The sequence below is a fragment of the Manis pentadactyla genome, chromosome 1, assembly GCF_030020395.1.
Source record: "Manis pentadactyla isolate mManPen7 chromosome 1, mManPen7.hap1, whole genome shotgun sequence".
Lineage (NCBI taxonomy): Eukaryota > Metazoa > Chordata > Mammalia > Pholidota > Manidae > Manis > Manis pentadactyla.
In genome coordinates, this window is record NC_080019.1 from 124240006 (window position 1) to 124679322 (window position 439317).

The window sequence follows — 439317 nt, forward strand, 5'->3', positions numbered from 1 at the left end:
ATCTCTAGGAGGTTTTAAATGTTATAGAAATCTCCTATTTTGTCATCAACCTCATTAACCTTGTTTATGGGGATCTTTTGTTGATTAGAAATCCTTAATTTTGATGTGTCCTAGTTCATAAAATTTTACCTTATGATTTATCTTTTTGAAATTTTTTTGTTTAGAGCTTTATTGAATCACAAAGACATTTTCCTGCATTGAATTCTACTAAATTTCCTTCTAATTATTTTTCTTTAACCTTTTACTCTTGGGTTCTTAGACCATCCAGAGCCCTTTTTTGTATGTGGTATTAAGTAGGGACCCAGTTTCTTTTTCTCCATAGTAAGCCAGTTTCCCAAATGCCATTTACTAAATAATCTACCTTTCTGGTACCACTGATCTATGGTAACACCTTCATATTAAGTTCTGACATACACATGAGTCTGTGTCTGAGCTCTCTATTCTGTTCTATTGGTATATTTGTATGTTTTTAAATTACTGTTTTTATCATGCTGCTTCATAACCTGGTTTAATATCAGAGTGGGTTAAAGTCCACTTCACACTCCTTTTTAAAAGTTGACTTACTGTGGTTCTCTGGGTCTAACCTGAATGGCCTTTTCTGCCTGTACCTCCATAATTTTTGGAGCAAATTTGGTTCAAGTGTTTTGGACTTTATATGCTGGCTTTGTTTGGGTCCAAAGCCCTGGACTCAGCAGGCTGCAGCGGGTCTGCTAGCCAGCATGCCTGAATGATGATCTGTGTCATCAGCAATGCCCACACACAGATGCATGGGAGAAACTTTAGGTAGAAGTCAAGCCAAGAGATGATATCTGGCCTGCATTGGACACTAGGCGCCTTGACAGTTCTCTGCAAAGAGGAATCCAATCTGATCCAAGAGAAACAGTCAAAGGCACACAGACCTTAATGAGCCTGGGAACCTAATCAGAGGCAGTAATGAATGATATTAACAATACAGTCCTGCCAAAGAGAGAACCCTATCTAGGTTCGGTTGCTTGGCTTCTTGCTCCTGAGGATTGCAAGGGCCTGTCAAAAGGTTAGCTCATTGCCACCTTGTCTCTCTGCTGCTTCGCAGCTCTTCAAACCTATTTTCCCCAAACCTCAGCTTTAAGGCATGTAGCATTTTTGTTTTGTGATAATTAGGAGACTGAGCAGGCTATGGTTAGTCATCCGTGGTGTGAAGATGATGGGTGCTCCTAGCTCTGGAGGTGCTTATGCGTTCAGACATGTCAGGGCTACTGTTAAAGACAGAAGCTGGTGAGGGGGAATGAGATGACTCATCACCGGAACCTTGAAACCCGAGTTCAAGGAGAGAGCCACGGCTTTCCAAATGTAGAAGCTGCTCTTTGATAGTGCTGCGACTCCCCCGGGGCACGGGTTATGCTGTTAACTGCCACTTTCAGCAAGGAGAATCCACTCCGTCTGGTTCAGTGTGAACAGCTCTCCTCACTTTGACCCACTTGTGCCTGACCTGTCCTGTGTGTTTGTGTCTCACGCTTCTCCCTCAAGCCATTCTCTCCTCTGCCACCGTACAATCCTCAGGTCCCTTCTTTTTTTCAGAGCTCTTTCTTCTAAGTTCATAGTCTTTGAGAACAGACATTTTCAGATGATTTGTGAGAATGGTGTTTCTTCCCCCAAGTGGCTCTACAAAATGCTGGTGCTTAGTGTCATGTGTTTACCTCAAGAGTGGTCCACAGGTCTGACTGCTTGACCCTGTGGCTCTCTCCGCCCAGCCTGAGGATGTGTCCCTGTCCTGCACCCATGCTGGACCCCACGTTTTGGAAGAGGGAAGCCGCTATCATCTGCTCCCCTTGGAGACAGGGCACATCCTGACTGGAGCCAAGGGGACCTGGGAAGTGCCCTCATTTGACCTGTGTAGCTCTGCTCAGTCCAGAAGGCCGAGTTTAATGGCCTTACTGCTTTGCCTGTCTATACCTGGGGAACAGGGGCACATAGGCCTATTCCAGCGAAGAAGGCTATAATAATCTCTCCTCTTCATTCACCTTTCCTTCTTTTGCTCTGGGTATATGTTAGGAGCTCAAGGAAGTTCATTAACTATCCCGTTTCCTTTGGATCTTCTTCAAATTTAGTAGCCAATATCCAGAGCCCCTACAGGCTGCTACAGAGACTAGCCACTATTTCTTGAACCAAGACAGCCTTGGCTGGAGACCTTTTAGTGGATTTGGGGGACCCTATTCTGAGGGATATAAGAGGCCTTTATTCAGTGTTCGCCTGTCTGGAGTGGTGGGAAGTAGGAAAGGCACTGAGGGTAGTTTCTGTTTTTCAGAATCAGTGAGAAAAGGAAGCAGGCTATGCTGGGTTTTAAGAATCTCAGTGTGATGGTCTAAGAAGAGTCCATTCAGAAGCCTTGGGACCCAGCACATAGGTAGGTAAAATATTCACAAAAGGAGATACCTCAGTAGAGGGAATCAAGTTGTTGACTAACCCATTGGAAAATCAGATCATCCATTCTCCACTTCTACCCCCTTACCCCCATCAATTACAGATTTAAGGAGGGAAGGAGGATCACAGTCCAGCTCTTGGCCAGGCCACTGGACATTATGCTGGGCTGACTGAGAAGCTGCTCCCACATCTGCTGTGGTGCCAGTCAGATGCTGACCAGATCTGTCAGCATGACAAAAACTTTATTTAGGGATGTTGAGGATCCTGGAATGTTTCTCTGCCTCTTAAAGCCTCTGCTTGTCCATGTGTCTAAGAATAAAGCATCCACAGCCAACTCTAGAGGGCTAAGATGTTCACTAAACACTTAGACATGCTTCTTACGAAAACAGCAATTTCATCTCACAGATTGGCTGTCCCATATTGGGTTTCTCCTGGGGATATGAAACATCAAGGTTCACATGTTGCAGGCTTCAGAGCAGACCATGTGGCCAACACACTCCCTGGTGTGGGCTCTGAAGTCGGTTGGCCAGTCCCTGAGGGGACCTCTGAAAGTTAGGCTGTCCTAACCTAACTTGGAAAAAAAGGTGCATGTGGCCGAGAAAAGGTGGGCAAGGACAGATATGGACCCGAGCAGGTGGATATCAGGGTTCTCTCTCTGGCCTACTGCTTCTACTCCCTGAGCTACCACCTTGGTTTCCTTGTCTGGAAAATACCAGTGTTGGAGGAGGTGATTTCTAAAGTTCTTAAAGTGCTGACCTAGGGAAAGAGTCCTGAAATGGAATTCCCATCACTCAGAGGCTGAAAATCAACTCTGTCATGCAAAGCCAGCTGCCTAGAAATCCTGGAGGCCAGGTAGCACCATGACCAGATCCTTCTCATCGCAGGTGCAAGGGCTCATCAAGGACCAGAAGAAAAAAAAATCTGCATGTTTTGGGCCTTTATCATCAGACAGTTAATAACAGTTCAATGTTTTTTGAAAGGGTTAAGAGCCAGAAATTTCCAGCAAGAAGCAGGTCTCCTTTAGAAGACTGGGTGAGTCCCACTTGACATCAAATTCCTAGAGCAAGACACTCTGAACAGCTCTGAAATGGCCTATAGGGGTGGCAATAACCATATTGATGTTATTAATACTAATATCAGTACTAACTATGATACAATGATAAGTGATACAGATTGTTCAGAGAACCAAGCAAGCTTAACAGGAGTAGAGTCACAAAAGCCTGAGCTGGAGAAAGAGCAGCTGAAGCAAGTCAGAGTTCTTCCAGGCATGCCGTGATCAAGAAGGAAAAGATTGGTGAGAGCAAAACAGAAACTAAGAAGAAGTCACTGGCTATGGTATACAGAGAAGGCCCTTACAGCCAGTTCTGTCTCTAAGTCTAATGAGTGCCTCTCTTTGTGCAGTGAAATTGAATGGTGAGGGGAAGACAAAGGGTGGGAAGAGGGGAAAGCTTTTGCCTGCTTTTGGTGGAAAGAATGAATGGCCTCAGCTGCTTCAGTGCCCAGGCTGTAATAAAAGAGTAGGTAAATCTCTGCTCACTAAGAATAGGGGCACTGGGGCATAGGAGTGTCCTGCCTGCAGCAAAGATCTTATAGGAACAATGAGCATAGCCTACTTTATGTGGTGCTATATGAATTAGTTTTCACTGACTAATAAAACATCCCAAAACTTAGTGGTTTAAAACAACAATCCGTTATTTCTGGTTCTGTAAGCTGGCTGGGCACTTCTTCTGGCCTGGGCTAGCTTGGCTAAGCTCTGATGGGCTCTTATGCATCTGCAGTCAGCTGGTAAATTGTCTGGTAGTTGAATGATTAAGGATGGCTTCACTCACATGTCTGGTGACAAGCAGGCTGTTAGTAAGAGGTATGAAGCAACTGGGCCACATGCCTCTCAGCAGCCAGCAGGCTGGCCTGGGTTTGCTGATGTGGCAGCAGATTTCAAAGAGCAGCAAGAGAGGAAACTGCAAAGCCCACTGAGGCCTAGGCTTGAGACCTGAGCGTTGTCATTTTCTAAGCATTTTATTAATCAAAGCAAGAACCAAGGCCAGCTAGAGGGATCAACTGTTCCAGTTTGCCCAAGACTGAGGGATTTCCCATGACACGGGACTTTCAGTATAAAAATGTTGGGAGTTCTGGATATACTAAAACAGTTGGTCACTCTAATGGCCAGCCCATGTTCAACTAATAGGGAACTTCACTAGATATTCCTCCAAAGAAGATAAAAAAATGCCAATAAACATGCAAAAAAATACACATCACCACTCATCATTAGGGAAATGCAAATCAAAACCAGAATGAGATAACATTTCATGCTCATTAGGATGGCTATTGATCCAAAAAATTTAAAGACCCCACATAGAATAGCAACTGTTGGAGAGGATACAGAGAAATTAGAAACTTTGTTCATTGCTGTTGGGAATGAAAAATGGTGCAGCCGCCATGGAAAACCACCATGGTATAAGCGCATCCTCAAAACAATTAAACATAAAACTACCATATTATCCAGCAATCCCAGTTCTGGGCATATATCAAAGAATTGAAATCAGGGACTTGAGCAGATATTTGTACCCTTACGTTTCTAGCAACAATATTCACAATAGCCAAAGGGGGAAAGCAACCCAAGTGTCTAATGGATCACCCAAGTATGAATGAATAAACAAAATGTGACATATACATACGATGGGATGTTATTCAGTCTTAAAAGGGAAGGAAACTCAGATACATGCTGCAACCTGAATGAACCTTGAAAACATTCTGCTAAGCTTATTTAGGCACAAAATGACAAATATTATGTAATTCCACTTCTATGAGGTATCGAGAGTAGTCAAATTCATGGAGATGGAAGGTAGAATGGTGGTTGCCATGGGTATGGGAGAGGAGGGGACAGGGAGTTAGTGTTAAGAGTATAGCATTTCAGCGGGGGATGATGAAAAAGTTCTGGAAATGCATGGTGGTGATAGTTGCACAACCACATGCATGTACTTAATACCATAGAACTATTACATTTTTAAATGGTTTAAATGGTACCTTTTATGTAATGTATATCTTACCACAATAATGAAAATAAGTGGGAAAATAGCCTCCCCTATTACTGAGAGGAGCTACAAACTACTGTGGCCATTTTTGCATCTGCCACAGGAGTGAAAAGAAACATAATTAAAGAAGGCTGAGCTACTGCACGGGATCATAGTTCTTGAGGAAGTGTGCTAGGAGACAGTAAGCAGCATCCAAATATTGACTATTTTGATACTCTTTCCTTTGGGAGCCAGTTGTAATTTATGGTTATTCATTTGAGCTGGAAAAAAGAGAGAATAAGAGAAGATAAATATTGATGAGTGGATGAGGTGGTGAGGATATGTGGTTAGACTTTGGAACTGGCCAGAAAAGTAAAATAAAATCAAAATACCTGGGAGCCCTAAAGATGGCTTGGGGTAGGGAGGGGTCTGAGCTGTCCTTTCCTGTTTCCTCTGTCTTAACCAGCACACAGAGCAGATAGTCAATAACCAGACGCCTGGGGCATCCACGGAGCCTGGGATCATAGCCCCATGGCTCATACACTGGCCCCCTGCCTTGTCCCTCTGTGTTTGGAGTTCATGGGAGTCTGTGTTTATGGGAAAGTCTGAGTGTGCCTGATGCTCTAGTCCAGTGGCGGGAGAAGCAGATGGCAGGGAGGAGTGAGGAGAGGCATTGGTGCATGTGGGTGGCCAGGATGGGTGGAGCCAGAGCAGAGCTGAAGGAAGCCAGGGAGCAGATGGCAGTGAGAAACACCCAGGCTCCCAGAATGCTGTGGCTGGAAAGGAACTGAGAGCATCTCGTCTGCTCTTTCCATCAGAGGATGAGGGAAATGAGTCTGGAAGGCTTTGGGGCCTTGTTCAGGGCCACGTGCCCGGGGAAGCAGGAGGTGGCAGAGTGGGTACTCGGGCCTAATTTCCTATTTCTAAATCTGAGCTGCATCCTCTGCACCCAATGGCTTCTAATCTTCTACTGAAACTTTTCCACACTAGTCACCGGAAGAGGGAGTGCAAAAGCCCCTGCTCAACGTGTCTCCATTCCCCAGATTTGATTTACCATCGCAGGGGAACCACACACTCTGGTTCACGTGCACAAATCCTCAGCTCCCTCCACCCTGGAAAGTCTGGGGCTACTTAATTAAGATGTCCTACTGTATTTCCCAGTTTCCCCACTCAGGTCCATGGGGAGAAGTTATTTTTAGGTGTTATGGGAAGTACAGTGCAGATGGATTCTTTCTTTCCAGCTCAGTGATTAAGGCTTAGCCCACTCTGGGTTTGTTGCTTAACACTTAAAAGTCCAGCAGTGGGGCGGGCATAGCTCTTCTCAAGGGGCTGAAGTGCTAGGGGAGTGAGTAAGGCTGAATGTCATTCCCTTCTCCTTGTTTTGTGCGGAGGAACACTTCTTGAGAAGCATCTGGTGAAGTGATGTACCCATCCAATTGTCGTGTGCAGCTGGGAAGGCTTCAGTAACTGGGAAAAGCTAGTGACCAGCCCACCACACTGGGCACCACATAGAGCTCATTGCAGTGCTCAGGAGCCCTGTGTGAATCTGTATGCATTACCTAAGGGCTGCTCTGGACACGTCTCGGGGAGACATTTTAAGAAGACACAGGTACACCTGCCACCAGGAAGGCACTCATAGTCCGGTTGCAGGGAAATAAGGCAATGACTCATCTCAGGACAAGTGGACAAGATAAGGGCTTGGGAGGCACTAAGTGCTTGGTGTCTGACACCCAAGTAGTGGAGCTTGGAACCACAGACCAAACAGATGCTGGAAATGCCATCTTGGCCACTACCACCCTTTCCTCCATGCCTTCCTGTCAGGGCAATGCCAGAGAAAGGATCCAGGGCTACCTTGAGAGGTCAGGTCAGGACAATTGAGGAATGATAAGCTAAGAAACTGGGAGAAGAAGCAGTAGGATGAAGGTTGGAGAGGCAGGGAGAGGGCAGAAGCAGCACAGGAAGCCAAGAGTTAAGTAGGTGAGACATTATATGAGTTAAGGTGCAGGTTTAGCCACATGGGCCAGAGACCCAGAGTAACTGTGGTTTAAAAAAGATAGAAGTATATTTCTCAAGTAAACTCTGAGCTGGTAAAATGTTTTTGCTCAGTGACTCATGCAGGCTTCTTTTCTCTTCCTGCTCCATCATCTCTGAGTTGTTGTCCTTATTTGCATGGCTCAGCAGGGATGACCACCATGTCCGCATTTCAGACAATAGAAAGGGGTAATGCAGCCATTGGAGGGAAGCCTCCTTCTTTAAAAGAGGTTGCTGTCAACATTTCTACTCACATCCCATTGGCCAGAACTTGGTCACATGGCAATACCTAGCTAGAAAGGAGGATGGGATTGTCATCTTTTTTCTGTGACCATGTGCTCTGCTGAAATTTCTACTGCCATGGAACAAGGGAAGAATAGGTATTGGGGAACACCAAGCTATCTTTGCTCCTGGCTAGGACTAGACAGAAGCAAGGCAAAATAGGGCCCACTTAAGGCAAGTTCAGATAGCAGGCAGAGCAGCTCCTCTGTGAACCCTGCAGGACTGTCTCCTTGGATACTGAGAAGAGAGTAGCACAGTGAGATTACAATCATTGGAAGAACTAAGGAAGGCTTCAAGTAAGTGTGCATTTGAGTGGAGTCCCCAAGGGTGGGTGGGACCTTGACAATAGATGGTGAGGAAGGGTACACCAAAAAGGCTTGTCAATCATGTGAGGAGAATGGCAGAAATGGAAGCCAAGATAGCAGGAGCTACTGAAGTGGTGTGGGGTGGTGCTTCCTCTGGCCCCTTAAGGGCCAAAGCAGCAATGGTTTGATGCCAAGATGGGCAAAGGAAGAGGACACAGGATAAGATAAAGCTTTCAGGTGCAGGACTCTGGACTGAGTTTGTTCCTCCCCAAGAAGAGTTGGACCTCACTGATTTTACATAAGTGGGTGCTTTGTCCTACTTTGCTCCAAAGAGCCTGAAAACCTTGCCTTCTAAGTTAGTTGGGGGCGAGATGGCTCAGCTCTCAAATGGCTCACAGAGGCATCCTCCCTGTTTCCCTGAGCCCTGGTCACAGATGCTTGACACTGAGCCTAAACCTGTTGCTCTGATTCCCAGTTGGTGTCTCTATGGGGATGGAGAACAAGGATGGGAGCCAGGCTGGCATCATTCTGCATACGTAATATAGCTGGAAGAGTTGTGAAACCCAAGAGGTTCTGCTAAGCTGTTCTGCAATAAATACTTGTTATAAAAATAAACCTATCTTGCTATTCAACAACAGTGAGCAATACCCTAGAGTTGCCAATGCTGGAAGTACTCATATGTCTCTGGGCGCGCTGCTACAGGATGTGGGCCAACCCACAGCAGCATGCACAAGTGTGCACACGCGCTCTCACTCACAGTCCGCTATAGCTCACTGCAAACCCCCATTAGGTTTTCAACTGATGAAAGGTTAGGACTGCAGCTGGGAAATAGAGAAATATAAAGTTCTACTTCTGAGTCAAAACCAAACAATAATTGTCAATATAGGGAATGGAGAGCTTGACTGCAGCTAGTGTAACAAAGAGATGGAAGGGATTTTGTGGACTCTACATTTAATATGAGCCCATGTTAGCATTAAGATGCTAATGTAGTCTAGGTGCGTGGACACAGCGGAGTGTCCAGGACAAAGGAGGCTGTTAATCCTGTTTCAGATCAGAGTAACATGTGAGGTATATTCAGAGAAAAAGCTCCAGAATGGTGTGCGAACTCCAAACTGTGGAGATAAGAGAATTGAAACCCTGCAGCCTGGAGGAGACCTGGATAGACATAACAACCTTCTTCACATACCTGAAGGGTTGTCATGGGGATAAGGGATCAACTTGTTCTGCGTGGGCTCCAAGGGGAAGTTATAGCCTGGCCAATTTTATTTCAGAATAGAATTAGAATTGTCTGAAAATGGAATGCTCTCTCTCATGAGGTAGTGAATTCTTCATTGCTGGAGTTTAAAAAAAGGCTGGGCAAATTTGGATATGGGATGCTGTGGCAGAAATACACACATTGGGTAAGGACAGCACCAGAGGACCTCTCAAGTCTTTCCAAATTTTGAGTTCTTATGATTCTATGTGTCTTTTTTTAAATTAAACTTTTTATTTGGAGATATGTATAGATGCATATGCAGTTTTAAGATACAACAGAGAACCCATGCACCCTTTATCCAGTTTCCCTCAATGTTAAGACTTGCAGGACTGTAGTATAATCTCATAACCAGGATACTGACCACTCCAACAAAGTCTGTCCCTTCTGTGCCTCAGTAGTCCTGCTCTTGAGGAGCTACTGGTCTAAAGGAACATAAGACATGTACAGTCAAAAACAGTGCAAGTTTGGGTGTGAGATACAGCTGAGTGGGGCCAACCAAATGTCAAGGATGACCAGAAGACAAGGAAATCACATCTGCCTGGGGATCTCAGGAGGGGCTTCCCAGGGAGGTGGCATGGAACTGGGTCCTGAAATAAGAATAGGAACTCAACAGACAGGTGGGCATTCAGAGTTAAGGACTTCTGGTCATCTAGGCTTATTAAGAGATGGAATATAAGTTTCTTTTTGAATGACCTTCTCTTGTTACAGATCTACTCCATAATCTGATTCATGCCAAAACATGAACATAGAAGCTCAAAGAACCTTTGGTAGCCTCTGGGCTGGGCTTCATCCAGTTCCTACTTCTCCCGTAGGGCCCAGGTATTACACGTGCTTAATACTTGCTGAATGAATGCCTGAGTGAAGAAAGGAATGAATGCATCTCTGCCCCTGTTTGCTCAGTTCTGCTTTTCTTCCTCTGTAGAAGAGCATGCAATAGCATAGATAGCAATGGCATTAGTTTAATTTGGGTGATTACCTAAAACCCATGTGGTTTTCTAGTGTTGTAGGAGAGCATGTGATACTGATTAAGGCTGAGGTCACAGGTGCCCTGAAAAACCCCCAGAGGCCAGGTAATTTTTTTCTCCTCTGTGGCTACAGATTCTACACTGCATCCAAGGTATACCACTGTTCAAAGGAATCTCATAACCTCAATTGGTCATCCTTTCCTTAAACATTTTGATAATCAAGCTTGCAGTGCAAGTCTCTACTTGGTTTTCTTTGCCCCCTCCTAACCTGCCTCACCTCTGGGTTTGTGGTATGGGGTAGGGCTGTGTTTCCTGGAAGCAAAGAATGGCAGAGCTTTGGGGATTGCAGAGGAGGACTTTGAAATTTAGAAATCATCTGGCCCCACCCCCTTATTTTAAGGCTAGAAAATGGAGGTCAGGAGGGGGCATGTCCTACCCAGTGTCATCTTGCGAACCACAGAGAAACAGGGACCAGAGCTCCAGCCTTTTGGCTCCTCCTTCAGTGTTCATGCCAAGGCCGCCAGCTGTTTCCTCCTGCAACAAAGCCAGCCCCTCTCAAGCCTCCTGCCTGTGGCCACGTGCCAAGAGTTTCTAATGCTTATGACACCGTGTCATAGGAATTAGGTAGACTTGGTTTTCCTTATGTACAGAAGCATAAAAAAGATCAAAGCATTTACAGTTTGATGATGTTCCCAAATGCAAGCTCAAATTGCTGAGTTAAACAGCCAGCAATTTTTTAGAGCGCTTTCCAGGGTGATTACCCAAGATGGAACTAAACTGTTTTTGCCTCTGGCTCCTTTCTGGCCCCTCCCACTGCCTGGAAAGGGGAGGAGGGAGGAATCAAAACAAAAATGTTGAGAGACTATTGCTAGTGACAGATTTTTACCTGCCTGATGGTCTTTTGCTTTGGATGGTAATTAAATCAAGACCAGGTGTCTTGCAGATGGGTTAGCTGCTGGCTATCTATCGGAAGAGATTAATAGATCCCAGCAAATGGGTAAGGGAAAAAGCCTTTGAGTTTTATGGGTCACTGATGCTGCTTCTCTCATCAGAAAGCAAGACTGAGAAAGAATTTGAGCTGAAGTGGCCTAGTCCGTTAGAGAACCTCAATAGCTGCTCGCAACTTCACCATCTCCAGAGCCCTGAGAGTGGGCAGACCCCCTCTGCCAGCTGATCTAGCCACGCCGTCAGACCTGAGGGAAGTCAGACCTCAAATTCTTATTCTAAAGGAAATTGGTTCAGGATTTGGAGGTTTGTGACCTGGGACTAGAGGCCGCTAAGAGTCGGTGATGTGCCAGGGAGCTAAGTCTTCTGCCTACCTGTTCTCCCTTTACGGACTTGGACAACTTTCCTCACTGCTGTCAAAGCTGAGGAAAAGGAGGTGACAGAACCAGAACCAGAGTTGAAAAGGTGCTCAGACATAGCTCTGCACCTAAAGGTCAGGGCCCTTGCTCCTACCCTTGAAAGGACTTTGTGTGTTAAAACACAGAATGACACTCCCAGCCCCACTGTATCATGGCTCAGACTACCTGATTCCACTGGTAAGGCCATGTTGGGTTTCCTCTGGAGGATGCAGGATCTGAGCTGAGGCCAGGGTGAGGCAAGCTGCACAGAGGCTTAGGGAGGAGGCTGGGCAGAGGGAAACAAAGGTCACTTATTATTTACAAAGAATGCGTTTGTCCCAGTGTGTCCCTGAGGTTTGCACAGTACTAGGCCATTCACTGGAGCCCTGGACTCACACTAACAAACTGATCGGTTCCAAATGTGCCTCAGAAATCTGTCTTGCATGGTGTGGGCTTCTGATTCCCTGCCGCTGAGACTGGTTTCTGGGTGAGACAAATGATGAGTAACCACGAGCTGTGCAGGGGCCCTCTGAGTCTCGGCCACACACTATTTGGAGGCAGGCACCCACTCTCTGTCTTTGTGACTGTAACGGAACATGAACACACACTGGTTTGTGTAACTTGAATCCCATTTTGAAGAACCTTGGACCTGGTCCACCCTCCCCCACAGTGAGTTAAACCAGATGTCCTGGCTTCAGAGGGCTGGTAGAAATGACTAAGCTGAAATTGCAGCCAGTGGTCATGTCATGTCATTCTCATCCCAGAAACCAGAAAAGCATTTAAGGTAATCATTTGGTCTGTTCATTCTTTGGTTTTCTGCCTACTCTCTTCCCAAGCCAGTTCCCCAAAAGGTATCTTGGCCCCATGATACTTTCATTTGCAACCTCTGGGGCCTTCCAGACAAAAGAGATTCATGGCCTAGGTTACCTCTCCAGCTTGGCCAGGGAAGGGGCCCACCTGGAGAGGAGGTGGAGCATGGCTGGAGTGAGGCAGGGTCCTCACCTCAGGCGCCCACCCTGTACTTGCGCAACCTGATGGTGAGCACCTCCCTAAATTCTACACCGTAGGTGGTTGACTGACCTCCCCTAGTCCTGGTGCTGGTGTGGAGAGTATTTCTATCCCCGAAAGAAGAAGATCACTGCCCTGGTTCACAAGTCCAGGATGCTTTAAAAAAGAAAACACAAAAAACAATGCCACGATTTCACCCTGGGCCAATTAAATAAGGATTTGGGGTGTGGGGCTTGGGCTCACTCATCCCTGGTGAGTCTGTTGTGCCATCATGGTTGACAGTTGCTGATCTGAGGGCTCTCATTGGGCCACGGGTATGGATAGATGTTCTGCTGATACCTGCCGCATTTTGGCCAGGGCTCAGTTGTATCTGTGCTCACTTGGCTCCAGGATTTTCTCTGCGTCCCACAAGCCCCAAGGTCTGGCTGGACTTTCAGGCAGTCTTATCTAAGCAGTCGGACCTTGGCTACAGTGCCAGCCAGGCGCTCCCTTCTCCCCGCTCCCCAGCTGGACTTTTAGCTAAATTCCTTATCAGCTTCCAGGAGCTGCAGAGATTCCCACGCTTTCCTATGATGTGGCCACAGACACCCTGCTGCTGGGATGAGGAATGGGTGAGGTGCTCCTTGCAGGCTCCAAGGGGACGAAATATTCTCAACTTTTTGAACATGTCTCCCCCCAGACGGAAGCTGTAGAGACCTCCCATTGATAAAATTCTATGATGGGATCCTCCAGGCCTTCAGAAAATCCTCCCTCCTTAGCATTTGACTTTCAAGCCTATTGTCATTTTGGGGACTCACAAGAATCTAATTTGATAGTGAAACCTCAACAATAGCAGAGATATGGCCTTCCCCTGAAGCACTGACACTCCTTGCTACAATGAATGGGAAGCCCCAGAGCAACAAGATGTATAGGATACAGAAACACTTCTGAGAATATTTCAAAACAACATTATCTCCATTCTACACATTTGTGCCAAGAGTCAGCATTTTTCAGCGAGCCTTGCAATGTACAGGCCTTTCCCATGGCCACTCATCATTCTCTCATCATTTGGAGTGGGAGGTAGAAAGGGAACATTTTTATTCCCATCTTGTATTTGTACAATGAGACAGAGGGGAGAATCAGGTGAATAGCAGGGCCCTCAGAGGGTAGGGGGTGGAGTAGATGGGCCAGAAAGAGAGAAACAAGAGCTCTGAAGTGGATCTTGAGTTTCTGCTAATGTTCTTAACTTAGGCTCCTGAAACCTCTGAGCAGCTCTGGTGTATTTTATTGAGAAAGTCAGTGCTCAGCTATGAAAACTGCAGAATGTATAGCCCATCTCTTCCTAAACCTAGTGTATAGTCTGGACTGACTTCATGGGTACATGTTTACCTGACTCTCCCCTACTTCCACCCAGCACCCCCACATTCTGACTCTCTGTCAGTCCCTTCTGCAAACACTCCTGTCACAGGGTGGTCTTGGCTCACCTCCTCCTCTCCAAAGGGCTCATGCTGCCTCGCACTGCTCTCTCCCTCCCTGTCCATGGCCAGCCCAGAGGCCCCACTTCTGTAGCTGCACAAATACCCTCTAGGTTTCTGGGACATGGGCCTTCCCTCCACAGGAGATTAAGAGCCCACAGTGAGTCAGCAGCCCAGCTGGGCTTGAAGCCCAAGACTCTTGGCTGAGCCTCCATCAGCTGGGGCATTCCCCACCCCTTCTTCCCACCCTCTCTCCTATGGACCCCAACTCTCAATCCCCAGCCCTTAGGTAGGCCCCTGCCCCTGCACTGGGCTGTCAGAGTCCCTGTGTGTCTCCCTCCCTACCCCACCCCAGCTCTAGAGCTGTCCCGCCCAAAGCCCATGGACTTCATGGTTGGCACGTGTATAAAGCAGAGAAGCCTGCAGGCCGGTGGTGACAGTGGCACTCCGGAACCCTGGGGGTGCGCGGTGTGCGTACCTCCTCTCCCGGGCTGTGACCCGGTGGGTTCTAGGAGGGAGAGCTGAACGGCTGCCAGGACTCATCCATAGGCCTTTGGTGCCTACACACTCTGTGAATCACAGCTACTCTACGTTGTGCTGAGTCACACCAGGAATCTGGGGAGACTATACGGGCCTATTTTTAAAAGATTTGCATGCATCCCAGGCTCTTAGAAAATGCTGCATAATTATTGCCAAAAATAAATTTTGGTTCAGAGTCTCCAGTGCTGCAGCAGGCAGCCTCTTTCTGGAGGGGCCTGGACACTGTGAGTACCATCTAAGCCTTGCCACAGGGGACACCTGGATTTCAGTGAGTAGGGTATCCTTAGCCACCAGGGTGGAGAATCACAGACCCAGGCTTTGCTTCCTCAGAGAAGGAATGGGCACTGCAGGCACCAACTTCAGTGCCAACCATTCTCTGAGTCACCTAATGCCATTCTCATTCATGGGAAGAGAGAAATCTGGTGCATAAGACTGACCAGTTTGAGTTTCCAACTTTTTGGAAATCCTAGAATTTTGAGGTTTCAATAAACAAGTCCCCAGAGTTCTCCCTCTTTTGCCCTCTTCCTAAACTTCTAGTCATTCAATGAGCCTTTAGTGGGCTATAGACCACAGGCCTCAGAGCTGCTGTGTTCCTTAGAGATTATCTCATCCAACCCTCACTTACTGACATGCAAACTGAGACTCAAACTGAGTTCTTCCTGCAGCAGAGTAGGAGCAAGACCTCTTCAGCTCCCAGAGGTAAATACCAGGTGTTCAGCTCTAGGGTGAACCCTGTGCAGAAGAGGATAACATGCAGGAATCCCAGATGATCAGAGGAAACAGTCATTTGCTCAGAGAGCAGTGGTACCAGGGAGGATGTGATTACATGCATACAAAGTTGAAATGAAGTTTCATGGGAGAGAGAAGATAAAAGATCACTCCTGCGCAAGGAATCGGGAAAGATGACACAGGGAAGATGAACACAGTTGTTCCTCCACCAGTGGCTTAGATTTGGATACTCAGGGGCAGAGGCAGGGAAGAGGGGACTGCAGATGAAAGAAACGGCTTGAGATGCAATGCCCAAGGAATGCAGGCCAGTTTGGCTCCTGTACAGGTGCTGAAACTGAATAATGGAGGGGGGAGGGGAGTGGGTTGGGGAGAGGTTGGACGATGGAAGGTCTGGAATGCCAGGGTGAGGAATTTGAACTTTATCATCATTACTATCATCTAAAAGCACCAGGTGGCAATGTGCCAGGCATTTTACTGAGCAATATTAATCATGTAATGCAGAGTCTGCATTTTCTATGAGCTTGGAACTCAAGACAGAGAATGAAATTATGGGCAGATATGGAAGGAATATATTAAACATATACATAAATCAAAGACTATTTAACACATAAGTATTTAAGTGCAAGAAAAGGAGTAAGTGCATTTAATGGACTTGTGAGGGAAGAAGGCATCTGGGGATTTGTTCCTGGAAGGTCTCTCTCTGTCCTCAGCCTCCCCTGTGCTCTGCAGCTCTGGGAAATGCCCAGAAGGGCTGAGACATCAATCTTAATATTAGACACTGGCTTAGTGGGACTTTGTCTTCCAGATGGCTGAGTTCTGATATGGACCCATTCTTTGGGCCTCCCACTCATCCTCATTAATTGATCCAGTGTCCCTCTCCTTCCAGTCCTGAGCTCCTAGAACACAGGAGACACAGCTTGGAGGGGGCAAGGGAAGGGGACCAGGGCCACTGTGTACAGTGCAGCATGTTACCCATGGCACAAGTGGGAGCTGAAATCCACACCTCTTCCTCTTATCAAGTCAAAAGACAGTGTGGGCTGGTCCACCCGGAGAAGGTGGAGCCTTTTTCTAATCTGCACAACTGCATTTTGTGTGTTTGTGGATCTGACAGGGATGTGACCAAACAGATTCTCTAGATAATGTTTTGTGCTCTTACCCTCACCCCCACCTCCCACCATGGGACATGGGAAACATTTCCAGCCTGATGTCCTGGGCCAGGTGCCAGGATGAAGATGACCCTCAGCTAGCCAGCTCTCCACAGTGGACCCCTAGCTCAGTTCACACTCCATTAGGCTGAAGATCTGAGAAGGGGCAGGAGAGAATCAATGCTCAAATATGTCAAAGATTAAGAAGAATCCACACGCATGTTTTCTAAGCACCTCCTGGGTCAAGCCCCACCCTCATCTGTTAAGCAGACCTCTGACTATCCTGTACACTCTGGCAAGCACAGCAAATGCCTCAGAGCCCCTAGTCAGCAGAAATCACTCCCCGCCAGAGCCCCCCCACACCAGCCCTGACAGGGACCACCCAGCCTCTCTCTGTCGGAGCATTTCAAATGACTCAGAGCTTACCAGCCTCCAGGCGGCTCCTTTCATTTCGCGTGAGCTCTGGCAGTGTTAGCAGTCTCCTCATTGTTCGGTTGCAATTTGACCCCAGTAACTTACGCTGTTAATTCTGTTTCTTTCCCTTATTGCCATGCAGATTTGTAGATAAGAAAAAAAGAAAAAGAATAAGAAAAAATGACACCCTTCCCCAAAACAACCTACTCCTTTTCACTCCTCCCTCATCTGTCTCTGCACCAGAAAGTCCCATCCCGAGAAGCAGCCCTCAGTACTCTCAGCCAAACCTTTGCCCACTGCCCATGTAATGTGTCATTCTTTGTGCTTTTTCTGTCCTCAGCCCCTGCCTCCTGGGCTGGTTGCCTAATGACAGTCTAGGAAGAGTCACTTGGACCCCTTAAGCATTGGTTCCTGACTTCCCTCCTCAGAGCCTTCCACACTTTTGATTCTGCAGCTCCAGGCAGCTTATTGGTGAACACCTTGCCTGAATCAGCACCAGGGTCTCCATGAACAGTTGCACAGGCAGTGCATTTCTCTGATGCACATTAGCATCTAGACTCTATCTTTATTTCCACAAGTCCTTCCTGTAGCAGTCAGTGTCCCTGCTGAGTTCATTGGATCCCTTTTAAGTGGAAAAGATATGAGTAGAAGAAAATAAGACCCCTTTCTCTGGAGTCCCTTGGCCCTCCAAGCCCACATACTTTTCCCAAATGGACTGTGAGCTCTCAGAGTGCAGAGGACACCGTTTGCTAATCTCTAGGTCCTGAACAGAAAATTCCAACTGAGGCCCGTAGGCAAGGTAGAGGCTCAAGAAATGTTACTTGAATGAATGAATGAGTGATAGAAGAGGAAGATTTGATTGGTAGTATGAGAGGGTAGCCATTGAAGAACAGGAAGAGATGAAAGGGTCGTTGATGAATATGTTCATTGTCTGACCTCTCTATGCTTTGGAGACTCTTAGGGGGCCTTACTTTTCCCCCTGGCAACTGCTCAGATGACTTATCATTGGAAATGAACATCATGTTGATCAACTGGTCCCCAAATCACTCTCTTGTGTCTGACTTCTTTGCAGCCTCCCCATTTCTGCCCCCATATAACCAGTCTGCCTCCTTTCGAAGCTCTATTCCTGATTTTCCACTGGATGTTTAAGAAATCAAGACATCTGTAAGACCACTTGTGCAACAGTGATGATGAGAGACTGGAATATAGTGTTGGCAGTAGAGATGGAGAGGATGAGACAGGAATAAAAACTAGTCTGAAGGATATATCAAGAGAACTTGATCTGGAGGGAGTGACCAGTAAAGACAGAAGATGGCAAGGGGAAGAGAGAAGTCAAAGAGAAGTCCCCCAGGAGAGGGGGTATTCCAATAGATTAAACATGGACATCAAGAGGACATGCTGACTGGGGCAGATAATGAGTTTGAGTTTGGTTTTGTGCATTTTTGAGGTGCCAATTGGACAACCAGTTGAAATTGTACAATGGTTGTTGGAGATTCAGGACCCAATCTTTGATAAAATAACTGTAATAGAAATATAGAGATCCAAGATGATGGTGCACATGTGAGGGTGGGAAAGTGCTTCCTGAAGGCCAGCTGCTGCACCTCTTGGCTGTTTGTGTCAAGGCAAAGGCCCAGCTGCACCTGCCTTGGAGCTATGAGGAGGCAGAAAGAAGAGAACCGAGCGTGTTCAAGGAATTGTGCTCTATGCAGCCGCATATCCATCCTTCCTAGATACCTAGACCAGTGCTGTACAATAGAATTTTCTCTGGGGTGAAAAAATTCTCCATTTGTGCTAATATGTGCCTACTAGCACCATGTAACTATTGGGCACTTGGAATGTGGCTACTACAACTAGAAAACTGAACACTTAATTTTATTTAAATTTAATGTACATGTAATGCAAATAACACCATATGACCAGTGGCTACCATGTTGGACAGAACACATCTATTCCAGATCCCTCAATTCATATGTGAAGAAACCAACAAAGTGACTTTCTCAGCAAAATTATGTTCCCTAAAATGAATTAATTTGCAAAAATTCCATTTTCATCTAACTCTTTGTATAATTGATGCCAGGTGTGCTTAAAAGAGACCCTGGATTGGTTAAAATTTAAAACCTAAATAACAAGAAAAGTCTTTTGAAGAATGGAGGGTTTCACTGAACTTTTATGATGGTTTTCAATGTTTGGTTCTACTGGATTTTAGTAACACAGATGCTCATTAATATTAATACTGATGAAATAGATAACCTTGATTGAGCACTTACTATATGCCAGACTTCTATATTAGTCATCCGTTGTTGTTAAACAAAATAGCTCCCAAACTCAGCAGCAGTTTAAAACAAGAAACAGGTAGTATGTCACATAGCTCCTGAGAGTCACGAATCAAGGAGTGACTTGGCTGGGTGGTACTGGCTCAGGGTTTCTGAGGTTGCAGTCAAGATGTCAGCTAAGGCCGCAGTCTCTCTGACAGCTTGACTGGGGCTGGAGAATCCATTTCTAAATGGCTCACACACAGCTGTTGGCAGCAGGTCTCAGCTCCTTACCACATGGGCCTGTCCATAGGACTGCTCACAACCTGGCAGCTGTCTTTCCAACAGTAAGTGATCCCAGAAGGAGGGTGACCAGGGAGCCTTGCTACCTCTTTATGACCCCCCACTTTGGAAGTGACATGCCATTGCATCTTATGTATTTTACTGGTCACACAGACCATTCCTAATACCATACTAGAAGAGATTACATAAGGGTATAGGTGTGAGCAGGCAGAGATTATTGGGGGCATTGTGCAGACAGACTATCCCAGTACTTCACCCATACCAGTTCCCTCTACCTCATGAAACCAGCCCGTGGAGGCCATTGTTGTACCCTTTCACAGATCATCTGATTAAGATCAAAGAGGTCACATGACTCACAGGTTCTCCCAGGTGACAAGGAGCAGAGCCACATCTATGCCTCCTGAGCAGGGGCTGCCAGTTGTCCAAGGTTGTGCTGATGACCATCACACCATAGTGTTCCAACAGGCATTTCTCCTGATTCATTTGCTGGACTCAAGACATTTTGTAGTTGCTAAATCTTTATCAGAAAATTTAACACTTGTTCTTGACTTGTTGAAAAAATGTTTTTGAACTAGGAATAGAAAGACACTACCTCCTTAACAGTCAACTGTAACTCACGACAATAGCAACACAATACTTAACTGTTAAAACATTAGACATCATCCCATTAAAATCAAGGACAAAGATCTCTGCAGTTCTTTAATAGTGAGAAAATATGATTTGTTTAATAAAGTGGAAATAAGTAGAAGTATTGGGAAGGAGAGAAAATTACCACTAAAATCTCTTAGATTATCAACCAAAAATACTTACCAATATTAATGAGATTTCAACAAAGAGCTGGAGCTAAGATATACACCTCAGGGAAACAGTTTCCTTTAGGTCAGTAATAACTAGCAACAAGACCCAACAAATTGCCCTTGTACCCCAGCTAGCTCCCTTGTGCTACCCGGGAGCCACGGGCCCACGCTCCTTCTGTGGCCAAGCATTGTGCCTTTTGCTGGCCACATGCAGGGCCAGGAGTCCTGAATGCATTCAGCAGAAAGACTGGGAGGTCTGACAGTTACGGAGGAAACCTTCAGGCTGGAAGTTTTCTGGGTTTGTGGACTGTCTAGTGCCTGAGGAATGACAGGCTAGACATCTCCTGCCACCTTGGCTTCTCCTTTTCAAAGGAAAATGAAGGACAGGAGATAGGATGCTGGCAGGAGCTGGAAGAGCATCTTGCCATAAAAGCAGCCACACGAAGAGAAACGCACCCCTGAATTTTGAATCCAGAAGATCCAGGTTGGGTTATAGTTCTGGCACTATTCACTTGAAGAAGCTCTGCACCTGTCCAATTCCTACTTTCTTTACCAAAAAGGAGAATTGCCTACATCCTAACAATCGTGGGGAAAATGCAATGCCATAATGAGTGGGAGAGTGCTTTGCAAACTAACGTACAATGGAAACCGAACATTAAGACTGCTAGTACTGATGAGGGCTCTGAGCCAGCCTGCTGACAAAGCCACATGCTGTGCCAGCTCTCTGGCCAGTCCCCAGGGTGCATTTGACCCAGCTGTGACACTACCCTGAGGTCCTGCTCAGCCCTCAGGCTTTGGTGAATCCAATGCCCATTGACCATTCAAAACTCCTAGGGCCCTTAAAAATGATATTAAATCTCCTCTGCCTGTGCTCTATAAATGGAAAACAAAGCCTGAGTGATAGCACATCTGTTTACAACATGGTTTACTGAATATATTAACCCCACTTTTGAGTTCTACTAATCAGAAAAAAAAAGATTCATTTGAAAATATGAGTACTCCTTGACAATACACCCCAACAGCTCTATTGGAGATGTACAACAAGGTTAGTGTTGTTTTCATGCCTGCTCATACAACATCCATTCTGTAGCCCATAGATCAATGAGTCATTTTGGCTTTCCAGCCTCAATATTTAAGACATACTTTTCATAAAGCCATATCTGCAATAGAGAGTGATTGATTCCTCTGATGGATCTGGGCAAAGTGAATCAAAAACCTTGTGGAAAGAATTCACCATTCTGGATGCCATTAAGAACATTCATGATTAATGGGAAGACATCAAAATATCAACAAAAACAGGAGTTTGGGAGAAGTGGATTCCAACCCTCATGGGTGACTTTGAGGGACTCAAGACTTCAGTGGAGGAACTAACTACAGATAGGGTCAAAATAGCAAGAAACTAGAATTAGAAGTGGAGCCTGAAGATGTGACTGAATTGCATCAATCTCATGATAAAACTTGAATAGATGAGGAGTTTCTTCTTATGGATGAGCAAAGGTGGTTTCTTGAGATGGAATCTACTCCTGGGGAGGATGCTATGAAAACTGTTGGAGTGACAACAAAGGTTTTAGAATATTATATAAATTTAGTTCATAAAACAGCAGCAGGGTTTGAGAGACTGACTCTAATAATTTTGAAAGAAGTTCTAGTGAGGGTAAAATGCTATCCACCATCACTGCATGCTACAGAGAAATTGTTCATGAAAGGAAGAATCAACTAATGCACCCAACTTCACTGTTGTCTTATTTTAGGAAATTGCCACAGTCACCCCAACTTTCAGCAACCCCCAGTCTGATCAGTCAGCAGCCATCAACATCTTACCTAAAATGCTCCACCAGCAAAAAGATTTCAGCTCACTGAAAGCTCAGCTGATAGTTAGCTTTTTTTTTAGCAGTAGAGTATCTTTTAATTAAGGTATATACATTGTTTTTTAAGATATAATACTATTGCAAAAATGAACAAGTGGAACTATATCAAGCTGCAAAGCTTCTGTACAGCAAAGGACACCATCAAAAGAACAAAAAGACAGCCTACAGTATGGGAGAATGTATTCATAAATGACAGATCCAATAAAGGGTTGACATCCAAAATACATAAAGAGCTCATGCACCTCAACAAACAAAAAGCAAATAATTCAATTAAAAAATGGGCAGAGGATCTGAACAGACACTTCTCCAGAGAAGAAATTCAGATGGCCAACAGGCACATGAAAAGATGCTCCACATCACTAATCATCAGAGAAATGCAAATTAAATCCACAGTGAGATATAACCTGACACCAGTTAGGATGGCCACCATCCAAAAGACAAACAACAACAAATGCAGGTGAGGATGTGGAGAAAGGGGAACCCTCCTATACTGCTGGTGGGAATGTAAATTAGTTCAGCCATTGTAGAAAGCAGTATGGAGGTTCCTCAAAAAACTCAAAATAGAAATACCATTTGACCCAGGAATTCCACTCCCAGAAATTTACCCTAAGAATGCAGCAGCTCAGTTTGAAAAAGACATATGCACCCCTATGTTTATTGCAGCACTATTAACAATAGCCAAGGAATGGAAGCAACCTAAGTGTCCATCAATAGATGAATGGATAAAGAAAATGTGGCACATATACACAATGGAATATTATTCAGCCATAAGAAGAAAATAAATCCTACCATTTGCAACAACATGGGTGGAGCTAGAGGGTATTATGCTGAGTGAAATAAGCCAGGTGGAAAAAGACAAGTATCAAATGATTTCACTCATCTGTGGAGTATAAGAACAAAGAAAAAAAACTGAAGGAACAAAACAGCAGCAGAATCACAGAACCCAAGAATGGACTAATAGTTACCAAAGGGAAAGAGACTGGGGAGGATGGGTGGGAAAGGAGGCACAAGGGGGAAAGAGGGGCATTACGATTAGCAGACAATGTGGGTGGGGGAGCACAGAGAGGGCTGTACAACACAGAGAAGACAAGTAGTGATTCTTTAGCATCTTACTATGCTGATGGACAGTGATTATAATAGGGTATGTGATGGGGACTCAATGATGGATGGGGGGAGTCTAGTAACCATAATGTTGCTCATGTAGCTGTACATTAATGATACCAAAAAAAAGTATGTACACCTACACAGCGATTTCCATCTGAGGAACTTATCCAAGAGGAATAAAAACAGATGTTTATGCAAAAACTAACATACAAATGCAAAAAAAAAAAGATATTATACTATTGCATACTTAATAGACTACAGTATAGTATAAACATCACTCTTATTATATACTGGGATGCCAAAAACTTCATTTGGCTCACTTCATTGTAATATTGCTTTATGGCAGTGGTCTGGAATCAAACCCACAGTATTTCTGAGATGTGCCTGTATTGCAACTTCTACTTTGAGGTCCAGGGTCAAAGTAGAAGCATTTTTTAGATATCACCTTCCTTTCCAACAGGAAGATGGTTCTGCACCTCCTGGAGCCTCAAGGCAATGCCTCATGTCCCCATCAGGGTATGGGTCTGGCCAGCAAGATGGCTGGCCACCTGCTATGGCCCAGAGGCAAACCAAGCTCCTGAAGAGTCAGGGGTGATAGGAGTGGACATACTGTGAGGGACAGAGGGCAAACAAGGAGGGAGAGGAGCTCAGTAGTCCTCGGGGCACAAAGGGGAACAGGCAGGAGTGAGGGGAACACAGGTCAGGTCAGGGAGTGAGGGTGAGGCAGCAGAGAGTGAGAGGCTCTGGGAACAGGGTCCAAAATGGTCTCTTAACATCTGACATGTTTGAGAGTTGATTCCCCTGCCTCGAGCTCCTGCCTTTGGAAGGTTCCAGGGGGTACAACGCTGAAACCAGCTAGGATTTCCTAGGGGAATCATTTTCCACCTGACTTTGCCCCAGTGTGTTGGGAAATAAAGAAATTCTACGATGGGTGACTTTAATTCTTAAGTCCTCTCTGAGAGGAGCCATTGCCCGTCAGACTGGGAAGTATGTGTGTTGATGTGGATATGTGAGTGCCTGACAGGGAGGGGTTTGCTTGGGAAATGGGCCGGCTGCTCCCCATTCCAGAGATGGCAGCAGAGGCCTGCACTGCAGGGCAGCAGGGGCCAGACAAGCAGCTGCAGGGTGCAAGCCCCAGGGCTCTTGCAGGCTCCTGACCAGCAGGTGCCTGAGTGTGCATGTGGATGGATGGATGCTCCTCTCCCTGAGCTCCACCAGCTGTGGTCACCTGGGACTGCAGGGTCCTTGCTGTGGTCCTGTGGGGAGCTGTGGGGAGCACCTGCCCTGAGCTTCTGGGCTTTGCCTGCAGCCCCAGCCAGAGGATTAAAGGACCAGCCACTGTAAACTGCAGCTGAAGCCCAGCTGGCCCTGCAAATCCGCCCAGCCCGCTATCTGAAGAGTGTTGTTTGCAAATGACTTTCAGCTGGCTACAGAGAACTAAGAAACCACTGCACTATAAGGACTTCTGGGTGCAAACTGTTCATGTCCCCAGTACAGCCACCTCTCGGCCTGCCTTCCCTGCAAGTCCAGCTTCTCTCTTTAGCCTCATTTCCCTCTAAACTGTGTTTTCACTCCCTTTCCCTCTGACTGTGTCTCTGTCTCTGTCTATAGCTCTCCCTCCATATTGTTCTCTCTTTCCGCCTTTCTGCAAGCTTCTCTGTGTCTTTCTCCTTATTTCTGTGACTCCTCTCCTGTCTATCTCTCTGTGTGTCTCTCTGTCTCTGTCTCACTGTGGGTTTCTCTGTCTCTGTTTCTCCCTTTACCTCTCGGTCTCTCACTGTTTCTATCTTTTGGTCCCTGCGTGGCTCTCTCAGACTGTGCGCTCTCTTCTCTCTCTCTGCCTCTCATATCTTTCTCCCTCTTTCTCTGTGTCTCTCCTTCAGGCTTTGCTTTTTTGATTCTTGGTCTCTCTGTCTCTCAGCCTCTCTCTGATCAGCTTTGTCTCTCATCCTTGAGTAAAGGCGCCTGGACCAAATGTGCAGCAGGACCAAAGTCCTCCCAAGGGGTCTGTGGGACAGCAAGCACACTGGACAGGGTCCATGCGTCAGGTCGGCACACAGTTTTCTGCAGCTTCTTGTCTGGCCACGTGAAGCCAGGGTCAGGGAGAGGAAGCGTGGAGCAGTGGGCACTCTCAGGCAAAGCAGGTGGTGCACGCCTCCCTTGCCCCAGGGCCCCCAAAGGTGATGATTGCTGCGAATCCCCCAAAGCCCTGCATCTCCCTCTGAGGAGGCAGTGAGCGTTCCTGTTCTTTGTGCTCTTTGCTCCTTCCAAATAGCAGGAAAGAACTTGAGAAACCACTGCTTGAACAAAATACCAGCAGGAAAACCACTCTTTCTCTGAGTAAGAAGGAGTGAAGCAGGGACTGAGAGATGGATAAAGGATTGATGAGGCTATAACAGGTAAAACAATTCACGGCCCCTTAAACTGAATGAAAGCTTTTGCAAGGACAGCAGGATCGAGGGCTGCTGACGGTACACCTGTGGCCAAGTCACACCCACCCCTTCACCAGGAAAAAAACATAGGCACTCAGCAACCAACATATGGATCAGAGAAATAATAATGGCCATCTCTCCTGGCTCAGAGGTACCATCAGCTACTCTTCCTGTATCATCGTAGTCCTCCCCAAAATCCTAGGTGTGGATAAAATGAGAGTTCCTGTGGCCAGGATCCTCACCTGGTCCTGGCTGACTAGCTCACTGCACACCTGTGGGCAATACATGGCTGTTGACTTTATATAAAGAGCTCTACCCAGTGCTCTGGGTGCGACATGGTGGCAGGGCTGCAAGGCTGCAGGAGAGCAGAGCAGAGGCTGGAGTTGTGCAGTGCCAAGGACAGAGGCCCAGAGGACGGCTGTGTGGGACAGCTGTGCAGAGAGGCCCAGAGGATGGCTGTGAGGACAAAGGGGCCCAGAGGCAGAGACCGGCTTGCTGTGCAGACTCACTCTGAGTGAACGGGATTTTAGTGACTGACTTGCCACCTGGAAATAAAGTTGGGTATAACCCTTTCATCCCAAGAACGTTTTGCTGTCATTTTCCTTGGTCACACTGAATCCATAGTGAACTTGCCCGGGACTGAAACCCATTGGCAAGACACTAGGTAAGTAGGATTTCTCTCCACATGGAGAAACTGAGGCTCAGAGAGGTTAAGTAACAAAGTTATGCAATTAGTGAGTAGAAGGGCTAAGGTTAGAACCTAGGACTGTCAGACTCCAAGCTACATGCTTGCCCCCTTGTCACACAGAAGAAAAGCTTTTAGCCAAGTGGAGATGGTTCTTTTCATATTTGAGTATTGTTTCTGTGGGTGGATCAGAACACAGAAACATGCAGATACAACTGAGCATCAGGGCAAGCTGACCTCCCCTCCCTGCTTTCCAGGCAACAGGTGGCTTCTGAGCATGTCCGGCAGCAGAGCTGTGCCAATGAGTCCTGCTGGCAAAGGCCCACAGAATGTCTGTGGAGCTTCAGGAAATATTCCACTTGCTGCACCTTTACCTTTTTACTAGTGGGCAAAAAGCTTAAGAAAAATGTATGGAAGAAAAATTTACAATTGATAAAATCCTATTATTTTTTCTTTTCTTTTGATCGGGATAAAACTGACATTATTTTCATGATGGTGGCAATATGCTTTTTCCACTAGATCAGAACTCAAATTCTCAGAAGGGAAAGAAGGGGCTCCCAGGAGACTTGCTCCAAATGCAGTGCCTTGTCTGACAAGCAGGATTAGTTGCCTGCGTGTGTCTTGCTGTTCTCAGGGCAGAGAGAACTTCAGAAACAAGAGGTAAAAAAAAAAGACACTTGGTCCACCTATGTGTAGAGTCCCCATTCTTTCAGTGGAGAGAAGTGTCCCTCACACAGTCATTGCTTCTGCAAATGAGGGCCAAAAAGGGTGGCTTGAAGAGAAACCAGGTAGGGTGACCTGCTGCACGCCCTCAGGGATGTTTAAACTTGCCGAGGCTCTTGGAGTCAATCTCTCCCTGCAGCAAATTCACAGGGAAAAGATGTGTGCATTCGGTGCCAGGCTGAGGCTGTGGCTTCACACTGAAAAGTTTATGAGGTTAAAAAGAATTCATTACTGTGATTATACAACACTGACCCAGAGAATACACACCCAAAGTGGATTTGGTCCAGCTGCCAATTTGGCAGTCTTTATTAATGATGTAAACTTGATTCCATTCCAATCCACAAATATTTCCTAGTTCCTACTGTGTGGCAGTGCTAAACTAGACACTGAGGAGGCAGATATAAATCAGCCATGGCTTCTGATCCAAAAGAGCTTAATTAATTATAGGAAGGGAGATCAAGTAGGTACTCAAAGAGGGAGGGTCATTCAACAGTCAACTGTGTTTTAAGGGCTTATTAGGTACCATGCATTCAGAACTAGGGATTCCTAAAGCCTCTTTAAGGCTTTTTGGAGGAAGTCTGATGGCAAATTTGACTCTCTTTTTAATCAAATAAATCACATTCAACTTAATTTCATTGACAAGCCCCTGTCATTTAGGGACTTTCAAAAATGCCTTTTAATTTTAATTTTTAATGTTTTCCCTGTTAGACTATAAGCTGCATGAGGGCTGGGCTAATCATATGCCTTGTGCACAGTATGTCTCCAGTGCTGAGACAGCACCTATTCTAGCAAGGACTCAAGAAAATCATGAACCTGGGGAAGCTTCTGCACTGTGGGGATGACGTGAGATGGCAAAGGGATGAGGAACAAAAGGCCTGCTTACAAACTATCCTACAAGACAGTTCTAAACTAAGTCTCTTTCTCTCTCCCCCTCTCTCTTAATTACACACACACACACACACACACACACACACACACACACACACACACACACACAGTCAGTTAAAGGCATAGGATGAACTGTGGGCGGCTCACTGAACTTGCCATGGTTTTCAAACATTGAACCATCAAAGAGCAGATACCTTAGCTGGACACTCACCATGTACTTCAATCTCCCTTTTCTTGACATCTCTACCATAGAATCTGGGAAGCAAAAATACTTAACTTTCTAGTCTCCTTGGCAGCTATGGTAGCCACATGAGATGCCCCCCACCCCGACCCCCAGTGAGCTGGGGCCTGTGAGATGCTGGCGGGAGTGTCTGAGGAGGACCGCCCTTCAAGAGCATGAAAGCAAATACCCCAAGGCCAAAGTGTGCCGTTTTGGCCTTAATGCTGTCCTCCTCGCTGCCTGGAACAAGCGCTGGAGGTGCAGCAGCCACCCTGTAACCCTGATGACAAAAGCCACACAGCAAGCAAGTCAGGCAGAGAAGTCAGAGGAACCTGGGTCTTGGGATGTCCTTGCTTTGCTGCCACACCAGCCCAGGACTGCTCACCCCTGGGCTCATCGTTAACAGGAGGGAAAAATCCCCTCATTGTTCAAGCCACTCTAGTTGGTTTCTTCTATTCCCAGCTGAGCACAAGCCTGATATACATACACAAACTAGTACTGTTATTGAGCACTTTTCACGTGCCAGAGGCCTTACATTCATCAGCCACCACATTGAGAGGCACAAATGGCTGACATTTGTGTGCACTTACTTTGTGTCAGAAGCTATTCTGAGTTATTTATATGTATCAACTCCCTACTCCTCCCTTATTATCAATCCCATTTTACAGGTGAAGAAACAGTTTAGAAGAGCTACATGGCTTGCACACATCTGGTAAAGGGCAGAACTGCTAATGAGCCCTTCACCCCCACCCCATGACATCTCCTCTCAGTCTCTTTAATAAAGTTCTCAAAGAGTGGTCCCCAGACTTGTAGCTTCAGGACCCCCAAGGAACTTGTTAAAATGCAAATTCTCAATCCCTGCCCCAACCTACTGAATAAAAAAAGGGGTGTGGCCGGCACTCTGTTTTAACAAGCCCTAAATTCTGACATACAGCTTGAGAACCACTGCTTTAGAACATGTAGGAAGTCTCTGTTGTTCTTTTTGCAGCTTCTGACAGCCTCCTCCTTGGGTTCTAAATCTTGATCCTGGATCCCGGTGACCTCCACAATTGCCTTTGTGCATGGAGAAAAAGGATTCCTTGTTCTTATGACCCAAAGTCCCCCTTGGACCTCAGAACCACAGCCATCTAAATCAGTGGTGGCCCAAGATCCCACCTGTGCAATGTAAGGAGAAGTCTTTAACTCTGAGGAGGCCCAGGCCAGCCCCACCCCAGGCTGGATCAGCTCATTTGCTATTCCAGACTCTCCAGTCTCTTTTCATACATGTCAAAGCACCTTCCAGATTCTACCTTGGGAGGCCCCATCTAGAGTTCCCACTTCTCTCCCAGCTACATCTTTGGCCCAGGTGGCCTCTAAGGATCTCTGAGCTAGGATTCTTAGCCACACAGGTACTTCTGATTTCTAGCATTTGTGACTTTTTTTTCCATAGACTCAGAGTTAGAAGGTATCTTCAGGACCATCCAGTTCAACCCCTGATTTTGCCAGAAAACTGAGACTAAGGGAGCAGAAGTGGTAGGTCATGTTCATCAGAGAGTTGGTGGAAGAATGTGGTAGAGCCCTATTCTGCAATACAGGACTCTGCCTCTGACATCCAAGAGCACCTTCCTGTCACCAGCTCAAGACACATGTCTACTGATTGTCTGGGGGCTGTGAGGGGCAAGAAGGCCCCAGATGCTTCAGCTCCTGTTGGAATTTGTTCAAGGTCAAACCCTGGATTAACTCACACTCACTAATGTTCCTCGTGAGGGTAGAGAGAAATCTCAGACCAGTGGAATGGAAAAGAGAGAAGACAGGGCTACTAGCCTAGTTGGGAGGAGACCAAAAGATTTTCTGCAGCAATGATTTCCTTTGAATGTAAGGTAGCCCAGATTTGAGCTGTCCATGGGGGCATGTCAAAGGAATATTTTTGGTGTTGACATGGTTGGGAAGAGAAAACTGGAGACTCTAAGTAAAGGCACCTTTAAGGGAGGGTGAGAATGATTGTGTTTGTTCTCTCCAAAGCTGCTGGGAAGATAAATGCAGGCCTTTCCAGAATGTTCCCTCAGCACAAGGTCCCATTTCTCCAAGTAACAAGGGAAAAGAGACCGTGCGCCTCCAAGGTGAGTCTCAGCAGAAAGCCTGTCTGCTCTGGAGAATGGTTCAACAGGGCCAAGTTAGTTTACTTAGATTGTGTCATACTCTGGGGCTCAGCATAATTTGAAAGTGATATGAACATCAGAACCCTTGTTTCTTGGTAGGTTATCTAGTGACGCCTCCTGGCATTCACAGGCAGCCAATTTCTTACTGAGGAATTTCCACTAATCTCTTCTCCAGGAATAGACCTTGGCTCCCAAGGTAGTGTCAGTGAGTTCAAGGCATAGTTTGACTTGAGCCCTAGCATTGCCAGAGCAAAATGCTCTAGCTGGAGGTAAGCGAACAAGAGGCAGAGTCTTCTCCAAGGCACTCAGATCAGTGGGGCAGCTGCAGTGGTCTGTGAGCTTTGGAGTCCTCCTCACTTCAGGAACTTTGGGACTAGAGGTTTGAGGAAGAAAGAGGGGACAGTACAGCAGAGCAGAAGCTCATGTACATGTGATATAAGCGTTAGCCTCTTCTTCCTCACCCACTATTTCTGTAATAGCTTTCCTATTTCATCTGTGCTTCATCTTTATGTTAAGCTATTTGGGTGAAATAATATTGGTTCCCAGGCTCAGATTCACCCTGGGAATGATCTTCAACAAAATAGAAAATATAGCATATAAAATACCCCATATGGAAAGGGGGAATACTGGGATTATAGATGAAATAAGATTGCCTGAGTTGATCATTATTAAAGCTGGGTGATGGCATGATTCATAATAGCCAAAAGGTGGAAGGCATGTGACATATGAATGTACAAACAAATTGTGGTATGTCTATACATACAATGGAATGTTATTTAGCCTTAGAAAGGAAGGAATTCCTGACACATACCACAACATGGATGAATCTTGAGGACATCATGCTAAGTGAAATAAGACAGTCACTAAAAGACAAATACTGTACAATTCTACTTACAAGAGGCACCTATAAAAGTCAAACTCAAAGAGGCAGAAAATAGAATGGTAGTTTAAGAGACAACAGGCTTATTTGAATATTCATCAGAAAGAGGAAATACACAGGAAGAGCCAAGGTAAATTTGAGAACAAGAACCAAAGAAGGGAGACATGCCTTACCACAGAGCAAATTTTACTTCAATGCTCTAGTCATTAAAACTCTGTGGTAGTGGTATAGGAATACACTAAGATGTCTGAAAAACTGACTGAAGGGTAAAAAAATTGATTCTGAGACGGCAGCAGCATAATGTGCCTCTTTCCCTCCACATACAACTCGAGTTCATACCCACCCACCTCTTTTGAGCCAAGCAGCTGTTGAGGCTGACAGGCAGGCAAGGAAGGGCCTGGAGGAAACAGAGTGGATAATTGAGGCAGGGCTTTCTGTCCCTAAGAGAGCCTGCAGTGAGATTGTGAAGGAAGCCTGACTCTGGCCATGTGTCACTCTGGCCGTGCTCAAGTCTCCCCAGCCCAGAAAAGCTAAAGCAGAAGGAACAGGTGAACTGAGGGTGCTGCATCTTTGGGACTGCGGACCTAGGAGTTCCTCCTGCTGCCTCAACAGGAGGTGGCCTGCCAGCCTGCCGGCTCTTACACAGGCCTCCACAGCCATCACTTTTCTAGCCACTGAGCCACTGGGACCAGACAAAGAAAGGAAACAACACACCCAAGAGGCCGGTAGCCACAGGGAGAGGACTGTACCAAACATTCAGAACGTACTTCTTCAGAGCCACCAGCGGAGGCAGGTGACAACTTCAACAAAACAACAACAGGAAGAGCCCAGCAAAAACGTCCTGAAACTGAAAAGCATGCTTTTTTAACCAAAAAAAAATGAAGTGGATGATTTAAAGGAAATGGTAGAGATGAGACTCAAAATTAGTGGCTTGTAAGATGAAGTGTCAGAAATATCACAAACCATGGAGGAAAATACAAATAAATTGAACTCAGAAGGGAAAATATGAGATTTTAGAGATCTAGGAGACCTATCATGGGACTAATTGATTCCAGAAGACAAAATAAGACAGTGGAAAAACATGTATAGATTCCTGGGGTCAGGAGGGGCAGCCAGTAGTCCTGTACCTAACCAAGTGGTCATTTGCCCAGAAGAAAATTGGACCAAAAATATAATACATGTTTTTACAAATATGTGAGGATTCAAAAGTTATAGGACTCCAAAGAAAATAGTTTTTAAGACTCCAACTAAAATCAAATGAATTGTAATAGAGAATAGAGGAAACAGGGGTGAGCAGTAACCCATGTTTTACTATATATACATATACACACATATATTATATATACATGCTTGTCTATATACACATATGTGTATATATGTGTGCAGAGATATGTCCACATATATATGGTTTAATATAAATGGATAAGAGAGATTGTCTGGAAATGTATAATGCTGAATAAGGATTCTTAAAATAAAGGTGAAATATTGCAAAGAAAATTCTAGTAAGATCTAGAAAGAAAAGTACTATGCAATTTCAGCAAAATCTAGGATTTGGAGGCAGGCATGCAGAGTAAAAGCATCCCAAAGGCCCTTGTGGTAAGGAGAAAAAAATGGGGAAAGTAAAAGTATTCTAAATATTCCATTGGTGGAAGGAAGAAGCACCTAGATGGGAGAAATAAAGAAATAGAGTATCTAAGTAGGATACTCTATTTTCTTATAATAACAAAGAAATAGAGTTTGAATATGAGCACCAGAAAAGGAAAAAGGGAGATAACCATTATGGGCTAGAAAGAGTACAGAGGAACTCCCACATTAACAAGGGTCAAACGGAATGGCAATCTGAGCAAGCTAGCCATATTGAGGAAAAAGAAAGAGAAAAAAAGTCATAAGAAGTATAAGGTAAGCCACAAGGAATCGAATCAAGTATTTAAGTTGATCTGATTCAAGGAATTTGATTCAAGGAATCAAATCAAGTAATCAAATCAAGTTGTTAAACTAAGTGTGAATGAACTGAATTCTCTCTTTAAAAGACAGATTATATAGAGTGGGCTGGAAAAAAAAAACCCAAAAATCTATCTCAAATATTGTTCATAAGAAATATACCTTAAACAAAGTGATAAAGAAAACTTAAAAGTCCAGGAGCAGATCCATGTAAATAGAAATTGTGCTATCTGTAAAACTGGCATTTCACATCATCAGGGAATGGATGGGTATTTCATACAAAGTTCTGGGACAATTAGATACATATTTGGAAAGATTCAAAGTTGGATCAAAGAGAAAATATCTGTAACAAACTGGGCACCCTCAAGAAAATTAAAAGACAAGCAATAAATTCAGAGAAAATATTTAGGATATATTTGTTATTCATAATAGACAAAAAATTAATATCCAGAGTTTACAAAGGTATACTACAAATCAGTAAGAAAAAGAAATCTCCAAGTGCAGGAATGGGCAGAGGTTATGTAGGTTTCATGCAAGAGGAAAGCCAAAAGGGCAGTAAACCTGTAAAATGGTGCTCCACCTGACTTACAGTAAATGAGGACATGCACAATGCCATTAATAACACAATGCCATTTTTCTGTCAATTAGATTGGCCAAAATGTTAAAGATTTTTAACATCAAGCTATGGCAAGTGTTCGTGGGAGTATAAATCTAGTCTCTTTGGAAGTCAATTTCACAATATTTAATACAATTTTTTGGCTTGAATAGAATAAAATTTTTTAAATGCATTTCTTTTGACTCAAAATTCTACTTCTCATCTTTATTCTGAAAGAAGACACATGTGTGCAAAGAGGCACGTACACAGCAAAGAGCTGGAAATAATGTAAGTGTGCACCAATCAGGGAATGGTTAAATAAGCTGTGGCACACCCAAACTATGAAATGTTGCAGCTGTTTGAAAGAGGGAGTTACCATATATCTAATGTATAGAAATATGAGAAGATATTTTTGACACATTGTGAAAGAAGTAAGCTGCAGAACAATTTATATAGTCTATCACTTTTGCAAAAAAAAAAATCCCACAAAATTATATTATACCCTCATTGTATAGGTATGTAAATGGGGTGGGGGCTAGTATTGGGGAGGAGCAAAGGGAATTTTAGTTTTATCTGTATTGTTCGAGTCTTTGACAATAAGAATATAATCATGAATTGTATATGTGTGATTAAAATAGGTGTTTAAGCCACAGCAAGGAAAATGGCCTTCATGCTTGGAAGGGCAGATGCATCCATTAATCCATTCATAAGTGCCCACCATAGGCTAGTTGCTGCTGAGGAGAAAAAAATGAATCATACACAGTTCAGTCCTGGAGGCATTCTCTGTCTTGTATAGGAGATAAGACTTATAAACCAGTAAGTGAAATAGGTCAGCAAAACATGATCCAAGCCATAGGAGGCATATAAATAAATGCTGAGGGAGTTCTGAAAGGAGATTAGTTCCTGGGGAGAGAAGCCAGGAAGAGAAAGATGCAAGAAAGGCTTCATGGAGAAGGACCGTGTGTGTGTGTGTGTGTGTGTGTGTGTGTGTGTGTGTGTGTGTGTGTGTGTGTGTGTGTCTACTGGTGCCCTGTATGTTGGGAAGGAGCGGCCGGAGGCTGGCAAAGGAAGTCCCCCATTGGGGGATTTGTATGTCAGAGTGCAGATGAGGACAGAGTTGGGCAGAAGAGGAGGGAGAACAGTGAGCATTGGAGTGGGGCTAGCCTGAGGGCGGGCGAGCTGGAGGGAGGGGAAGGGAGTGATAAAGCTAAAAGGGAAACCAAGGCAGAACTGTTCCTTTGTTTAGCAAACACTTACTGAATTCTGGGGCAAACAATAAATACATGACTATATATTTACAAATAACTCATGCGTGCTTGCCTGTAAAACAAAGACTGCCAGGCTGAGAGATTTGGATTCAATTTGTGAAGTGAGAGAGAGCGACAGGTTTTGAGGAAAGGAGTGACACAACCAGTCCTAGGAATCTCACCATGGCACTGAGTGCTGGCAGACGATGACAGGTGGTTACAGTGATCTGGACCAGAAGTAATCGGAGGCTTCTAAAGAGAGTGAAAGAGAGAAAGAAGAGGGGAGAACAGATGTGAGGAGGATTACGAAGGGAGAGTCATCAGGATTTAGTGAGTTTGGTTTTGAGTGTATTGCTTCTGAAGTATTTGGGATGTGTTGGATAAAGCAGAGGTGCGCTGGATAAAAAAGGAAGCTGGATAAGAGGAACTTGGGAAGGCCAGCTGGCTGGAGCGAGCAGATGTAGGAGTTCTGGAGAGATCAGTCAAGGAGAGCAGTTGGTGTGGGACAAGAAAAGGAGAGGGTAATTCTGGGATTTCTTGGGATCCCAGCAGAGCAGAAAAAGATCTAGGGAAAGGATTTAATGGGGGAAAAATGCCAGGATTTCAGGTGTGCAAGAGTGTCTCAGAGGAGACAATAGCAGAATTCAGTTTGGGCATCTCCACCTCAAACTTGGGTTCCTACTGCCCAAGGGTAGGAGGCCCGTGTGATTCTGCATGTGCAGTTGGCACCAGCCATGCAGAGATGCACCTGGGAGCCGGATAGGTAAGGCAGCAACAAGGAGAGAGGCCTCAGCTACAGCATAGGGCAGATATAAATCGGGCATGCAGGATATAAGGGCTGCTAAAATAATGAAATAACTGCAGCCTCTGACTAGAGGTCATGTCCACGGTGATGGCTCTCGGCCCCTCTCCATGTTGTTCTCACTAGCTTCTCCCCTACAGCTTATGGGAACACAGACCTTCTGCAGGCCACAGAAGGGGAGAAGAAGAGCAGACACATCTTCCTGCCTGTACATCTGTGCAGGACTTTGCCTCAGATGGGCTGCTGGTGCGTGGTGAGCAACAGGCATGTTTTACAACCCCAGAGTAAAGTCTCCCACCATATGTGTTTTTGTTTTCACGTCACTCACATTTCACTTTTCTGTATATAAGATGCTAGGTGGTTTGGCATTCAAGGCCTCCACATCTGGTTCCACATTACTTTAGCTGTGGTTGATATCTTGGGCAACCCTTCTCCATCTCCTTTCCTGCCCCAGAGGCTAACCTACACCAGCCTCTGGCTTCCAGTGAGTCTGTAGCTCCAGAACGTTACCTAAGGAAAAGAGGAGTGTGGGGTCAGCGTGTTTATTCTTCTGGGTCTAAGTGTGGTTCTGGTTTTATGAGACTGAAGCTTGCAATTTTATTGGTCCACAGTTACGAATAAAATGTTAGGAAATATCTATTTAGAAAGAGGAAAGAACTCAAATTTTAAAAAGCTTACAAATTCTCATTGTAGCAGTAAATGCAGAGAAATTACAGTATTTTTTTAATTAGCTGCTTGGAAAACTCTATAATACTTTTTCCCTATTTTTTTTTAGCAGCATCTTTCTCTTTCCTTTTCATGTATTTTTTGCTCTGCCTCTTCATAAGACAATTTTGTAATATAATTTCCCAGAGAAAGAATGGAAATGTAATCCAGTCCTTCTTCTAGTAGGCTTGACTGGAACTTTTTGTTTTTAATCATGGGTAATATAGAACAATCAGCTTCACAACTCACTGTAATGTCATATAAGATTTTGAGATTGTGGTCCAATTTAGGAAGACTTCTGACCTTTTCTTCCATGTGTCACTAAGATTTAAGACATTTCAAATTTTCTTGTGCAGGAACTAATCTTAAATACTCTAAATTGCTAACACTTATAAACCGGTTCGTCTTTGAGGTCCCCTTTATAGTGGCATAACATGAGTTATATGTTATCTTCTGTAGAGGCTACCATGAGGATTTGCCCAGATCCCCAGATACAGGGGACAGTGCAGCCATGCTTCAGCTGCTGAGAATATCCTATCTACTGAGGTCACACACTGGTTGTCTTCTCCCAGTCCTCCTTCCTTGTTTCCTTACAAGAATATCTCAAGAACCTTCTGCATGGAACTTTCCATTTCATAGGAGATTTCCAGGGAACCTAATCTAAGACATCTTCATGAATGTTAGGATTTTGTATCAAAGCAGCAAGAAGAGCAAATCATTTCCCAATGAGCCCGTATACTTTACTCTTCCTCATCAATAAGATTATCAGATAATCTAAGGTCCTTTACTTCTATTGGCATTTCTTTCTTCCTTTTAGTACTAAAATTACTACTTTTATATGTCTGAAATTTTTTTATGCTTATAGGCCACAAACACAGGAATCTAAAAACTAGCATGTGAAATTCCATTTAAAAAGAAAACAGTACAGTATTTTCTAGTTGCATGTGCTCCAGGTATTTCTGAAAATGAGAACTTGATTCTCCAGGTAAGATTTTATAAGTCTGGTGATGAACCATAGATCAGCTCTGGTTCCTCACATTACCAACCTCTGTTCTCTTTATTCATATACATCTATGCTGGGCACCAAAGGACACATTCATATTACAATGCGACCTCTGTGTACCTTCAAGTCATATGAGTTTGAGGTAAGAGTATTCCTGCAGGAGGACATTCCTACAAGAAAGTCATTCCTACATGAGGACAGCTAGTAATGAATTAAATGTATACAGAAGTGACTGTGAGCAACTTAAATATATACCACCAAACCCCTTAACCAGATCCTAAAAATACCCACAACGACTACAAAGCTACCCCACGTATTACACACATGGTAGAGGGCAACTGGGATAAAAAATGTTACTTTTGCAAAATTGCCAAGAACTTTTTCAAAAACATGCGGCATATGAATACACTGCTGGGGCTCCTCCTTAGGCCTGGGGAGTGGCCTGTGCTCTCTTGTGGCCCTGAGGCTTAAACTTCCCCCACTTCACTGTGAATCCACCTCTGCCTGGATCTCTCCCTGCAGCCTTGCCTTGAGCTGGCTGTGTCCTGGACCGAGAGGCCTCTGTTCCTTCTAAGGCAGCTGCTCTGCAGGATTCTCTCTGTCTGGTTGTTGTCTCCATGCCTAAAGTGATACATACTTCTTAAGCCTTGGCTCTTACTGGGCCAGATTTTCAGCACCATTCTTTCTGGTGCCCCACTGCCCACGCCTTTGCAAATAAACCCTCCCCAAATTATCCCATTTTGGGCATGCCCTTTTTATCCTGTTGGGACCCTGGCTAGCCACCACTCCCTCCTTCCCAACAAGCACTTCTGTCCCCCTCCAGCTGTCCCCTGACTCTCTCCCTTCCTCATGCCATCCCCAGGTCATTCATTCTCTCAGGCCTTGGTTTACACCACCTCCCTGCCTGCATGTCCTGAGCAAATTCTACCCACTTTACCAGGCCCAGCTCTAACGCAGCTTCCTCCTCAGTCAGAGTGGTGCTTGGGAAGTGCTGTGGGCGAGTGGCCGCTTCAATATCATCTGAGCAGGGTCTGCTCTGCAGAAGCTCCAGGGAAGGGGGATAGGCTCCAGGAGATACTGATCTCATAATTAAGTTTCGAAAGAGACTCTTTACTCGTCTTTCCTGGAGACTAGAATGTCTGTTTAACCCTCCACTTAGGGAGACCCTGTGAAAGTGAGGGAGGTTCCTTCTATCCCTGGGTAAGCAGGGCAGGATCCCCTGTGTCTAGGAGTATGTGAGTGATTAAAAGCGAAGCTGGCCCAGTTCCCTGCACAAATCAGTTCCAGCCACAGTGCCCAAGGGGCTCTACTGGAATGTTCGACAATAACACTAATGGATCCTTGCTGGGCCTGTCGTGGAGGAGGAAGGCATGTCAGCCTAAAGAAAGGGGATTCTGGGATAGCAGAGAGGAGAATGGCACTAATCCCAGAGGGAGCAGAGTCCAGATTTTTGTCTCTCAGACTCCATGAAATACCTCATTGCAGGAAGTAATGAGAAACAGCCTCTGCCCTGGTCAGTGGGAGCAAGTGATGGCCCCTCCTGGAAAAGGAGACTGAAAAAAAGGTGGGCTCCAGGCCTTTTATTCCAGGTGGCAAACAGTCTTGGTGGCTTGCTGGCTGCCCAGGCACGAGATGGCTGTGGGACCGTGCATATTCCTGGGGTGAAAGTTTGGGGGGCAGGATTTTGGCTCAAGGGAGAGTCTTGTCACTGAGAGTGTATGGAATCTGCTTGGCATTTGAGGATCTTCATGAAAAATGACATGGAACGTGGAAGCCAACTCTCTGCTTTGACTTTCTGAGACTTGGGAAGGAAAAATGTAGGGACTCTCAAATCAGTGAAGTACCAAACATCTAGGGAATTACTTTCAAAATTAATTTGAAATTAGGACACATTTTTTTATTTCCTTCGTAACATTGGGAAAGTATGCCTGTCTAAATGTAAGGAAGTGATTGATTACCTTCGACTTACAAGTATGTTGGGGGAGGGGTGGGGTTGTAGTTAATGGTCAGTGGAACATAATATTAAGGCTTAGTGGACAGAGTACTGGCCGCAGGCTGTGGGGCTGTGACCTAGATCAGGCTCCACCATTATAACAGTGACCTTAGGCAAGTCAGTTTCTTACTCTGAGCCTTAGTGTTCTCATCTATAAAATGATTTAATTGGACTAGATGATTTTTACTATCTCCTCTAGTTATAAAAATTCTATGATTATTGTAAAACCAATCACAGGCCATTGAGAATGTAAACTGTTTTTAGTACTTCAATTAAGTGAGCTTATTCTCCTTTGAGCAGGGCAGTTACAAAGCCAGGATCACAGTTCCTGGGCTCTCATATCTTGAAGCTTCCTCTGTGTGAGCTTGGTAAATCCAACATGCCTCTCTGAGCCTCAGTCATTTACCCAGGGTTCACAGGGTCAGATCTGCTCTCTCATTCCCCAGAGAGAAGCTTTGTGTACAAAACCAAAATGCCTTGGGTCTCATTATGTTGGTTCTGACCGAGTAGACAGGCATTTCTGAATCTTCTGTCTGGGACACTCACAAACATCAGTCTATCGTATATCCCGACTAAGATCCACCTCATAATGGGGCTTAAATGGAGCATAAATGCACAAAAGATGAAAGTATCTTAGGGTTTCCTACATTTAGGCTCTTATTACCTTCTTAAGCTTGGTCTCAGTCCCTGACACTATTCCCCTTGGGTGGCTCAAGATTGCTAGGACACCGATGGGGCCATTTGAAGGAGTAGAAGACCCATCTCCTCTGGAGGTTTTTCCATGACCCAAAAACATCTCGCATTAGGTTTCAATTCCTCAGACTGCTTCCAGCCCACCCTTTCTGCTAATTTACTGGTAATAGAACTTCCTTAAACACAGGAGCTGGAAAGAAGTGGTGCTTTTATAAGGAAACTAGTAGAACAGGTAAGGCCAGAAGGCCTTTTCTCACAGCCCCAGTTTTGGATCAGGCAAACCCAGCTTTGATTCTCAGGGGATTACTTCTGGCTGTGTCGCTTTGGGCAAGTTACTTAACCTCTCTGAACCTTAGTTTTCTCCTCTCTGAATATCCAGTATGGCCATTAGGTTTAGAGATACTAAACATAAAACAACGGTGTCAGTGCAGTAACTCACATGTATCTGAAGCTCAATACATTTTAGTATCTTCTCCTTCTCCTTCCTTGCATGAAATATGGGAAAGTGAAATGTCGACAACTATTTGCTTGGTAGCATGATGGCCCTGTACTCAGCTCTCTAGCCAATCATTACCCTCCAAATTTTCATCTTTTCCAATCAGAACCACCCACCCAACCTCAAGACACCACCACATTGTGCCTTTGCTTTTACCAATCTCTGCCTAGACAGCCCTCCCCAATCTCCACATGCCCGAGGATTTCTCATTCCTCAAGGACCAGTTTAAATACCATTTATGCAGGGAGCATTCCCCAACTTCTAACTGGAAATCAATACCACCTCCTCTGAGTAACCATGGTGCTTTTGATGTCTCCCTCATCATTTCCCTTCTATTGTTAAGAAGTAAGAATATTCCCCTCCACCACCAGCTGACTGTGAATGACATCTGTACATATATCACCTTGGAAACCCTCAGGAGAGTGACCTGTGCAGAGCAGAAGCTCAGAAAATATTATTGATTAAATAAATGAATAGAGATATATTTATTCAGGGTAGAAGAAGAGATAAGATAAAAACTGTAGCTCTTCAGAAGAGGAAGAGAAGGGAAAAGAAAATTAACACTATTTTCATACCTATTGTGTGAGATCAGTATTGTAACCCCCAGTTTATAGAGGTAGAAAATGAAGCTCAGAAAACTAAGTAATAAAGTTACGAAAACATTATTGGCACAACTACACTCTGGGCCTGGTCCCAGGACTCCCCAAGCATCATTCCATTTAATATTCACAACAACCCTTAGGAAGTAGTATTACCCCCATTTTGTAGATGAGAAAACTGAGGTTCAAAGTAGATAACCCAAGTTTTTGAAGCTTACCTATGGGTCCTTTACTTTCTGTAACTGATTGGTTGTTCCTCCAGAGCCCCAAATCCCATTGTGGAGCTGGAAAAAATTAACTTATCAAGTCACAGATCTCAGAGATTTTTATCTTTTGAGGGAGGGTGGGAGTAAAAGAATTATCTTTGTTTTTGTGTTTTCCCACTTATCTCAGTTTCTTTGAACAACCAGTCAAATAATTGAAGCCTCAAACTTCCACCAGGCTATTTCTCCCTCTCTGCATTTTGCCCTCTCCCCTCTGCTGGAGGGCCAGTCCCTGTTCTCTTCTCCAGGTTTTCACAGCCCAAGGTGGAGAAGTCAACTGTACCTGCTTGTGTGGCCCTGTTCACACCTGAGCTACATCCATGCCACAGAAGCTGTGGTCTGCCCTCTGGGCCTGCTTGTGCCTGAGGTCCCCTCCTTTTCTCCTTCCTGCTGCTGCCTCAGTGGCACTCCAGCTCTCACTCATACAACAGACCTGGGTCTCAGCCTGTCCCTTGTGGCATGGCCATCCTCCTCACTGTCTCTGCCCCCTCCCCTTCCCCACAGAGGCCCACACAGGCCTGATGGCCTCAGCTCTCAGTGACCCTCTGCATTCCCCACTGGGGCCCCTGGGACTCCTGGCACAGGCCCAGGAGCCCCACACTGAGGGGTGGTCCAGCGTCAGGCCCACTGTGCTCCAGGAGCCCATCCCAGGTTAGTGCAGGGGTCCTCTGAGGACTGTCTCCTCCCAGAATCCTTAAGCAGGAAGAGGGGTCCAGACCACTGCTCTGGAATCCCTCCAGGTGAAGGGCCTACATCATTTGCCCTATCCCTTCCCTTCCCATTCCACCCGCCAAGCCTCCTCCCTGTACTGAAAGGGCTTCCTTTCTTTCCCACTGACTGGGGCATTTCCTGTGTCATATTCTCCTCCTTCCTTAGATGTCATTCAACTTTTTTTCTTTCTTAGGGCCATAAAAACAGAATGGCTGCAAGAAGAATATATAAGGGAAGCATCTTGAAAAATGTTATCCTCAGTCCCTTTGTAGCACTAGGGATTAAATCCAAAGGTGCCAACTCTGAAGCTTTGCTCTTAACCACCATATTACATAACTAATAGCATAAAGCAAGAGTAGGATTTGAACCCAGATCTAATCCAACCTCAAAATCTAAGCTTTTCCATTAAACCATGTTTCTCTTTCTCCTACCACCAACAGAAAGCTTCCTTAGACCCTGTCCCCTCCAGGCATATCCTGGGGCCTCCATCCCATACCATAGCAAGTGCAGGAGTCCCTCACATCAGCTCCAGCGTCTCCTTCCTCCCTCCTGGCTAAGCAGAATCCACAGCATCTCCAGTGCTGACTCTAGAGTGCCTCTGGAGCAGAAATGCAGAAGGCCTATCCTGGAAAGCTCCAGTGCATTTGCTTGCCCACTTGGATCACTTAAGGCTTGAGCGGGTCTTTTCATAGGTTTGTTTTGTGGTTGGTTTATCCCTCCAAAGTGTGGTTGGTTTCACTTTGTTGTGTAAAGGAGGAAAGGTGGCTTGTGAGCCAAGTTGAACAACAAACATAAGATCAGGCTGAAGGATGCTTAAGTTTCCCACCAACCTCAAAAATCCTCCTGAGAAGCTTTCTCAGCTGGTTTGGTGCAAGCTTTGTTTTCCCCTCAGCCAGATATGCAGAATCTGTTTCACTCACCTGGAAAGTTGCACAGTCTTGACAAGCACAGCCAATTAAAAGATTCCTAACTGCTGTTCCTGCTCCTGTGGCCTCTCAGATGCACCGCCCCTGGTAAATAAGAATAAAGAGCTGAGGCAATTTCCCAGATCATTCTGATAAATATGAACTATATTTGCCTAAAATATGTTGGGTTCTGATTTTCAGGTAGAGGCAAAAGTGATGCCTTTCCTTTTCTCATTTATTAACAAAGGCTTGGAGAAACCCAGTCTAAGAATTCAATTTAGCAACTATTTGTTGAGTTTCCGATGCACAAGAGAAAGAGTCTGGACAGGTCAGGGCTTTGATTACAAAGACAAATAAGACATGGTCTTGAACCTCATGTGGTTTCTGGCTGGTGGGGATGGGTGGGGGTGACTACATATAGTGCCTATATCCCTTAAGAAAATCCTTCCTGTCTTTGCTCTGCCCCCTATTCAATTGCTTCACAGACTGATTTCCAGATAGATTGGTTCACATACACTGTCTCTCAGTCCCCTCTGCAGTCCTTTGACCCTGCTTTAACTACTACATTTACATGCACATCTTAGTCTTTATCTTACTAGAGTTGCCTTATTTACCAAATGAAATTAGGAGACATACTAAAAAAAAATTTGTTTCTATCTGAAATTCAATTTAAATGGGCACTTTTTGTTTTATCTGGAAACACTGTCTTGCATAACTCTCTGCCAGTTCTAACCTAGCAACTATTTTTCCTTCTTGAAATCATCTCCTCCTTTAGCAGACGTGACATTGACTGACATGGCTCTCTACTGGTCTTTCTGCTTTCTCTTGGACCACCCCTTGGTCTTTTAGCTCTTGAGTTCCTCCAAGCTCCAGCCTCTGCTCCCTCTCTTTCTCTCTTCCCAGGACACCTTCAGCACAGTTGTGGCCTCAACCATGGTGGTGCCCACATTGATAAGTCTCCTTCTAGCCTAGAGAGCACGTTTGCTGCACTCCAAATCTCTATACCTCATGGTCTCTTGGCAACTCCACCATGTATCACAAGTTCTCCAAACTCAGCATGTCACAAATTTTACTCATCTGTCCTTCTCTATTCCTGCTCTTTCCCATCTCATTTATACATATATATATATATATATATATATATATATATATATATATATCTCACAAATAAATTTATACCACCATCAAACATGCTGCCCAAGTTAGAAACCCAGCAGTCACTCTTGATTCTACCTTTCCCCAACATTGAATTTGTTTCCATGCAAGATGGATTCTAGCCTCTAAAGTTCTTCCCTCTGTCCCCTAATCCCTCTCTGCTGTTGCTCTATTACAGGCCATCCTCATCTCTCACCTAGATCACTGCAGGAGCCTCCTAATTGGTCTCTCTGTGTCCTTACCTCCTTCCTCCCACTTGTCTTCCATACTGTCCCCTGAAGGATATTGCCAAAACAAATGTTGCACTATGCACTTCACTTGTGTCACTGGGTAGCTTGTCATACAGTACCTGGTAAATGCTCTCCTCTCCAACCTGTCTGCTGACACAGAATAATCCCAGCCATACTGAAAATACACTATCTTCTCCAAGCACACAGTATGGTCTCAGAGTCTAATTTCTCACATGTCATGGCTTTTTCTGCAATGTCCTCTTACACTTGAAATCACAGAAAACTACTCATCCTCTTAAATGTTGACCCTGCTTTAACTACCAGCCTCAAGTCAAGCTTTGTCTCCCTGCAGAAGCCTTCGTATATTCTCTAAGAAAACATGGCTGGGGAGGAGAGGGATGCTCCCTACTCTTTTTCTTCTAGTTGCTAGAGTCTAACACCTTGTACTAACCTCTGTTAAAAAGCTCTCTAGAGCAATGATCTGTTTGCAGGTCCAGAAATGTCCTATAATTGTTTGCACATTATACTAGATATTGAGCTCCTTGAACATAAGGACCATATCTTTTGTTTTGTTAATATTTAGAACTTGAAAAATAGCTAAGAATATAAAAACTAATACAACCAATACCTGTGTTCCAATTGCCCAGAACTGACCACTACTAATATTGTGTTGTATGTACTTCCAGTCTTCTCTGTTTGAGCCTACACTCACCCCTGAAAGGGAAAACTGGAAGCAAAAGAGCCAGACATAGGGACCCCAGAGTAGGTGTTCAAGAAATGCTGGGCTGGGGTGGGGTGTGATCTGAGAGGAACAGGAAATGGGTGAAAAATAATCAGTTAAGGCATTCTTGTAATGGGCTTTGAAACAGCAGAAATTCACTTTTTCTTAAAAATGTCCATTTTCTCAGAGATGGATGGCCAATGTGGGCTGTATACTGGTAGCAAACTGAAAACATTAAATGAAAGAAAATCTTACTTTATGTGGTTTTGGTTTTAAAAAAAAATTTTGAAGAACATGGCAGCACTTTGAGCCCTGGGGAAGCTTGCTTTGAGTTTGTTTCAGTGTTTGTTCAAAGAACTCTCTCAACCAGCTGAGAAAACTATGCACCAAAATAATAATTATGTTTATCTTTGGGTGGGAGAATTGGAGGCAATTTTTTTTCCTGTTTGCCAATCTTCAGTTTTTTAAAGCAACATAGGAGAGAGAAGGTCCTTTAAAAACTATATTCAAAGAAAATTAAATAGTGGGAGAAATCTTTTCATGACAGACATAGATGATTTGAAGGGAGGGAGAGTAAATGTAGATAGCCTAGAATTTGAAGCTTGAACTTTAATGAGATTTCTCCCTGTCGGGATTATGGATTGACTGTACCACCCAGGGAACAGACAGCTGACCTCAAATCACATGCCAATATACTCACAATTAAACAATGGCTCAAGAAGCTATAAAGCACACAAAATGCATAGTGGCTAAAAATAATAAACAAATGAAGCTTCTGTGTTTTCTTGCCTGAGAACAAGGGGCCTGTTCTTTTAGTATTTATAGTGAAATAGTGAGACTCTGTGGAAAAAAATACAGCAGTTGGTAAATGTTCCAAGCGAAGCATAGCAAACACATCGTAGAATCTGAGTGCTTCTGACTTCACCTGTGATTGGCTAAGAATGAAGGCCTGGCTATGAGCAGGTGGCCAGTGGGCCTCTAGATTAGCAATTAATACAGAAATTGATGATTCTGAAATTTCATTTTTTTCTCTCTTAGTTTTTTTTCCTTTCTGAATTTTAAAACAGGAGAAGTATTATTTCACAGTGAAAAAGTGATTTATTTAGAATTTTTGCACCTATACTTGCACTAAAACAAGCTTGTAATTTTTTCTCCTGAAGGTACCAGTTCTGTTTCAGGACAGATTACAATTGATAAAACAGTTTAGAGAGCTTTGCAAAATTCTGAAGCATTTTGAAAGCAGAACACTTTTCTCCATGTATTTAGTCCTATGCATTTGGCATAGAGAGAACAACAGAGCAAAATGCCCAGTTTGGTTCCTTTTAATTAGATGCTCTCTTGAGTTTGGTTGTTTTTAGTTCCCTCTGCTTCCTGGGTGAGGAAAGTTGTGCTAATGCCTGCTATTTGCATATCCAAGTGATGGAGTAGTTTTTGGCAACCTCTGCACCTCCCAGTGCTGAAATACTTTCTTAGTATGGGGTCAGACATCCACAATTCCCTGAGAACACTCTCCTGCACTACTTTCCAGGATGCCACAGGGTGCAACCCAATCCTATAGTGTGAAATGGAAAATTCGGTGGCGGCAGTGATGTTTGATGAGCAGTGAACTGGGATGGCAGGTCAGTCTGCCAGACTTCATTCCAACGATGCCCTTTATAGATTTGACCTTTCGCTTGCTGGGCCTCTCTCTACTAGATACTGTCGTGTGCAGCTCTGGAGGTAAGAGGAAATAATTTAACATATTCATTTATTCGTTCTGTCTGTCATCAAATCTTTATCAGCACCTATAATGTGTAAGGCACTAATAGATGCAAATAACTTTACAAGAATAGAAACTTAGACTTGTGTAAGTATTTCATAATTTACACTGTGTTTTCATCTGTTCAAAGAAGATGAATCAGACATAGCCCTTGCTCTCAGAAAGTTTACAATCTAGTGGGGGAGATGAAGTATGTAGATACATGGCTGCATTATAGAATAGAATATGGTATATGCCACAAGAAAAAGAGGTAATTCCTGACCAGGGAATGAGCAGTTGTCCTGGGGTGACATGCCAGTGCTTTCACAGTTCAGAGTGTTCAAAAGTAGCAGAGGCCAATCCAGCTTTTGGTCAGGGCTGTGTCTGCTCGGGACCTACATGGTGGAACTTGGAGCATGACTATGGAGGAGACGGTAGCTGTACTTCTGCCACTTCCGAGAGAGTTAAAGGTGTGCTCTCTTGGTTTTGAGGCTCAATACCTTCTTCAAGAGAATGTGCATACCCGCCATTTGGTTGCATTGGCAAAACCTGTACTTTGAAATTCAGAAACAGTTTTAGAGCCTGAAAAGACAAATCATAGCTGATAGATAATTCATGTAAAATTAAACCTACTGATAGCAGGTCTAAGTCTCACAGTTGGGCCATTTTCTAAAGCCACACAATTTAGGGGCTAATATTTTTTTCAAATTATGGGGGAATAATTTGCAGACCCCCATTGCTTACATTGCTAACCTAGTTCTAAAATTTATAACTCTTTAATGCAATCTCACAAAGATTCATCACATTGTCTAGGGAATGAGGCTTCTCCTCGCTAAAAGATAGCTATTCCGTAAACACTTTTTGTTTCTCTATTCTTTAATCTGGTCAGTGTTCTCACATGGTGTAGAAAGATTTCTTACTTTGGTAACAAATATGTTATTTTTTTCTTTGGTGACTCAATATCTCGTGGTGTCTCAAATATCTCATTTTGAAAGGCCAGTTGCCACTAAGCAAGACTGTAGATAAGGAAGATGTAGGCACTTTAGATGAATGTGTACTAATACCAGAAAATTCCTTTGCAAAAGAGCTGCTCACTAAGTCCCTCTGACTGAGTGTGTGTGAGAGGCTCTCCTCTCTTCTAAAAAGAGAATAAAAACAAGAGAATTGTTTAAATAGTAGCTCATTAGAGATTCAGATTAGTCTGATATTTTGCATCTCTGATTTGACGTATCATCTACATTGGGTTTTCATGACTCTCATGTCCTGAATGCCTGTGTCTAAGGAGCTAAAAACCTGCTCCTTAGACTTTAAAAAGCCTTCCATATTCTTATACCAAGAAAAATTAGGGGATTTGCCAAGTTCTGAGCTTGGCACAGCCTTCTTCCCCAACTGATTGAAACAAAGAAACAAAGTTATGCTTCCTAAGAACACACACTATAATCTGAAGTCTTCGTTTGATTAAATACAAAAATATAAATTAATCATATCCATTTCCAGATAATTTTCTCAAACATAAGTGCCAAAATCAACTCTTACCACCTCTTACCAAAAGCCACGTAGAATGAATTTTGTTTCAATGGGTCAGAACATTTCTGTTGATCTCTAATACTCCTCTGTGATGAGGCAGAAATGAAGATGAGAAGCAAACTTAAGTCTACTGACAAATATAGAAAATGTTTCGCGTACCAAATGAGTGTGTCCATGTTTTCCTGTTTCCATCTGGATCCTTTTCAGTGTGATTACTTATTTTTAGTTTGGCATTTTAAAAGGAAGATGAAATGGCTTTGGGAAATGATGTGAAAGGTTAAGAAGATGGATGAAAAGTGTAAGTCAAGAGCTGTCATGAAGGAAAATGTAGCCTTACAGGTTTATGTTCAATGTATTTCTTAGAAAACCTGATATCTATATTTCTGCTAAATCTAAACCCTCAAACCCTGTAATCTTGAGTAGTTATGCCATAGTGTAAAGAACTATAAGAGAAAAAGTAGCACATGAAGTCACATAATCTTAGGAGGAGGCAACGTAACCGAACATTGAAATGCGAGCAGTACCCAAACAGGCTGACACTATTTAAAATGTTTTACAAAGCCTTGGAGTCCTGGGGGAGAAGGAGGTATGAACCAGAACAAGGGGGCAATTTGGTTATATTACTCACATTGAACCCAGACAGCCTACCAAAGCTGAATTACATAATCTTCAAAATAGTGTTGAGGAAAGAAGCCCTAAGAATCTGAATAAATATTAACTACTTTCTTAACATTTTGAGGAGTCCAGGATACTCTAGTTTAATATACTTGTAACTCCTTTGTGAAGTTAAATAACAATAAAGTAGTCAGTTATCTGTGTCTGAAAGTCAGCCACCAGGTGGGCACCAGGACAGAGGAGAGAAAGGATTGCCTCCCCCACTGTTTAGATGGTCCAAGCTTGTCTTTGATCATGCCAGTCCTGCCCTTTTCTGATTCTAGGTCCCCTTAGATTTCACTCTGGACTCCTGAACTGGGTCGGGAATGAGTTCACCTTTGGCTGAATCTGGACTCTCTGTCAGGACTTCAGCTTGTAATCATCCTTAGAATCTTCCACTACAGACAGCTTCTGTGACTCTTTCGGGCCCTCTCATTCTGACTGTGGCTGTGGTCCATATAGATGCAGCCTTAGCCAACCACCCTTGGCCCTGGAGAAAGAGAAGTCCAGCAGGAGGTATGTCTCTCATTTTCTAAGGAGGCAGAGATTTATACAGTGGACCTTTTCTTTCCTTTCCTGCACTCTTCCATCACATGCAATTGGTCCTGACACTGATCTGTCATTAACTAAACTTGACCTTTCTGCACTGACACAAATAAGAAGACGCTGTCCCAAGTCTATTGGAGGGCTCTTCCCTTTTTTTATCCCTCCCGCCTTATCTTCCTTCCTTCCAAAAGTATTTGCTGGGCTCCTCCTATGAGCCAAGCCCTGTACTAAGTGCTGGAATTATAAAGACACAGTCCCTGGCCTCTATAAACTCCCTGCTCTCTATAAATTCTAGAGCCTTCTGCCTTGGAGAAAGAAGACCAGTCAAGACTATGTGTTCAACATTTTTGAGTTTTTGCCTTTGTTTAATATGGGGAAGAATATGAGTTCATTTGTTCTTTGTCCCACACTGGCTACTTAATTAAAGGCAATTAGGAAGAACTTTGGGGGGAAAGTGTGTCTTAGAGAGCTTAGGTTCACCAGCCCAATCTGAGGGCTCCAAAAGAGGTTTTCAAAACTCTTCATTATGTGTATTTGTAAAATTTTAATTTTGAAATTGTTATATATCACAGGAAGTTGCAAAAATAGCTCATAGAGTCCCTTGAACTCAGCTTCTCCCAGTGGTGACATCGTATGACATTAGCATGATACTATTAAGTATACTCCAAACCTCATTCAGTTGTCACCGGTTTTTATGTGCTCTCATTGGTGGGTATATGTGTATGTGTTTGGATCTTTGCGATTTGACCCAACATAGAGGTTGCATAACCACAAAAACAAAGATACAGAAATGTTCCATCACCAAAAAAGGAACTCCCTATTGCTACCTCTTAGAGTCACACTTCCCTAACCTATCCCTGGTCCCTGGGAACCACAGATCTGCACTCCATCTCTATAGTGTTACCATTTGAGGATGATTATAAATGGAATCATACAATATGTAAGCTTTCATCACTAAGCATAATGCCCTAAGACCCTTCCAAGTTGCTGTATATATCAATAACTTATTCCTTTTTATTGTTGAATAGAATGCCATTGTAAGAATGTACTAGAGTTTGTTTAGCCACTCAGCCACTGAAGGATGTTTTTACTGTTTCCAGTTCCTTACTAATATGAATAATGCTGCTGTGTATGTATGCTCACATAGAGGTTTTTGTGTAAACATGAGTTCTCATTTTGGGGGGATAAATGCCAAAGAGTGCAATTGCTGAGTATGATAGGTGTATGTTTAGTTTTAAAAGAAGCTGTTTGTTAGCTTTTTAAAAACATTTTATTGAGGTATAAATGACATAATGAACTGCATGCATTTAAAGTGTACAATTTTTTTTGACAAAAATTATATACCTTGAAACCATCACTACAATAAAGATAACGAAGGCATCCTTACCCCTGATAAGTTTCCTCCCTCCTCTACTTGCCCCCTCCCCCAAACCCATCCCAGGGCTGCCACTGATATGCTTTCTATCACAATAGATTAATTTGTTTGCATTTTCTAGAATTTCATATGAATGAGGTCATGCTCTTGAAGTGGGTGGTGGTGTCTGGCTTCTTTCACTCAGCATAATTCATCCATGTTGTTGTGTGTGGCAATAATTAATTCCTTTTCATTGCCAAGTTGTAGTCCACTCTATGGATATACCTCAACTTGTTTATCATTCTTCTCTTGATGAACATTTGGGTGATTTGCAGTTTTTGGTTATTACATGTAAAACTGTTATGAAAACTGATGTGCAAAGTCTGTGTATGGACATGCTTTTATTTCTCTAGGGTAAATGCTCAGATATGGAAGGTTGGGTTATGTGGTGGATGTGTATTTAGCTTTTTCAGAACTGCCAAACCATTTTCCAAAGGCACTGTATCATTTTCACTTTCCACTGGAAGTCTTGAGAGTACCACTTGTCCTACATCTTCATTAACACTTGATTTAGTCAGTCTTTTAAATTGTAGACATCCTTCTAGTTGGGTATTTCATTGCATTTTAACTCTATTTTCCTAATGACTATTGATTGTGAGCGACTTTTCATGTGCTTATTTGCCATCTATATATTTTCTTTGGTGAAGTGTCTCTTCAAACGTTTTCTCTTTTAAAATTGGGATGTCTGTTTTTTTATCATTACTTTTTAGGCATTTCCCAAGTATCTGTCCAATAAAAGCTCTCCTGCCCTGTTTTCATTTAATATTTTTATTGAGAGATTAAGCTTCTGTTACTGTAAAGCAAAATTGCCCAACCTAATTCCAACCTCACTTTGTGAAGTAAAGAGAAATAGAGTTGTGGGAAACCAGGAAATGATGTAGCAACAGATCTTGGCAAATGGTGAGCTCAACAAGCTCTCCTTGAAGAGAAAATACCTGAGGGAAGGCTCACTTCCTGCCTACTCCATCTGCCTTCTTGAACCCCTTTTTTGTCTCAGTCTCACAGTTCTTATATTCAGCCTCAGTTCTTCAGGCTTCTTTCTCCTCATTCTCTACAACGTTTATTGAGCACCTACCAGGTGCCAGAAGCTGGGCTAAGAACTGTGAGGAAACTGATGAAAAGGACACCACACATGCCCTCAAAGAGCTCTTAGTTCATACTGGTGAAAGGGATGTACACACATTTCCAAGTGTACTGTAATAAACTCGATGACAGAGGAATGAATGATATGCATGACAGCAGAGAAGAGGGTACCATTCTACTGGGTTGCGGGGGGTACCAAAGTTTCCCTAGAGGAGGTGGCAGGTGAGCGGAGCTTGGAAAAGTGCATAGGATTTTAACAAGTGGAGAGAAGGGAAAGGGCATTCTGACAAAGGACACAATGAGTGAAGGAATGGAATGAGAAAGTACGAGTGTGCTAAGAGAACATCAATCTGTGTGCCTGGAATTTAGAATTTATAGGAGGCGTCACAGATGGGTGGGGGTTTTGCTATGGCTGGAAGAAGTTAAGTGAGGGCTGATGATGGAGATGATCGGGCATCTAGAATGCCCAGCAAAGGAACCAAGGGAAGTCTCTACACAGAAGCTTAACACTTCAGTCATCTTTCCTATCTGTTTATTCATTTCAAACTCACCCAAACTAAAATAACATATCTAAGGCTTAAAATAGTGTATCATCTGCTGTTTTTCTTCAACATTAAAGGTAATATCATTTCATGCAGTTTGTGCTGATGGTCTTTTATTGTTCTGGAAATTTTCTCTGAATGCTAAAATATTAAAGGTAATGTGCAGAAACTAGAAAAATATTTTTTAAAAGCATGGTGACAGTTATAAACTGACCATAAGCCTTCCCCTCAGATACCTTCCACATATGGGAAGCTCTCTGGTAAGTTTCACCAGGATGAAAGCCCCGACAAAGGTTTTTGTTATTGCTGTATTTTCTGAACTTCATCTAGTGCCCTCAAATGAGGAGAATGCTCCCATGCTCCTTGATCTGAACCTCTCTTGTGGCATTTAGCCTTTCAACCTTGTATTATAGTCCTTTGTGAACTTATTTCTCCCAGACTGTGAATTCCTTGAAGTGTATCACCTTTGTATTCTCCCCTCATTCCTTACCCCATGGCCCACCCCACCATCTAACACGGTATCTCATGCATAGTAGGGGCTCAGTAAATGGTGTTTGGATAGAAGGAAAGGTGAATGAGTGGATGGATGGGTATTTTAATTTTATTATGCAGGCTAGTGTTTTACCAAGTTTTTGGAGCTCTGGGGTTTAACAGAAGGGTGTCAAGTTTACCCCGTGGGGCCAAAGGGGCTTGCCAAAGGGCAAAAGTCTGGCAGCTCCACCTCTCCCATCCCCACTCTTCTCCAACCAGATCCACTTCTATCTGTGTTGTGTGGTTGGGCCCTACATTAGATTTTATTTTTTTAAAAAGGTATTCTTCTGCTAAAAATAAAAAGTTTAAAAATTACTGATGTATGTACTAATATGCTGATATAATTCTTTGAAAAGTGGGAAAATGAATCCTAGCCCAATTTATACTACACTAGGTATAAATCTCTCAGCCATTTTTAGAATGAATTCTCTTGAGTCAAAAAAGAGGGCTACAATCTAGCGGTGATGCTGGGCTGACAACTGAGGTGAGGCAGATGTCCCAGCATAGTCACAGGATACCAGGGGGCTCCCTGCTAATAAATGCCAGTATGTGTATGAGAAAAGCACTACTGAATCCTCCCAGTCCACTACACAGTGTCTTTTATACTTGGGGAGAAACTAACAAATTGGTAGTGGTAGCAAATATCCTTTAGTCTTCCATAAATAATTTTACAAAGGGATGGGAGGTTAAAACCTCTGAGTCTATCAGGTTTGTGGGTGCATCACAATTTCTTGAGGCAGAATATCTAAGCTTTTTTTTTAAACATCTGAATGAAAGAGGTCTGTAAGAATGCTAACAATAGCCCTTAGACTTCTGAGCATACATGACTCTGGCCAAGTCACTCACGTATGTCTGAGCATCAGTTTTCTCATCTGTAAACTGGTGACAGTAATACTGGTCCCCTCTACCAGGAAAGGATGTCATGTAAGTCATGGAGGATAATGGAGGTGAAAGTGCTTTGTGAACCTCAAAGGTTCACTTACAAAAGAAAGGTGCTAGTACATTGCTTCTGCTCTGGCAGGATCTTCTTGTTCTGGACCTTTCTCTGACAGAAGCTGATGTGGTTCCTCCTTTCTCTTTGCCGCAGATTCCAGGGAGTCATCCCATTCCTGTGCAGATCCACTGGACATGCAAAGAAGCCATAGAATACAACCTATAACAAGGGGGAAAACCCAGTAAACAGAGACAGACCCATAAATGACAGGGGATGAAATTAGTAGACAAGGATTTTAAAATAGCTGACACAAACATGCTCAATGATTTAATGGGAAATGAGTAGCATGAGAGAAATGGAAGCTATAATAAAGAACAAAATGGAAATATGTGGAGTTGAAAAATATAATACCTGAAGTGAAATGGTTATGATTTCATGTGATTAATAGCACATTACACATAAGTTTAAAGGGTTGATTAACTTAAAAATATACCAATACAAACTTTCCAAACTAAAGAACAGAGAGGATTAAAGTCTGGGGGAAAAAAATTGATCCAAGTCTTAGTGATCTGTCAGATGATATGAAGCTATTTAACATACTGAGTCCCAGAAGGGAAGGCAGAAAATCACTGAAGAAATAATGGCCAAATGTATTTCAAATTGGATGAAAACTACAAACTCAAAGGTATAAGAAACTCAATAAACTACTAGACTGAATAAACACAATGTAAACTACACTTGACCATATCCTAATTAAATTTCTGAAAACTAATGACAGTTTACTAGAAAAGCCTTCTAATTATCTTTTTTAATCAGCCAGCATCAGTGAGGGCTATTTTCACTCTTACCTTGTTCTGCACCAGCCTCTTCCATGTATCCTTCTCCCCATGATAAAACAGAAAATCAGTATTGTCAAGGTCTCAACACGAGCAATAAGAGTTGTTATGTATCAGGCAGTTAGCGTGTGCCAGGCATTCACACTTTCTTATATGATGTTCACAATAATCCAATAAGGTAGACGCTATTATTATCCTTTTCACAGGTAAAGAAATGGAAGCACAGAGACGTTAAACTTGTTCAGATCACATAACTTGTACTATGGAGTCAAGGGTCGAATCTGAGCAAGGTGACACCAGAGCCCACATGTTGACACCACAGTGTATTAGCACCTTGAAGGGCATCACACAATTCTAGGAAAAAGGGTAAATACTGTTTGTATTTCTAGACTATGTATCAGCCACAAAATGGCTTGTTTTTAGATCACAGCTTTCAGCTATTTTGCTCAAACCATTTCTACCTCTTTCCAGCTTGAAGAAAAAGGTCTTGGAAGAGTCTGTACTATGCTTACTCATTATGATTAGATCTCAAAGACTGTTGAATGAATCATCTGTAATTTAAAAAGCAATGAACTTGGAACCAAAAGACACTGATTATCAGCTTTGTGACCTCAGGCAAGTCACTTCACTGGGCCTCAATTTCTTCACGTGTAAACCTGGGAAAATAATAACTAACTATAAAGGATATATAAGAAAATATAAGGGAAGTGGTTTGTAAACTGAAAAATAGTATACAAACTTGAGGAGACTTTTCATATTTATTTAGGGAGGATAATTTCAAAATGGAGTTGATATCACTTAGTTGAAAATTTAAGCAAAAGATCTGATCATTTTGTTTCTTGTGACTAATGACTTACATAATACCTTTCAATTTTGAATAAGAATTTTGACATAAAGATTTATTTTCTTTTGAGGTAAAGGTTAAGGAGACCACAAGCTGCTGGCCCTTGCCCTGCTGATAAAGGGTACTGGCAACAGGTGCTGATATGCCATAAAAAGCAGCCCTTAGAAGCTTGTATATGCGCTGTAACACTATGCATCAAAACGTTTAAAACGTAGACCCCTTAACCCAGCAATTCCACTTCTAAGAATTCAACTTATGAATGAACTTTTATCTAGTGTTGTTTTTAATAGTGGAAAATTGGAAACAACAAATTAAATAAGTCTGAGCATTTGATAAAATACTCTATGGATAATAAAAGCCATTCCATAAAAGAGTGGATTATTATTAATCTGGGAGAAAAGAAGTATAAAAAACAGTTTTAAAAGGAGGCTACAGAAATATATCACCATACAATCCAGCAATTCCACATCTGGGTATATACCTGCCCCTGAAAATTGAAAGCAAGAAGTTGAAGAGGTATTTATACACCCATGTTCATAGCAGCATTGTTCACAATAGTCAAAAGGTGGGAGCCACGTGTCCTTAGGCAGATGAATAGATAAATAAAATGTGGTATAGACATATGATAGAATATTATTCAGCCTTCAAAAGGAAAGATATCCTGACACATGCTACAATATGAATGAACCTTGAGACTATTATGTTGAACCTCAAGACCACTAAATGAAATGATCCATTCACAAAAAGGTAAATAATGTATGATTCAACCTATGAGATGCACCCAGTGTAGTTAAATTCACAGAGACAGAAAATTGAATGATGGTTGCCAGGAGGTAGGAAGAAGAGGGAATGGTGTTCCTGGGCATAAGGTTTCTGCTTTACAAGATGAAAAGAGTTCAGGAGTTTGGTGGCACAACATTGTGAATGTACTTAATATTATTAAGCTATACGTTTAAAAATGGCTAAGGTGGTAAATTTTATGCTATGTGTATGTTACCACAATTAAGCAATTTTTAAAGGTAAGGAGGAGTTAATGAGCCATGTAGGAGGGAGTGTTTTGGAAAAAAAGAGAGAGAAATCATGGTAAAAAGACATGCAAGCACAGGACAGCATGGTACATTCTGGGAACTGCATGTGATTCTATATGGCTAGATGGACCAGACAATACAGGACCTCATACGCCATGTTTAAGAATTTGGACTTTATCTGGAAAAGCACATACTAAGTTGATTTGCTCAAGATTGCTTACAGAGTTGAAGGCAGAACATTGATAGGATCACTCAGACCTCCTGATTCCCAGGTTTAGAAGATGTATGTTAGTGTAGACATATGATATATGTTTATTAATCGTCTTAAATGGGTACACAGCTATATGAAATGCCATACTGCTGTGTTTAATGTTTGACCCATTAATTGAATTGTAGCTCACATTTTCCAAGGAATAATATCACTCACACAATCTTTAACTTTCTGTCATTACTTGTTAAGCCCCATTTGAAGCTGAAAAATAAATGTAAATTCTCTACCTAAAAAAAAGAGACTACAAAATAACATGCATGATACTATTTCTGTAAGAGAAATATATATGCATGGAAAATACTGGAAGTATTTACAGCAAATGTTGGCAGTTATCATTGGATTATGCGATTTTGGTTAATTTTTGTCTTTTTCCTAGTGCTTTTTTGTTTTTTAATGTTTCTTCACTGAGCGCAAACTGTAGAAGAAAATGTTAGGGAAGGAAAAGTAACTTTAGGATTCACTCCATCAGATAGCAAATCTTTCAAGAATACTTTGATCATGGTGTCAGTCTATTCTTTTGAGTCCAGCTGCTGCAGGTCAGCTTGGATCTATCTGCAGGAGGAGCTGGGAATGTCAGAGAGCAGCTGCTAGCTAACCCAGGAAGATCCCAGCCTTTAATGAACACTTCTTCTCTCCCTCCCTTCTTTCCAGCTTGTGCCATCCATCCCTTACAGTCTCAGACTGTCTTTCCAGAGCTAACACCTGCTTGATAGGATCATTCCCCAGATAGCCTGATATCGGGGTGTTTAAATACCCTGGGAGCAAATTATGCCAGGAACTCCAAGGTCTCTCTCTCTCAAATGGGTCAGAATCAGCTCAGAATTCCCTGCCTTATGAAAGTGAGGTCATTTTGGAGAAGCTCAAAAGGGAAGCAAAGAAAAGGGAGGGAAATAGATTTACAGAGAAATGTCAAAAGGCCCAAGAAGCTTATGGGAAGGAAGGAATGAGGGAAGGATGAAGGCTAAATCCCAGCCTTCTGTGCATCAGGACATAGCAATGCTTCAGTAGGGACTTCAGGGGGATGCTGATTACAGCTTCTGATTGTGAATGGCATCCTGTTATCTATCACATTTAACTGGAGAGACTCAGACTGCTCCTCTCAGAAAAGAGACATCGAATCCTAGATCTATAAGAAGAAGAAGAACCCTAACTGCCTAGCTTGCTCTGAATTCCTCAGGTCTTATTTGCTGCCTTCCATCCTCCTCATCCCACTCTAGAAACTTATTCCACTTTTCTTCTTTTAGCTAATTTATTCTTCAGGGCTCAGTCCAGGGTTTGCTTCCTTATCACACATCACATTACACTCAAGTTATCTGTATTGACTTCCTTCACTTACCCATAAGCTCCTTGGGGGCAAGAAATGGGTCATATTCACTTTGTAGTCACAGTATCTGGAACGTAGTAAATGATATTCAATATAATAGCTTGAACTGAATTGACCTGATTGCAGATTAAGGCTTTCTTGTTGCTGGACCCTTGCTGTGCCTACCTTGCCTCTGAATTTTCTAGGCCTTGTTTCTGCCTTTCCCTCTTCATCTCAACCTGGGAACTTGTTTCACCTTTCTTCCTTTGGCTAACTTACTCTTTCACATTTACTTCTTCAAGATGAGCAGTGTTTTCATTGACAACTGAGCTCGATGGTGTTGACCAATCTCTAGGGTGTCCAGAGACCCTGCCTCCTTCTAGAGCTGCCAAGGACACTATCCACTGCCACCGTGCCCCAGGTCCCTCAGACAGGAGGGCCTTCCTTGGGTCAGAATTACCAATACATTTCTCCTGCTGCCAGCCCTAGCTCCAGACTGCCTAAAGTCTTAGTTACCCTTTAACATAAACCCTTGACCTAATTGCTTCTCTAGAAAGCTACCTTTTACACTTGAGAAAATCATAGTAAAGAATTGTAAAGCAGTCTCTTCCTTGAGTATGGAGGATCCTGGGGTAAATGTTTTCTCTGAATAGAAATCTCCCTTGCTCACTCCTGCACAAATTTATAAGGCACTCAATAAGATTCTGTGGTCAGATCCCAGAGCCAACACACAGTACAATTTTGCTGACCAGACACCTGTTCAGCTTTAGAGAATAGCTCTACTGACTCTCGGTAGCCTGTGTTCCTCAGTGATTGTAGCCTAAAAAAGGACATGTGAATAGGCTGACCTTAGAGTCAGCTTAGCTTGAGCTTGAGCTTGACTTGATCTGAACTTCCTGGCACTTTGGACCAGAACAGCACCAGTCACACCCAAGTTTTCAGTATAAGGTCACAATGCAAAGAAGAGAGTCAAAAGCACTGGTCCAAGGAGATCTTCCTAAATGCTTTGTTATGTTTGAGTTTTCATTCTCTCCTGATTTGTTAACAATTAACTTGCAAAGCTAAGTTCACAATTAACATGAAGAGACAGCTTCATGAACAGAGATAATGAAGCCTAGAGAACAATGATAAGAACAGCATACTCTTGCAGCATTCCCTTAGAAGATTCTTGAAATTGAGCCACTAGCTACATTTCTTTCCGGCTCAATGTATACTCACCAAACTGTAGAACAAATGATTTACCAAACGAAGTTCTGCCTTTCTTTCTCTGGTGCTTCATTTAACTGGTTATTGCCTTAGAGTAAAGCTATTATAATGACATTATCCTTCTAATGAGCAATGGTGCAATGCTTTCCTGATGGCAATACCCAGAATTATGCAGTGTTTAAAAGCTACCATGACTTTAGGGAATACTCACTAATTTTTCTATTGCAAATACTCTAGCCATATTAAAAAATGAATGAGTGTAATTCTTTTGGTGTTTTTTCAAACTTTTAATTCTTATAATTAATCATGGTTCCCAAAAGGAATAAGCATAGTTCATTAGCAGTGCTAATGAAAATGTCATTTTCACTAAAACTTACCAGAATACTAGTCCCTGAAGCAAAATGTTTTCAGATGCTTTGCCAACTTTAATGGAAAACTCTGTGGTCTGGATTAGTAAATTGAACATAATTGAAAGAGAGAGAGAGGAACAATCATCCTTAGACAAGTAATTATTTATATAATTCAAAAAAGCTCTAACAATAGTGTTGCAAACCTTCAAGGGTATTGAGATTTCTTTTTCTTAAATAAGAAGACTAGCATGAAAAATATTATTAGTAATTCTTTTTCTGCCATTATATTAATTGTGGAAACCTTTTCTTTATACATATTTAACTAAGGAAATTTGAGTTTAAAGTAAATAGTTTGCCAGCTACAGACCATAAACAATGACTCAAGATTTGAATTCCAAATCCCAAAGCTTTAGTTATAGTTTCCTTTTTAGACAAGTTTGTCCTAGAGAAATACAATTTATTTTAGTGCTTGGCTCATACCAGATTAATACATATACCTTGAACCTAATGAATAAAGCTTTTATTGAAGTAGCAGACTAAACAGTTATTTTGATATCATTTTTGCTCCTTTTAGGAACATTTTCTTGTCATTGTGGAAATAAAAGCCCACCCAAATGAGAACAGTGGCTATTTATTTGGAGCTTGCTATAGCTTGTAAATCAGCTACTATTGCTTGTGTTTGGCAGAGACTCAAAGGCAGGCAGAGTAAGAAAGCTTTATAGTGTTAAAAACAAAAAGGAACACTTCGGCTATGCTGAAGTTGTTGACATGGGGAAGCTGGGGGCAGGATAACTAGAAGCAGGGCATTTCATATGATTGATTTGGGGAGGATATTTAGCTTCCTCTAGTAAGCCCTGAGTTAGAAGCAAGGACATTAAAAATAGGGAAACTAGCAGTCATGGACAATGCCCTGATCATTCTAGACCAGCATCTGCAGAGATAGTGGTTTGGCTTCCTGGGTTGGTTGCTACAGAGGTTGCAGATGAGAGAACTATTGTCAGATGTAGTCTAGCCAGTATCTGTATATATATTCACTCTCTCATCATACATAGAAGTCAATTTCTTGGATTCCTTTCTCATTCCTATCCCCCTTGAAATCTCAAAATATAGTGGCATGCAAAATGATTTACTAAGCTATTAAAATCTACTCTTACAGAGGGAAGGTCAGGAAGTGGGGACAAAGATGGAAATAAAGGACAAATTTTAGTTTTAAGTATACATGCTTCCCAACTGCAGCTTAATTTTTTTTTTTTACAGATTGTGTATCTGTTTAGAAAACACCCTTAAAGAAAGTGCCAGAATATAAAGTAAGTCATACTAATATTTTAATAGTGGATGCTGATAAAGAGTGATTTTACTTGGAGGTTTTTTTTTATTTGGTGGGGGAGAAACTTGACATTTTCACTCTCCAAGGATCTTCTGTTTGTTTCTAAGAATTTTAGGGACTGACACACATAATTAAGTTGGAAAGATCCTGAGAAGCAATTTTAAAATTGTCTACAGGCTGAACCACACTTAACCTTCCTAGAGAGAACATCAGAGACCTCTAGAAAAGGAGATCTGCACTTTTGTCATTCTGGTCCTGTGATGACCACTTTCTCCTGCTGTCTAACTTCCTAGGAGGGATGGCTGTGGCCCCAGCAACGACAGGCAGCGATGGCGATCATAGTTACCAGGTCCTTTACATCCACATCTAGCAATGGCATCCTGCTTGAGGAGTCAATGTGGCATACAAGTCAATGTGCTTCACCTAATTTCTCTTAATATAAATTTTAAAATTATTTTTATCTTTAATCAAACTATTGCATCCAAGTAGTTTTTAAAGGTCAAGAGTGCCAAAAGACTTAAAGTAATAATAAAAATATAGTTCATTGTCCTCTCCTCCCTTCCCCACTGCCGCTATCCCACTCTAGAGAAAGATCTATTCTTTCAGCTGTCTCTTCTGGAATTTACTTCTATATTACAAAATAATGAAGATCGATACGTTTGGTCATCAATTGACTTTCTATTGTCTATTATCTGTCTGAAACTTAGTTTACTGATTCTCATCTTCATATTATAATGACCTCTTTTGTTGTTGAATCAGTTTCTGTTACTATGTTATGTTTTTATTACTAAGACTACAAAAATACTGTACTTTTGAGCCACTGTATACTGATTACATTTTCTTTCTTACACGTTTATTTTCATGGAGTTAATAGTTAGATGGTATTCATTTGTTTAGTTTTCTTTCAACATCTCAAGTTTTCGCACACCCTCCAATAGACCTGAAAAACTCATCTTGATACATTTTTCCATATGATCAAAATTATTAACTAGTTTATCAATTCCATGTTTTGGATACATTGATCCTGAAGTCCTCCAACCTTTCAATCTGTACTGCTTCCTCTCAAAATCTTGCAATACAGCTGCAGTTCTGAAATTTTCTTAAACTAGCATCTCGGGAATTCCCTTCACCAATTCCATGTTGGATCCTGTTTCTTGGATACGCATTTTCCTTTTTAGTTCAGGCCCTTGTTTTGCTGAAGCACATCCTTCTAGAAGCCTTCTGAGAAATTATTCATGGGAGATAAATTTTCTGAAACATTGAAAAAAAATCTTTTAAACTTTTACTCAGATTGGTGATCTGGTTATAGACAGAAATCTGAAGAAAAGTTATTTTTCCTTAAAATTTTAAGTGCATTGTTTTACTTTCTCTAACTTGCAGTGTTATTGAGAATTCCAGTGCCATTCTGATTTCCAGTTCTCTGTGGAAGCATTTAGGATCTACACTGCATTTTTTGTGTTCTAAAATATCACAATAATATGTTTTGGTGTGGATCTTTTTACATTAATTATTGGTGATAGTATACCTTTTTTGATTTGTAAACTCTTTCAATTATGATATATTTCTTGTATTATTTACTTAACTTTCCCCCCTATTTTGTTAATTTCTTGTATTATTTGCTTGTTGATTTCCTCTCCTAATCTCTCTTCTGGAATTACTTGATGCCCCTTTTTTACCAAACCTCTGTTTTCCTATATTTTCTTTCTCAATGTCTTTTTCTTTTCTCTTCTCCTCTCTTCTCTTCTTTTCTTCCTTCTTCCCTCCCTTCCTCCCTCCCTCTCACTCTTTCTTTCTTTCTTCTGGAAATTTCCTTGGCTTTATCTTTCAACCACTTATTGAATTTCATGTTTTGTTTTCAAAATTTTAATTTCAAAGAACTCTTTTCTCCCTTTTGTGTATAGTCTCTACTTCATGGATTCAGTATCGCAAGGATATTAATTATAATTTCTTCTTTTTTCTTATATTTATTGCATTGACACTGAACTTCCATTTCCTTTGAGGTTTTGTCCCTCTTAGTTTGTTCTTTAATCTCCATTTTTCATGATTGTGACATTCCCAAAATATCTCATGATCCTTGGTTGCCCTTGCTGTTGAAAGCTGAGCTGATGGAAGTGCTGTATACATGGGAGCAGCTTGTTGACCCACAGCATTCTTGAAGGGCAATAAGGTAGCCAAACTGACTTCTTAAGACAGAGCTCTACTGAGATGTAATTCACATACCATGCAACTCACCCATTTAAAGTGTACAATTCAAAGGCTTTTAGAATATTCACAGAGTTTTGCATTCATCACCACAATCAATTTTAGAATACTTCCATTAACACTCAAAGAAGGAAAAAACATCCACCCTCACTCCTAAGCTCTCTACCACTAATCCCTCCTCTCACTCTGACCCTCAAACCCTGTGCAAGCACATTCTGCATTCTGTCTCTATTAGTTTTGTCTGTTCTGGAGATTTCATATAAATGGAAGCATACAATATTTGGTCCTTTGTAGCTGACTTATTAAACTTAATGTTCTTGACGATCATCCATGTAGTATAATATATTAGTACTTCATTTCCATTTATTGCTGAATAATGATTCATTATATGGATATATCACATTTTATTAATCTATTCCTGGGTTCATGGACTTTTAGGTTGCTTCTACTTATTTATTTATTTATTTATTTGGTATCATTAATATACAATTACATGAAGAACATTATGTTAATTAGACTCCCCCCATCACCAAGTTCCCCCCACAAACCCCATTACAGTCACTGTCCATCAGCATAGCAAGATGCTGTAAAATGACTACTTGTCTTCTCTGTGCTGCACAGCCCTCCCCGTGCCCCACACACACATTATACATGCTAATCGTAATGCCCCCTTTCTTTTTCCCCACCCTTATCCCTCCCTTCCCACCCATCCTCCCCAGTCCCTTTCCCTTTGGTAACTGTTAGTCCATTCTTGGGTTCTGTGCTTCTGCTGCTGTTTTGTTCCTTCAGTTTTTCTTTGTTCTTATACTCCACATATGAGTGAAGTCATTTGGTACTTGTCTTTCTCCACCTGGCTTATTTCACTGAGCATAATACCCTCCTGCTCCATCCATATTGTTGCAAATGGTAAGATCTGTTTTCTTCTTATGGCTGAATAATATTCCACTGTATATATGTACCACTTCTTCTTTATCCATTCATCTATTGATGGACACTTAGGTTGCTTCCATTCCTTGGCTATTGTAAATAGTGCTGCGATAAACATAGGGGTGCATCTGTCTTTTTCAAACTGGGCAGCTGCATTCTTAGGGTAAATTCCTAGAAGTGGAATTCCTGGGTCAAATGGTATTTCTAATTTGATCTCTGAGGAACCTCCATATTGCTTTCCACAATGGTTGAACTAATTTACATTCCCACCAGCAGTGTAGGAGGGTTCCCCTTTCTCCACATCCTCACCAACATTTGTTGTTTGTCTTTTGGATGGTGGCGATCCTTACTGGTGTGAGGTGATATCTCATTGTGGTTTTAATTTCCATTTCTCTGTTGACTAGCAATGTGGATCATCTTTTCATGTGTCTGTTGGCCATCTGAATTTCTTCTTTGGAGAACTGTCTGTTCAGCTCCTCTGCCCATATTTTAATTGGACTGTTTGCTTTTTGTTTGTTGAGGTGTGTGAGCTCTTTATATATTTTGGACGTCAACCCTTTATCGTATCTGTCATTTATGAATATGTTCTCCCATACTGTAGGATGCCTTTTTGTTCTATTGATGGTGTCCTTTGCTGTACAGAAGCTTTTCAGCTTGATATAGTCCCACTTGTTCATTTTTGCTTTTGTTTCCCTTACCCAGGGAGGTATGTTCATATCATATCAAGAAGTTGCTCATGTTTATGTCCAGGAGATTTTTGCCTATGTTTTTTTCTAAGAGTTTTATGGTTTCCTGACTTACATTCAGGTCTTTGATCCATTTTGAGTTTACTTTTGTGTATGGGGTTAGACAGTGATCCAGTTTCATTCTCTTACATGTAGCTATCCATGTTTCTACTTTTTATTATGGGTACTGCTTTAAATTTTTAAATCTAAAAATATTTTAAAAGCAGGTATACTTGTCTTGAAGAACCCTAAAAGAACTAAAGAAATAGAGGCCCCAGATACTACTGAAGACGAGGAGCAGCCAGGTATGGAGGGGTGGGAGCTGAAAACAAGAGATATCCATGACTATTATGAATACTGCTGCTATGAACATTTGTGTACAAGTTTTTTGTGTGAACATAACATATGTTTTCAGTTTTCTTTACTATACCTAGTAGTGGAATATTTGTATCATATAGTTACTGTATGTTTAACCATTTGAGAAACTGCCAGCCTGTTTTCCAAAGTGGCTGTACCACATTTTACATTTTCACCAGCAATGTTTGAGAATTCTGATTGTGCCACATCCTAGATTGCACTTTTTATAATAATAGGTATGTCTTAAGAGGTTTGTCTTTTTTATTACAGCCAGCCTAGGGAGGTGTGAAGTTTTATCTCATGGCAGTTTTGATTGGCATTTTTCTTTTGGCTTAGGCTAACTTTTGGTGTGAAACTCCCAACTGTAAGTATCTATTAATCTTTTCTTCTTAGGCAATTTTGTTTTTCTGTCTGTAGGCTATCTGCCTAGGCTTCTGGTCTCGGAGGAGGAAGGAGGCTGTTGAGGAAGAATCTGGGTTCAATGTGCAGATTTTCCCTTAGTCTGTTTTTAATACTGTAACTCACCACCATCTTCCTCTGTGTCTGGTGTCACAAAATCTAAAGCCTCTCTTTTTCTCCAGCAAATAAAACTTTTCTCTTTTGGAGGAGTAGGGGACTGTAGTCGCCTATCTGAGTGTGTGGGAACCTAGTACCTAACTTCTTATACAGGTATTTAACATTCTCTTGTTTTCAGCTCCCACCCCTCCATACCTGGCTGCCCCCCGTCTTCAGTGGTATCTGGGGCCTCTATTTCTTTTGTTCTTTTAGGGTTCTTCAAGACAAGTATACCTGCTTTTAAAATATTTTTAGATTTAAAAATTTAATTAAGAAATATTTCAAATATTCACAAAAGTGCAGAGGATAAATAGGACAATCTCGTATTCACCATGCATAATTAACATCTTAACTGTTTTCACATAAATACACACATTTTTCCCCCTACTTGTTCTTTCTTTTTCTTTTGGTACCTTTTTTGGATATTTTCTACTTCCCCAACCCACAGCCCTTGAATCTGACCAATTCTCTGACTACTTTCTGTTTTGTTAGGGGTTACTAGGCTTATTTTCATTGAAGATAGAACAACTTTCTTCTTTCTCTGATATTTTGGGAGAAATTTTCTGAGGAAAAAAAATAGAGGCATAGCTTATTCTGCTCCCTTTAATCCAAACTTCTCTAAATTATTATGGCAGCATTTCTTATTAAGTATTTGCTCCTTCTTTCTAAATTACTTTATCTCTTCTTCATTAGCAATTGAAAAAACACACTTTTTAATTTTTGTTTTTGTAGTTCTTATTTTGTTGCCCATCATCTCCTTCAGGGTTGGCTTTATTTATTCACATGGTAATTTGCGATTTGAAATGATACACAACTTTGGGAATTCCTCAGGTTTTTTAAGAAGCATTCAAAGCTTTCTCAACTGTAGCCCAATTTATATATAAAAGGTAGAAGATGTTTTGATCACAGTTAATCTCAGTTGATAAAATTAATCTAATTTACAGGAAATTTAAATATAAAATAAGGCTTAAGTGATTCCTTTGTCTTTACCATTCTTCTTGTAAGTTTAAAATAAAAGGGAATAATAAAGGACTTTGGGGTTATACAACACGAGAAACAGGAAAATTACAGCTCTAGCAAGCATCATTTCCCGAAAATGAAAGACTGGCATAGAAAGCTTCTGGAAGACTGTGGCAATTTTCCATATGACAGGACATTGGTCACTGGACTCAATCCACATCCAATTATGAAGACTTCTTCGCTTCTTTTGCTTATCAGAATTCTATTAGCCAAGCCACATCTCAGAAATGGAATACAAATGACTTCCTAAAATCCGAATAGCATTTCTTTAAATTCCAATTAAAGTTCCAAGTTTGTGTTCTCCGCCAATCAAAGGATAATCTGACCAAGGGAACCTACCCAGAGCATTCTTTGAATAGGCACTAGTAATCCTCTTGGCAGGGAGTGTGGTGAGGAGGCTGTTTCATGTAAAGAGATTTGAGTATAATCCTAAGAATTTCAATATGGGATCCTATGGTTCTGTCAATAACCCCAATTCTTCAAAAGCAGAAAAGTAAATTTGGTTAAACTTAGAAATGTATCTTTAGAAAAGATTACTAATTCCCAAACCCTCTTTGCCAAGATGAAGAAAGTTTATTCCTGAAATGCCAGTAACATTCTGCTATTAGAGGGAAGGTCTTTTGGTAATTATGTGCTGATACTGTCTGGAGCTTACTTCACGTGTCTGTCAAGTGAGAGGATGGCACTAGATGGTGTCTGTGGGCCCCTGTAGGTCAGATATCCCATACATCTGTGAAGTCTCTCTTTCCTAAACAAGGGTTCTTGTCAAGATAAATGAAGGAGAAAGGAAATTACAGAGTGTTCTAAATAAATACCTTTGCATAAAAAACAACTCATTTAGTCATAACATATAACAAGGGTGTGGATATTTACGTCTTTGCAGTCAGAGGCAACATTCCTTTTTTTAATCAAAATTGTCTCCACTGTTAAAGGGATTCAAATGTCTCATATTTGGTCTTGCTATTTTATTTTTATCTGATATGATGAATTTCATAAATGTAATTAAAATAAAGTTCAGTTATGATTTTTCAAAATATGATATATAGGTAACAGACTTGCCTGTTATGCTTTAGCAGAATCTCTGCTAGTGTGTCTCTTCTCTTTCTCTTAGTATATCTCTATCTTTTTGGCTGTCTCCATCTCTGTCTCTCATACATACACACACATTCCCTCCAAACATGCTGTTTTGCTGTTGTGTTTTGTTTATTATAGAAAGGAGTCAAGCAGAGAAAAGGCAACATAGTCCAGTGGAGAAATCAATGAACTAATGTTCAGTCCCAGTTCCATTACCAGCTAGCTGTGGTGTCCTGGACTGGGTTATTTATTTCCTTCTTTCTCAGTGTCTTCTCTGCAGTATAATAACCAATTAAGTTTGTCTCATAGGTTGCTGTGAGACTACAATGAGTTAAATCTGTCCTTGAGCACTTTATGAAGGACTATCCCAGTATAAGATTATACCAGTTTAAATGGGAGGCAGTCATATAGGAACCCATTACACCATAATATAGAAACTTGAGGGTAGATCATCAATTTAAAAACATGAGTTCAGTGCCTCATTACCATGGAGATGGGCAACAGACACATTTTAAAGGGAATTGGTTTCAACTTGTACTTTCAATTCTAACACAAATTATCTATGCAGAAGGAGGTCAATCTCAGTAGCACTTAAACTGGGTAGAATGGGTTCTCCATGTAGATAAAATGGTACTAATACCACAGCAGGGACTGAAATTTCAAGTGCTTAGTTAGCACTGTGATCTGAGAGGTCACTTAGTCCAGTCTTCTGTCCTAGGCACCTATCTCTCTCTGACAAGGAAACCTTGCTGGATTCTTTCGGCCTCTGCTTGTTGGGAAACTCCTACCACCTTGGGGTAGCTCTTTGGAATTTTGGACAGTTCTGATAAACTACCTTAAGGAAGAACTTCTGGTATCCCTGTGACTTTCATCCATTAGTTTTAGTCCTTTCCCTGGATACACAGAATAGGCCTGTTTACCGAAGACTGAAGGCAAGTTCCCTGGAGCCCATTCTTTCGTCAAAGAAATGACCTTACATTTTGCAATTGTTCCTCTTGGGGTAAGGTTTCATATCCGTGATTGTTCTAGTTTACTCTCTTCTTTCTAGATGCTGGTCTGTCTAGATACTGCTTAAAGTGTACTGCCAGGAAACACCCCTGAGCTCTTCATGGAGATCTGACCAGCACGGTCATCTTATCATTCTCAACACTGTTCCTGTTCTTGCAGCCTAAGCTGACATAAGCATTTTTGACAGCATCAGCTCCTTTCCTTTTTTATTGCCTTGGCACAGGCAGCACACTGCTACTCTGCCAGAGTGAGAGCAAAGATGCGGTGCAACCTGGCAGGACCTGGGCACTTTACAGAGGATATGCTGGGGACTTGGATTAGGGAGAGGACAAAAAAAGAGTTAAGGCTCTTTTATAAGGGTGGTTTGGGTAGAAGGAGGCTGGGAAGGAAAGGCTTAGACCTGAGAGACAGTATTCTTCAATACCAAATCTCTGACATCTCAATAGAAGAATGAGAGAGTGAGCCTTTCCCTGTGGTCTTTTGACTCCTAAGCCTTTTAAGCTATTCAAAAGGAAAGTTAAGTTGTGCCTGAAAGTTTATACATATATATATATATATAAATTTTTTGATGAAGGGGTTGGAAAAGAAATCAGATCTTACTTACACTGGATCCTATTCAGTGGCAACTGCTACCTGCATAAAATAAGGAAGATGTCAAGGAAATAAAAGTTGTTTGGAAAAATCCAGACGTCATTGTTTTGTATGTTGTGATGATGTGGTAGCCAGCTTCCAACATAGCCCCTAATGACTTTACTTCCTGTTATTCATGCTCCTGAGGGTGACCTAAGTAACCAATAGGATACTATGGAAATGATGGAGTGTTACTTCTGAGATTAGGTCATGGAAGATGTTGTGGCTGCTGCCTCACCCTCTTGGATCACTTGGTCTGGAGGAAGTTAGCCACCATGTCATGAAGACACTCAGCAGCCCCACAGAAAGATCTTCACGGTGAGAAACTGAGGCTTCCTGCCAAGAGCCAGTATTAACCTACTAGCCATGTGAGTGAGCCGTGTTGGAAGAGCCTCCATTAATCCCCATCAAGCCTCCAGATGACTGCAGCCCTGGTAGACAACCTGACTGCAATCTTTCAAGACACCAAGCCAGAACCATCCAGCTAAGGTCCTCCTAAATTTCTGACCTGCAGAAACTGTGAGATAATGTTTATTGCTGTTTACATTACTAAGCTACTAAGTTTGAAGCTACTAAGCTTTGAGGAATTTGTTATGCGGCTATAGATAACTAATGCAGATAGACAGAAAAGATAAATGAGGAGCAGAGGCCCCTCAAATTAGCTCTGGACTTGTCTTGGCCCCTAAGGGTGGAACAAGTGCCTAGCTTCATTTCTGCTTTTACACGTGACTGACAACCAGGAGGGCTAGAAGATGACAAGGAAGGGCATCATCACTTCGTGTCCCCTCTTCCTCCTCCCACTCCTCTTTGTTTGAGGAGAGCACTAGGATGACATTGATAACTCATGCAAATTTTGTTTCTGACTTTTCAATGGCTCTTGGTAAAAGCTGCACTGGCTTTTATCCATTTGTTACTAGGCTGTGGTTCCTTGAGAGGAGGGCTTGGATCTTATTTATTTCTATCCCCATTGCCTAGGAAGTGAACATATATGAACCATGAATGGTATTAAGGGGGAAGACGAAATCTCTCCTTTCTTCTGAATTTTGAGGAGATTCCATTCTTAGCATGGTTCCTTAAGTGGAACCATTTCATTTATAGTTTATCAGTGAAGACTTGGTATTAATAGCAGGCATGCTATTAGCCATCTTCACTATTAAAACCCCATTTCACTATTTTAAAATTCCTCTATTTAATCTCCTTGCTTTTAGCAACTTTCTTTCACTTTTCCATCCCACTTTTTCTGTGAAATATTGCTCTAACTGTTGCTCAAGCTCCCAAGATACTTGGTACAGGAGAGTAGAGAAATCTGCTGCCAATATAACAACAAACCCCATTATGTTGCCCAAAATCACAGTGGAAAGAGTACTGGCCTGGAGCTAGGAAACCTAATTCTGAGCTGTGGTCACTGATTAACCTGTATGTCATTGGGCAAGTTGCTTCCCCACTCTGGAACCTCAGCTTCTTTATCTTAAACTGAGAGAGTGGGTCTAGATGAGCTCTAATGTCGGATTCTCACAAGTTAGGATTCCAAGATGCAGTCCAAAAGTGAAACCCAGTATTCAGCATGTCTCTGAGTAACTGTTATGGTTACAGTACAAGGTTTCCTGGACTTCCCCATATTAGCCCAAGGATAAGGCCACAGTGAAATGCGGTCAGGTTTACTTGGAAGAGCCTTCCGGTTCTGAAAGACATGGTCTCTGTGCTTCCAGTTTTGTCGCCTAACTCTGGGTGACCTTTGGCAAATTCTTCTCTCTGGATCTCTGAGCAGGGAGGTCCCTGTTATCCAGAAGAGGCTCGAAGACCTGCACAGTGACTTGAAGAATTTTCCTCGATTTTCCTTCTACAACCTGGGTGGCTCAGCCCCGGGGCGTGCTCCTGCCCCATCCTTGTCCACCAGAAGTCCCTCTCCGAAGTGCAGTCAAAATTTAAAATCCCGTTCGAGCAAAGGGCGGTTCGGCTTCGGGGGAAGTGGCTGCAGGTGAGCTCTTAAAGGGGCCGCCAGAACTTGGGTAATACCTGAGATCGATGCCTGGGCAAGGGACACGGGCAACGGGGATTGGATGAATGAGTTTCTCTTCCCACCCTTAAATACATCCATGCTTGGAATTAATCACCTAAACTTAAAAATCATCTATAAAACCCTCAAATTCCTATCAGATTAATCAATCTCCCTATTTTACGTGCCCTGAATTCAACCCTTCCAAAACTTTCACTGTGGGGCGAAAAATAACTTGAAACAGTACGAAGTGGAAGACAGGGCAGGGATGGCACCCGCCTCCGCCCAATTCTCTCAGCCCGAGGCGCCGCCTTCTCCCGTCCCCTAACTTGGGTGGCTCAGTCAACTCCCCAAGACAGCTTTTCCCGGCTGTGGATCCACCCCTGGGGCGCCAGGCACTTTCTCCTTCAGGGAGTTGGAAACTGCAAGTGTTTACTGAGATTAAAGTGTGTCTCAGTATGTTTGTCTTGGATCCAGTGTAGGTGAGGTCACATCTCTCTGCAGACACCGCGACCCTTCTAGGCCTGGCGTGCTACTCGCCCAGAACCGCGGCACACGCCGGTGGGCTTCGGAGATAAAGGCGGGCTCTTGAAGGGCCATCTCGGGCCACCTGTAGCGCCTGTGTGTCAACTCCTTTGCCCTCAGAACCACTTTGATGGCCGCCCTTTTAAACGAGGAGGTACACCTGGGATGCTCCCTAGGTCCCTCTTGCCCGTTCCACAGCCTCCTCCCCTTTCCAACTCAAAGGTAGCAGCGCTGGCAGCCCGTGGCTCGGCGCGAGCCGCCTCCTCACTTTCCATTGGCTGAGAGCGCCTGGAAAGCGGTCACGTGCGGGAACGGCAGTCCAGCTCTGGGGCCGCCATCTTGGCGGAAAGTTTGGGGGGAGAGCGGTTGGGGGCGCGGAGGGAGGCGAGGTTCCGGGGGTGGGGCGTCGGGGAGGGGAGAGGGCACGCGGGCTAGGGGGCCGAGGCGTGTGGGGAGGCGGCTGCGGCGGTGGCCGAGGGGGAGGAAGAGGTAGCGGGGGTGCGGCTGCCCAGGGGAGCTCCTCCCCCGTTTCCTTACCCCCCTCAGCCCAGCTCCGTGAGCTCCGGGCGGGGCGGGGGGACGTGGAGTAGGGCAGAGCGGGGGAGCCGCCCAGAGTGGGTCCGGGGTGCGCCCCAGCTCCGAGCGCACGCCGCTCGCTGGAACTTTGTGGCGGCGCCGCAGGTGTGGGGGAGAGCGGAGCTGTGCATGTGGGGGGCGAGGGCGTCGCGGAAAGCGTCTGCTGCCCTGTCCAGCTCCCGCTGAACTAGCCCGGAGGAAGCGATCTAGGAGAAAGGCAAGCGAGAGGAGGGGGCCGGAGCAGGGCGGGGTGAGCAACCCAGCTGGTCCCTTCTCGGAGCCCTTTACAGCCGCTGCTGGCTTGGGAGCCAAAGGTCGGAGAGCCTCTTCACCCCGCAGTAGCAGGTGGGGAGTATGCATACTTAACCCGGGGAAGGGGTGGTCCCAAGTCTGGGCATTTAGTGCCCCTTGGAGAGGGGGCAGCTTTCGAGGAGAATTTGGAAGCAGGTTTCGGTCCGCTCGTAATTTGCAAGAGTACCCAACCTTAGGTAAAAGCTTCCTAGATTGACACTCCTAGTTTTGAGGTTCTTCTTTTCAACTTGGTAAAACTTTGCCAGGTGGGCTTTCAAATATGGCTGGAAGTTTTTCGATTTGAGATTTAGGGGCACATGCTAATTTAACCACGATTCTGTTCTTTTATTTAGTTGTTTGCTTTTTGCTTTATGTTTTTAAAGGTGTGTTGCCCTTTTCCTGATTGTGGAGGAAAATGCCGGTCCGGAAGCAAGGTGAGAATTTATTTTGGAATTCTCTGTGGGTGACACTTGTTTTCTGTATTTCTGTTTTGTGATTGCTATGTTTTAAAATGTTTGTGTAACTGATGAGACAGCACAGCCCTTGTCTTATTACTTAGAGAATCCAAGCCTCACATCGTTCAGAAGATGGAAACACCTAAATGTCAAACTTTCTTATGTGATGTCTTTCTAGTGACTAGAGAGGCAATTAATTTTTTCCCTCTGAAATGTCTTTTTAAAAATTCTGAACTGGTGTTTTAATATTTCACTTTATCATTCTTTCTAAAAACTTTTGTGAGCATATGTGGAGGTAATAACTAGTATTTTGAAACAGTTAAAATTTGAATTATAATGACAAATTATAGATAATCCGCTTTTGCATCTGATTAGTTGAAATTTTGTTACTATTACTTTGATCAAGTGATCTCTAATTGTACACATTTACTGTACTACCAGTACACATTTGTTACAAACTACTCATCTTCTTTTTTCTATGACATATGTAAAATTATGGGAATCATACTAGGAAATATATACGTAGGTGAACATAGTAGCACTGATTGACCTGGAGGGTTTTGGGAACTGTTTAGTTGTAAAATCATTTGCTGCATAGCTAGTGTGTAATACTTTCTTGTGAAAATAAAATTTTAATCAGACTCTTTTTTTTGCTTCTCAGATACCCAGAGAGCATTGCATCTTTTGGAAGAATATCGTTCAAAACTAAGCCAAGCTGAAGACAGACAGCTCAGAAGTTCTATAGAACGGGTTATTAACATATTTCAGAGCAACCTCTTTCAGGCTTTAATAGGTGGGAATTAATACTTTATTTGTGGCCATTATGTGTCAGCTAGGCTTAATGCTTCTTTGAATTCACTTTAAGAGAGTGATGATGTACTTGGTTCTCAGTGAGGCATTCAGTAACTTGAACTTCCTGTGAGTTGTACGTTTTGATAGGCCAATATCCTTTCCAGAAATATCTAATAACCAAAAAACTTTCAGTATGATTACTTCAGTGGTCCATGGTAACATATCACTGCATTAACTATTAAAAGATGGAGAAGTTGCTGAAATGTTTTAGGACCCAGAAGTAGTGTCTGCTTGTTTCTGTATTTGATCTGCATTTCTCTGGAGTCCTGAAAATATTTGAAGAGTTTTGCTATGTTTAAGAACATTGATTCTTCCAATGTAGACCTCTCTTTAAAGTTGGCATTCTAGGAGTCAGAATTTTAGTCCCGAAAAGTAATCTTTGAGATGATCTTGTCCGATTTAATTTTATAGAGAAGAAAACTGAAACAATTTTATTCTTAAGTGTAACTTAAAACTTGAGATGGTGCATTGTTTTAAAGGAGAACTGAACATATAGTCAGGAGTCCTGAATTCTCTTCCTGATGCTGCCATTAACTGAGTGATATTATACAAGTCATTTAACCTTTTTTAGTCACTATTAACTGTAGAACATGGGTGCAGTAGAACAGTGGTTTTTAATAGATCCTTTTTTAAAACAGTATCTTGTATTTTGTGCACAGTCCCTAATATATAACATAAGGTAATCCGTCTTGGCCCTCTCCTCTAGGTACCTTGAAAAGTATGCCAACTAGTGAACTAGAAAATTTGTTTCACTTCCAATTCTAAGAATGAAATGTTTTTTTTTCAGTCATTCACTATAAAACATATTAAAAAAGATGTATACTGTATTACATTTATTTCCTTAATAGCTTCCAAATAGATAAGGGAAATATTTTTAGATTTTTGGTTTTCTTAATCAATATTAAGTCTCGGAATATTTTATTTAATAGGGTTGTGGTTGAGGGAAAAATAGTATGGCTTGTATATCTTCATTTACATATAGACTGTCAGATGTATAGATGCAGTCCTTCTCTGTGGAGTCTGAGACTAAAAAAAATTAAATGATTGGTGAAGTAACGAAACAGAATTTACACTTCTTAAAGATTTCTCTGAAAACTGGGGGTAGATTTGCTGTTTGTAGGGAGACTGTTTTGCATTTTCTGCCTGTCCTGTTTTGACTGTGTTTATTCTTACAGATAATTCTGATAGTTTTCTAATATAGTTTGTATTTGGGAGTCATCTTTGCCCTGTATAATTTCATTGGTTGTGATTTACTTTTATATTTAGATTTACTTATACTTTAATGTTTTATAGGATGTGATATCAGATTTTGGTGTAAGAAAAGTAATAGAGTTTAGGAATTTGAAACAGGTAACTTTAATATAGTTTTTTGTGTGTTTCCATACTGTAATTGAGTTATTGACACCACTAAATAAGTGCATTCTTTTGAATCCGCTGAAAGTGGGTTAATGTATTAACTTTTATTACTTGCCTCCATCTTTGGAAATTTTTAGGTCAATAAGGTTTCTTTTGCTTTGCACCTGTACCATTGTTTTTGAAACCTTTTGGTAATGTACTGCATGCCTCCAAATTGCCCTAAACTAAGTCAGAGTCCATTGTATTTATAGCATGTACTGAAAAATCCTGAATTAAGTGTTTTTTCCTTTAGTAGGTGGCACTCTGTATTCTGAGTTGATATCTGTGGACCATTGGACTAAAGGAGACGTGGGTTTTGACCACCTTAGTAGTTTGAACGTCATTTGGTGCTTAGGTTCTTGATTTCCTGAGTTTGGAAATCATTTCCTTAGGCTATAATGAATTACCTAGTAGATACTTTTTTGCACTTGGAGTCTGCATCAGTCATTTATTTCTTGATTCTTTGAATTGGTAGTTTGTGAATTGACAGCTTTCGTGCATTTAAAAAGAGTTTGTATGGGAATCTAGGGGATTTAGTGTTATACAAAAATTATTTTCCTTTCTTCCTCTATAGATTATATAGATGAATAGATAAATTACATTTCTGATACCTTGGTGTTGTTCAAGGAACAAGCATGCACATACTGCATTACATCTGTTATAAGAACAATTTTTAAGTATTTTAATAGTTATAAATTTGGGATGCATTTTATAACTGATGTATCTTGACAGTAATTTTACATTCTTAGTGGGACATGAAATAATGGTTCATCTTATAATTGATATTCTCAATATTAATAGCCTCAATTCAGTGACATATGGCTGTCATTGTTCTAGCTCTAATGCTTGGTAGTATCCTGAAGGATGGTGTGAAGATTTAAAAACTACTGAAAGCAGAAAAGTTTTTACTAACTTTTGATTTTAGCTAATGAATTGTTTCTTTAGAGCTAAATACTTAACATTATATTAAAAAAAAATCCATGAGCTGAACATTTGTTTAAAACGTATTCCCTAAATATCTGGTGATTATTTTTGTATAAATGGGAGATAAAGTCTGCCTAATTTTAATCACTGATTTAGGTGAGAGCAATGTGAACACTTAATTTATCTAATTTTATATTCTCATTTTCTATACTTGTATACAGTATTTGAAAATTTTGTGTGTTAAGTAGACTCAATATAGTTTAATTATGGTCAGAGCCCAAGTGTTTGTGTCCACGGTGGTTCGAAGTCATTTCTGATTCCTAGGTTTATCTGGGATCCAAGATGACCTAGATAGTCCTCAGAGACTTCATACCAGTCTAGAACTCTGGGGTTAGTTATGGAATTAGAGAATTCATCCGCTTTCCTTGTGCACAGAAGAAATATCTGGGTTCAAGATCAGGCTGACATTAGAGATTTGAGTAAGTTAAGTCATGTGATTTGTATATTTTGTTTATAATAAATAGCAATCTTATTTTAATGCAGTTTTATTTTCTATAATTAATTAAAAATGAATATGGATTTATGTAATAATAGTGTCCATTTCTGATATTTTTTGGTTGCTAGTTCATTTGCTGCTACTCTGTTAACTGTAATAGTTTCACTAGCCCTTGTAAACATGGTAAAGAATGTTTAAGTTTGTAGATACTGGGTTTCAAAAGTATGCTTTCTTTTGTTTTTAACTGTAAAACATAAAAGTTACCATCTTAACCTTTTTTAAAAATACAGTTCAGTAGTAGTAAGTATATTCACATTATTGCAGAATAGTTCAGAACTTTTTCATCTTGCAAAACTGAAACTCTGTATCCATTAAACAAAACTACTCTTTTTATCCTTCCCCACCCTCTAGTAACAATTCTACTTTTGTCTGTGATTTTAACTCCTGTAAATACCTCATACAGTATTCGTTTTTTTGTGACTAGCTTAGTTTATTTAGCATAGTGCCCTTCACAGTATTTCCTTCCTTTTTAACACTGAATAATACTCTGTTGTAGAGAATGTATACCACATTTTTATTTATCCATCCCTCTGTTGATGGACATTTGGATTATTTCTATCTCTTGGCTATTGTCAGTAGTGCTGCTATGAATGTGGGTGTGCAGTTGCCTCTTTGAGACCCTTCTTTCAATTCTTTAAATATGTAACCAGAAGTGGGATTGCAAGATTATATGGTAGTTATATTTTTAATTTTTTGAGGAACTACCATTTTGTTTTCCATAGCAGTTTCCCTGCTTTACAGTCCTAGCAGCAGTGCACAAGGATTCCTTGTTAAAATTTCTCCCTACCCTTGCCAACACTTGTTATTCCCAGTTTTTTTTTTAATAGTAAGTCATCCTAATGGATGTCAGTGAGAGTGACTCCTTTTCACATATATATAAAAAATAATAATGGCTGACATTTAACGAGCTCTTTCTGTGTGCTATTACAAGTATCTCATTTAGTCATCATAATCCTATGGCATGTATGTTCACCTGTGACATGATTATACCATTTTATAGGTTAGAAAACTGAGGCATTGAGAAGTTATATATCTTGCCCTGAGATACTAAATTGCAGAGCCAGAAATTGAAATCAACTAATGTGAATGAGGGCCTCTCCTCACCTTCAACCGTTAGGATGTTCTTTATCATAATTGAATATTTTAATGAGATAATGTTAACAACAAGCATGTTTAACATAGGTGTTAATTGTACAATCAGTTATATTTTCCTAGAACAGTGTTTACTTAGAAGGAAAATGTTTATAATGATGGAATTTACACATTTTGAAAATTTATTAATTGAGGTCTGCAAACTTCCACCTATAATAGTACAGTTCTTAGGTTTCTTAGATTTTTTTGCTTATTATTGATCCTAATGATGTTACATTTTAGTCTGTTGCTAACTTCATGTGTGTGTTGCTAACTTCATGTATGTGTTTGTGTGTTTGAGAGAGACAGACTTTGCAGACTAAGTTTGAGAAAGGAAAATATAACAAATTAACAGATTAGTCTATTCACTAAAACTTAATGGAATTGGAAGAAAATTTTATTAACTTTTCAGTTGGTGGTTTTGATTGGATTGTTGCATATTTGCTAATAGTTTTGCTTACTACCACTCTGAAGCAGTGTTTTGATCATGTTGAATCTAGTTAAATTCTCTAGAAACCTTGTAATCATCAGAGCTTAAAAGCATCTGTAAATATTTCTTCTAGTCTAAGCCATTTCATTTATGTAGGGTCAAATTTTTCCTACTAAATTGTTTTTTATAATTATTTATCCAGTGCACTATCCACGCTAGGACCAGGTATTGCATATAGTCGTGTCTTGTCATTCTCCTTTAACCTGGGCATATTTCTACAGCCTTTCCTTGTCTTTTATGACATTGTCATTTTTTGAAGAGTGCAGTTCCCCTCTGCTCTTATTTTTTTATATAATTCTCATTTTGGGTTTGTCTGATGTATGCTTGTTTTGAATGTATGAAACCCTACAGTGTGGGTTTCGTACATTCAGAAGTACAAGATGTCTTCTGCCTTTCATTGGTAATATTAATTTTGATCACCTAAATAAGGTGTTGTCTGATTTTTCTACTGTATGCTTGCAGTTTTTTTTCTTTGTGTCTTATAAGCAATATGTGGGAGAGATATTTTAACACCGTACATGTACTCTGCTTTTCAGTAAAATTTTCACTTAGACTTAGCATCCATTGATAATGTTTACCTGAACCGGTTTTTACTTTGTTGAAAATGACTGAGAAACAACAGTTTGGAAACAGCAGTACTCTTCCACATTTTCCAGTTAACGCTTGGCATTTTACTGTAATTCAGAGCTCTTCTCCCCCATTTATCTATCTAATTATTTTTCTTTCAATGGTTGATGATTGTCTCAGGCTTATCTAGTGGGAGCCCTCTAAAGCTTGCTTTTATGCCCTTATGACATGCTCCCATCTTTTTTTTTCTTAGCACTTCCTTACTTTTCTGCATAACAAGAGGTTCCAGGTTCATGTTGTACATATCCTGCCCCAGCCTTGGAATCAGCCATTTCTCTGAACAGTTTCTGGTTCCTTTTGATACCACCTGTTTTAATATGCATGTGAATACCCTATGACTGCTAGTCAAATACTATTTAATGTGTTGAAATAACTTATTTTTAGACACTGGCTTGACATTTTTTCTGTTTCTAGTGTGTGAAACACAAATTGTAATACGCCTTCTTAAATTTTACATGACATTCTTGTCTCTGAGGATCAAAGGGCTTTTTTACATGTATATTGGTTTAGAAGAAAGCAGACTATCTGTACTTGAGTAGATTTGACTATTGTATAGTTTATAAAAACATTGTACTTTCAGTCAGTTAACCGGTACAATTTTTTTCCCTCTGAAATGGCAGGGTTATATTTCAGTGCTTTTCAGCTTTCTCATTGCCCTCTTTCTAACCTTCCGATATGGAATTTATTATAAAAAGTAATGCATGTTCCATGAAAACAGTTAAGATCAGATAAATGTGCGTTATGTAACTACTTTAAGCAAGAAAATTCTCACATCAAAAAAAACCTCCTACTTCTCCATAGGGTAAATATCCTTCTAGAATGTTATTCTTTGTGTATATATATATATATATGCACACACTTGAATTCTGCAGGACAAACTCCCTACACAAGTAAAACATAGTAGAATTGTTTCCTACATGAGAATTGATGTTTAAAATCAGCATGTAAGGTGAAAAATCACATCAGATTAACATTATCCTTGTAAATCTTTCAGGAATTTAACACTGTCGTTAACTACAATACAGTTTTTTTCCTCTAGTGGAGTCATTGTCTTCAGTTGGACAATAGACAAAGTAGTTGTCTTTGTTTAAGTGACATCTTGTACTAAAAGCACACAATTCTAGAATCACACTCATTACAGTGAGATGTACAGAAATGCTCACATTATGAGAGGCACATGAAAACGGAAGCTATCTGAGGGAAAAATCTTCTCCCTTCTTATTTTTTATTTGTGACATTAACTCATTGGGTGGACTGATAGGTAGAATTGCCCTTTTTTTGGCGGAAGGAGGTTGAATTTGCTTAAAGGTATATAGTATGACTTCTCTGTACTGTACATATATTACTATTTCTATCCCACAAAATTTATCATTGGATGTCTCCATATCATTAGATTTGTACCATTTTAAACGACTGTGTTTACCATGTGTAGATAGATTGTTGTTTCATTAATGATTTCCAGGGAGCACTTAGGTATGTGATTTTTCTGAATCATAGACAAAGTTGCATTTGTATATACCTCTTTGCTCTACATCTTATATTATGTCCTTTGGATAAATTCTTAGAAATGAGTTGCTTGGTAATAGGGGATGTGCATTTTAAAAAGACTTTTGGTAAATTTACTCAATTACCCTCAGAAATGTCATACCAATTTAACTTTTTAGGCAGTATATGGAAGAACGACTAATTCACTATACTTTAAGCAATACAGAGTATTATCTGTCTTTTTAATATTTTCTATTCTGGTATGTGGAATAGTCATTTTGATGTTTTATTGTGTATTTCTTTGATTAAAGAAATAACCAGTGATGAATATTCTTAGAATAAAATATTTTCTCATAGATTAGAGATGTCACTTGTATTATGTTAAATTACTACACATTCTTGAGTCTGTATTTAGATTTCCTACTCTGATCCTGAGTTAGTACTTCCTTACTTCTTTAGTTTGAGAAATATTTCATGGTTTGTGAGTTTCCCTATCTAGGATGATGTGAATTGTCACTAAAAGCTAGACATTTTTTCCTCTAGCTTTGAGGGTATTTCTGGAATTCTGCACTTCCTTTGCTCTCACTGTTTGCAAACTTTGAATTCTAGCAAGAAAATAACAAAGGTAAACGAAAACTTTCTGTGTAGAAAGAAAGTTTTACTTAGATTTGGAGACGTCTGAAACATAATCTTAGGAGATTAAAACCAAAAGTTTTTCTAATAGGAATAATTCTCCTCTGTTCCATTGGACTAATTGCTCATGTTCAAGGTTAATTTTTGAGAATTTTAATATTGTACATGTTGTAGCTTCATGACCTTATAATTTAGATTTTTGTTCAGAAACTGCACTTGTGGGGATCCAGTTTCATCCAGAACAGAGAAAGCACTTGCAGACTATAAATGGAAAATGAGGAATAGCCTGTGGTAAGACTGACCCAGTAAAGACTGACCCTCAACAAAAATAAAATATTTTAAATTGTGAGTCAACTAAAGGGTAGTTTTTCTCTAATAAATGTTTTAGCACCCCTGCATTTTCTTGTTTCCTCCTCTTGCTTGCTTTAGTGCATCACTCTTTTCAAAGGAAATAACTTTTTTCAGGGTAGTAAAGAAAGATCTAATCAGTAATTTTCATTATCTGTCTGGTGTATTATCCAGGTGAGCTCTCGTTTTTCACATGAGTATTTTCTATTGAATGGCAATCATTTTGATACTCCTGTATTCTGCTTTTTTAAAAAAAATTTTATTAAGGTATGATTGATATACACTCTTATGAAGGTTTCACATGAGAAAACAATGTGGTTACTACATTTACCCATACTATCAAGTCCCCACCCATACCCCCAATGCAGTCACTGTTCATCAGTGCAGCAAGATGCCACAGATCCACTGTGTGCCTTCTCTGTGCTACACTGTTCTTCCTGTGATCCCCCACACCATGTGTACCAAACATAATACCCCTCAATCCCTTTCTCCCTTCCTCCCCACCCGCCCTCCCACACCCCTCACCTCTCGCAACCACCAGTTCCCTCCTGGAGTCTCTGAATCTTCTGCTATCCTGTTCCCTCAGTTTTGCTTCATTGTTATACTCCACAGATGAGGGAAGTCATTTGGCATTTGTCTTTCTCCACCTGGCTTATTTCACCGAGCATAATGTCCTCCAGCTCTATCCATGTTGTTGCAAATGGTAGGATTTGTTTCTTCTTATGGCCGAATAGTATTCCATTGTGTATATGTACCACATCTTCTTTATCCATTCATCTACTGATGGACACTTAGGTTGCTTCCATATCTTGGCTATTGTAAAAAGTGCTGCGATAAACATAGGGATGCATATGTCTTTTTGAGTCTGAGAAGTTGTATTCTTTTGGATAAATTCCAAGGAGTGGGATTCCTGGGTCGAATGGTATTTCTATTTTTAGTTTTTTGAGGAACTTCCATATATTCTGCTTTTTCTTTGCATTTTCATAGTAAAGACTTAGAGTTGATCTCAGGTTAAGTAGGTTTATTGAAGGATGTGTCATTGTACTACTGGATGGTAAATTTGGTAATTGCTGATAAAAAGTATTGAAAGATGTGACTTGAAGCATTATTTTGCTGCAGTTACTTTTTTCATAGTATATGTATTTTGATACAGTCCTTATTGATACTGGCTATTGAAACATATGAAATAATATACAAACCAGAGTCGATAAAGAACTTTTTATTCTCTATCGAAGTGCTTGTTAATTTAATTTTCAAAATTATGCATACATGTTTAGTAACAAATTTAAAATAAATGTGTGTTTAAGATTCTGTAGGACCTTAAAATATAGCCATCAAATTTTATAAAAACTTACATTTTAGGTATTTTAAATTGGTGTTATATAATTTTTTCCTTCAATTTTGTCCATTTCTCAGACAATATTATTATACCTTATCTTTTAATTCTTTTATTCCTCTTCCAAAAAATTTTCACTCTATTAGTATTCATTGGTTGAATGTCTTAAGTGTTCAGAATAAACTCATTAATTCTTTATTTTAATTAAGTTTGTCTTTTGAGAATAACTTGGGTTTTCAGACTTCAGATTGTTAAATAGATTTTCAGGGAAGAGGAGAGATTGGGATTATACTAGATTTACCATGGTTGTTTTTGTCATCTATTTGACTTCTGTTTCTGTAGTGATTTCTGTTTTACTTTAATCTAATGGACCTCTGTTTCTTTCGCTCCCCAGTTTAGAATAATCCAAAGAAAAGGTAGAAAGTAATATTTTTAATCCTAGAATGTTATTTTGTAGAAATATCTTGTCACAATGACTAATCTTTTATTTTCTATTTTCTTTGGCTAGATTTTTATTGTGGTCAGTGAAGTGTAGTAGACTAGTATTTCTGTTAGTTATAGAATAAAAAATTACAAAGAAATGAATATTTGAAATTTGACTTCCAATAATGGAAGATGTAATAAAAATTTTACATAGTGATCTTGAGATATTGGTAACTAACCAGTTATTCAACACTAGTTTACTGCTGTTGGGGGCATAAAACTATAGGAGCTCTGGTTTTTTTGTTTTTGTATTTTGTAGATGATGCCTTCCCTACATGCAAAGATATATTTATAACTATGTATCTCCTACATATATAAAATATATATCTCTTACATATATAGAAATATATATCCTATATAAATATGCACGTATTCTCACACACAAAAATAATAATAATCTGGAAAATAGTCTGTATTTGGATTTCCCTAATTGTCACAATGTCTCATAGAGCATAGTTTCCCCAACGCCTAGCCCCCTGCACATACACACCAGTCAAGGCTCAGACATTGCAATTGGTTCCTATGTCTTTTTTGTTACCTTTAGATAAAAAGAAGTCCTCACTTTCGAGCAATTTCTCTTTTCTTTAATGACGTTGACTTTCTAAAGAAACTGAGCCAGTTGTCTTGTAGAATATCCTCTTCTGAGCAGAATACCCATTGCTGCTTTTCTGGTGTCATTTAATTTGTTCCTTTTTCCTATGAACTAAAAGTTGGTTCTAAAGATTTGATTTAGGTTCAAGTTAAGCAATTTTTGGTAACAACATTTATAGCTGTAATTTGATGCTCTGAATTTGAATTTTCATTTTTTACGTGATGGTTATGTGAACAGTTTTATATAATGATTAATGGTTTATGAAATGCTTTCACATACAGTTTTCTCTAGTAATAATCTTATTACCCTGTGAAGAAGGCTGATACTATCCTTACTGTGCAGACCTTAGTTTTTGTTAGCATTTTACTTAGAAAGTTCTACAATTCTACTGGTTATTTAAACTGAAAAGGAAATTACTTTGTTTTTTATGATATTGTTTTTTTAAAGGCCATACTAATCTTATCATCATAATGTGAAACAAGAAGTAAAATTTATCTGTCTAAATGTTGTTATTTCTGTTACTGTGTATGATTCTATACAGGATAATGTTCACCTTTGCTTTAATAATTTCCCTCCTTTAAGAAATCAACTCAAAATTATACCAGTAGGTGAATAAGGAACTTATAGTGGTGAACTTAAATATTATATAACTACCACTTAAAGCTTCTGAACACCATGAGTAACCAGTGGTTAATATGCTAAGTTCATATAATTCCAGCTAATAAGAAAAGTAACTTCATCTGCTAAATTATCCTGTGCTACTGTAAGTAAATTTATAAATTTAGAGTTTTTTCAAACTTTTAACTGATTGTTTCTAAAAGAACAAATATTTAGTTTATTTCTGAATATTTGAACTAGAGGGTATCTAAAGGCATTTACAGTTCTTTGATTTTAACTTATTTTGTTTGTCTTAATTTGGTTAGAAGGATAGTTAAAACCACTTAACTGATACTATCCTTACTGTTTATATCAAGGGGATACTGAGGTAAAAATATCAGTAAAGATTCATCTGCAGAATTCAGACTAATATTAACTACTATCTGTTAGGAGCCTATTATGTGTCATAGAGCACAGTATATGTATTGCACTCAATCCTTGTAACAATTCACAATGATGAAAAGCAAGTTATCAGAGGTTAAGTAACTTGCCTAAACATACAGCTGGTGATGGAGTAGGTATTTGAACTCAGCAACTGACTTGAAGTATAAAAAAACCTATGACTTTTACACTTTGCCCTGAAAGCTTCTGATATGATTGTGACATAATAAAATGAGAAATATTCATTGTTCAAGTGTATTATAAGACTTATTTTACTAATCTAGAGTAAAAATTCTGATTTTGAGTTAAGTTGTTTGAGCAATGCACAACAATTAATTAGAAAATATAAGTACTTTTGAATTTTTCTTTTCCTTTCCTCCCTTTTAGATATTCAAGAATTTTATGAAGTGACCTTACTGGATAATCCGAAATGTGTAGATCATTCAAAGCAGTCTGAACCAATACAGCCTGTGAATACTTGGGAAATTTCCAGCCTTCCAAGCACTACTGTGACTTCCGAAACACTGCCAAGCAGCCTTAGCCCTAGTGTAGAGGTAAGATAAAAATTTTCTCCCTTAAGCTGTTTTTCAGTAATCAATTTATTTGTGTTGCTAAGCCTTTTCACCTTATTAAAATGGACATTTTGTGGAAATATAATTAATAATGGAATAAAGAGGTTGGAATTAAAAATATTTTTGGAAATAAAAGGTCAGAATCTCTGTTGCCCCTGTCTTATTATGATGGAATAGTTTGAGGTCTGAAGTACTTGCCTTAGGCTATTAAAAAATACTTTTGCATGACAGACCTTCATGAGGCTCCATGTGTGTGATAATTAGATGGAAATTGTACTTTGAAAAGATGGTTTTGCTTTAGTATTTTTTCTGAGAAATAGAGTGTAGTTTTGTGGTCCTAGGCAGTTAAGTTGCGACTTTTATCTGGCAATCTGTTTATTGCATTATTAAAACTTATTAGAGATTGATCAGTAAATTTTAATCTCAACATTGGTTTCTGTGTTTTTCTGTAGTTAAAACTGTCTTGTTTACATTTTCATAACTACTTTAGTAAATAGTTTTTTTCTGTTGTGATATGCTGTAGACTTAGATTTGACATAACAGAATCTGTTGTGATATGCTGTAGACTTAGATTTGACATAACAGAAATATGAGGTATTTTGTAGTGAGGATTCTGTCTGATACACGTTAGTCATTTGAGGTGGTTTCTGACTGAATTTGATTCTGGTCCCTTTTAGATAGTACTAGAAAAGTACCTGGATTATTGAGTCCGCTTCTGTTTGGTGAGTAATCAGGGAAAAGTGGTGGACAGCAACCAGACAGCCTTTGGAAATAAAGTAGACAGTTTTTCAGTTTTCTCTTTTGTCTTAAGTAACATAGAACTACAGAATTTTACAGCAGGCGGAATCAGAACATCAAATCCCACTCCTTCATTTTAAAGATAAGGAAATTAAGGTCCAGAAGAAAATGAATGATTTGACCTAGCTTATTCCGGCAGTTTGGGCAAGTCTAACTTTGAATTTTAAATCTCTTAACATCCAACTCACAGTTTTCTTTACTAATCCTGGTATGTACTTACATGTTTCTCTTTGATTAGAGATTCTAGTGCTGCCTGTGTATCCTCTTTTTCTCTCTTTTTTTAATCAGTTTGTCTTAGATAACTTCAATTTCTATACCCTTTAGTTGATAAATCATTTGTACTTATGATAGTCCATTTCAAATAGACTTGTAAAATGTTAATAATTCATTTCTATTTCGCATTTATTGTGGTCCTAGATTTTAAAATTTGCTTATGTGGTCCTAGATTTTAAAATGTGCTTATGTGGTCCTAAATTTTAAAACATGTTAAATTTTGAGAAATGACTTTAATTACTTAGTTTTTCTATTGTCTGATTTGATGCTCAACTATGATTATAAAGCACAGAGTTCTTATAGTTGATTTGCCTATTTTTATAAGATTGTTTAGATTATGGCTGATTCAGTGTAACCAGTAAATATATATATATATTTTTTTTAGATAATTATTTTTTATTGAAGGGTAGTTGACACACAGTGTTACATTACATTAGTTTCAGGTGTACAACACAGTGATTCAACATTTATATACATGATAATTCTAGGTACCAGCTATCACCATACCAAGTTGTTACAATATTTTGACTATATTCCTTATGCTATACATTACATCCCGGTTACTTATTTATTTTACAATTGGAAGTGTGTACTTTTTTTTGGTTGTTGTTGTTAGGGCATCTCTCATATTTATTGATCAAATGGTTGTTAACAACAATAAAATTCTGTATAGGGGAGTCAATGCTCAATGCACAATCATTAATCCACCCCAAGCCTAATTTTCGTCAGTCTCCAATCTTCTGAAGCATAACGAACAAGTTCTTACATGGAGAACAAATTCTTACATAGTGACTAAGTTACATGGTGAACAGTACAAGGGCAGTCATCACAGAAACTTTTAACCAGTAAATATTTATGTTGAATAAATGGATAGTTCTGCAAGCTGAGAGTTAATTTCCATATAGATTTCAGTCAGAAAGATCAACAATGCACTGAATTTCATTAAGGTTGGTTTTGGAAACATTTCAACTTTTATAAAATCATGAGACACTGAAACTTAGAATTTTGTGTGCAGTGCTATTTTCTGCATCCCTTGAAAGGTATATTACGGACGTGGATAAAGGCACCTAAAATGAATAGGAAAATAGGAACTTTCAGATGCAAACCTCAGATTTTATTAGTTAGGAAAATGGATGAGAAGGGAATATGATTACAAAATGTTGCTTAGGGCTTGGCACATGGAAAATTCCTTTAGTAATATTTGTAATCTCTACCCATTCATAGATGGACTTAGTAAGGGTAACATGGGGATATGTCTGTCAAGTCCTAGATTTTTAAAAAAGAGGAAACAATCTGTGTATATTAAACTTGAGTAAACTAAGGCCAGTTGAAGGGGAAGTACTGTTTTAGAGAGATGACAGAATACCCTGACAGGTGTTAGTCTGAAAATGTAAATAGTTTTGAAACACACTGAGGGATGACAGTTATAATGACTTTTAAAGAAATAACCTGGTATGTTTAGAGGTATTTTTTTGTTGAGGGTGCTGTAAGAGAAGGAAGGTATTCCCCTATTACCTCTCCATTTATGCTTCATTTGTACAGAAAACTTGGTCAAGTGACCTTTGATTTGACTTGTTTCATTTCCTACTTAGAGGCATAAAGTTTAGGACTGAAAAGGGTCTTAGGTCATTTAATTCACCTTATACAGTTGAAGAGAATCCTCTGACACAAATTAAAAGAAATACAAGAACAGTTTTTATTTGACTGTAAGTTGAAAAATAATCTGAAAATTTTGAAAATGTTTTGTACAAAATTTATGTTACTACATTTGTGCACTAATTCTTGGATGAAAATTAAGATAATCTTTTTCTGACAAAATTGCATTCAACATAATCTTGTCTCTTTCACTTTATGTTCACTTTTTGCAGGATTATCGTGATGAGGGTTATTTTTGCAAAAAGTGTTTGTAAAGAGATTGATCAATTTCCACCAGGGCTTGCCTCTTACTTTTAAAGTGAAAATCTTTGTGTGTAAAGCCATCTATCCACTTTTCTTTCTTGTCTGTTTTTTTTCAGTTGATAACTGATCTCTTTCCAGATCCTTATTTGTCAGTTAATTTGTAGCGTGTAATGTTGTTACTCCTACTTCTTCTGATGTAGTAAAATGAAATTAATACCACTTATTTTTAAAATGACATGATTAGTATCACATTTTCTTGGACTATTTTTGTTCTTGGCATTTCTCTGCTTTACTTTGAATGTATGCCTAGTGAGATGTTTGGGAAATGTCTGCTTAATATTAATGATTGTTTTTAGGTGGTGGGGATTTTTTCTTTTTTAGTACTCTAAATTTTTTAAAAATAATGAGCATGTGTCATTTTTATAAAAACAAATTATTCTAAAATAAGAGTTAATTAAATACTTAAGGAAGAGTATTTGAAAGGAAACAAGACTTGAGTAGGAGAAATTGCTTGATTTAATGACAGATTCCAACAGGAAAGGATGCACTGTCCCATCTTACTCCTTTCTGGCTGCTGTAATACAACACTATAGACTGTGTGGTTTATTAACAACACAGATTGATTTCTTATAGTTCTGGAAGCTGGTAAGTCCAAGATCAAGTCACCAGTAGATTCAGTGTCCTGTGAGATCCCACTTCCTGTTTCATAGATGGCCATCTTACCTTCTCTTTGTCCTCACATCGAGAAAGGGGTAAGAGGGCTTGCTGGGGTCTCCTTTATAAAGGTGTTAATCCCATTCATGAAGGTTCCACCCTCATGACATAGTAACCTCCCAAAGGCCATACTTCCTAATAACCATCACATTGGGGATTAGGATTTTAACATGAATTTTGAGGGTACACAAATAGTCTGTGGGAATCCTGTTACTGACAATAGTTAATTTCAAGTAGATCAAAGATCCAAAGGTTAACAAAAAGGAACAATAAAAATAAATTTCGTAATGATTTTTGGATAGGAAATGCTTTCTAAGCATGACAGCTAAAACACAGAAAAATTCAAAGTTTAAAAATGCTGACCTTGTAGAATTTCTTTGTGGACTTAAAATTTGATTATTTCAAACTTTGATTGTAGAACTTCATATAGAAAGATACATTAAATAAATGGGAAGTGATACAGTGGGGAAATTTTTGTCACACATGTGAAGAAGGACTAATTTCCAACCTTCTCATCTCAAACCTCTTTCAGTAAGAAAAAGCCTGCATTGAATAGGAAGGTGATCAGTGTGTGAATGGGCAGTTTAGAGAAGAAATACAAATGTGCCAATAAGCCTGTGAAGAGATGCTCACCTAATTTTTAAAATGCAAATTAAATTCACATTGTGAATATTTTTAACTGTTTGATTGTCAAAGGTGAATTAAATGTGAGGAAACAGAAACTCTTATGCTATTGGTGGGAGAGTAGTGATGCAACCTTTTTGAAAGACTACAGTATATATTCATATTCTTTGATCCAGCATATGTGACAGATGTACTCACACAAATTATCAATACATATTAAGATATATATATATATATATGCACCCTCATTGCAATATTGTTTGTAGTGTTAATGTTACATTATTATTATTTAATAATATTGCATTATTATTATTTAATAAAAACCAATAGGGAAACAGTCTAAGTGATTATCACTGAGAAACTGGAATCCAAACACATGGTATGGCCACTTAATACAATATAAAGTAGCAGACATAAAACTGTGGTCTATAGATCTGCTGTATGTTATTAATGATTGAAAACAGGTTGTAGAGCAGGAGACATAGTATGACTGTAAAAAAAAAGTATGAGGCCAGTTTTGTCTGAATGAATACACACTTAGTTGCTTTTAATGATGTACTTGTGTTTCCAGTTGTCACTACTATCTCAAAGCCCCCTGTTTCACCCTCTGCATTCATCTTCAGGGGAGGGAATTCTCTCAGTAGTGTATGGAGGATATTTCCTTTCCCCTTGTCTTTGACCTTGTGATTTAATGCTTTAAAATAATCCATCTGCTTTAAGTAGAGTTTTAGGAGATAGTAGAGTTGAAAGAATATATTCAGTCTAACTGGGTTAACTGAAGTCCTCTAAACACTAACTTAAAAAATTTTATTGAAGTACTGTATAATATATTTTCATATAAAGGTGCACAAATCATAAATGTATAGCTTGATGAATTACTATATAATGAATATAGCAGATCAAGAAAATGAAAGTGGAATGACTGGTAATGGGTTCTAAAATTTGATAGTTGTGATGGTTGCACAACTCTGTGAATATACTAAAAGAACACAGCACTTTAGAATTTGGTGAATTTTATGGTATATCCATTACAGCTCAATTAAAAAATATATACCGGTACCCCAAAGTCTCTCTTGTACCTTGCGTATTCACTACTTACTCCCTTTAACTCAAAGGACTATCCTAATACCTAACACCACAGGCTAGTTTTGCCTCTTTTAAAATTACATATTAACAGATTCACATAGTATGTATTCTCTTGTGTCTAGCTTCCTTTTTCTTTTATTTGAGAATTTCATCCATGAGTTGAAGTTATATTCTTCAACTCATTCTTCCTTTATATAATACTCCATTGTGTGAGCTATCACAGGGTATTTATCCATTCTGTTTTTGGCCATTTGGATTGCTTCCAGTTTTGGGTTAATGCTGCTTTGAACACTCTTTTACAGTCAGTCCTGCCATAGCACAACATACACATTCTTTAAAATAACCACATTCTGCAAAATAGTGTGGTTAAAACCATAGGGCTTATGGAAAAAATGGGGTTAGGGTCAAAACTCAAAACTTGGTGATTGACATATGTAAAAGAAGATTAAGAACCTATTAAAAATGGCAGCACAGTTTCACACGTTAAATGGTTAAGAAATACATAAATACTACAACAAATACGGCATTTTACCTTGAAAAAAGACCTTGTTTGCTAAGGGAATGTGTGTCAGTGTTGCAGCTTCTGAATAATTGGAAAGTGCTGGTAGGGGGCAGAGGTGGATTATCTGAAATTAGATGAAGAGTTGTTAATACCAGGTGTGTGGATGAGTGTGACTCATTAACACTCAATGAACTAAAGTCTGAAATGTGTACATTTTGTGTACTTCCTGTGTGGCTCATTTCATCTCAGTGTAATTTTCTGCCCTTACCGAAGTGTTTCTGTGGACAAGATGAAGCATAAGCAAACGTGAAATTTGCATAAGGCTCATATTTATTCCTAATGTATCAATCACATTGGAAAACAAATTTGTATTTTCAAAACAGCAGAACTGAGTATGTGTGTTTTTCTGTGCACTTGTGCATGCATTTCTGTTGTGTATATACCCAGTGGCTGGAACATAACGACAATGGTTTTGCAGAGTTGTTATAGATACTACCAGTATGTGCAAGTTTCAGTTGCTTCACATATTCACTAACACTTGTTATTTGTCAGTCTTTTCTTTAATATTTTAACCATTCCAGTAGATGTGTAGTGGTATTTCATGCTTGTTGTATTTGCATTTTCTTTTATCATTAACAAGATTGACAATTAACAAGCACCTTTTCATATGCGTATTGCTCATTTTGCTATCTTCTGTGAAGTGTCTGTCACTTATATTACTAATTTTTAGTTGGTCTGTATCTGGATATGATTCCTTTGTTGGATATATGTATAACATATTTTCTTCCACTCTGAGTCATGTTCTTAATTTTGTCTTTACGTAATCAAGATTATTAAATTTATTGTAGTCCAGTTTACAGTTGATGCTCTTTGTGCCTATTGAAATGTTTTTCAACTCCAGGGCCCTGAAGACATTCCACTTTATTTTTTGTCAGAAACTTTTTTTTGCTTTTCACATTTACAACTATAAATCCATACTGCAGTTTATAAAATTTCATGTGAATGAGCATTTGTCTATCTCCATAAAGTCTTGTATTTCTAGTAACAGGGAATTAATTAGATGTAAAGATTGATTAGACTCGTTTTTGGTAAACAGACTTTATACTGTTATATTGTACTGAATACTGTATTACATTAGGAAGCACACAATACAAGGTTGCACTTGTGATGGGAGTTCAGAGGTGGCTGCCTCTGGGTCCTCCATTGTATGGGTATGTTTCTCTCTCTGTAGTATCTCTGGGGTAGTACTTTAGCACCTTGTATTGAGTGACTTTTTAACCTGATTTACCCATTAATGATCTTTTCCTGAATCACTTATTTCATTAAAAATTTCACAATGTTGTGTCCTCCCATAATTTTCTCATTCCATTTGTATTTATTAGGTAGTATTCTATAAAAAGTATACTTCCCCAAGATGCTCAGTATCACTAATCATCAGGGAAATGCAAATCAAAACCACAGCGAGATATCACTTCACACCTGTCAGAATGGCCACTGTCAAAAAGACAGACAACAAATGTGGAGAAAAGGGAATCCTCCAGCACTGTTGCTGGGAATGTAAATTGGTATAGCCACTATGGAAAACAGTGTGGAGGTTCCTCAAAAACTAAAAATACAAATACCATGTGACCCAGGAATTCCATTTTGGGTATTTACCTGAAGAAAACAAAAACAGTAATTAAAAAAGATAATGCACTCTTAACTTTCATCACAGCATTGTTTACAATAGCCATGATTTGGAAGCAACCTTAGTGTCCACCAATAGATGAATGGATAAAGAAGAGATGTGTGTGTGTGTGTGTGTCACAGAAATGAAATGTGGGGCATAGGGAATATAGTCACTTTTATTGTATTGGTGACAGATTGTAACTACATTTATCAAAATGAGCATTTTGTAATGTATAAAATTGTTAAATCACTATGTTGTGCACCGGAAACTAATGTGTATTAGCTGTACCTCAGATTTTTTTAGAAAGTACTTTTCCTCATCAACTGGGAATGAACTCTTTGTTCCTCCTAAAAAGACAGGTTTTATGATTAATGGGAAAGGAATACATAAGGGTAAAGCTTACATTTTCTTTTAATGACTAGTTTTTTAGAGTTTGTGCTAAAATCTTCTCCAAAGGTGGCTAATAAATTCTTCCCCTTTTTCTTTCTCTCTCTAAAAAACTGCCACTATGGACTGAGAGATTTTTATTTATTCAGTGTTTACAATCCATTTCAGTTACTATTCTTTGGATACTCAAATGACTCCAAATTTGAGGAATCCCTTGAAGGGATCCTTCTATGTCCTTTTGACATGCTTCCATTAATCTTTCATCATGTCCTTGATTTCTGGCAGTTTCCCCAAGTTCCTTTTGAACTTCCACTGTCCCAGAACTAGAATCAGCCAGCAGTGATGGTTTCTGTTTCTCTCTTCCGTGAGATTTTGTTTTTTGAAGTATTATCTTTGAGAGGAAGGAGTATAGAGGCAGATGACACCTCAGTCTTCCAGCTTTAGCCTTTTACCCCAGAAATGGTAAAATAAAATTTGAAAAACGTTGGTCTAAATATATTGAGGTATTAATGTTTTTAAACCATACAATATGTTCTACTTCCTTTCTTAAAAACACTCACGTGTTCCATAAGAATGGATCATAATAATAGCATTATTTTCAAATTGCGTAGTTTAAAGGACACATTCACATACATTATAATATTTTGAGATGTCATAGGAGCTTGGATTCTTGCTGTAGTCTTCTAAAATGAGATAAGCCAGGTATTCGTATATTGGTCTTTAGTACTTGGAATTGATAACTCACTTTAGAATTAAGCAAACTGTCATTCAGGGATGTTCTGATTACCCAAACTTAAATTATTATCATATAGAAAACAGATTAGAACTCAGAATTTAAGGCTACAAGGCAGATGTTTCTCTCTTACTTTAAAAACTTTCTTGGTAATTGGACTTGTTACCTAGACAAATGAAAATATCACAATAACTTTAATAAAATAAGGAAGAAAGGACTAATTTTTTAGATAGAAGCATAACAGGCCAGTTTGTTTAAACAAAATTTGCAGAAATGTATAACCTAAGAAAAATCCCTCTTTACAGTATTGGATGCTTAAAATGGTTTGGTGTCACATATTCACATGCACTTTCTATGCATATATCTAATATTAATTTTAGGAACTCCACAAGTAATCATATTATACTAACACTGTTTTTCACTGGGGCTTTTGCAGCTTTATGTTTCAGCATATCTTAATTATGCTTTAGCTATCTTCTTTCCATCCATCCACCCATCATCCATCATCCATCCACTTACCTATTTACCACATTATTATTAATTGCTGCCTAGTATTCATCTGTGGATATCAGGCATTTGACCTATTTCTAAGTTTTATAATTCCAAACTGCTGCAGTGAACCAGAGCACCAGTTATTGGATTTGAGTCCTTAAGAAAATGTAGGTATTTTATTCTGAGATAATATTTTTCTGATGATAGATGTTAAGACTGACTTAAAATGCCATTTTTAAATCTCTTCTCTGAAATAAGGTGCTTTTTATTTAGCTTTTAAAAAATAACTACAAAACAAAACAACTATTTTATTTTTAATCATTTAACATTCTCCCATTTTTCTTAAAACTACTGTTGAGAGTTGTTTCTTTGTAGTAACATTTCTAAAAATTACTAAGTCTTGAGGATGGATAGATAAGTTTCAATTAAGGTTTCCACCAGTTTTTAAAGTTTTTAGTTGTCTGTTTATATGATGAATTAAGAATACTTATTCAGTTTTTCACTAACATTTTTCTCTGTAAGAATTACATACAGTTCTGGTAGACTGATAATTTCTGTGTTAGAGTAAACTGCAAGTTTGGTTTGTTTCCAGAAAGGGTGAGGAAAATTTTTGAAAAATAATCTCATTGGTTTCATTCCTTTTTTAGAAAAGAGCTAATTGCTTAAGTCCTATTTTTTGATAAGAACATTTCAAGTTATGTGAACACTACCACCACTGCCTCTTACAAATTCAACTTTGGGGTTGAAGTAGAATATTTGTTATTCCTGAAATTCTTTGTTCCAGTGCCCTTGTGCCATTCTGTTCAACTGGAATGTCTCTGCCTTTCCCCATTTTGCTTGGCCCAGCTTAGGAATCTTCTATGTGAGGTCTTCACCCATCTTTTAGTTGAAACTAATCTCTCCTCAATGCCTATAGCACCCTTTACCTTTCCTGTGAGAACTTACTGTTATTTGAGCCCTTTTTCAGTCTCTGAAGTTTATTATTTTGAAAAAAATTTATATACAGAATAATAGAATTGCCATTTTGTCACATTCACTTGCTATCTGTGTACACACACATAAAACTTTTATTTTTGCCGACCCATTTGAGAGCAAATTGCAGATATCATGAATCTTTTCTCTTAAATACTTCAGCATGTATCTCCTATGAAAAAGAATATTTTCCTAAAAACATTATTTTATTTTATATGAGTATATATTAAAACTTCTAGTGTACAGTTTTCAGACTGAGAAAATTGAAAATTGATACAGTGCAATTGTCTATATAGGCATACTTCAGAGATAATGGCTAGTTCTGTTCCAGACTGGCCCAATAAAGGGAATTTTACAGTAATGTGAATCAAATGAATTTTCTGGTTTCCTAGTGCACATAAAACAACGTTTACACTATACTGTAGTCTATTAAGCATGCAATAGCATTATGTCAAAAAAATAATGATGTATGTGCTTTAATTAAAAAATACTGTATTGCTAAAATATGCCAGCCATCATCTGAGTTTTGAAGAGTCATAATCCCTATTGACAGATCACCATAACAAATATAATAATTTAAAAATTTCAAATTTTGCAAGAATTGCCAAAATGTGACACAGACACTAAGTGAGCAAATGCTGCTGAAAAAATGGCACTAATGAACTTGCTTGATGCAAGATTGCCACCAACTTTCAATTTGTAAAAAGCACAGTATCTGCAAAGCAGAATTAGTGAAACACAATAAAATGAGGGGTGCCTATACAGTGCCATGATTAGTCTATATTCAAATTCAGTACATATCTTTGGTAACATCTAATGTATAATTCTATATCCCTGAAGCTCACCTCCACTTCAGTTCTTACTATGGACTTTGGAAGATAGCTGACAAAATTTTACAGCACACCTTCATGAATTGTCACCATTTTGTTTCCTGCCTTCAAAATAATTGACAACACTGTGTATTCGTGGTCACCTCCTTTTTCTATTTCCTTTATCAGTGTCCTCAGGTTCTTATCTTTCTTTCTGGTATTTTATTTCTCTATCAGAACATCTCTGACTCTCAGAGACTAGTTTGAACTCCCTCTCCCACCACCAGATGTACAGTACTGTCTCATTTAATTCCAACTTTTAAGTGGTATATTATTGATAAATAAATAAAAATATATGAAATTTGAAATAATACACAACCTCTATGTAGACCCTGTAATTTAAAAATTTCATCAAGACAAAAACTGATAGGTGTACTAAGTGAATTGTATATGAGATGTCAGCAAGTGATTTTGATGACTATGCTGTTATTTTTGCATTCACTGTTATGTAAAGTTTTCATATCTTAGGACAATCTTGCTCCAGTGTTAAATGATGCTTGCCAGTGATAGAACTAAAGAACATGCCCCTTAATCATTAACTTTGAAATGGAAGTGAAAAATATAATGAAATGCTATTAGAGATATGAAACAACTGCCATATTATGCCAAGCTGTTAATTTAGGAGAAAACTTGGCAAAATACTATACAATTACTAGGAAAACAAAAGTCAGTGTTTAAGCTTAAGTGTGCCACAGTGGTTGTAGATTTATATGCTGCAAGAAGGCACCCCCCAATTAGTCTTGAATTATGAGTTTTGGTGATATGATGCTTTCAGTAACTCATTTAAATAATTTTAATTGTTCATTACCTGTTTTCTGCACTTATTACTATCTTCAGTATTAGAGCAGTGACATCTCCTCCTATGCTCTTAAAAAAAACACCCTCCCCCCTTTTTGGTTTGCCAAAGCGATACATGCTTATTGTAAAAATTCCTAACTTTATAGAAATATGTTTGCAATTATGTGAAAGTCACAGTCTCAAATAATTAATACTAACAGTTTCTTTATGCTCTTGATTTTTTCTTTTTGGAGCCCTATTCTCTCCTCTCCTTATGTAATACCAGTAATCTCCCTCCTGTCATCATGAATCTATTACAGAGCAGATTTATAATAATTTTTAAAATGTACTTGTGCACTCATCTGTCATTTCTGAATCTTTTTCTATTGATTGATTTTTCGCTTTTCATGGTTGTATTTTCCTGCTTCTTTATATACCTGGTAAATTTCTATTGGATTTGGCAGACATTACAGATTTTACCTTTTTGGGAGTCTTGGTATTTTTTGTATTTCTTTAAATATTCTTGAGCTTTGTATTATTATCCAGTTAAAATGCTTGGAAATGAATTGATCTTTTTGAAGCTTGCTTTTAAGCTATTTTAGTGGGACTAAGTGGCCTTTTGTATAGGGTTAATTTTATCCCAGTATTGTGACAGTATAGGCATACCTCTGAGATACTACAGGTTCAGTTCCAGACTATCACAATAAAATGAATATTGCAATAAAGCAAATCAAATGAATTTTTTGGTTTCCCTGTGCACATAAAATTTATGTTTATACTATATTGTTGTCTGTTGAGTGTATAATAGTATTGTCTTAAAAAATAATGTCCATACTTCAATTAAAAAATACTTCATTAGGCAGTACAGCACAGAGAAGACAAGCAGTGACCCTATAGCATCTTACTGCACTGACGGACAGTGACTGCAATGGGGTATGGTGAGGGACTTGATAATATGGGTGAATGTTGTAACCACAATGTTCCTTATTGAAACCATAAGATTATTCTCTCCTCTCCTTATGTAATACCAGTAATCTCCCTCCTGTCATCCTTAATGACTCCTTAATTTAAAAAATACTTAATTGCTATAAGATGCTAACCACCATCTGAACTTTCAGCAAATCATAATTTTTTTGCTGGTGGAGGGTCTTGCCTTGATGTTAATGGCTGCTGACTGATCAGGGTGGTGGTTGCTGAAGCTTGGGGTGACTGTGGCAATTTCCTAAAATAAGTTGGCTGCATCAGTTGAGTCTTCCTTTCATAAACGATTTTTCTATGGCATGCAATGATGTTGGACAGCATTTTACCTGCACTAGAACTTCTTTCAAAATTGGAGTCAATCTCTCAAACCTTGTTGCTGTTTTATCAACTAAGTTTATAAAATATTCTAAATTTGTTGTCATTTCAACAGTTTGCACACATCTTCACCAGTAGATTCCATCTCAAGAAACCACTTTCTTTGTTCATCCATGAGAAGCATTTCCTCATCCATTGAGGTTTTATCATGAGATTGAAACAATTCAGTCACATCTTCAGGCTCTACCTCTAATTCTGGTTCTCTTGCTATTTTCACCACATATTCAGTTCCTTCCTCCACTGCAGGCTTGAACCCCCTTAAAGTCACCCATGAAGGTTTAAATTCACTTCTTTCAAATTCCTGTTCATTTAATATTTTGACCTCTTCCCATGAATCACAAATGTTCTTAATGGAACCTAGAATGGTGAACCCTTCCCAGAAGGTTTTCAATTTACCTGGCTCAGATCCATCAGAAATGCCATTATGGCAGCCATAGCTTTATGAAATGTATTTCTAGTAATGAGACTTGAAAGTTAAAATGACTCCTTGAGCTGCAGAATGGATGTTGTGTTAGCAGGCATAAAAACAACAATAATCTCATTGTATATCTCCATCAGAGCTCTAGGTTCATTGTCAAGGAGTAGTCATATTTTGAAAGTAATCTTTTTTTCTGAGCAGTAGGTCTCAACAGTTGGCTTAAAATATTCAGTAAACCATGCTGTGAACAGATGTGCTGTTATCCAGGCTTTATTTCATTTATAGACCAAAGGCACAGTCTGCTTAGATTATTCTTAAGGGCCCTAGGAGTCTTGGAATGGTCAACGAGCATTGGATTCAACTTAAAGTCACCAGCTACATTATCCCCTTATGAGAGCCAGCCTGTCCTTTGAAGTTTTGAAGCCACACATTGACTTCTTTCTAGCTATTCTTGAGTCTAGCTTTTGAGTTCTAGCTTTTGACTTCTCTCTAGCTAGCAAAGTCTTAGGTGGCCTATAAAGCTGTTTTATCTACATTGAAAATCTACATTGTTTAGTGTAGCCACCCTCATTAGTGATCTTAGCTAGATCTAATGGATAACTTGCTGCAGCTTCAGCATAACACTTGCTCCTTCACCTTTCACTTTTATGTTACAGAGATGGCTTCTTTCATTAAACCTTTAAACCATCCTCTGCTAGCTTCCATGTTTTCTTCTGCAGCTTCCTCACCTCTGTCAGCCTTCACAGAATTGAAGAGAGTTAGGGCCTTGCTGTGGATCACGCTTTGGCTTAAGAGGAAGTTGTGGCTGGTTTGATCTTCTATCCAGACTAAACTCTCTTCATATCAGCAATAAGGCCGTTTCACTTGCTTAGCATTCATGTATTCACCAGGATAGCATTTTAATTTCCTTCAAGAGCTTTTCCTTTGCATTCACAGTTTAGCTATTTGGTGCAAGAGGCCAAGCTGTCTTGGCTTTCAAACAGGCCATCCTCACTAAGCTTAATCATTTCTAGCTTTTGATTTAAAGTGTGAGATGTATAACTCTTCCTTCCACTTGAACTCTTGGAGGCCATTTTAGGGCTATTAATTAGCCTAATTCCAATATTGTGTCTCAGTGAAGAGGGAGACCTGAAGAGAGGGAGAGAGACAGAGGTGGGTACAGCCAGTCAGTGGAGGAGTCAGAACACACACATTTATTTGTCAAGTTCACCACCTTTTTATGGACATAGTTCGTGACACCTCAAAACAGTTATAAAAGCAATATCAAAGCTTACTGATCACAGATCACCATAAAAAATATAATAATGAAAAGTTTGAAATATTGTGAAAATTTCTAAATTCTTAGCAGTATGACATAGTGTATGACACAGAGACAGAGTGAACAAATGCTGTTGGAAAAATAACACTGTAGACTTGCTTGATGCAGGGTTGCCACAAACCTTCAACTTGTAAGAAATGCAGTATTGTGTAGTGCAATAAATTGCAAGGTATGTCTGTACTGTTCTGAGTACTCTGCCGAGGGCCCTGTATATTATAACAGTTTTTCTGTTATTCTTGATCCTGTGTTGAGTTCTGAGGATTGTTGCACCTTCTTTCTAGGGTTCTTTCCCTAGCCTTTCTTATCAGTGCATGACTGATCAAAAGAAATCTGAAAACTCATGGGTACTGAAGGTGTGTGGTGCTCTCTTCTCTCTGACACTCTTACCTGTGTATTTTAGACACCTGGGCTTTTCTGAATTCTCAACTTGAAGATGAATTCTCCATTTCTTAGCTTATCTCAATTCTGTACTTACCTTAGGTTGCTGGGCCTTGTTTAGTTTCCCTTCCTCCTTATGCAGCCTGGAAACTCACCTCATTTGTTTTTCTTCTCACTGGGGTCACTGTTTTGCATTGCCCTTTTTCCAGTATCTGAAAATTATTCTTTGTTATCTATTTGTCCAGTTCTATAGCTGTTTTAAGGCAGGAGAGTCAGTCTGTTACCTGTTATATCATGGTTGGAAATGATTACCTATATATAGAAAGCCATTGGTATTCTAAAATACTGTTGATTAGCTTATATGCCAGACCATTAGTTGAGGTGTCACTAATGTTGACAAAAAGTCTTATATTTAAGACCTTCTTAATATAATATATTATAATATAATATAATATAAAGTCTTATATTTAAGACCTTCTGAAAGTTGCTCTTACGAGAGGGTATTTTCTAAATTATTTTGCACAGCAAATGACTGTTTGAGAAGAACACACTGACTTGAAATGTCCTTGGTCAGTGCCAGTTTGGATGTTTATAGAAGGTGCAATGAGTGTAGAATTTAACACAGATTAAATAATCATTCCTGATACAACCTTAAAAACTGGCAAGGATAGGCTACTTTTTTTTATACGCAGCCTTTTTTGAAAGATTAAAAAATATACTAAAGAATAATATAGTAAGTGTTATATTACACAGATTATAATGTATACCTTCAGAACAAATGGGAAAAATTGTCTTTCTGTTATGTGAATAGGTTTTTAAAAAATATTTATTTATTTGTTTTAGAAAACCATAAACCCGTAACCTGAATAATTCATTTTTAAAACCTTTTTATTTTGGTATCATTAATGTACAATTACATGAGAAACATCTGGTTACTAGACTCCCCCCATTATCAAGTCCCCACTCCATATCCCATTTGAGTCACTGTCCACAGGCGTAGTAAGATGCTGTAGAATCACTACTTGTCTTCTCTGTGTTATACTGCCTTCCCTGTGCCCCCCTCACCTACATTATGTGTGCTAATCTTAATGCCCCTTTTTCTCCCTTATCCCTTCCTTCCCCCAGTCCCTTTCCCTGTGGTAACTGTTAGTCCATTCTTGGGTTCTGTGAGTTTGTTGCTGTTTTGTTCCTTCAGTTTTTGCTTTGTTCTTATACTCCACAGATGAGTGAAACCATTTGATACTTGTCTTTCTCTGCCTGGATTATTTCACTGAGCATAATACCCTCTAGCTCCATCCATGTTGTTACAAATGGTAGGATTTATTTTCTTCATATGGCTGAATAATATTCCATTGTGTTTATGTAGCACTTCTTCTTTATCCATTCATCTACTGATGGACACTAGGTTGCTTCCATTTCTTGGCTATTGTAAATAGTGCTGCAATAAACATAAGGATGCATCTGTCTTTTTCAAACTGGGGTGCTGCATTCTTAGGGTAAATTCCTGGGAGTGGAATTCCTGGGTCAAATGGTATTTCTATTTTGAGTTTTTTGAGGAACCTCCATACTGCTTTCCACAATGGTTGAACTAATTTACACTCCCACCAGCAGTGTAGGAGGGTTCCCCTTTCTCCTTGCCAACATTTGTTGTTGTTTGTCTTTTGGATGGTGGCCATCCTAACTGGTGTGAGGTGATATCTCATTGTGGTTTTAGTTTGCATTTCTTGTGAATAGGTTTTAATAGTGATTTGGGATAATTCAGGTGACATTTTAATACATGGATTCAAAAAGTGCAACATCTAATCAACTTGGAAGTGAAATTGATGTTTGAAATCAAAATGATTAGATGTTTAAAAAGTGCCATAGTTATAATGATGACCTTAACTTTTAAGGTAAATACAGTTTCACTGAAATTGTTTCCTGAATGTCAGTGAATTAAAGTAATATTTTAGATGTATTATTTTAATAGTCTGTGTTGTTTTATATATATAAATATGTATATAGTCAGTTTAAAGTAGATATTTGATTATTTCATCTATATTCTTATAGGCCTATATTAAAGTTCACAAAACTGTTTTAAATTGCTTTTAATGGGAAAATGGGGTAAAATTTTCAGGATTGTTTCAGACTTCTAATTTTGTAATCACCTATAGTTTAGTTACTATACAGACTGTTCACTAATTCACCAAATATTTATTGAGCCCCTCTTACATTCTGGTCACCTGGTGCTGTGGATAAAGTGGTAAATAATGAGATATTCTTGAGTCTTGCCCTTATAATCTAGAGCTTAGAATCCAATGAATTTAGAAATAGAGACATAAATTTTATGACTCTTAGAGTCATTGAGCTTTTTTATTTTATAAAAGGGAAAATTGAGACCCCCCCCCTCGACACCCAAAGAAAATGACAAGTTACACATCCTGTTAATGGGCTGAAACACTATTTCTGTCTCTTTGTGTAGTGATTTTCAACCCCCCCCACCACTGTTTTAAGATCTGCCAAACTTAGGAATGCCTTTTCTCTCTGGGCTTGACTATTTTAGGTATAATAAAAACTTTACATGAAATAAATTTCAGCATACTGAGAGAAACCAGCCAAAGAACTTCATATACTTATTAATTTTTCTTTACAAAGTGCAAGTGCCTAGTTAGTACTTAGATATTACCTACAATGTCTTCAGTATTCTTCAAAAAATGATTAATTTTAATTATTTTAGGAGTCATGAGCCTTGAGTGGGCTTTACCTTTTCATGTGGGAAGCAAATCATGTTTGGGATAGGTGGGAAAAAAGGGCTACACCCAATTTCCAGCCTAATATGTGATTTCCAGGTTGTCTGTCCTTCATGGGAGAAAGGATGTGTTGGTCCTTGATGAAATTTACTTCTGCCTACCTGCTAACCCTTATATCCATATAGACACATAGCTGTAACTGACATTTATTGAATACTTAAGGTTGGTGTTACTCTAAGTGCTGTGCATATATTACCTATTTAATTCTTAAAACAGTCCCATTCAGGGTGAAATCTCACTCTTAGGTATATCGTATTAAGATTGAAACAAAAGGGTATCACCTGATAGCCAATCAGTAATAGATACAACAATAACGATATGCTTATTATGTGATAGGTACTAAGCCAGTTGCCTCCCAAAGCCTTGTCCCCTATCAGCCTGTCTAGCTCTGTTTCTGATAATCTTGAGGATTAGACATGAGTTAAGCAACTTCTGGGTTAAAAAAGTCTTCAGGAGTTTGAAGTGGTACATGGTTATAATTATCTTTTTGTGGTGGTGGTTTTTTAATTTATTTTTTGCATTGGGGGAAAGGATTGTGTGAAATGGACTTAGCAAGACACTCAAGTTAAAGTCTGGCTTCATTGGTAAAATTTTATTTTGTCTTTTTAATAAAGAGAGAATAGGTAAATTTTAGAGATAATATTTTAAATTATAGAATTTTTTCCTTCCTTCTCCCCTTCTTAAAAATACAACATGGAATATTCCATTCATTACTGGCTGAGAAAGTCATTACTTTGCAAGCTGCAATTGCTGAAATGGTTTAGTGGAAGAAATGTTTGCTGGCATCCTTTTTAGTGATTTTTTTTTTGGGTAGTTTTTTTTTTGAATATCCAAATTATAGCAAATGAGGAACAGAGTTAAATTTATATCGGGGAAACCTCGTTGTGGAGCATTTTATCAGTTGACTCCTGTCAGCCTATATTTTGAAAAGGATTAATGAAAAGCATCCAAAGCAGCAGTGAACTCTTGTGGAATAAATCCTGACATCTTTCACAGTGTTTTGTGGGATAATTTCAAGTTCTTCAGATACAGATTACATAAAGAAGATTGTAGGGCACGTGACACATTCTGGTTTCTTGTATTTCAGATAGTAGAAAAATTGCTACCTCTAAGAATGGATCTTGGAGCGATGTTGTCACAGTTGTAACTTTTCATCTATGGTTTTATCTCCCAACTTAATTTTTAGTTTTAATTTTTTATTTTTATTCATATAGGCAGTTTAAAATAGTTTGCAATAAACTGCTTTATGTTTAAAATACTGTAATGGTAAAGTAATGGATTGCCTGTGCATTGTAACCACAAAGGTAAGATACAGTATGCTTTTCTACATTTCATTGTTAGTGACAGAATGTGAAAGACCTTTTTATTCACAATGTATTTTAAAAATAAAGTGTAACCATTGTTACATATTTGAAAACAGATGTATGAATCCATGTGATGCTTAGTTTATATCCTTTAGGAAAGGTAATACTCTGAAATGTGTTTCAGACAGCTAAAAATAGTATATTGAATGGGTTATTTTATCCCTGAAATTTACAGGAAGCTTTTCTCCCAACAGCAAAGGTTTATATGGCCTTGATTATATTTAAATCTTCTAAGTATGTTCTCAAATTTCTTCCCCTCTACTTTATTTTCTGCCCCAACATGTTGTGCTGGTTTAAAGCTTAACTCATTATAAAAACATTTTCTCTTCACTTCCATCTTTTACAAATAGAGTTAATTTTTTTTTTAGGAGAAAGAAATAGGTTCTGATTGTGTTGCCTTTGGAGAAATGTTGGTTTGCAATAAAATGATTAAACTTGTAAAGTACTCCTTAAAGTACTTGCTTTAAGTCTGTTTTGCTCATTGTTCTCAAAGTGCAGCATACTTAATCTCTAAGTTTAGTTTCTTGTATTTCTGAATACCATTTTGTGGGCATTGTGTGATTGTATAAGATTTAGGATGCTTACATTTTAAATGTATACATTGGTTTTTAAAATATGGAATAACTTTTTTGGATTTTATTACTGTATACTTATGACAGATGAAATTATTGAGATTTTTAAATTACATTCAGTAGTAAAAGAATAAGTAAATTTGTAAAATCTGAAAGTACAATATTCCCATATGGTGAATTATTTCTCACAAGAAGAAAAGCAAGAAAATTGATGGAAATTAGTTTTGTGTGCTTGTTGCTCACAGAGTTAGTTTAAAGAGTAGGAGTTTTGATCAGTTACAAACATGCCCATTATTTGGTACCATTCTGTTGAAGAGGATGTCTTTTGTGTACCTCCAGGTAAACTGTTGAAATATTTTTAAGGAATGCTTTAAAGGGTAATGAACCTTGAAAACTTTTTTTTATCCCTCTGCATTCTTTTCATAGTTGTCTGTGGTTGGTTCTCCCTGTGATTTACCTACCATTTTATCTCATTTTAGTTTTTATTTGTGATATTATAGCAAGGTTATTTGACATGATCTATCCTTCTCTCTGTTCTATCCTTTCTGATAAATTAAAAATATTTTGCATTTGACCCTTTTTAATCAAGAGAGAGCTGCTGTTTTAAAAAATTGTATATGGAATCAATATCCTAAAGTTTATCTAAATTATTATGTAATTGTTAAAGCAAAAATAGAAAAAGATGTAGGTTGGAAATTAGGAAGCCTAAAACATAATTTGTAGCCACTTTTGAAAGAACTAAATTAAAATAATTTCATCTATTATTAGAAATAAAATGCTTTGAACATATTTAACCAGTAGGGTGAACTTCTTAATTTTCTTTTCAAGTAAAGCACTACAGTGTTTTCTCCCTCTTGGGTCTTTTCTCTCATTTTTGATCTACAGAGAGCTTTATGATTTTATATGTAAAGTCTGCCAATATAGTTGATGTAATTTTATTCTTTTAATATTGAAACACCTTTCCAAGTGAAATTTTTTCATCCTCCTCCTCCCCCTCTCTCCCACTTGTGTAGGCACAGTGAGCTAGGTAGGCATGTTGCATCACTGCTACCATGGATACCCTTAAGAACAGGCATGTGGGTTGAGCTAAAGCAATGATAATTAGTTTTCTGTTTTTTTTCCCTTCATAACTATATGTTCTTCACAGTGAAGACTGTTATTTTAAAACATTTACAAATGACTAGGTTGTGAGATGTGATGACTGAATCATCAGTGCTACTAAACTGCCAGATCTTGACCTCCATTTACAATAGTGTTAATGCCATTTACTAAGTTAAGACCATCATAAATAGCTCTATATTCCTTTTCTGATTAATATGTGCAAAATACTAATGTTTTGCCTCTAAGTGAAAGTGAATATGTATTTTCTCTCTGAATTTTAAAAAATATTCTCAATTTAGATATTTTTCAGAGGAAAAGATCCCAGTGAGCATTTTTGTTGTAGCAGTATTTTTGATAATTGTTAATATATAGAGATTTTTGTGTAGTTTTAATCAGCTTAGATACAGTTAAATATTTTGTGCTTTTCCACATAGTGTCTTTCTAAGAGATATTCTTGTGTTTGTAAATCCTTGTGCTCTTGGCTAGCCCCTTTGTAAGTATATGTCAGTTGGGAAGGAGTTAATGCTGTTAGGAGGCCAGGCAGAGAAGTGTCATTTTGTCAGGCTCGTTATCACTATAGGAAAATTAACTCAGACCATACAAGGTTGAATAGGGGTGATTTGAGAAGAGTGATTTGGGAGTATGATTATATACAATATGTTTTCTTTTGTTAACAGTAAAGCACTATGCATAATCTGCAGCTAAGGGCATTTATATTCTTTAGTATAGAGGTTTCCCAGTTGTCCATAAACTTCTGAAGAGAGGGAGTTGTATAACTTTAGTATCAGAATTTCTTGCAATAGAATCATGTCTTTCTCCATCTTTTGTTAATATTGCTTGTTGATCAAGGAGAAAAGGGATTTTTCTATGTATTATACACTTTAGGGACATTTAGCAGAAGTTTAGGTGGCTGGAGAAAGGCTTGAATTTTCCTTTGTGTTCTTGACTTAAAAAGGAGAAAAGGAACTCATATTTCAGGAGATTCTCTTATACTCACTACCAGTTATTTTTATTATTTAAATTGCCAAAACTTGAAGTCCATGTTAAGTGCTGCTAGGGCAGTATCTAAAGTATATGCAGTCTTCAGGATCTCTTCCAAGTAAGGAGTTACCCATACATATGTTTAGGAGTTACAGGCCAGAGTCTCATTATTTTTGTTAACACGTATTTTTTTTTCAGTTGTGAGGTGTTTCCTTCTTTGAGATCTTATGCATGCATAATAATGTTCTCTGTTTGCAGTCCTTACCCCCAAATCCTACATTTTATAGATACCAGTGTACAGAATACCTCCTCAGGGAAGTCTTCCTTGATGCCCAAGATTAAAGAAGTTTCCTCTACTTCTGTAAATATTGTTTATGTTTCCTTTATAACACACCGTATCATGTGTGAGTCTTTATTTAAGTATGTTTCTATTACTGGACTATAAGCTGTTTAAAAGTAAGACTGCTTTAGTGTCTTCAGTATCTACTTACAGTGGATACTCATTAAGTAATTGTTAAATAAATCAAGCTTTGGCATAGATGTTCCAAACTTGTGGATTTAAAAAAAATGAATATTTTACTGCTTAATACATTTTATGTCCTATTTGAATATGGTTGTTTGTTGACATCTTGGAAAATTGTCACTAAAATTTACTTATCTTTCTATATTTATAATGAATTCAAAAGGATCCACAAAGTGGCCTGTCTTCCCAGTGTTTTCCACCTGTTACCTAGTTTATAGTGGGGGGGATAGACTCCATCATTGTGTATTGACATGGTCAAATGTCACTTAAATACTTGACCAATTTATTGACCTATTGTGTTTATAAGGTTTGCTTTTTTTTTTCTAGCTTATACTCAATTTGAGAGAGACCATTTCATTTTATAGGGTTTACTTCCATCTCTGGTATGAAAATATCAACTGAAAACTTAGGTACTATCTGGTAGTACTTAAAGCAGTGATGGAAATGTTGTATTGCCTATGCTGTTCTACCCACTAGCACATGAAATGTAGTGAGTTTGACAGGGAACTGAATTTCAGCTTTATCTAAGTACTATAACAACCATTCCCATACACCAGCCAACCCTTCACTTACTTAACTCTTCAATTTTGAAAATATTTTTTTGAGTTCGTAATATACTCACATGTTACTCAAAATAAACTCAAGAATCAAAACTATAATTTAAAAGGTTATATAGCTCTGTCTTCTATCACTTCTTCACTGGCCCCCTTAGGAGACTATTTTTGTTTCTGTTTCTCTTTGCAGTGTGTATGCATGTACAGGAATTAGCAATGTTTTTATTTCTACCTTTCCTTATGCAACAGAAATAGTATGCTTTCTATTTCTACAGTCTTTTGCCTTTACTGGTTTTACTTAAAATATCCTGAAGGTCTCTCTGTTCTAGTACACAGAGCTTTTCCCCACTCATTTGTACAGAAATACAACTTTTCATTTTTCATTTCTTTACCCAAATATGGACTTTTAAATACATGACCTTTAACAACTGGTTCTAATTGGAGAAAGAGGAAAAAATTGGGTTCCCGCTAACACTGTATATCATGAAAAATGCCCAATATTCAGAAGACATAAATGTATTTTTGCTATACACTAAAGTTCTAACTTTTTACTAGTATAAACAGTGCTTCAGTAAACAGCTTTGTATGTATGCCATTTTATATTTGTTCAAGTATGTATAATATGGAAGTGCTGGTTTAGAAAGCAAATGCATCTGTAATTTTGGTAGTGCTGCTGCCAGATTCTCCTCCACTGGAGTTGTGCCATTTTGCATTCCCACCAGCAATGTATCCCTGCAATTTTGTTGACAGAATGTATTTTCAGATTTTTGTACTTCTGCCAATTTGTTGGGTGAGAAATGGTGTATAAAAGTAGTTTTAATAAGCATTTCTCATATTTAAGCAGGGTTTGTTGTATTTTATATATTTTTATGTTGGGTTGTTGGACTTTTTCTTCTCAGTTTCTAGAAGCTCTTTATATAACAGGGGTTGAGATTAGTTTTTGTCTGTGGTATGAGGTGCAGGTTTTTTCCAATACTGTCACAGTATTACTATTTCTCCTTTTCTCTCCAGCTTCTGAATTTTGAGTCGTAGTAACACGTTCCACATTTCAGTTATAAGGAATTCACCCAGGTATTCTTTTCAATTTTATTTTTAGAACTTTTGGGCCATTTGAAAGTTGTCTTAACATACAGTGTTAGTTATGGAACCAGCATAATGTTTTTCTAATGGCTATCCATTTGCTCTAGTGTCATTTATTTAAAAAATCCGTATTTACCACCACTGAATTTAGATGGCCACTGTTGGACAGATAAATTCCCATATGTAGTTGGGTCTGTTTCTGGACATTCATTTCTTTTTCACTGGTCTGTTCATGAACCAACTTGACAGTGTTTAACTTACTGAGGTTTTTAAATATTCTTCACATCTAAGTTATCCTTTCTCAGTGCTTCTCTGTTTTTGATCTTTTTCTGAAAAAGTGATACTTTCCTGTTTGTTTTTCAACATAAACTTTATAACCAACTTACCTAGTTTGAGAAAATACCTAGGTTGATATTGGGAACACTCTCTAAATATAGTCACCTTAAGGAATGTTTCCTTCCCAGAAGGGAAAGGCAGGAGAACTAGGTATGTATCTCTCTTATATACCTTCCCAACTACTAGTGTAAACTACCAACAAGAGGTTAGGCAATAGTCTTTTAATTCCCTAGCATAGGGAGCAGGATTTTAAATTTGTCTCTTAGAGGTCTTATCAATTGATTTTTGTTAAATCAGAGATACATTTTACCTGTTCTCTAACCCTTTCCTCCATGATTTTACTAGTTGACTAAAGAACTATCTTTTGAGTAAATGAAATTGGTGTATTTCTGATGCCAACTCTTGTTAGTTAATGTCAGATGCCCAGAGGACTGTGTTGAGAATTCTAACAGGTAGAAAGAAAGAGTGTTGTCATCAGTTAGTAGTCTTTGCCATAGCTAAGATATTGGAGAAGGGTGGGGAACTTGGCAAAATAATGGTATCATTTGTATTTAATATATTTTGAAAGTCCTTATATATTATTAAATGACCAACTTTAGCGTTTAAAATGACTCCATTGTTTAGATGATTTATAATTTATTTAATCAGTCAACATTTGGATTATTTCTGTTTTTTTTCTCTTAAAATTATATACTATGCCTAATCTCTGAGCATAACCATGATTCTTTAGGTGAGGAATTTCTAATGTAAAAGGCATGGGCATTTTTAATGTTTTGATAAATACTGCCAGAATCTCTAAACTTTAATCACCTTCAGACTATCTTCCCAGTTAAAATGCCCTGTTTTATATTTACTACATGGTTTCTCCATTTACATCTGGAAAGTCTCATTATAGCTCCTAATCTTAATCTGTAATGATTGAGTTTCTTTGAACTTCCCAGAATATACTGTCTGGTTTCTGGACTATTTCCCCTTTTAATTTTTATTAGCCAGTCAGTGTTCAACTGAGGTTCTTATTTGGGATCTACTGAATTGGAATAGAGCTTGCTTTCAAGTACTATCCTGTTTGTGCTCATCCTTTTATGATCAGACTTTCAAGTGAATGGGAATAACTAAGGTTTCCATTTTTCTTTGTCACTTTGCACTTAAATTTCTTATAGCCTTCATTCTGCAGCAGTCACTTAACTGTAGTTTTGCCACAACTGTGTCCACTCTGTGTAGACAGCATAAAGGATAATGTTAAGAACCTCAAGCTCTCAAGACCTTTGAGGTTATAGGCCCACCACTTAATTCCTGGACAAGTCACTTAACTCCTGTTTTTCAGTTTGTTCATCTCTAAAATGGAGGAAATAATGCTACCTACTTGATAGGGTTGTTAAAGATTAATTGAGCTAAAACCTGTTAAGTGTGTGAAATGATGACTACCACCTAGTAAGGCTTTATTAATTACTATTTGCAGATCTGTTTAATAATTTTTATTAACTAGTAATAGTCTTTTCTGAGTCATTCTCTCAATCTTTGACACTGTTGGTCTTCCGTCTTTTATAATTCTTGTTCTTTGCTTTTTGTTACTAGTGTGCTGGTTCTCTTTATTAGGGGTGGTGGCTTAGGTACAGCTCCATTATTAAGGCAGTTTGGAGATAGAAATAAAAGGAAAATGAAAAACGATGAAATTTAAAGACATTTCTACTCTGCTTCTGTTTTATCTACCTCTTCTTTTTCTGCTTGTATTTTGGATTTTAGTGTTATGCTAATGCATGGTCTTTAGAGACAGCTCCTTGAATCTCTGGTTGCCAAAAGTTCATGACTGTAAAAAGTATGGTACTTCTTTGGTGATTTGTGTGTAAATGTCTTATATGGCTAAAGAAAAAGGATTGTCCATGGATAAAGATTGCCCATGGATTTTATATGGATAAAGAAAAAAGATTGTGGGAATAGATAGTTATTTGTGATTCCAGTGGGTACTCAACGATTGTTGTTTTAACTAGGTAGTTGACCTAATAGTAGGTAACAAATTGCCAGAGAAATACTGGATTGTTTGGCTTATAAATGTTTGGGAATTCTGAATAGAAAATTTGGTTCCTGTGGGTGAAACAGCTGTCTTTTATTTAAATGTTCATATTTGTATGTCAGGGCACTTTTGCTTGTGCTAGGTTTCATTAAAATTGTATGTTAGCCAGCAGATTTGAAGGGATGTGAGACTTGTAAAATAAAGTCCCAATACAGAGACTTCAGATTTTTTAGATTTTTAAAAAATTCTAATAGTGAATAGAAATGCTGCCCCCTACTGTTGGTTGTTTTACGGACATGTAAAAATGTAAATCTGTACTAGGATAATTTCTTTTAAGCATATATATACTATTAGATTGGAGTACAATTATATAAACCATTACTCTGATAACTTAGTTGTTGAATTATATTTGTTACCTGATGCCAGCTCCCATTAAATATGTTCACTATCGTCCTTTTGGCTTTAGAAAATCTTGGGTCCTGGAACAAACTTTAGTCTTAGCTTCTCATTTTACATGGTAAGCTTTTAGTTAGTTGCTAGATTGATTCCTTATGGTTGTATGATTCAAAGGTTATATCGTTAGCATATAAACAAACTAAAAAGTTCTGTATATAATAAATATAGTTTTTCTAAAATAATCATTGTTTTAATTTCTTATGTTATTTAATGTTTTTGAAATTCTAGTCAGCATTAAATAGGGATTTAGGATCTTTATTTGTTTACTATAAACAGAGGCACTGCCTCAACATGGTGATATTGAGTACATTTTAACCTCTGGATTTCATGTTTTCCACTGTAAAATGAAGGGATGAGAAGAGATCATTTTAAAGATTTCCTTTATTATTGTTTTGCTGAGTCCTTCAGTCTGTGAAGTATTGTATATAAGATAGACATGGAAGTACAAAGGTGACAGTATAGTTTTTCCTCTAGATCAGGGGTTGGCCATTAGGCCACATCGGGCCATGCTCATTCATTTATTTAAAGTATGGCTCCTTTTGTGCTACAGTGGCAGAGTTGAGTAGTTGCAGAACAGACCCTATGACATGCAAAGCTAAAGAAATTTTTCTCATCTGGCCCTTTTCAGAAAATGTTGGCTGACCCCTGCCCCAGATTAACTTTTGGTCTAGTGTAGAAGGTGTCTAAAAGGATAATTTTCAATGGATGTTTATAAAGGACACATAGACAAAATGTCAGGAGTAGTTTAAAGTTAGCACACAAAGGAAAACATGCTTTCATCACTAGCCCCATTCTCCCAGTTTAGTAGCATAGTAACATCTTGCAGTAATTCCCAGAAATTGCTGTTAATCACTAGCAGGTATTGTGCTTCACAACCTCCTCCTCATCATCTTGACTTTTGTTTTTATAAAACGCGCAAATCTAAGTATGCAGCTCCATGCCTTTTTGGAACTTTGATGACTACCCACATAAAAATACAAAACATTTCCAGTACCCCAGAGGAAAAAAACATTTCTTTTGCCCTTTCCAGAATGATATGTCATCCCTAGAGGTAATGATTTCTCTGACCTTTATCACTGTGGATTTTAAACTGCTTATGAATCATGTAGATTAAACTTCATATAATCATTCTGTATATGGTTACTCATGGCCTTTTTTACTCAGCATCTATATCACTATGTCTGTGTCAGTAGTGTTTTCCTTTTTATTGCTGTGTAAGTATTCCATTGTATGAATACACTGCAACTTGTTTGTTGTGGGCATTTGGGGGTGTTTCCTGTTTGGGACTTAAAAATAAAGCTGCGTTAAACAATTTTGTACTAGTCTTTTTGTGGAGATATGCACTCATTTCTCTTGGGTATATACCTCTGAAGTAGAGTGGGAGGAACCAAAAACACATTTTCACCTACTGTAAGTTTGACTTGTTCCCTGCTGTATTATCACAAAGTGTATCACAAAGTGATAACTTTACATTTCTTCATAAACCCTGTGTCTAAGGCAGTCTACTTTTTGGCTAAATCAGGTTTTATTTATGATGCCAGCTTTGGTTGATGTTGGGTGTTCAGAGGTCTTTGCTGAGAATTCTGATAACATGTTGAGGAAAAAGTGCCGTCATCAGTTAGTCTTTGCCATGGCTAAGGGATTGGAGAAGGATGAGGGACTTGGCAGAGCAATGGGGTCATTTATATTTAATTTATTTTGAAAATTCTTTCATGTCATTGAATACAGTTCTATAGCATTTAAAATTCATTGTTTGGATATATCATAAGACTTCTTAATTTCAACGTACTTTTCACTTTCAGAATGTCTGCTCTTTTAAAGAGGTTTTAGTTTTTTTTATTTTTTATTTATTTATTAATTATTAATTTTTTTTTTTTGAGAGGGCATATCTTATATTTATTGATCAAATGGTTGTTAACAACAATGAAATTCTGTATAGGGGACTCAATGTACAATTATTAATCAACCCCAAGCCTAATTCTCAACAGTCTCCAATCTTCTAAAGTATAATGAACAAGTTCTTACATGGTGGACAAATTCTTACATAGTGAATAAGTTCTTACATGGTGAACAGTACAAGGGCAGTCATCTCAGAAACTTTCGGTTTTGATCACTCAATTTGAACTATAAACAATCAGGTCAAATATGATTATTCGTTTGATTTTTATACTTGATTTATATGTGAATCCCACATTTCTCCCTTTATTATTATTATTATTATTATTTTTAAATAAAATGCTGAAGTGGTAGGTAGATGCAAGATAAAGATAGAAAACATAGTTTGGTGTTGTAAGAGAGCAAATGTAGATGATCAGGTGTGTGCCTGTAGACTATGTGTTAATCCAAGCTTGACAAGGGCAATAAAACATCCACGGATGCAGAAGATTTCTCTCAAAACAGGGGGGGTGAGGTTCTAAGCCTCACCTCTGTTGATCCCCAATTTCTCACCTGATGGCCCCCCTGCAACTGTGCCTGTCTTAGGTTGTTCCTCCCTTGAGGAATCTTACCCGTCTCTGGCTAACCAGTCATCTTCCAGGGCCATACAGGAATATGTAAAGTTGGTAAGTGAGAGAGAAGCCATATTGTTTGAAAGGGTTAGCTTTTTACTTCTTTGCAGATTTATGCCCTGTGGCTTCTATGCCCAGCATTTGTCTTGAGGTATCTTTAGCACTTGGAGGAATTATGATACTCGGTAAATTCGTTATGAGGCACGAATTCTATTTAAGGGTTGTAATTAGGAAGGAAGAAGAAAAGCTATAGAGGTAGCAGACGGAAGAAAACATGGGAAGATTGATTATTTCTTTGACATATCTTCTTGTAGAGTAATTTAAGCATGTATAGGTTTTAAACTACTAATTAAATTGCACACACACATTAACATATTAGGAATACAGTTACATAACCAAAGCAGATCTATAATTACCAACCATCTCCAGTGAGGCCAAGAAAACCAGTTAGGCACCCTAGGCATTTGTGAAAATTTGTCTATGATATGATGGATATTGTCCAACTGTACTTGAACAGTCTGAGAGAAATCAGACAAATTAAAACAGCCCATTCCTGGGAACTGTTCACATCCCATATGTTCTTTTAACAGTAGATAGTCTGTAGTTGTAAGATTTTGCGGCGCTACAACTTGCACTTCTCCTAATTCTTGGTTGAGTTCCAACAGTGTAGATCCAGTCAAATTTGTTGTTTTACTGTATGCACAGGCCAGCTTAGATATCTCCTTCTTCATTCCAATGGCAAGTCCAGGAACCGGTGGGATGAATGCAGCTACAACTGCAGCAATGCCTGGATCTTTGTTGAGGTTTTTTGATGATCATCTTCTGGTACGATTCTTCCAGAGAGTGCTGATGTTGGAAGTTTAAAGAGGTTTTTGTTTTAATGTATCCACTTTGTATATTATTTCTTCTTTGTTATTTTATGTATTTAAAATTACCATTTTAAAGTCCTTCTCTGTTCTAACATCTGTGTCATCTGTGGTTCTGCTGTGGGTCTACTTTTGATCGTTCTTTCCTTATTAATGTTTTCTTGATTCATCCCAAATCTTGAGATTTTTTGTGCTTTACATTATGTATGAAAGAACCTTGGAGATTAACCAATGTTCTTTCTTTTTCAAGAAGGTAAAATGAAAGTAATCAACTAAGAGTTGAGTTTGTTTAGGGCTAGGTTTCTGTGTTAGTTACTTTCAGCTTATATTTTTAAGTATAAGAATGAGATCAGTTCTGTGTCTTTCATAAGTCCTTTCTACCAGCAGGACTTCAGAATCTAAGAGCTGTGAGGCTGCAGAAATGTTTCACTGCTTTTCCAGTCCAGTTCCCAGCACCCTACACTGCAGTACCTCAGTAAATGTCCCATGGAGGTGACCTTAGTGTGTGGGGACAGCAAACTCCATTTTAGGCCCCTCCACATTCCAGCTTGTTTTACCAATCCACGTTATTCAAAACGTCACTCCTTACCTCAGCAGAGTTCCTTAACCTGTATGAGTCCCAATTCTTTGCCCACCTGGGTCTTAAGTTGCCACATACTGCATTTAGATAAGTGTCTGCCTTTTTAAGAAAAGACTCATCTCTTTGGAATTTGGGTTCTTTAGACTAATTTGTGTACAGTTCCTTTTTTTTTTTTTTTTTTAATTAAACTTTTTATTTTGTGATGATAATAGATTCAGGTACCTTTGAAAAAATACAGAGATTTCACATGCCCTTTACCCAGTTTCCTCCACTAGTAACACTAGTACAGCCAGGACTTAACTAACAAGGATATTAACATTATTATAGTCAAGATACAGAACATTTCCATCACCACAGACTCCCTCATGTTGCCTTTTTTCTATCTACCCACCCTATTTCCTCCCACCCCTGTCTCCTTCTTAATTCACAGCAACTACTTATCTGTACTCCATTTCTGTAATTTTGTCATTTCAAGAATTCTATATAAATGACTTTATAAGTATGGAAACTTTTTGGATTGGATTTTTTTTTAACTCAGCAAACTTTTCTAGAGATTCATCCAGAAGATGTTGTTGCATATATTAATAGTTTGTTGCTTTTTGTTGCCGAGTACTCTTCCATTTTACGGTTGTACCACTGTTCTAACCATTCACTTGTTGAAGGATATCTGAGTTTTTCCAGTTTTTGGCTATTACAAATAAAAGCTTCTATTAAACATTCATGTATAGGTTTTTGTGTCAACATAAGTATTCATTTCTCTGGGTCAAATACCCAGGAGTATAAATTGCTAGGTCATATCATTGTTGTATACTTATACTTAAAGAAACTGTTAAACTGCTGGTAAATGACTGTACCATTTTTACATTACCTTCAGCAATATATGAATGATCCAGTTTATCTGCATCCTTTGTCAGCATTTGGTGTTGTCATTTTTTTTTTTAGCCATTTTCATAGGTGTGTAGTGATATCTCATTGTGGTTTTAATTTACATTTCCCTAATGACTAATGATGTTTAACATCTTATCATGTGCTTCTTTGCCATCTGAATATTGTTCTTGGTGAAATATCTCTTCATATCTTTTGCCCATAATCTAATTGCATTTTTTTTTACTGTTGAGTTTTGAGAGTTCTTTACATAATATAGTATGCTAGTATAGTCTTTTGTGAAACTTGTCACTTGCAAATATTTCTCCTAGTCTGTAGCTTGTCTTTTTATCTTTTTATTAGGGTCTTTCATTAAGGAAAACTTCTTAATTTTGATGAAATTTTAATTATTTTAATTTATCCTTTTATGGGTCATTGCTTTTGGTGGCAAATCTAAGATTTCTTTGCTTAGCCCTGGGTCCTGAAGATGTTTTCTATTTAAAAAAAATTAAGTCCATGATCCATTTTGAGTTATCTTTAAGATGTGAAATTAGATTGATGTTTTTTTGTTTTGTTTTGTTTTTGTCTGTAGATGTCCAAATGCACCATTTGTTGAAAAGGCTATCTTTTCTCCACTGAATTGCTTTCACAGCTTTGTCATAAATTGGCTGGGTATATATGTGTGGGTCTGTTCAGTTCCACTGATATATGTGTTTAGCCCTCCACTAATATCATACAGTTGTGATTACTGTAGCTATACATTAAGCTTTGAAATTGGGTAGACTGATTCCTCCCATTTTACTTTTTCAGAATTGTTTGAGCCTTCTAGTTCTTTGCTTTTCAAGTTTATAAATTTTATAATAAACTTTTCAAAACTACAAAACATCATGCTGGAATTTTGATACGGTTTTAATTGTGTAATCTATATGTCAACTTGGGGAAAATTGGCATATTTACTATGTTGAGTCTTCCTATCTATTAACATGGTATGGCTCTGCATTCATTATATTATCTTTAATTTCTTCCATCAGCATTGTGTAATTTTCAGTGTACAAGACTGGTATACTTTTTTTTTTTTTGGTATGAGGAACATTATGTTTACTAGACTCCCCCTACATTCCCCGTTACAGTCACTGTCCATCAGCATAGTAAGATGCTGTAGAATCACTACTTGTCTTCTCTGTGTGGTACAGCCCTCCCCATGGCCACTCCCCCACATTATATATGCTGATCATAATGCCCCCTCTTTTACCACCCCCCTTATCTCTCCCTTCTTACCCATCCTCCCCAGTCCTGTTCCCTTTGGTAACTGTTAGTCCATTCTTGGGTTCTGTGAGTCTGCTGCTGTTTTGTTCCTTCAGTTTTTGCTTTGTTCTTATACTCCACAGATGAGTGAAATCATTTGATACTTGTCTTTCTCCACCTGGCTTATTTCACTGAGCATAATACCCTCTAGCTCCATCCATGTTGTTGCAAATGGTAGGATTTGTTTTCTTCTTATGGCTGAATCATATTCCATTGTGTAATGTAGCACTTCTTCTTTATCCATTCATCTACTGATGGACACTTAGGTTGCTTCTATTTCTTGGCTATTGTAAATAGTGCTGCAATAAACATAGGGATGCATCTGTCTTTTTCAAACTGGCCTGCTGCATTCTTAGGGTAAATTCCTGGGAGTGGAATTCCTGGGTCAAATGTTACTTCTATTTTGAGTTTTTTGGGGAATCTCCATACTGCTTTCCACAGTGGTTGAACTAATTTACACTCCCACCAGCAGTGTAGGAGGAGGGTTCCCCTTTCTCCACAACCTCACCAACATTTGTTGTTGTTTGTCTTTTGGATGGTGGCAGTCCTTACTGGTGTGAGGTGATATCTCATTGTAGTTTTAATTTCCATTTCTCTGATGACTAGTGTGCATCTTTTCATGTGTCTGTTGGCCATCCGAATTTCCTCTTTGGAGAACTGTCTGTTCAGCTCCTCTGACCATTTTTAAATTTTATTATTCCTTTTTGTTTGTTGAGGTGGGTGAGCTCTTTGTATATTTTGGATGTCAACCCTTTATCGGATCTGTCATTTATGAATATATTCTCCCATACTGTATGATGCCTTTTTGTCCTATTGGTTTTGTCCTTTACTGTACAGAAGCTTTTCAGCTTCATATAGTACCACTTGTTCGTTTTTGCTTTTGTTTCCCTTGCCCAGGGAGATATGTTCATGAAGAAGTTGCTCATGTTTATACTCAAGAGATTTTTGCCTATGTTTTTTTTCTAAGAGTTTGATGGTTTCATGACTTACATTCAGGTCTTTGATCCATTTCAAATTTAGTTTTGTGTATGGGGTTAGACAATGACCCAGTTTCATTCTTTTACATGTAACTGTCCAGTTTTGCCAACACAAACTGTTGAAGAGGCTGTCATTTCCCCATTGTATATCCATGGCTCCTTTATCGTATATTAATTGACCATGTATGTTTGGGTTAATATCTGGAGTCTCTATTCTGTTCCACTGGTCTGTGGGTCTGTTCTAGTGCCAGTACCAAGTTGTCTTGATTACTGTGGCTTTGTAGTAGAGCTTGATGTTGGGAACGAGATCCCCCCTGATCTACTCTTCCTTCTCAGGATTGCTTTGGCTATTTGGGGTCTTTTGTGGTTCCATATGAATTTTAGAACTATTTGTTCCAGTTTGTTGAAGAATGCTGTTGGTATTTTGATAGGGATTGCACTGAATCTGTAGATTGCTTTAGGCAGGATGGACATTTTGACAATTTTAATTCTTCCTAGCCAAGAGCATGGGATGAGTTTCCATTTGTTAGTGTCCTCTTTAATTTCTCTTAAGAGTGTCCTATAGTTTTCAGGGTATAGGTCTTTCACTTCCTTGGTTAGGTTTATTCCTAGGTATTTTATTCTTTTTGATGCAACTGTGAACGGAATTGTTTTCCTGGTTTCTCTTTCTCCTACTTCATCATTATATATAGGAAAGCAACAAATTTCTGTGTATTAATTTTGTATCCCACAGCTTTGCTGAATGCAGATATTTGTTCTAGTAGTTTTGGAGTGGAGTCTTTAGGGTTTTTTTTATGTACAATGTCATGTCATCTGCAAATAGTGACAGTTTGACTTCTTCTTTACCAATCTGGATGCATTGTATTTCTTTGTCTGATTGCCATGGCGTTGACCTACAGTATTATGTTGGATAGCAGTGGGGAAAGTGGGCATCCCTGTCTTGTTCCCGATCTTAGGTGAAAAGCTTTCAGCTTCTCGCTGTTAAGTATGATGTTGGCTGTGGGTTTGTCATATATGGCCTGTATTATGTTGAGGTACTTGCCCTCTATGCCCATTTTGTTGAGAGTTTTTATCATGAATGGATGTTGAATTTTGTCAAATGCTTTTTCAGCATGTATGGAGATGATCATGTGGTTTTTGTCTTTCTTTTTCTTGATGTGGTGGATGATGTTGATGGATTTTTGAATGTTGTACCATCCTTGCATCCCTGGGATGAATCCCACTTGATCCTGGTGTATGATCCTTGTGATGTATTTTTGAATTCGGTTTGCTAATATTTTGTTGAATATTTTTGCATCTGTGTTCATCAGGGATATTGGTCTGTAATTTTCTTTTTTTGTGGAGTCTTTGCCTGGTTTTGGTATTAGAGTGATGATGGCTTCATAGAATGAGTTTGGAAGTATTCCCTCCTCTTGTATTTATTGGAAAATTTTAAGGGGAATGGGTATTATATCTCCTCTATATGTCTGATAAAATTCAGCAGTGAATCCATCTGGACCAGGAGTTTTGTTCATGGCAGTTTTTTTATTACTGATTCAATTTTGTTGCTGGTAATTGGTCTGTTTAGATTTTCTGTTTCTTCCTTGGTCAGTCTTGGGCGGTTGTACTTTTCTAGGGAGTTGTCCATTTCTTTTAGGTTTACCAGCTTGTTAGCATATAGGTTTTCATAGTATTCTCTAATAATTCTTTGTATTTCTGTGGGGTGCATCGTGATTTTTCCTTTCTCGTTTCTGATCCTGTTTGTGTGTGTAGAGTCTCTTTTTCTCTTAATAAGTCTGGCTAGTGGTTTATCTATTTTGTTTGTTTTCTCAAAGAACCAGCTCTTGGTTTCATTGATTTTTTTCTATTATTTATTCTTCCAAATTTTATTTATTTCTTCTCTGATCTTTATTATGTCCCTCCTTCTGCTGACTTTGGGTCTCATTTGTTCTTCTTTTTCCAGTTTCAGTAATTGTGACTTCAGACTATTTGTTTGGGATTGTTCTTCCTTCTTTAAATAGGCCTGGATTGCTGTATACTTTCCTCTTAGAACTGCCTTTGCTGCATCCCACATAAGTTGGGGCTTTGTGCTGCTGTGGTCATTTGTTGCCATATATTACTTGATCTCTGCTTTTGTGAGTGGTTGATTATATTTTTTGCCTTTAGTTAGTATTTGGTTGGTCTGCTTTCTTTGCTGTGATTTTATTTTCTCTGGTGACATCTGTTTAGTCTTAGGAGTGCTTCCATCTAGAGCAGTCCCTCTAAAATAACCTGTAGGGGTGGTTTTTGGGAGGCAAATTCCCTCAGCTTTTGCTTTTCTGGGAATTGTTTAATCCCTCCTTCATATTTAAATGATAGTCATGCTGGATGGTTCAAGGCCCTTCTGTTTCATTGCATTAAGAATACCATACCATTCTCTTCTGGCCTGTAAGGTTTCTGTTGAGAAGTCTGATGATAGCCTGATGGGTTTTCCTTTGTAGGTGACTTTTTTCTCTCTCTGGCTGCCTTTAATACTCTGTCCTTGTCCTTGATCTTTGCCATTTTAAGTATTAAATGTCTTGGTGTTGTCCTCCTTGGGTCCCTTGTGTTGGGAGATCTGTAGGTTTCCATGGTCTGATAAACTATTTCCTTCCCCTGCTTGGGGAAGTTTTCTGCAATTATTTCTTCAAAGACACTTTCTATCCCTTTTTCTCTCTCTTCTTCTTCTGGTACCCCTATAATGCAAATATTGTTTCTTTTGGATTGGTCACACAGTTCTCTTCATATTCTTTCATTCCTAGTGATAATTTTATCTCTCTCTGCCTCAGCTTCTCTGTATTCCTGTTCTCTGATTTCTATTCCATTAACAATCTCTTGCACCTCATCCAGTAAGCTCTTAAGTCCTTCTGTTGATTGTTTCGTTTCTGTTATCTCCCTCTGGACTTTATCCTTTAGCTCTTGCATATTTCTCTGCAGGTCATCAGCATGGTTATGACTTTTATTTTGAATTCTTTTTCAGGAAGTTTGGTTATATCTATCTCGCCATGCCCCCTCTGTGCCATTGTTTGAGTAATTTTTGACTGGACCTGATTATTCTGCCTTTTCATGGTGCTAGAAGTGCTCTCCGGCAGGTGGTGCATGTGTCAGCTGAGAGAAAAAAGTCCCTTCCTGCTTGCTGGTTGCCGTGCCCTTTTCTGCTGCCTTTGTCAGTTACCCACACACAGAGAGCAGTCTCTGGGTTAATCCCCTGAGCTGCTGTGGTCTGGGCTGCCCTTGGGATAGCCTAGGGCACTGTGGGGGGTCGCAGATGCTCAAGGTGTGTTCTCCTGGGAGAAGGTGTCCCTTTGTGTGTTCTGGACCTTGTGCTGGCTTCCTCTGCCTGTACCGGCCAGTTGCTTGCTGGCGGCAGCCTCTGGGTCTGTCCCAGTTAGCTACACACTGGGAGAAGACTCTTTGTGGTTGCTATGGGTGATGCTGGTCCCTGACTGCTCCACAGCAGTGACAGGTCAGCCAGTTTGCTTGCAGCACTGGCCGGGGGGAGAATGAATGGCAGGCTGCTTATCGCCATGATGGGCTTCAGAGCTGTGTTGCCTCCTAGGGATTTAGGATGCCTGAAGTTCTATAAGATTCTCAGCCTGCTGGGCTTAGTGTGCCGGGACAATTTTGTCAATCTGTTAAGCCCTTGTCCCTTTAAGACTTAAAGTGCTGGCTTTTCTTTTGTCCCAGGGGAGCTGGCTATAGGGAACTGCTCGCAGTCTCCATCTCGGATTTTACTTTTCCATTTCTCTAATATCCAGTACACCATGCAATGTGTGTCTGTGCTTCCAGTGCAGATTACTAGGGCTGGTTATTTAGCAGTCCTGTGCTTCCACTCCCTCCCCACTCTGATTCTTTTCTTCCCACCGGTGAGCTGGGGTTGGGAAGTGCTTAGGTCCAGCTGGGCCCTGGCTTTGTATCTTAGCCTTTTCGTGAGATGCTGAGTTCTGGCAGATGTAGATGTACCCTGGCTGTTGTACTGTATCTTCTGGTCTCTCTTTTAGGAATAGTTATATTTGCTGTATTTTCAAAAATACATATGGTTTGGGGAGGAGATTTCCACCTCCCTACTCATGCCACCATCTTGAGCGCCTCCTTTTCTAGTTTCTTTATATGTAAGTTAGATGGCTTGATATTTTTCTTGTTTCTTAAGGCAGTCCTGTATTGTTGTGAACTTCTTAGAACTACTTTGCTGCATCTGTAGATTTTGGTATGTACAGTTGACCCTTGCACAATACCAGGTATTGGTGTAAACCCATGCACAATAAGAAATCCATGTATAATTTTTTACTTCCCCAAAATATAACTAATAGCTTATTGTTGATGAGAAATTTTACTGATAACATAAATAGTTAACATATTTTTTATGTATTATATTCTGTATTCTTATAATACAGGAAACTAAAGAAAAGAAAATGTTTTTTCACATTGTTTGAAATCTAAGAATGTTTTTCCTATTTATTTATTGAAAAATAAAGGTACAAGTGGACCTGCACAGTTTAAGTCCATGTTGTTCAGGGGTCAGCTATATTTCTATTTTCATTTGCCTTGAGGTTTTGTTTGTCCTTTGATTTCTTTGTTGACTTGTTGGTTAACTAGCATGTTGTTTAATCTCCACATTTGTGGGTTTTCCAGTTTTCTTTGTAACTCATTTCTAGTCCATACTGTTATCAAAAGAGACACTTAATATGATTTTAGTCTTAAGTGTATTGTGACTTGTTTTGTAGCCTAACATATGATCAGCCCTGCAGAATATTCCACGTACCCTTGAAAAGAATGTGTATTCATCTGCTCTTAGATGAAATGTTTTGTGTATATTAAGTCCAGCATTCTTATGTCGTTTAGAGCTGATGGTTCCTTACTGATTTTCTGTCCAGATGATCTATCTATTGATGTACTTATTTATTTAGTGGGCTACTAAAGCCCCAACTATTGCTGTATTGCTGTCACTTTCTCCCTTTGCCTCTATTGAAATTTGTTTTGTATATTTAGGTGCTCCTATGTTGTGTGCAAAAGTACTTAGAAATGTCGTATCTTGTTAGAGTGACCCCTTTATCATTATGTATTGCCTATCTTTCCCTTTTATTACAGTGTTCATCTTTAAGTGTTTTATCTGTAAGTGTGGATACCACCCCAGCTTTCTTCTGGTGTCCATTTGCATGAAACAGCTTTCTCTACCCCTTCACTTTTAGTCTGTGCGTGTTCTTATATCTGAAGTAAGTTTCTTGTATGCAGCATATAAATGAGTCTTGGTTCTTTTATGCATTGAGCTACTCTGTCCTTTGATTGGAGAATTTAGTCCAGTTACATTTAAAGTAATTATTGATAGGCATTTACTTAGTGCTATTTTTGTTGTTTTCTGTTTTGGAGTTCCTCTGTTTACTCTCATTCTTTCTTCCCTTGCAATTTGATGACGTGTCTTCAGTGTTATATTTACATGCTTCTCTCATTATCTTTTGTGTATCTATTATAAGTTTTTGCTTTGTGGTAATTATGAGGCTCACTATATAATAGCCTATGTATGAAAAACAGCCATTTTAAGTTGATAGCAAGTTCAATGTGAACACAGTCTAAAACTCTACATTTTTACCCTTCCCACCCCACATTTTATGTTTTTGATGTCACATTTTACATTTTATTTTGTGTATCAGTTAAGATTCTTCCAGTTTCCTGGGTCTGGGTGTCTGTTTCTTTCCCTAAGTTGGGGAAGTTTTCGGCTATTTTTTCTTCAAATAAGTTTTCTACCCCTGTCTCTCTTTCTTTCTTTTACTGAGACACCCTTAATGCTAATGTTATTCTGTTTAATGTTGTCCCATTCATACCTTAACCTGTTTTCATTCTTTTTTCTGTTTGCTTCTCTGGGTGAGTTCCACTGCCTTATCTTCAAGGTCACTGATTCTTCTGCATCATCTAGTCTACTAATGAATCTCACTAGTGTATTTTTTAATTCAGTTATTGTATTCTTCAGCTCTGTGACTTCTGTTTGATATTTTCTTGTATTTTCCATTCTGTTGAAGTTCTGTGTTCATCCATCCTTCTCCTGTTTGATAGGTATCTTTGTGACCATTACTTTGCACACTTTAGCAGGTTAATTACTTATCTCCATTTCATTAAGGTTCTTTCCTGTGGTTTTATCTTGTTCTTTCATGTGGAACATATTTCTCTGTTACCTCATTTTGCTTTACTCTCCATGTTTGTTTCTATCTATTAGGTGAAACAGCTGTCTCTCCCAATCTTGAAGGAAAGACTTATATAGAGATGAACCTTATCATTGAACTTTACTGTTTAGCCTTGCCCTAGCTCTCGGTTATCTCTCAAATCTTTATGATTGGCTAACCAACCTGATTCATTCTTGATAGGTCCCAATTGTTGAGAGTGTGCCAAGACCTGTCAGTGTTCCACAGGGAGGAATCCAGTCAGTACCTGATTTCAGGCTGATTGGAAGCTTGGCCCTCAGACAGCAGCTTTTTTTAAAGCATGCAAATATGTATCATCCTGTGGGATCACAATAATAAACCCTGTTGGTTTCCAGACTAGATGATATGGAGATGTCCCCTTGCTGACAGTTGGAAGAAAAAATATCAGATCTCCAGATAAGTATATATGAGCTTCTTCCTGGGAAGTGCTGGCAAGCTGTGGTGAGGCTACCGGAGAGTGCAAAGTCCCCCAGCATACATTTCCAGAGAGTGCTTCTATAGCTCTATATATGTGGTAAGTCTGAAGCCTGCCCCTCAAGACGAAGCTCCAGGACAAGTAAATAGACCTTTTTCACAGGAAAACTAGGGGTGTGCTTCATCCTGTTGTCTGTTCAGTGCCTTGTGGGTGGTAACCTGTCAAGAGCTCTCTCTCTGATTATTTCAGACCAGTGAGGCCCAGAAACACAAACTCCCTTGGTCACCAGAGCCAGGCACTCAAGGAGTGCCTGTGAAACTGCATGTGCCAGGCAGCTTTAGCGAGGCCTAGGGCAAGCACAGGAGTTAGGCACACCAGTGTTAGCAAGGTATAGTAGTCTCCCCTTACCTGTTTTTGCATTCCACGTATTCAGTTAACTGTGGTCAACTCTGATTGGACAAAGATCATCTTCCATTGTGATAAGAAGGCCAATAGTAGCCTAACACTAGTCCCAGTGCCTATGTCATTTACCTCACTTCGTCTCATCACTTAGGCATTTTATCATCTCATACCACAGGAAGGGTGAGTATAGTGCAATAAGATACTCTGAGAGAGAGAGAGAGAGCTCACATTCACATAATTTTACTATAGAATATAGTCAAAATTGTTCTATTTTATAATTACTTATTAATCTCTTATTGTGCCTAATATATAAGTTAAGCTTTGTCATATCTGTGATAGGAAGAAACATAGTATATATATGGTTCGGTACTATTCATGGTTTTAGGCATTCACTGGGGGTGTTGGAATGTATCCCTTGTGCATATGAGGCTACTGCTGTAGAGGGAGATTGTGAAAATGGTGCCTACCATGCCATCTCCTTCCCTGGAAAGAGTCCTAGCAAGCTTCTGCCCTCTAGCAGTTGCTTTCAAATTAGCAAATAAATCTCCTTCATATATGGTCTTAGCATTTTTCAAACTGCTGGTTTTGCCCTGGACCCCTGGTGAGTGAGTCTGTAACTAAGCTCTTTAAGAGTGGAATCTCTATTTTCCACAGCCTTATGGGTCACCTGGACATAAGCCACACTGGTTTTCAAAGCCAGGTGTTTAGGGGGCTCATCTTTTTGATGCAGGTCCCAAGCATTGGGATACCTGATGTGGGGCAGGAAGCCCTTCCTCCTCAGGTAGAAGCTCCATACTTTTTAGATCCCTCTGAATTTGGGGTCTCCATACTGAGGATGGAGATTTTGACGAGACATCTTCCTTTCCCATGGCCCTTTTCTCCTTTGTTGTAGAGGGAGCTCTTTGGCTAATTTTCAGGTCTTTTTCAGAGGGAATTGTTCTATATGTAGTTATAGGCTTGATGTGTCCATGGGAATAGGTAAGTTGAGGATTGCCATATACTGCCATCTTGAACCACCTCTCCCTATAATGGTTTTGAGTGTCTCTCTTTATATAGGCTTTGTAATAGTTACTGTGGGTATTACATTATATATACATCACTTACCATAATCTACTGATGTCATCATTTAGCAGTTCAAGTGAAATATAGAAACCTTACCTCTCTTTACATCCCTTTATCCTTCCCCATATGTAATATAATTGTTTTAGGTATTCTACTTATCTGTAGAACCAAATTAGACAGTGTTACAGTTTTTACTTCAGCTAGTAAACATAATTCAGAAAGCTCAGTAGAAAGAAATTGTATTTATCATATTTTTGTGTACCTTGTCCTTTCTTTATTCCTAATACTCCAAAGTTCCATCTTTTATTTCTTTTTTTTCTTTAGAAAACTCCTTTTAGCTGTTTTTTAGAGCAGATCTTCTGGTGACAGTTTTTTCTTTCATCTTGGAATGTTTTCCCTTTCATTCCTGAAGGATTTATGCTAGAGGATTCTGAACCATTAGCCATGGGAATATAGACCATTCTTTTCCTTCAGCAGTTGAACAGTAGTGCACCACTTCTGGCCTCCATGTTTTCTAATAAGAAATCTGCCATCATGGAAATTGTGTTTCACCTAGAAGTGATGTCTTGTTTCTCTCTGGGCACTTCATGATTTTTTCTCTTTCCTTTTCTTTTTTTTTCTAGGAGATTGTGCTGTGCCTTGGTATAAATGTCTTTGGGTTCTTACAGCTTCTTATATCTTTCATTATTTCTTTGTGTACTTTTCTAGCCCCATTTTTTTCTTCTCTGTACTCTCTTTCTAGGCCTCAGGTGACATAGATGTTATATCTTTTTTAATAGTCCTGCAGGTCTCTGAGGCTCTTTTTATTTTGTTCTGTTTTTGTCTACTTTTTTCTCTGTTCAGATTGTAAAATTCCATTTTGTTTACTATACTTAAGTGCTACCATTTCCATTTAGTTCTTTATTCATTTTCTGTGACTTTCTATTCATTTGTTTCAAGCAAATTTGTAATTGCTCATTGAAGCATTTTTGTCTTTGTTGCTTTAAAATCTTTCTCAAGCTAGAAACCTTGGAATTATTCGGTTTTCTTTTCTTTTACCCTGACACCCACTTCCTCAGTAAACTCTCTCAACTCTATCTTTAAAATGTAACCATAACCACCACTCTTCTTATCAATGGTATTAACACCCTTGTCTAAGCTCCCATCATTTCTTACCTAGACCCAAATTCCTAGTAGTTACCTCTGCTTCCACTGTTGCCTATATGTATCTAACCCATTCTCCACATAAACCAAAGTGGGAAAAAAATCTAAATCAGAGTCTCATCTTTCCCTTGCTTAAAACCTTCTAAATGACTCATAATTCCAGTTAGACTATGCTTACTCTGAAACACTAGATCCTACATTAGCTAGACCCTGACCATCTTTCTTACTTAAGCTACTTTTTTCTGCTTTGCTCTATCATGCTGGCCTTTCAGATCCTGAACTTCCCCAGCATTTGGATCAGGCACTCCTACTGCCTGAATGCTCCTTTTCTTAATTTTTACGTGTCAACCTTCTAATCTTTTATGTTTCAACTAAATGACACCTTTCAGAGGCCTTCTTTAAGTAAAATCTTACCTGTTCTCCTTGACCACACACACTGTTTCCTTTTTAGTGCTTATCACACTGTAATTGTTTACTTTCTTCAGTTTATAAAGCCATATGGAAATAAAATTATTAAGTGAATTGGAAATTTTGTGCAATGTAAATAAGCAGTGTTTATAATTTTTGGCATTCTGATATTTTTAAAATATGATTGGGACTATCAGACATTGTAGCTTTGAATGTCCCACTTGATGGACACATTTTGACAAATTATATTTCATATAATTATTAATATAGTTGGTTTTAAATCTACCATCTTAATACTTGTTTAACATTTGTCCCACCTGTTCTCTGTTTTTTCCTTTTATTGCCTTCTTTTGCAATAGAGTTTTTTTTTGTGATTACATTTTATCTTCAACTGTCGGTGTATTAGCTATACCTGTTTGCTTCATTGTTTCGTTTGTTGTTACAGACCCTAGAGTCTTAAGATTCACAGTTTGCGTCTTTAAGTTACCATCCTTCGCTTTGAAATATCATACCTCTTCACATACAGTGTGAATCACCTTGTAGTAGTGCCTTCAATTTCTGCCCCCTTTGTTGCTGCTGTTACCATATTTACTTCTACATGTACTATAAATCCTGTAAACAATTGTCTTATTATTTTTTTAAATAAAACATTATCTTTTTCCTTTTAAATTAATAGACTTTATATTTTAGAGCAGTTTACAAAAAAAAAAATTGAAAGAGAAGAAAGTTCTGAGTTACAGTTACCAAACCTATGTTGGTACATTTATCATACAGAATAGTTTCACTGCCCTAAAAATCCCTAGTGTTCCACCTGCTCACCTCTCCCACCTGCACCCCTGGCAACTACTGATCTTTATTCTGTGTCCATGGGTTTGCCTTTTCCAGAATATTATTTCATTATAATTACATAGTATATAGACTTTTCAGTTTGGTTTCCTTCACTTAGTAACGTGCATTTAAGTTTTCTTTATCTTTTGGTGGCTTGATGGCACATTTCTTTTTATCACTGAATAAGATTCCATTGTTTGCATGTACCAACAATAAACAGTTCATTGTTTATCCAGTCACCTAATTGAAAGACGTCTTGGCTACTTCTAAGTTTTGGCAATTATGAATAAAGTTTATAGACATCAGGTTTTGTGTGGATTTAAGTTTTTTAAATATTTGGGTATATATCAAGGAATCTATTGCTGGATTGTATGGTAAGAGTATGTTTAGTTTTGTAAGAAACCGCCAAACTGTCTTCTAAAAGGGCCGTGCCATTTTGCATTCCTACCAGCAGTGAATGAGAATGAGAGTCCTGTTACTCCTCATACTCATCAGATTATGGTGGTGTCACTGTTCTGCATTTTAGTCATTCTGTTAGGTGTGTCATAATATCTCACTGTATTTTTTAATTTCCTAATGCACATAGATGTTGAGCATCTTTTCATATACTGTTTTGCCATCTGTATATATTCTTTGGTAAAGTGTCTATTCAAATCTTTCAATAAATTTGTTTTTTGCTGTGTTCATATTACTAATTTTGAAGAGTTCCCTTATATTTTGGCTACTAATCTTTTATCAAGCAAATGTTTTGCAAATATTTTCTCTTGGTCTATGTCTTGTCTTTTCGTTATATGAACAAGATCTTTTGCAAGAGCGTAAGTTTTTAATATTAATAAAATTCAACAGTATTTTCTCTTTCACAGTTCATGTTTTTGATGATATATCTAAAGAGTTACCATCAAACCCAATGTCACATGGTTTTTCTCTTATGTTATTTTCTAGGAGTTGAATTTAATGTTATCTTCTAAAGAAATTTAAAAATCAGGAATAAAGTGTTTAATATTCACTCAAATATTTGCCCCTTTTTATGGTCTTCATTATATTCTGTAGATAATCTGATTTTTTTTTTTTTAAGAATGAAGACCTTTAACAATTGTTGAAATGGAGTTCTGGTGATAAATTCTCAGGTTTTTGTTTCCCTGAAAAGTACTTTGCCTTTACTTTTTAATATTTTTCATGAATATAAAATCCTAGTTTGACAGATTTTTTTTTCTTTCAACACTTTTTATTTAAAGAACTTGCTTGTACTGTTTCTAGTGAGAAGTATGCTATGGTTCTTATCTTTCTTTTCCTGTATATAATGTTTCTCTTTTCCTCTGCGTGTAGTTTCTCTCCTTTTGACAGTTTCTTAGTCATTTGATGGTTACATGTGTTTTTTTGTGTGTATGGATAGGCGTGATTGTGTGTTTTCTGCTTGGAATTTGCTAAACCTCTTAGAGCAGTGAGTTACAGTTAGTTTTTAACAAACTTGGAAAAATTTTTGCTATTTAAAAAAATGTTTTTCTGATTTCATCTTCTCCCTCTCCAATTTCAATTACCTGTGTGTTGTATTTCTTGATATTCTCTTGTAGTTCACTGTAGCTGTATGTATTTTTACTTGTTTTATTTTTTCTCTTTATCACTCGATCATTTATATTGCTACGATTTCAAGTTCACTCATATTCTCTCATGTCTAATCTGCTGTTAAGGTATCATTGACATACAGTCTTATAAAGGTTTCATATGAGCAATATTGGGGTTACTACATTCACCCATATTATCCCCACCCAAACCCCATTGCAGTCACTCTCCATCAGCGTAGTAAGATGCTATAGAGTCACTTCTTGTCTTCTCTGTGCTATACTGCCGTCCCTGTGGTCCCTGCTACATTATGTGTGCTAATTGTAATACCACTTAATACTATTCTCCCTCCTTTCCCACCTGCCCTCCTGCCCTCCCTACCTGCTTTCCCTTTGGTAACTGCTTGTCCCTTCTTGGGATCTGTGAGTTTGCTGCTGTTCTGTTCCTTCAGTTTTTGCTTTGTTCTTATACTCCACAAATGAATTAAATCATTTGGTACTTGTCTTTCTCCGCCTGGCTTATTTCACTGAGTATAATACCCTCTAGCTCCATCCATGTTGTTGCAAATGGTAGGATTTGTTTTCTTCTTATGGCTGAATAATATTCCATTGTGTATATGTAGCACCTCTTCTTTACCCATTCATCTACTGATGGACACTTAGGTTGCCTCCATGTCTTGGCTATTGTAAATAGTGCTGCGATAAACACAGGGGTGCACATGTCTTTTTGAATCTGGGTTCTTAATTTCTTTGGGTAAATTCCTAGGGGTGCAATTCCTGGGTCAAACGGTATTTCATTTTTAGTTTTTTGAGGAACCCACATATTGCTTTCCACAATGGTTGAACTAGCTTATATTCCCACCAACAGTGGAGGAGGGTTCCCCTTTCTCTGCATCCTCACCAGCATTTGCTGTTCTTTGTCGTTTGGATGTTGGCCATTCTAACTGGTGTGAGGTGATACCTCATTATGGTTTTAATTTGCATTTCCCTGATGATTAGTGATGTGGAGCATCTTTTTATGTGCCTGTTGGCCATCTGAATTTCTTCTTTGGAGAAGTGTCTTTTCCGATCCTCAGTCCATTTTTTAATCGGGTTATTTGCTTTTTGGGTGTTGAGGCGTGTGAGTTCTTTATATATTTTGGATGTTAACCCCTTATTGGATATGTCATTTATGAATATATTCTCCCATAGTGTAGGATGCCTTTTTGTTCTGTTGATGGTGTCCTTTGCTGTACAGAAGCTTTTTAGTTTGATGTAGTCCCATTAGTTCATTTTTGTTTTTGTTTCCCTTACTCAAGGAGATGTGTTCAGGAAAAGTTGCTCATGTTTATATTCAAGAGATTATTGCCTATGTTTTCTTCTAAGAGTTTTATGCTTTCATGACTTACACTCAGGTCTTTGATCCATTTTGAGTTTACTTTTCTGTATGGAGTTAGACAATAATCCAGTTTCATAAAAGAGGCTGTCAGTTCCCCATTGTACATCCATGGCTCCTTTATCATATATTAATTGGCCATATATGTGTGGGTTTATATCTGGGCTCTCTCTCTTCTGTTCCATTAATCTATGAGTCTGTTCTTGTGTCACTACCAAATCGTTTTGATTACTGTGGCTTTGTAATAGAGCTTGAAGTTGGGGAGTGTAATCCCCCAGCTTTATTATTCCTTCTCAGGATTGCTTTGGCTATTCGGGATCTTTTGTGGTTCCATATGGATTTGAGAACAGTTTGTTCTAGTTCATTGAAGAATGCTCTCAGTATTTTGATAGGGATTGCATTGAATCTGTAGTGTGCTTTAGACAGGATGGCCATTTTGACAATATTAATTCTTCCTATCCATGAGCACAGGATGTATTTCCATTTATTGGTGTCTTCTTTAATTTCTTTCATGAGTGTCTTGTAGTTTTCAGGGTATAGGTCTTTCACCTTCTTGGTTAGGTTTATTCCTAGGTATTTTATTATTTTTGATGCAATTATGAATGGAATTGTTTTCCTGATTTCTTTTTCTGCTAGTTCATCATTAGGATTTAGGAATGCAACAGGTTTCTGTGTGTTAATTTTGTATCCTGCAACTTTGCTGAAATACAGTTATTCTAGTAGTTTTGTGGTGGATTCTTCATGGTTTTTTATGTCAAATATCATACCATCTATACCCATTTTGTTGAGAGCTTTTATCATGAATGGATGTTGAATTTTGTCTAATGCTTTTTCAGCATCTATGGAGATGATCATGTGATTTTTGTCCTTCTTATTGTTGATGTGTATATGATGTTGATGGGTTTTCAAATATTGTGCCATCTTTGCATCCCTGGAATAAATCCCACTTGATCATGATGGATGATCTTTTTGATGTATTTTTAAATTTGGTTTGCTACTTTGTTGAGTATTTTTGCATCTGTGTTCATCAGGGATGTTGATCTGTAATTTTCTTTTTTTGTAGGGTCTTTGCCTGGTTTTGGTATTAGAGTGATGCTGGCCTCATAGAATGAGTTTGGAAGTATTCTCTCCTATTCTACTTTAGAAACTTTAAGGAGGATGGATATTGGGACTTTAAATGTTTGATAAAATTCAGCAGTGAAACCATCTGGTCCAGGTGTTTTGTTCTTAGGTGTAGTTTTTTGATTACCAATTCAATTTCTTGCTCTATTCAGATTTTCTGTTTCTTCCTGAGTCAGTATTAGAAGGTTGTATTTTTCTAGAAAGTTGTGCATTTCTTCTGGGTTATCCAGTTTCTTAACATACAATTTTTCATAGTACTCTCTAATAATTCTTTGTATTTCTGTGGTGTCCATTGTGAGATTTCCTTTCTCATCTCTCATTCTGTTTATGTGTGTAGACTCTTTTTTTCTTGCTAAGTCTGGCTAGTGGTTTATCTATTTTGTTTATTTTCCCAAAGTACCACCTCCTTGTTTCATTGATTCTTTCTGTTGTTTTATTCTTCTCGATTTTATTTATTTCTGCTCTGATCTTTATTATATCCCTCCTTTTACTGACTTTGGGCATCATTTTTTCTTTTTCTAGTTGCATTGTGAGTTTAGACTGTTTATATGGGATTGTTTTTCTTTCTTTGACATAAGCCTGTATCGCAATATACTTTCCTCTTAGAATAGCCTTCACTGTGTCCTACAGATTTTTGGGTGTTGAGTTGTTTTTTCATTTGTCTCATATATTGCTTGATCTCTGTTTTTATTTTGTCATTGACCCATTGATAATATTTGTTTACTAAGTTAGAGTTGTAGATTCATAATAAAGTTTTGTCTCTTCCATGAGTTCAATTTTTTTTAAGTTTAAAAATACCTATATACATAGCTGTAAGAACTAAGTAATAATGAGCTCAGTTTCATCTTTTTGCTAGAAAAGATAATAGCTTTTCTTTTTGTTACCATGAGCAGTATCATTAGCAGAGCTCTTTTTACATATTTTTTTCTTGTATTCAGATTAGGGTTTTTGAGATGGTTTCCTTTTAGAACTGCTTAATAAGTAATAAATAGCAAACTGCACTTATTTGTTGGTGCTCATATAATTCCACCATCACAGTCTCCATTTTGGCCATGTACACTGAGACTTCGTGGTTCAGTTTGTAACATGCATATTTGCCCCATTTGAAATCATGTGAAGTAACAGTTTAATTTGTTCATTTCTGCTAATTGGCTGCTTCAGCTGTGATGGCTATTGAAATTCTCTAGGTAAAAGCCGTCAAGGTACTGTAGTTTGAGCAAGAGTGAATATGATACTTGATTTGACATTTGTTTTAGTTTTCATTTAATTTAAATATGATATTTGATTTGATACTCGTTTAAATTTTCAGATTTAATTTCATTGAAATTTCAACATTTTGTTTGACCATAGCATTTTAATATTATAGCAAAATGTATCTGATCAGTATTATATAGTACATTTGCTAACCAACTTTATAAGCCTTCTTATAACAGAAATATCCACATTATATTGGGCTACTCTCTGCCAGAAAAATTGTTTGCAGATTCATAGGTATATGATGTTATTCTTCTGTATGTCTGCTTTTTGTAAGAGAGGCAAAAACCCAAAACCTTAGAGTTAAGTCTTCCTTTGTTTGATTTAAGAAAAAGTGTTTCTTTAACTCCATTAACCACTTGAATCCCATTTGGCATTCTTACAGAATTGAGATCTAGCTGTACTTTCTTCACTATAAGAATGATTAGGAACTCCTGTTGGGAATAGCTTCTAATGTTGAAATTATCAGTGAATGCCCATTCATTCTTCATGTATGAGCCATTACCTTGGAAACTCAGATGTTATATCAACTGGTTATAATCTATAACTTATCTACTCAGCATTAAGATTGTTAACATTAATAAGCTATGTATAAAGCATTTGGAAGATTCTTGGTAAATAGTGCCATATCTTAGCAGATATTCTTATTGTATTGTTTTATCTTATTGTATTGTTTATTGGCAAATTTTAAAATTAAGTTCAGATATTCTTTTTTTTTTTTTTTTTATTGAAGGGTAGTTGACAACAGTATTGCATTACATTAGTTTCAGGTGTACAACACAGTGATTCAACATTTATATACATGATAATTCTAGGTACCAGCTATCACCATACCAAGTTGTTACAATATTTTGACGATATTCCTTATGCTATACATTACCTCCCGGTTACTTATTTATTTTACAATTGGAAGTGTGTTTATATATATATATATATATATATATATATATATATTTTGTGAGGGCATCTCTCCTATTTATTGATCAAATAGTTGTTAACCACAATAAATTTCTGTATAGGGGGGTCAGTAATCAATGCACAATCATTAATCCACCCCAAGCCTAATTTTCGTCAGTCTCCAATCTTCTGATGCATAACGAACAAATTCTTACATGGAGAACAAATTCTTACATAGTGAATAAGTTACATGGTGAACAGTGCAAGGGCAGTCATCACAGAAGCTTTCGGTTTTGTTCATGCATTATGAACTATACACAGTCAGTTCAAATATGAATATTCATTTGATTTTTAAACTTGATTTATATGTGGATACCACATTTCTCTATTATTATTTTTAATAAAATGCTGAAGTGGTAGGTAGATACGAGATAAAGGTAGAAAACAGAGTTTAGTGTTGTAAGAGAGCAAATGTAGATGATCAGGTGTGTGCCTGTAGACTATGTGTTAATCCGAGCTAGACGAGGGCAATAAACATCCATGTATGCAGAAGATTTCTCTCAGAACATGAAGGGGGAGGTTCTAAGCCTCACCTCTGCTGCTCCCCATTTTCTCACCAGATGGCCCCCTGCGACTGTGCCTGTCTTAGGTTGTTCCTCCCTTGAGGAATCTTACCCGTCTCTGGCTAACCAGTCATCTTCCGGGGCCATACAGGGAAATGTTAAGTTGGTAAGTGAGAGAGAAGCCTTATTGTTTGAAAAGGTTAGCTTTTTACTTCTTTGCATATTTATGCCCTGTGGCTTCTATGCCCAGCATTTGTCTTGAGGTGTCTTTACGACTTGGAAGAATTATGATACTCTGTAAATTCGACATGTGGCACGAGTTCTATTTAAAGGTTGTGATTAGGTAGGAAGAAGAAAAGCTATAGAAGTAGCAGGCAGAAGAAAACCTGGGAAGATTGATTATTTCTTTGACATATCTTCTTGTAGAGTAACTTCAGCATGGATAGGTTTTAAACTACTAATTAAATTGTGCACACACATTAACATAATAGGAATATAGTTACCTAGCCAAAGCATACCTGTAATTACCAGCCATCTCCAGTGAAACCAAGAAAACCAGTTAGGCACCTTAGGCATTTGTGAAAACTTATCTATGATATGGTGGATATTGTCCGACTGAACTTAAACAGTCTGAGAGAATTCAGATAAACTAGAACAACCCATTCCTGGGGACTGTTCATATCCCATATGTTGTTTTAACGATAAATAGTCTGTGGTTGTAAGATTTTGGAGTGCTACAATTTGCACTTCTCCTAATTCTTGGTTGAGTTCCAACAGTATAGATCCAGTCCAATTTTTGTTTTACTGTATGCACAGGCCAGCTTAGATATCTCCTTCATCATTCCCATGGCAAGTCAGGAACTGGTGGGATGAGTGCATCTACACCTGTGACAGTGCGTGGATCTTTGTTGGAGTTTTTTTTTTTTGCTGATCATCATCTGTCATGAGTCTTCCCGAGAGTGCTGATGTTGGAAGTTCTTTTTCATATCGTATCTTAGTTCATTTTCGAAGTAGCCAAATTAGGCTTTGATCCTCTGTATAAACACAAACAGACCCTTTGCCTACACTTTTATATGCCCTTTATATCATTGTGTAGAACTCTTTAGAGGTCACCACATAGGAACTGCTTTTTTTTTTTTTTTTTAATCATTAATCTACACTTACATGACGAATACTTTGTTTACTAGGCTCTCCCCTATACCAGGTCCCCCCTGTATACTCCTTTACAGTCACTGTCCATCAGCGTAGCAAACTATTGTAGAATCACTACTTCTGTTCTCTGTGTTGTACAGCCCTCCCCTTTCTCCCACCCCGCTATGGATGCTAACCTTAATACCCCTCTTTTTCTGCCCCCCCTTATCCCTCCCCACCCACCCATCCTCCCCAGTCCCTTTCCCTTTGGTACCTGTTAGTCCATTCTTGAGTTCTGTGATTCTGTTGCTGTTTTGTTCCTTCAGTTTTTCCTTTGTTCTTATATTCCACAGATGAGTGAAATCATTTGGTATTTCTCTTTCTCTGCTTGGCTTGTTTCACTGAGCATAATACCCTTCAGCTCCATCCATGTTGTTGCAAATGGTTGGATTTGCCCTTTTCTTATGGCTGAGTAGTATTCCATTGTGTATATGTACCACATCTTCTTTATCCATTCATCTATCGATGGACATTTAGGTTGCTTCCAATTCTTGGCTATTGTAAATAGTGCTGCGATAAACATAGGGGTGCACTGATTTTTCTCATACTTGATTGCTGCATTCTTAGGGTAAATTCCTAGGAGTGCAATTCCTGGGTCAAATGGTAAGTCTGTTTTGAGCATTTTGATGTACCTCCATACTGCTTTCCACAATGGTTGAACTAACTTACATTCCCACCAGCAGTGTAGGAGGGTTCCCCTTTCTCCACAGCCTCGCCAGCATTTGTTGTTGTTTGTCTTTTGGATGGCAGCCATCCTTACTGGTGTGAGGTGATACCTCATTGTAGTTTTAATTTGCATTTCTCTGATCATTAGCGATGTGGAGCATCTTTTCATGTGTCTGTTGGCCATCTGTATTTCTTTTTTGGAGAACCGTCTGTTCAGTTCCTTTGCCCATTTTTTAATTGGGTTATTTGTTTTTTGTTTGTTGAGGCGTGTGAGCTCTTTATATATTCTGAACGTCAAGCCTTTATCGGATGTGTCATTTTCAAAGATATTCTCCCATACTGTAGGGTTCCTTTTTGTTCTATTGATGGTGTCTTTTGCTGTACAGAAGCTTTTCAGCTTAATATAGTCCCACTTGTTCATTTTTGCTGTTGTTTTCCTTGCCCGGGGAGATATGTTCAAGAAGAGGTCACTCATGTTTATGTCTAAGAGGTTTGTGCCTATGTTTTCTTCCAAGAGTTTAATGGTTTCGTGACTTACATTCAGGTCTTTGATCCATTTTGAGTTTACTTTTGTATATGGGGTTAGACAATGGTCCAGTTTCATTCTCCTACATGTAGCTGTCCAGTTTTGCCAGCACCACCTGTTGAAGAGACTGTCATTTCGCCATTGTATGTCCATGGCTCCTTTATCAAATATTAATTGACCATATATGTCTGGGTTAATGTCTGGATTGTCTAGTCTGTTCCATTGGTCTGTGGCTCTGTTCTTGTGCCAGTACCAAATTGTCTTGATTACTATGGCTTTATAGTAGAGCTTGAAGTTGGGGAGTGAGATCCCCCCTACTTTATTCTTCTTTCTCAGGTTTGCTTTGGCTATTCGGGGTCTTTGGTGTTTCCATATGAATTTTTGAATTATTTGTTCCAGTTCATTGAAGAATGTTGCTGGTAGTTTCATAGGGATTGCATCAAATCTGTATATTGCTTTGGGCAGGATGGCCATTTTGACGATATTAATTCTTCCTAGCCACGAGCATGGGATGAGTTTCCATCTGTTAGTATCCCCTTTAATTTCTCTTAAGAGTGACTTGTAGTTTTCAGAGTATAAGTCTTTCACTTCCTTGGTTAGGTTTATTCCTAGGTATTTTTTTTTTTTGATGCAATTGTGAATGGAGTTGTTTTCCTGATTTCTCTTTCTGTTGGTTCATTGTTAGTGTATAGGAAAGCCACAGATTTCTGTGTGTTGATTTTGTATCCTGCAACTTTGCTGTATTCCGATATCAGTTCTAGTAGTTTTGGGGTGGCGTCTTTAGGGTTTTTTATGTACAGTATCATGTCATCTGCAAATAGTGACAGTTTGACTTCTTCTTTGCCAATCTGGATTCCTTGTATTTTTTTGTTTTGTCTGATTGCCGTGGCTAGCACCTCCAGTACTATGTTAAATAACAGTGGGGAGAGTGGGCATCCCTGTCTAGTTCCCGATCTCTGCGGAAATGCTTTCAGCTTCTCGCTATTCAATATAATGTTGGCTGTGGGTTTTTCATAGATGGCCTTTATTATGTTGAGGTACTTGCCCTCTATTCCCATTTTGCTGAGAGTTTTTATCATGAATGGATGTTGAACTTTGTCAAATGCTTTTTCAGCATCTATGGAGATGATCATGTGGTTTTTGTCTTTCTTTTTGTTGATGTGGTGGATGATGTTGATGGACTTTCGATGTTGTGCCATCCTTCCATCCCTGGGATGAATCCCACTTGGTCATGGTATACGATGGTTTTGATGTATTTTTGAATTCGGTTTGCTAAAATTTTGTTGAGTATTTTTGCATCTACGTTCATCAGGGATATTGGTCTGTAGTTTTCTTTTTTGGTGGGGTCTTTGCCTGGTTTTGGTATTAGGGTGATGTTAGCTTCATAGAATGAGTTTGGGAGTATCCCCTCCTCCTCTATTTCTTGGAAAACTTTAAGGAGAATGGGTATTATGTCTTCCCTGTATGTCTGATAAAATTCCGAGGTAAATCCATCTGGCCCGGGGGTTTTGTTCTTTGGTAGTTTTTTGATTACCGCTTCAATTTCGTTGCTGGTAATTGGTCTGTTTAGATTTTCTGTTTCTTTTTGGGTCAGTCTTGGAAGGTTGTATTTTTCTAGGAAGTTGTCCATTTCTCCTAGGTTTCCCAGCTTGTTAGCATATAGGTTTTCATAGTAGTCTCTAATAATTCTTTGTATTTCTGTGGGGTCCGTCGTGATTTTTCCTTTCTCGTTTCTGATACTGTTGATTTGTGTTGGCTCTCTTTTCCTCTTAATAAGTCTGGCTAGAGGCTTATCTATTTTGTTTATTTTCTCGAAGAACCAGCTCTTTGTTTCATTGATTTTTGCTATTGTTTTATTCTTCTCAATTTTATTTATTTCTTCTCTGATCTTTATTATGTCCCTCCTTCTGCTGACCTTAGGTCTCATTTGTTCTTCTTTTTCCAATTTCGATAGTTGTGACATTAGACCGTTCATTTGGGATTGCTTCCTTTTTTAAATATGCTTGGATTGCTATATACTTTCCTCTTAAGACTGCTTTTGCTGTGTCCCACAGAAGTTGGGGCTTAGTGTTGTTGTTGTCATTTGTTTCCATATATTGCTGGATCTCCATTTTGATTTGGTCATTGATCCATTGATTATTTAGGAGCGTGTTGTTAAGCCTCCATGTGTTTGTGAGCCTTTTTGCTTTCTTTGAACAGTTTATTTCTAGTTTAATGCCTTTGTGGTCTGAAAAGTTGGTTGGTAGGGTTTCAATCTTTTGGAATTTACTGAGGCTCTTTTTGTGTCCTAGTATGTGGTCTATTCTGGAGAATGTTCCATGTGCACTTGAGAAGAATGTGTATCCTGTTGCTTTTGGATGTAGAGTTCTGTAGATGTCTATTAGGTCCATCTGTTCTAATGTGTTGTTCAGTGCCTCTGTGTCCTTACTTATTTTCTGTCTGGTGGATCTGTCCTTTGGAGTGAGTGGTGTGTTGAAGTCTCCTAGAATGAATGCATTGCATTCTATTTCCTCCTTTAGTTCTATTAATATTTGTTTCAGGTATGTTGGTGCTCCTGTATTGGGTGCATATATATTTATAATGGTTATATCCTCTTGATGGACTGAGCCCTTTATCATTATGTAATGTCCTTCTTTGTCTTTTGTTACTTTCTTTATTTTGAAGTCTGTTTTGTCTGATACCAGAATTGCAACACCTGCTTTCTTCTCTCTGTTGTTTGCTTGAAATATCTTTTTCCATCCCTTGACTTTAAGTCTGTGCACGTCTTTGGGTTTGAGGTGAGTCTCTTGTAAGCAGCATATGGATGCATCTTGCTTTTTTATCCATTCTATTACTCTGTGTCTTTTGATTGGTGCATTCAGTCCATTTACATTTAGGGTGATTATTGAAAGGTATGAATTTATTGCCATTGCAGGCTTTAAGTTTGTGGTTACCAAAGGTTTAGGGTTAGCTTCTTTACTATCTTACTGTCTAACTTAACTCGCTTGTTGAGCTATTATAAACACAGTCTGATGATTCTTTATTTCTCTCCCTTCTTATTCCTCCTCCTCCCTTCTTCATATGTTGGGTCTTTTGTTGTGTGCTCTTTTTAGGAGTGCTCCCATCTAGAGCAGTCCCTGTAGGATGCCCTGTAGAGGTGGTTTGTGGGAGGCAAATTCCCTCAACTTTTGCTTGTCTGGGAATTGTTTAATCCCTCCTTCATATTTAAATGATATTCGTGCTGGATACAGTAGTCTTGGTTCGAGGCCCTTCTGTTTCATTGCATTAAGTATATCATGCCATTCTCTTCTGGCCTGTAGGGTTTCTGTTGAGAAGTCTGATGATAGCCTGATGGGTTTTCCTTTGTAGGTAACCTTTTTTTTCTCTCTGGCTGCCTGTAATACTTTGTCCTTGTCTTTGATCTTTGCCATTTTAATTATTATGTGTCTTGGTGTTGCCCTCCTTGGATCCCGTGTCATGGGAGTTCTGTGTACCTCTGTGGTCTGAGAGGCCATTTCTTCCCCTAGTTTGGGGAAGTTTTCAGCAATTATTTCTTCAAAGACATTTTCTATCCCCTTTTCTCTCTCTACTTCTTCTGGAATACCTATGATTCTTATATTGTTCCTTTTTGATTGGTCACTCAGCTCTCTTAAAATTCTTTCATTCCTGGAGATCCTTTTATCTCTCTCTGCATCAGCTTCTCTGCGTTCCTGTTCTCTGTTTTCTAGTCCATTAATGGTCTCTTGCATCTCGTCCATTCTGTTTTGAAGTCCTTCCAGAGCTTGTTTTATTTCTGAATTCTCCTTCCTTAGTTCTTGCATATTTCTCTGCAAGTCCATCAGCATGGTTATGACTTTTGTTTTGAATTCTTTTTCAGGAAGACTGGCTAAATCTATCTCCCCAGATTCCTTCTCAGGGGAAGATGTAGCAGATGCCGAAGCTGTCTGGGTTAGTCTTGTCTGGATCATATTTTTTTGCCTTTTCATGTTGACAGGTGCTATTGACTGTCAGCTGGGAGGGCCAAAATTTTCACTTGCTACTGGCCTTTCTTTACTGGGACAACTGCGACCCCTAGTGGCTTGTGTTGGGTAATTGCGTGTAGAGTGCGTCTTTGTGTCTTGCCTGGCCGGAAGGGAGAAATTTCCCTTTCTGTGGGCGGAATTTGTCTCAGGCTGCTTCTCTGCTTTCGCAGCGCCCGGTGGGGTAATGGATGGGGGTGCTGCTTGACTGTTTGCCTCTGTGAGGGGTCTCAGAGCTGTTGCCCAGGGGGTTAGTGCACCCGGTTTTCCCTGTAATTTCCAGCTGCTGTACTGTCACCTGGGTTGTTTCCGTCATGCTGTTAAGTCCCTGTCCCTTTAAGACTTTCAAAAAGCCCCCGCTTTTCTTTGTCACAGGGGCATCAGCTTCGGCACCCGCTCAGAGGTCTTACTCCCTGTTCCCCCAGTATCCAGGGCCCCATGGGCACGTACTGTGCGCTCTGGCCCGGATGGCTGGGGCTGGGTGTTCGGCAGTCCTGGGCTCTGTCTCCCTCCCGCTCTGCCTATTCTTCTCCCGCCGGGAGCTGGGGGGAGGGGCGCTCGGGTCCCGCCGGGCCGGGGCTTGTATCTTACCCCTTTCACCAGTCGCTGGGTTCTCGCTGGTGTAGCTGCAGTCTGTCCCCTGTCCTGCGTCTTCTGGTCTCTCTTTTAGGGCTAGTTGTGTTTGTTGTATTTTCAAAAGTATATATGTTTTTGGGAGGAGATTCCCACTGTCCTACTCACGCCGCCATGTTGGCTCCACCTCAAGTTCAGATATTCTTTAAGAAATAAAGTTCTGATCTTTAGATGTGATAACTCTTTGTAGGAATTATACTTGTTTATATTTATTAAAAAAAGAGGCTATTACTGTCCTTAGTGGTAGATTGATCTGTCTTAATGTTTTCAAAGTGATAGGGGACAGAAACATGACAGAATCATCTAGGGGTCTGAAAAAAATGCATAACCTTGATCATTTAAGATCTGCTGGTCTACGAGTTTAGCTTTTTCTTGTGGACTTAATAAAATTAAGAAAATTTTGTTAGCTCACCCTGGTAGTATGATATTAATTTAGTAACAGCATTTTTTTTTAGCAATGAGAGTTTGTTTTAAATTATATAATTATTTTTTTGTGTGTAATATTAATCTGATATCTTGTTAATGTGATAGATAAAAGAGTTTGGTTGGTTGATAGATAAAAGAGTATTCCTCTGTGATTTAACCCCTCACCCCTTTTTCTAAAATTTTTAATGAAAGTGATATCTTAAACATGGAACTGAAATATACAATAGAAGTAGTATTTTATTACCATGTATTTACTTATAAGTTCAGATTTATAATATTTGCTTATTATAGATGTAAACAAAAAGGCAGTTTTGAATACAAACATTTTAATATTATTAGATTCAGCATTTGTTTTCTACTTGGGTTATACAGTATTGAGGCAATTCCAACTTATCTTATAATACTATGTTTTCAAACTTTCCTTACAGTCTTAAATTGTCATTCTAGCAGCTAGAAAGAGTAGTATGGGCTATGAATTTCAAAGTTGCCTCACTAAATATCTAACCATTATTTGCATTTACTAATTGTTGAAAATGGGCTTTGGAGTCAGACATGATTCTTTTCTCTGTGTCCTGTGACACGTTGGATAAATTAACTCTCCAGGTGTTGGGTTCCTTATTTATCAAATGGACTTTGTAATGGTTTTTACTTTGTGAGGAATTTAGATTAAATAAGCCAAACACATGTGTTAGTGTATGATTTTCAAAAAAAAGGAAAGTTATTACTCTTAGGCAAATGTAAAGTAAACATGTGTCACGAATTATATTTTGCTCACTTTCAGTGAAAGAACCAGTAATGTGTTGAACCCTCTGAGTGCATTTGTGAATCTAGATATTTATAGGCATAGGCATATATATAGGCATTTAACATAAGATTGCTGAGTTAGATAAGAAACTTGTTAATGTCCAACAAGAGCATGAATTTATTAATCTTTGTGGTTACCTTCTCTACTGGATAAAAATCTATATGTAAGCGTATAACTTCACTAAATCTGGGATTTTTAATCAATAGCAAGTAGTGAGTTGAAGTACATTATCCTAAATCAGGATTTTTTAACCTTGGCACTGTCAACATTTTGGGGATAATTCTTTGTTGTGGTATGCTGTTCTGTGTATTATAGGACTTTCAGTAGCATCCCCATCTTCCACCCACTAGATGCCAGTACACCCTCCCACTCCCCAGTAGTGGCAACAAAAAATGTCTCCTGAATTGTCATGTGTTTCCTGGGGGGGCAAAGTTGGCCCTTGTTGAGAATCAGTGACCTAGATAATCTTCAGTGGCCTTTGTCTCCATATAACTTTGAAAGAATATGCTACCTATTTTCTCCTTTTTCAAGTTTTTGACATGTAAAGCACTTTATACAATGCATGAGGAAGTAGTAATTATTAAATGATAACTGCTATTAATAGCAATGATGACACTGTCATTATTATTATTACTAATATGTTCCTTGAGCAGTTTGAAAGTCTGGTAGAGTGTACTTCTGATATTGATTTATTAAACAGTGCCATTAGAAAAACAAAACAAAAACCCAAAGATACTTTGGTGCTTATCTGTTAGATTTACTCAGAGTTTCAAAACAGTCAAAATTACATTTTGCATGTTGAGAACCAAATTCAAACTTCTCACATTCTCTCTGCAGTTTTAAGTGTGGTAAATTTTGGCCCAGATTATATAGATTGAACCCATTCCTTTACTTAAAAATCAGACAAGAATGACTCACATGTTCCTAATAATCATGAAAACAGTCATAACACAGTATTATTATTGTAGAATATGTTGCATGTTCACACTTATTGTGAAGCCAACTCTTTAAGCCAAACCGTTTTAAGAGCATAGGCTGAGTAGATGTGTTTGAACTTTCTGGCATTTTAGTGAGACACATGCCAAAATAATGTACTTGGTTATATAATTTTAGGTGAACAGATATGCACAGGAGTGAATTTTTATAAAACCACAGTGCAGAACTACAAATACATGATCAATGAGACAAATCCCACATATGCACAGAAATTGGAAAAGTAGATTTTGAGATCTACCCAGTTTAGTTGGTGGAATAAGTAAATAAACTATTATGCATAAACACTAATATTAAAACTTGCACATTTGGGCTTGTGGATTTTTAAAATTCAAATTTCTGAAACAGTGAAAATGAAAGTTTTAAGCTGAAAGAACATTGATGGGGCCCTTCAAGTGCTGCAATAAAATATCTTGAGAACTATAGTTTGACAACTGTAGTCCTGATTTAGTGAATGTGTTTTCAAATAACAAAAGTTTTCTAAGGATCGATCACAGTTCACTTTTTCTTACCCAAGTTACATTTGACACTTGATCTTTCATTTAAGACTCATGAAGTTGATGTGATTTGCAACTGTTTATCCAACAGCGTAAGTAGAGTGAAGAACCTGCCATTTTTTGTATTGTTTAAAAAATTTTAACCTAGTTTTTTAATTCTCCTTTCCCCTCTTCTTATAAAATTGCTTAAGTAGGAAAGGGACAGAATAGGGAATCATTTAGGAAATTAAGATTTTTTTAAATATCCTTGTGCACATTTGATGATAAGGGAGATTGATGATAAATTTTTTTGGCTCACTGTCTCTGGGCATAGCAAAGTACATTTTTCCTTAAAAAGCTTAACTAAGAGAAGTAAGGTCTTTGAGTGCAAGTATATGAATTGATAACTTTAGTTTTATAAAATTCAGTAGTCTTCATTAGCAATTACCTGGTCATTTCCTAACTGCAATACATATTTGATGCTTAGAAAGCCCCATATATAGTGGAAGAAAGAAAAGATAATTACATAAATGAAGCAATAGGTATTCCTTTAACTGTAACCCAGCCTTTTGCTGTCATTGAAATTTAAACAAACATTACCCACTTTATTTACGAAGCTATGGCATAAAGTGTAACATTTATGTGCAAGCTTTTATATATGAAATACTCTTAAGAATGACATTTTCACTGTGTTGTATTTGTTGGTTTGGATGTAATCAGGTAATTTTACTTTATGGATTGATTAAAACACCAAAGCACAGAAAATAGTCTTTGGAAGAGCAAATAAATCAGTAAGGTATCAGTCAGTGAATTAAATTGCTTGACTTTTTACCTTTCAACTATCTACATGTTATGGGTATACATCAATTGGTTCAGTAATGTTTTCCCAAATTTTAAGTTATTTTGATGTATAAAAAAATATTTTTACCTCACTAAAGTTTTCACTGTCCAAGTTTAATTCTGTTATTATTCTGTTAAATTTTGCCAGATAATTGATATTTTTCTGTTGCTTGAAAGGGTTAGAGAGAGGAACGAAACCACAAAATACAAGTGATTGAGGTATTCTTTTTACCATTAAACTGTATTTTAAATTATCCTAGAATGTTTAGTGTTGTCAAAAACATCATGTATGATAAGCTCTAGGCTCATCTCCTATGGAAGTATGTAATGAGTCCCTTGCTGCAACATCTTGCCCCTCCCCCAAAGCAGCCAGCGTATATTTGAGCATAGTAGCTGTGCTCATGTTGTGTATCTTTCTCTCATGGAGGAGATAGCAATGCTTACACTGCAGCAGGAGCTCCTATGATGAATCTGATGCTGGATTAAATTTTTTTTTTTTTAGATAATTATTTTTTATTGAAGGGTAGTTGACGCACAGTATTACATTACATTAGTTTCAAGTGTACAACACAGTGATAAAACATTTATATACATAATTCTAGGTTCCAGCTATCACCCTACCAAGCTGTTACAATATCTTGACTATATTCCTTATGCTATACATTACATCCCGGTTACTTATTTATTTTACCATTGGAAGTCTGGAAGTCTGTCCTTTTTTTTTTTTTTTGTGAGGGCATCTCTCATATTTATTGATCAAATGGTTGTTAACGACAATAAAATTCTGTATAGGGGAGTCATAGCTCAATGCACAATCATTAATCCACCCCAAGCCTAATTTTCGTCAGTCTCCAATCTTCTGAGGCATAACAAACAAGTTCTTACATGGAGAACAAATTCTGACATAATGAATAAGTTACATAGTGAACAGTACAAGGGCAGTCATCACAGAAACTTTCGGTTTTGCTCATGCATTATGAACTATAAACAGTTCAAATATGAATACTCATTTGGTTTTTATACTTGATTTATATGTGAATACCACATTTCTCTCATTATTATTTTTAATAAAATGCTGAAGTAGTAGGTAGATACAAGATAAAGGTAGAAAACATACTTTAGTGTTGTAAGAGAGCAAATGTAGATGATCAAGTGTGTGCCTGTAGACTATGTGTTAATCCAAGCTAGACAAGGGCAATAAAACATCCACATATGCAGAAGATTTCTCTCAGAACGGGGGGGTGAGGTTCTAAGCCTCACCTCTGTTGATCCCCAATTTCTCACCTGATGACCCCCCTGCGACCGTGCCTGTCTTAGGCTGTTCCTCCCTTGAGGAATCTTACCCGTCTCTGGCTAACCAGTCATCTTCCGGGGCCATACAGGGAAATGTAAAGTTGGTAAGTGAGAGAGAAGCCTTATTGTTTGAAATGGTTAGCTTTTTATTTCTTTGCATATTTATGCCCTGTGGCTTCTATGCCCAGCATTTGTCTTGAGGTATCTTTACCACTTGGAAGAATTATGATACTCGGTAAATTTGATATGAAGCACGAATTCTATTTAAGGGTTGTAATTAGGAAGGAAGAAGAAAAGCTATAGAAGTAGCAGGCGGAAGAAAACATGGGAAGATTGATTATTTCTTTGACATATCTTCTTGTAGAGTAACTTCAGCATGTATAGGTTTTAAGCTACTACTTAAATTGCGCACACACATTAACATAATAGGAGTATAGTTACATAACCAAAGCATATCTGTAATTACCAGCCATCTCCAGTGAAACCAAGAAAACCAGTTAGGCACCTTAGGCATTTGTGAAAACTTATCTATGATATGGTGGATATTGTCCAACTGAACTTGAACAGTCTGAGAGAAATCAGACAAATTAAAACAACCCATTCCTGGGGAATGTTCACATCCCTTATGTTCTTTTAACAATAAATAGTATGTAGTTGTAAGATCTTGGAACGCTACAATTTGCACTTTTCCTAATTCTTGGTTGAGTTCCAACAGTATAGATCCAGTCAAATTTGTTGTTTTACTGTATGCACAGGCCAGCTTAGATATCTCCTTCCTCATTCCCATGGCAAGTCCAGGAACTGGTGGGATGAGGGCATCTACAGCTGTAGCAGTGCGTGGATCTTTGTTGGGGTTTATTGCTGATCATCTTCTGGCATGAGTCTTCCAGAGAGTGCTGATGTTGGAAGTTCTCTTTCATATCGTATCTTAGTTCATTTTCGGGGTAGCCCAATTAGGCTTTGATCTTCTGTATAAACGCAAACAGACCCTTTGCCTACACTTTTATATGCCCTTTATACCCTTGTGTAGAACTCATTGGAGGTTACCACACAGGAACTGCCCTTTTTTTTTTGTTTTGTTTTTGGTATCACTAATCTACACTTACATGATGAATATTATGTTTACTAGGCTCTCCCCTATACCAGGTCTCCCCTATAAACCCCTTTACAGTCACTGTCCATCAGCATAGCAAAATGTTGTAGAATCACTACTTGCCTTCTCTGTGTTGTACAGCCCTCCCTTTTCTCCTACCCCCCCTTGCATGTTAATCTTAATACCCCCTTACTTCTCCCCCCCCTTATCCCTCCCTACCCACCCATCCTCCCCAGTCCCTTTCCCTTTGGTACCTGTTAGTCCATTCTTAAGTTCAGTGATTCTGCTGCTGTTTTGTTCCTTCAGTTTTTCCTTTGTTCTTATATTCCACAGATAAGTGAAATCATTTGGTATTTCTCTTTCTCTGCTTGGCTTGTTTCACTGAGCATAATACCCTCCAGCTCCATCCATGTTGCTGCAAATGGTAGGATTTGCCCTTTTCTTATGGCTGAGTAGTATTCCATTGTGTATATGTACCACATCTTCTTTATCCATTCATCTATCGATGGACATTTAGGTTGCTTCCAATTCTTGGCTATTGTAAATAGTGCTGCGATAAACATAGGGGTGCACTGATTTTTCTCATACTTGATTGCTGCATTCTTAGGGTAAATTCCTAGGAGTGCAATTCCTGGGTCAAATGGTAAGTCTGTTTTGAGCATTTTGATGTACCTCCATACTGCTTTCCACAATGGTTGAACTAACTTACATTCCCACCAGCAGTGTAGGAGGGTTCCCCTTTCTCCACAGCCTCGCCAACATTTGTTGTTGTTTGTCTTTTGGATGGCAGCCATCCTTACTGGTGTGAGGGAGGTGATACCTCATTGTAGTTTTAATTTGCATTTCTCTGATAATTAGCGATGTGGAGCATCTTTTCATGTGTCTGTTGGCCATCTGTATTTCTTTTTTGGAGAACCGTCTGTTCAGTTCCTCTGCCCATTTTTTAATTGGGTTATTTGTTTTTTGTTTGTTGAGGCGTGTGAGCTCCTTATATATTCTGGACGTCAAGCCTTTATCGGATGTGTCATTTTCAAAGATATTCTCCCATACTGTAGGGTTCCTTTTTGTTCTGTTGATGGTGTCTTTTGCTGTAGAGAAGCTTTTCAGCTTAATACAGTCCCACTCACTCATTTTTGCTGTTGTTTTCCTTGCCTGGGGAGATATGTTCAAGAAGAGGTCACTCATGTTTATGTCTAAGAGGTTTGTGCCTGTGTTTTCTTCCAAGAGTTTAATGGTTTCGTGACTTACATTCAGGTCTTTGATCCATTTTGAGTTTACTTTTGTATATGGGGTTAGACAATGGTCCAGTTTCATTCTCCTACATGTAGCTGTCCAGTTTTGCCAGCACCACCTGTTGAAGAGACTGTCATTTCACCATTGTATGTCCATGGCTCCTTTATCAAATATTAATTGACCATATATGTCTGGGTTAATGTCTGGATTGTCTAGTCTGTTCCATTGGTCTGTGGCTCTGCTCTTGTGCCACTACCAAATTGTCTTGATTACCATGGCTTTATAGTAGAGCTTGAAGTTGGGGAGTGAGATCCCCCCTACTTTATTCTTCTTTCTCAGGTTTGCTTTGGCTATTCGGGGTCTTTGGTGTTTCCATATGAATTTTTGAATTATTTGTTCCAGTTCATTGAAGAATGTTGCTGGTAGTTTCATAGGGATTGCATCAAATCTGTATATTGCTTTGGGCAGGATGGCCATTTTGACGATATTAATTCTTCCTAGCCACGAGCATGGGATGAGTTTCCATCTGTTAGTATCCCCTTTAATTTCTCTTAAGAGTGACTTGTAGTTTTCAGAGTATAAGTCTTTCACTTCTTTGGTTAGGTTTATTCCTAGGTATTTTTTTTTTTTTTGATGCAATTGTGAATGGAGTTGTTTTCCTGATTTCTCTTTCTGTTGGTTCATTGTTGGTATATAGGAAAGCCACAGATTTCTGTGTGTTGATTTTGTATCCTGCAACTTTGCTGTATTCCGATATCAGTTCTAGTAGTTTTGGGGTGGCGTCTTTAGGGTTTTTTATGTACAGTATCATGTCATCTGCAAATAGTGACAGTTTAACTTCTTCTTTACCAATCTGGATTCCTTGTATTTCTTTATTTTGTCTGATTGCCGTGGCTAGCACCTCCAGTACTATGTTAAATAACAGTGGGGAGAGTGGGCATCCCTGTCTAGTTCCCGATCTCAGAGGAAATGCTTTCAGCTTCTCGCTGTTCAATATAATGTTGGCTGTGGGTTTTTCATAGATGGCCTTTATTATGTTGAGGTACTTGCCCTCTATTCCCATTTTGCTGAGAGTTTTTATCATGAATGGATGTTGAACTTTGTCAAATGCTTTTTCAGCATCTATGGAGATGATCATGTGGTTTTTGTCTTTCTTTTTGTTGATGTGGTGGATGATGTTGATGGACTTTCGATGTTGTACCATCCTTGCATCCCTGGGATGAATCCCACTTGGTCATGGTGTATGATCCTTTTGATGTATTTTTGAATTCGGTTTGCTAATATTTTGTTGAGTATTTTTGCATCTACGTTCATCAGGGATATTGGTCTGTAGTTTTCTTTTTTGGTGGGGTCTTTGCCTGGTTTTGGTATTAGGGTGATGTTAGCTTCATAGAATGAGTTTGGGAGTATCCCCTCCTCCTCTATTTTTTGGAAAACTCTAAGGAGAATGGGTATTATGTCTTCCCTGTATGTCTGATTAAATTCCGAGGTAAATCCATCTGGCCCGGGGGTTTTGTTCTTTGGTAGTTTTTTGATTACCGCTTCAATTTTGTTGCTGGTAATTGGTCTGTTTAGATTTTCTGTTTCTTCCTGGGTCGATCTTGGAAGGTTGTATTTTTCTAGGAAGTTGTCAATTTCTCCTAGGTTTCCCAGCTTGTTAGCATATAGGTTTTCATAGTATTCTCTAATAATTCTTTGTATTTCTGTGGGGTCCGTCGTGATTTTTCCTTTCTCGTTTCTGATACTGTTGATTTGTGTTGACTCTCTTTTCTTCTTAATAAGTCTGGCTTTAGGCTTATTTATTTTGTTTATTTTCTCGAAGAACCAGCTCTTGGTTTCATTGATTTTTGCTATTGTTTTATTCTTCTCAATTTTATTTATTTCTTCTCTGATCTTTATTATGTCCCTCCTTCTGCTGACCTTAGGCCTCATCTGTTCTTCTTTTTCCAATTTCGATAATTGTGACATTAGACCATTCATTTGGGATTGCTCTTCCTTTTTTAAATATGCTTATACTTGCTATATACTTTCCTCTTAAGACTGCTTTTGCTGTGTCCCACAGAAGTTGGGGCTTAGTGTTGTTGTTGTCATTTATTTCCATATATTGCTGGATCTCCATTTTGATTTGGTCATTGATCCATTGATTATTTAGGAGCGTGTTGTTAAGCCTCCATGTGTTTGTGAGCCTCTTTGCTTTCTTTGTACAGTTTATTTCTAGTTTTATGCCTTTGTGGTCTGAAAAATTGGTTGGTAGAATTTCAGTCTTTTGGAATTTTCTGAGGCTCTTTTTTGTGGCCTAGTATGTGGTCTATTCTGGAGAATGTTCCATGTGCACTTTAGAAGAATGTATATCCTGTTGCTTTTGGATGTAGAGTTCTATAGATGTCTATTAGGTCCATCTGCTCTACTGTGTTGTTCAGTGCTTCCGTGTCCTTACTTATTTTCTGCCCAGTGGATCTATCCTTTGGGGTGAGTGGTGTGTTGAAGTCTCCTAGAATGAATACTTTGCAGTCTATATCCCCCTTTAGTTCTGTTAGTATTTGTTTCACATATGCTGGTGCTCCTGTGTTGGGTGCATATATATTTAGAATGGTTATATCCTCTTGTTTGACTGAGCCCTTTATCATTATGTAGTGTCCTTCTTTATCTCTTGTTACTTTCTTTGTTTTGAAGTCTATTTTGTCTGATATTAGTACTGCAACCCCTGCTTTCTTCTCACTGTTGTTTGCTTGAAATATGTTTTTCCATCCCTTGACTTTTAGTCTGTACATGTCTTTGGGTTTGAGGTGAGTTTCTTGTAAGCAGCATATAGATGGGTCTTGCTTTTTTATCCATTCTGTTACTCTGTGTCTTTTGATTGGTGCATTCAACCCATTAACATTTAGGGTGACTATTGAAAGATATGTACTTATTGCCATTGCAGGCTTTAAATTTGTGGTTATCAAAGGTTCAAGGTTAGCCTCTTTAGTATCTTACTGCCTAATTTAGCTCGCTTATTGAGCTGTTATATACACTGTCTGGAGATTCTTTTCTTCTCTCCCTTCTTGTTCCTCCTCCTCGATTCTTCATATGTTGGTTGTTTTGTTCTGTGCTCTTTCTAGGAGTGCTCCCATCTAGAGCAGTCCCTGTAAGATGTTCTGTAGAGGTGGTTTGTGGGAAGCAAATTCCCTCAGCTTTTTTTTGTCTGGGAATTGTTTAATCCCACCATCTTTTTTGAATGATAGTCGTGCTGGATACAGTATCCTTGGTTCAAGGCCCTTCTGTTTCATTGTATTAAATATATCATGCCATTCTCTTCTGGCCTGTAGGGTTTCTGTTGAGAAATCTGATGTTAGCCTGATGGGTTTCCCTTTATAGGTGACCTTTTTCTCTCTAGCTGCCTTTAACACTCTTTCCTTGTCCTTGATCTTTGCCATTTTAATTATTATGTGTCTTGGTGTTGTCCTTCTTGGATCCTTTCTGTTGGGGGTTCTGTGTATTTCCGTGGTCTGTTAGATTATTTCCTCCCCCAGTTTGGGGAAGTTTTCAGCAGTTATTTCTTTTAAGACACTTTCCATCTCTTTTCCTCTCTCTTCTTCTTCTGGGACCCCTATAATACGGATATTGTTCCTTTTGGATTGGTCACACAGTTCTCTTAATATTGTTTCATTCCTGGAGATCCTTTTGTCTCTCTCTATGTCAGCTTCTATGCGTTCCTGTTCTCCGATTTCAATTCCATCAATGGCCTCTTGCATTCTATCCATTCTGCTTATAAACCCTTCCAGAGTTTGTTTCATTTCTGCGATCTCCTTTCTGGCATCTGTGATCTCCCTCCGGTCTTCATCCCATTTCTCTTGCGTATTTCTCTGCATCTCTGTCAGCATGTTTATGATTCTTATTTTGAATTCTTTTTCAGGAAGACTGGTTAGGTCTGTCTCCTTCTCTGGTGTTGTCTCTGTGATCTTTGTCTGCCTGTAGCTTTGCCTTTTCATGGTGATAGGAATAGTTTGCAGAGCTGGGACGATTGACGGCTGGAAGGACTTCCTTTCTTGTTGGTTTGTGGCCCTCCTCTCCTGGGAGTACAGCGACCTCTAGTGGCTTTTGCTGCGCATACAGGGTTTCTGCTTCCTGCCCGGCTGCTATGGAGTTAATCTCCGCTGTTGCTGTGGGTGTGGCCTGGCTCAGGCAGCTACTCCAAAATGGTGGAGTCGCGTTGGAGCAGGAGCGGCTGGGAGGCTATTTATCTCCGTAAGGGGCCTCCCTGCTCCCTGCAGCCCAGGGGTTAGGGTGCCCAGAGATCCCCGGATTCCCTACCTCTGGATTAAGTGTCCTGCCCTGCCCCTTTGACTTCCAAAAAGCACCCGCCAAAACAAAACAACGACCACCAAAAAAAAAAAAAAGAAAAAAAAATTTTTTTTTAATTAAAAAAAAAAAAAAAAAGGTGGTCGCTCGTTTTTCTTTATTCTCCGGTGCCAGCCTCAGGCCTCTGCTCACCGGTCTTGCTGCCCTGTTTCCCTAGTATTGGGGTCCCTATCCCTTTAAGACTTCCAAAAAGCGCTCGCCAAAACAAAACAGTAAAAAAGCAAAAAAAAAAAAATGGTCGCGCGCTTTTCTTATGTCCTCCGACAGCCGGCCTCCAGTGCCCGCTCACTGTTCTTGCTGCCCTGTTTTCCTAGTATCGAGGGCCCTGCACTCTGGCCCGGATGGCTGGGGCTGGGTGTTCGGCAGTCCTGGGCTCCGTCTCCCTCCCGCTCTGCCTGCTCTTCTCCAGCCGGGATTTGGGGGGAGGGGCGCTCGGCTCCCGCCGGGCCGGGGCTTGTATCTTACCCCCTTCGCGAGGCGGTGGGTTCTCTCAGGTGCGGATGTGGTCTGGATATTGTCCTGTGTCCTCTGGTCTTTATTCTAGGAAGGGTTGTCTTTGTTATATTTTCATAGATATATGTTGTTTTGGGAGGAGATTTGCACTGCTCTACTCACGCCGCCATCTTCCGCCCTTCCTTCCTAAATTTTAAGGATATTAGCAAAGCTTTGGGTCCTTACAAAGTGGTGCCGAATGACTACTTTCATTTTGGGAATTTGATAATAATTTTACTGAAACAGTTTTATTATATAGGAAAAAGAAAAGCATCCTAATTCCATTCATAATATGCCGGCCTGGCCTTTGCTTTGGGGGTGGAAACAGTCAAATAATACTACATTTAATATAAATCTTTTTAAAAGAATGCTTTGGATTTAGATGAAATGTTCAACACAGTCAGTAAGCAACACTTACCAAGACATTTTCTTGGAATTTCAGTTTTGGATTGATTGAAGTGCTCAGGGTCTGAAAAAATGTCTCCTAGCATCAAAAAGTTGGATTGTTTTTCTCTGATATTATGTCACTGTAAAGTAGCATGCACCAACAGCACAGTATCCTTAATGTTTGGTTGTAAGGTGGGTTTGCATAGTATTTCTAAAAAAGCTTCGTTTTAAAATCAAATAATATTTCAGCAGAGAAGTAATTATGGTACAGATTAAATGGTTTGATTGACTGTAATTCATGACGTAATTCCCTGTACTTTCTGTGTTTGACACAACTAAATAAAGAATTGATTTGTGTACAGTTAAAGTGTAATGAACAAGGATCTGATTTTTATGAAAGCATGTAAAATTTCTTCATTCTCCATTAACAAAGATTAATCATTGACTTGATTTTTATGTTTTGCTACTATGGAAAATTAAATATGCAGGCAGACAACATTAATATGCAGGATTGGAATGACTTCTGATACCATTTTGATGGAAGACATTGCTCGTCAGAGGTTTTAATGTTTAAATTAATGCCATAGGCTTTGTGATTTCAGTACTAATAGATTGTGTAGGTGGTTGGAGGGGGTCTTTTAAACCAAGCAACAAAAGGTGCATGAGCCTCTCCATCCCCTATAAGGGAAACAGTGATTATGTTAATTTAGTAATGTGATCTATGTAAAGTTTGCCTTCAAAATACATGGTTTCTTTATATAAAATATTAAATGGTATAAAGAAGTGATGTATTTTTACCTGATTTCTGCATCAAAAACAACATATGTTTTACAACCAAGTCAAAAGCATGAAGAGCTTTCAAATTAACATAATATTTGAGTAATAATACTTATTCTGTAGTATTGTTTAGAATGAAACCTTTTTCTTAGTTTTTGTAGGACCGAAACTTCCCAATTGATGATGTGAAGAAGCTCCAGATTGCTAGTTAACCAAAAAAAAAATTATATTGAAATATTTTTGTCCCTCTAACAGAGAATAGATTTTTTTTTTGGTCACCCAACTCTTCCCCCTCCATCCCCCCACCCCAATTCCCCCACCCCCTAAACTCTTTGCAGTGTCAGAAAATTCCTATTTTTTTCATGCTGAAGTATAATATGGAAATGGTTGTGCAAGAAAATTATGCTGCTTATAGAAACAGATTTTTTTACAAGTTTGTTCATATTCATCATTAAACTGTGACCTGGTGTAAAATACATATGCATTGTTTAAATAGCTCAGGCTACATTTTTGTTTTTCCAAGTTTTAAGCCTGCTTTGTCATGTGGTATACAGAATGTTTTAAGAAAAAGGTTTAAATTTTTAAAAATATTTTTAAGAAGTTAACCACACTGAAAACTTCCCTCCTTTTATATTTAGGCAAATTAAATACCTCATGAAGTGTATTAAGAAGTTTTAAGAATCCTTATTTTAGGCTTAGTTTTAAGTTATAAACTTCTGCTCATAATTAGTTTAATAATCTCTATGAATTTTTCATCTCTTACTATCTTCTACTCTTTAAACCACTTTAGATCCTGTGGTATCTGTCACAAAATACCATTCGGGGGGGGGTTCTTGATTGCCCCCTAATGGGAAAATTGAGAAAATACATATTTTTAAATGTCTTGCTGTGGTCATACATGATAATATAGCTAAAAGGGAGTCTTAAGTTATTATACTTATCTACTTGGGAAATCATTAGATAATTTGGGTAGTAAAAAGAATGTTTTTTTAATTGCTTAAACTTGTAGATAGAATTTTTAAAGACATTTTCCCAAAATGTTTAAATTTCACAGTAGGTAATACTGACAAAAAGACTACAAAAATACGACTACTAAGACTAAAGATGTCTTAGCTGCATTTTTAATTTATGTATTTTTATATAACCACATTTCATCATTTAAAGTTTTTGTATTTAAATACAACTAAGTTTAAAAATTTTAATATTCAGTCAAAAACACTTTTGGATAACTGGCAGATATTAACAAAAAAGGGAGGTTATCCCACGTCTTTTAGTTAATATGTATTATAAATAGCTTGACACAATAAAAGTAAACAGATCTTTCTAGTGCATAGGCATAATACTAATGCTATACATGTACAGGTTTATTTTATAATACAACCAGTACTTTTAATATTAATTATTTTCTTCCTAAGTTTATAGGACAACAGCAAGTAATTACCCTTATAATTCCAAATCATATTTTTAAATGAATTTAGTATTTTCACTTATGACTGTCAACTTTTGAGAAGTAATAAAAGAGCCACCTTGTTTGCTGGAAATGAAGTATCTTCAGAAAGTCAGATTTCTGTGTGACTAGAACTTATCTCAAACTGTACTATTCCTTGAGGGTTTTATCCAAGACAGGTGGAGTATTGTCACCAAAAGGTGAGTTAACATCTAGTCTAGGGTCAGTCTCCAGAAAAGGCTTGTCTCTCATCTCTCGTATTAGAACTCAGAGAAGACCCTGGGAATGTAGGGAGAATGAAGATGATACTCAGATTCTTAATCTAGAGATTACAGGGCTTCTAGGATGCAGTTCCTTAGGGGTGAATGTTAACAGCAATGAGCAAACGCACAGTGCCTCTAAGGGTGTGCCAACTCTGTTTAGCAATTTCAAAATAAGAATAAAGCCTAAGATTCACTGGGAAGAAATTAGCTGTGTTAATATCAGAAATTTGTATTTTGTAAAGGAAGTTACATTTTTTTGCTCTTCCAAAATATAAGAGTAGCAGCTCTCACAAATTCTTACTTTGACCAACTGTCCTTTAGAAAAGCCATCATAAAACGTTTTGTAGTAGAGTGTTAAAGTGTGTTTGGTGGCAGCCATTTAATTAAAGTGAGAGAATCCCAGAGAGAAGGCAAAACACCCAGGAAGAAAATAGGAATGCTTTTGGAGTGTCTTCTCCATACAGGGAGATAATCTAAGCTGCTAAACTTGGTCATTCTATTTTGTTAGAAGTGCAGTTCTCTTACATCTATGATTCTTGTCCTGGGATACAAGTAGCTTCAGGAACAAACATGGTGTGTCAGTGGATACCATTAAGTCATCCTGTAACATCAGTTTTTTTTTTAATGAATTTTTAAATAAGAAAGAGACTTTGAAATTTTATTTTCCTATTGAAACCTATAACATAGCATTTGAATAGGTTAATGTGTAATTTGTATGGATAGTTTATATATGTGGGATTCATAAAAGGTAAGGTTTTCAGAAAATACTGTACATGTAGCTGTTACTCCTTGCTATGTCTCCTCATATCCTTAAAGTAATGCTGTTTTTGCTGTTAGAAGACATTTGGTAGGGAAGTTTGAGTAGCAGTCTTACAGTTACATAATTGCCCTCCTCACCCCGTTCTCTGGTGGAGGGGAGAGTCTTACAGCATAGATTTGAACAGTAAGGCCCATTTACTTCACTTAATTCATTCATGCTTGAGATAGTGTTTGCAAATTATTAAGTACTAGACTAAAAATGACTCTAAACAAGTGGGCCTTTATATTTTCCTAATTATAATCAGCTTGCAAGTGTGCATCTGCTACAGCTGCTGACATTTTGGCCTTTGCTTCATTGAAGGGTAATGGTTGGAGCTCTAGCCCTAAAAGCAGGAAGAAGAGGTTTGGAAGTGGGTGGGGAGTGTGGTAAAGCTAGATGGCATCTGTTTACATTTCCAGGATTGGAACTGTGTGTCACATGGACTTCGTAGTAAGGGAGAGTAGGAAACCTGTTCAGCTTTAATACAGCCTCTGTACTGTAGAAAAGCAAGGAAAATGAAGCAACCTACAGTATATGTCTAGTGCATAAGCGTGGTATTTTTTTCCTGAAGTCTAATTTCAGAGATGCTGATAGATACTACTAATTGAAAAAGTGTATCCATTTAGCTGAAATAAAGCAGTAAACTCCAGTTGAGGCTGTCTTCATTTCTTTGCTTTAACCTTTCAAAGCAAAAGTAAATGCTGCAAAAAGCTACTTTGATTAGTTCTGTACACACTGAAGTATGAAGAGCATGTCCCTTTAGCCTCAGTTATAGTATATAGTATTCAAGGCTTCCTTCAAACCAGTTTACTAATAAGCATTAATAGGTGACTTAAAATATTTAAGAATATAGTTTTGAAATAGATTTCAAATTGAGTAATACTCTATAATGAGTAATGACCAAATCAGACTGCTCATTCTAACTGGATTAGAATAATTTTTTTGTTGTTGTTATCATTAATCTACAATTACACGCAGAACATTATGTTTATTAGGCTCCCCCCTTCACCAAGTCCCTCCCACAATCCCCATTACAGTCACTGTCCATCAGCGTAGTAGGATGCTGTAGAATCACTACTTGTGTTCTCTGTGTTGTACAGCCCTCCCCATGCCCCCCACCACATTATACATGCTAATCATAATGACCCCTTTATTTTTCCTTGCCCTTATCCCTCCCTTCCCACCCATCCTCCCAGTCCCTTTCCCTTTGGTAACTGTGAGTCCATTCTTGGGTTCTGTGATTCTGCTGCTGTTTTGTTCCTTCAGTTTTTCTTTGTTCTTATACTCCACATATGAGTGAAATCATTTGGTACTTGTCTTTCTCCGCCTGGCTTATTTCATTGAGCATAATACCCTCTAGCTCCATCCATGTTGTTGCAAATGGTAGGATTTGTTTTCTTCTTATGGCTGAATAATATTCCATTGTGTTTATATACCACTTCTTCTTTATCCATTGATCTACTGATGGACATTAGGTTGCTTCCATTTCCTGGCTATTGTAAATAGTGCTGCGATAAACATAGGGGTGCATCTGTCTTTTTTAAACTGGGCTGCTGCATTCTTAGGGTAAATTCCTAGAAGTGGAATTCCTGGGTCAAATGGTATTTCTACTTTTAGTTTTTTGAGGAACCTCCATACTGCTTTCTACAATGGTTGAACTAATTTACATTCCCACCAGCAGTGTAGGAGGGTTCCCCTTTCTCCACAACCTCGCCAACATTTGCTGTTGTTTGTCTTTTAGTTGGTGGCGATCCTTACTGGTGTGAGGTGATGTCTCATTGTGGTTTTAATTTGCATTTCTCTGGTGACTAGCAGTGTAGAGCATCTTTTCATGTGTCTGTTGGCCATTTGAATTTCTTCTTTGAAGAACTGTCTGTTTAGCTCCTCTGCCCATTTTTTAATTGACTTTTTTGCTTTTTGTTTGTTGAGGTGCATGAGCTCTTTGTATATTTTGGATGTCAACCCTTTATCGGATCTTTCATTTATGAATATATTCTCCCATACTGTAGAGTACCTTTTTGTTCTATTGATGGTGTCCTTAGCTGTACAGAAGCTTTTCAGTTCGATGTAGTCCCACTTGTTCATTTTTGCTTTTGTTTCCCTTGCCCGGGGAGATATGTTCATTAAGAAATTGCTCATGTTTATGTCCAAGAGATTTTTGCCTATGTTTTTTTCTAAGAGTTTTATGGTTTCATGACTTACATTCAGGTCTTTGACCCATTTTGAATTTACTTTTGTGTATGGGGTTAGACAGTGATCCAGTTTTATTCTCTTACATGTAGCTGTCCAGTTTTGCCAGCACCATCTGTTGAAGAGACTGTCATTTCCCCATTGTATGTCCATGGCTCCTTTATTGTATATCAATTGACCATATATGTTTGGGTTAATATCTGGAATCTCTATTCTGTTCCACTGGTCTGTGGCTCTGTTCTTGTGCCAGTACCAAATTGTCTTGACTACTGTGGCTTTGTAGTAAAGCTTAAAGTTGGGGAGTGAGATCCCCCCAACTTTATTCTTCCTTCTCAGGATTGCTTTGGCTATTCAGGGTCTTTGGTATTTCCATATGAATTTTTGAACTATTTGTTCCAGGTCATTGAAGAATGCTGTTGATAATTTGATAGGGATTTCATCAAATCTGTATATTGCTTTGGGCAGGATGGCCATTTTGACAATGTTAATTCTTCCTATCCAGGAGCATGGGATGAGTTTTCATTTGTTAGTGTCCCCTTTAATTTCTCTTAAGAGTGTCTTGTAGTTTTCAGGGTTTAGGTCTTTCACTTCCTTGGTTAGGTATATTCCTAGGTATTTTATTCTTTTTGATGCTATTGTGAATGGAATTGTTTTCCTGATTTCTCTTTCTATTAGTTCATTGTTAGTGTATAGGAAAGCCACATATTTCTGTGTGTTAATTTTGTATCCTGCAACTTTGCTGAATGCAGATAGTAGGTCTAGTAGTTTTGGAGTGGAGTCTTTAGGGTTTTTTTATGTACAATATCTTGTCTTCTGCAAATAGTGACAGTTTAACTTCTTCTTTACCAATCTGGATTCCTTGTATTTCTTTGTGTTGTCTAATTGCCTTGACTAGGAACTCCAGTACTATGTTGAATAACAGTGGGGAGAGTGGGCATCCTGTCTTGTGCCCGATCTCAGAGGTAAAGCTTTCAGCTTCTCGCTGTTCAGTATGATGTTGGCTGTGTGTTTATCATATATGGCCTTTATTATGTTGTGGTACTTGCCCTCTATGCCCATTTTGTTGAGAGTTTTTATCTAGAATGGATGTTGAATTTTGTCAAATGCTATTTCAGCGTCTATGGAGATGATCATGTTTTTTTTGTCCTTTTTATTTACATGGTGGATGATGTTGATGAATTTTTGAATATTGTACCATCCTTGCATCCCTGAGATGAATCCCACTTGGTCGTGGTGTATGATTCTTTTGATGTATTTTTTGAATTCGGTTTGCTAATATTTTGTTGAGTATTTTTGCATCTGTGTTCATCAGGGATATTGGTCTGTAATTTTCTTTTTTTGTGGGGTCCTTGCCTGGTTTTGGTATTAGGTTAAGTTTCCCCTCCTCTTCTATTATTTGGGAGTATCCCCTCCTCTTCTATTTTTTGGAAAACTTTAAGAAGAATGGGTATTATGTCTTCCCTGTATGTCTGATAAAATTCCGAGGTAAATCCATCTGGCCCGGAGGTTTTGTTCTTTGGTAGTTTTTGATTACCAGTTCAATTTCTTTGCTGGTAATTGGTTTGTTTAGATTTTCTGTTTCTTTCTTGGTCAGTCTTGGAAGGTTGTAGTTTTCTAGGAAGTTGTCCATTTCTTCTAGGTTTCCCAGCTTGTTAGCATATAGGTTTTCATAGTATTCTCTAATAATTCTTTGTATTTCTGTTGGGTCCGTCATGATTTTTCCTTTCATGTTTCTGATTCTGTTGATGTGTGTTGTTTCTCTTTTTTCTCTTAATAAGTCTGCTAGGGCTTATCTATTTTGTTTATTTTCTCAAAGAACCAGCTCTTAGTTTCATTGATTTTTTTCTATTGTTTTATTCTTCTCAATTCTATTTATTTCTTCTCTGATCTTTATTATGTCCCTCTTTCTGCTGACTTTAGGCCTCATTTGTTCTTCTTTTTCCAATTTCGGTAATTGTGACGTTAGACTATTTATTTGGGTTTGTTCTACCCTCTTTAAATATGCCTGGATTGCTGTATACTTTCCTCTTAAGACTGCTTTCGCTGCGTCCCACAGAAGTTGGGGCTTTGTGTTGTTGTTGTCATTTGTTTCCATGTATTGCTTGATCTCTATTTTAATTTGGTTGTTCATCCATTGATTATTTAGGAGCATGTTGTTAAGCCTCCATGTGTTTGTGGACCTTTTTACTTTCTTTGTACAATTTATTTCTAGTTTTATACCTTTGTGGTCTGAAAAGTTGGTTGGTAGAATTTCAATCTTTTTGAATTTATTGAGGCTCTTTTTGTGTCCTAGTATGTGGTCTATTCTGGAGAATGTTCGATGTGCACTTGAGAAGCATACGTATCCTGTTGCTTTTGGATGTAGAGTTCTATAGATGTCTATTAGGTCCATCTGTTCTAGTGTGTTGTTCAGTGCCTCTGTGTCCTTACTGATTTTCTGTCTGGTTGATCTGTCCTTTGGAGTGAGTGGTGTGTTAAAGTCTCCTAAAATGAGTGCATTGCATTTGATTTCCTCCTTTAATTCTGTTAGTATTTGTTTCACATATGCTGGTGCTCCTGTGTTGGGTGCATATATATTTATAATGGTTATTTCCTCTTGTTGGACCGACCCCTTTATCATTATGTAATGTCCTTCTTTATCTCTTGTTACTTTCTTTGTTTTTAAGTCTATTTTGTCTGATACTAGTACTGCAACACCTGCTTTTTTCTCCTTATTGTTTGCATGAAATATCTTTTTCCATCCCTTGACTTTTAGTCCCTTGGGTTTGAGGCGAGTCTCTTGTAAGCAGCATATAAATCGGTCTTGCTTTTTTATCCATTCTGTTCCTCTGTGTCTTTTGATTGGTGCATTCAGTCCATTTACATTTAGGGAGATTATCAATAGATATGTACTTACTGCCATTGCAGGCTTTGGATTCGTGGTTACCAAAGGTTCAATGTTAGCTTCTTTACTATCTTTCTGTCTAACTTAACTCGCTTATTGACCTATTATAAACACTGTCTGATGATTCTTTATCTCTCTCCCTTCTTATTCCTCCTCCTCCAATTCTTTATGTGTTGGGTGTTTTATTCTGTGCTATTTTGTGTTTCTTTTGACTGCTTTTGTGGGTAGTTGATTTTATTTTTTGCCTTTAGTTAGTATTTGGTTGGTGTGCTTTCTTTGCTGTGATTTTATTATCTCTGGTGACATCTATTTAGCCTTAGGAGTGCCCCCTTCTAGAGCAGTCCCTCTAAAATACCTGGTAGAGGTGGTTTGTGGGAGGCAAATTTCCTCAACTTTTGCTTATCTGGGCATTGTTTAATCCTTCCTTCATATTTAAATTATAATCGTGGTGGATACTGTATTCTTGGTTCAAGGCCCTTTTGTTTCATTGCATTAAATATATCATGCCATTCTCTTCTGGCCTGTGAGGTTTCTGTTGAGAAGTCTGATGATAGCCTGATGTGTTTTCCTTTATAGGTGATCTTTTTCCTCTGGATTAGAATAATGTTTAACAGTAAAGTTAATACCTATGTTAAAGCACTAGTCTCCTATGTTAAAGCACAATATTTTCTTCCTTTTTCTAAGATTAAATGTACTGTTCTTACCTGTGTTGCCAGTTGTTGACATTGAACCAATATCTTTCATATACTGGTCTGTTTTGTAATCCTTTTTTATTGACTGTATGCTTTCTCCAAAAGCGAAAAAGTATTCATCATTGACTCTGGGACTCCTACTAACTGCTCAGTCTTTCAGGATGCTGTATTAAACTCCTTCTTTAAAAAATGGATTGAAGTAAACAATTGGTAGAGTATCTAGGAGCACTTGCTGATTGCAGTGGGCCTATTAAAAATCTAAGCTAGAAAGAGTTACTTGTTTATTGGTCTCTTACATCCATTTAGAACTATGTACTGTGGTACATTGATAATTAACCCTTTAATTTCTTTATTTGAAAATCTTTTGCTTTGGAATGTAGTTTTTATGTTTTAAGAAGGTATTTAAATATTCATGAAGTACTCTTTCACCCTTGAGTTACAAATGGAAAACTTGATAGTAAGTTTTGAGAGAATGTTTCACTTTAAGACAGATACCACTTGTTTGAATACGTAACGCTGAAACAGTGGAATTATTCCTGAAGTTACAGCTGGATATATGTCTAATTTTTACAAAGAAAGTAGCAATCATTGATGCATTCATTTATTCATGCATTCACTCATCATTCAGTGATTACTTACTGAATTGGGGATAAAGTACTGGGGATAAAGCAGTGAACAAGGGAAATCCTGCTCTAATATATCCTAAATCATATTTCCTATTGTAACTTTTCTCCTTTGTAGGTATTAATTTAGAAATTGTCAGTGAGAATGTTGGAATAAAAACTCAAGAGTAGGAAAAACTACACTGTGCATAATTAGTGTTTGCTTTTTAAGCTCTGTGTTTATTTAGTAGGGCTGCTGTAACAAAATACCACAGACTGAGTATCTTAAACAACAAAAAATCATTTTTCTCACTGTTCTGAAGGCTCCAAGATCAAGGTGCTGGCATAGTAGATGTTCCTCTCAGGCCTCTCTCTCCTTTGGCCTGGCAGCTGTGTCCTGCTGTCTTCTCATGCTATTTTCTCTGTGTGGAGGCGCCCCCTGGTGTTTTTCTGTGTGTCCACATTTCTTTTTATTTTGACAGGTCAGATTGGATCAGACCCTAATGGCCTCACAGTAACTTAATCACATATTCAAAGACTATCCAGATACAATCACGTTCTGAAGTACTGGGTTTTAGGACTTCAACAAATGAATTTTGGGGGACAGTTCAATTCAAAACAAAATCTTTATTAAGGAAGAATTAGGACTTCAGAGTTCCACAAGCATGTGAGAAAAGTTTTGAATGTAAAATCACATTCTTGGAAAGCATTTTATAAAGTTTACTGAGCATTCATAAACTTAGTGTTTTGGTCATATCCTATCAGTAGAGATTACCAAATAAGTAAGAGTGCTCTGATTTAAGAAATTCAATTTTAAAAATACTTGATTTTTCAGATTAAGAAAGTAATTGTAGACTCTGCTTCTCAATTTGACAGTGCTGTAGCTTATTTACTACTGCCAAAGAAGAAATATCTTGAGCATATATCTGGGAATGGAATGTAGAGAAGAAGACAGAGTGTTTGATAATCTGAATTTCAATTTCAGAACAGTGTTATCTATATAGTGTATATGTGTGTTTGATGGCTATCTGTATTTGAAGTAATTTTTGCCTCATGTTCATTGTGTTAAGTGGGCTTTTTATTGGGTGGCTTTGGGAATCTAATCATTCATATTGCTATTTCAGGTTGTTTCAAATAGTCAAAAAGTACTGATATTTTTTAATATAGCCTATTCATCATATGGGAACTGTCTTATATTCCTAAAAGTCTATTAGGTAGCAGCAGAAATTGTAGTTTCTGATTACTTATTAGTTCTGCAGAAGTAGAAAATGATCAATAGTATGTTTTTGCTGAATAGTATGTTTTGAAGAGTGAAGCAAATTGGCTATGTTTTTCTGGACTCAAGGTTCAGGAATGGGTTTGTACTGACAGTATAGCTCTGTTAAAAAAAAGTTCTATTTTAAACTATCCTTGGTATTTGCTGGAGTTAGAATATATGTAAAAGAAATCGTCCCTTGAATTTCATAGCCTTTATAAGGGATAATACACAGACCACTGAGGTCCTGACAGAATTTTTTTTAAGGGGTCTTCAGTTGGTTTAAAGAGCAAAAAAAAAAATGAAATTTTAACAAATTTCACAAATTTGAAATATAAAGTAAGTTATGATTGGCATAAATTCCATTATGTTCTTTTCACTGTTTTCATAAAGTTATCTGCTGTTCAGACTGCCTTGATCATTTCTCTTTATTAATAGTCATTTATCCCTTATGTACAGGAAAATTATTCATCACTCATTGTCACCCTTTTATTTTTTATTGCCAGTATTTTTAATTTTGAATATTTTAAGTCATTTTATAAATAATTTGCTGAGGAATAACTTAATAATGAAAAAACTTCCTAAGAAATTTTAATTTGAATCTAAACATAGCAAACCCAATATTTGAACTCAACTTTACCAATGTATAACTGACATACAATAAACGGTACCTATGAAAAGGGTACAATTTTACAAGTTTTAATATATGCATATACCTATGAAACCATCAGTACAGTCGAGACAGGGAATATATCCATTACTTCCATATATTCCTTCAAGCTTCTTTTTAATCCTTCCCTCCCTTCCTTCTCCACCCTCTTCTTCCAGACCACCACTGATTACATTTCTGTCATTATAGATTAGCTTGAATTTTCTAGAGTTTTCTGTAAGTTAAATAATAAGGTGTATTCTGTTTTTTAACCTAGACTCCTTCAGATTAATTATTTTGAGATTATCTATGTCATTGCCTTTATCAAATAGTTCATTCCTTTTAGTTGCTGAGTAGTATTCCATACTGTGTATATACCACATTTGGTTTTGAAGATATTTATACCCAAGATGTTCAATGTCCTTTGAATATAACTAATCACACATCAACTAACATAACATATATGAACATACAGTATACAAATTCACCCATGTTTTGTTTAAGTAGGTGTATGGCTGTCTTGCCAGTGGGTGTCAGCCCTGGACAAGTTCACTGTGGATTCAGTGTGACCGAAGAAATGACAGTAGAACATTCTTGGGGTGAAAGTGTTACACCCAACTTTACTTCCACGATGGCAGATCAATCACTAAAATCCCGTTCACTCAGTGTGAGTCTGCATGCAGCAAGCTGGTCTCTGCCTCTGGGCCTCTCTGCCCGCACAGCCGTCCCAGTCTCTGTCCTCAGTGCTGCCACCAATCCAGCCTCTACTCTGCTCTCCCACAGCCTTGCTGCCGTGCCACCATGTCGCCCAGAGCACTGGGCAGAACTCTTTATATAGAGTCAATAACAATGTATTGCCCACACTTGTGTTGTGAGCTGGCCAACCAGGGCCAGGTGAGAATCCTGGCCACAGGAACATTCACTTTATCCACAATGGCTCAATTCTTTATATTTAGGTATGCTATCTAACATGTAAGGTTTTTGTTATTTTGTTTGTATTTTCTAGTTTAAGTTAATGCTGTTAGGAATCCAGATTTTTTTTCCAGATGTCCATTTACCAAACACAATTCATTCAGTTATCCATCATTCTGCCACTGATTAAAAATGTTATTCTTACCATATTATTAAATTCCCATATGTATTTGGTTTTATCTTTGGACTCTGTTTGATTCATTTGTTCATTTATCTTTGTGCTATTAACAAGTTTTTAATTATTGAGATCTTTTAACATTTCCTTGTACTTGTTAGAATCAGTTGCCTCTCATGATTTTTTAATTCAGTTTTCATGCTGTCTCACATGCCAGTTTTTTCAAATGATGACTACTAATATCCTGTTAAGAACTCTCACCCACCGAATTAAAACTGTATTGATATTTTTATTACAGTCATATTGAGTATATAGATTATTTTCTTAGAAAATTCAAGCTATTAAAATTAAAGGATCTTTATCCAAGAAAACTGTGTTTTTCATTAATTCAGTGTTCCTTTATTCCCATAAGTAAAATTTTGAAGTTTTCTTCATAGAGATTGAGTCCTTTAGGTTTAGTTCAAATTCTGTGTTCTTCTGTTTAGAATGAGATCTCTCCCAACAGATGTACAGAAATTTACTATTTTATATAATCATTTTTATTGAAGTATAATTTTTGTTCAGTAATCTTCACCCATGTGAAGTAAACAATTTGATTAGTTTTGATAACTATAAACCCCTGTGAAACTAAGTCACAGAAAATTTCCCTCACACCAAAAAGACTGTGTTCCTTTGAGTTTCATTCAACCTTCCACTCCCTACTAGACACCACTGATCTTTTATTACAAAATAATTATACATTTTCAAAACTTATGTGAATGAATTCGTACAGTAAATACTCTTATTTCTGGCTTCTTTAACTCGCTGTAATGCTCTTGAGAGTCACTGAAGTTGTTGCTTGTGTCAGTAACTTGAGGTATATTCTATTATATGGGTAGATGACATTTGGTTTATTCATATCTGTTGATGGACATTTGGATTGTGGACAGTTTTTAGCTATTGTGAATAAAGATGCTGTGAACTTTGATGTACAAGTTCTTGTGTGAGCATTTGTTTTCATATCCCAGCAGGGTATGAAAGCCCCAGTTGCTCCACATTCTCACCAACACTTGTCTTTTCTTAAAAAAAAAAAATTTAACCATTTTAGTGGGTATGCTGTAGTATCTCGTTATGGTTTTATTTTGCATTTCCTTGATGACTTGTGATGTTGAGCATCTTTTCGTGTTTGAAACCAGTATCTCTTCTTTTGGGTAGTGTTATGGGTTTAATTCTGTTCCCTCAAAAAAAAAAAAAAGATTCATTGGAGTCCTAATCCCTATTCCATCAGAATATGACCTTACTTGAATAAGTCTCTTTGAAGGTAATCAAAATTGAAATGAGGTCATTAGGGTGGGCGCTAATCCAGTATGACTGGTGTGCTTATAAATAAGGGGAAATTTACAGGAATTCCACTCCTAGGAATTGACCCTAAGAATGCAGTTTCCCAGTCTCAAAAAGACATATGCACCCCTGTGTTTATTGCAGCACTATTTACAATAGCCAAGAAATGGAAGCAACCTAAGTGTCCATCAGTTGATGAATGGATAAAGAAGGTGTGGTACATACACACAATGGAATATTATTCAGCTGTAAGAAGAAAACAAATCCTACCATTTGCAGCAACATGGATGGAGCTAGAGAGTATTATGCTCATTGGTATAAGTCAGGTGGAGAAAGACAAGTACCAAATGATTTCACTCATCTGTGGAGCATAAGAACAAAGCAAAAACTGAAGGAACAAAACAGCAGCAGACTCACAGAACCCAAGAATGGACTAACAGTTGCCAAAGGGAAAGGGACTGGGGGGTGGGTGGGAAGGGATGGATAAGGGGCATTACGATTAGCACACATAATGTAGCGGGGGGGCATGGGGAAGGCAATATAGCACAGAGAAGACAAGTAATGATTCTATAGCATCTTACTACACTGATGGACAGTGACTGTAATGGGGTATGTGGTAGGGACTTGATAATGAATCTAGTAACCACAATGTTGCTCATGTAATTGTATATTAATGATACCAAAATAAAAAGAAATGTCTTTGAAAAATCGGTGAAAATTACTAATTCTATTAAATCTACCTGTGAAATAAATAAATGGATGGATGGATGGATGGACGGACGGACTGACAGAGAGACAGGTACACAGCAAGAACACCATGAAAAGATAAAGGCAGAGATCTGGGATCCAGAGATCCACAAACCAAGGAATTCAAAAGAGTACCAGCAAGACACCAGAAGCAGGAAAGAGGAATAGAATAAGTTCTTTCCCTTACCTCTTAAGGAACCAACTCTGCAGACACCTTGATATCAGACAGTAAATTTCTGTTGTTTAAGACATCTAGTTCATAGTTCATTAAGAAATCTAGTTTAATCACTTTGTTATTGTAGCCTTAGCAAGGTAATACATAAAGTATTTCATAAATTTGCCCCCATTAAAAAAATGGATTGTTTATCTTCCTATAATTGACTTGTAAAAGATTTTTATATATGCAGATATGAGTGATTTGTCATATTTATTTATTGTAAATATTTTCTGTCATTTTGTAGTTTGCCTTTAGTGGTGATTTTGGTTTGTGTTTATGTTTCTTTGCTCTTTCGTTTTGGTTGTTGATTTATTTTTATTTTTAATTGAGGTGTAGTTGACCTTAGTGGTGATTTTTAAGAACAAAAGTTTGTTTTGTTTTGTTTTTTTTGGTATCATTAATATACAATCATATGAACAACATTGTGGTTACTAGATTCCCCCCTTTATCAAGTCCCCACCACATACCCCATTACAGTCACTGTCCATCAGCGTAGTAAGATGCTATAGAGTCACTACTTGTCTTCTCTGTTCTATACTGCCTTCCCTGTGCCCCCACCTCACACGTTATGTGTACTAATTGTAATGCCCCTTATTCCCCTTCTCCCTCCCCAGTCCTTTTCCCTTTGGTAACTGTTAGTCCATTCTTGGGTTCTGTGAGTCTGCTGCTGTTTTGTTCCTTCAGTTTAGGCTTTGTTCTTATGCTCCACAGATGAGTGAAATCATTTGGTACTTGTCCTTCTCTGCCTGGCTTTTTTCACTGGGCATAATACACTCTAGCTCCATCCATGTTGTTGCAAATAGGATTTATTTTTTTCATATGGCTGAATAATATTCCGTTGTGTATATGTAGCACTTCTTCTTTATCCATTCATCTACTGATGGACACTTAGGTTGCTTCCATTTCTTGGCTATTGTGAATAGTGCTGCAATAAACATAGGGGTGCATATGTCTTTTTCAAACTGGGCTCCTGCATTCTTAGGGTAAATTCCTAGGAGTGGAATTCCTGGGTCAAATGGTATTTCTATTTTGAGTTTTTTGAGGAACCTCCATACTGCTTTCCACAACGGTTGAACTAGTTTACACTCCCGCCAGCAGTGTAGGAGGGTTCCCCTGTCTCCACATCCTCGCCAACATTTGTTGTTCCTAGTCTTTTTTGTGTTGGCCATCCTAACTGGTAAGAGGTGATATCTCATTGTGGTTTTAATTTGAATTTCCCTCATGATTAGTGATGTGAAGCATCTTTTCATGTGCCTGTTGGCTATCTGAATTTCTTCTTTGGAGAACTGTCTGTTCATATCCTCCACCCATTTTTTAATAGGGTTATTTGCTTTTTTGGTGTTGAGGTGTGTGAGCTCTTTATATATTTTGGATGTTAACCCCTTGTTCAGTATGTCACTTACAAATATATTCTCCCATAGTGTAGGATGCCTTTTTGTTCTGCTGATGGTGTCCTTTGCTGTACAGAAGCTTTTTAGCATGATGTAGTCCCATTTGTTCATTTTTTATTTTGTTTCTCTTGCCCGAGGAGATGCCTTCAGGAAAAAGTTGCTCATGTTTATATTTGAGATTTTTGCCTATGTTTTCTTCTAGTTTTATAGTTTCATGACTTACATTCAAGTCTTTGATCCATTTTGAGTATTACTTTTGTGTATGGGGTTAGACGTTAATTCAGTTTCATTCTCTTGCATGTAGCTGTCCAGTTTTGCCAACACTAGCTGTTAAAGAGTCTGTCATTTCCCCATTGTATATCCGTGGCTCCTTTATTGTATACTAATTGACCAAATATGCTTGGGTTTATATCTTGGCTTTCTATAGTTTGTTCCATTGGTCTATGGGTCTGTTCTTGTACCAGTACCAAATTGTCTTGATTACTGTGGTAGAGCTTGAAGTCAGGGAGTGTAATCCCCTTGTTCTATTCTTCCTGCTTATAATTGCTTTGGCTATTCAGGGTCTTTTATGGTTTCATATGAATCTGAGAATTATTTGTTCCAGTTTGTTGAAGAATGCTGTCAGTATTTTGATAGAGAGTGAGTTGAATCTGTGGATTGCTTTAGGCAGTATGGCCATTTTGACAATATTAATTCTTCCTATTCATGAGCATGGGATATAATTCCATTTGTTAATGTCTTCTTTTTAATATTCCCTTTGTGGTTTCTTTTATATTAGTTGCTAGAAGGATTACAACTTAACTTTTCAGTCTCTTAGTATTCATATTGTACCACTTCACATAAAATGCAGAAGACTAGGAATTGTATAGGTCTGGTTTACCACCTCTACCATCCCTTAACCCCACCATCTCTTATGCTGTAGTTGTCATATATATTGCATCTTTATGTATTAAATCTATATACATATTATGAGCCCTACAAGACTTGTAATTTTTGCTTTAAGTGTCATATCTTATAAAAAGATTCTACCTATATTTGCCTTGCATATTCAACTAAGGATAACTCTTTTAATAAAAATAAAAGTTACAGAACACTGAAGCCTGAACTGTCTGCTGACAGACTCTGCTAGTCAAAAGGCTTAGTTTTTGCATGACCAGTGGCCTGGGTGGTAACCTGGGCAGTAGGGTATGTCTGAGTTGCAGTAGTGTGAAGACCTGGTGCTCAGTTGCAAGTGTAACAGTGCCACTGTTGGGCGCCAGAGTTGGTGACTGAGAGATCCAGATGCTACTGGTTGATGAAGTAAGGAATTCAGATTCTCAGCATCAGATTCTCAGCATCAACTCAGAGCCCAGATATAAAACCAAGCATATATGATCAATTAATACACAATAAAGGAGCCATGGATATACAATTTTTACCTGTCATTTATTTAATTTATCATTTAAGTATGGAAAATCTGCTGATTTCTACAAAGTACTAGGTAATCGGTTAACATACTAAGTTGCTTCTATTAATTTTTTACTGTATTTTCTAGCTGAATAACAGTATCTCCTGGAAATAATGATCATTTTATCAACTTACTCAAATTTTTAAAAACGTTTTTAAGGTAATTTTGTGAATGAATAATCACATGGTTCAAACTACAAAAGGTACATAAAAATGAAAAGTCTCCCTCCTACCTCAAATATTTTTCCCATCAAGGAACTAAAGTTATGTTTCATGTGTACTAGTTTCTATACACACACACACACACACACACACACACACACACAGATAAGAGCACAATCTACTATATTTTGTACTTGGTTTACCTCTGAACATTGTATTCTAAAGCTCTTCCTATTTCCATACAGGAAGACCTTTCTCAGACAAATATTTTTATGGTTTTTAATATTTTCTTCTTTGGCTAGGGATTATTTATTTGACAAGTCTATTATTGATGGAAGTATTGATGGAAATTTATAATTATTTGCTGTATTACAAATAATGCTACAGTGAATAACTGTCTACACATATATCTGTTGTACATATAGGAATATATCTATAGGATTAATTCCTGAAAGTGGAATTGTTGTGTCAGAGGATATGTGTGTTTTTAATGTTGATACATATTGTGAAATTGACCTTCTTTCAGGTAGTTCCAGTGTACATTGCACAGATACATATGGAAGTGTCTGTTTTGCCCATGCCCTCATCAATATAGTATGTTATTAAGCTTGGGTATTTGACAGTCTGATAATTTAAGAAATAGTAACTCAGTTTAGCTTTAAGTACATTTATCCCACTGTGAGTAAGAAGAACATGATTTCCTGTATTTAAGAATTATTTATTTCCTGTCCTCTAAGCTATTTACGTATCTAGTACTTTGTATATTCTGTTCCATGCATAGGAGAGAGAATTGGAAAGCTTTATATCTTTTTCCTAGGGATTTGTAGTCTTTAGAGTTGTGAATTTAGTCCTTTAGACTGAAGTTACAAATCTTTCTACTTTTTTTCAAATTTTTTGACTTCTAGTCATATTCATCACTCATTTTTTGGAATGACTTTTTGTTCTTTGTTATGGTTTTGTAGATCTTTGCACTCTGTATTATAAAAGATTTGGCTAGAAGAATCTTGGATTTTTATGTTTTCATTTTAAAAATCTAATGCATTTGGATTTTTTCCTGTTAACAGCTACCTGTTTTTCACTTTGCTATTTACTGAATAATTATCTTTTATCCAGTGATATTGGTTGGCTGTGTCACCTTTATCAAATAGTACTTAATTTCTATTAATATAAAGTACTGATTTTCTTTTTTTAACTGATGTTTCTGTTCATATACCAATAACACCATATTTTAATCATTAAGGTTTTATAATAAGCTTTAAAATTTATTGAAAATAGTTCACACTCATTACTTTGTAGATTTTCTCTTTATTCTTGCTTTTTTTTTTCGTGAATTTTAGTTACCTCTTCTATGCCTAAATAAATGAATATTTAAATACATGAATAAATTTCCAGTTGGCCTTTTTTTGGGCCTAGTATGTGTGTTAGGGATAAAATATAAACTTAAGAGAAGGTAGGTGATACCTTGAAGTTGACTCCTGCCAAGAACATGGTATGTCTTCTTCCCATTTGGTAAAGTCAAACGTTTGGGTACTTCATATTAATCCCTGGATATTTTATCTTTCTTTGTTTCTATGGCAAATATAGTCTTATTTCATTGTATTATCTGATTGATACTAATTTAAATTAGGGGTCAGCAAACTTATGTTAAGGACCAGATAGTAAATATTTTAGGCTTTGTGAGCCATCGACTTCTCAGCACCACCATTATATTGAGAGAGAAATTTGAATGCTGCACCAAAGGGACCATAAACAATATATAAATTATGAATGAGTATAGCAGTGTTTGGTACAACTTTATGAAAACAGGCAACAGGCCATATTTGACAGTAAGCCAACTTAGTCTGTGGACCCCTGGCTTAAATGAAAACTACTGATTTCTGTGATTTCATTGTCTGATTGAATAACTAACTGAATTCTTATTTATAGTTTCTCTGCATTTCCCATGGGTTTTCTGGGTTTACCATTAGTTATTGTAAATTGTGATGATTTTATTTTCACCTTTTTAATTGTTATATGGCTTTATTTTTCTTAACAACTCTTAGTATAGGCAATAGTTATGATAGTGGTATTTTTGCCTTATTTCTGACTTTAATGTCGGTGACTTGAGTGTTTCCCCATTAACTACTATAGAGATTTTGCATGGATATAAAGATATTAAATCAAGGAAGTATCTTTTCTTATACAATTGAGTTATTTTAAACTCAAAGGTAAATACTACCTTTTTTTTCAAATATCTTCTTAGGTGAATCTGTGGAAATGAGTTGGCTCTTTATCTTATAGATTATTTATTATTTTTCCCCAAAACATACTGTGGTAGGCAGAATAATTTCCCCTCCCTCAAAGATGTCTGCATCCTAGTATCAGGAATCTAGGTTAGGTTAGATGGCAAAAGGGAAATTAAGGTAAAAAATGGAAATAAGGTTGCTAATCAGTTGACAATAAGGTGGGGAATTATCCTGGATTATTTACCTGGGCCCAGTGTAATTATAAGGTTTCTTGAAAGTGGAAGAAGGAATTAGAAAACAACCAGGGAGATGACAATATAGGACTTGGACTGACACTGTTGGATTTTAAAGGTGGAGGAAGTGGGCTAACAGCCAAGGAATATGGACAGTCTCTAGAAACTGGAAAAGGCAAGGAAATGCATCTGCTCTAGAGCCTCCAAAAAGGAATTCAGCTGCAATGGCACCTAGATTTTATTTAGCCCAGTGAAACCCACTTTGGACTTCTTAAGTACATAATGGCAAGATAAGAAATTTGTGTTGTTTTAAGCCACTAAATTTTCTATTACAATTTATTTCTAGTTTTATGCCTTTGTGTTCTAAGAAGTTGGTTGGTAGAATTTCGGTCTTTTTGAATTTACTGAGGCTCTTTTTGTGGCCTAGTATGTGGTCTATTCTGGAGAATGTTCCATGTGCACTTGAGAAGAATGTGTATCCTGCTGCTGCTTTTGGGTGTAGAGTTCTGTAGATGTCTGTTAGGTCCATCTGTTCTAGTGTGTTGTTCAGTGCCTCTGTGTCCTTACTGATTTTCTGTCTGGTTGATCTGTCCTTTGGAGTGAGTGGTGTGTTGAAGTCTCCTAAAATGAATGCACTGCATTCTATTCCCTCCTTTAATTCTGTTAGTATTTGTTTCACATATGCTGGTGCTCCTGTGTTGGGTGCATATATATTTATAATGGTTATTTCCTCTTGTTAGACTGACCCCTTTATCATTATGTAATGTCCCTCTTTATCTCTTGTTACTTTCTTTGTTTTGAAGTCTATTTTGTCTGATACTAGTACTGCAACACCTGCTTTTTTCTCCTTGTTGTTTGCATGAAATATCCCTTTTTCCATCCCTTGACTTTTTTTTAGTCTGTGTATGTCTTTGGGTTTGAGGTGAGTCTCTTGTAAGCAGCATATAGATGGGTCTTGCTTCTTTATCCATTCTATTACTCTGTGTCTTTTGATTGGTGCATTCAATCCATTTACATTTAGGATGATTATCAATAGATATATACTTATTGCCATTGCAGGCTTTGGATTCGTGGTTACCAAGGATTTAAGGGTAGCTTCTTTACTATCTAACTGTCAACATTAACTCATTTATTATGCTATTATAAGTACAGTCTGATGATTCTTTATTTCTCTCCCTTGTTCTTCCTTCTCCACTCTTCATATGTTAGGTGTTTTATTCTGTACTCTTTTGTGTTTCCTTTAACTGCTTTTGTGAATAGTTGATTTTATTTTTTGCCTTTAGTTAGTATTTGGTCAGTCTGCTTTCTTGGCTATGATTTTATTTTCTCTGTTGACATCTATTTAGCCTTAGGAGTGCTTCCATCTAGAGCAGTCCCTTTAAAATACCCTGTAGAGGTGGTTTGTGGGAGGCAAAGTCCCTCAGCTTTTGCTTATCTGGAAATTGTTTAATCCCTCCTTCAAATTTAAATTATAATCATGCTGAACACAACACAGTATTCTTGGTTCAAGGCCCTTCTGTTTCATTGCATTAAATATATATCATGCCATTCTCTTCTGGGCTCTAAGTTTCTGTTGAGAAGTATGATGATAGCCTGATGGGTTTTCCTTTCAAGGTGATCTTTTTTCTCTCTCTGGCTACCTTTAATACCCTGTCCTTGTCTTTGATCTTTGCCATTTTAATTATTATATGTCTTGGTGTTGTCTTCCTTGGGTCCCTTGTGTTGGGAGATCTGTGGGCTTCCATGGTCTGATAGATTATTTCCTCCCTCACCTTGGGGAAGTTTTCAGCAACTATTTCTTCAAAGACACTTTCTATCCCTTTTTCTCTTTGTTCTTCTGGTACCCCTATAATGCAAATATTGTTACGTTTGGATTGGTCACAGAGTTCTCTTAATATTCTTTCATTCCTAGCAATCCTTTAATCTCTCTCTGCCTCAGCTTCTCTGTATTCCTGTTCTCTGATTTCTATTCCATTAACAGTCTCTTGCACCTCATCCATTCTGCTCCAAGTCCTGCTATTGATTGTTTCAATTGTTATCTCCCTCTGGATTCATCCCTTATTAGCTCTTGCATATTTCTCTGCAGGTCCAACAGCATGGTTATGACTTTTATTTTGAATTCTTTTTCAGGAAGTTTGGTTATATGTATCTCACCAGGCCCTCTCTCTGGGGTTGTCTCAGTGATTTTTGACTGGACCAGATTCTTCTGCCTTTTTATGGCAATAGAAGTGATCACCGTAAGCCACTAAATTTGTGATAATTTCTTATAGCAGCCATAGAAAAAGCATACCATTGATTCTATTCCAAACTGTAATGGATGTATTGCTGATATTTGACCAGTGAATTTTGATGTATGGTTTGATTTGATAGGGAAGTATGCATCTGTTCCTATTTCACTCTTTAGAGGTGGTGGTGGGGGTTTTTATCAGTAATGAATATTTTTATTTTTGACTATTTGGCATTCATAAATATGATTTTTCCTTTTTACTTATTAAGTCAGTTATATTAAGTGACTGTTAATATTTAATTAGTCTGGACTTTTGGGGGTTTATTCTGCTTGATTTTTAATATTCGATGTTCTGCTGAGATCTATTATATTTTGGATCTTATTTATTTTGCATTTACATTCATAAGTAAGATTTGTTTCTAGTTTTTTTGTCCTCCCTGAGGAATTATTTTCTCATCTATAAAATTCTAACAATTTTTATTCATACAGTATTTTGTTCTACCTTTCCCTCCCTTACCCCCAGCCCAGACTTTGTTTCTGGGGTAAGGTAAAGGCATTAAATGCCAATATCGGTAAGGCACAGTTTCTCGCATGCCTGGCTTTATTATATAAAGGTCAAACACAAAAAGAGGATATTCAAGATGGCGGCGAGAAAACTCCTCCCCAAACCACATATAATACGAAAATGTACTTAGTACAACTAATCCTAAAAGAGCAACAGGAAAGAAGGCTGCAGTAGACTGCATACACCTGAAGAACAGAGCAGACCTCATGAAATAGGGTAATGTACCAAAGCCTTGTTCCAGCAGGACCCAAGCCTGTCCCCCACCCCAACTCACCGGCGGGAGGAAGAGAAACAGAACGGGGAGGGAGTGGAAGCCTACGACTGCTGAACACCCAGCCCTGGAGATCTGCTTTGGACCACTAACCTACATTGCATGGTGCTCTGGAGATAGTGGGGTTGGAAAGCTAAGACAGGCAGAAAACTTGAGAGACTGAGATTCCAGCCATTTGTGGAGGACAGGGATCTGGCTGCTCTGGGACAAAGGAAAGGTGAGTGGTCTGAGAGGCTTCCTAGCAGCTAGAGGGCTTCTGAAGGGGTGGGGTTTGCAAGGAGCTTGCTGTGCGGGAGACGGGATAGATGGACCAGGTTGTCTGGGCACACTCTGCCCAGCAGGCTGGGAACTTTCAGGAGCTTCAGGTGCTCCATCCTCATGGCTGGCTACTCAGCTCTGAGGCCCCCCACTGTGATACGCAGCCTGCTGTGCCTACCTCCTGGGCTGCTGGCAGCAACTTGCAGTCAGTCACTGCGCTGGTGTCAGGCCAGCCAGAGGGAGACCCCCGCATATGACAGCTACAGACACAAAGCACAGAGGCTTACACATCTCTGTTCGGCCCACTGGCTCTGACACTGGAAACAGGCACTGCAGCCGGGAAGCAGTAAACAGCTCTTTCCTCCCCCAAGGCACCAGCGCTGCTCCCTGCAACCCCCGATCTCACTCCAGGGGCTGAGCAGCTCCAGAAACTAGAGCTTCTGGGCACTAGAGGGCACCACATAGAAATATGAAACGTCAAAGGAATCTGGTTCAGACCAAAATCTCACAAACCCCAGAAAAAGGGCCAAATGAAACCGAATTCACCAATCTTCCTGAAAAAGAGTTCAAAATAAAAATCATAAACATGCTCATGGAGGTATACAAAAATATTCAAGAACACAGGGATGAATTTAGGACAGAGATTCAATCATTAAGAAATTCCATATCTGAAATGCAACATATAATGGAAGGATTTAAAAGCAGATTAGATGTAGTAGAAAAGATGGTAAATGGAATAGAAATTAGAGAAGAGGGATACAAAGAAACTGAGAAATACACAGAGAGAAAAAAGAATCTCTAAGAATGAAAGAATATTGAGAGAACTGTGTGACCGATCAAAACGGAACAATATTCACATTATAGGGGTACCAGGAGAGAGAAAAAGGGATAGAAAGTGTCATTGAGGACGTAATTGCTGAAAACTTCCCCAATGTGGGGAAGGAGATAGTTTCTCAGGCCGTGGAGGTACACAGATCTCCAAACACAAGGGACCCAAGGAAGACAACACCAAGACATGTAATAATTAAAATGGCAAAGATCAAGGATAAGGACAGTCTTTTAAAGCAGCCAGAGAGAGAAAAAAATCACATACAAAGATTTCTCAACAGAAACCTTACATGCCAGAAGGGAGTGACATGATATATTTAATGCAGTGAAACCGAAGGGGCTTGAGCCAAGAATACTCCACCTGGCAAGGTTATTACTTGAATTTGAAGGAGGGATTAAACAATTTCCAGAGAAGCAAAAGCTGAGAGAATTTACCTCCTACAAACCACCACTACAGTGCATTTTGGATGGACTACTATAGATGGAAGTATTCCTAAAGCTAAGTAGCTTTTACCAGGGGAAATAAAACCAAAGCAAAGTAGAACAATTAATTACTAAGCAGATGTAAAATAATATCAACTATCCCCGAAGTCAGTCAAGGGATAGACAAAGAGTACAGAATATACCTAATATATAAAGAATGGAGGAGGAAGAAAAAGAAGGAAAAAGAAAAAGAACCTTTAGGTTGTGTTTATTATAACATATGAAGTGAGTTAACTTAGACTGTTAGATAGTAGGGGAATTACCCTTGAAACTTTGGTAAACCACGAATCTAAAGCCTGCGATGGCAATAAGTACATACCTATTGATAATCACCCCCAATGTAAATTGTCTAAATGCACCTATCAAAAGACAGAGTCACTGAATGGATAAAAACACAAGACCCATCTATATGCTGCTACAAAAGACTCACTTCAAACCCAAGACATACACGGACTGGAAATAAAGGGTATGGAAAAAGATATGTCATGCAACTAATAGGGAGAGAAAAGCAGGAGTTGCAGTACTTGACTTCAAAACAAAGGAATAACAGACAAAGAATGACATTACATAAAGATAAAGGGTTCAGTCCAAAAAGGATACAAATATTATAAATGTCTATGCACCCAACACAGGATCACCTACACATGTGAAACAGATATTAATAGAATTAAAGGGGGAAGTAGAACACAATGCATTCATTTTAGGAGACTTCAACACTCCACTCACTCCAAAGGACAGATCAACCAGACAGAAAATAAATAAGGGCACAGGGGCACTGAACAATGTATTAGAACAGATGGACCTAATGGACATCTACAAAACACTCTCTCCAAAAGCAACAGGACACTCATTCTTCTCAAGTTCACATGGAACATTTTCAAGGATAAATCATATACTAGGCCACAAAAAAGCCTCAGTAAAGTCAGAAAGATTGAAATTGTACCAACCAGCTTCTCAGATCACAAAGGTATGAAACTAGAAATAAATTACACAAAGAAAATGAAAAAGCCCACAACCACATGGATACTAAATAACGTGCTCCTAAATAATCAATGAATCAATGACCAAATAAAAACCGAGATCAAGCAATATATGGAGACAAGTGACAATAATAATTTAACAGCACAAAATTTGTGGGACGCAGCAAAGGCTGTGTTAAAAGGAAAGTATATTGCAATACAGACCTACCTCAGGAAAGAAGAATAATCCCAAATGAACATAAGCTCACAGTTAATGAAACTAGAAACAGAAGAACAAATGAGGCCCAAAGTCGGTAGAAGGAGGGACATAATAAATATCAGAGCAGAAATAAATAAAATTGAGGAGATAAAACAATAGAAAGAATCAATGAAAGCGAGACCTGGTTCTTTGAGAAAATAAACAAAATAGATAAACCCCTAGCCAGAATTATCAAGAAAAAAGAGAGTCTACACACATAAATAGCATCAGCAATGAGAAAGGAAAAATCACTATGGACACCACAGAAATACAAAGAATTATGAGAGAATACTATGAAAAATTATATGCTAACAAACTGGATAACCTAGAAGAAATGGACAACTTTCTAGAAAAATACAACCTTCCAAGGCTGACCCAGGAAGAAACAGAAAATCTGAATAGACCAATTACCAGCAAGGAAATTGGATTGGTAATCAAAAAAGTACCTAAGAACAAAATGCCTCTACCAGATGGCTTCACTGCTGAATTTTATCAAACATTTAGTGAAGACCTAATACCCATTCTCCTTAAAGTTTTCCATAAAGTAGAAGAGGAGGGAACACTCACAAACTAATTCTACAAGGCCAGCATCACTCTAATATCAAAACTAGGAAAAGACACCAGAAAAAAGAAAATTACAGACCATTATCCCTGATGAACACAGATGCAAATTACTCAGCAAAATACTAGCAAAGCAAATTCAAGAATACATCAAAAGGTCATCCATTATGATCGAGTAGGATTTATTTCAAGGATGGTAAAACGTTCGAAAATCCATCATCATCATCTACCACATCAACAAAAAGGACAAAAACCACATGATCATCTGTATAGATACTGAAAAAGGATTCAATGAAATTCAACATCCATTCATGATAAAAACTCTCAACAAAATGAGTATAGAGGGAAAAGTACCTCAACACAATAAAGGCCATATATGACAAACCCACAGCCAATATCATACTTAACAGTGAGAAGCTGAAAACTTTTTTTTTTTTAAAGATCAAGAACAAGACAGGGATGCCCACTTTTCCCACTTTTATTCAACATAGTTCTGGAGGTCCTAGCCATGGCAGCCAGACAACCCAAAGAAATAAAAGGCATCCAGATTGGCAAGGAAGAAGTTAAACTGTTCCTGTTTGCACATAACATGATATTGTACATAAAAAACCCTAAAGAATCCACTCCAAAACTACTAGATCTAATACCTGAATTCAGCAAAGTTGCAGGGTACAAAATTAATACACAGAAATCTGTTGCATTCCTATACACTAACAATGAACTAGCAGAAAGAGAATTTGCATTCATAATTCCATGAAAAAGAATAAAATACCTAGGAATAAACCTAACCAAGGAAATAAAGACCTATACTCTGAAAACTACAAGACACTCATGTGAGAAATTAAAGAAGATACCAATAAATGGAAACGCATCCTGTGCTCATGGATAGGAAGAATTAATATTGTCAAAATGGCCATCCTGCCTAAAGCAATCTACAGATTCAATGCAATTCCTATCAAAATACCAACAGCATTCTTCAACAAACTATAGCAAAGAGTTCTAAAGTTCATATGGAACCACCAAAGACCTGGAGTAGCCATAGCAATCCTGAGAAAGAAGAATAAAGCAGGGTGGTTTACATTCCCCAACTTCAAACTCTACTGCAAGGCCACAGTAATCAAGACAATTTGGAACTGGCTCAAGAACAGACCTATAGACCAATGGAACAGACTAGAGAGCCCAGATACAAACCCAAGCATATATGGTCAATTAATATATGATAAAGGAGCCATGGATATACAATGGGAAAAAGGCAGCCTCTTCAACAACTGGTGTTGGCAAAACTGGACAGCTATATATGTAAGAGAATGAAAATAGATTATTGTCTAACCCCATACACAAAAGAGAAGTCAAAATGGATCAGAGACCTGAATGTAAGTCATGAAACCATAAAACTCTTAGAAGAAAACATAGGCAAAAATCTCTTCAGTATTTTTCCTGCACACAACTCTTTGGACAAGGGAAACAAAATAAAAAATGAACAAATGGGACTACGTCATGCTAAAAAGCTTCTGTACAGCAAAGGACACCATCAGCAGAACAAAAAGGCACCCTACACTATGGGAGAATATATTTGTAAATGACATATCCTACAAGGGGTTAACATCCAAAATATATAAAGAACTCATGTGCCTCAACACCCAAAAAGCGAATAACCCTAATGAAAAATGGGCATAGGATATGAACAGACACTTCTCCAAAAAAGAAATTCAGATAGCCAACAGGCACATGAGAAGATGCTCCACATCGCTAATCATGAGGGAAATGCAAATTAGAACCACAATGAGATATCACCTCACACCAATTAGGTTAGCCAACATAGAAAAGACTAGGAACAACAAATGCTGGCGAGGATGTGGAGACAGGGGAACCCTCCTACACTGCTGGTGGGAATGTAAACTAGTTCAACCATTGTGGAAAGCAGTATGGAGGTTCCTCAAAAAACTCAAAATAGAAATACCATTTGACCCATGAATTCCACTCCTAGGAATTTACCCTAAGAATGCAGGAGCCCAGTTTGAAAAAGACATATGCACCCCTGTTTATCGCAACACTATTTACAATAGCCAAGAAATGGAAGCAACCTAAGTGTCCATCAGTAGATGAATGGATAAAGAAGAAGTGGTACATATACACAACGGAATATTATTCAGCCATAAGAAGAAAACAAATCCTACCATTTGCAACAACATGGATGGAGCTAGAGGATATTATGCTCAATGAAATAAGCCAGGCGGAGAAAGACAAGTACCAAATGATTTCACTCATCTGTGGAGTAATAAGAACAAAGGAAAAACTGAAGGGACAAAACAGCAGCAGACTCACAGAATCCAAGAATGGACTAACAGTTACTAAAGGGAAAGGGACTGGGGAGGATGGGTGGGAAGGGAGGGATAAGGGGGAAAAGGGGCGTTACAATTAGCACACATAATGTACCAGCGTGGGGGGACATGGGAAAGGCAGTATAACACAAAGAAGACAATTAATGATTCTTTAGCATCTTACTATGCTGATGGACAGTGACTATAATGGGGTATGTGGTTGGGACTTGATAATAGGGGGAGTCTAGTAACCATAATGTTCAAGTAATTTTACATTAATGATACCAAAATAAAAAGTTAAGGTTTCAGTCCTTTAAAGTCATAATTTAATAATTAAAGCAAAGTGGAAGGTTTTACTAGAATTATTACCATCATTGTATTTCAATTTTTTTCCATTTACAATAGCTTGTGTTACATAAGAAGTAATCATTTGCATATTGCATTTTTAAATTAGAATTCTTTTACACAGTATTCATTCATACATTTTCTTTCCCCCACCCTTCCTTCACTCCACCACTTTTACAATGTATCTAAAAGTGGTCACAGTAGATCATTCTCTGACAGAGACAGTGTTTCTTGGCCCTCTCCTTCCTACCCTTTAACGCACACTGTTATTTCAAGCATTTACTCTTTGAGAAACTGATTAGTTTTTGAACATGTCTTTCAAAAAAATACTCATACCTGTTTGTAATTTTTTTTACAATTTCATTGGGCAGTTTTAGGCTGTTTATGCCTCTTGTTTCGTTTCTTTTTTTTTTTGTTTAGTGTATTGCTTAGAAATGCTAGAGGATTTTAAGTAAGAATGATACTGCCTTTGTTTCCACTCATAGGAATGCTTTTATTGTTTCATTATTAAATAATGGTGATTGCTGGTAGATGCTTTGAAAGTTTCTTTTTTATTACTGTATGCTAAGAGTTTTTCTTCCCCCCCAAAATCAGGAATGGGTTTAAAATTTTGGCAGCTACTTAAGTTCTTTAAGCTTCTGTTGAGATAAGCGTAGGAACTTTTTTCTTTGATATATTCATATGGCAAAATACATGAATATATAAACTGTCAGTTGAACCTCCTTGTATTCTTGGGATACATTTCATTTCTTGTTATTGGATTTAATTTTCTGTTTATCCTTTCAAAACAGTTTCTATTCATATTTGAAGATTAGTCTCTTGTCTTTTAAGGTTCTGTAATCTGATTGTCTTAATACATTTGTAAGCTTTCCATCTTCCTCAGGAATGCAGAAATTAGCTATTCCTTGATAGAATTTAAATGTACTTGTAATACATTTACATCTATTGTGATCACTCATTTCTTAATCCCTCCTATTTTTTATTTAGCATGGTTGTCACGCACTTAGTGTAAATCTCTTCCATTTCTTAACTTTTGCCAATTTAGGTTTGTTTTTGTTTTGTTTTTAATTTCTTCTCCTAATAATTTGTGGGTGCTCTTTCATTTCTACACTGGTATGTACCATTGAATTTTAATAAACATTTAAAATATTCACATCAACATGTAAGTTTTATTTATCCTCATTCATGCAACATCCACAGTGTGGGTATACCCAGCACCTAAGTTTTACTGATATTTGAAAATTGGATTCTAAATTGGTGGTGACTCTTTGTCTCCCTGTTCCTCAGTATGTAATAATCTCTGTTTTAGAAATTCACATGAAACTCCATCACTGCTCTGACATTAATGTCTTACTTACTGAATTTTTAAAAATAAGTATGTTGGGGTTATATGGAATAATGCTAGTAAAACGTGGCACAGATATTTTTTGTAATTTACTGAAAGAATAAGCATTTACAGGTTTAGAGGTATTTATAAGGAGATAATTTACAAACTAGTAATTATGTTTATTCAGCTGTTTGATACTGATTTAAGAACCTTGTACTAATAAAATGCTTCTGGGTTTTAATTTCAGCCATTTAAAATTTTCCAGTAGTTTTAGGAATCTGCATCATTTCTTTTATCATAAAACTAATTTTTTCCAAGGAAGAATTTCTGAAAATTATGTAACAACAGTGAAGCAGTAATGGTTACATTCCAAATTAAAATAGCTTTCAAGTCATAGTAGTAAGTTAAATAATGTTGCCAATATTGTTAACCAAGATTAAGAACAGTAGAGGATTTTATACTGACAATATCAGCCTTTAAAACGTAAAAAGGAGGGGAAATGTATTTAGAATATTTTTAAAGTCCTTGTTAAATGTGCTTCCTCCCTTATCCCTATCCTCTCATCCACATTCTTTTCTCGTCTAAGTGTTTTAGGTAAGTTAGACTTGGACCGTCTTCGTAGGAGGCTTAGTTTTTTGCATTCTGCTGTATTAGCAAACTAGTTTATATGAAGCCTTCAGTGTCAAAATTTTTTTGGAAATAAACTGAGATCAACTTTAAGATAAGAAATAAGTAAGACTATATTGCTATGCATTGTAATGGTGGTCCTGGAAAGTATTGAAAATAACTTTCTCAAGTAATAACTGTAACTCAAGGAGTCCCTTTTTTGAATCAATAGTATACAGTAGACTTTTACTTTTGGTAACTGCATTTTGTTGTTTTAGGCTTTCTTAAATATGCCATATACAAGGGAATTAAAAAACTAAAGAGATTCCTACTGTCTAGAAATAAGACAGTTTGAGCCTCAGGAGGGATGTTTTCAGTGAATTTAAAGCAATCAAGTATGTGTAATCCCTCAGTTTATAATGACATTTTTTTTTTTTTTGAGAGGGCATCTCTCATATTTATTGATCAGATGGTTGTTAACAACAATAAAATTCTGTATAGGGGACTCAATGCACAATCATTAATCAACCCCAAGCCTCATTCTCAACAGTCTCCAATCTTCTGAAGCATAACGAACAAGTTCTTACATGGTGAACAGTGCAAGGGCAGTCATATCACAGAAACTTTCGGTTTTGATCACGCATCATGAACTATAAACAATCAGGTCAAATATGATTATTCGTTTGATTTTTATACTTGATTTATATGTGAATCCCACATTTCTCCATTATTATTATTATTATTTTTAATCAAATGCTGAAGTGGTAGGTAGATGCAAGATAAAGGTAGAAAACATAGTTTAGTGCTGTAAGAGGGCAAATGTAGATGATCAGGTGTGTGCCTATAGACTAAGTATTAATCCGAGCTAGACAAGGGCAACAAAACATCCACGGATGCAGTATAATGACATTTTTATAATCATTTTTAAATTAGGGTATTCATACACCATACTATTCACAATTTCAGAGTGTATAGTTCTGTGTACAAGGTTCTGCAACCCAAACTACTAATTCCAGAATATTTTCAACACCCCAAAAGGAACTCCTACCCACTAGCAGTTGATTCCCACTTCTTTTTCTTCCCAGTCCTTGGTAAACACTAGTCTACTTTCTGGTTCTATGAATCTGCCTATTCTGAACATTTCATATAAGTGGTATTGGACAATTGATGACCTTTGTGTCTGACTCCTTTCACTTAGAGTAATATCAAAGTTCCATGTTGTAGGATATATAAATACTTAATTCCTTTTTATAACTGAATAATAGTTTATTATATGGATATACTACATTTTTTTTGGTCCACTCATAAATTGATAGACACTTGGGTCTTTCACTTCAGGCTGTTTTGAATAGTAATGCTATGAACATTTGTGTATGAGTTTTGTATGGATGCACATTGTCAGTTTTCTTGGATATATACCAAGGAGTGGAATTGGCTCAGTCATATAGTACCTCTTTTTATCTTTTGAGGAACTGCCAAAATGTTTTTCAGAGTGGCTACACCATTTTACATTCCCCTCAGAGGTCTTTGGGGGTTCCTATTTCTCCACAACCTTGCTAACATTTATTATTAGTCTTTTTGATTATAGCCAGCCTGGTTGGGTGTGAATTGTGGTTTTGATTTGCATTTCTGTAATGACTAATGGTGTGGAACATCTTTTCATTGCTTATTGGCAACTTATCTTCTTTGGAGAAATGTCTTATTAAACCTTTTGCCCATTTTAAAATTGGGTTTTGTTGAGTTGTAAGAATCATGTGTTCTGCATATTTACCACGTACCTTATATATTGTGGATACTCTTAATCAAATATATGATTTGGAAATATTCCCTTCCTTCTGTGGGTTATTTTTTCACTTTTTTGATAGTGTCTTTTTTGGTGGCATAGTTTGTACCCCTGTAATGCCCCTTACCTCTTTCACCTATCTCCCTTTCACCCCAATAGTGTCCTTCGATGAACAAGTTTTTCATTTATGTGAAGTTGTATTTTCTTTTTCCTTGGTTGCTTGTGCCTTTGATATCATACCTAAGAAACCATGGCCTAATCCAAGGTCACAAAGATTTACACTTATATTTTCTTCTAAACATTTTATAGTTTTAGCTCTTATATTTAGGTCTTGATTTATTTTGAGATAATTACCTTGATTTAATTTTATATATGGTGTCAAAAGGAGGTCTAACTTAATCACTTTGCATCCCGTTGTCAGCATTATTTGTTGAAATGCTGTTCTTTCCCTTAATCATTAAATTGTCTTGGCAGTCATGTTGAGAATCAATTGATCGTAAATATAAGGATATATTTCTAGATTCTTAATTCTATTCCAATGATATATGTCTATCTTATGCCAGAATCACAATCCTGATTAATGTAACTTTATAAAAGTTTTGAAATGGGGAAGTGTGTGTTGCTCTACTTTGCTCTTCTGTTTCAAGATTGTTTTTAACTACTCTGGGTCTTTTGTTAACTCTATATGAATATTAGGATCAGACTGTTAATTTCTAAGAGAAAAATGCCAGGTGGGATTTTGATCAGAATTGCATTGAATGATATATAAAAACCTTCTAATTGTAAAAAAATGGCAGAGAACCAATTTTTTATCTAGAAAACTGGTGATTAAAGGGAAAGACTCAAGTTTTTTTCCTGTTATTCATGTGTGAACCATAATGATGGTAGCCAAATAGGTGAAGAGAAATGTCTTTTTATGTATATATACCATTTAAGAAATGAAAAAGAAATAATAGATTATCATCATTTTACAATCCCCAGTGAATGAATTTATTGAAGCATTGAATGTCAAACATTGCCATCATCAAAAAAAGAGAACCAGACATTATGTGCTTCTTGATGAAAGAACACAGCAACATCTTTAGTCTTGACAAAAGGATTGAACTGGAGACTGATAAAACTGTTTTGCTTTCGGCTGCAAGTTCACAGGAACTACAGAAGCCAAAAGACCATATTGAATGGTCCCATGATTATAGAATGATTATACTGGGAAACCCAGATCAAATAAATGCCTTGAGTTTTTCAGTAATTGTAAGGATAAAAAGGGATCAAAAGGTAACATATATTAAAAGATACTTAAAAGACATAATTTTTTAGTGATTTCTTTCTTTCCATTTAAGAATGAACCATTTTGTTTTAAATCCTCTTAGATCCCCTCAAATTACACATGTACATTTGTGGATGTGGATCTATATACACACACATGCACATATACATATGTTTATACATACATACATATATATATATATACACACACGCACACACACATACTAGACTTGCTTTAAGTGTTCAAAATGTATGTTAGCTTTGAAACATGGCTTTCATTATTCAATAAAGTATGTCTTCACCTTTTCCTATTAGAAGGAGATTTTTACCCAATTTTGACTTCTACATAGTATTTCCTAGGATGACTACCATAAATGTACTTTTTTTTTTTTTGGTCTACATAGGCAGCTTGTTTCCAATTTTTCTTTATTCTAAACTATACTATGGAAAATACCCTTCTACATTTATCTCTTCCTAAAGTAAGTTGTGGAGTGCCTGTAAAGCTTGAAAAGATGGTATCAAGTTTCCTTTTTATCTTTCTTACTACTAAGGTATACAAGTACTTAGATTTGTACATAGTACTTAGATTTGCTTCTGTTCAATTGAGCATATAAACTGTGTTAAGTTTTCTTAAGTATGTTGATGCTAAACATCAGCCTTATTCAGGATAAAGTTAGAGAATTCTCTTCACATGTAAACTTCAATTATTTTTGAAACAATGAAAATGGATTTCTTACATCATGTTAAATAAACTAGCTAATGTTGATGTGAGCCAGATAGTTGTTTTCCATATAATTATACCATTTCACAGAAGGATGTTTTTTAAAAAGTGATTTCTGGAGATGATTTCACATTCAGCAGTCATATTCACAGTTAAGATTCATTTTTATATATTTTACAATGTACATGCTTTTCTATATACAACAAATTATACTCCTCACTGATGCTGTATCTAAGATTAATTCCTGGAAGTGGAATTACCGGGTCAAGGAGTAGACAGATTTTGAAAACATTGCCAAACCGCCCACCAGTAAAAGACCTCTCTCATGAATGTGATGATTTATGCCCATTTCTCTGAATTCTGGTAGCCATTATTACTTAATAAGGATGTTGAGTATGTTTAGCCATTAAGTTTACTGGTCTGTTTGTATGGGTTTTGTGAATATTCCTTCATTATGTTTGCTATTCTTTTTTTTAATGGTTTATAAGAGCAGCATATAGTTGCTAATAATCCTTTGTTCTTGTAAATTCCACATTATTATACTTTTTTTTTCCCTGCTGTTCCTTGTTTGTCGTTTTCTTCATGAATGTGTTTATGAGGTGGGGGGATATTTTAGTTTTGATTTTCTGTTTATGCCTGTGTACTCCTACCCTGACTTGAGAAACATTCACTTTTATTTTCTCCCAAGTCCTGTAACTATAATTGCCTTTATTCTTGTGTATCGTGTGAAAGGTAGATTTGGTTTTCTTAAAATTATGTTAATATTTTTAAATAGATGGCATAGATTTGCACATGTGTGAGAGAAAGAGGCAGATTCTTTTGTAGGTAAAAGAAAAATACTGTTATAGCCTAATTTTCATTTAGAATTTGAAAAGGCTGACTTTTTCTCTTTTCTTTCTTTGGTTTAAAAGCATGTAATATAAAATTTACACTTTAACTATCTTTAAGTTTACACTTCAGTGGTATTAAATACATTCACATGGTTGTGCAACCATCACCATTATCAATTCCCCATAACTGTTTTCATGTTGTAAAACTAAAACTTTGTGCCTATTAAACAATAAGTCAAAATTCTCCCCTCCCCTGTCCCCTGGCAATCACTTAGGGACTTTATGATTTGACTACTCTTAAGTACCTCATATAAGTGGTTCATACAGTATTTCTCTTTTTGGAACTGTTGTACTTCATTTAGCATAATGTCAGCAAGGTTTATTCACACTGTAGCATATTGCAGAAATTACTTCATTAAGGCCGAGTAATATTCCATTGTATGTGTATACCACATTTTGCAAATCCATTCATCCACTGATGTATGCTTGGGTTTCTTCCATGTTTTAAACTATTGTGAATAATGCTGCTATGATCCTGAGTGAACAGATATCTCTTCCACACCCCACTTCCACTTGTTTTGGGTATATACGCAAAAGTGAAATTGCTGGATCATATAATAATTGTACTTTTAATTTTTTTGAGGAACTGCCATATGTTTCCACAGTGTCTGTACCATTTTACATTTCTACCCATAGTGCACAAGGGTGCCATGTCCTCACCAACACTTGTTTTTTTTTTTGGGGGGGGGTAGTAGACATTCTAATGGGTGTGAGATGGTATCTATTGTAGTTTTTATTTGCATTTCCCTAATGATAAGTAATGTTGAGCATCCTTTCATGTGCTTATTGGCCATTCGTATATCTCCTTTGGAGAAATGTCTTTTCAAGTCTTTTGCCCAGTTTTGAATCAGGTTTTTTGGTTTTTGTTGAATTTTATGAGTTTTCTGTATATTCTGGATTTTAATCCTTTTTCAGATACATAATTTACAAATATTTTCTCCTGTGGGTTGACTTTTTACTCTGTGGATAATGTCTTTGCACAAAGTTTTTAAATTTTTATGAAATTAAATTTGTCTGCTTTTTCTTTTGTTACCTTTGCCTTTGGTTTCATATCCAAGAAATCATAGCTAAATGCAATGTCATGGAGCTTTTATGCTGTTTTCTTCTAAGAGTTCATTTTAGAGCTTATGTTTAGGTCCTTGATCCATTATGAATTAATTTTTGTGTATGGTTTTAGTTAAAGGTTCCAATTTCATTCTTTTGTATTTGGCTATCTGGTTTTCCTACCACCATTTGTTGAAAACATTGTCTTTTCCCCAAGGAATGGTCTTGGCACCCTTGTCAAAAATAATTTGACCGTATATGTGAAGGTTTATTTCTGGACTCTATATTATAGTGCATTGATTGGTCAGTATGTCTGTCTGTATGCCCATACCAAACTATTTTGACTAGCTTTGTGGTATGTTCTGAAATGAAGAAGTGTGAGTCCTCCAGCTTGTTCTTTTTCGTAATTACTTTGACTGTTCAGGTCCCTTGAGATCCCATATGAATTTGAGGATGGGTTTTTCTATTTCTGCAAAAAGCATCATTGGGATTTTGATAGGGGTTATATTGAAGGTATAGATTGCTTTGGGTAGTATTGACATCTTACCAATGTTAAGTCTTCCAAGCCATAAAAATAGGATGTGTTTCCATTTATTTTTATCATATTTAATTTCTTTCAGCAGTATTTTGTAGTTTTCATTGTACAAGTCTTCACCTTTTTGGTTAAGTTGACCCCCAAGTATTTTATTCTTTTTGGTACTATTGTAAATGGAATTGTTTTTGTAATTTTCAGATTGTGTATAGAAGTGCAACTGATTTTTTTTCATTAAAGTATCATTGATCTACAATCTTATGAAGGTTTCACATGAAAAATATTGTGGTTTCAACATTCACCCATAATATCAAGTCCTCACCCCCCCATTGCAGTCACTGTCTATTAGTGTACTAAGATGCCATAGTGACAGTGCTTGTCTTCTCTGTGCTGTACTGCCTTCCCTGGGACCTGCCTATATTATTATTGCTAATTATAATGCCCCTTAATCCCCTTTTCTCTCCCTCCCCACCCACACTCCCTACCCCCTTCCCTTTGGTAACCGCTAGTCCCTTCTTGGAGTCTGTGAGTCTGCTGCTGTTTTCAGTTTTGCTTTGTTTTTATACTCCACAAATGACTGAAATCATTTAGTACCTGTCTTTCTCTGCCTGGCTTATTTCACTGAGCATAATACCCTCTTAGCTCCATCCATGTTGTTGTAAATGATAGGATTTGTTTTCTTTTTATAGCTGAATAATATTCCATTGTGTATTTGTACCACATCTTCTAATCCATTCATCTGTTGGTGGACACCTAGGTTGCCTCCATATCTTGGCTATTGTAAATAGTGCTGCAATAAACATGGGGTGCATATATCTTTTTGAATCATGGATCTTGTTTTCTTTGAGTAAATTCCTAGGAGTAGTATTACTGGGTCAAATGGTATTCTATTTTTAGTTTTTTGAGGAACCTCCATATTGCTTTGCACAATGGTTGAACTGATTTACATTCCCACCAGTAGTGTAGAAGGATTCCCCTATCTCTGCATCCTCACCAGCATTTGTTGTTTCTTGTCTGTTTGATGTTGGCCATCCTAACTGGTGTGAGGTAAGGTCTCATTGTGGTTTTAATTTGCATTTCCCTGTGATTGGCAATGTGGAGCATTTTTTCGTGTGCCTGTTGACTGATCGAATTTCTTCTTTGGAGAAGTGTCTGTTTAAATCCTCAGCCCATTTTTTAATCAGGTTATTTGTTTTTGGGATGTTGAGGTGTGTGAGTTCTTTATATATTTTGGATGTTAAACCCTTATTGGATAAGTTGTTTACGAATACATTCTCCCATATTGTAGGATGCCTTTTTGTTCTGCTGATGGTGTCCTTTGCTGTGCAGGAGCTTTTTAGTTTGATGTAGTCCCATGTGTTTTTTTATTTTGTTTCTCTTGCCGAAGGAGATGTGTTCAGTAAAAAGTTGCTTATGTTTATATTTAAGAGATTTTAGAACTGCAACTGATTTTTGTGTGTTGACTTTGTATCCTTCTTCTTCACTGAATTCATTAGTTCTAACAGCTTTTTTGCTAATTATCTTAGAGTTTTCTAAATGTAAGATCTTATCATCTACAAACAGGGATAATTTTCCTTCTTACTTCCCAATTTGGATGCCTTTCTTTTTTTTTGACTAATTGTTCTGGCTATGACCTTTAGTACTGTGTTGAATAGCAGTGCTGAAATTGACCAAAATTAACCACAGTTTACCATCCAAATTTTCTCCTGGAAGTTGCAAGCCTTAGGAGACTCCAGAGGTCCAAAATAGTGAACATCAGCAGATTCTGCCAGTGCAGTTGTCTAGGTAGGGAGACAGATTCCTTGTGCTTCCTAGTCTGCCATCCTCTCAGAATCTGAATTATTTTTAATTATCAAATAATTTTATTAAAAATACTGGCATTACCTTATAATAGAGGCCTATTTCTCTCAGACTTTATGCATTAAACCATAAAATATAGTTTTCATACATAGTCAAATATTATTGAGTGTTTGGCTAGTTAAGAAAACCATGATTTGAACTGAATTCACTTTGCTATTCGGGGCTTCTTCATATTTAATAATTTTCTTTACAGAAATACCGGTATCAAGATGAAGATACACCTCCTCAAGAGCACATTTCCCCACAAATCACTAATGAGGTGATAGGTCCAGAATTGGTTCATGTCTCAGAGAAGAACCTGTCAGAAATTGAGAATGTCCATGGATTTGTTTCTCATTCTCATATTTCACCAATAAAGGTAAGATAATAACTTTTATTTTGTTGCTGTGAATTACATATTTCTTTTGTTAGTAGTATAGCTCATGCTCAGAGAGAATTATTCTTTCATGTAAAATTTTTGCACTTTGACTATTTCTGGTTTCATAATTGTAGGAAATTTCATAATCTTTTAGCATTCTAAAAACATTTTTTAAGATATGTTTTGTAAGTGAATTTTATTTAGTGATACTGCCTTTAAGCCTGAAATTCCCATGAAGGAAATAAATAACTATTATATTTCAAATACCACACACTGAAGTATTTTTAAATACTTGCTACAAATGTTAGTAGGTACAGAAAAAGAGCATTAACAGTGTCTTTGAAGTCCAGTATGTGACTGTATTTGATTGCTTCACCTTGTTCTCTCCCATCAGAAATAATCACAATCCTGGTTTCTATTTATAAGGCTCAACAATATATTTAAATCTCTAATCAATATGTTTATTTTGCCTATCTTGAATATAAATGAAATTATACTGCATGTAATCTCTACTTGCATTTTTGTTCCACGTTATATTCCTGAGATTATTTTCACTGCTCTAGAGTTTTCTATTTTTTATGAATACACTGTAATTTATCTCACATTTGATGAATGTTATTTTCAGACTATTACTAGTATAAAACGTGCTGTTAAAAACATAGGTCATGACAGGGTAACACAGAGAAGGCAAATAGTGACTCTCTGGCATCTTACTACACTGATGGGCAGGGACTGCAATGGGGTATAGGGGGGGACACGATAATAGGGGTGAATGTTAGTAACCACATTGTTTTTTCATGTGAAATGTTCATAAAAGTGTATATCAATAATACCTTAATAAAAAAAAAGGTGCATATCAATAATACCTTAATGAAAAGAAAGGTTGTGTATACACGTTTGTTAGTAACACCAGATTATTTTCCAATTGATTGTATAATTTACATTTTCAGCAGCAATATATTAGTTTTAATAGATCCGTATCTTATCAATTCTTGGTATTATTATTTTTGCCCTTGGGTTTCACATTATGATATTAATGTGCATTTCCCTGTTTGATAATAAGGTTGAATATACTTACTGGTTATTCAGATTACCTATTCTGTGACATGACCTCTCAAGATTTTTATTCATTTTTGTATTAGGTTGCCCTTTTTACTGATTTATACAAGTCCTTTACATATTCTAGATACTAGTCCTTTGTTGGTTGTATGTATTTTGAATAAGGATCATTTCTTACTAGTAAAACTTAACCAGGGTTTTGTAATTCTCTTTGAGGGATGATTTCGCATTATTGGTTAGTGCCATTCAGATTTCCTACTATAGTTTTGCTAGGTTATTTTTTTCTGGAAATTATTTCATATTATTTCAAAATATTATTTATCCTGTTTTTTAATATCTACAGTATATTTAGCTGTGGGCTCCTTTTTCTTTCCTAATATTGTTTACTTGTGTCTTGTTTTGTTTTTTTCCATGATCATTCTTGCCAAAGGATGGTCAGTTTCAAAGATGTTCTTTTCAAAGAACCGTGTCTTCTATAAGTGTCCCTTCCCCCATGTGCTGCCTCTCCCACTTTCCCTGTTTTCATACTCACATATATACATACACATGTTTATGTTCCTATATAAATATTGGCCTACCTATCAATTAAAGATTTATCTTGAAGATTGCGGATCACTTAAAGCAATCTGATCTTCCCTTGTGACACTAAATGAGAGAGAGACACAGAGAAAAATACAGTTGGCTGTTAGTGACAGAAACAGTTCTCCTTTTATCTTTTCCCTTTTCTCCTCTGGTCATATTTTTTCTCCTGTTTCTTTGAGTTTATTTTGTTCAGTGTTTTGTTCTGTTTTGTCTAGTTTTTCAAGTTGTTTGCTTATTGCATTATCAGCCATATCTTAATAGTATTTGAGTTTGCAGATTTTCTTTTAAATAGCACTTTAATTATATCCCACAAGTTTTAATGTGCAACTTTTTTATCATCTAACATTTATATAGGAGACACTTACTCCTTTCATATCTTTAGGTTATATTTTCTCAGCTCATTTTTCCTTATCACTTATTACTTATTCTGCATCTCTTTAACGTTTATCCTAGAAATTTTAATATACATGTTTAACTTACAAATTCTAAAGTAAATAAAAGCCTTATATCTTCATTCTGAATAACATAAGGACCTTAAAACACTTAAAATCTAAGTGCTCCCTCCTGCTTTATATTCTGTTCTTGACAACCTGTTTTCTCTTGACTTGATTAATATAATCTCTTTCTTTAGTCAAAAACCCTTCCAGTTATGTATAATACTCTTATTTCTGATGTTTTGTATTTCTGGTCATTCTGAGTGTTATAAATTATCCAGATATAGTTTGTACATACCCAATTTCTTAGTTTTTTGGTGGGTATTTTGGTAGTTTACATATATATGCAGGCTCTGACACAAGCAGACATTTAAACAGTGAGCCAGCAAGCATAAAGTACTTTGTATAGCCTCTTCTTTAACTATGATAAAGCCTCAGCTCTTTGTTGTTGCATAAAACGCTCACTCTAGGCAAATAAAACAATATTCCAGAGACAAGATTTTGTTAACCAGAATTTCCAGACATTTTAGGAATTAAACCTGAAGTGCTATCCCTAAGGGTATAGACCTCTTCAGTGTCTTGTTTCCCTTATGTAAGGGTAGATAGTGTCTCTTAATTATTTTAACCAATCCGTATAACTGGAATACAATAGATTTCACCAGTGGAAGTCCACTTCATTCATTATGATAATTGGGAAAGTGTTGATCAAAGATTAATATAACAAAAATCTTAGAGTAGCCATTTCTAATAAGACCTTTTTAATTAACTGCTAGCTGATCAGTCTGGAAATGTGAATTCCTCATCAGAACATCTGACTGCTTATAGATGAATGGTTCTTAACTGTGGCTGGACATTGGCATCACCAAAGGAGGTTTAAAAACTGTTGAGTGTCACCTCAGAGATTCTGATTTACTTGGTCTGTATAGTACAGTGTGGACTTTGGGATTTCTACAAGACTCTTCAGGTGTTTCTAGTGTATAGCCACAGTTGAGAAGTACTGCACTAGAACCTACTTTAATTGAACCACCATACACCTACTTCTTCACTTGTCTCTGTTGAGGTATTTTAAAGTAAATTTCTGACTGATCTTTTTAATCCTCACTCTGCACCCTAGTTTAATTGAACCAAAATACACGTACTTCTTCACTTTCTCAGTTGAGGTATTTTAAAGCAAATTTCTGACTTGATCTCTTTAATCCTCACTCTGCAATGATGTTTAAAAATATTTCCAGTTATTGAGAGAAAAAGCATTATTTTATAAGATTCTCATGTGTTCCTATAGTCTAATTTATGTTTTTCCCTAATTTTCTCATCATAAGAGAATGAAGTCAATTGTGCTTGATTCTTTGTTTCTGCTTTAAAAATTCTCTTCTTCTTTTCATACACTAATTACTACATGATAAAGCATTATATCCTCCACAGCATTTTGAAGACAAATTTGACAGAGGCTTTTATTTAAAGGAGTATATTATTGAGATTAAAATATCCTTTAAACACCTTTTTCACATTTTACCTTTTTGAAATTGGTGTACATCTTACAGTTGCTGGTGTTTTACTGTTCCCTTAGTGAAGTGACATTTTGAGTATCTGTATGCCAACTTTTGTTGACACACTTTGGTAAGATCGAGAAAGTAGAGGCATCAAAGCATCTTAAAATATTATGGTCATTAGAAAAAGATAGCGGCATAAAAAGTGAGGCAGAAATCTCCTCCCAAAACCACATATAATATGAAAATACAGCAAATACAACTAATCATAAAAAAGTGACCAGAAAGAAGATTGCAACAGCCAGCCTACATCTGAGGAAAAAAAAAAAAAAACAGACCTCACAGAAAAGGGTTAAGTACCAAAGCTGGGATCTGGCAGGACCCAAGCCCTCTCCCAACCCCAGCTCATTTGTGAGAGGAAGAGAAACAGAGCAGGGAGGGAGTAGAAGCCGAGCACTGCTAAATACCCAGCCCTGGAGATCTACTCCAGGAGCAAAAACCCACATTGCATGGTGCTCTGGGGATTAGAGGGTAGGAAAGCAAAGACAGGTCAAATACTTGGAGAGACTGAGATTCCAGCCACTTGTGGAGAACAGGTTCCCACAACCAGCTGCTCTGGGAGAAAAGAAAGGCAGGCACTTTGAAAGACTTCCCAACAGTTAGAGGGCTGTTAAAGGGTCAAGGATTAAGTAGAGCTTGCTGCTCTGGAGAAAGGACAGGTGGACAAAATCATCCTGGCACTCTCAGCCCAGTAGGTTGGGAACTTTCAGGAGTTTCAGGTACTCCATCCCCCTGGTTGGCAACACAGCCCTAAGGACCCCCACCACAGTATGCATCCTGCCACTCGTTCCTCCAGCTGAAAACTGCTCACAAACCTGCTGTCCCCACCATTGCAACAGGCTAGCCCTGCCTGGTATGGGGTCAGCTATGGGGGCTTAACCAAGAGGTTGCTCCCTGCACGCTTGGCTCACTGGCCCTGAGAGTGGAGGCAGGCACTGGAGCCGCTCACCTGCGACCCCTGCAGTCACTCCAGGTGCTAGGCAGCTCCAAAGAGTAGATCTTCTGGGCACTAGAGGGCACCGCCTACACAAAGCTAGTATTCCACAATATCCAGTAGGATTATAAGAAGGCAGAAGAACCTTGTTCAATCCAAAATCCTTCAAATATCAGAAAGAGGGCTCAATGAAATGGAAATCACCAATCTTCCTGAAAAATATTTCAAAATAAAAACTGTAAACATGCTAATAGAGCTACAAAAAAATATTCAAGATCTAAGGGATGAGTTCAATAGAGAGATAGACACTTTGCGCAAAGTACAGTATCTGAAATGAAACATACACTGGAGGGATTGAAAAGCAAGAGTAGATGAGGTAGAGGAGATAGTAAGTGGAATAGAAATTAGAGAAAAGGAATACAAAGAAGCTGACTCAGAGAGAGAAAAAAAGATCTCTAGGAATGAAAGAATAATAAGACAACTCTCTGACCAATCCAAATGGAACAATATTCACCTTACAAGGATACCAGAAGAAGAAGAGAGAGAAAAAGATAGAAAGTGTGAGAAGAAATAATTGCTGACAATTTCCCCAATCTGGAGAAGGAAATAATCTCTCAGGCCATGAAGTGCACAGATCTCCCAACACAAGAAACCCAAGGAAGACAACACCAAGACATATAATAATTAAAATGACAAAGATCAAGGACAAGGATAGAGTATTAAAAGCAGCCAGAAAGAGAAAAAAGATCACTTACAAAGGAAAACCCAACAGGCTGTCATCAGACTTCTCAGCAGAAACCTCACAGGCCAGAAGGGAGTGGCATGATGTATTTAATGCAGTGAAACAGAAGGGGGTCAACCAAGAATACTCTGCCCAGCAAGATTACCACTTAAATTTAAAGGAGGGATTAAACAATTTCCAGATAAGCAAAAGATGAGGGAACTTACCTCCTACAAACCATCTCTACAGTGTATTTTAAAGGAACTGCTCTAGATGGAAGTGCTCCTAAACCTAATAAGCTGTCACCAGAGAAAATAACATCACAGTAAAGGAAGTAGATCAATTAATCACTAAGCAAATGCAAAATTAAATCAGCTACCCTCAAAATCAGTCAAGGGATTGCAAAGAATACAGAATATGACACCTAACATAAAAAGTAGAGGAGGAAGAAAAAGAAGGGAGGAGAAAAAAGGATCTTTAGGTTGTGTTTATAATAGCATAATAAGTGAGTTAAGTTAGACTGTTAGATAGTAAAGAAGCTATCCTTGAACCTTTGGTAACCACAAATCCAAAGCCTGCAATGGCAATAAGTATGTATCTATTGATAATCACCCTAAATGTATATGGAATGAATGCACCAATCAAAAGACATAGAGTCATAGAATGGATAAAAAAGCAAGACCCATCTATATGCTGCTTACAAGAGACTCACTTCAAACCCAGAGACATACACAGACTAAAAGTGAGGAGATGGAAAAAGATATTTTATGCAAATAATAGGGAGAAAAAAGCAGGAGTTGCAGTAATTGTATCATATAAAATAGACTTCAAAACAAAGAAAGTATCAGGAGACAAAGAAGGACATTATATAATGGTAAAGGGGCTAGTCCAATAAAAAGATATAACTATTATAAATGTCTATGCACCCAACATAGGAGCACCCAAATATGTGAAACAAATACTAACAATTAATGGGGGAAATACAATGCAATGCATTCATTTTAGGAGACTTCAACACACCACTCACTCCAAAGGACAGATCAACCAGACAGAAAATAAATAAGGAGACAGAGGCACTGACAATGTATTAGAACAGATGGACCTAACGGACATCTACAGAACACTCCATCCAAAAGCAACAGGATACACATTCTTCTCAAGTGCTCATGGAACATTTTCAAGAATAGATCACATACTAAGCCACAAAAAGAGCCTCAGGAAATTAAAAAAGATTGAAATTGTACCAACAGCTTCTCAGACAACAAAGGTTATGAAACTAAAAATAAATAGTGCAAAGAAAACAAAAAGGCTCACAAACACATGGAGGGTTGACAACATGCTCCTAAATAATCAATGGATCAATGACCAAATTAAAACAGAGATCAAGCAATATATGGAGACAAGTGACAACAATAACTCAACACTGCAAAATCTGTGGGATGCAGTGAAGGCTGTGTAAGAGGGAAGTATATTGCCATACAGGCATACCTCAGGAAAGAAGAACAATCCCATATGAACAGTCTTACCTCACAATTAATGAAACTAGAAAAAGAACAACAAATGAGGCCCAAAGTCAGTAGAAGGAGGGACATAATAAAGAGCAGAGCAGAAATAACTAAAATCTAGAAGAATAAAAAAATAGAATCAATGAAAGCAGGAGCTGGTTCTTCAAGAAAATAAAATAGATAAACCCTTATCAAGACTTATCAAGAAAAAAAGAGAGCCTACACACACAGAATCAGAAATGAGAAAGGAAAAATCACTACAGGCACCACAGAAATACAAAGAATTATTAGATCATACTATGAAAAATTATATGCTAACAAATTGTATAATCTAGAAGGAACGGACAACTTCCTGGAAAAATACAATTTTCCAAGGCTGACCCAAGAAGAAACAGAAAATCTGAACACACCAGTTACCAACAGTGAAATTGAATCAGTAATCAAAAAACTACCGATGAACAAAACCCCCAGACCACATGGCTTCACCACTGAATTTTATTAGACATTTAGAGAAGACATAATACCCATCCTCCTTAAAGATTTCCAAAAAGTAATAGAGGGAGAAATACTTCCAAACTCATTCTATGAAGCCCACATCACTCTAATACCAAAACCAGGCAAAGACACCACAAAAAAAGAAAATTACAGATCAATATCCCTGATGAACATAGATGCAAAAATACTCAACAAAATATTAGCAAACTGAATTAAAAAATACATCAAAAAGATCATCCATCATGATCAAGTAGGATTTATTCCAGGGATGCAAGGATGGTGCAATATTTGAAAATTGATCACCATCCACTACATCAACAAAAAGAAGGACAAAAATCACGTGATCATCTCCATATAGATGAGAATTTGACAGAATTCAACATCCTTTCATGATAAAAATCTCAACAAAATGGGTATGGAGGGCAAGTACCTCAACATAATAAAGGCCATGTATGACACACCCACAGCCAACATCATACTTAACAGTGAGAAGCTGAAAGCTTTTCCTCTTAAGATGGGGAACAAGACAAGGATGTTCACTTTCCCCACTTTGATTCAACATAGTACTGGAGGGCCTAGTCATGGCCATCAGACAACACACAGAAATAAAAGGCATCCAGATCAGTAAGGAACAAGTTAAACTGTCACTGCATAAAAAAACCTAAAGAATCCACTCCAAAACTACTCGTAATAATAACTGAATTCAGCAAAGTTGCAGGATACAAAATTAATACCCAGAAATCAGTTGCATTCCTATATACTATAGATAAACTAACAGAGAAATCAGGAAAACAATTCCATTTGCAATTGCATGTAAAAGAATAAAATATCTAGAAATAAACCTAACCAAGGAGGTGAAAGACCTATACCCTGAAAACTATAAGACCCCAACAAATGGAAATACATCCCATGCTTATGGATAGGAAGAATTAATATTGTCAAAATGGCCATACTGCCTAAAGCAATCTACAGATTCAATGCAATCTCTATCAAAATACCGACAGCATACTTAAACTAGAACAAAAAGTTCTCAAATTCATATGGAACCACAAAAGACTCCGAATAGCCAAAGCAATCCTGAGAAGGAAGAATAAAGTGGGGAGATTACACTCCCCAACTTCAAGCTCTACTACAAAGCCACAGTAGTCAAGACAATTTGGTACTGGCACAAGAACAGACGCATAGACCAGTGGAACAGAGTAGAGAGTCCAGATAGAAACCCAAGCATATATGGTCAGTTAATATATGATAAAGGAGCCATAGATATACAATGGGGAAATGACAGCCTCTTCAACAACTGGTGTTGGCAAAACTGGACTGCTACATGTAAGAGAATGAAACTGGATTAGTTGAGTAAACTCAAAATGGATCAAAGACCTGAATGTAAGTCAGGAAACCATAAAACTCTTAGGAGAAAACCTAGCAAAAATCTCTCGAATATAAACATGAGTAGCTTTTTCCCCAGGCAAGGGAAACAAAAGGAAAAATGAACAAATGGGATTACATCAAACTAAAAAGCTTCTGTACAGTAGAAGGACATCATCAGCAGAACAGAAAGGCATCCTACAATATGGGAGAATATATTCGTAAACAACATCCGATAAGGGGTTAACATCCAAAATATATAAAGAACTCATACGCCTCAACACCCAAAAAGCAAATAACCCGATTAAAAAATGGGTAGAGGATCTGAACAGATACTTCTTAAAGGAAGAAATTCATATGACTAACAAGCACATGAAAGATGTTCCATATCACTAATTATCAGGGAAATGCAGATCAACACCACAATGACATATCACCTCACACCAGTTAGGATGGCCAACATATCCAACAGACAAGGAACAACAAATTCTGGCGAGTATGTGGAGAGAAGGGCACCATCCTACACTGTTAGTGGGAATGTAAATTAGTTCAACCATTGTGGAAAGCAATATGGAGTTCCTCAAAAAACTAAAAATAGAAATACCATTTAACTCAGCATTTCCACTCCTAGGAATTTACCCAAAGAAAACAAGATCCCAGATTCAAAAAGACCCGTGAACCTCTATGTTTATCACAGCACTATTTACAGTAGCCAGACATGGAAGCAACCTAAGTATCCATCACATAAGTGTCCATCGGTAGATGAATGGGTAAAGAAGAGGTGGTACATATAAATAATGGAACATTATTCAGCCATAAGAAGAAAACAAATCCTACCATTTGCAACAACATGGAAGAAGCCAGAGGGTATTATGCTTAGTGAAATAAGCCAGGCGAAGAGAAAGTACCAAATGATTTCACTCATTTGTGGAGTGTAACAACAAAACAAAAACTGCAGGAACAAAACAGCAGCAGACTCACAGACCTCAAGAAGGGACAAGCAGTTACCAAAGAGAAAGGGGGTGTGGAGGGCGTGAGAGAAAGGAGGGAGAAGTGGATTAAAGGGTATTATGATTAGCACACATAATGTGTGAGGGGGTGGCACAGGAAAGGCAGTATAGCACAGAGAAGACAAGTAGTGACTCTATAGCATCTTACTATGCTGATGGACAGTGACTGTAATGGGGTATGTGGGGGGAGGGACTTGATAATAGGGATGAATGTAGTAACCACAATGTTGCTCATGTGAAACCTTCATAAGATTTTATATCAATGATACCTTAATAATAAATAAATAAAAATAAAGTACTATGGTCATAATAGTTTTCAGATAGAACCGTATATGCCATTGGAAATAGTAAATGGTGCTTCGTAGTATTCTGAAATTTGTAGTAGTGTAAAGTAAATACCAATAGCTCTATTGAAAAACAACTGAAAATCTGTCCATTCCTGTAGGCCATTCTCTTGTGCTTTTTCAGCTTCTGTTTTTTTTTTTTAGGTATTAGCATTCATCTCTGAAACAGTTATAAATGAGCCTCTGGTGCTGTTAAGTATAGTAATTGGGACTCCCTTCCCCCTTTCCCCACCCCTGGCTTGCTGGCTTTCTGATTTTTATCTGGGGGCTGAGTAGTTAAGGATTTTCATTCCATTCCCAGAAGAAATTATTCAACTTTTCTTTCATCTGTCTCTAAATCACACTTTACTTTTTTTTTAAATGTTTTTACGTAATATAAACTTGTTATACACAGTTTCTTTCTGATGTTAAATTTTTTAACACTTGATCCATAATATTACGCAGTATATTTGCACCATTATTTGATGAACACTTCTTGTCTTTTGCTATTTTGTAATTTATATTTTTGGTAGATTTTGTAAAGAAGGCTACAGTGAATAATCTTTGGACATAAAAAGTGTTTGGGTTATTGCCTTAGGATGGATTTCCAGAAGTCAAATTGCTGATTGAGAAGCATATGAACTTTAAGTCCTTGAAATTTTTTGACAGACTGTATTCTGATAAAACTATAATTTAACAATTATTAAGGCTGCTCAGTTTGGGGAATTTATTCCTGCTTCTCCTATCTCATGCATAGGTTCCTGTGGTACAAACCTCATAAATAATGATTTGAGGAGTGAGATAGAATAAAGTAGGATAATAGCAGAATGGTTAGATTTTCTTTGACTTTCTCTTAGAAAACCAAAATTTTTAAAAATAACCTTCTTTTGACATAAAAGGACAATTTTTAATTTAAAAAATTGTTTTAAAAGCCAGAACAAATGTTTTAGGAAGCTTGTAGAAGTATATTTTATTTAAAATAATGTAGTCAGTTATCAATTATCAGCCTCCTTTTAAAACAAAGTAGTATAAGGAGCTTTTCCACTTTCATAGTATTGCAGTTTGGAACAAAGCCAGCAACTATTATACTATACATAGAACTCAGTGTATGAATTATTTATGTAACTTAAAAATTATCTTTGAATAGTAGTGATTTGCTAAGTAGAATGTAAATTAGGCACTGCTTTATTCTTTACAGTTCTTAGAAAAGCTAACAGTATGAAATTCAGATTTAATAGGTGCTTTAAAAATCAGCTGCTGGAATATTAGTTTTGTTTATGAAACAATACATTTAGCAAACATTAAACATTTAGTCTGTGTTAGTAACTTTGTTAGACTTCAGTGATTAATATTTTTTTTGGAGAGAGAATTATAACAGTATGATATAACATGAAAAAATAAAGACAAAAAAATTAGTTTTAGACTATCCTGAGAAAGAAAGTTGACATCTGGTCAAAGTGTTGAAGGATATGTACAACATACCAATTCAAAGAAGGCAGTTACTGGGAAAAATAAGTACAATAGAAGGGAGATAATCAGAGGAAACTAAACATGCAGGGAAGTTCATGATGTTGTTGCTAATGCTTAGGGAGCTTCTTAAATGAAGATAAGGTGTGAAGGACTTTGATCCTGAGCTAATGAGGGGCCCTTGAAAAGGTTTGCTACTATGAAATGTGTGCTACAATGAAACGTGCTGTGAAATAATCTATCACATTCTTGCGTTGTTAGTGTTGATTCTCATTACTGAAATGATGACTGAAATAAGATAGTGATTGAAAGCTATGTCATTCAGGCCTTAGCCTAAAGTCATTGTGATTTAAGACTGAAGGGGAAATGTTCTTGCTGGTCCTGGGTAGTTCCAAGAAATAAATTGGTAATGTAATAAAGAAAACTGTTAATGTGGAAGGAAAGCACACACTGGGAGAATTTTTGTGGTATAAAAGAATCTTTAAAGTAAAAAGTTTAGATTTTAAGCAGTTATAAATATGGTAGAGAACAGTGTCAAGATTCTTAAACTGAAAATTAGCTACAAATAAGGGAAAATGGTCAGAATAAAGTAAAACAAATAAACAAAACCCCAGCCTTTTCAAAATAGACTTAAATCTAGATGAAGTGACAAGGAGGGCAATAGTTGCATTGCTTAGTGTGGTGTGTTGCTGTGATCGAGGAAACAAAATAATTCATATTTTGCTTTTGTCTTCAGTGACAGGGAAAATTATGTTTAATAATGTGCAAAGTTAATATAGTCAAGAGGGACTTGAAATCAAAGATAGAATGGGGTGTGTAAGCAGGCAGTTATATTAAATGAGTGTATCTCCTAGTCTAGACACATTTCATCCAGTAGTATTGAGAATACTATCTAATGAAATTACCAGCAGCAGTTGGTAGTTTTTCAAATATTTTAAGAAATGGAGGTAGCAGAAGAATGGACATAAGTAAATATATGCCTGTTGAACTAAATGCTACAGGAATAGAATTCTTTCCCATTTTGAGTATATAATGGGTTCTATTTGAAATCAGCCTTGTTTTCACATCTCTGGAACATAAATTGCTTTTGAATTATATCTTATTTTTGGATGGCCCTGGTTAAGGTGAACATATAGTTCACATACAGTTTGACCACTAGATGGTGCTCATACAGAAGAGATCTGTGTGTGTGTATATATATATATATATGATCCAAGTTTTTCTAGATAAATAAACCTATGTTAACAGTCTTGTCAATTCAGTCTTGTCCTAGAAAAAAACTCCTAGAAGAAAACATAGGCAGTAAGCTATTTGATACAGATTTTGGTGATGATTTTTTTAATCTGGCACCAAAAGCAAAAGCAACAGAAGCAAAAATAAACAAGAGAAGCTACAACATCAAATTAAAAGTGTTCTGCCCAGCAAAAAGGCAGCTTATTGAATAGGAAAAAATTACTGCAAATCACATATCTGATAAGGGGCTAATACCCAAAATATATGAAGAACTCATACAATTGAATATCGAAATAAACAATCTAATTAAAAAATGACAGAAGATCTGAATAGACATTTTTCCAAAGAAGATGTTCAGATGGCTAACAGGTACATTATAAGAAGTTCAACATCATTAATCATCAGGGAAATGGAAATCAAAACCACAAGGAGATAACACCTCCACCTGTCAGAATGGCTATTATCAAAAAGATAAATAACAAGTGTTGGCAAGGATGTGGAGGAAAGGGACCCAACCCCTCATGCACTGTTGGTGGGAATGTAAATTGGTGCAGCCACTATGGAAAGCAGTATGGAGGTTCCTCAAAAAATTAAAAATAGAACTAACACATGATCCAGCAGTTCCATTTATGAACATTTATTTGAAGAAAATGAAAACACTGATTTTAAAAGATATGTGTGCTCCCATGTTCATTGCAGCATTATTTACAACAGCCAAGATATGGAAACAACTTAAGTGTCCATCAGTGGATGAATGGATAAAGAAGTACATATACACAGTGGGATATTATTCAGCCATTAAAAAGAATGAAATGTTGCCACTTGTAACAATGTGGATAGACCTGAATGGCATTATGCCCTAAATCAGAGAAAGACAAATACCATATGATCTCTCTTACAAGTAGAGAACAGATTGGTGGTTGCAGGAGGTGGGGCATGGAGGGGGAGCAAGAACTGGGTGAACAGTTTTTTAGTTTAAATAAGTTTTTAAAAAATATTGTATGGACATATGTTTTGAAAATTAATAGACCAAATCATAAAGGTCAAAAGGTTAAGAAAAATACCTGTTATGTTGCGTTTATAGTACATTAGCTCTGTAGTTACTTAGTAATTTTTTCTTTGTATTTTAGAGTTTCAATATTGCTTTCCCCCTCATCTTTCAGCCTTTAAAATTTTTCACCAATACTATTTAATCCTTGCCTTTGTTGCTGTACCTGAAGATTTCTATGTTTATTTGTGAGTTTGGAAAGGGGTACAAATAATTGAGGGCCTATCAACTGTCTTTACTTCCATTTACCATTAAAATAAACATTAATGAGTAAAATTTTTCAGAGTCACCAATTTTTCATAATCATATTTTAGGTTATGTAATAATCCATTAAAATGGATGTACCTAGTTAAGCTAGCTCCTATTATTTAGAGTTCTATTACAGATAATACTGTCGTTTGGGTTAAAAAAACAATACAATAAAATGTCAGTTCTTTATGTATCATATTAAAATGTTAATAATGACTCTTCTGGGTGATTTACACATTGTGTTTTTTTTTTAATTCATTATTTTAAATAGACTTTCCAAGTTCTATAAGGAACTTGAATTCTACATGAATTGGGCTGTTCTAGAGCAGAGATCTGTGAGTTGGTTGCCTTCTGCCTCCCAATCAACTCATGAAACTGAGTGTGATTTAGGTATGTACACATGGTTTTCTATTCACGCAAGTTCTTGTAGCTCGTGTCTACGGCCATACCACCCTGAACAAGCCCAGTCTCATCTAAACGCTCAGGTAATGGGACATTTTAGTAAAGAAACTTTTCTCAAAACTCAAAGTTGCTTTCTTGATGTCAGTGGATTTGAGTAGGAAAACTATACATTGAGAAGTATTTCTTCCCTGTACTCGGGATATGTAGGGTGGAGTGGTCTATCAAATTTAGATTGTTCCCAAGCTCTTTCACTCTCCAGCATAAGAAATCTATGTACATGAACAGCTTCTTACTCTGTGTTGTTATTGTTTACAACTTGAGTAGGAAATATACATTTCATATTTGTGTTCAGTATCCTCATACACACCAAAATAACAGCCTGTATCGACTCTAGGGTTCACCCTTCCCTAGATTTTCATCAGACATGGATCAAGGCACATATTTTAGGGCCAAACCAATTACAATAAGCATTTATATACACCACACTAATCAATTATTTATTAAGTACCTGGTCTATATATTTTTTTCACTAGGTGCCATTTTTTCCTTTCTTATGAGAGACTTCCTTGTTCTCTGTCTACTATTAGTGTTTTCCTCTGTTCCCCTACTCACAAATGGATAGGAAAATCTATTTAGGGCCACAAAATTTCCAGCTACCGTCTACACAGTCTTTGGGAAGAAGCACCATACTTTTGTGCTCTAATCTCTGTCACAAATTGTCTTTCTCCCTAGAGTCCCACATGACTCTCAACCTTTGTTGGGCAGGTATCTGTACCTTAGGGATGGAATCATAGAGACATTACTAGCATCTTTTCTTGCTGAATCAGGATTTGCAGTGACCTGGCAGTTGTCATTTGCCAATGTTACTACTTCCCAGCATTTAGTTAGTTCTGATAAGCATATAGTAAGCAAGATTTTGTCAGTCCACATCTGAAAGAATATCTATGGCTGAGATTGGGACTTAGCATGTTCTTATATCAACTTAAAAATTGAATTAATCAACCATTAGCAAATTATCAATAGCATTTTTACTCATGTATTGTTTTAAAATGATCAGACTGTATACTGTATTATGTACTAATGCAGCATAGTTAAGAGGACAGAATTAAACTTGAAAGAGTCACTTAAGGCATTTTTATAAATGAAAATTCCCAGATCCTCCTTAATCCTAAAAATTCTGATAGGGAGGGGATACCAGTGTGCCTTTTTAACCAGAACCCTAAGTGATTCTTAGGTGGACTACTATGTTGAGAAACACTGACCTAGATAGTAGATGTTAGAAAATGTCTGTTTGTCAACCAAGCAGTATTATTTTGTGAGCCATATTGTTAATTATGTACTGTTGGAGAAAACATGTTTCACTGGTTATAAAACAAAAAATTTACCTTTAATTCTTTGGCATTTTTACAAATTCGTAACTTTGTAATCTTAATGTTTATCATATATGAGAGATGATGCCAATAATTAAAAAATCTTTATCACAAAAGTTCCCGAAGCCAAATACTTATTTTGCTAATTAATCTGTTCTGTCTCCAGACTCAATTATCAAAGCATTAAAAATATTACATAAAATGATCATGCTGCATTACAAAAGGACTTGCCTCTGTCATTAGATCCTCAGAGTTTAGTGTAAATAGTGCCTTTAAAGAAGTTTACTACCAGTGCTAATTAATGTAAGCTCCTTTCTGATGGAGAAATTTATATGCGAATAACAGGGCTCCTTTGAAATTGCTTTAAACAAGCAGAAAGAGTCCTCTTATAGTTTTAAATTCATATTTATTTAAGCAGTGGAGATGACATTGGATTTTGCTATAGACTGTGATTAAAATTTAGTAATCCAGGATTTCTCCACCCAGTGTGCTGTACCAGACGGCCCCAGAGGGTCTTGGCAGTCCGGTGTTTATAACATCCTTTACCTGCCATTCGACCTCACTTCCTGGATTTCAGTCTATGTAGTTACCAGCTAACAAAAGAAGAGCTTTTGGTTCCTGCAGATGCTGGTGAAAAAATAATCATGAGAAAGAAATCCACCTTATGCCGTCTCTTTTGTCTGCAAATATAAATTCAGCTTTCATACAGCTAGCAGGTACAGAGGGAGGATACAGGCTCTTTCAAGGGAAGATATTACAGAGAAAATGAACATCGCTTCTCAAGGTTTTTATTTTCCCTGCTCTAAAGTGATGCTGCTGTAATTCTAGCTGCAGTTTTTACCGATCATTCACCACTCAGCAGCTGGTAGAGAAGTAAGACTGCTTGGCAACCACCTGCAGGGCTGCAGAGATGAATTACATTTTCGGGAACAACACACTTCTATACTCTCGCGCCAGTCGAGGAGGCAATACTAGCTCTAGCCATGGCTCAGTAGGCCCAAAGCAGAAACACTGGGCAAAAAAAGGCTCATCAGATGAACTGCAAGCTGAGCCAGAACCTTCACGCTGGCAGCAGATAGTTGCATTTTTCACTCGAAGACACAGCTTTATTGACTGCATCTCGGTAGCCACCAGCTCCACCCAGGTAACATACCACTTGTTGAAATTATTTTCTGTATATTTTGGTTCACATTTGTTTTGCAAAGATGTGTTAGTGTAAATTTCTTATTAAATAAGTAAAGCTTTAGGCAATGAAACCTTGGATGTGCAGAAATGTGTGTTTTCAGTCTATCTATGCAGGTCTTTAGCACAAGAGGGGAAACAGAAAATACTTTCCTTTTGCTCTTATGTAATGCCAAATGAAACAGTCTCAGATTCTGTTGAATGACTTCTCTAAAATATAGCCATTGAGAAATAAATTAAAATGTATATTAGTAATGCTTGTCTCCTCATTTTTGCCTGTGTAAATGCTGTTAAGTATGATGTTTAACCAAAGAAAATATGTTTAGCTTTGTCATTTGATAACCTTAAGGAGATTTTTATGATAAAGAAACCAAGATAATTTGAAATACTTTTAATTTCTAGTGTTTTGAAAATAGATTAAATTGAATACAGTTGGTATTATTATATATACTTATATCTTAAAGTGATACTAAATTATGGTTTATTCAAGGAATTTAATGAATCCTCCCATTTCTATAACCCCATTATTGAGGGTTAATTTATAAGTAGTAAACTTGTGTAACTGAATAATTATAGGAATTTTTTTCAGATATTCAATAGACAGTTTAAAGAGATGAACAAATACTAATGTCTCCTAAATTTAAAAAAAAATCACATAAAACCACTTGTTTTTGAGGAAATGAGTATTGGAAATAGGAAAATATAAAATTAGTAATTATTTGAGTGAAATACCTATTTGGCATTAAAGGAAAGCTGAGTGAACATTCATAGTTTAAATACTTTTCAATAGAATTCATTCAATATCAGTAAAAATAAAACGATAAATAGTCTAAAACAGGAGAGAATGACTTTTTCCTTAGACATCAATAATTTTTAAATTAAAATATATATACACATCTTAGTGTCTATTTAAATAAATTCCTTTAAAATCATTTTTTTAATAGCACAGTAAGTATAAACTGTCAACAGCTTATTTCTTATATTCAGTTACTAATTGTCTTTCAATAGTTTTGATTTTGAAAATAATGTCCAAAATTTTTTAATGTTTTAGAATTTTTTAATAATTATGTCAAATTTCCTAAGAATTTTTTTTTACATATTTGAAAGAAATGGAATTATTGAGTTCAAAAGAGTCATTAATTGTCTTTATGTAGTCACTGAGGTTACTTATAATCAAAACTAATACAGAGGCAACAAAATTGGTTTAACTCTTGGATTGACTGTTAACCTAAGAATTTAACTAACTTGGTTTTGACTACAATTACATTTACCAAAAAGGTATGCAAATACTAAGGCTTGGCATTGTCATTAATCATAGATTAATATTAGTAATAGTTTATTATTGTCAATAAGAAAGGTATGTTAAAAACTTAAAAACTTTACATATACATATAGTTTATATAAATACACACTATTGTATATGTATATACACACAACACACTACCATTGATATATAATTCACCTTATTAAGGGTAAACAAATGAAAGGGCAAGCAAAGTAGTTCACATATAAAACTATTGAAACCACAGAATTACATTATAGTTACTTAGGAGTTGGAGCAAAATACTGCTATTGTGTTGCACTAAAATAGAGTCAGAATTCTAATAAAAACTCTTACTTGCAATTGATCCTACAAAGTCATTTAAAATTTTATTTTCTTTCCATTTGGTTCAGAGCATTTATATATAATGATAAATGACTTAGTTTTTATTTCTGTTATACCTCTTTCCACTACTTGTCTTTTTCATTACCTTTCTATTTCATCTCTAGAATTGTAGGCATTAGGTCAGAGGTTGTAACTTTTATTTCTCCTGCTCTGTAGTACCAACTTGTCATTTTTCATTCTATATATTTTTCTAACTGATGAGTTGGATATCTTATATATCTAAATACTGTGTTGTTACTCACTGGAATTCATTTTACAGGATAAAACATAATAGGACTGAGAAAGAATATTAGATATATTTGGATCTTAGAGTTGATGCCAGAATACATTTTTCTGTTTCATCTATTGACTCATGGCTGGCAGTTTTATTTTGTAGTACCAGAAAGATATTTGTATATTGCTAAAAATAAAGTAGATTAATGAAATACCATAATTTATTGAGCATATATACCTGTGAATATATAGTATAATACTGTGGTGCTCTGTGATTGATCAATCACTGATTCCAGTTCTCCTATTTCACTGTTGTCAGACATATTTTTTAAGACTTGATAGCAAGTTTAACTTTGAATCTAATTCCTTAGAACTATGCTGAATGATACTTTTAGAAGTTTGGAGAATTGTTATTCAGTCAGGTTGTATTAATACAAAAGTCATTATTTTGACACTGTCCACCAAATACCTCTATAGAATAATAAGAAAGTATACTTATTTTACAGACTCAGTTGCTTGTCTGTTGAAAGTATTCATGTCCATAACTAAGATTATGTGCCAGGTTCTACCATGATATCTGAAACTTAGTATAATGAAGCTTAAGTGGTTATAAATTTTTACAAGACCCCCAGGGCTTGGCATATAGTTGGTGTTTAATAAATGTTATGGAATTGATTAATTTCTATTTCAGACACCTGGAATCTTCCAAGGAAGCCTGTGGACTTCCAAAATATGGCTCCTAATCCAAAACCTCTTGGGTATCTGTATTTATTGGATCCACTCTCTTCCTTCACAGGTGCCTTTAGTTCTTCATAGTCCACCTTTTCCACTTGCCTTTTCTTCCCCTACGTTCTTCATATTTTTTCAAGCCACACATTCCCCCATACACCTGATTTCCTCACCCCTTTGAATCTCTACCCAGTGATGATACAGTTCATGAACTATCTTTGATTTCTGTCTTTTGGTAAATGTAAAATTGTGGGTTTTTTTGTTTGCTTGTTTTGTTATTTAAAATGTTAAGAAGAGTTTCTTGTGAACTATTTTACATTGGTGTAGGTTTTTCTGTTTTATGCTTCATACTATTTATGCTCTTAATTTTGAATTGTTATTATAGTATATATTAATATAGAAAAAGTGATCTGTGCAATGTCAGGCCCTCCTCAGTTCTTTACCTCAGCATTCCTTCTGTTCTTGAATTTAGGATCACTTGATGCCAGTCTTCCTGTCCTGTTTAGTGCACTCAGCTCTGTTCCAAACTAGGACCAATTTTTATATTCAGGGTTTTGAAGAATTCCAACACAGTACTTTTAGACTTTGCTACTTGAATATTCCCTAGGTAAAAAATTTTACCTACTTGGTGATGTCAGTGTTTATTAATGAGAATAGTAGTCATAAACTTTGAATAGCTGTGAAGTGCTAGGTCACTTTGAATGTGTGTTTAGCAACTGTCCTATATTTTGGACTACTTGAAAATCCCTAACATTATCATTATAAATTTTCAAACAATTCCCAAACTGTTCACATGCCATATTAAGCTACAAACAGCAAATTTCTATTCCTAGGAATAAATGGAACAGATATGATAACTTGTCATAATTGAAGTAGAATAATAAAATTTTAATAAGAGTGAATATTAGACCTATGAGTTGAATAATCTGCTTTTTAAAAGAAAAGCCCTATCTGGAATTATAATACAGGAAAACACTGTTCAGATACCCATGTGGAAAAATATATAGGCTAATTTGTATAAAAATAATACTATTCATCCTAAACAAATTACATTCTGGATTATAAAGGATTTAATTTTTAAAGCTGTGCATTGGATATAATATCCAAAAAATGAAGATGATAGTATCAACCTCACTGAGTTAACTGTAATAAAAGATTTAATATATGTAACATACTTAGAACAGTGCCTGACAGCTGTCATTTTTATTTTATTACTGTTTAATCTTTATATTGCTTAACTTTGAACAGTCCATGGACAAATTCAAATATGGGTAATCAGAAATTAGAGCACCTCAGGAGTGCAGTTATTTCAAGCATTCTGTAAATAGCATTGACTAAATAAGTTACCTTTATGAGTAAGCCATACACCGTTTTAATAACTTCAGATCTCAGCACCTTCAACTGCAGTATTTAAGGGAGAACCCTCAAAGAGCACCTCTAATTCTTAGTGAGATCACCAGTTCCCTGACCTTGCCTTTCCTCCCAGTACTTCATTCTGCAAATTGCTAAACTGATCACAAGTAGATGACTAAATTTAATTGATTATCACCTTTTACCAAGTTTCTCTCCAAGTATACCATCAGGACTGATTTTATGCTGTACATATCTTTTAACCTTAATCACCACAAAAAGTCCAAACTGTCCAGATTTATACTCACTCATTTCCTTATCCCTGTGTGACTCTAGTATATCTCTGTTTTAAACTCCCATTTCTCTGTAGCTTCCCAAAGCTTTCACTGTGCCCTGTGGAACTTCCAGTTTGTCATCAGCAAAATTTCTATCCTCATACTCTCCTGTGATGGTTCATCTCACCTTTTTTCTCTCATAGAAATCTGGCATTCATCTGGGAATACTGTTTTTTTCTACATTCTTCACAAAAAGTGGAACTTTTACCTGTCACACCATGCACTATGGGACCAATTAGTGCAGCTGATGTCTTCCTTGCTTATCATTAATATTTATATGTGATTGTACCTCATTTTTCTTTTAAAAAGTGTAGTTGTCATCAGACAGTATTTTCTACATCCCCTCCTTTTCTATTCATCTGCATCTCTCCCAATCACTCCTACTCATTGATGGTTTGAGCACCTGGTTTACTGTCTCTTCTCTGCTCACTATTCCTGTTATCATTCTTCGTGATTTTTGGTATCTTTGTGTGATCCACCTAAAATCTTGACTTCTCAATTCTTTGATGTCTTTACCTCTAAGAATTATGTTTTTTCTTTCACTTGAGTGATCTGCTTAAATTATGCTCAAGACCTCATCACCATTGATCATAAGGATCTTAATTACAAACATTTCAAACTATCTGACTAGCACTCCCTTTCTTTTCAGCTCATTTCTCCTACTACAATGATTTTTTCTTTGACCCTCTGAAGAACCTCAGCCCAACTTTTTATTATCTAAGACTCTTCTCATCTCCTCATTTCCTTCCTTGCCTTGTTCAAATTTCTTGGCCCATTACTATAAACACTGCCTTTCATAATCTCAACTCTCTTGCCCCTCTGTCACTTCATTAGTAAGATCCAGCCTTGGTTAATTTCAGCTATCCCTCCACACCAGTGCCAAAGCTCACATTAAATTTCTAACACCAGTTTCCTGGCCCTCATTCTCAATTGATGATCTTACTCTGTATTCCAGCCTATTAAAAAAAAGATCCATCTATGTTCCTGAAACTCACCCATCACTTCTGCACTAGATCTTAGTCCCTTTGACAATTCAGAGACTTCTGAAATTTCCTCTTCTATTCATTGCATTGTCTTTCCCTCTCTCCTGAATTACTCCTGTCAGCATACACAGCATGTATTATACCCCTTATTAAAACAACTAACCCAAAAACTCTCTTTTGGAGCATAGATTGCCAAATCCAGTGATCAATTCCTAATCTTCATTTTGCTTAATTCCACAACTTTGTTATGATTGACCACTCCCTCCTTTAAATTATTTTCTCCTTTGACCACCACTCTTCTTATAGTCTCCCAGCATCAATTTCCTTTGTAGTTTTCTTTTCTCTTCATACCACTTATGTTAGAGTGCCTCAGGGATCAGTCCTTTAACTTCTCTTTTTATACTCACATTTCAGATGATCTCATCCAGTCCTGTGCCTTTAAATAACATCTCTCTATATAAATATCTTTAGCCCAGAACTCCTACTCAGTATCTCCACTTAGATTTAAGTATCTGAAAGTTAACATGTCAAAGCAGAGTTTCTGATTTTACTGTTTCCCCACATCTCCTTCATTCAGTGCACCATTTACTGAGATGCTGAAGACAAAAACCTTTGGAATCATCTTAGATTCCTTTTTCCTTTGCTTCACATTCACTCTAATAGCAAATCTTACTGGCTCTATGTTCAGGATATATTTATGATCTAACAGCTTTTCACCACTTCTGTAACTACTAATTAAAATTACTTAATTTCTTTCCTGAACTATAGCAATAGACATTTAACTGGTCTCCCTATCTCCATTCTTTGCTGTTACTAATCTGTTGTTCATCCAGCAGCCAGTGGCATCCTTACAGAATGTCAGTTCATATGAGTACCTTGTTTTTAACCCCCCACCCTCACCCCAAGGCTTCCAATCCTATTTATGATAAATTATTTGCCATACCCCAAAAGATCCTAGCCCCTGGCAGTATCTCCAGTCCCATCTCCTACTGTTCCCTCACTTATGCTACTCTAGCTATACTGATCTTGCTCCTCTTCCTCAATTATATCAGTCATGTGGCAGCTCAGAGCCTTTATCTTCTTCTTCCCTCTACCTGGAAAATTCCTTCCCCCAGATATTCTCATGGTTTATTTCCCTCACTTCCTTTATATTTCTGCTTATCTCTCGCCCTCTTGGAGGGCCTTCTCAGAGTCTTATCTAAAATAACAGGCCCTGCTTTACTCCAAACATTACTGTCTTATTTTTTTTGTTTTTCCTCATAGCAGTTAATACTGCTTGATTCTTTATAATAAATTCTTTATCTGTCTGAATTCTCTCTGGGACCTTCTGTGAATATCACACTTCATCTGGTGGTATACTGATCCTCTAGCTGATTATTCTTTTTTATTTACCCCTCTGGGAAGAAATACGAGAAGGCGAGGCAGGGAGATAAGAAGAAATGATTCAATTTCCTTATAACTAGGATGACTGTATAACTCATTGACCAAATTGGAGTCCTTTTGATGGAAAGATGGAACTATTAATTGAAGTAAGACAACAGATATAAATACAGACTTCCAGGCAAACAGAGACATATTGGTATATCATTTATAACCCTTTGTCTTCTGACTGTTCCACCAGGCAGTAGGTCTAAATAGTCACACCAAGATACCTCCACCTTGGCCTATCCTGGATTGGCCTAATCTTCTCAATTGTACATGTTTCATACATTTGGCCTCATGCCTAATGATTAATTGTGCCTTGTGTGATACATCAAACATATATAATATATTTTTCTTCATCTCTAAGGAGCTTTTGCGTTAAACTAGAATATATAGCCTATATATCCTCTAAAGCTACTTTGGAAATGCTGACTCTTTGACAGCCTTTGCATTAAACTAGAATATATAGCCTATATATCCTCTAAAGCTACTTTGGAAATGCTGACTCTTTGACAGCCTTTGCATTAAACTAGAATATATAGACTATGTATCCTCTTAAACTACTTTGGAAATGCTGACTCTGATACTAGGATAGTTTCTAGAAGAATGGGTTGAAATAGTCTGCTGAGTATTGTCTAACCAAGCAATCAAACTTGGGATAAAAACTCATACTGGTTGTGAAATGCTGCCTGTTGGCAGACTTTAATTGCCTATTCAAAAGGCCACTAATTTTGTAAGATTAATACTATGACTTAGATTTGGAAATTAATTGTTCCCCTTTTCACATGACATTCTGGAAAAGACAAAACTGTGGAAACAGTAAAAAGATCAGTGGTTGCCAAGGTTTAGGGAAGAGGGAGGGATGAATAGTTAGAACACAGAGGATTTTGAGGGGAGTTAAACTAACCTATGTGATACTGTACCTGTGGGTACAAGTCACTGTACATTTGTTAAAACCCATAAGATGTACAACACCAGGAGTGAACCATAAGTGTGTAATAATGATGCATCAGTGTAGGTTCATTGATTGTACAACTATATCACTCTGGTGGGGAATGTTGATAATGCGGAGGTTAAACATGTTTGTGGGAAGAGGTTATATGGGAACTTCGTTTTCTCTGTTCAGTTTTGCTGTGAACCTTCATTGCTCTTAAAAAATAGTCTATTAGGAGGAGGAGCCAAGATGGTGGTGTCAGTAGGGCAGCGGAAATCTCCCAAAACCATATATATTTTTGAAAATACAACAAATACAACTATTCATAAAAGAGAGACCAGAAGATACAGTACAATAGCCAGGCTACATCTACATCTGAGAGAACTCAGCATCTCACAAAGGGGGTAAGATACAAGCTGCGGCCCGGCAGGACCCGAGTGCTCCCTCCACCCCAGCTACCCAGCAGGAGGAAAGAACTCGGAGCAGGGAGGGAGTGGAAGCACAGGTCTCCTAAATAACCAGCTCTAGTAATCTGCACCAGGAGCGCAGACACACATTTGCATGGTGTGCTGGATATTAGAGAAATGGAAAAGTAAAATCTGAGCGGGTCCCCACAGCCAGCTCCCCTGGGACTAAAGAAAAGCGAGTGCTTTTTGAAAGTCTGAAAGGGACAGGGGCCTCACAGTAAGACAGAAGCATCCAGGCACACTCAGCCCAGCAGTTGGGAATCCTGGGGAACCCCAGCCCTGAGGCCCCTCACAGCGATAAACAGCTTGCCAGTCGTTGCCCCTCCAGCACAGCCCTGCCGGAGCAACCAGGGAGAGGCAGTGCATGCGCACACAGCGCCAGAGCAGCTGGGAAGAGGCTACACGCCCGCTCGCAGCAGCAGAGCAGCCAGAGAGCGGACGCACCCACAGCAACCGACCAAAATCTCCTCCTGGCGTGCAGCTGCCTGGGCCAGACCCAGACGCCGCCACCGCGCAACTGCCCGACACAGGCAGAGGAAACCCAGGCAAGGCACGAAGGGGCACCATTCTCATAGGATAGCACACCCAGCGCACCTGCCACTCCCCTCAGGCCTCTGGGCGACCCTGATAGTGATCCTGCCTACATCAGCTTACAGGATTAATCCGGAGGCTGCGCCAGGTGTGCAGGTAACCAACACAGGCAGCAGAGAAGGGTAAGGCGACCAGTAAGCAGGAAAGGACTTTGTTCTCCCAGCTGACACATGCGCTACCTGCCTACAACTACCTCTATCACCATGAAAAGGCAGAAGAATTTGGTTGAGTCCAGAATTACCCAGACAACCCCTGAGAGAGGGCCTGGGAAGATGGATTTAACCAATCTTCCTGAAAAAGAACTCAAAATAAAGGTCGTAACCATGCTGATAGACCTGCAGAGAAATATGCAAGAGCTAAAGGATCGAGTTGGAAGGGAGAGTACAGAAATAAAACAATCTCTGAAAGGACTTAAGAGCAGACTGGATGAGGTGCAAGAGGCCATTAATGGAATAGAAATCAGAGAATAGGAACACAGAGAAGCTGACGCAGAGAGAGATAAAAGGATCTCCAGGATGAAACAATATTAAGAGAATTCTGTGACCAATCCAAATGGAACAATATTCGCATTATAGGAGTACCAGAAGAAGAAGAGAGAGAAAAGGGATAGAAACTGTCTTTGAAGAAATAGTTGCTGAAAACGTCCCCAAGGTGGAGGAGGAAACAGTCTTTCAGACCATGGAAGCACACAGAACTCCCAACACAAGGGACCCAAGGAAGACAACACCAAGACATATAATAATTAAAATGGCAAGATCAAAGACAAGGACAGAGTATTAAAGGCAGCCAGAGAGAGAAAAAAGATAATCTAGAAAGGAAAACCCATCAGGCTGTCATCAGACTTCTCAACGGAAACCTTACAGACCAGAAGAGAATGGCATGATATATTTAATGCAATGAAACAGAAGGGCCTTAAACCAAGAATACTGTATCCAGCACGATTATCATTTAAATATGAAGGAGGGATTAAACAATTTCCAGATAAGCAAAAGTTGAGGGAATTTGCCTCCCACAAACCACCTCTACAGGATATTTTAAAGGGACTGCTCTAGATGGAAGCACTCCTAAGGCTAAATAGATGTCAACAGAGAAAATTAAATCACAACAAAGAAAGCAGACCAACCAAATACTAACTAAAGGCAAGAATAAAACACCCAACATATAAAGAATGGAGGAGAGAAAATTAAATCACAACAAAGAAAGCAGACCAACCAAATACTAACTAAAGGCAAGAATAAAACACCCAACATATAAAGAATGGAGGAGGAGGAATAAGAAGGGCGAGAAATAAAGAAACATCAGACTGTGTTTATAATAGCTTAATAAGAGAGTTAAGTTAGATGGTTAGATTGTAACGAAGCTACTCTTGAACCTTTGGTAACTACAAATCTAAAGCCTGCAATGGCAATAAATACATATCTTTCAATAATCACCCTAAATGTAAATAGACTGAATGCACCAATCAAAAGATACAGAGTAATAGAATGGATAAAAAAGCAAGACCCATCTATATGCTGCTTACAAGACACTCACCTCAAACCCAAAGACATACACAGATTTAAAAAAAGTCAAGGGATGGAAAAAGATTTCATGCAAACAATAGGGAGAAAGAAGCAGGTGTTGCAGTACTTGTATCAGACAAAATAGACTTCAAAACAAAGAAAGTAATAAGAGAGAAAGAAGGACATTACATAATGATAAAGGGGTCAGTCCAAAAAGAGGATATAACCATTATAAATACATATGCACCCAAAACAGGAGTACCAACATATGTGAAACAAGTACTAACAGAATTAAAGGAGGAAATAGAATGCAGTGCATTCATTCTAGGAGACTTCAACACACCACTCACTCCAAAGGACAGATAAACCAGATAAAAAATAAGTAAGGACACAGACGCACTGAACAACACTCTAGAACAGATAGACTTAACAGACATCTACAGAACTCTACACCCAATAGCATCAGCAGGATACACATTCTTCTCGAATGCACATGGAACATTTTCCAGAATAGACCACATACTAGGCCACAAAAAGAGCCTCAGTAAATCCAAAAAGATTGAAATTCTACCAAACAACTTCTCAGACCACAAAGGCATAAAACAAGAAATAAATTTTACAAAGAAAACAAAAAGGCTCAAAAACACATGGAGGCTTAACAACATGCTCCTAAATAATCAATGGATCAATGACCAAATTAAAACTGAGATCAAGCAATATATGGAAACAAATTTCAACAGGACAAAGCCCCATCTTCTGTGGGACACAGCGAAGGAAGTTCTAAGAGAAAAGTATATAGCAATCCGGGCCTATTTAAAGAAGGAAGAACAATCCGAAATGAATAGTCTAACATCACAGTTATTGAAACTGGAAAAAGAAGAACAAATGAGGCCGAAAGTCACCAGAAGGAAGGACATAATAAGGATCAGAGAAGAAATAAATAAAATTGAGAAGAATAAAACAATAGAAAAAATCAATGAAACCAAGAGCTGGTTCTTTGAGAAAATAAACAAAATAGATAAGCCCCTAGCCAGACTTATTAAGAGAAAAACAGAATCTACACACATCAACAGAATCAGAAATGAGAAAGGAAATATCATGACGGACCCCACAGAAATACAAAAAATTATTAGTACTATGAAAACCTATATGCTAACAAGCTGGAAAACCTAGGAGAAATGGACAACTTCCTAGAAAAACACAACCTTTTATGACTGACCAAGGAAGAAACAGAAAATCTAAACAGACCAAATACCAGCAAAGAAATTGAATCAGTAATCAAAAACTGCCCAAGAACAAAACCCCTGAGCCAGATGGATTCACTGCTGAATTTTATCAGACATAATACCCACTCTCCTTAAAGTTTTCCAAAAAATAGAAGAGGAGGGAATACTCCCAAACTCATTCTATGAAGCCAACATCACCCTAATACCAAAACCAGGCAAAGACCCCACCAAAAGAAAACTGGAGACAAATATCCCTGATGAACGTAGATGCAAAAATACTCAACAAAATATTAGCAAACCGAATTCAAAAATACATCATGAGGATCATACACCATGACCAAGTGGGATTCATCTCAGGAATGCAAGGATGGTACAACATTCGAAAATCCATCAACATCATCCACCACCTCAACAAAAAGAAGAACAAAAATGCTGAAAGGACAATAGACGCTGAAAAAGCATTCTACAAAATTCAGCATCCATTTATATAAAAACTCTCAACAAAATGTGTATAGAGGGTAAGTACCTCAACATAATACAGGCCATATATGACAGACCCACAGCCAAAATCATACTGAACAGCGAGAAGCTGAAAGCTTTTCCTCTAAGATCGGGAACACGACACAGATGCCCACTCTCCCCACTGCTACTCAACATAGTATTATTAGAGGTTCTAGCCACGGCAATCAGACAAAACACAGAAATACAAGGCATCCAGATTGGTAAAGAAGAAGTCAAACTGTCACTATTTGCAGATGACATGATATTGTACATAAAAAACCCTAGAGACTCCACTCCAAAATTACTACAACTATTATCTGAATTCAGCAAAGTTGCAGAATACAAAATTAATACACAGAAATCTGTTGCTTTCCTATACACTAACGATGAACTAGCAGAAAGAGAAATCAGGAAAACAATTCCATTCACAATTACATGAAAAAGAGTAAAATACCTAGGAATAAACCTAACCAAGGAAGTGAAAGACCTATACCCTGAAAACTACAAGACACTCTTGAGAGAAATTATAGAGGACTCTAACAAATGAAAACTCATCCCAAGCTCTTGGCTAGGAATAATTAATATTGTCAAAATGACCATCCTGCCTAAAGCAATCTACAGATTCAATATAGCATTCTCCAACGACCTGGAACAAATAGTTTTAAAATTCATATGGAACCACAGAAGACCCCGAATAGCCAAAGCAATCCTGAGAGGGAAGTATAAAGCAGGGGGGAATCTCGCTTCCCAACTTCAAGCTCTACTACAAAGCCACAGTAATCAAGACAATTTGGTACTGGCACAAGAACAGACCCACAGACCAGTGGAAGAGAATAGAGACCCCAGATATAAACCCAAGCATATATGGTCAGTTAATATATGAGAAAGGAGCCATGGACATACAATGGGGAAACGACAGCCTCTTCAACAGCTGGTGTTCCAAAAGTGGGCAGCTACACGTAAGAGAATGAAACTGGATCATTGTCTAACCCCATACACAAAAGTAAATTCGAAATGGTTCAAAGACCTGAATGTAAGTCATGAAACAATAAAACTCTTAGAAAAAAACATAGGCAAAAATCTCTTGGACATAAACATGAGTGACTTCTTCATGAACATATCTCCCCGGGCAAGGGAAACAAAAGCAAAAATGAGCAAGTGGGACTACATCGAACTGAAAAGCTTCTGTACAGCAAAGGACATCACCAATAGAACAAAAAAGCATCATACAGTATGGGAGAATATATTCATAAGTGACAGATCTGATAAAGGGTTGACATCCAAAATATATAAAGAGCTCATGCACCTCAACAAACAAAAAGCAAATAATCCAATCAAAAAATGGTCAGAGTCGCTGAGCAGACAGTTCTCCAAAGAAGTTCAGACAGCCAACAGACACATGAAAAGATGCTCCACATTACTAGTCATCAGAGAAATGGAAATTAAAACCACAATGAGATATCACCTCACACCAGTAAGGATTGCCACCATCCAAAAGACAAACAACAACAAATGTTGGTGAGGTTGTGGAGAAAGGGGAACCCTCCTACACTGCTGGTGGAATGCAAATTAGTTCAACCATTGTGGGAAGCAGTATGGAGTTTCCTCAAAAAACTCAAAATAGAAATACCATTTGACCCAGGATTTCCACTTCCAGGAATTTACCCTATGAACGCAGCAGACCAGTTTGGAAAAGACAACTGTACCCCTATGTTTATCACAGCACTATTCACAATAGCCAAGAAATGGAAGCAACCTAAGTGTCCATCAGTAGATGAATGGATAAAGAAGATGTGGTACATATACACAATGGAATATTATTCAGCCATAAGAAGAAAACAAATCCTACCATTTGCAACAACATGGATGGAGCTAGAGGGATTATGCTCAGTGAAATAAGCCAGGTGGAGAAAGAAAAGTATCAAATGATTTCACTCATCTGTGGACTATAAGAATGAAGGAAAAACTGAAGAAGCAAAACACCAGAAGACTCACAGAACCCAAGAATGGACTAACAGTTACCAAAGGGAAAAGACCGGGGAGGCCTGGTGGAAAGGGAGGGATAAGGGAGAGGAAAAAAGAAAGGGGGCATTATGATTTGCATGTATAATGTGTGGTGGGGGGCACAGGGAGGGCTGTACAACACAGAGAAGACAAGTATTGTTTCTACAACATCTTACTATGCTGATGGACAATGACTGCAATCGGGAATGTGGGATGATGAACTTGGTGATGGGGGGAGTCTAAGTAAACATAATGTTCCTCATGTAACTGTAGATTAATGATGCCAAAATTTAAAAAAAGTCAATTAAAATAAAATTGGTATCTTAATGTAGATTAGATTGGCTGTAGTTTAAAGAACTAAATAAGAGAAATTTGCTTTATCATCTCTATATATAGGAAGTGTATTGTATTCATCTTTTTATCTTTTATATAGTGTGATTTTTAGATGCTTTTATCAAGGACAAATAGGTAATGAAAAATTTCACAAGCTGCAATTTACATTTTTTTCATGTATTCAAATAAATTTTAAAGTTAACTTTTAAAATAATATGTCAGTAACAGTACTGGAAACAGACTGAACTGACCCACATACTCGTGGAGTCAGGATAGGAGATTCAGCCTCTACAACATTTTGCCCTTGTTTATTTTCAAGCAGTGTTCGTTTTCATGAGACTTGTACTTCATACTTCTTATCACAACTGTAATTAATAATAACTGGGTAATGATTTGTTCAGTATCAACTTCTAAACCATAAGCTTCATAAGAACTGATAGTACAGGTTGTGTTTCTCCTCTTGTATCACCAGAGCCTATCATGGTAAATGCTCTTGATAAATATTTGTTGAATGAATAAACAAATGTTATATGTGTTTGTTTGTTTTCATTTAACCTAGTGATGGCTACAGGGAAATTTGGAGCTTTTAAATATGGTTTCACCACTGTAACTTTCCCAAGCCATTTTTATGTAGAACTGTGCTTAAAAATTAACAAGTGTGCACTACAGGATTTTGTAAAACTGTGTATATTTCAAAAATAATTCACAGCCCTCTGTGAAAAAACTTGAGGTGTATATATTCATATGAAGAACTTCAATTCTTACTGTTAAAATTTGACTTAGTATCACTTTCTTTAAAGATCTTTTACTGTGTTATTCTTCGTACTTACTGGCACTGTTACTTAGATAACATTTTCAGTCCTCCATTTTTATGTCAAAAATCAGAACTTTGAAGAAAGTAAAAACAGTTGTGCAGATCATGTGCAGAACAGTAGCCAACAGTTATCACCTTATTTAGTAAACTTTAAATAAACCAACTAATGTAATAATTTTACAGGCATATGCAAATCAACAAAGACTGGACTTAATTTGTGCAGATTAAAACCAACTGGCAATGCTATTGTGAAGCCGTGGAATTTTAGAAGACTAAACAGTTCTGCCCCTTGATAAATTTATTTAAAATATTTTTCTCCTTCATCTCTTGACAGAGCCCTGCCTATTCAATTCTTTATCCTTCAGTAAACTCAAATTTTATCCCATTTCTGAACAATTTTTTCAGTATTTGCAAAATCTAAACTGTGACTGTTAACCAACTCTGGAGTGGTGGTGCAGTTATTGTTACAACAAAATGGAACTAGTTAATGGCCTTAGAAATTTTTTATTGGTCCTGAGAAAATAAACTGGTGATTATAATCTGTGATTTGAATCAAAGCAGATCCCAGCCTCATTTTTCTGTATTTAGCTCTGACTAATCTTGGCAGAACCATCTAATGTATCAAAGTGTTACATATTTGAAAAAGAAATCCGTTTGAAAGTATTTTAAAGATAGAGGAAAAACAAGTAAGATGCATATGATCTTAGGAAATAATTTCTTAAGCTATACTAAATACCATAGCAGGACTGTGGAAGAGGTGAAAAATAAATAGAACAAAAATATTACCATTTTAATCACTTTTTCCAAGCAGGTTGCATATAGTATAGAGTCTAAAGTCTTTAAGTTACAAGAGCACAGCTTTATTAGATAGTCCTATTTTGTGAAAACATTTAAACTGTAGATGAAACTTAAAATTTCCATATGTATTTTTTTAAATTCTCACATGTTTTTTGTGTGTGGAGTTGCTTATTTTTACTGTCATTGTTTAAGCATTGTATCGGAATTAAACCAGCTGTAATTAGTAAAAACAAGCCTAAGTGTCTGGGAGTCATTTTCTTCATCGACCTAATGTAGCTTTTTTCCCTTTTATTAATCACAAAAAGTAGGAGTCAGCACAAATACAGCCTACGACTTGTTTTGTAAATAAGGTTTATTGGGACACAGCCATGCCTTTTGCATATTGTCTGTGGCTGCTTTCAAGCTACTTATAGCACAGTTGGGTAGTTGCAACAGAAATTGCATGGCCCATAAGTCTAAAATACTGATTACCTGCCACTTGTCAGGAAAAGTTTACTAACCTTTGACCTAAGGATTGATAAACTATTCTGTTTCTTTTCTGGCATATTGTATGTTGTCTTTGCAAAAAAATATATTAGTAACAACAAAGACAAAATAAAACTCTTCTTAAACTATTTTAAAAAGACACAGTACATTGGTTGAGTGCACTGCCTTAGAAGATGATGGTATGGGTTTAGATACCTAGTCTGCTATTTATTAGCTGTGGACAAATTATCAAAATTTTCTGAGTCTCTTTTGTCCACCTATAGAAAATAGGGATGAAAATGTTACCTGCGTCAAGATTTAGTTAGAATTAAATGAGACTCTACATTCAAAGCCCTTATTATAATACCTGACATCAGTAGGATACCTTTCATCATCCTTATCACCATTCTCATAACCACCACCATCATCACCATTGGTTCCACAAAATATTCTGGCCTTTTAAGTGAGAAGTCTAGAGATATGGAAGAGCAACCTAATTACAGAATGATAAATACATTGTAGCCATAAAATTGGTAACCTTGACAGGGTCCAGCCAGGAAAACACAAACCACAGCAATTATTTTAATAGAATGTAACTGGTTAAAAAGTAGTCAGAACCCATTTTTCTTAAAGTATTCCAAAAAGTAGAAAAGAAGGGAATACTTCCAAACTCATTCTGTGAGGCCAGCATCACTCTAATACCAAAACCAGACAAAGACCACAAAAAAGGAAAATTATAGACAATATCCCTGATGAACACAGATGTAAAAATATTAGTAAACTGAATTCAAAGATACATCAAAAGAATCATCCATCATGACCAAGTGGGATTTATTCCAGGGATATACAAGGGTGGTACAATATTTGTCAGTCAGTCAACATCATACACCACATTAACAACAACGAAAAGGTAAAAACTACATGGTCCTCTCAATAGATGCTGAAAAAGCATTTGACAAAATTCAACATCCATTTATGATAAAAACTCTCAACAGAACAGGTATAGAGGGTACCTACCTCAACGTAATAAAGGTCATATATGACAGACCTAAAGCCAATATCATACTCAATAGCAGAAAGCTGAAAGCTCTTCCTCTAATATCAGGAACAAGACAAGGATACCCACTCTGACCACTTTTATTCAACATAGTACAGGAGGTCCTGGCCACAGCAGTCAGACAACACAGAGATAAAAGGCATCCAAATTGATAGGGAAAAAGTTATTTTTCCCTCTCACTATTTGTGGATGGCATGGTACTATACATAGAAAACCCTAAAGAGTCCACCAAAAAAATACTAGAACTAATAACTGAATTCAGCAAAGTTGCAGGGTACAAAACTAATACACAGAAATCTGTCACATCCTAAATACTAATGATCAACCTGCAGAAAGAGAAATCAGGAAAACAAGTCCATTTACAATTGCATCAAAAAAATAAAGGTACCCAGGAATAAACCCAACCGAGGAGAAGAAAGGCCTATATTCTAAAAACTATAAGACATTCATGAGAGAAATTAAAGAAGACACCAATAAATGGAAATCTATCACATGCTCATGGATAGGAAGAATTAATATTGTCAAAATGGCCATCCTGCGCAAAGTAATTTACAAATCCAATTCAGTCCCTATCAAAATACCAATGCATTTTTTAATGAACTACAGCAAATAATCCTAAAATTTGTATCTAACCAAAAAAGACCCTGAATAGCCAAAGCAATCCTGAGAAAGAAGAACAAAACCAAGGGGTATTATGCTCCCTGGCTTCAGTATGGTACTGGCACAAGAACAAATCCATAGGTTAATGGAACAGAGTAGAGAGTTCAGGCACATGCATATATGGTCAATTAATATACATACGTAATATACATAATATAAAGGAGTTATGAATATACAATAGGGAGAATACAGTCCCTTCAGTAACTCATGTTTGGAAAATTGGACAGTTACATGCAAGAGAATGAAACTGGGTTATTGTCAAACTCCATACACACAAGTAAACTCGAAATGGATCAAAGGCCTAAATGTAAGACATGAAACCAAAGAAGTCTTAGAACTAAACATAGGCAAAAATCTCTTGAACACAAGCATGAGCACTTTTTTCCTGGACACATCTCCTTGAGCAAGGGAAATAAAAAATGAGCAAGTGGGACTGCATCAAACTAAAAAGCTTCTGTATAGCAAATGACACCATCAGCAGAACAAAAAGGCAGCCTACAGTATGGGAGAACATAACTGTAAATGATTTATCCAATAAGGGGTTAATATCCAAAATATGTAAAGAACTCATGACTCAACACCAAAAAAATCCAGATAACCCAATTAAAGAAGGGTGGAGGACCTGAATGGACATTTTTCCTAAGAAGAAATACAGGGGGTCAACAGGCACATGAAGAGAAGCTCCACATCACTAATCAGGGAAATGCAGTCAAAACCACAATGAGGTATCACCTCACACCAGTTAGAATGGCCACTATCCAGAAGAAAATAAATAAATATTGTTAAGGAGGTGGAGAAAAGGGAACTCTCCTGCACTGTTGGTAGAAATGTACATTGGTACAGACACTGTGGAAAGCAGTATGGAGGTTCCTCAAAAAATTAAAAATAGAAATGCTGTACAACCCAGTAATTCCACTCCTGGGGACTTACACAAAGAAAACAAAATCCCTGATTTGAAAAGATAATGCCTCCCTATGTTTAACTGCCATACCCATTTACAGTACCCAAGATATGGAAGCAACCAAAGTGTCCATCAGTAGATGAATGGCTAAACAGGAGGTGGTACATATATACAATAGAATGTTATTCAGCCATAAAAACAAAAGAAATCCTGCCATTTGCAATAACAAGGATGGACCTAGTACTATGCTAAGTGAAAGCTAAGTGGAGAAAGGCAATACCATATGATTTCATTTATTTGTGGAATCTAGAAACTAAGCAAAACAAAATGAACAAAATAGCAGTAGACTCAGACACTGAGAAGTGACTGGAAGTTACTATGGGGGAGGGATTAGGGTGGGTGGTTGGGAAAGGTGAAGGGAATAAAGGGGCACAAAAATTCTCCATCATAATAAGTTGTTCATGGGGATGGTAATACAGCATGGAGAATAGCCGATGATTCTGTAACATCTTTCTATGTTGACAGATATAGTAAGTGCACTAGTTGGGGTAAGGGTTTAGTAATGTGGCTAACTTGAACCACTCACTGTATTGTATACTTGAAACTAAGATTGTATATCAACTATACTTCAATTAAAAAAGGAATGGGAAAAAAGGAAAATGGGAACACCAGGGTACAGCAGAGAGAGTAAACACAGGAAGCATCTGCCACCTGGGTGGTATCTAGGAACCAAGTTGAGTTTAGAACCTAAAAGTTTGGAGGAAGGGCACCACAGGTTTAAATATGAGCTGTCACATTTGTGTCCTAATACATTTTAAAAAGGAAAGATGAAAATCTTCAGAGCAAGTGTACTTAAGCAAGACACTTTCAAATAGGACATTACCAGGCAATTAGCTATTGCTAGATAGAGAACAAAATAAAACTGCCAATTTGGGGGAGAGACATTTTTATATTTTGAAACTTCTGTTCTTTGGTTGTCAAATGGTAGACCATCTTGAACACCTTTTCATTCGTAGTGGCTACTCAAGCATCCAGAAAGAATCTTTTTAGCAATATCTGCCTGTATATAGTATAAAAGGGTAAAAGGTGAGATGGATGTACACAGTCTATTCCCAGGGTCATTTTGTCATTTTTGAATGCTGATGAAACTGATTTTTTTTTTTTGTATTCACATTGTTTCATTCATCCAACAACTGTATGTTAATATTTCCTATGTGCTAGGTACTGGGCATCTGGGAGTGTATAGAACAAAAATCCCTACTCTTAATAGAGCTTATATTAAATGGGAAAAAGATAATAAACATAATGAACTAAGTTATGTAGTATGCTTGAGAAAAAGTAAAAAGAGAAGACAATAGCAAATACTTGTAGTTGTGAGTATGTGGTGGGGGTTTGATAGGATAACCAAGAAGGAGCTTCATTTGCCAGGAAGGTGATATTTAAGTAAAGACATGAAAGAAGTAACAGCATTGAGCCATGTGTATACTGGGGAGCATTCTAGGCAGTGAAGTAGTAAATAAAAGACTGAGACCATAGCATGTTTAGAATATTTGGGAAATAGCAGAGAGGTCAGTACGACTGAAATACTAAGTGGGAGAAGAATTGTAGAAGAAGTCTTCAGAAAGTTAACGGGAGTCTGGATCATTAGGTGAAGAAGAATGAACTGAATAGGGTAAATGTATGATTACCAGGAAGCATTAAGGGCCCATATTAAGTTAGTAATCATGAAGTCCATGGTTGTACACTTTTCTCTACCCACGTTCTGCTAAAATCAGTTAAAAAAAAGAAAGGAAATGCATATTGCAGTTGATAGTTTTATACCTATTTGTTAAATATGTAACCATATCTTTAAATCCAAGTTTAGGTCTTCATAAAATTTTGGTTGTTGGTCTTCCTTCTACCAGTACAAAATGACCAGCTGAATGCTGATAGAATACCATCTTTTCACAATGAAGGGATAATAAAACTCATGAAGGGTCATGAATCTTGAAAACAAATAGGTTCATGAGCTAGATAATCTGTGTGAACTAACAGATCTGCACCAGCTTTTCTGTAGTAAGATTATTAATCACTCGATCTATTTTCCTATCTCCCCTTTGTTACTTTAAAATCAGAACTTTGTATTTTAACACTCTTAGTGATTTGTTTAAAAATCTAGTTTTGTTGTTTGCTTCTGAGAAAGTTAGGATGTGGATGTCATATGCAGCTGGTTTAAATAACATGTTTTTGTTTTCACTGTACCAGTTTATTTGAAGGTACCTGTTTACAGTAACAGTGGCAGAAGGGTATTGAATAAAAAAAAGAAACAGATTTAAGCAGTGAAAAATACCTTTATTCTGCAGGTACTGTACCCCTGTTAAGTACAGTGATTCCCAAGCAAAGGTTTGATAAATGTACCTGTTCTGTATTTTTGTCCTGTAAACATGCAAAAGACTTGCAGTTTTTTTTGCAAAAGGCTTGGGTTTCTCCCAAGATAGCTCCTTTGACATTTGATCAGAGGAACATGTATCATTACAGCATAGTAGATCTTAAACAAAGGAGATTGTATTAACTATGCCTTAACAAAACAAAATGAGGTCTTTATTAACCAACAGTGGCATGAAGGTAATTGTACTGTTATCTAAGATATTGATAATAAAAGATACTCTAATTCATATGTATCATTTTCTCTAAATATGGTATAAGTTTATTTTAGACTTTACTGAATCTTCATATATAGTCTAAGCTCAGTTTATCCCATTCATGTAACATGTTAATGTAAGATATAAAACGTTATAAATTACTTGGTAATACAGTTTCAGTTTTCATGTTTCTTCGGAGTTTCATCTTATGCTATTAAAATCATTTTAACAATTTAGTGAGAAAACACTTTAAAATGTATTCATATACCCTTATAAATCTGTCATGCTTAGGTCTATGATAAAGAAGATCATTTTTAGTGGCCTTTGTAGGTTATTCTTTAGTCGTTCCTCCCACCTTCCCATCAGTTACCAGACACACCATTTCTACATTAGAAATCTTTCTTCATTTGACTACTTGAATCTGTTTTCACCATCATCATCATTTGGTTTAAAGCCACTGACCACCTCTGAGCTAGATTATCACAACCTTGTAATTAATTGTCCTTTCTTCTTGTTCTGTATCAGTCAGGATTCATAATGCACATACAAAAACTACCTTAGCTGTTTAAAGAAGAAAGGGATTTAGTAAAAGTAGGTGCACTTGACATACATTTTTTTCATTTATTGTTGAATGAATGGTAGTGAGGATAGTACGTGGTCCTAAATGCAGATGTGCAATATACCTTATGCCCTTATGCACATTTCTGTACCTGATGAAGCTTCAAATCACTTTTATGAGAATCTGTTATATTTTAAAAGCTGATTTCATAATTTTAAGGTCTTACATTAAATGTAAAATGTAAAGCTATGAAGAAAATTAAGAACATTCTCTAAAAATGAACCAGTTAAAAAAACCAGTTTTCAAAAACCGATCAGTTTGATACTGGTATAAAAAACTTAAAATATGTTCAATTAAATTATTTTACAGAAACTTAGGATATTCTGCAGTGTTCTTTGAGACAGTGTTAATATTATAGCCTCTGTTGTCATGGAAACAAGTCTCTGAAGGCAGCCTCAGAGGCTAATGATTCCATGGTGTTGCTATGGATAGAAACAACTAAAACTGTTGTTAGTCACGTGGTCAAGGTTTAAACAAAAGAAACTCTTTGGAGCTGGTTTTAGTGATATAAATGGAGCAGGAAAAGGATGAGGTCTGATGAAATATGTCTACAAGATTTTTCACATTTAAAATATGCTGAGTTTCTCCTTTTCCTAAATAAAATGGTTACTGTATATTGCTGCCTCATTATTTGTATTAGAATCCTAAGTTTGGCATTTTCCAATTTAGAATCTTCTTATACAGTCTCTCAGAATTTTACCATGCTTTCAATCTGGCACTTAAAATGTCCTCTTACCTCTTCATTTTACTCTAGTATCAGAACTAACATCTATGCTGTTCCTTATCACTCAGCCTTCATTTGATTACCTGTTACTTGCTTAGCACTGTATTTTTGTTTCAGTTGAACTAAATTATTTCATTATTCTGTAATTTTGTAATTGTTTGTTACCTCAATTAGTTATTCGCTGCACCTAGGAAATTGTATATGTTGTTACATCATCTGTATTTGAAGACTTTCTAGGCAATATTTGTCTTAAGGAAGAGGCTGAAGCACATACTGTTTTCCAGTGCCTTGTACAAAGTAGGATGGATTAAGATGCTATAAACTGTTATAGGATTTTTTAAAAACAGTATTTGTAACCTTATCTAGTAGAGGTAGATTTTAGGGGAGGCTCAGTGCCAAGCATACAGTGAGGTTTAAATGTAATATTAAAGGATTTTTCATTTATCATAGGGTTTTGGAGAGCAGCTGCCCAGTGGAGAAAATTCTTGTGCTTGTCCTTGAAATTTGACATAAGCATGCAGCTTTGCCTTATTATTATGTTAAAGCAGATTATTAATCAGCTAGTATCTTACTCTACAATAGAAGCATAAGGAAACTTTCAGAGGTAATAGATATGTCTAATCCCTTGATTGTGGTAGTGGTTTCATGGGTGTATGCATATGTCCAAACTCATCAAATTATATACATTAAATATGTGCTTTTTTAATACATCAATAAAGCTATTTAAAAAACTAAAATGTAAGTTACAAAAAATGATAAACTTAGATGGTCTTGTCTGTGATACTTTCAGTGACTACAACCAGCTGTTTTGTGGTGTATCCCTCGATTTGGGCTTGTCTGATAGTTAATGATTAAGACTCAAGTTAATGCATTTTTGATAGGAATATCACAGAAGTGATCTAGTCTTATTACATCCCATCAAGTAGCTATGATTCCAATTTATCTCCTCCCTAGTGGTGTTACTTTGTTTAGGATGGTTATCTGCTAGATTTCTTGACTGTAACTAATAAATGATTTTAGGAGGGGCTCTTGTGTGTGTGTCTCCCCCTCAAACTTTCATCCACGAAATGAAATGGAAGGTTCATTCAGCAGCAGTGGAAGTTTTAACATCCACTGATGTTTTTTGAATGCATCATTATTATAATGGTTGCCAAATGATGATTTTGTAATTTTTTCACTCCTTTCACATTTTTTTAGTTGGCATTCTATTGTAAGGAAATGCTTTCTCTTCTCTGTATTCATTTATTCTTGTAATTATTTATATTGGTATGGACTTTCAGAATTGTGTTTTATTCAGTGAGTTTTATGCCATCATTATCATTATTTTGAGTCTCAAATTGTTCCCAGTCTGACCAATGAGAATCCTTCAAGCTGACTTCTGTGTCCATTTCATGCCTTAATTACTTTTTGAGCACTTCCTTATTTTCTGGCTCAGCAGGATATTCTAGGCTCACATTGTACTTGCTAAGCACTAGCTCTGGAATCGCCATTTCTCCAGAGACTCCTGTTTTCTTTTTTACAAGATAATGCATATTTGGAAACTGTGATCTGAGTACTAAATACATTAATGCTGTTGGGTTGTTACTGCTCCCAGGTCTTCTCTATGGGCAGAGCTAGGGAATATATGTACATGTAAACACAAACACACATTTATGTCTATAGTTCTATATCTATACATATGTATAAAAAACCATGCATTCATACCAGTATCCCTAATTCTAGTCTAAACCCATAGGTCTCATGCTAATTTTTTCCTTTTCTATATTTGTAACTCCCTTCTCTGACTTGAGGAACCTTGTTCCTGTTATCTTTTATTCTATTTATTTATTGAATCAAAATCCCCTGTATGTAGTGAGCAATAGTATCCTGTTACTATCGCTGCTAAAGAAGGATATTCTCACCCTGCTCAAGCTGTAACAGGTCCCTCTTACTCCACTGAGGCGCCTACACTTCATGATAGACTATTGTTACCACCGCATAGGTACTCTCTTCATCGCACTTGGGTGCCATCAAAACACATCAGGCTGCTGCCACTGCTCTGCCCATGGGAACATCTTCCTTATCTTGCTTGGGCTCCAACACCCTGTGCCAGGCTACTTCCACCCCACCACTACCACAGATACTCAGGATAACCTGCGTGGCTTTGGTAACCTGAACTTTCCTGTTCAAGAAGTCTGCCTGTACTGAGGTTATGATGACAACTCTATCATTATTATCTCCTAGAAACCAGATTTTTGTACTTCTTTCAGTTTTGTCAGAAAACTATTTGGAATTTAAGTATGATGTAATGTAAGGATGAGGATTCATTTCATTTTCCATATGTATACCCAACTCATCCAGCATCAGTTCTTTTAAAACTATCTTTTTTCACATTTTGTCATAAATCAGGAGTCAGAACCTCTGGTTTGCAAATATTTTTAACAGTCATGTAAGTATTCCACTGAAAGTTGGTTAACATTTAAGTTACTCATTTTAAGTTCATTATGTGGAATGCAAAATGTTTTTTCTAGAATCAATATAAATGGTGACTGGAATCCCAAGCCAGACCCACAGAGGCTTTATTCATAATGTCCTTTTTTTTAAATTGTGGTAAAATATACGTAACATACAATTTTTACCATTTTAACTACTTCTAAGTGTACAGTTCATTCAGTGACATTAAGTACATTCACAGTGTTGTGTAATATTACCACTGTTCACATCACCCGAATTTTTTCATCATCCCAAGTTAGGAACTCGTTTAGACTGGAAACATTAAAAAGAAAGAAAGAAAACAAAATCTCATGGCTTAACAATTTACAGCTTCAATGCAATCCCTATCAAAATACCTAAGGCATGGATGGACCTAGTATTATGCTAAGTGAAATAAGGTAGGTGGAGAAAGACATACGATACGAATTCATTAATTTATGGAATCTAAAAACAAAATGGACAAAATGGCAGTAGACTCATAGACACTGAGAAGTGACTGGTGGTTACTAAAGGGGAAGGGTTGGGAGGGGAGGGAGTGGATGCTGAGGGGTATAAAAGGCACAAAAATTCTCAATCATAATATAAGTTGGTCACAGGGATGGTAGTACAGCATGGAGAATATAGCCAGTGATTCGATAACATCTTCCTTTGTGGACAGATTGTAACAATTGGGGTGAGAATTTAATATGTGTAATTGTTGAACCACTGTGTTGTGTACTTGAAACCAATAAACAATAAACCAATGTCAGTGATACCTCAATTTAAAATAACAGCCAGAGCAAAGAAAAAAAATCCCTAATGGCTTAAAGTCTCTTATTGCAGGAAAAAAGAAATCTAGATAACAGGAATCCAGAAATTCTTTTCCTAATTCCTTATAGTTTACCTCTTGTGAGCTGAAACTCAGTTGTAAAATGAAGGGTCGAACTTGATCCCTTGCTTTTTCAACTCTCATATCCTTACAAACTCATTGAGATTTCTGAGCATCTTTAGAACAACAATGTGAAATGCATAGTCAGTCTATTTTCTAGAAAATGAAATGATAAAAGATCATGGTAATTGTTTTTCTCTTAATATGAACAGGAGCTCTCCAATCTTCTCACCTTGTATTATAACATCTCAATGTATTGTTGACAATTGGAATAGTAGAATTTGAATAAAGACGGGTGGGTTGGTTGGAGGGTGCTGCTTATAATTCTGCCCCAACAGGTTAATTTTTCAAACATTTCTTTCCATTTTTTTAATACAAGTTCATCTCTCCTTTTTTACTTATATAATATCATAGCAGCATCTCATACGACTTACAAATGATTCTTACAGACATTAATTTTTGCAAAATATATACTTATATAAATATCACTATTTAACCATTCCAGCATCTTTGAATATTCAGGATATTCCACATTTCCCCAAGTATAAACAATGCTCAAGAAAACATTGAATATTAAAACATTTTGCTTTTTAAATTATTCTTTTAGGGCAGATCTCCAGAATTACCAAGTCTAAAAGCTTAAAACATTTTTAAGGCTATGGATAGTTATCGCTGAATTATTGCTGAAGTTTGTATGAATTTATATATCAGCAGTATGAGAGGACCTGCTTCTATGCATCAAAAATTTTTTTTGAGGTTTTTATTGTTGTAGTAAAATATTACATAACAAAATTTGCCATTTTAGCCGGTTTTAACTGTACAATTCTTGGCGTTAATTACATTCCCAGTGTTTTATTAACCATCACCACTATCTCTATCCAAACCTTTTCATCACCTCAGACTAAACATTAAGCAGTAACTCCCCATGCTCCTCTCTCCCTATCCCTGGGTAACTTCTAACCTACTTTCTTTCTCTATGAATTTTTCCTTTTCTAAATATTTCATATAAATTGAGTCAGACAGTAGTGTCATTTTCTATCTGATTAATTTCACTTAACATAATGTTTTCAAGATTCATCCATGTTGTAGCAAGTACCAGAATTTCATTCCATTTATGACTGGATAATATCCATTGTATGTATATATCTCATTTTGTTTTATCTATCCATTCATCTGTTAATAGACACAGGTTATTTCTGCCTTTTGGCTGTTGTAAATAATGCATCATTAATCAATGGCAGTATCCAAGTCTGTGTTTTCAGTTTTTGAGTATATGTCTAGTAGAAGAATTGCTGGATCATAGGGTAATCCTATTGTTAGTTCTTTTTAGGAACCACCAAACTGTTTTCCACAGGAGCTACACACACCTTCGTTTTCCACCAGAAGTTTTTGAGGATTCTAGTTTCTGCACATCTTCACCAACACTTTATCTTTCTTTTTTTTTTTTGTTAGCCTCCTAATTGGTGTGAAATGATATATGCATTTCCCTAATGAATAATGATGTTGAGTATCTTTTAATGTGCTTATTGGCCATTTGTGTATCTTCTTTGGAGAAATGGTCTATCACGTCCTTTGCCCATGTTTTAATTAGCTTTTTGTTGTTCAGTTGTAGAAGTTCTTATATATTCTGGATATTAAACTCTTAACAGATGTGTGAGTTGCAAAGATTTTCTCCCATTCAGTAGGTTGTCTTTTGGCTTCCTTAATAATGTCCTTTGGTGCACAAAGTGTTTTAATTCTGATGGAGTCCAGTTTATTTATTTTTTTCATTTATGCTTTTGATGTCAGATTTAAGAATTCATTATCAAATCCAAGGTCACGAATATTTGCTCCTGTGATTCCTTGTCAGTTTTATGGTTTTTAGCACTTAACATTTAGACCATTAATTAATTTCCAGTTAGTTTTCAAATACGATGTGAGATAGTGGTTTAACTTTATTCTTTCACATGTGGATATACAGTTTGTCCCAGTACTATTGTTGAAGAGACTCCATACATTTTTTATAAATTTTGATTCATTGATTTGATAAACAAAAAAGGTCAACATTGTAATTTCATTTTGTATTTATTGGTGAGAAAAAGCATTGTTTAAGTTTAGCAACTTGTTTTTCCTATTTTGATTTGTCTCTTTTAATGTATGTTGTTCTCTTAATAAACTTGTTGTTAATGTTTTTCTTATACATGTAGGATATGTCATTGGTTTAGCAAATATTTATAAATTCATCCAGCTTACAGGAATTGGGACTTATTAAAAAACACCTTTTCTGTATTCCAGTTACATCTTTTTAAAAATAATTGAATCAAGCCAGATAGAGTAATTGAGTGTAAGTATCAAAACTTCTAAGTTTAAATTATGTCACTGGAGTTCCCACTTTCTTTCATTTTTTCCAGAATATATCTGGCACATAATAGATATTCAATGAAAGTTGAATTAATGGCTTTACAGACAGATTTAAGGCAGGTTATTACAGTTCTTGATAGTAGAGATAGTAGATAGCACACTTTTTAAGAAAATTCTATAGATTCAATTTTTAAGTCTTTTGAATCTTTTGTCTTTAGATTTGTAAGCCCCAATTGCTGACCTGCTGGGCTAATAAAATTAATTTTGATTCTTTGAATGCAAGGAAGAAAGTAGTCAAAGATATTCTGAAAGTCAAAAAATATTTTATAGTTGTCTGTAGCAAGTGTTTTGTCCCTTAGAGGAGGGGAGTAAGTCATTATCATCTGTTACTTTCATTTAAACATCTAAAGAGTAGTCATTTTAACTACAGTCATTAAAATTATTATTTGTGGTATAATTACTTCTAAAATAACTTTAGGAGAGCATTCTCTCCTTTAAATTGAAGTAGTACTTTAATATTTTACCTATTTCTCAGTTATTTCTGAAAATTATCATTTATCTTTAGGACAAAACTTTGTTATGTGTTTCCCTTTTGTTTTGGTTATTTTTCCTGATTTTTTGTCATTGATGATTTTTAGCCAACAGAAGCTGTACCTTCCTCCTCTCCCACTGTCCCTGTGATCCCTGTCCTGCCAGTCCTTGCTGAGAATACTGTCATCCTACCCACCATACCACAGGTTTTTATTAGTTTCTTTTTTCTTTATAAAAGTTTCATTTGCTTTTAATGTTTCATTTATATTCTTTTCAAACTGTTTTAACTATTTCTTTGTTAGGTTGGGGAATTCACTTTGGGCTTCAATTGGTATTCTTAGGGAATTAAATATTTGCTATTTAATATAAAATGGTATTTGCCACTTAATTAGGCTATCTATGAAATAAGACATTCTAAATTTCATAATGCTGAACCTCCTTAGATTTGTTATCATGCCTTTTGTACTTGTAAATCATGAAGTAGTTTTTAGGTGTTTTTGCTTTGCGAAACTTTCTTATCTAAAGGTAATAAAAATCATCGTCTACAGGGTATTGTGCTGGATGTTTTGTTCTGGTTAGCATTTTATTTCTCAGTATTTATTTTCTTTGGAAATACTCACCTTTCTGTTATTTGGTTAGATTACATACTTCACCTGTATTAGTTAAAAATAGTAGCTGCTGTATGTAAAGTATATAGGAACTCTTTCAGTGATCTTTGCAACTTTTCTGTATATCTGAAACTATTCTAAAATAAAAGGTTTATTTTTAAGAAGTTAAAAATAACAGTCAAAAAATAAAATGAAATAATAGCCAAATGATAGGGTCTGAACATTTTTGGCTTTCAGAGCTTTAGTAGTTCCAAGGGGTGGCTTGTTAAGACATTAACTGCTATACCAACAGAGTCATCGAAACTCAAAATAATGGTTGTAATATTATTAAGTATAATAATAATTCTCTTTGGTATGATTTTTCAGTCTCATTAAAATTAAATAAATTCATCTTTAGTAGGTATTTTTACTATTACTGATCTGTAACATAAAACCTAGGTAATAGTAATATGTTTTGTTGTGTAAATGCAGTTTCAAAATAAGTCCCACTGGGAAAAATACAATGATTGCTCACATCTTAGTGCCATTCCTCTTTATAAAAAATGAAAATCAATATAAACATCATGCAAAAAAAGATTCTAGGGGATATTATAAATATTATACTAAGACTTCAATCTATGTTATATTACTACTTCTCTGTGATCTTTGACCCTTTACGAAAATACTTGTAATTTAAATCATTATAAAGCCAACAAGAACTGAAGAGATAAATCCAGATGGATATTTATTAGTAAAATAGAATTCTAAGTAAGCAGCCTAAGGGGTTATTGTATAATGTAATATCTTTCCAAGTATCTAGGATTTAGTGGTACAATTTTTTAAATAGGAGATTAGAGTTTATTTTACTTTGTTACTTCAGTTCATCTTTGGATATTAAAATAGTTTTCTAGAATCCTTTCAAATTTTGTATTAGTTTCTGTTCTTATATCCTATAGGGAACCTGTCCTTTCCTGTTTAGAGTTCTCTGATTTAGTTACTCCACGTGTCCCTAACTTAGCATCACACTGTACTTGCAAATTGTTGAGGCATTGCATAGCCTTGTAGTTATAAATGAAGTGTTTAGAGTCAGATTGATCTAGTTTGGAATTCCAGTCCTACCGCTTACTAGCTGTGTAACTCTGAGCAGTTTACTTGACCACACTGAGCTTCTGTTTACTCATCTGTATCAGTGAAGATGCTAGTAATCACTTGAGATATTTTATGATTGAAAAAATAATGCATGTGCAGGTGGTACATGATCTTGGCCATTTGTATTATTAGTGTTATTTCATATTTCTTTGAGATGGTAAACTGAGAAGTTTAAGAAAAATGAGCTATGTGCGTAAGAGAAAGTCTTATTTATTCTACCTAACTTCATTTTAGGTTTTAAATACACCACAAAAGTCCCTGTAGGGCTATTTAATAGTTTGTTGTATATTATGAGAAGCTTATGGGTGTACCTCATTTTCCAGAATAACTGTGTTCCTGGTTAATGGAGTAAAACATGCACTTATAAAATTAATATAACCAATTAAAGTGTTTGTCCCCAAATAAATTTTGAAAACCATTCTTAAGTTCTAGTATTTTAAATAGATATGGTTTTTCCTCTAAAGATCTAATACTTTATGTTTTAGATGCATCAGGATGTAGTAGAAATAGAAGCAAAGGACACAATATTCAGAGTCTAGTCCTGCTTTCATGACTCAAGCAAGTTAGTAAACCTCTGAGTTTTATACTCCCTTCATCTATTAAAATGGGGAATAACACCTCCCTGATTGCTTCAGAACGGAGTTTGAGAATCAGGCAAATTAGAGAGAGAGCTAGATAGATGATAATTTTTAAAAATATATATATATTGTCTTTCATTATTTGTAGAACTTTTATGCTATTCAGAGCACTTTTATATTGATCATGTCATTTAAATTTTATGAAAGCTCCCTACAGTAGGAATTAGGCTTGTTATACAAAGTGGTACAGAGAAAGATACATTGAATGGTTGCTTGAAGTGGCAGTAAGAGCATGGGCTTTATCTAGCGAGACCTGACTCTACCTCTTACTAGCCTCACCCTTTTTTAGCTGTATGACAGTGGAGAAGTTACTCAGCTGCACATAGTAGGTGAATAACAGATGCTAGTTCTTCATACTGGAGATAAAATCATACAGTCTCTATGATGCTGGCCTTTAAATATACACGCTTATTTCCACCTCAGAGTAAATCCTTGCTTTAAAACCAGATGCTTTTCAAAACTCTATTTCTACCAATTGTGAGGAGCTGTCATGTAATTAAGGTGTTGTTGAAAATGCTTTATAGCTAATTTTGTGTGTGAGTTAAAGTTTTTGTTCATAACAGATGACTTGGAGGGATTGGTTTTCATTCAGGTTTTTTTTTGTTATCATTCCAATCAGGTAGCTTCTAAGATGAATATCACATTGTCCTTGTCCTTTAGGAACCTACTATCTTTCTGTGCAAGAGGCAAGTTAACAAATAACTCCCACATGATATGAGACTAGTTATATTAAAGATACTTTTAGTGCAGAATATCCTATTGCTACTGGACCATTTAAGTTTCACAAAACATCTAAGTTTTGAGTCTTAAGTGATTTGAACATTAGTATAATCTAAAGTGTGACTTGATGTGTTTTGATTTTACTGATAATCTTAAAACAGAAAAGCATACCTTGAAGAGGTATACTTTTTAAACCATACGCTATCTGAATGCGGTGCCCTTACTCTATTTGGATTAGGGTTTTTAAATTTTCTTTTTGCGTTTGTTTTTTTTATTTTCAAATCATTTCAGATTTCTAGAAAGTTGCAAGAATGGGACAAAAAATTTCCATATACCTTTACCTAGATCACCCAATTGTCAGTATTTTTACTTAACAGTATCTGCTTTATCACTTCTCTTCCTGTATAATTGAGTATATTATTGTTTTTTACAAACCATTTAAAAGGAAGTTTCACTCATGTCCCTTTTACCCCTAAATACTAATTTTTTATACTAAATGTTTTTCCTAAGAACAAAAATATTAACCATGGTACAGTGAGCCAAATCAAAAAAATGAACATTACTGTAATTTATCTACTCTGCAGACCATAATCATATTTTGCAAAATTCCCCAATAATGGTCTTTATAGAAAAATCAGAAATAGGTTCTTTGGCCAGTTCAAAACCACACACTACTTAGTTTTCATGACACTTTAGTCTCCTTTAATCTGGAGTAGCTCCATTCTGTCTCTTTATGAATATGGCACTTTACAAGAGAAAAGGCTAGTTATTTTGTAGGGTATTCTTCAGTTTGTGTTTGATGCATTTTCATATTTAGACTGAGGTCATGTATTTTTTCCAATTTTTTTAAATTGTGGTAAAAATACACATTGTAAAATTTACCACCATAACCCTTTTTAAGCTTACCATTCAGATGTATTAATATTAAGTACATTTATTGTATGTGGCCATCACCATCATCCATCTGCAGAACTCTTTTCATCTTGCAAAACTCTGTGTCCATTAAACAGTAATTCCCCATTCCTCTACCCCCTGAGGCCCTGGAAAGGACCATTCTACTTCCTGTCTCCATGATTTTGACTTCTCTAAGTATCTCAGATAAGTGGAATCATATAGTATTTGTCTTTTTTTGTGTAGATTATTTCACTTAGCTTAGTGTCGTCAACATTAATGTATGTTGTAACATGTAGCATCATAATTCCCTTTCTTTTTTGAAGGCTAGATAAATAATACCCTGTTTGATGTAAATACCACATTTTGCTTATCTATTCATCCATCAGTGGACACTTGGGTTGCTTCCACATTTTAGTCACTGTGAATAATTCTGCTATGAATATGGGTGTACAAGTACCTCTTTGAGACCCTGTTTTCAGTTCTTTTGAGTATATACCCCAAAGTGGAATTACAGGATCATATGATTTTATTTTTAGTTTGTTCTGGGAACCACCATACTGTTTTCCACAACAGGTGTATCAGTATATATTCCCACCAGTGGTGCACAGTGGTTCTACTTCTCCATATCCTCGCCCACACGTTACATTCTGTTTTTGTGATAGTAGGCAGCCTAATTGATGTCAAGCAGTATCTCATTTTGATCTGCATCTCAAATGCTGGTAATGGTTAATGATGTTGAACATCTTTTCATGTGCTTATTGACAATTTGTATATTGTCTGTGGAGAAATGTCTATTGAAGACCATACCCAATTTTGAATCACTTTGTTTTTTGTTGTTGAGTATTAGGAATTCTCTTAATTGTCTAGATACTAATTCTTTATCAGATATATAATTTGCAAGGATTTTCTCTCATGAAATTGCCTTTTTACTCTATAGATAGTGTCTTTGCACAAAATTTTTAATTTTCAGAAAGTCTAAATTGTCTGTTTTTTATTTCGTTTTCTATGCCTTTGGTGTTAATGCCATGAATCATTGCCAAAGCCAGCTCTGTGAAGTTTTTACACTATGTTTTCTTCTAAGGGTTTTATAGTTTTAGTCTTTTATTTAGGATGGATCTGTTAAAAGTTAATTTTTTATATGGTTTAGGTAAGGGTCCAGCTTCATTATTTTACATGTGAATATCTAGTTTTCCCACCACCATTTATTGAAAAGACCATCTTTTCTCCAGGGAATGGTCTGACACCCTTGTTGAAAATAATTTGACTATATAGGTGAAAGCTTATTTCTAGACTTTGCCCTAGTCCATTGGTCTATATGTCTGTCTTTATTCCAGTACCAAACTATTTTGATTACTGTATCTTTGTGGTAAGCTTTGAAATGAGGAAGTGTGAGTCCTCCAGCTTTGTTCTTTTTCATGATTATTTTGGTTGTTCAGGTCCCTAGAGATCTCATAGGAGTTTTAGGATGGGTTTTTCTGTTTCTGCAAAAAACATTATTGGGTTTTTGACTGGGGTTGTATTGAATCTACAGATTGCTTTGGGTAGTACTGATGTCTTAACAATAATATTAAGTCTTACAATCCATGAAAATAGGATGTATTTCCATTTATTTATATTGTCTTTAATATCTTTCAGCAGCATATTGTAGTTTTCATTGTACAAGCCTTTTACTTTGTTGTTTATTCTTGATTATTTTACTCATTTTGGTTCTATTATAAATGGAATTGTTTTGTAATTTCCTTTTCAAATGGTTTTTCCATAGAATGTAACTGATTTTTATGTGTTGACTGTATCTTGCTACTTTCCTAAATATATTAGTTCTAACAGGTTTTTTTTGTGTGTGGTATCTTTAGGATTTCTACATATACAATCATATCATCTGCAAACAGAGATACTTTCCATTTTCCTACTTCTTTTCTAATTTGAATGTCTTTCCATTTTCTTGCCTAATCGTCTGGCTTGACTTCCAAAACTCAGTTGAATAGAAGTGGCAAAAGCCATCATCCTTGCCTTGTTTCTGACTTTAGAGGAAAAAAGCTCTCAGTCTTCTATCGTTGAGTATGAAGTTTGCTGTGGGGTTTTCACATTTTAATTTTATTTTGCTGATGTGGCTTCCTTTTATTCTTAGTTGAATGTTTTTATCATGAAAGGATGTTGAATAATGTCAAATACTTTTCCTGCATCAATTGAAATGACTGTCATTTTTTTCCTTCATTCTGTTGATGTGGTATTTTATATTTTTCAACTTTGTTATGTTGAATCATTCTTGCATTCCAAGAATAAATCCTACTTGGTCATGGTTTCTGATCTTTTAAGTATGCTGCTGAATTCAGTTTACTAGTGTTCTGTTGAGGATTTTTGCAGCAGTGTTCATAAGGGATATTGGTATGTAGTTTTCTTTTTGTGGAGTGTCCTTGTCTGACTTTAGTATCAGGGTAATACTGGCTTCATAGAATGAGTAAGAGAGAGTTATTCCGTTTTTTGGCAAAATATGAAAAAAATTGGTGTTTGTTCTTCAGATATTTGTTAGAATTCTCCAGTACTAGCATCAGTTCATGTGTTTTTCTTTGATGAAAGATTTTTAATTACTGATTAAGTCTCCTTACTAGGTATAAGTCTTCTCAGATTTTCTATTTCTTCATGATTTAGTCTTGGTAGAAGTTGGTCTGTTTTGTGTAGGTTATCCAATTTGTTGGTGTGTATTTGCTTATAATTACTCTCATAATCCTTTTTATTTCTGTAGAATTGGTAGTAGTGCCCCACTTTCATGTCTGATTTTAGCAATTTGAGTCTTCTTTTTTCTTAGTCCATTTAGCTAACAATTTGTCAATTTGTGAATGAACTTTTAGTTTCATTCATTTTTCTTTATATTTTCTATTCTGTATTTTATTTATTTATGCTCTAATTTTTATTTCCTTCTTTCTACTAACTTTGGATTTAGTTTTTATTCTAATTCCTTAAGTTGTAAAGTTGGGTTATTGATTTGAGGTTATAAGAGATAAAGAAGGACATTATATGTTAATAAAAGGTTCAATACAAAAAGAAGGGTCTCCATTATTGTTGTAGAACTGCTTATTTCTTCCTTTAATTCTGTCATTTTTTTTGCTTAATTTTTAAATTACCTTTATTTTTAAGTAAGTATTTGTAGTTATAAATTTCACTTTTAGCACTGCTTTTGCTGTGTATCATAAGTTTTGGTATGTTTTGTTTTCATTTTCATTCATTACTAACTATTTTACAATTTCCTTTGCAATTTCTTCTTTGATCTATTAGTTGTTTAAAAGCGGGCTGTTTATTTGCCACAGTTTGGTGAATTTGCTTCTGTTGTTGCTTATTATCTGATTCCTGCTTTGGTCAGAGAAGATACTTTACATGATACCTATCTTTCTAAATCTGCTGAAACTTAATTTGTAGCCTAACATAAACTATCCTAGAAAATGATCCATGTGCACTTTAGAAGAATGGATATACCGTTGTTGTGTAGAGTGCTCTATATGTTTTTTATGTCTAGTTGGTTTGTTACATTATTTAATGTTCTACACATTATTTTGGGTGGGCGTTGAAGTCTCCACTATTACTGTAGAGAACCGTTTATGTTTTCCTTTAATTCTGTCATTTTTTTGCTTCATGTATTTTGATGGTCGCTCAGTAGGTATAAGTATATAGAATTCTTTTATCTTCTTTCTGTATTTAACCTTTTATTAACATGTAATGTCCTCTGTCTCTTGTAACCTTTTTGATTTAGATTCTATTTAGTCTCATATTAATATATCTACTCCTGCTATATTTTGCTTAGTATTTGCATGGCATATCTTTTTTCCATCCTTCATTTCCAACCTCTTTGTACTTTGGGTCTCAAGTGAATTTCTTATAGCCAGCATATATTGGGTTATGTCCGTTGTGGCAGTCATTTATTGGAAGTTTTTTTAATTTTGTTTTTTGATTAGAGTGTTTAATCCACTTACATTTAAAAAATTTATTAATAAGGAGAGACATCTGTGTTTTGCTGTTTGTCTTCTATATTCCTTTTCTGTCCCTTATTTCCTGCATTACTATCTTATTTTTTGTTGGGTTGATTTTGTTGTTTTGTTGTTTTGCAGTGAAACATGTAAATTCCTTTCCCATTTCCTTCTATGTATATTCTTTAGCTGTTTTCTTTGTGGATACCATCTGGATTACATTTAATATACTAAAGTTATAATACTGTAATTTGAATTTATCCCAGCTTAACTTCAATAATATACAAAAACTTTGCTCCTTTAACAGTTCCCTTCCCAGTTGTTGATGTCACAAAATTAAACATTGTATGTATATACTAATAATTTTTAAAGTGCTTTTTTTGTCTTCTAAATTATTTGGAGTTATATAACAAAGTTACTGTAATATCAGCTTTTAGACTAAGAATTGATTTTTCTTACTAATATTGACTTTAATTTTTTAATAATTACTAGCTTTTAGACTAATTTTTTTAAATACAATTTATAAACTATCTGTCTCTTAAATCATGTAGAAAACAAAAAGTGGTATTTCAAACACCACTTGCATTTCAACCCACTGGACTCCTTTTAGCATTTCTTTCAGCACCAGTCTAATAGAACGGGAATATTTTGGCCATTATTTCTTCAGATAATCTCTCTGCCCCTTGATCTCTCCCCCTTCTAGGACTCCCACAGTGTTGATACACTGCATGGTTGCCCACAGGTCCCTTAAACACTGGTCACTTAAGTCTTTTTGCTTTCTTGTTAATAATACTAGCTTTTATAATTGTCTTTGTGTTTATCTTTACCAAAACCTTTATTTCTTCAAACACCTTCAGTTTACTGTCTGATCTTGCATTTCAACCTGCTGGACTCCTTTTAGCATTTCTTTCAGCACCAGTCTACTGGTAATGAGTTCCTTTAGCTTTTATTTTTCTGGGAAGTGTTTAATTCCTTCCTCATATTTGAAGGAAAGTTTTGCCAGATAAGGTTGAAAGGGATTTTTGTGTTTGTTTGTTTGTTAAGTACTTTGAAAGTATCAGCTCACTGCCTCTGACCTTCAGAGTTTCTGATGAGAAATCTGTCGATAATCTTATCGAAGATCCCTTATGTCTAATGAGTCACTTCTTTCTTGCTGATTTCAAATTGTCTGTCTTTCAACAGTGTGATTATAATGTGTCTCAGTATGAATCTCTTGTAGGTAATCCTACCTTGAATTTGTTGACCTTCTTGGATTTTTATATTCATGTATTTCATCAAATTTGGGAATGTTTTGGCCATTATTTATTCAGATAATCTCTCTGCCCTTGATCTCACTCTTCCCCTTCTGGGACTCCCATAGTGTTGATCCACTGCATGGCAGCCCACAGGTCCCTTAACACTGGTCCCTTCTTAGACATAATTTCCATTATCCTGAACTTCAGGTTCACTGTTCTTTCTTCTGCCTACTCAAATCTTCCTTTGAATTGCTCTATTGAATTTTCCATTTCAATTATTAAACGTTTCAGCTCCAGAATTCCCTCTTGGTTTATCTGGGGGTTTTTCTGACTTCATTGATCTTTCCAATTTGGTCATTATAATTTTCTTGACGTTGTTCACCTTGTCTTTTAGTTTTTAGAACATCTCTAACATGGTTGCTTTAAAGTCTTTGTCTAGTAGATCTTCTACCAGGTCTTTTTCAGAGGCTTTTTTTTTCCCTTGGGAGAATGGACCATACTTCACTGTTTCCTTGCATACTTTGTGATTTTTCTTTGACAACAAGATGGTTGAATCTTTTTTTTTTTAATTAAGGTATTACTGATATACACTCTTATGATGGTTTCACATGAGAAAACAATGTGGTTACTACATTTACCCATATTATCAAGTTCCCACCCATACCCCAATGCAGTCACTGTCCATCAGTGTAGTAAGATGCCACAGATCCACTGTTGCCTTCTCTGTGCTACACTGTTATCCCCATGATCCCCCATACCATGTGTACTAAACATAATACCCCTCAATCGCCTCCTCCCTCCCTCCCCAACTGCCCTCCCACACCTGTCCCTTTGGTAATCACTACTCCCTTCTTGGAGTTTCTGAGTCTAGTCTACTGTTATTTTTTTCGTTCAATTTTGCTTTGTTGTTATACTCCACAAATGAGGGAATCATTTGGTACTTGTCTTTCTCCGCCTGGCTTATTTCACTGAGCAAAATATCCTCCAGCTCCATCCATGTTGTGACAAATTCTAGGATTTTTTTCTTATGGCTGAATAATATTCCATTGTGCATATATACCACATCTTCTTTATCTATTTATCTACAGATGGACACTTAGGTAGCTTCCATATCTTGGCTGTTGTAAATAGTGCTGCGATAAACATAGGGATGCATATGTCTTTTTGAATTTGAGAACTTGTATTCTTTGGGTAAATTCCAAGGAGTAGGATTCCCGGGTCAAAAGGTATTTCTATTTTTTAGTTTTTTGAGGAACCTCCATAGTGCTTTCCACAATGGTTGCACTAGCTTACATTCCCACCAGCAGTGTAGGAGGGTTCCCCTTTCTTTGCATCCTCACCAGCATTTTTTGTTCTTAGTCTTTTCGATGCTGGCCATCCTTACTCATGTGAGGTGATATCTCATTGTGGTTTTAATTTGCATTTCCCTGATGATTAGTGATGTGGAGCATCTTTTCATGTGTCTGTTGGCCATCTGAATTTCCTCTTTGGAGAACTGTCTCTTCTTGTCCTCTGCCCATTTTTAATTGGGTTATTTGCTTTTTGGGTGTTGAGGCATGTGAGTTCTTTATATATTTTGGATGTTAACCCCTTGTTGGATATGCCATTTACAATATATTCTCCCATACGCTAGGATGCCTTTTTGTTCTGTTGATGGTGTCCTTTGCCATACAGAAACTTTTTAGTTTGATGTAGTCCCACGAGTTCATTTTTGCTTTTGTTTCCCTTGCTCGAGGAGATGCGTTCAGCAAGAAGTTGCTCATGCTTATATTCAGGAGATTTTTGCCAATGTTGTCTTCTAAGAGTTTTGTGGTTTCATGAATTACATTCAGGTCTTTGATCCACTTTGAGTTTACTTTTGCATATGGGGTATTTTTGAATTTGGTTTGCTAATATTTTGTTGAGTATTTTTGCATCTATGTTCATCAGGAATATTGGTCTATAATTTTCTTTTTTTGTGGTGTCTTTGGTTTTGGTATTAGAATGATGCTGGCCTCATAGAATGAGTTTGGATGTATTCCTTCTTCTACTCTTTGAAAAACTTAAAGGAAGATTGGTATTAGGTCTTCACTAAATGTTTGATAAAATTCAGTGGTGAGGCCATCTGGTCCAGGGGTTTTGTTCTTAGGTAGTTTTTAGTTTACCGGTTCAATTTCATTGCTGGTAATTGGTCTGTTCAGGATTTCTGTTTCTTTCTGGGTCAGCCTTGGAAAGTTGTATTTTTCTAGAAAGTTGTCCATTTCTTCTAGGTTATCCAGTTTGTTGAAATGTAATTTTGCAGAGTATTCTCTAATAATTCTTTGTATTTCTGTGATATGTGTAGTGATTTTTCCTTTCTCATTTCTGATTCTGTTTATGTGAGTAGACTCTCTTTTTTTCTTGAGAAGTCTGTCTAAGGGCTTATCTATTTTGTGTATTTTTTCGAGGAAACAGCTCTTGCTTTCACTGATTCTTTCTATTGTTTTATTCTTCTCAATTTTAATTATTTGTGCTCTAATCTTTATTATGTCCCTCCTTCTACTTACTTTGGGCCTCAGTTGCTCTTTTTCTCGTTTTATTAATTGTGAGTTTAGACTGTTGATATGAGATTGTTCTTCTTTCCTGATGTAGGCCTGTATTGCAGTACACTTTCCTCAGCACAGTCTTCGCTACATCCCACAAATTTTTGCAGTGTTGAATTATTGTTGTCATTTGTCTCCATATATTGCTTGATCTCTGTTTTAATTTGGTCGTTGATCCATTGGTTATTTAGGAGCATGTTGTGAAGCCTCCATGTTTGTGGGATTTTTCATTTTCTTTGTGTAATTTATTTCTAGTTTCATACCTTTGTGGTCTGAGAAACTAGTTGGTACAATTTCAATCTTTTTGAATTCACCGAGGCTCTTTTTGTGGTCTAGTATATGATCTTTTCTTGAAAATGTTACATGTGCACTTGAGAAGAATGTATATTCTGCTGCTTTTGGGTGTAGAGTTCTGTATATGTCTGTTAGGTCTATCCTAATGTGTTGTTCAATGTCTCTGTCTCTTTACTTATTTTCTGTCTGTTTGATCTTTCCTTCAGAGTGAGTGGAGTGTTGAAGTCTCTTAGACTGAATGCATTGCATTCTATTTCCCCTTTTAATTCTGTTAGTATTTGTTTCACATATGTAGGTGCTCCTGAGTTCGGTGCATAGGTATTTATAATGGTTATAGCTTCTTGCTGGATTGACCCCTTTATCATTATGTAATATCCTTCTTTGCCCTCTTGTGACTTTCTTTGTTTTGAGCCTATTTTGTCTGATACAAGTACTGCAACTCCTGCTTTTTTCTCCCTATTAGTTGCATGAAATATCTTTTTGCATCCCTTCACTTTTAGTCTGTGTATGTCTTTGGGTTTAAAGTGAGTCTCTTGTAAGCAGCATATAAATGGGTCCTGTTTTTTTATCCATTTAGTGACTCTATGTCTACTGATTGGTGCATTCATTCCATATACATTTAGGGTGATTATCGATGGGTATGTGCTTATTTCCATTGCAGGCTTTAGATTCGTGGTTACCAAAGGTTCAGTGCACTTACAATGCAATGTGATAACATTTACCTTTTAATGCAGTGTGTCTTGAATTAGAATCTGATTTATTCTCTGGGGTTTGTGAGTTCTGTGTTTGAAAATCACTTGTTTATAATTTAGTAGGGGTGAAAGAAAAAAACATTAAACAAATAATGTAATGAAACTTTGATAAATGCTAAGAAAGAGAAATACAGTATATATAACATAAAGATATTTTCTAAATTCCTAATTTTGGCCTGTTTTTAGATAACTGGAATTAATATGACACAATTTTTTAAATGTAAATTTAAATGTAAATTGCCCCCTGAAATTGCTTAAGGATGCTGCAGTGTGTTTTAGCAGCCATCTCTACAAGGCCCTTTATTAATGAAATAGAATGGTAAAAGTTGGATGAGCAAAATTCTGTTCCTCAAGTTTTGTTATTGATAACTAGGGTCAAATTCTTTATGGGTTTTTTAGTTCCTTTTTCTGGAATATACCTGCCCCTCTTCTACCCTTCCCCACCCTATTTCTAAGTGAATTGTAGGACTACATTACTGTACAGGTTGAAACATGCACAGTGGCATATATTGTTAGTAAATAATAATAGATTAGCAACAGGTCTCTATGGCTTACAACATATTTTCCTTTATATTATTTCACTGGTTCCTAACATAGTCCCTTGGGTAAAACATATGTTGCCCTCTCATTATAGTTGGTGAAAATGAGTTTCAGTAATGAAGTTGTGATTTACCTATGTAGTCACAGTCACTGAATCGTAGCGTGCGTTAGACCCAGAACCAAGTCTTTTGATAAGTGTTACCTTGAAACAAGGTACAGGAAAGAGTTTTTCATTTGAAATAACTTTCAGGTAGATTCTTCTTTTCTTGTATGATTTCCTCCTAAGTGAAGCTGAGAATTCCATATTACTTACCCACTGTCCTGGTTACAGATCCCAAGGTCTTAAACTACCCGTATTTGCATCTTCTGTTTTTTTGGGTTTTTTTGGAGTGCTCTTCACCTCAGCTGTCTGAAAGTACCACACTTTCTGCAGTCAAATTTTTCTGCATCTCTTCCTTCAGATGTAACTTGTCCTTTAAGCTAGCTTTGCTTCAGAGTGTCATGTCTTTCTGAATTGTAAATCATCTCCTCCCAAGCCCATTCAAATTGTGCAACCCTTTCACTTCCATCCTCACCTCCTCCAATTTGGAGAGCTATGGAGTACTGCTTCATCAGATACCATTTCTGCATTCTGTAATACAAGAATTTAGAAAATCTCAAGTTAGTACGGGCATAATTTATTCCAAGGTAAATGTTTTAATTCTTTACCTCCTAACACAGTCTTAAATATCTTTATTATTACTTTAGGTGGATAAATTTGAGGCAGTCAGAATATGCCTCTTGAGCTATATTTAATAGGCTCTTATTTTAGACTGTCCTTTGTGATTGGTCTTTTTTCAGTCTTGCTAGATTTCCTTTCAAATTGCTAGATTTTCTTAATCTGACATTACTTTTTATTGAAATTCTTGCTTAATCATCACTGTGAACATTCTTCTTTTTTAATTTCAAGTCTTTTTTCCCCCAGGGCTTCCCTTCAGTTTTGATCATTCATTCATGTTAATTCTAAGATACATGTACAAATGAACTTGTACATATATTACTGAATCATGTTTTTCAAGTGAAAATGACAACTTCTTTATACTAATCTGTATTATTACTCTAAACTGAACTTTAAAATTGAAATCAATTTTATGCCATTAGTGCTAATATTTTAATAGCAACTCTAACTTACAGTATTTCACAACTGCCTTGGTTGTTAACATCTTACAAACTGAGTACTTGATGCAGTGTAATTTTTTTGTTTTACCTTTTATTACGAAAAATTTCAAAAATACTCAAATATAGAGGGAGTAGTACAGTTCACCCTTGAACAATATGGGAGATAGGGCATGACCCCTGAGCAGTTGAAAATCTGCCTGTAATTTTTTTTTTTTGTATCATTAATCTACAAATACATGAAGAACATTATGTTTACTACGCTCCCCCCTTCACCAAGTCCCCCCCATATACCCCTTCACAGTCACAGTTCATCAGCCTAGTAAGATGCTGTCAAATCACTACTTGTCTTCTCTGTGTTGTAGAGCCCGCCCCATACCCCCTCCACATTATACATGCTAATTGTAATGCCCTGTTTCTTTTTCCCGCCCTTATCCCTCCCTTCCCACCCATCCTCCCCAGTCCCTTTCCCTTTGGTAACTGTTAGTCCATTCGTGGGTTCTGTGATTCTGCTGCTGTTTTGTTCCTTCAGTTTTTCTTTGTTCTTATACTCCACATACGAGTGAAATCATTTCGTACTTGTCTTTCTCTGCCTGGCTTATTTCACTGAGCATAATACCATCTAGGTCCATCCATGTTGTTGCAAATGGTAGCATTTATTTTCTTCTTATGGCTGAATAATATTCCATTGTGTATATGTACCACTTCTTCTTTATCCATTCATCTACTGATGGACATTTAGGTTGCTTCCATTTCTTGGCTATTGTAAATGGTGCTGCGATAAACATTGGGGTGCATCTGTCTTTTTCAAACTGGGCTGCTGCATTCTTAGGGTAAATTCCTAGAAGTGGAATTCCTGGGTCAAATGGTATTTCTATTTTGAGCATTTTGAGGAACCTCCATACTGCTTTCCACAGTGGTTGAACTAATTTACATTCCCACCAGCAGTGTAGGAGGGTTCCCCTTTCTCCACAGCCTCTCCAACATTTGTTGTTGTTTGTCTTTTCGATGGTGGCGATCCTTACTGGTGTGAGGTGATATCTCATTGTGGTTTTAATTTGCATTTCTCTGATGACAAGTGATGTGGAGCATATTTTCATGTGTGTGTTGGCCATCTGAATTTCTTCTTTAGAGAACTGTCTATTCAGCTCCTCTGACCATTTTTTAATTGGAATATTTGTTTTTCGATTGTTGAGGTGTGTGAGCTCTTTATATATTTTGGATGTCAACCCTTTATTGGATCTGTCATTTATGAATATATTCTCCCATACTGTAGGATACCTTTTTGTTCTATTGACAGTGTCCTTTGCTGCACAGAAGCTTTTCAGCTAGATAGAGTCCCACTTGTTCATTTTTGCTTTTGATTCCTTTGCCCAGGAAGATATGTTCATGAAGAAGTCACTCATGTTTATGTCCATGAGATTTTTGCCTGTGTTTTTTTCTAAGAGTTTTATGGTTTCATGACTTACATTCAGGTCTTTGATCCATTTTGAATTTACTTTTGTGTATGGGGTTAGACAATGATCCAGTTTCATTCTCTTACATGTAGCTGTCCAGTTTTGCCAGCACCATCTGTTGAAGAGACTGTCATTTCCCCATTGTATCTCCATGGCTCCTTTATCAAATATTAATTGACCATATGGTTGGGTTTATATCAGGGCTCTCTAGTCTGTTCCATTGGTCTGTGGGTCTCTTCTTCTGCCAGTCCCAAATTGTCTTGATTACTGTGGCTTTGTAGTAGAGCTTGAGGTTGGGGAGTGAGATCCCCACCACTTTATTCTTTCTTCTCAGGATTGCTTTGGCTATTTGGGGTCTTTGGTGGTTCCATATGAATTTTTGAACTATTTGTTCCAGTTCATTGAAGAATGTTTCTGGTAATTTGATAGGGATTGCATCAAATCTGTATAGTGCTTTAGGCAGGATGGCCATTTTGACAATGTTAATTCTTCCTAGCCAGGGGCATGGGATGAGTTACCATTTGTTAGTGTCCTCTTTAATTTCTCTTAAGAGTGTATTGTAGTTTTCAGGGTTTAGGTCTTTCACTTCCTTGGTTAGGTTTATTCCTAGTTATTTTATTCTTTTTGATGCAACTGTGAATGGAATAGTTTTCCTGATTTCTCTTTCTATTAGTTCATTGTTAGTGTATAGGAAAGCCACAGATTTCTGTGTGTTAATTTTGTATCCTGCAACTTTGCTGAATTCCAATATTAGTTCTAGTAGTTTTGGAGTGGAGTCTTAGGGTTTTTTATGTACAATATCATGTCATCTGCAAATAGTGACAGTTTAACTTCTTCTTTACCAATCTGGATTCCTTGTATTTCTTTGTGTTGTCTAATTGCCGTGGCTAGTACTTCGAGTACTATGTTGAATAACAGTGGGGAGACTGGGCATCCCTGTCTTGTTCCCAATCTTAGGTGAAAAGCTTTCATCTTCTCACTGTTAAGTATGATTTGGCTGTGCGTTTGTCATATGTGGCCTTTATTATGTTGAGGTACTTGCCCTCTATACCCATTTTGTTGAAAGTTTTGATCATGAATGGATGTTGAATTTTGTTGAATGCTTTTTCAGCATCTATGAAGATGATCATGTGGTTTTTGTCCTTCTTTTTGTTGATGTGGTAGATGATGTCGATGGATTTTCGAATGTTGTACCATCCTTGCATCCCTGGGATGAATCCCACTTGGTCATGGTGTATGATCCTTTTGATGTATTTTTGAATTGGGTTTGCTAATATTTTGTTGAGTATTTTTGCGTCTACATTCATCAGGGATATTGGTCTGTAGTTTTCTTTTTTGGTGGGGTCTTTGCCTGGTTTTGCTATTAGGGTGATGTTGGCTTCATAGAATGAGTTTGGGAGTATTCCCTCCTCTTCTATTTTTGGAAAGCTTTAAGGAGAATGGTTATTATGTCTTCCCTGTATGTCTGATAAAATTCCAAGGTAAATCCATCTGGCCCGGGGGTTTTGTTCTTGGGTAGTTTTTTTATTACTGCTTCAATTTCGTTGCTGGTAATTGGTCTGTTTACATTTTCTGTTTCTTTCTGGGTCAGTCTTGGAAGGTTGTATTTTTCTAGGAAGTTGTCCATTTCTCCTAGGTTTTCCAGCTTGTTAGCATATAGGTTTTCATAGTATTCTCTAATAATTCTTTATATTTCTGTGGGGTCCATCGTGATTTTTCCTTTCTCGTTTCTGATTCTGTTGATGCTTGACTCTCTTTTTCTCTTAATAATTCTGGCTAAAGGCTTATCTATTTTGTTTATTTTCTCGAAGAACCAGCTCTTGGTTTCATTGATTTTTTTCTATTGCTTTATTGTCAATTTTATTTATTTCTTCTCTGATCTTTATTATGTCCCTCCTTCTGCTGACCTTAGGCATCATTTGTTCTTCCATTTCCAATTTCAATAATTGTGACATTAGACTATTCATTTGGGATTGTTCTTCCTTCTTTAAATATGCCTGGATCGCTATATACTTTCCTCTTAAGACTGCTTTTGCTGCGTCCCACAGAAGTTGGGGCTTTGTGTTGTTGTCATTTGTTTCCATATATTGCTGGATCTCCATTTTAATTTGGTCGTTGATGCATTGATTATTTAGGAGCATGTTCTTCAGCCTCCATGCATTTGTGAGCCTTTTTGCTTTCTTTATGCTATTTATTTCTAGTTTTATACCTTTGTGATTGGAAAAGTTGGTTGGTAGGATTTCAGTCTTTTGGAATTTACTGAGGCTCTTTTTGTGGCCTAGTATGTGGTCTATTCTGGAGAATGTTCCATGTGCACTTGAGAAGAATGTATATCCTGTTGCTTTTGGATGTAGAGTTCTGTAGATGTCTATTAGGTCCATCTGTTCTTGTGTGTTGTTCAGTGCCTCTGTCCTTACTTATTTTCTGTCTGGTGGATCTGTCCTTTGGATCGAGTGGTATGTTAAAGTCTCCCAAAATGATTGCATTGCATTCATTTTCCTCCTTTAATTCTGTTAGTATTTGTTTCATGTATGTTGGTGCCTCCTGTATTGGGTGCATATATATTTACAATGGTTATCTCCTCTTGTTGGACTGAGCCTTTTATCATTATGTAATGTCCTTCTTTATCTCTTGTTACTTTCTTTGTTTTGAAGCCTATTTTGTCTGCTACTAGTATTGCAACACCTTTTATCTCCCTGTTGTTTGCATGAAATATCTTTTTCCATCCCTTGACTTTTAATCTGTGCATGTCTTTGCGTTTGAGGTGAGTGTCTTGTAAGCAGCATATAGATGGGTCTTGCTTTTTTATCCATTCTATTACTCTGTGTCTTTTGATTGTTGCATTCAGTACATTTACATTTAGGGTGACTATTGAAAGATATGTACTTATTGCCATTGCAGGCTTTAGATTCGTGGTTAGCAAAGGTTCAAGGTTAGCTTCGTTAGTACCTTACTGTCTAACTTAACTCGCTTATTGAGCTATTATAAACACAGTCTGATGATTATTTCTCTCCCTTCTTATTCCTCCTCCTCCATTCTTCATATGTTGGGTGTTTTGTTCTGTGCTCTTTTTAGGAGTGCTCCCATCTAGAGCAGTCCCTCCAAGATACTCTGTAAAGGTGGTTTGTGGGAGGCAAATTCCCTCAACTTTTGCTTGTCTGGGAATTGTTTAATCCCTCCTTCATATTTAAATGATAATCGTGCTGGATACAGTATCCTTGGTTCAAGGTCCTCTGTTTCATTGCATTAAATATATCATGCCATTCTCTTCTGGCCTGTAAGGTTTCTGTTGAGAAGTCTGATGATAGCCTGATGGGTTTTCCTTTGTAGGTGACCTTTTTTCTCTCGCTGGCTGCCTTTAATACTCTGTCCTTGTCCTTGATCTTTGCCATTTTAATTATTATGTGTCTTGGTGTTGTCCTCTTTGGGTCCCTTCTGTTGGGAGTTCTGTGTGCTTCCGTTGTCTGAGCAACTATTTCCTCCCGTAGTTTGGGGAAGTTTTCAGCAATTATTTCTTCAAAGACACTTTCTATCCCTTTTTCTGTCTTCTTCTTCTGGTACCCCTGTAATACGGATATTGTTCCTTTTGGATTGGTCACACAGTTCTCTTAATATTGTTTTATTCCTGGAGATCCTTTTATCTCTCTCTGCATCAGCTTCTGTGCATTCCTGTTCTCATTTCTATTCCATCAATTGCCTCTTGCATCTTATTCATTCTGCTTGTAAATCCTTCCAGAGATTGTTTCATTTCTGTAATCTCCCTCTGGACGTCATCCCTTAGCTCTTGTATATTTCTCTGCAGCTCTGTCAGCATGTTTATGATTTTTATTTTGAATTCTTTTACAGGGATACTGGTTAGGTCTGCCTCTGCAGATCCTCTCTCAGGGGTTGTCTGGACTATTTTGGAGTGGACTAAATTTTTCTGCGTTTTCATGGTGATAGTGGTGGCTGTAGGCAGGTTGCGAGTGTGTCCTCTGGGAGAAGCAAGTCCTTTCCTGCTTGCTGGATGTCTTGCCCTTCTCCACTGCCTGTGTCGGTTACCCGCACTCCTGGAGCAGCCACTTGGTTAATCCTCTAAGCTGCTGTGGTCAGGGTCTCCGTCAGAGCAGCGCAGAGCCCTGCGAGGAGTGGCAGGCACGCCAAGTACACACCTCCACGATAGCAGCGCCCCTGCTGGGCAGCTGTGTGCCAACAGCAGCCTTTGGGTCTGGCCCAGGCCGCTGTGTGTCGGACTGGGATTCTGGTCGGCTGCTGGGAGCGCGGCTGCTCCCTCTGGCAATGCTGCAGGTGTGCGCGGGCTTCTCCCATGCCCCTCTGGCGCCACCACCACTGGCACATGCGGGCTGCTCCCATGCCCCTCTGGTGCCGCCACCGCTGGCACACATGGGCCGCTCCTGAGCCACTTGGTCGCCGCAGCTGTGGGCTCGCGTGGATCTCTCCCAGGCCATTCTGGCACCGCTGCCGACGGCCCGTGCAGGCCAATCCTGGGCTGCTTGTTCGCCACAGTGATGGGCTTGCACGGGCCGCTACCGGTCCTCTCTGGCACCCTGCCCCTGGCACTCCCTGCCACTCTCCCACTACTGGGCCAGTGTGTCGGGGTCCACGCCAGTTGGGGGAACAACTGGCAGGCTGCTTAGTGCCGTGAGGGTCTTCAGAGCTGCGCTGCCACCCAGGGGGTTCAGGCGCCTAAAGTTCCCTAGGATTCCCAGCTCCTGGCTAAGTGTGCAGGGATGACTTCGTCCAGCTATGGGGTCCCTGTCTCTTTAAGACTTGCAAAAAGCACTTGCTTTTCTTTTGTCTCAGGGGTGCCGGTTACAGGGACCTGCCTGCAGGTTTTGCTTTTCCATTTCTCTAATATCCAGCACCCCATGCACCTTGTGTCTGCGTTAACAGGTGCGGATTTCTAGAGCTGGTTGTTTAGCAGTCCTGGGCTTTTACTCCCTCCCTGTTCCAACTCCTTTCTTCCCGCTAGGTCCTGGAGTGGTGGGGCGTTCAGGTCCTGCCTGGCCGCTGCTTGTGTCTTACCCCCTTCATGTGATATTGAGTTCTCGCAGATGTAGATGTTTCCTGGCTTTTGTACTGTATCCACTGGTGTCTCTTTTAGGAATAGTCGTATTTATTGTATTTTCATAAATATATATGTTTTTGGGAGGAGATTTCCACTGAACTACTCACACCACCATCTTGGCTCTGCCCCTGCCTGTAATTTTTTACTCCAAAACTTAACCGCTAATAGTCTGCTGTTGACTAGAAACCTTACCAATAATGTAAACAGTTGATTAACATGTATTTTTTTATGTTATTTGTATCATATACTCTACCCTTAAAATAAAACACCTAGAGAAATAATGGTTTTTCAAATTGCAAATCTCCAAAAGTTTTCCAGTAATACTTACTGAAAAAAATCCTCATTTAAGAGGACATGTGTAATCCAAACCCCTGTTGTTCAAGGCTCACTTATACAAGTGAACTCCCATGTATACTCATCACCCAACTGCAGCAGTCATCAACTCATGTGCATTCTTATATGATCCACAGCTCCTCCCACCCATAATTTCTCATTGTCATTTACTTTTAAGTAAATTTAACAATATCATTTTGTTTGTATATATTTCAGTATCAAATAGAGTTTTTATAAGATGAATCGAAAGATAATTTCTGTGCAATGATGATGAGTTGGTGCTCGTGAGTACTAGCATTGTTTTAATTTTGTGTAAGTTAGATTTTGATAGAGACCAACATTTTCCACTGTATGTTTGGTAATAAATGGGCAAAGGGACCCAAATGGCTTTCTTGCAACTTCTTTTATAACTCCAGATAGCCTTGTTCTTTCTTGCACCTCCTCTGTAATTGCTTAAGCAAAATAAGATAAAGATTTACCATTAATTTTTTTAGTGAAGTGAAATATTACCAATTTGAGGAATCTCAGTAGGTCATTGGGAAATATATAACCTCAGAGGTCTATAAGTTGACTAGCTTTGCCTAATAGCAGTCTTACAAATAATATTTTTATTTGTTAGGTTTGATTTTCACTGGACTGTTAAAGATAGGCTATTATGTTTATATTTAAAAGTAGGGCCTCACATGAAGTAAATTTCATGCTTGGGTATAATAAAGGGTTACCTTCTCATTTTTAACCTGTGGCTTCATGTAGCCCAAATGCATACTGTAAAATTATTTAACCATGTAACTGTGTTGTCCTTAAGCATTTTATCATGATCATCCAGATCTAGTACTACATTGACTATAATGTAAAACATCTGAACTCTGAATATTTCTTTTAGAAAAACCCAGACACTTGAAAGAAAATAGTTATTTTTGTGCATGTTTCTTTTATACAGCTTTTATGTGTAATTCTTTAGTTAATTGGAGTAGACCTATTAATATTTATAAACATCTCTTAAAAATGGTTTTAAAAGATAGTCATTTTTTGATTATATGAAAATGTCATTTGATTTGCTACTTTTATACTTTTAACTATGTAAAAGAAATTAATTTTGAGGGGATCACATTATTTTTCTGGTGTGTTTCTGATATGTTCTGATAGACTTTTCATTTGGTATTAATTGCATTTTATTCTTTAAATTTTGTCTCACCTACCTAATAATCACTTTCCAATCAGAAAACCAAGCTTTTTTCAATCCAAACTTAGACATATGCTATTCTACTTGTCTTTTGTTTTTGTTTTTATGAGTTGTTATTCTGTGAGTAGTGTAGAATAACAGGTGGAAAGCAATAATAATAATGGAAAGCAGCTGAAAATAATAGGCTTTTGCATTAAGTATGTGTATCCAGTTTTTAAAAGTTTGCAATTGATTTCTTTATGTAGCAGACTTTTTTTTTTCATGGTCAAACACAATTCAGTATGGGGGAGAATCTCTTTTCTTGGTGATAAAATTATTGGAATCTTCACTGGATCTTTGAAATAGAAAAATTAATGATTTCTGAACAATTCAGGAAGAGTTTATTATATACTAAAGAATATCTGGATTTTTTTTAGAAGGCTGGTGAATGTAACAGATCTTAAGAAAAGTATGTTTATTTTAGCAGAAATAATAATTTCTCAAAAGCAAATTAACTGCTTATATCTAATTCTTTCCATTTCATGCTAGAAACTAGATACATTGGTTAACATGAAAAGCTCATACAAAACTATATATAATTTAAGAAATAGCAAATCTTTTATATGCTTCTAACATTTGTGAACATAATCGATAATGTGTTGGTTTTCCTGTTAAGCTTACATATTTATAATTCTTTCTTTAAGGCAAATCCTCCTCCAGTACTGGTCAACACAGATAGCTTGGAAACACCGAATTATGTAAGTTCCATGTCCTCTCCACATTTTTAATTCTGGTTTTCCTGTTCAGTTTTGAAACAGATACAGATATCATAGCATTATTTTCTCTAACACATTTTACTTACGAAGTTCAGCCACTGAGCTGTAATTGTTGAAGTAAATGAAGCGAGTCTGTCCTCTTTTGATTGTTATTCTGCATACTTGCAAAGCAGAGGTGTTGAAATGGAAATTTAATATTTTATTTTTCTTTACTTTTTTAATTGTAGTTCATATACAGTCTTATACTGGTTAGGATTTTAATTTTAAATTAAGATGATTAACTTTCATTAAGGCTGTCTCTAACCAATGGTCACTTAGATAACACCATGTATTCAGACTCACTAATTAGAAGTCTAATTGAGTAACTAATTTTTAGTAACCAGATTTATGTGTGCATTCATATATTAAAATAATTCATTATAACTTTGTAACTTTAAATTGATTAGTGCTTCTATTTAAATCTAGTTAAAAAGCCATCTTTCCCTTCAAGATATTTACCCAGAACAACAGAATCTGATCCAACATTTTATACCCAAAAGGGAAAGTCTTTGGAGTTTTAAGTAGAAGTAGCAGTACCCGTGTTTTTTGTTTTTTGTTTTTAACCAAATGGTGCATAATTTCATAGACTGTAAAAATCCTTTCTTCCCATTTTTGAACTGTAGTTGATTTCAGTCTGTACTTCAGAACATTATATTTGGCTTTATATTCTGTGTTTACATGTATATGGGTGTATCAAATATGTGGGAATTTTGGAAAACTCCAAATTAATAATACTTAATGCAAACCAAAAATGCTCTTCTATACTTCCTTTCAAATTCTTTTCAGTTAGTGTTAACATTTCACACTGATGTAGAATACTTAATCAAGCAGAATTTGTGCTTTGTAGTACATTTTTCTTCACATTTCTTTCTCCTTTTCTTGTTCTATTTGTTGACTTTGTTCTTGCTTAAAGTTAAGTCAGTGATTAAAAATTTTAATTTTAAAGTCCTTTCAACTAAAAGGTTAATATATAAAAACTAGCAGTGGGTATGTTCTGAGAGGTTTTTCATTTGGTATTAATTGCATTTTATTCTTTAAATTTTGTCTCACCTACCTAATAATCACTTTCCAACCAGAAAACCAAAAGAAAATGATGGTATCAACAAAGAAAATAAATACACATGCCTTCTAGGGGGAATGCAAACTTAAGAGTAAAAGTTATGTAATTTTAAGTTTATATGACATATTATTCAAAAAATATTTTTCCTGCTTAGCAAAGTATGCTAACGGTCCCCAAAACTGCTTAACTACAAACACGGGAAGTTTGCTAGAAGAACTCACAAAACTCAGCATATTGTTGTGCTCATGGCTAAGATTACAGCCACCTGGTAAGCAAGGATCTGCAGTCAGATTATAAGATAAGTCAGATTAAAGTGTAAGGATATCTAAACATGGGTTCGAACCCATGTTTAGATATCCTCACACTTTCTTCCTTTCATGAGGGGTCACACAAAGCACTCTTTTCCATTAGAAAATGAAGCTATATATATATATATATATATATATATATATATATATATGCAGTGTTTCTGCTTGGAGAAGCCCATTATGGACCCAGTGCAGTGCTTTATTAAAGCTTGGTCACTAAACTGTGGTCACATAGGCACCCTTTGATATGTCCAGCATATACCAAATTTCTAGATTCCTAGAAGGAAAGTAGGTGTTCACCTTAAAATTCATTGTCTCTACAAAGTCTACACACAGTAAAAGACCCTTTCAGTTAGGGAATGGTACAAACATTACCAAAATCAATTTCCCAAATCTCTGCTAAGACGCTTCTAGAGATAGCGGCCTGATGTGTTAACCCTTTTCTGTACATAACAAAAATAAGATAAATTCCAGTTCCTCAAGCAAGATTTGTTAGAGTGTGAACATTATCATATTTAAAGAACTCTGTGGATTAAAGATGGTGGCTTGAGAGGTGAAACAGAGGTTTCCTCCTCAAACCTCATATAGTACAAAAATATAATTAATACAGCTAATCCTGAAAGAGCAACAGGAAAGAGGGCTGCACCAGACTGCATATACCTAGAGAAAAGAATAAACCTCACAGAACAGGGTAACATACCAAAGCCATGACCAGGTGGGACACAAGCCATTCCCCAACCCCAGCTCACTGGCAGAAGGAAGAGAAATGGAGCGGGGAGGGAGTGGAGGCCTGGGACTGCTGAACACCTAACTCTGGAGATCTGCTCTGGGAGCACAAACCTACATTTCATGGTGCTCTTGTGATTAGGGGGATTGGAAAGCTAAGAGAAGCAGAATACCTGGAGAGACTGAGATTCCAGCAGCTTGTGGAAAGCAGTGATCCATATTCGGCTGCTCTGGGACAAAAGAAAGGCAGGCAGTCTGAGACACTTCCTAACAGCAAGAGGGCTGCAAAAGGGGTAAGGATTGTACAGAGCTTACTGCTCAGGGAAAAGGACAGGTAGACAAAATTGTCCTCTGCCCAGCAGCTTGGGAACTTTCACAATCTTCAGGTAGTCCAGCCCCATGGCTGGCTATGCAGCTCCAAGGACCCCCTCCGTGATACGCAACCTACTGCGCCTTTCTCCCGGCCAACCCCAACTAGCTAGCAAACCGGCAAACCCTATTAGGCCAGCCAGAGGGAAGCCCTGCCCAAAGCAGCTACAAACACAAAGCATAGAGGCTTGTACCTGTGTGCTCAGCCCACTGGTTCTGGCAGTGGAGACAGGTATAGTAACCGGGAAGCAGGGAACAGCTCTTTCCTCCCTCCAGGGAACAGCTCTTTCCTCCCTCCAGGGACCAACACCGCTCCACTGCGAGCCCTGACATTGCTCCAGGGACTGAGCAGCTCCAGAGAATAGAGCTGGGCACTAGAGGGCGCCACATACAAATATGAAAGTCAAGGGAATCTGGTTCAAAGCAAAATTATGAATACACCAGAAAAAGATTCAAATGAACTCAACATCATGAATCTTGCTGAAAGAGACTTCAAAAAAAAAAATCATTAACATGCTCTTGGAAGTACAGAAAAATATTCAAGAACTCAGGAATGAATTCCAGTCAGAGATCCAATCATTACAGAATACAGTAGCAGAAATGAAACGTACAATGTAACTTTTTTAAAGCAGATTAGATACAGTGGAGGAGATGATAAACAGATATTAGAGAAGAGGAATACAAAGAAGCTGAGGCACAGAGAGAAAAAAGGATCTCTAAGAATAAAAGCATATTGAGAGAACTGTGTGACCAATCCACATGGAACAATATTCACATTATAGGAGTACCAGAAGAAGAAGAGAGAGAAAAAGGAAGAGAAAGTGTCTTTGAGGAGGTAATTGATGAAGACTTCCCCAGTCTGGGGAAGGAGATAGTTTCTCAGGCCATGGAGGTGCACAGATCTCTGAACATAAGGGACCCAAGGAAGACAACACCAAGACATATAGTAATTAAAATGGCAAAGATCAAGGATAAGGACAGACTATTAAAAGTAGCCAGAGAGAGAAATAAGATCACATACAAAGGAAAGCCCATCAGGCTATCAACAGACTTCTTAGCAGAAACCTTACAGGCCAGAAGGGAGTGGCATGATGTATTTAATGCAATGAAGCAGAAGGGTCTTGAACCAAGAATACTTTATCCGGCAGGATTATCATTAAATTGAAGGAGGGATTAAACAATTTCCAGATAAGCAAAAGCTGAGAGAATTTACCTCCCATAAACCATCTCTACAGTCTATTTTGGAGGGACTGCTATAGATGCAAGTGTTCCTAAGGTTTAAGAGCAGTCATCAGAGGTAATAAAACCACAGTAAAGAAAGTAGAACAGCTAATTACTAAGCAAATGCAAAATTAAACCAGCTACCCCCAAAGCCAATCAAGGGATAGGCAGAAGAATACAGGATATGATACCTAATATACAAAGAATGGAGGAGGAAGAAAGAGGAGGAGAAAAAAAGAACCTTTAGATTATATTTGTAATAGCATACTAAGTGAGTTAAGTTAGACTCTTAGAGGGTAAGGAGGTTAACCTTGAACATTGGGTAACCAAGAATCTAAAGCCTGCAATGGAAATAAGTACATACCTATCGATAATCACCCTAAATGTAAATGGAATGAATGCACCAATCAGTAGACATATAGAGTCACTGAATGGATAAAAAAAAAGACCCGTCTATATGCTGCTTACAAGAGACTCACTTTAAACCCAAAGACATACACAGACTAAAAGTGAAGGGATTTCATGCAACTAATAGGGAGAAAAAAGCAGGAGTTGCAGTACTTGTATCAGTCAAAATAGGCTCAAAACAAAGAAAGTCACAAGAGACAAAGAAGGACATTACATAATGATAAAGGGGTCAATCCAGCAAGAAGATATAACCATTATAAATACCTATGCACTGAACTCAGGAGCACCTACATATGTGAAACAAATACTATCAGAATTAAAAGGGGAAATAGAATGCAATGCATTCAGTCTAGGAGACTTCAACACTCCACTCACTCTGAAGGACAGATCAACCAGACAGAAAATAAGTAAGGAGACAGTCATTGAACAATATACATTAGAACAGATGGACCTAACAGACATCTACAGAACAGGATACACATTCTTCTCAAGTGTGCATGCAACTGTTTCAAGAGTAGATCATATACAAGGCCACAGAAAGAGCCTTGGTGAATTCAAAAACATTGAAATTGTACCAACCAGTTTCTCAGACCACAAAGGTATGAAACTAGAAATAAATTACACAAAGAAATTGAAAAATCCCACAAACACATGGAAGTTTCACAACATGCTCCTAAATAACCAATGGATCAATAACCGAATAAAAACACAGATAAAGCAATATATGGAGACAAATGACAATAATTCAACACCGCAAAATCTGTGGAATTCAGCAAAGGTCATGCTAAGAGGGAAGTATATTGCAATACAGGCCTACCTCAGGAAAGAAGAACATTCCCATATGAATAGTCTTAATTCACAATTAACAAAACTAGAAAAAGAAGAGCAACTGAGGCCCAAAGTCAGTAGAAGGAGGGACATAATAAAGATTAGAGCAGAAATAACTAAAATCGAGAAGAATAAAACAATAGAAAGAATCAATGAAAGCAGGAGTAGGTTCTTCAAGAAAATACATGAAATAGATAAGCCCCTAGCCAGACTTATCAAGAAAAAAAGAGATTCTAAACACATAAACAAACTCAGAAATGAGAAAGGAGAAATCACTACAGACACCACAGAAATACAGAGAATTATTAGAGAATACTCTGCAAAATTATATGCTAACAACCTGGATAACCTAGAAGAAATGGACAACTTTCTAGAAAAAACAACCTTCCAAGGCTGACCCAGAAAGAAACAGAAATTCTGAACAGACCAATTACCAGTAACAAAGGTGAATTGGTAATCAAAAAACTACCTAAGAACAAAGTGTCTGTTCCAGATGGCTTCAGTGCTGAATTTTATCAAACATTTAGTGAAGACCTACTACCTGGTCTCCTTAAACTTTTCCAAAAAGTAGAAGAGGCAACACTCCCAAACTTATCATATGAGGCCAGGCAAAGACACCACAAAAAAAGCAAATTACAGACCAATATTCCTGATGAACATACATGCAAAAACACTCAACAAAATATTTAGCAAACCGAATTCAAAAATACATCAAAAGATCATCTATCATGATCAAGTAGGATTTATTCCGGGGATGCAAGGATGGTGCAACATATGAAAATCTATCAATATCATCCACCACAGCAACAAAAAGGACAAAAACCACATGATCATCTCCATAGATACTGAAAAAGCATTTGGCAAAATTCAACATCCACTCATGGTAAAAACTCTCAACAAAATGGGTATAGAGGGCAAGTACCTCAGTATAAAAATGTCATATCTGACAAACCCATAACCAACATCATACTTAACAGTGAGAAGCTGAAAGCTTTTTCTTCAAGATCGGGAACAAGACAAGGATGCCCACTTTCCCCACTTTTATTCAACAGAGTTTTGGAGGTCCTAGCCACAGCAATCAGACAACACAAGAAATAAAAGGCAGCCAGATTGGCAAGGAAGAAGTTAAACTGTCACTGTTTGTAGATGACATGATACTGTACATAAAAAACCCTGAACAATCCACTGCAAAACTAATAGATCTAATATCTGAAATCAGCAAAGTTGCGGGATACAAAATTAATACACAGAAATCTGTTGCATTCCTATACACTAATGATAAACTAGCAGAAAGAGAAATCAGGAAAACAAGTCCATTCACAGTTGCATCAAAAGAACCAAGGAGGTGAAAGACATGTATTCTGAAAACTACAAGACCCTCATGAGAGAAATTATAGAAGATACCAATAAATGGAAACGCATCCATGCTCATGGATAGAAAGAATTAATATTGTCAAAATGGCCATCCTGTCTAAAGCAAACTACAGATTCAATGCAATCCCTATCAAAATACCAACAGCATTCTTCAATGAACAAGAGCAGATAATTCTGAAATTCATATGGAACCACAAAAGACCCAAAATAGCCTAAGCAATCCTGAGAAGGAAGAATAAAGCTAGGGGGATTACGCTCCCCAACTTCAAGCTCTACTACAAAGCCTCAGTAATCAAGACAATTTGGTACTGGCACAAGAACAGACCCATAGACCAATGGAACAGACTAGAGAGCCCTGATATAAACCCAACCATATGGTCAATTAATATATGATAAAGGAGCCATGGACATACAATGGGGAAATGACAGCCTCTCAACAGCTGGTGTTGGCAAAACTGGACAGCTACATGCAAGAGAATGAAACTGGGTTATTGTTTAACCCCATACACAAAAGTAAACTTGAAATGGATCAAAGACCTGAATGTAAGTCATGAAACCATTAAACTCTTTGAAGACAACAGAGGCAAAATAAGCAACTTCTTCCTGAAGGAATCTCCTTGAGCAAGGGAAACAAAAGCAAAAATGAACACTTGGGACTACATCAAACTAAAAATCTTCTGTACAGCAGAGAGCACCATCAACATAACAAAAAGGCATCCTACAACACGGGAGAATATATTTGTAAATGGCATATCCAACAAGGGGTTAACATCCAAAATATATAAAGAACTCACATGCCTCAACATCCAAAAAGCAAATGACCCAATCAGAAAATGGGTGGAGGATATAAACAGACAGTTCTCCAAAGAAGAAATCCAGATAGCCAACAGACACATGAAAAGATGCTCCACATCACTAATCATCAGGGAATTGCAAATTAAAACCACAATGAGATTTCACCTCACACTGGTAATGGTAATGGTAATGATGGGGAGCATCAGAAAGACTAGGAACAACTAATGCTGACAAGGATGCTGAGAAAGGGGAACCCTCCTACACTGCTGATGGGAATCTAAGCTAGTGCAACCATTGTGGAAAGCAATATGGCGGTTCCTCAAAAAACTAAATATAGAAATACCATTTGCCCTGGTAATCCCACTCCTTGGAATTTACCCAAACAATACAAGTTCTCAAATTCAAAAAGATATATGCACCCCCGTGTTTATCGCTGCATTATTTACAGTAGCCAAGGTATGGAAGCAACCTAAGTATCCATAAGTAGATGAATGGGTAAAGAAGAGGTGGTACATATACACAATGGAATACTATTCAGCCATAAGAAATAAACAAATCCTACCATTTACAACATGGATGGAGCTGGAGGATATTATGCTCTGTGAAATAAGCCAGGCTTAGAAAGACAATTGCCAAATGATTTCCCTCATTTGGGGAGTATAACAATGAATCAAAACTGAAGGAAAAAAACAGCAGCAGACTCACATACTCCAAGATGGGACTAGTGGTTACCAAAGGGGAGGGGTGTGGGAGGGCAGGTTGGGAAGGAGGGAGAAGAGGATTGAGGGGTATTAGGTTTAGTATACATGGTGTGAGTGGTCACAGGGAAAACAGTGTAGCACAGAGAAGGCAAATAGTGGATCTGTGGCATCTTTCTACACTGATGGACAGTGACCACATTGGGGTATGGGTGGGGACTCGATAATATGGGTAAATGTAGTAACCACATTGTTTTTTCACATGAAACCTTCGTAAGAACTGCCTGTCAATAATACCTTAATAAAAAAGTTTTTTAAAAGTGTGTGAAATGTTTGGATACTGACTATGCTCTGTGGCTCTTGCTTCATAAAAACAAGAATAATTTTTATTTCGGTAAAACAACCGTAATAAGCTTCTGGGTCACTAAGGAAGGATTTTAATTCAAAAATGTAAAGTTTATTCAGATTAGTTTTTAAACTTGTTTGTTATTCCTTTGTTAATTCCCTGATCATTTGGTACTATGTATTGATGAATGAAAATAAGAAGAATTGCCCTTAGAACACAGTTTTTTCCTGGGTATGGCCCTCACACTCCCAAAATTAGGTAACTAATTGAACAGATAATGCATATACATTGTACAAAATTCAAAAGATACAGAAGAATGTCCAGTGAGAAGTAAATCAATCATTCACCCTGCTCCCAGTCTTGCAGTTCCCTTGCCTACGAAAGGAAGTCTTAGTAGTTTCATAAATAAATATACTTCTGAAAACATTCTGTCTATGCAAGCATATATGTGCTGTTAACCATGCTTTTACCACATAAAATCAATGGCCTGCTGATAATTTTTGTATAGATTTTTTGTGTATATATACAAGAATATAGCCAACATATACATAGATTGCTCAATGAATGTGTCAGTTTTTATATTTGATCATAATTGTCAAGTGACACTTCATAGAGTTTGCCCATTTATACTTTAATAAAAAGTATCAGTGTTTTTACCCCATACTGTCACCAGCACTGTGTGTTAACTTTTTGATCTTTTGTTAACTAATACTTAAAATGTATTAACTTGTTGTTTTAATTTGCATTTGTATCATATCTCACCTTTTTCTACCTTAAAAAAATTTTATGTTGAAAAACATACACAAAATCTACCCTTTTAAAGCGTACAATTCAGTGGTTTTTCATTTATTCAGTGTTGTGCCATCACCACCACTTTCTAATTGGAGAACATTTTTATCACCCTATAAAGGAACCCTTTATCCATTAGCATAAAACCCCATCCTGCCCTTTTCTCAGCCACTGGCAACCACTAAGTCTACTTTCTTTTACTATTGATTTGTCTGTTTTGGACCATTCATATAACTAGAATCACATGATAAAGTGGCTTTTTGTGTCTGGCTTCTTCTACTTAACAGTGCTTTCGAGATTCTTCCACATTCTAGCATGTATCAGAAATCCATTCCTTCTTAAAGCTGAGTAATATTCCATTATGCACACACACATACACACATACACAGCACATTCTGTTTATTCATCCTTCTCTTGATGGACGCTTGGGTTGTTTCCACCTTTTGGCCATTTTGAATAATGTGGTAAACATTGGCATACAAGTAACTGTTCAACTTCCTGCCTTCAATTCCTTCGGATATATACTTAGATGTAGAATTGCTGGATCATATGGTAATTCCTATATTTAGGGTTTGGAGGAACCTCCATTTTCCATAGCAGGTGCACCATTTTACATTCCCACAAATAGTGTGTGAGGGTTCCAGTTTCTTCACATCCTCACCAATCTTGTTATTCCTTAACAACATTGTTTCAGTCCTTTTTATTATAGCCACCCTAAGGATATGAAGGATATCTTATTTTAGCTTTGATTTGCATTTACTTCAACTAATGATGTTGAGCATCTTTTCATGTGCTTATTGACATTTGTATATCTTCTTTGAAGAAATGTCTATTTAGATTCTTTGCCCATTTTTTAATTAACTTATTGTCTTTCATTGGTAATCTGTAAGAGTTCTTTATGTGATCTAGATACAAGTCCTTTAATCAGATAAGTGATTTGCAAAAGATTGTCTCCCTTTCTTTAGATTATCTTTTCACTTCCTTGATAATCTTATCTAAGGCACTGAAGTCCAATCTACTTTTTTTTCTTTTGTCATGCTTTTGATGTCATATCTAAGAAACCATTACCTAATTCAAGGTCAAAAGACTTTTGTTTTTTTTCTTAGACTTTTATAGTTTTTGTTCTTATGATCCATTTGGAGTTAATTTTGTTTATTGTGGGAGGTAAAGGTTCAACTTCATTCTTTTGCATATGGATATCCAGTTGTCCCATAACCATTTGCTAAAAAGACTGTATTTTCTACATTTAATACTCTTGGCACCCTTGTAGAAAATCAATTAATTACAAGTATATGGGTTTATTTCTGGATTCTTAATTCTCTTCCATTGATCTACATATGTATCCTTATGCTAACCGTACAGGCTTTGATTATTGTAACTTTGTAATATGTTTTGAAATCAGAACTATAAGTCCTCCAAGTTTATAAGTTTGTTTTAGCTATTCCATGTTCTTTCTAGTTTCATATGAATTTTAAGATCAGCTTGTCAACCTTTACATAATTTTGTTCAATGATTTTTTTAAAGGAATATAAAGTGTTTAATGTTTATTATAATTACAGAAGTATATGATCATGATAGAAAATTTAGTAAACATTAACATCATGAAGAAAAGGAAAATAATCTCTAGCCTCACAGAGATGACCATCCTGACCAATTTACTGAGTTATATTTTAACACAAACATTTTCTGAGTTGTATTTTATATGCCCAGGCTCCCATGTCATTACATATTCTTTGAAAGCATGCTTATTTGTGTACATTGTATTTATCTGTATGTATATGCCATGATTTATTTAACTACCATTTGGATATTTAGATGATGTCAGGTCTTCCAAAAGTGTTTTCACATAACACCACCGATAAGTCACACATCTAATTTTGTGTACTGTCCACATGATTTCTGTCCCAATTTTGAGGCTTGAATTTATTCTCTTTTTCTTTTTTTTTTTTAACAGTCCAACCAGGTTTATTGCTAAACCTGAAAGGGACCTCTCTGTTCTGGGGAGCAGAACAAAGAAAATATCTCTTACAGGATAAGAGACTCTTTTTTTATTAAGGTATCAGTGATATACAATCTTACAAAGGTTTCACATGAGCAACATTGTGGATATTATATTCACCCATATTACCAAGTTCCCTGCCCAGCACCTCATTGCAGTCACTGTCCATCAGCATAGTAAGACGCTATTCCATCACTACTTGTCTTTTCCATGCTATACTGCCTTCCCCGTGACCCCCCCTACATTATGTGTGCTAATCATAATGTCCACTAATCCCCTTTGCCCTACCTCCCCACCCTCTTCCCGTTGATAACTGCTAATTCCTTCTTGGAGTCTGTGAGTCTCCTATTGTTTTGCTACTTCAGTTTTGCTTCATTGTTATACTCCACAACTGAGTGAAATCATTTGGTACTTGACTTGCTCCACCTGGCTTATTTACTAGCTCCATGTTGTTGTAAATGGTAGGATTTGTTTTCTTCTTATGGTTGAATAATATTCCATTCTATATATGTACCACATATTCTTTATCCATCCATCTACTGATGGACACTTAGGTTGCTTCCTTATCTTGGCTATTGTAAATAGTGCTGCGATAAACATAGGGGTACATATGTGTTTTTGAATCTGAGATATTGTTTTCTTTGGGTAAATTCCTAGGAGTGGAATTCCTGGGTCAAACAGTACTTCTATTTTTAGTTTTTTGAGGAACCTCCCTATTGCGTTCCACAATGGTTGAACTAATTTACATTCCCATCAACAGTATAGGAGGGTTCCCTTTTCTCTGCATCCCCACCAGCATTCATTGTTCCTTGTCTTTTCGATGTTGGCCATCCTTACTGGTGTAAGGTGCTATTTCATTATGGTTTTAATTTGTATTTCCCTGATAATTAGCGATGTAGAGTATCTTTTCATGTGTCTGTTGACCATCTGAATTTCTTCTTTGGAGAAGTGTCTGTTCAAATCGTCTTCCCATTTTTTAATTGGATTGTTTGCTTTTCGGGTGTTGAGGTATGTAAGTTCTTTATATAGATGTTAACCCCTTATCAGATACGTTTTTTACAAATATATTCTCCCATACTGTAGGATGCCTTTTGTTTTACTGGTGGTTTCCTTTGCTGTTTAGAAGCTTTTAGTTTGAGGTAGTCCATGTGTTCATTTTTGCTTTTGTTTCCCTTGCCCAAAGAAATATGTTCAGGAAAAAATTGCTCATGTTTATATTCAAGAGACTTTTGCCTCTGTTTTCTTCTGTTTACTTTTGTGTATGGAATTAGACAATAATCCAGTTTCATTCTCTTACATGTAGCTGTCCAGTTTTGCCAACACAAGTTGTTGAAGAGGTTGTCGTTTACCCATTGTATACCTATGGATCCTTTATCATATATTAATTGACCATATATGTTATATGTTGTTTTGGGAGGAGGTTTCTGCCTCATTTCTCATGCCACCATTTTGTCTAATATATAGTTGCATAACGTTTTATAGTGGAAAGCATCATATCTTATTTAGCTATTGATGGGCATTCGGTGTATCCATTTGCTTACATTTTTTGTATCTGATTTAAATTATTCCCATATCTATCCTTCTTTCCAGGACTTGCTGTTCTTCCCTTAAATAGTAAAATTTTAAGGGAAGACAAAATTAAAGACAAGAGTTTTAGAGCTCTTACTGGTTTCAGTAACGAGATGGAAATGAAGTAATCTGTTGAAATAATTCCCATCTGTTCCTCTTTATTTTCCTGAAGACTGACCATGAACAGTGAATGTTAGGAAAATTCATTCAATTTGACTTTAGTAGTTTTCTTTAATACTAAAAGCTTTAGTTTTTTCATATGAAGAATAATTGATAATCACAGTCTTTTTAAGTCAATCTAAATGGCTATTACTTATGAAAAACCTTTAAATAAATTCTTTAGGGGTTAATATTTTGTATTTAGTATGTTAGTTTTTCATTAGGAAGAACATTTTCTTCTTTCCAATATATTTTTATTTTTAAATCCTTACCTTGTGATAGTATAGACTTTGAGGTCTTTAATTGCCTAAGATTGTGCATTAATATGACCAATGAGTCATATGAATGTTGGTAGATAAAACCTTGAATTTCAACATCATAACTCTGTAGTTATAAAGTTATTATTATTGAATTGAACCTAAACAACAGGGAAGTAGTTAATCAGGCTTGTTTTTATCTTCCTTTGGACAAGTCTTACACATATTATGTAATAGAATTTGTGTGTCCTGTTTGGATATGTTAATGTCACTTGACTAGAAAATTAAAATCTTTGTGCCACTAAGGATATCTGTTATAAATTATCCTGTTTCTTTATGGAATATGTGTGTCTATAATTAAATCACATTTAAGAACTTACACAATTTAAAAGTTAAACAATAAATGCTACCCTAGTAGACTACCAACAACCAATTGGAAATATAAGTCCATTAATTCTATCAACGAAAATATGCATTACCTAGCAATCAGCTAAACATGCGTGAAGGAAATGTATAGAGTTTATAGTAAAAAAACTGTAACATTTTACTGATGGCATAAAAGATTACCTGACTTAGTAGAGAGCATACCTTGTTGCTGAGCAGGATGATGATATAGAAATCATCATTTTCCTCAGATTAATCTGTAAGTTTGGTATAGTACCAGTTATAGCCCCAAAAAAGAGAATGAAAGTTTAGGGATAAGCATGGGGAGAGAGGAAAAGAAGAGAGAAAAAAGAAATAGAATGTATATATGTGTTTTGGAGGGATGGAGTTGGACTTAATTCATCTAGAGCTGTATCATCCAATATAGTAGCCACTAGTCACATGTTGGTGTTTAAGTTGATTAAAATGCAGTAAAATTTAAAATTTAGTTTCTCTGTTGCACAAAACACATTTCAAGTGCTCAGTAACTATATGTGGATAATAACTCCTGTATTTGACAAGGAAGATTATGGACCCTTTCCATCATTGCAGAAACTTGTGTTGGACTGTGTTGATAAAGAAAAGTAAAAGCTCAAGAATAGCCAAGGAAAATTTAAAATAAAAGTAATTGTGGGGAATTTCCCCCTATCAGATAATAAAATATAAAGCATTATGAATTAAAGCAGCATAGTTCTGGTTCAAAACCAGATAAATATAATTTACCTTTGATACATGTTATATAATTTGATTTTTTTTTCCTGTTCAGGTTTATTGCAGATTAGTTGTTCTTAGTTAGGCCTTTATGGGGTTTTTCTCCCAATAATGTTAGGAGATATATATGAATTTACCACTTATTCTTAAATGTCTTCGGAATTTTTGCCTTTTACCCAGGCTATTGTCTTACCTTTACCAGTTTACTTTTCTCCAGTTACTCTCCATTTCTGTTCCATAGTGCCATAGTTTTTTTCTGGAAGAACTACTAAACCTACTTAATGCCCAGTAACTTTAGGGAACTTTAATGAAAGATGATAATTCTCATTCCTTAGGAAAGCATTCAAGAAGCCCCCAGTTTCTACCTCTAGTTTCTGTTCCAGCTTTCACTCCCTAAACATAATCCCAGTTTGTTGATGGAACTGACTAAATTCAAAACCTAGAAAATACTAGCAATGACAGTTTGCAAGAAGTATTCTAAATCTATCATCTCATGTTTTTAAAGAGGAAAAAAGTTTTGTCGATAATACATTCATTTTGTCTAAAGGTTGATCTCTAATTTTGTTCCCACCTTACCTCTCACCCTATCCTGTAAATTGTAATAAACTCAATTAGATGATCATTTCTTTCCAATTGGCAGCCATATTTTATAAAAATAATATGAAAAAACTAAACAACCAACCATCTTATAGTTTTTGAAAACATTACATAACCGTTTTTTCACTTTCAATGAAGTAGTACTTGTAATTTGTGTTTTTGGTAATGTACTATTGGCATTTAGAAGCTCAGTTTGAAAGTGTTTAATGATATTGTTGAACTGTATATGAAATTATCAATTTCAAGTTATTGAGGGTTTAGGAATAGAGTCATTGGGTGTCTTTATGGTCTTTTCTTTTTCACCTTTTTAAATCACTCTGTACTACCTGGAATCATCACCAGATAACAATGCATCATGACTTGGCATTAAATTAAGCACCAAGTATATTTACTAAGTACCTTCCTTTGAGAAGACTTAATGGTGAAATCTCAGATTCCTTAAACCAGAAATCATAAGGTCAAGAATTTTACATATTAACACCAAAAGGGCCGTATAAGCATATTCACTTGGAAATGTTTTCCACAATAAAATTTTAGACTATTTAGAAATAAACAAATGAACAAAAAGAGTCCAGTGTAACAGTTTTGGAATTTGGCCAAAGAAATATACTAAGGAAAATTTATTAACTATAATGGATGTTTTTAAAATAGAAAAGATTAATTAGCATGAATAAACTGGTCATTCAACTCAAGAAACCTTAAAAAAAAGTCTAAAGAAAGAATAAAAGAATTGGTAAAAATAAAAGCAAAAAGTAATAGCACAGAATGTATTAGATTAATCAGTGTTAAAACTACTATTTTGATGAAGACTGGTAGACTTCCAGCAAGTCTGAGTAAGAAAAAATAAGATGATACAAATAACGTTTAGAATAAGAAAAGTGGCATAGCTGCAGATAATGGATTTTACTTAAAATATCTCAAAAACAAGAGGAAAATCTCCTCAAATGAGAAAGAAGAAACAAAGTAGCAATTGGGTTTTAATCCATTAGAACCATAAGAATTAAGAACTCAAAAAAGTGGTAGAGATGGGTTTCAAAAGCACTCAAGAAAAAGACTCCTAGCCCCTAAATTGGACCTGAATTAAGGTTACTTTCTTATAGTATGGTGAAGAAGCAAAATAGCTTACATAAATTTTATTATTCTATTGCAGTATAACAAGTCACCCTGACACTTAGTGGCTTAAAAAACAATTCGGTATTTCTCATCATTTTTCTGGGTTAACTAGAAGTTTATTCTGCTTCATGTGGTATTGGCTGAGGCATTGGAAAATCCCAGAAGATCCAAAATAGCCTCATTCACATGGCTGGCAGTGGTGCTGGTTGCTAGTTAGGAGTGCAGCTGGGGCTTTGGGCCAAGGGCCTTTATTCTCCTGATTCGAATCTTTTCATGTTGCTGGGCAGCTGCGTCTGGGGAGGTTTCTCCCTGCTCACTAGGTGAAGTACTAGGAGAAACCTCAACCTGGCTAGGGGAGTGTTCTTGACTCAGGATGAAAAAGAATTCCTGAACAGGTCAGACAAATATAGGTAAGGAAGGAATTCATTAAAACAAGGGCATCAGGGAAAGGCAGTTGATTTGCAGGCAGCAGAGAACAGGTAAGTGCAGAGGGAAAGGAAAGTTCTCAGCCTAGAGCATATTCCCTTCCCAATTCCTGAAGCCAGGTTACCTGGCATCCTGTGACCACTTGGATCAGCACGGCATGGGGACTAGTCCCTACCACCCCAGGATTTGGGGGAGCTATGGAGCACAGGATGGAGTGAGATTATGTTCTGAGAACTTCCCAAAGAAAGGACATTTCATTCTTCAGGCTTCTAAGAGCAGATCGCACAGCAGTGATTCTGTCCAGGTCACCCAGGCAACGGAAACATGCAGGCCCAAATCTGAGCTCTTAGCAGCCCCTTCCTACTTTATTAGGAGTAAAGCAGAGACAGAGTGAAGACTTGAAAATAAAATTAAATATCAAAGAGACAAACCACAATAATCTGAGCAGTGAGAAAGCTGTATTTGAAAGTACGCACTTAAAGAAAGGAAAGTGCCGGCGTCTTCAGAGAAGAGGCACACTAAAATTTTGGGATTCGGTCTTTCAAGGCTTTCAGGAATGGTGCAGAGGGCAGAGGGGAGATTGTTGGGTGTAGACTTGACTTGAGGTCTTAAGGTACTTATCCCTGGTGAGAGACACCATATCTCCTTTCCTTTATTATCAGTCCTCCAGCTAATTCTGCTAAATAAACCCAGCACAAGGGATTGATTTATCCTGTTCTCCAAGATAGTGGGGACATACCAGTTAAGACTCCCTACCCTACCCTGCCTTAAGTTAGGCTGTTGGGTTATTGCCTGATTACCAGAGAATATGTTAGGAATCTTACTTTTCAACTCTCTGCTCTTTAAAATGGAATCTTAGCCTTAAGATGGGGTCCCGCCTGTTCTTACTATACTGTTTATATCTTAGCATTTTTCATCATAGGCAGGAAAAGTTAATCATGATGCTTGTTCCATGTCTCTGCCCTACCTCACTCATAGGCTGTTGGAGCTTCTTCACATTATAGCTGCTGCTTTCTTAAAAGTGCTTTCTAAGACAAAGGCAAGCATTACAAGACATCACATGACCTAGCTTCAGAAACCACACAGAATCATTTGTTCCAGATTCTTTTTAACAAAGTTCATCTAGACCTGCCTAAATTCCGAGGGGAGGGGAAATGGACAACACCTCTTGATGGTAGGATGGTTTAGTCATTCTGCAAATGAAAAACGGTGGGATGAAAGATTGAAGGCAATGTAGAGAAATGCAGTTTATCACAATCCCTATTGGCCTTATTTGATCGGGTATTTTGCAGAGCCTCGCAGTCACCAGTAGTGAAGCAATAATTTGAACCCAAGTTAATCTAATTCCAAAGACTATTACCCTCACCATTGGCCTTCACTGTGGGAATTACCTCTTTCCAGGAAGGTAAAGGGAATAAATTAGTAGGAAGCAGAGAGAATACTTGTTGTGTGGGATGTGAGCAAGAACATGAGTGGTGAATCAAATTTGGACATGAAATGAGTAAGTGAAATTTGTGACAGAGGAAGTACTAAAGTAACAGATACAGAGGTGGGAACTTGTGGGATATGTAAAGGAAAAAGCAAGTCATTCCAATTTGATGGTAGGTAAAGCACATGAAAAGGTGAGATATCTATTTTAGGAATGAAGCTGAGTGATGGATTGGGGTCAATTCATGAATGGGGTCAGTTGCATGAGAGAGTTCATGAAAAGTTTTGGAGGGAGCATATTATTAGACATAGTCTCCAAGAAGATCCATCTGTGTAAAACACATTAGAATGATTTGGACAGTGAAGAATACTGGCCTGTAAGAGATTGGGTAGATTATATGGGCAGTAGTCCAGAGGAGATCAACAAAGGCTTGAACCAAAGTAATAGAAATGAGAAAGAAGAGATGATGGTTTTCAGAAAAATTGAAGTATTTAAAACAGTAAGAATTGGCAACTGAGTAGATGTATGGATCATATCTAATGTCAAGAGTTGAATAATACTGAAAGCTGAATGTACCCTTTCTGTATTTGAAAGTAATAATGCCATGAATGTCAGCTTATTAATCACATTTGCACTTTTACATTCCTTGAAAATATTCCCTAAAATTATTTAAATGAAGCTATATTATTTGATTGCATCCCATGTAGCAGGTTTTCATTAATAAATCAAGCAAAAATTATGTCTTGCCATTTCAAATTTTATAGTCTGTATTTCTGTGCTGCTACCTTTTTCTCCCATTAGGTTAATGGCACTGATGCAGATTATGAATATGAAGAAATCACACTCGAAAGGGTAAGAGCCATTAATTATTTTAAGTTTTTATGCATAAATCTGTTGTTCTAAAGAACCCTTTTAAATATATTGCTCTTTCATGTAGAATACAAGGGACAAGATATTTCAAAAACAGCTATGTAATATCAGTTTCTTTTATCACATATCATAAAATTGGCCATGGTATTTTCAAAACATGTTGCTTTTCTTTAATAACACTTTTTTAAAATAAAATTTTTCCTTAAAATAATTTCAGATTACAGAAAAGTTATACAGAGAATTTCCATTTACCCTGGGATGAATTTAGTTTCCTCTATTGTTACTAACATCTTACATTACTAGAATACATCTGTTTCAACTAATGAACCAGTACTGATACATTATTAAATCTATACTTCGGGTTTCCTTAATTTTTATGTATTTCTCTTCCAGAATCCCATCTAGGATACCACATTACATTTAGTTATCATATCTCCCTATGTTCCTGTAGATGAACAGTTTCTTAGATCTTTCACAGTTTTTAATTTTACTTTATTTTTCATATAATACTATCTTAAATGAGTATTTAGTATCCTTATAATATGGTCATTATATCAATTCTTTTGTAGCAAAATAATAACCATAGTTCTAATTGACAAGAACTTACTGAAAATTTATTATCATGCACTCCCCCAGTAAGAAAATAACTTAAAGGGTACAATTCAGATGTATAAATTTTCTTGATATATTTTCCCTTTAAGAATACTGCACTCAATTGATGCTGTATTTTAGTAATACCACCTTGTCTGACCAGCATTTTTGGGAAATGAAGTGTTCTACACAAGTCAGTTTCCTAAGTAACTGAATGTCTATATGTTTAAGACTAAAATCCTCGATAATTAGATTTGCTTAGTTTGACACCAGAGTAGACTCTGCATGAAAATAGACCTGAAAGGATCTTTAACATGTATAAAAGATCTGTATTGCCTACTACCTGAATTTGGGTCACTTGTTCAAGTAAGGTAGATGACTGAGTAACTTTCAACCAATCGCACTATTAATACATTGTACATATTTTAATATGATATCTTGTTTGGGTTTTTTTTTTCCAGCTTTATTGAGATGTAATTGACATATAATCCTCACTTTTTTTTTTTTTTTTTATTTTATTATCTATTATCATTATTATTATTATTTATCCTTTCCCAGTACCTTTTAAATTCCTTGTTTGGTCAAGAATGTATTATATTTTTCACTGATTAAAGAACTTGAGAACCAGGAATTGGGAAAGAGAGTACAAACTTGCAATTAGAAGATGGAGTCTCTGAGATCTAATGCACAGCATCGTGATCATATTCAACAATACTGTATTATATACTTCAGAATTTCTGAGAGACAAGATCTTATTCTCAACACAAAAAATGAAATGATAGACATGATAGCAGTGTTTACTTAAAGCTACAGTGGTAATCACATTGCAATATATAAATAAATCAATGTGCATACTTTAAACTTACATAATGTTATAAGTCAATTATACCTCAATTTTTAAAAAGCAAAGAAAAAAGAACTTGAACACCTGAGTAACTTGGTAACTTCAGATAACCTGTTGATACTGTTATTGAGACTCTAGGAACTCTTAAAGAGTTTAGACTGAAAATATATATATGTGATTAACATAAAATTTCATGACACATCATAGTAGAGTGAATGATTTAAGCTGTTTAATACTAAAATTTAAGTAATTTGTCCAGATAAGATCTGCTTATTTGAGTTGCCTGAGAGTCATAATTGGGACATTCTTGCACACATAAATTTTAATACCATTGCTTAGAACAATTGTCCTTGAACACTTTTTATAGTTGTAGAACCTTTATTCAAATAAAATAGTCAGAGATCCAGAATGTAAAACAATCAAAAAGTAGTGCTACTTTGGCAAAATGGACTGCTCTCAAGAAAGCACACCAATGTTAAGTTCTCAGGTTGGGCTTTCAGTACTAAAAATGCCTTTTGAGGGTCAGGTACCTTTTTTAAACAAGTAAAAGATGGCAACTGTTACTTAGCAGATGCAATTTGGTCATTTTATTATAAGCTGATGGCCAAGGTAGTACAAGAAAAGCACTACCTTCTACCCCTTTCTAAAAAATCTGAAGTGATTTATTTGTTTCACCTACAATCAAGTAATAAGCATAGCAGCAGAAAGATGAGGGGTTTTTTTCCCTAGGAGACATTTGCCTGACTAAACATGAATGAGATGCATTCTAAAAGAAAGAGACTTAATAGAGACACCTCTGCACTTGGGTGACTAATCCAAGGACAAACTGCACGTACATTTTTAAAGAAAGAACAAAAGTATGCAGTGTGTTCTTCAGCCTTACCTACTCAGCAGAAAGGCCTCCGAATTCTTCAGAAAAAAAAGCTTTCCTTATATTTCTTAATTTAGAATCTTCATTTTTTATATACCCTTATGTATGTATTCCCCATGTCAGTACTTTCTAGGTCCTATAAATAAAGGAGGCTATAAATAAAGATAATTCTTACTCATTCAGTCTTTTTTTTCCTCTATCCCTAGGGAAATTCAGGGCTTGGCTTCAGCATTGCAGGAGGTACAGACAACCCACACATTGGAGATGACTCAAGTATTTTCATTACCAAAATTATTGCAGGGGGTGCAGCTGCCCAAGATGGAAGATTGAGGTATGTTTTTTACTTTATGTTACGATACTGTATCCACTTCATTTTTTCTTGAATAATGTATAAATACAAATAAGAAACACTATCATAACAACTAACATGAGGTAGATGCTCAAATAACAAACGAATAAGATAATTGTGCTCCAAGCATTGTTTCCCTCTTTAAATTTAGGAACTCAGTTTCATCTTAGATATTACAACATTTTGAATAATAAGTTTGGTTGATAGTTTAAATGGTTATAAGCAAATTTATAGAAATCCTAGATTTCCCTTTGTTATTTTCAATGTATTTACAAAATGTTTTTCATTTATTTTCTGGGTGGGAAACATAAACTTATTTAAGGTAGAAGAGATCATATATGTATGAGTTTGTATCATACACACAGTAAAGATTATGCAAAGTTTAAATTTTTTATCTAAACATATTTTCTTATTGAATAGGTGAAAGTAACATTGGTCTTTTTTAAATTAAAATTCTATTCAGAAGATGCCTTTAGCATCCTTCTTGCCTCCTGTGACCGTAGATTGTGGCACTTTTCTATTCCCTTGTTTGTTGTTTTTATATATGGTGGTAATCTGACATTTCAGGTCTAATGATTTATATGTGACCTGTTAAAAACAACTTTTTCTTAAAGTTTTTAAATATTCCTTCTCACTGGATATGTCAGATAGTGTATTTGTGAAATTAGTTAGATGTAAGATTAATAAATTGGCCATTCATGTAAATGTAGAATTTACTTCCTAATTCTGTTATTGCCCTTTTATTTATGCTTCTTATGTGAAAATTAGTATGTTACATTTACTTAACAAAGAACATAACATAGTACTAATTCTAAGGTATCACATCTTTGGATATAGAATTTCTTTAAAGAACGTTAATTTGATAGAGAAGCTTATCAGGATCAATTGTAATATTTAATTGTCTTTTGTTCCCCTTCACTGCCCAATTTCAGATGACCAATCTTTTTTTTTCCTTTCCCTAATGGCATTCCATGTAATTAAAACTGAGAACAGCTAGGGGAAAAGTTAGGAGTAGGATCAAATAAGCCTTAAAAATATATATTATGAAGCCAGAGATGGGTAAGATTCCTCAAGGGAGGAACAACCTAAGACAGGCACAGTTGCATGGGGGCCATCAGGTGAGAAATTGGGGATCAACAGAGGTGAGGCTTAGAACCTCACTCCCCTGTTTTGAGAGAAATCTTCTGCATCCGTGGATGTTTTGTTGCCCATGTCTAGCTTGGATTAATACTTAGTCTGTACGCACAGACCTGATCATCTGCATTTGCCCTCTTATAGCACTAAATTATGTTTTCTACCTTTATCTTGCATCTACCTACCACTTCAGCATTTTATTTAAAAAATAAAAAATAAATAAGAGAGAAACGTGGGATTCATATATAAATCAAGCATAAAAATCAAATGAATAATCGTATCTGACTTGATTGTTTATAATTCGTGATGCGTGATCAAAACCGAAAGTTTCTGTGATGTGACTGCCCTTGCACTGTTCACCATGTAAGAACTTATTCACTATGTAAGAACTTGTTCACCATGTGAGAACTTGTTCGTTATGCTTCAGAAGATTGGAGACTGTTGAGAATTAGGCTTGGGGTTGATGAATGATTGTGCGTTGAGTCCCCTATACAGAATTTTATTGTTGTTAACAACCATTTGATCAATAAATATGAGAGATGCCCTCTCAAAAAAAAAAAAATATATATATACACATATATATATATATATTACGATATCAAATGAAATTAATTTTGTACATGAGAAACCTTTTATTTAAAGGTTTATTTATAGACATAATCTCTACCTTGACATAAATTTTTTTTTTTTTGAGGAATCATTGATGCACAATCTTATGGAGGGTTTCACATGAGTAACGTTATGGTTACTACATTCACCCATATTATCAAGTCCCCAACACACACCCCCATTGCAGTCACTGTCCATCAGCATAGTAAGAGTCACTACTTGTCTTCTCTGTGCTATACAGCCTTCCCCATACTTCCCCTACGTTATATGTGCTAATCATAATACCCCCTTCTCCCTCCCTCCCACCACTCTTCCCACCCCCTTTCCCTTTGGTAACCGCTAGTCCCTTCTTGGAGTCTATGAGTCTGCTGCTGTTTTAACTTCACATAAATTTTAAGAAATAATTTCATTTTTTTAAATCTGGTATATAAGTTGGAAACGGCAGTCAAAAAATATTTTTGGATAAATCAGTGAATTTATCTCAGTTTTGCCACTTATTATCTCTGTGACCTTATTCTAGTTGTTCAGTCTGAATCTGTTTTCTTTGAGTCACAACTCTATCAGTCACTGTCTGGGCAGCCTTGGGAAAGTCATCTAAACTCGTGCCTCAGTGTTTCCATCTGTTAAAATAGGGATATATATCTGCTCTTAGGATAAAATGTTTATATAAGTATTTGATATATTGAAATTTAACATGCCGTTTAATCATTTATATTTCCTCTAATACATCTCTTTACGTTAAAAATGGAAATGACAAGAAAAATTGGCAAAGTGAAAAATGGACATTTAGATTTTTAGCTTTTCATTTTTAATATTTTTTCCTCAGGGTCAATGACTGTATACTGCGAGTAAATGAAGTAGACGTTCGTGATGTAACTCACAGCAAAGCTGTTGAAGCATTGAAAGAAGCAGGGTCTATCGTACGGTTGTACGTAAAAAGAAGGAAACCAGTATCAGAAAAAATAATGGAAATAAAGCTCATTAAAGGTCCTAAAGGTATGAAATAAATCAAACTAAAACAAATTATTAAGAACTCTTGAGTTAAATGTAACAATGAAATTATTTAAGACATACATTCTAGGATTAACAATACTGGTAATCTACAGAACTTGTGTGAATATTTAGAATTTCTTATTTTTACTAATTTTTGTCTTAAGTAGAATTCTACTTAGACACTATGAAGACGTGTATTTTAATATTAATGTACAATCATTAATCTACAAAGTACATTAAATGCAGATACACGCTAAAAAAATATGAGTGTGTCATTAGCAGTACATCTGCAAGGAGGGAGGACTATTAATATATGATTTCTGAATTTTGAAAACATTGATGGGATTAAGAATAAATGGAAATATTAATTCTAATTTGTGGCTTCATGGAAGAGGTAGTATTCCAACATATGAAAAAAAGAATAAAGAGCTACAGATTGGCTGGTATTAAAGCTATTGAATTTATGAATTATAGAAATTCCTTATTTAAAATCAATTCATAAAATATTGGAAAAAGAACAAAATTGCCTACATTTCTGAAGCCTGTTACTTCTGCCCACCACCAATTTTATTATTTTTTTTCTCAATTATTTTAATCTTGTGACGGTCTTAAGTGTTACTAAGGAGCAAATTATGATGGAAACAAATGCAAAACATAATTTTACAGTGCTTCTTTGAACTAACAAACAAATGAATTTACAAAAAAGACTTTAACAAGTAACCTGAGGGGGGATAATAGGAACTAACTTTTAACTGTAGGAGCACCTATATATATAAATATCCTGATTGTGGAACAAATACTTAGAATTTTTACAATTAGAATTTTTACAAGTAGGTAGATAGATTCTAATCTGTTTTAAAAAGCATTACTGTGATGAAATGGTCACCTTCTGGCTTTCAATCATTTCTTTCTGGATTTAACTCATATTTATTAATGAGATTATAAAACTAGTGTTTTCCAAACAGGTCTTGGGTTCAGCATTGCTGGAGGTGTTGGAAATCAACATATTCCTGGAGATAATAGCATTTATGTCACCAAAATAATTGAAGGAGGTGCAGCACATAAAGATGGTAAACTTCAGATTGGAGATAAACTTTTAGCAGTAAGTATAAGAGATAATAGTGCTTTAAAAATCATTTTTATGTCTTGTCTTTTTCTGGCAGACTTTGAATTTCTACATGCCGAAAATGTTTAAATGATATTGCATGAATACTAGCCTTGCTTTAGTCAAAACCTGAAAAATGATTATTATTTTTATTTACCAGTTTCCTCTGCCAGCTTCATTCTCTTTTCTTTTATTCTTTTTTTTCTTTTTCCTCCTTTTATTGAAGAGTTAGGGGCTTGGATGCAGAGGATTCTTTAATCGGAATCCTTAGGTTCATATCACAGTGTCATCCTTCATTCATGCTTGGCCTTCTTTTTTCCTTTTCTTTTTTTTTTACTTATTTTATTTATAATATAAAGAAAACTGCTGAAGTCATTACCCAATCCAAGAACTAAAGTACCAACAGACCAACAAATTGCATTGTCTTTCCTTTGATTTTTAAAAATTGCTTAATCACATGCATATGCTTAAACATCTTGTGTAGTATTATTTGTTTTGGAAAATTTGAAGTCTCTTGTGCTGTATGTAGTCTTTTAATATTGTTTTTATGCAATATTGTTTTACTGATACTTATCCATATTGTTGCCTAGAGCTGAAATTTATTCATTCCACCTCTATATAATATTCTGTTCTGGGACTGTTCTACATGTATTTATCCATTCTTCATCAATAACTGTCTTAGGCCATATTCCCTAGAAAAACAAAACCTGAAGAAAAGCTACTTTAATGTTAAGATATAATTGGGAAGTGTAATCTCAGAAAAGCTAGAGTGAAGAAAAATGAAAAGTGAGGCAGGCATGAAAGAAGGCCAGTACAAGGTGTTACATTTCTGAGCTGGCTATATTTTCATAAGAAAATGTAGCTGATTGCTTGTCATGTAAATCAGTCTTTCAGGCAGGTGATAAGGAACTGCTAAACCTTAGATCCAACCATCCAGGGAAAAGACAGGTTTGTCTGCTGGACTTTCTTAGTCTCCTGTCTCTTGTTAGAGTCTACATCATGGGGGTTAACTGTCCCAAATTTCTGGGCTGTGTTACCCAACTCCTCTGGGCAGTTGCTAGGGAAGCCAGGTCCCGTGCTCTGTGTCACAGCACTTCCCCTGAACCCAGAAGTGGTGGGAAGAGCTAGATCCTCAGTAGTCTAGACAGGTCAGACATGAGCTTCTAACGTGTTACAGCCCTCATTATGTGGAACATGTCAGTCATGTCAACACCTAGCCCTTACTCCAGAAGAGACTGAAAGAGCTGGTATAATAGAAGAGGAGACCAGGTGAGAGTAGTCAGGACTTTCCACTAAGAGCCTCCAGGGCCAAGTGAACAGATACCTTAAACAAAACTGTAAAGGCACATAAACAAGGTCTTGTATTTTCCCCTTTTTTTTTTGGTTTTATGAACAATTCTGCCAGGAAATACTGCTTTGTGTCTTGGTGAACATGTACAGGAGTTTCACCTATTTACCTTAGCATGGAATTTAATGAATCATGGGGTATCCTATGGTAATATTATAACAGAAACATACTGTTTCCCAAACTGATTATAAAAATTTACACACTCATCAGCAAAGTATGAACAGTTTCTTTGTTCTACTGCTGTCCATTACTGCTTCTTGTTGCAGCAAAGAGATAGACTCATTGTTTTTGAGTTAATGATGGGGAAAAGGAAGGAGCTGGCCTTGAACTGCTTTTCTCTAACTTATCCTCTCACAGCTATGACTTGCCACTCTTTTGCCCAAGCTACAACCACTACCCACACATCACCTATACACACTACACCAGTTCAAAATAGTCTTCTTTATCCACTAGGTTTCTCACTTTATTTTTTAATTTCTTGGATACCATTTTTCCCTTTATGGTTTCTTCAGTCAGTTTTAGTGTGATAGGGAGCTGGCAATTTATGCTGATTTTCCATTTAGTGAGGCTTTTGTTACCATAATTCCACTGAAATTATCGAGTTCTTAGTTCTCATCTTAATTGATGTATCAGGCATTTGATACACTTGCTTCTCCAAACACATTTTTCCATTTTGCCTAACAGTCACCCTCTCTCTTGGATTTCTCTTATCTCACTCCTCATTCTCTTTGGTGCATCTTCTCCCTGACGTCTAAATATTGAAATGATCCAGGACCTGGTCCTTGTACATTTTCTCTTTTTTCTTTGATGGTAGTCATATAACTTACTGGATCTCATTGTACATTATAGGGATAAATATTATTTTCTGAACTTTAGTTTTATTTTTATACATGCAGACCTTTCATACTTGACTAAAATATAGAAAATTTTAACAGTAGTTCTTGGCAAAGCAGTTGAAAAGTCCTAAGAGATTTCATCTAGTCTCCTTTTGCATGTCTCAAGAGTCATTTCAAATTTAATATATCTAAAAATTAGTCTTATTATTCCCCCAACCCCAAAACCTGCTCCTTGCACAATTTTCATGTCTTATAAAATGGGAACTTTATCATTCTGTTTGCCCAGTTCCAAAACTTTAAGATCATCCCTTTCTTTCATCCTCCACACTGAATCCCTCAGCAAAGTTTGTCCGTTTTTATCAGTTATTAATGCTGCATAAGAAAACACAAAAATTAGTAGCTAAAACAACATTCATCATTTATTTGTTTACACTTCTTTAATTTGGGTAGGGTTCAGCCAGGACAGCCTGTCTACCAGGATGGCTCAGCTCGGGCTGGGAATCCGCTTCCAAGCTGGCTTACATATGGTAGGCAAGTTGGTGTTTGCTGACAACAGGGAGCTCAAATGGGGCTGTTAGCCAGGTGTTGAATTCTCCAATGGCCTCACCACATGGCTGAGTTGGGCTTTTCACAAGATGGTGGCCAGGTTCCAGGAGGGACATACCAAGAGTAAGCTTTCCAAGAAGACAAGCTCCAATACATGGCATTTATCAATCTTCTCTGCACCAGTTACTAATGGCTCTGGTTAAAGCTAGTTAGTTACATGACCAAGCAAGATTCAGATTCAGTGTAGGAAGAAATTTTATAAGGGTATGAATACCAGGATGCATGACTCATTGCAGGCCATCAAAGGAACAATATAATGTAGCTATGTATTTCAAAATGCAGGCAGCCCTCACTATACAATAGGTAGTGTGCAACCATGAAAATGACCATGTAGCTGATACCCAGCAAAGAAGTATTAATCAATGGGGAAAGTTACTATTTTTCTGTGACCTTTGGAAATTTTTGTCAAAACATTAAAAATTCTCCTATTGTCAATGATAAAGGTACAAATTAGGGAAATGAAAAATATACTAAAATGAAGATTTGTTTAAAAGTACACTGTAATTTAAATTTAAAACATTAGATATTTATAGTGTCTCTTTACCAAAAAAATTTACAAAAAAGTGAAACAATCTAAACCTAAAGCTTAGCAGTAGGAAGGAAATAGCAAAAATTAGAGCAGAAATTAATGAAATAGGAATAGGAAAACCATAGAAAAGATGAATGAAACTTAAACTGTTCTTAACAGCTCAACAAAATTGACATACGTTTAGCTAGACTAGCCAAGAAAAAAAGAAGACCCAAATTTCTAAAAATACAAATGAAAGAAGAGACATAAGGGAATACTTTTATTTGTGAAGAACTATCAGATAACTTATATGAAATGGACAGATTCCTACAAAAGCACAAACTACTACTTAAATACAGTAGTGTGCTGAAGAGTCTAGCCAGGGCAATTGGAAAAGAGAAAGGCATTCAAATAAAGAAGGAGGAAGCAAAAGTATATTTGCAGATTATTGATTGATATAAGATATACTGAATATAGAAAATCCTAAAGAACCTACTCATAGAACTTATAAACAAGTTTAACAAGGTTGCAGGATACATCACTACAAAAATCAATTCTGTTTCTACACATAAGAGATGAATGGCCAATAAACAACTTTCTGAAATTATAATTGACATACAACTTAAAACATGCATTGTTTTATAGGCCCTTTTAATAAACTGATAATATTCAGTGTTGGCAAAGGTCTGAGTAGATGGGCACTCTCATTCTGTGGTAGTGAATATAAATTTATAATTTATAAATATAAAGCCATTAACTGAGAAAACCAGCTTAAATATTTGTTAATATCGGAATAGCTTAATAAATTATGGTATAACCATAATTATAATGTGGTACATGCAACAGTTTTTAAAGATGAGGTAATTCTGGGTGTCCCAACATGGAAAGATCTAAAAGATACCTTACATTAAAAATCCAATTGCAGAACAAAATTTTAATAACATCTCATTTTCTTTAAATAAAAACAAACGAACTAAATTGTAGCCACACACATTCCTAACTGCCTAAGAATGCAGGGAGGTTCAGGCCTTGGGCATTAGGAGGAACAGAGGCTGGAATAAAGATTGACTATTTCATTAGCATATATAAATAACTTACCGTTCTAAACAACTTCCTGATATCACAAAAAATAAAAATGGGTACTCTCCACCAACCTTTAAATTCATTAAATCACACTCTTTTTCCCACTTTTAGTGTAATTGTTTATAACCAAGAAGCAGAAAACAAATGAAAATGTCTTAAATTTCTTTTGGGGTTTCCTTGTAGGTGAATAGTGTGTGTTTAGAAGAAGTTACTCATGAAGAAGCAGTAACTGCCTTAAAGAACACATCTGATTTTGTTTATTTGAAAGTGGCAAAACCCACAAGTATGTATATGAATGATGGCTATGCACCACCTGATATCACCAATTGTAAGTGTTTGGTTAAATCTCTCTTGCTTTAGATGTGATGTAGTTTAATGAAAATTTAAGCATTACACAAATATTTTCAAATGAATTATTAATCATTTTAACCTAATAGTTTTTAAAAATCAATTTTAAGGGATCTTTTCCACCTTTACTACTTTATAGAATTAATTACTATTAACATTTAAGGCATTGATTTTCAAACTTTTATGTAAGTAATTGTAACCAACGCTGTTTGCAAAAAATGAAGATTCCTGTTTTATTCTAATAGCTCTGAGATGGAACACAGAAATCTATTTAACAAGCAAAGTAATTCTTTTGCTCCTGGTGCTGCTGGTTAGACTTCCCATTGAGAAACACTAACTTAAAATATTTCTAAAACTTATCTTTTCTATGTTCTCAACTATGTAAACACCAGTATTATCTTTGTACTTCAACCTCCTAGTATATTGCCTAACCATATTTGTGTACAAAACAATTGTGTTGCCTACTTTTAAAAGTACTTACGTAATCTTAACTTTCCTATTTTATTTTCAGTTCTCTTAATGTACAAGCGGGGTGATATTTAAATACATTTTTAATGTGTTTGTGTTAGTTAAAAAAATTAAAGTTTTTGCCCCTGTGCCCGGAGGTAGTGGACTTTGGCTCAGCTTGAACTTAGATGGTGGTGTGAGAGGTGAGACAGATGACTCCTCCCAGAAACACATATAATATGAAAATATAGTTAATACAACTAATCTTAAAAGACCAACAGGAAAGAAGGCTACGCTAGACTGCATACACCTGGAGAACAGAGTAGACCTCACAAAACAGGGCACCAGCGCCACTCCCCTGCAACCCCCAACATCACTCCACAGTCTGAGCAGTTCCAGAAACTAGAGCTTCTAGGCTCTAGAGGGCACCACATACAAACATGAAACGTCAAAGGAACCTGGTTCAAACCAAAATCTTGCAAACACCAGAAAAAGGGCCAAGTGAAACTGAACTCACCAGTCTACCTGAAAGAGACTTCAAAATAAAAATCATAAACATGCTCAAGGAGGTACAGAAAAATATTCAAGAACTCGGACAAATTTAGGACGGAGATTCAATCATTAAGAAATTCCATATCTGAAATGAAACATACAGTAGAGGGATTTAAAAACAGATTAGATGTAGTACGAGAGAGGGTAAATGGAATTGAAAGTAGAAAAGAGGAATACACAGAAGCTGAGGCACAGAGAGAAAACAGGATTTCTAAGAATGAAAGAATATTGAGAGAACTGTGTGACCAATCCACATGGAACAATATTCACATTATAGGGGTACCAGAAGAAGAGAGAGAAAAGGGGATACAAAGTGACTTTCAGGAGGTGATTGCTGAAAACTTCCCCAATCTGGGGAAGGAGATAGTTTCTCAAGCCATGGAGGTGCACAGATCTCCCAACACAAGGGACCCAAGGAAGACAACACCAAGACATGTAATAATTAAAATGGCAAAAATCAAGGATAAGGACAGACTTTTAAAAGCAGCTAGAGAGTGAAAAAAGATCACATACAAAGGAAAACCCATCAGGCTATCATCAGACTTCTCAAAAGAAACCTTACAGGCCAGAAGGGAGTGGCGTAATATATTTAATGCAATGAAACAGAAGGACCTCAAACCAAGAATACGCTACCCGGAAAGATTATCACTTAAATTTGAAGGAGGGATTAAACAATTTTCAGATAAGCAAAAGCTGAGAGAATATACCTCCCACAAACCACCTCTACAGTGTATTTTGGAGGGACTGCTATAGATGGAAGTGCTCCTAAGGCTAAGTAATGGTTACCAGGGGAAATAAAACCACAGTAAAGAAAGTAGAACAATTAATTACTAAACAGATGCAAAATCAAAACAACTACCCCAAAGTCAGTCAAGGGATAGACAAAGAGTACAAAATATGATACCTAATACTTAAAGAATGGAGGAGGTGGGAAAAAAAAGAACCTTTAGGTTGTGTTTGTAATAGCATATTAAGTGAGATAAATTAGACTGTTAGATAGTAAGGGAATTACCCTTGAACCTTTGGTAACCACGAATCTGAAGCCTGCAGTGGCAATAAGTACATAACCTATCAATAATCACCCTAAATAGAAATGGACTGAATGCACCAATCAAAAGACATAGAGTCACTGAATGGATTAAAAAAACAAGACCCATCTATATGCTGCCTGCAAGAGACTCACTTCAAATCAAAGACATACACAGATGAAAAGTGAAGGGATGGAAAAAGATACTTCATGCAACTAATAGGGAGAACAAAGCAGCAGTTGCAGTACTTGTATCAGACAAAACAGAGTTCAAAACAAAGAAAGTCACAGAGACAAAGAAGAAATTACATAATGATAAAGGGGTCAACCCAACAAGGGGATATAACCATTATGAATATCATGTACCCAACACAGGATCACCTATATATGTGAAACATACTAACAGAATTAGAAGGGGAAATAGAATGCAATGCATTCATTCCAGGAGACTTCACCACTCCACTCATTCCAAAGGACAGATCAACCAGACAGAAAATAAGGAGACAGAGGCATTGAGCAACACACAGATGAACCCTACAGACATCTACAGAAATCTATACCCAAAAGCAGCAGGATACAAATTCTTCTCCAATGCACATGGAACATTTTCAAGAACAGATCATATACTAGGCGACAAAACGAGCCTCATTAAATTGAAAAAGATTGAAATTTTACCAACCAGCTTCTCAGACCACAAAGGTATGAAACTAGAAATAATTATGTAAAGAAAACAAAAAATCCCACAAACACATGGAAGCTTAACATCATGCTCCTAAATAACCAATGGATCAATGACCAAATAAAAACAGATCAAGCAACATATGGAGACAAATGACAACAATAATTCAACACCTGAAAATCTATGGGACTCAGGGAAGGCTGTGCTAAGAGGGAAGTATATTACAATACAGGCCTACCTCAGGAAAGAACAATCCCATATAAACAGTCTAAACTCACAATTAACGAACCTAGAAAAAGAAGCACAAATGAGGCCCAAAGTCAGCAGAAGGAGGAACATAATAAAGATTAGAGCAGAAATAAATAAAATTGAGAAGAATAAAACAATAGAAAGAATCAATGAAAGCAGAAGCTAGTTCTTTGAGAAAATAAACAAAATAGATAAATCCCTAGCCAAACCTACCAAGAAAAAAAGAGAGTCTAAACACATAAACAGAATAAAAAATGAGAAAGGAAAAATCACTATGGACACCACAGAAATACAAAGAATTCTTAGAGAGTGCAATGAAAAATTATATGCAAACAAACTGGATAACCTAGAAGAAATGGACAACTTTCTAGAAAAAAGAAATCTTACAAGGCTGACTCAGACAGAAACAGAAAATCTGAACAGACCAATTACTAGGAATGAAATTGAATTGGGAATCAAAAAACTATCTTGAACAGACCAATTACTAGCAAGGAAATTGAGTTGGGAGTCAAAAAACTACCGAAGAACAAAAACCCTGTACCAGATGGCTTCACTGCTGAATTTTATCAAACATTTAGTGAAGAACTAATACCCATTCTCCTTAAAGTTTTCCAAAAAGGAGAAGAGGAGGGAATACTTCCAAACTCATTCTATGAGGCCAGCATCACCCAATACCAAAACCAGGCAAAGACACCACAGAAAAAGAAAATTACAGACCAATATCCCTGATGAACATAGATGAAAAAATACTCAACAAAATATTAGCAAACTGAATTCAAAAATACATCAAAAAGATCATCCATCATGAACAAGTAGGATTTATACCAGGGATGCAAGGATGGTACAATATTAGAATATCCATCAACATCATCCACCATGTCAACAAAAAGAAGGACAAAAACCACATGCTCATCTCCATAGATGCCGAAAAAGCATTCACCAAATTCGATATCCATTCATGATAAAATCTCCCAAGAAAATGGGTATAGAGGGCAAGTACCTCAACATAATAGAGGCCATATTTGACAAACCCACAGCCAACATCATACTTAACAGTGAGAAGTTGAAAGCCTTTCCTTTAAGATCGGGAACAAGACAAGGATGCCCATTCTTTCCACATCTATTCAACATAGTTCTGAAGGTCCTAGCCATGGCAATCAGACAACACAAAGAAATAAAAGGCATCCAGATTGGTAAGGAAGTTAAACTGTCACTGTTTGCAGATGACATGATATTGTACATAAAACCCCTAAAGAATCCACTCTAAAACTACTAGGTCTAATATCTGAGTTCAGCAAAGTTGCAGGATACAAAATTAATGCACAGAAATCTGTTGCTTTCCTATACACTAACGATGAACTAGCAGAAAGAGAAATCGGAAATCAATTCCTCTTGCAATATTGCATCAAAAAGGATAAAACACCTAGGAATAAACCTAACGAAAGAAGTGAAAAACCTATACCCTGAAAACTACAAGACACTTGTGAGAGAAGTTAAAGAAGACAACAATAAATGGAAACATATCCCATGCTCATGGATTGGAAGAATTAATATTATCAAAACGGTCATCCTGCCTAAAGCAATCTACAGATTCAATGCAACCACCATCAAAATACCAACATCATTCTTCAACGAACTAGAGCAAATAGTTCCAAAATTCATATGGAACCACAAAAGACCCCTGAATAGCCAAAGCAATCCTGAGAAGGAAGAATAAAGCTAAGGGGATTACCCTCCCCAACTTCAATCTCTACTAAAAAGCCACTGTAATGAAGACAATTTGGTACTGGCACAAGAACAGACCCATAGATCAGTGGAACAGACTAAAGGGTGCCAATATACATCCAACCATATATGGTCAATTAATACACGATAAAGGAGCTATCGATATACAATGGGGAAATGACAGCCTCTTCAACAATTGGTGTTGGCAAAACTGGACAGCTACATGCAAGAGAATGAAACTGGATTATTGTCTATCCCCATACACAAAAGTAAACTCAAAATGGATCAAAGACCTATATGTAAATCATGAAACCGTAAAACTCTTAGAAGAAAACATAGGCAAAAATATCCTGAATATAAACATGAGCAACTTTTTCCTGAACGCTTCTCCTCGAGCAAGGGAAACAAAAGCAAAAATGAACACATGGCACTACATCTAACTAAAAAGCTTCTGTACAGCAAAGGACACCATCAGCAGAACAAAAAGGCATCCTACAGCATGAGAGAATATATTTGTAAACGACATATACGACAAGGGGTTAACATTCAAAATATATAAAGAACTTACACACTTCAACACCCAAAAAGCAAATAACCCAATTAAAAAATGGGCAGAGGATATGAACAGACAGTTCTCCGTAGAAGAAATTCAGATGGCCAACAGGCACATGAAAAGATGCTCCACATCACTAATTATCAGGGAAATACAAATAAAATCTACAATGAGATATCACCCTACACCAGTTAGGATGGCCAGTATCAAAAACCTAAGATCAACAAATGTTGGCAAGGATGTGGAGAAAGGGGAACCATTGAAGCTAGTTCAACCATTGTGGAAAACTGAAAATAGAAATACCATTTGACCCAGGAATTCCACTCCTAGGAATTCACCCAAAGAATATAATTTCTCAGATTCAAAAAGACATATGCACCCCTATGTTTATCGCAGCATTCTTTACAATAGCAAAGATAAAGAAGCAACCTAAGTGTCCATCAATAGATGAATGGATAAAGAAGAGGTGGTACATATACACAATGTAATACTATTCAACCATAAGAAAGAAAGAAATCCTTCCATTTGCAACAACATGGATGGAGCTGGAGGATATTATGCTCAGTGAACTAAGCCAGATGAAGAAAGACAAATACCAAATGATTTTATTCATTTGTGGAGTATAACAAATGAAGCAAAACTGAAGGAACAAAACAGCAACAGACTCACAGACTCCAAGAAGGGACTAGCAGTTACCAAAAAGGAGGGGTGTGGCTGGGCAGGTGGGAATCATGGGAAAAGGGTGGTGTGGGGGGGGATCCTGGGGAAGAAAGCATAGTCAAATAGTTACTCTGGCACCTTACCACACTCATGGGCAGTGACTGCAATGGAGTATGGGGGGAACATGATAATATGGGTGAATGTAATAACCAGTTTGTTTTTTCATGTGAAACCTTCATAAGAGTGTATATCAATAATACCTTAGTAAAAAAAAAACAAAAAAACGAAGAATTTGTCTTCTGCTGTTGTTGAATGAAGTTGTCTATAGGTGTCTATTATATCCAGTTGATTAATGATGATGTTGAGTTCCGCGGTGTCCATAGATATTTTTTGCCTGCTCTGTCCATTTATGGTAAAGGAATACATGGATTTATCTGCTCCTTGTAGTTTTATCGGTTTTGTCCTCACGTAGTTTTGACACTCTGCTGTTAGGTGAATACATGTTAAGGATAGTTACGTCTTTTTGGAGAACTGACCTCTTTATCAGTGTGTAATGCCTTCTTTATCCCTGATAACTTTCCTTCCTTTGATGTCTTACCTGTCTGAAATGAATATAGCTATTCCTGCCTTCTTGTGATTAGTGTTAGCATGATCTCTTTCCCCATCCTTTCATTTTTAATCTATATATGTCTTTATATTTAATGTGGGTTTACTGTAGACAGTATAAAGGTGGATCTTGGTTTTTGGTCCACTCTGACAATCTCTGCCTTGTAATTGGTACATCTAGGCCATTGACATTCAGAGTGATTATTGATATAGTTGGATTAATATCTAATACATTTGTTACTGTTTTCTATTTGTTGGTTTGTTCTTTATTCCTGTATTTGTCAACCACTCTTTTTATACCTTCTTTGGTTTTAATTCAGCATTTTATATGATTCCATTTTCTCTCCTTAGCATATCAGTTGTATTTTCTTATTTTACTTTTTACTGGTTGCCCTGGGTTTACAACATACATATGTACAACTACTATGTAAGTCCCTTTCAAATAATACTATACAGCTTCACTGGTAGTGTGAATACTTCATAATAACAAATAATCCTAATTTCTCCCTCCCATCCCTGTATCATTGCTGACATTCATTTCACTTATATAAAAGTGTATGTATGTGTGTATACACATGCACACATACATGCAAACAGTGTTGCTATTGTTATTTTGAATAAAGTGTTATCTGTTAGATCAATAAAAAATAAAAAAATATCTTTATTTTACCTTCACTTATTCCTTCTTTGATGCTCTTCTTTTCTCTGTGTATAACTGAGTTTCTGGCCTATTAACTTTTCTTTTCTCTAAAGAACTTCCTTTAATGTCTCTACTGGCAACAAATTCCCTGAATTTTTGTTCCTGTAAGGAGGTATTTCTTCTTCACTTTTGAAGGATAATTTCATAGGGTAAAGGGTCTGTTTTTTTCTCTCAACACTGAGTATTTGACTCCACTGTCTTGCTTGAATGGCTTCTGAAGACAAGTCAGATGCAGTTATTATCTTTGCACCTCTATCAATATGTTAGATTTTTTTCCCTGTGGCTTCTTTAAAGGTCCCTCCCCTTCTTTTCTTCCTGTACTTTGAAAGGATATGCCTAGGATATAATTTTTTTTTCTTTTTGAAGTATTGTTGATATACAATCTTATGTTGGTTTCAAATGTACAACACAATGGCTTAACAGTTACTCTTGTTATTAAATCCTCACCCCCTGTAGTGTAGTTACTATCTATCAACATAGAAAGATGTTTCAGAATCATCGACTATATTCTCCATGCTGTACTACCATCACCATGGTGACCAACTTATACTGTGATTGCAAATTATTGTGCCCCTTTATCCCCCCAACCCCTCCCTCAGTAACCATTAGTCACTCTTCAGTGTCTATGAATCTGCCATTGTTTTGTTCCTTCTGTTACGCTTTGTTTTTATATTCCATAAGTAAGTGAAATGTAGTGTTTGTCTTTCTCCACCTAGCTTATTTCACTAAGCACAGTACCCTCTAGATCCATCCATGTTGTTGCAAATAGCAGAATGTTTTGTTTTGTTTTTATGGCTGAATAATACTCCATTGTTTTATATATACCACATCTATTGATGGACACTTAGGCTGCTTCCATATCTTGGGTATTGCCAATAATGTGACAATACTTAGGGGTGTATGTATGTTTTCAAATCAGGGATTTTGTTTTCTCCAAGTAAATTCCTGGGAGTGGAATTACTATTGGTATTTCTATTTTGAGTTTTTTGAGAAGTCTCCATACTGCTTTCCACAGTAGTTGCACCAATTTACATTCCCACCAACGGTGTAGGAGGGTTCCCATTTCTCCACATCCTTGCCAGCATTTGTTATTTCTTGTCTTTTGGATAGTGGCCATCCTAACTGGTATGAGGTGATTTCGCATCATTATTTTAATTTTCATTTCCCTGATAATTAGCAGTGTGGATTATCTTTTCATGATGTGCCTGTTGGCCATTTGTATTTCTTCTTTGGAGAAGTGTCTGTTCAGGTCCTCGACCCATTTTTTAACTGGGTATTTGTTTTTTTGGTGTTGAGTCATATGAGTACTTTATATATTTTGGATGTTAACCCTTTATTGGAGAAATAGTTTACAAGTATATTCTCCCATACTGTAGGATGCCTTTTTGTTTTGCTGATGGTGTTCCTTGCTTTATAGAAGCTTCTTAGTTTGATGTAATCCCACTTGTTCATTTTTTATTTTGTTTCCCTTGCCCGAGGAGATGTGTCCAGGAAAAAATGCTCATGCTTATACGCAACAGATTTTAACCTATGTTTTCTTCTGAGAGTTTTATGGTTTCATGACTTACATTCAGGTCTTTGATCCATTTTGAGTTTACTTTTGTGTATGGAGTTAGACAATGATCCAGTTTCATTCTCTTGCATGTAGCTGTCCAGTTTTGCCAACATGAGTTGTTGAAGAGACTATCTTTTCCCCATTGTATTTTTATGGCTCCTTCATCGTATATTAATTGACCATATATGTGTGGGTTTATATCTGGGTTCTCTATTCTGTTCCATTGTGGATCTGTTCTTGTGCCAGTACCAAATTATTTTGATTACTATAGCTTGTAGTAGAGCTTGAGCTCAGGGAGCATAATCACTCCAGCTTTATTCTTCTTTCCCAGGATTGCTTTGGCTATTTCAGAGCCTTTTGTGGTTCCATATGAATTTTAGTACTATTTGTTCTAATTCATTGAAAAATGCTATTGTTATTTTGATAGGGATTTCATTGAATCTGTAAATTACTTTGGGCAGGGTGGCCATTTTTACAATATCAATTCTTCCCATCCATGAGCACGGAATAGATTTTCATTTATTGGTGTCTAATTTCTCTCATGAGTGTCTTAGAGTTTTTATAGTACAGGTCTTTCACCTTCTTGGCTAGGTTTAGTCCTAGGTGTTTTATTCTTTTTGATGCAATTGTAAATGGAGACATTTTCCTGATTTCTCTCTTTGCTAATTTGTTGTTAGTATGTAGGAATGCAAAAGATTTCTGTGTGTTTTGTATCCTGCAACTTTGCTGAATTCAGTTAGTTCTAACAATTTTTTGGTGGAGTCCTTAGGGTTTTCTATGTATAATATCATGTCATCTGAAAACATCATGCCACTCCCTTCTGTTCTGTAAAGTTTCTTCTGAGAAGTCTGCTGATAGCCTAATAGGGTTTCCTTTATAAGTCATTTTTTTCCTCTCTGACTGCTTTCAGTACTCGCACATTATCCTTGATCTTTGCCATTTTAATTATTATATTTCTTGCTGTTGTCTTCCTGGGATTCCTTTAGTTAAGGACTCTCTGAGTATCAGTGACCTGAGTGTCTATTTCCTTCCCAGGAAAGATTGGGAGGAAGTTTTCAACAATTACTTCCTCAAAGAGACCATCTCTTTGTCTCTCTCTTCTCTTTCTGGTACTATTTCGATTGGTCACAAATATACTGTTCTGTTTGGATTGGTCATATAGCTCTCTTAACATTCTTTCATTACTGGAGATCCTTTTTTCTCTCTCTCTGTTCCTCAGCTTTGTTGTGTTCCTGTTCTCTACTTTCCACCTCATTCACTGTCTCCTCTACCTGCAGTAATCTACTCTTAAATCTCTCCACTGTATGTTTAATTTTAGATACTGTATTCTTCAGCTCTGAGTTGCTCTTTTTCAGGTCTTCTATCTCTTTGTTGAAGTACTCCCTAAGATCTTGAATATTTTTCCTGTACATGGGTGAGCATGTTTATGACTTTTATTTTGAAATCTTTATCAAGAAGATGGTGACCTCTGTTTCATTTAGCTCTTTTTCTGGTATCCTGTCCTGTAGTTTTGTTTAGAACATATTCCTCTGCTTCCTCATTTTGTCAGGGTTTCTGTGTTTCTCCCTTTGTATTAGATGGCTCTGCTGTGCTTCATTGCCTGTAGAGTGATAGCTTTATGAAGGAGGCGTCTTATGGTGTCCAGAATCTCAAGAGTCTTTACTCTCCAGTGCTTGGTTCTACTTTGCAGGAGTCCCAGCTGTTTGTGTGTGGTGGGTGGGGCTGCCTTTCTGTCTGTCTTCTGTAGTGGTCTCAGTCTGTGCTGGCAGTTTGCTCCAGCCGCTGCCTTTGTGATCACCTCAGAAGTCTCTGCTGGAATGCCAGGGCTACAGGGTTAATGGAGTGGGTGGGCTGGTGTGTGGCTCTGCCTAGGCCACACACGCAGCCCCAGGCTTGGACGCCTGTGGGGAGGAAGGAGCTCTTGGGGCTAGCTTCTGCAGGCACCTCCCCAGTTGGGCTAAAATGGAACCAAGAAAGCTGGGAGAGTCTACCTCTGCCTGCCAGGTAGCGAAGTCTGACGCCACTGCTGGGCCAAGTATGTTGGCTGCTGGCAGTATGCACAAGGAGGAGCCTCAGGACTGGGTTGCAGGTGAAGAGCATGGAGCTTCTGGGGCTCCCAAGAGTTCCTGACCTGTTGGTCTCAGGGAGGGCTGAGAAGGTATCCTCTACATGCCCTTTCTCCTGAGGAGAGAGCTCCATCCAACCGTTGCCCGTCTGGTACCCCTCCCACTGCTGGCAAGTCTTTCAAATTGCCACCTCTGCTTTGGGTCTCAGGACTGGCTGAGCGTGCAGATCTCCAGGGCCAGGTGTGCAGCACTCCTGGACTCCTACCCCTCCTCCCGACTCTGCTCCTCTTTATCCCACCTATAGGCTGGGATGGGGTAAGAGCTTGGGTCCCGCTTGATCATGGACCCTTTATCCTTTTTGTGTGGTTCTCTCTTCTTCCCCAGATGGAGGTGGTCTGTTCTGCAGTCTTCAAATTGTTTTCAGGTCTAGTTGTATTTGCTGTATTTTCTTCTTTTATGCATTTTTAGGAGGTTTCCACTTTGCCTTCCTACTCTGCCATTGTCCCCCGTCTCGTATATAATCTTCTTGGCCTCTGTCCTGCTTTCTGTTTCCTGAGTTCCTAGATCTATGATTTGGTGTTTGACATGAATTTGGGGACATTCTTAGTCATTGTGGTTTCAAATATTTCTTCTGTTCCTTCTCTCCTTTTGGTATTCCCGTCATTCATGTTTCACCTTCTGTAGTTGTCCCACAGTTCTTGGACATTCTGGTTTTATTTTTGTTTTTTCACTCCTTTTTTCTCTTTTCTTCTCAGTTTTAGAGGTTGCTATTGAGATACCCTCAAGCTCCAAGCTTCTTTCCTTAGCTTTGTCCAGACTGCTAATAAGCCTGCCAAAGGATTCTTTATTTCTGTTCCAGTGTTTTTGATCCCTAGTATGTCTTTTTGCTGCTCTCTTAGAATTCCCATTTCTTTGCTTACGTTGCCCATCTTTTTTTTTTGCATACTATCTACTTTATCCATTGGAGCTGTTAGCATATTAATTATTGTTGTTTTAAATTCCTGGTCTGATAATTCCAACATTGCTGCCATATCCAAGTCGGGTTCTGATGCTTGCTATATCTCTCCAAACTGTGTTTTTTGCCTTTAATGTACTGTAATAATTGTGATAACCAGGCATGATGTACTCATTAAGAAACTGGTGTAGACAAACCTTTAGCAATGTGGTGATAAGGTATTGGGGAGGGAAAGTGTTCTATAGACCTGTGATTAAGTCTCAGTCTTTTAGTAAGCTTCTGCCTCCGGAATGTAAACTTCACAGTGCTTGTTAAGTATTCCACCCCCCACTCCCCACCCCACCTCCCTTAGGTGGAACATGGTGGCACTGGAGTTCATAAAAGTGCCATTAGAGTGCACTGGAGTTGATTATTTCTCTTCTGCCAGTCAACTGGGCTCTGATAAAACTTCAGCAGGTTAGACTCTGCTGGTTAAATAGTTTCTCCTGATGGCAGACTATTAATGCTCTTGTATATTTCAAAATGGTTCCTTTTCCCTTCCTGCCAGAAGCATGAGGGGGTTTTTCTCTGGTGTGCACTGTGAGAACCTGTTAAAGATACGGGTAAAATCCACAAAAGTATGGGGTCCCCCTGAAGTTTTTTACCCTCAGAGCTGTCCAAATTGAGCTTCAGCAGTTTGTCAGTTACATTTCAGGTTTGTCTACCCCAGTACTACTAGTTCCCTCAGATATTTCTGCTCTGAAACGCTGTGATCCTTTGTATACTTGTGTCAGTCTCTATTTTGGGGCTTAGCAAGGTTTGCTCTGTGACCTCCCTTATCTTAGAGATCTAAGAAGAGTTGTGATTTTTCAGTTTGTTCAGCTTTTCAGTTCTTAGGACAGACATTTAATGACTTCAAGTTTCTTATATGCCAAACAAGAAGTCCTTCAGTGTTTTGGAAAACTTTGTTGAGCATAGTCTTTTTGCACCTGTTGTTAAGCATTTGGTTTTCACTATTCACAATCAAATTTTGTGCATATATACTTTTAAAATTACTAATCTGCAAAATAACATCTCAGAAAAATAGTTATTGTACTTCAAATTTTTTATTTTAGTATTTTCTGTGACAGTTTTTTACCTTTCCTGAACTTCATTGTGCAAATCAGTTCATGTAAAACTCCTTTTTCATTCTATTTTGTCAAAAGAAACCAAATTGAATAAGTTTGCTTACTGATTTGAATATCTAAACTAGTAGTTTTTACCTGAAAACTTGAGCTTGTCTAACTTTTTTTATCTGATAAGTAAATCTCTTATCAAATTGTAGTATATAAATAAGTGAATATGAACTATATATTAACTTTGAGATTGGTAATTCACAAATGTGGTGTTGAATGGCTTGTTTCATTTTTCAAATGTTTTTCACTCTCTTTGTTCTGAAGCTTCCTCCCAACCTGTTGATAACCATGTAAGTTCATCTTCCTACTTGGGCCACACACCAGCATCACCAGTCAGATATTCGCCTATTTCGAAAGCAATGCTTGGAGATGATGAAATTACAAGGTAAGGAACTGAATATTCATCCTTCTTACATAAAGCCAGATATATTAGATAGAGTTATTGTCAGCCAAGTAAGATAACTACAATTTTCAGAACTAAATAATTGTTTTGATGGAACATGCACTTAAACCTTAATTTTTTTCATTGGAAGTTTCACTGAAGAGCCTGAAATGTAAAAATATACTTCTGCACGTTTAAAACTAACTTTTCCTATACTCCTTATCTAATATCTACCATAAAGTTAATTATGACAATTAATTGATTCATGTTCAGAATTCAATAAGTATCATCACCTAAAATTTACTTTACTTACTAACTGCACTAAACATTGTAGATGAACTGTCTTTTTATTCCCAAAGAACTCTAAACTAGATGGAAAGACATAAATGAAAAAGTATTTTAGATCTTTTTCACAGTATTCAATATAGTAATAAAACATTATGTTTGACAGCTTACTTTGTAATTTGCATATCAGTTACAACATTTAACATTTAGCCAATTAATCTTTTTAAATTTTTAACTGCATTATTATTGGCATTATTATTTTAGAAAATTCATAATCAAAATTATTCTAGGAAGTGATCACTTTAAGTCATATAGGAATGTTTGTCCTTTCCTATTCTTTAAGAATTAGTAATGAGAACTTAATTTAACAGATGCTCAGTAATTGTATTTAGAATGAAAATTAACAGAAAAAACAGTGCTTGTGATTATTTGTGATATGAATTTTTAAGGCTGTTAGTCTTTAGGCTGTGTTCCAATACAGATCTGTCATGGCCATGTTGTTTTTGATGTCTAATAGTCCCCTATTTATAGAGGTAAAAAGGAAAAATAGTTCATGGCTTAATCTAGTCTTTAATCTTTGCATATTTTTTAAGTTAAAAATATGTTATATAAGCACCTTGATTGCTGTCCCGTTTTTTTCACTTGTCTAGAATATTGTATTGACTTTACAATGCTAAACACAGGTCTGTTTTCTGTACTTCTGTGTGAAAGTCAAGTGGTCGATTACTGCATGTGCCTACCTAAAATTGTTTTTTATCACTCCCTTTTGATAATGACACTACTTTGCACAGATAATGAAGTATAGAAATCTTTACCCTTTTGTTAGAAGTTCCCCACAATTTCATCCTAAACAATCTTTTTGGAGGTTATAACACATTACCAATAAAAAAAAGACAGAGAAAAGGACTCCCAACATAGAAATAGTTTATGATTCTAAAGTTTATTTAACAGCTTTATTGATATATGATCCATATACCATATGGTTTACCCTTTTTAAAGTATACAACTCAGTGATTTTTGGTATATTATTAATATTTTTTAACTATAGTAAATTATATGTAACAAATTTTGCTATTTTAACCATTTCAAATGTGCAGTTAATGGCATTAATTGCATTCACAATGTTTTGCAACTATCACCACTATTTTTAAAACTTTTCATCACCTCAGGCAAACTGTAACCATTAAGCAATAACTCCCCATTTCCTTGTCCTCTCAGTAATTTGTAACCTCTAATCTACTTTCTGTCTCTACGAATTTGTCTTTTATAAGTGGAATCTTATAACACTATCCTTTTGTTTCTGGCTTATTTCACTTAGCATAATGTTTTCAAGATTCATCCATGTTGTAGCATATAGTAGAATTCCATTCTTTTTTATGGCCAAATAATATTCCAGTATGTGTACATACCACATTTTGTTTATCCATTCATCTATTGATGGACACTTGGGTTGTATCCACCTTTTAGGTATTGTGAATAACTCTGAGGTAAACATTGTCATACAAATATGTGCTTACATCCCTGCTTTCAGTTCCTTTGGAGATACAGCTAGGAGTAGAATTGCTGGGTCATATAATGACTCTGTGTTTAAGTTTATATGGAACCAGCTGTTTTTTATAATAGCCACACCATTTTGCATTCCCACTATCAATATAAAAGGATTCCAGTTTCTCTGCATCCTCACCAGTGCTGATTTTTTGTTTTGTATTACAGCCAATTATAGTAGACAGGATGCATCTCATTGCAATTTTAATGCACTTTCCTAATGACAAATGATGAACGTTTTTCATGTACTTAAGTTATTTGAAAAAAACAGAATTTCTTTTCCTGAGATACTGTTGGATTTATTAATTATTATTTGCTAATGTAAAATTCTAATTCATGTATATGTTTTACAGCATAAAAGAAACCCTAAATCATAAGTCTACCATCTAACAAAGAAATAAAACATCACCAATATAGTGAAACCTATCTTGTGCTCCTGATTCTATCCTGCTCCTCCTACATTGCCCCACTGAGTTAACTGCTTTGGATTTGTTATTTCCTGTTTTTATTTCATATATATGTTTGTGCTTATAATATTTCCTAAACAGTATGTTGTTTAGTTTTGCTATTTTTGACAAGAACATATGATTTGGTTAACCCTGTAAGTTAGCTGGCGAAACTGGCTAATAATGAATAGGTGTATTTGACTAGAAAACACCATTTTTAATTTTATACAGATAAATATTTAAGGTTAATTCCACATACATGTGGAAGGATCCCTAAAATTCATTTTTAAAACATCATTTACTTGTGTTAAGTCTTTTGTTGGCAGTAGCTTTCTGCAGTGTTATAGAAAAATCAACTACATTTTTAAAATATTTACCAAATATAATACATTCTAATCTCAAATGCTATTTCTTTATTTTATCATATCTAAAATAATCTGTTTGCTGAAATTTTCATTGTCTTCCCAAAACATGTGAATAGTTTTCACACAACTATAACTGGCAGCAAATGTGAAATATTACTAGTGGTAAGATGTATTCTGAGTTCAGAGATTTCAAATGGCAGGTGGGGGGTAAAAAAAGGTGCATCTTAGAAATGGTTGGAGGGATGTGACTTAATAAAAATATTTAATTGTTTCATATAAAGAGTCTGGAGATGGGCAATTGCAGCATTTGTGTAGCAACCCTAGGTCCATGGTATCTCTGGGATTCTCTTGGTCTTAACTTTCATGATTATAATTTCTCTAAACCAGTAATAGGGTTTTTCATTCTTCATTCTTTCTATGGGGGTTGTTTCTGGTGAGGAGGGTAAAAAATATGCTTTGTATGGGGACAAAATGTTCATTATTCTTAGGGTCTGTCTTTGGGAAGCGACAAAATTTCCTTCCATGTCTCAGAGGCCAAAATAGGGTAATAGCCTCACCTTAGTAAAGGAGAAGGGAGGGGATTGGAATGACTCATGTAGGTTAGTCATGCTAACATCCTTTTAGGACTGAAAAAGAAGTCTACTTCCTTTAAGACAAAAGAATATCTATCTTTTACAGCATCTAAGAAGTAGCGGAAATGGCTGCTTTATAGGCAATTATGTTATGTACAACACCAACTTTACAGAAGTATATATATATATTTCTTGAGCAGGCTTTCTATATCATTTTTTAAATTTCTACACTGTTTTCTCTTTTTGTTAATAGTTTTCTGTTGGTTTTATAACATGGGGTTTTTAGCTTTTACGCAATATTGGGATTTTTCCTTTTAATTTAAGCCTACAATTTCTAGGCTTAGAAAGAATTTCTACCCCAGAGCTTTGAAAATCCTTTTAAGTTCCATCTAGCTTCCTTTGTAGTTTGATAATATAAGTAAGTGATCAATAGGTATTTCTGAATAGAATGTGAGTTCTATATAAAATTTCTATAATATTCAATAAATTTCTAATTTTTAGGGAACCCAGAAAAGTTGTTCTTCATCGTGGCTCAACAGGCCTTGGTTTCAACATTGTAGGAGGTGAAGATGGAGAAGGAATATTTATTTCCTTTATCTTGACTGGAGGACCTGCTGATCTTAGTGGAGAGCTCAGAAAAGGAGATCGAATTATATCGGTAGGATATGTTGATCAAAACAGTATCTTTATTATTTCAAATAAGACCTATTAATTATTAGAAGTTACGGGAGATACTTTGGTTATCTTCTTACCATTTTACAACTTAATTGTAGAATTACAGTGTTGTGAGAGAACAGGTTCTGTATGGTAGATTTTCACTTGGTATTTGACTTACCTAAAAGGCATCAGTCTTTATAAATGAATTTGAAGGAGATACTGTATTCTCTATTTGTTGACTGCAAAGTTCTCTATATGTCTGTTAACTCAACCTTGTTCCTTGTGTACTTCTGATCTTTATACTTTAATCCGTTGTCTGCTTGGTCTGTTATTAAGAGATTTTATTTTAAGCTGTCTAAATATAATGATGGGTTTAACAGTTTGTCCTTGGAGCACTTTTCTTCTTTATATCTTTGACACTATGTTATTAGATAGATCTGAGTTTAGAATCATCATTCCTTCCTGGAGAGCTGAAATCTCTTAACCATTATGTAATGATACTTTTATTTATAATAGTAGTTTTTACCCTAGAAGCTTTGTTGCCTGATACTAATATGGCTATGCCGACTTTTTTTGCGTGATGTTTGTCTTATCCTTTCTCCACTTTTTGCTTTCAGTTTATGTGCTTAAGTGGTTATTACCTGGACAATTTTATTAGAGTAAAACTCATCAATAGTTCTCTTCTAATGACACACAGACTTCAGGAAACTTTAATTCTGATTATGCTATTTCTATTATTTTACCTCTATTTCATTTTTATATCCCCAAACTCAGCCATTTTTATTTTTGTTTTTTAACAGTTAATCCATATGTTCGTTTCGTTGTTCTTCATTATCCCTTCTTATATCTCTTCTTTCTTAAGTGTTTCTCAATGAGCCACTAAACAGCATTGGGATTAGATTTGTTTTATAGAAAGGTCCTGTTCATTGTAGAAAATTTAGCTTTTTTAGCTCCCATTCTCTACATGCAATTGAAACTCCCTACTTATTTTTAAAAGCAAAACTGTCCAAATATCCAAATGCACCTTAGTAGGAGCCTTTGCTCTTTCAGCATTTTTTTTTTCATAATATCAATAGAGCTTCCCAATTCTAGTGGCCTAATACAAGGGTTCTTCCTTATTCTGAAATTAAATGTTATTTATTTCAGCCTCTATTCTTATTTTACTGAAAATGTCTTTTTCATAATTAAAGATTACAAAACATACTAAAAAAGATAGAAAATTCATTGTCAAGCAAAAAGCAGTCAGTAGAATTAAATGAAGATAAGGCTCAGATATGGATTTATGAAACAAGGACTTTAAAATAATTATGATAAAATCATGATGAAGATGATAATACTAAGGGTATAGGAGTAAAGGTAGACAATATGGATGAAAGATTTAAGAAGTTCAACAAAGACGTAAAATGAATCACATGAAATTGCTAGACATTTTTAAAAGATTATCACAAATGAAAATTTTACCTTTAAAGGCTTAATGCACCCTGAAATCAGCAGAGGAATGAATACATGAACTTAAACATAGGTCAGACAAAGATTTGGGAAGAAAAGTAGATCAGAGCATCCAAGATCTATGGAACAATATCAGACAGTCTAGTAAAGAGCAGACAAAAACTTTGAAGATAAATTGACAACTTTCAAAAACCGATGAAAGATGTCAGGCCACAGATCTATGAAACTCAGCAAACCCAAGGCAGAATATATGCAAGAAAAACCAGACCTAAGTACATCATAGTTAAAATGCTAGAAAGATATGCTAAAGAGCCCATGTTAAAAGCAGACATAGAAACATGTCACATAAATAAAAACAGTACAAATGACAGTGACTTCTTACTAGAAATATGAAAAGACTTGAAGCAATTGAATAATATCTTTAAAGTACTGAAAGAAAAAACTGATCAATCTGGAAGTCTATATCCAATGAAATTATTCATCAGAAATGAAGTTGAAATAAAGGCATTTTCAAACAGAGAATTTGTCTCTGGCAGAACTACAAGAAATACTATAAGACATTATTCTGGGTAAAGAAAAATTATACCAGATGGAACCAGATCTGCAGAAAGGAATTAAGAACAACAGAAAGTGTAAATACCTTATTAAACTTAAGTTTTTTTTACATATTTCATTATAAGAATATTGGCTCCTTAAAACAAAAGTAACTACAGTGTGTTTGGGGGTTATGACATATGTTGAATACAAGACCACTAGACAAATTGAAATGGAAGATGGAATTATACTATTGTCTCTTATACAGCTTTTTGAAGTGGTATAAAATTTTTGAAAGTAGAACAAAACAGCAGCAGAATCACAGAACCCACGAATGGACTAATAGTTTCCAAAGGGAAAGGGACTGGGGAGGATGGGTGGGAAGGGAGGGGAGGGACAAGGGTGGGGAAGAAGAAAGGGGGCATTACAATTAGCTTGTATAGTGTGGGGGGCGCACAGGGAGGGCTGTGCAACACAGAGAAGACAAGTAGTGATTTTACAGCATCTTACTACGCTGATGGACAGTGACTGTGAAGGGGTATGTGGGGGGGACTTGGTGAAGAGGGGAGCCTAGTAAACATAATGTTCTTCATGTAATTGTAGATTAATGATACCAAAATAAAAAAAAGAAAAAAAATTATTGAGAGTAGGCTGTGATAACTTACATGTTTTAATCTCTAGAGAAAACACTAAAAATACCACAAAGAGGTATTGTTTTTTTTAAGTCAATACAGGAGATAAATGAAATGTGAAAAAATATGTGCGTACTACAAAGAAAGGCAGGAAAGGAGGAAGAGACAGTGTAAGTAGAAAGCAATATCAAAAAAACGGAATTCAATGTGAGATTGAAATCCAACTAAACTAATATGTACATTACAGTTAACAATCCCATTAAAATATAGAAATTGTCAGCATGGTTCAGTACATCTAAGACCCAGTTATATACTCTTTATCATAAATATACTTTAAATATAAAGCTCATATGTTGTAACTAAGAGTAAGAAGAAAATATACCAAATAAACAACATGCAAAAAGATGGTCTGACTGTATTCATAAGAGACAAAGTAGACTTCAAGACAAATGATATTATTTTGATAGATTTCATAATGATAATGCATCATTTCATCAAAGACATAAAAGTCCTCCATATGCATGTACCTAAAAATCTTTTCAAAATATGTGAAGCAAAAAGTACCAGAACTAAGAAGAAAAACAGACAAAGCTACAATTACAGCTGGAGATTTAAACATCTTCTTCTGTACTTGATAGAATAAGTACACAAAAGGAAAGAACTTTGGTCCTTACCACTCCCCACCTACAAAAATTAACTTGAAATGGATTATAGAACTAAACTTTCAGAAGAAAACATGCAAGAAAATCTTAGTGAACTTGGATTAGGCAAAGATGTCTTAAGAAAAGTTTTTTTAGTAGATGATGCTGAAACAACTGGATATCTGTATAGAAAAACATGACCCTTAACCCAATCTTACTTACAAAAATTAATTCTAAAAACATATTAATTCTAGATGGATTATAAATCTAAATGTATAGCCCAGAGCCGTAATCCTTCTAGAAGAAAACATAAGAGGGTATCTTTGCAACCTTGGGATAGATAACAGTTTCTTGGACAAGTTACATAAAACACCATTAAAAAGGTGCCATTAAGAAATCAAATAGACAAGGCATACATACAGTGGGAAAAAATATTTTCAGTACATGTATCTAACAAAAAACTTTTATCCACTATTTATATATAAACATCTCCCACAAATCAACAATGAAAAGATAAGCAACCCCGTTCAAAAATGAGCCAAAGACTTGGCAGATGTTTCACAAAACAAGATATATGGATGGCCTATAAGTTAAACACGAACAGGTGTTTAACTTTAGAAATCAAGGCAATGCTAAAAGCACTGAAAAAGGTTTGAAGGAATTTGGGTGGGAGTGATCTAACTTGTATATTTTGATTGTGGCAGTGGCTATACAATGTATGCAACTGTCAAAACCCTTTAACTGTAAAAAATTATTAATATAATGAATGTAAATTATGCCTAAATAAAAACAGGTGTGTTTTTAAAGCCATTATGAAATACATACCCTACCCGGTTAAATGTCCAAAGAAAAAAGATTGATGACAATAAACATTGGTGAGGATGTGGAGCAATTTTAACTCTCAGTTGTTACTCACGGGTGTTTTAAATTGTACCACTCCAAGAAATTTTGGGGATTTTTTAAGAAATTAAACATGCATCTGACCTTATCGCCCAGATTTTACCCAAGAAATCATTTCTACAAAAAGATATTAACAGGAATGTTCATAACAGCTTTATTCATAATAGTACAGATCTGGAAATGACTCAAGCGTCCATCAACCATAAGATAGCTAAACTATGGTTTATGCAAATTAATGCAACTCAGCAATAAAAAGTAATGTAACTACTGAAACACAAAACAACATAAGATGACACTAAAAAACATCATGTTGAGTTAAAAAAAAAAACTACAAAAGTATATATTGTGTTATCCCCAAGTTATATGATAGTCATGAGCTGGCAACATTGATTTGTATTAATAGACATCAGAAAGTGGTTTCTTGTGATTGCTTTGTACTAACTACAAAGAGGCACAATGAAATTTCTGAGTTGGTCGATAGAAAAGGTATATAATTTGGGGCTGTGATTTCATGGGCACAGATAGTTGTTGAAAATCCTGCCAACTGAATTGTTCAGATTTGCACTTGTAAATTATCCTATAAATGTTTTAAATAAGTTATAATATGGTAAGGACAAATTAGTAGGAAGGAATGGATTTATAAAAATAAATGTTGGACAAATCATTTATTTAAGGTAATAAATTAGCTTACAGCCTCACTTCACACCTATGCCAAAATAAATTTTCAGTTGGCTTTGAGTTAGGTGTGAAAAACTCAATGCAAAAATAGATGTTTTTCAAATTGTCCACGTGGGAACACTTTATGTGGGTCATAGACACAAACACATTGACATAGAGTATGTTAGACTGACCAACACAACCTGGTCCACATGGTATTTTCCCAGTTTTAGCCCTGAAAGCCCCATGTTTGGAAGCCCTGTTTGTCTCAATTTTTAAAACAGAAAGTCCCAGACCGTCCAGGCGACTTGCTCAACCTAATGTGAATGTAAGTTAAATACAGCCTTATGTTTGACAGTATGCATCAATAACCTTAAATGTTTAATGCTTATCTAAGTTTTGCTAGGGAAATACCCTGAAAGCAATAGGAACATATTTAGGAGCAAGAGAAAAACATGAAAAAAAATTCAACACTAAAATAAAATCCTGGCACAAACTTAAGTACCTCATTACACAAAAGTTAGCTGTTTTCAATTTTTAGCTTCTATCAGGATCACCTTGAGACCTTGTTAGAAAGATTCCTAGACCCCCTCCCCATTTTCAGATTCAGTGTGACTTGGGTAAGGATCTGAAGATATGTGTTTCTAACAAGTTCCCATGAGATACTGACATTGCTGCTCCTGGGACCAAACTTTGTGAACCACCATTCTAAAGAAGTACATGTTATTGATGCTCTTAATGAAACACACATTAAGGAGAAAAATATAAACAAGTTATTTGGGAAAGCAAGGAAATAAGTAACACAGTTTATAAAATATCAGATCCCTTTAATATATTTCATTTTGTTGATGAAAGAATTTCTGAAATCAAAATCTATTGCACATGTAGAACACATTTTTTCAGTATGGTATAAATGAGGTATTACTGTTATTTCCAGTGATGCTAAGTATAATAGAAGATATACTTGTCACTCACTGAATATTTAGAATCATGAAATTTTATAATTAAAAGTGGCCAAAGTGTCAGAAAGAACTTTTTCAGAACTCTGGAAATTAACAACCAAAGGCTTGCAGTAATTCAGGAGGTATTTATTCAAGAAAGTGGCTGAATCTTCGCAACAGTGAGCTTTGTAGAGTTTTAACCTGCCCAAGTCCCATCCCCTGCTCTCCAGCACCACATTATCCTTGATAACTAGCCCACATTTTGTGTGAAAACCATAGCCTGACAACCACTAGAGAAAGCAGAATGGGCATGGAAATTTTAGAACCTCTTTCCCAGATAAATATCAGAATTTGACCTTTCTAAGTGGTTCTTGGAACACTGTATTTGCAAAGCTCTCTGTATCTGATCTGATTCAGAGTTCCTCCAGTGCCAAAGCCATTTCCCCTGGGCTAATTATCAAAACAATTAAGGCACAGTATGACTGCCTGAAACATTGGTGAACAGTGGACTAATCAAAAAAGCTTAAGAGGACACAATGGAGGATGAGATCTCCATAGGGCCTTTGAGGTGCACATATTCCTTAGAATCTGGAAGGACACATGTATGTTCTGGACTGTATGCATGCTCACCTGTGCAAAGGCCCTAAACTATCACCTTTGGCTGACCATGAGAGTCGATGCAAGCAAGAAAGTGAAGATTAAGGTAGTGTGCTCAGTTGCCTTGCTGCGTGTTGATAGTGTTAACCAACATGCACCCAGAGCTATTCAGCAAGAAGTCCAGGCATTTAAGGAAATCTCTGTCCAGTCATTAACTGACTATTAAGCTAACCAGGCAGAGACTTCAGTGGCATGCACATCAAAGAATACAAACTTCATAGAATTCAGAAAAGCAACCAAATAGCAACCATTACAAAGAACAGTAACAAGCCCTGGGTAGAAGGGTAGGTCTGATTTCCAGGTTTGAGATACTATTTTAAATGTTCAGTTTCAACAAAAAAATTAAGAAACATACGGAAAAACAAAATATGGCCTATACATAGGGAGGAATGCAATCACTAGGAACTACCCTAAAGGAAGTCCAACACTGAACTTACTAGATAGACTTTAAATCAGATATTTTAAATTTGTTAAAGAACTAAAGGAAACCATATATAAAGTATAAAAGGAAAGTATAGGAACAGTCTCTCACAAAGCAGAGAATATCCGTAGAAATTTCTATTATAAAAAAAAGTATAGTCTTGTTAACAAATTACTCTCTTTTAAATCTGTAAGTTGTCTTCAGATCTTTTCTGTAGCAAAAAGACGATGTTCAGGAATAATTCATTAAAAACTATAATCTTCTCTACAGTGATCTATGAGTATTAATCTTCCTTTATATTTCTTCCCTAATTTGTTCTTCTGGGAGTATTTTCTTTATACTCAAAGTAGAACTATTTATACATTATGTTTTTTTTACAGCCTTCAGCTAGAAATATTCTCTCATAAAACCACTTTTTTTTTGTTTAGATTAAGGCTTTTAGATCTTGGCTTTCATTAAGAAATGTGTATTTGTTTTACCTTAGTTGTGTAATGATACTCTTTATCGAAAATACAAAGCAATAGGTCTTTAGACCTGTTCTAAAAAATGCTCTTTCATTTAAATTTTATGATCCCAAGACCTTCTGGGCTTATAGTCAGATTTTCCATAATTAGCATGTTAACTTTAATAACAGGTCTGAGATTTGATATCAACAAAACAGGTTTTCATATACAAATTGCATGGCGGCTTTTCTTCCTTTCCAAAAATTGTCAGTCGAGGTCCCAAACATTGCTGTATTCTATTGCTGGTTCTTAGGGGGAAGAAACTAGCTTAAATATTAAAAGTTTATTATATTCTAGTATAATGCTCCCATGAATGTCCTATTAAGTTCTTCTTATAGTGGAAAAGGTATAGCAGTCGCTTAAGATAGTATGCCTTGTCGTATATACAGTATGTTGACAGCCTTTGGGGAAAAAAGTTAAGTTGATTTATTCTGGAGTGGGATTGATCACTTCAGTACTAATTTCACCCAGTGGTCCTTTATTAAAAAAATGTCTCCTGTTCATTTAATAATATTTCCTCTAGTTCAATGTCAGTCCTTGAAATCTGAGCAATTTTTCATACACTTAAATAATTGCTTTCCTGTTACAACAAAAGAATGGAAGCTTGGGTTAGAAAAAGAAGAGAATTGGAACTGAGATGAATAATAGGTGTGAAAACATGGCAGGAGTTGAAAGTGTGCTGTAAACAAAACAAATTTCCATCCCATTGCTTGAGTTACTAATGAAATGAAATGTACAAAATGAAGATACTGATTTTTCAGGTTGTTAAATTAAGGTATGTTTCTCAAGAGATTAATAGACCTTCTGGAAAACCTTGAGGAAAATATTTTAGTTTTTCTCACTTGACATTAAGCAAAGTATTTTGGTGAATAAAATTGCTTTGATTGATGGTAATGTTTTGTTTTAGTGTAGGATATAGTTTCAGTAAGTCAGAACAAGAAAATATCTTAGTAGTAAAGTAATTGCAAGTAATTTTTATCTACACCTACTCAAAGAACAGGATGTTGTGATTTCTAATCAGTGTGATAATTTTCTTTCTAAATTAAGATTTGGTTTGATTTACAGGTAAACAGTGTTGACCTCAGAACTGCCAGCCATGAGCAGGCAGCAGCCACTTTGAAAAATGCAGGCCAGGCTGTCACAATTGTTGCACAATATCGACCTGAAGGTAATGAAATTCTTATTTATGTTTATTTACTTCAGTTTTTAGAATACTTCCTCCTAATAGTGTTTAACTTTCCAAGTTTAACTTTCTTTTTTATGTTTTGCTCTGATTTATTAAGCTAGTATTTGTTTAGTCTGAACCTAATTCACTATCCAGATCACAGTGTTTTTAATAGGATGTAGGAACTTGTATCTGCCAACTCATTTGAGTATTTCATTATTCTTTAGATAAATTTTCAAGTGTTTACTTTTTTAAAATCTGTCCTCTAACCAAACACATGCCTTTTACTAGCTCAGGATCCAAAAGCATTAAAAAGCAGAAGCAAAGGTAGTGATATTAGGTCATTGCAATTTTTTCTAACTTGATTTAGATTATATTTATTAATATCATGGTTTAAGATCTGTTTCTAAGAGCATTTTTTTGCCATTTAAAATAAAGATTTTTTTTTTAATACAAGCTTGAGCTGTAATGTGTTTCTAGATAGTGAAGTATCATAGACATGACCTTACTAAGTTCCTAGGGGAAGAAGATTATAATGGAAAATTTGAGGTCATGCCATATTAAACATATATCAGAATCTAGTGTACATCAGCATAACTACTTCTCCAATAAAACCTCAGTGGAATTTTAAAAGCTTAAACACCCAGAAGAATATCTCACGTACTCGTTAATGTTGGTAAACAAAAAGGTGAAGAAGGAAAGAATGATGTGATTAAAGGAATCAAGTGAAACATTCTATAATTTAGCGCTGTTAAATTTGTCACTCTTTGCAGTGGAATTTATTTTTGTAAGAAAACCTAATTATGTTTTTTAACTGATCAAAGTAGCATTTTGGGCATTGCTTGCTGTCTCATATGGTATATACAGTCTTAAGCTTTCAGCATTTTAGGTTCAGGAACTGAACAGAGATAAACTCATTTACTAAGGGAAAATTTCAAATAAATTCACACTAACCAAACAGAGACTAATGTGTGAAGTGAGAGTGCCAATTTACTGATTTTTGTGGGAAACAAACTGCCAGTGGGACTATAATACATGCTTTCATGGCCAACGCATTCTTGTCCTATAGGTATGTTGATCATAACAAGTTATAATTACTAGCTGCTTAGTATGATAGAGTATGTCTCATTTATATGTTTCTAAGGAATGTAGACTACTTAGCTATGATTAAGGGTAAGTCCCTTACCCCCCCAGAAACACAAAAGCAACAAGGAAAATAAAACATACCCATACAACTCCACCTCCACATTAAGTAGAACTAAGAAGACAGATACAATGCCCAGACAACAAAATATAGGCAATGGCTACTTAAGCAGCTTGAGATCTGGCAGAAGCCACATGGAAAGAGGGGAAAAGTGAAAACATGAAATGCTGAGAATACTCGGTGGTAGCAGAACTTAGGATATAATAGAAAATTTCACTTCCTAAAGGTGAGGGGCTTGTTTTTGAGGTACAAAAACATACCTTGTTTATGGCAAGCCTCATGGGAATTGGAGTGAATAGGCTAGAGCAAAGGCCATCCTTTATGTGATTTGGTTTAGAGAATATTTGGGTAAAGCAATTTGTCTAGATAGCATCAGACAGTCTTTTGATTTTAAAGGCTATACAGATAACTTGCAAAGATAATTCCTCCTGCACCCACAAATTTTCTGGTCCAGCCAAGTAGCTGATCCATCAGAATAACAACTCAATCAGTGTAACAAATTTAAAAGTAACTAGCCTGGCATTTAGATATTAGTAAGAAGATGTGGAAACAAACAGCAGAGCTTAGCAGCAGGTAAAGGTCAGTCACATATACATATAGACACACACACAAAAAAAACGTTAACACAAATCAGATGGAAATTTGATCTTAATATTTTTAGCAGTTTGGGCATTTACTTCTTTGAAGAAAACCACAAAGTAGAAATGTAAGAACTGTAAGAAAAGATGGCTTAAGATTAATTTGGAGCTAACAGAAACCAGGAAAGAAGAAAGCAAACCAGTTACTTAAATTGAAACACAATGACAAAGAAACACTGCAGAAAAATCAATAGGGGACATAGAGAATACAATAAGAAAAGTAAATAAAATGAAAGCAAATTTTTAAAGATTATAGAGCAGAAATATTAGTAGTGGAAGACAGACAATTATGTATATGCAACATATACATAATTAAACTTTCTGGAAAAAATTTTTAAGAAGAAAATAAATGTTTGAAATTATAATGCATTCAAGAAAACATTCCTGAATTAAAAGGAGGTAAATCTTTATATTGAAAGACAGAATGATAGAAAATAGACTTAGAATAGTTAATATTTTTCAAGAAAGAATCTTCTGGGAACCAGGTGAAAATACTAAGTTATTAATAAGAGAATAAAAATGACTGATAGAAGGAAGAGCTGCTCTAATGTTTGGTGAGCATAGACTAAAACAAGGACAGTTAATTGTACTATTAGAAGTTAGTGGCTCTTAATTAAGCCTGATGTACCCCTATATGTACTAGATAGATACTTGCCACTGATGGTTGGCAAGGGTGGGCCATCCTTTTCCTAGGGTACTTATTGAATGAGCCCAGAATTTCCCTTTCAGATTATCTTTTTCTGTGTTTACCATTTTCTTTCTTTCTGTTGTCCTTTTTTGTGATTTCTATACATTTCTACTATATGAATCTGATTAATATTTTTTCCTTGCTGCATTTGAAACTTTAAGCCATTCTAGCCTTGATAGAGACACCTTTGTCTCAAGGAGAATTTGCACTCTACTTCAATTACTCGAATAAGTACTGTATAGTAGACAACTTCTATGTTTCAAGGTTACACTCTTGTGTTGATTACTCTTGTATATGTCTTATTTTGGAACATCTCCTGAACACCAGACTATTTTGTTTCTTCAGCTGTATTTCTCCCTAGTATGAAATTGAGCATGGCTGAAGGTATTCTTTTACTATCTCAGTAAATGGCTCCTCTCTGTTGGCCACCACTCCAAAGCCACCACCATCTCTTACCAGAATGTGTTCTAATAGTTAAGTCTCCTTACTTTTTTCTTGATTTTCTCCACTCCGTTCTGTTTATCAGTCAAAATAATGTTTTTAAATACAAAGATCTGATTGTATTATTTCCCATTTGAAACATTTCCTGTTATACTTTGAATAAAATCCAAACCCTTTAATATAGCACCTGTAAGGCCCTGTGTGATTGAGCACAGCACCGCACATGTTACTTTACTGCACACCCTTTGCTCCTTCATTTGCTCCTGAAGTTCTAACCATATAGGCCTTCTTTCAGATCCTTGATTGTACCAAATAATTCCCTAATTCTCTGCTCATTCTGTTCTTCCTTAGAATATTATTTCTTTTTATGTCTGGCTCCTTCTCATGATTCCATTTCTTATAGCACTGTGGAATTTTTCCTTTATAACACTTAACAGAGTTTGTATAATTGTTCAGGCGCCTATTGTTTATTATTTATTTAAACCTGCCCCTAGAGCTTTCTGAAGCATGTAGCTATATCCCTCCATGCAGACAACGAAGTGGACTCATATAACAAAGCTAGTCATAGCTAGGATTCAGTCCCAGGTCTACAGCCTTCAAAATCTAGATACTTTTCACTGGGAATATTTTGATGAGTGCTTATTAGTCTGGCAGAGTTGGTGTATCCTGTGTTCTTTTGCCACAGCTATGATACCATTGCCTAATAAACACAAGGTAAGCACCAGTAGAGCACAGGAGATAGACATTACCTTAGGAATTCAAAAGGATAGGATATAAACCATGTTGCCTGACATAAGAAAAGATGCCATAGAGGGGGCCTAACTGGTAACCTCAAGAATGAATAGGATTTAGATGGGTAGAGACAAGAAATAACATCCTAGGTAAAGAATAACAGAAGACCAAAGATAGGAGAGTTAAAATTTTAAAGCATGTTTTGGATACTTTGAAAACTCACCTGTCCTCCTTGCTGTATTGCTACTTACCTTGTTTATTTATTAGTGAGTGACACAGTGACTTTATGATTTGTTTTAATATTATGTATATTTAACAAATGTATTTTTGTTGCATAGCACTTCTTTTAAAAAAACACATATTGCATATCATCAATATGTAACTGCTATGAGGACCAAAGATACAAGTTGAAGACTCAGATGTTCTTTTCAGTGAGCTGGCTAATTTAAGTAGTACAAAAGGAGTCACCTGACACTATGATAATCATTTATTTACAGTTAGTATTTTTACTTTACTAATTATGAATCCTTTGTGATTATCTGCTTCATTATTAATCTGACATACATACATACAAAGAGACAAAGAGCAAAGAACTACGCTTTTGGGTTTTTATCTTTTAGGATCTATAGCTTGGCTATTAGTTTTCCATAAAATACTGTTATGGTTTTTTCAGCTTGTGTACTTTGAATTTTTATTATCTAGACTCTAAGAATGAAAAAATAATCTCTATAAGGCATTTAATTCCTCTAAATTTTGCTAACTCCAAAGACAAGCAACAATTCATTTTTAAGATCTTTTCTACTAAACATTTTGGGGAATCATAATCAGAAATCAAACATGGACACTGAAATTACTGGGCTAGTTTCTGACTCCGTATCCAGAAGTTACAAAATTCTGACAAATAGTTCCTGGTCTATAGGTCAAGAATCTCTTACAGGTTGGGTAATAGAATCTAATAGAAATAATATGTGCCAAGCATGGTATTAGCCACGTTACATTTACCAACTCTTAATTCCCAGAAAACCTGACAAGGTAGGCACTGTTATCTCCATTTTACATTACAGTTGAGTAAACTAAGGCACAAAAAGGTTAAGTAACTTGCCAGTACACAGCTGTTAGGTAGTTAAGATTTCTTCTAGACTCTTATAAAAGAAGAAAAACTTTTCTTCTTCCCTTTTAGTGTCAGTGTCTGGGACCTGTAAATTAAACTGACAAAAGACAGGTGAGAAAGGTTTATTTTGTATTTATACAGAGAGCCAACAAAAGAAGTAACTGGCTCATTAAATGGTTAAAGATTTATATATGTAATGTAGTATGGAAAAGGGAGTAGGGAGAAAAGCTTTCCATGGGAAAAACCATAGGTTTCCTTAGGAAAGACAAATTAATTTTCAGGACTAAGTTTATGATGATAATGTGTGTCTGTACAGATATGAGTGGTCTTTTCTATCTTCTTCAGGGCCATGAAACTCCCCAGGACAGTAGATTTATGATATCCTTGTTTCCCAGAAGTTGCTGCTTTTAGTCAGATAAGGAAAACTCCCAAGAAAGTGATTTTCTGCATTTGTTCAATCTCAAATCTTTCTTAAAATTATTTTTATGAAGTCTGGGTTTTCCATTGGGTCTCAATATCTTGAACTCACTCTCTAAACCATACACTAAAGCTACCTCCCTTCATGAAAAGCCATAACCTCAAATAGATTACTTCATTATTCCTCATGTATACTGTACCAAACTTTAAATCTGTACTTTTGGTTCAGAAAAAACATTAACTATATTACAATGATATTATAAAGGAAAAAGAAGTAAAAGGGAATTAAGCTTACATTATTTTCTCTTTCACTTTGGTTATGTCTTAAATTTATGAAGTACTTTTTTTGTTTTCACCAGAGAAAAAATATTTGCAATTGGTAGTATCATCCCTAATTTTCAAGTGACTAAACTGAAGTTTAGAAAAGTTGAGAGGTTTAAGCAGAGCATTTAACTTTTCTGAGTTTCAAAGCTTTAATTTAAATCTTAGTTGCAGCTGTGAAGTTTTAACCCCAGTCTCATTTTGTTTCTGTTATTACTTCTGGTAACAACCAAAGAAAGGAGAGGTGGAGACTGAATAGTGGCATTTCTTTGTAAGCATTTTTCTGTCTCTTATAGTGATTTTCTGTAGCAGGTTCCTAATCTAAAGATTTGTTTAATCCTGCTTTCCTTCCTGTATCTTTCTTTCCTTCCCTACTATTTAAAACAACCAGCCTACCTTCCTACTCAAAAATCTCCCCTTTTTCCTCTCTGGACAAATCATAATATTAATTACTTGAGAGTTGTTGCTCTCAAAGCTCTGTGTTTAATTCAGTTTTACTTTTCATAGTTGGTATTGCAAGTTTAAAAGAGAATGGGGGGGCTACAATTTCTCCCCATTCTCCTCTTCTATGTTCCATCTTCTCACTTCTAAATGTTTGGGTGAGAACGTAGAGCTGAACTTATGAATTAACTTGAACTTATGAATTAACTTACAAAATAAATCTTTCTCACCTGTCTTTTGTCAGTTTAATTTACAGGTCCCAGACACTAACACTACAAGGGAAGAAGAAAAGTTTTTCTTCTTTTATAAGAGTCTAGAATTCTAAATGTTTCCCATAGAAAAGGGAAATAAAATAGAGAACCACCTTTTAATCACTATCTCTCATCTTACAGGCATATGCAGATTATTTAATTTATGGCCAGCAGTTCAGAGCTTTGTAATACATTTCATGCAAGAAATATAGTTTGGTTCAGGAATTTCTGAAATGCTGAATGGAGAAAATCTCCTATATAACATTTTAGCTCTCTCACAATGGTAGCTTTCCTGAAATGAGTTTTGATGTGATTTCTAGGAGAGGGATACAAATGACCTAACTGAAAAAAGAAATTAAACACTTCCTCCAAAATTAAATGAAGAAATCATACCCAGGATGAGTATAAGGTGAAAATTGATAGACCTGAACTTATGAATTAACTTGAAACAAGGGAAAGATAGGAATCTTAGCTAGGTGAATGAAATGGGAGGTTTAAAGGAAAAATAACTTTGAGGAAAGTGTTGAAATGTGTTCTTGACAGATGGTTATGAGGAATTGTTAATAGTAAGACCATAAATATGAAAATAATGCACAAATTTCAGAAATTATTAGGAATTGACTATGCTTAAGTGTTGAATATCTGAAACTTTGTATTAACTGTTTTGTTATAACTTAGTTACTTCTTAGAAAAGAGTATTTTTGTGCCTCACAATAAAAAGTAATGTGTTCTTTTTGTAGAAAGGTTTTAAATTTCTATAATGTAGATTATTTTAAATCACTGGGACTTCTGTTAATCTTGTCAGCAAACTTGCTGCAAACAACTAATAATGCTACATGAAATACAGTGAATATCTGATTACAAGCATCACAGAGCTGTGGGTCAGTAAGAAATTATCCAAAAAAAAGTAAAGGAAAACTGGGAACTCACAGAGCTGAAGAAACACAAAAGCTGCTCTTTTTATCAGAGCAATGATGTGCTGGTTTACAAGAGCCAGTTGTTAAATTTTCAGGAACTTTGTAAGCAAGTTGTTAAACACAACCACTATTAAAAATAAAATTATATAAATAAAAATAAATTGTATTTAAAAGATTAAAAGTTAAAAACAAAAGTAATAAAATATTGAAAACTCATCACTTCCTAATAATTTTGAAGGACAGCCACTAAAATAATGGAATCATAGAACAGTGGGTAAATAGAAAATACAAAATAAGATGGTAGATTTAAAGCTGAATTGCCCATAAAATATATACAAATGGCCAAAAGACACAGGAAAAGATACTCTGACACCATTAATCATCAGAGAAATGAAAATCAAAACTACAAAGAGATACACCTCATACCAGTCAGAATGGCTAGCATCAAAAAGACAAGAAATTACAAGTGTTAGTAAGGATATGGAGAAAAGGGAACTCTCATGCACAATTAGTGGGAATATAAATTGGTGTAGCCATTATAGAAAATAGTTTGGAGGTTCCTCAGAAAATTAAGAATAGAAATACTAGACAACCTAGTAATTCCACTTCTGGTATTTACCCAAAGAAAACAAAAACACCACTTCAGAAAGATAGATGCACCCCTGTGTTTACTGCAGCATTATTTAAAATAGCCCAGATATGGAAACAGTCTAAGTGCCCATCAGTAGATGAATGGATAAAAAAGATGTAGTGTATATGTACACAATGAAATACTACTCAGTCATAAAAAGAGAATGAAATCCTGCCATTTGTAACAACATGGATGGACCTAAAGGGTGTTAAGTGAAATAAGTCAGAAAAAGACAAATACCATATGATTTCACTTATATCTGGAATCTAAAAAAATAAAACAAACAAAACCAGAAATAGACTAAAATACAGAGAACTGGTGGTTGCCAAAGGCAGGTGGAGGGTAGGGGGATGGACGAAATAGGCAAAGGGAATAAAGAGGTCCAAACTTCCAATTACAAAATAAATAAGTACACCTTAAGGAATATAGTCAATAATATGGTAAATAACCAGTGAGAGAATATAACTATGCTTATCAAGGTAAGTACTTCATAATGTATGTAATTGTCAAATCACTGTGCTGTTATACCTGAAACTAATATAATATTGTATGTCAAGTATACTTCAATTAAGAAAAAAATTAATAAAAAGGAAATAAAATGGAGACAATAAATAAAAATAAAGCTGAATCACCCAGAACTCTCCCCTTCCCACCTGCGGGGAAAAAAATAGGATAACAAAACCCAAAGTTTAGTAACAGTTCTTAAGCAAAATTAGATGAAAAGGTATCCCCATGAACCCCAAAGTAAAGCAGGTATAAACAAGAATATCAACAGCCAAAAGACTGTATAACATTAGCATATGTACAAGGGGAAGGAACAGAAGAAGCCCAAAAGCCAGTCGGTACTCACTACAGAATGCATTGGGCCAATTTGAGAACAGCACCTGAAACTAAAGTTGAATAACCTGAATCTAATTGTGTGGAAACATCAGACAAACATAAAGTGAGAGACATTCTACAAAACAATTGACCTGTAGTCTTCAACGGTATGAGTGCAAGACTGAGGAACTGTTCTGACTGAAGGAAACTAAAAAGATAAAACAACTCATGATTTTGAATTGGATCCTTCTGTTATAAAAGGTATTATTGTGGAAACTTTAGGGGAATGTGAGGATTCAGTGGTAGTAATGTGTTAATGCTACTTTCTCGATTTCGATGGTTTTGTGTTTAAATGAGAAAATATCTTTATTTTTAGGAAATATCCATTGAAGTATTCAAGGGAAATGAGGCATCAGGGTAGTGAGTTCCTTACTCTCAAATTGTTCAGGAAAAAGTTTCTGATTGCTTCAATCTTTAAAAAATATATTAATAAGAATAAAAAAAGATTTGAGAGTGACATATAGAAAGTAGGTAAAGAATATTCAACAAGATATATAATAGGAATTTCAAAGTGTAAAGCAAAACAATGCAACAGAATACTACAAATACATAAACAAAGAAACTTTGCTAAAATTTAAAAATTTTTTCAAGCTGCATTTCAAAAGAGCATTCCATGTACCTACAGTGATAAACAACACTGAGAAATATCCTAATAAAATTATTAGAATTAAAAGAAGGAAAAATCATTGGAATTCCAGGCCAAAAGAAAAAAAAGTGCCCCTTGAGTTTGTTATCAGAACTTGATCAGCAGTGGTTTATAGAAGACAGTGGACTCAACATACTGAAAAAAAAACTTGAGTCAAACAGGCTTTCACATAGAAAGGCTGCAAACAAATGTTATCAAAGAATTAGGGTAACACTGTTCAGTAAACCCTTCCTAAGGAGAAGGAACTAATTTAAGACACCCAAATTGATGGATATAAGGATTGGTGTTAGCTGTTAATTAAAAAGTTACAAGGAAAAGAGTGTATTATATGAAAAGACTGTATGCTCTGAGAGTTTTGATAAAGATGGTTATAGACAATGAGAGAATTTGAAGATAATATGAAAATAGAATAAGCTTTATGATTGCTTTGAAGTTTTTAACTGGATATAGAAGGATAATACTTCAAATCAGCTGGGTAGATTGCTCATAATATGGGGCCAAAAGACAAAAAGTTATCTTTAGAATTATATATATGTATATCATATATACAATATATTAGTATACAAATTTTATATATTTATATACTAAATTTATACTTTTTACATATAAAAATATATAAGTATATATTTTATTAAATATATATAAATATTTATTTTAATGTCCTGTTTTGTAGATTTGACTTTGGAACTATTTTACCTACCTATAAAAGTAGTGAAAATTTTAAAAAGCAGCAACCCTTAAAAATTGAAGTTGAAAATAAAAACAGAGCAAATGAACTTACTGTATATCCAGTTGGCACCATTAACAGCTCGGAAGGAACTAATCCAAATGAACTAAAAGTAGTAATTCAATTGTATATTTCTAGTAGGCTATATTCTAAGGATACAAAGAAGGAAGGAAAACAGTCAACTGTTCTCAGTAATCATGTCATAGTGTTGATGTTACTATTTTAAGACTTGTGAATGTAATATTGGATTTTAAAAATGCTATGAATTGATAATTGTTGAATTGTAATGGATATATATTACTCAGGCTACTGATGTTTTTATTTTAAATTTTCTATTGTTTTAAAAGAATGTTTTCTTACATATTATTGTGAGCTTTTAAATGTTTTTGAGTTTTTTGATGAATGTTGCTTCTGTTAATCTTAGTAACCATAAAACAAACTTGATGACTATGGTGAGAAGAATAACTCAACAGTAATCAACCTTAACTCTTCTCACACTACACAAACTCCCAGACAAGTTATTGCTGTTGCTGTAAGACTGGTTTTTTAAGAAAATCTGATAGGATCTGACAGTTGTCTGTAAAATAACTTGTTTATTGTAGAGAAAAAGGTGTAAGTGTATACAACCATTGCATTGCAATTTTTTTTTAAGTGCTTAAAATTTTTATTAGTAGACTTAGTAGTTTTTAATATATGGTATAATTTAAAATTGTCCACCTTCAAAATCATACTTCTTTTTGTATATAAAATTTCTTAGCGCTTTGACTTCAGATTGCTTTTATATCTTTTTTTGGCATTTTGAAAATGTGTAAGTTATAAAATGAGTTGAAGTAAATTTAATTTCACCTATCAGCTTTTTAAACCATATTTTTGCCATATTTTGGACCCTGCACAAGTTCTGTGTTTAAAAACTTAAGACTAACTGATTTCCTCGTGGGGAAGAACTCAGTAAACAAAGCATCTAGTGTAAATTTTTGTACATTTCTTTTTTTGAGTGTTAAAATTAGAATAAATCTGATTTTTAATTTTTTATATTTACAGTAAAACTAGATGCTAATGTAAGATTGATACTACTATTTGATTAATGGGAATTGTCTTTTAATTGATTATGTGATACAAACTTCAGCGTATGAGAAAATTCAAATTCAGCTAATTCTAGTTTATGGTACACTTAGAAGATTATTGATTCTTTTGAAATGTGAAGATTATTATTCTTTTATGGCTCTAACCATATGTAATCATCTGTAAAAGTTTACATATTTAATACTTTATCTCCAAGTAACTTATTTTTTTAGAATACAAAATGTAAATTTCTCTTTTTCTTCCATCAGAATACAGTCGTTTTGAGGCCAAAATACATGACTTACGGGAGCAGATGATGAACAGTAGCATTAGTTCAGGATCAGGTTCTCTTCGAACTAGCCAGAAGCGATCCCTCTATGTCAGGTAAATTTTTTTACTTCTAATTATGTCAATCCTTAATTAATTATGTATGCAAATTCTTTCAGGTTTTTCACTATGACTGACTTAGCTTTACTAGAGAAAAATGTATTGCAAATGTACTACAGAAAAATGTAGTTGAATTCCTGACAGTCTTTCAGGTGTTGGAGTGTTACTGTAACTGTTAATAAAAGTTATATGATTCCTTGAATAATGCTGGTATGATAAAGACAGAGTAAATGGGGACTAGAAATTTTTTCAAGGTAGCATTTTACTGAGTGACTGTATTGTAGCTTGATGTACCATATCATCCAACACATACTTACCTGCGTCCTTTTATAATGAAATATTCTCCATTTGAGTAACATTTAACTACTATGGCAGTCTCCATAATAGCAAAGAGAGCATATGTAAATAATAGCTTACATTGTGATTAGCCTCAGTAAAGAATACAGATTTGGGATATTCCTAATATATATATATATTTTTTATTAAGGTATCATTGGTATACACTCTTATGAAGGTTTCACAAGAAAAACAATGTGGTTATTATATTCACCTTTATTATCGAGTCCCCCGCCATACCCCATTGCAGTCACTGTCCATCAGTGTAGTAAGATGCCACAGAGTCCCTATTTGTCTTCTCTGAGCTACACTGTCTTCCCTGTGACCCACACACACACCATGTGCGCCAATCATGACACCCCACAATCCCCTTCTCCCTCTCCACCCATCCTCCCCAACCCCTCCTCTTTCGTAACCACTACTCCCTTCTTGGAGTCTGTGAGTCTGCTGCTACTCTGTTCCTTCGGTTTTGCTTCATTGTTATTACTTCACAAATGAGGAAATCATTTGGTATTTGTCTTTCTCTGCCTGACTTATTTCACTGAACATAAATCCCTCTAGCTCCATCCATGTTGTTGCAAATAGTAGGATTTGTTTCTTTCTTATGGCTGAATAGAATTCCATTGTGTATATGTACCACATCTTCTTTACCCGTTCATCTACTGATGGACACTTAGGTTGCTTCCATATCTTGGCTATTGTAAATATTGCTGCGATAATCATAGGGGTGCATATGTCTTTTTGAATCTGAAAAGTTTTTTTCTTTGGGTAAATTCCTAGGAGTAGAATCCCCGGGTCAAAATTTTTAGTTTTTTGAGGAACCTTCATATTGCTTTCCACAGTGGTTGAACTAGTTTACATGCCCACCAGCAGTTCTAATATATATTTTTTAAACACTTGAGAGAAGACAAACGATATTTTTCTGTAACATATTAATTAATGTGGCAGCATAAATTTAATAATATTAAATAGTTACTGTTAGTATATAAAATGTTCTTTTTCATTTCATGGGCTAGTAAGGCTTAATACAGATATCCTGTTTATTTGCATTCCGTTTACTTTTTTTTAGTAGAGATTTTACTGCACACTTCATTATACTACGTTTTAACTTTAGTTGATTACTCAAGTAATCTGTACCATTCTTCATTATTATTCTCCCATTCCTTCTGATCCCATTGGAGAGCTGTTCCTAATGTTTTATTTATCCTCTTATGAGAGATGATATGTTACATAAAATTAACATGCATCCCATATATGTTTTTGTATGTATATACACACAAGCACATTCTCTACTTGTTTACATATGATAGGACATTTTGTCTCTTTAAGAATTTTATTCTGATACATAATGAAAAGAAACTTCTCACATTTTTCTCTTGTTCTATTTCTACCCCTTTCATTACTTCTGTCCTACCAATGATCTGGGAATTCTTAATGTATCATATTTTTCTTTCCTCCCAGTAATTCTTGCAATTTATTAAACCCTTCTGTTCCAAAGTCTTTAAAAGTATTTTTATATAGTTATCCACAGAAAAAGGAAAATCATAGATTTTTGTTTATACTCTTCTTTTTTTCATTTACTTATCTATATTTTCTGTTCAGCTTAATGAACAGGTGTTGCCTTTATATGTGATTTATTAAATCCTTACAAAGGCATAAAAATCAAAACATTAGGTTTACTTGTTTTAGGTGCATTTAATGAGTCATCTTTTTATTATTTTTATTTTTAGAGAAGCAATACATTATTTTTACAAATTATATTTAACCAAAAGACTTACAATGAAAAATAACCGTCAACTCCCAGCCATCCCCAATTTCATTCTCTAGAAGCAATCATCCTCCATTTTCCTAGCAATTGCCCTTGCCTTTACCTCAGATTTCTAAATGATATGGATAGACTGCTATTTTCTAGTTTAAAATTTTTGATATTATGGACTTACCGTCGTAGTAGCCAAGAACATTTTTTCCCACACTAAACCACTTATTCTGCCTCTTCCCCTATCACTCAAACATAGTCCTGTCATTGTTAATAAAATTACTAGCATTTGGAGTCATGTGACTGTGTACTACTCTGTCATTTTTCAGTCAAGTAGTATATTATGATCATGCCTCTTTTCTTCGGCAATCCTTCATTTTTCCTGGACTTAATATATTGTCTCATTTTCATTTGCTTAATTTTCCATGTACTTATTACTAAATATCTTTCTTTATCTTCTAATAGACTCTCTAGAAATTTTTCACATGGTCATACATATAGTCTTATCAATTCGAGTTTTTTCAATCTTTCTGCTCTAGTCTGGACTAGTTGCTCTCTATAGACTTGCTGTATAGCTCTCACATGGGACTTGCCTTTGCCATTATCTCATTCCCTTTAGTGTGCCACTGTGTCAGTCTGTTCCCTAGATTCCACATTTTCTTCTTTCTCAATTTACTTTTTTTTTACCAGAGCACATCCTCCAGTAAATTCCTGAGAAGAGGGTGTGTGGGAGGTACTTTTTGAGTCTTAGCATATCTGAAAATGACTTTATTTTGCCTTCATCTTGACAGAGAACTCTAAGTGTAGGGAGGGTGTGATACCCTATATTATTTTTTCTTACTTTCATTTAATCTTTTTGTCATCATCATTTTATTTCATAGGCATATCTTCTCATGTTTCTCTAATGTTTCTCTCACTTCTCAAATTATTTACATTCTCTGTATTCCTTTTTTCTAGCTCTCTTATTTTATTTTTCTTTTAGCTTTTTATATGTGAGGTAATCTTTAAATATTTACGGTTCCTTGTTTTCTAGTCTTATGAATAGAGAATGAAGCTAGTGGATTTAACTGGAAAATAATTGGCTTTTTCATTGCCCTCTCCCACCCATGTCATTCCTTTCTTTGGGGTCGTTAAATATCTCTAGAAAAGAATCCTTAATCTCTTGCCTGCAATATAAACCACAACCTAGAGTTTCACTTTTCAGTGTGCAGATTTCTTTTCAATCCATCTTTTTTCAACCCAGCATATTCCACCTCCCCACCAGGTTCCATACTACAGAGCTTCTCAAATTTAACTTCTTTAGAAATGAAACCTCAGGTCTTCTATGGGATTAGGAAGAAGAAAAGGGACCTGAAGAGCCTGAGTGTATTATATATTAGATGTATGCATGTATGTAAATACAGTGCTTCCACCAGTTCTTCCGTTTTGACTACTGTAACTTATCCCTACCTGCCTTGATAATACCTATAGGGTCATACAGAGTAAATCTTCTATCAGTACCCCTCTCTTCAGGCATCCCATTTAGAGCTTCCTCCACTCTGTTAAATTGAGTTACCATCATCACAAAACAGACTAAACTCTCTTTTCTCCTATTGTTATCTCTTTTTTATATTTGTTTTTTCTTATGTCATTTTAGTGAATTTCAAGATGGAGAAGAAATAGGCACATGTAGCCAGTCTACCATAGTTAATTGGAAGTTTTATGGCTCTTTTTTTTTAGTAAATGTATTTTTTTTTTAATTTCAAAAGTAAAAAACAAAAAACAGGGCTACAGAAGACTATGTACAGTATGATACCTTTTTATAAAGCTCTGAAACAAGTAAAACCATACATAATTACTTAGTCATCCACATATATGTAATAAAATCAAACCAGCAAAAAAAGGTACAGGTCAAGGAAATAATAAACATATTCAAAATGAAATGGTGATTACCTTCTAATAGTGCTTAACTCTTAATCACAGGGAAGAAGAATCAAGGAAAAAAATACATAGGTGATCCTGAGTTACTGATAAAAGCTTTATGTATAGTCTTAGGTCAGATAATAGATTAACAGATGTTCATTGTACTCCTATGATCTTACATAAGCATTCTATGGGTTCTTTTTTAATGAATCAAATATATTTAAAAAGACAAAGTTTATATGGTAGCACAGGGAGTGGAGTTTGTGGGTGATTTCTTCTATCTATTACTCATCAATACTATAGTTATATTACTTTGTAATTCAAAGGATTAATTTATGATAATAAAAATGTTAAGATACCATATTTCCCCTTTTCTGAATGTGTTTTGTCGTTTGTTCCACCTTTTGCGATACATTTTTTCCATTTTATATATATTTCTATCTTCATCATCTTTGTCTTATCTACTTCATTACCTTTTAAAATAAACTTTTAGTAAATGCTATCAAACTTTTTATTACTTGAGGTTAGCCAAATTTTCCAATAAAAAGACACTTCCTTAGGGTTCAGAATTTATTGAAGTAATGACTTAGCGTTTTATCATTTATAATCTTTATTTTTCAGCTATAGAATTTTTTCTTCAAATAAAAACCCAACATATTTATATATGTTTTAATATATCTTTAAGTAAGCCTTCCCACTTTTATCCCACCTACTTCCTTCACTCCATTAGCCTCTGAGAAGATGTGAAAGAACACATTTGAAAAATAATAACTAGTTCATTCATTTAACCATCAAATAATTCCACTCCTCTTCAGTTTTATTTCAAGAAAAAGTTGAGTAGCATGAAAGGGAATGTGATTTATATTTTAATTACCAGTTGCCAAATTAGGAAAAAGGGGTGAATAAATTGTATTATAAATATAATGGCTGGGAACCTTTCCTGTACTCTTGAGAGAATTACTTTGGCTATAATAATTTAATTTGTTTAAATATTATCCATGAATTAATCAAGTAGTGGGACACATATTTTTCTATCAAATTTTAAAATATTCTTAACATTTGCAATTGCTATCTTAAATTAATACAGTATTTTTTCCAAAATATTTGGCAGTTGTTAAAGTCATCTGTAGTTAGTTTTCATCGTTGTTATTGACTCTAGTTTGTATGGTTACTAGACTCCCCCATCATCAACTCCCCACCACATACCATACCCCATTACAGTCACTGTCCATCAGTGTAGTAAGATGCTGATTTATGAACAAATGGAAGGAAAAATTAACTGGCAAAATCAGCACTCTGTTGATTTAGTCTTAATAGTTCACAATTAATCAATTAAATCTATCAGGGAGTTTGTTTTCGCAAGTGGGTCTAGTCAAAATAAAGAAAAGAGTATTTCTTAACCTTTACTTTGTTATAACTAAGAGCAACCCTTATATGTGTTTCACTTTAGAATTTAGTATAGGTTGCCATTGGATTGTACCTAAAGCATTTATTAAATTTCTCATACAATATTGAAAGAAATAAGGTAGTATACCTAATAAACTATTACCATAGCAAGTTAATTTGCTGTTCCTTCTCTTTGTCTTGTTGTCTTTTTATATATAATACAAAATAGAGCTTGCTATTATTTTGCCTAGTATGGTATATTATTTAATTTTGTGCTCAGATTATATATATTTACAGAATCCTGTGTTTATTTAATACTAATAATAGAATTATACCAAATTAATAATTATGAACTTTTTTCTTCTAGAGCCCTTTTTGATTATGACAAGACTAAAGACAGTGGCCTTCCCAGTCAAGGACTGAACTTCAAATTTGGAGATATCCTCCATGTCATTAATGCTTCTGATGATGAATGGTGGCAAGCCAGGCAGGTTACACCAGGTGGTGAGAGTGATGAAGTTGGGGTGATTCCTAGTAAACGCAGGTAAATAGATGTTTATTATAATCTTAACCACTTGAAAGCTGGGCAACATAAATAATTTCTGTTCCTTTAAATTTGTTTTACTGAGGAAGTGATTTTAATTTCATGCTTGGTTTTCCATATTATGCTTCACAACCATACAATTTTATTCACCTTATGTTATGATCAGTGATATAACTAGAAATACTGATGCCAGGGTTCTTGTTCACAGAGTTGAAGAACGAACTTTGCAAACACTCAAAGTAGAAGATCAAGGGAGAGGCTTTTATTTAGAGGGAAAGTGAGAGGACAGAGCTCTTGGCTCATTCCAGGAGGGGGCAAGAGAGGCCGTGGTCATGGACTGTCTAGGAGTTTGTTTGTTTTCTGTTTTTGTTTTTTTTCAAAGCTAAAGGATTCTTATTTGGGGATACAACTTCATGGTTTTTGTTTTGTTTTGTTTTTTTCTTTTGTTATCATTAATCTACAATTACATGAGCAACATTATGGTTACTAGACTCCCCCCATCATCGACTCCCCACCACATACCCCATTACAGTCACTGTCCATCAGCGTAGTAAGATGCTGTAGAATCACTACATGTCTTCTCTGGGTTGTACAGCCCTCCCCATGCCCCCGACTACATTATGTGTGCTAATTGTAATACCCCCTTTCCCCCTTAACCCTCCCTTCCCACTCACCCTCCACAGTCCCTTTCCCTTTGGTAACTGTTAGTCCATTCTTGGGTTCTGTGAGTCTGCTGCTGTTTTGTTCCTTCAGATTTCTTCTTTCTTCTTATACTACACATATGAGTGAAATCATTTCATACTTGTCTTTTTCCGCTTGGCTTATTTCACTGAGCATAATACCCACTAACTCCATCCATGTTGTTGCGAATGGTAGGATTTGTTTTCTTCTTATGGCTGAATAATATTCCATTGTGTATATGTACCACATGGTCTTTATCCATTCATCTGCTGATGTACACTTAGGTTGCTTCCATTTCTTGGCTATTGTAAATAGTGCTGCAATAAACATAGGGGTGCACATGTCCTTTTCAAACTGGGCTCCTGCATTCTTAGGGTAAATTACTAGGAGTGAAATTCCCAGGTCAAATGGTATTTCTATTTTTAGGTTTTTGAGGAACCTCCATACTGCTTTCCACAATGGTTGAACTAATTTACATTCCCACCAGCACTGGAGTAGGGTTCCCCTTTTTCCATATCATCGCCAACACTTGTTTGTCTTTTGGATGTTGGCTATCCTTACTGGTGGGAGGTGATTTCTCATTGTGGTTTCAATTTGCATTCCTCTGATGACTAGCGATGCAGAGCATCTTTTCATGTGCCTGTTAGCCATCTGAAATTTTTTGTTGGAGAAGTGTCTGTTCAGATCTTCTGCCCATTTTTTAATTGGATTATTTGCTTTTTGTTTGTTGAGGTGCATGACCTCTTTATATATTTTGGATGTCAAGCCTTTATCGGATCTGTCATTTATGAATATATTCTCCTATACTGTAGGATGTCTTTTTGTTCTATTGATGATGTCCTTTGATGCACAGAAGCTTTTCATCTTGATATAGTCCCACTTGTTCATTTTTGCTTTTGTTTCCCTTACCCAGGGAGATATGTTCATGAAGAAGTTATTCATGTTTATGTCCAAGAGATTTTTGCCTATTTTTTTTTCTAAGAGTTTTATGGTTTCATGACTTACATTCAGGTCTTTGATCCATTTAGAATTTACTCTTGTGTATGGGGTTAGACAGTGATCCAGTTTCATTGTCTTACATGTAGCTGTCCAGTTTTGCCAACACCAGCTGCTGAAAAAACTATCATTTCTCCATTGCATGTCCATGGCTCCTTTATCATATATTAATTGGCCATATATGTTTGGGTTAATATCTGGAGTCTCTATTCTGTTCCACTGGTCTGTGGCTCTGTTCATGTGCCAGTACCAAATTGTCCTGATTACTATGGCTTTGTACTAGAGCTTGAAGTTGGGAAGTGAGACTCCCCCCAGTTTATTCTTCGTTCTCAGCATTGCTTTGGCTGTTCGGGGTCTTTTGTGGTTCCACATGAATTTTAGAACTATTTGTTCCAGTTCATTGAGGAATACTGGTGGTATTTTGATAGGGATTGCATTGAATCTGTAGATTGCTTTAGGCAGGATGGCCATTTTGAAAATATTAATTCTTCCTAGCCAAGAGCATGGGATGATTTTCTATTTGTTAGTGTCCTCTTTAATTTCTCTTGTGAGTATCTTGTAGTTTTCAGGGTATAAGTCTTTCACTTCCTTGGTTAGGTTTATTCCTAGGTATTTTACTCTTTTTGATACAATTGTGAATGGAATTGTTTCTCTGATTTTTCTTTCTGCTAGTTCATCGTTAGTGTATAGGAAAGCAACAGATTTCTGTGTATTAATTTTGTATCCTACAACTTTGCTGTATTCCAAATCAGTTCTAGTAGTTTTGGAGTGGAGTCTTTAGGGTTTTTTATGTACAATATCATGTCATCTGCAAATAGTGGCAATTTGACTTCTTTACCAATCTGGATGCCTTGTATTTCTTTGTTTTGTCTGATTGCCATAGCTGGTACCTTCAGTACTATGTTGAATAACAGTGGGGAGACTGGGCATCCCTGTCTTGTTCCCAATCTTAGGTGAAAAGCTTTCATCTTCTCACTGTTAAGTATGATTTGGCTATGGGTTTGTCATATGTGGCCTTTAATGTTGAGGTACTTGCCCTCTATACCCATTTTGTTGAGAGTTTTTATCATGAATGGATGTTTAATTTTGTCAAATGCTTTTTCAGCGTCTATGAAGATGACCATGTGGTATTTGTCCTTCTTTTTGTTGATGTGGTGGATGATGTTGATGGATTTTCGAATGTTGTACCATCTTTGCATCCCTGTGATGAATCCCACTTGATCATGGTGTATGATCCTCTTGATGTATTTTTGAATTCAGTTTCTTAATGTTTGTTGAGTATTTTCACATCTGTGTTCATCATGGATATTGGTCTGTAATTGTCTGTTTTGGTGGGGTCTTTGCCCGGTTTTGGTATTACAGTGATGCTGGCTTCATAGAATGAGCTCGGAAGTATTCCCTCCTCTTCTATTTCTTGGAAAACATTATGGAGACTGGGTATTATGACTTCTCTATATGTCTGATAAAATTCAGTGGTGAATCCATCTGGCCTGGGGTTTTGTTCTTGGGTAGTTTTTTGATTACCAATTCAATTTCGTTGCTGGTAATTGGTCTGTTTAGATTTTCTGTTTCTTCCTTGGTCAGTCTTGGAAGGTAGTATTTTCCTAGGAAGTTGTCCATTTCTTCTAGATTTTCCAGCTTGTTAGCATATAGATTTTCATAGTGTTCTCTAATGCTTATTTGTATTTCTGTGGGATCCATCATGATTTTTCCTTTCTCATTTCTGATTCTGTTTATGTGTGTAGATTCTCTTTTTCTCTTAATAAGTCTGGCTAGGGGTTTATCTATTTTGTTCATTTTCTCAAAGAACAAGCCTTTGGTTTCACTGATTTTTTTTCTATTGTTTTAGTCTTCTCAATTTATTTCTTTCCTGATCTTTTTTATGTCTCTCCTTCTGCTGACTTTGGGCCTCATTTGTACTTCTTTTTCCAGTTTCAATAATTGTGACTTTAGACTATTCATTTGGGAATGTTCTTCTTTCTTTAAATAGGCCTGTTCTATTGCTATATACTTTCCTCTTAGAACAGCCTTCACTGCATCCCACAGAAGTTTGGGCATTGTGCTGTTGTTGTCATTTGTCTCCAAGTATTGCTTGATCTCTGTTTTAATTTGGTCATTGATCCGTTGATTATTTAGGAGCATGTTGTCAACCCTCCATGTGTTTGTGAGCCTTTTTGTTTTCTTTGTACAATTTATTTCTAGTTTTATACCTTTGTGATCTGAGAAGTTGGTTGGCAGAATTTCAATCTTTTTAAATTTACTGATGCTCTTTTTGTGGCCTAGTATGTGGTCTATTCTGGAAAATGTTCCATGTGCACTTGAGAAGAATGTGTATCCTGCTGTTGGGTATAGAGTTCTGTAGATATCTGTTAGGTCCATCTGTTCTAGTGTGTCTTTCAGTGCCTATATGTCCTTACTTATTTTCTGTCTGGTTGATCTGTCCTTTGGAGTGAGTGATGTGTTGAAGTCTCCCAAAATGAATGTATTGCATTCTATTTCCTCCTTTAATTCTGTTAGTATTTGTTTCACATATGTTGGTGCTCCTGTGTTGGGTGCGTAGATATTTAGAATGGTTATATCCTCTTGTTGGACTGCCCCCTTTATCATTATATAATGTCCTTCTTTGTCTCTTGTTACTTTCTTTGTTTTGAAGTCTATTTTGTCTTATACAAGTACTGTAACACCTGCTTTTTTCTCCTTTTTGTTTGCATGAAATACCCTTTTGCATCCCTTCACTTTTAGTCTGTGCATGTCTTTGGGTTTGAGATTAGTCTCTTATAAGCAGCCTATAGATGGGTCTTGCTTCTTTATCCATTCTGTTACTCTGTGTCTTTTGATTGGTACATTCAGTCCATTTACATTTAAGGTGATTATCAATAGATATGTACTTATTGCCATTGCAGGCTTTGATTCATGGTTACCAGTGTTCAAGGGTAGCTTCTTTACTATCTAACCGTCTAACTTTAACTCTCTTATTAAGCTATTGTAAGTCTGATGATTCTTTATTTCTCTCCCTTCTTATTCTTCCTTCTCCACTCTTCATATGTTAGGTGTTTTATTCTGTACTCTTTTGTGTTTCCTTTCACTGCTTTTGTGTCTAGTTGATTTTATTTTTTGCCTTTAGTTAGTATTTGGTTGGTCTACTTTCTTTGCTGTGATTTTATTTTCTCTGGTGACATCTACTTAGCCTTAGGAGTGCTTCTATCTAGAGCAGTCCCTTAAAATATCCTGTAGAGGTGGTTTGTGGGAGGCAAATTCCCTCAAGTTTTGTTGTCTGGGAACTGATTAATCCCACCTTCAAATTTAAATGATAATCGTGCTGGATACAGTATTCTTCATTCTAGGCGCTTCTCTTACATTGCATTAAATATATCATGCCATTCTCTTCTGGCCTCTAAGGTTTCTTTTGAAAAGTCTGATGATAGCCTGATGGGTTTTCCTTTCTCGATGATCTTTTTTCTCTCTCTGGCTGCCTTTCATACTCTGTCCTTGTCTTTGGTCTTTACCATTTTAATTATTAAATGTCTTGGTGTTGTCCTCCTTGGGTCCCTTGTGTTGGGAGATCTTTGTGCTTCCATGGTCTGAGAGACTGTTTCCTTCCCGAGCTTGGGGAAGTTTTCAGCAATTATTTCTTCAAGGACAGTTTCTATCCCTTTTTCTCTCTCTTCTTCTTGTCCCCCTATAATGCTGAGTTATTGTCTGTTTAGTAAAGAGTTTAAAAGGCAATCTAAGCAAGTAGGGTCTCTGTGGCATCTTACTACGCTAATGGACAGTGACTGCAATGGGGTATGGGGGGGACTTGATAATAAGGGTAAATGTAGTAACTACTTTGTTTTTCTTGTGAAACCTTCATGATTTATCAGTGATACCTTAATAAAAGAAAAAAAGGCAATGTAAGATGGAATCTTTCTCACTTTTACTATGTTGTTTATGGCTGGGCTTGCTTGCCATTATTAATTGCCCAGGTTGCAAATCACCTGATCTGGTCTTAAGGAGGAAAAACAGCACATAGACCTGGGCCTTTTAGCATGCTAAAGTGAATCTTACAAATGATTAGCATAGCAAAAAACATAGGCTACTTTCCTTTATCTGGGGAATATTAACTGATCTCACTGAAGAATGACTCTAGAGCTTAATGTTTAACACAGAGTTTTGATAGGGGGTTTCTTTGCATATAGTTACATTGCTCTGATGGTACTTATCTTACCTTGCTTTTTCTGGGGTCCCTCACCCTACTTTGTCTAAACCCAGGGTTCCTGTCTCAATATGATGCCCCCATACAGAAATTTCTCTAAAAGCTCCTACTAGTTGCTACAAACAAAGTAAGCATACTTTAAGTCACTGCACCATGTATCCATACCATTGGAGGGAAAGGGAAAAATCCTCTGTAGTTTTTCTATGTAGGCAGTGATAAAACCTAAATTTTCAGGGTTTTTGATTTTGAGGATTGTTTCCTTTAGACTTAAAAAATGAAAGTGTTGTCAGTGCAAAACTTTTAGAGGTGTCTAGTAATATGCTTCACATCTCTTTTTCTTCCCTAATTTGGAATTATCAGCACACTTACTATCTTTCCTCTTTGCTTTTAACCATTTATTATAGTGATTCATTGTTGCATACTTACCACCTAGTGGCAAAGTGGTTAAGTGCAGACTGTCTTTGGAAAGAATCCCAGCTTAGAGAACCCGTATAAGATAGCCAGTAAAAATCATTAGTGAGACATTAATGTTTACTATAGCTAGTTAATTAACTTTACTTAGGTGAATCATATAATATACTAAACTTGTTCCATTCTTATTAATGAGTTGGATGTATACTTATTAAGAGTCTCTATAATTAATAAGTATGCCAAATCATATACCTATTTATAAACCTTTACCTGTATATGCATACCTAATTGTGGAAGTTTGAAGAGTAGTAATATCAAGTTATTACCAAGATATGTAATTGTGATTTTAAGATTTATGACTGTTGTTGGCTAGATCCATATATTTAACAAGATCCAACTGTTTGGCCAGATCTTAAATTTAGTAGCCACTCCTCTTTTAGCAGTGCAGCCCTCAGCGTAACTTTTTTCCTAGAATAGAACATAGTTGCGTTAAATTCAGAAATCTTTCTCTTTGCCTTGTTGAGTCAAGAGAAGCCTCACATCTTAAATATCAAGGTTAGAGTTCCTAAAAATTGTCTTATCCCTTGGAGCCTCATATCTTGTAAAGGCTTTACATGTGCCTGCATCAAAGGCGAAATATGATAACTTTGGTGGAAATGTTAGGAGGGAAACGACTCAGCTCAGTGTTGCAGGGAAGTCAGATACAGTGAGACGAGAGACCAAAGTCAAGAAAGCAAAGTAAGTTTTAATGCCCTCTGCATAGAGTAACAGGGCAGGCCTGCCTAAGACAAGACAGGCCTGGATGCTCATTCTGAGGCTTCTTTTTATGTGGTTTCGGCAGGGCAGAGAGGTCCTTGATTGATAGCTGTCAGCTCTCTAGGCTTGTTCTGATTGGTGAAATGGGGACAGGGGCTGTGCTGTGCCTGGGCTTCTGATGTTTCTTATCTGGGGAGACCCTAGACATTTCCTTAGTCACTTTTGAACCATGTGGCTTCATCTGATTAACTCTCTGAGTCATTTCTGGCTCTCTGGCTCTATTTGATCAACTCCCTGAGTCATCTTTGTGGGGGGGGCCTTTTCTCCTTTTCATCCCGCTCATTTCTTTCTGCCTAACAGAAAGACATTTTTTTTCGTTTTGTATAAAAATTCTACAAGGTTGGGTTTTTAAGCCAGAAGCTAGGTAAGAGATACAGTCTTGAGACCTTGACAGATTCCCAAACTTATGATTAATGTAGAATGTAGTTTTTCTCCCCTAAAATATAACATGAAGCGACAACTAATTATGCTATAACATTCTTGAATGTATTCAAAATTTGTATTTTCTTAAATAGAACTCTCTTAGATATCTTTACTTCTGATAATAGCACAAGGAATTTTAGTTTCTACAAGTCTTAGCTTTCGTTCAGGAACAATATTTACAAATGAACACAATGTAAATTACTCAACTGTTTAGTTAACAAGATAATAATTAAAAAACAAAGCCATATTGAGTTGTAAATATTCTCTCTGTGAATGTTAGTTTTGCAGCAACCTCAGTAAGTGCCTAGGCAGAATTATAAATTAATTACTCGTATCATGGACCCTCAGGATTGTTCTGGAATAGTAAAAAAAAAAAAAAACAATTTTAAATCCATGATTGCTAAGGTTCTTCTCTGCCCATAGTAAAACTGTATAGCTAGGTAATGAAGAAAATGCATTAATTCGTAGGCTGCTTTGGTAGATTTTTCTACTATATACTAACATAATTGCTGTGTTGATGTTGAGGATTTATAAAAGTTTACCTGAAATTTTGCAAGATTCATATTGGTGTTAGAATCCACATGAAATATTTGTTTTGATATAGTTCTGTTTGCTTGCTTATTTTGAATAGGTAACACTTCAACAAGGTTCAAAATTCAAGAGTTAAAAGCTATACAGGCTTCCTCTTAACCCCTTTTGCCAAGCACCCATTTCACATCTATAGGGATAAGTAAGGTTACCAGTTTTTGTATATCCTTCCAAAGATACTTTAAAACTTTTTATTCTGTACACTATAATTGGTTACCATATGTATTCATACAAATGTATCATTGGAGTTAAGCTTAATTTTTTTTATTTCCGACCTTTTTATTTTTAAAAATTTCAGAGCTACAGAGAAGTAAGGACAAGAGAAATGCAGGAATAGCACAAGAAGTACCCACATGTCCTTCACCTACTTTTCACCAATTGTTAACGTTTTGCCCCATTTGCTTTCTCTCTCTTACACTTAATTTTTAGCATGTATGCTCCGCTACACTAATATTTAAACTGAACAAAACAAATAGAAAACAGGAAAATTGCTATGCTCAAAAATGGTGCATCATAATAATTTCAGTATAATTACAGAATTGAGTGCTTACATAAATACAGACATATGTACTGTATTTTGATACTTACAAGTGGTTTTGTTTTGTAATAAAATGAGCCTTGTATTCCATTTCAGAAATTTAATTTAAGATGCAACCCTAGATGGCTTCTGAAGGTTTAGAATATAAAAATACCCTACATTAAAGTATCAGTTCTGATGATTTCTAGTTACACCCTTAGGTATGTTTGGTATACTTAAAAAATAATATTCTATACTTTGACAGGGTTGAAAAGAAAGAACGAGCCCGATTAAAAACAGTGAAATTCAATTCTAAAACAAGAGGAGATAAAGGGGTGAGTATATGAAGCCTCTTTTTTCTCCCCTATAGAAAAATAATTTCTGTATTTCTAGAAATTAATAATTGAAGATAATAGGCTTCTTCATAATTCTTGTTAAAGCTACATTATTAAAATAAGAAGAGTTTTGCCATAAGAATTAACTATCAACAGCTCTCACCATTGTGCTTTATTAGTAGATACTGAAGTAAGCAATTTATTAAGTTAAAGCACCCATTTATGGACCTTTCCAAATTGTCAGAACTGTCATTTGGTATATTCTTAACATTCTTTTGGTCAGGGTTACTTTTACAAATGAAATTAATTCAGCCTTCATTCAGCTGTCCAGTTAGAAACTGTGTTACCAGTATTAATCATGATAGCTAATTTAATCATGAGTCTCCTAAGAAAATAGGTCCCCCAGAAGTTAAGTAGATCATAATGTAAGTTAATGGGTTTTTACAAGTTAATCCATGGAAATTTCCTTCTTCTTTTCCCCTTTTATTATTAATAATTTATCAATAGAATCCACGTTTTAAATTTTTGAATGAATAAGAATTGTTACGAGCGAATGAAGGGAAGTCAAGAGGAGTTTATAGGCAATCAGAAATAACTTGAAATTCTTTCATATGTATTTTAGGTGTATTTTTTTTTTTTATTTACCTTAAGTCCTGTTTGAATCTCATGGATGTCAGTAGATGAAAAAGATATAGGCATTGTCAGGTACTGCATGTGTAATTATTGCAATGAAATTATTCTGGCAATAAACCTAAAGAAGGAGCTGAACACATGTTATGTTGAAATAGTATGAGAACAATGGTTTATGTTTTGGGTTTTTTTTAACTAAAGCAAAAGTTTTATACAACTTTTGATGATCATATTTAAAATGAATGTGGAAAGTAAACTTATCAAATAAAGTGAACTCTACTCTGTACATTTCTGATATCCCTAACCACTCTAACTTTAAAAGCTGTAAAATTTAAAAGACCTAAATATGATCCATGATCAAATAAACTTAATCTGAGTAAATTACATTCAGTTATTTTAGAAATGATAAATTTCTTTGAAATGAATTTGTAGCTTTCAGAAAATGCAAAGTTATATAGTGTGGTTGAAGCAATATTTAAAATAGAAATTTTTTGGAGTAAAAAAAATTCCAAGTAAATGCTTAGGATGTAAAATATATGCGGTGCTTTTTGTGCTTGTTTTTTATGTCTTGAAAAATAGTTTAGGAAAATACACTGTTAATGTATCGAAGAGGTTGCATGTTAATAACTTTTCTTTCACACTGTAAAAAGTTAACTGAATTAACGACATATTTAAAGCTTGTTTGTTGACTGTAACCAACTTTATACACAGTTACTGTGTTCTAACACAGCACCAAAAGTATGCATGATACTGAGTGGGGTAAAAATACGCTTGCCATTGATACAGAACTGCGTTTCTTCCTATAATAGCATTTCCCATTCTAAGTTCTTCATTTGCTTTCCTTACATGGTGGTTAATGGACTTTATTTCCACTACAGACATAGTAACATTTCAGTTTCTCATTAACATTTTAAGCATTCATTTAACTATTTGGAAATACTATGGAAATTATATATTTAGATATTTAATGTATGTATCATGTATTTGTGATATTTTTATCAGTTATTTTTATTACACCCTGTCTTGCAACATAGCACTAATAATGTTAATTAAACAGAATATTTTGTTTTGAAAATATAGAGAAACTGGAGGTAGTGTGTTTCTTCAGGTTTGTGTTTGCCCTACACATTTTTTGTCTTGTTTGCTTGTGCTCTTTTCACTTCTAATAAATTTGTCACCTGGAGGATTTTAAATGTAATACAATTAATTGATTTCTTAACTAACAAACATTTCTTTCTATCCTATATTATGATATCTTTATGGTATCTCATTTTGGCTAACTGCAAAGATATCAAAAATCAAAACATTTTAAACTTCATGTTTCTTTTGGTTGTTTGCTGTGAAACTGACTCTGACCACTATAAATGCAGTAGAAGGGGTAAATAATCTTTTATTAAAAAATATCACTTTCATCAGATAGCATAAAAATTATTACTAAATTCAAAACCAATGATTGTCATGAACAAAAGATTTAGTCCTTCCTTAAATTTGATTACAATAAATTTTTCTCTTTTGAAACTTCTCTTTTTTCTAAAATTTGGATTCAAGCAAAGATTTTTATTCAAATAATGCTACTTGACAGTTTATATAATAATTATAAACCCACATTTCTCCACAATATTTTTTTCTCAACAACTTTGTTTTTAACTTCTGGTTAGAGATATCAGAGCCTTCAAAATTTAATATTGAAATAAAGCCAGTCTGCTTGACTAACAAACTGTGGACTTATTAATCCTGAATTATTGCTATATAAAGGTAAAAATGAAAAATTTTTTTAAATAAAGATTCTTACCAAAATAAATCCTTTCAAATAACAGAAATTGAGCTAAAGTCCCTTTAAGTTAAAGGCTACTTGAGCACCCTTATCACCTTGTATCACATGCTTAAAAATATAGGCGTGCCAAAAATATACTGCTTGGTGTTGATATACTTCAGAATAATGATAGCATTAAGATGTGGATAAAATCAAGAAAAATCAGGACAAATTTTCTATCCTTTATATTGTTCTTGCTTCAAAAAATAATAACAAAAATAATAATAATAATATCCAGTGTCATTGATCAGTAAGGCCATTTCCTTCAAGACGTGGATGCCTATGCCAGAAATTACAAAAGAAGCTTTTCCTCTTTAATAGCCTCATCATTCTTTGTGCTCCATGCTTTTAAATCTATGAATACATAAATGGGACTTTCAAGAAAGTGGAAAACTTATTTCCAACATCCCTGCCTGCAATTACATCAAATTAGCTGTGCAACTCCCTCATAGCAATTATGTATAAACTGATAGAATCTTAATTGCCTTTTTGGCTTTTATGGGCATCAAACTTGGATTCCCTAATCAGGACATGGTGCCAAAGGATTGAATCTGGTTCTACTTTATTTATACATACTTTTAACATAGATAAGGATAGAATTTAAAGACAAATAAATCAGTTGTGATAGCATTCAAATTATCAGGAGAGTTCTGACTCTTCTTCTTCCTTGGTTTGATAGCATTGATAAATCTTTTGCTGGACTGTGCTTATGGACCCCCTCTTAGTTTTCTTCCCATTTTCTGATTCATGCCATAAGCATTTGATTTTCTTTTTTCCCTTCTCCATAAAAGATTGTTTTAAAATATCCAGCACTAAGCAACTTTCTCAGTTGCCTTTATTTTCTTTTTTAATAGTAGCTTTTTCATTATTTTGTTGGAGATGCACCAAAAAAAAGAAGGGGGGAGAAATGTACTCAAGCCAAGCAAAATAAAAATTATTACCTAATACATAAAAAAAAATTTGAACAGCTTGAGTACCATTTAAAATAACTTATGCTACATAAAGTTCCTGGTACCTGGAAATCTTCTCGAAGAATATGGATCAAAATACAAAACTTGCTTTGTATTATAGTAACAGCTAATCTGATTTGCTGTTCCCTTTTTTATCAAGTAGCACTTATCCATTATTTTTAGGTATTACTGAATTACACTCTAAATTTTTCACGTTATTTTCAGTTGTAAGACAATTAGAATTAGAGGAGTTAATACAAAAACAGAAATTCACTTTATATGTGATTAAAGTAAAATTCAGATACAAACTGCACACTGTGGTCACAAGAGTCAGCTTTCACAGAGCTGCTAGGCTGGGCCTTTGTACACACAGACAGTAGACATCCCTTTGTTTTGCCCCTCCTTCTCTTCTTCAGCAGTCATTCAATGACAAGCGTAAAAAGAACCTCTTTTCCCGAAAATTCCCCTTCTACAAGAACAAGGACCAGAGTGAGCAGGAAACAAGTGATGCTGACCGTAAGTATGTGGATCCAGTGGTCAACTGAAAATAAATGTAGAGGGACCTACTGCCCTGCAGTTGGTTGTTACCATGGAGACAGTTTCAAGAGCTGCAACAGGTTACTAATTGTCTTAATCAGCGGCAACTTAACAGGCATAAATTAATTTGTTACACCAATCTTAACTTTTTCTGGCACTTTAGGAATTCTTAATTTGAAATAATATTTTAAGCTATATGTTTAAAATAGAATTCTTTGATGTAAGGATTCTTACAAAAAAATATTTAACATACCCTTGAAGAATATTTGAGAAGAAGAACATGGATACAAGAAGCTACTTACTGATTTCTAAGAATAGCACTGCCATTCTTGTTTAATAGGTCTCCTGAAATCATTCCATCTTACCGTACTTCTTCATTATATGTAGACAGTCTGAATTTTACTTTTAAAGTAACAAGAAATAGTCTCAAATTTTGCTTCTCTACCCTAATCTGCCTCTAAGATAGAACTTTCATCCTTTCAGTAAGTGACATGTAGCTGCTAGTTTATTTCAGACTTTCAGAAATCTACAAAAACGCTCTAAGATATGTGCACCTGTAATGGTCTTGGAACTGTCTCTTATTGTAGCACCAATTTTATGCATTACTGACAACTATTTTCTTTGATTATCTTTTTATTGCTTGCTCTCTGGAAACTACTCTCTACAGGAGATCCCTGACGACATGGGATCAAAAGGCCTGAGTAAGTGATCAAAATACTCCCAAGTTATTTTTTAACCTCCATCTACAGACCTACCTTTTTCAGATACGTTTTGAGATTCATGGTAGTGCCCTTCTGGCATGAGGAGGTATATGATTTAGATTGCTTTTAGACTTTTCATGTTAATTTGCTTGGGATTTTTATTTTCATAATACACACCTTTTGTTTTTCTAATGCTCCATTTTTTATATGTCATTTGAAAAACTCTGTGCTCATACTTAAGTTTTCCTTTTTGTAGCTTTTATGGCAGTTACTTTTGTCATGAATTTTTTAAGTAAAAGACTTCAAGTTTTTTGAAATGGTACTACCTGCCCTCATTATTAGAATGTAGAAAATAATCTTCCTTGTAGTTTTATGGCCCCCTTTTTTTTGTTGAAACAGGTTCAAATCACTTTGATTTTGTGTTAGAAAAGCATTGCTATAATGTGAAACTATAAAACACAATAGATCTTAATTAAGTACTAGAGAATTGTGGACCTCAAGTTCAAGTAGCAGTCTGTAGAGGGATAAAATTGTATATCTCTATTTTAAGGAGGTTATAAGTTATGAAAAGAATTATAAGAAATACCCTTTGTTTTTCCTTTAACCAAGATGTTGTCTGTCTTTGGTTTTTATTGTGTTGTTCTTGTTTAATTTTCTAGCTAGTTTTTAATCTTCATATAAAAGTTGGTACAGAGTCTGATATACAGGAGTCATTAAGTGAATGTTGGAGTGAATGAGTGAAAGAAAAGCCATTTTAGCAAACAAAATTTTAAATGTGGGTGTTTTCAAATTAATTAAATGTGAAATTTTAAGTGACAGTGACTCATAGAAATAATCTTTTAGGCTAAAATTTTTTTCTAGATAGTTCTTTGGTTTAAGGATTTTGAAAACATTTCTTTAAAATTCATTGATCATAAAGGATATAGCAAAAATTTTTTAACTTTCTAAGGTCTACGTTAATAAACATTAAAATATCAGAGAAGACTTTTTTCCCCTGATTTATGCTAACTTTATACTGGAATTTTAATCTAAACTATGTAAGTACTTGACTTTTGTTTCAACCTTAATAATTAAAGGTTTGTATTAGGTTGTAGGCAGTATGCTTTATATGTAATTATTTCTGTTAGACACATTTTGTTATTTTTACATGTGCCTTTTTAGGATTTGGCAAGAGCCATAGATTTACTATTACTAGTGTATGCTTTTTTAATCTCTTACCTTTGGGAAAAATTATCAGTGAAAATCTGTAAAACTGGAAAATATTTCCACAGAATCTTAATGATAATGGAATTTATTTTAAGAATGATAACATACTTTAGAGGTGTCATGGATCAACAAATGGACCCAGAGATATTTACTGTCTGTTGAGTTATCAGAGACCTATGGAAAACTAATTGCAAAAAGAAATGAATGAAGAATTTGGTTCCCATATGATACTGTTATGATATATAATAATTCTATTTGACCACATCATGTTTTCTTTCTCTCATTTTAAGTGAGGACTAGGACTTGGAAAGAGAATCAGATGCTAACTGATTACCAGTTTGTTTTAGGAAAGGATTTAATTTTCTGGACAGTGATTTAAGATCCCTTGAATGATAGGTTTCTGTGCCTGAAAGAATTTATTCACCTGGTAACTTGATGATCAAGTCAAAAATATTTTAATTGGAAAATGTTGAAGGAGACAGAAAAAGATGAAATTCTAAAACTGGATATGATGGAGGTTATCACATAAAACAGATGACCAGCAGTTGATAAGGGGTCCATTATACAGTAGAAAATACTGGGAAGAAAGGTAGGTGAAGGACATTATTGGTAGCCTCCATTATCTGTGTTCTCTTAGAGCTCAAGATATAAACAAGGAATAAGCTGAGCAAAATCCTGTGAGATTTTAATGTAGGAAAAAAATTAATGCAACCTCATATAGGTATTTATCAAGCCTTGTAAGAACAGGACTCATAAAGGTACTGAAAACCATGGAAATAAACCTGTTTAAGAGATGTGAAACAATACAGAATATCAAGAAAGCTGTTCCTCTGCATGTAATTTCACACAATCTTTGAAAGAAATAGGGTGTTTAACTGAAGAGCATACCCTAAAATACTTTCCATAGAAATGAATTCAGTGATTCTACAAAAAAGAAAATCAAATAATTGTTTTCCCTTTTCACAGTAGAGGAAACAATGAGAAAAATTGCCTTCCCAAACCTAATTTTGACTAACAGAACTAATCAGAGTAGGAGGGAAATCTGAGATAATACAACTAAATTATCATAACTTGTGAAAAGCTAGAAATAAAAACCTGTGAGGCTTCTATGCTTTAAGAAAGCAATTTTGGAAAAGCTCAGGAGGAAAAAGTGGATAAGATACCTTTAATAGAGACTAAAGGGAAATACAGTTCAGGAGGGGCTTATATAAAGGTGCTTAAAAGTGAAATCATGATACACAGTTTCAGACAAGGTTTTTAGCTGTCTGTGGCATGCAGCTCAATTTTTGTAGCTTCCCATTTTGTAGAACACTTCAGAATCTAACTCATAGGCACAAAGGTTTCCTGTAATGTTTCCTTTCTCCTCATCTTAAAGACTTATTTAAGCAGAGTTGTGCAGAGCCCCTCGTTTTCAAAACCAGACTTACTTTTAAGTTAAGAATAAGTGTAAAAGCAATAATTTTTCTTGAGAGATGATTTGTAGTGGGTGAGTGTAAAGCAAAAAGACATGATGTATGTTCTCAGGAAGAAATATTTGATTAGAAAGGTGAGCCTTGGTTGAGAGGTTTGAAATAGTTGTGGTCATCAAATATCATAAAAATAAAAATAAAAGCTTGAATATATTTATACAATGTCCGTCAAAAGGATAATATCTTTACACTACAAATTTTTAACAGGTCAATAAGAAACAGACTAACTTCATTAATTAGATAACTGGCAAAGGAAATGAGAAGAGCGGTCAAAAGATTAGCAAATGAAATAAGCATATAAAAAAATGTTTAATGTCCCTAATAATCAGTAAACAAAATGATATGTTCTACTCATCACCTTGGCCCACTTTTCTTTTAAAGGAGAACCCAGTATTGGAAAGGGTTCTGTGAAATGACTACTTTTAATATGTTACTTTTGAGAGTGTAAATTGGTACAGCCTTTCTGGAAAAGCATATCTGGATCTATTCATTCTTCTTCAAGGAGTTTACCTTTAGGACATAATCACAGATGGAGGTAAAAGTTTGTTTATCAGGATGTTTACTTTAATATTATTTAGAAATTACAACCCAAAAAAAATTGAAACCATCCTAATGTCTTACAGTTGGGAGGTTAATGAAAAATGATTTATCCTTACTTTTTAATATTATATAACCATTAAAATCATATTAAACATAATGACATGGAAAAATGTTCACAATATAAATGAAAAAGTAAAATATGAAACTGTACATATATTACTCAGATTTATATCAACAAACATATGTTTAGGGCTATTTTAGATAGTATTATTTTGAAACTTCTTATATGTGTCTTTTGGTGAACATCTATATGTCTTTCTGTTGGGGAAATACCTAGGAAAGGAATTGCTGGGTCATAGATGCGTATATATGTTCAGCTTTAGTAGGTACTGGCAAGTAGTTTCCCAAATTGGTTGTATCAGTTTACCTACCCATATCCTGCCCTAGTAGTATGTGAGTTCCAGTTGCTACATTTCCTTCTCTGTGCTTGACATATCTGTTTTGTTTCTGTTTTTTCATTTTAGCTATTCTGGTGGATGGTAGAGATATCCATTGTGGTTTTAATTTGCATTTCCCTGATAGTTAATAAACTTAAACACCTTCCTATATGTTTATTGTGTGTTTGACTATATTCTTTGATGAACTTCCTTGAAAATAATTATTTTTAATTATCAGGAAAAAAAGGATTTAACTTTCTAATAAGCTCCCAAGCAATGATGGTGATACTGTCTCTAGGACCATATGAGTAGCAAAATTTTATTTTAAGGAGTTATGTAGAAGAATACTTGAAAGAACTTGAAGAACTTGATTGCTTAACAGCTATTAGTAATCTTGGAGGAGACAAGATGAGTAAGAGAAATCCCCAGAAAAGATAGAAAAAAAATTACAGCAACTATAACTTTTTATTATATGCTCAACAGTAGAAGAATAGTAAAATAAACCCCACAAGTATTCATTTATGCTGCTTCTATAATTGTCAACTCATCGTTAATTTTGTTACTTCTACCTACTCTCCCTCTGTACCCACTCCACTGCAGTCACTAATGTTTCTTTCTTTTATATGTTAGCGATTGCAGAGTGCAATATCAGGTCTAGTATAAACTTAAGAATTTTTTTTTCCTGTGGCATTCCTACTTCTGGGAATGAATTTTAAGGAGATAGGACAAAAGGTAAAAAGCTCTATAAAGGAAGGCATTCATAGTAATTTGTTGATATTTGTAGAAGACAGTGTAAAGCAAACCACGATGTATGAATAGTAAGTAGTAAGGTATATCATGATTTATGAGTCCTACAGAATATTATACAACAATTTTAGATGATCATATTGAAATCCATGTGGTAATGTGGGAAGAAGTTTTTAAATAGAAACTTTCAAAAACCAGCATGTCACATGCGCTTATACATTATTCAGTCTTATCATCTTTAATGTCCCTGCTTTATTTAAAATATACATAGCCATGATTAGGAAAGTAATCTTGACAGAGTAGAGAGCTGAGATATAAGCCCATACATACATAGCCAATTAATATATGGTAAAGGAGCCATGGATATGCAAGGGGGAAGTGACAGCCTCTTTAACAACTGGTGCTGGCAAAACTGGACAGCTACATGTAAGAGAATGAAACTGATTTATTGTCTAACTCCATACACAAAAGTAAACTCGAAATGGATCCAAAGACCTGAATGTAAGTCATGAAACCATAAAACTCTTAGAAGAAAACATAGGCAAAACTCTCTTGAATATAAACATGAGCAACTTTTCTCCTGAATGCATCTTCTTGGGCAAAGGAAAAGCAAAACTGAACAAAGGGGACTACATCAAACTAAAAAGCTTCTGTACAGCAAAGGACACCATCAATAGAGCAGAAAGGCATACTACGGTATGGGAGAATATATGCGTAAACGACATAACCGACAAGGGGTTAACATCCAAAATATAACTCACATGCCTCAACACCAAAAAAGCAAATAACCTGATTGAAAAATGGGCAGAGGATCTGAACAGAGTCTTCTCCAAAGAAGAAATTCAGATGGTGAACAGGCCCATAAAAGATGCTCCACATCGCTAATTATCAGGGAAATACAAACTAAAACCACAATGAGGTACCACCTCACACCAGTTAGGATGGCCAACATTGAAAAGACAAGCAATAGCAAATGCTAGTGAGGATGTGGAGAAAGGGGAACCCTCCTACACTGGTGAGAATGTAAATTAGTTCAACCATTGTGGAAAACAATGTGGAGATTCCTCAAAAAACTAAAAATAGAAATACCATTTGACACAGGAATTCCACTCCTAGGATACCCAAAGAAAACAAGATCACAGATTCAAGAAGACATGCACCCCTATGCTTATCGCAGCACTATTTAAACAGCCAGGATATGGAAGCAACCTAAGTGTCTTATCAGTAGATGAATGGATAAAGAAGAGGTGGTACATACACACAGTGGAATATTATTCAGCCATAAGAAGAAAACAAATCCTACCATTTGCAACAACATGGATGGAACTAGAGGGTATTATGCTCAGTGAAATAAGCCATATGGAGAAAGACAAGTATCAAATGATTTCATTCATTTGTGGTATATAACAACAAAGCAAAACTGAAGGCACTAAACAGCAGCAGACTCACAGACTCCAAAAGACTAGCAGTTACCAAGGGGAAGGGTGGGAGGGGAGGGATGGAGGAGGGGATTAAAGAGCATTATGATTAACACATAATGTAGAGGAGTCATGGGGAAGGCAGTATATCACAGATAAGACAAGTAATGGCTCTATAGCATCTTACTACACTGATGGACAGTGACTGCAATGGTGGGGGCCCCGGGGACTTGATAATATGAGTGAATGTAGTAACCACAGTGTTGCTCATATGAAACCTTCATAAGATTGTATATCAATGACACCTTTAAAAAAAAGTTTCCTTGTCTTTGTAGGTTAGAACAACATTTGTTTTTTACTATGGCAGCAATTCAAGAACTGTTATCTTTACTTGAAATTTTCAGTTCATAATTCTCTGAACTTTTCAGTAGTGGTACTTGGCTTTATGAAACTGTGTGGCATGGTACAGCAAATACTTGTCAAACTTTTTCCTTATCCTTTGTTTTTTTCCTTTGCTTCATATAAGATACTTAGATTGCCCACCCTCCCATGGAATATTGTGGCTTTTACTTTTTATAAATAAAATTACTTTGTTTTATTCAAGGGAGATATTTATTGAAAGAACCTTGGAGATTACATTTACATGGGAAGAGCACCTGATGTTTACTAAAAAAATCAAGTTATGGAATGAGGTCATGTTCAAGGAGGGGCCATGCAATGAACCTGGCTGAATTTGCTTTATCTTCTGTGTTTTACAAAGCAGCCATTTTTAGTTTTATCAAAGTTTCTCAGAAATATTAGTCTATTTTAAAATCCTACCCACTAGAATTATCTTCCATTTGATTTTTTTTGAGGCATCTAAATCTATAATATTTTAAATGATCTCAGAAACACTGGGTTATCATTTCTTTTCAGGAACCAAGAAAGAAACTGAACTAAAAGCAAGATCATTTATTTGTTTTTTAAGACCTCTGTTCATTAAAATGGGCATGTGTTTGCTCAAATATAATTTGTCTCCATTGTCAGTCTTTATTGTTTCATAAACTAAATTAAATGGTGCCAAGTACATTTTCTCTTCAGGTTTTATGGCTTACAGTTGGGGTAATAGGATCACATTACCCTCTTTGTCATAGTCTACTTGATATTTTAATATTGATTTGTCATAAATTGTGTTGTACAAAAATGAAACATTGTCCTTAATTACAATGTTTTTTTCCTTTTAATTCTTATTTATTTATTTGAAAAAATAAAACTTCAAAGAAAGTAAAAAATGCTTTTTAAAAATTCTTTGGATATGTTGGTTTATATATCAACATTTTGTAATGTTGCCTTGTGTTTATTTCGATAATTTGCTGTTTTTTAAACTCATGACACTGGTTTTCTTTTTTCCATTGTCCTGCAATTTCAGAGCACATAACCTCTAATGCCAGCGATAGTGAAAGTAGTTACCGTAAGTCTTTAAGTTACTTGTTCTTTTGTAATCACAAGTAATATATATAATATGTATATATCTTTTGGGATTTTTTTTCCATAGTTATATGTTCTAAAAACTGAAAATTAAATGCTTAATATTTAAAAATCAGGGAGAGCCAAGTCGAGCTGTACTTGGAAAATAAAGTCATACTATATGTACAGAAGTTAATTTCCAAAACATTAATAAAATACTAAAATCCTTTTTACAAACAATGCTATTTGTGTACATAGTACGGATATATATATGTGTATGTGTATTTCTTATAAGAAGTAAATAACCTAGTTAAGCGAGGATAAACTTGTATTTTGCCATTTTCATTAGTAATTCTGTTTTTAACATCAGCAATGTTAGATTTTAATTAGCTTTATTTCCTTTTTTATTCTGTCACCAATACCAGTCTAGATCAGGTTATTCATCAGTTTTGTGGTGAACATAAGAAATGATGAAAATTTTCAACAGTTGCTCAGAAGTAACACTGAATTCTTTTTTGGTTTTGTGCTACATTCTTAGCATTGTATTATTAAGTGAACTATACAAGTATGTGAAGTTTTTAAACAGATTTGGGCATGGGAGGAGGGGAGAGTACATGAGTATTATCAGTTGCAGTACCTTAAAAATTAAAATTGTTTTTCTGACTTCTTTTTTACTGCTGTCTAATATGAAAGTAATCTTGATTACAGATGAGTATGGCTGCTCAAAAGGTCCATCCTGTTAATATCAGTCTCTAATTATTCTTCATATTGACAGTATATACTTTTAACCCTCATTCATCTGATTAGTCATTTTTTCTGCATAATAGTTAATGATTTTCTTTTTTTATATGAGAATGTGAGTTCTTGTATTTTAGCATTTTATTAACTCATAATCTGAATTCACTATAGAGTAGTTGAGTGGCATCCTAGACTAAAAAGTGGTAATGAAAGTATATACTGTCTCTCTCACCATTTGCATGAATTATAGGTGTGGAATATTCAGATTGCATGTTTTTGTCAACATGTAAACCATGTTTTATATACACTGCTTTAAAAAGCATCTTGTAAATATATATTTTGCAAATTATAATAAACTTGAAAACAACAAAATACACTTTGAAAGCAGGAAAGAATACTTTTGAATTGAAAAAATTAGAGCTGCACTCACATAATGTAAACCAACAAATTTAGTGAAAATATTAAAGAATCTTGATAATCAAGGAAAATATCTTCAAATATATTATCCAATGTTGATTGCTTTCATTGAGCCACTTGAATTAACAGTCCTTCCCAGTTTGTGTTCTACACATATGTACTGTGTGTTAAAAACTCCTCTGAAATTTTTAACTCTTCTGTAGTTTTTTTCAGTGAGTCAACATACAATTTGTAGACTTTTTTATGATATTCTTAAACTCTAAACCTTTATTTTAATTTGAAGATTTAATTTAACTTCTAAAGTGCTTTTAAGATAAAAGCAGGATACATTTTATCTCCTTTACTATCTGTGGAATTCATAGTTAGAAGGGAAAGATTTGATTTTATGCAGTTTTTTTAACTCACTTTAAATGTTTTTTTAATTAAACAAAAGAATTAATAGAATAATCAGTGATTTTTTTCATTAGTGAACTAGTGGCAATAGTTCTACTTTTATCATTAAAAATTTTTTATTATAAGATTTGTAATTATAAAAACATGTATCTACTCTATTAAATATTATACTTGGTTGGAACAAAGCAGCATGTTCTTAATAGCAGGAAATTACCTAAAATGCATATATGTAGAACCACTCACTAAAGTATTATTAGTCTATAATAAGATTTAATAGTTCTTAGATTCTAAATAAAAAGTTAACAGCTCATACTTGACAACATAAAGATTTTCAATAGATGTAAAAATAATCTGTATAACACAGAATAACAGAAAGGTAGTTATTAAATAGCATATTTATATTGTGTTTTTATGTTTATCAAACTTATCTTTATGACTGTAATTTGCCACATTTTCTCAACTAAATCTTGCCATAAATAATTTATGAGGTATCTTTTTCTGCATTTTTGCTGTTCTCTCAGGGAAGTCCTAGTAATTATATGTTATGTATGAAGAATTAAATTAGCATTAATTATCTTTATAGATTTTCTCATCTGTATTTTAACTTTCTAATAGGTGGTCAAGAAGAATATGTCTTATCTTATGAACCAGTGAATCAACAAGAAGGTTTGTGAAACCTGTAGATGTTTTACAATCTTTAGAAAAATATTATTAATTTGGAAAATAAGTCTAGCACCTCAAAAAAGAAAACATTTTATTAGAATTATGCTATATTTTTTACTACAAGTATGTATGTAGAAATTTACTGTATGTATTTCGTGAAGCATAGTTTAGCCCACAGTATATTAGAATCTAGTCATTTATATTGGTGTTTTATTTCTTAAGCAACTTCTTCCCCGTATTCATAACAGTATTATCACCATTGTTCAAAATCCTGGACACATCTTTGATCTTATCCTATTCCTCATCTTCCTTGTCCATTCAGTTTCTCGGCCTTATTTAGTCTATATCTTTCTTAGTTATAACCTCCTTTTTTCCCTCCTGACACAATTTAATTCTGATTCTCACTAACGGTCTCCCTACTTCCAGCATAACCCCTTACAATCCAATATATACACTTCATTAGATCATCTTTCTAGATCACTACTTTGATTATATCACTTATACCCAGTTTATTGTTTGCCCTTCTTTGATGTAGTTAGTTCCTTACAATTTCTACTTCAGAAAGAATCAGTACAACACTGAACTGCTTCCTCATTTGTAATGAGATGATGTTAGGAATGTATAGAAACATCTGCTAAAATGCTAAATTTAACTTGGTTAAATTTATTAAGTATTTGACTTCCAACAGGAGATTGACTTAAATTTAAGACTTAGTAAAGGTTTATAAACTAGTGAGTTAGGCATCATTGGTGGAGAAAGAAAAAAAATTTCATAATAGTTAAGGATATTTTTGTTATCTGGGGAAATAAATACATTGCTGTTTGTTAAGTGTTTATTCCTTTTGACATGCAGTTTATCTTTATAGTTAACTATACACGACCAGTGATCATATTGGGACCTATGAAAGACAGGATAAATGATGACTTGATCTCAGAATTTCCTGACAAATTTGGATCATGTGTTCCTCGTGAGTAACCCACATGAAAATTCCCAATAATTGTTGTTGACATAGTGTTGCTGTGTGTGGTAAAAATAAACATTATTGTTTTTTAATAGCTTATACTTAGTTATTTTATTATTTATTCCTCCATCCTCCATATTATTGTCCCTTTTCAATTCAAATTAATCTCTGTTGTGTTGAACTTTATGAAAGAATTATTTATGTAGAAAATGGAGTTGTTGTTTTTTTAATACTAAATCCTTCTTTAAATTACTTTCTGTTAAAGATACAACTAGACCAAAACGAGATTATGAAGTAGATGGAAGAGATTATCATTTTGTGACTTCAAGAGAGCAGATGGAAAAAGATATCCAGGAACACAAATTCATTGAAGCTGGCCAGTATAACAATCATCTGTATGGAACAAGTGTTCAGTCTGTACGAGAAGTAGCAGAAAAGGTAAGCATCAAAGTGATCCAAGGATATAGTTTCTAATCAGGTATGCCTTTGACAATATGAAAAGAATGATGAGATAGAAACTTTTAATTTTTGAAAAATAGGATAGGTGTTACAGCATTACTTTAATGTTATGAATTCATTCAACTAAATATTTAATTTTAAGTGGCTTAGAAAAATACACACAAGATAAAGTAGATAAAAAAGATCAACAAAGAAAATGAGAATAGAAATAACACAAATCTAAGAGAGGATGTTATTATTTTTAAATCCTATACATTTGGGATAGACCATGTTTAGCCCTAGCTTTCCAACATCTAGTCTGTTAAGGAGCTAAGATCAGCAATGCCCCTGAATAAAAATGAACATCTGGTACTCAAGATAAGAGTAGTTGCGCTTGGTACTGAGACAAGACAAAAGTTTCTCCTGATTAGTCATTCAGCAGAAGACAGTGTAAAAACATGCAACATCTACTTCAGGAGTATACACAGCCACTATCCAGTGGTTTTCCTTTGTAGAAAGGGAAGGACATTGTAGCTTTAGCTTTATTTTATTTTTTAAAAATCTAAAAACCACACCCTCAGCCTAACTGAAAAAACAGTGTCCAAACTTCAAATAACTGATGAATAGAAAAGAAAAAACCAAATCACAGCAAGCTATTTCTTGTGCAAACTGTGTGGAGAAGAAGGGATCAGAAAGTTCCACAAAGTGGAGTAATGCTCTTACCATAATGCAGTAAGCTGTAAATTATTAGAAAACCAAAACCAATAAGGCCTGCGCAACTGGAAATTTTAATACCACCTATTAACTCTTATGTGAAAGAGAAAATTCAAAATGAAATTTCAGAATTTCTTACAAATAATAATAGTGCATATCAGAACCCATGAAATAATTTTAGAACAGTGATCATAGAAAAAAGATGATGATGTGAGAAGTGAGGCAAAAATCTCCTCCCAAAACCATATATAATACGAAAATACAGCAAATACAACTATTCCTAAAAGAGTAACCAGAAGTAAGATTGTACCAGCCAGTCTACATCTAGGAAAAGAGAACAGAAAATCTACATCACACAAAAGGGTAAAATAACAAAACCACAACCCGGCAGTACCCAAGCCCTCCCTCCACTCCAGCTCACTGGCAGGAGGAAGAGAAACAGAGCTGGGAGGGAGTAGAAGCCCAGGACTGCTAAATAGCCAGCCCTGGAAATCTACTCCGGGAGCACAAACCCACATTGCGTGGTGCTCTGGAGATCAGACTGCTTGAAAAGCAAAAGTCGGAGACAGATTCCAGCTGCTTGTGGAGAAAGATTCCCACAACCACCTGCTCTGGGACAAAAGAAAGGCAGGCACTTTGAAAGACTTCCCAACAGTGAGAGGGCTGCTAAAGGGGCAAGAATTACACAGAGCTTGATGCTCAGGAGAAGGAACAGGTGGACAAAATCGTCCTGGCACACTCAGCCCAGCAGATTGGGAACTTTCAGGAGCTTCAGGCGCTCCATCCCTGTGACTGGCAATGCAGCGCCAAGGCCCCCCACCATGATAAGCAGCCTACTGCTCCATCCTCCACTCCGACACCTACACAAAAACCTGTAGCCCCCGCCATCACTCCAGGCCAGCCGGAGGGCAGTCCTGCCTATGGCAGCTTAGGGCCTTAATGCAGAGGCTGCTCCCTGTGCGCTTAGCTCACTGGCCCTGACAGCAGAGGCAGGCAGTGTGCCTGGAAAGCAGAAAAAAGCTCTGTCCTCTCGGCAGGCACCAGCACCACTTGCCTGCAATTCCCACCATTGCTCCAGGCCAGCCAGAGGGCAGCCCCATCTATGGCAGCTTAGCACCTTAACACAGAGGCTGTTCCCTGCATGTGGCTCACTGGCCCTGACAGCAGAAGCAGGCACTGCAGCCGTGAAGCAATAAAGAGCTCTATACTCCTGGCAAGCACCGGTGTAGCTCACCTGCAACCCCCGCCATCACTCCAGGCCAGCAGGAAGGCAGCCCCACCTACAGCAGCTTAGGGCCTTAACACAGAGGCTGCTCCTTGCACATTGCCCACTGGCCCTGACAGCTAAAGCTGGCACTGCAGCCAGGAAGCAGGAAAGAACTTGCTCTTTAGGGTAGGCACCAGACCACTTGCCTGCGACCACTACCATTGCTCCAGGTGCTGGGCAGCTCTGAAGAGCAGAGCTTCTGGGCACTAGAGGGTGCCACCTACACAAACTAATATTTCTCATTAGCCAATAAGATTATGCAAAGGCAGGAGAACCTTGTTCAATCTAAAATCCCTCAAACACCAGAAAGACAGCTCAGTGAAACTGAAATCACCAATATTCCTGAAAAAGAATTCAAAATAAAAGTCATAAGCATGCTAATGGAGCTACAGAAAAATACTCAAGAGCTAAGGGATGAATTCAAGAGAGAGATAGACACCTTGAAAAATGCAGTAGCTGAAATGAAACATATGATGGAGGGATTTAAAAGATTGGATGAGGTGGAGGAGATGGTAAATGGAAGACAGATTAGAGAATAGGAATACAAAGAAGCTGAGGCAGAGAAAGAAAAGAGGGTGTCTAGGAATGAAAGAATATTAAGAGAACTGTGTGACCAATCCAAGCGGAATAATATTCACTAATATTGTAGGGGTACTAGAAGAAGAAGAAGAGGATAGAAAGTATCTTTGAAGAAATAATTACTTAAAACTTCTCCAATGTGGGGAAGGAAATAGTCTCTTAGTATATGGAAGTGCAGAGATACAGTATCAGTTATTAAACAAAAATCTGTTATATTTCTATATACTAGATCATAAATTGAAATTTTGAAAAACTTATTTACAGTAGCAGCAAAAAATATTACAAAATACTTGAGATAAGTCTGACAAAAGATTTGCAGACCAGTACACTAAAAACTACAAAGCACTGCTGAAACAAAGGATACCTAAATAAAGGAAAGATATACCATGTTCATGGATTGAAATATTCAATATTGTTTAGATGTCAGTTCTCTCTAGATTGAGCTTTAAATCAGAACAACCCCAGTCACAATCCCAGCAGGCATCTTCATAGAAATTGACATGCTAAGTCTAAGTTCATATGAAATGCAAAAGATCTAGAATAGCAAAAACAACTTTGAAAAAGAGCGAAACTGAAGGACTCGCACTACTTGAGTAATCAAGTGTAGTATTCACATGAAGATAAACAAGTAGGTCAGTGAAACATACTAGAGAATCCTTAAATAGACCCACATATGTATGGACAACTATCAACAAAGGTATAAAGGCAATTAAGTGGAGAAAGATATTCATTCAACAAAGGGTGCTGGAATGATGGCTTAGCCACACTGCATACCATATACAAAAACCAAGTAAATGTAGATTATAAATGTAAAGCCTAAAACTGTAAACTTTCTAGAAGAAAACATACAAGAAGATCTTTGTGACTTTGGCATTAACAAAGATTTCTAGGATGATATACCAAAAGCACAATCCATAAAAGAAAAAATGATAATTCAATTTCATCAAAATTAAAACTTTAGCTATTTAGACAACATTGTTAAGAGAATAAAAAGATAAGCCATATATATTAGGACAGAAAATACTTCCAAATCATATATCTCATAAAAGACTTGTATTCAAAATGTGTAAAGAATTCTTACAACACAATAACTTTTTTTATTAAGGTATTATTGATATACACTCTTATGAAGATTTCACATGAAAAAACAATGTGGTTACTACATTCACCCATGTTACCATGTCCCCCCCATACCTCATTGCAGTCACTGTCCAACAGTATAGTAAGATGCCACAGAGTCACTATTTGCCTTCTTTGTGCAACACTGTCTTCCCCATGGTCTCCCCCACACCATGACAACACAATAACTTAAAAAATTTTTAACTTTAAAAAAGTTTTTAAAAATAACTTTAAAAAACATTAGAATGGCTAAATTTTAAAAAACTGATCATTACCAACTTTTAACATAGATATGCAGCAGTTGGAACTCTTGTACTCTGCTCAGTGAAAATATAAAACAACTGCTTTGAAAAACAATTTAAAGATACACCTAATATATAACCCACTTCTAGGTATTTACCCAAGAAAAAAGAAAGCATATGTCCACACAAAGATTTGTATGTTAATGCTCACTGCAGCTCTGTTTGTAATGGAAACAACCCAAATCTGCTTAGCCAGTGTGAAAGGGTAAAGTGTGGTATATCCATGTAATGAAATACTGCTCAGCAATAAAAAGAAACTATTGCTATACACAGCAATATAGATAAACCCCAAAACGATTGTGCTGACTGAAAAAAGCCAGACAACAAAGGAGAACATACGGAATGATTCTATTTATATAAAGTTCTAAAAATTTCAAACTAATCTGTAGTAACAGAAAGCAGGCTAATAGTTGCTTGGGGGAGGAATGAGAGGGAGAGGTTACAAAAGACCATGAGGAACTTTGGGGGATTATTGAAATGTTTATTATCTCAGTTATAGTGATTTAAGGGTATATATGTACATGCCAAAACATACCAAATTGTGTACTTTAAATACATGCAGCTTATTGTATGTCCATTATGCCTTTATCAAACTATTTTAAAAAATTAACTGATAATCCTTCAGGTGCTTTGGAGAAAAAGAGAACTTGTACATTTAACTTTATATCCTTTTAGAACTACTTAAATTTTTTGTTGCTCATATCTATTCCTTTTATAATAAAAATAATTTTTTAATTTTTTAGAGAAATTAAGATATAGAAAGTAGAAAAGTAGATTTTAAAAAATACAGTAACACAATAAACAAACCACTAACTAATCTGACTTTTTTTAAAGGGAATAGTCACAGATCCCAAATAGCCAAAGCAATCCTGAGAAAGAACAAACCTAGGGGTATTACCTCCCTCACTTCAAGCTCTACTATAATGTTAAAGTAATCAAAAACAGTGTGGTATTGGCACAAGAACAGACCCATAGACCAATGGTACAGAATAGAGAGCCCATATACAAACCCAGGCATATATGGTCAATTAATATACTATAAAGGAGCCATGAATATTCAGTGGGGAAATGACACCCTCCTCAATAACTGGTGTTGGGAAAACTGGACAGCAACATGCAAAAGAATAAAACTGGATTATTTCCTAACACCATATACAAAAGTAAACTCTAAATGGACTAAAGACACAACTGTAAGACATAAAACCATAAAACTCTTAGAAGAAAACAAGCAAAAATCTCTTGAACATAAGCATGAGCAGTTTTTTCTGACAAATCTCAGGCAATGGAAACAAAAGCAAAAATGAACAAGTGGACTACATCAAGCTAAAAGCTTCTGTACACCAAAGAACACCATCAACAAAATAAAAAACCTACAGTATGGGAGAATATATTTGTAAACAACATACCTGATGAAGGGTTGACATCCAAAATATATAAAGAACTCATATGACTCAACACCAAAAAAACAAATAACCCAATTAAAAAATGGGTGGAGGACCTGAACAGACACTTCTCCAAAGAAGAAATGCAAATGACCAACAGGCACATGAAAAAGATGTTCCACATCACTAATCTTCAAAGAAGTAGAAATCAAAACCACAATGAGATATCACCTCTCACCAGTTAGAATGGCCACTATCCAAAAAACAAGAAATAACAAGTGTTGGCGAGGATATGGAGGAAAGGGAACCCTCCTACATTGTTGGTGGGAATGTGAATCGGTGCATCTCCTGTGGAAAGCAGTATGAAGGTTCCTCAGGAAACTGAAAATAGAAATATCATACAATCCAGTAATTCTACTCCTACAAAATCCCTGGTTCAAAAGCTATATTCCCCCCTATGTTTTTTGGTCATTATTTACAATAGCCAAGATATGGAAGCAACCGGAGTGTCCATCAGTAGATGAATGGATAAAGAGGAGGTAGTACATATGCACGATTGAATATTATTCAACCATAGAAAAAGAAAGATGCTGGGATTTGGGGCAACATGGGTTACCCTAGGAGGTATTATGCCAAGTGAAATAAACCAGGTAAAAAAAGACAGATACCATATGATTTCACTTATTTGTAGGATCCAAAAATAAACAAAATGAAAAAAAGAGCAGTAGACTCATAGACACTAAGAAGTGACTGGTGGTTACCATGGGGGAGGGGTTGGAGTGGGTGGGTGGGAAGGGTGAAGGGAATAAAGGGACACAAAAATTCTCCATCAAAATATAAGTTGGTCATGGGAGTGGTAGTACAACATGAAGAATATAGCCAATGATTCTGTAACATCTTCCTGTGTTAACAGATAGTAACTGCACTATTGGGGGCAAGAATTTAATAGCATGAGTGACTGTTGATCTGCTCCATTGTATACTTGAAACCAATATAAGATTGTATATCAACTATACTTCAATAAGAAAAAAATGGACATAGGGAGTGACAAGAGAATATAACCATTGAAATGTTATGAAATAAACTGCTTTGCTTCTTTTTATGTAACTAAATTTTAAAATCTTGTTGAGACATATAATTTCCTAGGTAAATACTTTTGCCCTTGCCCTGGGAGGAGGGGGGTTCCCCACCCAGGGTAAATTCCCTGTGAATGCAGTGAGATTGAATAAAGGCAAGGGCAAGAAGTTGGGGCTTAAAAGGGGAAGAATTATTCTCACAGCAGTAGATCTCAGTCTCTCCTCTGCTCTGGCTTCCCTCCACCAGCCTTGGTTCTTTCCTATCTCTCCCACCAGTCTTCCCTCCTCCACTGTCCAAGCTCCCTGCTCCCACACTGGAGCTTAATTCTCCAGGAGCACTGGGGTTCCACAGCTCTCTCCCCAGTCTCCCAGTAGTCTTCTACTTCCCCACACCTAGCACAGGGAGAAACTCTGTGGGTGGGTCTCTCATGACTGGTGGACACCTGACCAAAATTCTGTACCAGAAACTGAGGAGAGGAGATAGGAAGTTTCTTCTTCACCTGTACCCTGGGCCAGTACTCCTGTGACTGACCAGCTGCTGTGTCCCCAGTAAGTATCCTATGGATGTACAAATAGGCTCTTATTACATATAGAGTGGGGGCTGTTAAGGCCAAGTGGGAATCCTGGTCAGAAATTCCCATCTGCTGCACAATATAGTTTACCAAAGTTAGCCTATCAAAGATAGAAAGATTTCTTTAAAAGAAATCTGTAGAAGAGATACAGCAAGTTATCAAGGAACTACCCCAAAAATCATCCAGGCTCACATGGCTTCAAAGGGGAATTCTACCAAATCTTGAAAGGGTACATTGTTCTAAAGCCCCATAAACTACTCAAAAGCATTCTTTTTATAAAGCAAGTCTAATGTTGATATTTAAACCTGATGACAACATGAAAATCATAGACCAATATCACTTAAAAATATTAACACAAAAATGTTAAATATTTTAGTAAACAAAATACCGTATTGCAAAAATATGACCAAATGGGATATTAAGCAATTTAAGATCAACTCAACGTTAGAAAGTCTATTAATATAACCTACCACATAAATAAAAGAGTCATATATCCAGAGATGCCAAAAAAGCTGGTGGTAGAATTCAGTACCTTTCCTGGGGATAAAAGAAACTCAAATATACAAAGATTTTTATTTTAAAGAAAAGAGGAGAGATTGAGATGGGTGGGTAGATAGATGGACAAATAGATATTCTTAGTTTTAAGTCCTTAGTGGGAGAAACATGAAGCAATTCCATTATGATGAGAAATAAGACAAGGATGTCCATTGTATCCATGTCTATTCAACATAGTCCTTGAGGTATTCATTGTACTCAATGTATAGGTCAATGTGATTAGACGAGAAAGCAATTAGAGGCATAAGAATTGGAAAAGAAGTAAAACTGGGTTTCTCTGTTTTCATGTAATACACCTGGTAAGCCATACAAACTCTATTATAAGATTTATTTTATAGACTAAATTGTAAATTCATAACTAAATTAAAGACTGTTATAAAAGACATCATAAAATACTGGAGTAAGGTAACAATACATAAAGTTAATATGTAGAAATTAATAGCCTTCACTTACATGAGCAGTAACCACTTAGAAGAAAATGACAGAGAAAATCCCATTTATAATAAAAGAAATAAAATATAAAATACTTAGAAAGAAATATGCAGACTTATATGAGAAAATACTTAAAACATTCATGAAAGAATATTAGACTTGACCAAAAGGGACGGCTCAAGATGGGGTGTGAGTAGAGTGGCAGAAATCTCCCAAAACCATATATATTTTTGAAAATACAACAAATACAACTATTTATAAAAGAGTGACCAGAAGATACAGTACAACAGCCAGGTTACATCTACATCTGCGAGAACTCAGCATCTCACAAAAAAGGTAAGATACAAAGCTGGGACCTGGCGGAACCCAAGCACTCCCCCAACCCTAGCTCACTAGCGGGAGGAATAGAATCAGAGTGGGGAGGGAGTAGAAGCACAGACTACTAAATAACCAGCCCTAGTACTCTGCACTGGGAGCACAGACACATTGCATGGTGTACTGGATATTAGAGAAATGGAAAAGTAAAATCCGAGACAGAGACTGCAAGGGAGTCCCCACAGCCGGCTCCCCTGGGAAAAAAGAAAAGCGGGTGCTTTTAAAAGTCTTAAAGGGACAAGGACTTAACCACTGGACAAAATCATCCCGGCACACAAAGCCCAGCAGGCTAGGAATCTTAAGGAACTTTAGGTACCCTAACCCCCTGGGTGGCAACACAGCTCCGAAGCCTTTCACAGCAGTAAGCAGCCTGCTGTTCAATCTCCCCTGCCAGCGCTGCAAGCAAACCAGCTGAACTACCACTGCTGCAGACCACTGGGGGAGCAGCCCCGCCCACAGCAACCACACAGAGATTCCTCCCACTGCACAGCTAACCAGAACAGACCCAGAGACTGCTGCCAATGCGGAGCTACCCGGTACAGACAGAGGAAACTGGAGCAAGGTACGAAAGGCACAAAGAGGTGCCATTCCCGCAGGAGAACACATCCGGTGTGTCTGCGAGCCCCTACAGTGCCCTAGGCTATCCTGTGGACCGTCCTGCCCAGGGCAGCTCAGGAGATTAACCCAGAGACTGCTCCTTGTGTGTGGGTAGATGGCACAGGCAGTGAGGAAGGGCAAAGTGACCAGCAAGCAGGAGGGACTTTGTTCTGTCAGCTGACACACACACCACCTGCCGGCAATCACTTCTATCACCAAGAAAAGGCAGAAGAATCAGGTCCAGTCAAAAATCACTCAGACAACCCCAAAGAGAAGGCCTGGTGAGATAGATATAACCAATCTTCCTGAAAAAGAATTCAACATAAAAGTCATAACCATGCTGATGGACCTGCAGAGAAATATGCAAGAGCCAAGATGAAGTCCAGAGGGAGACAACAGAAATGAAACAATCAATAGAAGAACTTAAGAGCAGACTGGATGAGGTGCAAGAGACTGTTAATGGAATAGAAATCAGAACAGGAATACAGAGAAACTGAGGCAGAGAGAGATAAAAGAATCTCCAGGAATGAAAGAATATTAAGAGAACTGTGTGACCAATCCAAACAGATCAATATTTGCATTATAGGGGTATAAGAAGAAGAGAGAGAAAAAGGAATAGAAAGTGTCTGAAGAAATAATTGCTGAAAACTTCCCCAAGCTGGGGAAGGAAATACTCTCTCAGACCATGGAAGCCCACAGATGTCCCAATACAAGGGACCCAAGGAGGACAACACTAAGACATTTAATAAAAATGGAAAAGATCAAGGACAAAGACAGAGTATGAAAGGCAGCCAGAGAGAGAAAAAAGGTCACCTAGAAAGGAAAACCCATCAGGCTATCATCAGACTTCTCAACAGAAACCTTACAGGCCAGAAGAGAATGGCATGATATATTTAATGCAATGAAACAGAAGGGCCTTGAACCAAGAATACTGTATCCAGCACGATTATCATTTAAATTTGAAGGAAGGATTAAACAATTTCCAGATAAGCAAAACTTGAGGGTATTTGCCTCCCACAAACCACTTTGACAGGGTATTTTAGAGGGACTGCTCTAAATGGAAGTACTCCTAAGGCTAAATAGATGTCACCAGAGAAAATAAAATCACAGCAAAGAAAGCAGACCAACCAAATACTAATTAAAGGCAAAAAATAAAATCAACTATCCACAAAAGAGTACAGAATAAAACACCTAACATATAAAGAGTGGAGGAGGAAGAATAAGAAGGGAGAGAAATAAGGAATCTTCAGACTGTGTTTATAATAGCATAATAATAAGAGAGTTAAAGTTAGACAGATAGTAAAGAAGCTACCCTTGAACCTTTGGTAACCATGAATCCAAAGCCTGCAATGGCAATAAGAACATATCTATCAATAATCACCCTTAATGTAAATGGACTGAATGCACCAATCAAAAGACACACAGTAATAAAATGGGTAAAAAAGCAACTCGTAGGTCAAAAAAGAGATAAACAAAAAAAGTAAGAACCATCTATATGCTGCTTACAAGAGACTCACCTCAAACCCAAAGACATACACAGACTAAAAGTCAAGGGATGCAAAAAGATATTTCATGCAAACAATAGGGAGAAAAAAGCAGGTGTTGCAGTACTTGTATAGGGCAAAATAAACTTCAAAACAAAGAAAGTAACAAGAGACAAAGAAGGACATTATATAATGATAACGGGGAGGCAGTCCAACAAGAGGATATAAACATTATAAATATGCACCCAACACAGGAGCACCAACATATGTGAAACAAATACTAAGAATTAAAGGAGGAAATAGAATGCAATGCATTCATTTTAGGAGATTTCAACACACCCCTCACTCCAAAGGACAGATCAACCAGACAGAAAATAAGTAAGGACACAGATGAACTGAACAACACACTAGAACAGGTGGACCTAACAGACGTCTACAGAACTCTACACCCAAAAGCAGCAGGTACACATTCTTCTCAAGTGCACATGGAACATTTTCAAGAATAGAACGCATACTAGGCCACAAAAAGAGCCTCAGTAAATTCAAAAAGATTGAAATTCTGCCAACCAACTTCTCAGATCACAAAGGTATAAAACTAGAAATAAATTGTACAAAGAAAACAAAAAGGCTCACAAACACATGGAGGCTTAACAACATGCTCCTAAATAATCAATGGATCAATGACTAAATTAAAGCAGAGGTTAAGCAATATATGGAAACAAATGATAACAACAGCACAAAGGTTCCAACTTCTGTGGATAAACCCCTAGCCAGGCTTATTAAGAGAAAAAGAGAATCTACACACATAAACAGAATCAGAAATGAGAAAGGAAAAATCATGATGGATCCCACAGAAATACAAACAAGTATTAGAGAATACTATGAAAATCTATATGCTGACAAGCTGGAAAACCTAGAACAAACGGACAACTTCCTAGAAAAATACTACCTTCCAAGACTGACCAAGGAAGAAACAGAAAATCTAAACAGACCAATTACCAGCAACGAAATTGAATCGGTAATCAAAAAACTACCCAAGAACAAAACCCCAGGCCAGATAGATTCACCGCTGAATTTTATCAGACATAGAGAAGTCATAATACCCAGTCTCCATAATGTTTTCCAAAAAATAGAAGAGGAGGGAATACTTCGGAGCTCATTCTATGAAGCCAGCATCACTCTAATACCAAAACCAGGCAAAGACCCCACCAAAACAGACAATTACAGACCAATATCCATGATGAACACAGATATGAAAATACTCAACAAAACATTAAGAAACTGAATTCAAAAATACATCAAGAGGATCATACACTATGGTCAAGTGGGATTCATCACAGGAATGCAAAGATGGTGCAACATTCGAAAATCCATCAACATCATCCACCACATCAACAAAAAGAAGGACAAATACCACATGATCATCTTCATAGATGCTGAAAAAGCATTTGACAAAATTAAAATTAAACATTCATTCATGATAAAAACTCAACAAAATGGGTATAGAGGGCAAGTACCTCAACATAATAGAGACTACATATGACAAACCCACAGCCAAATCATACTTAACAGTGAGAAGATGAAAGCTTTTCCTCTTAAGATCAGGAACAAGACAGGGATGCCCAGTCTCCCCACTGTTATTCAACATAGTACTGGAGGTACTAGCTATGGCAATCAGACAAAACAAAGAAATACAAGGCATCCAGATTGGTAAAGAAGTCAAACTGTCACTATTTGCAGATGACATGATATTGTACATAAAAAACCCTAAAGACTCCACTCCAAAACTACTAGAACTGATTCAGAATACAGTAAAGTTTCAGGATACAAAATTAATACACAGAAATCTGTGGCTTTCCTATACACTAACGATGAACTAGCCAAAAGAATAATCAGGAAAACTATTCCATTCACAATTGTATCAAAAAGAGTAAAATACCTAGGAATAAACCTAACCAAGGAAGTGAAAGACTTATACCCTGAAAACTTCAAGACACTCATAAGAGAAATTAAAGAGGACACTAATAAATAGAAAATCATCCCATGCTCTTGGCTGGGAAGAATTAATATTTTCAAAATGGCCATCCTGCCTAAAGCAATCTACAGATTCAGTGCAATCCCTATCAAAATACCACCAGTATTCCTCAATGAACTGGAACAAATAGTTCTAAAATTCATGTGGAACCACAAAAGACCCCAAATAGCCAAAGCAATCCTGAAAAAGAAGAATAAAGCCGGGGGGATCTCTCTTCCCAACTTCAAGCTCTACTACAAAGCCACAGTAATCAAGACAATTTGGTACTGGCACAAGAACAGACTCACAGACCAGTGGAACAGAATAGAGAGTCCAGATATTAACCCAAGCATATATGGTCAATTAATATACAATAAAGGAGCCATTAATATACAATGGGGAAATAGCCTCTTCAACAGCTGGCGTTGGCAAAACTGGACAGCTACATGTAAGAGAATGAAACTGGATCATTGTCTAACCCCATACAAACACACGAAAGTAAATTCTAAATGGATCAAAGACCTGAATGTAAGTCATAAAACCATAAAACTCCTAGAAAAAAACATAGGCAAAAATCTCTTGGACATAAACATGAGCGACTTTTTCATGAACGTATCTCCCCAGGCAAGGGAAACAAAAGCAAAAATGAACCAGACTATAACAAACTAAAAAGCTTCTGTACAGCAAATGATACCATCAGTAGAACAAAAAGACATCCTACAATATGGGAGAATATATTCATAAATGATATATCTGATAAGGTGTTGACATCTAAATTATATAAAGAGCTCATGCACCTCAATAAACAAAAAGCAAATAATTCAATTAAAAAATGGGCAGAGTAGCTGAGCAGACACTTCTCTAACAAAGAAATTCAGATGGCCAACAGGTACATGAAGAGATGCTCCACATCACTAATCATCAGAGACATGCAAATTAAAACCACAATGAGATATCACTTCACACCAGTTAGGATGGCCAACGTCCAAAAGACAAACAACAACAAATGTTGTCGAGCATGTGGAGAAAAGGGAACCCTCCTAACAGTGCTGGTGGGAATGTAAACTAGTTCAACCATTGTAGAAAGCAGTATGGAGGTTCCTCAAAAAACTCAAAATAGACATACCGTTTGACCCAGGAATTCCACTCCTAGGAATTTACCCTAAGAATACAGCAGCCCCGTTTGAAAAAGACATATGCACCCCTATGTTTATTACAACACTATTTACAATAGCCATGAAATGGAAGCAGCCTACGTAGCCATCAGTAGATGAATGGATAAAGAAGATGTGGTACATATACACAATGGAATATTATTCAGCCATAAGAAGAAAACAAATCCTACCATTTGCAACAACATGGTTGGAGCTAGAAGGTATTATGCTCAGTGAAATAAGCCAGATGAAGAAATCCAAGCATCAAATGGTTTCACTCATATGTGGAGTATAAAAACAAAAAACTGAAGGAACAAAAGAGCAGCAGACTCACAGAACCCAAGAATGGACTAACCATTACCAAAGGGAAAGGCACTAGGGAGGATGAGTGGGAAGGGAGGTATAATGGGCATTATGATTAGCACACATAATGTAGGGAGGTGGGGTACGGGGAAGGCTGTACAACACAGAGAAGACAAGTAGTGATTCTATAGCATCTTATGCTGATGGACAGTGACTGTAATGTGGTATGTTATGGGGATTTGATAATGGGGGGAGTCTAGTAACCATAATGTTACTCATTTTTTGTAGATTAATGATACCAAAATAATTAATTAATTTAAAAAATATATTAGACTTGAACAACCTTAAACACATTTCTTATTCTTAGCTATGACAACTCAGTATTATAAACCTGTCAGTTTTGTCTAAGCTTATCTACCAGCTTTTTTATGGGGCTAGTTCAGTCAAATTGAAGTTCATATAAGAAACCAGGACAACACACACAAAAACGCTACACAAGATTCTAGCTCTACCAGATCTTAAAAGCATACTGTAAAGTCTTCTTAATTAAAACAGTATGGGACTAGTATACTAATAAACAGACCAGTGGAATAGAAAAATAATCAAAGAAAGACCCAAATACATATGAAAACATAGTATATGATAAAAGTACACTATCAAGTCACTAGGGCTTTTAATAGTTGACTTTTAATTAATCTTTCTGAGACAGCTGGAAAAAAGATAATTAGAACCATACTTCTCACCATACACAAAAATTGGCTCTAATACAGTTGACAGAGACAAATATAACCTTATCATAGGGAAGGTTTTTTTAACCACGAATCAAAATTCAGATGCAATAAAAAACTGATAAATTTGACCACATAAAAATAAAAAGACTTGCTGCTTGGCTGAAAATCTTACCCAAAAACTATTGGCAGACACCATTACCATGGTTAAAGAACAACTGACAAAAAAATTTTGCAAGCGAAGGACTGATATTCACAATATATAAAGAACTCTTAAAAACTGAGGGCACAGAGACCAAAAATCTAATAGAAAAATGGACAAAAGATATGAAATCACAGTTCACACAAAAATAAGATACAAAAATATAAATCAGAAACAGATCAGTTACTACACAGGTAGGAATGGAAAGGATGGGAGATTGAGAATGAAGTAGAAGGGATGGAGGTATGACATTTCTCCCTGTATACCTTTTTGTGAATTTTGGCTTTTAAAGCTGTTAACATTTAGATACTCAAAAAAATAAAATCAACAAGATTAAGATGAGAAGGAAAAATAATACACAAACTAAATTAATCTAACTGTATTTCAAATAACTTCATTGAAGAGACAGGAGAAAAGAAGTCTTAATCCCATAATCCTTGAACAGAGGCTAACAACAAAAAGATGTGTAAACAAATACTGAACTCTTAGTAGGTTTGTTTTTTCAGAATGGTATGGGCTAACAATTCTGAAAGTAATGTGTATTCTGGAGCTGAACAAATAAATACATTGACATTAATGGAAGCCAGGTTTCTCACTGTCAGAGAAGGGATTTAGGAAATATGGAAAGAGGGTAAAATAAACTTTGATAATTCAATTGGAATTAGAGATACACATATATACCCATGTTACTCCAGATAGATGTAAAAATTAAGGTGTGTGTGTATGTATATATTCATATACATATATATTTCCTTGCTTTGTCCATAAAGAAGGCCTAAATATAGTGACTCCTCAGTAAACATTGAAAATATCTAGTTCTTAGGTCTTGGTTTCTAAATATCATTCTCCATTAAAAATATCCAAAATTTGGAGAAATGGTTGATTTCAGGGCCAGCCCTCAGAAAGCACAAGATAAACCTATAGCATTTGCTGTGCCAAAAAATAAGTGCTTAAAAATGATGTAGGTGTGTCAAAAAGACAGGAAGCCAACCTGCCGGGCTCCATAGTGGGTGATAATTTAAAGTTTGGGCTAATTTGAATATTAAAATAAATGATGAATAACTGATTATAACAGAATAAAATAAGAATCCAAGAATCCCTAATGGTATCAGTAAATACATGAATGAATTAATGAATGGATAGAAAGGAAAGCTTTGCTAACCATTTCAAACAATAAGGCTTCTCTCTCGCTTACCAACTTTACATTTCCCTGTATGGCCCCGGAAGATGACTAGTTAGCCAGAGACGGGTAAGATTCCTCAAGGGAGGAACAACCTAAGACAGGCACAGTCGCAGGGGGGGCATCAGGAGAGAAATTGGGGATCAACAGAGGTGAGGCTTAGAACCTCACCCCCCCTGTTCTGAGAGAAATCTTCTGCATACGTGGATGTTTTATTGCCCTGGTCTAGCTTGGATTAACACATAGTCTACAGGCACACGCCTGATCATCTACATTTGCTCTCTTAGAACACTAAACTATGTTTTCTACCTTTATCTTGTATCTACCTACCACTTCAGCATTTTATTAAAAATAATAATAATAGAGAAATGTGGTATCCACATATAAATCAAGTATAAAAATCAAATGAGTATTCATATTTAACTGACTGTTTATAGTTCATAATGCATGAGCAAAACCGAAGGTTTCTGTGACGGCTGCCCTTGTACTGTTCACCATGTAAGAACTTATTCACTATGTAAGAATTTGTTCTCCATGTAAGAACTTGTTTGTTATGCCTCAGAAGATTGGAGACTGACGAAAATTAGGCTTGGGGTGGATTAATGATTGTGCATTGAGCATTGACTCCCCTATACAGAATTTTATTGTTGTTAACAACCATTTGATCAATAAATATGAGAGATGCCCTCACAAAAAAAAAAAAAAAAAAAGTACACACTTTCAATGGTAAAATAATAAGTAACCAGGAGGTAATGAATATAGTCAAGATATTGTAACAGCTTGGTATGGTGATAGCTGGTACCTAGAATTGTCATGTATATAAATGTTGAATCACTATGTTGTACACCTGAAACTAATGTAATGTAATACTGTGTGTCAACTACCCTTCAATAAAAAATAATAATAATTATCTACAAAAAAAAAAAAAAAAAACTAGTTGGGGAAGGGATACCTGATTCCCTCACTTTAGCCAAGAGAGCCACTAAACAGATGGAAAGTCTAAGAGCTCAGAAATGTCCCAGTTTCCTGCAGTCTCCCCTTGAGCACTTACAGAGGGAGGGGGTACACTTCCAAAGGAGGGAAGAGTTCAAGGAAGGAATGTTTATGGACACACAAAAAAGCTTTTTATACTTAAAATATCAAAATGTACACTCACTTTTATAGTAAAGAAACTTTTACAGAAAAGAAACATTAAATTAAGCTAAATTTTAAATCATTCGACTTTTTGATAAGCTGAAATTACTCTTAAAAATGTATTTCTGATAATAAACATTTTATTGGGAAGATACTGGGAAGATAAAAAGGAAGGTAAATTAGAAACATTACAATTTTGGAACTTTACAATTTTCGGTAATAAATGTAGTATGACTTTTGTATTTTAAATTTGGGATAGAGAATTCAAAATCTTTTTAAATCTATTAAAGTTAATTTAATGTAAATTTTCTGAATACTAATTTTAGAAATGTGTAAAAGAATACTTTTTTCTAATTGTTAAAAATAAAATCTAGTTTTCAAAATGTATGTATAATAAAAATACTTAAAATTAAAATACTAATAATATTTACTATGGCAATAAAAAAAAAAAAAAAGGAAAGCTTTGCCTTAACATTAGAATGTCTACTAATAAAGGTAGAAGAAATTAGGAAAACTTCTGTTGAAAACCACCATAGTAATAATTGTTTTAGGCATGAATCATCAGTGTATGCTAAAATTAATAGGTAAATTAATATCTGATGAGAAACAAGATATTTACATAACCCTCCCAAAATATCAGTTACAAAGTGGAAAATGGTAATCTTAGTGTGGAGAAACCTGGGAAACAAAACCTTAAACAAGTGATCAAAATGAACTGATAATGGGACAGATATATGTATGCCTCCTAATATGATGGACTGAGAAGGGTACAGCATCACTTCTGCAGTATTTCTGTAAAAAGTGTGTAACCTGTCATCTGATAGGAAACATCAAGCAAACCCAGGTTCAGGCATATTCTATGAAAAAAATGCTCTGTACTCTTCAGAAAAAACAAGATCATTAAAGACTAAAAAACTAGATCAGATTATCAGAGACTAAGGGGACATTACAACTAAATGCAATACATAATACTGGATGGGTCCTGAACCAAGAAGAAATATTTTTTCTTTTGCAGTAATAGACATTAGATGGCCAACTGTAATTATACTGTGGCTATAAAAAGATGTCATAGTTTTTAGGAACGAGCGGGTAAAGATGTATAGTGTGCGTTTTACTTTCAGACTCTTATATATATGTACTGAGAGAGGGATAAAATAAATCAAATATGATAGACTGTTAATGTTAAAGTGTAAACTTTTTTTTTTTAATTTCTAAGTCAGGTAAAGTAATATCTGATAAAAAAAAGATGGTAAGTACATGTATGTCTATTATTTTCTTTATTTGAAGTTTTATATAATACTAGTTTATTTTAAATATTCCTACTAAATTGAAGTTACTGTTCACTGAAGTGGATTCAAGCTCTTAGATTACAGGATACATTATAGGGCAGTACCTGATTTAAAGTATGTTACATAAATATCTTCTTGATAAATTATAAGTACTACCCTATTTAACAGGGAAATGCTCATCTTTATTAAAACCTAAATGGCCTTTGTCAGTGAATTCAAGCATGTCAGAAAAGTGTCTTACATGCAAAACTGGGGTTCCCAGATGCCAGTTCGTGATAAAGTTTTTGAGAGTTCACAATAAAATCAGTAATAGAGTAGTAAGGTTTCATGAATTTAAATTTACTCAATTCTAAAGATTCTTCTTTATTCTAGCCTTTTTATCTTCTTCTTGTTCATATATTCTTTTATGAAATAGTTATGATAAGATGGCAGCTTAGGTTTTTTATTTTTAATACCCTTTCTTGGCAAAATAAGTTATGGAACTCCATACTAGTTGCCATTTTGAGACATTACTGTTCTGTGAAAGCTAGGAGTAAGGGAACTGTATTTTTATTCCTTTTTTAATGTAATATTTGAGAACTGGAAATTAATATTCATAGTCATTATTCATTGTCTTCATTTCATTTCCCCTCTGAAATTTGCTAACAGAAATGACAAGTTTGCTTAAAGTGAACAGGATCCAAACATACAATAATCCAGATTTGCACCTGTGGGAAATATACCTTTGATATAATTGAAAACATTTGGTTCACTTGTTTTTCTTCTTTATTCCCTCTATTTTAGGGCAAACACTGTATCCTCGATGTGTCGGGAAATGCCATAAAGAGATTACAGATTGCACAACTTTACCCAATCTCCATTTTTATTAAACCCAAATCCATGGAAAATATCATGTAAGTTTAAATGCCTAAAGCACAGACTCTCAATACAAATCCAGTCGCTTTCACTTATTACTTACCCTCCCTGCATATGAGTTCCTTTATCTGTAAAACGGAGATGATAATAGGGCTGTTATGAGGGCTAAACAAGCACTCTGTGATAATTAACTATCATCAACATTAATATACTGAAGTATAAGGTAACATGTATTAGAATTTTAAGTTTAAATAGTCACATGTGGCTAGTACTTACTGAGTGAGGCAGTGCAGCTCTAGGTAACCATTAAGAGAATAAAAGTATGTTTAACTACTTACCTAGAGGGCAAAAAATAGAATTTAAATAAAAACTGAAAGAGAGAAAAATGCATGTAGAAACATAGAACAGGTGGGGCACAAAAGATACAGACTGTAAGATGGTATAAATGAACCCAAATACTTCATTAATTAGGTGTTAGGCTAAATGGTCCAATTAAAAAAAAAATTGTCAGAATGGTTGAGAAAATAAACACCTCTATGTTGCTTTTATAGAAGAGGGAAAAAATCTTTTCTAGGTTCTCTGCTGCTGCCTCTGTAACAAAAGATAGATTAACAAGAGAAAAGCATACAAATTCATTTAGGTTTTACCTGATATGGGAGCCTACATAAGGAAATAAAAACCCAAAGAAACAGTTAAACCTGAGCATATTTAATTTGATGAAGAGTGGACAGTCTGGGACAATGTGATAGGACCAAAGGATATAACCTAAAAAAGAGTAAAGTAGGAGAAACTTGGCATGGCCTGTTTATTTAAATTCTTGGTGTCCCTCCATCTTTAGAGATAAAGATGCTGCTTTCCTCCAGGTATGGGGAGTTAACCTCTCACATGAAGATCTTACAACCTGCTTCAGGGGGACGGTCAGAGAGTTCTTCCTGCACCTGCCATTTTTCAAATTCCTTGAGCTTAAAATACTCAGTATGACAAGGTGCCATATTTCAGGATAGTGTGTTCTGAAACCCATCAACTAACTTACATGTTGTCTTCATCAGACACACCTTTAATATTAGGCTATGGAAAGGCTGAAAGTAAGAGAATAGAGAAAAGATACACCATTCATACATTAACCAGAAGCTAGTTTATATTACTATCAAAGTATACTTTAGGCAAAAAGTTATTACTTTGTTAACAGTGTTAACTGTAATGAGCCAATGGTTTGGATACTTCACAAAAGAGGATATCCAAATAGTCATTAAACATATGAGACAGAGCTCAATCATGGAAAATGCAAGTTAAAACCACATGTCATGTATTATGAGCTCCCCTCCACCCCAATAGCAAATTAAAAAAACAAAATATCAAATGTTGGCAAGGATGTGGAGCAACTGACTCATAACGTTATGAGTGTAAATTGGATACATCTACATTGGTGAACTGTTTACACTATCTTAAGCTGAACATAACACATAATTCAGGACCCAGAAGTCTTCATTCCTAGATATATATTCAACAGAAATGTTTGCATATCTTTACTAAAGACAGGTACTAGATTGCTGACAGAAGTACTATTCAGAATAACTAAAAACTTGAAACTGTCCAAATGCCCATCAGCAAGTAGATGTTATGACATATTCACATAATGAAATACTCTACAGTAATGAGAATGAACAGTCGCCAACTACAGACAAAATATGGAAGAATCCACAAACATAATTTGAGTTAAAAAAAAAATCCATACCTAAAAGTATATATGCTCTGTCATTTCATTTATACATATTGTATGATTTCAAATTTAATCATTGCTAATAGAAGTCAAGTAGAGGTTAGTCTTTGAGTGTGGACTGGTGACTGGAGTGAGCACATTCAAGTTGTGGGGAGCTGGTGTAACATTCTCTATCTTGATCTAGGTACTACATAATACATAGTAAGTGTAAGTTGGTAAAATTCATCAAGCTGTACATTTATGATACTGCTCTTATGTTTGAAAGTTACACTTCAAAAAAGAGCTTCAAATTTAATTAGTAGTTTAAAACCTATACATGCTTATGTTACTCTACAAGAAGATATGTCAAAGAAATAATCAATCTTCCCATGTTTTCTTCCATCTGCTACTTCTATAGCTTTTCTTCTTCCTTCCTAATTACAACCCTTAAGTAGAATTCGTGCCTCATATCGAAATTACCGAGTATCATAATTCTTCCAAGTGGTGAAGATACCTCAAGACAAATGCTGGGCATAGAAGCCACCAGGCATAAATCTGCAAAGAAGTAAAAAGCTAACCTTTTCAAACAATAAGGCTTCTCTCTCACTTACCAACTTTACATTTCCCTGTATGGCCCCGGAAGATGACTAGTTAGCCAGAGACGGGTAAGATTCCTCAAGGGAGGAACAACCTAAGACAGGCACAGTCGCAGGGGGGCCATCAGGTGAGAAATTGGGGATCAACAGAGGTGAGGCTTAGAACCTCTCCCCCCCTGTTTTGAGAGAAATCTTCTGCATCCGTGGATGTTTTGTTGCCCTTGTCTAGCTTAGATTAATACTTAGTCTATAGGCACACACCTGATCATCTACATTTGCCCTCTTACAGCACTAAACTATGTTTTTACCTTTATCTTGCATCTACCTACCACTTCAGCATTTTATTAAAAATAATAATAATAATAATAATAAGGGAGAAATGTGGGATTCACATATAAATCAAGTATAAAAATCAAATGAATATTCATATTTGACATGATTGTGTATAGTTCATAATGCGTGATCAAAACCGAAAGTTTCTGTGATGACTGCCCTTGTACTGTTCACCATGTAAGAACTTACTCACTATGTAAGAACTTGTTCTCCATGTAAGAACTTGTTCGTTATGCTTCAGAAGATTGGAGACTGTTGAGAATTAGGCTTGGGGTTGATTAATGATTGTGCGTTGAGTCCCCTATACAGAATTTTATTGTTGTTAACAACCATTTGATCAATAAATATGAGAGATGCCCTCTCAAAAAAAAAAATCTTAACAGAAAAGGAAAAAATAAATTACATAATCTAATACTGTACCTATTAAAGAACTTGAATCTGTTAAGAAAAGCCTTCCCGTAAGTAAAACACTAGGCTGAGAGGACTTACTGGATTCTCCCAAAAACTAAGAATTAATACCAGTCTTACACAAATTCTACAACAACTAATTTTATGGGCATTAATTTAATACCAAAACCTGACAAAGGCTTCACAGGAAATGAAAATGGCAAACCAGTCTTAACATAAATATATACATGTAAAAATCCTTGCCAAAATACATGCAAATTGAATTGTTAATTTTTTAAGTAAGATAAAATGTAACAACCAAGTTGGGTTTATTTAAAACATGCAAGGCTAGTTTAACATTTAAAAATCAGTGATGCATAATGTAGGGTCACAGAGAAGGCAGTATAGCACAGAGAAGATAAGCAGTGACTCTAGCATTCTTACTACGCTGATGGACAGTGGCTGCAATGGGGTGTGGGGGGGACTTGATAATATAGGTGAATGTAGCAACCACAATGTTGCTTATGTGAAACCTTAATAAGATTGTATATCAGTGATACCTTAAGTTAAAAAAATTAATCAGTGTTGGAGCTACAGAGAAGATGGAATAGGAAGCAGTAGGAATCCATTTTCCTACCTAGATAACAATTTGGACTTGACAGAATCTGTCTAATGTAATTATTTTGGAATTTGGGAGCTGTTGCAGGCTTCTAGGGGAAGTTTGAGTAGTTAGTTTTGGTTGATTTTAGCTCTTAACATGGCAGCAGCTACCTTTCTCCTCCCTTTAGTCCCATAGCAGGCAGCCATGCAAATATTCTTTGTGGGAGCCAAGATGGACAATAAGGACCCTGACCTCCAGTATCAGGAATCTGTGTTCTGATAGCTGATGCCTGCTTCTGATTGTGGAGGTGCATACACACAGAGGCAGAGAGCCATTGTTGCAAGCTTTCAATCCTTCAACTGACGTGACTCTTCTAGAGAGTTAAGGGACCATTGCCTTTATCCATCTCCCCTTTACTTTCTCTTTTTTCCCATATGGGAGCCAAACTAGGACAGTCACATAGATGGAGGAATTTAGAAAGTCACCACACATGCCTAGGGAAAGGCACAGGTTCAGAAAAGATCTGAGAAAAAGACCTAATGGCAAATATACTAGACAAAGACTTTAAGACAGTTGTCTTAAAGATTCTCAGTGAACTCAAGGAATATGTGTAGAAAATCAAGAAAACAATGTGTGAACAAAATGGAAATACCAGTAAAGAGAGAAAACCTAATGAGAAACCAAAATGAAATTCTGGAACTGAAAAGTACAGTAACTGAAATAAAAAATATAGTGGAATACAAATACAGATTTGAGCAGGCAGAAAAAAGAATCAGTAAGCTTGATTGATTGAACAGTAGTAATTATTGAGACTGATGAACAGAATGAAAAAAGATTAAATGAAAGTGAACAGAGCCTAAGGAACCTATGGGATGCCGTCAAGCAATCAAGCAGGTGAACATTTGCATCTGGAAGTCCCAGAATTGGGAGAGAAAGATGGAGAGAATATCTGAAGAAATAATGGCTGAAAACTTACCAAATTTGATGAAGACATGGATATAAATATCCAGAAGGCTCAACAATCTCCAAGTAAGATGATCTTAAATCAAAATACATTATAATCAGACTTTCAAAACACAAAGGGAGAATCTTGAAAGAAGCAAGCGAGAAGTGAATTAACACATACAAGATTAGAAGCAGATTTCTTACAAGAAATTTTGAAGGCCTGAAGACTGGCCAGTACACTTAAAGTGCTAAAAGGAAAAACTTTCAACCAAGAATCATATATCTGGCAAAACTGCTCTTCAAAATGAGGGAGAAATTAAGATATTTTCAGATAGACAGAAGCTGAGGTAGTTCATGACCACTAGTCCTGCCCTGCAAGAAAAGCTTCAGGGAGTCCTGCAAGGTGAAATGAATGTAACTTGAAGCCATATGAAGAAGGATCTCAGTAAAGGTAAATACATGGGCAGTCATAAAGCTAGTATGCAATTGTTTATACTGTACTTGTTTCCTGCATGATTTAAGAGACTAGTGCATTTAAAGGAGAAGTTAGTATAAAAGCTAGTATTACTGTAACTTTGGTTTGTAACTCCAAATCTTGTTTTCTACTTAATTTAGCAGACTAATGCATTTAAAAGAATTATTAGTTCCTATTTTGGTGCACACAGCATATAAAGATTTAAATCTGAAAGGGATGGGGGTGGACTTGTTAAATAAGCAGAGATTTTGTACATTATTGAAGTTAAACTGGTATTTAATTTCAAAATAGAAATAAATAAAATAGCTGTAGAATATACATGAAAGAAATTTAAACATTCCACCACAAAAAAAATCAACACAAAAAAAGACAGGAATTCAGGAAATGAGGGACAAAAGGCTATACAGAGAACAAATAGCACAATGACTGAAGTCCTTCCTTATCAATAATTAACTTAAATGTAAATGGATTAAACTCTCCAATCACCAGAGAGAGATTGTCAGAATGGTAAAACACGAGATCCAAGCACATGAAGAAGTTGAAAGTGAATGGATAGAAAAAGGTGTTGTCTGCAAATAGTAAGCAGGAGTAGCTATACTACTAATATCAGACAAAATAGACTTTAAATCAAAAAAGGTTGTGTGTGACAAGAAGGACATCATTAATACAAGGTTCAATATGGCAAGAAGATAAAACAGTTGTAATCATTTATGTACATAATGACAGGTCATCAAAACATGTGGAACAAAAACTGACATAATTGAAGGGAGCCATAGATAGTTCTATAATACTAGAGACTTCAGTACCCCAATCACAATAATGAATGGAACAATCAGACAGAAGATAAGTAAGGAAATAGAGAAAGCAATTAGGCCTCACAAACATATACAGAACACTCTACCCAAACAATAGGATACACATTCTTCTCAGGTGCACATGGAACATCTTTAAGGATAGAACATATGTTAGGCCACAGATTAAGTATTATTTTAAAATAGCTTTTAAAAGGTAAAAGTCATAAAAGTATCTTCTCTGATCACAGAAGATAAAGTTAAACCAATGAAAAAACTGGAAACCTCACAAAATTATGAAAACGAAACACTTTTAAACAATGTATCAAAGAAGAAATGAGGGATATTTGAATATACTTAGAGATGAATGAAAATGATAACACAACATACCAAAACTTAGGACACAGAAGTATTGCTGAGAGGGATATTTACAGCTATAAATGCTTACATTAAACAAGAAAGTTCTCAACTCACCACCTAACTTTACAACTTAATGAACTAGAAAAAGAGCAAACTAAACCCACGCCTAAAAGGAAGGAAACAATAAAGATTAGAGCAAAGAGCAACAAATAGAGAATAGAAAGTAGTTGAGAAAAATCAGTGAAACCAAAAGTTGATTCCTTGAAGAGATCAACAAAAAAGTCAACCTTTAGGAGGACTAATAAAGAGAGAAGACTCAAATTACTAAAATCTGAAATGAAAGTAGGGTCATTACTACCAATTCTACAGAAATAAAAAAGATAGTAAGAGTACTGTGAACAATTGTGCACCAAAAAAATTGAATATCCTAGATGGATAGATTCCTATAAACACAACCTACCAAGACAATATTATGAAGAAATATAAAATCTGAATATACAGTAAACCCAGTAAAGAAAAGCCCTAGAACTGATGGCTTCCCTGGTGAATTTCACCAAACATTTAAAGAAGAACTAATGACAGTCCTCATACTTTTCCAAAACATTGATGAAGAGGGAACACTTCCTATGTCATTCTGTGAAGCAGCATTAGCCAATACAAAAGCCTTGTTACAAAGACACTACAAGAAAGGAAAACTGTAGACCAATGTCCCTCATGAACATTGGTGCAAAAATCCTCAGCAAAATACTAGCAAACAAAATTCACCAACATATTAAGAAGATTATGCACTCTAAGTAGAATTTATTCCTGGAATGCAAGGGTGGTTCAACATAAAATAAATAAATATAATGCACCACATAAAATGAAGAGGGGAAAACACATCATCATCTCAGTTGATGCAGAAAAAGTATTTTGACAGTACTCAGCACCTTTTCACAATAAAAACACATAACAGAATAGAAATAGAAGGAAACCACCTCAATATAATAAAAGCCATGTATAACAAACCCACAGCAAACACCATATTCAGTGGTGAAAGACTAAAAGCAAGGCAAGGATGCCTGCTTTCACCACTTCAATTCAACATAGTACTAGAGGTTTAGCCAGAATATTTAGGCAAGAAAAATAAAAGGCATCCAAATGGGAAAGGAAGAAATAAAATTCTCTCTCTTTGCAAATGATATAATCTTATCTGTAGAAAACCCTAAAGACTCCACAGCAAAGTAGAAGCAAAGTCAAAACACAAAAATTAGTACACAATGAAAAACCTGAAAAGGGATTTACAAAAACAATTCCATTTACAATGACATTGAAATGAATAAAATACTTAGGAAGTAAGGAGGTGAAGGCTTCTATAATGAAAACTGTAAAATATGGCTGAAAAAAATTAAAGAAGATAGAAATAAATGGAAGCACATCCCATGTACATACATTGGGAGACCTAATATTTCTGAAATATCAGTACTACACAGAATGTTCTGCAGATTCAGTGCAATCCCTATCAGAATCCCAATGATCTTTTTTGCAGAAATAGAAAAACCTGTATTAAAAATCATAGGGCATCTTAAGGAACCCAAATAGCCAAAACAATCCTAAAGAACAAAAAAAACTGCAAGACACATACTTCCTGATTTCATAATTTACTACAAAGCTACAATAATCAAAACAATGACAGACATACAGACCAATGGAATAGAATGAAGAGTTCAGAAGTGAACTCTCTCATATACAATCAAAACTATTTTCGACAAGCGTGCCAAGACCAATACAAAGGGCAGTTTTTTCAACAAATGGTGCTGGGAAAACTGGATTATCTACATGCAAAAGAATGAAACTGGACCCTTACCTAATCCCATATACAAAAATAAACAAAATCGATCAAAGACCTAAATGTAAGACAGTAAAACTAGAGGAAAACATAGGACAAAAGTTTGATGACATTGTATTTGGCAATGGTTTATTGGATATGGCACCAAAGGCACAGGTCACAAAAGAGAAAAATTAGACTTCATGGATATTTTTAAATTTTGTGTATCAAAAGAGTACCCACAGAATAAAAAGACAGCCCACAGAACTGGAGAAAATTTTTGTGTATTATATATCTGATAAGGGATAAATATCCAGAATATATATAAAACTCCTAAAACACAACAAGAAACAACCCAATTCAAAAATGGGTAAAGAACTTGAATAGACATGTCTCCAAAGAAGATATACGAATGGCCAATAAGCGCATGAAGTGATGACCAGTAATCATTCAGGAAACCCAAATGAAAACTACAGTGGATACCTACACATCTCATACCCATTAGGATGGCTTACTATAAAAAATATGCAAGTGCTGACAAGGATGTGGAAGAATTGGAACCCTTGTACACAGTTGGTGGAAATGTAAAATGGTACAACTGCAGTATAAAACAGTATGGCAATTCCTCAGAAAATTAGAAAGTAGAATTTTCATATCTACCAGTTTTTTCTGGGTTTATACTCAAAGAAATTGAAAGCAAGGTCTCAGTGAGTTTTTGTAGACCCATGTTCATAGTAGTAGTATTCACAATAGCTACAGTGTGGAAGAAACTCAGGTATCCATCAGTGGATGAACAGATAAGCAAAATGTGGTATATACATACAAAGGGAATTTTGCAGTATGTTACAACATGGATGCTCCTGCAGACATGCTAGGTGAAGTAAGCCAATCACAAAAAGACAGACCGTATGATTCCACTTACATGAGGGTTTTAGAGTCAAAATCATAGGGACAAAAATTGTAATGGTGACTGTCAGGGCAGGGGTAGGAGGGGCAAGAATAAGGAGTTTTTTTTTAATAGGTGTAGAGTTTGGGTTTTAGAATATGAATTAGAGGGATGGGTGGTGATAATTGTTGCACAACAGTATGAAGGTACTTAAGCCACTGGACTGTACACTTAAAAATGTTTCAGATGATAACTTTTATTTATGTGTTACCCAATTTTCTAATGAATTAATTTATAAAAATCAGTATAGTGTACCACATTAACAGATTGTAGGAATGAAAGTATATAAGCATTTTAATAAGTGCAGAAAAAGCAAGCAATCAAAGTAGTAGCCATTCATGATGAAACATTTTGCAAACTATGAATAGAAGGGAATTTGCTTAATATGATAAAGGTCATGTACAAAATAGAAAAGCAAACATCATATTTAATGGTGAAGTATTGAAATCTTTCTCCCTTAAGTTGGGAACAGACTCCCATATACCCATCATCTAGCTGCAACAGTAATTATCAACTATAACAAATCTTGTTTCATCTATCCCCTCAGCTCCTTACCTCTTCTCTCAAGGTTATTTTGAAAAATATCCCAGGTATTATGTGATTTCATCCATATTTTTCAGTTTATATTTGAAGGATGAAAATTCCACATTGAAAAACATCACTATGATACTACACTTAAACAAGAATTCTTTGATATCATCAGATAGTTGAAGTGTTCCTGATTGTTTCATACATTTTGCTAATGTTTTTTCAGTTTGTTTGAAGCAAGTTCCAAATGAGGTCTATTCATGACTTGTTTTTAACATCTTTTAATCTATAGATTCTCCCCCAATACCTTTTTTTTTTTCTATTTATTGAAGAAACCAGGTCATTTCTTCTGCACCTCTCCCCCAGACTAAGTTTTGTTGATGCCTTCTTATGGTGTTGTTTAATATGTGCATGTCCATAAATTGGCAGGTAGATCTGTCATATTTTAATATGAATCGTTCATCAGAGTCAAAACTGGCGAATTAATCTTCTGGGTTTTTGGCTGCTTTGAACCAATGCAAAACTGTGTTGGAACCTTTTTGTCATTCTAAGTTTGAAGCTACATATTCAGTGACTGAATCTAGTTTTTAGTGACACTCATATTCTCACCAGAGTTCAACTTCATATGATTCTGTGTTTTATGTCTTCTCCTACTGTCATCTTTTTCAAATGTAATGTAGTAATTACCAATATCTAAATTTATTTGCATAGGGAAATGAATAAGCGTCTAACAGAAGAACAAGCCAGAAAGACGTTTGAGAGAGCCATGAAACTGGAACAAGAATTTACTGAGCATTTCACAGGTTGGCATCATGTGTGGCAGTGCCAGTTATGAAAGAATTTTGCTTTGGAGCCATATGAACCAACTCATTGAAATGGATTTTGAACTGTGCACATATACCAGTAATAATCAGTAAAATCATTTTCAGAATAATTCATCTAACCTAGGCAGTGGTAGTGAGGGATCCTGAAATTAGGTGTTTTAGGTTGATAAGACATGTATGGGAATAATTCATACTTGAGTAGAGAAAAAATTGATTCAGACTTGATTTCTTCTATGAAATTGACACTTTACCTTTTAAAATTTGGATCCATTTTAAGATTATTATTTGTTTAAAAAGAGTGGGTAGCATTTCCCAAATAATCTTTTCATTCATTTTGTCTGAGATCATTACTCAGGTATCTTTGGACAGGTTTTTGTCATTTTTTTCTGAAATACTGATCAGCTTATATTAGGTGTTCACACTTAGTTCTGTTAAGTGTCATAGTGGTGTAACCCATGTTCCTTTTTTTTTTTAACAATTTCAATCTTAAAAATCACAAGAAAAGTACTGACAATTCTCATGTATTCCTCATTCATATTTCCCAAGTGTTAATATTTCTACACATATATAATTTTTTTCCTAAGACATTAAAAAGTAAGCTGCAGGTGCCCTTTTGCCTTTAACTCCTTCAGTGTGTATTTCCCAAATACACAGAACAAAGTAAAGTTTGCCAAATCTTACTTTCTGATTAATTTTTATACAAATTCTTTCATATTTTAGTAATAGAAAAATTAATGAAATGAGCAGTTTTTACCAAGCAAACAGTACATAAGTGGTGTCTCTTCCTGGATGAGTAACTCTTCTTAAGATTTAGCTTCTACTATTTCAGCAGTAATTGCAATGGTAAATAGATAGTTAATAAAGGTTTCTGATTTTCTTTCTATAATTACAGCTATTGTACAGGGAGATACGCTGGAAGACATTTACAACCAAGTGAAGCAGATCATAGAAGAACAGTCTGGACCTTACATCTGGGTTCCAGCAAAAGAAAAGTTATGAGGACTGGTGTTTCTCTGTTTCTCTTTTCCACATTTTCTTTGATACTTTGCCCTCTCCTTCTGGAATCTGTCTTCAGTACTCTTCCCATGTTTAATCATACACCACTCATCATGGTCTGCAGCTGCACCCACTTTTGACATATAGTGTCTCCTTCAGATTGTAGCATCTGTATCATTTTATGTCACTATTGGTTTGTGGCCATTTTTCAGAACTGAAGATGGAATGGCCTGACCAGCTATTAAGGATTTGGGGAGACAAAATTGTGGTAAAATTCCTTAATGTTTAAGGGAAAGTAACTTTAAGAGATTTTCAGAAAAGCTTTATATACATTCTTTATAAATATCAGAAGTGGTGTTCATCAGTGATTTAGTAAACTTCAACAATGCACGCTTAACTTTAATAGCATGGTTTGGCCAATATATTAGCTCTCAAGTCTTTTTCTCAATTGACTTCTGTTATCAGAGGAAATATTTCATTATAGACAAATAAGGAAAATATGTTTATTAATTTCAAAGTTAATGTCTGGGTTAACTTTCATAATTTCACAAGGGTTATTCATTTTTCGTAAGAGTTCTTAAAGTCTTCTGTGTAAGGTTTTTTTTTTTCTCGATACATTTACTAGGAATAACAATGTTTAAATGTTCTTAATCTACTTATGCAACACTATTTTTAGTGTCTTACAGAAGGTACATACATAATGATCCATCACATTTTCTGAATTGAAGCCTGTTTAGGTGCTAGGGGGCTCACCTCTTACACATAGGCTGAGAAAATGTCATAGACATAAATACAGATATTACAGTGGGAATGTAGTAATCATGGCAATGGCAAAGGAGTCCAATTCATTGTCTAAAACTTTAAATGTATTCTTAGGCGTCAGATTTTAATGAATATTTTACCCACAATAACTGCCTATTTTGTTATAATAAAATATATATATATAAATATATATATAACTTTCTTTAACTAAACTCTGTAACTATGGGAATTATTTTCTTTACATAGTTGCACACACACACACATATATTTAAAATATATTTTTTTCTTTTGTCACCTACTCTCAACTTTTTGTTTGTTTTTAAATTAAATATTAATTGTTTAGACCTTATCTTCCTTAATCATGTGAAACGAAAATGGGGGTATGGTGGTTGTGGAAAGAAACCTTTAGGGAAATTAGATTCATGTTAAAAGTATGTGCGTGTTCTCCTCTTTTCTACAAATGTTTTCAGTTGCTTCCTGGGATTTTTTTGTTGTTGTTCTTACTCTTGTTCTTGTCGTTGGGTTTGGATTTTGTCCTCTCCCTCTCCTTCCAGTTCTCCTTTCATCACTAGGTAAACAGGCAGAACCGTATGTGTGTGAGAGTTTTCCCCTCAGACGACACACTTTCATCTCTCATAGCTGCTCTGCACTAGAGTTGTGCAGATCTTCATGGTGAGCAATTTTAGGAAATCTTAGCAAAAGATAGATGTGACTTCAAAAATCAACTTCTCTGGTCTTTTGTATTAAGAATATTGTTTGGCTTCCCATTGCTTTTTTGGAGTTATTAAATACGTGTTTTTGACAACCTCCTCATTACAATTTCTTAAACAAATGAGTACTGGTTTGTAAAGAATTATCAACAGTATCCATTCCATTTATGAGAAAGGGGAGAACAGCCAATAAACTTGATTGTAAAATCCGTATGTTAAATGTGTCTTGAATTCTAAAGGAAAAAAGTTATTTTATTAGACAGTTTTCTTGGAACAGTTTGGGGCATCACATAATTTATAAATTAGTTCAAGGGCCATTAGGCAACCTAGTGAAAATTTCTTCTGTAGGTTCTGGAGTTGGGTGTATTAATGCATTGAAATATACACTATAGCTGTTACACTAAATCCAGTAGGTTGTTAACAAACATAAAGATACTGGAAAAAAACTATTGTAAAATGATATCAAAAGCCCCAGAAGTCACCTTACAGCAAGAGCCATAAGCCATGCACCTTAAACCACAGCATAAGCCATTTTAAAGTATATACTGATCACAAGTAAAATATCAAGAGGTTATAAAATGATACCATTTGTGTGTTAAAATATGTTACTACTTTCTGAATGTCCTTAAGTGATTTTTTTGTAAAAAAAAGAAATATATATATATATATATATATATATATATATATATATATACACTTTACAGCTTTCTAGAGTGCATAGAATTGCTAATAAAAGTACTAATTGCTTAGTACTTCTATGCAACAGCCACCTGAATATATTAATTTAGAAAAAATCATGATTTAAAGTTACTCACCCTACTATACTGCTTCAGTGAGATCACTTTCCCAGCATGACTTCACTAGTGAGCAGCAGGGCTTAGCATTTGTATGCAAGTCTAGGCTCTTTCTAATATACTGGCTGCCTCCCTTTTCAGCCCATATATTTAAGGCACTATGACTTAAATTGTGTTATTTTAGTGTCCCTTTACAGATGATGATATACCAGATGAAGGTCCTTGGCCAGAGTCACACAGTAAGTACAGGCAGATCTATAGAACTAAGTCGCTCCCATCACACCCGAATGACTATTTCTTGAAAACAAGTCAGTCTAGCACCATCACAGTGACATACAAAGAATGAACCTCTTTAGAGCCAAAGAAGTTCCATTAGGTATTCATTAGAAAAAGGTCCACTATTCTAATACATGGGGAGTAATAATGTCTCAAATGTTTTATGAAATATTCCATATTTGAATATGCTCCTTAATATCCTTGGGTTGGCAAAAACAAAAATGATGGAAGCAAACTTGCAGAGCTCATGTTAACAAATAGCTGCTAAATCACTACATAGTGCTTAAACACCAAGGTTCTTTGGGGACTTTACTGATGAGGAAAATTTGTTTTCTAAAGTTTGAGAGTAAACAAGTTACCTTCCAGGATTCTCTGCCTTGATACTCTTAATTTACATGTGGTAAAACAGAAGCCCAGAGATCCCCATGTCTTCAAGTTACACTGCAAATCAGAAACAGATCCAGGATTAGAACCTTTAACTCCTGACTCCTGGAACAGTTGGTTTTTCTACCATTTTCCTTTTCCTCTCATTCTTTGGAGCTGAATTTAGTGGATTGTTCAGCCCTCGAAGTTTCAATTACTGGTTAGAAGAAAGTAAATGTCAATAAATTAGAGAAATTTATTGAAGTGTTTAAAATATAAGGAAAAACCAGTGTCACTTTTCTGACCCAAATCTAGATTCTGGTGTTTCAGTCCAATGTTAAAAGATTCTATTTATCTTCCTCCAGAATTGCATAGTATAGCTCTCCCTGGCTTGGGCAGCAGAATACTGTAATGTGAAGAATGTAGGCTATGGAATCAGCTTGATTAGAATACCAGCTCTGTCTCTTACTGGTTATGTAACTAACCTTAGCCAAGTCATGTCTTCTTTCTGTTTACTTATCTGTAAAATTGAGATATTTTCAGACTCAATGATTTTACAAATAAAGGGGGCTAGCATAAAGTTAATTCTAAAAGTTAATTCCCTTTTCCTTTGGAATCAGAAACCTGGAATTGTTTCAACTCCCTTTGTACAAATTAACCTGAGGCTTTATTTTGTCATATTTTAAGTGGGATTTGAATGACTACCTTACAGTTGTTGCAACGGTTAAATAAAGCAGTGTGTATAGAACGCCAGTTACAGCATCTGATACTTGACTCCTGATACCTGTTCTTGCTCTGGAGTGTGTTTATGGTTGGTAGCAGAAGACTGAGAGAGAAGAATATGGTCCACCGTTCTTCATTACCTGTAGAGAAGTTTTCTTTGACAGAAATTTAAATTCATTACATTTCAGTCCCTATAATATTTATCATCTCTTCTAAGAACCCCTACACTGTCAGAGATGCTGTGACTTTGACCTACCCTAACTCAGCCTTAAACATGGAACTGAAAGACATCAAGATTTCATAAGCCATTCTCACATCTCTGCACAGTGCTAGATTGAACAGTCCCTAGCAATTTCCCAGAACACTTAACACTTATTATTTGAGAATCTAGAAACAGGCCTGAAAATGATAACTTTTTTAATTTTTTAAAAAGATAAATTGCTCAGATGAGATACATTTTCTTCCACCTTGACTTAGATAGCCACTGCTTACTCATTGACTACTTTCTCACTGACTTTCCACTACCGGCACTTGTCTTCATCTCCCCCCAACCCCAAATATGGTTACCTGAGAGCTGATAAAAAAAATTCTGGTCTGCTAAACAGCATTGTGAACAAAGTTCGTGGTCAGGTAATGTGTTTGAAATTTTTAGGAACAGGTACCAAACCTGACCAGGGAATTTCACACTATATCCAGCAGTGTCTACTACCTATAGTGGTAATGAACAGGAAAAGAGGAAGAAGAACAGAGAAGGCAGGAATTCTCTTCCCACTATCTTTTTGTTACTTTTATTCAAGTATCATGACATACATATACAACATTTAGTAATATCGTAAGTGTACATATACCTCGATTTTTATAAACCAACATCACCATGTAACAAACCAGCAAGAAGCTTAAAAATAGCATGACCAGCTACCCTGGTGCCCCTCTCAGCTCCCTCTTAGTCACTACTCTTGACTCCCAAGGGTAGCCACTATCCTTTCTTATTATATGGTTTTCAAATTTATATACAGTAAAATTCTCTGAGTTTTGACACCTGCATGGAGTCATGTAACAACCCCATCATCCCAGAAATTTCTCATGCTGACCCCTATGTGGCCAATAACTCCTCCCACCTGCATTGTCTCACAACCACTGACCTTGCCTTTCCCAGAATATCATATAAGTGGAATTATATAATAGGTATCATTTTGAGTGTGGATGCTTTCACTTAGCAAAATGAGTCCAAGATTTATCCATGTTGCTGCATGTATCCATAATTTGTCATTTTTCATTGCTGAGTAGTAATCCATTTTATGAATGTACTATTCATTTTATCCATTCACATGTGGAAAGACTTACTTAGATTTTTTCCAGTTTTTCCCACTGTATTTTTGTTCTTTGCAATGCAAGGCCTGCAGGAACAAGGAGCAGAACTAGAACTGGGTCTGATCTGACAGCTCTGACCCCTGCCCCACCTCCATCTCTAATGAGCATTCACATGTTTTGGCAGTTGCACAGAAACCTATCATCCTAAAACTGCAGAATAATAGACTTCAAGCCTGTTCATAGAACAAATTTGTGCCTACAATAGGAGACTGAACAAACAAGCGATTTAGAATTTTTAGAATGTCAAATTTCTAGAAATAACAGATGATCCACTAACCATTGGGATGATCCACTAACCATTGGGTTTGCCAATCTCAGGCCCTATAACCATGTTTATCATCTGAGGATCCCTACATTGGCAGAGATGCTGTGACTTTGACAACCGAATTCATCCCTAACTCAACCTTAAACATGGAACTGAAAGACATCAAGATTTCATAAGCCATTCTCACATCTCTGCTCATTGCTGGTGTCTTAAGGGAAATAAATGTAGTCTATTTAGGACAGTAATAAATGAGAAGAAAATAGTAATATAAAAATAGCAAGATAGTAACAGAAAATAGCAAAAGACTGATACAGAAAATAGCAACAAATGAAAACAGCCATTCATTAAACGTGAGATTGTCTAATTGCCTTACAATTTAGAAAATAGTCTATGGAGACAGCCCTAATCTTTTAAGAAAATCTAATTTAGCCAAAGGATACATGCAGCAACATGGATAAAGAAAGTATTAACTAATTTTCTTCAGGTGGTAACATTTCTGCATCTTAAATATTACTAATAGTATGTGAACAACAGAAATCTAATTCTACTGCATCGCCCTTAAGGAATCCTTGAACCAGAGCTGGCTCCCTGGTTGATTGGCTTGATGCTCAGCCCTTTTGCATGCAGTTAACACATAGCCCTGTCAGTCTTTTCCATTCTTATCACAAAATGACTTGATTTTCCCACGTGTATTTTCAAAACAAATTGGGTCACTCCTTTAAATTAGCTCTAGACTAAATCTTAGGAACTACCGGTGTTCACCCAAAGTAGGAATAAATAAAGTACTTAAGCATATATCCATCCCTATTTCTGCTTATTAAGTGTTAGTGACCAGTTTAATTTGGACAATTTTTACTACAGTAAAATGCTTTTTTTTTTTTTTACTGTATAGAAGTCAGTACATGAAACAATTAGCATGTGAAACAAAGTTTTCTGATGGAAGAAAGAATTAGAACAAGTGATGTAATCTTCCTTTAGGATATCTAAAATTAGGTTCATTTACCACACAGATGGGAAGGCTAAAGACAAGACAGAAGTCCCATATGTTCCACATAGGAACCTACAAAAAGGTTTTCTAAATCTTGTGAGTCAAAAATACCTACTTCCCTATGGTATGTAAGATTAGAAAAGATACCTCTTGATAATAGATACCTTTTTTTCTCTGGAAGTTTAGTGCTTGGTTTAGATCTAGTTTTAAGTGACACTCCTCACTTACCCTTACTAGGAAAATACTAACCTTTAAGCTATGTTTCTACCTGTGGTTAGTAATAGTTGTACCTAACAATATTCTCCCCATCACCCATTTTAACCTCAGTGCTTCCTGACATTTCTCTTCCCCAAATATACAACCACCACATACTGTTGATTCTTCCTTAATATCATACTTTTCTTGATATCACTTACACTACCATTTAATCAGGTCTTCAACCTCAGGCTCGGGCTATTACAGTAGCCTCTTCAATCATCACCCAGTCTCTAATTTGCTCCCTTGCTGACCCAGCCACCCACCCACCAGAGGACTTTTCCTGAATGTGGCATCATGCTTCTCTCCTCAATGACATTCATGGGTCCCAAATTCTAACCTGTATAGCACAGCTCCTGCAACATAGTATGCAGTCAGATAAATTACCTCCCCTGTCATGCCACTTACTCAAGACACCCTGCGCAGTGGCTGTTGATCATTTGTCTTATGGCTGATGGCCATTCCCATCTTTGCTAGTTGTGTTTTCCCCACCCAAGTCCACTTGTCAAAGTCCACCTTCAAGGCTGCTCAAAATCCATCCTCCTGCAGAAGCCTCCCCAGTTACATCTCTTGACATCCGAATTCCTGCAGTACTTCTTGGGTGCCCACCTAACACTGAACATGTGCTCCCCATGTTGCTTTCACCTCTCTGAAACGCACGGTTTGTCATAGATTAGGAGGCCTTCCTGGATTCCTCTGCCCCAGCGAGGTACACATGATCAGAGTTCCCACCCCCTCTCCTCCAGAGCCTGCAGGCCTCTGTACAGCATGGTCATCCTCACTGTTGTGGCTTTAATAGACTGAAAACAGCCTTGCAGAAGTATCAGCAATGACTTCCTTTGCAGATGGGTAGACTTGAGATGGAGGAGGGGATAGGAGTGGATAAAAAGGTCTGACTATAAATCAGTCACATTTTTTGCCCAGTAATAGTCCTTTCCCCTCTGGTTCCTGGTAGAATAATCTCCCTTCCTGAATATGCTTTATGATTTTTCCTCTTTTTGTATCAATTTTATCTTCCTCATGTACATTTTCATTATAAGTAATCTGAAACCCTCCTTGGAAACAGCTGGGGTATGAATAATTCCTCTGAAAGTCTTAGTAACAGAGCCAAATACAGCATTCCTGATTTTACTTCTTTACCTCTTTTATACTAGTTTCCACTTACATTAAATATTATACTCAATGAAGTAGATGGAGATTTATTAATGGCTTTAAAGCTGTATCTCCAGAGTTAATCTTGGAACCTTTTAATCCACTTCCACATTTCAAAAGTCTGGACTGCAAGGAAAACTTTCAGGGAAAATAAAAAAACCTCTTGTAGTTTGATAATTAAACTGAGCTCCAGGATGAGGGACTTACACTTGAAAACAGGTTTGGCTTAGTTGGAGCCTTTGCCACCTCTCATTTCCCATCTCTTTTTTTCTCTTTCCTTTCAAGATTGCCCTCTCCACTTGCCCTCCTGATCTTATTCCTCCCATCTTCAATTACTCCCTTTTCCTGTATCTTTAGTCTCTTTCAGCCTTGACCCGCTTGTGCTCTGACTAGACGGTCAAATGTCTCCTACTAAAATTTCCCTTGAGCCTGAATACCCTGGAAAAACCCTCTCTTCCTTTCTTAGCCAAATATGTTGAAAGAGAAACTGTCCACTTTTCCATCCATTTACAATAAATAAAGCATTTGTTGAGTGCCTGCTGTATTCCAAACATGATACTAGACATTGGGAATGGTGGTAGACAAATTGCCACCCTGCTTTCACGGGTGTCCTGCCTCCTGACCAAGCCTCAGCCCTTGCCATGCCACTAGAACTGCTTAGAGCTGCCTGGGACCTTCTAGTCCCCAAATTCCATAGTTCTTTTCAGTCCTTACCCCTCGGCAGCATGAGACATTAATGATAGTTAAAAATGTCCTAATACTTAATAGTTCACTCTTACAAAATAGTCCTCCCTTTCAAGGCCCTGTCATGAGTACAGAGAACAAGCACAGAATCTGCCTTTGAAAAGCTTGCACATAGAATAGCACATAGCCCAAATGCACAGGGCCTCCCCTAAGTTAAGCCTTTTACGGAAATACTTGCAAAGAGGCAAAAGCTTTTATTCACAAAACTTACTCTATATGTCTACCATTGATCTCAGTATGCAAATTCAGATTCATTAAACAGCAAATACATGGTGAATGATGTCAAGTATAAGTGTGTAATATCCTTTGATAACACATTTACTGCTCAAATGTTCACCATTCCTAATTTTCTCTGTGCATACCAACCCTTCCTAGTGTCCTCCAGAATAAAACAGTTTGGACCTATTCTTAAGTAGTCAAAGACATTATTACCCACAGAAATAGAAAAATATAAATTATGGTTTAAGTGAAAAGATAAGAATCTTCCCGATTCTAGGTTTAAAAAAATTGTTCACATTTTTGCTGGTTCATTAGCCCCCACCTGCCAACACAGGTTCTCTAACCCCTGTCAAAGGCTCCCTCTTCTTTCTCAGTCCCCAGAGGCTGCCTTTAATGTGTTCCATCCCGTAGCATCTGCTACCACTCCTCAGTTCCCTGACAAGCAAGCTGCATGCTCGAGGTTGCCCTAAATCTTTAGAGAGCCAGAGCTGTATCTTTGGCAGAGTGGAGGAGAGCTCTTTGTATTTGGGGGCCTCAAAGCAATGTTGCTTAGGCCTCAGCATCTTACACAAGTTAGTGAAACCAGTTCTCATATTTTTTATACTCACCCTGTAACCTCAGTATGAGTCCAGCATGGGGACTAAATTATCCTCAGCACTTCTGCTCCTCTCTAAGGCTGTCTCTCGGTTAAATTACTGGGTTATTATTCCCTCTTTGCATCCCACTTGTTCCTCTGATACACCCAGGTATGTGTCTGCACCCTAGAAATGGCAGAAACCAAGCTCAAGCTGAGGCAGAGTTCCCCATTACACACAGATGTCGAAATAAAGCTATGTACATGCTAAGGCCAGGTAAACCGGCCTGATATAGTTTCTCAAGCCCAGAGACAGCAAGTTGCCTGATGAATCACAGCTCGGGACTGACTCCTGAGAGATAGGGAAAGGACCTCATTTTGAAAGAACTCAGGTTGTAGCTGCCTGACACCTTATCAGTGTCACCTGGAATTTTGCTAATGGGAAGACTTATAAATCCTGCCAGTTCCTCTGCCTGCTCCTGGAGTGTGACAAAATGGGCCTTTTCATTCTCATGGGCAGGAGGGTGAGACTTGCTAAGGACACTTCTATTTATTCTATCCCCATAGCACCTCTGCCAGGGCCACCTGCTAGTCCCTTTATTCGAGTTAGAAAGAGGTACCTCCTCCTCCTGATGGAGCCAGCCAGGGATAGAGTAACAACTTCCACCACACAGGGCCCCCTCTGATTCTCCAGAGCAGACAGCTATTGGGGGAAGAATGGCTCCATCACAACCTACCTTTTACCTATGGGTAATTGAAACCCAGAGAGAATAAACTTGCCCAAGGTCACACAGTGAGTCAGTCATAACAAAAGAGCAGAGCTCAGGACTCCTGAAGCCCAGCCCATGGAGCTTCCACTGATCATCTCCGTGTGGGATAAGCAGCACAGTCGTGGCCCAGTCAGGAGCCAGGGCTCCCTCCCTAGGCAGCGGAGCAGGCCCAACGACTGCCAAACTCGGTGTTCTTATTACCATGTCCTCTACCCACGACAGGGAGTATCTCCTTCCTGGGTGCTCACTAGGGGTGATGACACAGCTGAGGATGTAAATGGAAGTGGATGACTAAATAACAGTTTCTGGGGTCCATTCCTCATGTCCCCAACAAACATAGTGAACTATAGTTCCGGTCTACCTAGAACAGTGGTTCTCAAACTCTGCTGATGGTTGGCCTTACTCCCAGAGGTTTTGATCAATGGGTCAGAGGTGAGCCTGAGAATCTGCATGTCCAGCAAGCTTCCAGATGATGCTGATGCTGCTGGTCTGGGGAACAGTTTCAGAACCACTGCCCTAGAGAAACAGACAGCTCATCCTTTCTTCCTTGCCCTTCTTCACCCTCTTCCTCCTGTCATCTCCCTCTGTTCTTTCCGGCTTCCTCCTCTTCCCCCACTGTGGTCTTCTCTTCCAAAGCAAGATGGAGTGAGCCAGGCTCTGCCCAGGAACAGGGTTATGTTCCAGCTCTGTCACTGAGTAAACGCGTGACCCAGGCAAGTCCCTGCCGCTCTCCAGGCCTGGGAGAGGCAGCCACACGGACCGTAAGCTCCCCCGCCGCCGGCTCCTGTCAGTTCGGGACAGTTCCTCCCCAGCTCCACCAGTGTATCCCCAGACCCTCGGTGCAGCACATGCTTAAAAAGAGCATGAATGCAGTGGCTCAGAGCTTCCTTCCGATTCAGACCCTGGGATTCCGAGTACGTCTTCACTTAAGATCTGAGCTTTCCCCCTCCGGTTAGACATGACACGTGGGGTCTTTCCAGGACGAGAGGAGGGGAGGACGCTCTGGAATCGGGGCCGGTTGTTGAAGGGACCAGGCCCTGGAACAGCCCGAGAGCGGGATAGCGGGTGGGGGCTGGGCCCCTGGGGCAGGATCCTAACTCTCAGGAAGGCGAGTGCGCCTTCCCAGAGCTCGGAGCGCCCGGGGTCCGGGAGCACGGCTGTTAGATTCGCCCGCCCCCACCGCGCCTCCAGCCGAGGCTCCAGCAGGGGGCGCCAGAAAGAAGGCCAGGGCCAGTCGGGTCAGCCCAGGTGTCCGGTCTCCGGTGGGCGGGCGCGCCCGGGGCGTGGGCACCACCGAGGCACGCCCCGGTTGAATTTAAGTAGCTGCCGGCCAGTGCCAGGGAGGAAGGCGGGAGAGAGCCCCGGCTGCTGGTGACCCACTCGGACCCAGACCTAGGCACAGCCCGCACCCGACCGACCCCAGCTAGCTCTAGATCGCGCCATGCGCGGTCCGAACTTGGCTCTGTGCCTCCTCCTGGCTCTGCGCACTGGTGAGGCCCCTCCGCCCCGCCGTGGGAGCAGGAGCAGGACCCCGAGCCCTCCCGCCCCCGGAGCAGGGTTCTCGGGCTGGGAATTGTGTCCTGAACCCGCGTCTCCCGGGAAAGGGGGGAGGCGTAGAAAGGCGCGAGGCGCAAATGAGGACGATGGAGGAAACAAGCGCTGATCCGGGCAGACGGGGGTGTCTGGAAGGCTTCCTGGAGGAAGCGGCATTGAACTGGGCCTTGGAAAAGCGGACCTTGTGACCTGCCAGGGAGAGGCGCGGCCAGGGGCGTGGACGGGAGAGCCTAGAAGTGTTGCTGGGAGGGGTGGGGGGCAGGGGGGAGACCCGAGGGGTAAACACTCTTGATAGACGTGGAAGACCAAGGAGGGCTTGGCGGCCAGAGAGACTCTACTTCTCGCGAGGCCCCCGCCGGAAGGGAGGCGGGAGAAGATTGGAGCAATTGGGATAGAAGGGTGGCGAGATACCTCCTGGGAGACCGCTCCAGGGCGCCCTGTAAGAGGGCTAGAAGCGCCCTGGGTTCGGAGCCTGGCTGGTGGGATGGAGGAGGGGGCGCGGGAGGGTCTCCGGGAGCTCGCGCGCAAGGGGCTTCGGCGGGGACCGCTGAAAGGATGGGCTCACCGCACAGCTCTGACCTCATCAATACAAAAATGGACCAGCCACCCGGTTGAGCTCTGCAACTGCCAGTCCCACCAGGGTGCAGTCTTGCAGCTGGGAGGGGAGGGAAGATCCACATTCCAGGGAGCTGCCCGGAGTGGGACGAGGCGGAGGGGATGGAAGGGAGGCTGTGGAGAAGCCTGCAGCCTTGACCCTTGAGGGGATGGGAAGCGCAGGCTGCTGTGAGAGGGTAGCCTGGTCCCCGGGTGCGGGACCTGCACCCAAAGGCACACGTGAGCACAGGCCTCCCGGGAGTCTTAGCTGGGCAGGTGAGCGGTGGCGGAGCCCAGGTCTACGAAGACACCCACCTCCGGGAACCCCGGCACTTCTGCAGGGCCCAGGCTGGGAGCTCCCTGGGACTCTAACCTGGTCAAATCACAGCATCCCACAGGGTCTCTCTAGAAGGAGGTACCTAAGCAGAAGCCCGTTGGGAACCCGTTTCCCCTACACAGGTTTACTTAAAACACAGAAGGTGGGTTTTCTCATCTGCTCTCTCAGATGACAAAACAAGCTCCAAGAGGTCGAATAAGCTGCCTGAAGTCACCAGCTGGAAGGGCAGGAACTTGAACCCAACCTGCTGACTCTTCAGCCTCCCCTTGACTGGGGCCTGCGCTGAGGGTGGTTTGCAGCAGACATAATCACAGCTGCCCCAGGAGGGTGCAAGCCTGCTCAAGGGCAGCCACAGCCACTTCCCAGTCTCATGTCCCAGTTCATGTGGGCCCAAGGACACCACTGAGTGAGAGCACCCAGTCCAAAACCCTCTTTTTGGGGGACACAGAGGCCCAAAGAGGGGCAGGAAACCGCCTTGTCACTGAGCTGGGCCTCCCCAGCCAGTGCTCCTTCTACCCACCAGGCTGCACCCAAGGATGGTGGGGAGGGAGGGGAGAGCTGAGATACTGCCCTGAGAAAGCTGCCCTGGCCTCTGTACAGGGCCGGCCTCTGAGCCGCCCCACCTGCCCAGTGCAGGGATTCGCACATGCCACAGCACAGCTTCGCTCTTTCCCAGTGTGACACCTCTTTGTACCTCAGTCCCTCCCAGTGAGAGGGCAAGGCTGTGGCAGAGGACCAGCTATACATGCTGATGGGGTCACACAGAGCCACCGGAGCCACCCTCCACGCTGTGGGCCATAGACTGGGGGTGAAGGGGGAACAGGGCCTCACTGTCTTCTGCTCCCAGCCCTCAGTGGAATGGAGGTGCGGTGGTGTACCACCTCAGACCCAGAGCAGCAGAAATGCAGCGACATGAGCAAGGCCTTCCAGGAAGCCGGTATCCAACCCTCCCTCCTGTGCGTCCAGGGCACGTCTGCCGACCACTGTGTCCAGCTCATCACGGTGAGTCCTCTCCCTTGCGCTCTGCTGCCGCCACCACCCAGACAAAAGGGCTCTGACTCAGGATGGAGCACACAACAGCCTCATTCACTGGGAAAGGCTCCAGGGTCCCCCGCAAACCAGGCCGGTGATAGGATCTCCTGAGTTCCCGTAGCAACAAGGACCAACTTGTTTCCTGCAGGACCCAGGCCAGTGCTGGAGGCCTCGGAAAGGGCCCCCGCTCAGCTGGGCACCAGTGGGGAGAGGTTTCTAAGAAGCAGGGTTTTCCTTCCACAAGGCCCCTGCTAGCATGGGGACAAGCCCTACCCACCCCAGGGGAGCCCAGACAGCAGGCCCCTCCGTGACTCGTGGTGGTTACTCACTCTGCCGTGGAGTTTTCCAGAATGGGGCTGGTGTGGTTTCTCAAGAAGGAGAAATGGGGGCCAGCAATCCTAATGGGGCTCTGTGTGGTGGTGTTGGGAGGCTGGGGGAGGAGTGGCAGATCTGCCAAACTAGCTCTGATGATATTCAGAGGCAGGACTTTAGTGGAAAGACAAGGTGATGGAAGGAAGCCTGAGAGGCAGGCATCAGGGAATCTAGGTTTTCAGTTCAGCTCAGCCTTCGGTACGCCCCCAAAACCTGATCCAATCATAGTCCCGCTATGACAGACTCAGAGGGTTAGGTCAGGCTCCACTGTGAGGAGGCCAGTTACAGGGAACTATAATTCTGTCTGTAGACACACTGATAGTGCCATTGTGTTTTATAATGAAAAGAAAAAAGATAAAAAGGGCATTTATAGGATTCAGTCTGCATCTTACAGAGAAAACCTGAGAAACCAATCAGCAGTGGAGGCAGGGGGCTGAGAAACAAAACAGTGAGGTAGACTCACTTTTCACTAAATACCGTTTTGTACTGTCACCTGAAGTCAACACAGCCATTGCATTTAAGGAAAAATGTTATTCAGTGTCTTACGAAGGACCGTGATCTGAGAGCAGCCCGGTAGCATGCTCTGATAAACTGCTCCAAAGCCCCTTTATTTTGGAAGATCTTAAGTACATTTTTACAACAGGGGGTGGGTGCTGGAGAGAAGTTATGTCAATCAATACATCAGGGCAGCGTTGTAACAGAGCAGACAATAATATTCTGCTGCCATCTGTGTGTGAGAAGAAGCAGCGATTGGTAGGGCTAATCATTTTCCTGCAGGATTCTACTAGGGATGTAAGAACTAGACCAGCTTGTCTTGTTTGGAGCATTCCAGGCTGTTTTTTTCCAGTCGTGGGTGAGGGGTGAGGAGCTGTGCATTCTGCGACACAGGCAGTGCAGCTGCAGGGCATCTCCCCAGTGCAGCAGGAGCCCACCTGGCTGACCGGGGCCCCTCACCGCTTGCACGGCTCTTTGCCTGTGAGGCCACTGTGGGGAACACAAAACTTCATTTTATTTCACAGTACAGTACTGTCTGATTTTTTTACTATGTATTATAAGTCCTATAAAATTAATTATTTTAAAATAACATAATTAGAAAAACAAGAGAAGCCCTTGGCCTAGGAGATCTGTCACCTTGGGCCTGGTAAATGGGGAGACCCCTAAGCCCTGGTGGGGGCGGGGCCTGCAAGGCTGAGCCTGGACAGGGCTCCTGGGCCAGGTGAAAGGACCAGTGTGGACCTCCAGGGCATTTCAAGAGGTCCTAAGCAGACTAGGAGTCGTCCCTGAGTGCCTCGCTGAGTGGGCCCAGGGAGCTGGGTCTCATTGACCCTCATGTTCTCAGCAGGCCCAGGAGGCTGACGCCATCACGCTGGATGGAGGAGCCATTTATGAAGCGGGGAGGGCACATGGCCTGAAGCCTGTGGTGGGCGAAGTGTATGATCAAGGTCAGAGGGCTGAGTGGGAGGAGAGGCGGGAGGGGAGAGGCAGTGGCTCAGCAGTGTGTCCCTGCTGGGCCGGCCCTACCCTGCAGCCCCCAGGCTGGTCAGTAGCCCTGGCAAGCATGGAATGGGGATCAGCCTGGGCAAGAGGTGGTACCTGGGAGCTGCAGAGCCCAACAGACCAAGAATGAATCCCAGCACCACCCCTTTCTGTGATCTTCTGTGACCTTGGATAACATCCACTTCCTTGACTGCAAAGTGGGAATAGGGATCCCTGCCCTGTCACATGGACTACACAAGCTGGTGTGTGGCGCCTGACATGTAGTATGTGCTCAGAAAAGTGCGTTCCTTTGTCCATTCCTGACTCAGCCTGCCCTTTGGACCTCTCCCCGGCCTCTACTTGTCCAAGGCCTAGCCTCTGTCACAGCTCAGCTGTCACCTCCAAGCAGCTCCCCTAAGCCCTCCCACCCTGGCAAAGGGCCTCTGTCCTGCTTTTTCAGAGCACTCACTCCTGCCACTAATGCCTTGTTTACTTTGTGCTCACCGGTCAGACCCTGGCACCCAGCACAGGGTCTTCTTGCTTGGTTATTTGTTGAACTGATGACTGTCAGATGATACAGGACAGTCGAACCCTGCAAACTAGCCAGGCTTTCCACTCAAAGGCTAGGAACAGCCCTTCCTCTTTAATTATTTCCATACATTTATTGAGCACCTATTATATGCCAGTCGTGAGCATAGAGTAGTAAGCAAGAGAGCCCATTCCCACCCTCAGGGAGCAGGAGTCAGAGAGAAAACAAACAGAGAAATGTAGTCATATACATGGTGTCTGCTGTGAAGGAAGTAAGGCTCTGAGGGAGAAAGTAAAGGGTGTGGGGAGAACAGACAGGAGGGCTTCTCTGAGGAGGTGACTTTTAACTTGAGCCTTGAGAAGGTTCTCATGTGGGAAAAAGTTTGGTGTGTTCAAGGAACTAGAAAGGGCACAGTGGGTGAGTCAGATGCTGGCCGGGGCCAGATCCAGGTGTGCAAAAACTGACACTGGCTTTGTTTTCTAGAACTGAACTTCATTTCAATCCTGGGCATCCCACCACCACAGGGCCATTGTGAGAGTGGGGGCATGCCCCATGGTCACCTGTCCCTAGAGATGAGTCATCCTTGGTCTGTTGGGCTCATCCCTTCTGGGCCACATATACCCCAGGGGAATTTTTGCAGAGCTGCTGACCCCTGCCAACCTATATGCATCCACTAAGACCACATTGCTAGCTTCCCTCTCTTCCCATGCACCTCCCTCAGTACCAGGAAAACACTCTTTCTAATCCAGAGGAACTCCGTGTCCTGCTCCCCCTGCTCCTCCCAACCACCCTTCTTCCCACAACCATGATACCATTCCCTCAATCTTTCTAAATTCTCCAAAGGCCAAGACTTTTGGAAAACAATATAGTTGGAGGCCCTTCTGCTTTTGGTGCAGCTACAGAGGTTCCCTGATGTGCACAAATGGAGACCCAGCCAAGTGCCAGCTGACTTGGGAATGAAAAGGAAGAAATTAACTAATGAATTAATATGTCAAGATAGAATCTCGCACATGAGGGTGGACGAGGGCGAGGTCTTGGAGGAGATACTTGCTCTCTCAGTCACAAACATGGCACACCTGTACACATGTGGGCCCACGCACACGTATGTGCGCGCACCCGTGCCCTAGGCGCACATGCGTGCACACCCCCCTCTCCCACTGCTCTTGCCGGTCAGGGTCCAGGCCTCTCCCACGGATTCTCCCCTGCTGCTCTCACTCCCCTCCTCTCCCTCCTTCCAGAGGTCGGTACCTCCTATTATGCTGTGGCTGTGGTCAAGAGGAGCTCGCCTGTGACCATCAACACCCTGAAAGGCGTTAAGTCCTGCCACACGGGCATCAACAGGACGGTGGGCTGGAATGTACCCGTGGGCTACCTGGTGGAGAGTGGCCGCCTCTCGGTGATGGGCTGCAATGTGCTCAAAGGTGAGGGCTTCGGGCCGGGCAGGGGCCTCTCAGCTCCTCCTGGGTGGCCCTCCCTTGCTTCTGTGCATGCTCTTCCCTTCCTGGATAGCCCCGCTCTGGGCTCATCTTCGCCTCGAGTCTCCTTTAAGGAGCACGCAGATCCTTCTCTCTGGGGCCTCCTGGACACCTAGTAGGAGGGATCACTCCATCCTCTCTTTCATGCTGGCTGCTGGTGTTGCCACGATTTAAGTTTCTGCGTGATTGACCCCGGAACTGTCACCACTCCTCAGTGTCTGTTCCACAGCATTCCCCGACACAGCAAAGCACAGTGCCCAGCCCACAGTCAGGAGGTGGTGAATCGCCAACGAGTGGCACTCACCTCGTATAGATTGCTATTTCCAGAAATGTGTCCTGGGCTTTACAAGGTCAGAAACTATTTTTTTAGGACCCAAACAAGCTGCTGACTTGCTCCCAGAAAGCTCACAAGTGACTGATCAGAGACCCACTGCTCCCCAATCATCATTTATAGTGAGAACAGGGTTGTCCTGAAGCAGGAAGGGAATTGAGAGTGACCTGAAGGGGGTTGTTGAGAGTAAAGCTCACCAGGGGGTGAGGCAGAAAGCTGAGGGGGCCTGGCCAAGCCCCAGCCCTCCTCTGGCTGCCTGGGTGGGAGCCCCATGTCTCACACTCTGGCTCCTTTTCCTGGCCCCCGGCTGTGGTGGTCTCTCCATAGAGGGCACAGCCGCGATGAGGTACCTGTGACATGACAGCCACATTCTCACACTGCCTTCTGAGGTTACACCACAGCCCGAGTAGAGTTTGGTGTGTCCCCAAGTTCCTTGTCCGTGAGTGTGCCTCCTGGTTTGCTCCACAGGTGACCAGGACTTCAGGGGGGCCGGGGGGTAGCATGCCAGAGAGTATAGTGGACTTTTAAAGCCTAGACTTTGCTGTCAGATAGATGTGGATTTCAATTCCGGCCCTCAGGTAGGTTACTGTATCTCATTGAACTTCAGTTTCCTCATCTATAAAATGGGAAAATCAGCAGCACTTAACTACAGTGCTGTAAGCTTGGGAGGACTGAGATAATTCACACACTGTCTTCACACAGTGCACAGCACAGAGTGTCCTCACTGCAGGGAGCTGTTGTTACTATTAGCTCAACTTTCATACCTCTTGGGAGCACCTCTGTTGTGCACACACATGCATGCATGAACTCATGCATGCACACACGGGCACTTGCACATGGGCATACACCTACAAGCACATGCTACACATGCACACACATACATTGCCCCCAACAGCCCCAACCACTGGGCAAACCAGCACAGACCACAGAGCCAAGAAGCCATGGCCTCTCAGTTGGGGGCCAGTGTGAGTGGTTTTTCTGTCACTTGCAACATTTTTATTAAATAGCCTCTCCCCTGGGAGGATGCAAAAAGAAGACCAAGAAAGGGAGCCAGCCTGGAAGAGCACAGTCTACCTGGGCGACGAGCATGATGAGACAGGCTCGGGTGCAGAGCTGGCATCCTGCTCACCATGTGGCACTAGGGCATCCTCAGCAAAGGACAAATATTTGCCAATAGGGTGGACATGGAACCCCAGTGCTGGCAGGGGCCTGAAGAAAACAGGCAGATCCTGACCACTTCACCGATGAGGCTTTCTTCTCTGCTGTTCCCTGCCTGCCCTGGTTTTTGAGAAGTGTTGACTATGAAATTAATTTTTCTCATTAAGTAATAATTTATTTCTTCCCCACTTTCATTGATTACACATAACCAATTTTGAAATGAAACCCACAATGAGAACAGTATTTAGTTGATAGTTGTCCTATGTGGCCATTTTGGGTTAAATGTTTTAGTCCCCCTCCAATTTCACGCAATTTAAAAATAACAGTAGTCATTCCCCGGTGCCCCTTGCTACTTTTGTGGGCCCAGTTTGGGAGTCACTGATAAATCCAGTTCCCCAGTTCTGCTCCGACTGAAGTGCTGAGGGGTTCAGCGAGTCCCTGGAGATCCAGCCCGTCCTGACTCCCGCCTGCAGGGGCCTGAGCCCTTCTCTGGGAGACCAGGTGGGGGTCTCACGCTGTGCGGCTGACTGACTCCCTCTGCCTCCATCCCACAGCTGTCAGTGACTATTTTGGGGGCAGCTGCGTCCCTGGAGCAGGAGAGACCAGCTACTCAGAGACCCTCTGTCGCCTCTGCCGGGGTGACACCGCTGGGGAGGGGGTGTGTGACAAGAGCGCCCTGGAGAGATACTACGACTACAGCGGGGCCTTCCGGTGAGAGGGCGGGGCCTGGCCGGAGGTGAGTGAGGGCCGGGGCCTGAGGCCACAGAGGCTGGAGAAAAACACCTCGGCAGAGAGGCCCCCTGGGAGAGTGGCGACGTGAGCCAAGTCCCATCAAAGCACCCTTTATATAGTCCGTGTGCCTGGCTAGTTTAAAAACATCACACTGGAATATGCCAGATTGGATTTGCTCACAAAATCAACATATGTGGCATATTTAGAGAGGTGAGGCTCAGAGAAAAGAAAATGGTCCAGTCTTATGTCACTCCCATGTCCCCATTCTGACATCTCAGACCAGCAGGAAGGGCAGTGGGGGTTGGGGAGTGTGGCAGCAGCTTGACATTCAGGGCTGGCCTGGCTCTGCTCCTGATTCAGCGGGCACTTTAGAGAAGCCCTCCTTGGAGTCAAAAGACAGTCTCCAACAGCTTGTGGTGCGTTTCCGTCTGCCCACAGATGAGGAGGCATGCTCAGTGGGGACTGCAGTGGAAGCCTCCTGAGTCCTTCCAGCCACCCTGGCCTCAGTGTCTCCACCTGGAAGGGGGCAACCTGCTGGTGCCCTCATGCTCCAGGGTGTGATATGGGTAAATGCAGTTTTTGACTCAGAGAAAAGGCAGTCCTTGGTCTTCCAAGCCAGAGACTCTCACTCAGCCCACCTCTCCTGGTGTCGTCTCCCCAGTACAGTCCCCACTTACCTGCTGGTTGTGGGAACCTGGGCAGCACCTTTGCCTGATGCCTGACCTGCCTCCGTCTCTGGGTAGGGACATACGGTGAATAATTAAGTCACAGGTTTTTGGTATGGCATGAGAGGGTCTAGTCCAGGTCCCTGCCTCAGGACAGGGGTTCTTCAAAACACCCAGAGCATTAAGGCTGCCAAGAGCAGCAGCAGCCCTATGAGCACCTGCGCCTCCAGGCCCTGAGCTCAGCTGGATAAGATCTGTATGGATTACAAGGGCCCTCTCCCTACCGGGAACCACTTCATTCCCACCTCACAGATGATAGAGGCTAGCACGGCTCCACAACGTGGCAAAGCCGCACAGCCAACAGACTGGGGAGCTGGAGCCCCAGACTGCATGACTGTGAAGCCCATGTCCACCATGAGCAGCCCAAGGGCCAGGCCAGACCCTCAGGACAAGGGTGGGCAGGAGCTCCGGGGAGCTCAGCAGCACACAGGCTCACTGGCTTCTCCACAGGTGCCTGGCGGAAGGCGCGGGGGACGTGGCCTTTGTGAAGCACAGCACGGTGCTGGAGAACACTGACGGTGAGCGGGAGGGGCTGCCCAGCCCTAACTACCGGAAGTGGACTCAAACTGCTCTGCAAGGCTCTGCCCTGTTGTCATCTTTATATGGCATTGGGTTCTATTTGCACTTGAAGATTAGCATCTGCTTTTGGAAAATCTTTTGCAGATCTCTGCACTTGGTCTCATCTACCATCCCTTCTCCTTTATCTTGAGAGGCCATCTGTTAACCCTGGATGAGGTCTTATTAAAGATGGGCTCATGTTATATGTTGATCCATTATATCATTGCTATTTAAACTTTTTAATTTTTAAATAATTGGGCTTTAGGAAAATTGCAAGAATAATTCAAAGAACTCCCATTCATTCATTCTTCTAACTTAACAGCATTTGCCTTCTAACTTAAGATTCTAACTTAACAGCATTTGCCACACTGGATTTATCATTCTTTCCATACATGTGTGTTCTTTCTGAGTTTTCTAAGACTATGTTTGCCTGTGTCACATCATTTAACGCTTCAGTATGTATCTCTGAAGAACAAGGAGATGTAGACCAGGCACAGAAATCAGATTCAGGATGTAACACTGACATAACACTGTTATCTAATCTACAGTCCAAATTCCAGATTCACCAGTTGTCCCGATTCTGTCCTTTGTAGCAAGTTTTTTCAGGCCCAGGACCTGATCTGTGATCACACATGGTATTTACTTGTTAGGTCTAATCAGTGTCCTTTAACTTGGAACAGTTTCTCAATCTTTGTTTTTTGTGACATTGATATTTAAAGAGTCAGGCCAGGTGTTTTATAGAATGTCTCCTAATTTGGATTTGCCTAAGGATTGTTTTTTTTTTTTAATGGAGATATAATTTACATACAGCAAAATGCACTCTTTTTGAAGTACAGCTCTTTGATTTCTATCTAAAACACAGTTGTATAATCAGCACCACAATCAAGGGCATGACTGTGACAGGCCCTTACCCGCAAGCTTCTTCCGTGCCATTTTCTAGCCAACTCCCTCTCCCCACCGCCCGGCAACCACCAGTCAGACTTGTGTCTGTATGTCGGGCTGTTCCTAGTGTCTGATTATTGTCTTTTTTTTGAAAATCATTATCCTTTTTTGTTAATCTTTACTTTTTAAATCAGAAGGTCTATCATATAGTCTGACATTCATGAAGACACACAACATGAACTGGATTTTGAGAAAGAAAAAAAAAAAGTATTTGAAACAGGAGGAAGCACACTGGATTGTCTCTGGAGCAAGACAGTCCTGTGAAAACAGGAGGCCAGACCTGGGCCTGAGATGAGTCAAACAAAGGAGAATTTGGAAGGTGGAGAAAGAATAGGGATGCATTGGGTCAAAATCATCTCTTTTTAAATTTTGGTGGTAATCTAAGGACATCTAAAAAAGCAATTATTTAAAGAGTATCTTTATGAGGAAAGATTGGTAAGAGTAAAATCGTGTAATTGACATAAATGTCTAATGTAGTGAAGTTATACGGCTGTAGCTGTCCCCAGCCAGTGAAAACTGGAGTGGCAGATCAAAATCCCTAAATAATGCATTTGTCTCCTGGGAAAGCCAAATGATCCCCCAGAGTGCTGTACAAAGCTTTTGCAGCAGATCAAAAATAGAGAAAACTTGGGGCTGGGAAGAGAGCAACACTGAGTAATTGTTGAGAGTGCTATAAATTATCATGCAGTCATTAAAAATGACCTTTGCGGAGTTTTCCAAACCATTATTCTCTTGGGTTTTGGTTTTTGTTTTTAAATAGTTTTGGAGTGAATACAGTTTTCATGACTCTACAAACTATCTCTTCCCCTCCTATGTCCTAACAGAGGTTTATCCTCCTTGTTTTAAAATTTTAAAGTCAAAAAAATACTATGTAGGACCATCTGTGATATATTTTATCATGTGCATTACAGTCCTTAAAATAAGTCTTCCTAATATTCCTATCTGGTGTTAATAATCACTCTTTCAAATAAATCTTTTCTATTAATAATTGAACTTAATACAAAGCTTCCAAGAATGTGGAAGAATATTTTAAAGTGACAAGTGAAAAAAAACTAGGATGGAATACTGCCTATCAAGTATGTCTTTAACCATATTAAAAGTGGTTAGATAATAGAATAGAAAAGACTTGAAATAAATACATCAAAATACTAATAGTTAGATTGATATATAGGCAAAACTTTGGGGAGTTTCCCTTTTCACTCTGGGCCACAGTTCTTTCAGGGTTTGTTCCCACCACGGCCCCTGCCCTGTCCTCTGCTCAGGCAAACGTAATGCCTGATGGCCACGGTGAACTCCTGGTACATTTCTCTTTCTCATCCTAAATTCTCTTATTCTTTTACTCTTTTTATCTTCCATAAATAGTCCTGTTTATACGTATTGTATTATTGGCAGATAGTGCAAATCCATTTTATTGATAGAAACTGGTGAGAGAGAAAAGGCAAGTAAATAGACACAGTCTCTGGAGACATGTGGTTTTATAACATGCAGCCACCAAGCTCCTCTTCATTCTGGGCCCAGGAAGAGTTTCTTTTTGCTGTGAGTCTGTGTCCTTTGACACCCTAACCTCTCCCCAGGCTCACTGTCCTGCCCTTCCCTGAGGCCCTTCCCAGCTCCTCTGAGGACAGGAGTTAGCTCACCACAGGTTGACCATCTTCCCAGGGAAAACCCTGCCCTCCTGGGGCCAGGCGCTGCTGTCACGGGACTTTGAGCTGCTGTGCCGGGACGGCAGCCGAGCCGATGTCACTGAGTGGAGGCAATGCCACCTGGCCCGAGTGCCTGCTCACGCTGTAGTAGTCCGGGCTGACGCAGATGGGGGCCTCATCTTCCGGCTGCTCAACGAAGGCCAGGTGACTCAGGGCACCCCCCACGCAGCTTCCCGGGTGGTGCTGGACCTTCTTGTGTCTCACCAGGATGGGAGCTCAGGGCTGGTGCCATCCTGGGGCTAGGCCACACCTGAGAACCTCCCGTGGGACAGACCCCAGCCAGGGGCCTCCGTGGTGTCCAACCTCAGGCCAGGCCAGTGTGCAGGGCAGACCACCCATGCTAGCTGGCAGTGAGGACAGCTGGCCACAGAGGGGAGAGCAGGTGCTCAGGCTCCCCTTAGAGAAAGTTCCTGGTTCTTGTGGCTCTTAAGCCAAACCAGAACATAGGAGCAAATAAACAAAATGATAAACCAATCAATGTCAAAGTACACCGTTAAATATGGCGAATAACATTTTGCTGAAACCACTACTTACAAAAGCAGCAAGTTTCTGACTGAACACACCAGCGTTAATTTTGCTCCATCCAGGCCACCTCTGCCCAGCCCCATTGCCTGTCCGCAGTACTATCCCACACCTAGGCCACGAAGGTGTTCAGTCAGTTGAGTGTGACACAGGGCACTGGGGGAGCTCAGAGTGGGCGCCTGGTCGAGGGAACAGGAAGAAGGGGGTGGTGGCTGACCTGGGAGGAAAGGATGTGGCCCTGGCAGCACCTCACCAGCCCCACCTCCACCTTGACACACAGCGTCTGTTCAGCCACGAGGGCAGCAGCTTCCAGATGTTCAGCTCTGAGGCCTATGGCCAGAAGAACCTGCTGTTCAAGGATGCCACCTCTGAGTTGGTGCCCATCGCCACGCAGACCTACGAGGCGTGGCTGGGCCGTGAATACCTTCATGCCATGAAGGGTCTCCTCTGTGACCCCAACCGTGAGTCCACCTATCTCTTCTCCCACTGGCTGTGCCCAGCCCGACCGCAGGAGTGGCAGTGCTTCCTGGAGAGGTGGACGGGCAGGACACTAACCCCGGGGGTGCCTCTTGGCCTCCATAAGAGCCTGTTGCTTCCACCTCCCTGCCTCTGGGGTTTGGAGGAGGAAGCATCTCTGGAGCTGCACGGCCTGCTGGACGCCTGCTCCACAGGGCTGGGTTCGAGCCATCAGGGCCTGTCTTGGGAAGGGTCTCCTTGCCCCCCACACAGAGGTCATCAAATCCTGGTCAGCGCCCCACTCCTCCTCCTCCCCACCCCATGGCCAGTGCCCTGGCTCAGTCCTTGTCTCTCACCTGAACCACTGCAGTGGCCTATAAATATGCTTCCTGCCTCCAGCCTTCTTCCCCATATAACCTTGCCTATAGCCAGGGAAACAGGGTGCCACTGAGTTAGATGCATGGCAGCCATGAACTGCCTTCTCACAGCCCTGTGATCCCCTTATAGCTAACGAGAGAAAGAGCCACAATTTCTCTTGTGTCTGACTCTAAGCTCTTCCTACTGAGGGGCCAGCCCCCTTGGCCCCTGCCCCAGGGGCCGTGCTTGGCCCCCGCCTCTGAGGCAGGTGAGCGTGCTGGGGAGCACATGTTCACACCCACACAGGTCTGCCCCACTACCTGCGCTGGTGTGTGCTGTCCACTGCTGAGATCCAGAAGTGTGGAGACATGGCTGTGGCCTTCAGCCGGCAGAGGCTCAAGCCAGAGATCCAGTGTGTGTCAGCCGAGTCTCCCCAGCACTGCATGGAGTGGATCCAGGTAGGGCCACCCCCAGAGGAGCAGAGCAGCCCAGGTGGGCGGGCCGCGGTGGGGCCTGGGGTGGTCCTTGCCGGCCTGCCCCCTGCCCTGCCTGGTCTGGAGGACCCAGGGCAGCCTGGGGGGGAGACGACGGTCTCCTGTGACAACCCCACAGATAGGGGAGGAGGAGGGACCCGTGGAGACGGGCAGAGGTAGGCTGTTTCCCTAGGGGAAGCCCAGATCCTCACTGAGCAGTGGGCAAGGAGCGGAAGGAGCACAAGCCTGGCCCAGCCTGGCACCAGCTGCCCCTGTGATTTCCAGCAAGCCCCCTCCCTTTCTGAGGCTCAGTTTCCCTTGTGCCCCAGAGGGCAATGGGGTGGGGGCAGCGTTGCATCATTGTTATACATTTTGACAGCAACCCACAGTCAGAAATGCATTTTACAGCAATCACAACCTAGCACACCAAAACATTTCTATCAAAGGTAAATGTGTAAAAAGAACATCCCTTACTTAGAGACAGGAAGCAAAGCAGTACTTACCCTAAGTACAGTGTACACTGATATTTGTATCTGCTTGGGGGTGGAGGGTTCTTTATTTTCCTAGTGCTGGGCAGGCTGTCCTGGGTGTGGGTGGCGGGTTCCATGGGCCCCAGAGCAGGAACAGATATCAGACGGAGGTTTCAGCTCCCTCCAGGCAAGAGCCTTCTGTCTGAGTTCACAGAGGAGCAAGGTGCTGCCCAGGGGCGTGTGGGGAGAGGAGTGGACTTTGGGGATTCCTTAGAACCCCAGCAAAAGGCTCAGACAGCCTCAGTTCTAAGGCTCAGATTTCGTGTCCATTGTGGCTCTGACTCCCATTTCTTGCCCAGCCACAGTGACCCAGAGAAGCAGCATCAGCCAGTCTGGGCCCAGGGCTGTGGGTCCAGGGTTGGGCAGGGTTCCTCTCCTGACACAGTAGGTCGGAGAAGGTCTGGGTGGGGGAAGAGAGGCTCCCAGAGATGTACCCTCCAGGCTCAAAATATCCATGCTACTGCCTGTTATTCCTCCACCATAACTTCATGCCTCTGGGTCTGAATGGTGGGGGACACCTTCCTGGGGTGCAGGTGCCCCTTCTCTTCCCTGGCCACCCCCTTCCCTTGGGATTTGTTACCCTGCTATGGCTTGATTATGTTAACCCTTTAGCAGGGTCCAAGGGGCCACCTGTTCAGAGGCTTCAGAATGGACAGGCCAGGTGGAGCATGGGTGACCTGCAGGGCTCCAGGGGTCCAGGGGAAGAGGGCCTGGGCCCCTCTGGCTGCCTTCTGAGGAGGGCTTTACCCCTCAACTGTGAAGCCCCCTCCACAGGCCCTGAGGCAGCTGTCCTTTGAGAATTGGCTCATTCCTCTATTTGTACACACATTCAACAAATATATAGTTGACCCTTGTACAATGCAGGGGTTGGGGCACTGACCCCCTGCACAGTCAAAAGTCATGTATAACTTTTGACTCCCCAAAAATGTAAACTACTTATAGCCTACTCTTAACCAGAAGCCTTGCCAGAAATATAAACAATTGATTCACACATATTTTGTATGTTATATGTATCATATACTTTATTCTTACAATAAAGTAGGCTAGAGAAAAGAAACTTTTTTTCGAATTGTCACTAATCTCAAAAAAATTCTCATTATATTTATTGAAAAAATCCATGTGCAGTTCAAATCCATGTTGTTCAAGGGTCAGCTGTATATTGCATTTGTGCTGTGTGCCACCCCTTGGCCAGGTGTCAGGGATACAGTATTGTCCCCAAGAGACTGAGCCCTGGCACCTCCATCAGATCCCAGCACCCAGAGCTGTCCTGGGGCCCTCTCCAGCCCAGTCCCTCTTTCTCTCTTCCTTCAGGCTGGACAAATCGATGCTGTGACCCTGCAGGGTGAGGATATCTACATGGCGGGGAAGAGATACAGCCTGGTTCCAGCGGCTGGGGAACACTATGCCCGTGAGTGCAGGTGCCACCTGCCTGGGCTGGGCTGGGCTGGAAGGTGTTTGATATTTATATGTATATATAATGTCCTCTCGCAGCTGTTTTCAAAAGCTCCAACTCCCACCCAGGGGCTCTCCCTGGGCTGGTCACTGTCTGCCCTGGGCAAGCCCCTCCTGCCCCAGCCCTCAGTTTTCCCATCTAGTCATTAAAAGTCTGTCAGGCATTGGCAAACCTCCTGTACAGGGTCAGAGAGTAAATACTTTTGGCTTTGCAGGCTATATATAGACTTTTGCATATTTGGGGTTTTTTTTAAACAACTTTTTAAAAATATGAAACCATTCTTAGCTTGCAAGGCTGTACAAAACAAGCCAAATAGTTTGTCAGCCCCTCTACTAGAGGTCTTCTCAGTCTCCTCCAGCCTGAGGCTCATGAAAGGGGCCCTCAGCACCCTCCTTCCTGGAGCTCATACACCTTTGCAGTGGCCTGAGCTTGGGCCTTGGTGCTCTGTCCTCTTAAGTAGGCCCCAGGTCCCTTCCACTTAGATGTGAAAAATCTCTGGGCTAAGGAAAAGTGCTTCTGCAGGCCCCAGCTGTGCCTCCCCCTTTCTCCCAGGAGGTGAGAAAAATACCACCTGCTTGTAAGCAAAAGACAGATATCCTTTTGGGTGGGAACTGTTATGGGGGTGAGAGGGACAGAACTCTGAAAAGTGGAGCCACTCATCAGTGATGGGGGTACAAGCAGGGGTCCCATTGCTAGATGTGCTGACATGCACCCGGCCCCCAGCTGGAGGGGTGCACTAAGGGAAGCAGGCTCCCTGCGGGGATTTGCCCCCACTTTTGTCCAGCTGAGCCAGGAAAGCACAGATGAGGGGTCTCACTGGTGCCCCCCTCCCCCAGCGGAAGACAGGAGCAGCTCCTACTACGTGGTGGCTGTGGTGAAGCGGAACAGCTCCTATGCCTTCACGCTGGACGAGCTTCGGGGGAAGCGCTCCTGCCACTCAGCCTTCGGCAGCCCCACCGGCTGGGACATCCCCGTGGGTGCCCTTGTGCACAGGGGCTTCATTCGGCCCAAGGACTGCGATGTCCTCACAGGTACCACCCTCCATAGGGGCACAGATGCTAAAACTCTTCTTTGGGGATGGCTGGGACAGGAGCCAGCTCTGGAGCTTTGGGGGGCCTCTCACAGCAGGACCCACAAAAGGCAACCCAGAGAGATTCCCCCTTCCTCCTTGGCATGCCACTTGCTCTTGGGAAGATTGAAAATATTCTTGGCCACACTGACAACAGTCTGTGAGGTGTCTGCCTGGTGGGACCTTGGAGGGTGTCATGGCACCCCACCCACTTACCCACCCAGAATGGAACTAGCCCCAGTGAGTATGGGGAGCAGGGTGTATGCATAGGCTTCTGGCCTGGTATATCACTGTCCAGTCATGGGGCTGTCCCCAAGCCCCCACAGGTCCCAGGAATCTGGGGGACCTTGCTGGAAAGTGGCCAGCTATCAGAATAAGACACATTTACCAAGCACCTGCCATATGCCTTACACAGGGCCCGCCCCATGTGTTAAATCATGCACATTCATGGTGACAGGAAGGCAGTGGGAAGCTGGTGAGATCCCTGGGCTGACTGCGCACACACCTCTGTCCTGGCTGGCACCTCAGGGAAAAAAACACACTTTTTCCTAACCACCTACACAAGCACATGGAGTGTTAGGGTGGCTGCTCCCACTCCCAGGCAGCTGGGCAGTTGCTCTGACTAGAAGAGCTTATGAGATAATGATTTCCCCATAGTTGAGGGAGTACAAGGGAAGGCTGAGTGACTACTTACCACAGCTTGTCCATAAGATTCTGTATCTAGACAACCTCTGTGTTCCCCACCCCTGGATTCTCCAAGGAGGAGATGGGCTGCTCTGAGCAGGGTGGGCAGTGGATCAAATGGGCGGCCTTGAGCTGAGAGGCCAGCCCATGGGCAAAACTGTGGGGAGGGACCCTCCCGACCCGACCCTCTCTTCCCCTCCCTTCCCCTCCCTTCCCCAGCCCCTTAACATTGCCCTCCCCTGGCCCAGCGGTGAGTGAGTTCTTCAGTGCCAGCTGCGTGCCTGTGAACAACCCCAAGAACTACCCAGCCTCGCTGTGCGCGCTCTGCGTGGGGGATGAGCAGGGCCGGAACAAGTGTGTGGGCAACAGCCAGGAGAGGTACTACGGCTACAGCGGCGCCTTCAGGTACTGACCGGGCGGGCCCAGCGCGTGGACCTGGGGTCAGGGCAGAGGCTAGGACCCTCATGCCCGTACCTGCCTTGACCTTTTGTGTGTTAGGTGCCTGGCTGAGAATGCAGGGGACGTCGCCTTCATCAAGCACACAACCGTCTTTGACAACACGAATGGTACATGAGTGGGACTGGGGACAGAGCAGGGCCAGATTCTGGGCACTGGGTGTTGCTCAGAATGGGGGCCAAGCGGTAGCGAGGAAAGACTGAGTCTAAAAGGCCGTGCCCCTTAGAGATCTGAGGGGCACCAAGGGCCTGGCGGTAACAACCTCAGGCCACACATCCAGGTGTGCAAGACACATTACAGTCTTGACTGGTGTGGAATCCAAATCCCCATTCCACCAAAATGATAGAAACTCAACCTCAACCAATTTGGAGAGACCCCTTCCAGGGTGTTTATGTAGTTCCAAGGGGCACGGGTGGGGGAGACCCTCTCTGAGGGTCATCAGTTCACATCAGCATCTGGTCTTTGGTCCTAAGCAGGTCAGGGCCACATGCCAGGAAATCATTACAGCCGCTAAGCCACAGAGGCAGAGCACAGCCCCATTCATAGCACATGGGGGGTTTTCCCTAAAGTCACCTTCCTGGGATCTACCTGGGAAAAAAAGCCAGGAACTCTGAGCTCCAGGACCCCCTAAGCCCTACTCGGGTACATGATTTCCCTCCCCTCTCCTCTTCCCCCTCCATCAGGGAGCCTGTCATTTTTGAAGGCTGGGTTCCGTTTCCCTTCAAACCCTACCGTTGCTCTTTCTGTATACCTTGCCTACACTGCAGGCTTTAGAACCTCTGCACTGAGGCTTAGTTCTCTCCACTCTGTCCTAACATATCTCTTCCCAGGATGATGTAGTGTGGCCTGAAGAGGAAGCAGAGATCGGTGAAAGGGCACCACATGCAGAGAAAAACATCAGTTCACATTTCAGAACTCAAGTCCCACCCTGTCTATGAAGGTCCCTGGGGCTGAGAACAGTTGTGGACAGAGCTGGGGAGGGCGCTTCCCGCCCCCCACCCCACCAACCTCCCACTACAAAGTCTCGGGGACCATGCCCCAGGAGCCAGGAGGAGGGAGTGTGTGCTCCTGCAGCAGCCCGGGCTCTCTGTGGTCCTGGGATGGGGTCCGGGGAGGAAGGCAGGGGCTGGACGGGCCCTTACAAGATTCACTTGCAACAAGGCCCCCATCTCCCAGGGCCACACATTTCCTTTATTTTTATGCCTACTCATGGGCCCACCTGGAGTTCCTTCTAGAAAAGGGAAGAAGGTGGATACTAAGTGACTACCTGAAGACACAAAAACTGTGATTCCCACAGGCAGTATTTCTCAGGAAGTCCTTGGACCAACCCACCAGCTTCAGAATCACTGGGTTGCTGGTTTAAAATGCAGATTCCTGGGCCACACTCTAGATCTACCAAAGGAGATTCTCTGCAAACAGTGGGGGTGGGGTGGGGGTGCTTTGAAACAGCCTCCTACAGATCAACAGGTGAAGCTATGCCCTCTCCAGGTTAGGGGAGGAGGTCAACCACCACCTCCAAGAGCCCAGTGCCACCTCAGGCTCCAGACCTGAAGCCCACAGCTGGGCTTTTTGTCGGAGAGTGAGTGCCTCAGTTTCTCCCCCTATAAAATGGGGGTAATCATACCTGCCCTGTGCTACTTCATGAGAACTGAGCAGTGCTTGTAAAATGCCTGCCACATGGTAGATACTTCTTGCCACCAACATTCTCAGCCCAGCTGGGTTCTCAGCCTGGTAAGAGAGCAGAGCAACTGGAGAATAGAGAGGGTGGTCAGATAATCTGCCTCTCCCCAGTCAAGGACGTGGAGCCTGGAGACCAGAGGAGAGCAACCTGTCTCTCTTCATCCCTCCCTTCAGGCCACAGTTCTGAGCCCTGGGCTGCTGAGCTCCGGTCAGAGGACTTTGAGCTGCTGTGTCCGAATGGGGCCCGGGCTGAGGTATCCCAGTTCGCAGCCTGCAACCTGGCGCAGATTCCGCCCCATGCCGTCATGGTCCGGCCGGACACCAACATCTTCACCGTGTATGGACTGCTGGACAAGGCCCAGGTGAGCCCTGAGGGGGCTGTGTCATTTGGAAGTGGGTGACAGAGGACAGCCAAGTCCCCAGGATGACTCAGGCTACCGGAGCAGACCTCAGGAGACAGACCTCAGGCGAAAATTCTGTGATTTTCATTTAGCCAAGACATTTGTCCAGCAACTACCCTTTCTACCTCATGCTTTATTAATTTTTCCTTCTCACCTGGGCCATTCTCTCCAACACACAAGCCTGCTGTAAATTCTACCGTCTTTAAATACCTCTCCTGGTCTCGTGTGTTCTCAGAGCCATAATCCTGCTCCCCTCACAGCAAAGCTCCTTTGCAGAGCCAGCTCTTCTCTGGGGCCATGGCCACCTAGACCTTTCCTCTGGCCTCTTAAGGATGGGTACTGCTCTAGACAGGCCCCCACCAGGGCCCTGAAACTGCCCTGCTCGAGGTCACAGTGACCCACGTTGCTAAGTTGAATGGCATCCACGGGGCTTCTCAGCAGCACAAGCCGCAGCTGTCACCTCCTGGAGGCACTGCCCCCCTTGACGGCAGGCCCACACCAGCCTGGCCCTCCTCCCAGTCTCCTTGGCTGGCTCCTCCCCACTTCCCAGGCCTGGGCCTGGAATAACTGCAGTGCCCCAGGGTTCAGTCCTAGCCCCTCTTCTCCATCTGCACCTACACCCCTGTTGACCTCACCCAACCCTGTGTCACTAACTGCCATCTATTTACTGGTGGCTCCTAAATTTACACCCCCAGCACTGCTAACTTCCCATCCTTCAGTCTCAAACTTACAACTCGAACAACTGCCTACTTGACACTTTGACTGGTATTGCTAACAGGCATTTCAAACTGAACAAGTCCGAAACAGGGCTCCCCCCCTTCCCTCAGCCTCCACTACATCAGTGTCTTGCAACTTCTGCCTTTCATTTCCTCAGGAGTCATCTTGGACTCCCGTCTTCTGCTCATCCTTTCCATGCAGCCCATCAGAAAATCCTGTCAGCTGCACCATTAGAGTCTATTGAGAATTTGAACCCAGGCTGCCTGGCAACAGGGCCTCTGGTTCCTAATGCCCCCTTCCCCACAGCCCCCTGGAGGGATGTGGGAGGAGATCCCCTTGTGGGTGTACAGCTTCCTGGGGAGAAGGCTCGTAGCTTTCAGCAGACCCTCAAGAGGATTCTTGAGCCCCCTCAGAAAGACTGATGGCCACTTTACTCTTTGGTACTGCGGTAGCCATCATCATATCTTACTCCAGATCCCCTATGATTTCAAATCAGAGTCTTGGCACCCTGAAATTCCTTGCTCTTTGATTCCTGAATGTAAAGCAGTTAGTAGCAAAGGGCACCACGTGTGAGCCCCAATGAAAAGCAGGTTGGCTTTGGCACCTCCAGGACCTGTTTGGGGACGACCACAATAAGAACGGGTTCAAAATGTTCGACTCCTCCAACTATCATGGCCAAGACCTGCTTTTCAAGGATGCCACAATTCGGGCAGTGCCAGTGGGGGAGAAAACCACGTACCTCGACTGGCTGGGTGCCAACTACGTGGCGGCTCTGGAAGGGATGCTGTCTCAGCAGTGCTCGGGCGCAGGTAGGCCCTGGCCTGGGGGTGGGCAGCCAAGGAAGCCCTGGCTGGGCAGGTTCACATCCCACAGAGCAAGAGCAGGCGTCCTGCCACGGTCCCCGGGCACCAGGCCCAGCCAAACCTCTCACGCGGAAACCCTGAGGGAACGGAAGTGTGTCCTGGGAGGTTACATATGATTAAGGTGAAATGTCCCGGGAGGGTCTGAGCAGGACGGAAGGCTGCAGTCAGTCACAGCAGAAACACTGGCTATGTAACCCAGACACACCTGGATAATGAATATAAATGCTACATGTAATAGTTCAGAGGCTTGAGGCGACTATATAAATATACATGTGGTATAATTTCGAAAGGAATGAATATATAAAGAAATGGGGGAAAAGAAAAATTGTAATAGGGTAGAAAGAGGGAGCCTGGGGTGAGTTTGTACACAGAAGTTTGCTCATGAAGGCCCACCCCTGCGGCTCGGGCCTGACTGCCTGTGTTTGCGCCCCCAGCTGTCCCTGCCTCCCCGCGGTCCCTGCTGCCGCTCCTGCTGTGCCTCGCTGCGGGCCTCCTGCACTCTCTCTGAAGCAGCTCTGGGCCAGCCTCGCCCTCCCTGGGAATGGAAACCTACTCAGAAATCTCCATAAAAATAAAGCTGTTCTCCTCGATAAATCCGGTTAACACTGCTCACAGAGAAATGTGTGATGGGAGAACAAATGTGAGAAACTGTGGAGCTCTTCAGAGCTGCAATTCCCACACTGCAGACAAGTTTCCATGATCGCTTCAACCTGGAATAAAGATGAATGTTAAAGTACCCCCACTTCGAGTGGGAGTGAGCGGGTCTCTCCTGCTGGAGCCCAGCCTCCGCCTCCCAAGCACCACCTGTCCCCCTGCTACCTGAGGCGGAGTGCTGGCCCGCCTCCCAGTCACGCCCCACCCACCAGCTGGCACCCTGCTTCCCTGCAAATCTGCAGGCCCTCACCACGGAAGCCTCACCAGGCTTGGCTTTGGAAAGGCCAGTTACCAAGGAAACAGGCTGAGCCCAGGCTTCCACAGGCCCTCTCTGCTGGAAATTGCCCTGCAGAGCCACGCAGGGAGGACCTGGGGAGATGACAGAGCCTGCGGGCACCTCCCCTGCCGGTTCCTACTTCCCCCTCCAGAGAATGGACATTGCACCTGGCACCCTCCCCATCAATCCCCACTCCATCCAGCCTCCCTCCTGAGGACACTGTAGCTGCCCACCAAAGGTGGCACCCACCAGCTGAGCCTATACCAGGCCTTCCAAGGAGGTGAAGCTGCTGGGTAGAGGCGGCCCCTTGCCCTTGTCTTCTGTGAGTTGGCATAGCCCAGACTGCTGCACCCCTGGACTGGGGAGGGAAGGCAGGCCGGGGTTGGTCCTTGGGATGAAACCCTCAAGGGGTCCTCAGACAAAGGAAGTGCTCCTCAGTCAGAATTTTCACTCAGTGTGGGGCCTAACCCGGCCCAAACACCTGTGTGTTGCCAGGAGGGTAGGCCTCAGATCCCCCTGCCTGTGTGCCCTGCCTTTCAGTGAGGTCAGCTGCACCTGGCTCTGCTGGGGCTGAGCCCTGTCAGCAGGTATCCTCACTCCTGAGTTTCCATCCCCTTCTCCCCTTCTCCCGCCCCAGTGTGCAGCCCACTGCTCCTCAGGCTGAGGGGCTTGGCCTCGGGGACTGCCCGATGCGCTCTGGACCCTGGAGCAGGACGTGGCCAGGGCCTCTAAGGCAGCACAGGGCCCTCTGAGGAGGTGGGATGGGGAGATGCCTTTCTCCTTGTCAGAGGATCTATAGGCCTGGGTCCCACTGGCAGGAGATCTGCCTCCTCAGTGTGAGCCGGGGTCTCCTCACCCAGCCCTGCACCAAGTGGGCCCAAGGGCCACTCATTCCAGAGGGAGGGCTCCTCCTTCCAATCCCTGGCAAGTCGGCAGAAAGTGCCTGAAGAGGGTCTTCGCTCTACTCCATTTTTGCCAGGGCTGTCTGAGGAGCCAGAAAGTTTCCAGGACTGCCAGCTCTTACTCTGCATTTTCAGGGAAAAAAGTGAAAAGATGGAGAAGAACCTGAAGCAAACCACCCTCTCAGCTGACTGGGAGCCGCGTGGGCCTGGAGCTATTTGCATCCCGGTCTGCGGGGGCCTCGGGGACGCTAATGACAGGCCAACTCCCTGCACTTCACCCCCATCTGTGGGCGCTGGGACAGATCCCTTCCATCTCTCAGCAGCAAAGGAGGCCCCTGGCAGCATCCTGGCTGTAGTCACTCCAACCAAAAGAGTCCTGGTCACGGTGCTGGGGCAAGCCCCCACCCCACTGAGGGGGGCCAGAAGGAGCCGGCCTCTGCTACCAAGCTCTGTACCCTCCTCACTGCAGAGAGTGATTGATTCTTCTCTGACCTGATGATTTTATTTTAAGGGAGATTTGTGCAGTGAGAAGTGTATTTCTGTGTGGCTACCTGGGCCACCAAAGGTGTAATCTGCGTGAATGTTTCCTGATATGTGATTATCAGATGACAGCAGAGGGCCACTGCTCTCTTGGTACTAATAAGAGATGTTAGTTGGTTTGCTAAATAAAGCCAAATACCTGTGCACCTGCTGAGGCTTGAATTCTGATAAAACCCTTCTGCAGCTGATTGGTTTTGTCTTCTTAGGTGGTCAGAGGCCCACCTGCTCCAGGCCACTCCCTCTGCCCAGAAAGGCAGTTTACACTCAGGGCCCTGTTCCCTGAGAGCTGGAGTCAGGGACCAGTCTAGGTCTCCAGCCAGTGAGGCCCCCAACTCCCCAGTCCAATCTGCACTGGGCCCCAGCACTTTTCATCCGCCTCCACTCTCCCAGCCTCTTGGGTGTCTGCTCTCCAGGGACCCGGTAGGTACTTGGTCTCATTTGGAAAGGCCCCTGAACTGGTGCGGTGGAGGAAGGGGCAGTGAGAAGGTGAGTGACTCCCCAAAAAGGGCAGGCAAGTCCTCCTGGGCCACACAGCAGGTGACCATCAACCCCACCTCCCCAGGGTTTGCTGTATGTGTTTACAATGAGGACAGAGACCTTAGGACCATATTCTCTCAAAATTTATGCATTAGGCATAAGTGCAAATTTTTAAAAAGATAGTTCAAAGTAGAGCACGCACCCAGGAGTCAGGAAACTTCTGGTTCCACTTTTGCCATTAATCTTGGGCAAATACTTTCTCCTGTCTCAATCTCTGTTCCCAAATCTAAAAAAGGAGAAGTTTTAGATGGCCTTTCAGTGGTATCTAGCTGTAACAGTTATTCTGAGACTCAGCCATCTCAGTCTTTACAGGATTATTGCCTGGTCCATGCTGAAACACAGGGGGGGCTCATGGGCTGTTTAATTTCGGCCTTTCCCGGCTGCCTTCGGATGGGCAGGAACAGGTGCAAAGCTGATTCACAGCCTGTGAGTCATTATACATCCGGGGTCCTCAAATGTGAGTGTACATCAGAATCACCCAAAGGGCTTTTTAAAGCCCAGAGCTGGCCCCACCCCCAGAGTCTCTGATTCCTTGGGGGCCAGGTGGGACCCCAGCATTTGCATTTCCTGTGAATTCTCAGATGCTGCTCTGCTGCAGCTGCTGATCAGGCCTCACTCTGAGGACCACTGTTAAGACGGTGTGAACTCACACCCAAGAGAACAAGTCCTGCCCCAGCAGGGGGAGGGCTTGGGTGGGAAGGCTGAGTGGTTAGGAGGCGCTCATGGAGGAGCCTGGGCCCAGCCTGGAGGAGGCTTGGGCACTGTCCGCGGAAGAGGTGGGTGTGCGGCACGACGCCAAGGCACCCAGCCCCGGTGTCCCGACGAGGTGGCTCAGGGTCTGGGCCACCTTCTGCCTTCACGCTCCTGCCTGACACGTGGCCGTCCCCTCCTACTGGTCCTGTGCCCGGCCCTCCCCACCGCACATTTCTGAGGAGGGCTATCAGTCGTGGGAGAGGACTCAAAGATTAGCATGAGGAGGATGTGTGGTCAGAACACCCCTCTTCTTTCGTCCTAGCTGCTGACATCCCTGGATACCTCCAACTGAGCAGACAATCCACTTTATGGTTCTCTACAGGAGCCAGCCTTTGGGGAATGCAGAGAAGGGCCTGGTGACTTCCTGGGCAGGGCATTCTTAGTCAAAATCCTGATCCAGGCAACTTCCTGGCAGGTTCTGCCTGTGGCCATCCACTATCCTCCCCTTTTTCCTTTCTAGCAGACCCCCCTTTGGTTCAGGATGGCAGTGTGCCCAGCTAGAAATATTCACTGTGGGTGAGCCCCTTTCTGACTGAGAAATCCATGTAAGTATGGACTACAGGAAGGCATTTGAAAAGGAACTAACTGGGCTAGCATGGCCCTTCCCTTCTCCTGCTGGGAAAGCAGGTGTGACTGATGGAAAATGGAGCTGCTGTCATGCTATGTGAAGCAATGAGCACATAGAAAAGGATCTGTTGAGCTGAGCAAAAAGACAGAAGCACTGGTGTAGAAAAGCAGCCCCCTGGCTTCAACTGGTCTGATCGGATTCCCTGATGGCCAATCTGTTGTTTCAGCTGAATGTATTCCTAACATACAAGGGCAACAGTAGAAAGAGCGTGAGATGGGCCCTTGGGACTTGTCCTGGTTTTGTAACATGCCGTGTGAGTCGGGGAAAGTCATGGCCCCTCTCCGGGCCCCTTTCTTCATCTGTGCGGTTGAACCACCTGGTGTCCAAGGTCTCTTATGCCCTTCTGTGGCTCAGAATCAAGAACTAGAGCTGGCACCGGCTGAAAGTTCCAGGGTTGGGCACAAGCAGGATTTCAGTGATGGGCAGGAAGTCACTTTGGGAATGGATGGCATCCTGGGGTCAGTGTCTTATCAGTGTCTTATCAGTATCAGGAAGGGAGATCATGAGGCACAGAATTAGAGGTGTCAGCAGTAATTCAGGCCAGTTGTCATAAGCCTTTGAGCATCCCCAAAGGGGCTCACATCCCCCCCAGGGTAGCTTTGCAGATTTGGGCCCCACCCACAGCCCCCATACTCAGGTGGATGGCCAGCTGGAGCTCTCACTGCTCCTGGGAAGGACAGAGCCTGGAGTCACTGCAGGAAAATAGCCTGAGACCCTTCTATTTGGTGGCAGATGGGTCCGAGTCAATCTCTGTGATGTGTGGGTTCACTTAGGCCTGGTCTCCTGTTAGAGCGCTGGTCTGCTAAAAGTACAAAGTCTGAGATGGGGGGGGGGGGGTTGAAAGCCAGAGTACTGTGGTTAAAGCTTGGGCAATGGACACATGCTGCCCTAAGCACACCATCCTCTACCCTGGCCCAGCCACTGCTCTCTCCTTGCATGGATTCCCTAAGGCACCTGCTGCTTTTATGAGCTCTCAGAGGGTGGGGCCCTGCTATCTCAGCAAGAGGAAGAATGCACCAAAGGCACTTTTGAAAGACAGTCTCTGGGCAGAGGTGCTAACTGATAACCTTGATAGACAAGTTCATGAACAGGCGAGTGGGAGTCAGCTCAGGAATGCTCAGTTCCTTGGAGATGAGCTGGGAGCCTCAGTAAATAGGATCCTGCCACCAAAACTCTGGGACTCACCTGTCCTTCCTTTCTACCTTCCCACCCACTTGGAAAGGCCACCTTGGACCCCAAGCCCAGCCCTTGATGAAATCACTGTACCCCCAGTAAACTGACCTTGGACTTCAGGACACACTGCAGGGAAGAAGAAGAAACCTTGCTTTTGTCTCTTCCATTGGTGAAAAGCTATGTGTGTGTATTAGTGGAGGAGGGATAGTTATAACAGATGCCTTCACTTTGTTTTGTTTTGAAAAATAGGCCTTGTCTAGCTAAGATATAAAATCTGATAATGGAGTGACTACCCGCAATCATCTCCAGTCTCCCCAACAAGTGCAGGAGAACTGTCTGCTGCCCTGCGCCTATCTGTAGTTTCTCCCCTGCCAATTGTGAGCCATCTTCTTCAATTCCACATAGCCAGCCCTGACTGCAGACTTGGTGTGCTGAGTAAAAGAATGAATAAAAGCATGAATCAATGTCATACCAAGCCCAGGTGTCCATCCTGCAGGGATCCTGTCTGGCCCATTGGCAGTCTTTGGCCCAAGTTTCTTGAGCCCCTGCCTGGCCCATTTCCCTCTAGGGGGCCAAGCCAAGCCTCTTGCAGAGAGGCAGGCCATCAGCAAGCCCCACTAGACCCTGGAAGGATAGGTTCATGTGCACATATCATGCCTTTGGATTTGGACATGAAGTTTTCACAGCTTTGGGGGCAAGGGCTCATCCCTGCCCCTTACCTAGAACTCCCCCAGGGAAAAGCTGCATCCCTGAGTGTTTGTCTGTGCTGACCTGCCTGAAAGACCACTGGCCGCTCAGGGAGGAGCCCCTGGAAAACAGGAATCCAACAGGCATGGCCACAGCTGGGGGAATTTCCCTTTAAGATCAGCCCGCTCAAATGTGCCCTAAGACAGTAGGTAGACAAATGACCAGGAAAGAGGTTTAATAATGTCCACCCTAGAGCTTCTGTGGTTGCAAAATACTGGAAACAATGTAAATGCCCAGCAGTACTGGGGAGGATGAGTGAAAGATGGTACATACTTTTTTTAAGTGGAACACAGTGGGTTGTCTGCAACCATTAAACGGAGGATAGAGCTGTATATACCGATGAGGGAAGATTTCCATGACATGTTGTTCACTAAAAAGAGCAGGTTATGAAACAGTAGATGGTCCCATTATCATAATCTCTCTCTCTCTCTCTCTCTCTCTCTCTCTCTCTCTCTCTCTCTCTCTCTCACACACACACACACACACACACACACACAGGCTGTCTAGAAATCTGTTCACCAGACTAACTGTAACTATATCCAGTTGGTGGAATTTAAGGATAATTTTGACTTTGTTCTTTAAACTCTGTATTTTGAATTTTAAGACATTCAAAATAATGAATCATTTTCATTTTTCAATGAACAGTTAAATAAGCAAACAAAAAATAAAACCTTCCACGGTTCCGATCACCATCCCAATGTCTCATGTCCTTTCCTCTTGCCAAGCAATTCCGAGTCGGCCCCAGTGAGGAGGAGAGAAGGGCTGCAGAAGGAGCCAGGCTCTCTGCTGCTCAGTACAAGCTGTGGGACCTTCGAGAAGCCACATAACCCTTTAGAGCCTCCATCTCGTCCTCGAGCGTCTGCTTCAGGGGCTGGTTGGGAGGTGTGAGTAAGAGGTGGATTATGTGCCCACGTGGCCTGCTGGAGGGGATGGGGTGAGGCTCCTGCCTGCCCAGGCCAACCCAGGAGCCCAAGCTCAAGGCCCCTGTGCCTGTAGTTTTGACCTTCCCGGCTTCTGCGGTGGCCTCTCATCTTGAGGCCACGGATGCCTGCCAGGCAGTGAGCAGACCTAGGAGGAAGAAGGGGAAGCCAAGGAGGCCAAGGTCGCCTCAGGGAAGCAGAAAAAAGCCCAAGCTCGGTGGCGTCAGCTAGAGGTGTGCCAGCATTGGAACCCACCAGTCTGGTGCAGGGCTGTGGAGTAGATGGGAAGGGCTGGAGCCCAGGATCAAACAGCCTACTTCAGGCAAGCTGGGAACACAGAAATCTCCCCTAGCCCCTCCACCCACCACCCCTCTCTTATTCACACTCTTGGCTCCTGAGCACCCCATCTACCCAAAAGCCATCCCTAGTTACAGGCTGGTGTAGGATGCCAGAGCTGGAAGGGACCTCAGGGAATCGGCCTGTCCAACTGGTTTGTCCCACCCCTTATCGTTCAGGAATCCAAGGCCCACCAGGCACAGGATTTTCTGCTGATGGGTGCTCAACCCAGGCTCAAACTCAGAATCTGGTTCCCGGCTCTAGGGTGACAGGACACAGTGCACGGCAACCAGTGCATTCCCTTCCACCAGCATCCCAACCCAGTTCACCACCTGGAAAACTTGTAACAATTGTGCCACAACTATGTGCCTGAAGTCCTCATTGCCAGCTGGCCCCCAGGTGATCCAGCACCCAAATCCCATCTAGAGTCTGTTCCCAGGAGGATCTTCCTTGGCACCATTGTCCTTGGTTCATTTCCCCAGAAAACGTACTCTGAGACAAGATATTTGTGTGTAGGTTTATTGAGGAGTGCTCTCAGGATTAATACCTGTGAAGAGGTATCGAATCATGGACTGGGCAGAGAGAGGAGGTGAAATGCAATGCAGTAGTAAGGGAGACCCCAGTTGATCCTACAGAGAACTCTGATGTCCCTTTGGGTTATTATTCCCTGAGGCATGAGGGCCTGGCCTTCATACCCCTACCTCAACCCTTCAGGAGATACAGGTTTGGGGCTGGGGAAGGGCACATGTGACCTTGAGCAAGGTGGCCCTCTTCTACACAGGGCAAGTCCCAGAGAAACCAAGCTGGCATCCATCAACCACCAACACGCCCAACAGCAGAGGTATGAGAGCCTCAGTCCTGAAAAGGGCTCTCTAGGCAGCAGACCACAGCATCCACTGCAGAGAGAAAAAGCAATTTGCCTAAAATCACCCAGAGTGAATGATGGAGCTGAATTCAAGTCCAGACGGCAAAAGCCCACAACTTAATCCAATGATCATATGAGCATCTAATGCTTAAAGGGTGTGCTTACTGTGCTGGGCATTGTACCAGACACTATCTGTAAATTATGTAGTTTACCTCTCAAAACAATGCTCAGAAATAGGTATTAATATTGCAGGCACACTGTATAGATGAAAGACCTGAAGCTTGGAAATTAGAAATAAATTGCCTGGGGTCACTCAGCTAATAAGCCAGGATTTGAGTCCTGACAGTTTGACCCCAGAGCCACTACATGATAAGGCCATGATTGGATGCTTGCCAACTAGCTTGTGGGCAACATGCATTTTTTTTAGTGTTTTTTTGGAGTAAGAGGAGAACATTGGGAATCTTGACCTCTGCAAGGTGCCACTGGTCTCCAGACTGACAGCCCACTGAGGAGGCTGTGCCTGCCTGGGGTCTGCACTGCCCTGCAGGCTCTCTGCTCTGATCCCTCAGAACACCACCCCTGTGCCCCTCCTGCAACCTGAGCTCAGGGACGGCAGCCTGACTGGAGGAGTCTGTCCCCTCACCCCTGCTCACAGGCCAAGTCTGCACAGAGCAACTGGTGCCTGCACCTACCAAGCAGCCTTGGGTTCAGCTCCACCGTCTCCACAAGGCCCTGGCCAAGACTCTGGGGACCTTGGTTACAGAGCTGTAAACAGCAGGGCATCCCTATCATCACCACTATATTGCTCCATTGGGTCTCTTTGAGAGGCTGTTGGTGAAAGATGACTGTAATACACATTGTAAAACGGTGCTGGTTGTGGCCTGCAATGTCACCAGCCCTCACAGAAGCTGAACTTTAACAGCCAGCCACCCCGCATTCCTGGGCAGTAGTTTGTTTCCTCCCTGCAGGTGACATCAGGCCCTCTCCACCTGTGACAGGCTGTCCTGGGAACCCAGATCCTCGTGCCCAGAAGCCCAGCAGCTGCATGAGAAGGCCGACCTGGAGGAACGGACCAGAGGCCCTTTTGCCACATTCTAGCTCGTCTCTTCACTGCCCCACTGGATTAAGGGTCTCTACTTGGAAAGGGTCTGCCTCCCTCACCAGCTCTTTAAAGGCAGAGACCAAGCCTGCCCTCTGCCTACTGCATTCCCAGGGCCGAGCATCACCTGGGACAAGCTGGGACCCAGTAAGGTGCCTGATCAATGAATGAATGAAAGAGAGAGAAGATGTGGTTCTGCATTCTGGATGTTGGGTGGCTCCCAGGGCAGTTCCAGGGGTATTGAGTGGCCTGGTACCCCCTGGCAATTCCCAGACTGTGGAGCTGATAAAGAAAGAGTTACTGTTGGCATCAGGGGTGGCCTGTGTCTATCCCTGGTCCTGAGGCTGACCCCTTTCCCAAGGTACATGTACTAGTTTGCTAGGGCCTGCCATAACAGCACCACAGTTGGGGGGCTTAAACAACAGAAATTTATTGTCTCACAGTGTTGGAGGCTAGAAGTCTGAGATCAAGATGTCAGCAGAGTTGGTCCTGGGCTTGTGGATCACCCCAATCTCTACCTGTGTCTTCATGTGGCATTCTCCATGTGTGTGTCTCCATGTCCAAATCTCCCCTTTTTATAACACCAGTCATACAGAATTAGGCCCACCCTAACAACCTCGTCTTAACTAATTACATCTGCAACACTGTATGTCCAAATAAGGTCACATTCAGAGGTACTGGGGGCTAGGATTTCAACATATGTGCTGGGGGGACACAAGTCAGCCCATAAGTTTGCTATCATCCTGTTGGTTAATGTTGGAAAGTGCCTCACAGCCCCTCGGCCTCGCCCCCACCAGCACTGACCAGTCAGGATGACTGACATCCAGGTGAGAGGTGTCCAGAGAGGAGACCAGACTCTGGGCAGCACCGCACAGCCCCGAGAGGTGCTCTGACCCTCCGCTTATCTTCCCTTGGCAAAGGTAAAGGAGCAGGTACAGGGGGTCTGGCCTGAAGACAAATGGGCTTAGAGGAGTTTTCTCTGACCCCGTAGCTTGGGCATATCTGGGAGAGAGAAGCCACTGGTTCCCCAACGGCAGGGCTCTGCACACCCAGACTCAGTGCCGCTGTGGTGTGCTCGTGCCTCAGCACGTGCCCAATGCCCTCACCCCGTTCCTTTCTCTCCTCTGCCTCCTCTTCCTCCTCTCAGCTCCAGCCACTTCAGCTGCTGCTTCCTAGAGCTCAGGTTCCCCCATTGCAAACTGGAAAGGAAGCAAATGGGGAGCGGCATTTTCCAAAGATGTTGCATTTCATACTATCAGTTACCAACATTTGTTGTTACCTCACCTTCCCTCCAGACACCCCCACAGGGGAGCTATTGGCATTGCCCCCATCACACAGGAAGAGCAAGTGAGGCTACGAGAATCAAGGGACTCACTGGGATTTGAATGCAGGCACAGCCAGCCCCGGGGCTTGACGGTGGTTCCAAGTCACACTCCGAAGTGAGTCCTGCCACAGTGCAGCTGGGCTACCTGCTGCAGCCCTCAGGACACCCAGCCAAAGTCCAGGTGCGATTGCCCTTATCGCCCATGCTCCGGATCTCCATTGTCCTCTCAGGGCCCTGGCCAGGTGGGCCCCCAACCCAGAGCAGGAGGCCTGGCTCAGCACTTGCCCGAGCTCAGGCTTGCCGACGGTGGTGACAGGTGGAGGACTGATAACAGAAGTGCTGGCCCCGCTGATGTTAGAGGCAGGTTGGGCACTGAACTTATCTTTAAGAGGTTGGAATTCCACAGCAAAGCTTTTCAGCCTGCTGAGCCTTGGTCAAGGTGTGAAGTCCCTTCCTCCTCTTGCAAGGGCTACAAGCACTGAGGGCAGTTTCTGCCTGCAGAGCTGCTCTGCCATCAGCCTTCCTGGCTGAGGGGTCTCTGGGGCCCAGCAGAGAATGGTTATGGCTAGGGAGGAGGGACACGAGGGCTGAAAGGGCCACCTGCCCCTGTCACTAAGGCCCAAGGGAGGGTCTGATCAACTTCCTTCTGTAAAGGATGCCAGCCCTGTGTGAGTGCATGTGTGTGTACACATGGGTGTACTGGGTGTATGTACACAAGTCCAAGCATGTACACCTGTTTCCAGACCTTTCCTCCATTCCTTCTCAGCAGAACACAAGTGTCCCCACCCAGAGATGTCTGAGGACTATGAACTTTCAGTCTTTATTCTTTTCTTCCCATTTCCATTTCCATCAGAAGCAGAAGAACTTCTTAAAAGCTATGCTTCTCTTCCCACCCCAACCTTTGATTTCTTCTGAGACTGAGAAGGGCCCCAAGGGGTGGTGTTGAGGCTACTACTGACTGTAATTCATCTGCTTTGCAGGGTCTCCTCTTAGGCAACCTTATATATTTTTTATTGTGGTGAAATACACATAACATACAAATTTACTATTTTAACTATGTTTAAGGGTACAGTTGTGTGGCAATAAGCATAATCACATTTTTCTGCAACCATCACCACCAACCACCCCCAGAACATTTTCATCTTCCCCAGCTGAAGCTCTGTGCCCATTAAACACTAACTTCCCATTCCTCTTCCCCCAGCCCCTGGCAGCTACCATCCTACTTTCTGTCTGTATGAATTTGACTACTCTGGTTACCACACAGAGGTGGAATCATACGGTATTTGTCCTTTGGGGACCAGCTTATTCCACTTAGTATAATGTATTTAAGGTTCATCTATATGGTAGCATATTGCAGGAGTTCCTTTTTAAGGGCTGTATAATATTCCATTGTGTTATACATGACATTTGCCTGTCCATTC

General features: G+C 37.9%; 2 protein-coding genes and 1 long non-coding RNA gene across 15 annotated transcripts; all 3 read left to right on the top strand.

Annotated features, from left to right (window-relative positions):
• The first annotated feature begins 35182 nt into the window (after positions 1–35182).
• LOC118936232 (uncharacterized) lies at positions 35183–54852 on the top strand. Its single transcript, XR_005034160.2, has 3 exons — positions 35183–35285; positions 35898–36010; positions 54354–54852. It is a non-coding gene; the product is annotated as an uncharacterized LOC118936232 (long non-coding RNA).
• Positions 54853–72818: 17966 nt separating this feature from the next.
• DLG1 (discs large MAGUK scaffold protein 1) lies at positions 72819–395677 on the top strand. 13 transcript variants are annotated; one of them, XM_036875079.2, is made up of 26 exons: positions 72819–73305; positions 73635–73685; positions 74368–74499; positions 85984–86150; positions 196597–196761; positions 242921–243019; positions 266022–266075; positions 284539–284589; positions 287120–287244; positions 289832–290001; positions 290964–291100; positions 295668–295812; positions 309025–309145; positions 312857–313013; positions 321413–321515; positions 332888–333002; positions 338753–338929; positions 347822–347891; positions 351701–351800; positions 359748–359789; positions 361949–361999; positions 362862–362963; positions 363223–363395; positions 382637–382746; positions 392888–392979; positions 393893–395677. In XM_036875079.2, exons 2-26 carry the CDS (start codon positions 73667–73669, stop codon positions 393997–393999), a joined length of 2784 nt encoding a protein of 927 aa, XP_036730974.1. In that variant the 5' UTR covers positions 72819–73305; positions 73635–73666; the 3' UTR covers positions 394000–395677. The 13 variants fall into 13 exon arrangements, with proteins under 13 accessions (XP_036730974.1, XP_036730975.1, XP_057357392.1 ...); XM_036875080.2 differs by having other exon boundaries at positions 351704–351800; XM_057501409.1 differs by having other exon boundaries at positions 72819–73210.
• A 9309-nt stretch (positions 395678–404986) lies between these two features.
• MELTF (melanotransferrin) lies at positions 404987–429650 on the top strand. The gene is made up of 16 exons (XM_036875307.2): positions 404987–405452; positions 407295–407449; positions 409194–409293; positions 411095–411277; positions 413375–413531; positions 414728–414795; positions 417437–417624; positions 418283–418463; positions 419122–419273; positions 421130–421226; positions 422108–422302; positions 423273–423429; positions 423523–423590; positions 425335–425522; positions 426889–427087; positions 427576–429650. Exons 1-16 carry the CDS (start codon positions 405404–405406, stop codon positions 427647–427649), a joined length of 2211 nt encoding a protein of 736 aa, XP_036731202.1. The 5' UTR covers positions 404987–405403; the 3' UTR covers positions 427650–429650.
• Positions 429651–439317: the final 9667 nt, after the last annotated feature.

What these genes read in the sequence shown, in the direction of transcription:
- MELTF (XM_036875307.2), top strand. Translation starts at nt 405,404, where the DNA reads ATGCGCGGTCCGAACTTGGCTCTGTGCCTCCTCCTGGCTCTGCGCACT. An exon ending in ACTGTGTCCAGCTCATCACG is followed by an intron (nt 407,450 to 409,193) that starts GTGAGTCCTCTC and finishes TGTTCTCAGCAG; the next exon opens with GCCCAGGAGGCTGACGCCAT. An exon ending in GGACTGCGATGTCCTCACAG is followed by an intron (nt 422,303 to 423,272) that starts GTACCACCCTCC and finishes CCCCTGGCCCAG; the next exon opens with CGGTGAGTGAGTTCTTCAGT.
- DLG1 (XM_036875079.2), top strand. An exon ending in AAGGAGATCGAATTATATCG is followed by an intron (nt 313,014 to 321,412) that starts GTAGGATATGTT and finishes TTTGATTTACAG; the next exon opens with GTAAACAGTGTTGACCTCAG. An exon ending in AAGCGATCCCTCTATGTCAG is followed by an intron (nt 333,003 to 338,752) that starts GTAAATTTTTTT and finishes TTTTTCTTCTAG; the next exon opens with AGCCCTTTTTGATTATGACA.